This window comes from Anopheles coluzzii, chromosome 3 (assembly GCF_943734685.1).
Source record: "Anopheles coluzzii chromosome 3, AcolN3, whole genome shotgun sequence".
Classification (NCBI taxonomy): Eukaryota; Metazoa; Arthropoda; class Insecta; order Diptera; family Culicidae; genus Anopheles; species Anopheles coluzzii.
This window is the reverse complement of record NC_064671.1, coordinates 19,164,670-19,592,272: the sequence shown is the minus strand read 5'-3', so window position 1 is coordinate 19,592,272 and position 427,603 is coordinate 19,164,670. Positions and strand designations below refer to the sequence as shown.

General features: G+C 44.5%; 7 protein-coding genes across 26 annotated transcripts; 5 read left to right on the top strand and 2 right to left on the bottom strand.

Annotated features, from left to right (window-relative positions):
* The first annotated feature begins 8,931 nt into the window (after positions 1 to 8,931).
* LOC120959490 (cGMP-dependent protein kinase, isozyme 2 forms cD4/T1/T3A/T3B) lies at positions 8,932 to 138,109 on the top strand. Of its 6 annotated transcripts, none has more exons than XM_040382927.2 (11): positions 8,932 to 9,140; positions 20,272 to 21,264; positions 31,130 to 32,040; positions 86,522 to 86,688; positions 127,912 to 128,131; positions 134,401 to 134,637; positions 134,715 to 134,864; positions 135,516 to 136,009; positions 136,100 to 136,225; positions 136,294 to 136,483; positions 136,571 to 138,109. In XM_040382927.2, the coding sequence occupies exons 3-11, from the start codon at positions 31,178 to 31,180 to the stop codon at positions 136,734 to 136,736; spliced, it is 2,613 nt and encodes an 870-aa protein (XP_040238861.2). In that variant the 5' UTR covers positions 8,932 to 9,140; positions 20,272 to 21,264; positions 31,130 to 31,177; the 3' UTR covers positions 136,737 to 138,109. The 6 variants fall into 6 exon arrangements, with proteins under 6 accessions (XP_040238861.2, XP_040238863.2, XP_040238862.2 ...); XM_040382929.2 differs by having other exon boundaries at positions 8,963 to 8,985; XM_040382928.2 differs by lacking the exon at positions 8,932 to 9,140 and adding an exon at positions 10,042 to 10,137.
* Positions 138,110 to 139,335: 1,226 nt separating this feature from the next.
* Positions 139,336 to 145,813, top strand: LOC120957850 (protein argonaute-3). The gene is made up of 3 exons (XM_040380262.2): positions 139,336 to 140,989; positions 143,246 to 144,559; positions 144,655 to 145,813. The coding sequence occupies exons 1-3, from the start codon at positions 139,598 to 139,600 to the stop codon at positions 144,739 to 144,741; spliced, it is 2,793 nt and encodes a 930-aa protein (XP_040236196.2). The 5' UTR covers positions 139,336 to 139,597; the 3' UTR covers positions 144,742 to 145,813.
* Positions 145,814 to 152,106: 6,293 nt separating this feature from the next.
* Positions 152,107 to 153,125, top strand: LOC120958762 (trypsin-4-like). Its single transcript, XM_040381761.2, has 2 exons — positions 152,107 to 152,258; positions 152,326 to 153,125. The coding sequence occupies exons 1-2, from the start codon at positions 152,207 to 152,209 to the stop codon at positions 153,051 to 153,053; spliced, it is 780 nt and encodes a 259-aa protein (XP_040237695.2). The 5' UTR covers positions 152,107 to 152,206; the 3' UTR covers positions 153,054 to 153,125.
* A 1,520-nt stretch (positions 153,126 to 154,645) lies between these two features.
* Positions 154,646 to 378,215, top strand: LOC120957087 (pneumococcal serine-rich repeat protein). 15 transcript variants are annotated; one of them, XM_049610476.1, is made up of 13 exons: positions 154,646 to 154,787; positions 170,209 to 170,947; positions 214,583 to 215,715; positions 347,800 to 347,980; positions 348,065 to 348,190; positions 349,603 to 349,748; positions 351,774 to 352,784; positions 356,753 to 357,343; positions 363,757 to 364,971; positions 366,800 to 367,181; positions 367,346 to 367,469; positions 368,404 to 368,690; positions 368,760 to 378,215. In XM_049610476.1, the coding sequence occupies exons 3-13, from the start codon at positions 214,707 to 214,709 to the stop codon at positions 372,262 to 372,264; spliced, it is 8,577 nt and encodes a 2,858-aa protein (XP_049466433.1). In that variant the 5' UTR covers positions 154,646 to 154,787; positions 170,209 to 170,947; positions 214,583 to 214,706; the 3' UTR covers positions 372,265 to 378,215. The 15 variants fall into 15 exon arrangements, with proteins under 15 accessions (XP_049466433.1, XP_049466435.1, XP_049466436.1 ...); XM_049610478.1 differs by having other exon boundaries at positions 154,646 to 154,791; XM_049610479.1 differs by having other exon boundaries at positions 154,646 to 154,828.
* Positions 378,216 to 381,780: 3,565 nt separating this feature from the next.
* Positions 381,781 to 388,693, bottom strand: LOC120957029 (MPN domain-containing protein CG4751). The gene is made up of 6 exons (XM_040378950.2): positions 388,061 to 388,693; positions 387,872 to 387,979; positions 387,542 to 387,785; positions 387,376 to 387,478; positions 386,886 to 387,304; positions 381,781 to 386,803 (listed from the first exon to the last, which is right to left on the bottom strand). The coding sequence occupies exons 1-6, from the start codon at positions 388,136 to 388,138 to the stop codon at positions 382,890 to 382,892; spliced, it is 4,866 nt and encodes a 1,621-aa protein (XP_040234884.2). The 5' UTR covers positions 388,139 to 388,693; the 3' UTR covers positions 381,781 to 382,889.
* A 562-nt stretch (positions 388,694 to 389,255) lies between these two features.
* On the top strand, positions 389,256 to 390,208 carry LOC120957030 (COP9 signalosome complex subunit 8). The gene is made up of 3 exons (XM_040378951.2): positions 389,256 to 389,424; positions 389,484 to 389,554; positions 389,626 to 390,208. The coding sequence occupies exons 1-3, from the start codon at positions 389,368 to 389,370 to the stop codon at positions 390,059 to 390,061; spliced, it is 564 nt and encodes a 187-aa protein (XP_040234885.1). The 5' UTR covers positions 389,256 to 389,367; the 3' UTR covers positions 390,062 to 390,208.
* A 14-nt stretch (positions 390,209 to 390,222) lies between these two features.
* LOC120957031 (uncharacterized) lies at positions 390,223 to 390,672 on the bottom strand. Its single transcript, XM_040378952.2, has 2 exons — positions 390,519 to 390,672; positions 390,223 to 390,451 (listed from the first exon to the last, which is right to left on the bottom strand). The coding sequence occupies exons 1-2, from the start codon at positions 390,626 to 390,628 to the stop codon at positions 390,223 to 390,225; spliced, it is 339 nt and encodes a 112-aa protein (XP_040234886.2). The 5' UTR covers positions 390,629 to 390,672.
* Positions 390,673 to 427,603: the final 36,931 nt, after the last annotated feature.

Genomic DNA, 427,603 nt, shown 5'->3' with positions numbered 1-427,603 from the left:
CGCAACTTAGTGCACTAATCGAATTGTAACTCGAGCACGGATTGCGGAACAGATTTTTAGCCCGCGTTGATATTGATGGAATTTAATGAGGTATTTCAATGTTAATGAATTTAGTTCATTTTGACGCATTTTTATTCATTCGGAGAAATTTAATTACTAAAAATGTCACAATACTAAAAAAAGTGAGTGCATATTAGTAAATAATATATTATAAAAAGCCAGCACGAAAGCGTCGTTTGTCTCCACAGAGTTAGTAATTGTAATGTCTTTTAGGATGCAAATTCCTACATATTTTAAGTAATAATTTGAATTCTTGATTAAACCGACTGACCAACATTTTTAATACATTAAAACTAAACAAAAATACAATTTATTATATGTAGCAGAGGTTAACATGCAATATATCATTATGTCACATAATTTATCTGGGCAAGAATTATCGAATAAGCTTCTTGCTGGCCTAAAATAAGAATCGGCAACGATTTTCAAGATTTTCAACACTGTACATTAAAAAATTGAAACCGCTTAGCTCAATCTGATTTAAGCATTATCTCAAGTAGGTATGCAATACACATGTATTAAAATAGGAAATTTATTTAAATTAGAAACGTTCGAAAAATTTCATCAAAAAAAATTAAAAATAAACTACCTAAAGAGCCTTATTAAGAAGGATAAAACATAAATTACCAGGCGATACATTTTCCAGCTTTATATTTTGCAATGCTTACCCTCTGGCTCTGGCACCAAACGAACAGGACATTGAACATGCAAAATGTATGGAATTTGACAGGTTTGAGACGAGCTGCTGTTTGTCTTGCGTTTATTCGAGTCTGACGTCTAGTTCGATTGGTGCCAAAGCGCCGATACAATGCTTAGATTAGGTTTAGGCTTCAGCAATTTAGTTGTTTCAGAAATGCTAATCTGTTTCACAAATATGTACAATAGGAAACGGGCGATTTTCACCAGCAGTAGTTTCTAGTTGCCAGTCTCGTGGTACAGATATTCATTCGTACGACTTTACAACATGCCCTTCATGGGTTCAAGTCCCGAATAGACCGTGCCCCCATACGTAGGACTGACTATCCTGCTATGGTAACAATAAGTCACTGAAAGCCAAGCTCACTAGCAGTGCAGGCAGGCCTTGACCGGCAACAGTTATTGTGCCAAGGAAATAGAAGTCTGTAGTTGAATCTCGTGTTGAATAAAGTAGTTAGTAAAATTTTGAATATAAAAACGCTTTAAAAGGAATTTTTGTATTTGTTTTTGTTGTTTTTCCAAACAAATATTCATTGTTATTTACTTTTTTTAGTGTTCAAATGAAGCATACAAAATTGTATTTTACATCATTTTTCTTCGGATCACACAAAATCATGAATTATTCACAAACTGTACAAGGATTGCCTCACAGCTCCAACATAATTTCAAAGGCAATTATATCCATATCAAAATTGCTACTACTACGGGCTATAAAAATGTCATCAACAGATCGTCGTGCCTGTCAAAAGTGTATTTATTCTTAGTATTGATTAAAAAAATGTGTATTTTTGCTTCAAGATATCACAATCTTCTACAATTCCGTCTTTTATCACATCTACAAACCGAATATTTAATCAAGCTGCTGTAAACCATACCTGTACACCGACGAACAGCGATGCAAAAGCAAACAAATTCCACAAAACCATGAATCATAAAGCCATAATTCCGGCAAACAACATTTCCAACATACTTATCCGACTTCCATTACCAGCAAGAAAGTACGGCACACCGCGCCAGGGAATGAATAATTTCTTCTTATTACACCTCCCCCCGTTCCCTTCACGACTCCACACCCCCCCTCAAAGTCTTTACAAATGGAGAAAAAAAGATTTCCCAAACCCCCGAAAAACTACAACCCGGCCATGTCGGAAGCATATCTATTTGATGTCCATCTGCACTTGAGACGCATTTAAATGCATTTCATCGGTTAACTGTGTAGACGTATACACAGCAGAGCCCGAAAGCCGCTGTAAAGCTCGTGCTGCACTACACCCGGGCGCAAGAGGGACGGCAAATAAATAACAAATAAAAATGTCATCTCCAAAGGAACGGGATCAATCGGAATATTAGATGCACATTGGGATGGTTTACGGGGGGAATAAGATTCGATGCAACCGGATTTTTATGTTCCTTCTCCTTGTGCTTGTGCACCTTTCGTGCGTCTTTCGTGCAGATTGAGCGGCGAGGGCCAGGAGGGGGCCCGTTTTTGCACTTTGCACCAAGAAGCCAACGGTGGGAAAGGAAATTGAATAGTTGAAGAAAAATTGCAACCCCGGCAAAACCGTTGCTTGCCACCGTTTGAATGGTTTCGGCAAATGGGAGTGGCGGCCGGCTTAATCGCACATGCTGGCAGCTCGTAAATACCCTTTCTAACAGATTGCAATCAGATGCAAGCAAAAGATAAATACTTCAACTAAATGGGGGGGGAAAAACACACACGGGTGTAAGGATTTGATGAAGCGAAGCAATTGAATGAAGCTTTTACTGGCAAAAAAGGGGGGAAAAAGAAACGATAAAAAGAATCATTCTAGACGCACGAACGACTCAGAACTTCGTTTTGATGTTCAGTACGCAACAGCTCCAGAAGATGGATGAGATGAATTTGTTCTATGTAAAAGGTTCATATGGATTTTATTTTACATTTTTTTAGCGTATTTTATAGATAAATGTTTCTATTTGAATTCTTTCCGAAGAAGCGTTAGTTTTTAATGCATTCTGTGCATTTTCGTTTCACAACCAAAGCAACATAACTCAACCATTAATCACATAATCGTTTCCAATTTAACCACCAAACCACTCGAGCATCAAATCAGCAAAAGAAAACAAGAAGCAAAAAGCTCAAATAGATTAGCACATTTGTGTGCAAAATGAAAGCAACCAATAATCAAAAACAAAATCAACCGAACACTAACACACACTCACTTACAACCACAGCCATACTAATAGTGGAGAAAAATGGAGGCAACCCAAAAGAAAAGGATACACCCAAAACCGTGTCCATCCATCGTTGGGACTGGAAGAAAAAATCTAATAACAAGAAAACCAATAAAATTTATTACCCCATGTCTGTGTGTGTGTGTGCGGAACGGAAAGGAAAACGCAACGAGCAAACGGGAAGTTTTAGGGGAAGAAAAAGAACGATCCAGCGAGCCGTCTAGAAACGATGGTCCATTTTCCATTAAGATAAATTCCAATAATAGAGGTCATTTATATCCTCGAATTGAGTTGCACCCGGGTTTGCCGTTTGTAGTGTGTGTGTTTGTGAGTGTGTGTGTGTGTGCGCGCAATGTGTTATTTGGGATATTAGTTCGTTCATTCGTAGCAGAGTGGAGCCTTTCGGTGGCTCCAGCTCGATGTTACCCTACATTCGGTCCCGCCACACCCCCCCCCCCCTACACTAACGAAGTAAAAGGTTCCGGTTAGTCACACACACACACACACACACTCTGGGGGTGTAAGAAATGTAGGACGCTTTTATATCGTTGCGCAAATATCGCATTCCACGACGCTGTGTTTGGAATGCAGACGGGGTAGCTCGTTGTAGTAGTTACGAAACGGCACAAACAAACAATTGGTTCGCTTTTGGAGTGTCCTAGACCCATGTGCGCGGTTTCCGGTCTTTTTTTTGGTTCTCTTGTATTTTGCTTGTGAGCGAGAGGGGTTTACCAGCAACAAGGAGGAAGCAGTAAAGCAGATGCTTTGCTGCTCCCCCCGAAATCCAATCACTTAACGAAAATGGGAGCCGAAAACCATTCTGGACGGTAGATTCGTAAATCCGATTGCGAGAAGAGAAGGTTTTTTTGTTTTGCTTATTTTTGGAAGGGAAAGGATCGAACGTAGAAAGAGATGCACAACGTCCAGTAAGGCTTCAAAGTCAAAGCTTCAGGTCCAGTAAGAATTGGATGGGGTTTTTTGGTGGAATTGAAATGAAGTAATTCTTGCTTCCTTTTTTTCGTTTTGTTAGATTTAAACAAAAAATGTTTGCTTTTGTAACTACGCAATTAGAAAATTAAAAGCAATATGGCAGATAATTGCATAATTTTACGTGTTATACGGATATGTTTTTCGGTGCCAGGATTGTTATCAAGAGTTTTCAAAAAGAGTAATTAAAACATTAAACTTTTTTTCATTTTAAATACGGAGCGAAACAGAGTTCTATATTAGTAACACGTTCATAGATGGTATACTTAAATAATCAAACAGCAAATTTTGTCATATGAATTCGTAATAATATATAGCTCTGTATTATTTCTTCTTTTTAACTGTCGTGTACATCAATTTAAAGTAAAAAAACGAAACAAATTTAAATTATTACAAAAACTACTATTAGATTTTTTCTCCGAAAAACGCCCCTTAAAACATTGGTATGACATCATGACAAAAATTATCTCATTTTAGTAATGATTTAATAAAAAAAAACTCAAAAAATTGTAATTTTTCATTCTGTCCGATTCGGTATGATTTCCCCAGTACTTATCGAAACGGACAACATGTTCGAAATTAGTATGCGCCATCTGTGAGTATCTCTTAGTAAGCTTTTGTTAGGCTCATCTTACTACCCTGTTGCTGGAACCGCTCACATCGGAACAAAGATGGAAGTGGGAAAATGGCCGACAAGCTCCACCCATTCGGATTTGACTTGGGTGAATAAAACAGCATCAAGCTGGAATCAAAGGCTGTGTTTGTTAGGAAAAGGACTGTTCAACAGAGAACATTTATAAAATGTAGGTCAAGCTGCAATTTGACTAGTTACAGTTAAGTAAGACTAATTTTTCGGGGCAGCTTAAGCAACTGTGAAGAAAACAGTAAAAGAGCAAACAATTATACGACATGGTTAACGATTAACTTATACAAACGAAATGTTTTTCTATACTAGATAAAATGGTTTAGAATATAAATTGTTCTTAGTTGCTAAAATTTTGGCGTATTAATAAATTTTTGCATAGTGCTAACGCTGTTCCTATGAAGTGGGAGGAGCTAAGTGAACTGCAATCTTAGGCGACGCTAGCACTCTTAGTGGAGGATATATAAATCAATGTATGTTGAAGGTGCCAATAGATGTCGCTTTACTTTTACGCCTGACTGTATGCAAGCTGTACGACGTGAGGTTAGGAAATCTATGCAATTTGCGAACGTGTCGATTTATTATGACTGACATTCCCGAAAAACCACCCCACTTTTTTTAAACACCATGTTTGAAAACCTTTACAATTAAAGATGTTAATTTTTTTAAATTAAGATACACTGAAATGAAAATAAGTTAGGATGGTTAAAGTCCAAAACGTCACCTTCAATGTTATTTACCAATACAAAACTCCAGGCTTTTTAGGCCGTCCACAAGGACAGAGGAGGCGTGGTAGGTCCACATTGAGGTAGCAAGACGGCGTGGAGGCGTCCGCCATAATGGAAAAGCAGACGAAGGCGCGAGACCGTGAGCGGTTTTGGACACTCCAGAGGCAAGACCAAGACCGCAAAGCGGTTGTAGCGCCGGATAAGTAAGTAAGTAAGCATGCCTGGAGTGACCGTGAGTAATGTAAGTTTCAGTGTGGAACAGTTAATTATTTCTTCCGTGGAGCACACAATAATTCAACAGGTAGGAAATGTTCCTGAAGTTAAAGATTTAATTTTTTTCATAAAGTTGTAATTCTTACAACCATCCAAAGAAGCATCGAATAAAATGCTAACAAAGGCCTTATGCTACAATGTTGCCACATTTGAGATCTTCCAACTTGCCGTCTTTCAACTGCCCCCACTGAAGGCAAACAAAACAATATTGATCCACACCAAGGGTCTAAACGTAACCTCCACCAAATGCTACCACAATCCCGTCGTGCCATTATTTAAGATCGTCTAAAAATTTGTATTCCGTGCAGGATGCAACATTGCAGTCCGGTTTGTTTCTCCACACACGCAGCCAAAGCGCAGCACGCGATGCACTGTTCCCCCACGCCCCCGAACCGGGATGTGTGCATCCCAAATGCAGTTGGCGGCACTCAAACAATGCAGCACACAATGAGCACACGATGCAAACCGCACACGAAAACACCCAAACAGATACTGCACAAACATTGTGTTTTGCATGAGATATCGCTTCCCCACCCTCTTCGCCTCTCCATACTACAAATCACCCGCACCCTGCGAAACGCAAACCCTCCCACCGACGTACTGCTGCGGGTCAATTACAAATGCAAAGTGCATCGAAGGTAGTATGCACGGCACGGGGTGGCATGTGCAACCCACTGACCCATACAGCGTCCCTTTGCCACGAGGCGGGAGACCATCCCCAGTTCGGATCGACATTGTTATTAGCATCATTATAAGTATCATAGATGCATTTATGCACCAAGCGTATCATTTGTGCTTATCTGCGATTGCGCAAAACGATCTGGCGCGGCGGTGATCTGAGGCCAACAATTGCAGCCCCATTGCAACCTTTACCTTCAATACCGTCGGTTGCACGGTACATGGGATCCCTCTTCGCTGCTGGTAGCCCTTTGATGTTTTCCTGCTGTTAAATTCATTGACCCATTGACGGGGTGAGTTTTAATCGAACCTGCACGCAAAACACGCTCCACGGGCTGGCCTTAATGAAAATGTGTGCATTCAAGATCGAACGTAGCATGCAGCCAAAACGCGATCTTCTGTTTGTAATCGCGTCATACTCTTTCGCACATCCATCGTGTTTTTGCTCTGTTCAGTTTTGATTAAATCCTGCAATATCCTATCCAGCGCAAATGGTGTCTAATGCGATTAGTAAGGGATATGGTATACTGTGGAAAAATAAATTGATATGTTGTTTCGTGCGTATCGACGAAACCAAGCACAGCTGCATTTGCGAAGGGACCTGAATCGTAAGTAATTTTTGTTCAATTTAATCAAAATGTAGAATGGTCTTATATGAAGCTCAAAATATCAAACTATAGAATAACAAATGAAGATCTCACAGATTATGTGCCGTACATTATACATTCTGAACTTCCTGTTATTAAGCATTATTTTTAATTGGCTAGGTACTTCCTTAGTAAGCTGACACTTCCAATCAAAAGTATACGTTGTTCTAGACAACTCGGTTTCTAAAATCTCTAGGCCACTTGATAAAAAATCCTGTTTTACTTGTATCGAAAAAAACCCTGCTAATTACAAGACACACATTCAATAGTTGCTCGGCAATCAAAATTCAATTAGCAAATTCGGACTGTATAATTTATGCTAATTTGTTCATCAAAATGTTAACCAGCTGCTTTCAATTGTCTTCTATGTTCCACATGTTTGTAAATGGTCGTACTAACCCTTTAATTTAATTACCTTAATTTAAACGAATACATAACATTCCTTCATGTTATTTGCTTTTCTGATGATTTATTTTTTGATGATGATGATACATAAGAATGGGTTTAATGTATTTCTTTCATTACGCCAGTATCGCCAGTATTTTTATTGCCTGAGATTGAATTTAACGACACAATAGACAAGCAAGAGAGCAGTGTAACTACTGATGATCTTAAATCCATAAAGAGGTGAATGAGGCCAATTGGCTCAAAGTCTCTATAAAAATAAAGAAAAAAAAAATAAATCCTTAAAGACTTGAATGTTTCCTATTTTAACAATATAGTTTCTATAGAAAATTACGAATACATGAAAAATTTGTAATGTTTTTTTACAATCTAAAGAATTTAAATCACATGCAAAAGTCGATTCAAAATTGCCCCGTTTTTCCTGTTTCATCAACCGATTACTTACATTTAGGTTCTAATTGATCAGATAAATAATATTGAGTAAATATTTGAGTTAACATACCCACTAATTTCTGATAGAACGTTTTCAATCTTAAATTACAAAAGAAGTCTCAATTTATTGTTCTATGTCATGAATTAGCTTTCAAACCTTTCAACTATGCAAAAGTTGACTAAATGCAAAAAAGGAGCGAAAAGAATGTTGAACTAGTTATAGACAAGTTTACTATAACGAGCATGGCTATATTGTGCAAGTTGTCCATACATCGTGAATCGATCAATAAGAAGATATACAAACTTTTTTAGGATTTTTTTATTATACAGCAATTAAACAGAAAGAATTATGCTGTTTATTGTTAATTTTATAAATATAAAAGCTGAAACATAAATTTTCATTACAATAATTTTTGTTCAAAATATAAAACAGTGAATAAATAAGAGTTCAACAAAAGCAATATATATTTGAAAAGAACACGAAGGAAAAAGTAACGCATCCGACAAATGACAAGAAAAAAACACCCATCTACCGATAAAATATTCTTTACACGCAATATGACTGTGTACCCACTCTTGCTCCGCACACTGTAACTGGCACGCTTGTACTTTGGGGCACCGTCTGCATGCACGAGCGAAGGGTCCAACTTACCCTCACGCACACATACACATATACACAGCCGTTCACTGAAACCATCCCCCCAAAATCCACTTCACATACGCACGCACTTAGTGGTGGTGTAGCTGGCCGAGCTGGTTTAGCGTACAGGGTAGCTCGCACACTTTTGAAACCACCAACGGAGGTCCTAAATTATAGATTTTTTTTCATCGAAAATTGTGCTTACCTCTAATAATTTTGAATTGATTATTTCATGCTTAAATATGATAAAATTATAAATTCTAGAATTCCTCGTGAGAACAGTATTTGATGTTATAAATCAATTTAAAAACAATAATATTTTAAGAAGTTCCTATTTCACTACGAATCGTAACCATTGAAGTAACTACTAAAACATTTAGATATAAAATATAAACGATAATATAAATAAGTTCCCAAATTCAATGAAAACACACACACCATTGCCGGTACACCCTGTAATGCGCACCGGTGCGATCCGTGATTTACGTTTAGGGGGTCTGCCTCGGCGTGCGCGGCACTTTGGCGTTAAGTTGCGTGTTTTGTGTTGTTACTGGTGGCTGCTGCATGGCTGGTGCTGCCGCGGTCGGTAAATCGTGTGTGCTGCGTTCGAATCTTCTGCGCTCCAAAGTTATTGTACACCTTTTACATACCCAATTTGCGTGTGCGTACTGTTCGTAGCAACAAAAAAAGCGTGTGTGAATCTCGGACGAGCGCGTATATCGATCACAAGCACAAGGGTGAGTGAGTGAAAGTTTATCAGATCAGCGTGCGCGGCTGTGTGCGAGTGTGTGAGCAGCCAGACAGAAGGACAGAGAATATTCGGCGCGCTGATAACACACACAGGCCGTCCGTTCCATCTACTCGGTACATCACACACTCGCGCAGTACACAACTCAATCTGCTGCATTAGGTGGTACACGTTCTTCTTGTACGCACCCCGTTGCGGTGTCTGTTTTGCGTGTGTGTGTGTGTGCGTGTTTTAGGGTTATTTTCTGTGGAACCGCTCATCAAATCAACCCGAAATCGGAATATCAACATTCAATAATTTGTGCTGCAATTGTTTTTTGTTTGTTTGTTTGGGTGGTGACACTAATGCGCGCAACAACAAGTGCACACGCGAAAAAAAAGCTGTCATCTTGCGACACACAACCACAATGCCGATCGCCGCGAAACGCCTCGTTCTGTTCTGTGTGGAGTATGAGAAGGGGGGGCAGCAACACACAGCTGGCTAGGGATCGACACATTGGCAGTGTGTGTGTTTGTGTGCGTGTTTGCTGCCTACATTGTGTGGTGGTGGCTTGCTGCGATCGCGCGCGCTCTGTTCTATTACCCGCGCGTCACGCATTCTTCTTCGGCACTCTGTCACTGTGTATTTCGCACAAAAAAACCGTTCCCTAGCGGCTTACATGTGTGTGCATGCAAACGTGCGACAAAGTATGCCGGTGACCCATACCCGCGTTCACGTTGCGTTCTCTTCGTCTCTCTCTCTCTGCTCACCCGTTTCTTTCTACGACGTGTGGACGACGACGACGACGACGCGGTTTTGCTGCTGCTGTTGTTGCCCTCAGTACTGAAGAAGCTTTCCTCCTGGCCACCAACCAACCGGAGTGGACGGATTGTGTGTGTGATCTTGTGGTGTGGTGTGTGTAGCTAATAAAAACCGCGTGTGCAAACCATTTCTTTCCATTTCGTGTGACTGTGTGCGTTGGTTTTGCTGCATTCTGGTGCATAACGGTACAACCGGGTGGCGTGTGTGTGTGTGTGTGGACAACAAGACAACCTGCAGCAGGCTGGTGGGATGCTGCAAACCGGATCTTTTATCAGTCATTATCGGCGGGCGGCTGGTCTCTCCGGATGCAAGCTGGCGACACAACGGCGGTGTCCATCCCTTGTGTGTCTGTGTGTGTGTGCGTGTACGGTGTGTCAGTGCGTGAAGAGCGATTTTCTCGCTTTCTGCTGCATTAGAGAAATAAGAAGATAAAAAAAAGAAACACATATCAAAATCGATCAAACTTACGAGATAGCTTAAATAGATGTTTGCGTGATGTGCGTGTTTTTTTCCCCCTCATATATGATGTGACGTGTGTGTGTATTCTCTGTATTTTGAATTTCAAAAACGATCGTCATGCGTTTGTGGGGCACTAAAATCGAAAATCCGTAACCGCCTTGAAACGACAACGGGATGATGATGCGTCCTGTTCTTCTTGGCTGTGGTGTGATGCGCGATTAACTAATGCCCACCGCGTGTGGGAGGACCGCCTGTTGTGCTTCTTTGTCTCCCGATCACTCCTCACAAGTGCCAAATCCGGCGGTGGTGGTGGTGGCAAAGTTGAGAGTGTGGCAGCTGTTTATTTATAGCACAACAAACATGGTTTAATGTGGCGCTGCTGTAGGGCGAGAAGATCCGTTTCCGTGGGGTTTGGCTTGCCACCCGTCACAGCCCTGTGCCTGTGGTGCGCTTTAGCTAACCAAAACCGTTGCACAATTGGCGTAAATTGTACTTGAAACGATTGATAAAACACACCGAGCAGACCAACACACACACTCTCCCACTAGCTGATCTGCGTGATGACAGATGGATTTCGATCGCAATGAGAGCGTGTGTGCGTTCTAGTAGCACAATAACACGACTCTTCTCCCCCCTGATCGTAGTGGGCTGTGAGTGCGTGTTGATTTGACAGCGATTTGTTTACGTTTGTGCGGTTTCGGTGTTTTGGCTGCCCTCCCCTGCTCTGTCACTGTCTCAGCACGGAACTGGGAGAGGGTGTTGTTTTTGTGGGTCGTTTTCTTCTTTCCATTTTGCTGCTTAAATCGTTGCAACACGCTAAATTGTGCATTGTGTTTGCACCCGGACACTTTGCTAATGCGGTTGTTCGCAACGTTCGCAAGTACTGCCGAAGCACGTGGGTAGTAGCTAGCTGCTGCAAGAGCGTGGTGTGGCGTTAAAATGGCGTTCAAATGAGGGTCTATATTTGTGCGCTCGTGCACTATCCATTCGAAAGAGGGAACAACCGGAGATGGTGCAGCGAAGATAAGGGACAAATACTGAAGGTAAGCAAGTTCGCAGATAAATAGTTAATGTTAAGCTTTGTTTATTTAATATTATATGTTTATTTTTTGCCTTTTAACAATCACTTGTTTTGTTGGGACTGTTCTTCAATTAATAAAGAATAAAATCATTCGCATTCAATTTATCGACCATCACAACTGCCAGCACTCTCTCACCTTGGTAGTAGTGTCTGCTCAATGACACACTTTTCCTTTTATTGCACATCGCCTTCCCTTTGCCTTATCGCCTCGTGTCCTTTCCACCGGGGGCGAAATATGTTTAATTTTCTGTCAAAATACTCAACTCTTTTCCAATGGCGATTCAGTTCCTCCTTCGTCCGTGTGCAATTTTGTCGTGTCTTCTCTTCCACGGGAACGCTTTATGACAGGCTAACGCTTTCGGGTGGCTGGGTGGAAGGTGGCCCCCTTGGCCAGTGTAGTAAATGCCGCTGTATGCCGATTATGGCCACAAACAAGACGCGGGTGCATACATGGACAACAGTCGTGGTGGTGGGCTGTGCAGGCCAAGGCTTTTTATCTGGCTGGAGACAAGAGGGTAATGCTGTGTGTGTTTTTTTTTATGTTGCTGATCGCTGAAATCTGAACGGATGGAAGATGATTCTGAGGGAAGGATTTAGCACGGCTTTTTGAAAGGTGCACGTTTCTTTCTTGCAAAAGCGTGTTGAAGATTGTTGGATGAAGATTGTGATGATATTGTGGAATTGGGGACGTGGTTATGATCGTATATATAGGCGGAGGTACAAAATTAAATAAATTTTGGGAAGGAGGACTAAAGCTCGTGAGTTTTAACAAATATGTTTTAAGACCCCTACTTGAATGCTTTACACTACAGCGCAGCAAATTCAGTCGTTTATATCAATGAAAAACTAATGAATGTAATGTAATTGACTGGAATTAAATTGTATTTATATCCAATATCGTTCTAGTCTCATGTGAGACATCCATTGTGCTGATTTTGAACATTGCATTCAACTGTGGGTAAACATATGTTCTCCAAGTGAAACACTGATAGCTATCTGCAACACCTTAACATTGTTGACTTAGCCTCGAAAACGGTGTATTTTATTTCCAATCACAACTTTGGATTGCTGCTCTCTAGATCGCACCCACGACTCCAATCGGATTCCGGCTGTTGTTGTCCAGTTCCCGCTCCGGCAACAACCACTAGTTCCGCCCAAAATCTGAGTCCTCCGGTGTCATCAGGAGTCGTCCGGAGTCGTCTAAACTCAAAACTAACTACAGTTTATCAGGCACACAAAACTAGTTCTCAAACACGAGCAGTTTTTCTCATTTTGAGAAACTGTTTTAAGTGCATGATAATATTTTCTCAGCTTGAGAAAATCCCTTGCCCCACGACTGAAGAATAGTGCTCCGAGTCGACCGGAGTCAGAGTCAGTAGTCGGAGTCGGAGATGAAATGCCTGACCCTGACATAGCACCGATCTTCTTCACCCGACTCTGATCGACTCCGGCCGACTCCATCCGACTCCGGACAACTCCAGCCGTCTGAAACTTCCGACGACTCCAGATGACTTCGAACATTTCCAAATGACTTCGACCTCGGACGACATCGAGCGTGTGGTTTTGTATGGAATGTTGACACGATTTCATTCGTCTTCTGAGTAGTATCGTAGAACCCCCATTATTAAAAATACAGACTTACAGAATACAGAATACATGGATACCAATGGCAACAAAATTTGTAGCGTAATATCGATATTATACTGGATTGAATGGGAGTTTGTTCCAATACAATTTTCTTCTATTCAGACACTTTCTTTTTCCTGCCAACAAGCCGAAATTTCAGCCTGTCGCTGGAATAATATTTATCATTCGGGTTGTATGCATGTGACAGTTACCATTTCTTGGCACAATATGTATCCTTCAGCAATAAAATTCAATCCTTCATGAGCTAATCTCTGATCGCGCCTGCGACGAATCGGCATTTGTTCACATATTCTTCAAGCTGTAAATCTGAGGTTAGTTTTATGCGTAGTTTTGTATGAAGTGTTGACAGCCGCCAATCCATAAGAAAATAGGCCTGTAATAAAATCTGCATTAAAAGACAACATTCAGGACTTCCTAATCATGCTCTTTTATTCACTGTGAAAATACTCAATTTTTAAAAGAAATACTTTAGTGTAAAGTATATGTTCTGTAAGTTAGATGCAATAATTTCTCTTAATTCTGCTGAAGCTGAAGATGTGAAATAATAATTTTTACAACCCATTAATTGTTTAATTGATATCGCTTTATTTTGTTATCGCATGTAATGAAAGTCTTAATTTTGTTTAGCTGCTGACAAAGCAAACTCACCAACGATCTGCCAACATCATGCTACGGATGTAGGCATGAGTTGCAAATATCGTCCAAAATAACACTGCGTCATTCACACTCTCACGGGTCTGTGTATCGTCTCGCCCTTGCCCCCCCCCCCCCCCCCCCCCCCCCGAGTCTTATCAATTATGGCTATTTTATTTTTCCATTCACCCACTGCCGCGCTGCCATCGCATCCGTCACTCCGATTTTGCTATCGCTGACATTTCATCGCAAAAAGCCACCTTCCGCTTGAACGTCAGTGATCTTTATAGTCCAACTGACCTCACTGCCCCCCAAAAAAGACATATATGCTGATCGATTGTTTAGTGGTGGGTGTCAGTGGGTGAGAGCAAAATTTGCTTATCAGCTCATTACCAAAATAGCAACCCTCAACTGGAAAGTGGAACTAATTAAAGAGAGATTGCTCAGAAGATTTCAGAACTTTGACGGTTTTGAAAGATCTTACATGTTTATGGGACAAACCACACCAAACACCGACACCGATTCCGATCAATCATTCAAAAGGGGCAAGCTCTGATACACGTTACGATGTATCGCTGTTAGCTTTTATGTACGGTTCACTCAACGTGCCGTTAAACGGTGATGTAATGGTCTCGTGTACACCGATGCTCTAGCATCAGGACAGTTTGCTGGCTCGTTGCTTCGTGCTGCAATCACGGGGGTGAGGGATGAAGGGTGATTATAGCAATTTCCCACCAATTTCCTTCCAACCGCGCCAGCAGCTTGCAACCAGCGGCGGGAGGGGGTTGGCTGCCTGTTGATTGCATTTTACCCTCGAGCAGGCTCGCAACTCTGGCGATGTGTTGCACCCATTGCCGGTCGGTATCTATTTTTATCCTTATCGTGTGTGTGTATCGAGCACCAGACGGCCGGCAAGACATCATCATCATCCCCCTCCTTTTCGTTATCGATGGTTCTGGCGAACGTAAATGTTAGGTTAATGAACACCCAAGCTGCAGCTGGACGGACGGACGAACGGTTTGGAGCGATTCAGACGAGCTGCGAGCGGCGAACGTTTTCCTTATCGCTGCTGCGGGGGTCAGGCGACTAATCAGAGGCGTTACTGCGGATAGGATGAAATCAATGCTTGATGCCGATACTTTGAAGTTGCTGATTGGAATGTTTGTGCGAAATTTGTGCACAGGTAATAAAGTATCAACAGGAATGGGAAAGTTTGGTTGTTTTGAAGAACAATGACGCGTTTGCGATAAGAACGATGTTGCGCTCGCTTGTTCATGCTTTTAGGTGAAGGTCACTACGAAGAACGCGTGCTCGGAGTGACATCATCCGAGTTTGGGGCATCGAATGAATGTGGATCTTGTTCAAGATCATCAGCAAGCAAGCAACAGGACGGACTGACTGACTGACTGATCGTGTGCGGTGTGGTGATGCGAACCTCCAACGTCCATTTTGCGCACCAGACCTGAAAGGTAAACAGTGTAAATTTGTTTTAAAATTCATGTAAAGTAGACACTGCACCGCAGCGTATCGGGTGTTTGCATGTGTAAACTATCGTGTCCCCACCTACCTGATGGCCCTCGACAGGGATAGGGCGTGCTGCTGAGTGTTTGTGACCGTGAACTGTTTGTTGCTTCCTTCGGGCTTGGAAAGCAGATTGTTTAGCCGAGGGAAGAATATTCATTACTCCGGGGGCTAAATACGAACGAACTTCCTATTTAACGGAATTCAATGTTTAGTGGATACGTTTTCGACATATGGTTGTGGTTATTGTGGTTTGGACAAACATGAATAATATGGTTGAACGTACTATTAAGGAAAGAATTTTATGAATTTTAGCAATACTTAGCTTTTAGATTCTCCAATTACTACAGACACGTCTGGCATTGGCCAACAAACATACAAATAGCCTTGACATGCTTATAGCCTTCCTCGCATATATATGTTTATCACATGATAGTACACTAGTACATGACATAAACCTGGTAATAGCACAAATTGTCGTGAAAGTAGCCATAAATCGTTATATAGACCAAATCAAATTCAGATAAGACAAACCAAGATATCTTGAAAAATAATACTTGTATTTGACTTGTATAGCATTAGACCGTTAACAACTTAATTCAACCAATTAGTCATGTTGCCACAGGCGTTGTCATTCAACTATGAACTGGATGAACAACAACTGCAGAGTGAAGTTAAGGTTCAAAATACTTGGTGAAGCAAGAGCATTCAACAAGACTGCTCGCTCAACTTACTGAAGAATTGTTGACGTTTGTACCAGACTCCCAGTCAACTGTTAAACCAGAGTTTAACCAGGCAACGTCAACCTATTTATAGGCGCTTGTGTATAGAAGAATACTCAAAGATGGACTTCAAATATCTTGAATAACAGGCAAGATAAGGGCATAATGTATGCCGATGGACACCAGTCTGTGAAAATGTGTCCAGAAGGCATTTGTCATTAAAACAATCAAGAATAGATGTTATATATCCAAAGTAATGAATGGCTTAAAGAAAAGTAGCTATTTTTTTTAAATAAAATCACTTTTCATAATTCAAGTGATGTCACTAGTATTTTAAATATTTCTCATATTTATTCTATTTGATTTAAGAGGGGAAAATTTATAGCTTTTATGATGTTCCTTTTTAAGTTATGGTATTTTTTTTTTTTAAATCTTTACTTGCACTTTAATACAGGCGTCACGAGGTAGGTCTCGGATGAGAATTGAACTAAGGATCAATGCTTCACAAAGGCCACACGTTTATAACTAGACCATCCGATCATCTTCGGTTGGATGAGTTAAAAGTCGTATTTAAAATAGGTGCAGTATCAATGTTTTTGATATTGGTTTGTTTTTGATTAGATAATCAGATACTAAAAAAAGTAAATTGTTTGGTTGATGAAAAATTGATTTATGATAAATATTTTAAATTTTTAAAAGTTAAAATGAAATTTAAAAAAATCGTACTGTTTAAAAAATTCGACCAAATCAAAAAACTCACCGTCGCAACCGTGTCACCAGAGCAGTTCGCTACAAAATTTATGCACATGCAAATGTGAGCACCTTAATTTAGTAATTAAAATGACGTTATTCAAACTGCGCCCGTCACACTCACAATGCCAAGTTGCAAAAGACGTACAAAATAATGATCACACCATTAGAGCATCGCTAGTGTCTCTCCCCTTGCCTTTAGCACACGTTGATGATGCACCCGACAATGATGCATCCCCCCTGAAATACTCCACTCCATCACGGTGGCAGCCGTCGACACACGGGGTGGTACACAGTCATCTTTGCTTTCTATTTTTAGCCTTCGCTGGAACATCGAATCACCAATTTGCATTCACAAGAAGACGCCAGGCAGCAGGACTGTCCCGGTCGATCGGTCGGTCGGCTGCAGCCATCCCAGTTTCGGGTGCCACATTTTCAAATTCCACTGACGTAAAAGGCATCACAGTGAAATGTTTCCTTCCTCCACGGGGCAACAGATCGCTCCGCTAAAAAAAAGGAAGAAGAACTGGCTCCACACTGACCGGGCAAGCCGGCTATGCTAATTTATGTAGATAAACAAACGAACGGTCTGCAACCCTCAGGGTTGGGAGATGAAATGACATTGGAACGAAATAAAATAAAATAAAAAAAGATCCAATACACAAACACACACTTGCATGAATAATATGTATCACAGTGAGAAGATTGGACTGCGTTTTTTGCGTTTCCTTTACGCGGATTCATCGCTCTGTGGTGGCCGATGTCTTGAACTGTGTATGTCTGGACAGTAAACACTATTCTAACGCCGCACTGATGGGGAAAAGATGGGGAATATATTGGTGTGCTTCCCCGGTTCGTCACAGGCTCGCTGTCTTTTATTTCTGTAGTCTAAGATCACCATTGTGACCCTTATGGGGGGGCGTTTATTATTGAGCATCTCGAGAGTGAGTTTACAATTTTGTTAACAATAAATGTGCCTCAGACAGAGCAAAGGATTTGGGTTTTTGTTCATTCAAACACCGAGCTCAAAACAGGTTCGAGGTGGTGTGCATCTTTGAATCTATGAAACGAATTAAGGAATGTGGTTAATTTGCATTTGCAAATAAAAACAGACGAAAGAAACGGGCAAGCGGGACGGTTGTGAAATACATTTTTAAAAAGCGTCTTATCTTACCGCGTAGCACCAGGGGACACACGAGACAAATTTAGATTCGTGAACGAGTGCCTTTTATTTATAAACGTTGGGATGATGGGTTATTCTTAATTAAATCCCGCAAGACTTGTTCGAACTGTATTAATTTAATTGATGAATATTAACCTATTTTTAATTCATTCCAGCTTCAATTTAGTCAATAATTTAATTTGTGTTTTTTCTTGTTTTCCTTTTTCTTCCAGATTTATGCAACACGCATTGGAACGGGGGTTCACTCGGTCCCTCCACTGGTGAAAATAAACACCACGCGGCGGTCAATGCCAAGGCGCGCTCGCTGCCGGGTTGAATAAATACACACAAAAAGGGGGGTTTCTTTTTCATTTGCAATGTGATCGTAAGAACGTTGCCTTACGATCTTAGCGGGCCTTTTGCCAATTTTGCTTGCCGCTGCTGGTTTATTTGTTTGAAGAGGCGGTTAATTCGCAACCCCCACCGTTTGCCAGCACAACAACAGTTGCAAGCACCGTAAAGCCTGGTGTGCGTTTTGGTTGTTTGGTTCTGCAAGAGTTGGTAAATTTTGTCGCGTGTAATACGAGCGGGGCCGCGGTCGACGTTTTCAATGCGCAGGGTGCAGGGAAACAAATAGTATAAAAAAACAGATTGGTTTGCATAAAACCAAAATACGCCAATAACTGTCTATGAAGTGTTTTACCGTTTCCAAACTGTTGAATGTGGATTGCGATTGTATTGCAACGCTTTTTTACGCAATTTTGTGGATCATATTGAATCCACGGCAATGTTGAAATACGATTTTGTGCCTTTTTTAAATTATTTTTTATTCGTCATATTTTCTATGATTTCTCATTGCGCTACAGATGCATGATGATGATGATAATTTATATTTTACTCTAATTGCAATGCTCAAATCAAAATAATCTTGTAAAATTGACAAATTGAAATGAAAAAATAATTGAGATGTACCTAGCATAATAATCTAATTTTTAAATTATTTATGACTAATTCTATTTGTGTCAACGATTGCGTGAACAACTGTTCATTGCAGTGATGGGCATACTGAGTCAGTTTGAGTGAGTGAGTTAAGAGTTCACAGTGAATCAGTTGAACTAACATTACGAAGAGTTGATTTAATTCATTTGCGATCTAGTGCTTCATACCGAATATTAACTCATTGACAGTTTATGAACCCTGCCGTAAGTCGGGAGTTCAATGAAATCTTTAAGAATAAATATTAATCAATGATTCAACTCGTCACGTCCACTAGTAGTAATTCACTCACAGTGAATGATTCCGGAGATAAGTGATGCTTTCGCGTGTTAAATCTCGGTAACTGGTTTAACTGTTAATTCTGATCTGCAACTTAATTACAAAAATATGCATGACTGAAATCATTGGGATTATAGTCCTACAAGTCTTGTTTCGTTATATAGAAACTGCATTTTGCTGTAGGCGGCTCTTAATAATTCATATATTTCATAGAAGAACTTTCACACATTTTTGCTCTTGGTATGTGGCTCTTCAAGTTAAACTTTACGAGCATTATTATTGAATTTAGCTTTTTCGGTCATTAAGTTTGCCGATCGCTGCTCCAGGCCATCCTTTACAGGGTTTACCTAGCCAATCCGGCATCGTAAAAGCGTTACCGGTCGCCGTAAATACTCATTCGGGCGACGTCAACCCTCAATTGGGCACTATTCCAGTCTTGTGAAGTATGAATCGGTTATAGTGAAGAATGAAAGCGGCCTATAAGGATTTTTGGTCGCAAAATTCTTAGTAAAAATCTTGTTTCTCAAAATTCTTGGTCGCAAATATCTTGTTTGCCAAATCCTTGATCGCAAAATTCTTGTTTGCAAAATTCTTGGTCGCAAAAATCTTGGGCGGCAAATTCTGGGGTAATGAAGAAGGTCCGAGTTTACAAAAGAATCAACTGAAATGAACGAAAGAATCCTGATCATTTAATCTGGATGAAAGAACTGAGTCCAAGCCTGAACGGCATCATCAACAATCACTAGCTTTAATTAAAATGTTATGTATTCTGTGTTACGCCTTTAAGGGTTACTAACACTTTGCATCTCTTCGTCACCACCTAAGTCGATCTTCATTAGATGTTGTTGTAATTGTAACATAGCCAAATAGTATCTTAGTAGACACTTCGACTCAAGTGTCATCGCACTTGTCACAACAATTAAGCCCGGTTATAACCTTCGCTTAATGACAATTAAATTAAACAACTTAAAACAAATTAAAACAATTCCATTTCCAGCCTTCCGAGACACCAATGCACGTCGCGTTAACTGACAGACACATTCCCATCTTGTTCCTCTATCTTCTCCAGACACAGGAGCTGTGCACTGCTTCCTATCAGTTAAATTAACCTCCACCGTCGCCGCACCGCAGCAGTGATTCAAGTGGTACACCGTGTGAGTGAATGAAAAGCAAAAAATATTTACATCAACACACATCTACAGAAAGAAAGGTGCGTTCTTCTTTAGCCCGGCTCGCGATCGCGTCGTGTTTGTTTGTGCATTTTTTTTTCTTTTTTCATCTTAAACGCCGTCTCTTGGGCGAGTCGCGAGTGTCTTGCCTGTTGGTGGTGTGCGCCGCTATCAGCAGCTAACAACAACCGTGTTAGAGAGGCGTAGCGAAGTAGCGTGTGTTGTGGTTGTTGTCGTCGCTCCGCGTACACAGTAGTGTAGAGCCCCGCGCTGCGCCCCCCGCCGAGAGTGTGATTTTGTGTGCTGCGGGTTGGTTTATTTTTTCACAAAAAAGTCAAGTGTTTGAGCTTATGATTAGTGAAGTGTGCGAAGCGCGCGTCCGTAACTGCGTTGGTGCTGGTGTGTAGGATCGCCCGCGTGTGCGTGTGTGTGTTAGAGAGTGATAATAGGGCGTGCGTGTGTGTGTGTGTGTGCGCGCCTGTACCAAGTTCTCAATTAAGTCGATTCGGAATCGAAGTGGTGGTGGTTGTTCCTTTCGCGCGCGTTGGTGGTGCCGCAGGGCAAGAAACGGCGCGTGGTTTCTCGCAGGCACAAAATAAAGGGAAGAGCTCCCAATCGACGATCGAATCAAGTGCGCCGGCGGCTCAACGACAGCAGCGCGCGCGAGACCACCAACAACACGCGACGCGATCCCCTTCCTTCGTCGTGGGGTTCCGTGTACATCGATTCGTCGTCGTCGTCGACGAAACTGTTGGACCCGGGCCCCGCTTGGTTGGTTTGGTATTGTGTGTTCGCGCGGGCATTGTTAAAAACAAGTCCGCGATATTTCAGCAATTTCAGTGCGTTCCGAACGCTCCTCCAGCGCGCAGGACCAGTTCTCTCTTTCGGAAGTGGTACGTACAGAGGGTGTTACTGCAATCGGGTGGAGAGGTGTTGATTCCCCCGTCGGGTGTTCTGGTGGTGCTGGTGCTGGTGACGTTTGTGTTATGTTCTTGAGGTTTTTGAGCGGTGGGCTTTGGAGTAGGATGTGAGGTCAGCTGCGATGAAGTACACCCAGTGCAGTCCTAATCCTAAATCCAAAGCTCTCGAACGTAAGGTGGCGTACTGGGTGTGAAGGTTGCTGCTCCCATCGGCACGATGGGACGACTTGTGAGACCCGGATCAATCAGAACCCCTGATCGATGGTGGTGGATGTTATGAAATCAATTGAATGTGTACAGTGGCCCACATTTGCTTAAAGTGGGCGCCCTCCAACAGTGTCGTTTGGTGCATTGATTCTATTGAAGATCGCTGTCCAGTTTTATTGGTTTGTGGGGATATCAAGTGTTGATGGTTACATCTAAATGGTTGACTAATATACGTGAAATGAAATGAAATGAAATGATGATGATCATCCCCCATCGTAGGCCCAAATTGGCAATAGAATGGGGAAGATTGGGTGGGGAAAGTTTGTGATATGACGACTTCAAAAGGGTGCAAACCTTTGCCAGTGCAGTGTTCCTACCGCACGCTGCCCAGGGGAACCGGATTGGAACGGTGCCAAACGTTTGGACAAACAGGAGCGCGCGTTCCCTTATAAAGCAAGGTCGTGGCAAGGTGGCAAATAAACGAAGTTGCCACCTTTTCGCCATGACGGAAAAAAACCCTCGATCAAAGTGTGTTTGCTTGTCCTCGGGCCTGAGTGTATAGCAAGGTATCGCGAAAAGGCAACAAAAAGAAGATCTCAAATCAATAGGAATAAAGGCTTAGAGATGGCAATATGGATGCCCGAAAGCATCAGCGGCTACAAAGCGTGCTATCACGTGCTTCTAGTTGTCCCACTGATCAAATGGTGTGCTGTGCCGCCCCTGTAGGCGATGTTGGAAAACTGTTCCGCAGTTACGAGAGCAGGCTGCCTATTAGCAGGTTATCAATTGAGCAGCCGTATCATCAACAAGCACAAGCACAGTGCGGGCTAAAAATAGCACATTTTTCACTACCGATCAAACCCTTCAACATAGGCACGGGTAGTTCTAGGCGAGAAGCCTTGAAAATAGTGTTTTCCGCCTGCGGATGGTCGATGTCTGGTGCCGCTGGTTGGGTGGTTACTACATGATGAGAATTCCCAGTCCGAGGTCGACACAGCTCGCTGTGTTTGTATGGTATGAGATAGATAAGCAGGGTGGATGATTTATGGTATGCAAACATGGTGCTTAATGTTCTTCTTCTGGATGATCTTTTGGTTGAGGGGTTTTTGAGATTTGGTCGGAAAGATGATGCAAACGGATGTACGTAACACTTGAGTTATCTACAGGCTTGTTCCTTGTTCCGAAATTCTGAAACATTAGGAGATGATTAAGTGTATCAGCAGTGTGGAGAAGCAAACTTCAGAATTTCAGAACTTCAACCAAATACAAAGAAACGAATTCGGAAATCTCCACCTCAGGAAACCCTGACTGACTCAACCAAAAGTGATCTCGATATGCCCTCGATTTTCCCCGCTTTGTGTGTTGTTAACCGATAGGCGCGCATCATGGGAAACAAAATAATCTTCCCAGCAACCCCCTAACATCATCAAAACCGTCCACCAGCCAAATTGTGCTCCCAACAAAACAAAACATTCAATAGTACGCCACATACTGGGCGGCGTCAATGTCCTAATTTATGAGTAATAACCTCTCACTCAACGGCACTCGAGCGCTGGCCACGTCATTGGGTACACTTCATTGAACCAATTTGCGGAATTGCCTGCTATTAAAATGTTAGGCGCTGAAGTACGACACCGATGGAGGGAATTGGACCCCGAAGGGTTTGGTTCACGGGACTTTACGCACAAGGACACACTGAAAAGGGGGGGGGGAAGCGACGATATATATTAGTAAGATTCTCCGGGTCGGGGCGAGGTCTTTGTTTATGGGTCCAGCATGGACCTATATCGGGGAAGTGTTCCCATTTATTGGATTGTCGTCGTCTTCGGGTGTGCCTGTTTGCTCTGTTCTGGCACCCAAAAAAATATACGGTACGAGGGTGCGTGACGGTTGTTCGTGATGGGTGAAATTCGCAAGGTTTTTGCTTTTCGTACGAGCGCCTGATAACACGACCAGCAAAGTAAACGAACTCCGGAGAGGTCTTACCGTATCGGTGACCTAGTTTTGTTTTGGAGTTGTTTGCTTTCCGAAGCGAAGGAGGGAGGTTAAGGTGCTGTTTGGTGTTAGAGCGGACAGGTTTACACAAAGTGACGAATCAAGTTAGAATGTGTCTTTTGCTTGTTTTTGACTTGTTTGAATATTGTTCAATTTTGCGTGTCCTCCAGATCACTTGTTGAATAATGTATCGCTAACAGAATAAACCATTCCACTATGGTGATGGTAATAGTATGCTTCAAAACCTTCCTAAACCCTTGCTGGTGCCACTGCTTGCTGCTGCTTGACGTTTCGGCATAAATCTCACCGATTTATGGACATTGGAAATCCTGGTTTTGATTGTAAACAGTACCTCTGAACAGAGCGCATTTGCATTAAACGGACGCTAATTGCTATACGTGTGCGAGCCCGCACAGCGTGATCGCGACTGGGATGCGTCAACAGTGTCAGAAGTTTGTTTAGGTAGCGCACTACACTCATGTCTTTAGTGCGCAATAATTTCTAGAGTGTAATGCGTTGCCTCTCATATCATAATGACATTTCAGAGGTGATCTTAGAACCTTAGGTTGTTGAAATAGGAATAACAGACGGGAAGTTCTGCTGCAAAAGAGTAGCTTTTTGAATTCCTTTTTCAATAGAATTCATGCATAATATCTGCATACATCAACAGATCGGAAAAGTTTAAACAAATCTCAGCCCGTGTGATGTAATGATGTGTCTGACAAACTGCCGAGACACGCACAACATGTCAACACCGGCTGATATAAAATGGTGTTCTCGCCAAAAAACAGCTCTCTCCCTTACTTGCACGTTTGCCCGTAGATTAGGTTTCCTCTGCGCACCTGTTTAGTTGATGCGTGGACAATGTAGCCGCACGCATTAACATGTGTCGGGGCGCATCCACGAATCAACCATATCGGGTATCCTATCGCTTCGACGTGTGTTTGTTGCACGCGGCCCTTCCACCACCGCGCCTGTCTGTTCGACATCGCTAGAACATAAATCATGGAATCGGTTAACATGGTAGCATCGCGTGTGGTGTAGTATCATTGAAAGGGGAGGCAGCAGGGGTACCGCAGGGAAGCAACCCTGATTGGCAGCGACGAGGCGAAGCATGTGTATACCATTAGTGTCGGTTTGCGTTTCATTACCACAGCCAGTGCAGCAAGAAAACATCGGCTCGAAGGTGTGATGGTGGTGGTCGGTGTTTGCGGTGGGCAGGTTCCGGTAGCGATAAGCTCACCACTGCTCGCTTCAAGTACTGAGCTCTGGGTGAGAATAAAAACGAAGCGCTTGTGCGTGTGTGCGGTTTGGGGGCCGAGTTGGTCGTGATCTTCCACTCGTCATGTCAGGGCACTAATGAACGTGCATTTCATTTGATTTTTTACCACCATTCTCTAAGCGCTTTAGGTATGACAGATGAATAGAATCGAAATGCATTTCAGCCTGGTATCCGTTCTCATTTTAGAACTCGTGGTTTGTTCAATGATTTGTAGCAATTGATATAGCCAACGATATGGCTGCATTATTTGAGAAATTGTGCAAAATGCGTATGAGGTACGTGGTTTTTGCTAGGGTTTAAGATTCTAAGGACCTCATCTGTAGGGATATTAACCACTCGTACAACTTAATCATGGGTTAAAGTTACAAATTGACTGTGCCCTAATACGTAGGATTGACTGTCCTTGTATGGGTAATCAAAAAGTCACTGAAAGTTAAGCAAACTAATATTTTTAAAGACAGGCCTTGACGGACAATGGTTGTTGTGCAAAAGAAGAAGATCTATGGAGATAAAAGTTGACCCAGAATAGTATTGATTTTTGCTTATAAGTACTTATAAAAACGCTCAATCATATCATGTTTAAGGTACCAAACGATCGGTATTTCAAGATTCATGTCATTCGATGCTAAAATAAGCCCTTTTAACGACATTCACCGTCATTGAGGCCCGTTTTCCGTTTTAAGTTCGTAGCCTGAAACTTCAGCCTGTCAGCTGTTTGCATTGTATAGTAGTTTTCGAGCAGCTATCTAAGTGAGTATAATATACAGGTGAGCTTATCCCAAGGTGTATGAATTTAGAAGGCTGATTTTTATCGCTTCTGCTTCTGAATGAAGATTGTAAGAGTGTTTTGTGTATTCGTCAAGCCTCCAGAAAGCTTGTTTGAACGCAAGTTTTCACCCATCCTGCCAAAAAGTGATATTCAAATTTGTTTATAAAAACATGCTATGAGACCACGTGGACTACATACACTTGGATTCTTTAATGTACCTTGGGATAAATGTAAATACCACCTTGTTTTGCCACTTTTCGAGCAGATACTCGAATCTAATTCTAGCTTTGAGGCTAGAATAATCTAGACTGAAAATTGCAGGCTAGTTTTGTGTGTGGTTTTGTATCGAGTGTTTACATGATTTCAGTCTCCATCTGTCAAACTCCATACAAAAAGCTGGCTAGAATCGTGAAGGGCCCCAATATTAGATAATTTCAAGCAAAACAATTGTTGCAAAAAATAGTTTAAAAAATGATGAAAACAGAAACAAAGATTTGAATACAAAACAACTTAATGTTCGGGGGAAATCAATTGCCTATCAATTAGCCTGAATAATACATAAATTGTCGGGACGTATTCAAACTATAATAGATATCGGTCAATTGAAGATGATAAGCAGAAAAGAACGAGCTATTGTCGTAATGTTATGATAAAGCCAATTTTTTACCCGTGGAAGCATTATAAATTGTAATATTTTTGATTACATCCACAAATAGTTGTTTATGATCAGCACTAGTGATGGGTAAAGTTGGCAAAAATCCGGAATCGACTCCGATCCGACTTCGATAAATTCGGAATCGACTCCGGAAGGTAGGTCCGCGCTGCAATATCCGGAGTCGTTCGGAATCGTCCGGAGTCGTCCGGAGTCGTCCGGAGTCGTCCGGAGTCGCCCGGAGTCGGAGTCGTCCAGAGTCATTCGGAGTCGTCGGAGTCGTTCGGAGTCGTCTGGAGTCGCCCGGAGTCGGAGTCGTCCGGAGTCGTTCGGAGTCGTTCGGAGTCGTTCGGAGTCGTCCGGAGTCGTTCGGAGTCGGAATCGTTCGGAGTCATTCGGAGTCGTCCGGAGTCGTTCGGAGTCGTCGTCTCCGGACGACTCCGGTCGACTCCGGACGACTCCGAACGACTCCGACTCCGGGCGGATCGTGTGGTTCCATTTTGCCGGAGTCGGAATCGAACTAACAATAGTCAGAGTCGGATCGGAGCCGTGGGTGCGCTCCATACAGCACATCACTAATCAGCACAAATAACATGGCCACACGATCATTGACAAATAATTAGTAAAATGTTGAGTTGTTTTTTGCATAATAATTTCATTCCAATGAAAGTTCATTTCCAAATCAGACGTTTCAACCTTGTCAACAAACAAATCCTATTACAGTTACAAGATGGTATTTTAACACTACTTCGAAGAATATATTTTCTATCTTATCTTACAAGTGTCGGCAAGATTGGATAGGTACAGATTATCGGTCAATGTACGGCTTTGCGTTTCATTAAAATGACTTATATTTATTTCAGTTTTGATTCCTGACATAATAGAAGTAGTTGCATGGCTTTAATACAAATGATTCAAATTCAGATATTACAGAATCCACTTCTGACGATAATATTTATTTTCATACACATTTATTTGAATCCATTTAAATTCATTAAACGCAACTCAAAGCTCCGCAGCGCGTTGCGCTATGCTATGTTGCATTGAATAATTTCTTCATCCATTTTACTTGATCTAATGAGCTTATAAAACTGTTCGATGCACTTACCTCGATCGCTCACTTTAGCACACGCCGGGCTCGCCTTATGGCTTCATTAAACAACCAAACAAGCAGCGGGGTGGTGGTGGTGGTGGGTAGGCTGGGCACCCGGTGTGTCCTATCGTGGTTTGGCTTTTCGTCCGCCATCCAAACGGAAAACATCACTCAAACAGAGCCTGCCGGTTTGGTGTGATAGTAGCCCGCAAGAAGAAGAAGAAGAAGAAGCGTGTGGTGGTGACCGAGACCGGTTCGCACGACGATGGTGGCGGAACGCTATAAATCATGTGTACCACCGCTTGCACGATCGGTCCCCGGCTCCAGCTGAGCGCTCTCACCACGAGCGTGGCCGCTGCATGTGTGTGTGCATCATGCAGCGGCCAACTCATTGGAAAATACATTTTAAAATGTAAAACATCGCGACGGGGGGAATAAAACAATGAAAAAAAAAACGCTCCGTATGGTGCACACTGCTGCGTTCAAGTGTGTGTGTATCGGTCGTGTGGTGGTTGTGCTTTATCGACAGCCTTCTAATGATTGTAATTAATTTAATGCAGCTTTTCAATGCAACGCATTTGGGGCGACCCTAACAGCAACATTGCCTCCCCCCCCCTACTGTTTGTGACGGTGGCAGCGGAGGGATGCATTGCGTGATGTGTAAACGCAGTGCAACAACACAAAGAAACAAAACGAAAACGGAACCAGGCGAGGCTGCTCGGTTCGCATGTGCAAGCGCATGCTCGGAAGCGAATAAATAGATAAGAAGGTGCGAGAGGTTAGGGTGGTGGAGGAGGTTGGTGGTGGTGCTCCAAAAGAATTAATATCTATGCGCTATGCGTCAATGCCGGTTGCCCATTTTCATGTTGCCTTCCCTCCCCACACGATTGCCCTTTCGGCATGTCCTCGCACTGTTTGTCGCATGGTTGCCACACTGTTACCGCGCCACCATTACAGTGTGCCAGCTGTGTGCCAGTTTCCTTTGCCGGCAACGCTCGAACTGACCCGGTCGAAAGAGGCGAGGAAGAGTAAAAGGGTTGCACACGGTTTCTCTTTTTCAATTATTTAATAATTGTAATCAATTGAAAATTTATGCGCGAAACGTGTTTGCAAACGTGGCCGCGTGGATTGTTGGCGTCGGAGAGAAAGAACGCACTGGTGTAGAAATTAATCTGCCACATTTTTTGCGTCCCTTCTGCTGTGCAAACGGCAACCTGTAGCATAGAAAACCCGCTTCTACCGCGTTGTGTTTTTATTACATGGGTACACCTCGCCGGGGATCGACAGCGATCGATGTCGTCGTCGGATGCTGTCGGAATGTCGCGGCATCTAATGCGGGACCCTTAAATCATCCCTCTCGGGCAGCAGTATCATTTTGTGTCGATTTCCTTCCCTGTATTTCGTTGAAACGGGCAAAGAAGGACAACAAACAACCTGCGAGCACCCGACACTCTCGATCAAGCGTTCGCGTAACGTCGTTAGGCATTATAGACTCGCGCGTCCACCGCAGTAGTCACCGCGTCAGCCCGGAGAGCATAATCGAAGAGAGGGGGTCTGAAGTTTAATTAGGTGGTGAAATACATTTCCGCTTTGGAGCAGGCGAGTCGCTGCTGCTGCTGATGGTGCTAAAACCGGTGGCGCCGGAAGTGATCGGTTTCGTGCTCGTGTGCCGCGTGGGTATCGGCTACCAGTGTTGTTGCTCGCGGGCTGTTGCAGCAAAGGGTAACGAAATTTAAAAAAACAGGTGATTGAAATCGACAGCAGTTTATCACTTAGCGAAGCGCGTTGGACATGCTGTTTCTTCGTATCTTATCGTAAAAGGATGTGTACAATTTATCGGCGCTGGGAGATTAAATTTTATCAGCGTATGAATATTATGACTTGTCTGGGTAAGATTCAGATTCTCGGAGGTGTAAAGTACATGCCAATGATGCTGCGAGGGATTAACTTTGAAAGGCTAATCTAATTGAAGTTCTCTATTCCGTTACAAGGATGGTTAGATGTATTGGCTTTTCTGCAGGAGTAGTACGATGTTATAAATTCTTAGTGCGAAGTTATCTGGTTAACATCAGACGTCTTTCGACGTTACATATCTGATGTACCTAAGAAGCTTCGTAGGGAATCGTAGGGAAATTCGTAGAGAAAGAATCAATGAAATTCAGAAGAAGACTTCGTACGGACTTCATTGATTTGACAACAGCAGAATAGTCCTGTATGATGGAGACTCTGGATTGTACCCTTGACGGGCATGTTGTTAGGTCGTAGGACTTGACGACGATATCACGAGACCTGATGTAGCAGAATATGTAAATAAATCCTCATTTTGTTTGTTGTTATTTGCCTTGCTCGCAAAGACTCGTTGCATTTGAGGTTTATTCGTCTCTTTTCTGTTACTTTTCGGCCAGTTAAGATGTGTTTTCTAGTTAATTTTATTGATCCATCTTGCGATTTGAGCAGTTGTAGTTATTTTATTTAACTACTATTTTACAATGCTAGAAATACTTTTAGGTGCATGTCTGAGCTATTTTACGATTGCAGATACGAATGGCTGAAACCGCAGTATGTTTTTTGCACTAAAGCCAATGTTTTGTTAATCATTAAGCTGCAAAATTTGTGAAAGTTGAAAGAATTTGCATTTCAAAATTATGAGAAAGTTGTGTAAATTGGTTTTCAATAACTTTTTTGGGTAAAAATAGATTCTTATGTATTTGGTACCTATTGAGGTACATTCAACTATTGGACATTAAAACGTCTCCTATTACAGACTAAAATTAATCTGAACTGCAATTGTTTGCCATATTTTAAATTGTTAGTGCTTGTCCTATCTATTTACACCCCTGCAACATCAAAATTCTAAGGAGATGCAACCAAGCCTTGACCAAATATTGATAAACTTCAATATTTTTGATTATTTGTAGATATATAACAAACGACATCTTGAGTAATGAATCTATTTTGATAAAAAACAAACAAGGGACATTTTGATAATAAAATAATAATATATTCCAGCCAGGACCTAAAAGTGGTGCAAATTATGTAATATCATTACTGTATTTTTAGTGGAAAATACTCTAATGCTGAAGAATTATCTCTTAATGGATGGATGTACTAGCAGTAGATGCTGAAAATACTCTTATTTTTCAAATTCAGTTCACTATTATGATATATCACTTTATGGATTGTGGAACTAGCAGTAGAATTTCATCGATGGGTTATTTCTTGAGATTTTCACGATATCTCAATGTCCTCAAAGATTGAAACTAACTTTTTTTTTTATTTCAAGACAATCTGGATACTAATGAACACGAAATATTACAATAATAGCTATATTGGATTATTTTTCTGAAGATGTTGGAAAAACTTTGGTTATTCATCTTCTAACAACGAATTCAGTAGGTTTGTTCGACTTAAAGAACCAAGCAGCGCTGTCCTTCTGACATCAGACAGGAATTTACTCTTATTTGGCTGGTTATACAGTTTTGCTGGGTTAATCTGACTGCCACATCAAGTACAAAAATCTAGACACCAGAACCAAACAGAGTAACTGAAACAAAAAAATCCTCAAATGCGCTTATAAATAGACGATCACACTTCAAACAAAACTTCCATTTGTTTGATAGCCTGCAGTAGCAGCTATCATGAGCATAACACACTGAGCATTCTCGACTCATTTGTAGCACCACCAGTGTTCTACTCCTACCGATCAACAACCTTGCAAAGTCACTCAGATGCACACACTCACCCATATCCCCTGAAAAAACTCTGCTTTCACTCACTAACCTATCTTTGTTTTTGTTTTCTCTCCTTTTATCCCTCTCGCCACCCCTCTCTGGTGGATAGATTTTATTTTTATGACACCACCGGCCGCAAGCAGCAAAAATCGTGTGGATGCGCGTGTGTTTTGACGGGCTGTGCTTCGCGTCACGGCGCCCGGCCGTCGAGCAGGAGACGCAGACGGTCCTGTGCGGCGCAACCGCACTCGACGCCCAGCAGCTCGGCCGGCTGCTGAAGTACACGAACTTCGCGTCCCCCGCCGCCGTACCCGTCTCGGCCGCGCCCCGGTTCGGCGACGTGCTGCTGCCCTCCTCGGTTCCGGCCGCGAAGAAGACTGCCGCGTCCGCGACAGCTGCAGCGACCGACGCATCAGTCAGCGCGCACGGTTTCGCGAGTTCAGATCGTTCGGTGGCGCGTAGCAGCAGCAGCAGCAGTAGGTGCGAACAGTCCGCGAGTGTACCGCGCGACCGCAACGATCGCGACGGCAAGATGAGCGACCAGAGCGCGTCAGCGACGGCCCCGGTACCGTCGGACGCGTCCGACACGGTGAACAACAATCTGGACGCGGGCACGGTCAACAGCTACAAGCAGCTGGCCCAGCTGCAGGGCGACCAGCAGGTCCAGGGCATCCTGCAGAACCTGTTCATCGGCGATGGGGAGGCGCTCGGGCTGTCCCCGCAAGTCCAGGAGCTGCTCAAGGTCGTGCAGGCGAAGGACATCCGCATCCGGGAGCTGGAGGATATGCTGCGCCAGAAGCACGACGAGGTGGCTGAGTTGCGCAGCCACCTGGACAAGTTCCAGAGCGTGTTCCGGACGAGCGGTGGGGCGACGGGAGTTTCGCCCGGTGGCCGCAAGCTCGGCACGCACGGCGGTGTCCAGCGACAGCGTGCCCAGGGTATATCGGCGGAGCCGCAGAGCGAAAGTTCGGTGCTGGAGCTGATGCACGTCACGTTCCCGAAGTATGATAAGGAAGAAAGGTAAGTCTTTGGGGCTTTTTAGTGGAAAACCTTGTGGAAGGAAATGTTGCTGTGTATAAACTCTTGGTCCAGAATACTTACTCAAGTGCATCAAATCAAGCTTGATGGGACGTCAACAAACCTGTAGTAGTTCTCATATTTGCCTTCGTCCAGCCTGCTTGCGTTGAAAAATCAATCACAATCCGTACCGATCCAAATCAGTAACTTCTCAGTATCCAGTAGCCACCTTAGCAGCACAGGTAGCGCAACTTGTTCTGACCTCGTTCTCGTTTTTTGCGTCCTACCCTCAGTCTCAGTGTCCCACTCTGTCGCCGTCACAACCTCGCTAGAAACACGTCAGTCGCGTACAAACGACTCAATTGTTAGACCCCACTGTCTTAGTAGACGGGGGGTGATGTCGTCTCGCATTCAAGTGTAACTGATTCAGCCCGCGTCCGTATCGTGGTACAAGGATCGCCTGTGTGTACTACCGTGAGCTATCTTGCTTTTCGATCAATTAGAGCACACGCGGTCGATCGCAAGATGCATCGCGCGCGCAGCGATGGATCTGCTTTTGGTGGTGTGCAAGTGGCCATGGGGTGCTGCGTAATGCAGTTGCTGATGATGCGATCGCTTCCGATGTTCGACCGATGGGAAATGAAACGTGCTGAATTCAGTGGTCGCGCGAAGCATGGATTTTTGTGGAAATGGGGATGTACTAGTTTTTTTTGTACCATTGAAGTCGTGGTTGATTTTACATGTTTGCATAAAATCTAGGTTCAAAGATAAAAAATAGGAGAGCAGAATAAATATTTTTTCAACGTCTATCAGGTATACTAAATGTTTCCCTTCGAGTTGTCGGTTTCGAGGTTAAGATCATGTTTTTGTGTTATATAAAAAAATCACTTTGGAGTTAATTTGAATCGACGAATAGAGTCGTAATCAGAATAATCTAAGCTTGTGTGGCAGTTTCCTATTACATGTGAGTTATATTAATGTATGTGATATCTTTCAACTAGCGATGTGCACATTGAGTCAGGAACCAAAGAGTTAAATTTTGAGCTTGAGTTTGAATTGAGTATTTGGGGCGATGAGTAATTCATTAACAATAACTTCAATAATTCATGAATTAAGTAACACTTCAGAGAGTAGAATCTTGATGATTCATTAATTCTTCATGCCAAATATTTATACTATGAATCAATCTTCAGTTTAATTACTCTTTATAGAACCGACTCTTCATAAGTAATGCGAAAAGTCTCCATTCATACTAATAACTAGCGTACAGTGAATAAAATATTGCATGAATTAAATAATTCTCAAAAGAGTTCAATCTTGAAGTCTTATTGAGTTCTCCACACAGACTAGTAGTAACTCCTTCATATTAGTTTTTCCTGACACTTAATGGGTTATTTGATGATTTCAATGGCCATTCTAACTCATTCAAACGAATTCTTCTCTTTCAATTCTTGATATTCAGACAGTGGGTGGCTACATTTTTTTGTAGAATAGTTCTAGAATAGAATTCAAAATCCGAAAAGAATAAGCTTGTTCATTTTGATTCAATTCACGGTGCTGTGCGGTAATTCCCATAACTAGTTTCTTTCATTTTTGTTCGTACTTTGGTGCCTTCTTTCTTCAAGAAATCCTTACCATTATTTTAAATCTATGCCCTCGTACTCAAGAAATCATCGAAATGTACGATTTAAATATTGAATATTCTCTGTATTTCTTAAGTCTGTCTAATTACCAATCCCATGCCAATTCCAAAGACCTTGCAACGTCTACCACAATAGACCTTGCAACGTCTACCTTTCATTAAGTGGCATTTTTTTAACCCTTACCTTAAGGGTGGTCTCTTACATCGGCTCTCCCTCTAGTTAATTGTGACTTATCTCAAGTGTGCTCGTAATGGGCCGTTTTTATCATTATCATTCCTTTGTACGTATTTAATTTTGCAACCGTCTGGGTCGCCGATGGGTGAGCTTTTTTAAAGATTGCTTTGGCTATCCCAAGCCTTTAGCTGCAAGTGTGTGCTGGAACTCGTTTGCTCGCTACTCCATTCTAAACGGTTCACATTCACCCCTGCGAAGCTTGATGGTGTGCTCTGATACCCTTTTGGATTCTTAATGCCCACCGCAAGGCATAGGAGCCCCGAAACGATAGGCACCCGCTGAAATCACGCCCCAATAGAGCTCCACCCTCTTGCGAGACGCGATTGCAGTAAAACAAAACCAGCCACGATCACGTATTGGAGGCAAGGCGGTGCATTTCGAGAGTGGCACACAAAATGGCACAATTGCATCGATTGCACAATTCCAGTGTCTCTCGCGCACCGTGCATTTGATGGGGTGTTTTTTTGCGTCGTTTGTGTAAAGAGTGCGAGCCGCAGGCACACACACACGCATTTATATGGGCATAAATAATGTCCCATGTTGACCGTCAGCACTGAATGCAAACCCCTCTCCTGCTCTGGTTGTTGGTTGGTGGTCGGTGGTTGGTGATGATTTTATGCTCGCCGGCCTGTGTACCAGACACGCTCAAACCAGATCAAACGGTCTGAGCCTGAGTGATGTGTTAAAATGTGCGCTTATGAGCAATGGAGCACACACCCTCGAACTCTACTGTGCTCGATCGGGGCAATGGTGGCATTTAATCATAGGAAATATAAATCCCGACCCCGACAGTGTGTAAAGCGGGTGGGTTTTTTTTGTTGCTATTTGTTGAACCAAATGGAAAACCGATTACATTTGATCGAGAGAAGAAAAAAGAAACGAAATCGTTCAACGGCGCCTATGGCGTGTGTGTCGATGTCACAAGTGTACGCTGCTCTGTCCGTGAGTTGTTACACGTTGACTCGTGTACACACACACACACACTCACGGATCGAGTCAGATCGTGTAAAATCCATGTCGTGCAGATGTCGGAAAAATGTCTACCGTCCACTGCTTCAACTGTGCAGAATGTGAATGTCGGCAACTACATTTTATCCGCCGTCCAGCAAATTAACACGAATTAGCACCCGTGGTTCGCGCACCGAGAAGGAGGAGTGAGCGTCTCGAGCGCGCAAGTTGGAGGGAATTGGAAGGTGATAAAATTTAGGTTATTTGAAGGCACTGTAGGTGATAAAATTTCGTTTATTTCACCTGCTCCGGCGGGGCGAGCATTCCGTAGTTATGTGCTCTAGATGGTGAGAAGTTGGTTTGCAGTTTGGAGGCGATAAAAAAGTAATGTTTTCGCTTCAAAACTATGATATTAGTAATGGGGAATTTCTCGAGAAGCTTAGCAATACTTCACTATACTCTTGTGTAGAGTTGTGTTTCATGAACCTTTCGAACCTACAGCGATGAGTGATTCGAATATCGAATCGAATCTCCAAAGATTCATGTATCTTAGAAAAATATAATGATCTCTAAAGATCCATGAATCCCGGACTATTCAAGAGTTTCTAATGATTTATGAGATTCTGAAGGTTCATGGATCTCTGGAGATTGATAAATCGTTAGAGATTTATGATGTTCAAGATATAGAATAATCTCAGAATATTATTGATTCTCAGTAGATGTATCTCATTCAAATCGTGAATCTCTGTGGGTTTATGAAACTAAAGAGATTCATGAATCTTGATTGCTTTTATTATGAATCCCTATTCTCTATAGATCTTAAATATCTAAAGACTCATGCATTTCACGTTGATCTTCAAAGATTCAAAGAGTCTTGAGAGATCAGATATACATGAATCCTCAAACATTCATGAATCTTTGGAGAGTCTCGATTCTTTAAAGAATCAAGAATCTTTGGAGATTCATGAAACTCAAACTATCATCCATTAACTCACAATAATGTATCTGATTCAGTATCACCCATCACCTCCACTCTTGTGCGGTTATTCTTCCAAATAGAATGTTTTATTTTTTCGTTTACGTCACCACTTACGATTGCTTTCAAGATGCGTGGTGGCAAATTTTCACGCGAATGTTTGTGCTGAAAATTTACTCCCGATAAACAGACCACATACACTCCCCGTGTGGCACATGATCAAAAACTGACGCTGGTCGAATTCTTCAATATCTACTGCTCCACTTCTTCCAACTGGAACGGGTCGGAAAGCACTTACAAAAAACGATACTCGAGTTACGACGAAGTGTTACAACCTCTTGGGGAGGGGAAACTAACCCCAGCCCACCAACCCACTAGAAGAGTGGTGCTGTTGTGTAAATAAATCCTCATCGGAAGCGTTCATTCGCACGTGGTCGTTGAATGTTGTGAAAGGTGTGCGGAGTTTGGGTCGTTGCAGGAAGCAGCAGTCGCCACCGGTTCTGAGTTGCACAATGCACATTAATCGAGTTCATGCGAGTGCGTTGTGTGAAGTGTGTGGCTCGTGTGGAATTTCGATCCACACGCGGGCAGTGACCGTGACGGATGGAGATTTTTTCGTGTGTAAATCGTTATGTTCACATCATTTTTTGAATATTTTGTTGGCAGGAGAAAAAAAGATGTCATCATCATCTTGTTGGGTCGTTTATCAACAAGTTGTCTTGCGTCTCTTTCCGTAAATTACAGTTCCGAGGCATGTTTTGTGAACTGGAATGCCCCCGAACATCGTATCGTATATCTTCAACACTTGCTTTTAGCTTAAGGGAACCAATCCTTTACGATATCCATTAGCAACGAGAAATGTGATATTCAAGACAAAGTTAACTTCAAGCTTTTTCCAGTGCCCGACGGTCTATCAAGACTCCCCAAAGAGGTTCCTCCAATGACTCCACTTATGACCGCACTCTTAATCGTTTGGCGTCAACTTCGAGCCGCCACTTTATCTTGCCTCTATCGGCAAAATGAATCAAAAAGTAATTAAAACGTTTGCCACAATCGCGGACCAATCGTAAATCCATCCACACACCGTACCGAGCTCTTGCACATTACATGGAAGAAATCACCTCCCAGCCCTGATTTGCAGCACGTGCGTCGGTGAGTCAGAGCACTGGAACTAATGCTTCTCAACACATGCACCCAGATAATGCAACCCTTGCTGCAAGATCTTAAGGGGGGGTTGGCTCGTGTACAGCACGTCATTACTAACGTCCCTGTGTAACATAGTTGTTTTTGCTGCCTTAGTAGCTTAGCATACCGAATGTAACCGGTGACGACGGTGTCTATCCAGTACTCTTGTTTAGGACCTTCGAGAGGAGAAGCGTATGATAGCGTGTGAATGAGAATGGCCACTTTTATTTATGGCATCGTGGGGAAGGAGAGGCCGAACCGTTTGCCTGCCGGTGGTCTGTGATTAGTGATTGTGATTGCGTGCAATTAAATAAATTTTGCGCTGTTGTGAATGCGCAAAACGGCATGAACTGTTTGAACATAACTGCAATCTGCTGTCGCCTCAAGCTTGGGGAAGGTTTTTATGGTTAAAATTGTGTGTTTTTTTTTAAATAAATCGACTGGGTGCAAAATAAACACTATTTCATTACTCACCTGTACGGTATGATCATGCTCTTTTTTAATCGAAGACCCGGCCAAAGCTTCCAAAGGTACGATCCGTGAGCCCCCGAAACGCTTCGGGGGAAGTTCGTGTCGTACCAAACGGGCCCGCTCCCTCTCCATACCCGTTTGCCATAAATGTGTTTCAATAAAAAAGATTTATGGTAATGCTGATGGGGGAATAATAACGATGTGATTTCGATAATTAAAGCAGCAATTTAAGATAAACATGGTGTGTGCATATGTCGGTGTGTGCGCGCCTCCATCGCGCCTTTACGGCGTGACAACGGTCGTCGCTTCGCTGCGCACAGGGGCACGTACGTTCGATCGATCATATGCCGCGCGCAACCGGCCGTGTTACAGGGTTTCCCACGATTTATTGGTTGGTTCCCACGATTTATTGGTGCGTTCCCACGATTTTTTGGTCATTTCCCATAATTTTTTGGTAGCAACCCACGATTTATTGGTCGGTTCCCAAATATTATTGGTCGGTTCCCAAATATTATTGGTCGTTTCCCAAATATTATTGGTCGGTATTATATTATATTATATTTGGGAACCGACCAATAATATTTGGGAAACGACCAATAATATTTGGGAACCGACCAATAATATTTGGGAACCGACCAATAAATCGTGGGTTGCTACCAAAAAATTATGGGAAATGACCAAAAAATCGTGGGAACGCACCAATAAATCGTGGGAACCAACCAATAAATCGTGGGAAACCCTGTATGATTAGCTGGACGTGTAATGTTCTGTTATGTGGTAGGTAATAGTTTTCTTTTTCAAACCGTGGATTAAGCTTAGCCTTAGATTGGCCAATGTTTATCCGAGCAGGTTTGCACTGGACGACGATGTGGAGCACAAGCCAGGGGTAATTTGTTTTGAATAATTCAACATTTTTTGCTATTAATAGTCAGGATTTCTTTGAAGTTATAAATGATACCACATTTTAGAAATGTAGTTGGAATATAAAATTGAGGAAATTTGTATGTTTTTTTTTTTTTTGAAATTATTGTTTTCATAAGAATCAATATAGAAATGTATCATTACTATCGACCAGTAGATGTTACATGTTTAACATCACTTAACTATATCTTAATTAGAGTTAAATATTAAACAAAAAAATACATTAAAAACATCTGGCGTTTGATATGGACCTGAAAAACAAAGTTATGAAATTAAATAACAATTTATCGTGCTAATACAGAGACGACCTCACAAGCCTGTGTCCCGCCCCATCGGCGTAGCCGGGCTGCACCTGTACCGCTGTAAGCTAATATCAATTAGCTTCTCTCTATCGACCTTCCTCACTCCATTCCCCCCTCCCTCTCTCTCTCTCTTTCTCGTCATGACACTACACAATTAAAGCTATCTAGCTTCCTCAAGGAAACACGGCTCTCTACGACTCGACGATAATCGCCGGGTGAGTGGACGCTGTTTTCCTCGGCATTATTAATACCTACACGATGCTGCTGCTGCACAGCCCCGGCGGGCTTTTCAAACAACTTTACTTAAACGGTCGTGGATGGTGGAAAATGGGTTTTTTTTCGCGGGCATAGCCCACGGAGTAGGGTTGAAACTGTTTTATTGTTTGTGAAAACCGAACTGGCCTTACGCAAAGATGCACAAAGTAAACCAACCTGCCTTTTTTCTACCATATCTACTAGGCGTGGTGCTTTGGTGGTGATTTTGCATCGCTGGAAGCGTTTTGGGCTTGTTTTACACTAGGCTCGTATGGTTGAGGATGCCCGCGGTCAGTGAAATAAGTCGCTAAAACTGGCCCCCGGGTGGGTGGTGTTGATGGTGGGCGCATGCGGACCTCTTAAGCACGGATAATGAGTCTTAGCATCGAGCGCTTATGAAACGACAGGACAAACACGCGGTGTGTGTTTAAACGATTGTGTCGAACGGCAGAAGTAGATGTAGATATCGCTGGCAAAAGTTGAACAAGTTGTTACTTTAATTTGAAGCAAGCGTTATTTGTGTTTGTAATTGGATGTAGGCTTTGAGTGTCTTTAGAGAATAATCAAATTGACTACTCTTGAAATGAAGTTCTTTATTTGTAAAGGGTTTTCAAAGGAATAGATGTATCAAATTTTTAACTTAAGCTTGGTTTTATTTTAGTTTTTGGATCTCAAACTAATGTTTTAACCAAGTTGGAACTTTCTCATGGCATATATGAATGAAAAATGAACTTTTGAAAACATATTGAGCTCATAAAAGGCAAATTAAATTGTTACTGCATATACTTTTCTACCGAGATATATTTGAATGTCGAATAGATTTAAAATACAATAAATAAATTTAATAATTTTAAATTACTAAAATTTAAAATTAATTTTTGAAACGAATAAATTTAGACAAAGAAGTTCAGTAAAAGTTATAACCTCGGCAGGAAATCATGTTCAATTACTGTTTTGTTCGGCAAAGTAATACAGTAATACAGGGATTTCCAAGTCAATTTCTAATGTGCACATCATTATTAACCATCTCCAAGATGTTTTTCAACAGCTGCCAAATGTTGTATTTTCATCACAACAAAATTTCAGTGCTTACACTTGATTTTCAACACTTAACAAAGAACTGTCAAACTTAATCCAGCTTGAGACGTGTTGAAAATCATGTGGAAGAATTGATACATTATTGTGATTCTCATGCAACATTTGACAGCTGTTGAAAAACATCTTGCAAACAATGAAAAATGCTGCTGACATCGTAAATTGACTCGAAAAACCATATACAAATCTTTGTATCTTCAGGTTTTTAATGAATAAAGGAAAAACTTAATATTTCATCCTTACCTGCTACCTCAAATCGCCGCTTTTGCTTCTAGCAGTTAGAGATGATGTATTTACATTATTTAAAGTGAACCAAGTGGACCACCATCATGTTGTTACACTTTTTCAACAGGTTTACCATTAAGCGAGAAAGGTCACTGGTTTATATCGCATGTGCTACAATGTTTGCGTTCAGCATAAATAACAAATCATACATTCCAAGCCCAGTAAGAGTGTGCTTTGAACTCCTTTGCTACAATATTGCCCATATTCCATTAACCACGGTTGTGCGTTGGCAAATTTATTGTTTTTTCGGTAAGCAACACACAAAAAACAACTCATACACACAACCTAAATGGCACAATGTCAACCGTGTGCGTTCGATAAGTTTATCGTTCCGATTGGGTCCATATTTTATCGGCCTTTGCTAATGATCCGCACGCAAACCTCCGCACGGGGCAGAGAAGGCATGTTTTCGCACTTGGAAATTCTCGCTCGAAGGGGATCGCGCACACGGGGTTCGATCGGTAGCTCGCCCGAACAACCAACCCCTGCCCCTGCTGTACCGAACATCGTAAATCCGTTGTCACCCCACCACGCACTATCTGCTACAAGGGATCGCATGTTACCCTTAATGGGTACAATCGAAACCGTTTAAGTTCGTGTATCCAGTCCACAGTGTGTCTCCCCACAGTGATGCTTGACGTACGCTGTTGCAACTTTGTGAGTCACGGAGACGTTATTCTTATCTCGCCTGTCGGTTTGCGGGAATTGCATCGCAAATTACACTGCCACCCAACCCCTACAAGCTATGTGCTGACGAGGCGTAAAGGCAGCCGGTGCCGGTGATGTGATGGAGTGTACCAGCTCCTCAAACGGACAGATTGCTTCATTACGAGCAGAGATTTTAATCACACTTCATCAAGCGGGTCCTAAGCGGGTCCTAAGCTGCTGGTGCTTCGAGTTGCTTCTAATTCGCTGCGTTTGGGGCGTATCTTTTTTATGATTATTTATCCTGCCATCGCTGCTGGTATGCTGTTTCACAAGCTCCGGGCACACATTAGTGCAGCTGCCGATGGTGGTGAATGTGTGTGTGCGCGCTGCTTCCCAAAAACGGCAGCGAAGGGTGCTCGGAAAATCGGTCAGCTTGATGTATACGCCCTGCTGCACTGCGCGCTGCAACTGAAACTGGAGCAAATTCCAGTGCATCTTACTCATCGATCTTTTCGAGCGTGTGCGTTGCATTGCATTTTGCACAAGATGATGTGGGGCGGGGGCACCCTTTCTAAGCAGCAATCCTTTGCCAACTCCCTTGGCTACGAGATTGATCTCAGCAGCACCCCAAAGGTGTGCAACCGGTTATGCGAAGCTGCTGTGTTTATTTTGTTTTAAGTTTGAGTGTGACGAAGGCGAAGAACGAATATTGCGCCGAACACACTGCGCTGCACTGCACGCTGGCTGCCTAGCGTCACTTTGATTCTTTTGCAAGACGTGGGTTTGTTTATGTAAACAATGCCCCGCCCGAAGGGGGAAAAACCACCAATCTGGGCAGAGGTGCCAAAGGTGATGCATCGGTCGCGGCTTTGAAGGTTGGTGGTTGTTTCTTTCATAGATGCCGCTGTCGATAGATTGGCCCGTTTCTAGGAACTTGTAAGGTGAGAATTGTAATAGAGGGCACTTGCATTTCTTTCCTGAAGTGCTTAATTACCTCGGATGATGATGGTTTGTGCAAAGATAGTAACATTGTTACATTCTGTAGCTGCTTGGTAGCTAGTTAAGCTCTAACGCAATTAGAATATAGTTTTGCAAGTGTTTTTCGTTGGTATAAACCAACGTTATAAAGGCTTTCACATAGTTATAATCTAAATTCAAGTTAAAATTAATTACATATGGACGAAGTCTAGCATTACCCCTAGTTACGCGACTAATGCGTTCCGGAGACATTCACATATCTCTGATTTTGGCGTGAGTCGAATATGACGTTTTTGAGCCAAAATATTGTTGATAAATGGATATTTTTGATTAAATTTTGTGCTTTTATGTCCTTAATTGTATTTAATACAAATCGTAAGATTAAGATTAGATTATTTCTGTCTTTTTAGTGATTTAATACATTCAACAATAATTCATTTTATTTTGCATTTGACAGTTATTGGAGAAAATTGTACTGATATGACATATTAACTGTCAAAATTACAAATTCGTAGCTCTAATTTGAGTAACTCGGGGAAAAAGACTGTACTGCATAAGGGATCATCCATAAATTACGTAACGGTCACAAGCAAGGGTGGCACTACCTCCAGCGTTACTATTTGCTACAATTGAAGAAGAGGAGTGATACATTTAAATCTTATAACACAAATCAAGAAGTCTCGATTACTCAAATTTTTGTTGTAATTTAATTCAAATCCGTCAGAAAAACTGCAGTGAAAGCTTTTTTAACATCACGAATGTATGGTTCTAAGTTATTTTTTAACTGCTTCAACAGAAAAAGTGTTTCAATGCTCTTCCAATTTTAGAATTATAAAAGAATTATAAAATTGAAGAAGAATTTAAAAAAAAATATTTTGAAAAGCTTGCTTCCAAAATTATATTTTTGCGTTGCGTAATTTATTGCTAATCTCTTATGGTTATTTGACGATATCTATACGAAACATAAAACAAATATGGAGAAAATGTATGAAGATCTCTAAAGTAATTAAAAAAATACTGTCTTTATAAACAGCTAAAATTGTTACTTTTAAGCTGTTTCATACAGCTACAGCTACAGCTATTACTGGGAGAGTACATTATAAACTTCATCAAATAGATTTTTTTCTTCTGATTTCGCTATCACCAATATTGTAAATATTCGAAATTTTGTTCTCACTTCGATCCAATTGGTTGCGCCAAATATTTATGCCTGTGTAAATAAACCATCAATCAATATTCAGTTCAATTCATTACAAATAAAACTGCATGCACCTTCGTACGACGATGATGCGCACCATTCGCTTCATATGCGCCCCGATGGACCCGTTAAAAGCGCACCCGTGCGCCACCGTATTTGCACATTCGTTCGCTCGATGGTGGCACTGTTGGCCACTCGCCAGCCACCGAAAGCTGTCAAAGTTCAATCAAATTTGTCATCAATAATTATGCTGCGGGGCAGTGAGGAGTGTAGGGCCGTGTACACCCGTGCCCGATTGACAACCCGGAGGAAAGATTAATTGTGCGCCCGCTTGCCACCACAGGTAGACATTTGAATGTGCGTGTGGTGTGTCATTTGCAAGGGTGTATTCCCATGCACGGTGAGGAGGGGGGAAGCAAATGGTGGTTGAATGGCGGGTGTGTGTGTGCATTGGCAATTATTTGATCGTGGGCCGCCAACGAACCGCCACGGTTCGTGTCAACAAAATCCAATTCCACTATATTAACGACTGGTGGTAATGCGTTACAGTGAACTGTCGATTTTGTCTACACTGTGATGTTGGGAGTTGTGCAAAAATAATGCTTATGATGTAGAAGGTTTTAATGAAAATTTTGTATTTTTTAACAAGAGCTGACATAATATTTATAATTTTGAATTTATTTCTTTCTTTCAATCTTGGAACCGTCTCAAAAATCAACTTCATTTTCATTATTCCCAAACCACTAAGATCATGCATTTGAACAAAATGTGTACACCACTGTGCATACAATTTACCGTAGAGCGCAATCGGCCTTTCCGTTGTACTCGACGCCGCACATTTCCACCACCGGTCATGCACTTTATATTTTAATTTCATTTTAATAACCCTCTCCCTTGCCGGCAACCACCTTATCTTTTACCGTCTTACTTACCCCTCTTCCTGCCTAAGGTGCGTAAGATTAGGTTTCAGTGCGTACGCTCAGCGCAACGGTTCTCAGCGGTGCGCAGTCATCAGGGCTAGTCAGTCGGCCGGATGATAAGGCTGATGAATGGTGAATGGGACAGACGGGGGCCCGCCGATATCGTGTATACGGCGGTGAACACCGGTTATGTTCCTTTGCATACTGCATGATGATGGTACCTATGTTAAAATGCTCGATCTGCCATCCCTCTCTCTTGCAGCGCGAACGATCGTACCAGCGGTTGCTCTATGCAAACGCAATACTTCGTGTAGGTATTAACGTTTTGCATACGATCGCGCGCGTGCCATCTCTCTGCCTGTGTGGCTGTGGCTGCGGTGAGCGTGAAACCATTCTGCCGGGAACGCTTGATCTGACGGTCTGTTTTGTGCTTTTAATTTATTAACTATTATGTTGTCATCGCATAGGAATGAGGCAGCAAGTGCATGCAAACGAAGTGGATTGACGTGAATGCGATTTTAAACAATGCATTTTGATTATTATTATGGATAAAAAGATCACAGCATTGCAAATTTCATTATCAAAATTTATTGTAAATCACTCTCATTCATAGTTGAACAGTATTTGAAGGAGTCAGGGACTTGATTTGATTTAAATTTTTCAATTTGATCTTTATATGGTGAATATACTTAGTTACTACTCTCTACATTTTTCAATTTTTAAATCATAATTAATCTGTTTTGCAAGGAAATAGGCTGCTATGACAAGTTCAAAAATGACTTGAAAGGATTGTGTACAGACTTAATCCAATTAGATTGTACATTGTATAGGCAAAACTTACTGCAAAACTTGCCTAGATATAGTAAAAATCAAAATTGAGCACTCAAGACACTCAATCGGAACTAATGGAACTTTTAATTCTTTATTTCTCTCAAAATATCAGTTTGGGAGATTCAATAGTCATGCTGTGACATTATGTGTGAATCAGAATCAATACATACAGTCAGGATTTAACCGTAGAAGTACTGATAAAAAATAAAATTATTCATATTTTTTTAAAGTAAAAGTGTCATGTGCTTTGTTTAGAAAATTGATAGAAATTCAAACCTGCATGTTACTACCATGTATCGCTATATTAGCCACTTTCATTCGCTACCGACAGGCATAACATTTCCATACCGTGTTCAAGAAAACTTTTTCTGCGGGTTGACATGTTGATACTGGCTATCACATGCTACAAATAGTTGCGACATGCTATGACTAACATCAAATTTGCATTTCTGTCTGGCACTAAATTTCCCTACGAAAACACCCGCACGCGTGTGAACGAGAAGTTGGCATGTACTGCGGGCCGCTCAGTGTGGGTCTTCTTCTTATCAGCTGTCTAGTTACGCCATTGAATAATCCCCACCCTGAGCGCACCCGGTGGGGGTGATTTCATACGCAAGCTCCCCAAAGTCCTTGGTGCGTCCCCGGTGAAGGTTGACTGGTACGCACTGCCATAAGGTCATCCCCCGGATCGATCAAGGTAATTCGCAGTGGGAGAGTCCCAAAACCCAAAAGGGACTGAGGCATTGTAAATGCCATTTAGCCCGCCTCTCAGCTGGTTGCTTTGTATTTGGGTTCCCCTTTCACCAAAATTAAACTCACGTCTCAAATTAGTACACCGACCAGTAGTAAAAATAGCGAAACAAGCGATCGTAAAAGACGGTTTTTTTACAAAAATCATTTCTAATTCTCTACCACCACTTTCCTTTGAACGATTGTGACATTTCAATGTATTTTAACCCGATTTAATGTCCATTGGGCGTAACGTGAACAAGGCACGAGCGATAAGGTGCTTCGATTCATCCCAAACGAGGCAGCAGGGGGTCGTTTGTTTTGGCCAGAATCGTCCCAGCCCAGGGCATTACTAGACGGCGGTGCAGCGTCGGGCGAGATGAGGACGACGACGTCGAAGGTTCTTTCCTCAGATGAGGCGTCTATTTCTGTCCCGATGCCAACAGCTGTGTTTTTCTGTGAGCATGCAAAGCAATAGCGCGTGTGCCCCCGTCTATGTCTTTGTGCTCTACTGCCGGGTCGGGCTGCTGTCCGTGTTAATTAGTGCTTGACTCATCCGGCAACCGTGTCAGCGGCACAGGACGCCGGACGGCAAGCTGTTGGCATGGGATCTAGTTTCCTGAACCGTTGCCTGAACTCAAACGCCTACGGTGTACCGAGATTACGGTGGCAGAGCTATTAAAATGCTTCGCATTGAGTTGTCGAGTGCGGTTGGTGCAGCTTGGATGATGGTTAGTCAGCAGAGGCCGGATTTGATGGGTTTATTTGTTGCACGACTAAAAATGTAATGCACGGGTGAAATTTAACGATGGGCTAGAATGTTTAACGGAGGGCAAATGGAGTGTTGAAAATTTGTTTGCAATTCTTCGTTTCCTTTAATGCGTTTAGGATATCTTTTAAAATCTTGCAAGGGTCCCCTCTGCAGCATTCACTTTGTGTATGGGAAAATGGAGCAATATGGTCATGCTAAGCCTTCCATTTAAGAAATATTTAAAAAATACTTGTTTTACCTTGAGGTGTGATATATACATTTGAGATTTTATTTGAACATAATCGTCAGCTAAAGTCAATTTCTATGGATGTTTAATCTCAAGTAACATTAAGTTACGAATAACACCCTATAACAACGAAGAACCTTAAAACATAGTGTTTTGTCATGTGTTTAAAAAAGATAAATAAAATTGATAAATTTGAAATGTTATTTTGATTACAATCAATGAAACTGTTGAAGCGACAATATTTAAGACGAAATAAATAAATTAATTGCATTAATGCGATCTGCTATGAGCATCGAAGTCCACAGGTCATAGCTGTAACCAGTGCTACAAAACGTCATGAGAATCACGTGATAATCAGCGCCGAAAACAAGGAACAAACCGTGGTAGCTGGATGTTCATTGCTGATACTCAATGAAAGTGCGTCATGACATGCCGAACGCGACATGAGAATGCTTAAGTCTAATGCGATACTCAAACTGACAAGCTGAGCTTAATGCCGGTGGAAGCATAACCATGTTTTTTTTCTGCCTGTGAACAGTGCTGCCAAATGTCACCGTTTCTATCACCAATTCTCATGACTGAAACGAAGCTCAAATCAGCTCACGTAAACAACTGAGATGATCAGAGTTGAGACTCAAACAGTTGGTGGATCAATCACATGCAGGGTGTCATTTTGTTTAGCACCCAACTCTTGGTTACCCAATGAAAGACGATGACAATTTTCTGTCGGTGATAATCATGACGTTCTTGGAACGAGCATGCTTTCTCGCACTGTCTGGTTTGATGATCTGTCGTGCCAAACAGAGCGAGAAAACATGCTCATTTTGTTGCTTGGGACCACTACCACGCACCGCATATCTCCCATTACGATAGTGATGCTCACCGAGAGAAAATGTCGCGACCAAGTGACTGACCAAAAGTAGCTTGAACAAAATATCACCCAGCATGTGATGGTCGCAACAACTGTTTGAGTCTCACCTTTGATCATCACAGTAGAGCTCGTGACACTGATATGGTTTTGTTTCAGTTGGAATTTGTCATGACTATGTCAGTGACATTTTGCAGAACTGTTCACAGTTCTGGTGAAGCAAAAAAAGGTAATGACAAAGTGACTAACCAACCGTAAGTTGCTACAATGTCACAAAGTCTGTTTTTTATTTAGGGAAACGCTCGACTGATTGTTTTTATCACAAAAATATTATAATAATACTATTATTCAAGTGCTCTTATAGAAATCAATGACAATATGCCATCTAATTTAACAATATGAGGCTTATTATTGAACAACTGTAAAACATTATGAAATCATAACAGATTATCATAATAATCATAATCACACCTTATTGCTCCGTGTTTCCTTTATTTCTTTTTTTGGAATAATATTAACCAATCAGAAAACGCCATTCGTGACGGGTATTTACCGCTGCTGGAAGCTTTACGTCACGATCCTACAAGGACGCGGCTCCCCAACGCTTCGTTTTGATGAATAGGTAACGAATGGACATCGCGCGTGTTTGTGTGTATGTGTAATGGCATTTCCGGAACAACATAGCTTGGTGCCACCGGAAAAGGCTCGAACGACGGTGTAATCTTTCTTTCTGCTGGTTGTAAATTCCAATCCGCTTGAACCGATCGTTGGCGGGTGGACACATACGGCCACTGTGTCAGCTGTGGCACCGTTCACGTCACGTCACATCATCCATTAGCAAAAAGCAGGTCGTCCATGTTCGTCCCATTTGGTGAGAGAGCGGCGATGTCGTCGATTTTTTGCTGCAAGCCTCGGATGCATTTCTACAAGTCAAAGTTTTCTCTCCCGTAGATACCCAGTGGGCCCACAGCGGATGGGGCTAAGGAGGGAGAGGGTAACACAAGACAAGAAAAAGGCAAAAACATGCATGCGCAATTCCAGCAAACGGCACCACTTTAGGGCTTGGTCATCGTGAACCGGTGCTTACCAAAAGGATCTCACTCGTCCATTGCGCGGCAAAACGTGAGATGAATGTAACGATAAATTTTCCCTCACTTGACACGACACAGAGACGGTATTGCGTTCGGTTGCAAGAGCAAGAGAGAGAGACGCTGAACTCGACGCCAAACAACGGTTATGTTATGGCTTTTACGAGAAGAGAAAGCATAACACAGAAAAGCATCTCTGCGGGAAATCGGACAGTACACCGAGGGGCCGAGGTTTTCCCGTGATGCATCCCCGCGGAATGATTAATGTTGGACAGAGTCACCAATGCAGCACCGACCCGTAAATCACACCGATATCTAGCATTGTGGCCAGGGGGTGCTTTGGAAGTGGAGGTCATGTTGCCTTAGCACATGATTGATTTTTCCACTGATTGGTTGCGTTTTATGCAGCTGCAGGTGAACCGGGGCACTTGAAAGCGGCTTTATGCGCGTTTATTGCATCACAAAGGTTGTGTCTGTGTGTTGATATCCTTGGAAAGGTATTATTTGGTCGTATGCAAATAAATTATGTTGTAGAAATTGAGGATAAAGGAAATGATTGGAATTGATTTATATCATATGAAGTGCAAATTGAGATTGAATCCCATTAAATCCCATCCTTTTTATCCAGCAAGTTTACGAGATGCCTGTCCGAGTGCTTCACCTTCACAAGATGGATTTCCTTCACACAGTAAAATTATGCCCTTTTTCACCAACCTGTGCGCTGATAATCCTACCCCACTACCTTCCTGCTCGCAGGCAGACACCAATTAAAGTGTCCGTGCACGCGGTTTGGCTTTGCGCGTCGATAAATCATATTTAGCGGTGGTGTGGTTTATTTATTTTGCCCATTTTGCTGCTCACTGAACCTGTAAGCGGCTGATTGGCACTTACAGAGCGCGCGTTATCCCATAAATCGTACTGCAGGGTTCAAGGAATGAGTAACAAAAACACACAGAGGCCCAGTGAAAACAAATTCCGCTCGATTGGTGGTGACCCACCACCGGGATGCGAAGTGCATCTCATTTGCAAATGTCATCCGTGACAAATGCACCGTCCATGCCCTGTTCGGATGGCTTCAAGACCCTTTTGAAGGGTAGGGCGCTGTAAACCGCTCTGCTGTATGAAACTGCAGCCCGAGGGCTTTCGGGTTGCTGATCCGCCCCAGCGGAGATTGTTGTGGAGATCGGTTGGAGATTTGTTCATTTATTAAAATGCTTTCCACGCTGGGTGGGATTTAGGGGTGGCAGAGAGCAGGACAGGCTTACCGTTCACAGGTTGTGGTTAATTAAAGTTTTTCAAAATGTGAGAGTGCACTTGTTCTGGGTTACGCTGTAATAGGTGGTGCTGTGAAGCAGTGGGTCCTTGTCGCGTGGTGCAAGGGTCAGGTGCAATTAGACCTTAGGCGAGGTTAATAATTGCAAACAATGTTTCGTTTGTTTGGTGCAGTAAAAAAGAGAGCCAACCGTTCGTTTGGTGGCTTCTTCAATAAGGTCTAGTTGATCTGAAGAAACCACTTAAAGCTTGATGCACTCATTACTACGTTTTTGATACTTTGTTGTGCAACCTATTTCGCATTATTTGAGTTTTTTCTCTGTTTCTTTCTATGTTTTCAAACAGTCTAATTTTATTTGTTTTTCATGATTTATTTTTGTTTATTTTTAAAACGAACTGAAGGTGCTTCCGAAAGAACTGCTTTTTTTAGATTTTTTGTTGCAAAAGAGGCACATTTCAAAAGCCTTTAAAGCATTTGCAAACAATCTTTCAATATCTAGTATATCTAAATGAAACAAAGTAAACAAAGCTTTCGGACAATCAAATTGAAAAAGCAAACTAATCAGTTGACAAAAAAAACTAATTTAGGAGCATTTCACGATACTAGTCATGATACTATGATATGAAATCATATCTTCACTCCATGCAAAACCATACACAAAACTTGCCTGCGATTTTCAGCCAAGATTATTTCAGCCTCAAAGCTAGAATTAGACTCGAGTACCTGCTCGAAAAAATGTCAAAACAAGTTCGTGTTTTCATTTATCCCAAGGTGCATTAAAGAGATCAGGTGGTGGAATCTAGAATCAAAGTGTATGTAGTCCAGGTGATCTCATAGCATGTTTTTTTAACCAAATTGGAACATCACTTTTTGAAAGGTCGGGTAAAAACTTTTCCTCAAACAGACTTTCTGGAGGCTTGGCGAATACACAAAGCTCTCTTAAACGCCTACTTTACCAAACTCGATCGAATTCGGGAACGATTGTCAAAATGACATAAAATGGTGGTTTCGTTGGATGTTTTTTGAACATTTTCACAACCGTTGTATCTAAGCAACGGCAACTATCGTTCCTGTTGGACCGAGTTTGGGAAAGTAACTGAAAATCTTCATTCAAAAGCAGAAGCGATAAAAATCAGCCTTCTAAATATATACACCTTTGGATAATCCCACCTGTATATTATATCCAATTCGATAGCCGCTCGAAAACTGCTATACAATGCAAACAGCTGAAAGGATGACATTTCAACCTACAATTTTAAAAGAGAAAGGGTCACTTATTTAGTTTTTTTATAACATTTGTACTTTCATTGTATTCATGACAGTTACTCAATTAAATAATCGATCTAAAAACTTTTCGATAAGACATTAAAAACTTCGGCGGACCTTCGTTCCTGTAGAGCATAGTCCAATGCACATACATTCTTAGTTTACTTTTGTTCTTACCTTTTACCTTTACCCCAACGCTAGAGAATTAAGTCAGCAAACTAATTCACTCCAGGTGTGCCGCGTAATCACTTTGCGAGTAGTTTTCTTGTAGTGCTCTAACAAATTCTACAACACGTCGTGAACCGTCCACTAGACTGGCTGACAGCCACCGAAAAAGGACATCAACGATCCCCCTGGCAGCCGACCCGTTTCTGCAAATAAGTCTAGAGCAAAATATCCCCGTGCAAACAAAACAGACAACCTTCTAGCTACCGTTTTTCGTGCCGTTTCACTGGTGCAACCGTTTTAGCCCACCACCCCCCCCCGAGATAGTTGGATTAGGTGCAACCCTCCCTCCCGGTTTACCTTAGAGTCTTCGAAGCCCCCCGGAGCCATCTGGGAAATCGATAACCGCACTAACTCGGTAATATGTGTGTGTGCATGTGTGCAATTTAAGAAACGGTAACTGAATGGGCACGAACACACCGCGCACCGTGGGCTTGATTTGGCGTTGAGGGCCGTCGTAAGTGCGACAGGACACTCTCGGCCGATACGTGTGCTAATGAACGTGACGATGGTTGCGGGTGACAGAGGGGGGGACGCGCTGCGCTTATGCGATTTATGTTCGCGTGCGTCTGGAACGAGCCGTTCCTTCAAACTCCGTTGCCAATCACCGTGCTACCGTTTGGTTTGCGGCGATTACTTAATTTATAAACAATCTGCACGAAACACGGACCCCTCTTGCTGCTGCTGCGAGTGATGCGATGGGTGGAATGCAAAAAGGGATACAATTATGTAATGTGAAATGCACCAGCACACGGCACCACTGCACACAATCTATCGATGTAAATATGTGTGTATGTGTGTGGGCATGTGTGTTTGGTGTGCGGCATTGCAATTAATCTTCGAGCTTTTGACAGTTTAATTGTACTTAATGGATTACATCATGAAATGTTACGATTTGCAAAATTTGTTGAGTTATATGCATTGAATTTGATAAGACGCGCAGCTTTGAGTTTACAATGTTGCCAAATTAACCTGTTTTACGAAACAGGTCTAAACATTCACTTTGCTTTGGTAAAAATTGAGTTTTGGACATGCAATATATTTTTATGATTTTTTGGGTTATTTGACTTTAATACCCATTTTGAACCTTTTCCCTCAATAATTGTATAATTTAACCATGATAGCTATTAAAAATGGTTAAAAGTGATGAAATTGCATACCTTTAGGCGTTTAGTTCAGCCGAACGTGGATTTGTGTTTGTTAGTTGTTGATTTATTCTGATTGAGTAATTAAACTCGTTTGAATGGATTTATTTCTTTTAATTTGAATGTTTAAATCAAAACTAAAAATAAATCGTTGAAATACATCTGAATTAATACTATTTAAACAAAGCAAAGAGATCTTCTGCTCCCAAACCTGTTCGTTCCGACGAAACCCGATGCCCTCCGGCCGTCGGCAGCCGGCTGATGAATGGTTAAACGTTTACTGTTCATGTAATCCACATTCGAAATGACCGCGACATGTAGTTTGCTCTTTTGCTGCACCTTTTCCCCGCTCTCTCTACCACGTACTGTTGATTCGTGTTGCCGAAACTGTTAACCAGATAACGGCGATCCGATAAACGTCATAAACATACGGTTCTGGCTTTGCATGATGAATGCGTTAAGAGATGCTGGAAGAAAAATGCTCAGCCAATGCAAAACGACGCCCCAACCGGTCGGCAAATGTTGACGGAATAATAAATGAAAGGTGGAAAATATGCGTAAAATTAATTGAAAACTGTCTCTAACCCCCCTCCGCCAACCGTGGCTCTAAAAGTGCATTAGCAATGCATGCAAAGCTATTCGTTTCGTATCGAAAACAACCACCGCATGTCGTAAATTAGTGCCGGCAATAATTCATTCTATCAGCAGGGTCAATCTTTCGGAAAAATTATCTCCTAAACTCCTTTTTTTCCTGCACCACAGAGCCCCACAGATGAGAGGCATTTCCTCTCGAACTGTGCGCTCACGGGCCGGGCGCTGGGGATAAAACATATTCACGTGCCCGTCACCGTAATCATTAACACCTTATATTTGATTTTATGATACTGCAGCACGATTAGCAAGAGAGGAACGACGACGTTTTAGAGCGAACCGGTTGGGTCCCGCGCCATTGCGGCTAGGCCGCCGCACTCGCGCCGGAGACTAATTGGTAGCAAACGTAGCACACGGGCGGGACTGACTGAGATCGAGAGGAAATGCAATCGGACGAACGCGTGCGGACCGCGTAAGTCAGTTCGATCGAATGCTGCGGCGATATGAGTGCAAATGTTGACATGGATTTGCAACCAATGAGTAGAGAAATGGGTAAACATTAGCTGCAACACCCGTGCCGCGGCAGCAGCCGAGTAATGACAGCAGTGAACCGGTTGGTTGGAGAAGTAATTAGATACGGTTATGCGAGACGTGAAATGTAATTAAAACCAAATCGAGCTGAAAATGCTTTTTTTCTTTCTTAAGGATGGAGTAAATGGCGTATGGTTGAAAACAAGGGTAAACAAGTTTTGCGCAATTTCAAGGCCATAGAAAGTGAAGTGAAATGACATAAATCATAGAAAATCTAGACGACTCTAAACGACTGAAACTCCGGGTGGAACTAGTGGTTCTTATTTTTCCGGAGTCCTAATCGGAGTTCTAGGGTCGCTCCAGAGAGCACATCAGCAGTCATAATCCTTTTCACAGAATTGGAGAAAGGCTCAAAGTACTTTGAGGTATGCAATGTAGTAAGACCTTTTTTATCTTTATCACATTCACATCAAAGTTTGTTTGCACACTGCAAGCAACTGCTTTTTTTATTTTTTATTTTTTATTTTTTGAAATTGGGGATTTTCTTTTGGTGGAGATATTTTATAGCTTTTTTAAATATATCTTCTACTCTTTTTTCTACTTGTGTTGAACAAGCATCTAATTTCCAATAAAACGGTTAAGGCCGGGCTACATTGATCGTACTCGCAAGTGTAATTTTGATTTTCACTAGCGCATCTGGCGGCGGCTGACCGAAGCATTTTGATAAACAATGTGGAGCCGCTCCAGAAAATATATTATTTTTCTATGTTTTTTACTTTAACTGGACTGGAAAAGCTTTGTAATTGATAGACAAACATATTGTGCAAGTATTTCAGCCGTTTTCGCATAAAAAAACGATGTAAAAACTAATTAATTTTGAGATGCAACACGACCATTCCCCCGACGACCAAAAAAAGCTTCCACCAGCCGTCGCCAGATGCGCTAGTGAAAATCGAAATTACACTTGCGAGTACGATCAATGTAGCCCGGCCTTTATACTTCTGGCCAACGAATGCGAATCGTTGGACGCACAGTGTACATCGATCGCTAGCGCACGGTAGCAGCGCCATCTAGCGGCGACTAGTGCAAACCGTTATTCGAGTACACTTGGTCGGATGTTTTTCGAGCAGTTGTTCTTTACGCTTTTGTTTGTGAGATTTTTGAATTAATAGTATTTTTGACAATAATTGCTTCATGCTTTCGCTTTCAACAGATATTCGAAAGAAAAAATGATAATTTTAAGCTTTTTAAATGGTTTTTCATCGTTTCAAAAGCTCTAGGCATAACGAAATGATTGCTCCGTGCGTTGCTGTTGCTACAAATTACTAGCTGTACCGCACAGAGCGCCGCACAATGCAATTGATGTTTATTAAACTCCCATAAACTTTTATTTGATAGAGCCCTCAATCACGAGCACGCCCGAAGTGTATGCGGCCGCTTTCGCTGCAGCAAAACGGTTTGAAAATTAGCCCCTGCGGTCAAGTTTCAATCGCCGATTGCACTCCTTCGGTCCTGCAAATGTGCAATGTGGCAAACACGAACCATTTGGCAGTGTCTGCAATTCAATTCGCCACTAACTACACGCTCGGCCACACGCGCTTGCCGCCGAACGTCGATCACAACGGACCCTCGGAGCAATGGATTTAAGTGCTCGACACTTTGGCAAATCGTTCCAAGTGGCAACCGCCGACCAATAACGTTGAAGCGGCGCGTTAATCACACTGCTAATGCGCGATGTTGTTTAATTGGCGCATGTGTGCGCTGGAAAACAGTGAAATGTGCTCTCTTATCGTGCCAGTCTGATGTGCATTTCGAGCAAACGAGCAGAAGCGGCAAACGATGTAAACAAAACGATTCTGGTCAATTGTTGACGGGTAAACAGATCGTGTAATAGGGAAACAGGCCCGATTTTATGGTTTGAGAAGGTGTGGGAGCTTAGGATGGTTAAAATTGTTTTCAAAACATTGTGCCTGTTGTGATCAAATTAAGTGGTAAACACGCTTTATTTCGTTTTGTTGAAATTCTTTATGATTACTTTAATTTTTCCAACAACTAGACGGTTTTCGGGGTAATCCTTGTAGTGCATTCTAGAGCACTAAAGCAAACAATCGTATTATTGCGTGGTGCCGTTAAAAGACAAACGCTTCACTTCTTTGATGTTGCTGCCCTACAACAACATGATGCGACTTGCTAATTCTGCCAAATCTTGCTAAAGCGAACAAAACTCTTCAAACGTACGCGTGACCACATTACCCGATTATCTTCACCTGGCAGTTTATAAGCACGACCATCGTGACCGTCCCGCAAAGCAAGCGAAAGAACTGGGTTAATCCTCAAACACGCGTGCTGCGCTTTCGGCGATTCTGCGCCACTGCGCCAAGTGTTTAATTTTACGCAATTTAATGGACAACTTGAATCGTTTCTAAACGGTTATCAATCAAACACCCCCGGCTATGCGTCCCCAAGCACAAGACAAAGCACCGTACAAACATGCGAACAGGAGAAGCAATTTAACTCTGCTCCATTTCACCTGCCCAGCCGAAGGATATCCGTAACGCGCTTTGTTGTTATGACTGGCGCTCGCGAGGGATTTTGCTGTTGTTGTTTTGCTTTCGGCTTCTGCCAACCTTACCGCGCTTTAAATCTATCAATTTCCAGGGTCGTGCAAATAAATAGCACTGTGCGAACTGTCACACCCAAAAACAAAAATTGCGACTTCGATCGCCGATAATATCGCGCAGTGGTGATGGTGGCTCCTCGCAACCCCCCTCCTCTCTCTCTCTCCACACTGTGCGCCTATTTGCTACAACTCTATTGCGCACGGTTTTCGGCGCGCTTTGGGGCTATCGGAGCTGCAGCGGCGGACGACCGGTAACAATTTCGGTCAATTCGATCGCGTTTGAAGTGCCCGGCAGCAAGCATTAATCACTTGCCTGCCCGACCGTGCTGCCCTAGCAGGTATTGGGCGGTATTGGATTGTGTTGGGGGCACTTTTTTCATTGTCAGTAACCTGTTTGTAAGCGATTTGGGCAATGATATTGAACCGTGCTCAATCTTAATCGACAGATTACGATCAAGTCCTCGAACAACAACAAAAAAAAACCAGAGAAAAAGGAGCTTTAAGAAAATACGGCACGAGAGCTGCTATATGTACTTTCAAGGTGTTGTGCTGGGTGTGTTAAAATTAGAGTAAGAGGGAGCGAAAGGGCACGGTAATCAATAGAGAACGCAAATAATTAATTTACACCACCAAAAATTTTGCGTATGTTTGATATGATGATAACCTATGAATGACTATTTAGAGTAGCTGTGTTGTTTTTATGTACTTCCTCGAATTCAAAATTAAAATAAGAATTCATCATTTTTAAAAAAGATTTATTTAGATTTTTTCCAAATGAGCGTTTTTCAACCCCAATATGGATGCCATGCAAGAGGTGCTTTGTAAACTGAAAGCCTCTATGAAACGTTTTATAATGTTAATCAGGACCTAATCTACTATTTTAGCCAGAACTAATCACAACAATGGCACAAGAAACTCGGAAGCAAATTGATCAAATTCACGATAGACGACAGAGAAACTACAACATTAATTGCATTTATTATTTTTATTATTTACTTTTTGCAGATTAATACCATTATCATACCATGATTAATACATTATCTAATTAGATGGTACTGATTTGGATTATTTTAAACACGTAGAAGTATTTTTATAATTTGCTGTAATGTAATGTTCTGTACTGTATTGCATTTTTTTTAATATTTTAATTTTAGTGGGTGATTAAGTGCAATTGTCTGTCCAAAAATCGATACCATGCATTAATTGTGCCCATTTACTCATTCATTCTGTAACATTTAGTATATATTTTCGAGGATTAAAGGCCGGGGGACACTGTCCGTACTCGCTAGTGTAATTTCAATTTTCACTAGCGCATCTGGCGGCGGCTGATCGAAGATTTTTTCGGTCATCGAGGGAATGGTCGTGCCGGATCTCAAAATTAAGCAGTTTTTTATGCAAAAATGGCTGAAATACTTGCACAACATATTCATCTATCTATTACAACCCTTTTCCAGTCCAGTTTAAGTAAAAAAAAAACATGGAAAATAAAAAAAAATTGAATCGGCTCCAAATTGTTTGGCAAAATGCTTCGGTCAGCCGCCGCGAGATGCGCAAGTGAAAATTGAAATTACAATGATATGAGTACGGACAGTGTCTCCCGGCCTTAACGGAATCAGTAGCAATCCAACAAACCCAAGGATCTTTTAATGCTTTACTCTCTCCTCATAAGTTTTCCTTACGAAGGAAATAGCATTTTAATAACCCATGCAATCGTTTCCAAATGAAGCCATATTTCAGCGGCTAACCGGAGGCAACATAAAACGTGTCTGTAAATTAACGAAACAATGTGCAGCACACTGGGTGCACCGAGCAGCATAGCGGGAGTGAGTTTTCGCGTTGGTGCAAGATGGAATCACCAACAAGTGATCTCCAAAAGGTTGCTGGTTGAGATCAAATGGGTTGGAGAAATGCATTAAACTTACGCACCTTTTTAGAATCACTCCTGTGGCAGGTTCGCCAAATACTCCAACCGTGCATTACGATGTTTATGCGCACCTGATCGCAATCGACCCACCAAAAAGGCCACCATAAATTATCGGCTTTGGAGCAACAACAGACGCGAAAGGAGGAGGGGTTTAGTGAGTGCACACCACGAAAATGCGATCGATCGAAATGTTTGCGGAAAAGCGAAATAAAGTACCGGAATAAAGCTGAACAATTTCAAAGCGATCATACCGCGATCTCTTCGCGAATTGCATTACACTCGGGGGGGGGGGGGGGGGGGGGTTTTGGGGGGACGACGACGACGGTGGCTCACACTTGCATCACCCGTGTGTCGGTCGGTGTCGTAAACCCGTTGCGGCGCATCGTAAATGAAGGTGAACGAAAACAAAAAAAAAACAAATCCCCGTAATCCCCCTATTTGCCCTTTTTTCTGCTCAAGCGACTCCAGCGGCGGATGCAACAGGTTACATGAAAGGGCAACTCCGGAAGGATAAAATAGCAAACGCGCAGCAAGAAACTGAAGTCGAAGCGGCGATTTCAGCGCGCCGAATGATATCTTAACCTGAGAGAGGAGGCGTTGGGATTTAGTTTCTTTCTTTTTCGGTCGGATCCATAGGCGGTACGAATGATTGTGAGCGTTTGCAGTACATAAATTTTACTGCAAGATAAAAGAAAAGCGCCTTCCGGTAACCGCGGGGGGAAAGTAAGGCAATGGTTGATAAAGCCTGCTGCAGGAAGCGGTGCCATTCGGCGACTTTTATGATCACCTGTCGCCCTCGATGTTAATGTTTTCCGTTTCGTTTATTAACGACAGTTTCCTGCTCTTATTGTACATTTCTTTTTTAGTCTTTATGAAAAAAACGGCATGGTTTAAGTTGAATGTTTACACCTTTCACGTTGTTTATATGTATTTTGCTGCTTTTTATTTTTGTTCTTGTTTAATAATTTTAAAATTCGCCGTTTTACTTCATTTTGAAGGTTTAAAAAATCAATTGTGTTTTTTCTATATTTAAAGCTCTTTTCCCACATAGTAAATTCAATAAAAAGAAAAAGAATATTTATGAACAACAAACACGAAACCTTTGTCCCATAAATCAACGGAAATCAAAACGACCGATCGGTAAAATATCGAAATAAATGCGCGATCAAATGTGACACTGGCAGCGAACAAAAAGCATCTTTTTTCATACACCTCCCTCGAGCGTGAAGAAACACAATAATCTTTTGATGGTTTTACAAACTTTTTTTTATTTGGCGTTTGCATGTCTGTCAGCGATGAATCGTCGCCTAAGTGCAGCCCGCCTGCCTGCAACCAATTCAGAATCAATTTATGGAAGCTGTAAAATATTAACCGAAAACAAGCGATCGATCCCGAAGCCGGGCGCAAATCGGGCCAGCGTTTTTGATGACCGTTGAGGTTCCGCTCCCGCTGATGTCATGACAGCTACGGTCCCCGGGGCCGATAATTTGTTACTCACCAAAAGGTATATGCCTGGAAGCGAGCGCGCCTTTATTGAGACATTCTTCGGCTGTTTGGCTGTGTCTCTGATGCCACCAACGGAAACAGAAACAATTCCCTCCCATTCCCGGGGGTGTATAGATTGGAAAAATTGAAAGCGATTGTCTTTGCGGCGCAAAGATCGCTGTTTGCCCGATAAAAAGCGCTATTAATGCACCCGAAATGGTATTAGATGGGGCGAAGGAGGGAACTGGCGATGTTGTAGCCAGTCTTGCCAGTTTCAGTCGAGCCGTGCGTGAGCGTTGTATCCAAAAATCAAAGAAATCGATTAAGGATTCTGGTGTAATGCAAATGTTTGATGGAATATAAAGATTTTCAATTTAAATATCAATTTAAAATTTAAAGTTTTATCGATCTTCGGTCGGGTTTTTGGGGGTCGTTTTTATTCAAAAACTATAAACAAGAGAAAGGCACGCTGGTGTAGCTCAATTTGACCATTTTATTGTTACAAAACGGTACCCTGCACAACTTGCTTCGGTGCTTCCAAAATAGCCTTTTCCCTGCTTCTGCGCAGCCTATGTGACAGCACAAAATGTTATCGTTTTTGGCGGCAAACGAAATAAAAATTATCCAGATGAAATACGCGCTCATTTCGCTCGAAGAAGTCGTCGTTAAAGGCCTCTCTCGGCATAGAAAGTATGCCAAAAAAGTGAACGCTAAAGGGAAATTTCCGCAGAATTGCGTTCGTTAAATTGTACCACTTGGCAACTGTTCCAAACAGGAACGGTTCGAGTATTGCTGCTCGACTTTTTACATTGATGCCATATATCGAAAGTATTAAATTGCCAATTGCACCACGGGAACTTAATTGCAATCTTGCGGAGCGGTTCTCTTTTTTGTTACTCTCAGTTTCTGTTGCGAGGTGTGCCATAAAGTTACTGGTTTAATGTTGGCGCAAGTTTGTAGCGCAAATCATCATACAAAACTGGTTGAATCCAATCAAGCGAAATGAACAAAACACTTTAAGCAATGCGTCGAAAGAACTGTATTTTGTTAATATACAAGTCATTTTAATTGTTTGTTTAAACAGGCAAAGAACGAAAGCCTGAAAAACACACCACACCGCAAAGCAATTAAAAATCGTTGCCAAAATTGTGATCCAATAATCAAGCTGCCCATTCCGTTCCGCCGCATTGCCAGCAAAATGTAGTTGGTGTGGTGTGGTGGTACATATTAAATTTTTGTTTTTCCGTCGCGTTACACGCAGCCACAAAAACATGTTTTGTTCACGCAGCCATTGTCCGTAGGTCGTAATTTCTTCTGGTTTTGGTATGATGTTCACACCTTTCCGGTTGTCCACTCACAGCCGCTTCGTGGCATCGGCATTGTGAATTTATTGATGCAACAATGCATCGTATGACAGTTTGTAATTCGTCATCTTTCCTTAATGAGACCTTAATCAAGTGCTGCACACAAGCTCCTCCGTCACGTGCGTGAACATGATCGCCTGTTGCCGGTGTTTCGGGGTTTCTCGTAGTTTTTCTTTCTTCCAAACCAAGCAAGTCCTGCATTAAACCGGTTGATATTTGATAACCAAACAGTGTGTGAGTGCGAAAAAACGGCCGGCGCAACCCCGCAACGCACGCTTATTAAATCACCCAATGTCACCTAAATGTGTGAATGACGCGAGATATCGCCTTGCACTGCTGCAGCCTCCCGGTGTGATCGTTGTTGGTTAATTAAAACATTGGTACCCACGACACCAGACACTTTTCTCTTTCCCACCAGCAGGATACATTTTCTTTAAATTGTGTGTTTTTTTTCTTCAATTGGAACCCATGGTACATTGAGTTGATGAATGTTCATTAGGTTATTGCGCAGGTTTTGACATTAATCAATCGTTATCGATCGTTGTATCGTGTTTCCAATACTACGCCTTAAAAAACACATTGCCCAATTTTGATATCGATCGTGGGCAATCATAAATTCGGAACGTGTAATGCCACTGTCAACAGTAATTAAAAATTAATGGTGTGTTAATGGGGAATTGGTTTTATCGGGTCATACGCAGCATGGCAAACCGCTGCTGCTTTGCAGTGTTTTTCTCATTTTATATCAAGACTCAAGCGCAAAAAGGTTTCCTTCCTAGAAGCATGAGGCAACAAAATGTACTAACAAAATCCACGCAAGTGCTACAAACTCCAGCAAAAATGCCAATGTTTCCATGTTCAGCAAAAACCACCTTAATGATTGTTATGGTTAGTTCTAATATTATTTTTCTTCTTTTATTTATTTCACAGGTATGTGAACGAGACCAAACACAGGCTTTTATTATATCTGGTAAGAGATTTATGCAATTCCTTCAAACCGATAGCGTCAAGTGTTGATTACAAATCTTTTAGACTTTAAGTTGATTTGAAGCATCATTTTACTTCTGCTTCAATGAATATCACCTCTGTCGATGGTTTCGTAACGAATGTCACGATTAATCTCGAAATTACCCCGCACGTGACACATTTAAACACTGCGGCCGTTAAAAGCGATCCGGGCGGATACGAAGATTTAATGACACAAGCGCTTGCGTCAATTAAATCGCATCCATCGTCCACCGATTGCAAACAACGCCAGTCGTGAGATTATGTTGCACTCCCGCTGACGTGTGGTGGTGCGCAAGAGCGCCTGTATAAACAATCGCAAAAATTGGAGCAAACTGCAGCGAAAAAGCGAAAAGCCAAAATAAAAATTCAGCTCCGCGAAAGAAAATCCATTTTCCCCCCTATGTGTCAACAGACTGAATCTCAAAATAAATAAAACAAAATGTAGCATCTATACTTTGAAGTTGGTGCGCCTCTTGTGATGGTTTATATATTCTCTACGGTTTGCATGGAGTGTAGCAAGAAAGCAAGATACAAAAAACGATGTATAAAACGAGCGAGAGCTGGATCACCGGATTCGTTCGATAACCCCCGGATGATTGCGAATCAAGCGGTAGTGAGGTTATCTCCCTTGAGACTTCCGATTGAAAGGTCCCCAAAAATCTCGAACGGTAATTTCCCGGCTTACCAACCGATCGACTTTGATCGGCTTAAAGAAAGATAAAACTATACACGCCATGGGTACCGTGCAAATAGCCGCCAAACATGTACGATTGTGAAAGGTTCCGATCGTGTTGTGGTCCTCAAAACTGCATGTTACTGTGTGCCCGTGTGCACAAACATACACACACACACACACACACACACACACACACACACACACACACACACACACACACACACACACACACACACACACACACACACACACACACACACACACACACACACACACACACACACACACACACACACACACACACACACACACACACACACACACACACAGACACGTACCCCGCCCTCGATCGTGGTTGATCTCTCGGTCTCTCCCTTCCTCTCCCTCTCTCGATCTTTTGGCCACTGAACGTGCGGATTATGGGATGATGAAATGGAGCCTGCGGAATTGGACCACACACTCCTAAAGCCAATGTAAATCACCTGTCACTCAACTTTTCAACGTCGTGCGATCGAGATCGAACGCCGCCGTGTGTCGTACACCCGAAAGGGAGACCGATGGTCTTTATTTTTGCATCACCCTTGCATCCCCGTCCCAAACCCTTGAGGTAATAGAGTTATAAAACGCGTAGAGGTTAACTGTCGGACGAGAGATGGAATTGCATACGTTAGGTTTGGAAGTTGTTGGAAAAGGTTTTAAAACTGTAACATTAAAAATTTACTCACATGAAAAACATGATTGAATTTGATCAATTTACTTTCTCCTGGGTTGAATGCTATAGAGATGAATCATTCTACGGTTATTCCAAATCCAACAAAGGTGTTCAAAAAACCATGATGAAAGGTGTGTCCCTCCCTTTGCCAAGAGGAAGTGTACTCTTGAGGGGTAAAAGAGGACATGTTACCTTTTTGATACAAACGATCACAATGCGAACTGCAAAACATGTGAACGAAAGCAAAAGAACACAGAAACTGACAGGCTGACAACGCATGCTCCTCCTTTGCTCCTGGTTCCTCGTTACATTTGAAGATTCCGCACCGGTCTCACGGACATGTACGCGTTGTCGAAGATGAGGCGGCCCAATGTACACAAAACAAGACTGCTCGTTTGCGCGAATACAATTCGGGCGTGTAAATATTTGAAAGTAAGCAGGACCCGACGCGTCGCTCTACGGCCCACACCAAATGAAGCTAAGCGCAAATAATAATTAGCCTACAATAGGGGAAAGGAGGTATAGGACAACGAACAGCCGCCGACAAGAGTCGAACGATCGCTAATACCATCAGCTCCAACAATGCAAACCTTCATTCAATGCATTGTGGATCGCGTAGTAGGCGTTTGAAGATGTTGGGGGAGATCACACCGAAACCTCAAACCCGCTGACCCAAAACAGAAAGCTCCAATTGTAGTGAGTAATGTTGTCTTTCCAAGCTGCCTGCTGGAACACCTGAAGATCCTAAAGAATTGGCAATATTGGCACGTCTGAGCTCTTAGAGGTGTTCCGCGCTCGATTGGGGAAAAGAAACAAAACCAAAGATATTCACGTCCGGCTTTCGTCGGTTAGTCATGATCATCACGTGCGGTTGGAGAAATACGGTGGCATATTCCGCTTGGATGTTGGCCGGCCCCATGTAGCCATCAATCAATTCGCGTGACATTCACTAACCCCCATTCGCAACTGATGGTTACAGACGTCGTCCTAATAGAGCCTGAACTACGTCTACCTTTGAGCGGGCATCACCAATACACTCTTAACGGGGTAGAGTTGCTCTCACCACTACTCTTACATTGCAACTTGTATTGAACATCACCTTCAGATTCGCATCCGATCTACGCGGCTAGTAAGCGGCTTGTGAACAAAATCAAAACAACCCTCAGCCGGAAACTCAATTAGCTGCGTGATCGTGTAGCTAGTTAGGCTCGCCGTACTTAAGTGAAGTTTAATCGCTTACGGCCGAAGCCTGTTTTGCGGTTTTGCTACCGGTTACGGTGACTACGATGCGTAGCTAACGGTAGTAGTGTGTACCGTCATGCGTTAACTTCTGCTAGACGCAGCTTAATTTGTATCTCCCATATCATTTACACTGGGAAATAAGATCGTTCAAAACGTTGTTTTTATTAGCATTGAAAGGCACATGCAAGTTGCAAAATATGATTTAAAATGACTCCAGCAGACACTGGGCACAGTTAATAACGCCAATGTAGCTGGAACTTCCCAGGGACATTGGCTGGTAGTGTCGATCTTCAATAAAATTGGTAATAGATTTATATTGGCGGGATCAATTGACACGGCGGTGAGAGGCGTCTCGGGCGCGTAAACTTGTGACGCATTTCTTTTGCCGCAAGCTGACCAGAAACTGGGCCACGCGGGATCCACCAGGGGGTGATCTGGTGCCTACTCTTTAATTGATGGTAGTCAGTTAAATGCTGTGGAGTTCGGATATAGCTAGATTTGTCTGAGTTATTGATGTACTCCACAACTCAATTCTTGCCATTTATGCCCATCTCTCTGATGGTTCAATCGTGAAGAGCAGCCAGTGAAAACCCTTAAATTTCAATCCCATTTACACACCCCATAATGGTTATCGGGAAGCAATGCGTTGATGTGTGACTTGCAGAGTTGAACGATGGCTGCTGCTGCTGCTGGCGACCGGCTTATCATCCCCACGCCAATCACGTTTCTTCCACTATCCCTTGTTCGCCTTCTGATGGACCTGTCCACCAGGCAAGCCCTACTAAAACCGGTGTCGATCAATTCGCACCGCATCTCCCACCCACCCCGGCCCGATGCCGATCACGACCGGTGCGCGGTGGTAATCATCTCTTCATTGGAGCTGTCACTCTCAATGTTTTCGTTTTGATAGCTCTCTTTCGCTGCGCCGCTGTCAGTGTGAAATTCGAGCAGCTGCTTTGACCATTCGAGCACCCCTCAGGGTGGGTCTCTCGGTCAATCTCTCGGCATCTCTCGAAGCGCAGGGGTGTACCAAGAGAGTGTTGCTCTCTCCGGTTTTGCCTGTTGCCGTATGACATAATTCAAGTTTTTCGCTTCCTTCGTCCTTCCGCGCGCGTGTCCGAACCGGACACTCTACGAACTATGCCTCTAAGCTCCCACGAAGCCTATTGGCGAGTCTGAAGCCCGCACGCACACTCAAACAGCAGAGCCCCCACGTACACCGTGCGCACAGCAAAGGTCCTTGACGAACTTCGTCGTGCGTCTTTTTGCACGTTCGTCCGCCCCAAATCAAGAACTGCTGCGTATGGTCGTGCGGAAGGCAAAGGGGACGGAGAGAGGCCTGCTGCGCGGTGGCCAGAGTGAAGTGAGAGGATTGTTTCGCTTCTTAATTTTCAAACCCCAGACACGCTGCCTGTGCCTGTCGACCCTATCTCGCGTCGGACGCGCACCGCAGTCGCGCGAGCTGTTCTCTGTCGTGGCGCGCGGAAGAGAGTGATCAGTGCAAAACAAGACACCGTACAGCGCGGAACGTTTTTTTCGGTTGCGCTTTCCCGAGATCATCAGTCATTCGGAGTCTCGAGATCAGTCTTTTTTGTTTGATTTCGGGAGTTGCCCGTCCGTTTTGCGCGTGCAAGCGAAGTTGTCGCTGCTGTGTTGCTTTTTGTGGACGGCTTGTGAGAAACTGTGTAAGATCTCGTTAAGTGCGTTTACAGCTGAGCTGTGTGCGTCCAGTGCGTGCGTCTACGACCCTGTACAACAACACCAGGGTTGATGGTTAAGGAAGCTTGTATCTACCGCGTGCGACGTTGGAGTGTGTTTGTGTTTGTGTATTTATTTTTTGTCTTGAATTTTGACCATCATCGGCCTACCTAAACCGTTCCAAGATCAAGGTGACTGTGCTTTCGGTCGACCCGTACCCACGGAAACCTGTGTGTTGCTCACACGCGGAAGTTCACCTTATTAAGACATCTGGCTGGTGTAGTTGTGTGGCTCTGGAGAGTGATTGTTAGTGCGCGAACGTGTCCAGTGTGGTACCGCTCAAACTCCCAAAACAAAACAGAATTGCCTGCGAATTCGTAGTGTTAGAACGCGTAAACAACGCGAGCTTCTCTTGAAAGTCACCTGTGTCTGGGTTTGCTCCAGTCTCCAGTGCGCGTACGCAAAGGGTGCTTGTTGCTGCTGCTGAGGCCAAGGTTGCTGTCGTCGATCGGTCGACACGCTGGTCGACACAACCCGCGATGGACGATCGACACCTGGTTTGAAGCGCGTGTGTGTGTGTGTGTTTGTATTTGTCCTGCGTTCGTGCGTGTGCGCTTGAGTTTGGAAGTGCAACGCTGGCAACTGCACTGCAAGTTGATGCACTCGCATGAACGTGCGGCCAACGACAAGTGTGTGACAGGACCGGTCAACTTCCCTTCATCGAACAGTAGTTTCCCTTTCAAGCTGACGTCCGACGACCGAAAATCGGACCCGTTTTGCATGACGTTGTGGATCAGTTTTAATTTATGGACATCATTGTGCCAGTTGTCTGGTACGGGGTGGTTAGTAATAGGCACACAAACACTAGAAAAACCGTGGGTTTTGGGTGACTGTGTATTAGTAGTAGGCAATATCGTAAAGACTTTCATGGCACTTGACGACGACGCTGATCGCTCAAGTGCCTGCGCCGAACGGCTTCCAACGCTTTGATGACAGCCAGAATTAATGATTTTTGTCCTTGGAACCACCGGTGGACAGCATTACGATATGCAACAAAGTGTACATTGACACATGGCTTCTTCGTTCGCCTCTGTCATCACGTACTCGAGATCGCGCGAATCCGCACCAGCTTTGAAACCAAGACCTCCGTCCCGCGGTACTGACCGACGGCGGTGGTACGTCGTGGCGTGTCGTTGTCACCGTGGCCGATCCGGTCATGTCACGCAAAAAAAAGACACGCAACCTGCGCGGCGCGAGTTGAATGAACTTGCTTTGGGACAGATTTTTCTTACACACATTGCCGCTGAGAGCGTAGAGGCGGCAGGCAAATCTGTCCTGGGACAAGTTCAAAAACGCAATCAACCAACCAACACCGCGATCTCCTTGGGGCGCATGCGCGCAATTTCGGTTTGCCATTGCTGTTGCGAATGCAATGATGCCGGGGTGTTGTGGACTAGTTTGTGAGCAAACGTACCCTAGTTGGACGAAAACTAGCTGCAGTGTGCAACATGAGTGTTTGTATTTTGTTTTTTTTTAATGAAATGAAATTCTCGCTCGTTTATCTACGAACACCGATAACGTAAGCCTCCTTAGGGCCACATGTTCAAATAATCAGGTTTTGAGTGCCGGAGCCAGCTTTCGGTTCTCGGTAAATGGAGGTTGAGTTTTCGAGTTGGAGTTTCTCTTCCGATTACCGCCTGTTAGAGGTTTGGTTTTGATATGGATTGACCTAAAATCAGAATCACATTTATATGTGTTTGGGTGATTAGGATTGAAAAACGAACGCAGACCTTACGCTCCCCGAAAAGGTGTGGCTAGTTGACGAACGGTGTAAGATGTCTAACGGTTATCACATCAAATCTTTAATTCAGTTTTTCCACCTCTCAGGTGTATAATGTTGGATATCATTTTTTGCTCGTTTCAACGCTTTTGAAACGTAAGACGTGTTTGACACTTGAAAAGCTTAAGTTAAGCCTTGTATAATTAAACGAGCACAGTGTGTTACGTTACACTACACTCACGTATTAGCGTTTGGAGACGAAGAAGAACTCGACGCGTGTTTCGGTGCACATGTTGTTCTTTGATTGAACTCAGCCGCCCTTGTCAACACTTGGCAACGGTAGCCGAAAGGTGTTGCATTACGTACATGTCCTTCTCCCAGATGGTGTGTGTGTTAGCATTTTGCATTGCGCTCTTCACTGTCGCGGAGGATAGAAAAAATAGCAAAGTGCGAAAAATGCTCACACGAACCACGGCAGACAGCTCGTCTCCAATAGTGAGATCGTGAGATCCGCATGTTCTGATGGTTGTAATGATCCAATTAAAATAGTCAGCTATTGAAACGGATGTACGTCACACCAACAGCTGTGATTCGGGTTTGCTTTTGCCCCCCTATCTAATGGCACTGAAAAATCGGACAGCAAAATCAATTAACACCTGGTTTGCCTGGTTTGTTCGGGTGCATAGAAAATGAAAACAAATCTCAATGTTAAGGTAAACATAATTTAGAGTTGATTAATGGAGGTTATTAAGTTTCGCACTAAACGGCTACAAGATTGATAGCTTTCAATTCGTCTTACTTTGAAGCCACATTTTCGGCTCTACTATTGCGTGCTAAACGATTGATTTCTGCTAACTCCCCTCCATGACCTATTGTCTAAGACTGTTAAGGTTAAATTGTTTGCTTTTTGTCCGGCGAATTTCGATTGTGAAATCGAATATTAAGCATGGAAATGAATGGAACTGTAGCTAAAGTAAATGTCCCGAACTAAGCTATTATTTTGCACAAACGGTCTTATTAATGCAAATGTGATACCCTTCGCGAAATTCCACCATATCCGGTGATATTGAACGTTCGACCGCAAAGCGAACGTGGTAAAGCCATCGCGATCGGAAAGGGTATCGATTTCGGAATGATATTTCTTTGCGTTAAATTATTTCCGCTTGAAATCCGATTCCGATCCAGACTTTGATATGTTACGCAGAAAAGAAGAGGGAGATACGCACTCCCCGGATGGCCAAATCTGGGTCGATCGGTGCTCTTCGGCATATTACAGTTCGTTGTCTCGAGGGGTAAGCCCCATGACATGATTGACCTTAAGCTGCCTCAAGGCTCTGGGAGCCGGAGACAGAAAGAATAGGGTTTGCGAACTAGCAGAGCTCCCCTAACACACACACCGGTGATCGTGTTTTGATCTGCGCATTGTAGATCTCTTGGGAGACACGGAACACAGGCTTACCACACCGGCGGGACAATCTCGGCACAGATTAGATTAATGCAAGGTAACTCGGGTCGGGGGTTCTTTTTGTAGGCTAAACCGTTCGTACATAAATCCTGCCGACCCAACCGACAATTTACTCCACCAAGCCCTTGGGGGCCAGCAAACGCATCTAATGGCCCCATTCTCCCCGGCATGAAGCGTCACCAAAGTGAACATTATGGAAGATTTATTGGTACCACCGCGTTGACTTCATGCATTTCGTGAGAGAACGGCGGCCCCTGGTGTGTAGTGTATGACAAGATGAGGCTTTTGATTGAATTATGAAATAACAGCCCCTATACATGATGATCGTTATTGTCAGCATCTCGGTTGGGGTAGGTTTTAGACACGAGATCCCAGCACGTATTAATCCACCTTTCGGTGCGCGGTGTACGGTGTTGTGTAGATGCCAATTTAATGACACTCAGCCGTCAGGTTGTTGTTGCTGGAGCGATACGAGATCTAGAAGGTTGTGTAGACGGCTAGATTTCACAATTGGCTGCTTTGGCTTCTCTGAACAGATTGACATCTGCGGTAGTGGCAGACAACAACAACAACAAAAAACCGTTGGTATGTCTATTGCTACTACCAGTGATCAATGTCTTGGCAGTTAGATCGATTGATGGCTGTGAGATGATCAATCGCAGTTAGCTATTGTGTTGCCTCATACGAAATGCTTATAACTCCGTACAAATAGGTCCATGTCATGGGTCAATCAAGATAGACTTGGAATTTCGCGATTTCGGTGGAATAGATGGAGATCATCTTGAAGGCGATCGTCGTTCCCAATTCTTCAAAGTTAGGTATAAAATACTGTTGTCAGAGGATGTATAAGGCATACAATGAAAATGTGAAACAGTGCCGTTAAACCTCTTCAAAATCCCATTTCTTCCTCAATAAGATATCTCATCAAAACTCATTAGGCGCGATCGTGTGTCTTACTGCATGTAGAAATCAATCCATACTAAACCCTGACGAGTTCATCCGCAGAGTCCATTTTCAACTCATAACTCAATGAAGCCCAATTACTTAAGGGATAAGTGTCACTGTCTACCGGCCTCGCTGCCGACAGTGTAAACCGGTAACTGTTGTGTGTTGCTTGCGGCACTCGGGCCAGTGACAGAAATTATTGGATTTGCACCGATCCGGTGTCCGTGGCGGCACGCAACCATGTCTCGAGAGCAACTCAAACCGCGTCCCTTCAAGGAAAGGTGTCGTGGAGCGAATTCATTTGTCGACACAGCAATTTGCAACAGTCGTCGTGCTTCGTGATGATGAACTCACGAACAGGAATCCAACCCTCCAACTCTGCACGATTGAGTAATAATAATGGCAGAAATAAGCCTTTAAACGGATCGACTGCTCGAGCAGCACGAAGAGCTTTTGCTTTCGGTCGCGAGTGTGCGGGCATAGCCAGTGGCAGTTTTAGCACCACAGCCCTAAAACTTAAATAATTAAATAAATTATTGAAAACCTATAACCGGCTTACCGAGCGGATTCACTCCGACCGCGGCCGAAGGGGTATAATTTTGCTCACGTGTGAGGTCACGCAGCGTTTGGAAGCGTTGCAAACGCACCAGCATAAGAAAAAAAACTCCTCCGAGAGTATTACCTCATTTTTATGGCATGCCGAAAAAAAGAACCGTATCCGGCCAAAGGGGGAGCAGCAGGTCCGTAATAAAACATTGACATTAGCAGAACAGGTCCGTTTTCGTCACATCCTGCGTGTGATGATGGGTGGTGGTGGGCCTACCTTTCACTATTTCACTTTGTTGGCGCTTTCGTCCTTTGATGAAGCATGAATGCGCGGGGTGCATATAACAGTTTCGTTTCGGTATTTAATAACCACAGCTCCCACAGAAGCTGTCAAACAAAGCATAGGCGGTACAATTTTACTGCAGTTGTCGCTCAAATTGTTTACGCTTTTACATTTCTTACAGTGAGAGTGATATGTTGATGTATATAAAGGTGCTCTGGTGCACCTCTACCGGACAGTAACGGTGCTTCATGTTTATTCGGTGAAATGTAAATAAAGCAACAACATCTTGCTTAATATCCGAACGATCTTAATCACTGTTACAATGTTGATGCATTTTGTACTTAATATGAGACATGAATTTATACTCTTTCTTTCCATTGCTCATTTATTATGGACATCCTCTTTCTTTAAAAGAGAACACAAATTTCTGTACTCAAAAAATAAGTAAAGAAGGCAAAAATCGACGAAAAAAGCAAACCACTTACTTATACATTTTAATCGAACGATAAAACAATGTTTGATACTGCCTGTCTCTCCCTCGATCACTTACAATGTGCATCGCAAATGTATGCCATGCACGTGATGGGCCGTGCCGTGTGCCCATGCGGCATGCTTTAAAAATAGAAAAGCACCGATAGGAGGAGGGAAAGGTTTCACTTTCCCAATTGATCCATAAATAGCGTGCGCAAGACTTTGGCAAGACTCACAAGAAGAAGAAGAAGAAGAAAAAAAAACATCAACCGCCAAAACCTCGAAACCGAGGAATGTATTGTATTTACCATTTCTGTTCGGCACAACCGATTCGCACACCAACGCCGGAGAATCGTTTAAATAATGAGGTGCACATTATTGGGGAGGAATTATGGCAACCGACACATTTCATCGCCAAACGGATGCACCTGTTTTAAGCAGATGCGAGGGGGCAGGGTGAATTGGATGATATGTTTATGGAGCATCGTGTTTGTAAAGATAGGATTTTGATTCACTTCTTTATTGCATAAAGATTGTAGGTACAAATGTCACATTTCTGTGTATCATGCATTCTATTCCTGTAAGCTGTATAATCCTAAACCCTTCTACATGTAAGCTACAGTTAATTAAAACATGATTAATGAGCTTAGTTTCAAACGAAACGCGTAGCTTTACACATTAATATTTCCTTTTGAGTTCCCCTGCCACATTTTTCAATCATTTATGATTGCGCAACTTTACCCAACCCTTCAATCATCGTCGCGACAACTGGATGAATGACATAGAAAAATTAGTTCGCAAAACGGATCGAGTTAATTTATGCACCTTCAGCTTGCGACCATGTTGTGGTCCCACGTTATGCCTAAAACAAATAAGAGAGGTAATAAGAGAGAAGGAGGCTTGTACGAAGCCTTCAACACACTATTGTGAGATTAGAAAAAAACCTACAAACCACTTTGCAATGTATAACACACACACATACTCTTTCAAAGACATAGCGAACAAACATCAAACGACATAAAACGAAACGAGCTTTAGTGCAAATCGAAAAAAAACACAACGAGAGAAGAGTGAAGAAAAGAAAAAAAACAACACAAGCACAAGCTATCGACGGAGCTGCTGCTCTCCCTGCCCGAGGTCCTTTCACGTGCGAGTTGGCGGAAGGTTTTGACTTAGTTAAGAGCTACATTTTAATTCCAATCAACTGCGCCTGGTGTAACCGCCGATTCCCCCCCGTATCCTGTCTGTCACCTGTGTCTTGTAGGCCACCCGCGGTCGCTTGGATGCGTGGTTTTCCAGTTTGCACGGCACCGTTGCAAATTATCTTGTCGCGTCTTGCGTGTGTATGTGCCGCTTCTTCCTGTGCACCTTAAGGCAGGCCACCAGCATCAGTGCAGTTGATTCAATTTTTGTCTTCATTGTAAGGCGTGCTGTGTGGCCATTCTCGATCATGTCTTTATTGGAGTTCCCTTCTATTCTGGGCCTCGGATGATGATGATGGCAGTTGACGGATCTTGAACGTAAACAAATAATCAGTCACTTTGTGACCCGCGGTGCGTGCCTGCACCTCCATTACGACAAGTTGCTACGGCCGTTTCCGACGTGGGGGAAGGAATGTCCGCCCCCGGCGAGCCATAATCCGGCGACGGTGTCCTGCTGCAGAAGCCAACAACCTGTCGGATAAATTTGCATGCGCACTGATTGACGGCGTTGTGCTGTTGGGGTGCGTGCGTCCAGCTTTTGTGGACGGAAAAATTTTCCGTCTTTTGACAGCCGAAAGAAGGAATGGAATGCATGCCGTGTTGCGTACTTACCGACATCGCATCCATTACCCCCTCGTGGTGGTGTTGCTGTTCATGACAGTGAACGGTCAGTGTTGCCAAAAATGGCCGTTTCAAGTGCTGTGGTGGCCGCCCTTCACTTTGTGCACACACACTGGTGATGGACAGCGATCGATGCAAAAATGGACATATTTTGCTACCGATCGGTGGCATGGTGGTTGCCGGCTTGCACACACGCGATAGCTGGTGAGCGAGGTGGTTTTTTTTTTTTGGGGGCCATTCTTTGTGGGATTTTCCTGACCGCGGGATTTGGTCCGTTGAAGGTTGCGGGTGGTTTGCCACCCGTTGCTTCTTTGGTGTGATCAATTACAACGGAAACACAGTGCAAACTGTCGTGTCAAGAGAAAGGATAATGATCAGTAAGGTTTGACTTATTGTTCTCTTCTTCGGTTTGGCTATAGAAAAAGGTTTAAAAATACACTTAACTACTGCTTTAACGTCATTTTGATCATCCACTTTTGTACGATGTTTTGGACTCAATTTAGTTTCTCAGCAGTTTATCATAAAATCTTCAATTTGTAGAAATATGTGTCTCAATCTTTCCATTTTTGTTATGTTTTTCTGTTTCATTTTAATGCAGTTAGTTTCCTTTTTACAACATAAAAACTATTATTGGGACCCTTCACGATTCTAGTCAGTTTTTTTGTATGGAGTTTGACAGTTGGAAGCTGAAATCATGTAAACACTCCATACAAAACCACACAAAAAACTAGCCTGCAATTTTCAGTCTAGATTATTCTAGCCTCAAAGCTAGAATTAGATTCGTGTACCTGCTCCAAAACACGGTGTTGTTTACATTTACCCCAAGGTGCATTAAAGAGATCAGGTGGTGGAATCTAGAATCAAAGTGTATGTAGTCCAGGTGGTCTCATTTTTTTAACCAAATTTGAATATCACTTTTTGACAGGATGGGTGAAAACTTTTGTTCAAACAAGCTTTCTTGAGGTTTGACGAATACTCAAAACTGTATTAAAATCTTCATTCAGAAGCAGAAGCGATAAAAATCAGCCTTCTAAATTCATACACCTTGTGATAAGCCCACCTGTATATTATACTCACTTAAATAGCTGCTCGAAAACTGCTATATAATGCAAACAGCTGACAGGATGAAATTTCAGTCTACGAACTTACAACGGATAGGGCCCCATTATCAGTTTTTGTATTGATGGTTTCTATTTTTTTGGTAATCATTTTATACATTGTTTATCCTATTGATTAATTACAACAAATTGGCTTTTTTGACTGTTGTGTCATTTATACTCCTCAGTCAATCTTTTTTATTTATCTTGTTGCTTATACTCGTTTTCATTTTAATTTTACCCTTTCCAATATATTCAATTGTTTTTTCTTAATGTCTTTGGCTCCTTTATTTCTTCTAAAAGGCTTTATAGATGTATTTTATTGTTTGTTTTTTTTCTCTGTTTTATATTTCGCATCGTAATTTTCCTCATTTGTGAGAATCAATCATTATCAGCTATTGATTTTGTTCGATTTATCACTTATTATATTAGTTACTGTTGATCTTATGCTCAAAGCTTGAAACTTGATAAATCTTTTTTAAATAATTTGAATTAATCACTGCTCTTGATTTTGCACTATCGTTTCGCTTCCGTTCCCTTTCCATCATCATCATCAGGATTTATCATCAACTCACATGAATTATGGCTACTTAACATGACTCGTTCCTGGCACACCACGATCGTGGCGCACTCTAACAAATGTCTAGCCTAGCTCTGCTTTCATAACACCAAATCCACGACCCACCGACCTGCCGGGTTGCCCGCTGATAGATCAACCACCTAAACCTATCACGACACCAAATGGGCATCACTCTTTCCAACCAGCCGTGTGTGTGCCGCAGCCAAAAAACACACATACGCAACGCGAACGCATTTTTCAACCCGTTTCGTGACGCGTTCATACGAGAGAATATAAATAAATCCGCACGAAGCTTCCCTTCCGCCCTGAATTTGCGGGTACCTTTAGCATCCGCTCGTGCTACTACCCTTTAGTAGCGATGGGAGCAGATCCTACACGCATCTAATGCCGCACATCTCATCACCCAAACACTCGCCCCACGACTCGCGGTAAAAGCACAGACCGGCCGGCGTGTTTTGGCGTGCCCCGAACCCCGCTGGCTTGCGTGCGTGTGCCGGCGGGCAAGATGCGATGTTTATTTTCGTTTTGCGATCGAAAGTGAAATTTCGCTGTTTGGTGGCCGGCTGTGCTGTTTACCGTGCGCAGTTTTTTTTCGCCTTTTCCGATAGAAATTCGTTCTTTCGGGGGTTTTAAACGGTAAAACAACAATTTGTTTACATGCGACCGGTTGGTGAGCTGCTACGTTGTGGTTAGAGTAGAATTCTTGGTTAGAAAATCCTTGTCGTGGTTTTGTGTATTTTAATAACATAAAATGTAGAAGAACATCTCTCTTCGTGGTGCAAGTGTGCCTGCGCAAAGGGGCAGAAATTAGGCTGAGCAGCTGATGATGATTAAATTTAATTTGGTTGTGCGTCTAGCGACCGTTCTGGTGACGGCTGTTTGTCGCGTAATTTATTCGGGAAACGTGTGGCCCCGGCCCAGTACAGTAGGATGATGCATCGAAAATGCAATCTTGGTTTGCAGATCTGCACAGTATATGTGTGCACCATATGAAGCCCATAAAATACGGCAGCGTTCGTTGACATGCGACAAATTTTACTAACTCAACGGTGCACCAATGGTACGATGGAGATTTTCCTCCTTTTTTGCTGCTTCCTTGCATTCCTTCACTGGTCGCTCAACCCTGTTGACTTGGGCCAACCTTAATTCGGGTACAGCCGATGACAAGCCGGTATGATTTATGTTTCCGACCATCGCTGGAGAACGTGTTTTATTTAATTTCGCTGCCCGCGCTCGTTTTCGGTGTGTGGCTTAGTAATTGAGCGCGGACTCATTGAAAGACTCGTTTTCTGGAGCAACTCTCTGAAGTAAAGCGCGGTACGGTGGTCGGCATTGCGATAAGCAGTAAATTGTAGCAATTTGTTTTTTGGGTTTGTGTGTTGTCGGAGTCTTTTTTACGTCAAAGAGGTGAGCGGGAGCCGACAAACGGTGAAATGAAAAATGTGCCCTGTCCGCGCCTATAATTAGAGCTATCCATCAGCAGCCGAAAATTTGCATGCGCTTTAACGTACCGTGGTACTGATGGGATGGAACTGCGAATTTGTAATGCACATTGCTTGTATCTTTGCGAGGATAGTTTGGAACTTTAATGTGTGCACAGTTTAATTTGCTCGTGACGTTTTAAGACGTGTTTGAGATGTAATTAATTGCTATCGAACTGAATAATATAATAATTCTTGGAGTTGTGGGTTAACAAAATTGTGATTTTGTTGTATACAATTTTCGGAACAAATGAGAATAGAATACAGTTGAAATATTGATAAATAATGTCAACAAATGCAGTTTAACTAAGACTAAATTTTGTTTTGTTTTTGCGACCATTACCAGGGGTAATTATTTTCAGAAAGAGAAAGACCCAAGTGAAAGTGATGTTAAACCATAAATGCTCCTAATTGACAGTCATTGGAGATTAAAATACTTCAAAATGAAAGCCAGCCCCAAATCGTTGAGTCCAAAACAATGAGCTTGCACTGTGTGCGCCAATGAAGACATTGCGCCTGATTGGCACAACCCTTGGCCACTCTTGTAGGCTGTCGTCTGATATGCAGATCACCGAACGACGGCATGTAGACGCCAGGCTGATCGCGCCAACAGCAGCAGCAGAGCCTCTACACAGCACTCGATTCCGATCGAAACGACTGTAGGACTGAATCGATTGAACGCATTTATTATTCGCAGTTTTGACGCATGCCTGTCACTCCTCGAGCCTTCCGCCGCTGTTGACTCCAAGCAACCGATTGGTGATTGACGTTCGTCGGCGGCGTGGAAAACTGTCTGTGGCTCACGATCTCGGCCTGACGCGCACTCCGCATCCCGCTACCACCGGGTGGACAGTTGAACGATCGATAATTTGCTCGCGTCATCGATGGGGCACTTTTATTAGGTAGATTGAATCGCACGAATCTCTGAAGAAAATTGAAACAACATGAGAGGGCGATCCAACCGTCAATCATGCGTTTCCGAGGGAGAGATTGAACGTTGACATAGACGTCTAGACGTCTGGGGCTGTGTGGTTGCTAATCGAATGATAAGTTTCAATTAGCAAACGACTAATGAAATAACAAATCAAGTTGGTCTGATACAATCACAAAACTCGTCACGTTCGAAGAAATGAGAGCACATTTTCCATTAAAAATCATACTTTACCCTCCTGTGTTTCGAGCAGCATCTCACCAAAACGGGCAATCCATATCCAAACATACTCAAAATTGGACGCTCCATATGCAGCTCCAAGGTACGGCAAAACCTCAATCGATCCTTTCTCTCGGCGCTCTGAAACTTAATAGGATTATTGGCCGACCACCGCCTGAGCTTAATTATCGTAAAGTTGGACGAAACATTGATCCGCTCGAAGCATTGTCTCGTTGTCCCGGATTGGTTTCTAGCTCGGAATCGTACCAAATAAGATGCAAATTTATTACAACCCACCCGCCGGGACTTGGCGAGATCGTTTGCCAATTTAGTACTTCGTGCACTCGTGTCCAAAACGGTGGTGTGATGTTTGAACTGCAAAACCAGCAAAGTTGAAGAGCACCTGAAGGTCCTTTTTGGGGTAGGTTGCGCGCTTAAAACGTACAAAAACCTGAGCAAACAACAAGAAGAAAAGCAAAAAATCATTCGCACTACTTTGGCGTTATTAATATTACTTTGCTCGCACGAGGTTACCGCCGTGCCGCCGTCGAGCGATTGATTTGTGGAGTATCATTTTTTATGCCTTCTTTGCGTCAAAGCCCTGACAGCCGAAAAGGGGAGAAGCGAAAGTAAATCGTTGGGCCAGCCTTTCGCGTCGGGCGTGGGTTTATTTTGTGCAGTGCTGCCTCAAAGCTGCTGGGAACGATATTTCGGCTTAAGGGTTATAATTGAACTGGATTGGACTCTCGAGCAGCACAAAACATTCGCCACTGGGTGTCTCTGCCGTAGCCGGTTCGTAAACGTGCGAATTGACTGTTTGTTTGCCTCATTAAGATGTGTACTCCTGACGAGAACCGCTTCTACAACAACAAAAAAGGCTTTAGTAGAGCAGTGCCTCGCCGAGTCCCCGCTATTCGGGCGGGGAAGGGCACATGGTGATTATAGTATGCTGTAATGATCGTGATCATACGTTTGTAGCTATACATCATGGACACGGCTGGAGATACCGATGCCCATTGTTTGAATTCAATTAAGATCCTTAACGAGCCATCGTTTACCACCTACCGAGTGAGCAATGTGTTGCCCGAAGAACGGTGTTGTCCGGTTTTTCGGGGGCAAAATGTGAAGTATGTTGGGCCAGAAAAAGGAGCAAGGTAACCTGTTATTTTTTGGAAAGCGAAAAACAAAACGAACCATGTAATTCATTAAATTACTTTCGGATATTTTCGCGTACTAGCGGCAAGGTGCGGTACTGGATCGTTATCTTGCTATTGTAGTACATTGATTTTCTGGGATAATTATTGCGGTTTTCTTTTTTCTGATATAGTTTTATGGAATATCCCGTAAGATAAGAAAGTTTGATTGGATCTTTGTGTTTGGTACTGATCTCTGTATTAACCTCTGGTATAATTCCTACGATTATACAACTTCTTTACCCAATTTCCATTTTTAAATGACCTCAAGGTCCATTAAAATGTCTAGTTTTTACTTCTGCTTAACGTACTACAAAAATCACTCAACTCAAACTACTTCATAAAAACTCCGTCCAACCAGAGGACCTTGTCTGGCAACTCCACTCAAACGTGGAAGCGTTCAGCGATCGTTCCTAGAGTTTTGTGTGTGATCATTAAAATTTAACGAACTCTACCGATCGAACCCACCTTACCTTACTCTGAGAAGGGAACAGATAGCGCAGTGAACGTGCGGTGGTGTTGGCGGCACCTACTAAAAAACCGGACCATAAACGTGCCTTGCCATGGCACGGTTTTCATCGAAACGGAAAGTGATTTTTTCGAGCGGCTGGCAAAGCGGCCATTTTATTAGCATTTTCCGGCGGTGAAAATTCACACTAGAGTGCTTCTAATGGTGATGGTTGCGTGTGTGTACTGCTTTAAACGATTAATACGAATGAGTGGCGTTTAAAACAGGAACATGGGCTTGATCGAGTGGTGAAGCTGAAGAAGGAAATAAAACCAGCTTCAAATTGGAAACAATTCTCCATTCCATTTAATGGCGTGTTACTATCGAAACGGTAGCCTTCGGAAGTCAATTTGTCAGTCAATTATCATCGTATAACACGGCACAACAACAAGCGAAGAATAAAAGAAACCAACAGTCCAGGGTTTGATCGTAAAATGCGAAAAGTTAACCAACAAATTAGTCTTGAATGATCCACAACGCCATAGCAAAGTCGGCAACGAGAGAGGGAGCGATAGAGAATGCAAAAAAACGTGTCACCTTTAAGACAACATCTAACCTCAGTTATGTCTTTAGCTATTTCTCCATCAACTCTCAACTACGCGGTGTGATGTAAAGTGTGAAACGTACAAAGACAAACATCGAGCTCGCCCATTAAAGTGTCATCAAACGACGAACATCAAGTGTGTGCCTGTGTGTGACTTAACCAGGTGTTTACAAGCTGCTTAAACCCGATCTTTTAATGCCACCGGGCATAATGTTGCAACAGCAACCACTTCAGTGAAACCCTGGGACTCGCGTGTGTTCAGTGCCCGCAAACCAATTACGGCTCCAAAACCAGCGACCAGGTCGTCGGTGCATGTGAGTGAGCCAGGTTCAAAATGTCCTTACCTCACTCGATCGTTACCGCTGTGCTGATCGTGGTTGAGTAGCTAAGTGCGCGTGTGTTTGTGTGGTTCGAAAGACGACGGAACATCTTCATCGGGAATTTCTGTGACAGCCGTGGAATTCTTGTCCAGTTTATTAAGGAGTGTTGAAAGAAGAATTCAAAGGTTACGCTCCAAACGTGATCCACGTGAGTGCTTGTGAGCGTGTGGTGTATAACATCTTTGGACTCCTCGGGAATAATACCAGTGGCCCCAGAGCTTCGTTGCGAGGTTGTAGTTCGCAAGGACAAAGTGAACGCATTTCTGTACACCGTTTTTGGACATCATTCCAGAAGTCTGGAAACGGAAGAAATCGCTTGGAATTCCGGTGACAATCAAAAATGTCATCGTCCAAGCCGCCGACGATGAAGTCGGCCCTACACGGAGGCATTTTGGGCGGCAAGAGCAATGGCAAAAATGGCAACGCCGGCAATGGCAGCGGTGCCGAGGGTCGACCAGTGCCCGCCGGTGGCACGCTCGGGCTCAGTGCCGCCGGCTGCAAGTACGACCGAACCATCGAGGATACGGTGGTGGCGCTGCGCCGCGAGCTTCGCACCGTGTACGAAACGCTGCGCGAACAGAACGAGAAGTTGGTCGATCTGGAGAAGGATGTGCGTGATCGGGACATTAGCATTCGCTACCTGAAGAACGAGTATCGCAAGCTGCAGGAGTACTACCGGAGCAACAAGAGCGACCTATCCGTGCCGCCCAACTTTAACCTGAACGGCAACAACAAGGAAAACGGCGGCGGTGGTGGTGGGTCGGCGAATGTGGACGAACTGCTGCAGAAGCTGCAGCAGGAGCTGAAGGAGAAAGATCAGATGGTGCGCGAGCTAAATCAGAAGGTGATCCGACTGTCGAACAATCTGATCTTCGTGCAGAAGGAGTCACTCAGCAAGGACGATCGGTTGGACGAGCTGCAGAATGAGATTGACAAGTTCCGGCAGGTGGTAAGTAGTAGTTGATGGTAGGATGTGCTAGCGCCAATTTAGGGCCGCAATCAGTGACATCTTTGCTGTGACATCTCAGGTTCGTCCCATCACGAAGGCGATGATCGAGAAGCGCTGCTCCGAGGACACGTTCGACAGCTGGTCACCGGGCGTGGAGAATACGCGCGTCCTGCCCGTCACCGAGACGCGCATCAAGCGGCAGGCCATCAGTGCGGAACCGTTGTCCTCGCTGGCCGGAATGCAAGGCGATCTCATCAAGATTCCCAAATCGTCACTGTAAGTGTTATGTGGGGGGCTTATGCGGTGGTGCGTGTGGTTTGTATCCCAGGAAACTGGAAATCTGCCTACCACACACACGCACTTCTACGTAGGCGATATTCACACGCTTCACAGCCGCGCAAAGGTGGTCTGGTGGTTAGCCTCCCTACGGGTGCCCCCGTAGCCCGATATCGTAGCGGAGTTCCGCGTGGATTTGTGACAGATCGAAGGATAGCACGAAAAAATGTAACCCCGAGTCGTCGGGTGTGTGTAACACCGCGCTACACATCGGCGTGGGCTGTGTTGGCCGGTGACATGTGTACACCGTTTTATTGCGTGTGAAACCACAGCTCTTGCTGTTGCCGGTGGTATCGTGTGACATTTGTTGAAGTTAAACTGGATTCCAGGATGGGGAGAACTGTTGTGAACGCAAACGGAGTCCGGGAGAGGCATTAAAACCAGCTCGCAAGATCCTTCCAGCAAAAAGACTCGTTTTCCACTTTTCCACGTGAGATCAATCAATGTAACGAGCTGTACGTGCATTTAAAAAAGGATGCCCAAAGGGATGTGAAATCTTCCCCGCCCCGACACCTCGGGCAACTAATGATCGGCAGCAGCAGTCGATCCGGCCGGCGATACAACAGGCTGAACCGTTCGCGTTTGCGTGCCCGCGGGCAGTTAATTAAAATGTTTACATTCCACCCCCGGTCGATGCAAAGTCCGTCGTCCGGCGTATCCGTCGCGCAAATTAAGCGGCATTAATTCTGTCACTGATTAGACCACCTTTGCCCTCGCCATCCTGCTGCGTGGTGGTGGGCACGCGTGAGCAACGAGGCGTGTTATGGGCTGTTGGGGCATGGTTTTTGCACATGCATCTGCGTTAGGTGCGTTTTTTTGTACATCCACCCCAACGCAACGCTAAAGGCGAAAGGGTAACTAACAACAACAACTACTACTACGCACACGTCCATTGGGTCGATGTACGCAGCTAATGTCAACCGTGTGTATGTATGTGTATGACTTGGCGAACCGTTTTCTAACGATGGGCCCGCATCGAAACGGCGGTGCTAATGCTAGATGAACGATTTAATTCAATCTAAATTACTGTCGCACCATTGATTAGAAATAATTCAATCCGACACGGCAACGGTGTCCGGCGCTGCAGGATTTAGTGGCTGGCAAGGAGGTTGAGAAACTAGCGGTACCCGTTGTTACATTGTGTGTTTAACGATGGCTGCTTTATGATCATTATGTTTGGTCTATTAAATAATTGAATAATTAATCATTTAATCATAGCGATGCAACTTTTAATCGAAAGGAGCGAACTGAACTTTTTCAATGAGTAATGGCTGCACAAGAATTGAAAAATAAATAAAACATATTGTTATTGAGGCATCATCCATAAATTACGTAACATTTAACTTTTAAAAAGAACATTGAAAACTTCTTGAAAATGTTCAGTCGGAAGCAAACCATTATATTAAATAAGCTTCGGTTTATGAAATCCTTACAGGTTTTTCTTGTTGCAAGTATTAATGAATTTTAATACAATTTTGGTTGATTTATTGTTGTATTTTCAATGTACTGCTATATTCAAATCATTTAATCGCGAAAAGAACAGTTTGATATTATGTATTGATTTTATTCCAGCAGAATAGCTCATTGAAAAGCCATCACGTAAACAACGTATGTTGACATATAGATAATATTTTCACTAATATCTGCTGTATATTAGCTGCGGTTTGAAAGCTCACATTTGTGGTTGCAATATATTCATCGAAGGAATTGTTATTTTGCATTTATATTCTCGATTTTCGACCATTTATGGGTATCGATGAATTATTCTATAAAAAGGAAAAAATTAAATTTTGCCAAAATCACATACATTAAAAAGTTATTTAACGTGTTCTTAATCTTTTTGCAAAATTTCATGATAATACGCCCTATCTATTACAAGATATTAATATTTCAAGTCAATTATTCGTGGCGCATATGATAGACATGGCACCCTAGGAAACACAGCTGGCTATCGTATATGATAACATGGCACTCAAAGTGTTAACTACATTCTTTAATCTCATAATTATACTATATACCAAAAATGATGAAAACTCAAGAATTATGTACTGGTACTGTTGAGCCAATCATTTTATAGAACTGAAGATAATAAAATCATCGTCGTTTTTCTAACGCATGACCAATCAAATCAAGGCTCCATATATTAGGTAGGGATTTTGGATCATCTTGTGTTGTGTTACCTAACCAGGCTTTCAACCACTCGTTTTCTCATTTGTAACAAATCACAACGCTAGAAGAAACTTTCACCTCCTCTGAGAGTGTTACGTAATTTATGGATAATCCCTTTGTCAGAAGAATTCAAAAATGCCTCTGAATGTTGACCAATCAAAGTTTCTCCTCCTCAAGCTCAATCGCGTGCATTTTGCTCACAATTCACGTGCAATCCTTTAACATTTTGTCTCAATATGTCTTAATTTTACCATTAATATGTTGAATGAAATGTTTGATTGTCATTCTATAGCCATCTTTTGACTAAATTCAACACGAAAAGGCCATGACTTCCACCAACATAAACACCGCGCACATCGTTCCTCATTCATCTGCCCATAAACAATGCACGCTCCCTCCTCCATGCAGGTCGTTTCCAAAAATGGAGCGTTAAATAAAGGTATAAATCCAAACGTCGACCCCAAAACAAAACAAAAAAAAAGCAAACATCGAACCGCCGATCGCCTTGAATGGTGTGAGTAATCAGCTACTAATTACCTCATTAATAATTGTACTCACGTCACTTGGCACGGGGTGGTGCCGCAAAGGTCGTCATAATTCATGCACCAACCAGCGCAAAACTCAACCCGCAGGCGCGGAGGCCACACTCCCAAAAAGCGTCTAGTGTGTTAGCTTCGCCTCGGCACCAAGAAGAAGAAAATTCCCAGACAGCTGGGCCCGTGCCCAAGGCCCTGCCGGGCACAGCAAAAATAAAAGGAAGGAGTTCCATGTTTCGGGGTGTCATAGGTGTTGTAGAACGGTTCCTTTCAGCACGTGCCGTACCCAGTCTGTGGCATGTCTGCGGCCCACACACAACTCTCCCCACGGCGTACATGGGAGGAATATGTTAGTACGCCCAGAAATCTATGGCCTGACATTTGCACTCCATGGGAACCTTTGCACGCCCATGCAGGGAGCGCGATATCGACAGCACAGCAGCGTAGTGGTGCTGGCGGGCGGTAGATGTAACGCGAGGTTGCTCTAGTATCCTCACCCTCTAGCGGCACCAATCCTTTGGGCGAGATACCACTGTCAATACTCTCAGGCAGGTCTCATATAACCTCAAACCCACGGATATTGTATACAGAGAAAAAAATAGTGAACCATGTTCACCCATCAACCCACCTGGGTCCGTCATCGCACCAAAAACACTGACAAACACAAACGCCCGACCACCTCGGCCAGCTTCTATCGTGTGTATGTGTGTTTGCTCTGGTTCTGGTTGGTCTTAAATTTTATGCCCTCAGCAGACCAGCAACAGTCATCGCTTGTCACCATTAAACAACCATGACAATTTCATTAACCACCATCGCATAAAGCTGACGTACGGGTCGGTACAATTTGACTGCCCTGACGAGCTTACGATCATCCCACTAAAGGGAGAACAGCCACCGGTCGGTCGGTCGGTCGTTCGGTGTACTGCCTATCCTCGCCCACCCTACAGAATGCAACAACGATCCATTTCGCTAAATGTTTTATGCGTTCGCTACTTTCGACAATAATCGTAAAAATTAATAACTTCGACATGACGTGTGCGCGGGCGCGCATTTGCGCGTAGCCACTGGGCTGGGCGAGAGTGGATACATTGTACCTGGCCCCAACGGTAGCTGTAGTAATGGTGAGACACTGGATGGATTTATTGTCCGGTTAGGGCAGTTGGGAGGGTGACAGTTTTCATTACCCTTTTGGCATGTGTAGGATGCAATGGGGTTCTATCGTGGCGGGTGGTTGATACAATGGCTGAACTGCTACAGATTCATTTTTCAATTTAAATTCCTGTTTTATAGCACTTATTCACAATATACGAAGTGTGAAATGAAGTGTGGTGTTTGCAATTTTTAATTAATAAATACATTTTTTCAGCTACTCATCCCAACAAAAACTTGTGTTTTATTTTTAATTTTTGCTTAGTTCCAAAATACTAAAAGACATGAAACCACAAAAATCAAAACATATTTACGTCTCATTTATTTACATCAACCGATAAGTTAATTGCTACAAGCGGTGTAACCCTCCCCGAGGAGCTTTCCCCCTGCGGTAAAGTGCTCTTATTTGCGCGCATAGCAAACCCCACCGCCGCGCGATCGCGCCACCACACGTTGATTGATTATTGCAATCGCTAAAATGGACATTTGCACTTACCGACGCTAATTGTCTTTAGCGGGCGACCTTTGCGTGCCGTGCCGCACGTGTGCATATGATTGCTGAGCATGATTACGTCCGTGTCTGTGTCTGATTTCAATTCGATCGTCAATCGATCATCTTGACGCTATCGGCAGAAGAAGGGTAGCTTAGGGAGAGCATAATTCGGGTGCTGCAAAGGGGAGGTGATTTTTTGTTCGCCTCACTCGAGATGTAATTAACGATCATGATTAATGAGTTTGTTTCCGTACCCGCTTGCATTACTTTTAGATCCCGTGAAATAATCAAATCTGCCATCTTGGACAACGATTTCATGAAGAACCTGGAAATGACACAGATACGCGAGATCGTCGACTGCATGTATCCGGTACAGTACGCGGCGGGCAGCCTGATCATAAAGGAAGGCGATGTGGGCAGTATTGTATATGTGATGGAAGGTAAGTTGAACTATCGTTTTTATGGCATATATTTTTTTTCGGTAAAAATATTGGATTTCAAAATTCAAAAACCTGGTCTGAAAGCAAAATTTTGTATGTATTTCATGTTTTAAATATTTAGAGTATTTTTATCCACATAATATTTTTTTAATCATATCATGGTTGGAGTTTTATTCCTATAAATACGTAACGTTTTTGAACAAATCAGAAAATAATACCTTTAAATAGTATTATTGAATTAATTTTCTAAAATTTTAATTTTGTTTGAAAGAACAATGCTGAGGATGAAATAAAAAATAGTTCCTTCAATCATAATGAACATTTAAACAACGTAAACCGTTCTGCTCTGTCCAATGCTCAGCACCATAGTGCGCCTGCATGGCCGTGGCTTGCATTGCATACCTTCAGGCGTATATCTCAAGTGCAATAGGCAAATTGTCGACTTTGTCGACCTTGATGCGATGTTTTGTCGACATTCGCTTCTCTTGAAACTTAAAATGATTTTTGAAGATAGTCTTGCTTTTTTTTGTTTTATTCTGCTGGAGAAATTAATTTCAAATATTGTTTTAACTGTTTTGAATATTTAAATACTTCAGACAAATTTGATCTTTTGTTTTTTTTTTTTTATTTGCTGAAGAATGTATGATTCATGATAAGACTTATGTCGTTTCTAAATGACAACACCGCCATGCTCCATGTTCTTCCTGTACGGTGGAGAAAAGTTGAGATATTGGAGCTCTTCAAGCAGCAAAAAAGTGATGGATGCATTTGTGCAACATCCGTTCCTGTCCGCATGCGTGACGGACGTTTGCATTGTCGTTCGCCGGCTACAATCGTGTCCGAACTTTTCGCACTCTTCCAGTTCTCCAGCAAGAAGCGAAAGAAGCCTCCCAAGCACAACACCGCTGGGGTAGATTTTTCCCTCATTTTCACTTTCTACTCTCCGACGCCGGATATAACCGCGCAGCAGCATTAGCAGTTGTACTGACTTGATCGATGATCTTACCGCGCTCGCTCACAGTCCGTCTCACGCAGCTGGGCTGTTGGCGCTGCAAAGCAGTGTAGATTTTCGCATCGTGCTTAAAATATTACCCTGGCGTGCAGACCGCAGTGTTTGCTGCGAAGATGAATGGCGGCTGCCTGCACGATGACGACTTGTCGGCCGGCCGGCGAATGCGCTTTCGCTTTCAGATCAAATGACAATCGATGAATTATCTAACCATGCGGCGGGTGCGCGTCATGCGAGAAGCGTCCTGTTGGGAAGCGGCATTTGCGAGGAAAGTAAATTGGCAAGCAATGTGCCTGCCATTCGCCGAGGAAAGTCCCGACCGACAGGAGAAATATGTTGATCAATTCGAAGCATTCATGGGCGCCATCGTCTTCGAGACGATCGTTTTGTGCCGTGTTTTCATCAGCGCGCAAAATCTGGCGCGTTGTTGGCGATTGGTGAGCAGATGATCGTTTCTATTTACCGTGTAATAACCGCAAACAGATGGGTTGTTTGTTTAGCGATATTTGTTGTGCAATTGAGTCGGTTCAATGAAAGTTAGCTCTTTTTTTACCGCGCAACAAATAAGTTTATTTGCAGTGTAAACAAGACTAGGAGCTTGTTAAGTTATGCCTTCGAGGAACGGACTAGATGTATCAGACTTGTATTTATAACTTAATTTACAGCAAACAAACCCCGATTAGCCAACGGGCAGTAGTAGCAACCCCCAGTAGTCGTGTGTCCTCCCCGATTGAACCTTAAAGCGCATGTATTAGAGGCGTGGTAAAACGTGGTAGTAAGATATGCGAAACGTCGGTAAAAAAAATCAGATGAAAAATAACGAAACACGCGTTCGGCAAACGCCAATGCAAACAAATTAATCACACCGTCCCTTGTTTGTGGAGACAGGCAGCCGGGGGCAGTAAGCGGAAGTGAGTGGAACGGCGAAACGGCGAACCGAAACGCCTTTCCATAACCACCCCGCTTGGCCCGGAGTGTGCAACATAATAATTTAACGCTTCACTAACGATTCCAGCGATTCGGCGCGATGCAAACGACCGTGAGGCTTGTTTCAGGTGTCGGCACACTTCCGTTTCTTCCAAATGCCCTTTTTTCTCTCCCATTCTATCTTCGTTTGTACCCGGTCGTACGTACCCGGGTGGCGATGGTTTTTCATTTTTCGATTCTAAAGAGATTGGAAAGCGAAACAGAACCGACCAGTTCGATTAGCACATGTTGCGATGAACGGTTTCCGGCGAAGAAGACACAATGGTCCCGTCTGGAGCTTAAGGGGAAACTGTCTCCTGTTGCAAGAACAACATTCCACACCTGGTTTTGTTTATGTTTTCCACCAGTGCCCTTTTCCCTGAAGATCAATTAACAGTGTGTTTTACTCTTCTAGTGCGCACGCTTCCTGTTCTGCACGAAGTTGACGTAGACGATCGGCGAACAACAGGCGCGATTGTTCTTGGTCATTCGTTAAAAACTCATTTCCAGGGCAGTGGAAGGTAGATCGTCCATTATCTGGATCTTGTAATTCTGAGCTTCCTCTTCTAGACGCATTGGTAAATAATGCTATAAAAACCATCCAACACAAACTGTGTGATCTGCCCACTTGAAAACAGTTTTTGGATGTTCTGAACAATCCAAAATTTGGATTCCAAATCATCGTGCCATGTCCAGGTGTTTCGTTTTTTAGTACCAGCTTTTGAAGTTTGCAACCACCAATAACTCGCTCGTTAGTCGCGTCGTAGCCTTTCGTGTGGCTTCAAATTTGTTTACAGCTTTTCCAAGGCCACAGAAACAAACCGACCGTACATGCCGGTGCGCCTATTCTACTAGGCACAGCAAACACAGTTCGTGCGGGTCGACAATCGGACAGGCTAGCTCCAAAATCTGATCGCATCATGTTGTCGCCACTTAGTGCAGTCATTGGACGGTATCTCGACTCCGCCCAGACATCATGCTCTAGCGGTAAACGATTAACATGCTGACGTTTGCTGGAAGCTTGTAACAACCTTTGCCGATGAAGAACGGGGAGTCTCTGGGATGCCCTGCGGCATATGGTATAGGTGCGACCTGAATGTGATTCTACATTACAATGCTGCAAGATGACGTTGAGGTTGATCTGTCTCTAGATAGCGTAGCGCCTTTGGCAGTCAGTAAGGTTCGTTGTCAGGCTCCCCCGTTTGCGCTGATGTTTGCAGAGCTCGATCGTATAGTTTATGACACCCGACACACCATCGATCTTGAAGCTGCTCATCTCATCTTGTTCTGACCTCGTCCCCGGACGGGTCGGATCTATTGCAAACCTGCACCAGACACCAGAACAATACCCAACCGGATTGTGGCATTGTGCTTCGGGTGGAGGTTTGCTTTCGTGTGTCGACTTAAAAAGCCATTTCGGAGTGACGTACCGCTCACTCACTGCTCACGGGTCACTCGAGGGCGAGATGATGTTGCAGCAAATGCCAGGGTTAAATATTGGGCAGACGCGCCAGACCGGATTCGAAGATGAAATAGTAGGTCCGTCCGATCCGATTGCTATTGTTTCCGAGTCTGTGTGCGGCGGAGAGTCGACTCGATCTCTCGGGTCCGCCGTTTTCGGCAATCGGCAATCGGGGATCTCGGTGTGTTCTCACGAGATTGCGATCGTACCGAAATAAAATCAACACAATGCAGTGCGGTATGGTGTCTTGTTTGTGACGAGGTGCACGTTTTTTAAGGGCTGGGCTGAGATCGGCAGCTGATCGCTTTATAAACGCGTGCAATATTCCAACCGTGTGCCCTCTAACATTTTAATTGAATGTGGGTTTTTGTTGGTATTGTGGTGCTAATTGTTTTATTAAATTAGGGCACCAGCTAGTCTAAAGTGGAATTTAAATGTTTGGGGGGAGAACCGTTTTAGGGTGATTGGAGGTGTGGGAGTGGGTTTTGTACATAATGAAATATCCATTTGTCAAGGCGACGTTTCGTGGTATTGGTACATCGGTTTAGATCAATTAAAATGATTTATGATCTTAGCGTTAATTTTTTGTCGTACTGTGACTACTCTGCGTAATCTTTTCAAATCAAAGGGTTTACTCAGTAGCTACTCAGACTTTTAAGTAGATAATCAGACTGTAAAAACCATAAACAGCTTGTAGCTTAGTAATAAAAATAGAAAACCAAATCTTCTATGATTAAATACCTAATTTGTTCAATGTTTTTTTAACTTCACATGAACAATCGATCATAATAAAGACAAAATGCTAATATAAGACCATTTAAACAATTAAAAATAATGTGAAAAGAATAGAAGAAAACTAAGTAAAAATCATGATATGATTTATACATTTTTGTTTATTTTAACGTAATTTTATAGATTACAATATTGTGAGAAGAGAATGCCACGATTCTGGCTCAAATTTAGCCAATAATAAAAACCCTTGGTTGTGTGTGTTATACACCTGTACATAAGCACCAACCACGTAAATAAATACTAACTATTGGTGTGTGGTTTATTGAAATGAATTGAAATAACTTACTTTTCAACATGCCATCCATTACTTTCGACGTTTTGTATATGATTTTCAATATGAATATTTATCCAAGAAATCAGTATGCTTCCATATTGCAACATAACAAGAGTTCCTTATCACCGGCTACTAAATGCATGGCAAATATGCGTATGAGATGGAGCAAGTTTTTCTTCTCTCCCAGATCAGATCACTCTCCGATCACGATCTTCAATACAATCTGTTTACACAACACTCTCTCGGTAGTGCACACGACAACGATCGTCAGTTCGCTCAAAGAGAGTTCGCAAAGCATAAACAACGGACTTTTGCATAGGGACAACCTTCACGTCCAGCTGTTCGAGGCGCCACCGAAAAAAGCTCCCTCCAATCCCTCTCTTTTCTCTCTTTTTTCAACTGCAAGAGAAATCGAAACGGCACCCCGATCGCGTACACACCGAAGCACAAAGAGGAGGCCCCAAAAGCACAACGCACAGCCAGCCAACGCTCTCGCAAGCAGCTTTCGTGCGGCCCGGGCACGACCAGGCCCGCTCAGTCACGTTTCGCGTTCCGACGGCAAAGCAACACGCGCGCGCGCACACGCCACACCGTCTAGAGGCCGTGCTGTGTTGTGTGTTTCGGGTTTCGAGTGGGGGTTTTTCGCGTGCGTTCCCAGTGCTGCACTGTTGTTTGTTTCGCCCTGCTGTGTACACATCGATTTTGCCGTCACCAGCAGCCTCTGTTGCTGTGCGTGTCACTTGCAAAGGGGGGGAACACAGAAAGAGGAACCACGCGCGTACGGCCCGCGGTTGGATTGGCGCGGTTCGCGGATGCAAAGTTTAACGATCAATCGCAGCCACGATCACACGCACACGTGCGCTTTTGGTAGTGCGGTTTCTACAATTCCACGGTGTGGTTTCGTTTTGTTTTTTTTTTGTTTTTGCTGTTTACGGTCCGTGCTGTGTGTTATGTTGTGGGCGATTGTTTGTGTACGCTTCGGTAGGTGCAAGATCTCCCAGTGTGTGTGTGCGCGCGTCTTGTGATCTTTATTGCACAGAAAACAGGCGCCCATTGGGGCAGCTACAACAGCTCCAAGGTCTGAAAGCTCAAGCGACGCGGGAGTACAATCTTGGGTGTTGAGGGTGATACGACGACCACCACCACCACTTGGAGAAGTCTACAAAAACCCGTTCTAGGCCTTCTAGAGCCTCGCCCTGCAAGCAGCTTTGTTTGCATCGGGTGCTCTATGTGTGGATGTGGTGTAGTACTGTGTGCTTTGTGATGAATGTCCATGTTAGTTCCTGACAGTCTGCAAAATCCCAATGAGATCCCAATTTGATCTATCGACCTCATGTATATTACATCAGACGTGAACGAAGAGTACGATATTCAGATCAGATCCCAAGCGTGAAGAATACTCTCCAATACACTCGAGTGCGTGAAAGTGACATCGACACATCGAAAGTGTACTACCCCAAAGGAAAGTGACAGTGAAGGACATCGTTGACGCATGCAACGTCTTGGAGAGCCAATAATGCAAAACCAGCCACCCTTCTCCATCGACAATCTCCAATCGATCGGATTATTCTGCAACTTCTTGAAGGCACGCTGCGCTGACTCGCTTTGCGGTCGAAGTCGAGTCGCTCGCTGCTGGTTGAAGTGTTTTCACTCACCCTGAGGGTGTAGAACACGGCTTCGGCTTGCATACACCACCCTTTCGAAACGAACTCTACCGGTCGCCACAGCCACGCTTCGTTGTCGGTGTTGGGTTTACCGACCACATAAACCAGTCGACGACGACGCGCGTTTGCCAGTGAGATGAATTTCTTCACCCGCTCATACGACCTTTACTGAAGCCGCGGCGTGTGTACGCTCTATGGTCCCCAGACAAGGAAGTTTGCCAGTAATGTCATGCAGACGGGCGGGTTGAGCTGGAATAAATAACCGGTTAGCGAAAAAATAAACCCGCAAAGGGTGGGTGGAAGTCGATTTGGTTGTTCCGCATGTCTCTTGGAGCTTCTTGGAGTCCCCCTTCTCTCGCGGAGTAGTCATCTCTGCGTTCGGGAAGGACGTTGGCGGGTCCTCAAGCATTCCATCATTCTGTGTGAGCAACCAGTGTGTGAGTAAGCGAAGACCCAAAGTCTTATGTCACCTTGCGAAATGAGCAATCGGTGTGCTTCATGTGCCCGCGGGCACACTATGTGTCGCTTTGGTGACAACTCCTTTTCCTGAGGCCTTCTGAAGAACGAGCATGGAGGGGTTTTTCTTTGGCGTTTGTGTTGGGCTGCACTTTAAACATCAAACCCACCACCACACTGTTCCACTTTTTTCCGTTCACTCCGAAACGGTCGAAGGTAACGAGATTTTATGTTTCGCAGCGCTCTCTTCTGGTGTGGTTCGAATGCAAACCAACCGACACTTTGGAGCTCCGGTTTGTTGTAGGGCATTGTGTTGGGTGTGTGTGTGTGTGTTCTTGTGGTGCACCGTCATGGTCAGTACTTCTGCAGTGTGCAGTAATTTACGTTACTTGAAAAGTGAGCGACATAGCAAACGAGAGAGAGAGAGAGTTGGTTCTGAACGGCTTAGTGTAGGGTGTTGGCTTCCCCTTTGAGTGGCCCTGACCACCCTCCGAATGCGTTGTGAATAATTAAACCAGTGCTCTGCGCTTTTGCGGTACCGCAGTGTCCTTAAAAGATCATTTTGCGCGATTGTTTCGGTGCCATACTTCCCCCGGGCCCGAAGAAAAACTGGAAAGCCACGTTCCAAGAGTGGTTTGTTTGTGCAAAGATTGCAAGATATATGCAAACGAGCAAACTGTTTGAAGTCGTAAGTTGGAAGCATTTTAAGCGCTCTTGGAAAGGAGCTTATAGAGTAGTCTAATTGGAGGGAAACTTGAAAGTCTATCGAATATACCAAAAAGCCTAATCCAAAGCAGCCCAATTTGAGGCGGATCAATTTTGATTGGCGCATGGTGGCGATAGAGCAAAGGTGTGGTATAGACATCGCCACTGATACACCACACTTCTTGCCCCGTCCATAACGGCCAACACAATTAACGAATGCTCGTAGCCATGGAGCACCTTCTAAAACCGTCCCAGGCAGTGGCCCGAATTGAGTCATCATCGTTCAAATTGAAAATCCATTTGGTAATCGGTCTCAGATGATCAATCACCTTAACGAGCGCCCAATAGGCCCCCGTGTGCGATGAACCGGCGTAACACCTCCCGATAACTTCCTTATTGGGCTGCGCCAAGTGACATCCACTGAAGGGATTGGGGTTCGGAGTTGAAAACTGTTTAGAGTTCCGTGTACATTGGACGCTCCACATTGTTGATTGCTTGAAAAGTAGCAAACTTCAAGATATCCTTCACATATCCCACAACAACTCTGTGGCGTATTTTCGATAGCTTCGCCGTACGCGATCATCAACGATGGAAAAGCTCGCCAAGTATGCGCACACTATTGGAGGCCACATTCCTTTTGGGAAAAATCCGAAACCAACACATTTGCCCTTCTGTGGGCGAAATTTGCTGCGCGAAAATGTACTCCTTCTCTCGTGCGCATCAGAAATCAGACCGCCGCGATGAATATCCGATGGCCAAGGAAAATGCCAAGTGAACGTGGAGGTTTGTTTGGAGGATGTTCTCCACCAAAGGGGGGGGGAGCCCATTTTCGGCATACAAACACTGCTGGCATTCAACGTACGTCGCGTGACTGGGCGCGTTGCACTTGTTAGAGCCTTGCAGTGCGCGTGCTGGAATGTGTTTTGTTCCGTTCGCTGAAATCCGTTGAAGGGCTTCGGATTCTTGCAAGCGTATCGGGCGCGCGAGGGAGTGCCCGGAGTGTTCATCTGGTAATTGGACACGTAGACATGGCTTTAAATTAATTCCTCATCAATCGAAGGATGCACTCCCAGACGGATTTTTGCGTGTCGTCGTTGTCGGATCGGGGATGATACTCTCATCCAATTTGTGTTCGATTGAATTAAGCTAAACTACCGTGTAATGGATGTCCCACTTTTTTTTGTCGATAGAGAGAGAGTATGTAGAGTAGAACTGATAATGTATCTAATTTCCTCCCCTGGAAGGGTTGGATGAAGCGTACGTTGATGTGGAAAACGAATCCACTAGCAGTTTCAATTCACGTCGTCGCCGCTTCGGTTTGTTGATGGCTTGGGGCCGTTAATTAGTGTGATGGTTGGTTATGTTGCTTGCTCTGGCCCTCTCGAATGGAATCGAATTTCACTTATCCACCTACGGAGGAGGCCTTGGCTTTGCCAAAGAAATGCAAAACACAGACAGCCGCAAAATCGATCAATTGCGCCCATTTTCGGTGTGTGTTAGCTGTTTTTGTTAGCTGTTGTTGTTTATCCTTTTTTGTTGCTGCCTGGCGTATGTGCGTGGCCAATTTTGCAGCGTATTGTTTTTCGGTGCGGAATCCAACGCACGCTCCAGTAACCTATTTTGCGTGCGGGAAACTAAAGCAACGCGTCGAATGGAGCATCTCAATATCAAAATCAAATCCTATGAACCGCTGTAGTTAAATTGTTTACAGTTCCGGGATTGAATGATACTTTGCTGCCCAATGGCTCTCCAATAAATATGCCGCCTTTTTATAATCCTTTTATAAAAGGTTCCTTTTCCCTTTTGCGAACCTGATCAATCGTAACAAAAGAACGTTAATATGCGAAAGCAAAACGGAATGCATAAATAAATAAAATTATCTGTAAAATGAAATTTTAAACAACTCCATAATGCCGAAAAAAACGATTCGATTTCGAGGCTCTTGTTACTGACGGAGGAAACTGGATTGAGAGCGTTTTGCTCTCTTCTACATACCGGTCGCTGTTTCAGCTGACACGACTTTTGGGGTTGGCAATTTTAAGGTTCGCGCAACCGAGCTTGCCTCATGCGCTCACAAACACACACTCTCGGGGGGACGGAGGACCTTGAAAACTCGTTCAGCCGAAGCGACCCGGGTAGTTGATGGAATCCGTACAAAAGCACACCGATCCAGGATGCACGATCGAAACACGGTGACGGCGAGACGAACGAACCGGTTCAAGGATCATGAGCGTCATGCCTCCAGACCGGAAAAATGGCGATTTCGTTGTCCACACGCGACAACGACCACGACGATGGTAAAGCGGCAGTATTTGGCAAGAAGAGAGGATGTTCAACCCAATTAAATGATAAACAAAAACAACACCAATGCACTTAGAAGGAGGTTGAGTGGAGCAGAACTCAACAACGCTGAGTTTCTTGCAGGAATTAGGGCTAGAATGGTTCCAATGAGTCATACTTGTTTGGTTTATGATGGGAATTGTTTAACAAAAACAAACCAACAAAACAACAAACAAACAAAATAGTATTGGCGTACTTTATTGCCTTGCCTTCACAATTCAATCACGCCTCTCTCGCATAAACAATGCTCTTTAGCAACACTCAAAACGTCCCAGAACGAATTATACATTCCAAAACCGAATGTCGGAGTGTCTTACACACCCCGAAAAGACACGCCAAAAATCGATTTAATTTTTCATCTGTCTCCAGCACCACGGGCGAGTGTTTGTCAAGGTTATTTTGCTGATTGAAATATTTCGCCATTCCTTCGGATCAGATTGTGATGTCATGGCGGTGCGAGATCAACAACATGTTGACATTTTTCGACGCCAAATCTTTAATAGAGCTAGCTGGGTGAAGGCAGCCAAGCACTCATAGATTGGCATAGAAATGAAATCTTTGATTAGAGCCGCAGTTTGTCTACGGGCACTTCAGGAGTTGATGGTGGTATTTTCATTGTACTCTTGATTTAATCATTGAGGTATTTCAATTCGAAGACTCTCGCCTTAGATGTTGCTCTCATCACGTTGATGCTGTTATCAGTTGTTCATCCGCGAAGTGTAACGTGACCCACTCCACACTCTAGCCCGCACCGACAGAGGCCCATCATCAATCCGGAAAGTCCGTAATCAGCAGAAATTCATTGAGGTTATAACTCGGTGATCATTGGGTTTATACCGACCAAAACAAAAAAAAGACTGTCTGGCTACTCAGGAAAGGAAACACCCTTTCAGACAACGGCATAGACGCAAACGGAGGCTCATCACGCTCACTCTACTCTGAAGATTGTACTCCCTGTCTCGCTCGTTGCACATCGATTCCATGGACGGCATTGTAGAGGTGTGTGCCACAGTGTGTATTTATTTTTCTATTTCTCTCGCCTTCTGTGTGTGTGCGTAGCGTCGTAGCTGAAGCGTATCAAATAATATAATCATTACATGTGACGACCAGACCAGTGAATGGAGTGCTTGCTGCTGCCGCCTGTGGCCGTTGCTTGTTGGTGCGGGAGTGTACTCGACCCTCAACTCGGTAGATGCTGCTGTAGCGTGCGTCGTACGTCGGCGTGAAAGACACTATTGTGTGTACAGTTTGCAGTGTACAGGACCTACCCTGTGCCGAAAAGAGTTCAGAAAAGTGTTAGATTATTGGAAATCCCCAACATGAAAGGTGCTACGTAGTGAGGTTCTTGTGAAGTGTTTCCTGTTCCTATGAAGAGGATTGAATTGTGAGAAGATATACATATCTCACCTGGAGGTACGGTTGTGTGTGTGTGTCTGTAAGGTTAAAAGTGCTAGCAATGAGGATCACCCATCATCCGGGCCGTGCGATTGACGCGAGTCTTTCGCTGGAGCAGCGCAGTGCGATGGGTGCCCTGTACGAGGCTAACTGGAACAAGGTACAGTCCAGCATGAACTCACTGATCGAGAGTCATCATGAGACGAGTCCGTATGACACAGTAGGTCAGGCAGCGAGTAGCAGACCGGTCAGCCACCCTGCGCCATCCTATCGCATCTCAACAGTGACTGGATCTTCCGAGGATGATGAAGGCCTCCCGGACGAGGAGGAGCGTGACGCATTTCAGGAGAGCAGTGGCGCACTGAAGGCCCTAAATGGGTACCGTCCAGCCACGATAAGACGCGCCCGCCAGCGACAGTACCCAGAGTGGGACGAGTTGAAAGATCCGAAAGATGCTCCGGATGATCCAAGCGCCACCAAATATCATACCGTTCGTGGGGGACGGATGTTTGAAAATACTCACAAACCTCGACCTGCCTTGCGGGGGTCCAGCATGGCAGAGTTTGATGCGGGGCACTATGCAAACTTGCTCCCAGGGGAAGACCGTGCTCCCGCCGTACCGGCACGCAACGGAACGCTCAAACGTTCCAACACGGTGGCGGCCCAAATTCCAACCGCCCAGCAGCGAACGCTCGATCGACGGGAGCTGTTTCTGCGCCAGCAGCAACACCAGTACACTCCTCCACAGCAACCCTCGAAGAAGGAGCGCGTGCGGCAGCAGAAACCGATCGACGAGTACTCGGATCATCTGCACCGTCCCCCGGTCAGTCACTACCCAGACCCGATGACGGATCTGGAGGGTAAGCTGCGATCAAGTGCGATCTGTGATAGTGCTACCGGCGGTGGTGGTGCACGGTACCGTGATAAGTCCAGCCCGGCCGACTATCGGCGCGGCAGCGATGACAGCGAGAGCAATCTCTCGATCGGCGATCGTATGACATCGTACCGGTCGGATAACGATCTCTGCTCGCAAATCTATCGCGAGGGTAGCCGAAACGGGTCACTCGCAAGTATACCGCGTGCAACGGCGACATTATCCCGCAATCGCACGATCAAAGGCCGGCCTATCCTGGAAGACATACCGGCGGATCTGTTGCCCCGGCTGGAACCGGAAAAGCCGAAACGCTCCTCCAGCAAGAAGGTTGGGTTCGGTAAGATGTTGTACAATACGATTTCCGCTGGTACGAAATTCCCGCGCACACTACTCAAGTCACACTTTGGAGGTGGAGGAGCACGGGAAGGTGGCGATACGTCCGAGTATGATAGTGCGACGGGCTATCAGGATTCGCCACTGTCGTCGATGTCGTCGTCTTCGTCTGCCTCGTCCTCGCCACCATCATCGTCCAAGTCATCGTCGTTCAAGAAACTGTTCGGAGGGGCCGGCAGTAGTAGCAGCAATGGAAGTAGGAGTACCAGCAATAGCAGCACGGGTTCTGGAACATTGCATCAGCAGCGCCGCCAGCAGCTTGGTGACGATTGCAGCGATGCGTACATTATTGCAACGCGACCAGCCAGTGGCGGGAAGTATCCCTCGCTGGTTCCGGTGCATACGTACGCACGGAAGCGTCGCACGGGCAATCTGATCGCCAACGAGCCCATCTACGGCAACGTGGAGGAGATCTACGCCAATCCTGACGGTGAGTTAGCACAATGTTCACGTTTTTTTACGATGTCGTACACCGATGTCTATCCCCTAGATATATGGGGGAAGATGGATTTCTGACTGTGAACAACTAATTGATACACATATCCGCTTTATCTCTAAAGAGAGCAATTAGAGTAGTACCCATCGACTTTGATCGTACTCTATCAACTGTCTTCCTTGTTTTTGCGCGCACAAACTTTCTTCTCCATCATCATCAGAGTAACCGCTTGATGTACGCCTGCCGTCACGATCATAACCATTACAGTCTCACAAGGCACACTAGCCGGATGCACCGAAGGGCATCCTGCTGTGTAACGTTGTGCAGCCTGTTGTTTGTCGTATGTTGTCTCTCTTCATGATTTTTAGATGCAAAAAACCGGCCAAACAGTTTGCAAACACAGCTCACCGACGACTCATAATAAGAGCCTGATGATGGTGCCGCTTTGAAAGGGGCTCCAGTCCCGATAACAATAAATGATGACGATGGCGCTCGCGGGTTCCTTCTTTCTTCTCATCTCATCGCATCCAAGATGCATCAAGCCCGTTTGTTGGCGAGGCAAAGATCGTGAAAACAACCTCTCCGCGCGTCCATCGGGATGCCGTAATGTATCCCAGGTACTTGCGGATAATGGCTCTCGCGATCTCCACCAGATGGGAGACCATTAGTCAGCAATGCAAACACTTACCGGTGGAGGTCCGGTTTTCATTCCCAGCGCAGTGTGTAGCGTTAGCGAATGGTGATGACTTATCGCGATACAGACACATACACACCGGCGGTGGAAGTGACAGAAAGTTAAGAGAAACATTAGAATTTACTTAACACAAAGACGTTGGAGGGAGAGAAATGTCTTCCGAGAGAGATACCTTTGGGCGATGATCTATGATGCGGTTTGAGAGATTATGAAAGGTTATGGTTGCGGTGAAACTTACCTGCAACCGGTACGTTCAAATCCCTTTTTCTACCACGTGTCACCTTTGGACCTACTGGTGCAAAGTGTATACATTCGGGCTTTGATTGGTCGTTGCCGAAACTATTAAATATCACTCAAAATCATATTTCAACCCCGTCAGTCCATTAGGCCGACTATTAGGCGCAATTGCTTCCTACGGTAGGTTTTTCGGTACGCTCAATCCGCATCCAATGGCGCTTTTATGTAAGGTGAGAAAATTACGATCCTCACCAGCACCCCGTGTGTTGGGTACTGATCTTGCAGGTTTCATTCAGGTCTGCAGAGGCGAAGAACCGTCCTAAAAGCGGTTAAAACCCCGTACCCAACACCATGTTGGCGCACGATGCAGGGAACGTTTCACTTGCTTCCGTTTGTGTGCAGCTCTGCGCTCACTGCCGGAACACCATTTACATGACCATTTATTGCGATTAACCGCGTCCAATGTTGCAAATAGATCGAATCCGGACACGCTGTTTTACCACCTTCCCCAGTGCGCGATGACGATTTTGTAACGCGGTGGCGCGCGTGTATGTGTGTGAAATGTGTGGAACCAATCGGAAATGTTTGTGATTCCAATATCTCGCAGCAGACAGAACCACATGTGTGTTGCCGTTTTTGTTGATCCGCTCGCTGCAACGGAAAACAAACGCGTCTGACATCTTCCCAAAACACAGCCGAAAATGGTAAACGAAAGTGACACCGTACCGGGCGGCAGGGAACTGACGACCGTGCAGCATCACTTTCACTTTTGCTACATCTTCGATGGTCAATGCACACACACACACGCATACACACAACACATAGACACGCCGGCTAAGGAAGGCGCATCACAACCAGATCCCGTCTCGTGCAAATCGTGCCGCGCTTGTTAGTCCGTATGCACGATGCAGCCCAGACGCATCAAGCCGTTGCCGTGGAGGATGATGCTACCGCAGCTGGGTTGAACTTTCGCCAAGATGATGGTCCTCCAACGTCTACCACCGTGTCATCAGCGCGTTCGTACGCAAAGTCGAGACGAGACACCGCCCCGTGTCGTCGTTCAAGGCGAGTCGCTTCCTTCCTTTAACCTTTCACTGCTGGAAAGCTACATCGGGGTTTGCCTATTACGAGAGCGCACGCGAGATCTAATCGAACACACATCGTCCTCCGTGCTGGGTCGTTCGTCCGGCAATCGCGCATTCGTAATTAGCCAAATCCTCGCGCGATGACCACACCATCGTGGTTGAATGTCAACATGCTTCGTCTCCGGATGAAGTGGTTTTTTTTGCGAAGAAGAGTAATACGAGAGGGACCCCCTGTTCTGAGACGTTTTAGATATGCTCATTTGAGCGGGATGTGATGTAAGCGAGTGATATTATGAAAGCGAAGAAGATAACGCATCGGGTAAGCAAAACGACTGTTGTGTGTACGAGAGTGTTCCCCCTGTCCAATGTGTGAGGGTGATAATGGGTAAATTACGGACAACTTTAGCTAAATACTTTCGAATTGTTGTCACCAGGTGCTTTCACGTGCCGATGAAAATTGATAAAGACCATGTTTCGTTCATTATCACCCACGTTTTATTTTTAGCTTCTTTAATGTGAGCTTTCGAATCGTGAGCCCTTTACTCAGCTGACCGCTGGTGGTTTGCTTACATTAAGGGAAATTAGAAATTTTTATCACGCATGAGCTGTTTGTCTACGCTTTTAAAGTGGTGATTGCATAACTATAAGACCGAGGTATATTTCCTAATTTATTTTTCAAAGATTTAATTATGTTTCTGATTTCAAATGTAACTAGAAGTTATGCTGCAAATGAAAATAAATCGCTTCTAATAAATCTTGATGTCTCTGAATAAACAGGAGCTGAAGAGTTACATCCTGTTTTTGTTCATATCATTTATAATTTCGATCAGTAGTTTGTTAAAAATTTAATTAAATATTGAGAAATCATTAAATTGCTTATTTTTTTGGTCATATTTAAACAATCTGATTCTTCTTCGTTTTTAAGAACATTGAGCTTCAAACAGTTTACAAATATAACATATTTTACATTATTATAATATAGAATTCGGAACTCTACTCTACCCATTCTGCAATTGGTACAAAGTAGACAGAAAAAACCCCAAAATCTATAACAAACCAAACGAACGGTTCAACCGATGGAGGTTGGCCACACGACCGTTGTAATTTATTCTCACAACAATTTTACGCCATTTAAACGCAATTACTGTGGCCACCGGAACAAATTGGACAGCTCCCAATGCTCTGCGGTTGCTGATGCGTCGTCCTCTGCTGCAAACTAGACCATTTGTTGTGGTGCGTTGATTTGTGTTTTCCATTTTTCGGTGTACAACAGCCGGCGTGTTTGTTTCGTTTCTCTACATGTGCAGCACAAAGCGCATATTTAGGAGGTTATTCGATTTTTCTCTTTTTTCCGTCTGCTTCTAAACATGCCTGCCAAATCGGGCCTCCAATTTCCCAATTCCATTTCGAGCTACGATTGAACCATGGATTGAAATAGATCTCAAAAAAAGAAGCGTGCGTGGTGCGTGATCGTGCGGTGGAAGTTTTATTATGTGATCCTTTTTTTTTTGCACTCTTCCCAGTTGTTCGAGGCTCTGTGTCTCTGATGAAAGCGATTTGTGGTTTGTGAGGTTCCCATTTCGCAGAACGGATAGAAGAGCGTATGCATAATTCAACGGGATTGCCGGTATCTTGCCGATATCTCACACTTGAAATGGCACTAGCAGAAACCGCACACGTGCAACATCGGTCACAGAAGTCACTTTCACTCGGACGTCTTCCCGGCCGACGGTGTCCGCCGTACACTCCAGCCCAAGCGCATCATGCATTCATGGATCACCTAACCAAAAGGATTACGTAAAAACGGTACCGTGGTTCCCTGTTTTGCTCGGTAGCGAAAGTGGTGTACCGCTTCGGTTCTGCTTGCAATGGTTTCGCACCGACACTATGCATACATACATATCTGTCCTGGCCTGGCTGGTTTTAGATTAAACAGTGAAAACAAATCGCTAGCAAGCCTCACCAAAGCAACTTCGGTCTTGAACACCCAACGAAATGCTGAAGATGCACCGCCGCTGCAGTTTGCGATCGAAAGAGTGTTTTGTGCGATCGTGTCTCTATTGATTTCGAGCGGAACGTGAGCTCGCGGCGGTTTGCCTGGCGGCGAGGAATCCCGAAATGCACTCACACGCCACACGCGGTTGCATGTTCACGAAGGGCATCCTTTTACTTTCGAGTGCATTGAAGAAGGAATGTTTGCCATTGCTGGGTAACACGATACGATACGGAACATGGACATTCAACGCAAAACAAAATGTGTTTGAGTATGAGGCTCGCCTGAGGGGTTTCAGGTATTCTTTAGACTCGTAAGTCGTTGCGATGAGGTGCTTATTTGCTATTAGAAGGGGGAAGATGGAGATACTTGTTGCATTCAACGCGAGATAAATCGTTGTTTGAATAGTAATTTATCATTTCAGTTGAAAGTTTAATCTTCAACTTCTACTGCTATTATTTATGTTCGCAGATTGTGTTCAAATCATCTTTCTACAGATTGTACAGATGATAAATTAAAGCAGAATTTCACGCATCAATATTGTATGAAAAAGTAGGAAATTTGCCTTTTAGGAATAATATTTATCATAAAAAAATTTAAATTTTGGGGAAAATTATTCCTCAGCTTATACAAATAATTCCTCTTCAAATCCAAAGCTTATCTAAGCAATACCACAAACATTAATTAAACGGAAAGATGCTAAATTCTAATGCAATAAAGCTTTCCAAGAATCATTAAACCAACCACGTAGCAACCTCTATTCCACACCAGTGCTCCAGCGATCATATCACAATACCGTTTAATCCCGCTCGCTTACCGCTCAATTAATTCTTATGAAAGATCGTATCGTCTTCGAGTTTTCGCGTAATGTAACGCATTAGACAATCTTAATTAAGGCCATCAGGCACTCTGCATAATGTCACTCTACTCTACGGTGGACGGTGGATCGAGGAATTGAGATCGATAGCGGTACATTGGTGGGCCGCCCGTCTGATCGAACTGGAGCTCTCGGTAACTATCTGCTTTCGGTGGCATACGTGCATGGTGGCATCTTTCTAGCGACTCCACCAGCCCCGAGATCATTAGAGCAGGCAGTAGATGCTATCGCGACCGCGTATCTTCTTCGTCATTTGCATGCAGCCATATGATCCGTGAAACGTTTCTCCGGGCGCTCGATATCTTTCTCTCGATTGGCCTTTCTCAGGGGCACATTCCACTGTCCGGTCCAACACCGGTTGGCTTATTTCGTCTTCGTTGCATATTTCACAGAACATGTGTGTGTATAAGTGGCGGTCATTAAAAAAACGTCCCCACCTTTCCCGCACCTGCGCTTCTCAGTGCTTCCGTTGCGCCCGCGTGCTCTGATTACCATCGGAAGACGGCACAAGGGCTTTGGGACATACGGTGTGTCATAAATTATGACACCGGAGCAGCATGCGAGTCGGTCACTGTGTAATGTGCAAGGTCTGCATAAATGACGGGAAAGAATAGGCGTAGTAGAAATGGAACCGCAACCTTATAACGTTACAGTAGAGAGGGGAATGTAACTAAAGCTACTTGATAGACGGTCTGGCGACTTCTTCGAGAGAGAGAAGCTAGAGCTGAAGTTAGTTTCACGGTTCCAATATTTTTTGTTGGAAAGTTCTTATCTACTGAGAAGGTTGAAATTCTTCAAAATTGTATTGAATTTTGTACTGTTATGTAGTTGTTATCCCAAATGGTTCTTGTGGAGTTGGTTCTGGATTCTTGCGATGACTAATGCTATGTTACTGTTGAATCAAACATCAAGACAATTAGAATTAAATATTTACATCTTTTATTGCTATTAAATGCTCTAATTTATTCTACAATTGATTTCGATTAGCTCTGTACGCATCTTTGCTCGCCAATAAATACGATTGCTCAAAGCTCAAATATGAATATCAACCCAAAATGTCAACGTCTTGTTTCTGTTGATTCTCGTGATGTTCTGTTGAAAAGGAACGGGTTTGGCCGTATTGCTTGTCCAACTTCAATATTGGTACTTTATCGCCTCAACATACTGAACTATTGGATCAGCAACAGCCATATATACGACGCCACGGCTATAACCTTGGCTCACATTTCTGGTATTTAATTTCAGCCAACAAAAGATACCTTAGAGTATGTCAAATGGCCGGCAGAAGATCGGGTCATCGTTAAAGAAAATATTGAACACTCTGTCCGTGAATACCATTACCGAACGAGAGTGATCATACGTAGTCCTTGAGAATACTTTCATTGTTTTGTCTGAAATTTCTTTGTTTTCTCCCTTTTCCCTCGTACCAAGTCGTTTGCTTACACGTCCATGAAGTGTGGAGAGATCGATCGTGTTTCCGAACGGTGATACATTATGCATACGCAACCAAAGCCAACATTGGAGCCGACTTCCAACAAGTAATCACTCATCGATGCCACAGCGCCATAAACAAACAGTCGTCTGAAGGATTTGTTGTTCATGTGCATTATAATTGCAGGAAGAAGCGAGAAAAGCACAGAAAAATGGTCACACGGAAAAGAAAATCAATCTGTTTTCTGTACGATCACGGCGATGCACCTTGGCGCGGGGAGAGTTGGTGCTGCCTTCGCTTTTGCTGTGCATGCGAAAATGTTCACCGGCCCAGGGTCTTGTGCGAAAGTCAATTTCTAACACCCAACTGCCAGCAAACTTTCGGTGGCAATGAGTGTACGGTGAGCGCAAATTTCCTTGCACAAATTTATGCCAATCTTGAACCGGTCGCAATTGGATGCGGGTGTACCCAACGTGGTTAACCGTCGAAAAGATGCTCTGAATCGCAAAGCAGTGCGCGATGAAAGTAAAAGTAAGCGACCGTTGGTGCCGGAGTTCAATGACGCGCGTGTCACGTCGCGTTAACCTTAACCGCCGCCGCGCGTTCGGGTTAGCGATTTGGGGTGATTTATGTTTCATTTCGCTTTCGGGGGATGAGGGGGTGATCGGTGCATCCGAAACTTCCACGGTCAGCCAAAGATGCCAAACGCAAAGAAACTCAAACAGCCGGAAAAGTGGTCGAATCGGTTTTTGCTTGGGAAATCGCTTTCCTGACCGTGTGCGCGTGATACTTTTCGCGGCTTTGCTTTGTGATTTTCCACGGAGATCTCAATTTTTTGGAGTTGTTTTGGGGAAAAAAATTTGGGGAACCCAAAAGTGCCGACACTGAACGATGACTTTTTAAAACGATCTAAAAGGTTTGTTTTGTGGACGTATGTTTTCATTTCCGCTTTCGGCTTGCGCGGTGGTTGGTGGTATTTTTGTTTGAAAATCTTCAACTTAGCTCACCGTTTTCACTCGTTAGCTAACGGAAATCGGTTCGCTACTGGAGAAGAGAAAATCAAACCTCCATTCCGGGCCTCTTTCACGGTGTTTCGTTTGCATTAATAATTTCCATAATGTTCATTCTTCTGCCTCTCGATCGATAGTGGTGCTATTGATAGAGTTCTTTTGTTTTTCTTCCATGCATACACCACAAACACCGCTCTAGGTTGAGGGAGAAACTTTCCACAGCATGTTGTTTTGTGTAGTAACGGAATTAGTAGATAAACATATCATGGATGCTCTAGCAACAGCAACATCAACCTCATTGTACATCGCACTACTCTTCTTCTGCAATCTTTTTTGAAGCTATTTATTGTGATTCAAATTTTTTCGTCTATCGGCAAGTTCGAAAACAAACCCTCACAATCACCACCGCCACTACCAGGAAGAAGGAAATGCCTACGATTTTGGCAGCTCATAAAATAACACTTCGCACCGTGGTCCCGGAGCTACCCATCGTTTCGGTTGTAGTTCTCTTCCGCGGTTTCGTTCAGTGACCGAAAGGTTCGTCCAAACCTCATCGAAGGCCCTCGTCGATGATCCGATTGCCCATTAACGGAGGTTTTTTTTCGATGATGCTTTATGTGCAGCCGCGCTAGTTTGCGATATATTTATATTCATAACGGTAAGCCGGTAACGATTCCGGAGAAGGGATGCCCACGCTGGCCGCCAGGTGCTGGTCGAATGATTTTGGATATGGAGGGTTTGTTGTTTTGTTTTATGTTTCGTGTGATCTGACCTGGCCGCGATGGTAGCGGCGCAATCATCATCAGTATGCGAACCTGTGGTTGGTAGGGTTGAGCGCAGGAGGTTGCGATCGATTGCAAGCGCGACTCCCAAATGGTGGCAATAAATCGTTCAACTAAGAAGCATGTTTGGTTATTCAATGCGTGGTTTTTCGTGTGTTGGATGAAATTCAAGCGTAGGATATTAGTTAAATTTGAGTTTGAACAATCAAAAAACAAAACGTTTAAACTTCAAGGATGTTGGATGAACAATCATTCCTTAAAAATATATACACAGGTTTTGACTTCTCTTGGACTTCGGTCAAAAGACCAAATTCCTTTTATAAATAAATTCACAAGGACTATACGCATTTAAGAATCAATCTAAATCCGGATCATCTGGATAAATATTGATATACTTATACCAGGAACTTCTTGTACTAAAAACTGATCGTGTAGACATATTCTAAGATCATCTTTTATTACAATTTTAGAAATAAAAGCCAATTGGAATGATCTTTTTCTGTACAACACGCCAGATCTGATAGGCTGCCCTACAGAACTCTTTTGGAAAGTAGGTTTCGACTACCTCTTTAATATCTATCATAATCTCACCATGTTTCTTCAATGATTCGATATATTCTGATGTTACCTCAATAACGCATTTTAAGCTAAATCTTACTTTCATAATGATCTACGGGATAAAAAGATGTACTATTAAATTTGTGGCCTATTACATTGTATTCTGGGTTATTTAGATGACATCTTGGACAAGTAAACATACACGAGGTCGCATCATAACCAAGAACTTTAGTCGCTATTTCTATCAAGATGATATTTAATGTTTCTGGAACCTGGGTCCATGCAACTAGATAACATCCCTAATGTTTTGTATATGTTTTCCAGTTGAAATCATCAGTTTTGAAGCAAAACCTGCACCTCTAAACAGGTTGTTACATCAAACTTTGTACTATAACTTTCAATTTTTGTAACCCCAAGCCATTGAAGTGAAAATAATAATCTTTTACTTTTACTTCAATTCCACCTCTCTCCTGGTGGCTCTCCTGATTGATCCTAATTATGCCAACTAAATCTAATTTTCCCATTTCTCTTGTTCCATTCCAGGTAAGAGTGAAAGCATCGCTAATAAGATGAAATCCTTGCCCCGGGACTGTGTCCACATGTAGTAAGTGCGAATTCATTTCGTCTCTGTAGCCAACTAAACGCTCCAAAACGGTTCTCCGGCCCTTATCGGCACAGTCAGGCCGCAGTCGAACTCTGCTGCTGGCCCACTTTCAGCAGTCAAGGAATTGTAGCCTTTGGTGTGTTTCGTGTGTCGTGTGTCGCCCAGAAGCCCACCACTATCATACGATCGCCAATCCTCCTTGTACCTCTCGTATCCAATCTCGGTGGCATGTTTTTCCTCCCCACAAACAGCGTGCGCCACTTAAATGTCATTATCAGGGCGCGGCAAATGTCAACGTGTGCAAGTATGCGAATAAAAAAAAACCAGATCGGCAATTCAATGTTGCACAAAGCGCAGGAATCTAAACTGGAGGAAAAAAAGTTTCTTTCTCGCCGTCGCCGAAGGTGAAAACTCTCGCATCCCGACGAAACGAAACGGTATTGCACCGGTTGCGATGGAAAACCTGTCCGAGTCGCGCGCGTGTGCCCTTTTTTCCCCTTTCCTGCGTCGAGTACCGTCCAAGGTTTGTGGCCCGGTTTTGATCCACTTTTTTACGCCACTCTCCGTTCCCTTACACAGCCTCCACAAACGGGATGAAGGGACGCGCCTTCCCGACATTCTCCCACGTGTGTAAGGCGCGTAAATCAAACGAAAACAAAAGCAAACGTACCATTACTACCCTTTCACTTTATATTGGCACAGGTCCGGGTGTCTGTGTGTATCGGCGGTTGTCGATTTTTCCCCAGTTTTTTTTTTTTTGCGTCCCAACGGAGGTGGAAAACATGCTTCGGGTTTTATTTTATGCCAACGCCGTGTGCATCCGTTGTTAGATGTGTTCTGTAGAGTGTCTTGTGGGTCTGAGGGGCTCGTGTGTTTTTTCTTTTTGATGTTACCTATTTATTTACTTTTTTTTGTAACGACGCCATCTTCGGCGGCGTTTCCACTGGCCCACGGAATGCGTCGTTTATCGCTGAAGGTTTCAGGGCCGTTTGAAAGTTGTTATCTTGTTGGGCAAGTTTTTTGTTTTGTTCATTCCCTTGTCGTGGTCAAATAACAATTGCTTTTCTGCAGTCGATCGATCGGCTCGACCGAGGCTTCCGCTCTATGCGTGACTCCAGCACAGCCCATAGAAGGCAAGGTTTGCGTAGGGGCTGGTTTCATTAGGGGAGAAATGAACGTTTAATCGCTTTCATTTCGCTGCTTGGCGTCGCTACTAGAAGCTTTGAGCAAAATGGGGCTGCAATTCTGTTGTCCACACGCAATCAGGTTTGAGCTTTTCTATTTATACTTGCACAAGAGAAGGTATCTTTGGACAGAAAGAAGCTATGAAACAGATGATCCTGATACTCTATTTTGTCTTGTTTGTATCGGAAGACATCTTCAAACCATCGCGCAGAAGTACCTCAATATATAACAATTTATAAACCATTCAATTTTAATTAAAAGTCGCTTCCTGTCCCATTGGATATCAAGCCAAGCTCATTAAAGAAGCTCCCACTCATTGCCATTGCGCACGAACTGATTACCCTGATGGTGGTTGCAGCTGATCGTGACCAATATTTTGTGGATACGATTATCATGAAACCGGGGGCCGCCCCATCTTGCCGATGTAGAACAGAATTTATCTATCAACCGCTTTAATTCCCCCATTAGCCGGCCGTTTGTGCCCGTTACCTGCCATCGTAAAGCGTTATTGGATGTGCGCTCTAACGGGGAGGACACATCCGCCGATCGTTTATGATGGAAAAAAGCCAGACCACCACCACACGGGCCACTAAACGGTTTGCAAACAAACCGTCCGGCGGGACACACGGGTTTCTGTTGGTACGGCTAGACAGCAGCAGCACCACCAGCAACAGCATCTTGCTCGGAAGAAAGTGGTTTGACACGATCATTAAAAGGTTTCACCTCTCAATCCTTACCTCTTTCGTACAAGACGCCCCATCAGGCTTCCCTGCAAAGCTTTCAGTTTGTGGTGGTGTTCGCGTGCGCGATCGATTGATTAAAAAGAGTCCCGTGCTAGAGTCGTTCCAGGGGCGTGCCGAACGCGATCATAAATTCAACATTTGGTGCATGAAATCACGAACGCGCGGTTTGACAGCATACCGAAACTCCACTGCCGCTCCCTCGAAAAAGCTGCCTGCCGAGCGGGAGCGATCGCGAGATCGACACCCCAAAATGTCAACGGCGCTAACCCGCGAGCGCCTGAACTTTAAAGTGTGCTTCACGACCACAATTACCATGCAATTATTTCGGCCTTTTTTCCCTTCACTCTTTCGCTTTTGTTGTTCGGAGGTTGGGAGGACTGGGACTGGATGTGCAGCTTGAGCAGCAGCTGCTGCAACAGCTTCCTACCGGATCAAAGCAAAGTATGTGTGTAACCGAAAGAAAAATGGAACTTTGTTTGTGAATGTGTTTGCACAGTTAGCAAACTCTGGCAAGAAACAAGCAGCAAACACCTTGTTCGCGGTGTGTGGAGGCCGACAAACGCGCCCTGTTTTTTTGCAATACGTTTGAATCTGCCCAACCTGAGAACTGCAAGCGAGCTCCATTTGCGTTCTATTTGGCACGAATCGTGACTTTTCGTGGTGGTGCTCTTTGTGTGCAACATCACTCGCGCCCATTTGTTGTGCGGCTTTTCGGAGGTGTGGATGAGCCCTGCTGTAAAGCCCTTCCTTCCCTATCGAGGTGTAGTGTAGGAAGTGTAGCTGATATTCTAAACCACCAGGTATCCCACGGCCGTTCCCTGCTGATGGATCGCGCGAGTTGCAGCCCCGTGGGGTGAAACCATCGTGCTGAAACGGAACGCTCATAAATTCCATCCCTGTTTCATGTCAAATCGTGGTGCGCGGTGTGTAGTACACCTTTGCAGCTTGCGATTGCCAGCCATCTAGGGGCCGACAAATGGCAGTATAGCAGTGTGAAGGGTTTTGTAGATTTGCTTCTACGTCTGTGTTAACTAGAAAGGAGGCTTATCTGCACTTTGGCCGCGTTGAGTAGTGATAAGAAGCTGTTGTGTTGTACTGTCAATGTTGGACTGATTTATGCTCTAAGCGTTTGCACTGAAGAAAGACAGCGTCGCTTAATCAGTTGGACCCACGCTGTTGAGTTATTTGTGGGAGCTCTTGAGAGGATTGTGGAGTGTACCTTTGGGAATTGAACTGATCCAAGTGGATCTATTTTTAGAGTACCTAAATATGGTTTTTCTCAGTCGTCTCAATACAGTTTTAGAGTACCTCGGTATAAATTTCTCAGCCTTCAAATACTCTTACCTATGGTATATTTGCGTAGCTTGAATTGTTTCAGGAATTAGTTTTTATTCATTAAACCAAACTGAAACTATCTTATTAACTGAAATAGTTTCTCTCCATTCTTAATTTAAAAATTTAAAACAATTTGAAATAATCTTCAATGTAAATTGGAATACAATGTCTAATGGCAGGTTTCTAGGGCGCAGCATTTTCAATTTTAACTCCAATTCCAAATATCCAATCCAATTCTCAACGGCAGTGTAATACTTCTCTTTTTCTAGTTGCTTTGTACAAAATATGCGTTGAGCAGATGCTTAATACGCAATTATATTGGATGTTTCACAAAACTTTAATGGATTTCATTGATTTTTTTCAATAGCAATAGGTAATTCTTATTCTTGCTCAAGCATCTTCTCTTTTTGGGGCTCAAATAGTTGTGTGACTCCTGCTATTGTTAGTCCGATTCCGACTCAGGCAATATCCGAACCATTAGTTCCACCTGGAGTCGGAGTCGTCCGGAGTCGCCCGGAGTCGTTCGGAGTCATCCGGAGTCGTCCAGAGTCGTCCGGTGTCGTCAGGAGTCGTCTGGAGTCGACAGGACTCGTCCAGTGTCATCTGGAGTCGACAGGACTCGTCCAGTGTCATCTGGAGTCGACTGGAGACGTCCGGAGTCGTCCGGAGTCGATCGGAGTCCACCGACCTGATGCAATGTGATCACATTTCTTGGTGTTTTATTTCTTCCACTTTGCACGTGTACTACATATAAAGGCCTTTGTTTTGTAGGTCGTCGCCGGCCGACTCCGGACGACTCTGAACAACTCCGGACGACTCTGACTCCGAACGACTTCGAACGACTCCTAACTACTCCAGACGACTCCGGATGATTTCGAACGACAACAAACGACTACGGATAATTCTGGGAGGACCTACCTCCAGGAGTCGGTTCCGAAATTAATGGAGTCGACTTCGGATTTTTGCCAACTTTACCCATCACTAGTCTCAACTGCTGTAGACTTTTGAATGGATTAGTCTATTTTACCTATCAGAGAAACATTAGAAAATGGATCGATGAATTGTATACTTTCAATTCATAATTTTATACTAACTTGGGTTACTTTTTACTATTTTTAATGAATTTTGCCTCTCTTAGTTACAGTGAGTTGATGATTTTTCCATTATGTGGCGTGGTATAGGTGTATTGAAAATCAACCAAAAATAACCCTGAAAATCCTTCAACTGGATTAATTTTATCTTTATTGAATGTCGTGATCATTAATGGATCGATTGTTTCTGATACGATCTAATGATTTAATATAGCGTGAAAACTCGAACGCTTGGCATGCCACTCGGAAATCGATCTCTAAGTGACTGCTTACAAATGATCATATATAAATCGCTTGCTATCAAAATAATGCCATTATCTCACACATGTTCCTGCTGCCTCATCATTTTTTTAGGATTATGAAAGACATTCACAACAAACAGAAATGCTCGTTTTTGCCCCGTTGTTTTATAGATTCCTCCCCGATTTTTTTTTTTTTGCCATATTTTTTGTTGTTGTTATACATCCCACATTCCACCCCCTTGGATCGCAGATTGCGGAACAGCATTTCTTTTTACAACTGCTTTACAAACGCACACAGCAAACGGTACACATTCCGGCGCTCGATCCGTCCGTTCTCGGTGGCGAGCAAGTGGGTTGCAACGTGCAGCGCACGACGACGCGGCACCGCACCATGAGCCAGACCTAAAGCACCGACTAGCAGCAGCGTGCATCATCACTTACAAAACCACGAACGGTCCCGCGAGACGACGGTTAGCAATAAAACAGCATCGTGTGATGCGGTACCCCGATGCTGAAATGAAAAATCCACCCACCACCACCACCCGGTTCGGTGCCGCTTCCTGGATCCGTGAAAAATCCTCCCTCTCAAGATCGAGCCGCGATCGATCGTATCGGCGGTGCGGCCCACCGTTTGTGTTTCGTTCGAGCTTATGGGTGAAGAAACAACAGTTTTCCACCTGACGGCACACACAGCACCGATGGCGGCGGCCGCCTTTGGACAGTGCGAGAGGTCGCGGTCCAGCGCCCAAACGGCAGAGTTTGCTTGTGTATGCTAAACTGGGTTGCCAAGCCCCCTCTCCTGGTCCCCGGGGTAGCTCAGTTGCCTTTTGTTTTTTGTTTGTTTTCCGTTCAACTGTGTGTGTGCCGTTTCGTTCACACTGTGAAAATTCACTTTCTTCTACGAGCGCTACTGCGGACAGCACGGGCTGCAGCTTCACTCGAACGGAACATGGAGCAGCGTGAGCGATTTGATTGATTGATCTTTTTTGACGCAACCGTTGCGAGTGTCCATTCTTCGTGGCTGCGCCGCTACGGTCAATGTTGCAAGTGCACGTTGAGGCATGCGTTGGCAGCATTAGTTTAAAGACAGCAAATGAGCAAAGTGCTTTTCGGATAACGCACAAAGCACGAGACTCTAATCAAATTAAACGCCGCACCACACTATCACGATTGCACAAGGCGTTTGAGAGCGGTTGTGTTCGGTGGCTACAATTACAGCGTCGTTTGGTTGGATTCCTTTTGAAGCACATCAATCAGCAGGATCACTTTTTAATGATGGTTTAAAGCGATAAGAGCTCGCTTCAGTATTTGATTACGCATTATTTTGTTCTCCTGTTCAAATAATTGCTATTTATTGTTATATTTTAATATTGAAAGTTTCTTCTTCTATAAAAGCCACTTTTTCGAACATAAAACACTGCAATTAATCATTTGCCCCGTCCACTTCACATGCAAACCTCGTCACTAAATGACTCCCCGCCAACATCTGACTAATGAACGCATTAGCGAATGTGCCATCCTTCTTGTGAGAGCTTGATTGCATAAAATTGCCCTTTTACGCGGCCACTTTCTCTTGCGCGTCTTTCTCCCGGTGTTTTTGTCGCATCCAATTCACCTCTCTTGTTTTTGTTTATGCTGCTACTGGCCCTGCTGCTACTTCAACCCTTTTCTGCATTAATAACTCCCACACCTTCTTCCCATCTCTCTATGGCATAATTTTGCCTTCGCACGCGTGTGTGTGCCCTGAACGAATTATAAAAGCTGAAAACGATTTTTTGTTTCGCTATCGTGCCTCCATCAACTGCGTGTGGTGTTGTAGAAGGAAAAGATCGCGTTAGATATTAGCATATCTTTTGCACTGCACTTGGGCCTGTTTGTCTATCTATCTCTCTCTCTATCTGGCGCTTTTAAAACTATTATTATGTGTGGGTCTGGCAAAAGGTGTTCACTCAGTGGCGTTGTTTCACAAGTTTCCAAGCACAGTTTTTCTTCACACACCTTGCACTCTTGGGCCTCGACCGCCGATTATTCACTTTTAATGCGCTCTCATTGGTGCAATCAGTGCACCAGAATGCAGACCCCACAGACAGACTCACTTTTATCTGGCACGCGCACGTTACCTTCTCATCCCATTTCATCGAACCCACGAATTTCGCTTTCAACTCAGCAGGTGTGTTTATTCGGGTTTTTTGGTTTTTGGCGCGCGCGCGCTACATCTATCAAACTTTTCCAATCTTATCTTGTGCATCGAAAATGGTTTGCATAATTTCTGCACTTGGGTGTGAGAACTAGTGGGCTTATAAAAAAGGTCCTATCTCCATCACCTGGTTGCCTGGCCCCAGTAATTTGCCAAATCAACGTGCTCTTTTTTGCAAATTGAGCACTTAAGTTTGCAACCCACAATAACATGGGCACCTGAAATTGGCAATACAGGCAAAAACAAAACACACCGAATGTGGGCACATGTGAGTGAGGCCGAGCATGTGAAATTGGAACGAAAGTGCGAGTGCGGCTGCATAAAGCCTGGCTTGGGTAAAAGTGATAGTTTCACACCAAGCGGCGGCGGCGATGAGTCAATGATATCAACTGCAGTTTTTTGTTGTTGTTGTGGTTTTGGGGCATTTTTCTCTCTCAACATCAGTAATTATAGCAATGCAATAGACACCGATAGCCTATCGGATTGCGGTGTAGCTTTGGGGGTTTGGAAATGAGCTGTCGAGTATAAATTGAACTAAAAAGCTATTTAATTATCTCATTATAATTGTGTGGTGTGGTGTATGTGAAGAAATAGATGTCAGAACATGGTGTTATTATCATTTTGATTGAGTCAAAGATATCTTATTGGCTCAAGCAGAAAAAGGTCTGTGAAACAGATACCACACTTTCTCGATAGAGTGTTTGACATGACTAGTAACATCATCCAGGCTTTTACGTGAAGCTCATTGAATGGTTTAAGTTTTCGCAATTCTGAAGCGACTGGTACAAATCCAACATGGATTTTATTATGCTACCAAGTATTTTGCATTTAATATTAATATACTATCAGCTAAAGTTGCAGTTTTGCACTTGATTCCGCAATACCCTTTAGACAAGGTATTAAGTTGTCAAATAATATTGCAAAGGTTGTAGAAATGACGAAACAGTTTTTAAGTTTTATTATACACAAAACTCTAATTTTAGTTAAATAATAAATGCAACAATTGTAAACCACGAAGATAGAAACATATGATTTACCAGTCTAATAATTAATTGATGATGTATGTATCAAAACGAAATGGTGCTCCGTGATGCATATCAAAATAACACGTTTAATAAATTCACAATCAAATTGCCTTTTCTATAATCGACACAAAAAGTGTACTTTAATCGTCGAAATTGAAATGATCACTTATCGATCGATGATCTTCACTTTCCCTGATACGATAACGCAATTTTCGTGATGAGCTTTTGATCAAAATCTAGGACAACCACAATGTACCCTCGCCGATCGTTTACTGAGCGCACTTGTACATCTGAGCTCACCTCAATTCATGGATTTAATTAAGCGAAATCACTTCGGAACGTTTAACGCTGTGCGAAGTCACCCAAATGCACACCACCGCAGTGACGATCGCGAGCGCTTGTTAAGCGTCATCCTTCGCTTTTGAACGCGGAAATGAAGCCAAACTCGCTGCACACGGTAATGGCTCAATCACGGAAGAGAAGTTCCAAATTTTGACGAGTACACCAAACAGAAGAAACCAGCACAAAAGCACCATCATCATCATCATCATACACCTTAACGATCGAAGTACGTACTCGTTTCGTTGGGTTCTCTTACCTCCCAAACACCCAGAATAAGCGGGGTCACTTGAAACCATTTTCACAAGCAATCGATCGCTGTTAGACGAACGACAAGTTTCCGAAAACCAAACAGTCCGCACACAGCAGTGTGCTTCACTGCTGTGTCCTATTGGCCTCAAAAATGGTCTGCGCTTCGACAGTGTAGTACCCTGCAGTGTGTACTGCCGTTAGCCGTACCGAGAGACAATAATTGCGCGCTTAAGCAATTGCACTGCGGCACCACGGCAAACACAGTATGACGCGCCGCCACCAGCTCCTCCACTCCACTGTTTTTCGGGGAGGGAAAGAATTGGAAAAGTGCGCGCGCTCCGCAAGACAATTTGTGTTACGCCAACGGTGACGACGATTTGCTGTCAACCTCTGGTACAAAATAATCAAAAGCAATGGGCTTGGTGTTATGTCCTACTAACCATCCCTCCACTCGTAGGGAGGCAGAAAAGGGCATGGTTGGGAAGATTGGTTGCTCGGGATCAGTGCAAGATCTTAAGGTTTAAGGAAGATTAGTGTGGAACAGGGACAAACGATGTGTGTATCCCTTTCATCGGAGATGGATTATTGGAGGGTGAGGATGAGCTTTGTGTTAGGCTTTTAATTGTGACCCCTATTGCGACGTAGGTTAGGAAAAAGGGGAGAAGCAAATTGCTGTTTATCAAAGAAATTGGTTAACCTTGATGAAGGTATTAGATATGGTGGTATCTCTAGAAATAAGGGCACGGCAATGGGGGTAGAGACTTTCTGGACATTCTGGAGCTTTCTTCTGAGAAGTACAGAAGTACGCAAAAGTTACTGAATCTTCCGATTTCATTTTTGTATATCTCCTAAAAACCCTGGAACCTAATGATTTCTCCCCAACTAAACCTCCTGTTGAAGTGTGTATACCCCCTTTTTTGCTGCTGTTTCAGTTTTGCAAGAGGATGTGGTTTTCGGTGCAGAAAGTGGGTCAAATAACCTTCCCTTCTAGGAAGGTGCTTTTGGAAGGTGCTGTTTCTCGCCAACGCCCATCTAACTTTCAAGAACCGGCTGTGAATCACCGAACCAAACACCACCACTGTATGAATCATCCACTGCCAAAGAGATGACTCAGACTGAGCAAGTGGATCAGCAAGAACAGTAAAGTGAGCGGGACTGAGCTACCGATGCACTTTGCTGAATTTTGACACGGAACAAGCCGGTCGTTTTCGATGATCCGGTTTCAACAGCTCACTCACACGCTAGAAAGAGGACTCGCGTGGATTGAGTAATCATAAGTCGCAATTTCGATGTTGGCTGTTGCTCCATGTCATCATCATACTGCCTAATGGTGCAAAAATATGCAAATGTTTGCTAAAGCGCGATGTGGCGGGAGCAACGGACCCAACGATGTTGTGGCATTCATAATGTATGCCTCCCTCGAACACATCGGTATACGTTGAGGTGTGGTAATTCGCACAGTCCAGTTATCGTGTTTGGTTTTGTGTTTGGTAAACACGCGGGAAGGCCTGAGGAATTTAGCTTCTTCTTCGTGGCTGCGCTAATCGTGTCACTGCACTTTGACGAAGGTGGAAGGGAATGCAATTGCGATTACTCTTTTAATAATGTTTGCACGCAGTTAAGTAAGCGGGGGTTAAGCATTATGACTAGGAAGTCTTCCAAAAGCAGGAAATATCTAAAGGAAACAAAATAGAACAAAAAAGCTAGTACAATGTTATTTCCTTTTGCTGTTTTGCTGTTGGAAGCACGTAATACGATGAGATGAATATGACAGGACAAAAACAATGTTGTTTAAGTATTGTTTGGTATGTTCTTGTTACGATTGTGTGTAGTAATCGTGGTTGCCTCTGAGCCTCAGTCTACGGCTCAAAACTCAGACGGAATTGAAGCTGATTTAAAAGAGGATCAGAGATTGTTGGAATGAGGAACAGGAACCTCTTGGCAAAACAGATTAAATTTAATTTTAATTAACAAAATAGGAAGTCGAACGAAAATATCAAAAATATAAATTAGTTAATCTAACATCGCACAAAAAATCGTGAAACTACAACTTTTCAGATCATATTCTTCAAGAGAAGTAAATCATTCTTAAATTCTTAAAGTAAATTATGTAGACATTCTACAGTCACTTCCATTAAGTACAGTAAGAGCTGCATCAGTCACTAACTTCATTCCTCTTCTTGCGGAGTGACTTCTTGACCTTTACACCGTCTGTGATTGATTGGGTTCACCCATAATAAGACATGGAGAAGGGCGCGGTCGTTACGAGATTTGATCCGATTATTGGCATCTTGTTGAGTTCTGCCCATTTAATGCCTTTATCTCGGGAGCGGCTTTAAATAATGCAAGATCAAATAGCCTTTTTGAAGGTTGATTTGAAAACGTTGGTTATAAATCGACACACTGCTAGTGTCTGAAGAACCACTCCGTGGACAGGTTATTAACCATTAAAGATTGCTGTCCATCAAATACCTAAGGTATATTAAATTTTGATCTTAGAGACATATTAGCCGTATTGAATAGTTAGTTTATTCACTAAAAATACTTATTGATAAAAAAGAAAAAACTGGTAAAAGTATTCTTTAACGGCAGTGCAAAAACATAATTTACATTTCCAATGTAATATCCAATTTTCTAAATTATCTCGTTCAAATCAAAGCCCTACTTCAAACCTCTATATCTTCATTTGATTAACTATGCTCTAAAAACCTTTCGCAGGCCACATGTTTGCTAAAACCTCATTCACACGGCTCTAGAGCCTCCTACCACACGTACACAGCTCATCCGCTCAATAATCGCCACCAGGAGCCCTAAATTTTATCAATACTTTTCAGCACAACCCGCCTCAAGACGATGCATCTCGTTGACCTACCAACGAACGCCCGCTATCAATAAATGACCCGCCCCGCGAGAACGGTTGTGGCCGTAAAAACTAACCTCACATTATCCACGCCGAAAATAAAAACCCTCCAGAGTGAGTGCGCGAAAAGCAATAGGCGCAATACGGAAACGGAACCAAGTAAACGCTAAAGCTGCTGCGTACTGTAGTGGAAGTATTAACCAAATTTTGACCAATCCATTCGACGAGGAAGGGGAGTTGTTGAAAAGGTGAATGAGCCGTGCTAAATTTCATGCACTGTTGTGGAACAACCCGTACTTTAGCCGATGGATTGCGTTGAATGCTAGCAATGTTTAACCCAGTTACGTTCTCCTAAGAGGGAATAGGTAGATGGAGGTAGAAATGACGGACTTTTCAGGGACCCGTCCACACCGGAACCCGAAACCCGGGGTCCATCGACCGGATCGATAATAGCGAGAATCGGTCAATCTCCTCCTATAAGTGCTTGTGTGTGTTTGTGTGCGTTCGCTTACAACTATGATTAATTTTCACACCAAATCATACAAGTCGAATGAGTTGAAGAAAGCACACGTGGACGGAACGGAGAGAATGGAAAACAACAGCCAGCCAGCCCCCCTCCGAACAGTAGAAAGAGAGCCCCCAGTATTTGCTTCAGCAATCAATCAAACGGTTTTTCATTCATTGCGTTTTGGTTCAAACAGTGGCTTTATTTCCGCTTCGCGGAGCTTTCAGCGTCCGTTTGCATACGGCGGAGGCGTGTGTGTAATGCGGGTAGTAGTACTTAGCCCGTCTAACGATGGATAATCAAACAGCGAGTGAAGTGTTTTGGAGCTGGAAATTGTTTCTCCTTTTAGTACACCAACGGGGTTTCCCGAAATAACATCCAGAGAAGACTAGGTCTTAGCCTGCTTTCCGAGGGATTGGGGCAATGCCGTGCCTGAAGTAGTACCGTCTGGAGAACAATTCTCTTGTACGGTTTGATGCTCTTCCTTAACCTTCATTGTACAATTGTACTTTCTTATCTGCTTTTCCTTTTTTCCTACAACGTTCAATTGCTTTTGTAAGGTTTTGTGGAAGATGATCTGTTTGCACTCCTCATGTACAATTAATTACGTTTTTGCTTCGCATACGCGCGCCTACCTTCTCTGACCTCCTGACATATACTTGAACTCTCCATCTCCAACCGCGTCCAACAGTGTGAACTTTCTCCTTGTTCCTGCGCTCAGCTGTCAGCCCGTTTTACCTTACGGGCAATTGCGCAAGCGCTGTAGAATGGGCCGGGAAGACAGCACCAGGAACGTGATCCTCCTCCTCCAAAGACGACTACACATTCGTCTTCGTCCGCTGGGAACACTGTGTGCTTTTTTCGGGAGGATGTTCTTCAAAGTGTGTAATAATTACAGCGCTGTTGTTTGACTGGGAGAAAATATTCACGAGCAAAACAATACACAACCAGCAAACCCCCCCTTCGACCGGAGAACGCTTAAATGTAAAGGGCGTACCTTACGACGACATTAAGCGGGCGGAGAGATGGCTTCTCTTCGTACTTCGTTTGAAGAGAAAATTGCCAATCCGCGCCGCCCTCTATGGGGTGATGTGTTTTCCGGTGGCAATTTTTCTTCATAAAATTTTGCAAAACTTGCCGTCCCCAAAAAAAGCAGCAACTCACTGCAAGCAATATTTGTAGGTTAATTGCGCGATGTCAGCAGTGCAAAATTGTGCCGTTACGGATTGTGAACTGGGCGGGTTGTCCATCACGGTTTTGGCCCTCTTTCGGTGGAGGACGTAGAGCCGTCCCCACCCACCCACCCACTCCGGCCTGTGATGTGATGTTGGGTGAAAATTATGTGTGCCATCGCAAGGCAGCTTCTTCTATGCTTTATTACCGTCCCACAGCGACTGGGACTGTGTCCACTTGTCTGCAGTTCCGCAATCCATCATCATGCTCTCTGCGGTGGTATGCGTGTGTGTGTGTGTCTGTGGCGGGGTGGCACACGTCCATCTCATATCATCGGGGAGCCGCCGTGACGGTTCGTTACAAATGACGTGGCGCGGCTACCTTTGGGCTTACGCAATCTCTCACCACCTCAAACCACTATAACATCCCTATCGGTAACCCTATCACGATCGTACCTGGGCTCTGTTTTTTGCGGTCACATCTTCCGGCATCATGACGCGGCGAAACTACCTTTACTATACGGTACCCAACAGAAGGAAGTAACACCATCTTCTGATATATGGTGGTGGTGACATCCAGCTCAAAGAGTGGTGTGGTTTCCGTTTTCGATTGGATCACTTTATCGCGAACCCGGGGAGGGAGAAACCGTTTAATGTTGTGATGTGGTGCTGCTGCTACTACTGGAATAGCTTAACTGGACCTGGACACACTGTGCGTGTGAGCAGCCCCTTAGCCGTGGTTACATGTTTAATGCAGAGATGCATTTGCAGATGAACGCGCGATAAACAGCATGTTGCATTTTTGCAATGTGCCTGCCTGCGTGTGTTTTAATTACTGATTTCACTTTTGTTTATCATTGCAAATGCAACCAACCATGATGGCTGGGTAATGATGGATATTGCAAAAGAAGAAAGTGTGCTGTTGGTCAAGATGTCATAATGATGCGTTATCTTGAAGGTGCTACAGGATATCTGAAACCGTTTTGTAATACATCTTTGCTGATTGGATGACTGGTAGGACATGACAGGCGGTGATGTATGAAACTTGTATTATAACTCGTTATGGACGTAATCGATAAATTAAAGCAATGACATACAAAGAGTAGCTAAAAAATGCTGAAATTAAATAAACGTTAAGAGTTCATGAACAGTTAGATACATCAGGGTTAGAAGTTACAGATTAAGACGGTTGAGACATATCACGAAGATCATGAACACAATTTCTATCAGGATCTTCATATTCGACCATCAGCAAACAACCGCCAATATCCTCGGAACTAGCTTCAGATGCTATATGAAGTAAAGAATTAGCAGATGAATATCCAGAAGAAGATGTTTAAGCCTATGAAGAACATTTACAGCGGGACAAACGTCGTATGCATCTGGTAGAATACATTCAAACCAGTAAAATCAAAGCCGGAGGCTTATAACAAAGCAAATTTGGAGCCCTTCTTAGAATCCGTTCAGCTGGAAATAGTACCTTAAAGCATCAGTAGTTTCTAGTTACAAAGCTTTATTGATAACCTACATCCTACACCGTAGGATATGAAAACTATTTTTAGTTTATGGTATGATCAAACACGAGAAAGATCAGGAACTAGTACATCCGCCAAACCGTGGCATCTTCGAGGTTCCTTGGAATTTCCAAAATCATACGTGATTTGGCACTGCTATTTGCAAATTTGAGCTGATATCCTCAAACTTTGATGTGATGTATTCCGTCTAGACATCTTGGAGTAACCATGATGCCCTAATGATATCAATAATGACGTCATCGCAAAGGTGTTTCAAAAGTGTATGTAAGACATTCTCTGCTTATAACAATCAAATAGTCTCGCTATAACTATAGGTTATACGTACAATTGAAGTAACGATCGGCCTTGCATCAATTCTTAGTACAATATACGATTCCTTGTGGCTAAGACATAGGTCTTTTGTGATATTTTATCTAATGATAACAAACACCTTCTTCTATCATGGATTAAATTGTATTATCATATCCGTTGTCATGCTTCATTCTCCGCATTTAAAACCTTCAATACAATAATTATCACACAGCCTCTCCCCCCCCCCTCCCCACTTCTCCTTGCCCACAAACCTGTCTGTCGTGAAAGCTTTCCACCCCGTAGTGGTGTTGTGCCCTTCGAATATTCACATCAAATGGCCGGTAACCACCTCCCATTGAGCGTGTTAGGTTAGGACGGGGATGGACAGATTGCAGCACAAAAGAAGTGACAGCACATTCGCCGGCGTTCCACACGCTAGGGCTCCATTTGCATACCATTGGGGGGTTGCATGGTGCAAGGGCAATTATTTAATATCCACACCGACCGCCGGCCGATCGCGGCTAGCGGAACCGATAATATGCAAGTTGCCGGCAAGTTGCAACATACATGTCGCTGCATCGTTGCTGTGCATGTGGTAGACAACGGTCTGTCTCAAGTGCACGGCGCTTTGTTTAGTCGCGTTTAGTGTGGTGATGGAACAACGTGATGACTATGGGGCCGGCCGACACGGATCATCGATCAACATCAGTTGACATGGGCTTGACAGTTGACAGCACGCGGAGTAATCGACGTTGACCACCGCTCAAGCTCGAAGCATCGAAGGTCTTGCAAAGCGGGAGTGTGGTACCCGGGAAAAGGAATGCACACGATGCAATTTGTTTAGATGCACTTGTTTAAACGTCCGACAGAGTATGCCTTCAACGCGTGCACTTACTGTTAAGTGAAGCAAAGGGTCGGAATAATTTCCCTCGTGAAGGGTGAAAAATGAATATATTAATATCTGCTGTGCTCCACTTTTCGCCATTGTATAATCTTGTTGCTTTCTAGCCGAACGAAAAAAACGCCCTTTAAGCCAAACGATGCCACCGCGGGTCCGCTGGCATCGTAATCCCTTTTAATTAGGCATTTAAATAAAGCAGCATTAAATTCAGCTTCCCGCTACCACTTTATTCGAGCCCTTTCGATAAAGCCGCCGCAACCACGCTACGCTACCGTTAGGTAAGCGCAGGTGAGGTTGTTTTTTTTTGTTTTTATTACTGCTCATCATTAAAATTAATAAACAAAAACGGCATATCAAAATATACAAAAACTGCCACAACTGATGTACGCATGAAATGGGCTGTGCGTGAAGAACGTAACGCTGAAGCTCATTATGCGCAAGTGCTTCCATTTTTTTTTTCCTACGGTTTTTAATTCATGCCAACTACCACCCCTTACCAAATGTGGTAGAATTTTGTAGCGCTTTTGTTTCGACAGTGATTGACGCACTTTTGTGGTGTCCCCCCTTACCCCTAAATATGTATCACTTGTTCGTTTGTCTGTAACAGGGCAAATAATGCCTCGAAACAGGCAAATCGCGCATACAAAGTGGACTAATCGAACGTAAATACTTTCGATCGGTACAATTACACCGAAAATCGCAAACCTTTGGAAGCGCTACACACAAGCGCAGAGTGAGATCTTGTTGTTGCACATCTGTAACCGCATGCCCGTGCTCTCTGCGCGCTATTGCAGTTTGATTTATGTGTGGCCCTCTGATGCAACAATCACCACCAAACGAGAACACCGCGCATACGTGTACACACGCTCGAAGGCAAATCGACGATCCGATGGATGGATAATTATTCCCTCATCGTCGCAAACCACGCGCAGTTGGTGATCCACAAAGCCCAATTGGATGTATTTTCGCGTATCACGCGCGCGATCCGTGTACGATCGCAATTTCGCACCCATCGCAATGGCCGCCGGGGAGTAGTTAGGGTGTGCGCGAAATGTAGCCCCCCCGGGTGGTGGCGTCAAATTTGCTGCTGGTCAACAGTTTTTACTACCTGTAAATGGTACCATCATCATCATCATGATCATCACCATCGGCTTCGTTGGGTGATTTGAGTGTCTTTTTCTGTGCGAACGATGGGGCATTTCTATATCCCTGCAATGAAAGTGGTTAAAAATTTTGCAGCACCCAAAAACGGGGGGGAGGTGTTTTAGCGCTCGCGCGCCCGCAATATAGCAGCCCAATCAAGCTGTGAATGTGCGCACCACACCGGGTGTTTTATGCGGGCAAGCATTGGTTTTGGCTTACGAAATTGTGGTTTTTTGCTCTTTTTGCTGGCACCACCGGTGTATTGTCCTGATGTCGTGATTGATTTATGTAAGGCAACGGAAAGGTTTATTATATAGTTGGTTTGGCTCCAGATAGATTGCAGATCTTAGTTTCATAGCCGTAACACTAACATAGATTTTTGGGATATCTCATTGTGTTAAAGTTTTTAGTACAGATAGTATTCAAGTTAGTACTATAATCATGTATTGAATTCACAATACTGATTTGCCCTATTATAGCATTGAATCCTACCAAGCAAATACGTATCTTATTGCCTTTGCTGGACAAGTAATTTAAACCGTGTTCTGCCATTGTGTACTTCCTAGATATGTATATTTTGTCTAATGTCTATTTTAAAGTTTTTACTTGTAGATTTTGTAGACAAACATCTGTTTAAACCATGTATGTTGTGAAAACTGTGGTCCTAACATAGGGTTAACTTCAATTTCAAGAATTAGTCATATTTGTAATTTTAATTCGGTATCCCAGTCTTTTAAGAAGTGCCTTTTAAAAAAGCCTTACAGGGGACGACAATGCTGGTATTAGGACATACTAATTAGGACAGCGATCCCCAGTTCGGCATAAGACGCAGGGGAGCACAGCGAACTCGATAACTGAACCAGGTGAAGCGAGACCTGTCGGAAATCGGGTAGTAGATGGATGGGAGGCTGCAGACAGGGACCGAGCATCCTCGAGAATTGTTGTTGACCGGCCCATGTCACATCGACGTGCTCTATCGTGAGCAGGCTAGGTAGAGAGAGAGAAAGGGAGAATTAGGCAATACTAAAAATATACAGAAGTTGTTTTTTTTTTATTCTTCGGAAAGATATTCGGCAAGGTATGATCGGTCCTTTGGCAGGGTTGCAAGATCGTACCGTCGTTTCAACTGTTGTGATCCGAGTGATATACTCTTTGCCTAATGTCCAAACCCTTCTCCACAGTTCCTTCTGACACTAATTTTGTGTCGATACCGATGTCCGTTGTCGAGTTTTAGACGAAGAATTCATGGGGTTTTGTCCTATTTTGTGTGAAGAGTAAGTCAAGATTCTTCTTATTTGTCTGTTGAGTTGCTAACTTGCTCGCTAACATTATAAGATGTTAAATTCGTGGAATTTTTTATTTCATAAAATAAAGACACGCTTTGATCTCAACTCATTGAATTTGAATTGTTTGATGTTCTGTAAACAAACTCGAGTGTATCATCAGGAAGAATATGCAAAAAAAAGAGTTCAAAGGGTTATTCCTTTGTGGGGGAATTGTGTATGGAAATTTTAAGGATATTACAAATATTTCATGTTTATAACAGCAGACGTCAGTAGTAATAATTCCTTTGCTCATGTCAACCTATTCCTGAACCTCTCATGTCAACCTCATTTTTAATCTTCCATCCTTCCTCCTCAATATTTGCGTTTGATTCGAGATCACATTCCGCTTTGAATGAATAACTCGTTTCGATCAAACGAACCACCACCATCTACCCAAACCTGTCCTTTGCCGTTGAAGCTCGCTTTAAAGGGCACGCACACTTTTCACTCATTTCCGCACTTTCCCGAGGGGAAAGGGAGGAAAAAAACTCCATGTCGACATAATGAAGGGCTGGAATTGTGTACGCAATTCGCTCGCAACTGCGGATGTTTGTGAAAAACGAGAGGAAAAACTGGTCTGCAAACGTTCGTTCATACATTGTCCATTCCTTTAGAAGAAAAGCCTCCGAACGGAAGCTTTAGCGGTAGTTCTCTCTATCTTTGTGTGTGTGCGAGCGCGCGCGCCAAGGAAAGGAATGTTTCGACCCGCCGGCACTCGGTGACCAGAATAGCTGTCCCGGAAACCTCCATTATACCGCTGTGTGTGATGGCAACTTCCGTAGATGGTCCTCAGTTCCTTCATTCCTAATGGACATATCTATGTGTGTGCATGTGTGCGTGTTCTTCCGCATTTCAGACCATCTGATAAGGGATTGGTTTGTTTTTCGCTGCGCTATTTTCGATGAAGACATAATGACATACCGAAGAATGGAACCGCGTGCGGCGGCTCGAGCACAAACATCGTCCACCTTCTCCACCACTGATATGCGCACGTACTTATCACGAAACCTGTTCTTTTTGCTCTATTTCTCTCCTACCCCCCAGAGGGACGCGTCGAAGTGTCGCGCGAAGGCAAATACCTGTCCACGCTGTCCGGTGCGAAGGTGCTCGGCGAGCTAGCCATCCTGTATCACTGCCAGCGAACGGCCACCATCACCGCCGCCACCGACTGCAAGCTGTGGGCGATCGAGCGACAATGCTTCCAGACGATCATGATGCGCACCGGGCTGATACGGCAGGCCGAGTACTCCGATTTCCTCAAGAGGTAAGTTCAAAGTTCGCTCTCCCCCTCAAATGTGGATGTTGTCCAGGTCTTATTCTGCACATTCAGATCCTCATACAAGCTGTCACATCTATCAACTGATGGTGCAAGCGAACGGAAGCGAGTGATCAATTTGTCACGATCAGGTCGATCGGTCGGTCGGTCGGTGCCGCCGTCTGCGTCAGATTTATGGTTCGAAATGGGAAGGCTTTTCTTGGAAGGCGGCTATGATGTACCGTTTTGTCGTGGGAACTAAGATACAAGGTCTGATGGCCGTGTGCGCATTCGTAGCGACGCGATGCCATTCGACAGGCTGATGGTGCTGGCGGAACCCGGTAATTTTAGTAGCAGCAAATTACATGCATTATTGAGAATACAAGGCTTTAAGGGGAGAGGCTTAAAGTCCAAATGGGTCCCTCCGGTTTGTTTAGATCCTGGGAACTATTTAGCAGCCTTTTTTTGTCAAGTTTGAGTAAAACTTTGAACTTGAGAATGGTGACTTCTTGAAGAGTTTGGTAATGATCGTTCTGTTGGAGTATGACATGGACAAAATCGATATAGGACATTATAGCACACTCTTGTAGACAAAAACAATTAAAACTCGATTCCCCAGCAGACCACCAACATCATACCTTCAGTTCCAATAGTAACAAGTTCTCTGATAGTGCGCGAGCGATTAAAACTCAACCACACAACCAACTCTACATTTCGTAGTGTGTGATTCCATTCACTTTTTGATTCAGTTGTCGCAACCGAATGGTCAGATCAGGGCGGTTTTTGATCGGGCGGCACCCCGGCCTTTTACGTTTCCTGCCTTGCTTGTATCGCGATTCTTCAAACCGCACATTGGGCAAGCTGTTTGCTTGCAACCGGTATTTCGCCCCTCGTTCAAAATCACCGGATAGGATGGTGGTGGGTCTCTGCTTGAAGGTAATGGTAATTGATCTTTGAACTGGTTTGCTTGAATGCTGGTGGACAGCTTTTCGGCAGACAGGAAGAAAACGCTTATCCAGATACGCGAGCAAAACACGTCCGAAATTGGAGTTGATGTAATAAGCAATGCAACAAAAAAGCTCTCGTTTTAATATGTTCAAAAGCCTCTATTTATTGTCCCAACGTAAGACAACATAAATATAAATAGCTTTTTGCACCCAATGACACCCTTGTTATGCGCTCCAATGTTACATGCAATGCGTTTTAACCCCGTTTTTTTCCACGAGGAAATCGCATTTTTGGGGTGCGATGTGAGGTCATCTGCGTTGCGTAAAAGCGTACTTTACGAATATGTCATACCGATGATTAACGAGCGGCGGCAGCCCTCCCCTGATCGATCGGTGAAAGGATCACGAAAACTTTTCACACACAAACACCGCGGCTGATTGCCAATTTATTACCTTACCCTATGGCGTTACAGCATGTGCTTTTAATTGTGCATCGGAAGCGAACCCATCATAAAAGCGCATTCCCTTCCACCCAAACGCTACTAGTGCTTATTGTTTTGTGTATAATGTTCGGGTTACTTAAGACCTCCACAAGGAAAGGACAGACACGTCACAAGGATCAGGCGGACTGTGACTCCGCCAGTACGCTTGGGAGAACCATTGCTACGTGACATAAACCCACGAAACCTGTTTCCCTGACATAATGTCCTCTCGGGTGTGGGGGCCACAACTTTTTTTTTTGGACACAAAAGTTCGCCCATTTCGGGTGCTGCTGCTCTACATCTCGCACTACGCCGGGAGTTGAGAAAGTTGTTTCATGTCTCTCGGGCTGCAATGATGATGGATTTTAACCATTCCCACATGTTTTGGGCAGCAGGCCCGCTTTCGCTACTTCCAATTACGCCATCGGGAGACCCATCAGGATCCAATAGTGGCTGCAAATGTGGTCTTGCAACTCTTGCCACCCTTCTTCGCCCTCGCTGGAAGAGAGAGAGAGAGGACGGTAAGGAAGGAAGGAAAGCAAAAAACTGAAATCGAAAGCATCCCCCGGGGGCAGGTTTTTTTTCGTTTAATAGATGATTCATTTCGTTCGTTCGATCAGTACGGGTGTGGGGTATGCTGTGTGTTTGTGCTGCAGTTCGTGAGTTTTGACAGTGTTGTTAGACGTGAGGAGGAATGGGGCACATTTTTACACCTCACCTCAACACAATCGTTTGATGTTCGTGCCACAATCATCCCGTAATGGATGTGTTTATTGCGGTAGCATTTAGCCCGGAGCGTTTAAGGCGACGACGCGCTGTGGACAAATTTTGAACGAGTTACATGAATGTATGCATGCAACTCGATCGATCGAGTGTGGAAATGGGGCTCTCTCTCACTTCCTAAGATCGTGTGTGACGGACAAAGGCGAACCAGTTTGCGGTGAAAGAAGGTTGTGTACATGGGTTGTTCGAATTAACTGTTTTGATGACAATGATTGACGTTGGGGCCCAAACAGTTTGATTCATGTTGAGCAATTGGAGACTGGAAAGCAGCTTAAGGTTCAAACAAAGTGGTACAATATTAAGCTACATCAATTGATCAGCAACAAAGCAAAAGATCATCTACTGATCTGAGGGTTTTACTTCAGGTTTTCAGCCAATATGCCTTTAACATCCTAACTAACGATTTAGGAGCCAACAGAAGATTGTTCCTCCTTATTCCCTTTATTGTTACTGTGATCTTATCATCAATGTTAAGTGAATGTTACCAAAATAATTGATTATCGTACGTTATTCGGGTTTCAATACAAGACGTCTATAGACACAGCCAAAGTCTTTTAGATGTACCGGCTATTAAACGATCTGATGAAGATCAAACTGTATGAGGATTCAGTCGTCACGTAATTACGTAATTAAAAATGTCAAATTTCATTCTGCACCATCTCGTCACAGGATTTTTGGACTTCATTTCAAACAGGTCTAAATGAAGCCTTGTCAAGACAAGACATCTTGCAATGATAACTTGACAACAAGACATTCTGCAATATCGCTTACCATTGATATAAAGCAGGGACCTTTGGAAGTCTAGAAGTACATTTTGAAGAACAGTTTTTCGAGAAGACTGGTACATAGAGCTACTGGTCGGACGTGGAATCAGGACAGTCTCTTCATGTCAATGACTATAAGCCTGTAGGATAGCTCATTGAAATTGTTACTCCACATATTCTTAATGGAGTGTTTTATGATTCCAGATAGCTTTAGAGCTTTCACAAGAACAAGTTCAGGTTATCTTATTACTTTTTTAAAGATTGCTTTCCAAAGATACATAAGTATCTTTAGAAGCCTTCTAAATCAATGAAGGAGCTATAAGATCGCTCTAACAGTATCTCCTATTCTAGCGGTCGGCAGACTTTGTGACTGAAAGCGCCAAATTCTACAAAAATGTTCGTAGACTTGAAGAGCCACATTGTTAAACCAATAGCAAAAAATTGTTAAAGTTCTATGAAATATATGAACTGCTTAGAGCCGCCATCTCGTTATCAATGAGCCACATGCGGAGCTCGCGAGCCGTACTTTGCCGATCGCTGTCCTTTTCTAGTTCTGTTGGATGTCTTCAAAAGACCTCATCAAGTAATCAAGCGGGGACAATGTCCAGTCTCAGCTTGCTATCTCTCCTCACTTCCTAAGATCATTCTGATCATGCTCACGGAACGTTATCATTATCATAATTCTCGCGGATGAAAATCGTTCCCATGGATATAAACTAAGAACAAACAACGCTCCAAAGCGCGCCTTCCGATTCATAATAAACCATTTTCGCTACGCTTCTAGCAGTCAAGCGCCGTCTTGTTCCCATCAAAATCTCTCCAACTCCGGGCGAAATGGAGCGGGGGATTGGGTAGGCCTTCCCGGACCACATACCGTTGATGACTTCATCAAGCCACTCTCGGAGCGAAACCAATTGCAATTCTTTCACATCCGCACAAGAACGCCAAAAGCCCGCAAGAACGATTAAGAGGGAAGCGTGCTGGGTGAAACAGAACGTCCCCGACTGGCCGTCCGCCGACTGCGCCGGTGCTAAGTCTTCATTCTCAAGTCTTCAAAACCCCATTTACTCGCCACCTTCAGGGCACGTTTGGCACGCGAATTAGTGGTGGTTGGGATGTCCATTTTTTTTTTTGTTTAGTTTATTTCCCCTCACCCCAAATGACTTCAAAAGAGCAGGCTCTTTTGCACGTTCGCGCAAACCATTTGTTTGGCGTTCTATTATCGTTTAATTTGTTTCTTGCCGCGGCTACTGCTGCTGCTGCTGCTACTACTATCGCTTGCTCCTCGCCCCAGACACACTCTGTGTGAGAGAGCCTTCTGGGGGTGTGGGAAGGCCATCGTTTGGGGGTGTTCTTTTACGACGGTGGCTTCTGTGTGTAGTTGCACCTGATGTTGGTGGCTTGCACTGCAGAAGAAATCTATTTGCCCCGAGCACCGATACCGGCTCAGCTGGCAGCGTGTGAACAGGTCTCATTCATTCATTCATTCCCCTGGCAGCTTTGTAATTAACGCATTATTTCATCGCGCTCTTTTTTCGCATTGATTCTTTTGTCCGGCGGCCGGCCTTTTGCCGCCTTTTGCTTGGATGGGTGGCCTTCACGGCGGTATCATGTTGGCAGGGGGTGATTCAAGACGAATTGATTAGTTAATAGATTTTCCATTTTTCTTATTACCATCGCGCATCGACTCACAGTGGAGTCTTTTCATACCTTCAGGTATTCCTATCTGCGCTTTGTTTTCGATGCTGTGTGCAATGTGGCAGCACATTCCGATTGTTGCAACCTGTGCTGCACTTGATTTCATAGTGAGTGCAGCGCCACTTATGCAGTCGCGTGCCATTCGATTTGTGATGCAAAGAGGAAGAATGGAGGCCCCGTGATGATGCCGCCCCAATCGTCACATAGTGGGTGTGTGTGTTGTGAGAATGATGTTGGCGTGTGTGGTTGGGGAGGAGCGTTATGATGACATAAGATATCGCTGACTACCAAAGGGGGAACATGGGGGAAAGTTCATTGGAAAAGTTCCTGAAAAGAGAGAGAGAAAAAAGCATTAAATCGTTCACGATTCTGGAGCATCAAAAAGAAACAATTATGCATGGGGAAGTTGCAGTTTTCTGCATTTTGTATGCAGTTTTGCATTAAAAGCTGCCGTTATAAATGCAAACTCTCGGTTCAGGTGCCATAAAATCGGATAATTCAGTGTCTTATTCAGCTTTTGCTGCTACTTTTCCTTTGAAGTTCTCACATTTAAGACGAGCGCTGGAACGGCACAAAAACCAAATACCGTTCGTTTATCTTGCATTTATAATGGCACACACACACACACACACACACACACACACATACATACACTCTTTCCGACCACCGTGACCTACTAACTCATTCTCCATAAAACCTTCCTTCCATCGATGGTAAATTAAACCCTCTCCCCGGGCGACACAAAACGCAGTCAAAATCTACTGGTCGGTCTCTGCCCAGGGCCATCATTACACCCGGGCACACACAACCAAGCGGCGTGTGTGTGTGTGGTGGGTAATGTGACATGCATAATCAATTCCCCACGTTGACCCTCATCGTTCATCCTCAAAGACGAACCGTCAAACCGTATTTATGACACCCGCACAAACACACTTCGGAACGCAATAAACCGCGAAAAAAGCATATGCAACACAACAGCAACTACATGGTGGCATCAACCTCGGCTGTGGTCACGGTTTAGGACATTACCCTTGACTGCTGGGGCTTCCCGTTCCCCCCTGATGATAGTTAGTGCCGCTGGACACGGTGTGTTTGTGCGTGTACTTACCTCTTTTCCCTTCCACTGATCAGGGCCACATTACGGCAAAACGCATTATTCTGCGCACCGCATGTGTGGCTAAAAACTCACCGCCTTCCCTCCCTCGGTACTGACCCACCGCTGCGGACTATTGTGTTTGCATGCCGGATGGAGCCGGCTAAACACTGGGCAAAACACCAGGTTTGGGGCAACCTGCTTAGGCAATGTTTACACCCGGTATGGTCGTACGGTCAACTCTGCCGGAGGGTTTTTATGCGTGCTTTCGCACCTGCTAAACAACAATGGGATCTAGTTGCCCTTGGGCAACCATGTCCACAGCTGCAAACCAGGATTTAAAAGGGTTGTTGAAAATTGTTGAATCAAAGTAACCGTAACCATCACCCCACACCGGTTTGTTGATTGTTTCTGGGTAATTCTGTTTGATTTGGATACATTTAATGTCTTTTGGCATCATTTTGTAAGTACTTTTCCACTACTAACGCTGGTTCGATTCTCTCTATTTCAGTGTGCCGATCTTCAAAAACCTCCCGGAGGACACGCTGTGCAAAATATCGGACGTGCTGGAGGAGTGCTACTACCAGAAGGGTGACTACATCATCCGCCAGGGTGCCCGCGGCGACACGTTCTTCATCATCTCGAAGGGTCAGGTGCGCGTCACGATACGCCAGCCAGACACGCAGGAGGAGAAGTTCATCCGCACGCTCGGGAAGGGTGATTTCTTCGGCGAGAAGGCACTGCAAGGGTAAGTACCGGACACTCCTTTAGAGGGGAATAGGGTGATCGCTAACAAAGTGTCTTTGTTTTCCCCCACAAAAACAGCGATGATCTACGCACGGCAAACATTATCTGTGACTCACCGGAAGGCGTTACCTGCCTGGTGATTGACCGGGACACGTTCAACCAGCTGATCTCGAACCTGGACGAAATCCGAAACCGCTACAACGACGAGGGTGTTAGCCAGCGGAAGAAGTAAGTAAAGTCTGTAGTGAGGGGTAAAGAGAAGCAGATCCGACTCCAGAAGACTGGTCCTCCCAGCAATAGCTGGAGCCGTCTAGGGTCATCTGAAGTAGTCTGGAGTCGCCTGGAATATTCTGGAGTCGTCAGAAGTCGGAGTCGTCCGGAGTTGGAGACATCCGAAGTCGGAGTCGTCCGAAGTCGAAGTCGTCCGAAGTCGAAGTCGTCGGAATTCGGAGTCGTCCGAAGTCGTCCGTAGTCATCCAAAATCGTCCGCAGTCATCCGAAGTCGTCCGGAGTCGTCTAAAGTCGCCTGAAGTCATCTGGAGTCGTTCACAGTCATCCGGAATCATCTGGAGTCATCCGGAATAATCTGAAGACGTCCGGAGTCGTCCGAAGTCGTTTGAAGTCGGAATCATCCGCAGACCATCTTCGGCCGACTCTGGCTCTAACGACTCCCGACAATTCCGGACGACTCCGACTCCAACGACTCCTACCGAAACTAGTGGTTTCTTTGTTGCAGGAGTCGGAATCGCAATGAAAATAGCCTGAGATGGTTCGGAGTCGCGGGTGCGCTCCAGAGAGCACACCACTAACAGCCTGACACTACGTCTACTGGTTGAGATCAATGTCCTAATCATGCGTCTTCCTACTCTTTTTTCTAAGGATTTGGGAAGAGTTCCGAGAGGTGAAGCTGTCCGATCTGCGCGTCATCTCGACGCTCGGCGTCGGTGGCTTTGGGCGGGTGGAGCTGGTCCAGCTGGCCCAGGACAAGTCGCGCTCGTTCGCGCTGAAGCAGATGAAGAAGGCACAGATCGTGGAGACGCGCCAGCAGCAGCACATCATGTCGGAGAAGGAGATCATGAGCGAGGCGAACAGTGACTTTATCGTGAAGCTGTACAAAACGTTCAAGGACCGCAAGTACCTGTACATGCTGATGGAAAGCTGCCTGGGCGGGGAGCTGTGGACGATCTTGCGCGATCGTGGCCACTTTGATGATGGCACTACGCGCTTTTACACGGCTTGCGTGGTGGAGGCGTTTGATTATCTGCACTCGCGCAACATTATCTATCGCGATCTGAAGCCGGAGAATCTGCTGCTGGATGTGTCGGGGTACGTGAAGCTGGTGGACTTTGGATTCGCTAAGAAGCTGCAATCAGGTAAGGAGAGAGAGAGAGCGCGCGGGAGATACGTTTTGGTGAATTCAAGATGCTCATGATCTGTTTTGTTTCTGCGAATCTTCTCAACAGGTCGCAAAACATGGACGTTCTGCGGTACGCCGGAGTACGTAGCGCCGGAAGTTATTCTTAACCGTGGCCATGACATCAGTGCCGACTATTGGTCGCTTGGAGTGCTCATGTTTGAGCTGCTGACTGGTGAGTTTTCGCTCATATTAATGAGTGGTTCCTGTGGATCTCTTCTAATGGTTTCTCGTTTTTCCCAGGTACGCCACCGTTCACTGGAGCCGATCCGATGCGCACGTACAACATCATCCTGAAGGGTATCGATGCGATCGAGTTCCCGCGCAACATCACTCGCAATGCCAGTGCGCTGATCAAGAAGCTGTGCCGGGACAATCCGACCGAGCGTCTCGGCTACCAGCGAGGCGGCATCAGTGAAATCCAAAAGCACAAGTAAGTGTGGTGGTGCCTGATGAAGACACAGTCAGCGCAATCAGAGTTCCTCCAGACATTGATAATGCTCTTAATTCTTTCCTACAGATGGTTCGATGGCTTCTACTGGGAAGGATTGCGGAATCGTTCACTGCCGCCGCCGATCCTACCGAAGGTACAGAGCGTCGTCGATACCGCCAACTTTGATGACTATCCGGCCGATCCGGATGGCCCTCCGCCGGATGATCTGTCCGGATGGGACGATGATTTCTAAGCGAAACGTCATGTCCCCTCTTGCCTGCTGTGCGCTCTTTGATGAAAGATCTTTTCGCGCTAAACACTTCCTATAAGAAAGTTTTGCTTCTTCTCTCCCCCGTGCGTCCCGTGCAATAAGGTTACATTTTCGTGCGTTTTTGTTTTCGTTTTTGCTTCATTTTGATGAATGAGAGAGAGAGAGAGAGAAAGAGAGCCAGCGATTGAAGTGATTGAACGTTAATACCGTCTGTCGTCTAGCGCTTGGTTGAACGTTTGGTTGTTCCTTTTGGAGTGAATGAGGTGTTTGTGGCGGTGTGACCTTGTGCACGGGGACGGTGTAGCGTTTTTATACATATATTTTAAAAAGTTTTATCATTTTTTTTAATCAGAAAACAAGAAAAAAAGGTGCAGACACAGAAAGGCAGTCTATTGCAGAGTGTACTTTTTTTTAATGGAAAAGAAGAGAAAGTGTCCTTAAACAATTAGTTATACATTTAACAAATAATAGCAAAAAAATACAAGAATTAGAGGATTGAGCACAGCATCGTCCATGTCATATGTGTGAGGTGAGAGGGTCGGAAAAGGAGAGAAGAAACTGTTGATTATGATTGTGTACTGCTTTGTACTTCCCTGTTTTTTCTTCTTTGATATCCTTTTTTCCATCCTGAATGATCCTTTCTCGTTAGAGATCACGTGCAACGACCATCGTACCACGTGGTATGCCTTAGCTAACAAAAAAGCCCCAATCTTTAATGCTAACACCTCTCTCTCTCTCTACACCCCGTTACTTCAGCTAATTGTTGGTCAGAATTTAAACACCCCGATAATAACCCCGATAATAGTTGTTGGACGCTAATTGATAATGATAACGTCTGGTTAGCGAGAACAGGAGAGAGAGAAAGAGAAACGAATGTATGTTTGTATGTGTGTGTGTTGCGTGCGTGCGTGTATGTTGTTCAATTTGTGCAATCGAGATTCTGTAAAATATACATATTAAAAAAAGCGAAGTCTGTACATAACAAAAAAAAACAATGCGCGTCAAAATTTACGTGTTAGGTGCATATATATATATGTGTAGTGAAAAACAAACAAGCAAAAACAGCAGAATTGGTTCGCGGTTTAATGTTTCTTTTTGCTTTCCCTTTTTTCCATACGATCATTTCTCCAGTGTCTAAATAGATTATTGGAATGGTTCGTTGTTTAAATTGTTATTTTAAAATTGAGCGCATGGTCGTGTGTGTGCGCGTATGTGTGGTTGATAGCCCGAAGGAGAACCGTGTGCAGAACTAGTTTCCTTTTCAGCAGCTGATTAGAAATCAGAGTTTAGTTTCTAGCATCGTTTAAAACTGAGAGAAAAAAAAACAATAAATTCGTAATCCGTGTAATTTCGAGTGTGGTGGTGTGTGCCGTTTGATTTGGTAGGCTAATAGTTGGAAAGAAAATGGCCAAGATTGAATGAATTGCAGAGTCTGCGGGTCAGCGATTTGTGAAAAGCTCTATTTTTCTTATGTATTTTTTCACATCAGCTAAAAAAATATAATTTTATACAAATTATTTCGAATTATACCAAGAGACAGGGTAGAAATTCTTGTAATACAACTTAATGTGGTAATTTAAATATTTCTTTAATTATTTTTCATGGAGACCCAAATCAAAAGATGTACAAACAAACATCCCCTACAAGTCTTACTTATTTTATTTGTATTTTTATACATACTTCGACACTTTCCACTCCTGGACTAAGAAAGTACAACGGAAAATACGAATTCTGTATTGACGTTTTGTCATCCACACGACCATCTGTCATATGCGAGTGACAGATCAACTGTGGTAATTCGCCTTGTTTGTGTTGCTTCTTTTGCATCAAACACTTCTCGCTTCATTTTAGACTATTTTGTTGTAATGCTCTCAGAAAAAATGCGTGAAATTTATTGTTATGCTTTTTTGTTCTGTTATCACTTAATATTGCCCAACTAGTACCCTCAAGCCGCATCACAAAACCTGCGTATTGTTTTGTGCGCGGTGAAAACCGTGTAGAAGCCGCTGACAGCTACGCGCTGTCAAGTTTCGCCTCGCAACCAGAGTGACCAGAAATACCGATTTATCTGTATTCCTACCGATTTTTTATACGCCTACCGACTCACAGATGACCGCCCTAAAACTACCGATTTTCCATTTATTCTACCGAAAATCACAGATTTTTTCGTAATACTAACCAAAAAGTCATATAACCATTTTCCAAATCACTTAATGTATAAAACTCTATATGGAAATCACAAGCAACTGGAACCAGAAGTTCAATAGAGACAACTAAGGCCCGTGTCTGTGCTCCATCGCATGCGATTTAATCGCACGTGCTGTCAAACGCTTTTCGTATCATATTGCGATTATTTGAATGATTTTAATAATATAACGATTATGAAAAATTAAGTTGAGATTGTTCCTACAAAAAACCACACATTTAGTTTGACAGATAAAATCGGATGCGGCGTCCGACGAAATCAATATTTTTGATTCCGCTTGATCCACAGATTAGCTTCCATCTCCAGCAACCCCCCCCCCCCCCTGCACAACACTTCAAAGCCTACCGAAAACTACCGAAAAATCTATAAAATAATCTGGCCACTCTGCTCGCAACAACACAATAGAACTCGCTGTGGCAATTTCTTGCGAAGAACGCACGTTTCGTATTGTTCTCCGACTTTACAATCGAAGGTTCTTTGACCGGCGCTCGTGCGAACGAACGCTCTGCATGAAGCGGATAGCGCGTGTGAAAATCGTGAAAAAGGAAAGCTTTGATATCAAAAATCGTGCGTGTTTCATCTCTTGCCTGTGACCAGGGACTCTCCTCCTCCTCCTCCGTGTATAGACTGCTCCGAGATGAGTTCACGGAAGGATTTTTTTCGGTCGATAATTGAATCCTCCTCGTCGATCGGTGGGTCGAACAACGATTCGGCGAACGCTACGTCACAGAACCTCGACAGTGGGTACCGCACGGGCGTAACGACCAGCGGCGAGGAACCGACCGCACCGTTGCCAGTTCAAGGCCGTGGACGAGCATGGGCACTTTCGTCACTTGGCGTGACGATGGCACCGCCGGCCGATGCGGCGGCACCGCTGGTGACGCCGATGGAAAACCTCGTCATGGGAGGACGGGGCCGATTTTTGCAGAAGCTGCTAAGCCAAGCCGCCCCGACCGCGGCCACGGTAGAGCCACCGGCGGATACGACCGTTCCGATCTCGTCGGCCACTTCCGGAGCGGGAACGGCATCGATCAAGGACAGCGACGCTCGGTCGGTCGCATCAAGGCAGGCGTCGGACTTTACCAAGCCGGAGGATTCGTTTGTGCTGCGTGAATGCAAGGAGCAGGGCGAACCGGTCATACGCATCGGAAAGGAGGGCAACCCGCTGCACCTGATGGGCAACTTCATGGAGCTGAAGTGCGAGCCGGATCGCGGTATCTTCCTGTACACGGTCGACTTTAGCCCGCCGATCGATGCGAAGCGCACCCGCCAGCGGTGCATCGACAGCCACAAGGACGTGTTCGGCACGGCGTACACGTTCGACGGGCACATACTGCTGCTGCCGAAAGCGTTGGAGCAGGAGCGGTTCAAGCTGACGTCCCAACATCCGACCGAGGGTACGCCCGTCACGCTGTCGGTGGTGTTCCGCGTGCAGCAGCAGATGAGCCAGAATGTGGCGTTCTACAACAAGCTGTTCCGGCGCATCATGTACATGCTGCAGCTCTCCGAGATGGGCCGCAAGCACTTCGATCCGACGCAGGCCCGCATCATACCGCAGCACAAGCTGGAGATTTGGCCCGGGTTCGTGACGGCGGTGAACGAGTTCGAGGGCGGGCTGATGCTGAACCTGGACGTAACGCACCGCGTGCTGATGCAAACGACGGTGTACACGCACATCAAGATGCTGGCCCAGGCCCGCGGTGGACAGTTTCGGGAGAATGTGCTGAAGTCGCTGCTCGGGGCGGTCGTGCTGACGCGGTACAACAAGAAAACGTACCGCATCGATGATGTGTGCTTCGACACGAACCCGCTCAGCACGTTCCGGTACGGGGAGCGGGACATCTCGTACGTGGAGTACTACAAGGAGCAGTACGGGCTGGAAATTAAGGACCACCAGCAGCCACTGTTGCTGAACCGGTCGGAGCGGCGCGTGGTGGGGAAGACCGAGCCGGAGGAGATGATTGTTTGCCTGGTGCCGGAGATTTGCTTCCTCACTGGGTTGACCGATGAGATGCGAAACGATCATAAGGTACGTTTTGGGGGTGTAGATTGAAGAGGCCAATATTGTTCTCGAAATGGTTTAAGTATATAGTTCCTTGCTTTGAATGTAAATATTTACGAAAAATCCGGCTAATTCGATATTTCAATAGTTTATTTTTAACTTTTTACTATTTTCTTTTTTCAAAATTACTTATTTATTAATTATTAATTATTTGTGCTGGTTACTTTTATTCTTTGAGTGCATTTGGTTCTGATGATTATTGTATTATTCTTAGTGATAATTTGTTATTTTATTATTTATTAAAAATAATCATCTTTTTTGAGATTTTTTTTAAATCGAAATTTGGTATATTGATTAGGGGAACTGGGGGTAGTTTTGACACCTTACGGGGTTTTCGCTTAATGGCAAAACTTTTGCCAATGTAAACTTACTATAAGACATCGAAAAAGCTTTTTTAATTCATTATGCTCCGTCTCACGAGAAACTACGGTTTGCGCATTAATTTTGATAACATTTTGATAAAAATTTAAAAAAGTGTGTTTTTTGTTGCCACAAGACTGCAGTGCGGGTTAGATCGACACCACGATGGGGTAAAATCGACACCTTGTGGGATGATTACGACGCATTGATTATAACTTTTAAAATTACAAAATCTGATGGCCGGTTGTTTTTCATTGAAGATTAACAAAGTATTTCGTACCAATTTTAAGAAAAAATGACATAAAACATTTTTGAAATATGTGAAAGAAATGAAGTTACAAACAAGAACAAATATTTCGTTACAAATAGCATGGGACCAGACTCCATATAGTAGAAGCTGTGGAGATAGATTTACGGAACTTTCCTATCTCCACAGTTTCTACTATATGGAGCCAAAAGTCTATCATTTTTCTACTATTTTCCTCTTCAGTTAAGCCTAAACCGGTCTAAAGTAATCCTAAAATACAGTCAAAGCCATAACAATAATAATTTGAATAAGCCTAAACCATATATTAAGTACAGGTGTCCCCCGAGATACGACTGTATTTGGGACCGAAAAAATGTCCTAAAGCAAGGCGTAAGTTGAAATAGTCGTATGTCGAATATCTGTGAATATAAAGTTTATAACCGAAATTGAAGAGTCGGAATCTATGAAATCGTATATTTTATCAAAAATAATGTACGATAATGTATTAATTTCCCTCCAAAAGCCGTTTACACGACATAGATATTCAAGCTCGGGGTGTTGTGGAATCTGAGGAAATATGTTTGTAACGGTTATCTGCACAGAAATTCAAAAAAATATATCAATTTCGTCTCAATGACATCTTTCAACTGTCAAAATCGAAATCGTCGTATCTGCGAATCGTCGTAACTCGAGGGGGTCGTAACTCGGGGGACGCCTGTATATGTTTTGAGTCCGAGTTTGACAAACGCTATATATGAGAGAATGATAGCTAAATTCCATATTTCAGCTTATGCTTCTTGGTTTGTTGACATCGCTAGTTTTAAAGCTTGTAAGGTATTTTTAATTACGGGTCATCTATAGAAAATATAGGCACTTTCAAATTACGATCTAAAAAAGGTTAACATGCTACAAACACGAATTACACGAATTACCTAGTGTGGTGTCGATTTTACCCCCATTTGCCACACAAGTTTTGGTGAAATTTTTTTACTATATAGTTAAATATAAAAATTACGCACTTTGATACATAACTAATCAAAAGTGTTTATAAAACTATTAACACGGAAACTATAATTTTGTTGAATTAACGTCACAATTCCTTAAGTCCTAACAGTAAAAAATTACATCAGCTGTCAATCAGCAGAACCACCATGTGTTTATTTTGTTGTTTTTTGACAATTTATATCTGATCAGTGAAATGTGACTCAAATATTCAAAGCAGTTCATATAAATAATGTGTACTAATTTTTTTCTTCAATAGGTTTTATAAATACTAAAACGGCAATCCATCGATCTTACCCACAGTGTCGAACTAACTCCTACTTCCCCTACAAATTAATATAGTGTTGCTGTCCTTTTTTGTTGTGCGTTCACGATTTAATTTGAATATCAACAGTGGATGACAAAAATCTACGTTAAATGTTGAATTTTTATTGAAGAAAGGTGTAATTACACACAATATTTTAAATCAAGCTTTAGTTATTGATAGCTAATTAGTCATGGGAATGTAACCTGCTACCTTTCGTTATATTTAAATTTTAAAAATACTCATCGCTAAATGCTGATCATCATGAGGTAATTCTATTTTCTTCTCCTCGTTTCCCTTCCCCCCCCAGGTAATGCGCGATATTGCGACGTACACGCGCATCACACCGAACCAACGCCTCGTCGCGATGCGCCAGTTTTGCGAGAATGTGAACAAAAACGAAGCCGCCCGCAAGCTGCTCTCCTCCTGGGGGCTCGAGCTGATGATCACCCCGAAGGTGATGATGGGTCGGCAGCTCCCGCCCGAAAACATCACGTCCGGCGGGGGTGTAGTGGGCAGCGCCGGCCCGAACGTCGACTACACCCGCCAGGTCACCAACAATCCGATGCTGGAGATCGTCCACATCCGCCAGTGGATGCTGCTGTACACGCAGCGCGACGAGCAGCACGCGTCCGTGTTTCGCGATTGCGTGAAGCGTACCTGCAAGCTGCTCGGGTTGGAAGTCGCCCAACCGCAGGTCGAAGTGCTGCCGCAGGACGCCACCAACCTGTACGTGCAGGCGCTGCGCACCCGCATCCGCCCCGGCACCCAGATCGTGGTCATCATTTGCCCGACGTCCCGGGACGATCGGTACGCCGCGATCAAGCGTATCCTCTGCACGGAGGTGCCGATCCCGTCGCAGGTCATCAACGCGCGTACGCTCGCGAACGAGAAGCGCAACCGGTCGGTCGTGCTGAAGGTGCTGCTGCAGATGAACTGCAAGCTCGGTGGGTCGCTGTGGGGCGTCCGCGTGCCGATCAAACGCACCATGATCTGTGGCATTGACACGTACCACGAGGCGAAGCAGCGCTCCAACTCGGTGGCCGCGTTCGTCGGTTCGCTCGACGCTGCCTTCACGCACTGGTACTCGCGGGCGACCGTGCAGGAGCGGAAGGAGGAAATCCTGAACGGGCTGTGCGTGTCGCTCGAGAAGACGCTGCAGGCGTACCAGCGGCGCAACTGCCACCTCCCGGACAGGATCATCATTTTCCGCGACGGTGTAAGCGACGAGCAGACAAACATTTGCCTGGACTACGAGATACCGCAGCTGCAGGCGGCCTGCAAGCTGGTCCAGCCGGACTACGAGCCGAAGATTACGTTCATCGTGGTGCAGAAGCGCATCATTACGCGCCTGTTCACGATGAGCCGCGGTGGTGGGGATGGTGATGGGCAAGCGAATGCACCGCCCGGTACCGTGCTGGACAACACGGTCACACGGCGGTACATGTTTGACTTTTTCCTCGTATCGCAGACGGTGCAGATGGGCACGGTGACACCGACGCATTACATCGTGCTGCGGGACGATTCCATGTTTTCGCCCGACATTCTGCAGCAGCTGAGCTACAAGATGTGCTACATGTACTACAACTGGACCGGCACGATTCGTGTGCCGGCGTGCTGTCAGGTAGGTTTGGACGGAGCAGATCCTTTGGGAGTGACACACACACACACACTGAAGCTAATGTTTACTTTCCTTTTTTTCTTTGCACGCACACGCAGTATGCACACAAGCTGGCGTATCTTGTTGGACAGTCGGTCAAGCGAATGCCGGCAGAATCGTTGAACGACAAGCTGTTCTACCTGTAAGAAGGCGCACACTTTGGAGCGGCAAAGGGAGTATTTTTTTGCGAATTGTGTTGTTCATGTCAGGGAATTCCCTTTCCGAATTTGTCTCTTTTTCTATATGCTACTTGATACACATGCAGCTTAGTGCATGCATGCAAATTTCTCTTCTTTATTTTTCACTATTAACATTACGGAATTCAATCTCGTTTCTACACACGTTACTGACACACACTGATATAACACACAGATGTATTAACCTCTTTCCGTTGAGCTGTACAATCGTGAACTTATTATACATTCGTTGAACTAAGAATTAGCTATGGGTTAGAATTTATGGGTTATACCAATAGAGGGCTGCATAACGAACCCAAGTGCCTTAACAGAACACGCCAATTTATTTACATTTTTAGCATTAAAACGTCCTTTAGCTCGTAGAGAAGGGAAAAGCTTCATCTATTTTCTTTTTATATTATTCACTTTTTGCGAACAAATTTTAAGAACAAGTGAGATTCTTAATTTCGTTGGTAGGAACGTTCAAGAATCTGAATTAAAGCTTAAACAAACAAAATCTTTTAAAAACCTATTTTTCTATTACGCTGTTTTTTTTTTCTTATCCGTCTTTAATCCGCGAAACTAGCGTGTGCTGGAATTAGTATAAAAAGCGGTCTCCAACACTTATGAGACATTTGATATCGTGTAATATCTTACTTATGGACTATCTCTACCATTTTATAGTTCATTCATTTTGTTGTTTTATTGAATTGAATTTAAGTCAATAAGATGTAGTTTGGATTAAAAGAATTGTGTTTTTTATCACAATGCTTGGCAAATCAATAATTATTTCAGGGCTGGATCTCGTAAGTGAATTTAAGAAGTAAAACTTCAAGAAAATTACAATGCAATGTTAACTGTTAAAACTATGAACTGTACATCTTTGAAGAGGAGGGGGTAAGCTTTTGTTACTCTTAAGCAAAGATTGAATTCCAAAGACTGATGTTGATGTTATAAGAATTTGTGGAAGATGCTCAATTGTGGACCAAAAACAGAAAAAAAGAAAATCGTGTATGAAATAAACAGAAGCTTAATAAGAAAATTGTGCTGTAAAGTGCCAGTGCCTTGGATCGAATCATCCGAAAAATAGAAGTATATTTCATCATTAACTTATCTTATTGATTCTTAGAGCTTGAAAAATCGGTTTTAATGGCCATACGCAATTAGAGAAGAAGAGATTAAGTAAGTTAAGAAAATATTTAAAGAACAATTTTTACAATTCCCATAGATTAAATTTCGATTTCGACTTTAATTACTAAATTCTCATTAATAGCGTATGTCGGACAATAACTGCAGTCTTAATGGCATTTTTTCGCTAATTTTATATTATTTTTACTTTCAGTGCTGTTTCAATCATATCTTCAATCAATAATATTCCAGGGCGGAGTGAATTATCTTCGTGAATATATATATATAATCACTGAACATAAACCGAAAGTCAGAACATTCAACGTTATACAAAATTTGCTGCTGTTGCTGCTGCATCCCTTAGGGGAAAGCGGGACAAAATGGGCCTGTTAAGCAGTTTACTGAATATTCCTTTGAATATGCCACACAACACAACTTATTCTCACATTGTTACATGCTTCCATCATTTATCTATGGATTAAAATTCCAACATAGCCTGAAAATAACTTAATTGCATCAAAAAAGTGTAAAATAAAAGTTGATGTTTTACGAGATGCTATTTTGACACGCAGGGCAAAACGGGCTAATGTAAACAAAACATGAAACGTCCAAACACTGGGGCAATATGGGCCACAACAACTGCGCTTTGCTAATAGTAGATGCTTTGCGCACGTTTCGTGAAATGTATTCTCGTCCTATACATTCCTGCTGTCCAGGAAAGCCGTTAAAATTCTTCCAAAAACATGTTATCAAAATTAAAACTGTTTTTACACGTTTTAATCTACAAAATCGAATCTTTTAAAGCAGTGCCTGTTACCATTGTTGTGGGGACAAATACAACACCATAGTCTCACCAAACGCCGTATGTTAGAAGCATCTGTCCATTTTGTCTCAAGAATAACTGCCCATTATACCCCACGTGTGTAACAACGAAAAAGGAAAACAACAAAAACGAAAAAGCAAACACGTTAGTCTCTGATGAGATAAGGCGATTGAAAAAACACAGATGAAGCGTCTCATTGCATAAAAAATAATTACTCTTACAAAGGGCGTCGCGGGTTGAAAATTGAAAACTGAAACCCGGCCAGAGAGAGAGAGCGCTTTTGGGTACAAACATTCTGATCAGGTGAAAACTTACACCGTTTCGCATTCAATTGACTTGCTTTCTTCAGACAAATATCAGGAATATATAGAAATATCATATCTTTAAAAAATATACCATGTAAAACTTCTAAGTATCGCTGTGACACTGGTTTAAGCTTATTTTCGAAACAGCAAATATTACATCAATATGCTACTTAATCTTATTTTGCATTTTTCTTGGTTATTTGTTATTAAAGGGTTATGAAACTTACATGGTGTTCATAGAACACTCCAATGAATACATTTTGAGCATTTGGAATGTATCTTTGTAGTGAAATAATGCTTAAATAGAAGGTGCCCATTTGGCCCCGCTTTCCCCTACTAGCAGCTAAATTTAAAACGAATATGCGTACTTGCGTAATGAACGCGCAACGATGACGTATTCGAGCCAATTGCGCTCAACTCCACATACACCCTTTTCCGGAGCAAACCCTTTTTGGCATTGCTTGGCCCCGGGGTCAGCGTCTAGTTTAATTGATCCTGCTTCCAGGTTTTTAAACCATCTTCCGTGTTAAAAATATACCAAAACAGAACGACGCAATAACGTATACGCGACCATACCGGGCTGAAGGAAAAACAAGGAACGTATGCTGCGTACACCACCAACCTCACCCGTTGTGTGTTGTGGCTGGTCGGGCGACGACGACGGAGGCATCAGAAACCAGTAGTAGACCGACCGGGGCTGCTGGGCGCAGCGTTGAGGGTTGCTGCTCGGCGGTGCTCTCACCGTGTGCCACCCATGTGGCACATAACCTACCCGAATGCATACGCCCGTGGGACGTCCTGTCTCCTTTTGTTTCCACCAAAACAACCCTCACAATCGATTAACTGTCTCTCTCACTCTCTCTCTCTTTTTCTCTCTTTTCAGTGGCACTGCGTGTCTGCCGCGCCGGCGTATATGTGTGTTGTGTGAGGGGTTTTTACTACGGGCCTTCATCCCTTTGACCGCTCCAGCTCCAGCGTGCGCCATCATATCCTCCAAAGGGACTCGCGCGGGTGTCCTGCTGCTAGCTCGCTCTTTTATTACGTCTCCAAAATGTTGCTCCATTTTCCAAACGCCTCGTGGTGTGTGTGTGTGGGGAATGGAACCGGGAACAACATGCACAAGGTGGTGGCACAAGTCGCTGCCCACTTCACAGTCCCTCCCGCACGTAATTTCCACCAACACCGCGCGCATACGCGGCATCGGCTGTGTCCGGCCTTGGCGCCTGGTAGCGAAAAACGGGCGGATATGACGCGGTTCCGCTAGGGGTCGGTATCTAGGACAATTTGTTTATAAATAGCCTGGCGTGTACTAATCGATACCCACACACACACACACGCTGCTGGTGCCCGATAATTGGTCCACCGCAGTGTGTGAGCGGCAAACCGACCTGTCGGCAGCACCGGATCTTCTGCTGCTGCCTGGTTGGAAATTGGAAAATGGGATTTCTAATGTTGACTTCTCTCAAACACAATATGCTTACGTCACCACCACCGCCGTCTTCTTCCGTACGTGTGTATGTGCTACTACCGCCGCAACATTATGCACCATCCGGCTCCAAAGCCTACTCCAACAAGCGGTGTGATTAGTGAGAAAAGCCCGTTGCTAATGGGCGTTGCCGAAACGCGCGCGCTCTCCCTCTCTCTCTCTCTACGCAAACCCCGAAAACAGCAAACGCCGCATATTGGCGGGGATGCGCGTGTAATTAGAAGCTCGTTTTTGCAACATTGCAACATTGCTTGGAATCATGGAAAATGGTTCCAAATTCCTAAATCTCGGGATAAGCCATATCACTTGCCGCCATCGTGTATGTTTCATCTCCCGCAAAGCGTACGATCCCGCACACGGGATGATGATGTTGCCCTGTTTTTCCCCCTGGTTGTTTCATTTCCCTTTTCCCATCACAAGACCTACTCACACACACGTTAACGTGGGTTTTCCTTCTGCTTACCCACACATACGCGCGCGCGCGCGTGTTTGTGTGTAAAAGGGCAAAAGTGTGGCGCGTACGCACGATGCGAAAAATAAGGCGCAATTTCTTCGGGTGGCGCTATTTTCCTTGTGATGGGTGATGGGTGGGAACAGCAGCAGCGTGGTGGGGCGGTGAAATCGATTCGGTACCGCGTTAACGGCGCAATACGGAGCATTCGGGGTTGGGGTTGGGAGATTGTGAAATTTTGTCACGTATTTTCCCGCCAACCGGCAGCCGGTTCAAAAATCGATGGGTAAATGAAGGGGGGGGCCAAGATGATGGCGTTCAATATGGTTTTTTTTTTGGGGGGTAAAGGGAGTTAACCGATGGCGCTGAAATGGTAATTATCACTTATGGATGATTAAATTAATAGTAATTATTATTACAGTGCGTCAGGGTTTAGAGCAAGGCTTATCTTTGATGGCATTACGGTTGTTGTAAGTGGAAGGAGCAGCCTTTCAGCAGTAATGGAAGCAGATCAGTTGCAAACATGTTTGTAAGGGTTCAATTTTCTTGTCTAAGAAGAGTTTTTTGTATTTCCTAACCGTGCATATTGGTAGTGTTTTCCAGAACATTCAGAATAATCCTCTAATCAGAACAATACGAATTAACGCTCTTAGTGGCAGATGGCAGATGCAGATCTGTAGAATTTCAAATTCAAAACAAATTCTATCTATTCTATCAAAGTCAAATTCTATGAAAGTCTACAGAGCAAGCTCGCGATGCTCTATAGAAGTAAATTCACATTATTCAAGATCAAAAGGCCTGAATATTTGTAGATTGATGTTTTCGAACTTTACTGAAATCAAACAGAACCTCTTTTTTGGCCGCAAAGGCTTTTCCATTCTTTGGATAGGAAGCAGTTTGCAGAAAGGATTTGGTAGCGGGAAGAGCTTAAGAGGCGAATACTCTGTTCACATTGGTTAGATCTTTGGAACGGTCCTAAAAATCTCCCCTGATGGTTAATTCTTTTTGTGGCATAGCGAAGAAGCACGGAGCGTTAGTGTACGAGCAATGAGCCTGTGTTCAACACTGAGAACAAGGTAGCTATTTGTAATGATATGTTCTTTCGAGAAACAAGAGCAAGATGGATTAGAGATCTACAAAAACAGACAGACTTGAGTTCTGTCCAAGCATTACGTCTAGAGATCAATTGACCCAGGGAATGTATTGAAGAGATGGATCTGATTATCTTCATTTACTGCGGAATCTATATCCTTTAACATGATGAACCTGCCATGTTTTTGGATACTCCGGTACCATTAATTACTCTCTGTGACAAGGAGCTTTGGTAAAATTTTGGTTATCCTAAGCTGCTAAGGTTAGAACAGTATTCAGTGCATGGTACCATCAAGCTCTGTCTGTAGTTTGTACTAGATGAGTTCAGAAGACCATGTGGCTTAGTTTTGAGTCCCTAGAAATTCGCATTGATAATGTTCGCTTTCAAAACATTTTGTTATCTCAACTTAGAGCTAGCATACCTTCTCTGTCTTCGTGGATAGCTTACCCGGATCTTACGGGTATAATATGAGTAGTTTGTCGGAGGCTGGCAAGCTTGATCAATTTTACGAGAGTGAGATCCATGGTCCTTCCTTCTCAATCAATCCTGCTCCTTATAGTTATGCCACATTCCTTCTCAAAACCTTGCTCAAGAACTTAACTACAAGAGGTTCGCTAAACTTGTACAAAAGCCATGATTTAGAGACGTCGGTGAGTTCTTATAAGACCGTGATGTAGATGCACTATCTTCTAAATATCGTTCCAAATTACATACTTTCTTACTTATTCGGCGCCTCAACCTCTTTGCGGTCTTGGCCTGTCTCAGGAGTGTCCGAGGAGTGCGTACAACATGGCCAGCCCACCGGAGCCTGGCGAGCTTGATACGCTGTACGACAGTGAGGTCGCCTGTACATCTCGTATAGCTCGTCATTATATCGGCTCCTCCATTGTCCTTCCACACATACCGGGCCAAGTATCCTTCTGAGCATCTTCCTCTCGAACACGGCTAAGAGGGTTTCGTCAGATTTAAACAGTGTCCATGTCTCAGAGGCGTATGTGAGTACCGGTACTATATAGGTGCTATATAGTCCCAGCTTCATCCGTCGCGACAGGCTCTTTGAGGTGAACTGATTTTTCTGGCTGTAGAATGACCCGTTGGCAGGTTGCTGACCGTTGACCCCAGATAGGTCAATTCTGGGACGACTTCCAAAGTGCGTTCACCTATCTGTACATCACGCCTACGTAAGTTGCATCACGCTGATGTAGCCACCATCAGTTTGGTCTTTGCCTCGTTTATCTGCAGTCCGAGGCTCTCTGCCGCCTGCTCGATCCCTTGGTAGGCCTCTGCTACATATGAGAGCCGCAGACCAATGATGTATATACCATCAGCGTATGCCAGGATCTGGGATGACTTATAGAAGATGGCTTCCGTAGTCTCCACCCTCGAGGCACTAGTCTAGCGCCAAGTTGAAAATTACTACATTACTAATCTCAAGTATTAAAATACCCGAATTTACACAATATTTGAAGATTTTATTACGCTTTTTTATTTCATCAAGAAACAAACCAAAATCCTCAAAGTGTGGTGTGTTGCGTGTACTTGCGCAATCCTGTCACCCAAAGCACTCGTTACATTGATTTGTGTATAATACTTATCCCTTTTCTGATTGAGAACCACTTGAAAATCGTAAACAAACCACGTCTAGCAGCCGTTTGGAAATACGTGTACAAAAAGATTACATCTACAGATAAGATTGCTACTAACTAGAGCAGCTAAACTTGAACTTGAATTTCGTGCAAGCCACTTCAAACTTAAATCAAACGTAAACCGCGCACCTGCTTTAGAAACCTCAATCAACTACGGTAAGCTTCCTGGGGTTGTGTACTCGATGGTGCTCTCTTCTTCCTAAAGCCCACGTGTACAATGCACGCATGTTTCCTGCCTTGCTTTACGCAATCCAATGGATGAGTTCTTAAGACGAGTTCCGTACAGTTCGAATCAATGCTTGTGGAGTGTTTGTCGAGCATGCGGCTATGATAAGACTACTAGAACACACTAAGAATAGGGCATAGACGATATCCCGGAGAAGTATAAAATCGGAAGCTTCGTCTTAGTCTCATCATCAGTCTTCACTGGTTTACAATCACAAGAAGTTCATTGATTGACCATAAAACAATAAAACGAAAAGAGCAGGTGAAAGTAGCGCACGATGGCAAATCAATTCGTACTAGCTTTTGCTATGGTAGTAGCTGTAGCGACCGGTAAGTGTCAATAATGAAGCTTGGTAGTGTTTGAAGATCTCATCAACTCTTCGCTTCCACCTTGCAGTCGCTTCCGGCTTTGTCGCCCCGGCCCGACGCGCCCAAATTGTCGGTGGCTTCCCGATCGACATTTCCGAGGCGCCGTACCAAATTTCGCTCCGCGAGGGAGGCCATCCTTCCTGCGGTGGATCGATCATTTCGCCCGACTGGATCCTAACGGCTGCCCACTGTCTGGATGGCGTATCCGCCGATCAGGTGTCGATCCGGGCCGGTTCAACGTACAAAATGCACGGCGGTGTGCTGCGCAACGTTGCCCGAGTTGTGCTCCATCCGGCCTGGGATTCGGTCACGAACGAAGGTGACATTGCGCTGATGGAGCTGGAAAGTCCGCTGCCGCTGGATGGTGACACGATGGCATCGATCGAGATGCCCGAACAGGACGAGGAAGATCCGGTCGAGGGTTCGAAGGCGCTGGTGTCCGGCTGGGGCAAGACGCTGAACCGGTTCCATTCGGCGTTGATCCTGCGCGCTACCTTCCTGCCGATCGTTCACCGGGACAACTGTCAGAAGGCGTACCGGCGTACGCACACCATCTCGGAGATGATGCTGTGTGCGGGCTTCTTCGAGGGTGGCCATGATTCGTGCCAGGGTGACTCCGGTGGTCCGCTGGTGGTGGACGATGTGCTTGTTGGTGTGGTGTCGTTCGCGATCGGTTGCGCCAGACCGGGCCTGCCCGGTGTGAATGCGCGCGTTTCCGCCGTGCGCGATTGGATTCGTGAAGTGAGCAACGTTTAAAGCGGTTGATGTCTGATGGGATGTTTTGGCATATGTTATATGAAATATATTTATTTTTGGGCAAAAGCATAACTAATGCTATGTGTTGTTTCACATTTTGGACAGATGACTTCAACTGGTGATACTGATGGTGCGTTTTGAGCTACAGTTTCTTCATTTTTTTTAAACATTTTTGCCTTGGTTAGGTACTACAAGGGTAAATATAAGTAGAGGATCTAGTGTCCCTTTTAGAATATTATCCAGTAAGCGTTAGGTCTTTTTAGGGTCTTATTTAGGCCTATTTATCGAAAAAATCTTGGTTCCCATGTCTTCATTTATTCGAACATCTATTCCAACCGCTTATCGATACACACCTCACTACAATCAAGAGCTATAAATGATGCAAAGTATTCCTGAAGAGATACATAAACGATAAGATATCTATGAATTTCTAAAAATAGATGAATCTTTATATACCCATGCTTCTTCAAAGATGCTTCAATCTTTGAGGATTTGTGAATCTCAAACCTTGATATTTAGATTTGAAAACAAATCACTCAGATTCTTCAGTGTTACCCATTTCTAGTTCAAACTGATCACTCGGGAGTATCGTTTCTCCTAGGCTCACCAAACGTGTGATATTCCGATGCTATCGATTAGCTTTGATAAGTGATATACTTACAAAGCAGTTGTGAAATATATCGCCCAGTGATATGCATAGTCTTTTTGTAACATCAGGAATTCTAGAGGACCTGAAATTAAGATCGAAATAACGTTGGGATTTTTGCGCAGGTTGGAATCTGGTTAGAATTTTCAAACTATAACTATTTCAAAAAAATTGGATCGAACCTGGGTTTAGGACATATATCGATCCAGATAAAGAATTGAAGGCTTGAAATCCAAGTTTATGTGAAAAAACGGCACACAACGAGCTAAAGTATAGATCAACGAATTAAATAAAAATAAAACAAGAGAGAAGATAGTTAATATCGCTTTTTGAACAATTTCTAATACAACAATTACGTGTCGCAATAAAGCATTAACTTAAATTCCACAAATCAATCACAGAAGAAGGGACTCAAAAACCAACGAAGAATCGTACCACGTGGTCCGATCAATTCGAATGTTCTAACAGGATTGCATACATTTAGGCGCTCTCAGAAGCAAAGCAATCGGAAGACGCAAACAGCAACCAAACTCGCAGAAAACGTCATTTTGGTATAATTTACGCTTAATTCTCATGTTAATTTAATTGTTTATAATAATCTCCTTTACTCAAAATGGGTATAAAAACAATACTCAATCCCAACGGCTCCCACATACTGCCACAGTGTGCGATACGATTTGTTCCCTCCTGTGTATGTGTGCTTGTTTTTTTTTTTTCTTTTTTCCCCACTATTCCATCTTGTCGAAAACACGCTGCAGACGAATGTTTGCCGTAGTGTGTGTGATTTGTTATGATTCGCTCGTGGGCTGGTGTGTGCGCGCCTGTCGTCTCTAACGCTCACTCACACAAGCGCAACCCACTTGGCACAGCCACGCTCGCATTGCCAAGCACCCGCCTGCTGTGTGGCAGCGTGTGTGCGTCTGTGTGCGTGTGACTCGGCTCGCCAGCTCGAGCGAGACAGGCAATGTGTAGTTTGTGATTACTCAAAAAACCAAGATGGACGCGGTTTTACTGCGAGTGAAAAGTGTCGCTCCCGCATTTCGTCGCTGGCAAAGTGTGTAAAACGGTGCAAAACTGTGCAGATTGTGGTGCGTAAGTAGCTGCGGGTGGTTCCGAATCCATCGGCACGGTTAGTTTGGCCCGGGCGTCACTTGACGGTGGAAAATTTCAATTTCCCTCCGAAAGTGTGGTTTTTTTTTTCGTGTGCGGGGGCAAATGTGTGTACGGTGTGCGTGCTGGTGCTGTGGTGCTGTGTGCGTGTGTGTTTTTTGTGTGTGGTTCTGCTGCGTTTGGGCTCTGATATAATATTTTCGGTGGCTGTAAGTTTCCACCTTTCCACCGCCGTCCTGCAACACTTCTCCATTACGCTGGTGGTGTGTTTGGTTGTTGTGCTTCTCGCTGCCTGCCTTCTCTCTGTATCGGTTTCCACTTGCCCGCCAGATTGCGCTGCCCAGATTATTACACTGTGCGTGTGCGTGTGTGTTTTGTGTTTTTGGAGCCTTTTTTTTTTGCTGTGCAGTGGGGCAAAGCGCGCAAGTGTTAGAAGAGCCTGTCGCGCGGGTGTGTACATGTGTGCAAGAAAGAGAATGTGATGCTGCTGCGGGTGAGTGAGTGAGTGAGTGAGAGCGTGTGTGTGTGTGTGTGGCAGGACACGCACTGACCCCATTCCTCCGCACATTTCGGCCACGGGTGCTGTGCAAAAAAAAAACCCCCGAAAAAACACAGCAACCAAAGCAAAAGAGAAGAAGAGCGCGTGCGTTTATACTGCCGTGTTGCCGTTTTGTTTTGAAAGCGTGAAGCAAAGAAACGTGTACGCGTGTGTGTGTGTGTGTGTGGATGGTAAACAAAAATGTCCGATTATGGAATGGATAACAATAGAAAAAAATCACAAACAAGCAATCAAACAGTGCAGAAGGTGTAGGGAAAACGGGAACGGAACGGAGCACACATACGTCCGAGCTACTCCCCCCCCCACACACAACGAGATAGCGATCATAAACAACACACACACGGTGTTTTGGGGGGGGTGTGCGGTGTCTGGTCTGGTCTGGGCAGCGCGTCATCAAAGCAGTCGCGTCGTGGCGCGTTGACGGATTTCTCGGAATTTTTCGACAGCACAAAAGGATGAGCCTCTCCTCCTCCGTTCCAGGAAAAGCCGTCCCGTGTGTGTGTTTGTGTGTGTGCTTGACGATGCATGGCGTGCTCGTGGCGGTGTGCGTGTGTGTAGGAGATTAGAAGAAGACGCAGGGAAATAATAGAAAACAAGCCAATGCACCACACCGAGCGGGCCTACAGCGTTTTGTGTTTTTATTTTGTTTCGGTGTCTATTTTTCAACCTGAATGTGTGTGTGTGTGTGTTTGTGAAGCGCTGTGTAAATGTGTATGTGTGTGTGTTCAGTCTCAGCCAGCATCCGCGGTGGTAAACAATCGATTGAAACAACATTTTTTGGCTACTTTTGCCACTAAAAAGCTAATTTTTGTCTCATGAAAAGTGACACTTTTTTAAGGTTAGAAAATAATCGTACAAACTGTTCGTTGTGATTAGAATGGCAATCGTTTTTTTTTTGTGGTGTGTGCGAGTGTGTGGTGGATACGAAATGGCTTCTCGTTCGTGGCGAGACGCGCGCGCCACAGACACGAGATCGAATATCGCCATTTTTGTTGCTCTCCTTCTACTGCTCTCTTTCTCGCGGCGCGCACACACTGGCAGAGCTCCGCTACCAGCAGCAGTCGTCGGTGTTGTTTTTACAGTTTAGCTACAAAATTACATGGTTTTGTTTTAACCATCCAAAAACATATGAAAAAAGCTCTCTTTGCTCCATTTGCTTTCGCTCTTCTATTAAACCCTTTGCTCTATGGCTGCCCTGTTGTTTGTTGTTGTTTTGGGATCCATTCGGGTTGTGTTGTGTGTGAGCCCGCGATTTCGAAGATGATACGCACTGGGGTGGAGGAGCCACACAGCACCATCTTTTTTCCGCCTTTCGTGCGCGCGTGTGTGTGTGTTGAGCGGCGCCCAGAGCAGCAGCAGCCTTGCCACGACCTCAACCATCACTCTCCCTCGTTCTCGCTCACACTCACATCATTCTCTCAATGCATGATTGTGCTGCTTTCGCTCAAAACCCTTCAAAACACCATCAACGAACGAACCGAAACATAACAGCAGCAGCATCATCATCGTAGTAGCAGGTGCAGCGTCCTCCCCACGTCTTCTCTCTTCCCCTCCCCCCCCCCCCCTCCTTCCCTAACAGGTTGGTAAGCATTCGTTGCTGCCTCCTCTTCTTCTCGCCCCCTTTTTTCGAACCACTCTTTCCAAGGTGGCGCAAGGTGGTGTCGGCGCTGCGGCGCGTTGCTATGGCTGCTTTGATGGGCAGCCTTGTGAGAGCGGGGGGTTTTTTACCCTGTTGTGTGTACCATATTTTTTTGTGACGACACACACAATTGCACAATGTGTGTTTCCTGTTGTTTTACCATCATGCGTGTTTTTGTTTTATCATGTGCAGCCAACAAATGCGCGCCCGCACACGCACACAGAGACACTGCTGGTTTTTCTCTTTTCTAAATCCCTTCATTATCACGAAATGGAGAAAAGTTGTGAAATTCGTGCACTGTCTAGGTGTGCGTGAGTTTGGGTTTTGTTTTCTTTTTCTTTTTTCATCGTTGCGTGCGTGCGTGTACAAGAGTAAAAGTGTAATACAGTTCTAAAAGAGTGTTTAATCGTTTTTATTCCAATATTTTATCTTTTTTTCAATATTTTCCTCTCACAATCTGCTCTACATGTGTGTGAGTGTGTAGCACCAAGCTGTGTGGCTGTGTGTACAGTTTTGTTTGGGCTCGCGCTGCGTGTTTCGCTTTTATTACGTCGGAATGTTGGAAAGTCTCTCCGCCAGAAAGTACCGTTGGCTGGTGTGCTTGGCGGGGTGCGCAGGCGCTCGTATGAATGAAATACTGCTGCTGCTGCTGCATTCACAGGGCGCGCCTATCTGTCGCTGTATGTGTGTGAGAGCGTTTGATTGTGTATGAGCGCGCGCGACAGTGTGTGTGGCGCGAGTGCAATGTTTTGTTTTGATTCCGCGTTGTGCCCGTTCGCGCGCTGCTGTACCTTTTCCCTACGGGTGTGTGTGTGTGTGCGCGCGCGTGTGTGTATGTTTTTGTTACGAAACAACTGGGCAAAAGCGAAACACAGCGTATGTATCCGAAGGGTGGAGGGTAAATCAAAGAGGGGGAGGGGGTGGGGGGTGCTGTGTGCAAAACAAAAACTTGACACGCTTTTTAAAAGAAGCCAGAAGCCGTCGCTGCCACCGCTCTTCCTTGCGCGTTCCAAAGTCGCGCGAATCGATAGCAACCGAACCGTTTTTTGTTATTGTTGTTTTCTTCTCTCTCTCTCTCTCTCTTCACCCTTCACCCGGCCCTTTCCTTGTGGCCGGGTGAAAGGGGTCGCCGTGTGGGACGGAAGGGCGATCTAGACAGGGAGGGGGGGTACAGGGACAGGGTTGTGGTGAATGTGTGTGAAGGGCGGTTGCGTCAGGCGAAGGCTTTCGTGTGTGTGTTGTCGTTGCTGTTTGTTTGTTTTCGGTGTGCGGGGGAATGGAAAACGTCAACCATTTTCCAACCATTTCCACCTCGAGAAGGGTTGGGAGCTGGAGGGGCACCGAAGCTAGGAGATTATTTGATTTTTATAATTTTCATCTTAACAGCACCATTGTTAGTGCAATCAATTGATTTGGCTTTACAGTTAGAAACAAACGAAGGTGCGTATGTTTTGAAAATCATGGGCAAGGAACGGTACCGGTGGGAATTGATAACAGTGTTCCTCCCTTCATATCATCTACTGGATATTTCAAATTGCTGATGCATTAAAATGAACTATTTTCTGTCATTGTATCATGTTTCTCCGGAATTTTACGGCTTTTACTGGATTTTCTAATTAACTTTTTCATTGCTATTTGAATGATTTCTAACTATTTTTGGATTTTTTTTAAATTTTATCTTGTCGTATAGACAATTTCACAGGTATTTCTGGATGTGTCACCCTCAGTATATTGGAACAGTCCAGAAATCAAGGGGAGCGATTTAATAAATTATGATATTAGCGCAAGAATAAATCGTGATCTTCTTCTTCTTTGGCTCAACAACCGTTGTCGGTCAAGGCTTGCCTGTACCACTAGTGGGCTTTGGCTTTCAATGACTAATTGATTCCCCCCCCATAGCAGGATAGTCAGTCCTACGTATGGCGGCACGGTCCATTTGGGGATTGAACCCATGACGGGCATTTTTGCAAACAACCATTTTTATAATTTTGTACTTTGATTTAGAGTGCGCTTTTTTATGATTTATTTTTAATATTAGTTTGTGGTGCATTAATTTCTCTGTCACGAGTTTCCATGTACAGTGGCCGGCAATATAAAGTGGCCACTACTTACAATTTTATATTTTTTCCATTTTTTCCGTGAAAAATGAAGTTATTGTACTGCTTTGTTTTTTGAAACATTGTTCGTGATATGCTTAAGAATGCGCAGTACCATAGCATGACAAAAATGAGAAGTTTGCTTCAAGAAAAAATATTTTTTCCAAAATTGATCAAAATCACTGTGCCAAAATAAAGTGCCCACTTTATTCATTCTATAGAAAATATTTTTCTGAACAAACATAACATCAAACTTATAATTTATATGCGTTCCTCTTGCATTCTTTGCATGTTCGAGGATCTATGACATAATTTATTTTGTTTTATTTGCACATATTTGGCATTTGTTCTTCCTAGGAGTATTTCAGAGCTTTAACATATTTTGTTTTTCCTAATCACGCCATTCTCACCACATTTGCATCAAAATTTGCACACGAAATCTCGATAGGATTAAAGTTAAAACTAAGTAGGAGCCATTAAAGAAGTTTTATTCGATTTGAATGAAAAAAAAAATTAAAAAATTCTTCGTGTATAACTTGAGTCGTCTTCCTGTTGTAACATAAATTTATTTACTAACTCCGTATTTTTCACAGAAAACAGATAAATTCACACAGGATGCTTATATAGGTATAAGCTTTCATTATGCCGTCGATTCATACCATGCTCCCCACTCCTCGCATAGAAAACCCCTCCCTGGTCATCACATTGCACCCTTCATACATATAGGTTTGTTGGATCGCGTCTAGATATTTTTGAACATCAGTTCTAATTTGGACTCATCAGTCCAAACATCAGTTTTTCAACAATCTAACGATATATCTGCATGTTCTTGATCATATTGAAGCCAATTGGCTTTGTTAGTCTTGCTGTAGCTCGGGCGAGGAACTTGAAGGACGCTACATCTAACGGGCAGTAAATTACGAAAATTGCAATGTGATAGCTAGGGGGTGTTTATCTTTAGGAGTAGCGTAAAAACTGGTGTGAATCGAAAATACAACTATGGCTGATACCTTTTTTAACATTTTTCATCAATACTTTGGGATATTTCTTTTAAAAAAATGGGGGTTGAAAACTAAAAACATGTTCCTACAGGCTAACATGTCAACACACACAATCAATACAAAAAACATTTCTCAACTAGTATCGTATGAAACACCTTGCATGTCCTCCATGAAGTCTAAAACTTGGTTCTATCGAGAATTTGAGGCAGATTCTATGTGCGAAGGTGGATAAAACTGGTGTCACAAACAAATAAATTGAAATTTAAAGCTCTTGATAACGCTTGAGAAGAACCAGATGCAAAAACTAGATGCAGAACTAGATAAACCTTTAAAAATTAGAAAAAATACTCCAAAGATCCTCGAACATGTAAAGAATGCAAGAGGAACGCATATAAATTATAAGTTTGGTGTTATATTTGTTCAGAAAAATATTTTCTGTAGAATGAATAAAGTGGGCACTTTATTTTGGCACAGTGATTTTGATCAATTTTGGAAAAAAATATTTTTTCTTGAAGCAAACTTCTCATTTTTGTCATGCTATGGTACTGCGCATTCTTAAGCATATCACGAACAATGTTTCAAAAAACAAAGCAGTACAATAACTTCATTTTTCACGGAAAAAATGGAAAAAATGTAAAATTGTAAGTAGTGGCCACTTTATATTGCCGGCCACTGTAACTAGCAAAATTATTTAATTGTAACATTATATAAGTGAGTTGCAAAATTTTATTCCTGCAATTACAGCCCAGGTTACAGCTCGAGTGAAATTGCACGTGAAATTTGGTGTTTTTTGTTGATATCTTTCATTGAATATTAATTTAATAAAAAGAAAGGAAATTTAATTATCAAACTATTTATGCTACGAAATATATTTAAACAATGAATTAAATGCATTTCCGTGTGATTCTTCGCTTTGATCACGGTGAAAACACAATGCTTAACGGGGAATTGCAAGGAAATGCAACGTTTAGTTATCGCTGAATAGGTTGTTCTTCACTGACATTTGTTATATTTTGATATTTAATTGTGATATATTGTTGTTTATATGTTTAAAGAGGATTTGCACCTCTCAGGGAGTCTCTTTCATTTCAATTAAGTTGCTTAGGTAACTTTAAACATTCCAACCACAGGAGCATCAGGCTGAACTGATCTGTCAAACTTGCTCAGTGATGAAATTTGGACAGTTGTTTATACCAACTGAACTGAAAATGGCAATAAAAAAGATATTGTTGATTATGTATCCACGTGATCGTTTTGCTGGCTAAAGTTTCATGATTTATTTTACCAATTTAGAGTGCAGCGTAGCCAACCAACCACTACGAAAGTGGCTCAAGTGGCGCCACAAAACGGGCGCTGCAAAGGTAATCGAACGTCGCCCGCTTATAAACAACCCGTCCCTAAAAGCAAAAGTCAATCATATTATCATACCGTCCAATAATTATTGAACGCATTTTCAACTCCAACCCTCGAGTGCATGCTGGTGGTAATGGTGGTGGCGCGTATTTTTTTTTATCTTTTTGCTACATTCTAACTCGTGGAATGCATTTTTGTCCCGGCGCACGCACGTGTGTGTGTGTGTGGGCACACGCAACTGTGTCCGCTATCTCCTCCTCCGTGGTGCTCTGTGCATTATTCAAAGCTACTTACCATTCGTTTGGTGCCAACGTGGTGGTGTTTGCAGGGGCCACAAACGAAAACAAATCGAAAGTGGTCGGCTGAAGGAGGAGAGCGTATGAGGAAGGAGGGCCGGGGGGTGTTGTTGTTGTTTTGCTGTCATTCGATAAGTTTGCGTTCGACCTTCTTTCCATTGTGTGCGCCGGATGGGGGGGGGGGGGGGGAGGCCTTCGGCGGTGGCAAGGGGTGGCATGGCGAACGAAAAAAAAAAACAAACCCCACGATGGATAAATGTGCAACCTCACCGTAAACAATCGTTTAGTGGACTTGTGTTCCCTTCTGTCGCCCTCCTTCATCGCTCCTTCCCACCCAGCACTGTCCTTTTCTGTCACTCTGGTCGCTCGCACTCGGTGTGTGTGTGTGTGCGTTGCTTTCGATCGTGGCAAGATGGTGTAATACTTAGCACGTTTTGCATCGTTCTTTACTTTGGGTGCATTCTGTTTTTTGTTGTTGCGTTGTTATGGCTTTTCTACTGAATGGCGGGGGGCACAGAGGGTGGTGAGGGCCGGGGGTTCTGCTTCGAATTTTAAACACGTTTTAAAACGGTTGCTTATCATCAACACGTTGGTTGTTCCTCTCCTTGCGTCCTCGCCACCTTCCGATTGCACTTGCATGCTGGCCGGTTTGCAGAGGGATAAAATGCAATGAAAAAACACACATACACATAGTGACTGCAAATAGTTACAACCAGTACAGTTAACAATTCCAATACGTTTGAGGTAATGTAAAAAGAGTAAAAAAAAAAAAGAGTACCCTTTCTTCCACCGTGCGTAAAGATCGTTTGTTAGGAGAGGCACAGTGAGCGGTGCAAACGGGTGAATATATTGAACCCAATGAAATGCAGTCGAACCCGTTTTAATGGGGTGATATTTACCATTGAGGCTGGTTGGTTGTTGATTACGAGTGGTTGTGTATCACGTAGATGAGTGATTTTTTATGAGTTTGTTGTAAGTTTTAGCTTTATTGGAATGTGGTCATATGTTGTATACGTTTTAAATGTTTTGAAATATTCTTCTTCTTATTCTTCTTCTTCTTCTATTTCTACTTCTTCTTCCTCTTCTTCTTCTTTTTCTTCTTCTTATTCTTCTTCTTCTCCTTCTTCTTCTTCTTCTTCTTCTTCTTCTTCTTCTTCTTCTTCTTCTTCTTCTACATCTTCTTCTTCTTCTTCTTCTTCTATTTCTACTTCTTCCTCTTCTTCTTCCTCCTCCTCTTCTTCTTCTTCTTCTTCTTATTTTTTTCTTTTCCTTTTCTTTTTTTTCTTCTTATCATCCTGTTTTATTCAACTTATTTCTATTCTTTCTCTTCTTCTTTTTCTTCTTTTTATTATTATTATTATTATTATTATTTTTCTACTTCCTTTTCTTTTCCGTTTTCTTCCTCTTAAGCTCTTTTGTCTTCTTCTTCTGCTTATTTTTCTTCTTTTTATTTTTATTTGTCTTTTTATTCTTCTTTTTCTTTTCTTTCCTCTTCAACTCCTTTTTCTTCTTCTTCTTCTTTATTAGTATTATTATCGTTATTATTGTTATTATTGTTATTTTAATTACAATTTATATTTTAATCGTTTCTATTTAGTATTATTATAATTATTTTTATCATTCTTATTTGTATTATTATCATTTTTTCACAACTTTTTCCTACGTTCAATACCTTACTTGTTATTAATTCATGATAAACCTCAAAATTGGATTAATTTTCATATTTGACTATAGCTAAAAGTATAAAAGTACGAAAAATGCTTTAAGGGTGGGGTGGTAAACTTTTAAAAGGAAAATATAAATCATAACTTATACAAAACCCAAAAACCCTCAACTCAAAAATTACGTACGAAATAATGAAATCAATACTTTACCCATTAAATAATTAAAAAATGGCATTAAAACCTTCTAAAAGTTGCAAAAAAAGATAAATGATCCAGAAATGTGCAAAAAAGCAACACGGCGTTGACGTTGTGTGTGGAAGCTTTCAGCAGAAATTGAAACTTATTATTTGGTTATTTTTATTTTCCCATTAATTATATTATTTTTTATATTACATTTGCTTCATTTTGTTCTATACAACAGTACTATAATTATCAGCTTTTGATTGGTTGTCGATAAAATCGGGCACAAAACGAGAAAGAGGTGCTGTGGTTATCAGCAAAATAGTAGTAAAGCTTAATTGTAAAGTTATAATTATTCTTTAAAACTGTCTGTTGCCATCTATTTTTGAAAATAGACGTTCAAAACCCCCAGACGAAACCCAATTCTACCTCTGCCAGCTAGACTGAGGTACGCGCGATACGCTTTGCTTGCGGTTGGCGAAACCTCCGGAACCGTAACCGTAATTGTGGCGGCGGTTCAATTAATTAAAATCCCTTGAGTGCATCATTAGATCCGCATCCTAGCGCAGTAACAACGTCTGAGGCGCACACTGACTACCCTTCGAGCGATTTTATTCTCTCTTTTCTTTATCGTACCTCCCGCCTTTGTGGGCCAACGAATACAAACACACACACATGCACGTCCGATGCAGGTTCCGTCTGGATCGCGATGTGGCAGCAACAGAGGAGGGAAGAGCGGTAACGACGTGCCGCCAAGTTGGACGTTGTTTTTAATTTTACCTTTTACCCCTCGTTCCCGCATTGACCCCTCACTGTGCACCTGTAATGCCATTTTTTCCACCCCTTTTCTCGCTGGCATCAATTAAATGTACAACTTGGGTGAGACAGTTGTGTGAGTGTGTTTCAGGGGGCTCCCTGATACTGCAAACGTAATCATCGTCGGAGTAGTAGTAGTTGTAGTAGTAGTGCACTGCAAGAGTGTACCCTCGTGAAAGAGGGATGCACTACACATGTACTTCTACCAACACTTGCGCGCTTTCGCGTGCACTTTGAGAATGAAATCCCTGGGCCTGCGACACTGCAGCTGTGTGTGTGTGTGCGGTCTGTTAATGCAACACATTTACATTTCTTTTTCGCTTCTTTGCGTCTTCTTTCCTTTCCTTGAACCCGTTACTACGCATTATTACTACGGCCTTTCTGTGTCTTCATGGCGTGGATGCTCTCTCTCTCTCCTTCGTCGCTCAGCACGTCGGATGCACTTCTGCACTTTTGAAGGCAAACCAAAGAGAGAGAGTGAGAGAGCGAGAGAGTAACAGCAAGAGAAAGAGAGCACGAACGGTGTGCAATATTGTGCAAACGCGATGTGCATTGCAACGCGCTTGCGTTCGTAGTAGAAGTGTATTTTTACGACGTTGTTTACTCTCGGTTCTGTACCAGCCGTCGCCGCCGTGTGTGTAGCGCCACCCGATGCCCTCCTTCCTGCCCGCGAGCGAGGGGGGGGGGGGGGGGTATTACCTCGACCTGCCCGACGGTGGTGACCGCTGCGATGGTGCTGGAGGTGGAGGGAGGGATTTTGTTTTGTTTTTGCGACGGCTGTGTGCACATCGTGTGCGCCCAGCAGTGTGCACTTTCCTTCACCCCCCTTTCGGCGGCTCATTTTGTGCCTGCCTCGCTCGTCCTCGCCCTCTTCTTCGTTCTGCTCCCTCGTGCAGGAACTAGTGTGTGCGCCTCCGCTGTGCGCCCGCGCTTCCCTCTTCCCAGGAGCTGGGCGGCGGCAACGATTGCCTTGAAGTTTGTTGCATATTTATTCCATCAATATGATGCACTCTCTCTCTCTCTCTTGACTCCCCCCCTGCCCCGTGCGTGCGCGACCGTGTGCATTTTGCTTCATTTTGTGGTGCATTTATTTGAAGAACACGATGGGGTAGGGTGGGTAGAAATAACAAGCAAAAAAAAAAAAAAAAAAAACACAGTAACGACTTTTCTGCGACGTCTAAATGGTACTGGGAGTCCGGTAGGGGGGGAGAGTACAGCGCATTGAGGCTAGAGCGAGTGTAATCAGCCCTAGCGTTAGACTCAACATTTTCTTCGTTGGGTTTGGTCTTTCATCCGGTTTGCTTTTTACTGCTGTTGCTGCTGGAGGAGTGCGGGAATGTCGGGACGGGTTGGTGGGAGGAAGGTTGGCCCGACGGGACGGGAAGTTGTTTACTAATGTACCTTTACCTACGCTCGCGCACCCTTCCCATTGCTGCGTTCTCGCGGTAGTTTGTTTTGGTTTGCTGTTTTTCGCTCGCTCTACGGCAAGCGTCGACCATCGTCTGAAGGCTATACGGACACGGCGCGGTGCATTGCGTTGCAGCAGTCTGGGAATGGTGATATGGGTTTAGAAATAGAACGGTGTTAAATGTCACTAAAATAGTGCTGCCGCATTCATTCAGCGGAGAGAGCTGTTAAGCATCCGCTTTTACAAGCATTTATAAAGTGGGTTTATAGCAAAATAAGGTGCACTTGAGCAAGAAGTATAGGGTTTTATGGCAAATGATGCAACTAAATTGTGTCTTTTTTCAACTTATGGTTTTATGAATTCTGTCTTTAACATTATTTGATACACGTTATGGAATTTTTTGGAAATGTTGTGCTCACTTAAAATCCTCCAAAAAGTATTATTTATCGCAAAAAGTCACATGAAACCAAAATTATGGCACTAGTGCTGGGAGCTCGGAATCGGAACTACTTGGAATCTCCGGAATCAATTCCGATTTCGAATCCAGAATTAGAATTGAAATCGTCACTGGAATCGTTATCGGCTCCGGAAGCGGAATCGACTCCGGAATCGGAATAGGCTCCGGAGTCGCCATAATAATGGACCGTTTTGAAGTACATTTGTATCCATTGCGGCTTATTAAATAGGGATCAAATCATCCAGTACATTCGGAAAAAACCAGTGGAATTCTGATGCAGGAGCCTATTCCGATTCCGGACTTACTATCTAGAATCGATTCCACAAAAAATCGGAACTGGTCAGAAACCACTTTGACCAAAACAACATATTTCCGAACACTATATGATACAAGATTTAACTTCGTGATTTGCTCTCTGACATTTAATAAACTACTACATGTTAGATTGATTATTAGTTTTATTTTTTTGCTGCACAATATTCTAAGTAATGTAGGAAATATTGTGTTTTTTTTTAAATAAGCTTTTTATTAATTGCATCTTTCTGACACAAATGTGTAAAAATTACTCTTCAATCGATTTTTTGTTGCTTTTCCTATTATATTTTTACTACTCTAGATGTTGGACAAGTCCCAACATGTTTGTTTTTGTTAGTATCCCATAATTGTCTTGCTTTAAAGCAGTAAAGTTACGGTAATTAAATTTGTTGATCGATGTTACATGATTATTTTTGTTTTTGTTGCTCCATACTTTCATACTGAAACTCTTCTGTTCTATAAAAAAAAACTATTGATTCGTTCGAATCTCAATCTTCTAGAAAAAAGGAGAAAATAGGATTTTATAGCAACTGCTCGAAAAAAACATACTATGATACAATTCTAAGTGTATTGCACCCGAAAAGAGCAGTTGCGAGTCATTATTTTTTACCATTTTCTGGATTTCTTACCATTTTTTTTATTTAATTTCAAAATTCTGGATGTGTTAATTTATTTTCAATGTTTTACGGATTTCAAATGGATTTATTTTATTGCTTAAAGGAGAAGTTTTGCATGATTGAGTTTTTTTAGATGAATTGAAATGATAGTACATTGAACTGAAACTAACCGACTAATTCGGCCCTAATGACTGTTGTTTTTGTTTCATTTATATCCCCTATTGCCTTTCTACTCTTAAGCAATACGGCCTTTTTGGACCGTTACTCCTGAATAAAAAAAAAAAAATCCCCTGTTGCCTAGGGGACTGTGTTAACGTAGAAAATCGGATGATGAATATTTCGTTTTTTCTTTTGTATTTGTACTTGAATGCACTCTCACATTGATTTTTTTGTCTCTCCGAATAACAAACTCTTGAACTCATAGGAAAGGAAGATAATTTACGCTCATCTCTTAGTCAAAATCTTTCGTGTTATGTTTAATGTTTGTTCTCAACCAACCTCCCACTTGACTGAACTTAAGCTTCAGGATACAGTCAACATTTTGCTCCCTCGCTTCGGGACACACAAGCCAAATGTTTGCAAACACCGTTCGAGTTCCTTCACACCGGGCGGCAGCTGTTCCCAAAAACCTTTCTTTGTTGCGTTTTCACTTGCGTTTGCCCCAGCGCAAGTCCTGTCTCTGCTTCTCCTTCACCGATCGGGGGGATCATCTGTTTTCTTTTGCGCGATCAAAGACTCATAAATATTGTCTGTCTGGGTGTGTGTGTGTGTGTGTTTTCTGTGTGTGACAGGACCAATTGCTTCCAACTTAACGCTGGTTAAGAAGGTTGTCGATTCCAACGACAAGAGCCGCCGTGCGTGTGTGCTCGACCTCGTAAAAAGCGATCCCACTTCGTCGGCACCTGCCACGCTCGGCAGCGAAGCGTACGAGAAGCGGTTCGCCCCAGAAGGTGAAGATGAGGCGTGTGTGTGTGTGCATCTTTCGGGGGTGAATTTGCGCTGATGCGAAATGCAGCCGCAGCTGGTAAGACAATGGTAACGAGGAGGGCAAGCTAAGCTGGCTGGGTTTCTTTCGCTTGCTTTTTTGCGGTTTGCTGCTTCCTCCTCCTGTGTGTGTCTGGCCTCTGTCTCCGGCCGGTAATGGGAACCATTTGGCGTTCTTGTGGGGTCGTCGTGGTCGGTTCTGGTTTGAGGAGGTTGTGTTTGATTTGGCTCGGCTCTTTGTTTCGTGCCAGTGCTCTGGCTAGGGGATGGCACATTAGCCGTCTAATTAATGAAGGGTAGCGCTACAAGCTACGAAATGAGTTAAGAACATTCCCTTGTCTGTTTGCTTTGTTGTAAGAATTTTGTATATCTTCTGAAGAATTTTATTTTTTTTAAAATTAGATTGTTAATACTTATATTTGCCTCAATTTCGATCAAATATATCGAAAAATAATACAAATATTTAAAAATAATAAAATATAAAAAAGGTACTCGAGTTGATGGTACTTTTATTGAAATGACTGTACATTAACCTCCACCACAGTATGTTTAAACATTGAATATCGATCTTAATGGCAGGTAGGGGTAGGTACATTTAGCATGTCTGCTCCCTCTTCTTCGTTCAAGACCACACACACACACGAAACATACGGTCAGGACATAAAAAAGCAAAAAAACAAAAAAAACAAATGGCGGGAGTCTACACATAAACGAAGCGCAAAAACAACACAATCCGCCAAAGGGGATTCACTGCATTGGCGGGAAGTCATCGACGTCTCCGTCTGCAGACAGATGCGGCAAGGGGAGGAGAGGTAGTGGAACTCCGGGAAGGTTAGCGGGAGAAGGCCATCTCCCCTGGGGGGGTGATGGTGACGAGTGAAATGAGTAAAACGCAAAAACATTTAACGATTGGTTTTCCCCACAGCGTGTGGGGTAGCAGGAAAGGAGAGGATAGTAAGAGAGAGACAGAAAATTCAAAATGCATGTTTAAGGGTGGGAAATGTTTTGCCGAGAGGGGGTGGTAGTTTTGGTGGTGCGCTGAGTCGCGACAGCGAGCGAGACAGAGAGAGAGAGACAGAAACGAACGAACTGCATTTCTCGTTCACGATGCGCGCACCTCAACGTCGGTACGCGTTGTCGTAGGTTGTGGCAAAAACTGTACCACCGCCGGGTGTTTTTTTGCTGTTTTTTTCCCCCACTCCCGCTTTGTTGCATTCGGTTTGTGACGTTTGTAGTGTAAAATTGTGTGTAGTGTGTCGTTTCATTCTTTCTCGTTGTGTTGCACTTGAACCTCCCTCGAGGGGGGTGCTTTACAGTTGCATATTGCAGCTGTGTGGCAGCTGGAGTGTGTGCATTGATGTTTTACGGTTTGTTTGGTTCTTCGGGTTGTTTTGTTTCGGTTTGATGTATAGTGTGGCTTTTTCCATTCTTTCTTTCATTTAGTGGTTGCTGTTTTGTTCTATTGTATGTTTGATGTTTCTTTTTGTTCTTTATTACATTTATTTTCTTATTGCATTTTATGTTTACGGTTTATTTATCTTTTTTTCTCTTGACTTTCTCTTCACTTTTCATTTTTTATGTTTTCTTTGTATAATGTCTTTTTTAACACATCTTTTTGTATCCATAATGAATCATTAATAAATAATCTTGAAACTCCTTCCAAAGGTGCTTTACAGTTGCATTTTTTGCAGTTTTCTGGCAGCTGGAGTATATATGTGTTTTTGTTTGTTTTAAAGTTTGTTTGGTTCTTTGGGTTGTTTTGTTTCGTTTTCATGTATATTGTGCCTTTTTATTTTTTACTTTTTTGTTTTTTTTTTGCGTTGTTCTTTCTTATGTTCGATGTTTTTTTTATTATTTTGTTTTTTATTACTTCTATTTTCTAATTCTATCTAATGTTTACAGTTTATTTATTCTTTTTTATGTGTTTTTTAATTCTTTCTATACTGTATTTTGTATTTTTCATTTATACACACTTTTTGTATCAATAACGAATCATTTTCTTGTATTCTTGCAGATTTTGCTATTATAAACAATTCAAGTGCTACCAAAACTGTTGAAACGTAATCAAAACTAAATAAAAACTACAATTGTGTGCTTGAGAGCAAAAACAAAAAAATACAAAACTAAAACAAAAGCAAATAATGCAAAAAAACACAACAAATCAAACACCGTTAAGCCACCCTCGTGTCAATCTTCATCGTGTGTGTGTCATTCACGGCAGTGAAAAACGATTGTTTAATGTTTTTAAGTGTAAATTAGTGAAATTTATTGTCCTAAAAGTAGTGAAAGAAGAAAATTAGCATAACGAAATAAAAGTGTTCGAAGTGTGTGTTCAGCTGCATGTGTTGATGGTGTGAGTAAGAAAAGTAGTTAAATTTGTGGTGTAGAGGAAAAAGTTGTGTTCAAGCTAGCAGCCAGCCCGCTCGTGGCGAGGTGTTTGTGGTGAATGGTTTTTGTGTGGGCTAAAGCTTTAAAGGAATTCGCCCCAGAATTGATTTCGATTGTGTGTGTAAAGTTTGTTTGTCCGTGTGTGTGTGGCGTTTTTGTGTGCAGGGTGTGAAGGATGCGTTAACTCGCAAGGTGGCGTGAAAGTTATTAAAGGGGTTGCAAAAGTGATAATAAATTGTGTACGTTTTGTGACATAAAATACTATTTTGCTGCATACAGTAAGCGCACAATAAACCAATACAAGCAAAACTTGCTCGGCGAGAACTTCGTCCTTTGAAGACTTTTTATCATCTGGTAACTAAAAGGTAAGATATGTAATGCTTATGTAATAAATTAGTTAGTAAAAAAGCATAAAGCACATGATATTATCAGATGAAAAGAAAGAAAAAAAAATAGTAATAATAACATAGGTACATCCTTTAATGTCATAAAAAAGGTCAGACGAAACGGAATGGAGTCGCCTGGTGTTTGCTGTAATACCCCACCGCACTGAAAGGTTCACCGGTTTCTTTCTGTGTTTGCCTACCTTATGTCTCCAAAGCATCTACAGAAAAGTTTAATGAACTCGATGTAATATGGACGCGTGGGCAACACAATCACACACACACACAGCTTGCCCGAGGAAAGCATTACATTCGCTACTAATATCCTTTGTGTTTCTTTGGGGTACTGTTTGGTGGTGATACTGTGTGGGTTTATTTTTGCACAAGTGTTATCTTTTTGTTCTTGTTCGGCGACATAGTTATAGTTGGAGAAGTGTGTTGTTTAAAAATAGAAAACCTCCGATCGATCGGAGAAGAGCTACACAATCCTTAGCGTTTGGGCGCTGTTGCTTTTACTTTGGTAATCATTTGTTTGACTGGATTGTTTTCGTCGTAAATATTGTGCTGTCATAACCAATAAAATACTTATTTTCATTCTCATTTTTTTTAATTAAAAAAGAAAATTATACTCATATTAGAAATGTTATTAATATGAGCAGGAATAAACTAAAAAAAAGCAAAATAATACTTTTAGGGTAAATGTACCAATGGTGGTGCAATTTGTGGTGGTACAGATGTATTTTAATGGATTTAAAGTGTCAGGAAGGACAATTTCTGAATATTTTAACACATAACAGTTGGGATATGTTTCATCTTCGCAATCACAACCATTTTACCATGAAATACATCAAATTTACATAAAAATACATATTTTTGTGATTGCTTCGTTGTACCTATAATGGTGGTATGGTTCCTATAGTCGTCGTATTGTGTTCCTATAGTGGTGGTAAACAAGGATGCCGCAGAACAGTGTATAATATCAATATAACTTAGTTTCGAAGCTGTTTTCGTGTGAATAGCAAGGATTACTGCGATAATAAAGGTTTCTTTCGTAATTTGATCGTTTTGTAAACAATGTATGAATTCGGTTGATGAAAATATTGACTAAAGTACGGAATAACTCCTGTCGTCAACCCATACTCAGAAGATTTTGCTTGATTGGAAGTCTATTTTTCACTCAGCCAAATAAGCGAATTTTGGCCTTTGTTCGGTAAATTACTTACAGAAAACTCAGTTTTGTTGCTTATTTTAATGAAAACAGTACGGCATCTAAAAAATGTCGTCGAAAAAAATCTAACAATTACCTATTTTTTATTGATTTTAGATCTAGGACCACTATAGGAACATGCCTGTTTGGTGTACCTATAATGGCACTATCGTAAAAAAAACACTGAAAAATACGTATAAATGGTCAAATGCCAATGAATTTGAATAACACAATATCATTTCATAACAATTATATTTAAAAAAAACTAATAATTCCATTGTTTTGTGGTCGTTTAGAACGTTAACAAAAATATGAGTATCGTTATGAAATCCTAAGGATTTTGGAAACATGTTGATACCTTTCACAAAATAGTGGATTTTCGGTCACTAAGAAACATAATGGCCCCATTTCATTTTTAAATCCTTTGTAAAAGGCTAGAGAACATTTCACACTATCGTAGATAACTTAACTACTGTTAATTTATCGTATGAGACGAATTTTAGGGCAATACCACCACTATTGGTACTAGCACCACTATAGGTACGTTTACCCTAACTAACAAATAAATTGTTGTGGTTCTATAGGTTTTTTTGTTACTCTTTTGATTATTTGTCGAGCACTCATGCAGTCACTTGTTTCTCTTGTTATAATATTAAATATTTTATTATTGATTTTCTGTACACAAAATAGTGTGTGTTACTCATTCGGATGGCAATTTTGAGCATATGAAGCATATCTAATAATATGTTTATTATTGGTTGTTTTTTCTCTTCAATATTATTTATGTTTTTTCGTTCGAATTACTTACTTTACTGTATTCTTACAATTTATTGTTTTTATGTTTGTTTTATAATTTATGTTTGATTGTTAGTATACATTACTACACAAAAACATTTGACAAGTACAGTTTAAACTTTTTTTAAAAATAACGACATTCAATACTAATCGTTTGTTACTGATTTTAGTATGCAGTTTGTGCATTTTAATTATTCCGTTTTGACACATTTGACTCCTTCTACGGCAAAACGGTAATTTGCTCCCCTTATGGAAAGGGAATCATCTTGCACTTATTGTTGCTGTCACAAGTGGAAGAAGCCCACTCAGCCAATGCTCTTGACCCAGATATGTGTCAGCTCTATTTTTCAAACCTCAATTGCCTTCCTTTCTGGCACCCGTTCGTCCATTTGGAATGCATGATGTATTCCCATCTACTACCCACTTCGCTGGCTAGAAATAATGCAAAAATTACACACATTTGTTTAAAAGAAAGGAAACCACCGGGGCTTTTCCCCTCTCAGATTTCCTAACATCGACTCCACCCACAGGCTGCAATTGGTAAATACAAATAGTAGGTACAAGTGCATCATCCCGCGGCACACATCAGCAGTGGCCAGTATATATTGTCGTAGCGCGTTGCACGAGCACGGCTTCAACACTTGGCGCTCGATAAACAAACAACATCCGGTCGGGTCAACTGGCGGCCGCCAAAGGGAGAAGCGGCACACGCGGCTGGAGCAGACCGGTAGCAGGCTTGTTGTGGCGTTTGTGTAGAAAAGCAGAGAGAGAGAGAGAGTGAGCAAGCGAGCGAACTGAAATGATGATGCAAGTGCATCTTGCTGCAACGAGCACGAGCGCGCGCGAAAATGCACGCGACGCTCGTTTGTAAAATGCGGACTACTAAGGGGGGGGGGGGGGGGGGTGGAAAATAAACCCCCAACCTCTCCCACCATCAAAGCTTACAATCAAAACAAACAACATGCATCCTTCCGCCCGCTTCGTCTCGTGCCCTCTCTCTCTCTCTTTCTCTCTTCACACTTTGCCCATTTGATTACAATGACGCGCACAGAACTTGGTTACACATTTGAACGGTGCGTCATTCCAGGGCGCACACACACACACACACCCAACCTCACATGTACGGTAAATGTGTAGCAATAATCATTGAGTTGTTGATGTTTCACGTTGCAAGGGTTGATGGGGTAGGGAAGGACGGGAGGATGTACAGTCGCCCCCGGAATGAAGCGCGTTTTGAGGCAGCACGGGAGAGAGACCCATGCAGCAAGAGAGAGAGAGTTCATCTTCGGCGCGAGAGAAGGTTCGCTGTCTGTGGCAGTTCTCTATTAGCTTCTCTCTCTCTTTCTCTACAACCCTCCGCAATGATCAAAGCTCCATCTCACCCCGATGATTGTTATGTCCACCCTTTAATGGCACCTAATGGCACGAACCCGTCAACTACGCCATCAAGCACTGGGCGACGGCTCTGCAGATCAGTTTTTAGCTCAGTTTGGTAGGCGCAATATCTCTTATTTACACACGCTTGACAAGGCTCTCACGATTCCCAACCCTTACATTGCCTACGGACACTTCTATCACTCTCTCTCTCTCTCTCACACTCGGTGGCAGCGAGAATCGATCGACAACTTCCGGCCGGGCACTACTGGGGGGGCTGGGTGGTGGACGCCGCGGCGTCGGTTTCGAAACCCGCCCAAGTTATGAATGAAATCTCTCGCCCTCCCGCGTGCGTTGCGTAATGTTGTGCGAGCGTTTTTGGTAGGTGTCTGTTTGCGTCCCAAGCACACCGGTGTGTGTGTGTGTGTGGCTATTGATGTCCGTGGAATCACCGAAAGTTCGAGCTTCGGCCAGCTCGTTTTACACCGCCCGTTTGTTTTATTTGAAATTCAAAATCGCAAAAACAACAACGCCCCAAACACGCCGCCCTTTGCTGTGCCATTTGCCTCCTTACACTCCACCACCCTCTGCAATCCGTTTCAGAGTGGCGGGGAGTGTGGTTGGGTGGCTCAATTTGATGTGTTTTTGTTTATCATGTTTGCTCAACAGCAGAAATCATAATCCGCCCGACGCGCGGGCGGCACTTCGCTTTGCGTCAACCTTTCCACATTGACGTGTGTGCGTTTTGGTTGGAATACCATTTTTTTAAAAATGTTTTACTCGTTCGATCGCAATGTTTAAACTGTACTGCTTTTGAAGCGCGCCGCAGAACCAGCCAGCAACCTTCTCGCGTTGCGTTCTTGTCGCGATCTGTTCGGGAGATTCGACTTTGACCGGGTGCGCTCGCGCTCGTTCACTCGTGGCCGATTCGCGCGGATCGTGCGGTGAGGTGAAGGGGTTCAACAAATTGCGCATTAGAAACATTGGTAACCCTCCTCCTCCCTCGCCCCCTCTTCCCCTCTCTTCATCGTTCACCCCACTTGTTGGTGTTGAGTTGGTTCGTTCGTCAACCCCAACCCCGCTGGAAAGCATTCGTTTTGGCGGATTCGTATTTCGGTCGGTGGATTTGGTCGTCGTCGTCGTCCCCACGCTTGCTTACACTCTTTTCTCAACTCGATTCTCCTTAACCTTGTTCCGTTTTTCCCCTTGTTTTATATCGTTTTTTTTCTGTTTTGCCGTTTTCTACTTTCCTAACCTTGTGCTCTTCTGTGACTGTGTTGTGTTCCGCTTCTCTTTGCGTTTGTGGTTTTGTTTTGGGATTCCTCCAGGCTCCAGCACACAAAAACACCGAAGTTTGTTTATTTTCAGACGAAGCGCGCGAGGGGAATTAGATTCGATCCTGTGTGGTTTTAAAAATGGTCGATTAAATATTTCATTTCGAAAGGTCAGTACACAGGTGTGCGCACAAGAGTAGCTTTCCGGAGCATGGGGAGTAGTGTATACAGCTGTGGGAATAAATTTAGGGCATAGGAGGGTGGCATAGTTGGAAAACTGTACTGAGCGGTGGTGTTCTATCTTTTGGGGGGAGGAATGTAGGGTAAAGCATACGGTATAGATAGGTTGGGTAGAGAAAACAGCAGCAGGAGAACCAGCAGCAGGAGCAGTACCAAGCTGTGACGAAAGCTCCCTTACTTATCTAGCAAGATTAATGATTTCCGTTGTTGAAGAATGGCGTTCTTGTTATTGATTTATCAAGAACGGTCAGGTGGTACTGCTGGTTGAGTTCAAGTGTTTGTAGGTAAATAGGTGAAAGTATATTTAATATTTTTTCTTTTCGCCCTACGGCAATTTTGGTGGAATGGAAAAAGGAAAGGGAAAATTCGAGCACCTGCTCGAAATTTTGTTCTGTAAGTCAGGCCTAAAATTTTATGAAAGATGGTTAAGAATCGGTTTAAATAATGTTTAGAAAAAGAAATTACGTTCCATAAGCTACTTCAAAACATAAAATGATGAACCTAAGTCTTATCAAATGCATAATCAATTGAATTCGCTTTGGCTTTGGCATGATTTGTTAACATAATTGTTTAATGAGTTTGACGATTGACGTCGTTTTATATTTGAAGACATTAGCTCACAGGGTTAAGTAAATAATAAGAAAGGACGTTTTTAAACATTGGGAAATTTTGGGTTTCGAGCTAGTTTTTAAAGGAGTGTGACATTTGGTGGTTGAAATTATATCAGCAAGCCATAAAAAAATCTGAACCTGAACTATTTAGCCAGGTATTATTTTCAAATTTTTTTCGCTGGCAGAAACTAAACGATGAGCTATCCCAGTTTTACCAGTTTTCAATCTCATAGGTGCCATAATAAAATTATTTTATGATTAGTAAATAAAAAAGTAATAATAATGTAAAGCAAAATAAAATATCAAAATGGGAACAAACCATTTTGGACAGGTATGTAGATTTGAAAAACGTCATTATCAAACTATCATATAAATATGAAAATACATAATGAAAGCCTACCAAAGAAATTAAATACGAAAAATCAATTATGGCATGTATGAATGTTTATAACCAATCTATAAAATTGAACAATAGTCAAACAAATCTGTCAGAATGGACTAAGGTGAAACATTTTTGTTAATCGAAGACTCATAATACAACCCTGATTGGAATGTTTTGATAGAAGATGTCTGAAAATTTCAGTTTTTCAGCTTCAAACATGGAAGTACTCAATGTTATAGTACGTAGAAAAAAAACATTTCAAGCAGTTGTTGTTGTTGTTGTTGCTATAACATGTCATAACAATCAACATGATAATAAGACGTTTTTGAGTTCATCAAAGTTTAACGAAAAGCTCACAGCACTATAGTATCGATATTTTCAACACTGCCATAAGTAGCACATATTTACCAAACCATTGCCTTATCGGCTGCCCTATTGCATAATAGGCTTAATAGACCCGTACTACCACCATACTCCAAATCTTCGAAACCCGAACTGCAGCATAGTTCCCTGGAATTCCAAATTGAAATCGACAGCGGTATGTGCTGTTGGTGGCAAAACACTAAAACGTTATCTCACACTCCTTGGAGTTAAAAATAGAACCGAATACCGATTGTGTGTGTGTGTGTGTCCTCCACACAAAACCATCTCACCTCGGTCCATGTTTCATTCATCAAGCCGTGTAGAGCGAGATCTCCAACCGCCCCGCTTCACCCAAAACCGATAAATATCGATTCGTCTCAAATTATGTCACCGTACTCGCTCGCATAGGGGTGAGGGTGGCCGACTTGAGCAAACGACAACGTCGTGTGTGCGTGTGTGATTGTCGCTCAACCTGTCTCCCTCTCCCTTTTTTTGGGTAAATAGCAGCAGGAGGGGTTTTCCCAAGTTTTTTTTTAATGCTTCCTCCTCTCCCTGTCCGCGCATAACACCAAGCATAATGGCTGTGTTGTGTAGTACGCGCCGGACCGATGCCGGTATGGTATGGTCAGTTATTAAGCCATTGAGCCATTGGCGTTGTTTGCTCTTCTCAGAGGATGTTTGAGCGCCAACTGCAAGAGGTGTGTTGGGAAAAAGATTGATCGTACCGAATACATTAGTGGTGACAGGTGTGTGACAGTGAGACACCAGGCAGTGTGTGTACGCTTATGTGTTGTACCCTATGGAGTCACCGTAGAGGCAGCTTTCCCTAAACCCTCTATTTGGAGCAAGAAAAGCAGCCTGGTCGACCAGGAAGGATGTGCAGCAGGTTTTGATGATTGCGTTTTAAAATCCAGGTCATGAGAGAGCTTCCCAAATGCTTCGATTGGAGGGGCGTTGAGAGGGCCCCATCCCTCGAATGTGCTGCGTCCGGTTTCGAGTGCGTCCGTGGAGAGGGGTAGGTGGTGGTGCTATTGGTGTGTGATATCGTTATGTATGCCATCCCCTATCACGCGGGAGGAGTTGTGTGTGACGCGTCGGTGTGGTCGGGTGAGAAGCGTACGTCATATGCGCAAAAACTACTGGGAACCGATGGGTAGTTTTGCCCATTCAAAGGGACGTCACAGCTTCCACAGCACCGTCCACCAATGTGCTTCCGGGAGGGTTTTGTGCGTTCGTGGAAGTGGTAATATGGTCGTCGGTTGTTTTTCAACTCATTTCTGCGAATCTGCACTGTTGTTTGTCGCACTATTAATTACGTAGTGCAAACAGTGCCCAAGTACGTCCGCTTGGCGAGCGATAGTGCCGTTCCCGGGAAAGATCCCTAACGGTCGATAACGGGCGCGCGGATTCGATTGGGCATTTGTTTTGCAGCGGGACGTTTCTGCGAATGTGATTGCAGGCCTTTATTTGCCGACCAATTAAGATTGTTGTGCCAAATGGTTTATATTTTTTTATGGCAACATATTGAGCGTGAAAAGCACACCTCCTGAGTGTGTTGCTGTAAACCCAGGTCAGGTGTATTAAACTTTTTGTACGTTAGCGTAACCGTAAGGCCACTCAATGGTGCATCGAAATCGAAAAGTATTCCAAACAATACTCCGTGCAATTTCGAAGGGACATTTTATCGCACACACTCTCTCTTCCATTCTCTCTCTCTGATAAGCAAAAGCAAAAACGCATACAACCTACCAACCCAGCCCAGCATCACCGCCGCACGCGTTGAAATGTGACGCATGCGCTCGTTCATTTTCCGCCCATAATTCGTGGGCCCCCCCGGAGCAGCAGGAGAAGATGGACACAGGACACGAATCTGACGGTGCCACCGGTGGTGAGCAGAAGCTCTGATCATTTCGGGTGGGGCCTGTGTGTACCATTTTATGCTACAGCGCATAGTGTGCGCTATCCATACATTTGAGAGGACACTTACGCATTGTGCGTGTGTGTGTAAGTGAGTGTGGCATCTCCATCATCATTCACTCACCTGCACGACGCGCCGGGAGTGGAAATAAATTGTTTGAAATTAATGAAGTTTTGCTACCCAGTTGGGCAGACAGAATGAAATATAGTTTTGTGTTTGATTTGGAACAGTTTTGTTTTGTTTTTGTTGTTATTTTTTTAATGCTATTTGTGGACGTATTGTTGTTGGAGCTTGCTTGATTTTTTTCTATTATTGTTCTAATTTTACAATTAAAAAGTTAAAGTTTTTAACCAAATTTCTCTGAATTGTTGTTTACGGATTTTTTTACCTAAGGTTAACTCCTAAACAAAATTAAGTTTTTTTGGTGTAACATTTGAGCAAGATTCGAGTTTCTTTACTAGCAATGGGGCCCTTTCCGTTTGAAGCTCGTAGGCTGAAATTTCAGCCTGTCAGCTGTTTGCATTGTATATCAGTTTTCGAGCAGCTATCTAAGTGAGTATAATATAAAGGTGGGTTTATCCCGAGGTGTATGAATTTAGAAGACTGATTTTTATAGCTTCTGCTTCTTAATGAAGATTTTAAGAGTGTTTTGAGTATTCGTCAAGCCGAAAGCTCGTTTGAGCAAAAGTTTTCATCCATCCTGCCAAAAAGTGATATTCAAATTTGGTTATAAAAAATGCTATGAGACCACCTGGACTACATACACCTTGATTCCAGATTCGATCACCTGATTTATTTAATGCACCTTGGGATAAATGTAAACAAAACCGTGTTTTCGAGCAGGTACTCGAATCTTATTCTAGCTTTTAGGCTAGAATAATCTCCACTGAAAATTGCAGGCTAGTTTTTTTGTGTGGTTTTGTATGGATTGTTTACATGATTTCAGCCTCCAACTGTCAAACTCCATACAAAAAACTAACTAGAATCGTGAAGGCCCCCAATATTCGATTACTTTCTTAAGTACAATTCGAGCAGTTTTATAGCAAGTTCGAATATTGTTATCTCAAGTGACACCTTTTTCCGTGACCTGCTCAAATGGTGTTCGAAACACCAAAAATTGTAGATTTGAGAGTGATTAATCGTGTTTAAAGCGTTAATATTTTGTTAATGAGTAAATTGGACTTTCTTTTATCAATCAACAATTGCGGTTGAGTTCATTTTCAATTTTTTTTCCTGGCGGAACAAGAAGAAAGCAACAAAAAAGCCAAATCAGAGTTCGTTTTAAATGGCTTGTGCTAAAAATTCCTTCAAATGCTGCAGTTTAAGGCTCTACTTTAAGGGAAATAGCTCAAAAGCTCAATTTTCGAGCTCGAAAATGGCAATCGGATTGTTAGAGTTATAGCTACAGTTAAAGCAGCATGCTGTGTACTATCATTGTACTATAATATTATTATAACGTTTTCAAATAATATTTCAAATCAAAAACGTATTTACAATGACGTGCAAAACTGCAACTGATGCAACATAATGTTGAGTACATAACGCTCCGTCCCTACGCTTAGTGTACGAGTAGTTTTAATTCGCATGCATTGCGAACGCGTAAAATTATGAAAACTGGCACAACCCCTCCTGTGGCTGCCGCTTCCATTCTCCCACTCTTTTCACGGAAAGGCTGCAGAATGCTGCATCAAACTCCACTTGGGAGAAGAAGCACCATTTTGTGTGCAGTTTCATTTGGCTTCTTTTTCCTCTGTGATGCACACCCACAACATACAAAAAAGAAAAGAAATCATAAAAACATACCAAAACGCAAGGTAAGCACATAAGCTGACTTATGTGCGTCCGGTACTGCCAAGCGGTTGTAGCGTTGATTCACGAAAATCTTCCATCGCGAACGTAGCATCAACCGAGGACGACGGCACACATAAGCCAAGTTGTAGTTTCGTAGTGGGTGAGCGGGAAGCTCCTTTTCCTCCGTGCCCCACCCCACCCTAAACTCGAACGGATTCGCTCCAGCATCCAGCCAAGCGATGGATGGGTTTTCCAATGCCAGTGGGGCTAGAGGAATTTAGAAGGAAAATGCATTGCGCGTATATACATACACAAATACGGAGAAACGCAAATCATGCAGCCCCGACCAGCCTCAATGTTGTCGTAGCCATTTTTCACGCCCAGCAGCAGCAGCAGGGTGGTGGCAACGAAGAAGGTGGGTTTCGTTGCAGTTGCACACACAACGTGATGCAGCACGGTTGCATCAAAACGGCTTATGTACGGAGACGGTTTCCATTCGCTTGCGCTTGTATTGGTGAGTTAATATAGAGGGACAAGAGGACACTAGAGTGAGTAGTAGCGGAAGGAAGGAGTCGTCTGTTGCGATTGCCCCAGGCACATTTGCAGGCAGGACCACCGAAGCGAATCCTGCTGTGTTTGTGTACATCGAGACGGAACGCTGCAGCGTTTAAATGTGCAATCCAATACGTTCCCATAATTGCGTCTCCCTTACTCACACCGAAACACACACACACACTGGAGAAAACTAGGGCATAGTAGACGGAGAGCTATCGCACGCGACAGACAGACAAAAGAAAAACGAACTCAAGTAGTGGAAGGATCGTGTGGCGGTTTTGTTGGTCGGTTTTCCCGCAAGAGCTGCAGAAGTAGCAGGCAGAACGAGACAGCACAGGAGCACCTGGCAAAGAATAGAGCGGTCAGCGGGGGCAGTAGGAGAGCGGGAAAAGCGAGAGTAGTAGTAGACAGATGAGTAAAAACACACACACACACTCACACGGCACATAAACACTTAAGTGCGCCCGTACGGAATCACAACATGCAGCCCCCCGAACACAGCTGCAGGAGCCAAACGCGGTCAGGACGCGCGCGCTCCCGAGCAATAATGCTGAGCCAGCAGCAGCATCCAGTCGAGCTGTTTAGTGTGTGCGGGGTTTTGATCAACTGCTGAACGGTGTGGAAAGTGTGTTCGATACTATTGTGAGCAAAATTAGTATAAAACAAAGTGGTGTTCAAAAATTGCAGTGCGTTTGAGAGACTTTGTGCAGTTTTTTTCTCTAAATAAACCTTAGTGAAGGTGAGCTTGCTATAATTCGAGCAGATGGTTTGATGTCGAGCAGTATAAGAGAAGCACTTTTAAAAAGGTGGAAATAATTATATATTTTATTTTAGTTTTGTTCCCGTTACAAACAACAAAGCAAAAGTGCAATTTACATACACATTAATGCAAACTTTATGCAAAATAGAGTCTTTTCTACTACCTGCCATAATTGCCATAATTTGTATCCCTTTTTCCCGGGACATTTTGATCATCGCCCCTTTCGGACCGTCTCCAGCTTTGTTCATTCAAAATGGTGCAGGAAAATTCTACGCCACAAAAACAGGGAAGGCGGGAAGTGCAGTCACACACACACACACGCGCGCAAAACAACGAGGAAAGGATCGCGTACGCACAATTTACGCAATATTCCCTTCAACCCGCCATTTGTGTGGGAATCCTTTCCTCCCCCCTCCCCCCCTCCGGGTTGAAAAAAGGAGACGACGGTTGCTGCTGCGGCAGCCTGGGGTTTTGGTAGTAAAAGCAAGAGCGTGTTCGAATTTACGGCGCAATATCGCCATCTTCTTATCCTGCCCGGTCCTTCCCGAGCATCTTCCTGCCCGACTCCTGCGCTGTGTTGTGACGGGCAGTTCTGGAAGGATCGTGTATCCTTTGCCCGCATCCTACCCTAGGTGTCGCGTCGTCCCCCGCTTGCCGTATATACAATGAAGAGAGCGAGAGAGAGAGAGAGAGAGAGAGAGTGTGTGTGATTCCTTCTTTCACAGGGAGTCACGCGCTGTACATAAGGACATGTACATCGCAGCCTCTGGCAGAATTGTAGGCGACGCGATGATGAAGGTATCTGTGTGAGTGTGAGAGAGGGAGAGAGAGCCTTTGGGGAGTGTTTGAAGCCTAGCAGAATGTCTGAAACAGGAAGAGGACCTTACCAATAAGACGGGAGAGGCGCGCAAATTCGACTGTGTGCTCGCCGTGGGGCTGCTGGCTGGGAACGCTTTGGGACGCCTGTGGGAGAGCGTGGTTATGGTTCGAATTTCGTCACTGACCTTGAGACGTTTGGGTGTGAGCATTAGGGCATTTCCGTCTCTCTCGCTTGTGTTTGTTTGCTTTTTTTTGCCCTCCCATATCCTTATTGGAGGTATATAAACAAGAGGTTTTTTTTTGTGAAGGAGCGAAAATGAGATTGTCCCAGTTTGTATGGATTAATTATCCCAGCGCTAGAATGTAAGTTATCAGTCGTTATATGATGTCCCAAAAGTTGTATTTCGTGTGTCAAAGATATTCCCGGAATGAGTCTGGAAACTATCTTTCTTTGAACAAATAGCTAAAGTACTACCTCCAAGTACTAGAATTAGTTCCTGAAATTACGTTTAATGTACAAAGATTTGTTGCTGGATATTGGAAAAGGACTTCAGAGATTCTTGTGAAGTCCTTCTTACAGCCAAAGACAAAGTTTGAGTGCAGGAAATTGGTGTGGTTTTGGTTGTGTGTTACTCTGCTCTTACCCAAAAATCGGATCTCGTAAAGAAGCTCCCTTCAACGGTTCGCCCCTTGTGTTGTATTCTGGTCTCGTTCAATCCCTGGAACAATGAGAAGGGGGAATAAACCTCCCGGGGAGGTCCAGAGAGTGTGTGTGTGTGTGTGTGTGTGTGTGTGTGTGTGTGTGTGTTGGAGAGGAAAACAGGATTCTTTCTTCTGCGCATACCCTTTGCCGCGGACGGATGGAGAGGCGAAATATATATCTTTTCCAGCCAGGCCAGACCAGACAGACAGACGGGATAAATGTGTTGTTTGGGTTCCCGGGGTTGTTCCCTCCATATCCAAATGGGGGTTTGTTTGCAGCGCCGCTAGGGAGGGATTGGCAACGAAAAACGGGAGGGCTTTGCGCGCTTTATTAATGTCCTTTGTTGTCGCAGTTTCTCCTTCCGCATCCTGTTGCGGCGCGAGACACCCGACCCGTGTGTGTGTGTGTCGATTAACCTTCTTCGACGCTGCTCCGGCTACCCGCTCCATCTCCCTTTTCGCTCCCAAATGACCCCTCGGGCGAAACCACTTGAGGCAAAGTTTAATTCCTTTTTAATCATTTTAGCGTGAAGGCAATATGGTTTATTTTCCGGTTTCTCCCGGGCGTTTTTTTTTGTGTGCGCAGAGTTTTCCCTGCAGACACAGACAGGTTTGGCGAAATGCTTCCGTCGTCTGCGTTCCGCCGGGGAATTTTTCTTCCGGGTTTTTCTTTGGTGATGGCAAAAATGGTACCATCATCTTTTTCTTCCTGGAAGGGTGTTTGGTTCGGAAGAATTGTTCGTCCCCACAATTGGATGACAATGGGGATATACAACCGGTTGAGCATTGTTTTGTGTACATGTGCGGCTGTGTTGCTTTATGGCTGGCCAAATTCAGCAAAACGGGAAAGAGCAACAGTTTTGTGTAACAGTCGCGCAATCCTGCCGTCCAAGGTTCTGTTGTTTTTGTGGGAAAAAGAAAGGGGTGTGTTTGTGTATGTCTGTTTTCTTGCTTTGTGTTTTTGCTCTCTATTATCTGGCCATTGTTACTTCCGGCCGATAACCTTGAAGAATTTGAGGGCAATTGTGTAATTTGCCTCTCAAGTGTTTATATGGGATCGTGTTTTTGCGCAGTATTTAGATTATTTTAAATTACGCATTGAAAAGCGGAAGAAAGAGGTGGTAAACATTTGGATATCATTCAAATATCTTTTTTTATGTGTAAAATTATTTGCTTGTTTTAGGTTAGATTTTTAAAATTCGTTTTTTATTCAAGCGATCATCCACCAATTTGATCTAATAAGCCTAATTTTGGTATAAAAAAGGGTCTTTTTATATTCTTGTGCTGGAGATTTTATAGATAAATCGTTCCTAAATCCAAACATGAAACACTCTTTAAAACTTCAAAGAATTTTTTTTTTCAAATATTTTCTTGGCCTGTTTAGCTATTTTCAATTTAAAGAATATTCTTTATACTATCCTCTTACTTTGATGAGCTTGGTGAGAAAATATAGTTTCATCAATTTTGACCTTACAGATACTTTATAATGTTGATCTCAGCTCATTTGAGGTTTTTGGATACATATTAGAGAAAGCTGAATATTGTCTTTTCTTCATTAGACAAACCAATTAATAAACCAAAAACATTAAAAAAATACAAAGAAAAAAAAAAACATGTGAAAAATAATAACAATTTTTCCAACGAGATTTGTTCGACACACGCACTTGGCTGCTCTGCTTTCCCGCGGGATGCACATTTTCGCCCGCCCGGCACTCACGCCGTTGTGTGGTTTCGCCTGTTTTGGGGCGAAAACACAGGGCCCCCGTCACTCAGAGCACAATGCGCACCCGGCGGGGCACGCTCACCCAACAAACAGTACCGAGAGAGCGTGAGTGACTCCGAACGCCGAGCGAAAGCGAGACAGCGCACGCAAATACCTACAAACGCCATAAACCGCTCTCTTTCCCGCTCTCGGGAGATGCTCTCTCACTCTCGCTCTCTCACTCTGTCGGCCCGACTTCGTGCAATCGAGTGCAAGCCGAACGATCTCCGTTCTGGCGCGCGCTGGCCGCTTCGACGGGCCGGCAGCCGGAAAGTGATGGTTAAAAAAATTACAACGTTCAACCGGGACGGGTGTGTGTCTGTCCGCGTAGCGCGCGTGTTCGAGTTTTAAGGTGGTACAGCACCTCGCTGCCCTTCGAACTGTACGGAACGGCGTGTGTTGAAAGCGTTTACTCTCGGTGCGATTTACGCGATCGTTTTGTGTAGTGAGTCACAGTTTTGAAAATAAAAAATCAAAAAATCTAATCAAATACTCACTGAAAGTAAATTGGCGAAGAGCTCCTTTTGTGAAGAGCACCCTCGAGTTTTGTGTGGTAAGAAAGCAACGAATCGAAGAAATTGTAGCAGAATCGAAAAAATAGCTTCTAGAAGGGAAGAAAGTAAAACCAAAAACACACAAGTCAATGAATGAATGAACGGCATTTCACTGTGCTCGGATGATGTTTTGTTGTGCCAAAATGACCCAAAGTGCAAACATCGCACGAGCAGCAAGGCAGCAGATTGGCTCCGATCATCATCTGCGCCGGGATGCTAATGAAGCGTTAAGGCGGCGATAAGAGCGTGTTTGTGCGATGATGGCCGGCCGATACGCGCGTGGCTCGAGTCGAATGGTCGGAGCCGAAGATCAGACCTAGCCGCACGCAGTGAGAGTGATTTGCGCGCCGGGTTTATGGTGAAATGAAGCCACTTTGTTGGGGCTGATAAAAGAGTGCTCAGAAGAAAAAGCGTTCCTTGGGGGAAAATGCTGCTGTGTGGTTTGGGTTGTTGTTTTTCGATTCGATTAATCAGTGCATTTTATTGGTTGTGTTTTGTGGTGCTTTTTTGTTAGTGTCTAATGTTCTTTATTATCTTTCAATATTTTATAGCAAAATAAAAAGGCAAAAACACAAATATAAGTGATTTAAAATTGAAAAAAAATCGAGCATTAAAACGTTGTCACTCGACTTCAGCTTGATCGAGTTTCTCGTTTGCGTTAGTTTTCCTTTTTCCCAATGTCTGTGGCATAAAAGCTCGCGCAAAGGTAAAATAAAGGTGAGCACAGCAGTGTGCCACTGTAAGAGAAAAAGGATCCAAAGAAGAAAATCAATACAAAAATAGTGGAACCAGAAAAAAAGGTTATCGTTCCAAAAAGTTTTCAAGAGGGAGAAAATAAAAAAAAAACAGCAGACGACGAACCTCCATCGGAAGAGTGAAAAACCCGCCTAAAGCGTAATATTTCCCACTGCTTGTGTTTGTGTGTGCGTATTAGTATTTGTACGCCTAAAAAAAGGGCAAAGAAGGATCCTGCTTTCCTCCAGCAGGCCTCTTCGTTCGTGTAGTAACCAAGTGGCAAGTTGTGTTGTGGCGCTCCCGCCGGTGTGTGTGTGTGTATGTGTTGCGTCGGGATGTGCGTTAATGTTGCCGTAAAATAAATAATAATAATAGTAATCATCCCTACTACTACTACTACACCGCGCAAAGAACCACACAAAAGCTTTTCCTTCTTCCGTCGAGAGAAGGCGTCGTTCATTTTTCCGGGCCCGGTGAGCGACCCGCGCGTGTGTGTGTGTTTCTGTGTCCAAAAAGGATCGAAAAAAGCTTCCGTTTTTTGTTGTCTCCCCGTGTCCGGTGGGGGGGGTGTTTGTGTCCATGAAGCGAAGGGGAGAACCGGAATCCTCGACGGGATAACAGTCTCTCGCCCTTCGGAATGTGACGGCGCTGCTCGTGTGTGTGTGCGTGGTTGCGTGTGTGTGGTGTGCAAGAGCAATCCACTCCACCAGTGAAGGAAGGAAGTTCATTTTTTGGAGTGTGCGTGTGTATGTATTTGTGTGTGCCTCGTTCGATGAGGTTTGTTTGTCGTTTGCTCCCCCCGCCAAAGGGGACGAATTGCGTGCCGTAAGCTAATAAATTAGAAATTGAATGAAAATTAGTCCCAACTCGGGGACGAAGGGAAGGTGAAAATACAGGCAGAAGAGAAAAAGGGGGAAAAAAAGAAGTTTCTCCATCACCCACCTGGTCACCGGGTGTGCAAGAAGTCACCCGAATAATAAAAGGGCCGATTGTTATTGGCGGCCGCCGGGCGCGCCCGGTCTTTCGGTGTTGTTGCGGTGCGTGCGTGCGTTCTGTTTGTGCGTGAGTGTGTGTGTGTGTTTGTGGTCTTTAATTTTGGAAGGGCGCCCCTGCAAAGGAGGCGTGATCATCTCTCCACACACGAGTGTGTAAACGAGTGCATTTTGGGCGTTGTGCGTGCAATTGCGTGAATTGCGTCTAAACACACCTCCATCACACATGATCGGGCCCGGTATCGCGTAAGAAAGGGATTGTACGCGAATATAAGAAGAAAAAACAAGCAATAAAAGCAAAGATTGAATCACGGTTCAACTCCATTGGAAGTGGTTTTTGCGTGTGGTGAAATCGGTAAAAGACGCGTGGTAAAAAACGATCGCGGGCCAACGCGAATATTCCTCAAGCTTTGTTTTGAATAATGTAAGTAAAAAGGTGAAACACAGCACTTTTATAATCGTTTTGGGGCGGCGGTTTCAAAAACCCCCCTCCCTTGGGGGTGGTAGGGCTAGTGTAATTCCACTGGGTCCTGGCAGCTGCTGCCGGCTGCTAGTTTATAATATAATTTCTAAATGAAGTTCGTCCCGTACTGCCGCGGTCCGCGAACATCCCGTTTGGGGATTTATGGACGCAATTTTAAGCACCCCCAGCGGGATAATAGCTGGTCGAAGGTTAAAGCAGCCAACTCCAACCGACGGCGGGGAAACAGAATTAAGACGTCGGCGAGGGTCCTATTGGAATGCAGTAGGCATATTACTTACAGGGTTTCCCACGATTTATTGGTTGGTTCCCATCAATTTTTGGTGGGTTCCCATATTTTTTTGGTGCGTTCCCACGATTTTTTGGTCGTTTCCCAGAATTTTTTGGTCCAATTGTATTGATATCCAATCGGTAAATACCAATAAATTATGGGAACGAACCAAAAATCTATGGGATACGACCAAAAAATCGTGGGAACGCACCAAAAAATCATGGGAACTGACCAATAAATCGTGGGAAACCCTGTAACTCCGGCTGAGGCTTCATTCTATCCTGATGGGGGGAAATTAACAGAAATTGGTATTGATTTATAAGTTGGTTTCCTTTTAGGGAGAATTTGACGGAGGTTTACATAACTTGTTCATACATTTGATTAATTGAAGGTCTTTTTTTAATAATGTTAATCTAACAAACGATTTTTATTTGTTCAAGGAACATCGGAATTTCTCGTCAGTACTTTTTTGGGAGAAATTTCCTGTTTAAATATGTTGTTGTTCGGACAAACTTGGACTAAAGGTTATTATGTTGCTTATTTTTAATGGCAAATTATCATCTTTATTGTCGAAAGGTGTATTTTTCCACTAGATTATTGGAATATTGGAATATTGGATTCCACTTAGAATATTGGAAAACATTATAATATATTTTAAAGTTGATAGTAGTAACAACAAATCAATGGAATATTTGTTTCAGTTTCGATCATTACTTTCAACTTAATAAGGGTCAGATCGAACAGACAGTTTTAAATTCATTTTTGGACAAGTTATAAGTTATTAAATATTTACGGTTATCCTAATATTTTAAACACTGTAACATCATTTATTATTGATAATATCTTACAGTTTACGTTTTAAGTTTATAAACATTAATGGAAATAAAAATCATTATTGAGGAGCTTAATAATTCCAGTCGTCTTTTTTACATGGGGTTTGACCGTTGGCTGCTGAATTTCCCCAGCCTAGATTATTTCAGCCTAAAAAATATGTAAACAAACGCAGGGATTCTTCTCAAGGACTCGAACAGGTTATCTCAGGTAGTTATAAATGATTGGCTAAAGCATGCAAATTTTGTCAAAAAATGTTAAAAAAAAAATGATTAAATTTTATCAAAATTATTGAAAGTACCATAACCCGCTTCAAACAGCAAAAAAAAACAGAAAACAAAACTACTCTAAAATGCATCCTTGTATACAAAATGATGCAATCCGATATGACAACGTTATTGTCAAATTGGAAAGGAACAGGTTGAAATTTGAGCTTGTTGGCTAGAAATAGAACCAAACGGTTGCTTGACAGTTCTGTGTAAACAAACGTAAGTTGTCAACTGCAAAACTAAATTCTCGTTTTGGTCGGATTTTAAAAACTTTTTGTGTATAAAATTGATTTCTTTAGTCAGAACTATTTTAAATGCTTAATTTAGTAGCTCAAACCTATCATTTCAAGCAACATTGCATCAATTTAGTATTAGTTTGACATTGTTCTCGGTCCGCAAGAATAGTGAATCTCTGGGACAAATCTATGGCATATAATTTATTCCTGATTTTTTTTAAATGTTTCTTTTATTAAAAGTAATAAAATTAAAAATAACGACCGTCAAGCCATTTTTATGGCTGTTTTGAATGCTCATGTATTTAATCATCTATCAATGTTTTTTAAACACTACAGTTAAATCTCTCTGAGATGTAGTCTCTTCAAGATGAATTGTTTCTTTCAGATGAACATGAACATGGTCCCGTCATATTCCATACATTTTATGTCTCTTAAAGATGAAGATCTCTCTAAGGTGAACATTCTATAAGATGCATAAGCGATTTGATAGCCGAAATTCTCTTAGATAAATTTTTGAGCGACAGTTCACAAAAATATTTGTCCAAGGATCCCAGGTTTTTTCGATGGTTTCTTAGAAACTTCATAGCAACAACTTCATTAGTTTTCCTCAACATGAATATCTCTCTAAGTTGACGACGGTCCCTTGAAGATTCAGCTTAGGGAGATTTCACTGTATTTCAATGAAAAACAAATAGAACTGTAAAAGAAATCTGCTTCTCCAGTTCATCAAAAACAGACTCTTCAACATTCAAAACAACATTCATCGAGGGCAATGACAGCTTTCACAGAATAAATGTAAAAATATTGTAATTGTTATGACTTGATAACACCGAGCACCTGAACTTCTTCATAACAAAGCGTCCCTTAGCTAATAATAGCATCGATTGTTTTGCACTCCAGCATCCCTTCGATGTTGCTTGGCCGCAGTCAGCTAGTAACGGGAAGATCGAAGTGTTTTGACAGCGTTGTAAACGATGACGCGGTTTCAGCCGCCGTCGCGAGCCGCCGGCGTGTGAGGCTGTCAAAAATAAAGGCGGTGGGCGAAGTGGTGTAGTGGAGGGTGTGATATTTGCGTGTGCACCGACCGTTGGCGCCATTTATTTTCGTCCAGCAAGCGTGTACTATCAGAGCTGCCGCCCGTTTACCGCCACCACCGCCGCCAATCGGAGCCAATGGGACTTTGACATCACGTTACTTTGCTTACGTTTTGTGTCCCCTCCCTTTCAACCCAACCCTATGGAGTGTTTGTTTGATTTGAAGGTTTGAAAGACCCAGGTGGGGATGAAACTGGCGGCACTCGTGACGTCACAGAACGTCCCCGGAGTAGTGCGCATAGATATATTTTCGTTGTGCATGTGCGGTACCGCGTGTTGTCAACTGCCGGTTACATCCACAATTCACAAATCTCACACCAAATTGGCTGTTGTTGTTATGTTGCTAGTTTTGCGCTCCTCCAAAGCAAACACACACACACACAGAAAAAAGTGGCATTTTGGTTTGCTCTGGCATGCGGTGTGTGACGTGCGCTTGATGCCAGAAGCACCACCCGTAACGATGAGAGCTGATAATGCCTTCGCTGACTTTTTTTGATGATGAATGAATTTTTCTGTGCACCTTTTTCGGTGGTGCTTCCTTCCTTTCGTCACAGGAATTGTCATTCATTCTTTGCTCACTCGACGACCTATTCACCTTCCCACATCCCCATGATCATCATCCTGGGTGCTGCTCGGAGGCGATAAAGTGCGACACTCTCGCGCACGTTCGCTTGTGACGACAACAAACAGAACAAACAAACCCCCGCTGGCTGGCCGGCCACACACTGCTGGGGTCCACTTTCGATTTTCTTCCTGTCCGCCTTCCCTGTCGCTGGAAGGTTCGGGAGTTGGAGCGGTTTTTTTTTTGCGCTCTCTTTCGTGTTTGTGCCTTTGCTTCGCTGGTCAGTCCCCTTGGTTTGTGCGAAATATCACCGATAAGAGCGAAAACGCGCGCACCCCGCGGAGGTCGTTGTAAAAAAACACACCGCGAAGGAATAGAAAAAACCAACCGATTTGAAATGCGCGTATGTTAAACAGGGAAAGGAAGAAGAGCAAGAAGAAGTGGCTAATAAGGAACAGAAGGGAACAGCCACAACCCCGGCGCACACCAACGTGTAAGAAGGGAATGTATCTCAACTCAAGCACACACACACGCCACCACCACCACTACTACTACGGAACCATGTTGCTCGTGCGTGTTGTGCTGTTGCTGTGGGCCACCACCATCGCCCAGTGCGGGGCCAGTACAGAACTGGCAGTGTTGTTATTTAGTCTGAAATGATACCGGTTTGCTGCGTGGACCACCGACCGGTATTTTTATGTTTGTTGCTGGTGCGCATTCCACCGTCCACAATCATCATCATCAGTAGCAGCGGCAGCATCATCGCGTCGCTCACTCACTCTCTCTCTCTCACTCACTCTCTCTCTGTTGCTCTCCTGGGCAGTGGGCAGCAGTTGGGAAGGAATTTTTCGCGATCACCACGCACACCTCATACACTCAAAGCATAACACAACATCATCATCATCATCCGCATCATTACAGTCATCAACGGCGATCACCATGCGCGAGCGAGATCCGCGAAAAATCGTCGATTCTTTTATCGCGTGGTGGGGTCGCGTCGTGTCCACTCGTGTCGGGTTCACAACACAAACCACTCGCACACACAAATACATTCTATTGCGTGCGTAAAAGTGTTTGTGGGAAGAACACGCGCACACAAACATATCATCATGTTTGCGCACGGTTGTTTTGCGAGAATATTGCGCAAAGGACGGGCGAGTTGCGTGCGTTAGTGGGGGGGGGGGGGGAATTTTTGCGCGTTTCCGTGTTTGGAACCCTTTTTTATTCCATTGCTGCTCCAGGCCAGAGGGTTCAGATCACTTTACCGTCGCGGATCCTTTTATGCCTTTATGTTTTCGATGTCGATCATCAACACGCCTCTCTCTCTCTCTCTCTCTCATCGGCCACCGTACGCGCGCGCCGGATCTCGATCGTGCATGTGCGCTCTCTCTCTCGCTCTCTTGTGGTTTTGTTTTTCGGTCGCTGCTTGAATTTGCTCTGGACTATGGTGCGGGTAAAGGACAAATGTCGGGGTTTTCGGCGACCGCAGTTTTCATGATTAAAAGGCTTATTTTATTCATGGTATCGAGAAGTCTCGACGTCGAGTTGAATATTGCTAAGGAAACCAGATATATTTTGCAACCAAACTATCTCGCTTCCAATAGCGGCTTCGAAGTTTCCATTGAATTGTGTCAAGTAGTAGTGTTTTATCCGTGACAGCGTTTACGCGTTCTTTCGATTACTGAGTGAGTATCAAATTATACCAAATTATATTTTGATACCAAAGTATCAAAAAGGTATAACTCAATGAAATCAGACGACAATAATAGATCTTTTTTTTTAATTATTTATCTGAAAATTCCTTATATTCGACTTTAGTTCTGATTTTGTGAACGTATTTTTAAGTCATCTCCGATAATTATCGATATTAGTATCAGATTTGGAACAGCAATAAAATAAAATTTTCTTCAAATTTCCACAATTAAATTCAATTTTTAAAAACAAGATGACCCTCATCACGAGACTCAAACGACAAGTCGAACGGAAAATGATACAGAACATGGAACTGACTTTAGACCAAGAAGGCATGATTTTTTGACATTTTGGTGAGTTAAAATATTCAAATTTGGGTTGTATTTTCCGTACCCAATAAAAAAAATTAAAAAAAAATATTAAAATTTAAAATAAAATATTCAAATATGGGTTGTATTTTCCGTACCCAATTGTCAGTTTTGCGTATTGCCATATTAGATTTCAAAAATTGTGTAGTTGGATAATGTCAGCTCATTACACACAGAAAGAAAGAAAGAAAGAAAAAAGAACAGATACTTGTGAGTAGACGAATGAAAGGCTTTGGAGCTTTAACTCTCCCCATTCTGATGATTGTTAGCCTGAGTTGCTGACTGATTTAAAATCAAAATTTGGGATATAAATAATCATAGAACATGCAATCATGAAACAGTTCAAAAGAACAGACACATCCGTAAGCTTAATTACAAAGTATATGCTGTTGTTTGGTATAATTCACAGTGTTGGGAATAAAAGATTGGGTCTGTTTTCCTGCGTTGTGTTTTATTTAGCGAAATTGCAGTGCAAAAAGAGGACGATACAAAATTCAGACTTCTTATATACCCTTCTCTAGAACCTGTCGTTCCTGACGGACACAATCCTATCCGTTCCCAACTAACAAAACACGCACAACGGTAGTTCCTCATTCCGTTAATTTAAATTATGAATGAATCCTAACACACAGTTTGTGTTGAAGATTTGATTTCAGTAATAGAGATAACAAAGAAAACTACAAAATTGATGGATTTTTGGGATTAAAAAAAAAAGTTACTGTTGGCATTGTTTATACGTCATTTTTTTTTAATTTAAATTTCCACAAAAAAACATAAAATTATTGTTAAAAAGATTCAGGATAAATGAATTTTACAATCTTTCTCCATTCGAAAAATTTCCTTCCGATGTAGTCCAAGCAAGTCCACGCGACGCCCGCTTGCATCCCATAGTGATCCGTACCCGGACTTTGCACACTTCCGACATTTGGCAAATTCCTACCAAACCTTCCTCGCCCGCGCCCTCGTTGGCCCCAAAACCATCATCATCCCCTTGCTTCCTGCCCAAAAGTTCCCCGCCGCGTGCACACCCGGGGACCGGTGGGGTCCGGTTTTGCGCGCTTTGCGTGGTGTGTATGGTTGGTGTGAGCATTACAGATTCTCCCTCTTCCGTCCGTTCCCTTTCGTGGGCCCATTCACATTTCGTTCCGCTGCTGCTGCTGCTGCTGCGGCCGCGGCCGGTGCGTGCGTACCGTTGCGTGTGTTGGTGCTTACGCGATCTGGCTGCGTGTTATTTATTTGTTCTTGTTTTTGTTTGTGTGTCGTTTTTTCCTTCTTCGTCTCTGTGAGCTTCTCTCGCTCGCTCGCTGATTTGCCGACTGTAGTAGTAGTAGTAGTATTAGTGGTACTGTTGCTGTTGCTAACGTTAGTAGTAGTGGTGGTGGTGGTGATGGTGGTACCGCTGCTGGTTGTTGTTGTTGTTGTTTTTGTCGAGACGAACGGCCCCCTTGTTCCCGAAATGTCAACGAACGGCGCCAAGGTTACACCGTTTGCTTGATAAACAAATTAATAGTCAGTCTAAAAACAAAATTAAGCGTAGCCTTGAAAGTAAACACCACCAAACCTCCAAACATCACCACCACCACCACTACCAAGCGTCATCGTTGTGTTTGGTGCATTAGAAAAAAAAATATATAGAGGCTAGAGTGTGTGGGTGTGTGCGTATTTATGTTTGTGAATAGAAGAAACTAGAAAGAAGATTGTCGATGTGGTCCGTCCATCGGGCCGATCATATTGTTCCCCACTTCATCGGCCCTTACACAGGGGGTGGTGGGGTGGGTGATTATGCGAAACACTTCATAGTTTCTCCCATGCAGGCACGTCGTCGCTCCCCCCTGCACGCCCAGATTTAGTTGTAAGGGCATGAACTCAGACCGAATTTTGTCGTCTCTATGCTATTGCTGTTGTTGTGCTAAAGGCAATCTTTTTTTTTTTTTGTTTTTTGGGGAGCTAATCTGATGAAATCGTTTGCCAATGTTTTGGCCTGGAAGAGTTGTTGCTTTCTCGATCAAAAAGCTTTACTACGACGTGATCGACGGGTTATGGTTGCGAGTCGCCGTTGCGGAATTGGGAAAGTTGTTTCCTTCTGGCCGGTGAGTGCGCGAGAGGGAACCATTAAGTGAACTTGTTTGGTTTTCGGTGATCGGTTTCGGGAGCGGTTTAGATGGGTGGAACATGCCACAAAAGCATGCCGCAATCGATTGGCATTTGGGGTTTTTATTGAATGTCCTGATCAAATTAAGTATATATTGGAAAATTTTCCTATTGGAATCAATTGGAATCTGTTAAAGCATTCAAATTTCTGTTCTTGTGTAACAGTATGATCCGATTTGAATGTTTTGGGATCCGCAGAACATGTACGAAACTTGTACCGCCTGTCTATTCGCCCGTACAGACACGACACTCACTCACGGGTTAGGATGTTGGTAACACACGACAACCAACCGCGAACGAAAAGCACCACCCTCCACCACCCCTATTTAAGCCGGTGGCGTGGTGATGGTACCACCCCAATAGCCCATCTCTGAGTGTTTGTATGTGCTGAACGTGTGTGTGTGTGTGTGTTATCACAGCCCTCGTCCCACCAACTCCTCTCGCTTCTCCCGTTCATTTGAGAGAATTTGGCTGCTGGTTACGGTGGTGTACGTGGCGCGCTCTGGCGCCTGCTGTGCGCGTATCAAATGCGTATCAAATTTGGAATTTGGCCTACTCGCACCACCACTACTCAACAACACCACCACCGGGGAGCGGATAAGGGAATTTTGCGCTGCAAATGGAAGGCCAGTGCTCGTGGGGTGCAAAGTGAGCCGCACAGGCTTTCGGCGCTCGTTATCTTTGCTAATCAGTCAAAAGCCAGGGGCCTGGTTTAGGCTGTATGATTTTTTTTTTTTGGGGAGTGGAATAGGGAAGGAACTACATGATGTTTACGCCCGAACCGGGTCATATTGCTGTGTGCAGGGGGAAATTGTGTAATCGTTTGTAATGACATTATAGCTAAATCAGCTCTAGAAGTAACTCTTTTTTTTTGGGGCGTGAACACACAAGCGAGAGTTTTTTTTTTCCTTTACAGGTTCAGATTGTCACTGGCAATGGTGAATGAAGGCTAATGTCAAGGGTGGATGTGGTTTAAGATTGTGAAATTGTTTGAGGATGAAGAATATGTTTCATATTTTCCGCGATTTTGGCTTGAGTTCATTTTATTTGATTCGCTAACTGTGATTTGAATCATTATTATAGAATCGTTTGCTTCCAGACGCTAATAAGATTCGCCATGTTAAAGGCCATTATGAATTGCATGAAATTATAGGCTCCAGCTATTAAAAGTAATTCATGTTTTAATAAATTTAATCAAATAATTTTCAAATAAATTTCAAAAATAGAAATATATACAAAAATCTATTTCAAAAGATTCAGAATTTTATTTCAAAAGATTTCAATGTTTTGGTAGCATTGGCAAAATTAGAAGTAACCCCGAATGTTTGAAACCTCGCACCTCGTTTGATAGTCGAATAACACGGATAATGTGTCAAAGTGTTATTTTTATCACAAATTCCTGATTTATTTTTGAAATTTATATTATGTTTTCGTAAAACCGATTAAGTTTGTTTTTATAAACTTCATGTTTTTCGAATGAGAATATTTGAAACGTGCCATGAATTATAGCGTTTTTTGATATGAAAATGTGCAATGATAACCGTTTTTTTTTTCAAATATACTCTTTAGCACGCAATGCCATCTTTGTATTGAACTGTCATCTTTGTATTGAACAGCACGGATAAACGGACAACCGAAGAAAAAGTACCGGTATAAACGGCGCTCTGCTGTATTACGAATGCCTATTAATGCCTTTTTCTTATTATTTAATTTTTAAATGCTTGAACTTTAAGTTTTTTTATATTTGAATAAAATATTGTATGGATTGGAAGTGAATTACTGGGTCAATCCATAACTGATCCGATTCTTATCGTGTTGAATCGATCCGATTCTTATCGTGTTGAATCGTATAAGAAAAGACATATGATAGAAAGAATTACATTAGAAAGCAAGTGACATTGTTGATAAATGCTCTATTTGTCGTTAACTACTGCTTACAATGAAGATTTTTATGACCGAATCGTCAAAGAACTGATTGCAAGTAACTCAGTGAGCTATTCTTAAATTTTTTTGCTTGTTTTTGCTTGGAGTTACATGTTCTTTCGAGTCTTGTTGAATCTATTTCGATTGATTAATTTCAAGCCAATTTTGATGCCGATCACTTCGATCGATCAGTTTGCGAAACAACTCGTTCTAATGATTCTTTTTACGTTGACTCAATTCATCACACAAAATCACACCAACCGAAAAACAACGAGAAGTGTTAATGTGTGCTTGATTTACAGATAATAACTTCATTGATTACTATCGAAGTATTTTTTCGACACTGGGAGAGCGCGCCCCGCAAGCATGGGGCTTTTGTTATTGTCCTATGCTTTATCCGCGCGTCTTCTTTCAATCCATCCATCGCCGGACTTGTCCCCCGCTCCTCTGTTCCCCATTCTGTGGAATGTGTTTCACGTTTTGCGTCATACCTTTCACATTTCTTTGGTGTGGTGTGGTACCCGCTCCATTTACCCAATGCGACCGCTTCGGTATTGGAACGTTCCCGGCCACCACCCGGCACTCCAGAGTGCTTATTACATTTTCAATCTCTTAGCACGTCATCTCTCAAACTCCCACCCTCTTTGTATCCCACATCCACAAGATCGGGCAATTCGGTTTAGCATTATTGGTGTAAGAAGAGCGGAGAGTGGCCGCCAGTACTCGGGCGCGGTACGCGGAAAGCCAAAACCAATCATCTGCCCGTTCGCTGCCCAAAGCACCACCGCGCGCCGCCGTTGTGCTCCTCTGACGCGCATTCATAAATCCGTGAATGAATCTTCTGTGGCCCGGTTTTCGCAGCCCGGGAACGAACGATGAATGAAAGGCTCCACAGCTCCACCGAACTCGACGCCAAAAAGTTTCGCCTTGCTCCTCTCCTCCTCTTTCAGCGATGTCGATGCCTGCCCCGGCACATTCGCACTCGGGACGTTCAACAGGTCCAACACGGCTGGTGGACGGCTTATGCTCTGTGCTACCGGTGGTGGTGGTTGTTGGTGGATGGATGATGCGGTCGTGCGGTTTGCGCGCGGAATGAAGAGTCTCAAAAGCAAACCAATCCATTCCTCCAAAGCCGCCCCCACTCCCGTCCAGGCAGTGATGAAAGGGCGCTCGGTTGTGCTTCGTTCTCGCGCTGGCGGCGGCTTATTTATTTTCCTGTTGCCGCCCCGTTTATGCTCGCGCGCCTACCCCCTTCCCTTTGCGCGTTTATGCTGCGAAAAAGGTGGCCCCGGTGTATCGGTGTAAGTTTGGCACCCTGGCGGGAGGATTGCCACCTTTTTGTTGAGGTGTGGAGGTGTGGAAGCGCGTCACAGGGCTGGGAGATGTAACGAACAGGAAATAGGCCGTAAAACGGTTCGCCGATGGAGTCGATGATCAATCGATGCGCCAAGGGGATGATCGGGGTGTGTGGCGGCTGTTATGATTCTGTAGCTGAGCTGGTAACGGGAGGGGGAGCTTCAGTGTGTGGTGGCCTACGGCTTCGATCGGGCTTCGTTTTGGTCCGTTCCCGCGCTCGCGCTCGCGCGCCCTGTTTTGACCCAATCAATCACGATCGTTGCTTGTTTCGCTTTAGTTTTAATGTCTTAACCACTCTGAAGAATGGGTGATTCCACTTTGGAGATGTGTATCGGTGCATCGGCTTGATTTTTTGTGTTGGGTGCAAAACTTGGATAAACAGCAATGCGGCGTTACCATTTTGTTTCATCCCAAAAAAAGTACACCCATCCACACGTTTGCTTGATGTGTTTTGGCGGAAATGAAACCAACTGTTGTGCTGAACTGCTGGTGGAAACTATGGCTCTCGGGTGCTGTTGTGATACTCGTGTTTTTTTGTGAGTTTTATTCATAACACTCACCGGCAGAATAACTGCGGAAATTCGACCGATGCATTGATCAGGGCTCGTTTGCTTAATCTATATTTCCGCAGCGGACGGGCGGGCAGGGAAGGCGGCGCCCTTTCATCCATGCCGATAATGGGATGAAGATTCAGTTTCAGATGGCCATAATTGCCGTGCTGGATATTGATTTCAGCCCCATCAAGTGGTGGGTAGCAGGGTTGTGTCGGACGGGCGTGGAATAATTGCATATCTGTTTGATACCGGAATTTAAAAGAGTTTTTACGAGCTACGGATGTGTGTGTGTGTGTGTATGCAGCTTACTGTTTTTCATCCGGTTATAATGGTCATTGAGAGGTTTTGTTGTTGTGTTTAAGTCGTTACGGAAAATGAGGCATTTAAGCATGTTTTGTCCAAGAGTAATTGATTTGTTGTTTCTTGGGGAATTGATTTTGGAGATTGTTTTTTTTTTTGCTTATAAGGCTCTTGTGAATCTTATTTAAGTTTCAATCGCAACAAAATGCGTCCTAAAGAACGAAGAATCTGATGAGGTGCTGATCAAAGATCTTGTCCAAGAAGAAGAAGAACAGATGAAGATGTTAACCATAGAGATCTTCATTACATCCATTTAGGGTCCTAACGCGTCCTAACCAATATGTCCATAATATTTATTTCGGCTGGTAGTTATGTTAATTATATCAGCTGAAGATCTTGACATGTAATTCTTCTGCATGATAGGTTCTTATGACTCTAGACATCGATGTCAAATTTTCCTTTGGTAAGAATGTCTGGTGGAAATAAAAAGCCTGGATGAATTGACAAAGATTTGCATTAAACTCATTCAGGTTTCTCAGTATCTTCTTATGACACCCAGAACTCCTATCCTTGAAGACTTGATAAAATGATATTTTGAGTCCTGAACGTTCAGAGATTAGTTTCTAGGTTTTTTTTTGGAGATATCCAGGTCTATTCTGGACGTTACAATGGTCATTTCCTCCTAGCATTGCTTCTCTAGAACAGCGTTCCCCGGGAATTACGACAACTTGAAAGAACTTTTGAATTAGCAATGATCGTTCATATTTATGCTATTTCATTTAAAAATGTTGGATCATATTGTGCCTAAACGGTTCTTTATCAGAACCGTACTTCTTGGTTGTTTTATAGTCTTCAAAATGCATCTTGCTCCTGAGGATATTGGTACATCGTTTTCAAACCACCAGAGAAGCATGTTCTCAACCATTTGTTTAACGAAAAACATGAACCTATTATAACGCCTTTGCGCTTTTTCACCGTGCGGGTTGTCGCTTTGATAAACGACTACAAGACATCGAGCTGTATTATGCTGCAGCGCTGCCTGCGAGTTGGCAGAACGATTTGCGCTCATGCTCTGGCGGGAAAGCTATGAAGTGTGAGCCCTACATTATTGGGCTCATTACTCATCGCGAACTCATCTTCTTACTGGTCTGGTGGCGAACTGGTCTGGTGCGTGCGTTGGTGGTGTGTGGAATATTTCAAAACCAGCAGCCAATTCGAAGGCGGAAAGGCCCGCCAACAGAACGGCTGCTTCTGCCAACAAAACGGACTTGGACTGTAGCAAAGAGTCTCTCGCTGGCTAACGGACAACGTTCGTTCTGCATCGCGGGAGTATCGTAACACCGGCATCAACGGTTGGCCGGCTGCCGATAGTAGGGAGCGTAGCCAAGGTTTCGAAAGCAGTGCTATTATCGTTAATAGCCGCTCATTTCGTTCAGGGTGGAGTTGCTTTTTTTTGTTCATTGTTCTCTCTGTGTCCTTTTGGATAGATGGTATAGACATTTTTGGGATCATCTGTGAATGCCGTCGTCGTTGCTAAAAAGACTAAATCAAAGTTCATAAAAAGAAATGTTAGGATCGTTCACTCACTTGTCATGACGCCAAATGAAGTGTCTGAATTCATTGATACGTTCTCACTATGTATTTAGACGATTACTTCAAGTGCAATTTAATCGTTCTCCTTTTGGTACATCATACGCAACAATTCACAAAGCGTCGATCGGTCACAAATCCCACTCAACGGCTTTGACAAACCGTTTCCTAACGCGGTGTGTCCATACGTTGGCAACAATTTCGATGGTTGTAGCCTGATGACTACGATCTCCTTTTGCACTGTTTGTTTACTTCAAAAAACTGGCGGATGCCATACCATTCATGGGAAGAGTTACGGCTTTTAGCCGTTGATTTATGGTGTTACCGAATCGATTTCCTTCCACCTTTCTTCATCCTTAATACCACCATCCAAAGTTTCCTTTGAGAAACGTACCAACAAAAAACCCCACAAAAACTTGAAGCCGTCGACAACTAATGCGACCCACAGACAGTCACAGGCACGGCGATTGACCGCAGCCAGACACGATCCTCGAGATCCGGGGTCCGGTCGGCCGGCCGGTTGATCTTTCGAGAGAAAATTGGAGCAGCAGTCGACCGACGTCCCCGCGATCATGTCTCGCCGAGTTTGCGAAATAATTTCGCACGGCCCCGAACCCGTCTGGGTCGCAAAATATATCTCTGCATGTGTGTGCGTGGTTCTTTTTTGCAAACAATTTCTTCTTCCTGCGATATCCCGCCACCATCCCGGTCGGTGGTCGGTGTTTGGGGTTGTTGTTGTGCAAAATTTTTGTTTACGACCCGCGCGCCCAGACGTTAAATGAGTGGAACCCCACATCAGAGAAGCAGCAGCAAGGCACAACAAAAAAAAAAAAAAACCCGCCGAAATCCTAAATGGGATCTTTCCCGTGTGACGGTGGTGGCGGCGGCGGCCCCGAAGGAATTAACGAAACCGAAATTAAATAAAACGGCGAGACACACACGATTGATGTATTTCTCGTGCGGGGTTTTTGGTTGAAAAATTCGCAGGTATATAGATATGCATCCGAAAAGGGGGGCGGCGGCGAAATGGTTGATGATGATTTGCGAATGTGCAGACTAGGCGGGTGAGCGGGAAGGTTCAAGGAGAGGCAAAGACCAGACCAGACAAACAAGCGCAGTAGACGGGTAAGGGGGAAAAAACATCAACAACACAAAAAACCCTTAACCAACAACACATGAAACAAAACCGTTTCACAAAACCGCCCGAGACGCAGCATAATCCATCGCTGGGTCCGTTTCTAAGTGGGTTTGCATATTTCGACGCAACAGCGCCGACAGGCCCGGTCGTTTGTTTTGTTGGCCGTTTTCGCCGTTTATCTGTCGGGATATCTCCTCTGTCGGGCAGACGACAGGAGGCTGAGCGCGATCATCCAACGGTGGTCCGGCGGGAGTGTATGTGTCCCTCTCACCACCACCAGTCCGAATTGCAGACTGGAACCTGGATCCTTCGTTCCTTTGCCGATTCCTTGTGTTTCTCCCGATGCGATTTGGGTTAAGATTAAGTTGAAATGTGTTTTTTAATTGCGAAAGGCAGGCAAAATTGACAGAAGAGCGCAAAAGGATTATTCATGTTTTATTAAATTACCAATTATTGATGATTTATTGTACTCCGGGCGTTTATACTGTGGGGTGGGTACACTGGCATGGTGTAATTTGAGCCTGATTTTTCGGCACCGTAGAAGACGATGCCGTCGCAATGAAAGGAACTTTCTCGAAATGGCGGGACTTTTGGTGTATGTATCCTCTTAGTCTTAATGTTAATTAAATGATTAAGGAGTGAAGTGCAATTAAAATTAAGGATTTTAGGGTCTGTTTCGAGCCGAATGGTTAATTGCAATAATTTAAAACAAATTTTACACAATTATTTATGTTTTTGAATGCCCAAAAACTAAACTCTAACTAATGTTCCTAACTAATATTCTAACGAATGTTCCTTCAAACTAACTAGGGAAGTTTAAGCAAATTTCAGAATTGTCTTGATTAGTGTTCTTTGTTACTTGTCGATCAACATTTTTGATTTTTTTCTTCAATTTTTTCCTTTACCAGTGATATTCAAGAGATTAAATAACTGCTTAAAAAAGTACAAAAAAGAAAAAAGTATACTCAACAAACACAAAACAGTAACAAAGTACACAAGAATAGATCGTTTAAAAATCCATCAAATCCAAATAAGGGGCCCTTTTCGTTTTAAGTTCGTAGGCTGAATTTTCAGCCTATCAGCTGTTTCCATTGTATAGCAGTTTTCGAGCAGCTATCTAAGTGGGTATAATATACAGGTGAGCTTATCCCAAGGTGTATGAATTTAGAAGGCTGGTTTTTATCGCTTCTGCTTCTGAATGAAGATTTTAAGAGTGTTTTGTGTATTCCTCAAGCCTCCAGAAAGCTTGTTTGAACAAAACTTTTCACCTATCCTGTTAAAAAGTGATATTCAAATTTGGATATCAAAAGACCACCTGGACTACATACACTTTGATTCTGGATTCCATGACCAGAACTCTTTAATGCACCTTGGGATAAATGAAAACACGACCTTGTTTTGCCATTTTTCGAGCAGGTACTCGAATCTAATTCTAGCCTTGAGGCTAGAAGAATCTAGACTGGAAATTGCACGCTAGTTTTGTGTGTGCTTTTGTATTGAGTGTTTACATGACTTCAGCCTCCAACTGTCAAACTCCATACATAAAATGACTAGAATCGTGAAGGGCCCCTAAGTTGGCAAATTTAGGCTAGGAATTAAAATAACGAATAAACCGTTCCCGTCTTCAATTACAACTTGATCAAAAATCCCTTCGAAAGGATCAACCGTTATTTATTCGCCTTTCGAAAAGATCAAGTGGAAAACCTATCCGCTTCTAAAGGGATTAATTGTTGTAGCATCTTTTTATGTTTTTTTTCCGTCACGAGTCGCTCAAGGTTGGATTTAGAAGATGAGCATATTATGCCAAAACCCAACTAAGACAGTGCAGCAAGAAGAACGGGGCATGTCTTAAGTAGCCGTTTTTTACGCCACTTAATTCGCACCATCGGCTCCTGTTTTTATTTTTCAGCTCGATTCGGATCCCCAAGTCTGTAGACAATTAATAAAAAAAAACATCGGTTTCTATTTCCATCTTCCAACACCACCGCCCTTAGTGAAGCATAAGAATGTGATTCCCTTCGTTGGGTTTGGGGGGTAGAAGCATAAAAATGTGTCCCGCTTTTGTGAGACCTGGAATGTGTGTGTGTGTGTGTGTGTTTTTGTTTTTTGCTTTATCTCTGCGAGCGATTTTGCTTTTTTCGTTCTATTTCTACCTCGTTCCTTCACCATAAACACCACCCTTCTGGATGCCAGCAGCGCGACAAAGTCCCTTTCACGTTGCTGCTCGTGGTTTCAGTTTTCGGCACGGGCATCGGAAAAAACAGGAAGTTGTGTCTCGCGCTTTAAATACCGCTCGTTGTGCGCGCACTCGGTTCCAGTTGCTCTGGTCGCTGGTGGTGGTGTCGCGCTTTATTTCACTATCGCTGTAGTTTCTCCTTCCTTCTTCCCTTGTCGCTGCTCCGAGCCATGTGTGCTGCTATTATTCGACACAATCGCTCGCGGGAAAGTGGTTTGTGATGAACAGCACATAAAGCATGCAAATAAAGCTTGTAGACGGGGAGCGGCACGCAAACGAGACAGTCGGAAGAACGAAGAACTGAAGAGCGCAAGATCGCGTTTCGTGCTCGAAGGGTTTTTGTTAAGGTTGTGAAATTAAGGCGGGCAGGCGAAGCGAGGCATCGCAACAGGGTTAAGCATGTTCGCTCGTTTGATTTCGTTTGGTGGTTTTAGTGTTAAAGCATTATAAAAAAAAACCGACTTAATACGTATTTTTCTATTAGAAGTATAGCATGGGGGTTATCCATAAACTACGTAACTTAGTAAATTAGGTTTAAAAAACTGATTTGCAGGTAGTTCAATACAAAAACATTAATTCAACTCATACATTATTTTAATCACAAAGTGAACGTGTAAATTTTGACGCAAACCAGTTGTTGATTCGTTGTAAAGCAGACAATTATCACTCATAAATTAGTCCTTTCTTACACCATTCACCATTCAAAACCAGTTCCCCACCGACCGGAAAAGCGACAAACATTTAGTTTTATTTTTCTTCTTCTTCTTCTTCTGAGGAGTTCAAGGCCGTTAACTGTGCTCTAGCCAAAGACAAAGCACTCGACTCGAATAATAAGTCAACCTCCTAACCCTCCAAAGTCTCGGCGGACCTTCACTCTTTGTTTTTTTTGGCCCTGCCAAAGCCCTGCCAACGACTTGTTCGGCTCGAAAATTCAAATCGTCTCCCAGTAGGGCCACACAAACACACGGCACTGGCATGGTTCTTGCTGGGACCACGGGGTTTGTCTTACGTCTAGCGTTTGCTTCCATTTAACTTTTTGCGCAGCACCGACAAACACACACACGCACCGCCGCTGCGCGGCCAGGTTTACACCCCGGTCTATGAGTCAGCATTACCCGGGTGCGTGGCTACCACCATGCCACCTCCCAACAGTTTCCGTTCCATTCGCCTAACGGGGCATCATGGACCTACCTGTGTGTGTGTGTGTGCGATTTTTTTTCCTTCATCATGCGTACGTGAATCTCACCTCAACCGCTCTCTGCTGCTGCTGCTGCGCGGAAGTCTGTTGGCCGCCTGCGTGTACGCATGACGTACGCAACCAACCTCCTCCCGCATGACTTACGGTTTTGCGCAAGCAGAGCCGGCGGGGCCGCAAAGAACTGGGTGGCCTTTTAAAACACTTCAAACCCCTCTCCACTTCCCCCCTGCCGGACGCTGCCATTCCTCCTGTTGCGCTCGCTCTCTCCTGCGCTCTCCCTCTCTCGTGTTGGACTGGCCGTGTTACTGTGCCGAGTGGTGGCGGATTGCGTTTTTCGCGAGGCCGTTTGTCTTTCGGGTGGTTGTTATGGGGTTGTAATGTTTTTTTTGGGGCGCAAGAGTGCGTGCGTGCGTGCGCGACTGATAAGTTACTGGTTCAACGATCTTTTAAAGTGGATTTTTTTTGTGTCTGTTTGTTTTGTTATTGAGGAAGAGAACTGATGCGATTCATGTCTTAAATTCACTCATGATTTAGGAAGTATATAGCTTAATCTTGTAATGCCCAATTTTTTGGCTTTGCGGTAAATATAAACTGTAGAACACGTTCTTTCCAAAACTTCAACTTTGGACTGCGGTCGCTTTTTACAGATAGAAGTACACAAATAATCAAGGTGTTTATGTGTAAAGGTAGAAGTGTTGTGAAGTGACTTTTAAATTGGTAGCAACAAGATATTTTGTTTTAGTAATTTTGTATCGATTTTTTAGATGCCCTTGTAAATGAGGGTTTGGGAATTGGAGGGTTAATGCAAGATCATCACTTTATAAGCAGTTGTGACAAAAGTGTTAAGACGACCCCCGATCAGTTCGGTACGTAAAGGCCGGGCTACATTGATCGTACTCCGTAGTGTAATTTTTGTGAACGCGTACGCCATCTAGCGGCGGTGGGTTGAAGCTAGAGGCTGGTATAATTTATCTGTCAAAACACGTTTTGGGTCGAGGAGCCTATAATTTTACCCAATGATGAATAGATATTCGAAGATGCGGAGAAATGTTGCCTAGCGCTTTGTATGAATGACGATTTGTCCAACAACAACAAATAACGGCCTATTTTGTTGCAATTTATGGTCGTTTATCAACATTTAAAACGGCATACAAGTAGCCTGGTCGAAACTTGATGAGACACCAAGTATGAATAATTTTGACACATAAATTATACCGACATCTAGCTTGCGCTGGTTGTCGCCAGATGCGCTAGTGAAAATAAAAATTACACTACGGAGTACGATCAATGTAGCCCGGCCTTAATATAACACATATTGACGTCCCTTTTCTACATATGTACTCATCCATGAATTACGTAACGTTAAAAATAAGTATTCTAGCACTTTTCCACACATGTTACGTAATCAATGGTTAATCCCTTTATTTATTTTTTATTCCGTTTTACTTCAATAATAAAATAAAAAAAATATTTTTGTTGTTGTTTTTATATGTTCTACCAATATATATGTTAAAACTTACATTTAGAGCTATATTTATATACGCGAAACCGTCACAATCAAGTCTATAAACTTTTCAACCCATCGTCGCGACCTCAATGTTGCGGCCCGATCTTTCTAGCCTCTTGGCCGGTGGTCACAACATTTCGCGAACATCATGCCCTCGCCGGCGGTACGCAAAAACCGAAAAAAAGTAACACAGTCAAGGGAAATAAAAACGCTCTCTTGGCCTTTTGGCCCCCAACAACTCGGCGGGGAATGTGCTTAACGCACAAACGCACACACACACACACCCAGCGACGCTGACCAAAACATAACTGCCCGGCGTGAGAGGCACAGTAACATAATGCATAAAAACACTGCCACCATCAACCCTATAAAGAAGCATACCAAGACGGCGGGGGACCGGACGCGCTTTCGCAGATGGCGGCAAAGAAGCAAACCAAAACATAGACGGGGCGCGACCGCGAGCCGTTTGCCGCCGGGACTGCCCAAAATGAAGTTGGCAGGATTTTCTGTTTTTTTTTTTTTATTGTTGCTACCTGGAGTGAACGAAGCCACCCTTTGGCCCAAGGCCTGCAAAGCATCGTGCTCCTCCACCCTTTAAATCATTCTTCCCACTACTGTGTTATGCAAAAGGTGAGGCGCACGAGCCGGAGGAAGGGAAACGGGGAAATGATTTTGTTCGCGATTTCAATCGTCCTAGGCGCGCGTTGTGTGTGTGGTGCGCGTCTCTGATTGAGCGCGAGATGATGGTGTATGAAATACACTTTTTAAAAGCTTTTCCCTCTGGCCTAATCATCTCCCCGTTCGATCGATCGATTGGCTTACGCATTGATGTTTTGGTGCGTGCCGCCGCCAACACGCACTCGGAGCTGTGCAGGGGGGGATCTAATGAGCGGAAAAGGCAGGGAGGGCCGTTTGAAAAATTCGCACACACTTCCATGTTTTCCTCTATGCCTCCTGGTGAAACCATTCTGTGCGAAGCGAGAGACAGAGAGAGAGAGACGGTCTTTTAAATAGAAGGCTTTATTTTTTCCAAGGTAAAGGAGAGCCAAAGGAGAGGTAGCGGAGACGGAGGAGAGTTTTTAAAGCCTTTTTTCTTTTCGGACCTCGGTTTGGGCAATATTTCCGCCAATTTGAGGAGAGCTGAGGAGGCTCACGCGCGCTGCCCCGTTTTCAATGCTGTTTCGCACTGCAAAGAAGACAAAGAAATTGGCAAATTCATCCCCCGCCGCCAGGTTGAACACAGCGAGCTGCTAGATGCGTACACGTGGAATGTTATACTTCTTCTTCTTCCTCTTTCGTTTCACAATCTGCATGTCTGGTTTCGTTTCTTGCGTCTGCTGCGGGTCTTGAGCTCTCCGCTTTGAGGGCTTTTCTTGCGCGAGATCCCCACCGCTGCTTCGTATATGTGGTGCAATTTGAGGCTTGTGATGGACAAATTTAGGGGTTCGGTACCTTTTTGGGATGGGAAGCTGAGTTGTGGGAAGGCGCGCGGAGAGGTGTCCGTCTGTGTCCGCGCGCGCGGTCTGAGGTCAAATTGTGCGTAACCGTCGCGCTGTCTGTCTGGTGCGTGTGCCGCACTGCTTTGTCGGTAGCGCGGACAGCCGCCGCTCATCAACGCCAGGGAGAGAGGGAGAGGGAGGCCACACGGTGATGTCTGCGCTTTCGGTGCGTAGACATGGCGAGAGGGGGGGTTCGTTTTTTCTTTCTTATGCGTAACGCGTGTGTCGTGAGGTATAACCAAGCTACCCCGGTGCCCAAGGTGACCAGACGACGAACCGGCTTCCCAGGGGCGGAAAAGCGAAACACGCAAAACACGACCTAGTTCTCACCGTTTCGAGGCGAAGAAATCGAACGTTTTTGGGTGTGTGTGTGTGTGTGCATGTTTACCTGGGCCGTTAAGAAGAATTTTTTTTGTGTGCTTCGGGTGAAGAAGATGCGTCGGTTTTTTGTTTTGTTTTTGGGTCAGTCTTGTTATTTTAAACGTTTGTTTCCTTACCTGTAATGCGTGGTGCGAGTCATCACACTCTTGGGAAGTGAACTTGTGCGGATGCAGTCGAGCTGCAAGCAAAAGAGTTTAACTTTTAAAGGTAAAGGAGTTTCTAGGGCAGAGTAACTAAACGATTTTGCTTCGACGAAACGTCAACAATGAAGACATCGGCATGTTTTTCTTCCATTAAAACTCCAAAAACACTCCAAAAATGAAGACTTCAGTGGCTTTAGGCTCTAGTTTGAACTTACCGCTATTATTGTAGGGTGTCCCATGGCCTAACTTTTATGCTACAAAGCGAAAAGTGAGCCTGTTTTGCATATCCTCCACAATATTGTTAGGGAAAACCTCACCCGGATCGAGAAAACGTCCCTTCCTCGATACCTTCAAAGGGGTCAGTGACCGGATACCGGACCGGAAGCTCCTTATGTTTTGTCAACTGTTTGTTCACCGCGTCCGGTTAGCGTTCGGTAGAGGTGTGTGTGTGTGTGTTTTATCCTTCCATCACAACATATTACATTTCTGCAAAAAACAGCGTTTCGTGCAATGGAAATGTCCTGTTGCAAAATAATGGGAGTGAAATGGACAAACCAAGGGGAAGGGCAACCAAAAAACAACTGCAACTCCCTCCTGATTATTTCAACTACACACTCTGCTGTCATAATAAACATAACGCACGCGCGTGTGTTTGCATACAAAAAAGGTTGGCAGCAAGGATACCGGAAGTGAACCCGCTACCTTACCTTCTACGGCACTAGCCCCTTAATTGAGCGACGGAAAGGGGACAACACCACCCAAGAGCCCTTTGCCGTCCGTCGATTAATTAGAATAATTATCAGCTTTCGTATCGAGCGACATCAAAAATGTTTGTTGCGGCTGGCTCGATTAATGATGGGTCGTTTTTTTTCTCTCTCTTCTTTTCAATATGCAACCAAGCTCAGGGTGAGTGGTCGTCGTTGCGTATGGTTTTGGATTGAGCAAGAAGTGGAATGAAGTGGAAAAAAAACAGCACGCGTCTAGAAGGGGAAAACAAAACACTCACCAAAGGACATTTAACGAGAGCGCACCAAAACGGTAGCAGAACCCTTTCCTGCGCCCTAATGACATTTACGCTCTTGTTGTTCTCTTGGGCTCTCTGGCTGTTTTAACGGAGAGTGTATTGCAGTGTGTTTTGGTACACAGCCCCTTAAATAATAATTAAAGCTTCCCCACGGGCAAAGGACAAGGGGTTGACAATGATTGTTCCGGGCAAATGTAGCGAAAAGCGAATTTCCACCGACAGGCAACGTTTTATGCTGCTGTTATTGAAAATTATTCTAATTAGCCTGTCGGGAAGGAGAAAAGGTCCTTGTGTTTTGTGTGTGTGTGTGTGTGTGTGTTTTGTCTCCCCGTTTTTCTGGACCCCTTTCCGGTTTCGGTCGAGTGGGTTTATGGGATTGCACCGGGGAGGGGGAGACAACTTTACAACGCCAAATCAACCACCACTCTCCACCGATTGTGGTTGACATGTTGATAAGATGTTGAAAAGTCCAACGATAATACGGCGGGGGGGGGGGGGGGGGGGTGATTGCGGGCGGACGGGCCAGCTCACCATCATCAATTCTTCAACCCCGCAGGAAGACGGCGGTGGCGAATCGTCGTCGTCAATTGTTGTCCTGGCCGAGGGACATCGAGCCAGGAAGGATTGTCAGGGCGGCGAGCAAGGGGAGCTTTGTGTCCGCCATGGGGAGTTCAAGTTGGCTGACTTTACGATCCTTTAATGGGTGCTTGAATTGTTGCCGCTGCTATAAAACGGTGGCAAAGGATGGCAGAAAAGACGGCCCGGCGACCAGGGGTAAAATGTTGGGCCCGGGTTGGGGTTTGTAGTTGTGGTTTTCTCGCTATCGGTGCCATAAAAGCGTGGACAATTGCTTCATAAGCTCTGGTGCTGCTGCTGCTGCTACTGTTGGTGGAGAAATTTAAGGGACATTTTAGTCCCCCTTATCCCCAACGCTTGGTGACGCTTGCTTTTGGTCGGTATTCGGTTCAACTCGGCAGCAAGTGCACCGGCGAGGGTTTGCGTGATGTGATTTGTCCTGGGGAGCACTAAAGGGACTAGATTTATGAACTAATTGCGAGGTTTTCGGGATGTTTTTTTTACATTTAGGACCAACACTTGGATATAAGTATGTTGGTACGATAACTGTGAGGTATTCCGGGAGCGGAGGATGGTGACACTCGTTATCGGATGGAAGGTAGCGAAATAAAAGCTTTAGTGCCTAGATTGTAGTAGTTGCATACCGACCAACTCCAAAACCCTGGGGTAACAGTTACGACGTGATTTGGGCAGGAGATAGCTGAAGGATTTTCGGGGATTCAATGTAGAAGAAAGCAGTTCACAATAAACTAATTGTTATTAATGTTACATCAAATAAAGTAGTAACTAATCCAACATTTTTAACAAAGTTCGTATATTATAGAATCAAACATTTAAAACGAATAAAGACATTTAGAAGTTTGGAATTGTTTTTATCGTATATAGTGAAGAGCCTTCTTACCTTCTTTGCTCTATAGCATAGCTATCTCAAACTAAACCAAATTTCAAACAAGCACATAAAAACAAACCCATCAATAACAAATTCCAATACAACAAACTTACAAACTCCATCTTGCTCACGTCCTCAGGTTTGTTTCATTGCGTTTTACCTCAAAACAAACACTGAACACCCATTACTGAAGGCCGTGGCCGTGGCGCACGGAACTAGGACAGTCCATGTAGAAGTGTCATCCTGTTCCGCAGTACAAGATCAAACCAGAATCCCTTCACGACATATGGGGCAAGACGTAGCTATAAGAAATTCTCCGTGGCAAAAGCGCCAAAAATATCGTCCACACAGCCTTGGATTGTGTTTTTAGCAATGGAATAAGATAGAGGAGCATGGTTTGTAATGGGTCCCCCAACATCGTAGAATTCTTTGGCCTGTTTCTTAGAGTCTGCGGATTCGATAGGTGTTTTCTTGCAACAAAGTTTGCAGCTTGTGGTTTGTTGCGGAGACTTCCTTTATGTGTTTAGTTTTCATTCAAAATCCGTGATTTGTTTGTGCTTGTTAGAACACATATGTAACTGTTCCAATAAATGGTTCTTCTTATTATGATAACCTTGGGAGCAAGTCTATTTTGAAAATAATTACAAAAATCAGTACAAAAACGAAAATTGATGAATAATAACGCAGATATAAAAATTAAAATAGAATTTAATCAATTGAAATATAAATAACTGAGCAGAGAGAGGGAAAAAATAGTAAAAAAAATTAACAGACAACTAATGGAATAGTGTTATAATATAGGTAGATAATGAAACTAAACAAAGTAAACAAACACGATAAAAAGACTACAAATAAGCAACAAAAAAAAATACAACAAATTATAAAAACTAAAACTGTTCAAGAACTTTTGTGAACAGAATCGAACACTTACAAGGATACAATCCAATAAGAAAAATAAAACAGAGAGCAGTAGAGCAAATGGATTCGAGCGCCAATACACCGGCATGTTTATTTATCATCTGGCTTTAAATGGCGTACCATTGACGATGCGCAATCGATACACAGTGGGGCAGAGCCGGCTTACTCTAGTGCACGGTCTCGAAAACGAAAACTCAGTCAGCGCCCGCAGATCGATGTCGAATTCGAATCGAAAAGTTTCCGTTTGCTTGCGGCTGTGACCCACTTGCACACTAACATTGGGCGGCGTGCGGGTGGGCCTGTAATGTGTGTGTGTACGTTCTTCGACGTTGTCTTAGAGCAAAGGGAGGATACGACGAGAGAGAGAGCGAGAAAGAGGGCGATAGACTGTCACACTTCAGTGTACCGTTGAATTACTTTTTAATTGGCGATAGGTTTTTGGTTTCTCTTGATTCTTCTCGGAGGAGCCGGTGAAACGAGAAGCAGACGACTTCAATTGCGGTTCAGGACAACAAATCATGGGTATCTTCTTTTTGTGGCATTGTTGGGTGCCATTCGATGTGTAACTTACACCTGCGGCGCAATCCTGCAGTCCAGTGTTTGTGTGTGCATTAAAAAAAAAGATGCATTATGCAGAGAAATTGAAACAGAAGCAATAACGAAAAAAGAGAAATAAAAGGGAACAGCAAGCAAAAAAACACGCACACACACACACACTTCCTGCCAAAGCGATCTTCGGTGGGTAGTTTTACACGCATCGGAAGGGAAAAAGTCATACTCCTGAACGCCTCGGAGCCGGAGCGAATGGATTTATTATGATTGCATTAGTTTTGGTCTGGCGGTTCTCTCGGACCGTTAACATGTGGGGGAGGGGGAGGGGAGAAGCGGGCACCCAGGAAGTGTTGAGAGGATGGCTATATGAGCCACCGGCCTCGGGTCTCGGTGTTGCTAATGAAACGTTATTTCCCGATTAAGCTATCAACGCGCAAGCATGTTCGCGGGTGCGCTACGGCAGGAAGATGCGGTAGCAGCCAGATAATAATTATCATTTATTCAGCTACTTTACGACTGCTTTATGAGATGGAATTAGGTGTTGAGAGAGTGTGGGGGGAGGCAGAGAGACAGAGAGAAACGGTGCTATTGATACCCCTTTGGGCTGTTGGTGTGTGTGTTTAATGATATTTAACGTGGAAATTAAAGAAAAAGCTGCTTGGGGCGCCCCGTCCGATGCAGTTGCAATCATTGAATGTGAAAATTGCATGGTTTGGGGAAGTATTTTTCCCTGTCGGTATTTATGGTTAATGAGAAAAAGTATGGGTTTTTGGTACGGGTTGTGATAGTTTTGGTAAATGAATTTATTGCACACCCTTATAAAGGAGCTTTGTTGGATAAAAGTAGGAATTTTGTGAACAACAAATTTCCCTGGAACTGAATGATTTAAGAAGGTTTAAGTCATGGCACGAAAATTACACCGAACAACCACACTGTATCTTTAGCGGTTTCTTATTAGATTATGTTTTCTGTTGCATTTTGGCATTACAGTAAGATGAAAATTAACGTTATTTCTCTCTCTTTCTTTCTTCAATTTTCCCACAGAGCGTCAAACACGACTTCGAAGGATAGATCGTCCGGTACTGGCGGCGTTCCCACCGACACCAACGGCATCCGGTACCGCTTAAACAGTTCTCATGGGCCACCGTGGCGGAAAATTGCCGCCGCGATGTCCACACTTACCAACAACGCCAATAACAGCAGCAGCAGCAACAACAACAGCAACAATAACAACAACAGCAGTAGCAACAACACTAACAACAACAACAACAGCATCGCTAGCTACTATCAGCAGTACATCCAGCACTATCAACTGTCGCCCCAGGGGGGGACCGCACCGCCATCCGCCGGTGGTTCACCGACGGTCACGAGTATCAACAACAACAACAACAACAACGGTCCCACATCCGACAACATACACACCATCAACAACAACAACAACATTAGCACCAGCAGTAGCAGCACCAGCAGCAACCAAAGCCAGCCGACGACGGCGGCTAATACCGGCAGTGGCGGCGGCGGCGGCGTCGTCGGTGGGATTCTGGGCGTGCGAGAAGTTAGCGCCAAGCTGTTCCTACCATTTGCCCGCGCGAAGATGATGCACTCGTCGTCGTCCGCTGCCTCGACACCGGCCAAGGACCAGCACCAGCCCGGCACGCCGCTAGACGGCACGTCGATGGCCGGCATGAATGCGACGCCGACCGGCACGCCATCGGCAACGCCGAGCACGACGACGGGCGGCAGCAGTGCCGGCATGTCCGGGGCGGGCCGCGCCTCGTCGCTGATCATACCGAAGGCGCTGAACGTGGTGCTGCACGGGTACCACCGGAAGCACAAGACGAACAAGAAGAAGTACTTCGTCGTGTACGGGGACGTGCCGGGCAAGGCGGCCCGGCTCGAGTACTTCGACAGCGAGAAAAAGTTCAAGCAATCGTTCCAGAAGGGCAGTGCCGGCTGCGACGGGGGCACCCAGCCGAAGCGCACCATCGTGCTGCGCACCTGCTTCAACATCAACAAGCGGCACGACCTGAAGAAGCAGATCATCTCGCTGTACACCAAGGACGACAGCTTCTGCATCGTGTTCGAGAGCGAGGAGGAGCTGAACCTGTGGCTGCGGACGCTGCTGCGGCTGCAGCGCGGCGAAGACTCGGAGGGCGATCCGCCACGGCCCACATTCGGTAAGTGGAAAGAAAACACTGTTCAAGAAATATGGGGAGAATGTTACGGTTTTACAGTCTTTCATAGGGTCACAACATTTTATTGTCGATTGTGGAATTGATTTTAGAAAACCAATGAATACGATATTTCCACGCCGGTTTTGGAACAGATTCGAACTGATGATCTGTGGCGCGCTAGGCCATGCTTTTGCTGCGACGGTCATTGGGCTGTCAGTTTACTGTGTCGTTAAATTGACTATTTGTTCTGATCTTGCTTGATGAAAACTCTCGTAGCATCTTCAAATGAAGTGCCGAGCACAACTAATTGCACGAATTGGCTCAAATCATACCATATAAACAGACATTTCCTGGTAGCAAGATTCTGACCCAAATAAAAGTGGGCTCATCGACAAAAAGAATATGCTCGACCGTGGCAACGGTGGCTGTATTAAGCAGCTTTCTTTTTGCGTCAACAAAACAACAACACCGACATTAGCATACGGTCGTCGTGAACTTGTTGGAGCTCTCGCCACGCAATGCAGCGCGCAAAAACAAACATTGTTGCTGTTGTTGCTATTTACCTATTGCTTTGCTTCCACTTTTTTCGTCGAGCGTTTGCGTCGCAGCAGCTGCTCGTTCAATGACGTAAACGGATTAAGCCCAATGTTGGTAAACACAGTGGCATCACGATGATGGAGCATGATGATGCTGATGATGATGGGAAGATGGGGAGCGAAAGTGTTGGCGGGGGGTTTTAATGCATCCATCACGGCGGCAGAAACAGTTCCCACAGCTTCTTCGCACCGGACACGTGGAATTCCGTTGAGGAGGTCGACTTGCACACGTTAGGTTTCGTTCGCAGCGAACTGTACAACATTCCTTTTCTTGGACAACAGTTTGCTCATGCTTTTGGGCCTGTTTACGTGCGTCTGCTCGAAATTCACATCCAGAAAAAGGGGGTTAAAGGAAATTGGAATGAAAAATGGTTTAGAAAATTCTTGTTTTGAGTTGTTTTGTAAATAAAATAAAATAATTTTTGCATTTTGTTTTCGTCCAGCCTTGAGCTTTCCCTGATTCCACACACACCTGCATTATTGCGTCGTTGCTCCGTTGCCTGGGCGGACGGATGATGCGCCTATGTCGTTTCTTGTTTTGCTTTTAGGCCCAAAGGGTGTTTTTGGTATTTTGCTTCTCGCAAAAGGTCATAAATTTGTGTTAACCCTCAGCAGCAGTAGCAGCAGCCAATGCAGACGAAAACGTGTTGAAGTGCGGAAAGCGAACGGTCCACTGGGATGCATTTATAATTCATACACGCCCGACATATGAAGAAACAAACGGCGAAACCGGCAGTGGGAAGGCAAAGTAGAGTTTGAGAGCTGAGATGGACTGAACCGTCCTCCCTGTCCATTAAACGGTGGTTATATGTCCCTATCCGCAACAATGCTGGCGCGACAGCGACAGTTCATCAATGGAAGATTAGTGTAGCTGGATTGATCTGCAGTGTAAATGGTAGAGTTATGTTTAAGACTGTTCAAAAGCTTTCCAATTCTTTGCTCGTAATAATTCAGACTCTTTTATGTTTGCTTGAAGCTCGCAACGTTTCTTCTAGCAAGTCACGGAATCGGGCAAAGAAATTAAAAAGTTAGCACAGGAAACCTGCTGCAGCACACTGCGGAGGAAACTAAAAATCATAGGGAAAGAACACCAGCAAAAAAAACCCTATGCAAAAACAAGCAATTTCAGGCAATAAAGCAAAGTCACGTCCCGGTGTGTCGTTAGAAGTTTTGCTCCGGGTTTAGTTCCGTATACCCACCTTCGCTCGCTGCCGCGTGTTTGTGCTGCCGGGAGTGTTTCTATGCATGTAGTAGCCAGGGTTCAGGTTTTATGCCTTTCCGTTTGAACAAAACCTCTCTCTCTGTCTCTCCCCCCGTGGGAGGAGGACACAGACACACACACACAATTGCCAGCAGCAGCTCCGGGCTCTATCTTTATGGCAGAGAGTGACGTTTTCCGATGAGGAAGATAAACCGTCCCCACGTTAGAACCGGGTTTCGGGTATGTATAGATTCCTGGTTCGTTACGATGACGGGAGCACCTTTATCGGGAATATGGCATTCACAGAGTTGGGTTTTTTGTTGGGAGATTCGTTGTGTGTATTTAAGCAGTGCGCTGGGACCTCTGGCGGAGGGTGGAAGTTTTGTTTTTTTGCTTTCACGTTATTTGCCTACTTTTGGGGACAAGAAAGAATATTGTCGTCCGAGTGGCCGATATGCGTTTTTTTGTTAAAGGGTGTTTTGCTTGCTTTCCAATCCCTCCTGGGTGTGGGCATTTTGGCCCTGTGAGGGGGGAGGCTTTGGTTGGGAAGGTTTCAGGAAGCGTTTGTTAGAATGCACGACGGTTTCGAATGGCTGCTGCTCTTAGCATGCGGCAGCATTCGCCCGACGACTCCTCACCACCTTTGGGGGGGCCGGCTCTGGGGCTGGTGGGACTTTGGCGAAACGCATTGCGCGAATTCTGCGACGTTTCGTGTTCGTGACTTTCATGCACAACAAACATATGCGGCATCAGGATGAGGAGTAAGGAAGGGGAAAGTGCTGTGGGGCAAAGGAGAAATTATATTTAAAAGAAAGATTAAACCGCGTGAGCGAGAGAGAGAGAGAGAGAAAGGGACGTCTCCAATACGGATTCGAAGCTTTTCGAACTCTCGAACCTGCACCAGCAGGATATCTTGGCCCAGAACGCCTATGTGTGTGTGTGAACCATTTTTTTTTTTTTGGAGGGGAGAGGGGGGTGATGCAGGATGTTTAACAGGCAGCTTCCGGCAGCGTTTCGAAGGGTGATTTGTTGTTGTTGTTGTTGGTACTACGTTCTTAATTCGGTTTCTAGCGACCCTTCCGGTGGGCGCCGAGAGGCCCCCTCTAAGTATGGGGGGGGAGGGTAAGGGCTGCGACGAAACAGCACCAGAGGCCCAGAACGCTTCGGAGAACCACGTGCGCTACCACGACGTGTTTGCACGTGTGCGATGAATTTTCGAACAGAAAACAAAAAAAGCATATTCAACATTCGACCTGTTTTTGTCGAGCTTGTGTGGGGGAAGCATTGGAGACGGGGGGGTTTCCCCTGCTTTCCACTCAATCAATTATGCGTCCCATGGCGCATGGGGTGTGGTGTATCGTGCTTGTAGTGTGCCGTATGTGCTTGCTTCAACGTTTGCTTTTTTGTTTCAATTTTTTTTGTTATGGAGAGAGCCGCCTCCGGGATATTCTGGGGCAGAGTTTTTCGAAGTTGAAGTTGGGCTTTCCTCGAAAAGTTTGCCTTCTTTTTGCAATACACCATGTCGGTCCTGAGGGATTTGGGAAACGATTACTTTCTTTAATTACTTTCATTTTGATTAAAACTGATTTGATGGTTGACCAGTAAATTGATATTATTGCAAACATTACATGCCTCAACATGAAGCTTGCAATTTAATACAAACACTCTCTGTCTTGTTGCTTGACATCGTTTTTTTTTTTTTAATTTTCTGTACCATCTTCCTGCCGTCCAGTGTGCCGCCCCGCCCGCGACACACGCCATTTATGAGCAGAATTCCGGCGAATTGTTGTCCAGTCTGTGTCCCGCGATGACGCAAGCCCCATGCCTCCATGGAACGACGCATCTGCTGACCACGGGCTACGAATCCCGGCGGCCACAGGGGTGGGTTTTTTTTGCTTGTTTGATTCGGCCCATAGCTACCCTCAAACTCTCGCCCCCCCCCCCCCCCCTTTTGTGTACCGTAGGCAACATTTATTTGCGTAGCAAACATCCATCCTTGAGCGACGGTCGGTCGGTTTATTGAAATGTCGTCGGCTAGCATTGTTTTGCATAAATATGCGCTAAACGGCCATCGCTGCCCGTTGGTGCGTGTGCGCGTCCCGAGGGGAGCTGACACACGCGGGTTCCAGTTCGGGTTTGTTGTCGCCGTGGGTTCTTTTCCCCCACCCCCTGTTCTTTCTGCTCCCCGCTGAACGATGCTCTCGTTCCTTTCAACATCACAGCTTAGCGCGGGACGCCAAAGGAGATAGGAGAGAAGAAAGTTAAATAAAATCTCAAGCGCAAGCAATCAACCTTAAAACTGTTGTTACACAAACACACACACACGTCGCCCTCTGTACTACAGCGGGATGACGTATATCGATCATTCGAGTTTGTGTTGATTGTAATCTTAAATGCTCTAGAGGTTAACCCGGTAAGGTTTTCTCTTGTCTGTAAATGTACTTAGGGTCTCCCGTCCCCCCTCAAAAACATATCCACTTTGCTGACTACAAACCAGCGAAGAAGCGATCGATCTTTTGGTGCTTTCGATTGCAGCGATACGACGCTTGACAGACGCTTGGGTGATTTATTTTTAGAGCAAAGTTTAATGAGCCATACACTTACGGGCGAAAGCAATTCGGTTTTATTGTGCCAGCAGGGTAGGGAACAACAACATGGCTAATGGGGTGTGCAGCTAATGGTGGGCTCGGGCGAGATCTTCAATTTTGGATACAGTTTTATCTGAGGATGCATGTATATAGGTAATGGTGCATTTTATGTCATTTGTTGAAATGTTTTAATTTGTTTCTATGCTCCTGTTTGAAAAAGAGATTCAAATGTTGTAAAGTTTCGGTTTGATTTTTTTCAAATTTAAGGCTTTTGTGAAGAAAAATCCGTTTCAAGTTCGTCGAAATGTGTGTTGTGTTGTGCTCCCAATAAGCTTATAAGTTTTACATTCAGTTGAAAAATATTAATCAGAAATAGTTTAAAAATAGAAAAGTGTATTCAAAAAATCCGCGGGAAACCCTGTAAATCTATCTTGCAAAAGATATTTACATTGAACTAATAAATTATTTTACTTCAGCTTCCCTACCGTATACAAAATACTAAGGTTCAGTTTGGTAGTATACACTTTCGAGCAGCTGCTCGAATTAGGATCAAAAATAAGATTCTACAGCAAAATGAGGTTATAGTTTGCATATATCGCCATAACAAGCTAATTTGACGGGAATAACAGATTAGAAAAGTCACGCACGAAAAAAGAGGTTGAAAAAGTGTGAAAAGCGATGTTATTGATAAAGATACCGTAGAACTCTATGCCATTTCAAACTTTTTTGAATTATTTAAATGGTTTAACGAACTTTGTGCTAACTTGTACTAAAATTCAACAGATAGATAGCTTCAAATAATGTAATTTAAACACTAATGTATTGGTGCAAATCCTTCAAACTTCTTCGAAGAATGTCCGATACATTCAGATCAACATTCGATCTACTTCCGGCTCGTACTACCACTACCACCAAAACCCGATCGATCGGTAATGGTCAAACCAAACTTCCTTCAGGCAATGCGGCAAGCAGCAGAAGCAGCAGCAGCAGCAGCAGCTAACTCTCGAAGTAGATGCGCCTTTTTTCCTTCACCATTCTAGCCACACACTCCTTCGCTCAATTTGCCCTTCTCCTCTCTCCCCGCATCCTTCCCGGCCCGGAAAAAAGCAGCCGGAAAAGCAGCGCGCCAGGGCCGGAACGATGAGCCCATAAATGGGGAGATAATTGAATCAATAGATTTCCATTATCTTACGCTCGCCTCGCTTGACGCGCGCCGTCATCACCAACGACGACGACGACGACGACCAGGACGACTTTTGGTTGGCGCGCGGGTACGACCGAAACCATTATGCTGTCCGTTCCGAGTGTCGAGTTGTTGTGGGGGCGTTTTTTTGTTGTATGTCTCGTACCACCGTGTGTAGTTTGTGTGTTTTGTTTGCTCACTCTCTCTTTCCGCGCGCTTCAGCACTGCTTTTTATGTGCCCATCAACATTCATTCGGTCGTTCTTGTTCGAAGTGATGAACATTGGCCCATTTCTCGTGCCCTCCGTCGTCCGGCCTAAGGATATTTTCGGGGTCGGGATGGTACAGCCCATCCTTCACGGTGAAGACCGCCGGAGGGGGGGTTGGCCGTTAACGTACTCCACTCCATTGCATATCCGTTAGAAGTGTGCCGAAAAGCATAATGTCGGCGGGCGCGCGCGCGCGCGCTCACGCTCTGGCTGCCGGCTGTTTTTAGTGACCCAACCACCCACACTACCCTATTAAGCGACCCCTGGTGTAGTCGGGGGTTGGGTGTGTTGTGCAGAGCGGATGGAGCAAGATGGAAAAATAGATTTACTGTCAGCCACGAGAAGAAAGGCTTTTATTGGGAGTTAACTTTCGGTTGGCGGCTGCTGCTGCCGTTTCTGCTTGTAAAATGTTGATGGAAAGGTGTTTTTTTTTCTAGCATTGTTGTTGCTTGAAGGCTTACCACCCGCGCGACCTCGCGAGGATTAACGAGCGGCGGAGTTGTTTTACAATTAGTCACGCCGCCAACCGCCCGCCAAAGACGCTTTCTTCTCCGCCCAAACATCCTGCAATGGGCTGGAACTCCACTCGAAACCGTTTGGCATTTTGTGTGCGTGTGTGTGTGTTTTAATGGCAGTCCCCGAGTGGCACAATTGGAAATGAATCGATGCTCACGGGTGAATCGGATCCCTCAGCCAGCCCCAGCGGCCCAATCGAAATGCCATCGAAAATGTCAAAAGAATTTGTGACACGTGTGTGGCCCCGAAGGATATATTTGTTTGCAAATTTCGTCGAGCGCGGGAGAGGTAGGCTTACAGTCTAAATCGTTGATGATTTCGAGCCCGGTTCCAAGAGCTGTCGGTAATGCCACCGTTCTGGGTTGGAATTGAGATGTAAGTAAAATTTGAACCTCAATGAAAGGAACTGTTGAAGCCTTACGGGCGAAAACATATGAGAAATGAAGCAGAAACACTCCAAAAACATGTCGACTGTTTGGGTTTGCAATTCTTCATTTATGAATGCATGATTTGCTGTTCCAATGGTCCCAGAATGGTGTATGGCGGTAGGATTGGCAACCCATTTTTCCAACCAAGCACACCTCCAACGTAGCGGGGTGCGCCCCCTGGGTTTGATGAAACTAATTTTACACCTCAGCAAACATTGATCGCGTTTGGCGGTGGTGCGGTGTGTGTACCCTCTATCCTTGGCGCGAGTTACAATTCGGCAACTAGCGAGCCTCGAAGCCCGCCATTTTGCATGCTCCTCCCCCTCCCCTCCCGAGCCAAACACGGGGTATGGCTTCCCAATCGTCAAGGTTGCACCTTTTGCTTTGCGGTTAATATGGGGTGGTCCCCGGTCGCACCCGAACGAAAGTGCCGAAAACAATATCCCATTACACAATTTGCCCCGCTTGTGTGGAGTGTTTGGCGCGAGATGAAAGCGAGGAATTGAACGCGCTGGGAGTCCACCAGAGGAACCACCATTCACCGTCTCACCCTCTCTGGAGGCGCAGGGGTCGTTCGGTTTTAATTAGGTGTCAAATCGGATCGTTTACAGCGATGCGCACCACCGGGCCACCGTTGGCGGGATTCCGCCTCGGCGTATCGCGTTCCGGTGGTGGTGGTGCGTAAAAGTGCGTGAACAATCGAACACGCAATGGCAGAGCAGTAAAATTCGGGCAGCAAGTTCGGGTCCCCTCAATAAGGGGATTGACATGCGAAATTTGATATTTATCATTTGGCGCAAATGGGCGATGAGCTCGTGGGACAAGGGGCGACAGGGGACGTACCAGGTAAACGGGATTACTCGGAGCAGCGGTACAGAGTTGCGTGTGTCCAGGTGAGAGATGATCCAGGAGTGTAGCGGGAATTTTATGTCACCTTGGCAGTTGGGTGGTGACGGTGAGCCGACCGCAAGTCGGTAGTAATTAAGCCAATGGGGGTAGCGGTCGTAATGTACCAACGGGAAGGGTGCGAGACACGACACGTGAGATTGGGCTCAGTGAAATTCGGGAAAATCCGATATTGAGGGATTGATCGGTGTTTGCAGTATTGGATCACGCTTTGCCTGGTGGTGGTAACTACTGGGACGGTCGATTAATCTTTCCTGGGAAGTTGGCTGGAAACCCCGCGAGGGTTAGCAATTATGAGATATTGCAGTCGGTTTTATTGACCTACCCAGGACATTAAATTGTTCAGCTTTGTAGTGCCTGATGTGAAATTTCTGATTGGCATGCTTCGCGTCGTGTGATACGTTGGTTCTACTTTTGAAATTCTATGTTGATTGTTCAGATGCAAGAACATTACATTTGCTCTAGGTTTATGCATATTACAGTACACCCTGGACTAGGAATAAAGGCTATAAAGGTGCAATATTTATTTAAAAACATAATAAAATAGTATGATGTATGCATCAAAATATAAGTAATTGAATTGTTCAATGTATGAATATCATCTGATATCAAAATAAATTAAACTATCTTTTACCTCACTGGTTGGATAGGATTGCCAACTAAAGAGTTCACACTCGATATTTGAGTTGTTTGACAATCGGTGAATGTAATTAAAAAACAACCGAAAATTTTATTCTAAAAACTTATTTATCCAAACGGAAATGCATCGCAATGACTTTGCTTGATAGCTCCTTGATTACCGTGCCGGTGCTTCTTTATGTCAAAGCTATCTCGTTGGATGAAAACCAACTGAAAAAGACCCAACCGGTGAGGTTATACTGTATTTTAATCCAGTGTTAACTGGTCCGGTCTCATGGTAAACTCGTCAACTCGTACAACTTAACAACATGTCCGTCATGGGTTCAAGCCCAGAATGGACCTTACCCCCATACGTAGGATTGATTGACTATCGTGTGTAGTGTTGGGTTAATCTGATTCAGACTCAAGAATCTCAACGAATCTTTGAAATTATTCAATGAATCTGAATCTCGGTTCGATAGATTCACACAAATCTTAAAAATTCTTGAATCTCAAAAAAATCATGAATCCGTATGATAATAATGATAATCTCTAAAGATTCACATATTTATTGAAAGATTGACAAATCTCTAGAGATTCATAAATCACCAAAAAATTATAGAGATTGAACTTCTTATTTTTCTTCTTCTTGGCGTAACAACTTATGTGATCATGCCAGTCCAGCCTATACATGATTTCGTGACTTCATGGAAACTGAAGTTTAATAGTTTGTTTTAATCTTTCGATATCCATGAATCCTTGGAGATGCATGAATCTTTGGAGATCCGATTTGAGATTCGAATCACTCATTACAGAAGATTCATAAGAATAAATCTTAACGAAAGATTCATGAAACCTAACTGTACTATCCTGCTATGGGTAATAAGTCATTGAAAGCCAAGCCCACTAGTAGGGCAAAGTCAGCCCTTCAGACCCGACAGCAAAGAAGAAGTTCACTGATCCTTTTCGGCGTTGGCGCTAGCACAACCTGTCAACGTCTTATTGAAGTTCATTATTTGGAAGATCAAAGTCCCGAACACTAAATATAGACAAGCCTGAATTATATTGAATTCCTGAACCCCATGTCCTTTTTTCCAACTGCATACGCGAGAAACCTGGAGTGTTGAACATTGGTACAGAGTCCTTTGATGTTTATCTTATCAAGGAGTTACTGTACTTCTAATTCCTTTTTCTTTGTTTATGTATTGGTTTTGTATCCTTTTGCTTCAGACAAAAAAACATGTAAAAGTTGGAACTTCCTAATCCTGGACCAGTTGAGTGTTGTTGGACATTCTCCGGAATAGAACTCAACAAATAAAAAAACAGTTGCACGTAGAAAAAAGTATTGTTTCTAACCGAAGCGCAACATCCCTCACCCATCACTCCCCGCTTCGCTTCGCTCTGCTAGGGCCGTTCACCCCGTTTCGCACCAGTCACGCGTTGCGACGAACGTGCCCGGATTCAAGGGGGCAGCAGCCCCGTCGAGTATTGGAGTATCGCGAAGCATCGTAAAACTTCGCTCCCAGACAATTCCGCGTACAGCTAAACCGACCACCACCACCGGGTTAAAAATTAATCATCGTCAAAAGCACAAAAAAACCGAAAAGCAAAACGTCCAGAACGTGAGTGCATACGGCACGGTTTTGTTTCGGTTTTTAAGTATTCTGTCGCGCGAGCACAATAATCTCGCTCGTGCATCGATTATTCGGTTACGGAGTTAAATGCGTTTCTTAGCTCCTTTATTGCAACTCACCATTTGTTTGCCAAGCAATATGTGTGTGAATGTGAGCTGCAACAATGTTGCAATGCAGCGAACCGATGGAGGCGAAAACTCCAATCGGTCATTGCACGAATTGAAACCGAGTGAGTTTTGCATTGAACAGCTGTGTGCTAGTTGGTGTGTTTTGTTATGTTTTGCTTCAGGTTTGTCATTTCCCCCATTCCCTCCTCGGGCCGTACACTTTGTATGCAGCCCTGTTCCATCCCGTGCAAGTTGGACCGTGCACTTCACCGTATGCCATCAAACTAATCAACGAATGTTGTACACACGCGTGGATGATGATTTTCGTCCTGAGCGATTTAATTAGACGCGCTTGTTGGGGTGAAATGGGCAACTGCAAGCAAGTCGATGACTTTTGCAGCGCAACGCGTGTCACTGGCCACTCGGAGTGTGGCATTTTCGCAGCAGCAGCAGCAGCATCGAGGAAAAATGATTTAATTTGTGTTGCTTTTTAAGAGCCACTTTTGGACGAATTAATTTAAACCACGTGTATCCTTTAATTGACGTCCGCGCTACAGCTGTCTTCGGTGCCATTGGGTCCAATCTAGATAGCTTTTTATTGCAAATGCAGTGAACATAAATCTATCACCCTTTAGCGCACATACACATAAAGCCGGAAGCTGCTTCAGCACTTAGCACACAAGAAAGTGTTTCCTAATGGGATCTCAAAAAAACGTATAAGAGTATGTGGTGCACCATCATCCTAGTGGGCTAATCGGATTGATCGTTAAAATGATGGCTGGCGCCTCTTCCTTTAGAAGCGTTTCTGGGGGGAGAAAAATGGATGATCCAAAACAAAGTGGCAACTGCAATAAACCAAAACGACAAAAAAAGTTGGCATCTGAAGTCGAATTCTCGTACCGAAAGGGCGGAAAGTGTTTCGCTATTCGCTCGAACTGCGCAGTAAAATAGAAAAAGGGCGACCAATTATGATGCTGCCATAAAGATAGGGAAGCGGCGGCTCATCATCAGCGGGTGAAGAGTGTCACATAAAAATTGGCCACCATCAGAACTACTACTACTAGTCGTTCGCGTGCTGCCGCCGTTTGTGTTTGCGCTACGATTTGCGCTCTCGTTGACGAGGAAAAGTATGAGTTTTTTGTGGTTGTACGGTGGGACTAGAATGTATTGCATTGGAACGGGGAACATTGGTTGTTTTAGTGACAATTAGGAATTGCGAACAATTGGCATGATTTATAATGATAGTGGAAGCTATTCTTCAGAGGAAAAATAAACGATGAAAGCGACAATATGTTTTGATTAGAAATAAAGACAAACTTGTATTAGGATAAGGATAGGTTCATACCTTAAGGCAAAGTGGGAACTAAGAGGCATGATTGAAGAACTGAATACTCTGAATACTGAAGACAATCTTACCTGGCTATTACTATGATCTTGGCTATTTCATAATTGGATTGATGACGTCATGACGAAGGAGCTAGTATACCGTAGGATAGATACTACGGTATACATAGAACATAGTCTTAGTATATCCTTTCAATGAAGCATTGTCATATATGGAGCCTACCCCCGTAACCTACACACCAACATATTACGCTCAGGACTGCTCAGAAACAAGAATGTGTTTCTCGGTCAAGTAATCCACAAGTTGTTCTTTCATAACAACCTCCAAAATCTTTTCTAAAATGTGTAGCATGTTTATTGGGCGAAATTCTTCCACTTCAACAGCGCCAGCTACTGTTTTGTATAGGAACTATAATTAACTATTTTAGCTCTTGTGGAATTATTGGTGCTACGGCTAGTGATGTGTTAGTTGCTTCCAAAAGATTTGTACCAACAACGTCAAGCTCAACTGCCAAAGAGTTCACGTTTGATATACTTCCCTATGTAACTCCCCAATATAACAATTAAACTCCTCAACGCAACAATTTTGAAAATTTCTAATCTAATGTTCTTTTATCTGCAAAATATTACATCTATTTGAGCTACAAAACATAAGTTTTTAACCTGTATCTATTAATTTATAGATAAAAACTGTCATATTAGATTTTGACAGCTCATTCCAGGTTTTGTAACTGTGTCAAACAACGCTTAATACTAATTATCCATTATATAAAACATGTGAGAGTAGTTCAAAACCTCAAGAATGCATATTGTTAACAACTTTCGTGCACACGACGAACTACCTCCTGTTTACCTTTGTTGTATGATTTGTAGGACTAATTGAAAACATTTCGTTCGCAAAACGTCAGAATCCACACGAAAAAAGTAGTTGAAAATGTAAAAGGCTCCAGTGGGATATATCTGCCATGATTGAAGGCAAAAGATCTTGCGTCAAAACCGTTTCTCAGAAGCTTAAACGCGCCTCGACAAGACAACTTCGCACGTCACAACAGGTGCTGGGTGCAGCTTCCCTACATCACCCTTCTTTAAATGGCCATTCCAAAACGCTATTCCTTTAGAGGCTGGCTTAGAAACTATTCCACCGGGTTTTTTTTTGCGTATTAATGCTACCTCAAGTGGACGAGGTCAGTTTAGTGAAGCGTGCGTATGGAGTTAGTATCTTTAGCTGTGTGTGTGTGTGTTTAGATCGCTGGTACGCCTAACGCTTCGATGTGCGATTTTTTTCTTATATTTTTTTTTTTGGAAGCGCGAAGTTGAACGAACCTTGGCCACATCTTTCCCATGCTGCCAAGGTCTCACGATTGGCGCGGAAACGATTCGCTAATTTCCGCCTTCTGTCGGCGGAGAGCAGAAGAGAGATATAGCGCAAGAGACGGGGGAGGGTGTGATCGAGCGCGCAAAAATCTCAACCAACCGAGCACTACGCACATTGGAGAAGCAGCAGCAGCAGATTGGACTGATTTTTATTTTTTCTTCTTCTCGCAACCCCCCTCCCCACCCCATTGGCGGTCGGTGACGCTGCGTGCGTGAACTTAGAATGGCGCAAGTTGCAAAAAAACACAAACACGATCATTGGAGAGCGATATATGTTCAGTGACCGCGCGCCGCTGTCTTTGAGTGTGTTATTTTTCGTTTCTGCTTATTTATGCGTTGTGTTGTTCCGAACTCTTCTCCACTCTTCCCCCCTCCCCCCTTCCTGTATTCCAATTCGTCTGTTTTGCCAAAATGCTGTGCTGCGATGTGTTGCAAAATTTGGCCACAAATGTAAAAGATACAAATCATCTCTTCCCCGCGCCTACTGCGTTCCTCGCTTGGCTCTGTCGGTGAAGTAAATGTTTATTGCGTAGCAAAAATTGGCGTATTCTTGGGGTTTTGGGGGTACGGTGCGGTACCCCAAACACAGAGCTCTCCCGAAGTAAAAGGCTTGAAATGGTGGTGGTGGTGGGAGTTTTGGAGATTTTTTTTCTTCTTTTTGCTTTGTTTCGTTCACCCCATGTTGTGTGTGTGTGTGTGTGTGTGTGTTTGCGTGTGTGTTTGTAGTACGGTGTTTATCATTGCACGCAAACAATTCCGCCGGTCAGTTGCGCTGCTCCGAAGAAGCGCGTCCGCGAGCCCCAAGAAACCCCGGACCGCGGTGAGTAATTAGAACCGTTGGGGACGGAGGCAGTGCTGTGGTATCTTTTTCTTTTTGTCGGAAACAGATGTTAATGGATCGGTTTGTTTTTGGTATTAGCACTTGCTTTTCCGCATTCCAGGGTTTGGTTTGCAGATTTGTTTTTCTTTTTTTTGCGCAGTGCGCATTGTAAACGAACTTCTGCGCTGTTTGGGGCTTTCCAATGCATTTTCTGGAACAAAATTTCATTTGTAATTGAATTAACTTTAAGAAATTTTGTACACATTTTTACACAAAAATTATTACGACAAAATTTTCAAAATAAAACATGCCAAATGACCAGCGCTCCGGACATGAGTTTGCCAAAAAAGAACGCACATCTCTCGCACCACCGCAACGCCAACGCACATAGCATCTTAATTACTAAAACAAACACATATAAAATCCAATAAATTTAGCACACTTGGATTTTTTACTTCCTTCGAGTTGCTCTTCTTTATTTCGTCTCGTCCGCCGGTGACAGCTGTCATCGACCAGGTCTATATACACGCGCCATGAGGTGTGGTTAGGTAGCATTTACACGTATCACGCTCAAGGTTTACATTTTCTCATCTGCAAGGTTTACAACTCGGCCTATTCTGACATCTAAAATTGCCCTCAATTTACATTACATTTAAATCAATTTGTGTCGCATCATACGATTCGGGAAAAAGGTCAGCATCTGCCGCAATCCAATGCCTAAGTTTATCAGACTCTAAAATACCATCATAAGGAATTTGTGTGTGTTGGAAACCATCGATATCTTTTATCACGTAACGGTCATTTGGAAGTCGTTTGTCAATTATATAAGGGCCTTTAAACTTGGGAATAAATTTTTTGTTAGCATTTGGTGTGTTATCCACGTTTCGAATAACAACAAGATCTCCTTCTGAAAATTCTACCGCAGGTTTGTGTCTTTTGCTGAACTGAACCATGTTTGTTTCTTGAGACCTCGTTATGTTCTCAGAAGCTTCGACGCGAAAAGATTCAAGATCTCTAGCATGTACGTTTTTGTCATCTAAGTATTCGGTAAATTCATCAATTATGGTTCCGCGTTGTTCAACACCGAATAGTAAAATGGAAGGTGTGTAGTTTGTTGATGAGTGTACTGTGTTATTGAGTGCATATTCGACATCCGGCAATCTAGAACACCAATCTGCATGATCTAAGGGATCTGTTATTTTACTAAGCATAGGTTTGATTACCCTGTTAACCCTCTCAACCTGGCCATTGGCTTGAGGAGAACAAACTGCGTTTTGAATATGAATTATGTTATTATCCTCTAGAAACGTTTTAAACTCATGAGAAGAAAAACAAGTAGCACGATCACTCACTATCCGTCGGGGACGACTATAATAATTGAAGTATTGCTTTAGAACTAAACACACTTCTCGAGTATTGGTTGAATTAGTGGGGTACAATTTTGTGAACTTTGTAAAAGAATCAATTACCACCAAAATATACTTTTTTTTCGATCTTATAGATGGTAACGGACCAAAATGGTCGATGTGAAGAGTATCGAAAGGTACCGGACTTTTTGGTATAGTGTGCAAGTTGCGTTTATTTTTTCTGGAGGGAGCAGAGAAGAGAATGCATTTAAGACAATTTTGAATAAAATTTTGTACATGATTTTTCATTCCAGGGAACCAATAATGTTTGGTAATTTGAGAACAGCATTTATCTACTCCTAAATGGCCAATGTTTTCGTGAACATTACGAATAATGCTTTTAATTAATTCTTTTGGAACCATCATTTGCAATTTCTTCTGAGGAGATTCACGATAGACAACACCATCTTTTAAAAGGTATCCTACGGTTGGCTTATTTTCCAGATCAGATTTAAGTTTAGAGATGTCAGGATCACGGCACTGAGCAATTTGCAACTGCGTATCAATGTCCAAATCATCAACAACTCCCACTGTTTGGATACGACTAAGTGCATCGGCATGACCCATTGTCGTTCCAGGTCGATATTGCATGGTATATTGGTAGTTCTCCAAGAACAAAGACCACCTTGCAATTTTGGCGGAACAATTTCGATTTTTTAAAGTTTCCACAAGCGAATTGCAATCGGTCACTATCTTCAGAGGTATACCATGTACGTACGAATGAAAACGTTTGAGAGCGTAAATCACTGACAAAGTTTCCAACTCGTAGCTGTGGAGGTTCGATTCACTAGGAGAAGCAGTTTTTGAAAAATATGCCACTGGATGAAATTTGCCATCATTCTGCTTTTGAAGTAGCACCGAACCAAACCCAACGGTACTGGCATCGCAGTGCAATTCAGTTTCCCGATGGGGGTCATAAATAGCTAATACAGGAGCATTCATTAATCTTGTTTTTAAATCGTTAAACGCTTTCAAGCAATTGTCATCAAACTTAAAAGATACGTTTTCTTTAAGCAAATTGCTGAGAGGTTTGGCAACACTCGAAAATGACGGAACAAATCGCCTGAAATAGGAGAAGAGACCCAAACAACGTTGAACCTCTTTAGGGGTTTTGGGAACGGGATAATTTTGTATAGCTTTAAGGTGGTGGTCACTTAGTTGAATTCCTTTAGAAGTTACAAAATAGCCAAGGTAATCCAAACTGCTGCATGCAAATTTACATTTATCTAGTCTCAACTCTATTCCGTTTTTTCTAAGCGTTGTCAAAACCGCAGCTAGTATTTTCAAATGATCTTGGAAATTCTTTGACGCTATAATGATGTCATCGAGATAGACAACTAGCTTTTCCTCTTCAATAAATTCACGTAAAATGTTATTAATAAACCTCTGGAAGCTTGAAGGAGCGTTTTTAAGGCCAAATGGCATTTTCAAGTATTCGTAATGCCCGTCTGGTGTTACGAATGCAGTATATTTGATGGATTCTTCGTGCATATTAATTTGATGAAACCCGCTCTTCAGATCCAAAAGCGTAAAAATCTGTTTACTACTTAGATGCTCGAGACAAGTATCAATTAGGGGTATGGGGTAGTTGTCACGTATGGTAATCTTATTTAACGGACGGTAATCAACGCACATACGCACCTCACCATTCTTTTTACGCACTAACACAATAGCAGATGCATATGGAGAATTGCTTGGTCGAATAATCCTTTTTTCTAATAGATCTTTGACTACATCACGAACTTGATTGCGTTCTGCAAAAGACAACCGCCTCGGTTTACAAAATATGGGTGTTTCGTTTGTGACACTAATTTTCATGGAATATTTCGATTTTTCAATGGGCTCATTTAGCACCTCAAGGTAATTTTTCTGTATGCATGAATTTATGAGACATATATCATCTTCACTTAAATTGTTTCCTATATCCAATGTATTTGATTCTGTTCTAAGGTCAATGGCACACAACTCCGAAAAAGTTTTAGAAATGGTTTCGCTTTTGGAATAATTATGATTATTCATAACACTATCAAATTCACTATCAGGTAGATTTTCTTTTGGTATACAAATGGATTGCAAAAAAATGTCTGCCTCTTCCCTTGACTTTATTTTAAGAATACCCAACGAATTAAGACGCGCTTTTACGTGTGTTTCTATAGTGCATTTATTTGTATTCAATAAGCTCATCAAATTTTCACGCGAGTAACGATAACATATATATTTCAAATGAATATTCATTCTTTTCAATAAATCTCTTCCAACAATCATTGACCAAGCTGTTTGATGTTTGGGCAGTATAATAAAAGAATGAGTAACGTTTGTATTCCGAAAACCAATAGTGCCTTCTACATGGCCCAATGATGTGAGTTGCTGATTACCTAGGCCACGGAATCCGGACAGCCGAGGATTAAATTTATGGTTTGGCACAAGCTGCTCGCTGATAAAACTTTTAGGGCTGCCGGAATCAAACAAACAACACACACGTAAATACACTTTGCCTAATTCATTGTTATTCTCAAATGCGACACTTACCTCCTGAACTGGATCTATTCTAACCCCTCCTTCAGCATGGTGAATTCCACTATCGTCACGATAGTTGTCCTCAACTGCAACAGCTACCGACTGATTACGACGCGAACCATCATTAATCGAGTAAAGCGGTGATTGTGGTTGCGAATATCCTCTCAATGTGTTGCTTTCATTTGGTTGTTGGTTTGTAAAAATCTCTTGATCGCACGGCGCAAATACTGCAGCAGGCATTCGATGGCTTACTCGCGGACATTCCTGTCTTTTATGGTCAGGATCACCACACAGGAAGCATGATTGGACTGGCTGGCGAGGTTTTCGGCATTGGTTGGAATAATGGCCGAAACTGGAACAATTATAGCAACGAACTTCTTCACGCTTGTTGGCTGGCTGTGTTTTTGTATTCACAGATGGTGTCGATGTAAAGCGATTAGCTGGTAGCATGCGAGGCATGGGAGCTGGAAGCTCACGCATTTGGTAATGCATCTCACACCGCTTCACATGGTCGATGAGATCGTAAATGTCTTTGTACTCTTTCGCCACAAGATTGTTGTACATAGGATCGCGCGATAGTCCTCGGATGATGTAAGTTGTTATCGCCTCGTTGCTCACATTTCCCGTAGTACCAAGGGCGTTCACGCGAAAAATGTAAGCTGTATAAGACTCGTCTTTTTTTTTTTGTTACTTGCAACAGTTGTTTATGGATAGCAGCTTCATTTTGTTTGTTTGGGAAAGCTTTTTCCATTCCGTCAGCAAATTCTTTGAACGATGTTATGCAACTTCGAAACCCATTGTACCATTCTTTGGCAGCACCAGTTAGCTGGCTGCTAGCATATAACATCGTTATTTTATCATCCCAGCCATAAATTTCAGCACTTTGTTTAATAGTTTTTATCCACTGAATACAATTGGTACACTCATCAAACAGGGGAATGATTTGCTTCACTTCTTCGGGGTGCAATAGTTTTGACGAGTGAGCGGTGTTTACGTTGGTATGTGCTTCAAGAGCAGCTAGTTTATTCCGCAGCTCCAATATTTCGCATCGCTGTTTTAGGAGTGCGATTTCTGCTGCAGCTTCATCGTTCGTATTCAGCGTATTTGTACCCATGACGTGGTTAAGGTTTCCGCCATTTTCTTTTGTGTCGGTTGTGCTTTCGCTTAATGCGGGCTGACTGGAATCGCTCAGCAGGACGCCATGTTGTTCAAAATCAGGGGAAGCTTGCTGGTACATTGTACGAATCTGTGATATCGTTGCCATGCTTGGAACGGTAATGTCGGCCGATTCAAGGGCACACAACATCTGGTCCTTGGTCACTTTCTTATCGGTTTTAGACATTTTCGGGTCACTATCCCACTTCTGAGATATAAAATCCAATAAATTTAGCACACTTGGATTTTTTACTTCCTTCGAGTTGCTCTTCTTTATTTCGTCTCGTCCGCCGGTGACAGCTGTCATCGACCAGGTCTATATACACGCGCCATGAGGTGTGGTTAGGTAGCATTTACACGTATCACGCTCAAGGTTTACATTTTCTCATCTGCAAGGTTTACACACACATAATCCGGTCCCGGCCTTTAGCTCCGTCCGTCGCTGTTGAGTCAGAGGTTCGTTTTTAGAGCAACTTTCATCACCACCTAGTGTTGCGGTGTTTCCACTTGTTTGTGTTTAGCCACGTCCCCGTGCCGTGCTGTGCCGTCGCGAAAATTCGCGACCTAGGAAAATGTAGAACGGCGCGCGGCTCCTCCGGTTGGCGAAATGTGCACATGCTACGGGGATTGAAGCATCTGGAGCATCGACCTTTTTGTGGTGGAATCACAATACTTCCCACGCTAATCGGAAGCGTGTGTTCAATCGCTTTTAGGACCCATGATTGTGGTGTAATTTGGTGTTGCAATTGTGAACGAAAAAAAGATGACAACAGACTTAGAACACGATGTCTGGAACTTTCACTGTAGATTCAAGAAATCGCTGAAGCAAAGGTGAATCAGTGCTCTAGATTGAAGTAGCAAAATCGAAACGAAAATAAGACTGTTCACACCTCACACGCAGATTCGCGAATATCTCGGCCATACATGTGGGCGGTTTGGTTTGGAGTGTGGTTGTTTGGATGTTTATTGTGGCTGGAAAGGGGGGATGAGTTCTTTTCTGTGTTTCGTTGCCTGCGGAGCCCGATAGAGAGGGATGTTTCCCCCAAAAGCGAAGAGAAACGACGACATCAAATCCAAAGTGATGCTGTTTTGACCTCAAGCCTGGGGGGGGGGGGAGTAGGGGGTTTATTTGCGGATTTTGCGGTCGCGCTGTTTGCGATGCCCATTTGGTCAGCATCGCTTTTTCCTCTTCTTCTTCTTCGACCAGACGACCCGGGTGGGAGTGGGAGTTGAGGTTTGGTGTTTGCTAAAAATATGCTCATCCAATTCGATGATTGTGTGTAGGGCGGGGTGGCTTCGCTCCCACCCCTTTCCCCTACCCCTAGTTGATGTTGTTTTTATTTTTGCGTCCGTGTGTGTGTGCTCTCAATCTATTGTGGCTTTATCTATCGATGCACGTGTATAATACAGTGTATGTGTGTGTGTGTATAAAGCTGATGCTGTTGCGCGAGAGAGAGCAACAGGCCGCAGTTGCCTAGTGGGGGTGTTGTGATGATGATGCTTTTAAATTCTTTTCCCTCGCTTGCTGTGTCTAGGCCAAAGAGACACACGATTACACACTTGCGATGTAGAGGTGTGTTTGTATGACCACGTCAGTTTTCAGTGCCACAGTTCGCAAACGTTTGTTTGTTTGTGCTTGTTTGCTTCAACCTGCTGCAGCTTTTCTGGACATCTGTGTAAGTAGTGATGTGCTGTGTGGAGCGCAACAATGAGTCCGTTCTGACTCCGGTCAGTGTTAGTCAGATTCCGACTTCGGCCAAATCGGAACGACAAGTTCCGCCCGGAGTCGAAGTCGCTAAAGTCGTCTATAGTCGTCTAGAGTCATCTAGAGTCATCTAGAGTCGTCTAGAGTCGTCCGGATTCCACCGGGGTCAGAGTCGTAGTCGTTCGGAGTCGAAGTTGGTCCGAGTTGGCCGGAATTTGAATAAAACTGGAGTTGGAGTTACCCTTCATTGTCCGAACGACATTTAATTTCGTTCACTTATTTTTTATTTTTTTGACTCCGGACGGCTCCAAAGGACTCCGGATGACTCCGAATCTGACATCGGACGACTTCGGACGACTCTGGACGACTCTGGACGACTCTGGACGACTCTGGACGACTCTGGACGACTCTGGACGACTCTGGACGACTATGGATAACTTTGGACGACTCTGGACGACTCTGGACGACTCTGGACGACTCTGGACGACTCTGGACGACTCTGGACGACTCTGGACGACTCTGGACGACTCTGGACGACTCTGGACGACTCTGGACCACTCTGGACGACTCTGGACGACTCTGGACGACTCTGGACGACTCTGGACGACTCTGGACGACTCTGGACGACTCTGGACGACTCTGGACGACTCTGGACGACTCTGGACGACTCTGGACGACACTGGACGACTCTGGACGACTCTGGACAACTCTGGACCACTCCAGACGACTTCAGGCAACTCCATACAACTCCAGACGACTCCAGATGACTCAAGACTTCTCCGGACGACTCCGGACGACACTGGATGACTCCGGACGACTCTGACTCTAACTTCTTAGCAACTTTTCACCTTGTTAAATTAATTATCCAAGATTTTTTGTAACTTTAAACTACAATGTGTGTGTTCTTGCCATAAGGATATCTTTTTTATATTGATAATCCGTGTTACAGTATATAGGCACATTTGATGTCAAAATAAAGTTTATTCATTAAGGATCTTTCACAGAAAATAACAACATTTCTGACAATTACCAAATTTATGAGTAACAAAATCATTTAAGTTATTTTAATGTTTTTATAGCATTATCTTTATACTTCCATGTGACGAATGTGGATAATACGAATGTGTACTGTAAAAGTCTTTACGACAAAGCGTTTGGAAATTGGAACCACACAAAAAAACCGCCCAATCGCCAAATTCAGTCACGCGAAAACAGCCCCAAATCTGGTCCCATTTCAATGGTACTTGACGGGTTTGTCGCAGTCTTTGTTGGACATGAACCCTCTCTACAAACATCTCCACTTCCTCCCAATCCTACATCCTTTCTTTCCCGCAATGTGGCGAGGAATGTGCTTAGTTTATTTTTCGTCCATTTAATTTCTAATGCGCCCGCTCTGCCTGGTGGATAAAGGTGCAACCGTTTCCGGCATCATTTACCGTGCCATAATAGTAATCAAGGGTGGCGAGCGGTAGGGAAATAAAAACAGCAAGAAAACTGCCGGGGCGCCGCAAAGTTGGCCCCAAAATACGATGCTGGTGTGGTGCTCATGATGATGGTGATGATGATGATGATGATGTTACTGAAGTGAAAATTGGATAACTTTTGCCAATCTGTTTTTCTTCGCATCGGTGCCTCGGTGTGCGCTATGGTGCCCGTCAATGGGGGCGGCCGTGTGTGAGAGGTGGAAAGCGGAGGCCTGCGTAGGTCATGGAAAATATTATGCTCTCTGACAATGTGTTTGTGTTTGGCCATTTTAGATCTGCCCTTAGCAGGTCTAGCAGATTCTCGGTCGCTTTTTGGACGTTAAAACATCAGCAAAGGTAGCTCCACCATCTTACCACCTAACACACACAGCACTCGGAAGTGTGGGGAAGAGGGGTTGATATTTTTTTTGGAAATTTTGTTCAAGGTTTTTGGGGATTTTTTTTTCTTCTTCATAATGTTAATGTTATTTCACTCCCCCCGTGTGTGTGGGGTCAAAATCAGAGTACCAACATTCCCCCATGGTGTGCGGTTGAAAGCCACCGTCGCCATCACCAATATTTAACGTTGCATTACACCGCACAAGCCGAGCCAAGCGCGCGCGTGTGTGTCATGCTACCTAAAGTTTGTGTTTTTTCTTCTTCCTCTTCTTCTGCTTTGTTGTGCTGTTGGGAGGAATTAAAACAACAAAAATAAAACACATTATTTGCACAGTGGGAAAAGCAACACAACGTACGTTAGGCACAACAGCAAAAGAGGAACACAAAAGTAAACAAAGTTTGTTCTAACATGTAACAGTGAAGCCCACAGGCCGGGCGGCGGCAGCAGTGGTGACGGTGCCCTTAACATGGAGTAGCTGCGTGAAATGTGTTACAGTTTAAAATGTGTTTTTTTTTTTTCGTTGTGTCTGCGTCTTTGGGCTTTCTGTGGTTTGTTTTATGTTTTTTTCCTCCTCCGATAAGGAAACAGTGGTGCCTGCGCGAGTGATAAAGTTTTCTCGTCGTATTTGCTATTCTTACGTCATTTGTGTGTGTGTTTGTTTTTGTTTTGCTTTTCTACACAAGTTTTGTATGTTTCTGTTTTTCCTTTTCTTTTTAGCATAATTTTTGCATGCTGGTTTTGGTTTTCTTTTGAATTTTCTTACTTTTTTGTGGAACTGCTTTAATTGAGTTTTTATTTGGTTTTAGTATGAAATTTCTTGTCACACTTCCTAGAGAAAGCATAAAAGCAAAGAACGATTAGCTTTAATTCACTCAGTCTTTTTTCTTTATGTTGTTTTCATTTGCTGAGTTTTTGTTTGAATTGATTTATTTTGTTATGTTTTATTTTTTTTTTATTGTATCAAACTCCATGAAACATTACTGTGAATCTTTTCATTAAAATTATTTTTTTTACGATTTTATGTTTAAATCGTGTTTATATACTTAGTTAATAGTTTTCTGAAGTTTTTGATATTCAACAACCAAATTTATCAATATTTAAATATATTTTTATACCTTCTAAAATAGACTTATGATGGTATTTGTTATCTAATAATTTGACAAAAATATAAAAATGAAGAAAAAATCGTCCAAAACACCAAAAACCATCAACCACAACAACACCTCCCTCCCTATCCTCAGTCTGCGGCAGACCGATGTCTAATTCCGTACCGATATTGCGCTCCCGAAGCAAAAGAAACCTTACCATCCGCAGAACTCAAGAAGGTGATCGGGGGGGAGTAAATCCGTCAGCTCGGATTAAGTTTGACAAAGTGTGTGACATCGCTTGTCAGTTTGTGTTTCGCTTGGCGTTTCTTGCCGGCGTGTCCTTCGTCCCTCACGGCAGACAAAATAATGTCATTTGGGGAAAAAATACGAGAAGAACAAAACACAAAAAAGCAAGCTGCAAAGAGCTCAAGGCGGAGGTCGGAGGTCGGGGTTGTGGGTTTTCCATTTCTTTTGAGCTCGGTTTTCAGTCTGCCCACGGTAGTGTGATTTTTATGGTTAACCTCAGCGCTGGGGAGGGAGAGAGAGAGAGAGCGCACATTACTTTTTTTTGTTTTTAGAACGATCTCAGTCAATCTTTGAGTCAATTTTTTTGAAGGCCTGCTTGAAGATTTTGATGTCTCTTCCCACTCCCGCGCCCGCTCGGATCGTGATGCGGAAAAGCGGGTCAAAGGTGCAGAGTCTGTGCATCTTTTTTGTCGTCGGCATTTGTTTTATTGCTCGGAATGGGGCAATAATGTATGTTGCGCCGGTGTGGTATTTATTTTAAAAGCTCCCGTTTTATGTATCTGTTTGTCTTGATCTTTAAACTACGTAGGGAGGAAAAATCACCCTCCTGATTTGATTTGAATGAACATTCGTCACTCCCTTGCCCTCTCAACTGCCTTTAGATTTGTCGCCGCAGCTGCTGCGTCCGCGTCGTTGATGGATTCCTTCTGGAGCCTCAAGCAGACATCGATTCCGCTGCGTTCTTGCTGCATTTTTCAACGCTCCTCCTCCTCCTCTTCAGCGAAACATGCGATGAATGGCCTCTCCAGCTGTAAGCTTTGTGCAGGACAGCTCCCCCTACTACGTCCAGCTGGTGTGATGGGTCACCTACGCTCGATCAACCCGGTTGCGGTATAAAAATATCACAGCCACACGGGGCGCCCCATTGTGAAAATAGACGGTGTTAGTTTCGGCCAGCTCATCGTTCCCCCCTCATTACCACCTAAGGGGCACGTGTCTATCACTTTCGCTGCGTTAAATAATGGGGAGAGAGAGAGGCCAAAGAGATAGATTAGAAACACTCGCATTGGGGGCAGAGAGTGTACGAGGTTGTGGATCTGTAATCTGTGAAGACAGTTGGCAGAGCGAGGGCACGGGTATGCACATATGTGCTGGGGCGTTCATTCTAGATATTTGTCGAGCTCTGTTGGGAGGACGACACAAAAATATATAAAAAAAAAGCGTAAAACAAACCGTGGGATGTGATGCAAATATTTTGTTTTTCTTGGAATTTCATTTGTAGCTTTTCGGCGCGCGCGCGTGTCACTCGTACTTGACGAGATCAAATGTTTTGGCTCAAGTTACCCCGCTCTCAACGTGGGTTTTGTATCAATAATGTGGCAGAGAACGGTGGATAGAAAGATGGGGCATGACAACCATTCAAATTTAAAATTTAACCTAAGATTGTTCATTTTTGTAGGTTTTTGTTGTTGTTGGGAGCATTTGTTTATTCTTTGTTGATAGACTCAAGATCTCTATTTACAAATTTGGTCACAATAATTAGGTGCCATAAGTAATTAAATTGGACATTTTTTTTATATCAGACCACTCATAGCCACAACAAAAACGGCAAAAAAGCGTAAAACAATTGAGCGAGGCTTCAAACCCCAATATTATTTGAAATATCTGAACCTAAAGGAACTTAGAACATTCAATATGCCACGTTGTTATACAAATGTTGATCTATATTTTTCCCAATGTTGATTCCAATTATGAGGTATTTTTGTGATTTTATCCCTTTTTTGAACAAGTTTGGAGCAAAAACTATATTGATGATTAAATAAATTATTAGTTGTACAAATGAATTAGAATTAATACCAAAATCCCTATGAAGTTGGTATAGCGTAGGTAAATTACTAAGCTCCTAAGGTCTGTATTATTCTCCATTCTTACCATTACGTTGGAACTGTCACTGGAATTGTATTGCAATGTAGAATTTTACTGTTATTGCAAACGAAAGAATCTTGAAATTGTTTTAAGAACTGGCATGAAACTGTTGAATAAAAAGGTGACTGCATGCGTCAAGTCCTCAACTCCTCCACACCGCTTAATCCGAACTCCAGAGAAACCTAAACTATCCTGCTATTACTTGTTTTTCCATCCTTAAACGCCCCTCATAAAGGGTGTTTGTAAGCTGCTGCTTGCGTGGAACATAATCTTACTGCTCCAATATAATGCGATATGAGATTTTTCTTCCATAAACACGCACAGCCATGCCAAAGGTACCGCCCGAGCACCCCCGCCCAAGCATTGATTTATTGCCGCTGGCGTGAGATGCGCTCAAGATGCAGAACCTCTAACGCGTATCGCGTTTTGCAGATGAAATATCCTTTGCCTTAACGCCGCACTAAATCTTCGCCGCCGAGCGCGTGCAATTGTGCTTGCGTATTAAGTTTTGCTCGGGGGAAAGACGAAGCTTCGTCTCGTTTTCGCCCGCGCTCCCTCTGTGCCTCTCCAGAAAAACTCCAGTGTGCGTGCTCTATGCATTTTACTGCACACACTACGCGCCCCAATGTCCTGAAAAACGAACGCCACGACGGTGGTGTGTGTTTCGTTCGTTGTGGCGATACGGCGTGCACCATGTTTCATTGGTGTGTATCCTTTTTGCGCCTCCTCTCTGAGGGAGGGGGACTGCTTGCTTTCTCGATGTGCTGTGTGCAAGGCGATGCGCATAAAACCACGAATATAAAGTGTTCAATTTCATTAGCGAAATCCAATCTGCACAGAAACCGTGTGCCGTGCGGCGCCGATCACGGTCCTCCCGGGACGGACCCCGAAAAGGTGTCCTCGGGTCGTCGTTTAGCTCGCGTCTCCCTCCCAGCCCCCAGATGCAGAGACGATAATCAGTAGCTGCTTGATGCACTTGCTGATTTTGCATGCGCCACTAACTCGGCACAGACGGTGGATGGCCATGGAAGAGCAAAATTATGATTCCACGCAAGATGACTTCCAGCCACCAGTGCCGCCGTACAAACGATGAACTATGTGCGGTCGCGCCTTCGGGCGTCTGGAACGAGAGTCCTTCTGTGTGTGAGTTATTCGTCCCCGTACCTTCCTTCACAAAACCTGAGGCGGATTCGATTACGGAACGATGCTGTGAGACGTGCTTCAATTTAGTGCACGGTTGAAGCAACTTTTTTCTGCTCTCCCTGTCTCGATTTTACTCGATCACACTCCCTCCCCTCGGCTGCATTAGAAGACACGATGCATGATGTGTGCTGGTGGTGGTATTACCATGGTGTGGTGTAGAGGCTGCCGACACACCGAGGATAAAGGAAAAACTTTCCCGTAAATGCTTTCCCTCGCTTCCAGCGGAAAGTTGTTGCGTATTTTTTGTGCTGTTGCCTTGCGCTGCTACTGTTCACCTTGTGCTGGTTGTCCTTTTTCACTGTTGGAAAGCCAGGGAAAGCGTTCAGTTCAGTTTGCCGAGAAATCAGTAGGTTCGCTGTCGATAAACAAAAGAAGGACGACGCGCGTCGTGTTTCGGTTTAGCCGACCAAAGAGAAAGCCGATCTAGAACAGACAAAAAAACCGCTTATGACAGTAGCAGCAAACCCTGGAGGTGAATTTGAAGGATGTCAATTCGCTCTATCCACACAAGGCTCCAGACGAGTGGAGATTTTGGAACCTCAACCGCGCGCGGTGGTGCGGGAGCGTGATAAACTTCTCCGTCGCGCTTTATGATGTGCAGCGTGCTGTGTACCGAAGCGCACGCCGAATGAAGAATACGCGACAAAAAGACATGGATTAGTTAATTGAGGTTAGATCACAAGAGCTTAGCAAAGGTTGAGGCAAGAGGATTATTAGGGATGGCATTATGGCAGAGGCCACCGTGCAGTTGATGGTGCTGCAGTTTGTCTTTGGGTGGATTTGCTGCTCGTTTGGAGTCACGTGTCGGTCGGTGTGAGTTTGTTTTTTAGAGCTCAAGGTGCAGAGCGTTTCAATTAGGCAAAACTTTCACGGTGAGATGTGTTGTTGGTTGGTTGTTCAAACAAAGGAATAATTGTACGTTAAATTGAGTCACTTAGAAGTGATATTACAATAAGAAGGATTTTTCATTCAGTTGAAGTAACAGACCTCTAGAAATCACAAAACCAGTTATAAGGCCTCATCGACTGCTCTGCAAGCTGTTGTATTTGTTTTCAGCACTACAGAGTATAATCCGGAAATCTGTGACAACAACTGATTAAATTGTGAAATTGAATGCTTCAATTGTGACATTGAATGCTTCAATTGTGATATTGAATGCTTAAATTGTGTGATATTGAATGCTTCACTTGTGACATTGAATTCTTCAATTGTGTGATATTGAATGCGTTAGTTGTGACTGACACTTTGAGTTTTAATCAATAAGATCATGTTGATTTGTTTATCTATTTTGTCTTTCTTCCTTTGTGTGGATTTCCTATTCTCTTATTCTGATTGCTTCTTGACCAAACACGCATGGAATCTCCTGAAGCAGAAAACAAAAACAGACAACGATCACAACACCCAAGAACCCAGGTATCGTCAAACGATCGTATCGCTTACAATCGTACACGATTTCTTTCCTCCCAGCTATTCTCCTTTCCCCCCCTTCAGATATTCGCCGCGGCCCATATCTGATTAGAATTCAAGGTCACAAACGTCGCTGCTCGAAACGACGTTCCCTTTCCGTTCCGTGCCGATAGTGTAATAGCCGGTGTGTTAGTCTCCGTGTGGGTCCGCTAGATTTCATAGCATCTGGGTGTGTGGGGGGGTCGTTTCAGAGCGGTTGCAGTGAGTCGGCAGCGCACCGCTCTACCACTTTCAACAAATTCGGGCATTCTTTAACACCAGCATCTTGATCTGGTGGAACGAATTCTTGATCGACCGATCGTGAGCATATGCGCCGTCCTGCTGGTAGATGGTTGTGCCCAGCTGATTTGTCACTGACCCGAAACATTCGCCTAGCGCACGGGCCGCCGCGCAGCAGTAGTATCGGCTCGGGCGCTGAGGCAATCGCAATCGATTGATCTAATTTAGGATGCTGATTTATGCGTCGACCAGCTTCACTCCACCCCGCTCCAATCGCTGTGTGTGATTATGATTATTTTTCTCCATTTTAAGTCTCTCCCGGGTGTGTCTGTGTGTTTCTGGTTCTCGATTTGCATATGCTCACTGGTGAATGATGGATCAAGTTCGCTCACCAACACACGTTGGAAGAGTGGAGAGTAAATTTTAATATGCGGGCAAGTCAAAGCCGAGATCAGCTGGTTAGAGACGCAAGCGGGAGCACTGTTAGTTTGAAAAATTGTATCCTGCTGCCTTCGCGGGTGGTCGTGAGTACGAAATTATTAAAAATGAGATTAAATTGATTTTTTTAGAATTAACATAGAGTCTAAACACAAAAATAAGTATTTCTAGTTGATGTTCTGCCCATATACTGACTGCAATACAGTGAATTTCAAGATGATTGCAATTTTCATGCCAATGAGCAATCGATGAAACCAAGTTTCAGTAAATTTCAACCAATCTTTACTCTTGTTTATCTCATAAAAATGATTTTTCTAATGTAATGTAATGTCTCCTTCATTACTCTTAATGGGCTTCTTACGTTACCTAAATCAAATAAGAATTATTGGTTTCTTTTTTCGTGTTGTGTTAAGTCTTATTATAACACCACATCTCACCGATTCAAATAAGGCAGCCTCACTCCTGCCAAACGTGATAAGTCCTTTATTTTTATCATTAACATACACTACTACCACATGCTCATAATTAATTATCGCCCATTCCGAGGTACTAAAATACCTTCATCCCCATCCTTTTCGTGCTTGCAAGCTATCGAAGGATTTCCACAAATCATCACTCCATCGCTGTGTGTGGCCCACCTAGAAAAGTGTTTCGTACCTTCATTGATCGAAATGTTGCATGCACGATTCGTTCGGTTTGAGCGCAAAAGTCCTCCATTGATTATGCTTTCCTCCGTTTTTTTTTTGGAGGACGTGTGGTGTGGCTTTGAAGATTAGCCGAGCGCTTACCGGGAATCCAGGAACCTTTTGCGCCGCAACAGTTCGTGGAAACTGTACTTATTTCGATCAACAGTCGTCGTTGGGCGTGAGTGGCGGAATGGTGGAAAGGGGGTTTCCCACCCTCCCAAAACCTCGTGGTCCAAAAATGGGGAAAATTTCGGTGTTTTGTTTTTCCCTCCTCCCAGATCATCATGAAAGCGCGTTTAGTGGCAGGATTCCTGGGAAATCCTTGGGAGTTTATTAATATGCCACAAACACGTTCCTAATCATCCGATGTTTTGCACGTTTCCTGCGCGTGTGTGTGTGTGTGTGTGTTTGTTGTTTGTGTTCCAAAACACAAAACGTTATTTGAGGGTCGAAAATACATTTCGGTCATGGTTTTCGGCGAGAAGCTGTTGCGATTGGTGTGGCGCACACTGTGCACGAGTGGCCGCAATTGCGTCATATGCAAGTAAACGTACTAAATTTGAAACTGGAATAGTATTAACGAGGAGGAAGAGGAGGAGGTCCCAGGGTGCGTAAGCTTTCGTCGCCTGTGGCCTCCCAGGGGGAAACTCCCTTCGAAGTGGCAGTGGAACTTGTGCGCCAGAGCAAACAAAAAAAAATCATTCCCACTTCAATGTTTCGGTTTTTGTTTTTCCTTTCCAGGGGTGGTAGAGTTTTGATTTTGTCCCTCGAACGCGCGTGTGTGTTTGTCTACATGTACGCTTTCTTCGTAAATGGAGGAACACTACTTCTTCTTCTTCTTCGTCAGCCCCTTTGCTTGCGCTTCCTAGTGCGTGAGCGCGCGCGCGCCCGCTCTATGCAAAATGGTGATTGGGCGCCAAAGCGCCAAGCCCCGGGGCACGCCAAAAGCCGACCCCAAGATTTGCATAAGAATTGGTTGGTGAATATTAATTGGGTTTTGTGTGTGTATGGTGGCTTCCTCCAATGCTTTTTTTTGGGGCGACGCGACACCAACCGTCTGCTCGCTGTTGTTGTACGCCTCCCCGTTTCCCCACCAGAGAGTCACCAGAAAAGGCGACCGCGAGGCCATACCGAAACGGCTACCAAATTTTTGACGTCGGCCCACCAAAGGCGGGGACAACGGCGCGGTCAGTTGCGGGCGTACTTGCCAGCCGCCCCAAAACAAAGCACTCAAAAACGAAACCAAAATCAACGTCACGCAAATGTACAGTGGTGGCGCACAGCGCCGTACTAACGAAAGGAGAAGAAGAAGAAAAAAAAGCTAAACAAATATATTCTTCCCCTGCCGCGTTACTCCCCTTGCGTTGTCCAGATCGATCGAAAGGCGCGAACCGAGCATGCATAAGTGGCCTGCCGGGAGAGGATGGGACAGTATTGTGCTGCTGCGGGCCCGTGGCGCCTTTTGTTTCACTCCAGACGTCCATTTTCGTACTTCCGGCCTGCTGCGGATGAAGATCGGGCGGCGCCTTTCGACGACGTAACCGGATGTAGTGTTCTCGGCTGATGAGGTCGGTTAGATTTTAACCGGTCGAGCCGGGAGGGGAGGGGAAGTTGGTTGATAGTGAATGTCAATGCGTTTTTTTTTTGGGATGAAGGAAAGGATGGGGAAGAGACGAAGACCTGCGAACGCAACATTGCTGACGATGAGAACGGAAGTGTGTGTGTGCCTGTGATCGGCATGAAATCGGTTCTACGGAAGTGTAGCGTTGAGGGCATGCCAGTGATATTTGCATGCCCGGTTAGAGGCGTGCCCCGTCTGGCGGGACAACCCCCTCGAGCATGATGTAATGTAATTAATGCCTGCGCGCTGTGGGGGTTAGACGAAGCCTTTTATAAAATTCTTTTTTGAAGGTTAACACTAATAGCTAATCCTTTTTCTTTCTTTTTCTTTTTAGGTAAGTTCAATACGAGACTCCCAAATAATTTTTGGATTGGCCAGGAGAAGCTTCTCTGTGAGTGTATTATCAAAAAATATCACATTTAATTTATTTTTTTCATTGAAGTTTCGCTCATGCGTTTAGTCCTCAGTTCTGGCAGTGTTGCCAATTTGTTTGCCATAAAATTATTAAAATCTGTAGGCAGGTTTCGAAGACTTGATAAATAATTTGCTACGATTAAGAACGTTTTCTGAGATCCTTTTTTGTTGCTGTAAATGTGTTCATTATTAATGCATCAAAGGCATGAAAACAGCGCCCTCTAACTTTGGCCGTGTTGCCAGCCATGTTTGCTATAAAACGCTTTAGCACATAAGCCTGTTTAGTGAAGATTTGCTATAAATTAGGTTAGCCCCTAAAGAACCGCCGTTTAAGTCGGCCCCATAAAAGGACAAGGGAAAGTTTCAAACGAACTCGAAGAGCTATTTATCAATTAATCGTAACCACCAGCTCGAACCGCCAGTGTTCCAGGGCTCAGTGAGTTGCCAAGAGGGGGGTTGCTAATTGGCTAACCTTTTGGCAAAATCTTTCAGCCCATTTTCTAGCCGCTGTATCACTGCAAGCGCGCGCGTCTTGGTAAGGAAAAGCGCCATGAAGGAAAAGTTAGACCTTTGACTAGAAACTGCTACTGCTGCTGCTGCTGGTGGTGCAAGGATAAAGTTTTCCTTTGCCTCGACAGGCAGAGGATGCGGTTGATGCTTCCTCTCGTTTTTCCCCCACTTTTTTCTATCTGCAAAATGCCAAAAGAATGTACCAAAAATTAGCAACAAAATTAGACACAAGTTCGTGTGGTCGCGTAATAACGCCGCGGCTGTTTAATTAAAAGGTCGTCCGTCGCAGGTCGCCCAGCTTCTCGCGCAGCATTTTGGGGCTGCACTTTTCGTTTGGACATGTCGTTTGCTTCTCTTGAAGCTGTACTGCCCGACCGTTTTGTGGACGAAGCAGGGTTTAACTTTGCGGTATGCTTTCACTTTCCTTTTTGCGTTTTGTGCAAATGTGTTGCCGGTTAAAAATGTACGACTTAATTCAATTACAAAGACCCAGTCGGTTTACTTATTATGGTTTCGTGTGCTTTTCTGGCTGGTTTTCCCCTTTGATTTGTCTGCTGTCTGCTAGAATTGTCGTCTGTTCTGCGATTAATTGAAAGACACCAACATTTGTCATTATTTAATCTATTTGTCATTATCTTTACATCCTTTTTTTGGGAAAATACACTTCCAAGCGATGTTTGTTTTAATTTACTTTATAACAATCAACGCACAAGTGCGTCAGTCAAGCTTCCAAGTAAGCTTTCAATTATTTTTTTATTAATTCAGGCTTACGGTGTAGTAATGCTGGAAAAATTACAGGAAGAAACAGTTCTAGATTAAAGCGAAACACTGGTAGCGGGTGCGTTTCTGCATTGAAGCACTCGCCACGACGTTCCTCGACGATGCTTTTGCTGGACGTTTTCTAGCCGGATTGTTCTCGTTGCTGACTGCTGCTGCTTCGACACGATTCGACTAGCTTCCGTGAACCTGAAACGAAATAAGATCCTTTTTTGTTTGCTTCCTTTGCCACCCGGTACCGGGTACGGTTGCTCTGGGTGAAGATGAAACATTTCCGCTAATAGTTCGGCACTGCAATCTTCGCCTCACGGAGCATTGGGCTCAAATCTCGCGCGCAACCATTTAATTTGGGTTGGGGATGGGAATGGAACACAGTAATCGAGCTTCCTGTTTCCGGCGAAAAGGCATCGCCTTCCTTCCGAGCGGGAAAAGCGGGAAGGAAAACTTAGAAACGCTAAAGGGCGCTATTCGGTGGTGGCGAGGAATGACGATGATGATGATGATTGTTTCTACGCTTTAGCAAAGCGGATAGTATTTAGGGAAAAGCATTTTGCCCCGGCAACTGCTTTATATCTCACCTCCACTGCTCTGATTGTAATTTGTGTTTTGGGCACATTTACTGGGAATTTTGGGAAGCAACAACTGAGAGAATTCAGTAGAAAAGGAATCGATACCTTTTTGTACTGCATGCAGCTAAACTAAGGTATTAGTTTTCACAATCTTTACACCATGAAAGCAGTGTTGAAATGAAATAAACATTTCCGGTCCTTTTTGATGCTTAATACATCATTTGAAGCATTATTCGTTTAAAAAAAGAGAAATAAATAAAACAAACACTCCTCCTCCATGTGTTCCCACGACGGCACGAAAGCGTTCGCCGAGTTTGGTTTTGTCAACCATGTCTGTTCGTCGCCGTCCAGCACAATCGCGAAACTTCAATCTCCTTTCACCGAGCTCTGGGGTACCAGCCCCAGGAACCCTCTGGTCATGCCCACATACGACGCGTTCGATTGTGTGTCTGTGGGTAGGTAGATACCTGGCACCCAAACCTGTCCCTTTTCTGCTGCTCCTGCAAGCGGTCGGTTGGAATGAAAATAAATAAAAATTGATAACCACCTAGCAGCCCAAATGGGCGGAAGAAAAAGTGCGACAAGACATTGCCCGTCGAAAAGTAGCTCGGTGCTTGGGGCACCCAATTGCAGCGTGTGCAGTTGCAGCTTTGGTTGCCATTTTTCACCTCAACTTTTTTAAGATGGCCCGCAGCCCGAGGCTGGATGGAACAACTTTCCCACGAGCCGTGCTGCAGTTGCAAACAGTTTGAGCCTGGTTTGTCCGTTTTTAATCGTTCATTTTGAATTCTACCAAACAAATAACATTGTATTTTACGAAATTTGTCATTTAATTGTGTTTTAATCGATACATTTTATGTTCAAAAAAATGCGCCAAGGTTAGAAAGAACCTTTCAATCAATTCGCTTTACGACCACGAAAGGACATTCAGGTTCAAAACGACCAAACAAACGCGTGCCCAGCGAGCTGGAAAGTAAATACCATATTTTCTCTCTGCCATATGTGTGTGTATGTGTGGGTAGCTTGTAATGATACAATGATCGATTATGATAGCATTCCCGTGGTTGCTTGTTTTTTGCTTTCTTTCATCGTTTCTATAAATCGGTGGGAAAACGGTGGGAATGTTTTTGCAACAACTCGAGCCGAAGAGTTGCCGGCGAGGCGAAGAAAAGCCATCCGTTTTCTTCTGTGACTGTTGATATTTGAACGTGTGCGCTGCCTACGCTTGTTTTAGCTGTGCGGTCTGGAAACATAAAACCCATGCTTCTATTGTTGTGTGTTTTGAAGAGGTTTTACGGCGGGGGCAGTTGTGACATGCTCCTCAGAAGTTTCCAGAGTTTGTGGATTCAATTGAAGAGTTTGTACGAGCAGCTTTAAGAGCAAATATCTACATTGTGCTCAAAGCCTTATTCTTGTCGTCATTGTCATTTTTGTGTGCATTACCTTATTTCAATTGTTTTTATTCAAATCCTTTACAGTTAAATAATGATAGCGCCCCAAGTAACTACGCTAGGAAGCGTAAATTCAGTCTCCAAAATTATACCGCCGGGTCACTCCCGCGCAGAGCCTGCAGGATCGTTACGGCGACCGTCTTTTCCCATTCCCGCTTGGTCGTCGTTCTGCTCCGTGATTTCTTGAGTAGCGCCTGAGTTATCGTCTGGAAGTATTACATCTCGACTGCTTGCACATTGCCTTGTAACTTGACAACGGGGGGAGAGCTACCGTACCTTTATCAAAGTAAACTTCACGCTCCCCGAAGGCGGGAAACTCTCTTTCTCTCTATCCCCACTAAGAATAGGATGGGTGGTGAGCATGATGGGCACAAGTGGTCGTGAGTTGTGCATTTTCGCGAAATACTTGTTTCACTTACAAGCAGGCGGCAGTAACTCTGCTGTACACCCTTTAGCAGGGTCCTCCAGTAAGAGTTTTTTTTTTGGACGGCAGCATCTCTGCAGAAATGAAGAACGACTTCTTCTGGGGAAAGATTTCAGGATATCAGGTAAAATGCATAAAACTGAGAAAAAACGGATTTGCTTGCCTGGCTCAAGCCAACTCGAAGGGAGCTTGAAGTTGAGATTACAGACGTCTCCCACTCAAAAAAAAAAAATGCTCTCCCTTCCCAAGGATGATGTAGAAACAATCCCGAGTGGAAAGAAAGTAACAACAACAAAAACACGGAGGAAAGATGCTTGCTGGTGTGGGATCTTCGGGGTCGAACTTTTCACTCCGCTGGGAAAGCGTGAGCGTGGGAAAAAACACAAATCGGCAGCACACAAGAGCACCACGGCGAACATGAATTTTGTCGACCGTGGCTGCTGAACTCTGCTCCTCTTCCTCCTCCTTTGAGGTTTGCCCTTTGCACGGAGCAGCAGAACGATGGCTGTGTGACAAAACAAAACACCGAAAGACGAGCAAAAAACAAAAACCAAAAACTAAAAAAAAAAACGAAACCTCCCCCGAAGAGGGCTCGTTAAAATGATAACATCTTTGTGTGCGCCGGCCCCACACAAATGTGTGAGGGAGTGCTTTTTTATGTTCTTCACTGGCCTGCTGGGTGTGTGTGTGTCCTTCCGCGCGGCAGCTATTTCGTTCTGCCAGGCGCGAGATTGGCGGCCAACACACGGGAGAATGCGCAATTGTTTTGGTTTAAATGTGTGTGTGTGCATCCTTTGGCAGAGCTTGGTCCCAGAAAAAAAGGGAAGTTAATAAACCATTTGTGAGCCTTTTTGCTCGTTAAACACACATTATAAGCGCACTTCGAATGACGCCTGTAGATATTATGGATTATTTTCTGAAGGATATTTGATTGATTTTACGCTTCTTATAGGATTTTACGTACTACTTGATTACTCACGAGTTCAAAACAGTGCAATTTGAATGTTGTTCTTTGTCAACCTGACAGTATAAATGTGTTGAAAATCATCTTTACGATGTAGAATATAACAAAAACGTTCTATGAAAACAGCAATGGCCCTTCCTGCAATAATGACATCGAACAACTGTTAAGTAATGCATAATTAAATTGATAAAATTAATTTAAATGATATACGACACACAGTTTAGAACTTTCTAATGAGCTAAACGCTGATTTATTGCGCAAATTTCCCGTTCCGAACCATTCCTGCGGGATCAAACATGCAAATGGTAATTTTTGGCATCCCGTGTTTCCCAGTTCCTCAATATATACCTTAAGTAATAAAACCCACAGTATACAAATCACAGTTTGCCAATTGGCCGTGGTGGTGCGTGGTAGTGATGGTGTTAGATGGCAGTTCTTCTTCCCATTTTCTGGGCGCGAAACGAAGGGGAATGTTTAAAACTATAATTTAGAGCAAAACTTTGCCACAAAACCCTCTGTCTGTCTCGGTCGGAGTGAACCCCTGGCCTGGGGGAGGGCGAAGGTAATTGGGGGCGAATTGGCGTGTCTTCCGCCTTTCCCGAAGCAAGAATTACCGTGTAGCGTAATGGGCAAAATAGTTGTGAAATTATCGGCAATAAAAAAGTATAGCAACTATTCAAGCAGTAGGAGGAAGAGCCTTTCACCCTCTTACTCTGCTCTCTTTCTTCTATGTTTTTTTTGGGTGCCCGTGCACAGCACACCAACCTCCCCCCCCCCCCCCCCCGCGGAGTAGTGGGAAAGTAGCCAATAAATTCTACTTTGGGTACAATTTTGCACTACCTGGCTACCGTAATAAAGCAGCATTATTAGAGTTTTGAGCCAATTCGGCGCAAGACGCAAGGTAACAAGTCACAGGGTGTAAGGGTTTGTCCCCCTCCCCTCCCCGCTCCCTTCTTTCTGCAATTTTTGAACATCATTTGTCGCGTGTGCTACACATCATCGCGCCATCACCGTCATCGTGTGGACGCGACTCCGCGACCTAAGAGGGGAACGCGGAGAGAGAGAGAGAGAGAGAGGTTCCGGAAATTATTATGCAAATTTTAAGCCCGCGTCTCTCGGCAAAATTGGTGGCGGAAGTTTGTAAAATATGTTTTCTTCTTTCACCACCTCGCACCCATTTTCCTCATGTTGAAGAGAAAAAGAGAGGGAGAGAGACCGAAAGGGGCAAAGAGGCTGGTGACACATTATTGACCAATAAATTTATGGTGTCTTCCTTCCGGCGGGTGCACATGGCAGATCCGCGCACAACGTACGGATGTTAGTTTTGTCGAGTGAAAAAAGTGTTTTTTGTGGGAGGAGGTGTGGTTGGTGGTGGTGGGCCGGAGCGAAAGTCACCCATGGCAATGATAAACGCACTCGCGTGCTAGCTCAATCTTACTTTTGCGTCGTTTATTAGTAAATTGAGCAAATCGGGACAACGACGACGACGGTCTGCAGTCGTGTGATTTCGTCTTGCTGTGGCGGTGCGTAATTTTTTGGAGGCTTGATTCCTTGCCTTTGGCGCGCTTAGCTTAGTGCTGCACCAGTGTGGTCCCTTCCAATGTTATCATTCAAGATTTATCTGCCGTATGCAAAACCGTATGCAGTGGAAGCTCTTAATGTGCGACATATTGGCTATAAAAATGCAAATAGTTTGCAAAGCACAAGAGGAAAGAGAGAGAACTAGGAGCTGTAGTTGGTTGAATGATAATGTTACGTTTATTTATGTAGTTGGTATGTTTTGCATAGCTTATGCGTAATAAATTATCAGCACTACTGCTATATTGAGAAGCATGGTCGTGTAAAAGCATAGCGCAATAAATTGGACAGCTTAGCTCTGGTAATGGTGACTGTTGGAGAGTTTGTTTTTGAATTTTTGTAATAAGGTAGTACAAAATAAAGTAAAAGTCGTTAAATTTGATATTCTTATGATACAAAAGCGATCAACTTTAATTTGAACCCTTTTCAAAAATACATCAATGCTCTAGCATAGATGGTGTCTACTAGTGATGTGCTCTCTGGAGCGCACTTACGGCTCCGACTATTATTAGTTCGATTCGTGCTCCGGCAAAACGGGAATCTCTAGTCGAGTCGTCCGGAGTTGTTTGGAGTTGTCTGGAGTTGTTTGGAGTTGTCTGGAGTTGTCTGGAGTCGTCCAGAGTCGGCCAGAGTCGTCCAGAGTCGGCCAGGGTCGTCCAGAGTCGTTCAGAGTCGTCCAGAGTCGTCCAGAGTCGTCCAGATTCTAGAAGAGTCGTCTAGATTCATGAAGAGTCGTTCGAAACAAAGGCCTGTATACGAATTGCACGAGCAAAATGAAAGACAAAAATACAACGAAATTAAATTCCTGATCACAAACACATTGCACCGTACTTCTCCGGACGACTCCGGACAGCACCGAATGACTCCGAACAACTCCGGCTGCCTCCAGAAGACTCGACTAGAGGTTCCCGTTTTGCCGGAGTACGAATCAAACTAATAATAGTCGGAGTCGGATCGGTGTCGTAAGTGCGCTCCAGAGAGAACATCACTAGTAGACAACTCCGGCCAACTCCAGACGATTTCAATCGACTCAGGCCAACTCCGGCCAACTCCGGCCAACTCCGGCCAACTCCGGCCAACTCCGGCCAACTCCGGCCAATTCCGGCCAACTCTGGCCAACTCCGGCCAATTCCGAACGACTCCAGACGACTCCAGACGACTCCAGACGACTCCAAACGATTCCAAACGACTCCGAATAATGCTGGGTGGATCTACCCTCCGCTGTCGGTTCTGGATTTTGACAGAGTCAGATTGGAGTCGATTCTGAACGTTTGTCAACTAAACCCATCACTAGTGCCTACGCCTATTGTTGCAATTTATTGTTCCAATGCTAAAGCTGCATCATCGGACATGAATGAAATCTTTTCAAAAACAAAACAAAAACATAAAAAAATCACTATCAATATGTCCCGCCCAGTACAAGAAAACATGACGAACCTTCTGAGCAGCATATAAACGTTGGCCTCGTTCGAACCTTTCCTGCATCCGGAAGACTGATAAATCATTGCAGCGGCGGAGTGTGTGTGTGCGGTTTGGTGCTTGCTAGTGCTGTGTTGCCGATTGCTTTTCCTCCCCATTTCCCCTTACATTACTCTGCCCTCCCCCATTCTATAAGCCTTCTGGTTCGCCTGTGTGTTGTGCAATACGCTTGGATGCTGCTTTACGACTTTTATGCAAATGCCAATTGCAAACATCCTGCCCCCATGGTCGTCGTCGTCGTTTAGTTCCTCTCGCATACCCCAGTGCCCAATGTCCGGGAGGCCACGAGAAGGGCTCGACACCACTTACAAGCAAATATGTAACGCACTCTGCCCAGCGGGCCCATCGGATGTCGAATGTCCTGCCCTCGGTCCTCGGTAGGGACATAAAATCTGTCGGAATGGATGGAAGGTTCAAAATTCAGACAGTAAAAGTTGGAACTGATTTGTTTTGCAGTTGCCGCGGCGAGCGAGAGAGAAAAGAAACACACAATCAGAATACGTTCCGAGCAAGCATTCATACATAAGGCATAAAATTATGCTGATCCTGGCATGTGATATCGCAATCGGTGTGTGTATGTGTTTTTTTGGTTTGGTGTGCTGAATTGGCAATGTTGGAAGCGCCAAGCCTGCTTGAAGATGTTTAAGAGGTGACAGAAGACGCAAGAGGAAAACGGTCAGCGTCATTAATATATTTATTAAGCTGGGGGTTCCTTTTCACGCACCGAACCCGATTTACATTGAACACTTATTTACGATTTTCTTTGTGCTGATCGTGGGGCATCCTTAATGAATCTCCAACTCCCAAGATCAGAGTCAAAACTGCGTCTGGGTATTAGAGTTTGGAATGGTTTTTCGTAGTTTTGATTACGTATAATGTATTAATTTAAACGGAAGCTATTTAAGTGGTCGTTCTCCATTCAGCAAACCCCCTAATGCCCCGATGCAAATGACATCAATCTCCATTCGCAAAAGGCATCCAAGACGGACGAGGCCTCCCCGAAGCATCGCGCATAATTCTGGCTGACACAAATGCAGATATGCAGCATATACATAGCTCTTCTTTGACCTGTCGTCTGCTGGTACTGCTGCCTCCAGGAAATCGTTCTCAGCCGGCGGCGGCATCGTCGACCGTGCATAATTCCGACACATGCCGCCACCGAGCCTGGGCAGCATCAAATCGTCGTTGTCGCCATCCAGAAGATGGTCTTAATTGTCGAATAATTTATAGGAATGTTTCTTCAACACTATCGAAAGTCACCCGGACGGGCGCTCGCTCGCTCGCTCATCAATAAGGCACGCTTGATGTATGTTTAATTATTATACTACTACTGCTCATCACGAGAAGCGTGATCAACCGTGAGCCGCCGCCGTGTGCCTTTCTTCCCATTCCTGTCGAGGTTTGTGCCGAGACGGGCAGGAATTTCGCATGCCTGGTGGTGGTGGGAGGGTTTATTAGTTGATGAATTTATTATGGAGCAATTCGCGGCGGCGGCGGCGTTCGTGGTGCGATTTGAATGCGTTTGCATTCCTTTCCCTGGAGCGAGGCTCGATCGCGGGTGTTGGATGATGTTTTGTTTTTAGGTTTGTTCTGCTGTTTACACTGTGACATAATTAATTGAGCTTCAAGTGTTGGACAGCGCTGTAAATAGTGCGGCAATGCAAGAGTTTCGTTTAGCAAAGGTTTGATTTTTCCCCCAGTTTTTTGCCTTGCAAATTAAACCTTTGCCCATTGCCTACCTACGTCAGCAAGTAAATTGGTCAGCAGCATAGCTCGTCTTCCCTTCCCGCCGTTTCGGCTGTGTAGGAAATTCCTTTCGTTATATTGGGCGTCTTTCGCACAAATGGAACCCACAAACCGCACGAATTAGATTCGCACAAACGGAATTCACTTGCATTTTTTTGCTGCTGCTGCTGCTGGTGTGGTTGGGTTTTTTTTGGTTTGAGGGGGCTGAGCACACCCTGAGGTCAATGTTATGCTCGTTTCGTTTTTGCGCGTGGTTGGTCGCAAATTTGTACCCCGTTGTAGTGCGCTTCGTTCGCGCAGTGGTGGCTTCGTTCGTAGAGCACAATTGTGTGTACGTTCTCTTGTACCAGGGGGCCGTTTGGGGAAATTGAACCATTACAGTGCCTTCCATTTTATTCCAGTTTTGCGATCGGATGTGGTATTCCCTGGTGGAGGGAAGGGGGGGGGGTGGGTTGGGCGAGTGTGAAGGTTTCTTGGGGATCAGAGGTTTTGCTTCGGATGGAAGAGCATCAGCAATGATTTGTGTGGGTACGGATTTGGCTGGATGAGCTTTGCTGTGTGATGGACTTGCCCAAGCTCCGTTGCTTGGTGTGACGTCATACCCGCTTTGCAGATTTTGTACACTTGCTGAGATTGAATTTGCTGTTAACTTTGGATTGGGATACGATACAATTTGATTTTCTTGTTTTTTGGTAGTTCAAACCCGACTTGTTGTTAAAGTGTTGCTGTCAATATACAAAAAGGAGATAAAACAGTTTGTTTGGAAGTTGTCATACATCTAAAAATATTAAAGATTGCATTAGGATCTGAGAAAAACAAGAAACAAATAATTCGCATATGTAAAAGATTTCAACTTCACTAAAAACTTTATGAAACTCAGAAAAATATTAAAAAAAAAACCGATAAAATAGAAAAAGAAAACAGAAAAAGAGTTGGTAAGGTAAACAATACTGAAATTGGTATTGGGTAAGGTAGTACATATAGAAAATAAACATAACTCAAAAGGTAAAACACTAAATTGAATGGGCGAACATCAAAATAATGAAAACAAAGACAAATAAAAAAAGGTATAAACTAAGTTAGAGTCTAAAACACCCCACAAAACACACACAATTAGAGTCAAATCATAAAATGCAATATAAAAAAAGAGATACAAAACAACTAATTACAATACATAAAGTTAATTTAAGAATAGATGATGAAAATCAGACAAAAATAATATACAAAATACAAAAGAAAATGTCCAAAAGACATTAAAAACATTCCAAACCATTGCCGGTAGTGTCTTGCTACATTAGAAACCCCAACAGGAAAAACAGAAAGGCAAATAAAGAGAGCCACAAAGCAATGTTTTCAAAGGGATTAAGCCATAAAAACAGTTAAAGTAGTAATAACATTAAAAAAAAACAGCCAAACGAAGCGTGTGGCATGTCGTCGTCGTCGTTTCCCCCGTGACCACTGTTCGGGTTTTAGCTGAGCCTCGAAGCCGTCCGATGCACGAACGAGATAACTGCATGGAATGCGCGACTCGGTACCGTGAAAGCACGATCAATTGAGATCGATGCTGCGGCGAGAGCGCCGCCAAGACGATGGTCGTCGTTTGCAGTTGGCTCTTTGCTCAAACTGGGAGCGGGAACGGCACAGAGCAGCAGGAAAACACGATCGTGGAAAATCGGACCCCTCCACACACACGCGCGCGCTCGCTGCCAGTCATCAATAATACTCACACTCACAGCATCCGCGCGTGTGCCGTCGTCTCCGCTGTGTTCGGTTGATGGACTGTGGCCGAACGGGGCGCGCGCTCCCGTTCGCCGGCTGGGTGCTGGATTATTTTTAGAAGATTTAGATTTATGACTCCACGCCGCAGACAGCTGATGAGTGATCCGAATATTTTTAGACCCGCGTTACACACCCTCCCTGCGTGCTGCGGCTGGGCTGCGGGGTGTGTCATCGGTGGAACGTGTTTTTCGCCCCATTTCCCGGTTTTATCTGGCCAGGGGGATGAAACCGGCGTTTCGATCAGCTTGATTCGGCTTCAGCCTGTGTGTTTCCTCCATTCCACCGTTTTCTTTACCACGCTTTTTCCTCCCGCTGTACGCGGAAGGATGGTTTTGTACGTGGCAGAAGAGAGGTTTTTTTCTGGCGAAATTACGCGCAATCGGCCAAAAAGGCCGTAAATTAAGGCCCCGCAATCGCCACAATTCGATCGAACGCGAGATCTGGGTGTGGGAAGCCAGGGGTTGGCAGTAGTGAAACGGGACAAACGAGAAGAAACAACCTGTGTGTGTGTGTGTATGTGTGTATCCAACAAATCGATAAAAAAGGGAAAAGAAAACAAAGAAAAACCGATTGCGTTAGTTAGATTATATCAACTGTTGGGAAGATGGTGCCCCATGGTTCCGTGGTTTTCGCACACTTGCGAAAAGAAATGCGAACTTTTTTTTTATTAGACACACAAACACAAACACATCGATCAACCAAGCGTGCAAAAACGCGAAAAACGCTAGAGTAATAACAAAAAAAAAAATCACATAAATAAATAAAATTCAACTACACACAGAAGCGCCCCCACAATCAGTGAAGGAAAAAGCCTTCAAACCCCCGTGGCGCGGAGGGTGATGGGAGCATTTTTGCCAAGTTCAGCAGATAATGGGAGAGTTCCATCCTCTGACCGGTGGTATAGTGCTGACCCCCCTACCAAGGTACGCCGAAAAGTGGCGTTGGTGGTTTAGTTTATCGCTTGTTCCGATTGATGAATTCGCGAATTCGCGAAGCGGCCGGTGGCAAGCGTAGTGGTGTGTAGCAAGTAGCGCAAAATTCGCAAACGCACCGAGGGGCGCGCGCGCGCGATGTGCGAATTAGCCGGATAGATTACACTGATTAATTAATAAAAATGGGAATTTTTACCGTTCCTTTACCCTGTGGTTTTCGTTTCGCTGGGAGGTTTTTTGTTTTGTTGGCCAGGTGTTTGGCCCAATAAGAGGTGTGTGTGGTGCAAACTCTCTATTTTTAGCACGATCGGGCCGAATTTGGTTTCGGGATTTTCGGTAGGTTTCGTTCCTCTATTGTATTTCCCTTTTTCCCCAGTCCTGCTGTGTGTATTCCTTTTTTGTTGTTGTTTATATACAAAAAAAGAAGCTTTTACTGCGTTTTATTTGTCGATCTTTTAATGCGGGTGAATGGAACAAGGGGAAGGAGTGGAGCCTTCGTTTGGAATGCGGATGCAATGTGAGCGATTTTTTTTTCCTGTGTCTCTTTCTCTCTCTCTCAACCACCTGTTTTTTTTATTAAACCGGCCAATAATCGGACCCCGGGCGTGTGTGATCGGTTTTATTGATGGGTTTTCCCTCCACGCATGCCCGCTTCGTCCTCAAAATCGGTCATTAGTGTCAATCGAAAAGACGGCGTGTTGCGTTTTCATCAATTTTTTCCCCCTCCCTCTACACTACATTAGTTCGTGTCCGTTCACAAATCATCGGGGGCTCTCCTGTGCTGTTGTGTTATTTATTGTTTTCATCAATGATGTACTAATTTTATATTGTATTGGGCGTTTTTTTGTTTTGTTCCTTTTTATTCCTCTTGTTGGCATACTTTTTTTTTGCGCGCTTTGCGCTCTGTCAATTAAAGTTGCGCGAATTTGAAACTCAGCGAAACGTGTCCGAGATTTGCGCTGGCGGCACACCGGCGCACCGCTCGCTCTCGAAGGTTGTACATTGATCCCGGGTCTAAATTTTGCAAACAAAAAAAAAGTGCGCAATAAATGTAATTAGAATTGTGTTGTGGAGGAAGCGGGCAGATGTAGTTGGGTTTGTTCCTTATAAATCAACGGCGCGCAAAGTTAAACCACTTCTTCCAAGAGAGGTGATAGAGAGGGAGGAGGGTGGTGAAGGATCGCGTTGACTCAGAATTTGCTCAAACGATTTGATTTGCCGTACGATTTGCTCCTTTTGTGCACCGATTAAGCTGATTCTTGAAGGAGAGGGAGCATCATATCGTATGTTTGTCGCACGCGGTTGGCCTCGTTTTCCGGTGGCGTGTTTGCGGGAATTTCGGGGTATTAACAAGACTGTTGGAAGATGTATGTACATGGAAAAGACGTGTTGAAATCTGTCAGTTTGGCATTGAATTACAAGGTCTTAACATCTCAGCATTTAACCACTTTTTTAAATGGATTATAAACTAATTATTATTATCTTTTTTATACTATTTTCTCTTGAAAAGTATTGATTTTCATTTCAATTGGAATAAAAATGAAACCTTTAAATTAAATTAATAAACCTTATATTCAGTTTTGGTAGCTTTCCTCTAAACCTGAAACAAAAGTAATCAGAAATTCCACTCTGGGCAATTATGTTGCTGATTACATTCATCGTCACTAAATTTTTGCTTTAAGACTTCAATTTTCGATTCTAACGCACCTATTTTTCATCATAAATCATTCATCAGAATCATGATAAATTTACAAGGTTTTTGAACAGATTGATGACAATTGTAATTTTATGTTAGAAAAACATAATAAAACCTGTGTAATTTGATTGTTTTCGTAAAAAAACTAATGAAATTTAAATTAAAAATCTCTTTTAAATTTAAAAACTCAAGAACTTAAAGTTATTGTTTCGAGCTGAAAATACATGTCAACTTTAATAACTTCAATAAAACTTTTATTTCACGTAAATTTCAATAAACAATAATTTGACGTCAATTTTATATTTAAAATACGATCAATTAGGAATTACTTAACTTTAATTGAATAATTTTGGAACAAACAGTTTCAAGTAGGACTGAAAATAGGTGAGTTAGAGGCAAAATTTTGCTGTAAACGGCTGTAAGTTTCCGTTCCTGCTCCGTTTTCTTAGTTTTTATCTTGTTTTTCTTATTTACTTTTCTATTTTTATTGTTATTGCTTTTTGAATTAAAAAAAATAAAAATAATAACGAATGAAAACAAGAAAAAAACCTGAGTACTTGACAATGGATGGTATTATTGAATCCGTTCGTAGCGGGAACGTACGGCGCTCACATGAAATTCTAGGGATGACAACACATTTCTTGAACACGGTCCTACAACGCCGCGGTAAATAACTGTAGCAACCATCTAGTACGTTAGGAAAATGAGTGTCGGGACGTACGCCGCCGCTACGTACGGATTCAATAATACCAGCCAATGTGATTTTTTTTATATTTTTAAAAGGGAAATTAAGAAAATGATTTCAAATTACATCGATTTTACGGTACTGAAACTAATCAGCGTTGTGTACGCTTTATAAAATCGAAAAATTAAGATTAAGATTTGGGGGCTTAGACCATACTAGCCCGGCTGTTTATGTGAAGTTTGACACTTGGCGGCTCAAATAATGTCAACATGTCAAGACAAGACTACACGCAAAACTAGCCTCAGTACTTCAGCCTAAATTATGTCAGCCTGAAAATTATGTAATCAATCCCTCATTTCGTCGCGGGCGCTCATGAAGGACTGATTTTTTTATATACTGAAGGATAAACATTATGTCAAGAAAGGCGAAAATATTGTTGAAATCGATTATGTTTAAAGTTTAATAAGTTAAATAAGTATCATAATTCATTTCAAACAGAAAAAAGACATCAGAACAATTTTAAAATGGATCTTTGTTTTTACATAATTGCACATTGATACAACCTGGACGATGAATACTGGTCCTATGACAGGTTGAAATTTCAGCTAGTTTGATAAAAAAAGAAAAGGCCTGATTATTAAATAAAAAAATTATTATTTTTATATGTTTATAACTTGTCCCTGAATCGTTGAAATACACAATAAATTCGAGAGGCTGTTTGAATTTCATAAAGTTCTTAAGTAACTTTAGCGTAACTTCCGAAAAACAACCCGGTGGAACACGCTAAGCAAGTTAGTACGAGGAACTAATTTTAGTTACTGTAAGGAAAAATCAATACAGCAAAAATTAAAGATAAATTTATTCATTGTTCATAAACAAAATGGATATAATTTCCACAAATCTGTTTAGCATTGTTTGCTCAGCACAAAACAGTTCCATTTATATACGAATTAATGAACGCTTCCACGCTCATTGGCTGCAAATTTACGCCGTAAGCCTTTTATTTACCATCACCATCACCACTATCTCCAAATCAAAGTGCGATTATCCAACATTATTTGTACGCGCCATGGGGGTGGGTGGTGGGGGAGGGGGAGAAGGGGGAGTATATTTGGAGCAATTGCGTCCGTGTTTTGCGTTTGCTGTGGTTCTCCTGTTGCTATTAAACCATGCAATTAAATGCAACCAGCGGCAGAGCGGCAGTTATGATAGATTCGTGCCACCACCAGCTCCCCCGGCTCTCCTTTCCAAACCACGCTGTGTGCCCGGTGTAATATCTTACTTTACGCTTCGCTCGGCTGTGGGTGCATTTCCGCCCGGGCAAAGGTGCACACACACACACACACGGCACAAACAGCTCACAGAACGGGGGCAACAGGCAACGGTGATCTTCAATCAACGCGCTACGGGGCTTGGTGAGCGGTTCTTTCCGCCTTTTCCCCATTCCCGTGGCCGCTACGCCGGGTTGGTGGAGGTGGGGTGGGTCGTTAGGGCTTTCGTGTCCTTTCTCCACCACCGTCCCCGCTCTCTCACGCGTTATGGGAGTGCAGTGCCGTTCGAGTTGTTGTGTCGCGTGTTCGTGTCACTTTTCATATTTCATTCAATCATTTTCCCTGTTTTTTGCGCGCGCCGGTCGGCAGTGGGGGGAACCGCTTTTCCTCACCCACTTAATGGTGGATGGTGGTGTGAGCGTGTGTGTGTGTGTGGTTTTTTGTATTTAGTAGGTTTCCTGTTTGTGGTTTGATGAGTGTGTTTGCTTGCTGCGCTATGATTGGAAGCTGTTGCTCGCGCGAATGTGTGTACATTTTTGAATTTTATGTTAACATATCCAAATAAAATATGCTATAATAGTGTGATAAAATCCCACTACCTAAACGCTCTCAGCTTGAGTTATTTTTCGTCATGTACAATTGTACATTTTACTTCAATGAGTGCAATTTGTACAGCGTCTGCTGGAGCCGGCCGCTCGGTTTCGGTCACCTTGTTTGTTATTAGCATTGTTTGCTGTGTGCCACTAGTATTTCCGCTACCCGCTAAACACACCATATCCCCCCGCGCCCTGTCTGGCCTGCCCGTTATCCGCCACCATCCCTCACCGGATTTTAGTCACCGCCGACGAGAACCGTTCGCCGTCATCGTCGCCGTCGTCGTCAATCATCTCTCATTCTACCAAAACCCACCCGTTTTGAGCGACGCCGCTCCACGTATACACACACATATGGGCGTATGCACCACCCGGTGGGTGGTGGGAGAAGGTAGAGGGGGGGGATATTGTGTTTTGTGCTGTTGCGGTTCGGTACCGTGCGGACGGTTGTCTCGCGCCGTTTCCGTCAATGAAATTCCTCCTGACCGAGCACACGCGGCAGTCCCGCCCATGGTGGTGGGATCGGCCGTTTCGTGGTCGTGTTCACCGCTCGGACCTATTACGGAGTGTTTGCACAACGACGACGGGGGTGGTGATGGTGCAGTAGTAGTGGGCGGCAGTGTTGATGCGAGGGGGGGAGGTGTACATGAATGAGAGACACAGTCAGGGCCGCGAGCGGCGCAACACGCGCCCGGCTACGAAAGCGTTCCAAACCACGCGTTTGTGGCGCAAAAGGCGGCGCGAGTGACTTGCGCGACTGCCGTCCACCACCGTCCACCTTCCCCCTGTGAACGTCCGGAACGATGGTGGGGATGGGTTTTATGAATGAACTGAAATTTGCACCACACACACACACCTTCCGCGCGCTGCACACTACACTTCACACGCGTTTGTTCCCGCGCTTGGCCACTAAATGGCTGCCTTTCTTTCTCGCCGCCCTACCGTCTTGTAATGTAATGGGAGTTACGGGGTACGGGGTTACTTTTTCCTTGCGCAAATATCCAAATGCACACACACAGACACACGTGCAAGCTGGCGAGAGAAAACGGTCCCGGTTGGAAGGGAGGCGCAGGCGACGAACCGAAATGCCCCAGATTGGCTCCCACACGGTGAGGCAGACGGTGAAAAAAAAAACGGGAGAAATGTACTTACAGCAAGCGAAAGGAATTGCTTTCAAATTGGAAAATAAAAGACGGATTTGTGTTTAAGTAACTGGCGCAAGCGGGCTTACCTTTGAATTGAAGCTTGTACTTTTATTGTAATGACTCCAAAAAACGCATACAATAAAGCCATGCCAATAGACTTTAAAGCTTAGCAAATGATCATTACATGATGTAGTTTATCGCTCAAACAATCGGAATGGGACGAGAGCTGTCTTCAAAATGTAACAAAATTCGTAACAGCACGAAACACTTACCCGAATCACACATGAGTGGTGTTTTATTCATGTAAAAAGCAGCGGCTTGCGGCTAATGCGCCACCGTCCTCCTGCTGTCTAGACACGTATCAATCCGCCCGAATCAACGACGGAGGAAGAAGCACACATCATATTAGCGTGAGTGGCTTGACTTTCCTTCTGGTTGTTCTGGTGTGCAGTATAAACATTCTTGAGTGCGAATCGTTTTACCCACGACTGCACACACCGGCTGAGGTTCATCAACACGGTTCCCCCAAATGCACATGGTTCTATCTTGGTTACACGTGTGGCAATGGTTACGGAAGAGAAAAGAGAAGTGTGAGTGTGTTTTAGAGTAGGAGGCAACAATTCTTAAAGATGAATTCCATGTTTGACATGTTTCGTAACCCGATCCTGGTGCAGCTTATGAGCGAACTTTTTCCGATTCGACATGTTTTTACGGTCGTGGATCGCTTTCCACGGGCGAGGTTGGTTTATTCGCTGTTTCGATGAGTTCTGGGTTCTTTTTATGTGATTTTTTTTATTTATTGACAGTAAGGAGATGTTTTTATTTGGCGCACATTTCCATCTACAAGAGCAGGGCTATTTTTGAAATTTTTTTATATGTTCAATTATCTTGTCTTATTGTTCGCATTTTTAACGTTTGAACACCTAAATATAAATAAATTTATTCTCTTTCTTTTCTTTCTTATTTGCTATCGTTTCCTTAGCTTTTTTTTTCTTTTATAATGTCATTTCATTGACTTACTCTTTGAATTTGACAATTTTTGTTGTTAAAATCAAATTAGGAATTTCAGTTGTACGCTAAAGCCTTCCAAAACTATTAAATTTGTCTTTCGATGTAGAGACATATGCATCGATATCTTAAAAAAACACTAAAAAGAAAACAAAGACAATGAAAATGTCATCTCAAAGACAAATTTTAAGAAATAAAATGCAGAACAATACAGTGAACAAGTAGCAAATGGATAACTTTTGTATAGCATCTCTTTGGTCCTGCATATTAATGCAAATAAGTGCAGACTACATAAAAAAAGCAAAACAAAACCAAAAACACTAGTTTCTGATGGATCCCCGTGGTGCCTGGGAAAAAAAACAAAAAAAAAACACACACACACACACACTCACACAAATCGGCAAGACTCTCTTCAATCCTTGGACAAGATGATTCGATGCTGGTAAAAAGTAACCATATGCAAAGTGAATGGTTTTTATCGTTCAACTCTCACTTTACTGTAAAGGCAATTTTGCACAGTTTTCCCTCCGACGCTCTCCCCACATCACCCCCTTACTCTATGCATGTGTGTGTGTGTGTGAAGCAGGCCGACAAAACGGGTCCCATTCCCAGAGGCTAACGAGAATAACGTGTTACTTTCATCGTCCTTGTTATCGTCGATCCTTGCCAACCAGCCAACAGCCTCTCCACACATCCTCTCTGCGTGCTCTGCGCCTGGTGTTGTTGTCGTGGTCGTGGTTCGTTCCGCCTTTGCGACGCTACCAGGCTGTCGTTGATCATCTTAGTAATCCTTTTTTTTTGTCGGATGGCAACGAAAAACGTTTCATGTGACTACAAGTAACGGCCGTAAGAACGAAGACGACGACGACGACGACGACGACGTGTGTGTACCTTATCGACAGCTTTTCCCACATCAAGAAAGGGCACTGTGTAGTGTTTGCTGTTGCTACTCCTGCATTAAATGATGGTTGGAATGTTCTATACGGTCTCGTCGCCACTGGTGTGACGGGGTCGTGTGCTGCTGTCGTCCGTTTTTAGTTACTTTGGCCGGGAAAAAGAAAATCCCGGATGCATCCCAGACAGTAAAGAGCATGTGTTTGTGCTTATCGTTTACATCGTCAAAGGAAAAGGCGGTGAAGCCGCCGAAAAGGGAAGTGGTAACGTGTGTCCTTATGGAGGTTTTTGGTTTTGTAACCGTCCGCTTGATGGATGAAGTTGTTGCCTTGCGGGAGATGATGAACTGGTTTGCGGGGAGGGCTTTTGGGATTTTTCTGGAGCTTATTTTCTAGATGGAGAGATTTTAGGAAGAGGGTTGGTGGGGAATGTCCTGTGAACATGAGGTTCATAGACATTACTTAGCAATGTTTACGTTCACCAGAAGTACAAGAATCTCCAAAAAAGTGTCAATGTATCCATCAAAATGTACTTAAATTTATGAATATACCCAAAAGAGTTTGAAGAAATACTTCAATGATGCATTTTAAAAAGATTAATTCTAGAGATGTTATCCCTATACGCTTTTTGTAAAAATAATGCACTTAAATATTGGAACCTCGCTCTCCCACACAAACTCCAATGGACATTCTAATAATCCATCATCGCCTCTTGGGCCTCTTTGGACCCCGGAACGTCCCGAGCATCGCCAGAGAAGAGTGCAATACTGTGCGTTGCCGCCGTACTTCAAGTAAATCATTACTGTTGGCGCCATCCAGGGACGCGATAAGTCTGTGTGTCCATTGTCCACAGAGTGGACTGTGGATTTTTGCACCCCTCTCAGTCGGTCCTTTGTCGCACTTCTCGTCATGCGCTCGCGCCCGCCAGCTAGATCAAACATTACTTTTCATCTTCCTTATCCGACTTTTTGTCCTGCTGCACCGTTGGGTTGGTGTGAAAAATGCCATCCAGTTCAGTTTGACGCAATATTGCAAGCGCTCTTTGGCACATTCTTTTGCAACAATGTAACCCCTTGGGGACATTAGAAATGTTGTGTTAGGATGGCCAGAACGGGAAGTAATGCTTCACATACCCTTTTCCATGAAGTCCCGATGAAGAATGTTCGCCCGCACAGCGTAATAAGTTATGACAGTAAAAGGGCATGATTGCTTCCGGAGTGAGAGAGAGAGAGAAGAGCACAAGCAAAAAGGTCCGAGCAGGGTGGACGTCTTCTTTGATGGAATGCACTTTTCCGTCTGTGACCTTGTCTCTGTGTCGCGTTTGCTATACACATTCCATCCATCATCTGAAGCACCGGGAGAGAGAGAGGGGTTTGTGTTGGTTTAGTGTGCTTTTACTGCTGCCGCGCTTCGTGCGCGGCCACAGAGCGGTTGCGAAGAAGTAAATAACATGGACTTACTTCATCTAATTACTTTACTACTTTGTGGGTTACCACTTTTCTCGTGGCAGGCCAGTGAGCGTGAGTCATTTCAAAGCAGGAAGAATCTTTCTGTCCAGTCACCCAGAAACACGGGGGTAGCGCATTACTGGAGCGATGGAAGGACACATTCCTCATCGCTGGGCAACCTTCCGGGGCAATGCGTGAAGGTACTCGCTAATGCAAATCGGGAGTGATTTGAATAAAATTTCTTCCCCCCCCAAAACTCAAAAACTGAAGCTTTTGCCTCTGCTGCATTGTGTCGTCAGGGATGGCGCGCTACGTGTTTGCATCTTCGAACTCTCGCAGTTAAGTTTCACAAACTCCCTCTTCTGGTCCATTCTTTCTTGCCTTTTCTCTCTCTCTCTTTGCCTGTTTGGCGCCCCATCCTTTTCGCGACTTGCAGTGAAACGTGTGGCGACGCTACGGTGCGCTTCTATCCAAGCGGAGTAGCGCAACTCGTTTGCACCCCATAACCTTAGCCGACTGGCCGAACGACGAACCACTAACCCTACGGGGGACTCTGGGGACACACGGCACACAGCGTAGAACACAACGCTTGCAGCGACGACACCACAAGCCCGGCCCGATTCGATCGCATTCCAGTGCATCTTGCTCCAGTTGCATAGCAATCAGCAGAGCACACGGCACCGCGTTCGCGACGGTCCCCCTCTCCACCTTCTCAACACCTCTTATGCCAAACTGTCCTCGCGAGAAGCATCCCTGCCTTCCCTTTGCGACTGCTGCGACGACGGCGGTGTACAAACGTGACCGAAGATCTAATTGGATTTCTTTGTCTCTCTTTCTCCCGCTTTCTTCCACAGGTATGTACCATGCAACAGCAACTACAAAAAATGCAGACGAACGGTTAGCGTGCCACCGCGAATGCGAGATGTATGGGGGACGATGCTGCACCAGGAGGCGCAGGAAAGAGAGAGTGCAGTTAAAAATTTACATATCGAGTGCAAGTAACTGACGATGACGATGATGGGGACAAATCTGTTGCAGCTAGTGCTGCTTTATGCGTGGGTGGTGAATTACTCACCCCGTTTATTTGTTGTTGTTTTTTTAGTATGAAAATAATTGATTTGATTTTGTGTAAAAATATGAATGTTTTACACATACGTTTTGCTACGTAAAATATCAACCATTGTATGGTCCTTTTCAAATTCAGTTAAACTGAATCTTTGTCCTTAAGTTTTTTTTCAATATTTGAATAAATATTTAATTAGTGTTCGACAAAATTGTTCGAAATTATCGGTTTAATCGGAAATTATCGTTGCGTTGTCTTATGAATCTGAAAAATGTACTTCAGATCATAAATAAATACGACGATGCGACGATGGATTGCAAAACAAAACTGACCTTTAACCTCGCCAATCGATGCCTGACGCATAGTACACACGTCAGCTGCATGGCTTATTGGCGCTCAGCCTGTCATCAAATCTCGATTGAAATTGGCTCCGAGATATATAGATAAATGCTTTTTATTATAAGATATCGATCCTTGAATATCATCCTTAATCATTGGCAACACCAAAACACACACTGTTCGATTCCAGTAACTGAACCTGAACTTGGACTATAAACAGTGATGATTAAGAGAATTAACTAAGAGGCTTTTATGTGTGAGTTCTTCTTGCACAGCGAAAAATATTGATCAAATCAGCGAAATCGCACGATGATTTAACCAATTCGTAAAACATATCAAAGTCAGTACAAACAGTTTCAACTTGGCAGTGTACGCTTTCTACGTCAGATTAATCAAACTAGTTACGGAGAATTATCAATGCCGTATTTCTGATTGGAATCGACCAAAATAGTTTCCCATCAATGGGCAGTGTTCACCATCACCACCATCATATCAATCATGTATCGCCTATGACGATCTTTACGTGTTCGAATTCATATATGCATCTACAGCGCTATTCTACGAACCATAGTTTCGCACCCTTACTGCTGCTCGGGTGTGTGTTGATAGGGTGTGTTGTGGAGTTTTGCAACCCTCTCCCCTCCGACTCTGCCAAATAAACGGTACAAACAAACGCATTTCGCACGAGCAAAATTTCCCAGAAACACATAAAGCAGCCCCTAAGCTGGGTTATTATTGAACGGCAGCAGCAGACACATCCGCACAAGCGCGCAACTTGGAATCACAAACCTGTTGCTATGTTTTCGCTTGTAAACGGTTGGCAATTTATCGTTCTACGGAAAGATCAGCCCGGGCGGGGCGGCGTGTGCAGTGTTTAGTTTTCAAGAATGCATAAACTGTCGGGCTGCCGGGCTGTGTTGTGTGCTGTGGAAAAACTCAGTGACATCATGGACAACCGATGTGAGATCGTCGATGACGAATGATTGTTGTTGTTTTGTTGGTTCCCGAACGCGTACAGCAGGCACCATAAATAGAGGGACCAACCGCACTCGCCAAATGAACCCGGCGGGGGCTGACGTGTCGTTGGCATCCTTTGATTTTTTGCACTGCGTAAAAAGCGGAGAGAAAAAGGCACAAAAATAGAGAGAGAGAGAAGAAAAAAAAAACTGAATGCCAATTCCAACCGCCGATTGAGCAGTGTAGTGTGTGGTGATGGTGGTGAGTCAGTTGTTTTGATTTTCTTCGCCGGCCCGCCAGCCCGAACTGCATTCCAGCCCGTTTGGTGACCATTTTCAAACCGGTTTGAAACGCTCGCGAGTGTGTGATGTTTGTGGAGATATAGTGTGCACTGTTAAGCTGTGTGTGTCTCTTATTCTGGCGCTGATCAAAACGATCGCACGCGAGTTGTGTGTACCGCGTCCCATGCGACGGTTGGAATTGGCAGCATCTTTCCACCGACGGATAAATTTGTCCGCGACGGGGTGATTTGTTTCTTTCTCTCGCTCTCTTTCCCGTCTCTCCCTCTCTCCCGCGCCACTTATTTTAATTTTTTGCTCAATTCCAATTCGATGAGTAATAGAAGTTTTCGCGACCCGCGAGCACACTCACAAACGCGAATGCACGAGGGAACGTGCACGGCGCTGTGTTTTTGTGTGCCCGTTTTATACCCGCCATAGTTCGCGATAGTGCAACAGACTGCGCACCCCACCAAACCACCACCCGCAAGTGTGTTTGTGTTGCGTGTTTGTGTGTGGGTTTAAAGGGCGCTAGTGCATTCCGCGGTATTTCCGGTGCATCCGCAGTTTGCCTAGTTTACGGGGTTTATTTTTCGCTTGCACTCCACCACCCGTTTTCGCTTGCCCCGGAGCGGGGCGGACGGGCGGGTTTTGGTCGGTTTTCGAGTACATCCCAAAAGCCAGCACGCAAATAGATTCTGACAGACAACACATGACTCTGTAGGTTGGGACCCAGAGTTGCTCGGTGTACGGCGCACGGCGCGCCGGATGTGATGTTTGTTGCTTTGCTGGTGGAGTGTGTAATTGCGCGTGTGGGGCGAGGGGAGGCTTCGGGATGTTATGGACTATTGAAAGGGCTAGTTAATGCTCATTTGCGTTCGGCTTCCGTTGGTGGATACGGCGCCTCACGTTGGTGATGCGTTTCTCTATGAGCTAAGGTACTAATTTGTTTGGTCATAGGTATGCACTGAGTGTAAGATAGTTTGCTCCAAAAGTTTGAGAAAGGTAAACATTACCTTTACAAAGATAAAAACTTTTACCATTGCCTACGCTAAAACGGACGTTGACATCATTTCTGTCGATGGATGAGATTTAAAGGGTTTTCCAGGAGTTCCCATAGCTGTGGGACACTTTATAGACCCTTTCTTACGTGAAATGAACTTAATGCAATGTGAATTGGACTCTCTTCTCTAGCACTCTTGTTGGACAATTCCAATAGGAATTTCCAAAGAGCTTGTCCAAAAAGGGTGCCATAGTGTTCGATGTCCAACGTATGAAGTTCCATTCCAATGTGAAAGAGTCTAGGAAGTGTCAAACAACTATGTCTAAACAACTGGAAAACCCTGTATTGTAAAAGTAAATGCTAGAGCCGATCATTATAATGATTCATTTTTATTCTAAATTATCTCATATGTTAAATGATTGGAACATAAATTTACAAAAATTATCAAAAACAGTTGTTTATTCTTATGTTTGCAGTTGCTTGACATTGGTTTCAGTTGGTTCTTACACTTGTTACATTTCGTTTTAATCATATTTATTTGATTTGGACTTTTTGTTTTTATTAAATGTTATTAGTTTTATTTTCACCTGAAAAACAAAGTTTTATGTTTCAGCTAAAACTTGAACAAAATATTCACTTTTTTAATAAAACTGAGCCTAATTGCATAAAATCTCTATTAGCTAATCAAACAAACTACTTTAATTTTTAAGTTTGTTTAAATATAATTCGAATTGTTTTGTTTACTTTGTTTTTATAACAGATAGTTCGAAAAACTTATGAATGCCCACTTGAAATATATTTTCGTATTTTTAGTCCTATTTCTGATCTTTCACTCCAACATGAGAAAATTGGCTATTTCCGAAAAAACCGACCTTTGCACTGTTTTGTTTTTAGCACCCGACGAAACACAGATCTGAGATTACGCAAACTTATCCGCTAGCCACGTACCGCGAGACAAATCAAACACATTCCACTCCATGATATCACTCGAACCACCACCGTGAGGGCGTCGAGTCTATCTAGGGCCTTCACTGTGCCGCATTTCAGGAATTATTACTTCGCGGAATGGAATTACCCACCACTTCGCCCCACACACCCCGCCTTTGGGGCGCAAATAATTGGAATTGTTTGGAATTTCCACAATTCCACCTGCACAATCCACACAGCGCACAGCGTCGTAAGTGCAGTCGGTCGTCGTCGTCGTCGTCGGCCGCCATAAAGTCCGTTGCTGCGTACGCGTGCTACCGCTCTACAGCGCCACGAGCTGCAATTGCAATTGCGCTGTGTTTGTGCGTGTTGGGGCGGATGGCGGTGACGGATGCAACCGATAACCTGTCCATTTTCTGCGGTGGCAGATTCATTAAAAATCGTCCAAAGGAATTGTCGCCGGTGTGTTTGGTGCTTCGTTAATGGCCTGTAAACAAACTCCACGCGCTGTTACCTCCACTTATACCCCCTTTTGTCAACCCACCAGCCATAATCTTGCCCCACTTGTGACCAGTGCGGGGCGTTTTTTTTTTTATCTTCGCAACCATCGGAATGTTGTCACCCCGTGGAGCGCGTTTACACCCCGGCCGTTATCCGTTCTGTCTGCACAGAGGGTGGGGATGGGGTGACGGCATCACAGTTCGGGATAGACTTGTTTGTTGCATCGTCCGGTCGACTTACCGCTCCGACGACGTACCTTTAACCCTGTTCTCCCTGTGTCCGCCATTTCCTTTCCGCCAAAACTGAAGCAAGGGGTGCGTTGTTTGTTTGCTTGAGCACGGGAAGGGAAGGAGCGGGTTTCATACAGCGGTGGCGCGGCAAGTGCAAGAGATCTTATTCGCTGATTTAAACGGATTCATTGGGGTCCGCGCGTGTGCAGTATTATTGCTCGCTGCACGCTTTTTGTTGATGCGTAAGCGGAAAGGATTGTGTGTCTGTCTGTGTGTGTGTGTCGTTGTTGTTTGTGTAATGCACCTTCCAATCCAGCGTTCCAAGGGCCGGGAGAAGGGGCCGGAGTGAACGAGAAGGCCGCATGTGCAATATGACGCTTTAATAAATTCCTGCAGCTGCAGTTTATGATGCTCTGTGTGCTGCTGCTGATCCGTTGTTTGCGTCTCCATCGTTCTGGAACGATCGCTTATAACCGCTTTTCGGCGGCATTGATTCGATTATTTGCGTATGTCGTTGTTTCTTATTGGGGTTTATCTTTTTTTTTGTTAAATATGTTTTTTTCTTCTATATTTATTGTTTATTTGAATTGTATATGTTGTTGACTTTTGTTTTCTTGTGTTTTTTTTTTATGTTTCTTTTGGACAGTATTAGTTTTGCAGTTGGTTTATATACGTTTATTAGTGTAAGGGGTCTTTCCCCGTTTTATTTACGTTTTTTTTTATCAATGTTATTGACTTCAATTTTTTCACTTTTGTGTTTCTTTTTGTCAACAGTAGTTTTATGAAGTATTTCAAAGCTTGTTTTATTTATCTTTATTTGTTTTGTTTTTTTGTTGATTCTCGTTTTATTTAATATTTTCTTACTATAACTGACAGCTACCTTCATGTTTTGATTTGCTTACATAACGTTAATTAGATTTTATACAAAACCACTTTTACGTAAAAACTTTTTAAAAAAAGTAGTTGATGTATTTTCTTATTTAGTATTGAGTTGTACTAAATTGAAATACAAAATCAAATTTAAACATTTATTCCTTAAACCAGTCCAATAGCACAAATTATTATTTATTTAAATTCGTTCTGTATGCCTTTCGAACCAATTATTCGTGCATGCTGAGCACTAAGTTATAATTTTCATTCTGCTTGAAGCAAACGCTCTGCAGCATGTTTGTATAAACCGAAACGGCCGCAAAACCACAAACCGATTAACAATTAGCTCTCCGCGTGTGTTTGTGTGTGTGTTGTCGAGAGCGTTGATCGCTAAAATCAACTCGCGGCCGCCGTGGCGCTCCTTCCCGCTGGGACGTCCGCTTATCTTGCCCACACACACACACACATGCGATCCTTATCAGGCTCTGGTGGGCTGTTTTTGCTCGCAAACAAAACCCGACCGTTGCTGCGGTTTCGTCCGCGGCAAAAGGTCAGCTTAAACCTTTGAAAGCAAAACAACAACGCCCGTGTCCTGTGTAGTGATGGGTAAAGTTGGCAAAAATCCGGAGTCGACTCCGATCCGATTCCGATAAATTCGGAATCGACTCCGGAAGGTAGGTCCGCGCTTCAATATCCGGAGTCGCCCGGAGTCGCCCGGAGTCGCCCGGAGTCGGAGTCATCCGGAGTCATCCGGAGTCGTTCGGAGTCGTTAGGAGTCGTCCGGAGTCGCCCGGAGTCGGAGTCGTCCGGAGTCATTCGGAGTCGTCCGGAGTCGTTCGGAGTCGTTCGGAGTCGTCGGAGTCGTCCGGAGTCGCCCGGAGTCGGAGTCGTCCGGAGTCGTTCGGAGTCGTTCGGAGTCGTCCGGAGTCGTTCGGAGTCGTTCGGAGTCGTCCGGAGTCGTCCGGAGTCGGAGTCGTTCGGAGTCGTTCGGAGTCGTCGACTCCGGACGACTCCGGTCGACTCCGGACGACTCCGAACGACTCCGTCTCCGGGCGGATTTAGTGGTTCCATTTTGCCGGAGTCGGAATCGGACTAACAATAGTCGGAGTCGGATCGGAGTCGTGGGTGCGCTCCATACAGCACATCACTAGTCCTGTGCGCCACCATCACCCTCGGGCTGGGCTTCTTCATCCACACCAACACCACACCACCACTTATCAGATCATGTCCATTCGGAATGCGTGAAATCCGGCAGGTTTGCGCGCTCCCCCTTTTGGTTGTGCCCTTTGCCTTCCGCCTACCACCCGTGAATTTCGTACCAAACGACAATATAATCACTCTATTACACCCGTGCGTCACGGGTGGTGGGGCCGGCCGGTGCTCGTATCGGGAGAGAGCGATGTGCGATTGCTCTGGCCAGCAAATAGCAGCAGCAGCGGCACGTAAAGTGTGATCTACTCTAGTAGGGTTTTTTTTTAGCTCTCTTTTCTCTGCTTGCTACTTGTCCTGCTCCTCCCCGCGTAATCCCGCGTTGTCCACCTTTTTGTGGTTGTTTTCACAAAGCTTTGCGCACTCTGTCCGAAGGGAGAGAGGAGAAAAACCCATCACACACAGTAACACACACACACACACACACACAGCCGCACCGTTTGCGCACTAATCGCTGAACCGGATCTGTGTGGCGCCTCGGACGCCGATTGAAACTCATTAGAACAATTAAGATTGATCGATAAAGCTTCCCCCGGCCGGTTGGTGATGGTGTTGGTGGTAGTGTTAGCAGAAAGAGAGGAGCCAAAGTCGAAGGGGGGGTTTTCCCGACCAAACTGAGCGTGAACGACGCCGATAGAATAGAGCACGAAAGCAATGGGGGTTGAACGAGAGCATATCCATGACCGGCAAAGGTGTTGTTGTGTGTGTGCGGTTGAATCCGGCGTATGTGGAGCAGCAGGTGCAGCCGAGTGTGCAATGATGTGCATCGTCTGGTGCACCCGGCTGGTGGTGGTGCATTCTTGTGGAAAACATTGTTGTAAAGAAAGAAGGAGGGGAAGACTTGGAAGGAAACGACGAACCCCTGTGTTTCCCCGTATGGCAGTGAAGTGTTGTAATTAATGAGTTTGTGTCTAGCAAAGTGATGGGTTTAAAATGTTACGTACCAAAAAAAAAGAAAAAGAGCGGCCGTTTATAGTTCACTGGCTGTGATAGGTCAGTGGTAGTAGATTGGGTAAAGGTTAAAAGGGAGCTATTTCCATAAGTTCTTTATTTTTTTTTTGGTCGAAGAATCACCCATTTTCCATGCCATTACATAGACAGCAGATATTCCGATTGTGCACGTGCAACGTCATTCGGAACGCCCGTCCCTTCATTGACGTTATGCACTTTATCTTTCTTGTTCTTTCTGCCTTTGCCAACGTTACTCCAATTTTAAACCAAATTCCAGTAAATTAGCTGTCCTGCAACCCTTTTGGCCTTTTCTCACCGTACGGCGCGCGGGGGGGGGGGCGCTCCATCTTTCAAACCCACGAAGGCGTGACACAAATGGGCAGTACCGTTTTAATTAGGGCCACCAATTTTGTGGCTGCTCTGCTGCAAGGTAATAGGCGTGAGCGTAATAAATAAACGTTAAATCAATGAGCCCGATTGCATGAGTGGGTCAAAGCGGTAATGGTTTTGGGGCGAGGGGCGGCAAGCACTTTTCCATGTGCTATTAATTGCAGATGTGTTTTAGAGCAGGGCGGAGGTGAATTCCGCTCGCTTGATTTAGTTTTAATGTTTAAGGGTGCATCCACATTCCTCTAAATCACGCATTTTTTGCTCCATCGTGTGCAGTTAATTGTGGAATTTTAATAATTTTAACGACTTCCCCGAAAAAAAGGTTCCTGCGCAGCGTTAAAAGCGCTTAAATTAATACATTATAGAATTGCGGTATCAATGCATCAACTCACTCTCCACCATCATCGCACCCCATGTTTAGAAGAAGCATTTTCCCATATTTCATCGTACCCTCACGGCGTGGTTGGGGGCTTTCGAGCTCGAACCCACTTCGACCAAGTTCGCGACCACTCAAACACTAGCACCACCCGTCGATACACATATATCATTAATCAAAAGTCACGTTGTACTTTTTTTTCTCTCCCGTCCAATAACCACCACACAACCACTCCTCCCGCGTCCTCCCTCTAGGTGTGTATTTTTGCAACATTAAACTGCAACTGAGATGCACCAACGTGCGCGCGCCCGACTGCAACAATGTTGTGCTGGAGCTCCAGCTGCGCGCCACACATAAGGCATCAATTCGACATGCTGGCTACCGACGCTCGAGCAGCATTTATCATTGGCCGCCGGCCACTCTCCACCGCCCGGACCTACACCCACCACGTGTCTTCCAATGTGTGCACACACACACACACCCGGATATGAGTGTGTGAACGATGCGGTGCTAAAGTGTGAACAGACACCGCTTCATTAGTCGCGGTTGTTTTCCTACGTTAGTTCTGTGTGTATGCTCTTTTTTTCTGTGTGTGTGTGCTGTATTTTGTTGGGTACTAAGTCCTCGGGCGTTTAATGTACAATCCTGCCCGCTCTTGCCCCCCTATTCGGAAACCATGTGTAGCAACAAATTCGAGAACGTTGAAGCGCCCCGTATGTGAGCAGAATTTATGCTCTGCCCCCGCGGGTGATCAGCGCGCCCGCGAACGGTATTCCGTTTGAAGTCAGCTCGCAGCAGTGGTTTAGCACGGGGGGTTTTGCCTACTAAAGCCTTTCCCAAACGATCAAAAACAGGGGGTAGAGGAAGGAGCCTGGACCTCTCTCTCTCTGCCACCTTTTCTTCTAATGTTTGAGGGGGTTTTCAGCAGACAGCATTGAGCATTCTCGCGCGGTGCAGCCGGCGCGCGGGTTAAGAATTTTTGGAATCGTAAAATCGAAAACCAACCAAAACTGTCTGTCTTCGCGGTGTACCAACCGAAAGATCTTTGCTGCTCGCGCGCGTGTGTACGATCGGTTTGATGAGTCGCTCATAAAACAAAATCGCGTTTGCGTGAGCGCGCGCGCGCGATGCGGGCTACGACAGGGCCCGGCATGAATTATGATTGCGGAACACGGTCGCCTTTTGCCGGGCCCGTGCGTCTGTGTTATACACCTTGTCCCGAAATTTAAGAAATGATCTGAAGCTGAGAAGGCCTAAACAGCTGCATTTTCAAACAGTGCGTGTAACCCCGCAAGAGAGGGACAGAGAGAGGGTGTTACGAGAGGGATTTGTTGGAATCACTTAATTAGAATATCAATTTGTCAGGCTGTTTTCGCTTTTGTCACGCCGTGAGTTTAAGTACCATTCCTGCGACCCGTGCTATGGTAGTGGGAGAGGAAGGGTTTAATTTAAAGACCCAGCCACTGCTAGAAAACCGCTGGGGACTGGTAATTTATGGCATTCTTCCTGTTGACTCTACAACACCCAAGCTGTACGTGATGTTCATGCCTTTGGACGGTCTTTCGGAGGTGAATCCTCGTCTTTCCTTTCTTTCTGTCAAAGGAGATCGAAAATTGGAATCAAATCAACCAACTTATTGGTTGCTACAAACATCATTAAAGAAGATTTGGATATACGTTGGATGGGTCTTATTAAGATCCCATTGCTTCATTTCCGGTGAGTTGATTCTTCCGAGAGTTTGTCTGGCTAATGATCCTGTCTACATATATCCTGTATGATATGTCTCATTACCGGTGCATCTCGTCCGTTTGAAAGCATCTCCAGTGTGTGGTATAAGGAATTTCCCCATTCGGTGAATGTCTCATTAGTCTCACTACCTATCGATGACTTACTACTTGAAGTTTCAGATATTTTTTCTTCTGCTTCTGTCGGATCTTTATCATTGAATGCTCCAAGATGCTCCAAATGAAGCGGAAACAAAATAATGAGCTCACATTGACTGGGAGGGAAATTTGAAAGAACTTGGGAAAGGAAATTATTTGCATCCTTGAAAACCCTGGCTGTGACACAAACGAAAAGGCTCATTACTACATCGCGCACTGATTCGTTGGACGATGAATGCAATCGGTAATAGGTACAGCAATTTACAGTCCTGAAAAGAACTTCGATCCTAGAGACTATTTTCCGACCGTTCGGTTCCTTCCCATCCTTACATTCTGTGATTACCATAATGAAGTTTTCGTATTTGACGCCCCGAGCAAACACGCTCGCGCGAATGTTAAGTGATATGTTTTCCCACTGTCAAACTGTGTTGTGCGCTGTCGTCGTCCACCGGTTCTGTGGGTCTGTGATCTAAATATCCTCCCCCTTTTTTTGTTCCTCGCCTATCCTCCAGGGGCACCAAGAACGGGCGAACCGTGTAATAGCTTCTCTCCCACAGCTCGGGTGGGCGCGACCAAACGCCTAAACGAATTTGGCCACGTGGCGTCTGGTCGGGAGGGTTCAGCATTGTTCCAACACACGATGCTAACGAGGGCGAAGATGGTGCGCCCCAAAACGGAAGCTTGCAGGGCGGGGGTGGCTGATGATGGTGTTTTAACAGAAAACACTGTAGCCGTGTTGACATACGAAGAGCAACCATCCGGAGGAGGCCGCGCGGTTAGGCACTAACAAAACATATTCATTGATTCACGTGCCCATGGACATACACACCCAGCGCCACGCTGGGTGTCCTCGTCCAGTTTCGCAGGACGATGCCGCCGACGCCAACGACAACAACAGCGACGGGTTTGGGAATAATATTTACTTACCAAACCCACCACTTGAGCTCCGAGGCTTCCGATGCCCTTTACTACAGACACTCGAAAGGGTGCCATTCGGGTTGGGGCATCTCGACCAAGTCAAAACGGAGCTGGGAATTTGCCCGTTATTCTCTCTCTCTCTCGCGCGCTCTCCTCCAACGCCCCAACTTTCTCGCTTTGATCTTTGAGAGGGTGTCCTTTTTGATTTGGCGTAACAGTGGCGCGCTGCCCACCCATAACTCCCTCCGCCCAAACGCTATCATAACAGATTTATGATAATTTATATATTATTGTTTGCGCTTCCGATCAGACCCCGGGCGCAAGTTTCGGGTCCGGCTGGTTCATGTCCTTTCTGCCAATGAATGCCGTTTTGCACGATTCTCCTCGTTCAATGTACATCACCCTGCGCAAACAGAACCCCAGTGTGGGCGCGTTTGGCGTGGGTGTGGTGATGGTTTCCCGCCCGATGCTCTCTGCATCATCCCTGTGCCGAGTGAGGACGCGGCGCGTTGTGGATTTTTCTACGATCGGGTGCGTGGGTTGGAAAATTTTAAAATCCTTCAGACGTTTGTGGTTGGACTGTTTTGTGCTTTTATTTTGCTTGATTTTTGGGATGGCTAGGATTGCGGCTAGTGAATTTACACAGGGATTTGGTTTCGTTTTTTTGCTGTAAGTGTATGCATTTTAAGGGATGGTGATGAATTTGAATCGTTTGATCTTTCATTATTTGATAAAAGGGGTGATAGATGTTGAAGCTTTTATTAGCATGGGATGAGCTTTTAATTTGTTAAAGACGGAAAATGAAGATTGGTTTTTGATATGGTTTCATAAATATTCATTTCACAAATATTGTAGACACAACGTTACGTCTTTATGTATTTTGATTATTTTTTAACATATTCGATCTTAAATTATATGGTAGAATGGTGAGATTGATTATGTATTATAAATTTAAACCATGCATTTGTGTGACATTGAAATTATTTCATTTATTTTATAAAGCTTTAGCTTATTTCCTTTTTTTTAATGAAACTTTTCAACACTTTCCCTAAAAAAGCCTCTAAATTGTCCCCATCTTCTCCTCGTACGAAGTGCAGTTGAGTCTTCAAGAGCCTTCAATTCAAACGAACTCACGCTAAGAGACACATTCTTTAATAAATAGGTAAAAGAAGTTTGAAGTAGTTCCAAAACCTTATGCACTCATTTGCTTCCTGCTGATCGATCCAAAAAAGAAAAGCTTACTCCAATAGAGCGAAACATAGACCGGAGCGTATCAGCAGACGGTGAGGTTGACTAATTCAATTGAGTCATGCTCGAGGTAAAGGTTTTAGCTGCAGCAACTATTAATTGGAGTACCATCGGTAAGGAGCTCTTTTACCGTTTTTCTAACTCAAGCTTTTCATTTTCGCTGTGGTTGATGTTGCTTTACACCATGGAGCATGAATTTTCAGCAGATGAATAGGTGACGGGTTTTTCTTGCTCCATATCCTTTTACCAACGCGACACCGCCGTCTGCCCGTGTGTGTGTGAATGTTGGTTGACTTTTGCATTGTAAATCCAGGTGGTTGACAGCTCGAGCTCGAGTCGTACCAAAAACTCTGTATCTCATTTAGACACGAGTACACAAGTTTGATGGGTAGGATGGGAGCTTTAATGCTATGAAGAATGAAACACGTGTATGTGCTGTGTTGTGCAATTACCAGACACGGTAAGGCTCTGCCACGCTTTCGATCGTTTAGACACGTACCGCGTATTAAGCTGTAACTGCCAAATCTAGTTTAGAAAGAGTTGTGCAGTTGCTCCTTGAGTGCACATGAATTGGTCTGAAGAGTTTCATACAGGGGGGAGGGGGAAAAACTGTTCTGCAGCAAAGAAACACAAGTGTCGTTGTTTAACTGGAGCAGCTGCTGCTTTCGTGAAGAGCTCTATCACATTAGTTGTTCTTTTGGTTTTTGGAACGAACTCCGTAACGAAGATTTGAAGTATCATCTGGTGTACTATTTGAAACACTTTGCAAATGAGCAATACATTAGTTGAATTGGTTGAATTAATTGAATTAGTTTTTGCAACAGCAATGTTTGAATTGAATTCTGCACAATAATATGCCGTGTTTATGTGTCGATTTGATAATGATCCTGATAATGATTGCTCCTCCGGATGAATCCAGCTCTATACTTCCGTCTTTAATGTCTCCCTATCTAGGATATAAATACAGACATAAAACCCCTGTCTTCGAATACAAAATGAATAGAATACACTCAGCTCGCTCCACAACCCGCAGCCCGTCACTCGGCCTAAGTATGTGTTTCGTTTCTCCGTGTGCGCCTGCAATGCGGTGGTGACTTCAACGAGACCTGCAAGCGTCGTGCGTCTCGCGGCTCCCTTGGTTTAGTAGTAGTAGCATGGCGAAAGATATATGTGGGACGCTTTTTGGGCTCCACCGTTCTTGTTCCCACCACACCACGCGCGATTTGAATTCCCGTGAGCCCCCTTTCGGTTCGGCAAGCTGCTGCTACAAACTCGTGCTGCCTGTGTCTTTCTGGCTCTTTGCTTGCCTTTCGTCGCCGAGAGTCACCTCCTGGGTTGATGCTCTCGGTGGCTTCTTAGTCGGAAGATGATTTGCTGCTGCTGCTTCTGATGCTTCTGCTGCCGGTAAATGCCGCGTTACCGTAGCCCTTTTTTTATTGGCATCCCTCTGTGCCTCTCCGAACCAAGCAGGAGGCGCAGGATTGGGTTGTTGCTTGGACCGTTTTTCGCCAAGCGTGTTCGCCAAAACCTGCAGGGCACAACAGCGGTCTCGGAGGTATACGGGAATTCTTGATTCTGTCTTCCACAGTCGTTTAGTAGAATACAGCAAGGGAAAAAAGGCAACAGCAACGGCACAAGATTTTGCTTGACCGCCACGTTCCGTTCCCATGGTGGGCGCTTTCTTCATGGATCTCAGCCATGTATTGGCGCGAGTATGTTTTATGTTTTCGATTGTGCCGACATTCCTTTACTCCCGGGCTGACTATCTCTCTCTTTTTATCCAATTTCTTTTGCTCTCGTTATGCTAGTGTATGTGTTTAAGGCTTCTTGTTCTGTTATTTCCTCGCTGTGTTTTGTATCATTTTTTTTTTGCGTCTTGTTTTCATCGCTACAAGTCCTCCTACTCTCTCTCTCTGTCTCTCTGTTTGGCCCGGTTCGCTCAATCAGGCTTATGCTGCTGCCATGGAAAGTGTGTGTGTATGTGTTTTTTGTTATTTTATTTATTTCGCTGTTTACTTATTTATGGTGTGTCGCTTTTACGGCCATTGCGATTGGCTTTATACCTACCTTCCGGGCGGTCCCTTCCTCCCGTGTCTTTCACAGGCTCCCGCTTTTCCACCTTATGTAGCAGATCTTGGGAGTTGGTGTATCCTCGCGCAACAACCCATTGCAGGCGCAGGTATATTTATATCTCTTTTCTCTTGGCATCCCTCGCTCCCTCTCTCTCTATGTATCTTGGGCCGTTTCAGTGAATTTGTCGCCACTGGTCGCCACGGCGGTGAAGGTGGTGGAAGCATATCGGGATGCTGATGCCGTCTTGGTGATTGTTCCCTTTCCTTGGCTTTTTCTTGTAAAATGGTCAGTAAAACTCAGCCCTTCTTCCTGGATCACTTTGTCAACGCGTGTGGGTCGATGTTCTTAACCCACACACATCCGTCTTGGGATTGCAGAAGTAGCTAGGAGTTGTTTGTATCGGTTAGCTATATCTGTCGCACTCTTGCTGTGGATGCTTGCCGTGGAACCCAATTACCACTCGAACGAAATTTTACCTAAGGCCCCGATCGAAGGTTGGTGTCTTCTCCGCATGCTTGCCTTGACTTGGTTGTGTTGTGGAACGGCTTTAGCAGCGCGTCTTCTTGCAATTTCAACCGATTGCGATGATCAATACTGAATGGATGTTGAGCTTGGACCGAATCGATTGAATACATTCATTCTTAAAAGATATCTTGTTTTCGTATTCCACATTGAAGTATTGTACTAGTTTTGATACTTTTGCTCTGCAAAAATCTGAATTATTGTAATCAATTTGAAATCTCTTGAGTTGCGTTGAAATGCATTTGTCGCCGCGGCAGAAAGATGCCGAGATTTTGCTCCCCCCCCAACCCAACCTCCATAAATGGGCAAAATATGCGGAGCCACCGAACATATTATGTTCCCTCCATTTTGGCGTGTACGAAGTTTGTTTTTCTTTTTCTGCTTTCGCTTTGCTCGCAAACAAGATCATGAACGATAATGATGGTGGCGGTGGTGACTGTTCGGGGTAAAGGGACACCAGCCCCAACACGATTCGATGTAAATAAAGCAAGCAAAATTGGATCTCGCGGAGCGGAATCGAAAGACACAGTGCGACGTTGTAGCCGCTGCGACGCGCTTGGAATGTTTCTGCGTGCTGTTTGTTGTTTTTGCGCGTGCTCTCGTGTGTGTGTGTGTACGTCTGTGTTTTGTTTTCGGCACAACGAACTTCAAACAAACTTCCCGCCGCAATGTAACGGCACGCAGCACACGGGCACGCACAACAGAACCCCAACCCAGAAAGTGCGGGGGGTTGTGCATCCAGCATCCTTTTGCTCCTCGTGTGCGTTTTCGGTGCACTGCAGCGAAAGACCAGGAAAGGTGGACACAAATTCCAGGCTGCGATTTGTGTGTGTGTGTGATCGGTTAAAAACAAAAATAAAGAGTGCAGCAGCGACGATGCCGCGACGCACTTTCAAACCTTTCACTTGTGTTGGACCCTCGTTGTGTCCCTACTTTCACGCGTTCGTTTGCGCGCGCGCGATCGCTCGTTCGCTCGCTCTTCCCAGGATATGCGCACCGCGCTGTAATGGAGCCCTGTTTGGGTGGGCTTCAATAATGGTGGTGCCGGTGTTGGCCGTCGCCGCCCAGAGGGAAATGTTGTATTATTATTTCGTTCCTTCGGTGCGCCCGTCAGTGAATTGAGAACGGCGAAGAGTGCGATTGGAATGTGCTTGATTTTGGAATTGGGTCTTGCAATGGTTTGATGTCTACGTAAGGGTCTTTGTGTTGGTAGTGGATAAGGGATTTGTTCAACGAAAGATCAGTTCTAGGAGCTCATCTAGTTGATAGTCACCATGAGTGAGATCTCCATGAAGAGTTGTTCCAAGATTTGGCTCTTTGTCGGAGACTTAAGTCCTACATGTGAGAATGAAGTTCTTGAAGTTCATTTTGATAATTCTTACATAATCTGCAGATGATCAACATCTCCACAACTTTTTGAGATGAAATGTATGCATCATTAGAAGATCTACAGAAATTGATGGGGTCATGACAATTAGAAGTTTGAGATACTATGGATTCTGAAGACATCCCAACGATCTAAAGATTCGAGAGCTAAAATGGTAAGTAATTCATTTATGGGTCTGAAGGTCCTAGCGCCTAATTCTGAAGGTCCTAGGTTGTCTGAAGATGTCAAAGGTTTAAATACTTGAGATCTTCTAGCTTTTGTTCTTCAGGTCTCACGACTTAAATCTTGCAGATATACCTTTTACGAGGATTTAGGCTTGAACTTCGTATCCAAAGATGATTACAGATAAACGCGAGGAAAGTGAATTTGGATCGTACACTTGGTTCTTAGAACTTAGATCTAGCATTTATGATTATTTTTTTATACATGAAATTGGTGTAATTTCGTACTTCTTGCAATGTCTTGTTAATTTCTAAACATTTTTAGAATCTTTTAACATTTTTTGTCGCTTGAATGATTCACTTCAGACGGTTGCAGTTTGCTATAAAACACACTGTGCATTCTTCCAGTGGCGGTGGCGAACTCCAACACTGTATAACCTACTGACTGCAGTGCTGCAGTGTGTCCCCTCCAAGAGTGCTGCTCAAAGTCGAAGAACCAGTAGCATATTGCCGTGTAAGGTCTGATGAACCCCCTTTACCCCGGTGGGGAACACACCAGCTACAAGGGGGAAAGATACGGAAAACCACATTCCACATCAGCATCAGCGATGCTCCCTTAGCAGCGACACACATAAATGGGCGAGAATATAAATAATAAAAAAAACAACATAATCCAGCACACAAACACACGCGCGTGTGCAAGCACCAGTGGTAAATGCGATCGCGCGCTCCTTTCGATCGCGAACGGCAAAGACGATAAAGTGACAAGAGAGAACACACCTCTCCTCCCAGGCGTTTTTTGTTGTCGTTGCGCCCCTTTGCTCCACTATGGCCTCGCGCGGAAGAAAAGGAAATGTGTATAGTCGTGCACTCTCTTTCTCCTCTCTCTCTATCTCTCTGTCTGTGTCTCTGCTGCATTCCAAAGTGCATGTGCATTTGCATCCCACTCACCTACTCCCTCCCCGCCGAGGGTGTGTTTGTTTTATTCAGCTTTTGGCCGTGCGTGTCATTGCAACGACGCGCGCTCCCGTCCAGCTTCTTTCCATACTTTCCCATTTCTCCAATCATCCCGTGCAAGCTTGAATTTCCTTCCCGATTGTCAACCGCACCAATATAACAACGGTGCAAACATATATCTAACGTTCGCGTGTGTCTGTGTGTGCCTGTCCGCGAGTTGATCTTGCTCGTTTGCTTTGCGGGGTGGAGAAGGTTTGGTGAAGCAATGTGGAGAACCTTCCCATCCGGACACAAGATCCCGCGAAGGGAAAGGTACCACAATCGACTCAATGTCGCAGAGACGAGAAGACGGAAGCGGCGGGGGATGGCGGTTGATACAAGGCAGGCGTTGAGAAATCGGAGTAAGTGACGAGAAATTCCGCGCGGCTGTGGAATGCGCTTGCGAAATTCATCTCTCACTCCTGCATCAGCAGCTTTGCGCGCGCGTTTCGGGAAGTTTCGCGAAAATCTCAGACACAGCAAGACGCAAGATTCTTGACCCCACCCGGACGCGTCGTGTCCGGACGTGTGGGTGGGGCGGAGGAAGTACAACACGGGGATAAGTTGTCGCAAGGAATATTACAGACCGTGTCGCCGCTTGTTTGGGACAGTTTTGCTTTCCAATAATGTCCAGAACCTGACAGTTATGCTGCGCCTTAACTGCGCACTTTATTGGCCTGTGAGGCTCTTGGGGACGGCGGTGCATTGGCAGTTGGGGAGGCAGTTTTCAAACGGAAATCTATTTGAATTTTTCACATTTTTTCCAAACGATAGCGGCGTCGAGTGCTGCTTGCTTGCTGGGTTGGAAAAGTTTAGCCAATGACGATTGGCAGCCGGCATTGGAGTTTGCATTTTTATTGTCACGCAGAAATGCATTTATTGGAATAGTATAGCCGCCTGTCGTCGGTATGTCATAACATGTCGTTTGCTTATTGGATGCTTATTGGATGCTTTGCCTTGTGGGGCGTTTATTTGCAAGCAAGCATAGTTTTGCTATTAGAAAGTAGTATTTTTAATATATTCTAATAATGTTTTTGTTCCCCCAATTTCTTATCACAACAAAATTCCGGTTTTGTCTCAATACCAAATCTCAACCTGCACATTTCGATTGTGTCACCCAGCAGCGAAACGAACTCTCGAACCAAGCGGCACACGCGGGAGAATGGCACCGAAGCGAAGAGTTGTGGATAGTTTATTGCGTACCGCCAATAAAAATGCCAAACATACTGATAATTGATTTTTGCTTCAAGCACCGCAGAGCGCGCACCGTTCGCGGTTTGTTGCGATTTTCTTTGCGTACTCCTTTCGTGTCCTTTGGTGGCTTTCTTTACTGTTTTCTTTTTGTGTTTTGTGTTTGTTGTGGAGCTTCCGCCGCAAACATACTGATTGTGATCAATTTTTATGAGCGAACTGTGACTTCTGTTATTTTCTTGGCCCTGCGCTTCTCCTTGCTTTGCGATAGGTTGTGCAGAGGCGCAAGTGTTTATAAATTTACTCACAGCGCGCACACACACACACAGGCTTTTTGGTGGTCACGTGGGATCGTTTTTTATTTTGTTTTTGCGCAGGCAAGAGGCAATAATTTTGCATGAAAAATTGTCCAAACGAGCCATGCGTACCCCAACTGGGAACTGGGTAGAAAGTAACGAAATTATTGATTATTCACTCGTACTTCACATTATGCTGCAATGGTATAACATCCTTTAGGACTGTTTTGCTGGTCAAAAATAAATTTAATAAGGTTTTGATTGCTTTTTAATTTCACTACATTCCATCAGTATGATTTTCGACCATATAAATTTGTCAATCTGGTAGTATAAACGTAACTCTTGCTACAGAATCTTTCGAAAAGCATTCAAATAAATACACAAAATGTTGAAAATCATCTTGCTAAAGTAAAAGATCATTCCGCAAAGACAGAACTAGTCAACGATTTAAATTCAAATCAAATCTTGTGAAAACAATAAATCCAGCAAAAAGGCTCAATTGTTGACAATTTAAATTTAAAAATAGTTCAACTTCCTGCTTACATAAATTCTTCAACGTATTGCGAATTTTACTTCTCAATCCTTCATTGCACTTCCGCACAACACGCAATAAGTCATCCCGTACCCCTTAGCAACGCTCGAGACACTACGCGGCTCCGTTCGTAGATTTGCCTTTTATTAAAATTAATTTTACGCTTCGCTTTTCCAACACACCACCCTTTGCTGCTGCTGCTCAAAAAGCACAACGCCGGAAACACCCCGTTGGTCGAAATTGGCACAATTTTCCCTTTCTCCAATGGTGTGTGTGTGTTTGTGTGTGTGCGTCTATTGTTTAGAGTTGAACGAGCCGAACGAGTTTCCCTTTCCGGTGGCGACAATCGAGCCCTCCACACTTGAGGGTGCTTGAAAACTGCTCCATTTCGGGTGCGCTCGCGTCGTTTGCCGATTTGATTAGTTTTCCTATTGTGCTGTGAGACCACCACCCGCCCCCTTTCGTGGAAATAGAAAAGTGTATTGGGGGGAGGATCCAGGGCAAGGCGAAGGTTTCCATAGCTATTTATTAAATCATTGGCCTTTCGAAGCCTTGGCAAGGCTCTTTTGCTGCTGCTGCTGCCACTTGAAATGCGACTCATCGTCGTGACAAATATAAGAAAGAAGCGACGAGAGTGCGTGTGTCCCTTCCCGAGCATTGCCTCCTTTGCGCTTTAGCGAAGCGGACCGACCCGGTTTCGCGCAAAGAACAACCACCCTTTTCTACCGCCATGTCCATGGCGCTTTTGTGTTTATGCTCGGGGTGGTAGGTGCCACTCATCGGATGTTCACTATGATGCTTCGGCAGTGCGTTTATGTCACTTTTATTGGCCGAAAAGAATGAATAAAAAATGTTCTGCTGCTGCCTGCCGCTGCACGCTTGTCATTTTCCTCGGTCACCCTTTTTTCCAACCACCAGCAGGAGGAGGGGAGGAACACAAGCTTCAATTCGGTGTGAGTGAGTGGGTTTTGGTTTTATTTACGGGTGCGCGCTACTCGTCCTTTCCTTCTTTGATTTTCCAACAAAGGGGAAAAACAAACACACTAAAACTATAACCTCTGCTAGCTCTGGCTCTGCCCTCCACTACTGCTCGCATAGAAATTCCGTATTTATAATGTCTCAATAAATTACTATTATTTTCCACAGTGGCAGCAGAGCATGCTCCTCCGTCCGTTCTTCGCTTTGTATCACTTTTTGGGTTTTGTTTCGGTAAGGTTGTCATCAAGTCGCGATGGTTTTTCGGTGCCGTTTCTGGTTTCTCACCTCACCATATACTCTTGTAGTGGCACGCGCATGTGTCTGTGTGTGTGTTTATGTTATGGGTCCACTGTAACACTGTGCAAAACGAACAGTTTCCGTTCCACACAGCGAGGTCCTTAAACGGATATGATTTACGCGTGCGGCCTCCGCGGTTCGGAGGACATTTTATTGCACTCACATACCCTCACACACACACACACACACACACACACACACACACACACACACACACACACACACACACACACACACACACACACAATGTGCTGCAAATAAAATCCCTCCTTTCAGGGCGCATCGTCGGACCGAGGAGGGAGGGAGTTGGCAAAAGCATTGGCCCAAGCGGCGAACCTCCTACCCAAACCTGTGAGGAGTAAAAATAAAACTTCAACCAGCGAAATGGGTTTAGTGTGTGGAGTGTGGAGGCACGTTGTGCCGGTTCGCTCTGGTTTATGACGCTTTAGTCGTTTTCCTGCCATCGAAGAATTGTTTATTGTGCTCGGATTATGGTAAACGTCTTTTCTAGTGGTTTATTTTATCGATTACGGATAGTTTATTGCACATCACAAAAGTTCGTCTTGGCTCGCGTTGGCGCGCGATGATGGGCTGGTTTTGCGGTTGTTGTGCTTCGCGCGTAACGGGGAGTCGATTTTGTTGTTTCGGTGTGCGCTCTCCTGACGGTAAACGATGCAAGGATGCACACGGGAAGCGTCTGGAGCAGTGTGGGAGACATGTTTTCCTTAATTCCTATGTCCTTGTACCGGTACGTCCAAAAATAGACTTTGACATAGAAGTTCTTGAATGAAACATTTACTCTGTTTTATTTCTAGTTGTCAAATTAAACTGTTTTAAATTGTGTGAGGTCGAACACAGAAGTCCGATGTTATATATTTGTTGTTGAATAAATGTCAATATTTGGTTTTGTTCATTGCAATTCTTCAAGTCATTGCATTTCATCAGCTAAACTGAATTACGAAGGAAATTTTGTCGAACAGTCATTCGGAATTCCGGAAATTCTAATTCAGACGGCCAATCCTCTCCAAAACAAGCCTGCCACCAGTAATTCTCATCCTCATAAACACATTTGGAAATTAGTCGTAAACAGTTTGTGGTGGGAACACCTTCTTGTCTTAACCTGCTGTGAATCCTCCAGGCCAGGCTACTTTCCGAACAGGCCGTAAAGCGTCTGTGCTGCACTCGGCTGGTGATTGTGAGGCTGCAGGTTCTGTAATCGAGGCGTCAATTAAACATACTTGTACGGCGTACCACAGATTCATCAGGTTGTGAACCAGGTCCTTCAAGAGTCGTAAAGGTTCTAGGTAGACCTCCCTTCGTGCTAAAGCACAAACCATCGGAATGTTGAACAACTTGACTTGACCAATTCCCACAAGCACTCCCTTGGCGGCAATCCTGGGCCTTATGAACAGACTCGGTCCGGTAAACGGCTTCGCCACGAAGGTGATGATGGGCCAGAGCCAAAAGCCAAGCACTATTCCCCAACCGGCCGGCAGGAGCATTTTCCTACAGCTAAGACGGAGTTACGATAAACACATTTAGCATTTCATAAATTGGGGAAGATATTCCACGGTCGATGTACTGTGAGGTTTATTTACCTTTTCCACTAAACATTTTAATGTTGTTTTAGATGAGTTGATTTTATTTCCAACCTCCAATCAACTTTAAACCCCTGTATGGCATGGTTTTATTCGCGGTAAGAAATTAACCAGCCTCACTTCAAATCGGAAGTGGTTCAGCGCGCACCGAGATGAAGTGATCGGTGTTCTGCCGTGGGCGATAATAATGGCAACACAGGCCGCTTTTGAACTCAAACTCCAAGAGAGCACTGTGCCATTCTCCTTCCTTTTCGTCTGCACGAATGTCCCTTGTGGGTGTTGTTTTTGGATTATTACGCAAAAAAAACAGAACGGCCTCAATATAAGGAACACGGTTCGCAACGGTGCAAAAGCGGCCTCTTTCTCGGCCTCGTTTGTGTACGATTTTGGGGTGTTTGTGTTTGTGTGTGTGTGTGTCTGCTCTGTAAAAGGATTTTTGGAGCACGGTTGATTATTTCATGTCCCAGCGACGCCTAAACAGACCATCGACCGGTTTTCGGGTGCCGGGTTGGGAGACCGGTGTAGCTTTCGCTTTATTAGCCCACGGGTTGCATACTGTTTGGTGTGGTGCATATGCTGCCGGGAATGGGGGGTTTTTTGGACAGGCCTGTTTTCCGGTACGTGTTGTGCTTTACAGTGCTGCTGTTGGTCACAGTTGACAAATGGGGTGCATTAAGAGCTTTCTTAAAAAGGAGAGTTAGTTTTTGGGTGCAAACAACATGTACAGAGTGGACCAGCAACTGGTACATGTTTGCTGTGTTGAATGTTGCACAAAATAAGATTTTTTTGTGATGCAAAACTTCTCAGTTTTATGATGATGATGTCATTTTATGTTGGTTTTCAGCCATTTAAATCTTTTGATTGAAAAAATATTATAAAACATCTAGAAACTAATGTTTCTGTATCTTTTCTCTCGTTTTAGGTATGTATTTGTCCTGCTCCACATAAGGCTTAAAACTAATACACGCAGCAAGATTCGCCACTCTGAAACCACGCTGCCAAAAACTGGAAGAATTGAGGCGAAACCTCACCGTATGATCGTTGACCACCAAACAACGAACGGACAGCCAAAAACGGTTGTATTTAACTATATGAGCTCATCTGCATGCAAAATTCGATCGATGATGATCATCAGGATAAATTTCGCGTAGCAAAAAACACACAAAACAAAAACCGCCACGCCAAGGAGAAAACTCAACCCGGAAGAATGTGTCGGGGCGCGACGTATCATATTTCGCTATCAGAGAAGAAACGAGACGTTCCCACGATCCTGCCAGTGGTGGTTACTGGCACACTGGGCGGCAGGGTACTGCCAAAACTGCGGATCATCTTCTGCCCGACACAACCGATGTCTTATGCGCTTGGATAAAAAGCGAAACCTTTAGAAAAAAGATCAAGCACAGACAATTTGTCTGTTTTCCCCCCCTCTATTGTGGACCTTGATTGATTGGATAGTGGCGATGATAATTTGAGCAATTGCTTTACACTGAAAGCTGCTCCATGTGTGTCTGTCTGTACCGCTTAAGTGTATGGAAGCATGTTGTTCGGGGAGGGGGTTGCTTTATCAGCAGCGCCATGCAAAGCTTTTTTCCTCTCACCGTAGTGCTGTAAATTATGCCGACTTTTTACACACAAACACACTGCGAAAGAGCAAACAACTTGCTGCTGCTGCTGCTGCTGCCCCGCTGTCAAACACATAAATCGCTCCAAGCTCGTCGTAGCAGCAGCAGCAGCTACTACTACTACAGCGTAATATTTCATTCGATTGCCGGCTTTGGTAATCGAGAATTTACTACGCTGGCGATTGTTTTACTCCGGTGGCCGTGGTGTGTTTGTTTGGCATGTAAGGCCAGGTTTACCTTTTTTTTATTTATTTATTTATCATAGCCAACCGCGATGCCTTCGGAGGGCATCCGGTAATAGGTCCACTTCAGCTTGGCCGGATTCGTGTTTCGTGTGTTTCGGCTCCTTCGCCTACTCGCGCAATCCCGTTCGCTTCCCGCTGGGTAGGCCACTTTCCATCCCCGTCCAACTGTGTGGCGACGGTGGGCGTTTTGGATTTCGAGTGGCGTGTGTGTGTGTGCGTGTGCGGAGAGCGCGGCTTTGGTCAATAAAAATGTAAAATGACAAATGATTATGGATTTGCCATTCCCATATCTGCCGGCTTGAATCCGGCCGGCCGGCCGGCCGGTGGTGGTGTCGGAATGATTTGTGTGATTAAGGTGACGATAAATCGCAGAATGAGAGCAGCGACTGGGGAGGGAGAAGCAAACGGGCTGTACAAAGAACAAGTAGCAAAATCAAACCAAACAGGTAGTGCGTGCGTCTGGCAGCCTGCACTCCGGAAGGTTTTTGCTTTTACCGAATTTTGTCACCCTAACCTTGGATTGGCACCTTCACCTTCACCTTCACCGGGGGTGAAGCCGGCCATTTGATCTTTTAGTGCTCCGGTGGACGTTCGAAATGTAAAGAGAAAAAAGGGCGTTTTTTGTTCTTGTTGGTGCGTCACCATTCTAATTCATCATGCTTTGCCCAAGATTATCCAGTGACGGGCAATGTTTACATCATTGAAACTTGCGTAAATTAGTTTATTGTGCGTGAGAGCGTCGATGCTGTATGTTTTGTTGTTGTTGTTGTTGCCTACAAGCCAGCGTCGTTGTAATTGAATACACTCCCTAAGTACGCCGTAAAATATGACGGTTAATCTTGATGTTCATAAATTTCCCCAAAAACAATTTATCACGGGGCGGTTTTTTTTCTGCTTCTTCACAACAACAAGCAATTGTTAAATCAATTCCCTGTTAGTGAGCATAAAAGTGTGTGGCAGCAAATGGGTGGGGGGGGGGGGGGCGCAGTACCTTTCGGTGGAGCCACATCCTCCAATAAAGGACAACGTATGATTAGTTGTTATGAAAGGGTTTTTTATGCGAGCAAGCAAGCTTTTTTCGACTTTTTTTCTGCACTGCTCTCCTCTCGATCGATTATAAAGGCGATCGACGGCGGCAAGTTGAACGATCGACGGTAATAAAAAGGGACGCGCTGGATGAAAAATCGATGCACACACGCGTGCAACGGACCAAATAAAAAAAACAAAAAACAAAAAAAGGGAAGGAAGGTGCATAAAGGTTGGCATCATAACAACAACATTACTGACGCCTCCCTCGGCAACCACAAGGGTCCGGGCAAACTATATATTGTGTCGTGTAATTGTGCATCGGGGCGGGAGAGAGAGAAGGAGCGAGTGAAACGGGGGAGAAGAAAAACAAGCGTAAAAAGGCCAACACACTCCACCCCAAAGCTTCCCCCCGCTTCGCGCGCGTGTATCATAAACGATCAAAACAAACCATTAACCTTCACCCCGGACCCTCTCGACGCGGGCTCTGATCATCACACCCGGGTGTGAAAGGAGAAGGGAGAGGTATTGGAAAGCGAAAAAAAAAAAAATCCCCCCGGCGGCAAAATAGCTTACACAAATACCGACCAGAACCGCGCTTTTGGGCCTTTTGGGGGAGGCATTAAAACGGTGGAATTTGCTAGTTAAAGGGCTGGCAGTGAAGGAGACAACAAAACACAGACAGAGAGAGTGAGAGAGTGAGAGAGAGACAGTGCACGGAAGGGCGAGAGCTTTTTTCGAGTGCCGTAAGGTATTCGGCTGGTTAGTTGGGCCTGAGAATTGGCCAAAACGCCCTCCCGCAATCCCGTGTGCATGCCGCCATGTGGGTCGTCTGTGTCCACCATCGAAAGGAGACCACCATCGAACCCGCCAAGACACGAACCGGGGTGCAATCATGTTACCTTGCCAGTATCGAGTGTCGAGGAATCGAAAGAATGAGAGAAAAAGAGAGAGAAGAGAGAGAAAAGGACAAGACGATCTCCTTCAGGTGATGCCGCAATGACTACGAAGCAGGCGAGCAAGCAAAAAAAAGTTTATACCCGCAAAAAAGGGCGGTCCTGCACAAGGGAGGGAGAGTTTTGATCATGGAGTAAATAAATTTAATATTAAGATGCAGGTTGCAACATTGTTGCAACGGGGCGGCAGCAGCAGCAACACTGCACGATTGAATTACCACCGCGTGCTCGTGTGAGCGATGATGGGAGTAGAGCAGAGAGAAGGAAGCACACGGTTGGCTGCGAATGATTTCCGTTGCCTTTCCCACCACTCCCAGTAGAGAGGGATAGTAGTGGTGGTGATGGTGGTGGAAGCGGCGGATAGTCCATGATCACCCCAAATTGATCCCCGCCAGCATAAGAGAGCGGCGGCGGCGGCGCTCCAACGGAAAGGGAGGCTATATGTGTACGTTGCGCCCGCTGCACGGAACGCATCACTGCACGGGCCTCGAGTCCTCCGCCAAAGCAGGAAGTTGAGCGCAGCGAATGCAGCGCAAGATTTACGAGGTTTGTGTTGCGCTGAAGGTGAGGGCTGTGAAAGTAGTGGGTTGGAAAAGCGCGCGAAATTTCCCTGCACTGCGCTCGGGAGGCGTAGCGCGCGATTTCCGCTCGCTTCGGCTCCGGTTCGTGACGAGTTGTAATCTCGCCCAAGTGTGTTTGCGTTTGCTGCTGCTGCTGCTGGTGCTGGTGCTGCCAGTGCCACAAGCGCTGGATTTCCTCGATATCTAGCTCGAGTGATCTCGCAAGGAGGGGGGGTTTGCATGTGCAAATCGTGTGCAAAAGCGCGCAACAGGAATTTTAATAAGCCATTGCCGTTTGATTATGAAATTAGCTGCAGCAGAGAGTCGAGGACGTCGATCGCGTCTTTTACTGCGAACTATTGGCAGACATAGCTGTAGCGCCGATAAGCGCGATACATTGTTGATGCAATGCCACCAGCCAGCATCCCCTTTCCCCCTTGTTGCATCAATCAAGGGCCAGTGCCATTAATATGCTTTGAAGCTTCCCGCGCTACAACTAGCAAATCGCGTTTGCAGAGTTTTGTAGAGCACATCGATCCATACACACATCACCCAAGGGGCGGCCATGGGAAACACGTTGGTGTGGCGCACACAATTCATCAAACCCTTCGACGAAACCTGGGACCGCGGGACGCACCGGAATGCGATTAAGATCGCACAACTCTCGCATGTATACGATCGCGCTGCCTATTCCCCGGCAATCATCATCTCATCTGCCAACGCTCGCGCCAACGTGACAGATATATGAGTTGCACTTTGCAGCCAGCCTGCAACGAGAGATGATCGAGACGAGATACTGACTGGCTTGCAAACACAACAACAACAACAACAGCAACGAGAGCCGTTCGTCTGACTAATTGAAGTGGCTTCTTGGCTTTCGCTCGAGTGCGAGGCCACATACACAAAAGCCGAGAACAACGTCTCCCCCCGCTGCTGCTGCTGCTGCAGCTTAAGAAGAAGGGGCTGTGTGGTGGAGTTTGGCTGATCGTTTCCTTACCGTGTCTCGTCCCCCGAAGTCCCCCAAAGGAAGTACCCAAAGCCGCGGGAGTAGGTCCGGGAGATCAGAGAGTGTCTGTGTTTGCTAAGTGATGTTTTTACTGCGTGTAACATGAGCACGACGGCCGTACCACCGCAACTCCTCCTCCATGTTGCCCTCTCTCGGTGCAAAATCGTTGCAACAATGTTGCTCCAGCGTGTGTTTGTAGACACCACCATTCGGGTCGAGCGAAACGGCATTGTCTGTGGCACTTGGGCGATGATCCTCACTACTACGGTATGGAGGTGTCAGGATGATGGGAGTTTTTTTTATGTTTTGTACAGGATTTTCCCAAGCCGTGGGATTGCTCCTCGAGTGTGTTAGCGGTGCACTCAGGTGGAACATTACAAATGACAAGCGGCCCTGGCGCGCGGGCCTGTCATTTGTTCGCATCGGCACAGGCTAAAAAAAGGCACCCAGCAGCAGCAGCAGCGCCTAAGTGCATGTAATTGTGGGGTGTGATTTTATGTGAGCAGTAACGGGTACTAATCGAATGAAACACGCCGTGCACACGCGAAGATCGTTCATTAATGTCGATCCATGCTGATGAGCGGGGCGGGAACGGAACTTAAAATTAATAGGATATCATCCCTCCCTTCCAACGGGTGTGTTTAAATGTGCTTTGCTGTTACACCACAACCCCCCAAAACTGGACTGCAACTCGTTACTTTTGAACCAAATGCTCTTAATTATGTTTTGTGATCGATAATCCTACTTAATATCTGCCCTCTCAGTATCAACATTGCAACACTTTGTCGTTCGCTCCCACAAACACACACTGTTTGATGGAGTGCTTTACAAACAAATAACAGACAATAAGGCACAAATATAAACAGAGCGGGTACGGTGGCGACGACTGCATTTGCATTTGGGCAGCGGCGGGAGAGGACGTGTTTGTTTGTTGCCCTGGTCTGGCCGTCTGGTTCTGTGCGCCTGCAGGCCCACAGTCACGAGGCGACGTCGACGGCCCACAATGGGACTTACCAGGCTCCAAAATAAACAGCATCAAATGCAGCAGCAGCAGCAGCATCATCTCACACGAGCCACGGGTGTGTGTGTGTGCATCCCATCATCATCCGGTCCGGGGAGAGAGAGTGTCAGAGCAGCGACATATGAATTCTGTGTACCGTGCCGTGGACTGAAATTTGCAACCAAATTATAATAAAATCAATGCACACATGAGCGGCAGTGGCAGTGTGGGCTGGTGTTGTTGAAACACTCCAATGTTGACAATTCCCATGCCGAACACACGTGGGTGGGGTGGAGGGAGGGGGAAGGAGATATCCCTTTGCACGAATTAGCACAAGAGCTGCAAGCTCTGCCGGGGCACGATCAGAAACAGAGGGGCAGATCGTTTTTTTGTGTGCTGTTTGGTCTGTGGTTTTGGACAGTGGTGGACACCATTTTATAATACAAATATAATATTTGGGGGATGTTACGATTCTAGCCATCATTTTTATCAAGGCTCGAGCAGGCTGGCTTCGACGAATCAACGTGTCACTACTAACAAAAGGAGCATCATAAGTTGTCCCCATGTTTTGAACAAAAATGCGTTAAACACTAGCGCCATCTATATAATGAATCGCTTACTACACAGACATCGACGAGAATCATGTGAACCTCCTTTTTGTTTTTCTCCCCAAATTCCAACGTCTAATGTTTTATCCATTTTTAACATGATTTGTTTTGATTTGCAAACCTATAAAATGATTTTTCTGGGTAGTTTGTCCAATTATTCTCATAAAATATTGCCTCGCACTTCCTTTGCAATTCGTATTTGGAAAAAGTTGTTTCCATTAAAGTTGTTTTCCAAATATTATTATTATTTTTATTATTATTATTATTATTATTATTATTATTATTATTATTATTACTATTTTTATTATTATTATTATTATTATTATTATTATTATTATTATTATTATTATTATTATTTTTATTATTATTATTTTTATTATTATTATTATTATTATTATTATTATTATTATTTTTTAAGTGCCTTTTTGTTTGTTCACAAATGAAAACAAAACAAAACGATTTTAAAATGCTTTTTTGTTTGTTCACAAATGATGAAATTCAATCTGGCGGACCGTTACTGTCACACGGACACAGCTCGGATGTTGAATATTGATCCACTGACTGGCTGCAATTTTCAGCTTTTGGACTTAAATTATTTGGACTTATTAAAAGAGGCCAATATTAGAGATAGGAATGAAATTAGTGGGCAACATCTTTAGCCCATTTGTTTCTAGTTTTTTTTTTCGTTCAATTAGTTTTCTACTTCGGCAAAATGGTTTTTAACATCATTTTAAAATGTGTTTATACTACCCGATTGATTACACATTTATTCAAAATTGAATTATTACTTCAAAGCTCGAAGCATATAAAAAATGCAAAAATACCCTCATCTGAAGATGATGCTTACACACAATTAAACTAATTTGCCAGATAGTATAATGGTAATCGCATAATTAATATACGATCCTCCACAGCAGTGCGTTACAATTACGACCGACATGCACAGCTCGGACCCCTTCAACAACCCGCCACACGCATTTTGACAATCCCTGGCCATGTGTGTGTGTGTGTGTGGGAGAAGGTGAGACTATCGTGTCAAAACTGTGCCAACAAACAACAAACGGTCGGACTCCCTTCTCGTGTGTGCACTTCAGCGGGCGCGCAACAAGTACTACACGCATTGTAAGCAAACGCCTCTCCCTCTCTTCGGACACTCGAAGCCGCAAAATAAACTAAACCTCACTTTCCGGAGTCCTCCTTCCCTCTCTTTCTCTCTCTCTCTCGGGGGCATGAGGGAAGGGGCTGAGCCCCCTGGGCCCGGGGTTGAGTGCACTTTGCATGCAACAAAGTTGCGCTGCAAACCCGATGCACTAGAAGTGCTGCAGCGTGTTATATATATGCAAACGCGCGGGCCTTCCTTGACTTCGCTTTCGGTGTCGTCGGTCGTCGGGGAAAGGCAAAAGGGAAGTGAAGAAGGTTTGGTTGGAGTTCACGGCTGTTTCGCTTTTTAGCTAGCCCTGCCTGCCTGCCTGTCGTGATGGTGGTGGTGGTGGCCAGCTGCCGCTGTCCCGGAAATCACTTGGAAATGAACCAAGTGGGGCTGGGGCTCCATACAGACCCATCGGGGCAACTTCTTTCGGTTTTCATTTCCACCGTTGGTGCTGTGATGTGCGGTGTGTGTGTGTCCCCGTTTGGCTATTGCACCCACCCGACACACACACACACTGGAGAAAAGCTGGATTTAAATGAAGTGTGAATGGCATTTTGTGTTGACAAACGATGCGTTCTGTGGCCCCGCGTAACGAATCCTTCCTTTGTGCCGTAGCTTGGTCTTTCCCGTGTCGTCGTCCGATGTCGCTCTAGTCTGGCTTGTCGACGTCGTCGTCATCGGTGAGAACTGGCTGACATTTTGATACGCGTGTAATGCGCGCGGTAACGGCAATGGATTTGCAAGTCCCGCCAGAAGAAGCAGTGGACGCCCGGAGAACCAGGAGAAGTATTATGATATGATGGGACAGGCCGGAAAGGGTAAAGGCATGTTTTGCAATAAGATGTGTGTTTATGATACTGTTATGAATGTAAATTATGATAAAATTAATTTTAATAGCAAAATAGTGTCGAGAGCAGCACGCTTAATGACAAGTTACATTGTAGCTGGTTTTGTTTTTGCAATTAAATTTTATTATATTGTACAATTACATTCCTCATTCCTTGTTTGGAGAAGCCGTAAGGAAAATGTCTTTATTGAAGAATCGTTATTTTTTCCTCCTTTTTCCCCATTTCAATTACCGCCTCCCGTTTCGTTCTCTCTGACAGAGACAGAGAGACAGAGAGAGAGAAAGAGTGTGCCTACCTTCCATCAATAGGTTATTGTTTGTGCTGTACCCAAGTGCGGTTTATTCTGAACCCTCATCGGTTCCGGGTCGTGGGTCAATCCGGTTCGGATTCGGATTTATCCTCAGCCCACTCAGCGCTCCCGCGCCCTCCTTTCTTCACGTTTGATTGCGGTTTTTGAAGGTTAAAAATGATTTCCATACATTTTCCCAAGCTGCTGCTGCTGCTGCTGCTGCGGGAAAGGGCGAACGACGAACCCCGCCGACAGTTTGCGCAACATTGTTGCAAGGCACTCATGCACTCTCTATGCATTTGCACTGCCTGTGTGAAGTGATGCGGGTGAAAAGGGAGAAGCCGGTGAGGGTGAGCTGCACAATTGACCTCCGGAGCCGATCATCATCATCGTGTGGTCATGGGCGGCCCCCACCCCGTCATCGTCGTTCTGCCTCTCCGCAAAGGGTTTCCAGTTATTCGCTGATGCCGGGCCAGAGCGTGGGCATATAACGATCCTTCGGGTGCGCGGCTGTACGGGAAAGTGCTTTCGCTCGTGTTTCGTGTACCATAAATCTAATCCAGCTCGGCTACTACTATCCGATTGCGAATGAGATCCGGTGTTTTTTGTTGTTGCATTTATCTTTGGTTTGAAATCTTTCAATCTCTGTCTGCTGTTGATGGCGAATGGCGCGATGGTAAAAATTTATAAAGCCCACTGCAACACAAGATTCTTCCGGGGTGGTGGCGGCCGATTGATGTGGCGGGGAAGGGCGGGAGGAAGATGAAAAATGAAGATCCTATAATCAAAATCGTGATTTACCGATCGGCGGAACACCGTGCCTGATATGCGTAGGATGTTGGAAATATTGAAAACCATCGTTGCGAAGACAAGAGTTTTATAAATGTTTTTATTGAATTTTCCCCATTTGAAATGTTTAAAACAGTACTATTTGCCCTAAAACGATTTTTATTCATTTGTTACGTTATCTTCTTTGCAAACAGGACATTCAAATAGGATACATTCTCATTAACCATTTTCTCCGAATAATTTATGTTTTCGGCTTTTGTTTGTTCGTCATTAATCACTTTTCCTTTGCAACAACCGGAACAGTTTATGTAGTTTTTACTGCGTTTTTCTTCCCTCTTCAAGGTTCTTTTAAAGTATTTTTTTCACCCGAAGAAAACATTTCAAAAGAAATTGTTTTCCTTTTTTTTTGAAAAGTTTCCTTCCGCTTTTAATAACAAGGAACCTCAACCGCAGAATACGCAGAAGAGTACAACCACAAAAGACACTCATCATAGGAAAATAAATACAAACAATCCTAATGAGCTCCACGTTGTGGAATAATCCAATCATAGTTTCTCGTCGTCTCTCGCTTGGGTCGATAAAACCTTAAAAAAATCATTCAGAAAAATTATTTGCTTGTGTTTAAAAGAAATGCCTTCTTTTTTGTCGGCAGGATGCAACACAAAACCACGCTCAAACAATGGCCTAAAATTAGCAGCTGCCACAATTCTTTCGCGAGGATTAACCGTGGCCAAGTAGAGCGTGGTTGGGCTGAAACAAAATTCTTCCTGGCGTTTATTATTGTTTTGTGTCGTTTGGGTTGATTTTCCGTTGTTTCATTGCCTTTAAGATTTAAGGAATTTTTAGTGTATTATGCCTCAAATGTTGTATCCTTTTTTTTGTAGAACAACTAACTTCAAGTATAACATCAGTACAATCTTTCCCCGAGTTACGCTAGTTCTCCAACAATTGTCAATTGCAAAATAAAACTGAAGTATTGTTGAATGTTTGAAATCGTTATAAAGACAAAAACAATCAAATCTTCTATACGATTTCTATTAAATATGTGATTTAGTGCATAAAAAGGCTGAAACACGTGATACTCGACTTACGCGAAAATCCCTTGTTGCGCTAATGTTTCCTGAAAGCGCATCATCCGCGTTACGCTTAGGAAATACTGTACATCAAGTATAACAACTAAAACGATCACTTGCTTTCTTTCGCATTTAACAAAATTATTCGACAAAACAACTCACCTGCAAATATAAAGCGCAATGAAAAACACTCCTTCGCCGCACCTGAGATCAAATCTGCTCCGGCGACCTCTGCGACATGATATTTGTTGACGCATCATTAGTTTGCCCCGGCCCCTTAATCCCCGCCGACGTTCGGTGTGTGCACATTTTTATGCACTCAATCATCGTATGTTGCCTGCAAAAGGCTAAAAAAAGTATTCCCGCTTTGCAACGGTCCCAAGGACGGCAAACGAACACACACACACCCATACTCATCATCCCATATGTCGTCTGGCCCCGTCTGCTCACAGCTCTGTCCCCATGGAAGGTTGCAGAAAATGGAGCTTTGGTGGACTCCCGGTAGACTCCTGGAAGCGCAGAACGCGCAGAGGAGTTTCACATCGAGAAAAGGGTCCAATTTTCACGAGTTCGATTTTGAAATATGATACGGTTCTTTCCTTGGTGGTGACTGGTGGTTGTGTGTTGGTGTTCCCTCTCTCTTTTTCCGTGTTTTCCATATTCTACGCGATGGTGACGTGTAGAGCACCGTTTTGTGATGCTGCCCGGGAAGTGAAAAATATTGCTGCATAATCATCTTTGGCCCGGTCTCTTCCTTCTCACTCCGGTGTTGGCTCCGGCATGTACGTGCATTGCGTGCCCTTTCGAATCTCAGGATGTCACTAACCGCCCCATTGGCCAACGGTTCCTAACGGTCCTTTTGATCCGTTGCCGCACAGAAAAAAGCAAGACACAGCGGGCGAACGAATTGACATCGAAATGGAGACTGTGTTGCTTCGTTGCCTGGCTGGGAAAAGGGACGAAGGGGAGAGGCCACCATTCCACAGATCGTTTATTCTTTCAAGCAGACGGGTCCAAACGGTCCAGGGCGGAGAAGCAAATTGAGGTTGTTAGGGGTGAAATTATGCATCATAATACTTTAAACTGTCACTGAATTTATTACACCGGCGCTACGTGTGTCTACCCGGGAACTGTGGGCGCTCATGCAGATCACAGGCCTGCCAGGCTGAGAGAGAAGAGGTTGCACCGGAGCCACCGTGGATCGTTAGGCAAAACAAAACGATGCTGGAAGCGTGATGTTTTGACCTTGGCCCCACACTGCTTCTGGTGGAGTACAGCAGGACTATAAGAAATTGTCTTGTTTGGTGTCTTCCCATCATAACCTGACTTCTTCTGGGCGTCCATTCCGATAATCAAACCATCAAACTTTGATACGAACAAGATGTGTCGTCGTCGAACATCGCTAATGAAATGTCCCCGGGGGCATCTGCAAACATTGAGGGAAGTTTGGATCCCGATTGAAGGGAACACATTCCCATCAATCTTTAACACCGGAGCAATAACAGGACGTCCAGCAGCAAAACTGATCGTCAAAAAAGCAAATGAGTGAATGGCGAATCGAAAGGAGCTTCCTTTACGAAAAATTGAGGGGCTGAATCGAAGCGAAGAATGCGTAAATTGCACCGCTTTATCGGTGCCAATAAACGTGATAATCAATCGATCCGAGAGTCGGCGGTGGTGATGGTCGGGAATAATTATAGCAATCAGCTGGGCGGCGTTGCGCATTGATTTCTGGCACTTAAGCACGGGAAAGAAACACCAACTCGTGGAGTCCCGGGCCCAGGACTCGGGATCTTTTTAACTGGCTCCTGCCAGCGCCGAATTTAGGCCGTATTTGGTTGCTGCCCCCTTCGCTATCAGCTCCCTTTTTTGGAGAGTGTATCTGCCGGAGGAATGTCGGTCGGCGATCGCGCCCCAAATCGGTATAGGGCAGCCTCATTAACCGGAGTACCCGGGGTGCTCTTCCTTGTGTTTTTGTTTGATACCCATTTTGGCGCCTCCTCGAAACTACTTAAAGGGGCGGCGAGATCTTCCCCCCCTCCCCCCGGTAAGTAAGCTTTCGCTCATGAAGGGTTGTACCAATAATTGTAGGTTATTTCCCCACACACATCTTCTCCCCGTGGCATCCCTCTATTATTTCCCTTTGGACGTTGTTTCACGGGCAAGCTTATTGAGTTTTGCGGAAGCTAACCGCTTAAAGCAAAATGCAGCCGCAACGTGTGTGTGTGTGGGTCCGTTGCATTGTGATGTCGGAAGAAGCAAATGCCACGGGCCGGGGCTTGCCCGAGACGGGGAAAGGTATGGCGCGCAGCGGATAAAGAAGGAATGAATTGAGTTGCCCTGCGGTTTGTGTTGTTGCGCGTTCGTTCGCTTCTTTCTTTCCCGGCTTCAGTTTTGCACCAATTATGCCGCCGGCTCCCATCCCCCGTTCAGCACCCTGTTTGTTGCTCATTCTTTCTCTTGTTTTTTGTTGGTGTTGTTGTTGTTTCGCCAAATAGATTCCGCACCGAGTGGAGGCGCCGGGTGTAGTGTGTGTGTGTGTGTACGGGTCTGCATATTTATGAGCGCACTTTTGCAACAATGTTGCAGTGGAAATGATGCCCGCATCGTCTTGCACTATGGGTGTGTTTAGCACATGGACATATTGGTTTTTGGGGCTACAAAAACAAACGATAAATTAAGTAAAAGTTCTATTCATTTTCTCATTAAATTCACTCATTTTCTATTTCACTTTAACATCTTTCCGGTTACTTAGCTATACATATGTATATCGTATGCTCCTTTTTTTGTTTATAATTTTATTTTCATTTTAATATTCTGATGTATCCATGTTATCGTACCTAGCTTTAGATGCTGTTAGTTTGACACGAGGTACTTTAAAAGATTAACGTCATATTCTGCTGTCATCTAAAAAATTGAACAAACGTTTATACTAATTATACTTGAAAGAATTAGCTAAATGAAAGGATGAGTGTTATTATCCAAAATCATATATTTTACTCAAAAATGTTATAAAATAGTTTAATTATAACACATGAAAACACAGCACAAAAAAACTTATTCAAACATGAATAAAATTTGTCGTTTTGTTTTGTTTTGTCATGATCTTTAAAAAATATAACAAAAATGGTGGAACATGTATTTTCATTATTTAGAGACAACGAAACATTTGTTAGTCAGTTAATCAATGCGAAATTTTTGGCTTGGAACGACTCAAATGTTTATCTGAATTCTGTTTAACACCAACATTTGTTGCATGGTGTTGATTTGAACAACAAGTTGAAGTTTTTGCATCGACAACATTTGTTTTTTGTTGTTTGTTGTTTTATTTCTGTTCTGTCCCCTGCAAATCCCACCGTGCCGAGCAACTACCATCATCATCAGCACCATCATCATCACAGTCAGAATGCAGCAGGCAGGGCTGGGCTGCCCGGCGGCAAAATATTGATGTATTTAACCCCGGTTCCGCCAATCACCGCTTCAATCCTCCCCCCTTTCCCTTCCCTGCCTCCCACAATCAAATGGGGCACGTTGGTTGAGGCCGGTGCTGCTCCTTCGGGTCGGAAAATCGTTTTCGCAGCCATTAATTTGTAAGATCGGCGGAATATGCCGCGAGATTGAAACGCACCGAAACAAAACAAAAAAAAGTAAATGCGCGTAAGAAGTACTGGGAGGGGGGGGGGGGGGGGGAGGGTCTGGGTGGCCGCACAGAAGAGTCGTCAAACAAAACACAGAAAATGAAGAGCAAAAACAAAACACAAAAATTGCGCCTGCAAATGGCAACAGCGTCCCGCAACTGCAACACGGACGGACAAGCACAAGCTGCTGGTGCGCGATCAAAGTTGATCAAAGTCGTCCCTCCCGCGAGGGTGAGCGAGGAGAAGGTGCATTAAGAGAGTTGGGTGTGGGTTTGTTTGCGTGGTGCATAATCGAACAAAGTGAAAGGAATTGACTATAAATAATAAATGCGAACGGTTTTTTGCTCTCTCCCCCTCTCTCTCGCTTGTTTTGGTTGTTTTTGTTGATGCTGCTGCTGATGTTGCCTCTCCTTTGTTTTTACTGTTTCTTTGCTTTTTTGGAAACCGTGAAGCAGCAGCAGCAGCAGCACGGGCAACAATCGTGAAAGACAAGCGGGAATGCATTTTAAATAATATCAAACAACACGGTAAGAACACGGTCCAGAGGAAGCAAAAGAAGGTTTGGCAAAAGAATTCCTTACGCTCGAGGGTTGAGGCGATGCATTTCGAGGGTGCATCGGCATCGCTCTCGGTATCATCAGCCATGCAAGATAAGTGCATGCTCCGGTGTGTGTGTATGCCGGGGCGACGTAAACGCTTCATCAATAAGAATCGACAGCAACGGTGGGACCGATGGTTGTGGAATTAAAGGCGCAAGATGCGCCGGAACGCACGGAACAACAGTGCTCATTCAGCCATAATGAAACGGAGGCCACAGGAGTTTCACGAGGACGACGTGAATAGGAGCGGGAAAATAAATATCCCCCGTCCTTCTAGAAATTGTAGCAGAGGATAGTCGAGGAGGAGGCAGGCACACACACACACTGATGGAATGCCGATGGTTGATGAAAGAAGCAAGAAGCTCAGCGGCATAGTTTGATGAGCAAAAGCGCAGTAAAGCGAAAGCTTCCGACGTCGTTCGGATGATGGCAAAAGTGCAGCAACATTCTTGATTTCCTGCTAGCGAAAGAATAGAGCCGCTCGCATAAGCTCCTTTCGCTGCGCGTTGCGTTGTGTTTGGTTCTGTTTCCTTTGCTCTCTTTGAATGTGGGAGCAGCAGCGCTCCCGATGGCTTTGAAGCAAGGGAAAACGAAATCCAGCCCTAAATGAAGTGGCTCAGCAAAGGCGGGGAAACTGCTGCTACATGCCATTACCGTTTGATAGAAAGAAAGTAGGAGTAAAAGCTTTAAACAATGCTAGAAGTTCGAATGTTCTATGACACTTTAATACGGAGCTCTGTGTACTCGTACCTTTTTAGCTTTAAAGCGAGTCTTTAAGACAAGGTACTCCTGTAACTTGAGTTAGTTGTTAAGCTCGGCACAATAATTAAACCACACAATCAACCGGGAACAAATTATCTCAAGCGATTCTATCATTTTCCATCAGCAGTCAGCAGTATTAAATTCTCACCCTCGCGGAAAGTTTCGTCTAATGAGATAAATAATCCGATATCTGTCGCGCTATTAGTCGTGCCCAAGATCCAATTGCTTGATAATGATCGAGAAGCTGGCCGAGGTTTTTCTCTCGCCACTCTGAAGATATCGCAAACTTGTCACGAAGCTTAGAAACTTTTGAGCCTGAGCTCTGGCTTCCGTTCAACGACTTCGTGTACCAACAGCAATGGTGGGGTGGTCCACCTTATCGTGCGTCTTTCTCGAGAAAAGAGCGATGCTTGTGGAAGTGTGGAGAAGGAAATTTAATTTCGAAAAATCAAACAAAACCCTGGTATCCCCAGCAGCACCTATCGTCTTTCAGCGTATACTATTAACCTCCAACTCCAGAACTTCCGTTTACCAGAAGAAGTTGCACGCTCTCGCACTCTCTCTCTCTCTCTCTCTCTCTCTCTCTCTCTCTCTCTCTCCCTCTCTCTCTCTCTGGGCAGCAGCGACGATAGCATCCGGTATACTCCCGACACGAAGAAAAAAAACCCTTCCAGACTTTTAATTCAGGATTAACGTGAAAGATTGTGGAATAATGTGTGTACACACAGCTCGAAAATAAAAACCGTCTGGAAGGCACTGACCATTGGATCTACTCTCTGTGCCCGGTGTGGGGGAAAAAAGGTAATTCCTCGGAGTTCTTGCATCGATGAACTTCTCCTACAGTCTCTGTTATGTGTGCGCTATTTTGTTCGAAACGGTCCATTTTCCGTCCATTCCAAAACACCACACCGCCGTTGTTTGGTGGACGCCGTCGTCCAGGTGGTGGTTCCCCGTGGTCGTCGGTCTGTTCTGATATATGACACTATCAAACAGCCGGGCAGCCGGGTATCCTGTGCACAGTAACCAAGATGAGAGTGCCAGTAAACCAACCTGCGCTGTAACGTAACGATACACACAACGCTCGGCACACTGTTTTCGCCGTCCAATTCCACCGCTGCACGCGAGTATGCCACAGCGAGTATGCCGGCACCGCTGCTGCACTACTGCTGTTGTTGCTCAATTTTGTCGACAATCTTTGCCCACTACCATCTCCCTTTTTTTTTGTACACTAAATACACCCTTCCGGTTGGGTCGTGTGGGGAATTCTATTAGCCCAAAGCACAGCAGTGAGACCTGAAGTGAGGACGAACCCGAGTGGAGCTCGCGGAACGCGCTCTACCAGGCGCCACACTGGCTGAAGACGGCTTCCGTGTGGTTCCTCTCGTCCAGCTCTCACCCAAGAGAGATACCGCACAAGGGGCACATTGGCTCGAGGTGTTCTTATTGGTCGGAAAATTGTTGCAGTAATGCCGCCAGCCACAGTAATACACCTTAAATTGGATGTGCGCGATGCTTTTGAGGCCACATTGAGACGACCGAGCGAACATATCAGGGCCGCTCTTGTTGGCAGCAGAGCAGCCGGGGGTCGGGTTGCTCAACGTTTGCTCCTGTGTGAGTGTGTGTTTCGGGATGTTCTACTTTTCGCACAATGTTGTAACAGCGCGAAGGACGAAGGAATGTAATGCTACAGCAGGACAATTTACAGAGGGATGGATGGAGCTCGCCCCCGGTAGCCCGGTATGTGGTAGTTGGGGGAACTGAAGCGAAGTAACGCTAGCACACACACGACGTTAGCTGGATTGGGAAGAAACGCTGTGCAATGCATTGCATATAACGACGACCATTGGGTGCATTTTTGTGTATATTTATAGCTCCCGAACTGGCACTTCCCCGAATAGCTTTTACGATGGCGTTCTTTGGAGTGTTTGGAGCACAGGATTTTCGCATACAAGAAATGGTAACAGTGATAGGTGCTTTTTTGTATCTTTGAGATGCTTTGACACGTTCACTGGGAAGATCATCCGCTCGCTGGTAGAGTTTACTGTGGGGAAGTTAACTTCCTGTGACATCTCACCATGACATCACATTATCCTCGTCGGTGACATCTTTTCTAGGGACAAGCTTAGAATACTTTGAAAAAGAGACATTGTGTTGATGCCATGATTGATTCATTTGAGGATGCACTCTTGGGATGGATGACCTTTTTGGTAATCATTGTTTCAATACTTCTTGTCTATGTCTAACTACCATAACTTGACGTTTATCAATGTAACGATATATTCTTCTTCTAGTCATAATGACCTATAAAGATGGAGGTTTGTTTTTTTTTGTAATCGGTGTGTACCACATTGTCGAATCAATATAAAGTCTGTGGTGAAAGGATGTGTTCCGGATGAAAATAGAACCCATCTGGGCCTTTAGGATCTGGTGAGTCTTTTACACAAACCTCTGGACTGTTTCTGCCAATATCGAGATATCGTTCGGATGTAGGAGTCAGTAATCCAGAAGTAGCGTCCTAAGATATCTCAAGAAATTGGACTACGATCTAATCGAATATTCGCACTAGAAAACATGCAATCCATCTAGGTGCAAGTTTAGTGCTCTTCAGCAACTACATCCAACCATGAAATAGTTAGAAGGACTCTAGTTCCAAGTTTATTGATGAAGAGATCCTTCCAAAACTTCATCAATCATTGAAGTTATCGTCCCTGTGTACCCTTTTGTAACATTCCCATAAACTCTCCAGCACATCCCCTAAATCTTCCTCCCCAGGTTCAAGTGCAGCAACGTGTCAGACGTGTCTAGCTTTCGTGTATCCGAAAAGTGTGTCATCAGTACACGAACGCCACATGCACACAGTGTACTCTAGTACGCCCGTTGTGTGTACTGGACTGTTTAGTGTAAATAGGAAACGGTGAGCCCGTTACTGGAGAACAAACACAGGTACAAACACACACACACACTTCAACCTGCCAGAGCTACCGGCAAAACCTGCTGTGCGTCGGCTCAAAACTGTACCAAGACGACCATCCCCACGCCCTGTGACCAAGCGACGAACGCACGGACCGAGGGAACGCGGACGGCGCCATTACAAAGGAAAACATTTCAACAAAACCACAGCGTGCCGGCCGGCCGGTCTCCTCCCCCCCCCCTTCCCCCTTTCCTTGAGTCTCTAGTTGAAGAATTGTTTACACTGGGCCTATCGGCAAAGGGCATTGGGGGAGAAGCGGGGGAGGTTAGAAATGTGGCCTTCCTTTCACAGCAGTGTGTTCGATCTGTTTTGCTTTACCGCCCGGCGGAGGAGCTTCCGGAGCGTTCCGTAAACAGCGTGTGCTTCGCAAGATAAGATTTGCAACATTCTGTCGTGAATGGGCGGTAGTGGGGGACACGCAAATATACACACAGAAACACACAAACACACAGAGAGGCGTGTAATGCCTTTGCACTTGAACCTATAACTGCACGCGTGCAGGGAATGGGCTGTGCTGGTGTTGCTAGCGGAAGCAGGAACAGTTAATGCAACATTTTGATGATACCGCGGTGGGGCACTGTGTCGGAAGCCGTATGCTTTCTGGGTGGTCCCCGCGGTACGGCGACGTGTACGCCTCCAACTGGTGGACATTGTTGCACAGGGTGGTTAATTAGAAATGAATGGAAACAACTACGCAATTAGACTTTTTTTTTAAAGAATGACAAAGGACAGTTTGTTTGTTCGTAATTAGTTTTCAAATCGTCGTTCCTCTGAGTGTCTGAATTTCCTATTACACTTTAATGGCGGAACATAAACCATTGCAAATAAATTCTAACACTGAAATCGCCTCACCAGACGCCAGCCAGCGTAACGCTCGAGTCCATCTTTCAACGGGGACGGCGATTGCAATCAACCGACTTCCCTCCAATCGTCTGGGTGTTGGTGGGCACGAAGAGCGGAGACGAGGAGGTGGTGGTTTGTAGTGCGATTATTTGCAACACGTGTCGCATCGGTTGACCATCATCATCGGCACACCGACTGAGCTCAAGCTCCTTTTCAAGGTTGATCGTTCAGCGGGTGTTGCTCGGGTCGTGTCGTCGGTGCATGGTCAGACTAAGCCAGGCCAGGTCCAGACCACAGCAGCCCCCGTTGGAATTGTTTGTTTGCCGAACGATTGTGTATGTGTGTGTGTGTGCGTGTTGTTGGATAGAATCGATTACCAACCATCTAGGGCAAGGATGGTCGTCCCCAAACCCTCCTTAGCTCTCGAGTGGTTTTGGCGGGGGATGAACCGACCGACCAATTGACTGTGCCACACCGGCCAACATTGTTGCAGAAGCTGCCCCGGGGTGCGTGGGAAAGGGCGAGGCAGGCTCACGGGCAGATTAGAGCGAAACGTGGCACGCAACTCGGTAAGATAACAATTTCTAAGCAAACGCAACACAAGAAACGATAAAACGTCGCGATGGATGCGTTGTGGCGCTCTTTTTCTCTCTCTCTTTCTCTGTCTCTCTCTCTCCCTCGAACTCTCTAGCAAGCAGCAACATTGTCGGTTGATGGGTTGCTGTAAATTGTAGAATCTATTGTAGCCGCTCTTGGCAGCAGGTGTGGTAGGGAAACACTTTAAAGACACAGTCGTGCGTAAGCGAGAAACCTTAAATGTTCAAAAAATACTTTTTATTAATTTAAATTCATGTAATATTACATTGCATTTGCGACTGTCTTGCCCATATCGATGCACATCCTTCCCTCCCATCGGCAAATGGCGACGTTTGGCGCTCGTGCGAAACGCTGGGTGATGATGTACGCTAATCTAATAAGTGTGACGCACACAGGTAACTTTGCCAGAACGGTACGGTACGAAAAAAAAAACCCGCCTAAAAACAACAGCCAACCTGCAACACAATTTTCTACAAAAACAACCACCACATCATCCACCTGCAGTGGGCTGGCTGTGGGTGTGTGTGGGACGCGTTTCGCTGGCGCCAGTACGATAATCGCCACCAAGCGCCCAACCTGAGGGTAAAACCAACGCACGACGCACGGGGAAAAGGAAAAGCCAAAACAAACGCGCCAAAGGCACTCGATGTGGAGAAAATTAGGCATGTTGTTGTTGTTGTGGTGGTTGAGGGGGGGGTTTTCTGAGCTTTCTGTCATCGTAAAGCGGATTTTCCGTTCGGCGGTGGCGCGTCGCGCACGGTTGTTTATTGCATCCGCGTATCGCGTTTTGCGCCGTGTCTGTTGTTGTGCCGCACGGCAATAAGTAACTTCTACTACTGCACGGGGGCGGCGGCAAAGGGATGTGTAAGTAACTGCGCTTCCAACATTGTCGCAGAAACCGTTTGCGTGTGGGAGTCAAGAGTAAAGACGGAATTGGAAGCGCAATGGAAACCTTTTCTCTCTTTCGGTTCAAGCGGTGGCCGGGATCCTCAGGGGAGGGGCTGCCTGAGACATACACAAGAGCGTGGTTTGCCGGTTTGGTAAGGATTCATTGGAGTGTACCTCGCTTTTGATAAATTGTTTTAATACAATTTGTTTGCGTGTGTTGTAAAGCGAGCCGAGGGAAGGGAGCGAATGAGTTTTTCCCCGGGTTTTAAAGCGTTTGCTCAGTTCCCAAGCATGGCTAATCAATTTTGTTGGGCGTGTTAGCAGCCGGCGTGAGTTGCCTAAGCTTAATTGAGTGAACTTGAGCTTACTTCCAGCTAAAGTTACTAAACAATCGCACTAACAAAATAGGCAATCGTTTTGGGGAGATTCTGTAACAAACATGCACTTGGGCGCAAATATGTTGTAAATAATATTGATTTGTGTAACTTTTTTTTAATTTGTACCTCTCTGGGTCACTCGTGGTGTGTAGCGTACCGTCTTGCCCGGTGCCTGTCGCCGCCGTATCGCCATTCTTATAATCTTCAGTTGCGCAATCCGGCGCGCAATGGTTGGTGTGTGGCGCCCCGAGCGAGGTAATGGCTTGCGGCAGTAATGGAAACACTTTCATAATCCATAAGCAGCTTGGGTTGTTTTTGCACGTGTTTGCACGGTTTTCAAGCGGCGGGGCGGTTTTAAGCGATTGCAGTGCAATTGTTCTGTTAAACTAATTAACAATGAGCACGTGCGTGTGAGTGTGTGTGTGTGTAGGCATCTTGGGCTTTAAAATTTGCAGGGAAAATTTGTTTGTTGTAATACAATTTTCATAAATTGTAGGCTTGTATGATTTGTTTTTTTTTTTAATATTTGAAATTCCTCCAATTATAATCTTTTTTTTTATAAAATAACTCTATAAACTGAAATAAAATTTGAGGGTTTTTCAAATACTTTTCAACTCTGTTAACGCTTTATTTTGATATTATTTCAACTAATTGCATACCTTCAGGCGTACTTTGTTTATTGTCTTGAGGATAATTCAGCATACAGGGTTTTCCAGGGGTTCTCATAGTTGTGGGACACTTCCTCGACTCTTTCTTATGGGAAGGGAACTTCATATGATGGAAATTGGACTCTATAGGACCCTTTTTGGACAGGTTCCTTGGAAATTCCTATTGGATTTGTCCAACAAGGGTACTTTAGAGTCCAATTCTCGTTACATTAAGTTAAATTTACTTAAGAAAAAGTCAATAAAGTGTCCCACAGCTATGAGAACTCTTGGAAAACCCTGTAAATGCTTATAAGAGTTATAAGAACTATGTTTTGTGGTCTTTTGTGCATACATAACATGAAATGTATATAATTTTTATTATAATTAATTATTTTATTTAATGGGACCTATTGAATAGTTCGAAAATCATGAGATATTCAGAAAATATGAACGAAAAAGCCGAATAAGATCCAAAATAACAAATAAATGAAAATATCCGTATTGAGCTGTTGTTGACAATTAAACCTTAACCTATTTCAAATTGTGATTTAAATTGGATAAATTTTTCCCACATCTCTACGCCAAACTCTTATTAGCTTTTCCCACTCTCATTGAACATTCTTTGGTCCTAACAAGCGACTGTTGCAATCGGCACCATGTTTGACCCATCAGGAAACCCCTTATCTTGCGGCAACCTGGGCTTAAACAGGTGCATATCATCCATGGCCTGCTTGCCTCAACCGATGGACGACCGACAGCATCACGAACGTTAATCGGCGGGCTGCACCTGATTAACTGCCGAGTGGCGAGCGAGCGCGTGCACCTGTCTGCCGGCCAGTTGCACCGAGTTAATCCATCGTGCGAAGGACAAAAGGGCCATGCAACGGCAATAATGAGACGGTAATTGAAGTTTCCTCCCCAAACCAAACGCACACGGTCGCAACATCACTGAAAACATCAACCTGTCAAATCGTTATCAGTACCCAGCAGTTGGGTTGAAGTAAGTTAGAGAAATTGTAAAGAATTGGCCATCTCCAGTTCGTTCGGAAGACTTCACTATAAAACCATCCAGCAAGAATTATGACATCAAGCGCTTATCGGCGAACGGGAAGGGGGGAGGAAAGACTCTATCACGAAACCAGTCATCACGATAAGTGACTGCCGGTTGCCGGACTGCGAGTGCCCCCGCATATCGATACGCTTTGCTGGACACACGTCGCCGTAATCGTCGCTCTTCCACTCCTTGGGGCCCGGGTCTCGTAAATCCAACATTTGACAGGACGATCATTGTTTCCTCCCCCGGCCCAGGACTGTATGGCGGAGGAACCCCGAGTGTGTAATACACACGCTTCTAGCTTCCGCTTGCGCTCATCGTCGTCGTCGTCGTCGCATCAAGTCGCAGACAGACATTATTCGCTGAGTAAGCAGAAGACCATAAATTATGAACTCACCGTGCTGCGGCTGTTGCTGCTGCTGCTGCTTCCTGCCCGCAACACTCACCCGGATGAGTGGATAGCTGAGTGACGGCCAATTCCCCTCACGGTCCGTTCCGGGTTGGGTGTGCTCTGCCGCCTCTGTCTGGTGTGCGGTTAGCCGCGACACGCTTCGGGAGCGTATGGCGTGTTCCAGAGCGCCCGGCAGCGGCCAACAGGTTGTTGTTGTCTGGCTCCTCCTCCTCATGGCAATCGCTCCCTTCCACCCCGGATGCCAACGGATAGTGCACAACGCCGCACGCCCCGGGTTTCGACGGGAAGGGTTGATGGGGCTGGTGGCATCGGCGTATAATCACTGATATGCTTCGGTGATGCTCAAAACCGCACGCTCCAGACACACACACCATCCAAGCCACCACCGAACTATGCCCCTCGCCTCGCAGCTGGTCCACTGGTTTCTGGTTGACTTGCCAGCTGTTGCGTCCCTGGAAAGATGTTTGTGTGTGCGCGAATGATAGGGAGGAAGCTTATCGTTTGCGACGCGAAACCTTTGCCTTATCCGGTTCGTCGTCCTTTCCTTCCCTTTTCCAGTCCAGGTTAAAGGGAGGTTTGTGTGATGACCTCCTTCCTTAAACTGTTTGCTCGTCTTAAACTGCCGCTTAAAGGAGGACGGTAAATAGGACACGCTTGTGTGGTTTTCAAGACTATCCGAGAGCGAGGGAGAGAGAGAGAAAATATAAAAAAATGCGTCAAAACGTGGAAGGGTTAAAAAGTCGTTTGAAACGTCGTTTAAAAAACCGGAGTTATAATATCGACTAAATCATCTTAATTCGAGACATAGGGGGCCTTCACGATTCTAGTTAGCTTTTTGTATGGAGTTTGACAGTTGGAGGCTGAAATCATGTAAACAATCCATACAAAACCACACAAAAAACTAGCCGGCGATTTTCAGTCCAGAAAATTTTAGCCTAAAAGCTAGAATTAGATTCGAGTACCTGCTCGAAAACACGGGTTTGTTTACATTTATCACAAGGTGTATTAAAGAAATCAGGTGATCGAATCTGGAATCAAAGTGTATGTAGTCCAGGTGGTCTCATAGCATTTGTTATAACTAAATTTGAATATCACTTTTGGACAGAACGAGTGAAAACTTTTGCTCCAACGAGCTTTCCGGAGGCTTGACGAATACTCAAAACACTCTTAAAATCTGCATTCAGAAGCAGAAGCGATAAAAATTAGCCTTCTAAATTCATACACCTTGGGATGAGCCCACCTGTATATAATAGTCACTTTGATAGTTGCTCGAAAACTGCTGTACTATACAAACAGCTGACAGGCTGAAATTTCAGCCTACGAACTTAAAACGGAAAGGGCCCCATAGTTAGAATAGAAAAGTCGCTCAAGTCCCTTTATCCGTCTTGCTCCATAGCACAAATTAAACGGGTTTGGTCGCCTTTCTGGCACTGTGCAAATGCAATTCCTTGTCTGACAAACGGCAGCAAAAGTGTGTTTACTGTTTGCGTTTTGTTTTCCGTTTCCAAACGCGTTCTCTGTTCCACCTGATAACAGTTGTAAACGCAAATGGTTGTTTGCACCGCGTGTGTAAGCTTCACACGGTTCGGCATCGGTTGTGGTTGCCGCACCACCAAACACACGCCACAGGCTCATTTTCGGGTGTTTGGAAATGAGCACGGCAACGGCGAGCAAAAGGCGCATTAAAAAGTGCATCAGCAGCACGGTCCACGGTTGGGAAGGTTGGGATGGGAAGCAAAAAAGGTCAAGCGGGAGGAGGACCTCCTTTCCGGTGGTGCACACCGTCTGCGCCATTACGCCATCGTTAATTGTTCGAATGAATTGCATTAAATTAAATTAAATTTAAATGCAAATTGAGGTGCGTTTTCGTTTACAATGCAATTAGAGCAGTTCTTGCGGGCGAGACTGCCGTACTTTCCCTACCCTTTCTTTCTGCTTTCCCACTCTCTCTCCCTCTCATCGTTCTTTCTTCTGTTCTTCTGTGTCATTCGGTTGAAAGTTTGGATTTTGTTTAACCCCCGCGCGCTTAAGGGGTCGAAGGGTTTTGGGGCGGAAGAAAGAACCTTGGAGAACCCTGTGCCCCAAATGCATCCTGCAACCTCTTAGGGGTCGGGGGCGTGTATGGGGCGCGAAAGGGAGATGAACTTTTTCCCTTCAATCTCCATATCACTTCGCGACCCCGGAGGGAGGTTGGCCTTTGTTTACCTTTTGCGTTCTTATCTTCCGGTAGCATCTTGTTTTGTTGGCCGTGTTTTTCGTGCTGCTGTGTGTGAGAATGCACCCATGATGAGGAGTAGGGTGAAAACGTAAAAAAAGCCTAAAGAAGGCCCCCACCCCCCTCTCTTGTAGGTGTATCTGGGGATGGAACCTTTTTTCCCCTCATTTTGGCATGACAAACGTAAGAATGGTTTAAAATAAAGAGAGAAAAAAGCCAAATGAAATGGCTGCATTGGGGGAGGGGGGGGGGGGGTCCGGGGGCAACTTCAAGTTCTAATAAAACAAACAAATGGTCGGTGGATGAGTGGGTGGGTTGGTGTGTTGTTGTTTCGTGAGAACGCGACCGATAGTTAAATTCGATGTGGAAGCGCTTAATCAAGAAGTTTCCCAGAGTTCTCTCGGGGTGTCTGTTTGTGTCCATTGTTACCGGTGCATATCGTTTGCCCCTCAAACCCCCCCCCCCCCCCCGGTTATTCTGTCGCCTTCGGGTGTGCGGGGGTGAAATTCGCAAACCCACCAAACCCACCCATCCCTCTCCCATCCCGGGGTGAACCGAAAAAGTTTTCTCTTGGGAACGGCAGACCGGGCACAATCTCAGTTGAAATTGTTATTACTCATGCAAACGAAATGGAAGGAACGAGGGGCAAAGCGAGGAGAAGATGGGAAGCATTTAATCACTTCTTTGGTGTTGGAAATAATTGTTTGCGATCGTCGTAAATTAGCCGCCGCTTTAAGTGAACCTTCTTCTCCGTGGGGTTTCCTTCTGTGTGCCATTAAATGTATGATAAAGCTGATTAAAAATATGCTCATTTGCGCTACCACCAGGTTCGTCGTTTGATGTTTATTTATCATTTTTTGTAATAACTGGGACTAAATGTAGGTTGAAATCAAGCTAAATTTTAAAACAATATTCGAACATCTCGCTTGTCCCCGAAAACCCCTGAAAGTATGCAAATACGAATCAATGGAAACATTATATTTATGGAAGCAATTACGATTTATGGCTTCAACTTTATTTGCTTGCTTTCCATAATATGTTTCCCGCCGCTCTTAACACTTCATATCATGATTACAAGCATTTTAGCGCTGAATGCCACCTTTACTAATGTAAACATTCCGTGCGGGGTGTTTTCAACTGCAGACCGACCAACACAGCAACATCGGCGGCAACACATTTCTCGAATTATGGTACCTTAATGCATCCGGCCCTGGAATGGTGGTGAAAAATGCCATCATGATGCAAATCACTTCCAAGTGTGAATGCAGTACTACCCTGTACACTGCGTATTACGTCGTTTTGTCTCAAGCTAGAAATCATTTTAAACCTCCAACGGAACAACGGAGACCCACAGTGTAAGGTCGTTTCTTACGCGCGACCTGAATTAAGGTACAGGGCAATCAGGCCACCCAAACAGAGCAACACAAACACAAACGCCTCCAGATCGAAACAGCACCACCTACACCCGAAAGAAAAGGGACCCTAAGAAAGGGGTCGGTGGTGAATTATTCTTGGTAAAATGTTTCCCCTTCGTGGCAGATTAGTTTTATCGTTCGACATATTTTTACATTCCTTCCCGCGCGCGCACTCGAGCGAAAGTAGCATGCAGTCAGCAGCAGCAGGGGTTGCATGTTTAGAATTGCATTTTTATTCAAATTTTCAAATTAATACCACTCACACACACAGGACGCGTTGTTCGCTTGCATCAGTCCCATCGTAACACCAGCACAGTTTTGTTTTTCCCCCGGCAAGAATGCAAGACTGCAGTGTTTGTGTGTGTCCGATGTGGTCAAAGTCATTTCGCGGCCGCCTCCCCCGGGTGTGGTCCCGGCGGTTTTAAAAGTCTATTAAATAAATTGTAGAACAACCCAACTATATTCAGGTCGTGGGTGGAAAGGACGCAGCCCCGTTTGTACATTTATTTGCTCGTGGGTAACAGGCGCAAAGGAGATGTGGAGTGTGTGGAGTGTGTGTAGCGCTTATCCTGTGTCTGTCGGGTTTTGCTCTGTTCCAAGAGCACAAACCCCCCACCCCGTTCAGCCGACAGGATGAAGGTCATTACATGATTAATTTAAATTTATAATTAGTTGTAATAATCGTTTTGCATATGGATGTATGCTATCGCCGGTAAATGCTTCAACTTCACAGCCGCAATTATGCTTCAAGGATTGGATCCTTCAGCAGCGCCATCGCTTGCAACTGCCAACTTGAACATTTTCCAGATGAACTGTTCCACGGTTGGAAAGTTGTTGTGGAGATTTCCTTGCTTTCCAGCGCAATGTACATCGTTTAATGGGATGTTTATCGGGAGGAATACTTTTTAATGGGTCTAGTGTTACAGCAGGGACTTATAAACGGGACTTATTCAGCGTATGAAAAGCACAATTATGAAATGCATTTAAAGTGTTTTGCTTTGACTAAATCTCTGCAAAAAATCGTTTAATAAAAATACATAATATGCGCATCATCAATCTCTGCGATCTAATGCACAACACTTACGGGGGGAAATTCTAAACGATTAGTAGTCGATGGAGTAAACCCAACCGCCCCGGAACACTGGCACAACACTTGGCACATAATTGCATTGCAACACTCGAAGCGAGCGAGAGAGAAAAAAAACAGGTCCCCTCCGTTTGTCCCGATCTTGATGCAAAAGATCATGAGTGCGCGATAGTATCGCTAGGTATGGCCGACGACCCACCCGCCCAAAGATATGGCCGTTCGCTATAAAATCCGACACCGAGACGCATACTTTATTCTACTCAATTGAGCTTCAATCGTCCGTGGCCGTGTAGCGCGTTTTCTTCCCACCCCCTCCCCTCCCCAATCCGCGCTCTCACATGTTATGTTATCCTCAGCCGTCGCATTTCGTTATGGCTCGACGCAAAAAGTCAACAACAGACTGGCAAGAAGCTACCCGTTTTGTTAGAACATTTACACCCGCGCATCGAGCCGAGGGATTTTTTTTCTTTCCTTTCCGCTCTAACTGCTGGAGAAAGGGGGGGTTTTACCCCCGTGCAAAAGGTGGGCGATGGGAGTTTTTTTCTTTTCCGTGTGTGTGTTTTGTTGGTGTGAAAAAGATTTATTTCGCCCGTTTTCACAAACAGTCTATTACCAACGGCAGGTTCGTTTACGCGTACGTCCCCGTACATGAATCTAGCAAAGGATAGAGGAACCGTAGACTGAGGGGGAAGAAAAGGGAAATCACGAGAGCAAAAAAGCCAACTCAGAAGGTCGGTGCAAATTTGCAAAAATAGAACGTCTTCCCCCTCACAACCCCAAAGTCCAGCCGAATCATTGCCGATGGGTGATCGTGTGGCGCATTTGCTCCGTTGGCTTGAGACATCCTGCCATGATCATTTAAACGTTTCGCACGAATTGTTGTGTCTAATCTTTTTATGTCTAATTTTTGTCTCTTTTTCTCTTGTCTTTTTACAGGTAAGTCACTCCTAACTGTGTGCAATGCACATTCAACGGAAAAAAGGACCATCGGCGCAGAGGAGGGAGTAAGATGTTAATTACCCAATTTGTTTAAAGCCTGAAGCAGGTTTTTATTTTAACGAAATAGCCGCTGGAACTTGGGCAAAAGAGCACGCACCAAAAACCACCTGTTCTTTTGGGGGGAAAAAACCAGGAGGGGATCTCAATCTTTTGATGTTTTTGGTGGCTTATCTTACCCGGCGCAACGCCGCGCATTTATTTCAGTCGGCAACGATTCGGCAAGATTTTATGGAATCTCTCTCCCATTCCCCCGCGGTGGTTTCGCTGCGTACGCTTCCGTTAATGGATTCGTCCTAAACCCGAAATAGCGCGCTCTCGTAGGATGTCTTTCATGAATTCTTCAAATTGCCTCCATCACATGAGATGATGGCACGCGGAGGACGGGCATCGTTACGCCTGACAGAAACCTCAGCTTCATTGAAACGGCAACCCGAAAAGCTTGAAACTACCATCTCTCCACTGCAAAGCCTGCACGCATAAAACGCTTATCTCGTCGGGGTCGGTCGGGCCTAGCCCGCCTACGTGTCACCGAAGATTTTCGTGCAAGATTTTTATTACCCTCCTCCCTCTTTTCCCACTGCGAAGAGGGCATGACGCACTCGGTTTTGGAGGGGGTAAGCGGTCTAGCTGCGCAGTAAGGACTCACTCAACATAATTTCCTAATTAATCTAATGACAGCATACGCTGGCTGTCGTCGGGTTGCCGGCTCTGTCGGCTGTGTCGCCTACCTGGCGGTTTTTTGGAGAACATAAAAACCCTCCTGTCCACCCACTGCCCACCGCCGGCGGTGATCCTAACCGGTGACATTACGGTGATTTAGTTCCGGGGGGAGGTTGAGGTATCATTGCGTGAAAGTGATACGACCCACCCTTTAACGACACGACCCTTCTATGTGTCTGAATATGTACCTGATGTATCTCCAACAAACGAACCAAGAAGATCAAACTGTGTGTGGGAGGGGGGGGGGGTAATGTTGAAGATATGTTCAACGTTCCTGCAGCAAAGGGAACACGGGATGGACGGGTAGTGCCTATAAAAAGAAACCCTCCAATGTGACAACTTGCAACGGAGCTGCCCATCTTCTCCGGGACACCCCGGCAGTTGGGATGTACGGCGGGGTCACACACGTGCGCATGTTCTTGAAGATTGGTGTGAGGGTGATTACGACGACGTCTCCCGGATGAGCTGCGGTGCGCCATTCCGGCTCGGGAGAGTAATCAGCAGTTTTTGGTGCGCTCAGTTTACTGCAACGACGCAATGGCCGTTTAGTCGTCGTTTCGCTCGTTGCTGATTTGAAGATTGAGGTGCGTGGATCTTTGCAGAAGGCCATCGTGTTTTGCACAATCAAAAGGAGAAATGATTGGACTGTCGGATTCGGAAGCGAAATGGACGCGTGATTTCACTGTGTGCCCTACACACACACACGCCAGATGACGCCCTAGGGTATGGATGGTACGCAAATGCGGTTCTTCTCCCGTTGCGTATACCATTTTCCAATAGTGTGCTGACGATTTACTGCCGATATAGCTGCAAAAAATAAAGCAAACACACTCTTCCACTCCCACAGTACTGCTTGCAGGAAACAACAAGCTATGCAAATTGATTTGCCGCAGTTGCCTGCTTTGCTAGGGCTATTTTTTCTTCTCCTCTGGATGCAGCAGCAGCAGCTGTGTTGTGTTACTGCAGTTTCCTAGCTTCCGACGGAGGAGGTTATGCTTCGGGCGTGAACAAACCGGCGCTGCACAAATCGAAAATCGATTAACAAATTTATTGTCCACCAAGAGCGAGGATCTCGCGGGTAGGAAAAGGACCACCAGTGACTTGAGTGTGGTGGTTGCTTCTGCTGCGATTCGTTTCCCAGTGTCCTCGAACAAACATCCCCAAGGCGCACACATGACGGCTGGATGTAGTCTTGGGCGTAACATGTCGTTTTTTTTTCTTCTTCTATCTTTCGGGTCGTTTGCATCACACGCGGCGGGGTCTGCTTCGTCCCCGGGACAATGTGAGTTGACAATGTCAGATGGCATGCCCTCGCCGCGCCCCCGCCTCCCCATATTCGTTTACTGACAAATCGAGACACAAACCAGGAAATGTGTTCCGAATGGGACGTGAGCTACACACACCATTTGTTTCAACTACCTTTCGCCTCCCTCTGGATTCATCGTACCGGGTGTTACACCCTCGGTAACAACATTCTGATGATGATCCTGGAAGCAGTCCGAAGTCTAACCGGAGCCGTTGCCAAGATGACAACGGTAAGGGGGGACAATCTCTGGTGTACTTTCCGGTGTGTCACCCAACTCTTGCTTCTCACACCCAGCAAGCAGGGTGACACGCGCTGCTTGTGTCGGGCTCAAAATAACTCAGGCAGGAGGAGCGGGGAGGAGGGAGTAATCGCGAATCAGTATTTAGTAGTGAACGGCTGCTTTGCTCCCCAGGCTTACCCATTGAATTTCCGTTCCCGAAAGCATCCCAAGTTCCGTTTACTAACCGAGGAAGAAGTTTGAAGTGTTGTTGCTGGGGAAAGCTGGGGTTATGTGCAGTTGACAGTGTGTATGTGTGTGTGTGTTGGTCCCGTTGTTCTTTTTGGATCACCCCCGCGGATGAACGTTACCACGAAGTGTCCCATGTTTAGGACCTAACGTTGGCCTTCGACCTAACGCGACACAACAGGCATGGCAACAACACGGCGAGACAAAGACGACATCAACCCATTCCCCTGCGCCACTAAAACAGGGGCAGTTTTTCTTTCGCATGCCTTGCAAATCGTAGCCTGTGTACGCCCACCGCGTATCATCCGGCAGCTTCTGGCCTGAGGGGTTCCCAGGGATTTGGTTTTGACATTCTCATGAATTTTTATGCTCCCGCCTGTCTGTTGCGACCGACACGGCTGCTGCTGCTGCTCCATGTAGCTTCGGTACGGTCGGTGGACCAGCACCACCAGCAGTGTGTATTCTTTGGAGTTTCGAAGGGCGCTGGGTGCTCTGCAGGAGGACAGCAGTAGCAGCGTGTCCTCGCTGTACTCGGTATTCATATCGACAGCTACTTCTCTGCTCACATGCCGATCTCTCCCCGTGGTAAACGTCGTCTGCTCGCTGGCAGGCAATTGCATGAGCATTATTATTATCTGAACTGTGTTTTGGCCGGACAGCCTGGGCGAAGCAGAGATGATGACTCTTCGATTGGTAGTTGGTAGTTGATTGTTTCGCCGTACCAAGTCATACCCGGTTGTTGATGGTGGTAGAGGAGCCACAGCCCTCTTTCAAACGCTTCGAAATTGCACACAAAATGTGGAGTTTTGTAGCGGCGTGTGCTGATAGTGACAGCGTATGAACTTTTATGCTGATAGTGGAATGACAAGCGTATGTTGAAAATAGAATTTCCGTTTAAGTTGTACTTTTTTTAACAATAATTGTGTGATCTTCTCAAGCATCAGTGGCTAACTAAATGGCGTCTTTGCTCCTGTAAACTCGAAGTAATTGTATTATCCTTACTTCCAGTTATGTCAAGAATATGAAATAGTTTGTTTTTTAAAAGAAAAGCCGTAAAACAAATTTTCGGCATATCTGAGCATCTTTTTGGTCAATATTTGCGTTACAAAACGTTACCGTTACAGCTACGTTGCGTTACGAAAAAGTGTCGTTTTTGACAACTTTGCTCGAGGTCTAATCACTATCGCGACCGATCGTCTATTGATCGTATGGTACCTAGTGAATCAAAATACTATTAAAAGTAACGCATTGGGTGTGAGATTCATCTACTCTAGAGGTGCATGTGTGCCAACCAGCAATGAACAAAAATACACACACACAGAAGCGAACCACGCTAAAAACAACAGCAGCTGTGTATCACTTTCTGTACTGCAGGTGCTGCTGCTGCTGCTTCTGCTGCTGCTATCTTGGCAAGATGTCTGAGAATGCAACCCATTTTGATGGTTTCTCTTTACCACCCTGTTTTTTTTTTTGCACTGATCTAGACAAACTTCTAGAGAGACAATCACATTCACACACACGCGCGCCCAGCGCTCAGCGCTTGCCACCGCAAACAGGGCCAGCGAGGTGTAGTAGCGCGGCAGAGCGCGTTTACGCAGTGGTGCGGTGTGTCCCCGGCGCAGAGCGGCGGCGTACGTTGGCGTACTTTATCTGCTACGGCCGGCGGATGGAATGGGGCCCCGCCGAGGGAAAATCCGAGACAGAAATAACAATCATAACAATCTAAAAATAACAAGATTGCCCGCATCGGATCATGCCACGAGACAGTAAACAACCTCAAATCATCATCATCATCATCATCATCGCCATCATCGTCATCGTCAGCAGAGTGCACACTTGCCGTTGTGTCGCCATCATTTGGCATCTTCAACGTGTTCTATTGGTTTCGCTGCTTGGAGTGGACGTGTGGAGCAGAAGCGTCTGCAGAAGCGAACGATGGTCGATGTTGGTTTCGCGCGAACAATATGATGACCAAACCAGAGGCGAGCACCACCACCAGGTCCAAAAGGGCAGCAATTGATTGGACGCTTATGTCGCACCGATCGGTTGAGATTTCTTCGGTTGAGACCCCAAATTGTAGTCAGAAATCATCAGGCGTGTGTGCTATGTGTTGCGTTGGGAAAGATGAAGGGTTCTGATCGTAAGGTTGGTTTGATTGTGTTCTAATCGAAAGTGGACATTATGAGGGTCACGCGAGAGAAACCTTGTAGTGTGATTTTGTTCATTAAATGTTACACAACGTAAGGTTTCGGTTTAATCCATCGATCAATTCAAAAGTAGTTGTATTTCAAACTATTCGTATCAATTGTTTTAAAGACATGAATCTTACTTTCAATACAATGAATTATTCCTATTCCTGTTATCAATTGTATGTGGCATAAAGGTCCTTTTCCTACGAATGAACATTTTCACAACGAAACATTAGCAATTGCTAGAAGAAAACAAAAACGACCCATCTCATCTCATCCTGGCTCGACGCGCCTGCAAACAAATTGCATTGCAGATTAGCACGGCAGTACCGTCGAAGCTAATGAGCCGATTCTCGAATGGCAACGAGCGGTAAATAGAATTTGTTACGGGCGAAAAAACACAAACTCGTTTGTCTCCTCGCCCCGCCTCTCCCGTTCCACGCTTTTCCCGGGGCTGCTTTTCCTCTTCTCGAATTAAATTGTGAGCGAAAGGAAGCTGCACCGGAAAAGTGGCCATTCCGCATGTCAAGTGCGCTTCCGCGGGTACTTCTGCTGTGTATTCGCGCGCCGCGCGCGTGCACTCTTAATCGTCCGATGCCGCCTGGGGATAACGTTACCACCGTTGCACCGTCGCCTTTAGCCAGGACGCATTCGGGAAACGGTGCCAAATCGCACTGAATGTTGACCCGTGGGGAGAGAACTTTAGCGTTTTTTGGTTGCTTGGTTCTTCTGAAGCTACTGGAAGTGGACAAGTGGTGTAACATTGTTTCCTCCAGCCCGTTCTTTTCCCCACCGCGGGGTTTTCCAGCATCGCGCGACACTAGGAACGATGTAATAATTAATGCAGCTTGGCGGTTCCTTTTTTTTTGGTGGTGTATAGCGCGCGCTTCTATGTTTGCTTAAAGGAACGACGAGCAGAAGTGTCCTTTTGAAAGCGTTGGAAAACGAATGAAGGCAGTCCGTGGTGTTGTTTTTTTTGCCCTCCAAAAATGCAACCGACCAACGAGAATTGAATGAGTGTGCCGATGGGAGCAGCTCCCAAGCGCGTGTGGCATTGGTGGTTTGTCGGCCTCAGTGTGTGTGTGGCTGTGTGCCGTAGTTAATGTGAGTTTTCTTTTTTTTTTTTTTTCGGCCCGGCTCGGTTTCGGTCGTATTTTGCCTTCCTGTAATTTATGATAGCTTTTAGCTTGGCAAAGGAAAAACCACCACTGTGTGCAAGGGAACACGGTGCAAAGGAAACGGATGCACCGCGCGCAATTGTAAAGGTGCTGAGAGGCGCCCAAGCTCAAACCAAGCCAAGAAAAACACTGTTGGGCAGCATTAAAAAAGAAAAGAAAAACAACTCAGACGCGACTTATGAAGTGTTCTGCGTAATTAAAAGTTTATAAATTAAGAAGATAATAAATCTCGATCCCTTGTTCCTCTCTTAAAGCCAAAGCCTCCCTCCAGCGGACGAAGTGTCGTCCGGCTGGAGAGGAAATGCAGCAAGCAACCCGGGCTTAAAACGGATCAGCTTGTTTTGGTTGTCCAGATTTCCGAACGTTTCGCTTTGTGCATTGGTGTGGTCTGGTGGTCTGTTTTGTTTGCATGGTTTGTGGTCTTTTCTTTTTTTTTTTTTTTTTTGCAAACGAATGAATGAATGAGGGGTGAATTGTTGGATGCTAATTTTTCGTGACAGTTTCATTTTGGAATTGGATTTTTTTATGATATAGAGCTGACGTAAAGGATGTATGTATGGTTTTAGCTTTTAATTTGATGTTTTCTTTATTGAGGTATTGATATTTTTTAATGCACAAGCAATTAAGTAGAGCTTGCTGCACTTGAGGTCCTGTCAATTTAATTCAGTTATTCTGTATAGCCTGTACAAGTATTACTTATAAAAATGTTTAACATATTGAATATGAAATCTTCATAAGACATATTAAATTATCGCTAAATATAAAAATTAAACATCATTCATGCCAGGTCTGTTCCGGTTATGTGTATCAAAACCTAGCTAAGACCACCAACCGTCAGTCGCTAATTAAAATTTAGCAATATTCAAGACGTTGACATTTACAAAAAAAATACATAATAAAATCAAAAACTATTTTTTTTTTTTCAATTCTCTCGGATTCGTATTTTACATTAAGAGCAAATGTGTTAATTTGCATGCCGCATTGAGTCGTTTGTCTTACAAATTAGGCTTTGATTTTAGTGAATGTATATCTTTTACAGCTTGTAACGTGATATACGTCAGTTGTATTAATAACTTTAAAAAATATTACTTAAGGTTTTACAGTGTTTTCCAGAGGTTCTCATAGCGGTGGGACACTTCCTTGACTCTTTCTAATAGAAGTGAACTTCATATTTGGATAATTCAACTCTATGGCACCCTTTTTGGACTGGCTCTTTGGAAATTCCAATTGGGTTTTGTACAGAAGGATGCTTTGGAGTCCAATTCCCATCACATTAAGTTAATTTCACTTAAGAAAGAGTCAATAAAGTGTCCTACAGTTATTAAATCTCGTGGAAAACCCTTTATTCGACTTTTAAAAAAACCTAAGAGTTGCAAAACAATATTTATTGTTTCTATTACATATAGAATCACTCGCCGAAAATGCATATTTTCCCATGCAATTCACAAAACAACCGCAGCATCATACACGAAAACATCAAAATCCACGAAGCAACGCAAACACCGATAAATATGTGGGTCCAGCGAGCCGAACGCGGTTCGAATTGAAACACGCCAATCGAAATGGCCTCATCCTCCAAGCAAGCAAACCTCCCCCCCACACCGCCTTCAACCCCATCCCGCCGCCGCGCGCCCGCTCGATTTATGCGTTAAAAACAAGATTCTAACTCACGGAAATGCACCATTTGCGTCATGGAAACAAATCGAAACGAACGGGAAAAACAGAAACAAACGTGTATTTGCTACCTCAACATCGCCGCGAGGTGAAGCAGACGAATGTGGGAGAAGCAGGTGGGGAAAGTGTACGCTAAGTGCAAACACATACACACACACACAGTATTAGTTGTTTTCCAAATCTTGTTTGTACCGGCGCGATACACTTTCGTGCTGCGTTTTTGAGCGGGTAATGGTGGCGCCCGCGCGCCGAAAGTTGCAATCAGTTTTGCATTATTCATACCTGCCTGCCAATGGGCGGGGGTGGCAGGGGAGGTATGATTTTGAAAGAGTTCCAAGAGGGACAGAATTGAGAACCGGGTGGGTGCTGTAGTTGCTTTCTTTGAAGTACGTTTGGAGCTAAAGCGGGTGCCAAAAGCGCATCACAAATCACTCCGTTCCGTTTGTTCTAAGTACATTAGAAATTAGCTGTTTGTGCTGACCGCAAAGAAGTCGTGGGTTGTTGTTTATGATAGCGTGCTATAAATATAACTTTTTGCATTTTAAATCCCCAAAAATACGCAAAAAAAACGACAGCGCAGCATTCCTTTTTTCAGGTGTGGTCGAGCTGTCTGCATAGACTGAGAGTAGTACGACGGTGCTGCTCATCAATGAAATATTTACTCGCTTAAAAAGGCGATGCGTGTGACGACGAGCATGATCACGCCACCCTAAATACTTTCACACTTGGCGCACTCGTTCCGTTTCTATTAGGGGAATAGCAGGGAAAAAACACACAAATTAAGAGGGCGTGCTGCTGCCGCTGCTCACCAATCGAAGGATCACACTGACGAGCAAACCGATCACTGCCTGTTGCGATCTATTGTCGCGCACGGGGGCCAAAAGGGCAGCTAGCAGACACACGTAGCAGCGGGCTCTCGTGATCGACGCGAATGAAAATAACACCGGCTGTGGTGGGAGCACTTTTGGCAACCGCAGGCCACAGTCACGCGGGCGTGAAATACACGCGAACAACAAACAACAAACCCACTCACCCACCCCCTACGCCTCAGCTTTTGCCTGGGTGCTCAACAGCTCAACGCGTACGCGATCATTGTCTCCTCCCAAGAGTCGCGGTTGTTGAATTTAGTATTTATTTTCATCTCCACACACACGCCTACACTGGTGCCGTTCTACAACGTGTCCCTTATCCTGTCGACAAAAAGGGTTTAATTCACCTAAAAAAAACCAACAAACTCAGCGTGATTGAAGCACAGCGCAAACTACCTACCCAACAAGGCAACAGGTGCTGTGTGTGTGTTTCTGTGTGCTTTGTAGCAGTAGTCGTGGGCACAAGAAGATGATCGGTCCGGAAATAAACTTATCACAATCGCTGCTCTCGCCCTCCCATTCGAAATTAATTGCTTGTACCATTTGTACCACACTTTGCCCCTCCCCCCTGCCTCTCTCATGTGTAATGAGCCCCGCAAAAATGTCCCGCCTTGATTCTTTATCGAAGTCAAGCCGGTTCGGCGACACCCAAGCAACCATCGCCCGTGGTTGGATAAAGCCGTTTCGGCGACATGATTGAGAATTGGCAGTCTTTTGAAGGATTCTATCCCTGTTCGGTTCGGTTGGGGGATTTGGGCGAAAGAGAAGGCAGACGACGGTATCGGCGGGCTAATGTTGTTTAGGGTGAGATTTATTTTATTTTACCATAGCAACGGAACCGTTCGAGCAGCCAAGCGACCGACCGACAACACCGTTAGTGTCGTGTAAATTGAGCGGACCGAGCGGAGGCGGATTGTGTGGCGCCAAAGATTTATGCTCCATCACTGCCTCTCCCCACCTCCTCTTTCCATTTCGACGAGGAATGTCAAACAGTAGTGGTGGCGAGGGGGACAGTTGGTTCAGTTGAATGAGCTGTACTTGGAACCGAAATAGATTTTGGGGGCATTTGGCGTTTGATGTTGAATTTTATTTTTAAAAAGGTGCACCCTTCCTGTGGAATGTCTGTGTGTGTGTGTGTGTACCGTAGGCGATTAGTTTTGGGACAGCAAAATGTAGAAGTTTGATTTTCTAATTACTTACACGCGTGTAAGGGTTTGAAATGTTCATCTATACGGCTGAACTGGTGATTGCGATTAAGCAAGGCTTTTCGGCGTAAAGCGACGCTAAAGCATCGAGTTGGACCAAGCGCGTTTACACTTATGTTTGTCAAGTGAACGATACCAAAGGATGGCGGTAAACTAACTGCCACTTTCAGCGTGTGTGTGTGTGTATGTGTGTGAAACTTTATTCCGTAGTTCCGGTGTGTGGCCCTGTTGACAACGGTTTGAATTACAGGCTGCAGTAGACAATTTACTGGCCTGCCATTTTTCCCCCATACCGGCAGCAGTGTTCCATTTTTTGTTCCGGAAAAATCGTTCCCGGTCCGTTTTGGGACGGCCCCGTCGGCGGGTACGATGGTGACCCGGTTTTTCAGGCTTTGAGAAAAACGGACGGCCCCCCGGATTTGTTTGCTGCGTTACAGTGTTATTATAATCTCTTTTTTTTTTTCGCGCAACTCTTTTTTTTTCACCACTGTCGACTGCCTTGGACATGTAAGTGCCCCGTGTAAGAATGTTGTAGGAAAACATAAATTATATGCAGCCCCGCCGGGGGGTACCACAGGGGGGGGGGGGGGGGATCAGGTTTTGATGCAGCAAAGGAAGAGGGTGATGGGAGTTTGTGTGTGTAAAGGAGAACATTATTTACTGGACGATGCAAGGACCTCATTTTGTTTTGCAAGGATATGAGAATGTGTTTTTTGTTTACATTTTGCATCGTATCATACATCTTATCAGCTAAAGACAAAACTATTAAACTCTGTAAGAATGTTAACAATTTGAATTATTTCGTACGCTGTTCGTTTTCCTGTTGGATTCCGTACGCTTTTCGTTTTGCTGTTGGATACAACAGGGTGTTGTGCGATACTAGCCAGCTTCCCATACGGAGTTTGACAATTGGCGGTTGAAAATTACATTATTTACCAGATTTTTAGTCTAGATTATTTCAACCTGACAAAATTTAAAACAAACGTCGATTTGTCGCAGGATCTATCAGGTTATCTCATGGTTGATTTTTTGTTTTTGCTGAAGCAAAAGGCTAAAAGAATGATTACTAACACTTTAATTTGATGCTTTTAAATATATTAAAAGTATTAAAATCCAACACAAACCATTCGTGAATAGCTAGAAAATGCTTATTTATTTAGTTGTATATACTTGTCCACAACATTCGGCTCAACAAGAGATAGATATAAAATACAATAATATCTTAAATGCTAAACTAATGCTAGTAGACGCTCGCCGTAGTAGACAATCGGAAAACGAAGGACCTCATTGAGACTATTGGATGATAAGCTAAAATCAAAATTAGAGTAGTATAAATTGAATCTGAGTGCCATGGCAGATATTGGTTCATTTGATGCGTAAATATTATTGTGACGCTTCACTTGTACGAAGCTATTGTATGTCTTGAAGAAGGTCTTGGTACGTGAATATTTATTTTACTAAGTAGTCTTGGGGCATCCATTTCACCATTTAGCAATTTGCTAAAAAAATCACTTTCGCCTTTGCCTGACGATTTTCTAAGCTTTCTAGACCTAGTAGCAAGCACCTCGATCTATAGGAAATCTCCAAACTGTTCGGTCATCCTAGAAGTCGTATAGCATGTCGAGTCATGTTTTATTAAACTTTTTCAATTCGTTTTATCCAGCAATCTGCATTAAGACACCACACTACAGAAGAGAACTCTAATTTAGAACCAACGTGACTAACAAATGTTAGTTTTATACACATAGGATCATTAAATTCATTCGTCATTTTACGTTCCAATCCAAAAGTCCTGTTGGAACTATTTATTACATCATCGTAGTGGTCACGCAATAAGAATTAGTGAAATGTTACTATATGCTTGATTCTAATGTTTCAACAAAAAGTCTTCATTATTCAGAATGGAAATGTTGTGATGAACAATTGAGAGAATGAATCTCTTACTGCTATATATACAGCTTAAATTCACCTTAAGCTATAACAAATGTCAGATTTAGATCCTTAGATGTTTTTTTTATCATTTAATGATCCTACACATTTGAGATGCCCTTTGAACTCGGTAGCACCTTTTGCTAGTAGTGTATCTATAAAATAGTGTAATAAAATCAACACTAAAATCGGCGAATCAACCAAAACAACCTGCAACCTTGCCATAATTGCACCCCCCTTCAAAAGCAATCCCGAACAAACGCTCCAAGGCTCAACGCATTTAGCAAATTGAACGCAGATCACGGTAATGGCTGTGTAGAGCTTACAACAACGATGCAATATGCGTGGCCCTAGCAAGTATATTGCGGAAGGAAATTCCCATCGTGCGCCATACGCCAAAACGGGGAGGTATGCAATCAAAACATCCACACAAACACACAACTGATCAGCTGCAAACTGCTTTCGCGCTGGTACACACCACCGACCCCACGTGAGATGGGCAGACCACGGTAGAACGGGGCAGATAATATCAATGTGTCGTTCGCAATAGCGCAGCATCATGGTGCATCCCGTCCCATTCCCGTTCGGCACTCGGAATGATGGTGTGTGGATTGTATAAATAAATGAATAAAAACTGGAGCAAAAACCGGCGCGCGGCTATAAGCAATTGCTTGCCAGCGTCCGAGGGGGGAAATCTTTTTGGGTGGGTGAATGAAAAATCCTTACAGCGGAAGAGGAGCAGACAAAAAATAAATACCCTCTTTTTCTCGAGGACATGGTGTGTGTGTGTGTGGCCGGAGGATAATAAGCGAGCGACATGAAAACTCTTTCATAAGAATTTGGCTTCGATTCAAGTCACGATATGGGGACACACACACACACCGGTGGCGAGAGGGTTGCCAACGTGAGGAGAAAAAGTACATGTTGTGTATTGCATTGGGTATTTTTCTATCTTTGCTTTCCTTTTTTTTGTTGTTATTGGTTGGTATCATCTATGAGTGTATGTTGGGGATTTTTTACAAGCAATATCCACCGCTCTGCTCTCTCGCTTCCGCCAACTCCAATTGCGACTCACTCGTTCGTCATCCTTGCTGACTCAATTTGTTCGTCGCGTTTGTTCGTGTGTCAATGTACCAGAGTTGTCGCATTCCCTTGTTCAAAGGATGTGCAACTGGAGCGGGATTTCAATGAAGAGAAGCAACATCTCCACAAGCAACAACAAAAAATCGGATAAGATCATTGCCAAACTTTAGCTGACCGGCACAAAAATCGCTCCAGACGGGGGAAAACCCCCCAACTCTTTCCCACTCGCTGCTGCATTTGCTACAACACCAAACCCAAAAACGTGATGATATCGAGACTGGTAATATTGAGCGTGAAGTGAAATTACCAACGACACAAAAAAAAGGAGTAAAAGCATCTGCGCGCGCCACCCAGTGCAAAAGAGCAAGAATCGCAAGAACATCTTAAAAGCATTAATGTCCGTACTTCCGGTTATTGTCACGGATTAAGGGCTTTGGGGAAATAATTTAAGTGCCCAAACGACCGCGTGGCCGGAGAAATATGGCGTACCTTTCTTCGCCCGAAGCTGGCACACACACACGTTGTGGCAGTTATTTTTGAGCGGAACTGTGTGCGTTTTTTTAACTCAGCAATATATTTGAAGTTTGCTGCAAGGACAATCAACGTTTTTGGTGTTCTGGTTGTCCGGTTTGAGGAAAGATATTTTTGTGGCCCGCTCGTTTGTTGGTTGCAAAAGTAAATAAAGCAACGGAGACTGACGAAGTGGAGCGTAAATGATCGCTGGTAACACCGTTGTTTATAAGCGCACGTACTGTTAACGTTAGCTTTTATCTTTATCCCGGAATGGATGACAATCGTTAGTTCTTCGTCTTTTTTTCGGTGATATCTTTATTAGCAGAAATTGAGTGAATGACAGAAGGAGGCAGGATTCAGGGTCTTGAAGTCTGCAAATATCATATACAACGTGCTTATATTTTGTTATTCCTTTAATAAGGATTAGTGCTTCGGATGCAATATTGTCAGAACACCAGTTCGTAGTAAGCCTTATTTATATCGCGTTTGATAAGCGTGCTATATTGTTATTGTGTTGCTTTCTTTATTTTGAAGCAGCATTTAGTTCCTTTTTGTTTTAGTAGTAAGTTCTGTTGAGATTTAAAATTATTCTAGTGCTTTTAGCTATGCTTTTGTGTCAAATGCTACTCTTGGCACAAGAAATATCTAGATTTACTGAAACCATTTAAGACGTAGAATTTATTTAATCCTATGTTTCTTCATTAAATTTCACAATTTATCTTAATAAAAATCAAAAAAATTAAATCAAACGAGGCAGACCATTAAATACACCAAATCATTTTAAAGAGCCAATCGATGCCGCCGTCACAATGAGAAATCACGCTCATTATGCTGTGCCCGAACTGCTCCCGATGCCGGGTGAAGTAATTGGACAGTAATGATCCCCAGACGAACGCTCATCGATGAACCCGCCGCCTCCCAAGGACCTGTTACACTGTTGGGGCTGCTCAACTGGTCAGACTTGTGTGGGGCTAACGGTTCAATATTCCTTTTACATTTTTGGTTCGATTTTTCCACTCTTCTCTCGTATTTTGGGATGGCTGCTCCCTTTACCGTTCGCGATTGCTGCTTCGATGAACCAGAAGGACACTTCTCTACCCTTCTCGCTCAACCGCAAGGGGCTGGGGAGGACCGACGCCAACCACCTACGGTGCATTAATTGACCATCAATTTATTGATAAGTACCGCCGGCGGCACCCCGCGGGGACACTTTACCCCCAAAATGTTATTTATGTTATGCCACTTTTTATCAGTTTAAGAAAGTCGTCGCGAGTCGTTGGTAGAGAAGCAGAAGGGCCATCAGGTGGTCGTGTGACAGACAGAAGAAGGTCACTATCGAGCGATAGAAATGCAATAAAATGGATGAGTTGCACAGTGGGAAACCACCCGGCTCGGTGGGAACAGTCAGGCACTGTGTCTCTGTGCGTGTTGCACATTTTACGCTCTGGACACAGTGAACGAAGGAAAGGATTGTGCTCCATAGTGAACGGGAGGAATAGGGAAGGACACTGGCATCTCTTCCCCCCCGGTTCATCGACAAGTAGTTGGTTGTCTTTGGCTGCCTCCCGGCAAGCGCCAACAACGAACGAATCTAATTGAATTAGTTCGTCTTGACTTGAATGTTTGTTTGCACTTTTAGTAGCGTTTTTCATGCGTTTGTTTTTTTGCTTTTACTTTTGCTTCTTTTTACCCCGCCATCTTGGTCGACATTTACGTTGGAAACTTAATTATAGCAACAGAGTCGAGTGGAGTTCGTAAGTTGTAAGCGAAGGCGCCAACTTGCGGTAGGATACGCGAAGAGAGTATGGCTATTTCCTTGTTGATACGTTAGTCGGGACAAGAAATGGCAATCGATCAGAGGATCATAGTTATTATTGGTGATTGATTCATAATAATGCCACTTAAACGCAATTGCAGGCAATGCATGGAGAGTTCCTTTTTTTTCAATTCATTTCCTATTGTGATTGTGATATTAGCTTAGTATAAATTTGATAAGAAGAGTGCACCTTAATCGCCGGTCTGTTTGCAACTGTTTATTCGTTTGTCACATAGTTCATTACAGAATTCATTACAAAGTTCATTCTTGTAGTTCGAGCAGTTCATTTCATGCAGTCCAAATTAGTCAAGTAGTGTTATCTATATCCTATGGTTTAGTTCCTTCTAATTCATATGTGTTTTCTTATTTGAATTCATATTCGAAATATTAATGTATAAAATCAAAATCCAACAATATTATTGAAATGAAAAGATTAAATTTCTAAACCAATTTAACCATGTGTATAAAAAAGTGTTGAACTAGCAACGATAGAACGACAACAAATTACAAACATCTAGCTCGCAATTTGGAAACAACAAAAAGGTAAAAACTTAAACAGAAGAGCAAACAGAGCATAAGGCTAATGTTAATTTTAATTCACAACCATTTCGTCGCGTCATAAAATAGACCAATTTATTGAAGAATAATGCGATGCTCTCTATATGAAGCTTCTGAATTCCTCAACACATCTGGGTCGCAAGTACCTAGCTAGTAGTGTGTGCAAACGCGCTTCTTGCTCGGCACGATATCCGGTATCCGTTTTCCCTGTCATCGCATACACACGCCACGTTTTGCACGATTGGCGAGAGTGTGGCGACTGTCGTCCGGAAGATAAATCGCTTATCCTTGTGCGCCTTGCCAGCTTTATTCGCCATTAAACATGTTGGGAGGATTTTTTATCATTTCATCGTTTGGCGTACAGCGCAGTGGCGGCGGTGGCGCCTACTACTCCATCTCTTGCTACTCACAGTCGAACGACGTACGCTTTCTGGCACAGGTTTTGCTGTGTCCGGCTTGTCCCGCGTGTGCGGCGTCCTTAGCTCAGTGGGTCCAGCTGCAGCGGGGTTTGGTTGGTAGTGCCCGGCAGGGAACGTATTTACCCATTGCGAGGTGTGCATCCTTAATGAAGCGTTGCCTCCGTAATGCTTTATCCTTGAGGCTTGCTGCTGTTGGTTGGCCCTTCTGGCTACCTAGGCCACTTGTTCGCAAATGTCCTGGTCTGTCAGCTTACGGTCAGCTAGAGACACCCATCATCTATGTTTTTTTTTTTTTGTTTTCGTTATTTTTCTCCTTTCGTTTTTTGGACATAACACAACAGCGCCAATCCTCTCCAGCCAGCAGTGGGCAGTTGTTGGTCACGAAACAATCGTTTATACAATAAAATGCGTCCCCTCTCAATGCTCGGACAACAACTCCTCGGCTGCAGCGGGAGCAGCAAACATAGTGAGACCAGCCGGGCTCTAGTCCATGGAGGTTATTTATGAAATTTATACACAAAAGAATGCCATTAAGCGAGCATTAAAACTGATAAATTGTATCAGAAGTTAATGCCTTTTCCCTCATCTCCAGCTTCTGCTTCCAGCGCTGAAGAAGCTTTTCTGTGTCGTACATTTTCTTGGCCAGAGCGGCAAAGAAACGGAACTGTCTGTGTGTGTACGCTTGTGACCGTTCTGGTGTGTATTTTTTTTTTCGCTTTTATCTCCGCAATGCAATTTGGACCCAACCGGACGGAACTGCATCTTTCATTCCGGTTCGTTGTTTGTTCCCCCACTGCCGTGTACATGTGTTGGCGGCGGTGGTGGTGGCAATGGTGGCACAAAACCTCCCCCTCCTCCTATTGGCAAAGAAACCCGTTGATCAAACGGTCAAAAGCCCCTGGCACAGGGGGTACGGAACTCACACGCGCGTCTTTATAATCGCATCTGTATCAATTGGAGGAAATATACTTGTCCGACGTCCAAGTTAAATATATACATTTGCAGCGTTTTCGCTCGCCCCGCTGTCCGCACACAGTTATTTATGTGTGTGCCGTCCGAGCCAGCGAGACCGACTCCTCCACTACACTACTCCCCCTCTCTCGCCAGGGGGTGCAGTTGTTCCAGCTTTTAATGTGGAAAAATAAATCATTAATCGCCTATAAATTCCCAATCGTTGTCGCTTGACGCTGTATATACCGGCCATCGTGGACGTCTTCGCCTGTCGCCTGTCGTCTGTCGCCGGTCACAGTTGCTGTGTTGACCCTTCTTGCTGGTGGGCTTTCACACTCCACCAGCACTTCCACGTTCAAGTGGTTTAGTGGACACTTCTGCGGACCTTCAGGGAAAAAGGCTTCATTGCTGAAGATCACATCAGGCGGAGGTGGGCGGACAAGGTCTCGGGCTTTCCCCACATACACATCTTTTTGCTTGTTTATTGTGTGTGTGTGTGTGCGCTGTTTTTTTATAAATCACTCCATTTCCACACAGCGCCATGGCGCGTGGCGTGTGCAAACGCGTGGAATGATATATTGGAGCGCCTGGAGAGTCTTTCACTGCGCCACACGACAAGTCTCAACACCCGGGATATGACGTTCGCTGCAGGAGGGTGTCTCTCGTATTTGGGATGCAGCGTGCGACCCCGACACCCAACGCAGCAGAAGATCTCCAGAAGTCCCATGATGTCTTCAAAACGGGCCAAAGCCATTCCGGCACTAGGTAGTAGTAGATCTGTTATCTTGTTTATTTTATTTCCCTGCTTGTACCACTCAGTATTTGCAGTGACAACACTTTCAGATTCAGGCCAGGTCTATTTGAGCTTGTTTCGTTTATTTTTATTTTTTGCTTTGTAGCAAAAATGTCGCATGCACACACAAAAAAACCCTGAAAATCCAAATCCAAGTGCTTGTGCGCTCCAAATGCTGTTCCGTAAGCGCCGAAAGGTAAATGGCACTTTATCTGGGATTTATCAAAATGTTGTTGTCCATTTTTGGAGTGTTCCCCGGTGAGAGGTGGAATATATTATTCGACTTGTCTAGAGAGGCAAGAAACAAACGTCGTTTGAATTGGAGTTCCGAATCCTTCTCAGACTTCTCGGCAGCTGGTGAGGGCACAGACCTTCCTGCAATTAATTTAATCAAACTTTTGCCGGCAGATAATTATGTACCTCAATCAACTCTCTGCAAAAACACAAAGCTCACTTAAAACAAAAACCCTTTTTTAATGGATCTTACCGCGCTGTAGTAACCAACAAATTAAACCAACTTGCGGAACAATTAGTAGTACAGCCGTGGAAAACAAACAATTTCCTGCCCAGCAGACGTCCTGCTTTTCTTCGCCTTCGCGCACCTCTATGTCTGTGTGCGCTTTGTGCACTAAAACATGCAATTTCATCGTTTCTTCCCCTCCAAAACTGTAAAGCTAATAATTGTGGCTCGAATAAAATGCACCACGGCCGGCGGTAGAGCGCTGATTGCAGGGTGCGGATGGATGCAAAATCAACCGTAATTTTCCCTCCAAGCGTTCCTGCGCCACGAGCGAACGGAAAACAATTTTCTCAAATTAGGAAACGTTTCCTTCGTGTGTCGGTTTGGGCGTTTTTTTCTGCTTTTTTTTGTTCAATTCCTATCCATTTTATACTCGGCTTTTTCCTCCCCTTTGATAAAGTTTAATCTCAGCACATACACACACACACACGAGTATTCTCGATAAATTGGGGGTAGAGGGAAAGCGAGGATCCATATTATGCCATTGCTACCGCAGAAAAGTGTAACCATAAATCATCCAACTGCAGTAAATCACGGACCTTTTCGACCCGACGCGACGACGCGGGCACCCTTGGCCGGCCGGTTGTGGCCGGGTGAAGAGGATGATGATGATGATGGTGTGTGAACAATTTTCAAACTAATCCAAACAGAGATCCAAAAAAAAAAAATAAAGCGAACGAAAAGGTATTTAGGATTCGAAACCTCCTGTCGCCTTTCCGTGGGGCTTGTGCAGTGTACCAGTTGCATCTGTCGCCTTTATTTTCACTCCCGGCTTCAGGCGGGATTGGAATTAAGGGAGAAAAAAAGTCGTCATACGAAGCCGATCTGACACGCACACAGGGTGGTACAGGAAGGTGGTAAGCCCTGTCGTTTGTCCCTGTTTTACTGTTTCGCTCCGTGACTTTGACGCATTAGAAGGATTACATTTATGCGATCATGCAACGAGCTCTCATATACGCAGGGGCTGATCGTGTCGTGGGTGCGCTATCTGTTGTGTTTTTCCCTTGTTTGTACTTGTGTTTTTTTCCCCCCACAAACCCACCAACCCTTTCCGAATGTGGCCGAAACAAACTAGAACCGTACGAACCACCGATTACACTTTCCGTAATTACATATGATGGGTGTTGTGTGTTTTGTCGGCGATAAATCGTTTTTCGGCGTCGCGCATTTGCTTTTTTTTGTACTATTTTTTTTATTAATGCGGGGAGACGCGCCAAACTTCGCGAAACAAAACGGCAACGCAAACAATAACAACTTTAGCAGGATTCAGTGTATAAAAAGCGTTCTGAAAGCCCGTAAATCTTCATCAGTTGCAACTCCGCAACACAGAAAACGTCACATTGGGGCGGGGAAAATTTTGGGTTTCAAGAATGAATGAAAATCTTTTGCCGAAACGAAGCCTGTCGGGTGAGGTCGTCGGGTACCATGGCAAAGGGGTAGCAACAGCTAATTTGTTGGAAAACATTTTATGCAAAACCCTAAAGCGTCTCGCGGTGACACAGAGAAATTCCATTGAATTAATGTGTTTAGGCATATCAAAAGAAATAATATTGCGATTGATGGTAAGATTCAATTATGGTCAGCATAATTCTGTGTCTTGTTACATACTGTATTCAAATGGAACCTTGTTTGATTAAATTAAGTCGTTAAAGCGTCTAACTACGAACATTGAGAGCTTCAATTTACTTGGCAAACGTCTTAATTCGAGCACGCGAGGATCATACTACGCACTTATTCCATTCACAACAAACAGCGCAAGCTTTGGGTTCTTCATTCAAAAGTAACATACGCACTCACACTCGTTGCCGGCCGGTTACAAGTCACTACAAACACCAAGGGAAAACCTGTACCACGCACGCAATCTGCTATTATTTATTCGTGCCCGTAATTGAATCGAAATTTATTACGGTTACCGGTGTGTGCGTGTGTGTGTGTGGTGAACGCAACTTCCGCGTCCAGAGACCGCCGGGCGCTTGTGACATCTTTCTTTTTGCCAGCGCTTCCGCCGCAAGCAACAAGGATCAACTCCCAGAAATTGCCGTAGGTGTGTACTAGCAAAAAAAAAGTAGAGACTGTTCGATCCTTTTCGCACATTAGAGACATATGGGGGAGGGAGAATTCGTTTTCCCAGTTGCAAGATTTTGCACAATCCCGAGAATAAAGGTCCCCCCAGATCCACACAACCCGGGAGCAACCTTCATTTTTCGATGGCAGTTTGCATTAAATCTGGATTTACGGCCTGTATGTGACCGAACTAGGGACCGGGCTATGATTTCACTTTCTTTGTTTCTCTTTTTTTATGCTACAAGGATTTAGCTTTTTCCATCTCACATGCGTAGAGGGACGAAAAAGGTTCCGAAAGTGAATCGTACACCGTCTGGGGAGTTTTTCCTTTTCTAAGACAATTGCTCGGAAAAGCTTCTCTCGCTAACCACGCGTGGGTAACAGGTGTGCGTACGTGTGGGTGTGTGTGACACCGGCTTGTGGTGAAGATGCAATAGAGCAGGCTGCCCCCTGTTTTTTGTTGCGTATCGTTTCGTGCAAAAATGTTAGAAAATATAATATCTGGGTACCCATTTTCTTCGTTTTTGGGATCCTTTTCCGAAAAAGAAAAAAAAATCATACCGCTAACGGAAAGTGTCCACATCTTTCAAGGAAGGCGGGTGGAGAAGGGTACATTTATGTGCCATCAGTTGTGTCCCGGAAGGGCAAGAACTTGATACTATCGCCTATCGGATCTTTCTTCCACGAAAAGGGGGGGTACTGTCGCCGGAATGTGGGTCAGCGTTAGTGGCCTCCGTAGCAGCTCCATTCAGAAAATCACTGGACATCTGTACAGTGCTTAAATTGTTAATTAGGCGTATATTGAGGAGTCCCTTAAGTGGAATTCTCCCCCCTCCAGTATTACTTACTTCACAGAAGTGGTGGAGGTCATTTTAGGATCGGAATTTGGCTGACATTTTAAAAGGATTGCATTCCACTTAATGATGAAATTTAAATGACTGCTAAAATGTGTTGCAGTGGAGTGAGGTTTCCGGGTTAAAGTAATGAAATTATTGCTCAATTTAGTCGTTTTCCTTCTATGTGAAAGCCGCCTGGTATGATATAGCCAGTTGCTATACGATAAGACATATTAAGAGCTAAATCGTAAAAATGATCGTCGGAATTTGAAGAATAATCGATCGATCAAAGTTGGTCGTTGTACAATTTCTAATCCAACGACCAATCAATTAGGATTTATCTATTTCCAGCAAAAACTGATTATTTAAGCTGAAAATCACATGCTAATATCAGTGCTGGTACAGTAAAAGCCGTGAGTGGTATGATTCTAAGAGTTTGTCGACTCTCCAGTGCATCTTGCATAGTTGGACACAGGGTACAGTTGAGGATCCTGAATTGGTGGCAGATAGGGAAATATGTATCAAGAAGTGAAAAGGTTCTCATCTCTTACTTTCCCTCTGTTTTTCTTACTCTTCAACACTCTGTAAAGTGTATTTGCCATCACAAGTAATAGTCAGCATCTTTATAAGCCCACTCGAATGACTTTCGAGTGAAGCGGAAAGACCATTACTATCCACTCCACAGTACTTGTGCAATGGTCATTTGAGGGCCCCAGAACTGGAAGCAGTCATGAGTTTTGTGTGTAGCTGTGTTTGTGTGTGTACATTCTGTCCAGCATCACATTTAAGATTGGTTGAAATTTCTGATTTATTTTCCCTTACTTTGTCTACGAATGGTGAGAGGTCCGTAATGGCATTATCCTTGGGATAAGAATTTTGGCACGCATCCTGCAGCTGTAACAGTACCTTTACTTCAAGCGCTGTCACGTTGCTTTCTTCACGAGTTTAGACACGGAAATGTGAGTGTGCTAATCATTTGATTGCTTTGCCACCCGGGAGCATTATGATGATGCAGTTCTGTTACGGACGTTAGTGATGTAGCATTTTTTTTTCTGTTTCTGGCTTGAGGAAGGGACATTTGTTGCTTTTCTGGACATTATGCTGCACGTTAAAAGTGTTCAGTAAACGCTGAATGATGTGGGCAACATCGAGTAGATCATCAAAACCTTGTCTTTAATTTATGCCATATCTAACGAGCTTTATTCTTCAACAACGAGTCAGTTAGGAGGCGTACGATCAATGATCAATCGGATAACATCAACATTATTAATGCAAACAACGACTTAACAAACACACACTGAAAGGTGCCCAGGCGATACACTGTAAACACGCCTAACGGTTGCATATTTCACCTTTAATGTTTCATATCAGTTGACGTGTATTGCCCATTTGCTGTCATGTTTTAACGAGCTCGCTCTCCCCCCCAGCGAGCCCTAAAAATTTAATTGCCTGTTTTTGATGTCGAATTCATTTTCAAGGAGAAATTCCGTACACAATTACGCGCGCTTCCCCCCCAGGCTCCGCCTAAATGCTCCTTCGCTTTGTTTTGTGTTGTGTCTCGATCGGTCGGGGTCGCCAGGGGGGAGGGGGGGGTCTGTTTTACAACCAGAGTGCGCGCGCACGCCCCATGCTTACTGATGCGCATCCAAAGCTAATCGAACTATGACCACTTCCGGCCGGCTATAAAGCCCCCCCCGGGAGGAAAAGGAGGGCACAGAAAGGCAAAGGGAAAAACAGTAGCCAACCACCTTTTCGCCGAGTAGGTGGCGAGTTTCGTCCGTCACACACACCGACTACATCGAGCGCGGGCGCGCGCTCTGTGGTTTGCCGAGATGGCCAACAAGAAGGGCTGTGTCTCGGTACGGGTGCGGGCCCGGCTGCCGTAAGGAAAATCAGCGACGCAAAACACACACATATACAGACAAGTAAGTCGCTGCCCTCCTCCGATGGCATGCCGAAGGAAAACTGTGTCCAACGGCTCTCCAACCGTATTGGACACACACCACACCACGTGGAACTAATTAGTCGCTAATTGAATTGAATTAAGCGTACAATTGAACGCGCCGCCGCCGTCGGCTCTTCCAGCCGGCTCAGTATTTTCCCCCTCCCAGACCTGTTGCCGGAAGTGTGTTGTTTTGCTTCAGTAAAAAAAGGGAGACAGAGAGGATTGGGTGTAAAATTTGTTGTCGAGTCGAAATGGTGCTAGTACGAGGTGATGAGGTTGAGCAGGTTGTTACTTCCAGCCTAACTAGCGATGACGACTGCCCCCATTCATTCGCTGCCCTGCCCTAATCAAGACCCAGCAAAGATCCTTTTCTTTTTTTGTTGTTGTTGTTGTTGCCCTCCCCCTTTCTGTTCCGGTTCTGGTGCCATCGGGGATGAGACACGAGAGCCACAGGCATGTAATTCACTGTCGTCTCCAATTATCGATTAATTGGACCGAAAAGTAAATGAAACTAGTGGTGGCGGCGCGTGCACGTTTCTGATGGCTGTTGCCTGCGGCCATCTCGCACGCGTGTGTGTGTGTGTGTGCAATTTGCTTTTTAAAACCCCCTCTTCTCCTCTTGTTTCATGTCTCAGTAGTTTACGGTGGATCCGTTTCGTACCTCCGATTCTGAACAGTTAGAGGCAAAACCAAGTAATAACACATCTCCGGGGTGCTTCTCTCTAAAGCAAGGGCTCTTTAAAAACCGACCTTGCAAACACACACACATCTGACGTCTAGGCACGGTAGCGGCGACGGTGGCTGCCTTGGAGTGAATTGTTATTTGCTCATTAATTAGGCGTGGCGCGTGCATCGCAATTCAGTCAGAAACCATTAAACCTGAAATCCACCCCACATTCCCCTGTTTGTCGGTGGAAGGTAGATGCGGTTGCAGGATCAGTGACACTTGTTCCTTAGTGAGATCTTCGTACGGGTGAGAGAGGTGAGAGGATGGCAAAGGGCACAAGGGGGGTGCTGGGTGTGATGTATGTCTATGATGCGGCGGAAGTGGCTTGGAAACACTTGCCGGTGAAAAGTGATGCACCGATGCACAACGTTGACTAGGCGGGGGCTGGAGGTTTGCCGTGGCGGGAAGCAGACAAACATTATGCAGTTATGTTCTTGCCCTTTCGTTGTCTCTATCTCTCTGCTCCTCCTGCCTATCTGTCTAAGTTAATGGGGTTTCCCTTGCAAGATGCACTCATGTAAAACGGAAACTATATAATGTCTGCGAATTTTCTGCTCCTTGGGCCCAACCGCCTCTCCCTTCACGCGAAACTTATTTTAGTTTTGTTTATCATTTTGTGGTGCTGGTGTCTGCCACCACTCTAGAGGCGCTAGAGTTGAGCAATTCCTATTTTTGTTCACCGCCCAAGAAGTCTACTTACTGTGTGGTAGGCTCTACTCCCTCTCTGGTCTGGCGGGCCATGATGTGCTCCGGTGTTCCGGACTTAGTGACTTAACAAAAAGCTAGTGTGACAGTTTGTCGCATCACGTAAGCGCGGGCATGTGTGCGGTGGTGCCTGTTCCACCGATTATCTGGCGTATGGTTTTACCTGTCGCCCAGACGCGGCATGTCCTTCTGGCTTGGTTAAAACTCTGGCACGCGGCGGTGGTCTGTCTTGGAATTTTGGTGCGCGAGGACGTACGGGGGAAGTATAAAATAAGCACTAAACTTGTTTATCTTCACGTGAAGTGGTGGCGCTTTTACTCGCAAAGCGGGTAGACGTACCTAGACATGATGTGACGGGGCGGAAAAAAACTCAGTCTTGGCGCATAATTACTTATCCACTAGTACTGCTACTACTACTCGAATGGTGTGCAATGCTCTTGTGGAAAGGTTGTTATTCATGCTTATACATTTTAGTGCAGACACCTGTAAACGGTTATGTATCAAATTAAGAATTCAGCTTCAAAATGAATCATATTAGACATTTTGTTTTGTTTTCATATTACAATTTTTCATGCTATGTTTGTGTTTTTAATCCAATAACTGTCCCGTACTAGGTACCAAATTAGGCCTGTATGGTTTTATTTGCAGACTCTATAAGACTTGGAGAGTATTTAGTCCAATTGGGCTAAAAATTAATAATAGGGAATATTCTGATACAGCTTTATGTCCACATGACAATGACAAACAACAATACAACTAATTAATGGAAACAGTTGGCTAAAACAGCTTTAAAACTTGTTTTGACGGGTATTAGCCAACCAATGACCTCATGGAAAAGGTAACTGCCACGAAAACAGTGCGTGCTTGTTCGGATAAAAAATATTAGTTTTAGTTTTGATAGGTTGGACACAGAAAACACAACCATGAGATCATTTCCCAACAATATTTACCAAACACAATTGAGCAAAACAAAAAAACAGTCCGCTTGAATTCCGAGCAAGCCACGGTTCATTTCGTTTTGGGAAAATTGAAAAAAAAAGACACAAATGGAATAAAAACACGAAAAAACAACCTTCCTCCTCTTAACCCCTTCAACTGTTCGATGCCAGATAGATGGCGCTGTAGTGGACGTGGCAAAGTTTTACGCTCGCTTTGCCCATTAAGTAATTAATTTACCATTTCGCTCGCAAAAAGAAGGATGGTGTTTGTGGTGCGTGTGGACAGAGAGACACAGAGAGAGAGAGAGGGAGAGAGGGAAGGTCGATAAGGGAATCTGTTTAAACTAAATACCGGATCAGCGTTGTAGCCCTATCGAGAAGCAAACGCCTGGGAAATGGGGTGGGTTTCCCCGTGAGGAATTGGTAAGGGGTTAGAAAACACTATCATGTCCTTGTCTAAATTAAATTGTTCACCAGTTTACCACTTACCTGAGCGGGCGCACACACACACACACACACACACACACACACACACACACACACACACACACACACACACACACACACACACACACACACACACACACACAGACAGCTGACCTTCCGCGCAAGGTAGCAGCGCGCACCCATCGGAGTGTGCTCTCCAGTCGCCATTAGGTTCTATCTGCAACAGCAAAAAAAAACAACACAAAAAAGGGAAACACAAACAACTGAAAGCTCTTTTCTCCCTCTGTGCTCCCGGCACACAGGTGTAGCGAGCGAATCACTTTCGGCGCAACTTTCTGCGAACAATTCAGTAAATGAAAAATCCATTTCGTTTCGTTTGTTTAATGAACAAAACGGAATGATAGCTCTGCTGCTTGTACTGCTGTTTGGAACGAGGTAAGTGGGGTTGATTTTTCACGGTAGAAAAGCAGTTTTTCCCGCTCCCATCTCGCTTTACCGGCAGCAGATCGACCCCCCCCCACGGCACACTTATCCTCTGCCGTGTGGCATTCCGGACGACCCGACCGGGTAATAATTTATAGTGCCCTGTGGACACCCTGGAGCGAGACAAGCCAGTGACAGGCGGTGGGTTACGGGTAGGGCGGCTGTGTCCTGGGAAGGGTGGATGATGGTGAGGTGGTTCCGCCTCGTTTAGCGCGCACTCCTTGTGACTCATCCAGCCGAAAGAGCTAACTATTCAAAGCACAAATTTGTAATCGGCGCTGGTTTTTGTCCCTTTTTGCTTTCAATTTGCAATATAACTTTTTCCTTCTGCAGGTTTTTTTGAGTTTTGCTATTGCTCCCTCCGCTCAGTTCAGCTAACTAACTTTTTCTACCCATTTTTTGTTGTCTCCTCCTCCAGAGCACGTTTGGGAAGTGTACGTGCAGCGCAAGGGGCTCGGCGACAGTTACGGCATCCTGGGCAACTATCGGCTCTGCATCACCGACAAAACCCTATCGCTGGTCCGCATCGGATCGGAACTGACGCCGCACCAGGAGAAGCGGGCCGAAAATGTCGAGTTTCTGCTGGCATCGGTACGAAGGTAAGAGTGACCAACCAACGCGAACGCAAGCGTTGCAAGAGAAGTTGGAGTAAACGCATGTTTTTTAATCGAATTATTTTTCAGATGTGGGCATTCACAGCGCTACTTTTACCTGGAGGTTGGCCGCAGCTCCAAAACGGGAGCGGGCGAAATCTGGATGGAGGTGCAGGATTCCATCATCGCGCAAAACATGTACACCACCATCATGAAGTGAGTATATTCCCGTTTCGTATTTAAATAGTGTATTTTTAATCTTTTGTAGTTTCGTGATCTTCGCCAAACTGCGCTAATCTGTCTACAGTCTAGACGGCGGTGGCACACGCTTAAGGAGGAAAATCAAATTGAGAAGACTGTCTTTTCCAATGCTTGAACGCATTCTAAAACAAAACGAATGTTTCGTTTGATGATGTTTTCGCTTGGATACATTCCTCCAAACTCCCTTCTTCATCGATATTAGATGATGTCCACCGTAAAAAAATATATAGTCGTTCGTTAGCTGTGTTCCGCCTGTTTCTCCAGCAGCTCCTGAAATGCTGCCGAACCACCGGCGGCGACTAACAAGATTTTCAAAAGATTTCTCCTGTTGAAATGTGTCCCAGAGAGAGAGAGAGGCGCAACAAAAAACAAGAACAAAAAAGCCCGCTCGTCAACCCCGGAAAACGTGGAAGACGTTCGTCCCAATGTCTTCAACGTCTCCCCAAAAAAAAAAAAACCAACCATAAAAACCATGCGTCTGGAGCGAGTCCCCACAGCAGCACTCCAGCGCAACCAACCTGTTGCATGTAGACGCTGCCCGGAAAAGCCGGAAAAACGGTTGACTGCCGGTAAACGGCGAGAGAGAGAAAAAAATAAGGGGGATGAGAGACTGTGTGTGTCGTCTGTTGCTTTCCCGCAGAGCGTGCAAAAGCTGTCGTCCATCAGGAATTCAGCATGGGTTTTTTTGCTGCTGTTCAGTTTCGACAGCTTTTTTCAACATCCCTTCCCGACTGTCTGGCATTGGGGAGGGCAGTTAAGCTTTCTTTCGGGTTTTTGTTTCACCATGCTCGTCGCAGCATGATACTAACCGTGCGCCGCGCGCGCTCTCTCTCTCTCGGCAAATGAGGCAAGATTCCTGGGACAGCATTATTTTTGAACAGGCTCCTTTTCTTCGCTTCGTCGTTTGCCTTCTCGAAGGAGTCTATTACGGGGCTGGTACGCAACAAAACTGCAATCGATAACGACGTTTGTGTGTGTCCAGTCCTTTGGCTGGTTTCTGCTTTCTTCCATCCTCTATGACGTTGCCGGGCGGGCGGGAGTTTGGAGTGATTTAACTGAAATTAATAGCTCGCTCGATTCCTCGGACACAGGGTCAATTGCCCGCACTGTGGCAGCACTAATAGGATGTCCTTCGGTTCGGCAGTAGCTAGCTTGATTGGTGCAAAACTGATTACACGGGTGTGAGCGCTGGGCGCTGGTGAACGTTTTGTCGGAAAGTGAATCTTTCCCAACGCGTCATGAACGCGACGAGCACAAAAGCTCAACCGTGTGTCAAATTAGCTTACCTTTCGGCTAAAAGACGGTCAGCGAACGTTTGCGTTGCAAGAACAGCAACACTAACTCCTGTTTTACGTTTCAACTTCCAGGTCGGCAAAGAGTAAGGACGATAACCTCGGTCCCATGATACGGATACGATCGTCGTCGGCGAACGCCGCCTCGAAGCCAACGTCGATGCTATTCCGCCGCCAGACGCACACCGGCCAGAAACCGATCAACTGCTCCCCGTCTAGCGGTAAGTGGCTTCCCGTTTGTTTGTTTTTTCATTGTTATTATAGAGTTAAACCTGTAACCACCCTCTCCCTATATCGTACATTTTGCTAATATTTAAACTTTATAACGCCCAACCCCGTTGTTCCCTGGTTTTATGAATTCCACGACCTTGGAAGAACTGTTGAACAAAACCTACCTCCTCCCCCCTTTAGCATTAGTATTTAGCACCAGGACGCAGACAGGATATGGTTTATGTAGACTTAGCCCTATATCCTGCGGTTCTGTTTTTATCCCCCTTTTCCCCCCCATTGATCTCACATCTTAGATTTGTCTCCTCCCTTTCTTTCCACAAGCTAGCTAAACACACACTACCTTGTCTTTGTCGTAGGTTTATAACGCACTAGAACTGTTACTTGCTCTTTAAGTTAAACACACTTATTCTTCTCCTGTTTTTTCCCCGTTCCGTGTTTGTTTTCACACTTACCGTTTATGAGTATTGTAACGTTTTTTACTTCCCTCTCCCTTCAACTATATATTGTACGCCCTGCTCACTCGCTCACGCGTAGACAGTTTGTTAGTTGCTAGATGATTTTTCTCTTTCGTATTGGTTGCTATTACTCATATTTTATCGATTTATTTGATCACTTTTGTTTTATTGTCAATGAAATGGTTTTTTTTATATAATATTTATAACATTTGTAGTAGTTTTGTATATTTTTAACAGTTTGTTATATAGTAATTAGATTATTTTTATATTTTGTTTAAATATTTTTGTCCTTTTTTACCACTATAATTTCTAATGTTATGTACTGATCATTCGATTTGATTTGGCCGTTGTTTTCTTATTTGGAATTTGTAACCATTACATTTAGCCACCAAAAGAAAGGGAAAGTGATTAACAGGTGTAGTGTTCTTGTGTTTTTTACCGATTTGATTTCCCATTTGTTTTTCGTTACATCCTTTTTTAATGGTTTTATTATCTACTCACATTCACACATTTGGTTTTAAAAGCAACGTTTTCGATTGATGTTTTCTGCAGTTTTTATATCGTAGAATTGTTTCTCGTTATCAGTAGTTGTTAGTGTGAGAGTTTTTTTTCTATTTGTTTTTCATCTTCTTTAATTTACTCCTGTTTGATCTAGTGTCTCAGTCTTCCTAGCATAGCGTTTGTTTTGTGAGCTAACACCACACCCGCACACACAGACCATACGTATAGTTTTAGTTGTTTGGTTTACCTTCTACCCTTTTCTGCGTATTGATTATAATTTTGTAAGTTTTGTTTTTGGGGGCTTGTTTAAGTACTCAAAATAACACCACAAGGGGGTTGAAATTTAAAATTCAAACCAAACAACGTCCCCTTTAACGTCCCGTGAATGTACTTACCTAAAGCCAGCGACGAAATAACTTGATCCTCGTACCTGTATGTATCTCTTTCCTGAGTGGACGCTAACCTGTGGTTTTACCAAACAATCCTTTTTATGTGTTCGGAAAAGATGTCGTGAATCTGCAGCTCGTGTTTAACTTTCTGCGCATTATCTTCACCTTGAGCTGACATTAGGACAGGGGTTTTTGCCATCAGTTTTTGCTCTACGATCGGCTGTTAAGGTGTTTGAAGATGTTCTACCGTTGTATCGTTTTCCATGTGATCGCATCGAGCATTCGAAATCTCTTCGTCTGCACCATGTTTCATCCAATTTCTGGTGGTTTCTTCTGTCCTCCAAAAACTCCTTTATATTAGGCGAATAATTCGAACGATGCGCAATACTCTCCAACTTGATCACAACTTCTTCGTGCGCTGTCCTCTCTCTCTCTCTCTTTCCATTACGTCATTTCCTATCTCTCGCTCTCTCTCACCCATACCTACACATATTATCTCTCCCTCTCTCTATCGCTAAACCTGTGTTCTTCGTACCAAGCGACACACACGTGGCCAATGCTCATCGCACCGACCTGACAAGTCCAAATCACTTCCCCCAAACACTTCCCCACTTTTTCCCCCAAAAGGGCAAAGGGCCACAATAAATTCACTCTGTTGTGCATCTTCCAGAGGATCAGTCGAACAATGGGCAGAACTCGGAATCGTCGTCGTCGGCCACCAGCGTCAATACGGTCGTGCTGGTCGGCTCGCCGCCGAAAGCAGGCACCTCCGCCGGCCTGCCGTACAGTGCTGGTGCACCGGGCGCGAAACCGCGCCCGCCAGTCGTAGCGAACCCTAGCCTGCCAGCCTGTGCCGAAAACTCCTCCTCCCTCAACACCTCGACCACTTGCACCATTACCACTGCTGCTTGTACCTCTACCACTGCTGCCGCCGCCGCCACCGCCTGTTCGTCGTCGTTCGTCGGTCCGTTCCAATCCTCCTCCGATTCGTCCTATCACGCACCGATGATCGTTCCGTTTGCGGGCATTACACCTGCCGTGAGCACTGGGAATGTCGTCGCCTCGACGCCGGCTGCCATGTTCAGCAGCAACTCGTCGCTAGCGAGCATCGGGTCCTGCTCGCCAAGCGATGCGTACGTCCCGCTGGTGCCACCGGGTCACGCCAGTACCAGCCAAGCTTCCGGCGGCGGTGGTGGTGGTGGTGTGCCTACTCGCGGTGGTTTAGTTGGGTCACCGCGGCTCGGTGTCACTGCCCAATCGCCAAACTATCGCCGGACGACGTCGGTGAAGAAATCGGCTGGCAGTGACGCTGGCGGTGGCAGCACCACTTCCCCCCTGCAGGCAACCCGCAGCCATCAAACGTCCCGTCACTACCATCAGCAGCAGCTTCCTTCCACCTCCTCCCACCATTCCCATCATCCCACGCACCTGCCACATCCTCCTCCACCGCATCATCCCGCTCCCTATCCGCACCATGGCACGCAGGCAGTGGCAACCGGGGCAGTAGTTGGGCCACACCCGGCCACACCGAGTGTCGTTAGTAGTAGCGGCTGCTGCAGCATCGGCGGCAGCAGCAGCAGCATCGTGAGCAACAGGAGCAGCAGCAACTACAGTAGCAACAGTAGCAGCACCAGCACGATCGCCGTTACCAATGAGTTTTCGTCCTCCTCGACTGACCATGGTACGACCTATAATATGATTTTTTTTTCTTCTGATATTTTTGGTTTTATCACCATTACTACTCTTCTTCCCCTCCAACACATGGTACCGAGTGTGTACAGATTCTTCCCTTTTTAAAAGCTACCCATTATCCTTCCATCGTTGTGGTTCATTCACTCCGAACGAAACAATAAACTATCTTTCCCTCATCTCTGTCCCGCTATTGGTTCTTGCTTTATTTATACTTCTATCAGTATTTAAGTTTGTTCTGTTTTCTATCCACTCAAACACTACTGTTATCCATTTTACATCTTTACTGTCTTACTTTCAATCATCGCAAAAAGTTTTTCTCTATTCCTATTATTGGCTTTAGTGTTACTAAATATGGCTTTTCTTTCTAAAAATTCAACCTTTTTCAAGCTTATTCCTTCCTCCGGGAACATATTATTTTGCTGCATCTCTCGCTCTCTCTCTCTCTCTCTCTCTCTCTCTCTCTCTCTCTCTCTCTCTCTCTCTCTCTTTCTCATTGTAAACCATATCCCATCATCATAATAACCCTTTTTTCCTCAACGATTGCACTTAAATGAGAGCGGGAGCAAACTTTTTCTATTAAACTGTTTGATTTGTTTTTTTCCTCTTTTGGGTTTTTTTATCCATTTTTGTTTGGTTCGTATTGTTCATCGACACACACACACACATACTCTCTCTTTCTCTTTTCCTCTCTATTTTTTCTCTCTCTATAGCTGTCTTCCAGCCCCTTCGATATTGCTTTTAATTTCCATCGTTTTCCAACCCACACTTTTCCCGTTTCCCGTTCGGTTCCTCTGCTGTAACCCTCCGGGTTATCCTCCCATTTTCCGTGCTCCAACGACTCTTCGGCAATTCTGTCTCCCCGTGAAGAGCGCCTTTTTGATGGTCAAAATTTACCAAAAAAAATTAAAACAAAAAAACCAAAACTAAATCATTCTAACCTCTCGCGCCTGTACTCATCCCGAATTGACGAGACTGCCGTCCAAACGGCTGACGTTCTTTTTCGCCTTCGCCACCAAAATGCTTCGATGCTCGCTGTTGTGTCTATTGCTTCTGTGCTTTTCTGTGCTGCTCGAAATTGCTGCCAAACTTCTGCCCACGGGCAATATCACCGTCCGTTTGAGTTAACTTTTTTTTATTGGGTTCTCTTATATTCCTGGTTATTGAAACGAATATTGGAAATGCAGTGGAAGAGAAAAGTTCTCTCTCCTCCGACATTGCAACACACGCACACACACACATTAAGCACACCTGCCAAATAGACTGCAGCAGCGTATTGAAGTATAGAAGTGCACTGCGAGTAGAACGGGATAGGAAAGGATGGATGGGTTTTTGGCTCACTGTTTCGGACTATTTTTCAACATTCGGATCAACAAAACCCTCTTCAAAAGGTTATGGCAAACTAGGATTCGTAATGTTCGCTTTGGATGTTTTATTGCGCCCGTGTATCGGGCCGGCTGAACTTGGGGAATATTTGTATCATATTTGCTTCACAAAAAACCACCAAACAAAAACACCCATGTGATGTTGTGAACACAGTGGATGGCAATCGCGGACACTTTTTTTTTCTTCAAGCCAAGACACAAGCTGCAAGTTTTATCTTGTAAACTAGTGTGTAGTACATTGCTAGGAAATATGTTAAAAAGCAAGAGATAACAAAATTAGATGTGTATCTAGTAGCAGCACAGCTCCCGGCGCAGATGCATCCATGCACTACTAATTTAGGGTGTTTTTTTTCCCCCCACTCATACTATTGACTTTTAATAAGAACACACCGCAACACCCCGTGCGCATCTATAAATTCCAAGCTTAAAAGCATAAACCAATAAATTAGTCATAATGTAGCGTAACTAATTGGCGCCGGTCTGCAGACAGCTCTATCAGATGGGGCAGCCACGTGTAATAGTAAAAAGACAGCAGCAGCAGCAGCAGCAGCAGCGATAGTAAAAGAAAAACGGCACTCTTGAGCAAAGTTTAGTTTAATTTTCAATTTGTAGCTTAATGTGCTAGTAGCTTAATTGCTTCACAACCTTGATGAAAAAGGCGCCACTGTTGAGTGGAAGAGAAAAAACAAAACAAAAAGACACTAGAGGCATAATAGAAGAAAAATCAAAACCCCACCACACACTCAATGCTTATTAGCGGCTGCTGCTGCCTGTGGGCTGGGCCATGTGTTAGCATGAATTATTGATGCGCTGCTTCCCTCTGCTCTAGTTAGTCCAGCGCAAACATACGAGGTGAGGAAAAACGATCCGATTCAATTCGGGAAGGTAGGATAGACAACAGATTAGCCCTCCGGGACAAGGCTGGAAATGATGATCCTCCGCCCGATAAGATCACGTACAAAATGGTTTATTTAAAACAGCAAAAAAAGCGATTGCCCAAGCCCCACCACGTGCACAACCATCACTATGGGTTATTAGGACCCCGGTGTGTATATGTGTTTAGTATTGTTCGACGGGAATTGTTCTTCTTCATGTAACGCTGATCTCTCTGTTCACTCTCGTTTGGCACCGACAAGTTTGTGTGGGTATGTGTGTCCATTTTGGTGTGCAAACCGTTGTTTTATACTATTACTCTCAATGTGTGTGTGTGTGTGTTGAAAAACGTTGTCCAGCGCCGTGTGCCGTCTAGGAAGAGCTTCCTCTACTAATAGTGGTCCTAATCGCGCCCCATCTAACACTCAACAGCCTCGTTGACGATCGTGTAACATGTTCTCTTCGACATCTTTCCCTGACTCAAACCGGCAAAAGCTGTTGCTCGGCGGCCAATATGTGGTGTGTGCTTCTTTCGACCAATCGGTTCCCCGTCTGTGTTGCTTTTTCCACCCCCTCGTCTAGTGGCGATCATTATTAACTGCATGGCTCAACATGTGCTCCCAAATTGTGTCCTTACGCGCGTTTTGCATGATTTCCCAGTCTGTCTGTTTCTGATCTTGTTGTTGTTGACTGTAGCGTTTCCTTGTTTCCGCCAAAGGGAGATAATGTTTCTTGCATGCAAACCTTTCACGTTCCCTTTCGCCGTTTATGTATATCTGTTATGTTGTGGTGTGTATTGCAGATTTGTGATTGGCTTTCTTGCACTTTTGCTAGCTCCATTTTTGTTTCGGCTCCTCGATTTTTATGCATCCACAAATTTACGTTTTGAAAACCGATTCTTCTGTTTTCCACTCCACTCAACAAACTTATCGCGCTTTTCACGCTTTCCATCACTCATATGGTATCGAAATTGCAATCAACATTTATCATTCTTCATCTCAGTCGGATAAAAGTGCTGCTGCGATCGAGGCCAAAATTGGCTACCGATCGATCGCACAATGTTAAAGGATGTTTACTGACACACACATCAATAGTCAAATAAATAACAAACAAAACATCAAATACCATTTCTCCCAGTGTTGTACTGAATTAAACATAAATGAATGGATAAAAATGGCATTTTATTGGGAGGGAAATAATGCTGCAACCGTTGTAGCAAACGTCAGTCAGTGGCTCAGAGCCCATCTGCTGTACGAACTGCATTCCTTCAACCACAACCCGAACCGAGGTGAAGCTGCACATTTCTCATTGACGTTCATATCATCAAAATTACATTAGTTTTTGGTTCAAATCAAGCAAAACGATTATTATTTAGGTTTTCCAAAAAATTTGGCAAAACTTTTGTTTTTTTAATATTTTAGTTTTTTTTTGTCTTAAATCACAATCGGCTTAAACTTTTTTTTATTGTAAAGAGAAACTTTTTAATCTCTCACTGTTCAAAATTTTCCAAAATTTATCAATTTTTTATATGACAGATATGACAAAAATGAGAAATTGTATGCTATTCTTCTTTCCCTCTCTCTCTCTCTTTCTCTTTCTTTCTCTTCCCACACTACGGTGTATGAAAAAAAAACAAAAAAAATATATTTTCCAATCCAAAATTTAAAAAATCGCCAAAAAACACACCAATTTCTTCGTGTAGTGTCTTCCGGCTTGTCCGCGGTGGCCAATATGTCCTCGCCCGCGGCAATGGGAAACTCGACGACAGCGGCAATGATGATGCTACCACCGTCGCCCTCCGCCTCGATGAGCAAGTTCCACCATTACGCCAGTACGCGGCAGGGCGGCAAGGAGGTGCCCGGCAGTGGCGGTGGCATCACGCTCAGCAATCTGCTCGCCACCATCACCCACTCGCTCGTAGGGGTTGGTGGTGGTGGCGCTGGCAGTGGTGCAGCCAACGGTGATAGTGGCCCGCTGGCGACGGCCAACGGTGGCAGTGGGGGCAGCGGGGGCAGCTCTTCCGGTGGAAGCTTTTCCAACTTTTCCACCTCGTCCAGATCGTCGTCCCGCTGCTCCTCGACGGTTAGCATACAGACCGTCGCGACCGTGCCGCTGATGGGGCCACCGCCACCACCGCCACCACCGCTGCCGCCACTGGAGCAGCCGGCCCTGTGCGGGGTGCGGCGGCGTCACACGCGCAGCCTTAGCCACCATTCGGCCAATGCCATCTACCTCACCGGTGCAAAGCCGCTGCGACGTTTGCGCAGCACGCTGCGACGCCATTCCGTCTCAGGTACGGCTTGAATGCTTGGTTTTTTTGATTTTTTGATTTTTGTTCTAATTTCGGTTAGTTCTATTTGTTATGCTCGTCAGCGAAAAACAAACAATTGCATACTATTTTCCTTTTTCTCGGCATTTTCAGCGCCCATCACAAGCATTGTTTTTTAGCGATCACACTTGTGCTCATCACTGTTGGGTGCTTTATTTTCGGTTTTGTCATCCAATTCCTGTTTTGTTTTCGTCATCTAGTTTGGCAAATTGTTGTTCAATCTTAATGATAATTCATTTTATTATTTTTATTATATTTTAACGTCATTGAACGGACTAACGAGGTCTATACAGTACCTAGTTCATGGAGATACTTTCTTTAAAGAAACAACTATTTTGTTCTGGTTCATTACCACGATCCGATTCATTCCTCGACATTGGTTTGTTTACATTTTATGCGCATTTAATTAGACACGTATGTGGGAAAATATTTGTTCAAAAATCATCTTAACAAAACAGAATAAATGCAGTTATTTATGTAATTTTTTATATTTTTTGCGTTAGCAAAATGTTACCCATAAAATATACTCCAGTAGTTCTTCTTCTTCTTCTATTTGGCGTAACGTCCTACGCGAACATGCCAGCCTATAACAAGGCTTTCGAGACTTAATTCATTACCACGTAGCCAGATAGTCAATCCTTGCTACGAGGGAACGGTCCATTCTGGGCTTGAACCCATGACGGGCATGTTATTGAGTCGTTCGATTTGACGACTGTACCACGGGACCGCCTACACACCAGTTGCTATGTTTTTGAAATATAATACAATATTATTTATTTATTTATTGAAGATAAATTCTTACTAGAACAGTGAAGGTATCTTATGTGCTACCTTTATGAGTTAGCTTTAAGCTTCCCCAAAAGCTTGTATAGTCTTACCTTAGTAGAACAGCTTCTGGGGCACTTAATTTCGCAATTTACATTGATTTCAGTTGGCAATAATCACTGCAACATGAAGCAGTTTTTCTTTTTTTATTAAATTTACAAAAGCCTCAATAAAGGAAATCCCTTCCTGGTACCTTTTCCCTGCACATCTGTTCCGGTAAGCTGCTCGATAGTAATTAGAAGAGCGGCAAACCTTTCCGAACCTGCTTGCGAACAATTATCAAAGCTAAAAAGACCCCCGTTTCCCACCGGGTAATCGACAAATTTCTTCCCTAAACTGTATACCACCAGCACCATCACAGCACAGCAATGGATACCGGAAAAAGGGCCACCTGGTGGTTCCTGTATCGTGTGTACCGTGGGCAGCATGGAATGAAGTAATTTTCTTTTCCACTTGATCGCGAAGCCGATCCACATACGTATCCACCACGATGCACCACCACAAAAGCGAGGGACGAATATAATGAAAATTAATTAAACCTTTAAGCGAGCCGCAATCAGATGTTAGCTTAACACATATGCTGCTGCTGCTGGTGGCCTGGCCCCCGGATAGGGATGAGAGAAATGGGAGAAAGGAAAGCGCTTTTGTCTTATCTTTCGGGCTGTGCCCGGTTTCCATTATTTGTACCGGAGGTTTTGTAAGACGGCTGGGGCTTAAACGAATTAAGTTTGTGCTCGCGTGGCCGACTATCTTGCCGTTTTCTTTTTGGTGTGATGGTTGTTGCTGTTGTTGTTGTTGCACACAACCCATATGGTGCACACACACACACACGTTGTGGTGATATTAAGGGGAGAGAAGTAGAAAAGTAAATCTTGCTCCCCGTTCCCTTGGAACAGATGAACTGCATTTAACGATCGCGAAGAAAGGGTGCGAAGGAAATTACCCACGGAAAGGTGGGCTGAATTCCAGGGTCCGTACCGGTTTCTATATTGCTTCTGCCCATTTGTGGTACAATATGGTTTAATTATGTTGAATTTTTGTATTGTTTCTGTGTGTTTTTTTTTTCTTCTCTTTCAAAACTGACCTGCAATTGCCTTTTTTAAGAAAAAAATAACAATTTGAAACGAAAGAATTATGAATCATTTCATCCCCTTAAAAGTGTGTTAAGAATGAATTGGCAGAGCTTTTGTGTTTGCCGGTTTTTCTTGTGGTTCAGCCGCAAACAGTGCCAAACTTAGGCCAACGTTTTCGCCAAGCTGCTTGTGACTTAATTATTAATTTCCTGCTGTAAACTATTTATGGTTTGCGAACGTGCATGGAGCGGTGCCCTATGGGTTGTGCCGGTTGTTTTACCTTCACGATGAATTTTTAAACACAAACCGAGCTGAATGAATTTAATATGCTGCAAAAACATCTCCCCTTCGGCTCGGCTGCCTTTCGCGGGAATGGAGAAAAGAATGATTTATTGCCGGCAGCCGGCCACCACTGTGTGCAATCCGTGCATAAAACTGCCGTGGTTTGGAAGCAGTGTTCAGATTGAGATATCTAATGTGTACACTGCCTCCTCCTCTACTGTGCTCTCTTGGCGGAGATCCTTCGTGCGACTTCAACGAGCGTACAGGCGGGCAACGGGGAAACGCACAGCCACTGTGGCCTTGCCGTGGGCTACTGGAGTGCCATTAATTAATAAATGGCTTGTTATTTTAAACCTATTCATTTATACGATTGTAAAAGAAAAGACACGGGGAATGAAAAGCTAAATAGCACATTAAAAAGAAAAAAAAAAGATAACGCAATGCAGGCAATGCAATATAATTTTGCACAGAGCTTTGCAGCAAGAGCCAAGCTAAGAGCATCAGTAAAAGCCTCCTCGTGTTGTGGCACGCGTGTGTGCGGATTGGCGTACGCCAAGGCAAAGGGGCAGGAAGTATTTAAGCGGCTAAAGACGTAGTCAATTTCTTCTCGTGTTTTTTTCCATTCCTCTCTTTTGTATGCCCCTCTTCTATAAAAGTATTTGATCTGACGTTTAGTAGGAGTCGCTTACCGTTTTCTTCGTAAATGGATGATTTTCTGATTTATTTTCCTTACACCAGCAGAGCCCCATTTACGGATACGGGCATTCATTGGCGAAATTGCAAGCAAGGGGCAGAGTTCCCTGTTTCCCTTTTCCGTCTTTTAATCGTGTGCCTTCTGCAAGCTTTCGTTCCGCTTGGTTTCGTCCTGTGCGCTGCAGATTCACGCACGGAGAAAATTATTACTGTCCCCCCGTCCCCCCCACAACAAGCGCATATTAACCGCACACACTAACGCCTAAGCCGCCCTGTTTCCCTAAACCGAAAGCTCCCCCCCAGAAGCGGTCTGCTTTCCCAAGGGGACTTTCTTTGGGAAAGAGTTGGATTATTTATTTGATACGTTTTGTTAACATTTTTCTAATATGTAATATGGAAGGGAAGGCGCAAGCTAACAATGTATATACTGTTGAAAACTCCTTCAGAAAATAATCATCTAAAAAAACGACTCTGATTTAATCAATAACTCCTACTTGTGGTTGGTGTTTTGCTCACTCGAAAATCAAAATTATAATTAAAACTCTGCAGATGAGCAGATTTAAATACGTAAAACCCTTCAATTCGAGCACGGTGAGCAAGAATAGACAACTGTTTTTGGGGTTTATCGTTGTGGCAAAATAGAAACTAATGTAGAATGATCGGCATTGCTTGGCTCTAGACCTGATTAACCGTAACAATCTCAGGATGAAAGCAGCCGTTAAATAGAGAAAAATGTGACAATTTCTTCTAACAAACTGGCACCCTTCGAGTAGACGGCATCATACTGGGAATGTATCAGCGTGTGTGTGTGTGTGTCTGTACATGTAGCTGTGGTGTGTAGCTGACACTGTGCGTGGTGGACTAATAATGTAGCCATCTAATTAATAATCTAAGACGCAAAGACGACGCGACCCCGTCGGCCGAATAAAGTACGCCGGGAAATGGATGTAATTAAATACTGTAGCCGACCGGCCGACTGGGGACCGCACACAGGTGAATAGGTTCCTTCAGCCAGCATGGAAAAGATCATCATCTCGCGTGTTGTGCTCATCCCCCCCAGCCATAATGTGGTGTCTTGCAACGAAAGCAAAACTAAACACCCACCCCCATATGCTGCTGGTGTACACGCTGCAGACGCGCGCACACGGACACCTAATGTCGGACATATAATGCGGTCGGCTGAAATACGAACCTCATAAAAATTATTTATGAGCGGCACAGGGAGGACCTCTCGACACAATATCCACGGACCCGCGACTCGTTCTCGCGCGAGTTTGCGGAAGCCCACGCAAAACACACACTCTCCTCCGGTCCATTAGAAGAACTCTAGCGAGGATGAGTAAGGAGGGAGAAGAGCCACTGCGGACGGAAGCGCGGAGTGCAGTGATGCAAGTAATGAAAACGAAAACGCAAAACAAAAAACAAAAACATAATCACAACCCAAGGCGCAACCATCGACCGGGTTATAGTTTGCGGAAGACGATACAGCAGCGCCCCCTGGGCGGCATATAGAATGGGAACGACACACGCTAAAACAAGAGCAAAACAAAAAGGAACAAAACCCCTCCTTCGTGTGTGTGCCCTTTTGCGCTAAAAGAGAGAGAGAGGTGTGTCTCGGGAAGCGAACCGCGAACGATAATCGTAAATTTCCACCTAGTAATCACTCCTGTTAACTAAACTAATTAGAGTAGAGATAATCAGAAATTCTAACCGTACCGAGTCGAATACGACGACCACGACGAGAGGATAGCGACGATGGCGACGAACCTATCCAACACACACACACTCCCACGTGGCCTGTTGTTGTTCTCCTTTTACCACTACCGGACGGCGGAAAAAAGGGGATGTAAAGTGGACGTAGAAAGAACGTCCTCCTACGGGTGACACCTGATAGGGCGGATAAGGATAACACTCTTCAATTCGGACGACTGCTCGCGCGCTCCACCGGAAGATCCAATCTGATCCAGCCCGTCGAAAGCTCATTAATCAAGTTGTTTCACTGGCGTGCGTGTGTGGGGAGCAAAAAAGGCTTACACTACTTAGCTTACTCGCTTATAACATGCTGTCTCTCACTTGTTCTCTATCCCTCTTACCTATCTGTGCTGTATAAAAGATGCTTACCCTTGGAGTGACGAATGAACAGTCGCAGCTGCTGCTGCGATGATGATCATTGAAAATTATAACCCTATTTACCCGCTACAAAACCACAACCAACAGAGCTGGGCTCTCGTCAAGCTACTACTAACCCTCGAAACCCCCAAACGGCGTGAATTAATCTCTTCCATGCTCGGATGTACTACCGTTTCTCTCTACTGATGTCTGTGTAGCACTAACGATTTCTTCCCCATTAACCCATCATCATTACGGTTTGCATAACGCCATGAACCGAACGGAGAAACACGGACAGTGTTGCTGCCGGAACCGTTGTTCACATGTTTGACGACAGTGAGACGTTCTGCAGAAGAGATACTGGACACACTACTTAAACACTTATACGACTTTTGAGTCATGAAACTAATGGAAAATTATACTTTTATGAACAAATGAAATGACACATTCTCTCATTTTTTACTAATTTTTAAATTTAAATTAATAATAACTCATTTATTAAGCAATTCTCAAAGCAAAAGTAAATGTTTAATGATAAAAGGTGCATATTAAGCGCATTTCTATTCGTGGTTTGCATACCTTCAGGCGTTTAGCTCAAGAAATGCAATCTGCAAAGCAAAACGGTTTTTTTTTGCTATTTTACTATAAATTTCTGATTATAAGAATGTACTTGACAGCGATGAGTAATCAATTTTGAAATGCAAATTAGATTTATCTATGTTTATTTAACATTTTGTTCACGAATATCTCGTTACCAAACTAATACTACTCAGTGATATCAAAAAAGCATTAAATTGCATACCTACGGGCGCTTAAGAAGGCCCGTTTTGCTTGAATATATATTTTTATGCAATTTAAATTCTGAAATTTGTTGAATTAAACATTTCTACATTTTCCTTTTAACATTGTTCCTTTATATTTTACGTTAGACTGTAAGCTGACTGGTAAATGTAGTTGTATTTACTATTTAAAACTGTTCAAAACGAATTTAACGATCGATTGCTAATTTTCTACTGTCAAGACGACACTAAAGACAAGCAACGGATTTCGACCACACGCAACACAACTACACCACACTTCTACTAACGTGCGTGAAGCGTGAATTTTCCCCTTCCTTCTATGTGAATATTGCCCACCTTTGTATGTAACCATCTTGGGCCATCCTTCCAATACTAATCGCCCTGTTTATACCTATCAGCGACTTAGTGACGAATTGGAAAAAAATATTACACATGACCCCCCGTGTATACTTTGGACATTGGAGACACGCAGAGACACTCACAGAACACCTTGAACCGCAACAAAAGCTCGCTTTGCGCGCAGCAAACCCGTCTGAAAATTCCCGTGTGTACTATCTCTCTCTCTCTCTCTCCTTGTTTGTCTCTCTATCCGCAGTTACATCCGCATCCGCCACAGCCGGGGTGGTGTTCCATCAAAGAGCTTTATCATTGCCAAGCGCTCCCATGTTAGGCCATTCCCCTCATAGCAATACGCATCATTTGGGCGCACTCCATGCGCACTCCGGCGGTAGTGGTAGTAGCGTCCGGTCCTCCTCCCAGTGCAGCGTCGTTGCGGCCGTCGCTGCCGGTACGCAGGGTGGGCTGCTTCCTTCCGCCACCGGCGGTTCGCAGCACATTGTCACGCTCTCGACGTCGCTGTCGTCATCGTCCGCCTCGTGCGCCGGCACCGGGACGATCCAGCCGGTGCACCATCGTACCCGCTCACTGCCCCTGACCGAAGAGTCGGCCATTCGCCTGACGGCCGAACACTACCGGCAGGGTGGTGGCGGATGGTGGCAGCCCCACCATCACGCCCCTTCCTCACTCTCGCACTACAATCATCTGCAGCAGCCGCACTGTTCCTCCGCTGCCGGTGCATCGAACCACCGGAAATCATCGTCGGCGTACCTGCCCGCACCACCAACCTTCTCGCCGATCGGGTGCAGTAGTGCGCAGTGTCCGATGCACGCCGGTGGTCCGAACGGGGGAGGCGGATGGTCACCGCCCGTGTCGGATGTGCTCTGCACGTCGCCGCCCCATCGCCACCAGTACGAGCTGTCGCCGGAAGGACCGCAGCCGTTCGCAAGCCTCGTCCCGTCGCGCAGCTCGATGGAGAGCATTATCGAGGATCAGCGCTACCTGCCGATGGATCTGAAGAAGCCGGCGGGCGAGGAGACGCCGGAACCACCGCTACCACCTGCGCTGCCGGCGGGCAGTCAGCTGACGCTGATCAGCCGGCTGCTGCGCAGCAGCAATCTGCAGCAGCATGCGTCCACCTCCTCGGCTGGGTCTGGGTCCGGGTCCGCCTCCTCCCCAGGCACCACGTTGTCCGCTGGCAAGATCGGTCTGCTAGGGCTGAAGATGGCGATGATGGCGGAGGGCCGCGGGTCCGCCTCCTCGAACGGTGGCTGCTGTAGTTGTAGTAGTCCCTCGCAGTCGCAGTGCAGTAGCGGTAGCAATTGCCTTCAGGCCATTAGTAGCAATTCCACCACCAATACCACCACCATCACCACCACCACCTCTAGTTCCCATAAGAGCACGAACGGTTCCTCGCCGGCGGCGCTGCGCCGCCTGAGCGCTGGCCGCACTGCCAGCGGTACGATCAGCAGGAGTATGTATTTTGTTTCACACCACATGATTTTGCATCTTGCGTTTCCTTCCTTTTTTTTGTTTTTTTTGTTTTTTAATTTATTCTTTCTGTCTAATTTCTCTCTTTGTCGGTATACCTTTTATCTGTTTTTAGTCTCTTCTTTTCTTTTGCATTTTGATGTCTTTATTTAATGATTCTGTTATGATTTCTATTCTATTCGCTTGTTTTCATTCATTTTTGTTTCTTTTTAAATATTATTGTTGAATGCCAAACACTTTTTTTTCGTACACCAAACACACAATTATAGGTAGTTTTGAGTGCTTTGATTTTGTTATTAGTATTTTGTTTTGTTTTTTTTAAATGTCTTTTTGATCTGTTTGTGTTAGAAAAAAAAATGTTTATTTTTGTTACTTGTTTGTATGTTAGGCCCACAAAATTGTTCATTTTTGATTGTTTTCCTTAAAACTATTTGTTTTTCATCTTTTTTTCTTATTTTTGACTCATCAAATTGTCCTTTTTAGGACTTTCTGTGAGGTTTTCACAGACTTTCTTGATTCTGTTCTACTCTTCATTATGATACAGTCGCTCTCTAATGTCACACAGAATCGAGAAAGGCTGCCAACTGTCTAAGTTAATGAAACAAATCATTTTTAAAATTTGTTGCAATGGAACTTAACTAAAAAAAACATACAAATTCTCCTCACCATTGGATTATGACGATTCTCCAAACCCGCTGTCGCGCGGTGTGTAATACGCTTGTAATCGGATTACACAGCCACACAGCCGTCGTCCTGCCCCTTTCCGTGTGGAGGGAATTAAACTCATCTTTCTGTGATAATCGATTTGGCACATTTCGTGGAACAAAATCCAATTTGAGCGACTAAACCATGTGGCGCATGCCTGGTACCACCACCAATCCTACTTTAAACGTCACATACCGGTTGCGCTCAGCGACGCCGTAAGCTTATCGTAATCGAATTAAGCGCTGGATCCCCAGATCCGGACGGACGGACGGACGGAAAGGGATCAGCATTGCATTACACACCTCGATACACACGCATACACATTGCGCTTAGAAGTGCAGGGGAAATAGTGGGAGAAAACACAACACATTTGCTTGCTCGGAATTGCTTATTTATCGGTCATAGTTGCGCACAAAATCACCCATCCACATCATTCTTATCGGCATTAGAACAGTGTACTTCATTGGCTTTTATTTTGGCTCATTATCCTTTAAAAAAGAGTGTTTAATAACCTACACACAAAAAATTCATCACAAACTCCTGGCGCCTAAAGCTGTGTGTGATAAGTTTGTTTTTGAGTTGTTTTTGAACTGTAGAGGGCCACCAAGCCCACGCCAATTGCACGTAAAACTGCCTGCGCACCATCACCACCACCCGAGAAAAATACCCTCTCTCCTTTCCACTACCCTTTTTTTTTCGATCTTTCTGTATGCTCCCGTTTGTTGTGTTTTGCATGTCAAAAATAAACAGTGCTCTCAGCTGCATCTCTCCCTGCGAATGCGAAACCTCCATTATCCATATTGTGCATATTACTTAAGTGTACTCTGTAAGAAGATTCTATATTGGTTTACTCACATCGCAAAATCAACCGCGTCGTAGCAGGCGACGAACCCTTTTTCCACTTTTGGCTTTTTTCCCCTTTCAAATACATACAAAAATTCTCCCTTCTATGCTACCCTGATTGATTTTGTTGTGAACTCACTCACTCCAAATCACAACCAGGACAACACTGGTATCGCCCAACCCATACACTAATCGCTCTCTTTCTCTCTTTTCCATCGTTGCACCCTCTCTCTCTCTCTCTCTTCAAACCCCTCCACCCGCAGGTGTTGCCATTGCGCGCGAACGCTGCGACAGTCTTCCATCGCGAAATCGAACGACTAGCGAAACGATGCCACACCAGCAACAACAGCAACAACAACACCTCCTAAACCAGCAACAACAGCAGCAGCACCACCATCAGCTGATGCTGAACAGTGGCAGCATGCCACCGCCTCGCATGATCCCGAGCAGCAACCGGCCACACTCGGTGCACATCAGCCACAGCCACAGCCCGCCGGTCAACTCGTCCCCGCTGAGCCCGCCGCCACCGGCCACCTACTCGACCGGTTCGGACGGTTCGTCGCTTAGCATCGACGAGTCGACGGACAGCTTCATCACCGGCTCGCTGACGCCCGATGAAGGCCAGGGCTATCCTAAGGTCATTAAGTGAGTGCGCTACAACGAAACGACCAATTTGCACAGATGGGCGAATCAAAGTGTGTTGTGTGATGTCGTTCGTTGCTTTCTTCGAATTTGAGCCTCTTTTTATTCTCCATTTGACCCCCTTCTCTCTCTCTCTGTCCGCCCTTTGTTACGTTCGCTCTTTGCAGTCAACTCAACTCGGGCTGCTCGATACCGGAGGAAAACTCGGAAGAGTTCATCAAGGACTACGGCCACATCGATCTGAGCGCAGCAGGCTGCGGCATCTCCCAGCACGATGACTTCGCAGTGCCGGTAAGTGTTGTGCGTTTTTCGACAGTTTTAGGGAAGATCGTGCGTAGGCATTGAACGCGCGCATTTCCGGTCAGTCCCCATCCGATCCTTCCCCGTCTCCGTGTGTAATCGCCAACCCCGTTCATCGACCACAGCCAACAACTGTAGTGATGGGAAAAACGAAGATTTCGTCGGAATCGATTCCAGATAGTAGGTGCAGAATCAGTTTCCGGAATTGGTTCCAGAATTGGTTTCGGAATAGGCTTCGGAATTGGTTCCGGAATCGGCATCGGAATTGGTTGTGGAATTGGTTCCGGAATTGGTTTCGGAATCGGCTTCGGAATTGGTTCCGAAATCGGCTCCGGGATTGGTTCCGGAATTTGGACCAGAATATGCTCCGGAATTGGTTCCGAAACCGGCTCCGGAATCGGTTCCCAAATCGGCTCCGGAATCGGCTCCGGAATCAGCTTCGGAATCGGCTCCGGAATCAGCTCCGGAATCGGCTCCGGAATCGGTTCCGGAATCGGCTCCGGAATCGGTTCCGGAATCGGCTCCGGAATCGGTTCCGGAATCGGCTCCGGAATCGGCTCCGGAATTGGCTCCGGAGTCAATTCCGAAATCGGCTCCGGAATCGGAATCGGTTCCAGCATCGGAATTGACTCCGAAATCGATTCTGAACCCGGAATCGAGTAGGTCCGATTCCGAGCTCCCACCACTACAACACTGCTGCTGTGAACATTCCAAATTCAATTCAAAATTGACACACTCAAAATTGAAACCGTGTTCCTAATTGGCTTCTTCTCTCTTTTTGGCTCTCTCCTTTTCATTCCTGACCCCCATTTCTTCCCCCCAAACCCGATTCCGCGTTTTTTTTTTCTCTGTCCTGTCCCGTGGAATGCTTCTTTTCCACCAACAAAACCCCCAAAACTGTCCTTGTGAACCCGATAACGGCCAGCAGACGCATCACACTGCTGCACCGACCAGCAACGCCACGCCCATCCTCGCCGGCAGTAGTAGTAGTAGTAGCGCAGTAGGCAGAGTTGGCCACCCGCATCATAATTCCCTCTCGCTTCCCATATCGCAGGCGGCGCGGCGCGGTGGCAGCCCAGCGCCCCCGTCGACGGTCGGTTCGGTCGAGGGCAGCGCGTACATGGAGATGTGCAGCCCGAGCGGCAGCTCGCCCGGCGACCCGTCCGGCAGCTGCTACATGGCCATGTCCCCGGTGGCGGACTTTTCCCGCGGGTAAGCAAAGCAAAATGCTCCACCTCAGAAGGGTGAACACCTTCTCTAATTTTGTTTCCTTTATTGCAGGCTCTGCTCCAGCTCGAGTGCACATAGCCGTGCGTCTAGCCTGGCGGAGGACATCGTGGACGGGTACGTGCCGATGAGTATGCCCCGCACGGCAGCAGCAGCACCAGCCGCACCACCAACGGAAGAGTACATGCTGATGGACCCGACGCTTAACGGTGGTGGCACCAGCAGCCGGCTCTCGAACGCAACGGCCGCCAGCAACAACGCGGGCAGCAGCATCATCGGTGGCGGTGGCATGTCGTCGGCCGCTTCGAGCTGCAGCATCACGTCCGGCACCCCGTCGGCCGATTTGCGCCTGTCGCTCGAGAAAGTGCCGGCGTACATTGGGCAGAGCGACGAGCACGAGGTGAACGATCGCCCGTTCCGGACGTACTCGGTCGGCAGCCGGCCGGAGCTGATCAAGCGCAAGCTGCGCGTGGAGATGCTCAGCTCGGGCGAAAGCTCCGTGGGCGGATCGTCGGCCGGCGGGTCGGCCAGCTCGCGCCAGCGCGCCTTTTCCGTCGGGTCGCGCGCCAAGGTGCCCCGGTGCTCGGACGTGTACAAGGGATACTCGGCGGCGCCCGTCATTGTGTCGTTTGCGTCGACCAGCTCGCAGGGCAGCATGCTGGAGAGCAGCAACAACAATAGCTCGAGCAGCACGAGCAGCATTTCGCACGCGGGCAGCTACGGTGCCTCGATCGGGGACACGCTGCCGATGGATGAGCTGGCCGGTGGTGGTAGCGCTGGGGGTAGCAGTATGGGCCGGAAGTCAGGCAGTGGATCGCTGCTGCCGGACGGGGCCGGTGGCGGCAAGCCACCCTCGCACGGCGGTTCCCACGGGCGGATGAGCGATCTGATGGAGATTGATTATTCGTCGCCACGGCAGCAGCCGGCACGACCGTCGACGAGGAGCAGCGAACCGTCGGGCATGGAGGACTATCTCGACATGTCCGGCAACAACAACGAGGAGGAGCAGCGGGCAAGGGGCCAGGGTGCGACGTCCTCGGGCTACGTCGAGATGCGCCCCGGCCGGCTCAACTCCCAGTCGGAGGAGAACGATTACCTGAACATGACACCGGGCGGCGGTGGGCGCGACGAGCCCGACTGCTGTCCGGCTGCCGCCAGCATTGCGACCAGCTCCCCCATCCAGATACAGCACCACGCGAAACAGCCGGCCGACGGTGCCGGCAGTGCGCACAGCAGCAGCAGCAACAACAACAACAACAACAACTACCTCGAAATGTACCCCCGGGCGGCGGTGGCGCAGAAGGAGCAGAAGCGAACTGCCAGCGCCGCGTCGACCTCCACCACCACCACTGCTACGAAAGTACCTTCGGAAGATTACCTGAACATGGCGCCGCTAATGATCAGCTCGCTGGGCGAGGCGAGCGGCAGCGAGGAGGAGAAGATGCACGGACCGGACGAGGAGCCGCTGCTCGAGTCGTCCAGCGCACCGCCGGACGGCTACATGGAGATGTCCTGGAACCATCACGGCCCGGTGACGGCGGCCGGTCCCGTCTCTTCCTCCGCCTCCTCCTCGGCCACCTCGTCCGCCCGTACCGTGCCAACGAATGGGGGAGACGACTACATGAACATGTCGTGTGGAAGCGGCTCCCAGTCGGAGGACGCATCGCGCACGTACTCCGCACCGATCACCATCCAACCGGGTGCGGGCAAATGTCGGCTCGATCTGAGCGGCGAATCGAAGGTGGAGGCGGGCGCCAACATCCCCAACTATCTGCCGCTGGGGCAGCATCCGGATGCGCGCAAATCGGTCCACCATCCGCACCACCAGTCCGCGATGATTGTGGCACTGCAGCAGCATCTGCCGCTGGCAGCACAGGCACCGATCCAAACGACCACGGGACAGCAGAGCGGCTCGATCGGCTTCAGCCCGTCGAAGCCGGCGGAAACCACCCCCGAGCGGGCGCGGTGTGACTCGCGCGACAGTGGCATCGTGACACCTTCCGGCAGCCAGCCCACCATCTTCCCGTTCAGCCCGGCGAGCCCCACGAAACCGTTCGCGCCGGCCCAGGACGAACCGATGGGCGGCGAGTCGCTGGACGATTTGAGCCAAAACTATGCCGAGCTGAGTCTTGGCCGGCAGCAGCAGCAGCAGCTTCAGCAGGCGCAAACAGAACCCTCGCCCGCCATTCGCAAGCTTTCCACCGGGAGCAATCGGGGCTCGGGATCGTTCAGCAAGCTGCAGCTAGTGGCAAGCCAGCCCGACTACGTCAACTACTGCCCGGCGACACCGCCGATTAGCGGCGATGTGGCGCCACCGGCGAGCAACATGCCGCTGAACGTGTTGCCGTCGGCACAGAGTCGAACCCGCAGCAGCATCGACGATGATGGAGCGGGCGATTATGCGCTCATGAACCCGGCCAGCTCGCGCAAACTCTCCACCACGTCGATGGGCTCGATGGGAGGCGCAAGCCTATCACCGGCCGGTGTCGTCCCGCCGGGCTCGAGCGCAGTGGGAAGCATCACTCCACCGGTGCTGGTTGCCCGCAAATCCACGCTGCTCCTGTCCAGCCCACAGATGGGCTTCAAACCGATCGCTTCGTCGCAGGACGCGGAACTGCTGCTGCAAAGCAAGGCGGTACCACACGCTACCGCCAACTCGCCGAAAGCGCTCAACCTTGGCCGACGGACGGGTGAGCCAGCGTTTAGCTTCACCGAGCAGCAGCAGCAGCAGATGGCCCCGCTGCAGCGCAGCATCTCTACCGGGACGCGCCCGAACAGCGTCAACAGTGAGCTGATCGGCCGGCCAATCGGTACACCGGCCGGCCCGTCCACCCCCGGTGCGGCGTCCCACAGCAGCACCATCGCGGCCGGCAGCACGCGGCCCAGCTCGGCCAACAGCGAGCGGCTGCCCGTCATATCAGCTACCTCATCGTCCGCCTCGTCCACGTCGACGCTGTGCGAAAGCAAAAACCAAAGCCCGTCCGCCTCGAGCACGGCGCTCGCCATGGTGGTGGGCAGCAGTACCACCACCAGCCCCCCGAGTGTGCCCGGTTCGCGCCCGGACTCGGTCAGCTCGATTACCGATCCGCACATTGTCTCCCGCCCACCGTCCGTCAGCTCGGAGCGTGAGCTGCACTACGCTAGTCTCGATCTGCCACCGTGCAGCAGCAGTGGTAAGCAAGCGGTCGCTGCCTCACCGTTTGCACCCGGCACGATGATGCTGCTGGCGGCGGCGGCCGCTGCGACAACGCCCGCAGCGACCAGCAGTGCCGCCGCACCGGTTACCAAGATGGACGTCGACGAACCACTGCCCGGGTCGAGCGAAGCGCGCACCTCGATCGACTCTTCCAGCCCTAGTCCAACGACGACGGCCGGTCTGCAGCAGCAGCAGCAACCGGTGCGCTGTGCCGCCTTCACCTACGCGCAGATCGACTTTGTGCGATCGCAGGCGCAAAGCCAACAGGGACAGACCGGTGCGGGACCGGCCGGTGCCAATGGACCGACCGGTAGCAACACCACCACCACAACCAACACACCACCACAGTCGTCACAAGCGTAGTAGTTAACCGCGCACAGTGTCCACGATTGGGTGTAATTTTCGCATTGAAATTTACGTTTTCGTTTGTTTTTGTGTGGTTTAGCGTTTTTGTTTTCCTTTTTAGTTTATAGCATTGTTATTTTCTACGTAGAAAAGTGTGTGCGTGTGTGTGTGTCCGTGAAAGAGGAGGCAGCGGGGGGGATTTGCTTTCTAAACTTTGAGTCTCTTGAGTAACACCAATATTTGTTGCAGCGCAAAACAAAAAATGCAAAACGCGAAACTCTTCTTCCACCCCCGGTCCCGGTAGCTGGTATGGTACCTCACACTTGAGGTGCTGTAGAGCAATTGTAAAGTAGCAACGTGTACAGAAGGATTATTGTAAGAGAAAACGGGAAAGTAAGAAAGATGCAAAAAAGCATAGAAAAATGAAGAAGAAGAAACGCAAATAAAAACCTCACTTCTGTTCTGTGCAAAGAAAAGTTAAAACTCTACAACAAAAAGACGGACAAGACCATGGGAATGAAAAATGAACCGAAAACTGCCAATACAATTACACTAAGCGCGCGAAAACATAAAAAGGAGGAAAAAAAGAATGTAAAAGAAAGGGCAATTTTTTGCAAATTGTGAAAAAGAAAATGAAGCCCAATCTATTTATATACAGACACAACAAAACAGAAACGGGAAGAGGAAAGAAAAAGAAAGAAAAACAAGCGTGCAAACCTCACTCATATATACATACAGCAACACAGCAGCGAACAAGAGCAAACAAGATGAACCGAAGAACCGCGAGCGCCCTCTAGGTAGCATATTAGTCTAGTCTAGGCCAAAAACCACACCTATACACCCGGACCCCACACACGCACATTGCGTCCCCGGCGGCTTCTCCTTCCCTGGCACTATGAATGCACTGAAAAAAAGACAGCAATACACCAGAACCTCAAACCAACTGCAACTAGAACAAGACAGCAACAAACAGTGGACTTATGAAGGCGTTAGGAAGCGAAGAGAGATACATAATACTTCCAGAGAGAGAGAGAGAAGATAAGAGAGAGGTAGGGAGAGAAAAAGAGAGATAGAAAGAGAGAGAGAGAGAGAGAGATAGAGAGAGAGAGAGAGAGAGAGAGAGAGAGAGAGAAGGTTTACGTCTTACGACTTTAGTATGATTTTACAGTTGCGCAGGATTAACAACAGTTAACTTTAGACCACAAAACAGTAGAGAGGATCACATATATGATCGACATGATGAGGGAAGTGTTGAACCGTTACTGCCTATTACTATTACTACGAAGCGACAGCTTGTGGGCGCGAATACTTCTAACAAACTAATAGCACTACCCAACCAGTGCGAAAGTGGTGTGCGACAAGCCTGCTGCTGCTACTGCTGCTGCAGGGGTGTCGCACTCGCTGTATCAACTCGCTCTTTCTCTCACACACACACAACACTCTCTGTATCAGTTGTTACCATTGGAGGCCTCTTCTTTTTGTTGTATGTATAATATATAAACAAAAAAGGAGCGAGAGTAGAAACAAACCCCGTTTAATTAGGCTGGAATGGCTTTTGTAGGAGTCACTTGGCTTGGTGTGTGGACGTTTTTGGGATGCATTTTTTTTTCTATTGTTTTTTCTTTATATATATGTGTGTGTGTGTGTGTGTGTGTGTGTTTGGGTGGATTTGTTCCGGTAATTGCTACAGCCATACAGGATGTGCCGTGAAGGAGGAGGAGGATGAGGGTGTGAAGAGGTGCGCCGCAAACAAAAGCTGCAAATTGCAGAAATTACTAGTAAAGAAGAAGGAGAGAGAAGCAAATTGCATAAATAGAAAAGGAGAGAGGAGCAAAACATATGTATAAGCCATATAAGTGTAAGTGGGAAGAAACGGTAAGAAATAAGATAAGAAAATGGAAGAGAAAAGCAAAGCGTGTAAAAACCTAAATTAGAGAAAGTAATGCAAAAATAAAAAAACACACACACAAACAAGAAAACGGAAGATTTATTCCAAACGTGGTAGAAACATTTTGCTAGAAAAAGGTATAAAAAGAAGAAAAAAAGAACACACACACACACACACACTCACATCCACTCATTGCATTGTGTTCGTTTTTGAAGCTGAAGTATGTAGAAAATTGGTAAAAAAAGGAACCACCCCCTCCTAGAACTGAAAAAAAACAGAAGCTAAACAAACAGAAGAAATACATATGTACAGAAGAAATGCATACATATACAGAATTACTTATTAAAACAGAAAACTCTACATTAAAGTTAGAAACAATAAGCAGCAGAAAGGGGGTAACAGAGAAGAACACACAGAACCGAGCACAGAGTAGTAAATAAGTCGTGTAGACTGTAAGGTATAGTGGGAATAAGGATGAGATGTAGAATAGAGTAAATGAAAAAAAGAGAAAAACCCCGGTAAGTGTTTAAGAGAACAAGAAGAAGTAAAAAAGAAAGAAACAGACACACACACATACATTTAAAAAGTCCCTTTAAGGTTAGACGGTTAAGGAGAGAAGAAATGTACGGCAAACCGGTGTAGCAGTAGTAATAAGGGATAAAGTAATCGATGGGATAAAGAGATAATGTAAAATGCCAAAATAAGCTTTACTTGAACGTTATTTTCCTACTTAGTTTTTATGGTGTGTATATATATACACACATCTACATATAAATGAAAGCAGAAAATAGAAAAAAAGGAAAGGAAAAAACACAAACACAAACACAGATAAGTTACAAACCGATTGTTGGTTTTCCGTTCGTTCCTCTTATAATCTTATATACATGTATGGTATAAATAAAATTTATGTACAATATATATATCACGTCACACAGCATATAAGTGCATACATAAATATATATATTTTTTACAAACAATTAAAACAAAAATCGCTAGAAAGAATGTATAAGTAAAGCAGCAAAAAAAGAAGAATGGAAGAGAAACAGAAAAAACAGCTGAAAACAGGCAAAACTCTAACGCTCTCGCAAATGAAACCAGTAGACAGAGAAAAATGGAAAAAGATATGGTAGGATAGTTAAAAAAGGAAAAAAAAAGATAAAAAAAGCAAAAAAACAGAGTACTGTTTATGTGTTCTTATTGTTTTCTAATACATTTTGTGCTGATCTTTTCGCTTCCTTTCCATCTTTCCTTTCTTCGGTTTTGTTCCGTTGCTGCTAGGGGCAGTACTGGCAGAAGAAGAAGGCTTAGAAAGCGGTGAAAAGTGGAGAGAGACTTTCTTTAGCAAAGATTGAACAGTTTTTCCCTCGTATAACAAATCCTTCTACCAACCAATTGGGCACTAACGCTACTAATTGAGGAAGAAACTTGGTTACCTGAACTAATCGGAATTCAGATCAACGAAGCAAAGTAGGCGCACATTGCTAATAGAAAGAAAACGAAGCAGTAAAAGAATGAAGAAGCAAAGAAATAAGGGTAGAATAGAGAGAAAGAGAGAGACAGAGATTATTTTCATTTTCACCTTGAACTTGCAGGAAAAGCGCGTCGAAAGAAAAGAAAAACCATAAGGCAACGTGTGTAGTGGATTTTAGACCAAAATTAGAGCAGAAACACGGACGAGAGAAGTAGAAAAGTAGAACAACCTGAAAGGATAGCAAAAACAAAAACAGAAGGAGAAGGAGAAAAAGCAAAACATCGATAATAATAAAGAAACTTCTAAGAAAATGACACAAAAAAAAGAAGGGAAAACGATTATTAGCAAATGAGAAAGAAACCAAAAAAAAAAATAACAATGGAAAACGGAAACAAGAAAAAAGAAGGAAAAGGCACACAAATCGAGGAGGAAAAGGAAAGCGCAAACTGCTAAGCGAAAAACACAAAAAAAATAAACAGCTTTAAAAGTGCTTTTTTTTAAACAAAACGAACACAGTACATTCGAAAAGAAATAGGTATGAAAGGAAGATTCGTTTTCAAGATCCGGTTCGGAAGAACAGCAAAATGGGAAAATTTGTTTGAAAGTGAAATGAAGAAGGAAAAAAACATAAGGAGAAAACAAGCCAGTGTAAATCTATAAACTCTATTGCTATACTACTACTGTACTATCTACTATCTCACTATTTAACTACTACACTTAAAACGAAGAGAAGAAAAACAAAGTTAATAACTACCTACTAATACTACTACTGCGCTACACTCTTTATATCCAGTTTGTTTACCTACTCTATTATGGTAGTTCAGTTTGTTTTGTTTTTTTTATATTACTTCCTATTACTTTCTTGTTTTTTTTCTACTTTTTTGCATACTCTTTTCGTTTTTCTATTGTTTATAATATCTTAATAATTACGTTCTTTGTTTTAATCTTTCTTACTTACTTGTTTTGTGTTATGTTTTAACATACTTTCCATTTTTAATAGTAATTTCAATGCATTGTTTTCCTCTCTTCCTCTCTGTGACATACTGGTCATTGCTAACAAAATGTAGCTTTTCTCGCTTCCTCGCCCGCGGATTTTGTTTCCTGTTTGAAGAAAGATGTGAAAGAGAAAGGTAAACAAAGTAAACTCAACAGTACTCGCAAAACTGGATGAAAAATGATCATGTGTCTGTTTGTTTATATTCATAGCTCACTTGGACCTACTTTTATTTGCTCATTTAATTACATAGAATAAAGAGATAGAGGAAAAGTATGTTGTTTTACTTACTTTATCCAATTTTCCCTTATGGATTTCGCATTCAATTGCTTTCAAGTGGCAATGCTAGAAATCCCATTTGATAAACAATTTTTTATTCACATTTTTGTTTTAAATAAAAACACTCACATTGAAGAAGGGGGAAAAATGGTATTTTTAAGCGTAAATTATCCTTACCCTTCGGATTCCAATGCAATGACCATCACTGCAAAACCAAACGAGGTAGCAACGGGTAGCAGAAGCAGCAGCAGCAGCAGCAACAGGTTCCCATTTCCTTCCAGTATCTTGTAGAGAGAAGAAGAAACATGTAAATGACACTGCCTCGTAAACAGCAAGGACTTGTAGTAAAAACGAAACAAAAAAATACATAATAAAACAAAAACAAAAAAAAAATACCAACATTGCCGAATGTTGTCAGCAGATTGCGTTAGGGGGTTGGAGAAAACTCTCCCCGAAGCGAGAGACAGACACAGGCATCACGCACGGAACCGATGATCCAAAACATCGATAAAGTAATTCAAAGCATAAGAGAAAATTTATAATAAAACAAAAAGAAAAGTAGGAAAAAGAGAGATAAATAAGAGAGAGAGAGAGAGAGAGAGAGAGAGAGAGAGAGAGAGAGAGAGAGATGGAAACACAAACGTGCTATTAGTTTGATCTTTGAAAAAAGCCTATTGTCCTCTAACCTGCGTGTGTTACCAGCCGTTTCTTTTCCGTTTTCGGAAGCTCCTGAAAGCTCCCCTATGTTCCTTTGGTGTTTAAGAAAGAGTTAGAACAATTAACTAAACGAAAACAACGCTTTGTTTCGATTTCTCTTCTGTAACCCTTCCATCCCTTGAGGGCAAACCCTGCCAACTGGGATGTGAGAGTGCAGCGGCAGTGTGTACGGTTTTTGCGGTGTGTGTGTGTGTGTATGTTGTGTGTGTTTGGCAAATAAGTCTTCTTACGGTGAGAGTATGATGGGCGCCTCGAATAAGGAAAAGAAATGCTTTCTAGCCTTAAAACCACTAACACAACAACAACAACCAAATGAAACATCAAAAACGGCAACAGAAGTAGTAGTATTCATTCAAAACCAACCATGTCATTTTACACGCGCGACGCATGCTGCTAAACATTAAATTGCACACTTGTAAGAAAAGGAAATCAGAAAACAAAGCGAAAAGCGGTTGATTAGAACGGAGCAAAAGCAAAGAGGCAAAGCAAAACAAAACAAAAAAAAAGAAATCGTAAATTTAAAATAAAATGCAAAACTTTAATGCAATCATGTAAAAAAACAACATAAAACCCCCTTAAACAAAACACTACTCAAATGCACATAGAGCGCGAATCGGAAATGCTAAAACAAAGTTTGAAGAAAAAAAGAGAAATAAGGAAAAAAACTAAACTAAACTAAAAACAATGCTAGATAAATAGTGTAACACAAGGAGGAAGGGCGAAGTGTAAACGCTCGAGAAGAAGAAAAACAAAAAGAAAAATACAAAAAAAAACAAAGTTTAAACAAGAATCAACAAAAGCAAACCAACATCGCAAAAGAAATGGAAACAAAAATGGAATCAAATTCCCCTCAGACGTTTAGATGCTGCGCGCCGGCACAGGACGCAAGAAGAAGAGATAAAAGAAAAGAAAATAACCAAACAGCAACAGCAACAGCAACAACAACTACAACTAACATGTGAGAGAACAAGAGAATTAAACCGGAAACACTGTGTTCAATTTACGATTCTGAATTCATACATTGATATTGATCAGCTTTACTTTTTATTGTAGCGTTTAAGTATGTAGCGAACATGTGCGATGGGAGGGGGGGGGGGGGGAGAAGGGGGAGGGTATAGATAACGTAGAAACACGCCACAAGCGAAGAAAGAGATACATGAGAGAGCGAAAGAGAGAGAGAGGAAAGTATAAAGAGGAAAACAGTAAACCTCCTCTCCAGCTCCCTTTGCGCTCGATTTTCCGCAAGAAAAGGTGGAAAAGGCCAGGGCCAGAAATATTATATATATATAGAATAAAGGTAAAAGAAAATTATAAGTGAAATGAAACCTAAACATAATTGTAAGCTAAAGTGGAAAAGAGAGAATAAAGAAAAGAATTACAATAAACACATAAACACACACACACGGAGAGTGTAAAACAATAATTGAATGAACACCTGTGTAATTGATAATATATAAAACATAAAACACAATAATGGAGTTTAAATGGAGAACGAAAAACAAAAACACCGAAACAAAGAAGGTAAAAAAGAGAAAAGGCGTCATCCATCCATTCTCCGCTCGTCCTCTTTCCTCTCGTAGGATGTGATAAGCGCTCAATAAGAAAGCTATCGATCTTCTCACACTAGCGAGAGCGAGACATGGGGAGAGAGTGTGGATCGATAGAGCTACCTCCTGATTTGGATGATCTCCTGTTACGATGCCTGGTATTTTGGTCCGCACTAGCAGCGTTTCGATTGGTCGCAGCATCCCTCAAAGGTAGCGGAAGGAGGGAGAGAGAAAGAATACACACTTCGTCCGTCCTCTTTCCTCTCGTATGATAAGAGCATGTGATAAGAGAGAGGAGCGTTAGATCTTCTCACACTAGCGAGAGCGAGACATGGTGAGAGAGTGGATCGATAGAGCTGCCTCCTGATTTGGATGATCTCCTGTTACGATGCCTGGTATTTTGGTCCGCACTAGCAGCGTTTCGATTGGTCGCAGCATCCCTCAAAGGTAGCGGAAGGAGGGAGAGAGAAAGAATACACACTTCGTCCGTCCTCTTTCCTCTCGTATGATAAGAGCATGTGATAAGAGAGCGGAGCGTTAGATCTTCTCACACTAGCGGGAGCGAGACATGGTGAGAGAGTGTGGATCGATAGAGCTACCTCCTGATTTGGATGATCTCCTGTTACGACGCCTGGTATTTTGGTCCACACTGGTAGCGTTTCGATTGGTCGCAGCATCTCTCAAAGGTAGCGGAAGGAGAGAGAGAAAGGATAGACACTCTCCTCGTCCTTTTTCCTCTCGTATGATAAGAGCATGTGATAAGCGTCCAATAAGAGAGAGGAGCGTTAGATCTTCTCACACTAGCGAGAGCGAGACATGGTGAGAGAGTGGATCGATAGAGCTACCTCCTGGTTTGGATGATCTCCTGTTACGACGCCTGGTATTTTGGTCCACACTGGTAGCGTTTCGATTGGTCGCAGCATCTCTCAAAGGTAGCGGAAGGAGAGAGAGAAAGGATAGACACTCTCCTCGTCCTTTTTCCTCTCGTATGATAAGAGCATGTGATAAGCGTCCAATAAGAGAGAGGAGCGTTAGATCTTCTCACACTAGCGAGAGCGAGACATGGTGAGAGAGTGGATCGATAGAGCTACCTCCTGGTTTGGATGATCTCCTGTTACGACGCCTGGTATTTTGGTCCACACTGGTAGCGTTTCGATTGGTCGCAGCATCCCTCAAAGGCAGCGGAAGGAGAGAGAGAAAGGATAGACACTCTCCTCGTCCTTTTTCCTCTCGTATGATAAGAGCATGTGATAAGCGCCCAATAAGAGAGCGGAGCGTTAGATCTTCTCACACTAGCGGGAGCGAGACATGGTGAGAGAGTGTGGATCGATAGAGCTACCTCCTGATTTGGATGATCTCCTGTTACGACGCCTGGTATTTTGGTCCACACTGGTAGCGTTTCGATTGGTCGCAGCATCTCTCAAAGGTAGCGGAAGGAGAGAGAGAAAGGATAGACACTCTCCTCGTCCTTTTTCCTCTCGTATGATAAGAGCATGTGATAAGCGTCCAATAAGAGAGAGGAGCGTTAGATCTTCTCACACTAGCGAGAGCGAGACATGGTGAGAGAGTGGATCGATAGAGCTACCTCCTGATTTGGATGATCTCCTGTTCCGACGCCTGGTATTTTGGTCCACACTGGTAGCGTTTCGATTGGTCGCAGCATCCCTCAAAGGTAGCGGAAGGAGGGAGAGAGAAAGAATACACACTTCGTCCGTCCTCTTTCCTCTCGTATGATAAGAGCATGTGATAAGCGCCCAATAAGAGAGAGGAGCGTTAGATCTTCTCACACTAGCGAGAGCGAGACATGGTGAGAGAGTGTGGATCGATAGAGCTACCTCCTGATTTGGATGATCTCCTGTTACGACGCCTGGTATTCTGGTCCGCGCTAGTAGCGTTTCGATTGGTCGCAGCATCCCTCAAAGGTAGCAGAAGGAGAGAGAGAAAGGATACTCACTCCGTCCGTCGTCTTTCCTCTCGTATGATAAGACCATTTGATAAAAGAGAGGAGCGTTAGATCTTCTCACACTAGCGAGAGCGAGACATGGTGAGAGAGTGTGGATCGATAGAGCTACCTCCTGATTTGGATGATCTCCTGTTACGACGCCTGGTATTTTGGTCCGCGCTAGTAGCGTTTCGATTGGTCGCAGCATCCCTCAAAGGCAGCGGAAGGAGAGAGAGAAAGGATAGACACTCCGCCCGTCCTCTTTCCTCTCGTATGATAAGAGCATGTGATAAGCGCCCAATAAGAGAGAGGAGCGTTAGATCTTCTCACACTAGTGACAGCGAGACATGGTGAGAGTGTGGATCGATAGAGCTACCTCCTGATTTGGATAATCTCCTGGTACGATGCCTGGTATTTTGGTCCGCGCTAGTAGCGTTTTGATTGGTCGCTGCATCCCTCAAAGGCAGCGGAAAGAGAGAGAGAAAGAATACACACTTCGTCCGTCCTCTTTCCTTATATAATGAAATACGCTTCTGAAGATGATGCAGGTACATTGCTAATGGCGCTGAGTATCCCCGATCATCAGAACTTTTTTGAATTTACTACTTTTGCTTAAAACCGTTTTGACAAAAAAGAAGATCGCGACTTGGTGATCGTTTCGGACGCAACAATGAAGACGCACGCGCTGCAAGAGTGTTACGATGATCACACACATAAAATACTATTAAGGTATTTATTGTTATTCTTCTAATACTTGTTTTACGTTCCCGGGAGAGTGTTGGATGGGTGGTTGGCTTCCTCTCGCTCCCCGGTACATGATTGATGATTTGCAGCTCGAGGGGAGGACTCTTTCTCTGGAGCAATCGATCGAACTCGAAACTACACCTTTCAACAGTGTACTATGCAATTGGCTGTGTGGCTCGTGCCGAATATCCTCCCCTCGGCCTTCACAACGGTCGTTTGCTGCGCACTTTCGCCTACTAGATTAGTATTGTGTATGCTTTTGTAATGTTTTGCGGGTTGTCCCTTGGAGGGAGGTTCCAGTTTTGTGCCTTCTACTACAGTGCCTTATTTAATTTAGTGCGCTTTCCTTCTCGCCTTATCCTAACCTGCTAGCTGCTGCTCCTTATGCTGCTGCTCTTGCCACTTAAGCACGATACACTGCTTATCAGTATCATAGTATCATCTTGATATAGCTAAAAAATATATATAGGGGTTTATGTGTGTGTGTTTAAGGGGTTTATATATACTGTTGCTTATATATGATTCAAATCATCCCACCACAATCAACAGAATCGTGGAGTTTCTAGTTGTTTTCTGTTTGTTACTGTGTGCTATTCATTGCGTCCTACTTATATGAGATTCAATGCTCGTTGTGGGGGGCTTTAATTGCTCGATGAGATGATTTTGGAGGATGGAGAGAGAGAGCGAGTGAAAGAGAGTTACTGTTCCTTACTCGTCACACGCTCCTAAGTAGGCGCAGATGGCGTGAACGAACGCTTTCCATCAAGTTCCCCCAAACAAGCTGAAGACCACCTTAAAAAAGCTGCTAAGTAATGTAGGCGTGTTGCCCACCCTAATGATATATTATTCTCTTTTGCACACCATTTTTCTCCTCCTGCAATCCTGGCACACACCTCTACCACCCCGCTGCAGTAATTGTTAAAATTAGAAAAATAAAATAGAAATCATACCCGATTCTTCTACCGTAATCTTCTCTCTGTCTCTCTGTTTCTCTCGCTCTTCCCTTTTCATGCTTGGCCAAAATAAATAGTGCCCGCCGGTCGCTCGACACCACCTCCTGCTCACGGGTCCAAATTTTCGGTGGACATTTTCGGTATCTTGGCCGGCGGTGCCGCCACGAGATCCGCAATCGACGCAAACTCCATCCGCTTCTTGTACGGTGGCAGTATCATGCCGCCACTGCCGCTACCGCCCCCCGGTGACGTTGTGCCCGACCCGGCGGTGTTGCTGGCAGCAGCGGTGCCCGGGATGGCGGGCGACGCGCGCGACATGTCGACCGGTGGCGTTTGCGAGGAAGCTTTCCGCGACAGATCGGCGGCGGCAGACCCGAGCGGCGAGCTGGCGGCCAGCGGCACGACGCTCGAGACGGCCAAATCGACGGCGGAAAAGTTGTACTTGGAGCTGCCGCCCGTACCGCCACCCGCCCCCCCGAGCGAGGGGCTTTCGCGGCTGGCCGATTTGGTCGGCGTGAGGCGTGCGCCGGGCGACGGTACGAGCGATGCCCCGGTCGCCGAAGGGGCCGAGCCAGCGCCCTGCGGCGGCGGTGGTGGCGGCGTTTGCGCCTCCAGCTTGCCCGTCGACGAGGCGGTCGAGGAGGAGGACGATTTCGGCGGCTTCATCAGCATCGAGTTGAACGCTTCCTGGTGCAGCTTCAGCAGCGAGGCGGACGGGGCCAAGTACATGTTGTTCGCCTCGAGGGTGGCCTTCGACAGCGGGTCCGGTATTTCGTACTTGTCCTGTGCGAACAGGGCGGACATGTCGGGCATCTTGCCGGCCGCGGCCGCCGAGAAGTTCGGGAACATGGACAGATAGTCCAGGTTGGCGGCGGCGGCGGCTGCTGCGGCCGCAGCTGCCGCTGACGAGCCTTTGCCGCCACTGTTCGAACCACCGCCGCCCGATCCACCGGACCCACCTTGCGGGGAACTGCTGGCACCACCACCCGGTGAGCCAGTGGCCGCGTTTGGCATTCCTGCGGCGCCACCGAACAGAAGGTTCAAGTCGGGCATACCCTTGCCACCGGCGGCTGCCGCTGCTGCCACGGCCTGACTGTACAGCAGCGCGTTCATGTCGGCCGCACTCGGCGGGGCTCCGCCAGCACCGACCGCCGACGTGAACAAACTGTTCAGCATGTCGGCCGGATTGGTGATGGAACCGCTGCTCACTGCGGCCGCCGCCGCCGCTGCTGCCGCTGCAGCCGCCGCTTTCGATGCCTTATCGCCCTTGCCACCGGACTTACCTCCACCTCCAGAACCACCCATACGTTGGATCGGTTCGAACAGGGCGGACAGGTTCGGTACGCCCAGGTAAGGATTCATTGCCGCCGCCATATCACTGTCCTTCATCCCGCCGCCGCCCTTCGAGCCGGCAGAGGACGATTTACCCGACGGAGATTGTCCATCACCACCACCACCACCACCCGCCAGCATGCCGAGATTGAGCGCACTGTTGCCATTCGTGCCGCCGCCGCCGGAACCACCACCGCTGGTGTGGTTGAGAAAGGCGGCAAAGTCGAGCTGATTGTTCGAGAGCGATTGCGCCTTCAGCAGCACCTGGATGTCGTCCACGTTGCCCGAGTTGAGGATCTGCTGCACCACCGGATACTTTTGCGACTGCTCCACCAGCAGATTGATGTCGGCCGTCGTCGGGACGGGCGGCAGGTACGCGTCGGTCGAAAACACGGTGCGCAGCTTCGTGATGAGTTCGCTCGCCGCTGCGGCCTCCTTCTTGGCGGCCGATGCCGTTGCCGTCGAGAGGGACGAGTTGGGCGTGTTTGCTCCTCCTCCTGTGCCTCCTCCTCCACCTCCACCACCGCCTCCCATCGAGCCCATCTGGCCGCCGGAGTGGTCCTTCGCGCTGCCACCGCCCTTCCCAGACGACGGTTTCTTGATGATGGAAATTTCGCTGCCCAAATTGCCGAGCGCTTGCGCTTGCTGCAGCAGCATCTGCGAGTACTCGGGCGATTTCATCAGGTCGGCCAGCTTGCCCTGATCGAACTTGGACGAAAAGTCGGCATACTCCATCATCGACTGGTGCTGCAGGAGCGCTTGCTGTGCCTGCTGTAGCTGCTGCTGGGCAGCGACGGCTGCGGCCGCCGCCGCCTGCTGCTGCTGCTGCAGCTGGCTCGCCTTCGAGCGCGATTTGCCCGACCGGCCCGATTTGCCCGTGCTGGGGCTTCCACCGCCCGCCCCACCCGCTGCCGCGCCGGAAGTGCCCGGACTGGCGGACGTGAGGCCCGCCATGCCGGCCAGCGGATTGCCGTACTGCGACTGCATGAACAGGCTCAGGTTGCCCTTCTCCAGCTGCTGCATGAACTCCTTCATGTTCGGTATCGGGGGCAGCCCGCCGGCCGACGACGAGGCGGCGTTGGCACCGCCGGACGAGCCACTGTTGGAGGTGATGGTGGAGGCGGCCGACGTCGCCACGCTCGATCCACTGGCGGCCGCCTTGGACGATATGCTACGGTTGAGGCTGTGCAGCAGCGTTTCGTTGATCTGCGAGTTGGAGAGGCCGGAGGCGGCCGCCACCTGCGCCAGCGCGGTCAGCGCGGACAGGCCATACTCGTCGCCCCGCTTGCCACCCTGCTGGCCGCCCGCGCCCTGCCCGAACAGGGCGGCATAGTCCTGGGACAGCAGGTTCGAGGGCAGCGCACTGCCGAGCGACGCGAAGGTCGCCGCATACAGATCGTGAATGTTGCTACCGGCACCAGCGCTACCTGCTCCACCCGCTCCACCACCGCCACCAGCCGACGGGCCAATCAGCGAGCTTAGGGTGGGACTGCCCCGATTGCCTCCGCCGGCGCCACCGGCCGCACTGCCCAGGATGTCACCGATCGACAGCTTGCCCGGGCTGGGGGCGGGCGAATTGCGCGCCCGGCTACGGCACGACGACGTGTCCGACTTGGCCGGGGACGGACTGGCCCGGACGGGCATCTCGAACTTGGCCGGGCTGGCCGAGTTCGACGGTATCGTGATGGGACTGTCCCGCGGCGACGATGTGTTGGTGGTTGTGAGCGAGTTCGCGCCGAGCGGCATCATCTGACCCGGCTGGTGCTGCTGCTGTCCGCCGGCCGACGCCTGCTGCTGCTGCTGTGACATTGCATGAAGATGGTGATTGTTTGCCATCCCCGCACCACCACCAGTGCCAGTGCCAGCGCCACTATTCATCGTGAGGTTGGTAGCGGTCGTTTGAGGGGCCGTCCCCGGTCCACCATTATTGCCACCCGGCTGGCTATTGGTCGGCAGCACCACGAGCGAGCTGGACAGTGGCGACGGCGTCATGTTCAGTCCCGAGGGACGCTTCAACTGTGCCTGCAGGCTCGGCACGGCAATGGACGGGCCGGTCGGTTTGCCGTCGTCGTCCTTCAGCGAAATTACGTCCGAATCGCCCATCTCGGAAGCACCGTCGAAATCGTCCTCATTCTTCGCCTCCGTCGTGATGCTGCTTTCCTCCGCACTGTGCACCAAATTCACGACCACCGGCTGGGGCGGACAGTTCGTGGCGGGAGTCGTGGAAACGATCGTCACATCGTCGTTTAGCTTCGTGCCGTCCGAATGGTGATGATGGTCCGCCGAAGACAGCGCAACGGGTGGTGGTGGTGGTGGATCCGGTATGACCACCACCTCCGGGATGTCTTCCGGCTCCAGCCCGAGCAGCTCCCGGATCCAGTTCCAAAAGTGGCCCGAGGTGGAGTCGCGCGGGAAGCGCGGTGTGAGCGATTTCCGCAGCTTCTCGATGTACGGCACGTCGTTGATGTAGAGCGATTGGAAGTTGATCAGCTCGCGCTTGAACTGTTTGTAGTAGTCGACGGTTAGCATCATCTCCTCCTTCACGTCCTCGGAGAGCGTTTCGTCCTGGACGAGCGTGTACGACATCAGCATCGGGCGGCCGTACTCGGCGGGCCGGTTTTCCGGCGGCGGCATCACCCAGAACGACATCACGTTCGACTCCAGCGCACTGTTTTGATCGTCGTACGGGGCTGCAAAGGTTGACAGGAGTAGCAAAAGTGTTTAAAATAGCCTTCCTCAACTGTTTTTACTTCTTCCCTCGTCCCAACTTACAGCAAATGAATCCAATGCAGGGAATGTAGGACGCTTCCGTCGGACCACGCATCCGTATCTGGTAGTCCAGCTGTGCGTCGCAGTCGCGCAACGTGGGCTGCACCGGGAACCGTGGATGCGAATGGTACCAGCCGACCAGATTGATGTTCTTCTTGATCATCAGCTTCTGTATCTGCAGCTCGCAGAGCGCCGCCTTGTCGCGATCGTGCCGCGTGTTCCGGCACGGGAAGGCATGCGTGATCGACAGGTTGTGCGCATTGATGTCCCACGTGCCGCCGAGATACCCGCACACCTCGTAGTTGGTCAGATGGCAGTGGAAATCCATCACCAGCAGCGTCGAGGTGCTGACGGTCACGAGGAACGGTTGCATCTTGCCGATCGCGGTGAACGGGACCGCCTCGATGAGTGTGTTCGAGTCACTGGCGGGGAAAAACGACGTGGAAAATATAGAAATGGAAATAACAATTTGAAATTGCAACGGCCAACTCACTGCATGATGTTCCGATTGCTGATGGTGTTGTGTGAGACGATGTTCCGCCGGGCCGGCGGTGGTTCCATTGCCGTTTTGTCTTCCTCCAGCTCCTCTACTGGATCTGGAAAAACGGTTCCTGTGTTAAATTTCTTTCCGATCACCCGCTTCACCCACTCTCTCTCACCTTCAGCCGGCAGGTCCTCCTTCTGGTCGCGTTCCTTCTGCTGCTTCTTGTAGTACGCCGCCTTGTACGCATCCAGCTTCCGGCCCTTGTACTTGACCGACGCCCACCCGCAGCCCGACTTTTTGTCCGGATTGATGATGCGCTTGCAGTAGATGGCCCAAGCGCTCGGCGAGCAGAAGATGGTTTCCGTTTCCTGCGACTTTATTTTCCCGTCCGCCAGCAGATCGCCGACGAACTTTTGACCCTGCAGCAAGGCGAATGAAACAAAAAACCCGGTGTTAGAGTGGGAGAGTGGTACAAACATTGGGAATGTCCATGTGTTGCGCGTACCAAATACTCAATCGTCATGGCACCCTTGCCGGGCTGCAGCACGTTCGCACCGAGCAGCATCTGCAGCGTGATCGTTTTGCCCGGAAAGTATCCCAACTTGTCGGCATCCTGCAAAAGAAGCACAACATTTCGATTGTAGTAGACATTGCCCACGTTTCACGCAAACAAAAAACGTTCCGGAATACACACATCATCGTTAAACTCGTCCGGAATGTCGCTCTCGTCCAGATGGGAGGACGATTCCTCTTCGCTTGCTTTTGTTGACATGATTAGCTGCTCCCTGGCAGGCGGCGTTTTCTTCCTTTCCCTAATTTGCCTCTACTGGCAGCGCCTTGCTTCAAGCAATGCTCACACGAACCGCGACCCCCCCAAAGCTAATGGCAAACGCACAACCGCACTTTTTTTTCGGGGAGACGCCTGTCGCTTGCGAGAAGAATTCCCCTTTTGTTTCTTTCTTTGCACCAGCTTCTTCCTCACAAACACACAAACACACACACACGCGCGCGTGTACACACAGTCGGAGGGCGGCGACGGCGGCGACACTGTGTGATGCCTCCTCCTTCCCTCTTCACCCAACCAAGGGATGCGTTCCTCACAAGCGCTTTTTTGCAAACTTTTGCCTCACTTTTTCACTCACTTCGCGTGAACCGTTTTTCCGCACTTTTACGCGTACGAGCAGTGCGCTCGATGGCGAACGAGGAAAACCGCACTTTCCGCGGATCCGGGCACAGCTAGCAGGGAAAATTCGGCATTTACTCGAGCAAGCTTGCCTTCCCTGTGTTGTAAGTTTTTTTCCCCCAGTTCTGCTTCTATTGCTGTTGACTGCGTGCGCTAGGGATGGGCATGCGCTGCTGGGCCAAATGTCATCATTTTCTGGGGAGGATTTTGTAAACAGTTTTCAAAACAGTAAAAAGGAACGTGTTAAACATACAGAAATAAGTGAAACATTGAAAAAAAAATTTGCGAAAAAAATGGGTTGTGCCAATGCTTGAAGAGTCGAAAAACAAGCGTGTTTTTGATAATAATCAATGGGTAGAGGATGACCAATGTCAGGATGGGCGTGAACCATTGTGTTCCGCACAAGACGCCGCAAAGTGACGTTTTCTCCTGCCGGGACGAATTCGCCGTACACTGTAAATTATACAAATCTAATTCTAAACTGCATCTTTGCCGATGTTCTTTATAAAAAAATATCTATAAAACGTTTGGAATTATAAAACATTTTCAATTTTCAATTACGAAATTGTATTCAATGTAAGAAATAGGGAATTAATTTCAGATTCATTCGCCATTCACCATCTAATATTAGCCGCCTACAAAGCGGCTCGTAGAGGTAGTTATGGCCGCCTGCCAATTGTTGCTTGGGAAACGCATTTGACAGCCGCTGTCAAAGCCGAAACGCTCTCGGCCGAACGTAAACAAACAAAGAAGGACTTTCTGGCGGATTGGAGAAACTCTGTTGAATTTAACTGGAAATTTAGCACATCTCATCAAAAATGCTTTCGGAAAAGATACGACAGCTAACATTGGTGCTAGAAAAACACGAACTAGAGGTGTGTATCGCTTGCAAGCCGTGTGTTGCGTCAAATTAATCTCAATTCCTTTGCACTAGGCCCCCGGCGGAATCGTCTCCATTCAGCTATATTCGGAACTATTTGCGGCCTATCTTTATCAAAATGATCTGTAAGTATGCCCTACTTTTAACGTCCTTTCACATCATTAAAGGCTTCCTTTCTCCCACCTTGGTTTCCCAGTGCAAATGCTCGGTTTCTTTGGAAGCGCATCCCGCAGAACATGAAAGCCGGAAACGGGGAGCTCGAACAGATGTACAAAGTGTACGTAGCGCTGTGGAACAACAACACGGCCGCCTTCTACAAAGCCATCAACCACGACTGGTCCAAGCACGTGTCCGAGCTAATGTTTGAGCTGAAGGAGAAATTCCAACAGGAAACGATCGCACTCATCGGCCGCGCGTACAGCTCCATCTTCGAGAACGTGTTCGCCGAAATGACCAACCAGACGCCGGACATGATCGAGGACACGTGCAAATCGCTGAGCTGGGAAATCGTGCCCGGGGCCTATCCACGATTGATCATACCAAAGCGAACGGTGGACGAGAAGCCGATCGTGGTCGGTGCGGAAGCGCAGCTGCACCGGTTGACCGACTTTGTGTCGTTCCTCGAGAACTGAAAGCGGCAGCGCGGGCAGGGTGGATGCGTGGTACGTTTATGATTGTGAGCTTTTTAAGCACAGCGGCACTTTAGTTTGGTGATTATCTCTTACTTCATTACTAAATAAAAGAAGCAATGAATGCGAAATTGTGACTCTCCCCATCAATACTTCCATCCAATTTACTTCGTTTTCGAATGGCAAGCGCACCAGCAACATTCTACGGTTTCACCTTTCCACGGGAAAAAGCGTCTAACGTTCAAGCTATCTTCTAGCGCAATTTTCATGTCCCGCATCTCCTGCACGGTCATTCCGGGCTGGTAAAGATTAAAGTACAGCAGAAATTGTTTCAGAAACCGTTTCTCGAGCTTCAGTAGGCTGTGCAATTTTGAGGAACCAGCGACAACATTTCTGCCAAAAAGAAATAAATTCAAATTAAGAAGGATGACAAAATGAAGGTAAGACTATTTCAATTTACCGAAAAGCATTTCGTCTTAAAATGCTTCTACGCTTCAAGAACGGGACGGATGGCGAGTCTGAAACTCTTAAAAGCTGTTTACAACACTTTTTCAATTTGGTACCACACATGGTGCAAAGTGTTTTGATCGTTGCTGTTGTAGCCTACTCTAACTCTATTTTGTTGGTGCATTAGTCTATGCGTTGGCCTCGCTGGTGGGAGCTCGGAATCGAAACTACCCGATTCCGTTTTCGGAAAAAAATCGAATAAAAAATCCGATTCTGGATTCGATTCCGATTCCGAAGTCGACTCCCGGAACCCGGAACCGGCTCCGGAAACGGAATCGACCAGCGAATCGCAATTTGCTCCGGAAACGGAATCAGTATTGACTCCAGAATTGGAATCAGCTCCGAAATTAATATCAATTCTTGATTTGAAATTAGATATTCAGAAACGAAATCACTCCGGAAATCTTCATGAGAATGGATCGTTTACAAGTAAATTTGGATCCTTTGCGGCTAGCGTCATTTGGACCCAAACGCCTATTCTTTTGGAAATGCCGAAATCAACTCCGATTTCGTAGCCGATTCTGATTTCAGTGCCAATTCCGATTCCGGAGCCGATTCCGATTCAGGAACCGATTCTGATTCTGAAGCCGATTATGGAGCCTATTCCGATTCCCGAGCCGATTTCGATTCTGAAGCCGATTCCGGAGCTCGAGCTTCGATTCTGAAGCCGATTCTCCATTAGGCCACACGGCCCCGCTGTAGCTGGAAGCGATACCAACGAAAATTTCGTTTTTCCCATCACTACTCGCTATGGCGGTTTAGCATAGCCTAATCTTGCTTCATTCGGTTAGCATCGATCTTCAGGCCTGATAACATGTTTATTTTGCAGGACATAAAAATAAGACGCACCAGTCGACTATAAGATGTTTCATTGCTTTAAAAAATACTGCACAAAATGCAAAACATAAAAAATACTAAAGTGTGATCGCTGCTAACTGATCTAGTTCAGATCACGCTTGCAATGGTTCGTATTTTAGAATTTTAGATCTATTTGTACAAGAAACTCTTTACAAAGTTCATACGCGTTTATGAAGTGGTCTCTTGGGACCATACGGTGATTTAAATATGGTTAATTAGAGCAAGTTTATCAACACTAATGATCATTCCGATATTAACGATACGAAGCAGACAAAGAGGAAAACGAACGATATTTTGAAGGCTCATAAGTTATACCGCCTGACTGTTGCTAATAAATTTAAAAAAAAATCACACAGGAATTCTATTAGTTATGTGAAGTCAAATTGAATAAGCATTCTCACGTGATTTAGAAAACCACGTGATTTACTTTTTTTTTAAATATTGGATTTATATTGGGTTTTTATAAGCAATGAAACTATGAATCATACTACTATTCGGTGAATAATTATTTATCTCCTCTTGATTTCTGCTTCTTCTTCGTTGGCACAACAACCGTTGTCAGGTCAAGGGCTGGTAATGGTAATGGGCTTGGCTTTCAGTGACTTATTAATTACCCGTAACAGCATAGTCAGTCCTACGTATGGCGGCACGGTCCATTCGGGGCTTGAACCCATGACGGGCATGTTGTTAAGTCGTACGAGTTGATGACTTTACCACGAGACCGACTCACTACTTGATTTACTACCTATTGAAGGATTTTTGGATGGTTCTCAAATGAAGATTGCATTCGTCTTTCAATTTATTGCCCAAAAACCTTCCTTAAAAGCCTGAATACATCCTTCCTGAATTATTTTCCGTTTTACAAAACTTTGATATCTTTTGTTTCAAAAATGTAGGTACGATGGCGATTACAAATAGTAAAATCAAATCAACATTAGTTGGGAAACAATCAGTAAATCGAGGGATGAGTTAAAGTAAATCGTGTGACGTATTGTAAATAATTCGTGATGCATCCAAAAAATCATCCAAAGCATCCAATCCTTAAGAAATAAAAAAAACATGCAGACCTTTTTTATTAGCAATATTATCATTAATGATTTCAATTTTAACGGAAAATGGTTTTCGAATTTTAATGATCTTCGAAACATATGCTGAGCGTTAGCATGAACGCGGAGCCAAACGATCGTGCATATTAAGCAATAAATTACCAGTTTACATGTGCATCAGTGGCGTAAACAAAAAAGAGATAATCATAAATCCAATGTCTCCATCCGGCTGACCGTGCGCTAAACGAACTTTAACGACCCTTTCGCCTTTAACGCTTAACTTCTCGCCAAAAACTCCCAAAAAAGCCGATTATGCTTCCCCCATTGCTTAAAAGCAACTTGCACTTTGCAAACCTTCAACACTTCTTTCACACTTTTACATCAACCCGCTACCCGTAAACGCGACCCGACGCGACTCCGGTTAACAAGATTGCTTCAACGAGGTTACCCATTTGCACGAAAATGTCCTCACATCACGCACCCTCCGTGCATGGGACAAGTACACAAGTACTGGTTCTTCTAACGCTTCTCTCCTCTTGCAACCTTCAACGGACCGATTACGATGCCATTGCGGTCAAAATCAAATCTCATTAATCAATTATTAATGGGTGCCGGTGCCGGTTTGCCAAACCAAAACAGGAACTGACGAATCCCCAAAATGATGCTGCAGTGCAAAGAAGGAAAAAAAAAACAGCTACTTCCATAATCAAACACCTGCGCAACGTTAATGAGAACGTACGTGATGCGGTTCGTCTCTTGGGCGATGCAAAAAGATGCTGCACACATGCAGCAAGTCCCCGTGAGCGCAACAGCATCATCCATCCATCCGTCCTACCTAACACGGAAAAATGTCCCTCACCGAGCGCACGATGCAAAACCTCGGGTCGTTAGACTGAAATGAAGAATAATCGTGCTTCACCCCAAAATGACGTCTATTACCACTGGCAATTATGGGTAATAATGTGTTTTTAAAAAATGATCTTCCCATTATAAATGGGAGACGAGTGCGCTCGAACGCATCCACGTTTCGTGTGTCCCCACCGACCAAAATGACACCTTAGCGGTCGATGGGGGCCTACCAAACGAGGCCCTAAAGAGAGGGTAGGATGTGGCTTCCTAAATGCATGCGGTGTGGCTGCATATTTGATTGAATTTTGCACCAAACCACACTGCCAACTGCACTAAGCAGAGCAGCGAGCTTTTGCAAGCGATCGCGAGGCTGGGGAAGTGGAGATCGTGAGGTCCTTCCAAAACCCATCTATTACGGTGATTTTTTTCGCAAATTTTCACAGCCACAAGGCCGACACGCAACACGGCAGCACAGGCTCCAAGCGGAAGAGGATGGTGTGGCATGGCCAGCACCGGCACGAGGATCGCCTTACATCGCCGGTAGCGATTAATCAATAAATAATTTACTGCTCAATGAGCGAGGCGTTGTCGAGCGTTCCCCGTGCGGTTCCCGGCCGTGGATCGTGCAAGTGGCTCCCCGAAGGCTTACGCTGGTAGGTTGTTGCGTTATGTACGTTTTTCGGTCGCTTTCCCGCTTGCAAATGCAGTGGTGCGATGCGTCTTTGCAGATGATGATGGTTGATAATGCTGATGACGGTGGAACATGTGCGTTTTTTGGCGAAGGCAGTGACGGTCTTTGACAAATGAGGTTTTATTTCGCTTTTTAGCATCTCTTAACGTCCATTTGAATAAAATGCATTTTATGATAAAAGCTATTGAGCATCTAATGGCTGTACTTATGCTAGCTCAACGTAGATGGAGCCACTATCGAACTTTACAAAGTTGTTTGTTGATGTTGATTTTTTTTATAATATTCTTCTGTTTGTACATTTTTCTTTTGTGTAATTTACAGGGTGTTGTGAGACATTTTGGTAATTTTCATACATTCCTTAAAATGTTCCTTACATTTTTGATATATCTTGGAAAATGTCGTGGTATATGTTCATATTCATATTTGGTCTCGTGGTACAGTCGTCTACTCATATGACTTGATGTTGGCCGTCATCGGTTCAAACCCCGAATAGACCGTGTCCCCATACGTAGGACTGACTATCCTGCTATGGGTGATCAATGCGACATTAAAAGCCCAGCCAGGCAGGCCGTGACCGAAAATGATTATTGTGCCCAAGGTCTTTGAAAGAAAACAGGTCGATGAGTTTAGAGTAAATTGACAGGGAGCCATGAAAAAAAAAAAGACAGTTAAATTGAACATTATTTATGTTTTGCGAAATTATTTATGAAAGAAATGAGAATTTTGTTCAGCATTTCACACTCATTTTCTTTTACTAAATTCAGCAATTAGAATGTTACATGGCTAATATAATCCGGCGACGAATGATAAATGAGATCTATGGATTGTAAGCAAGGAAGGTATGTGTATTGTACCTGTGTGTGTCCTGTGGTCCTGCAGTGTACCTGTGTATTCTCAGTGGTTAATTAATTTTGATAGGACTTCTCATATCGAACTGGAGCATGTACTGAGCTGTTTTATGACTAATAAGCTTTTGATCCCTCCGGACCGACTAATAAGACCGTTGCAAACGATAGTGATTCGTGGATCAATGTTTCTGAACACAGAAGTGATCCCAATTGATATCTTCTTATAATGACTTATGTCCCAAATGACTTCCATGTGTGATTTGCCGCAGGAAATTGCCGCATTACAACAATCTTCATATCAAATTCGTATTACTTTCAAAGACCTTGATTGAGCCAAAGAAAATAAAGGTAATATTTGCTATGCTATGCTTCATAAACTTTTCGTAGCATTTTTACAGTTTAACCAACAATCACCAATACGCTCATTCTTGAACCAAAGCTTTTTTCAAAAAGTTAAATGGTTGGTTGTATCTTTAAATACGTATGTTTAAATATGATACCAAATTAGGACTGTCTGTCATGGGGAAAGATGAACACGAGACTTCGCACGACACTGATAAGGCACCTCGCCATACCTAATATCCTGCCACAATCAGTAACTTATTGATTATCAATAGCAGGATATATTCAATTCTACGCACAGGGGTCATGGGCCCATACGGGGCTTAAAACCATGACGGGCATATTGTCATACAAGTGGACGACTGTAGCACGGGACCGGTTCCAATCAACTATTTCCATACAGCGAAAATCTAAACCGCACTTGCGTAAGCTTGAAGCTACTTTAGCTGTTACTGTCTGGGCTAGCAATAAAGCGATTTAATATTTCTTAATTTTCTCTTTATTTTTGTGTTTATCTTACTTTTCTAGATGTCTGTCTTTTTTTCGTAACATCACAATATTTTTTTTTTCGTAACATCACAATACTTCCAACCATTGAAAATATAAAATTAGGTAATTGATACATATATACATAAATGCTATTTATTATTGAAGATCTTTTGAAATTATTTTAAGGAGTTCGGCATTACCTACCTCAGTCTGTAGCAAAAACAGTGTTTCAATTCTTATTAGTTTGATCAAAATTTCAACTGAGGCCTACCTACAGATGAGTTTTCTGAATAAAATTGTAAAACATGCTGATAAGAATTCAATGGGAATCAACAACTAGAAGATAATATGATAAAATTTGCATACAATTGAATAATTTGTCATTTTCAATCAATGTCGTTATAACCATTATGGCGTAATCGGAATTACAACGAGTAGGAAAGTCTGGAGAATAAGATCTTTTAAAGATTCACCTCGAAATGTTGATGTTGTCCATTTTAGTATAATAAAAAGGCGTCGTTTCCATCTACTACTGTTCTACTTTAATGGTATGTTTTAAAGTTAATTTTTAGGAAGTTCCCTAAAAACAAAGGCTTTTCCATAAAAAAAAAATCCTAGCATCAGTAACAATTTACCTCATATGTTGGTAAAAGCATCTAAAAAAAAACACACACACATTCAACACATTCTTGTGCAGTTTCAACAAAACCTACCCTTTCCGCGATCATTCTCCGTTACACGCGCGCACCCTCCACGCACGGATCTAATGACCGTGTGTTGCCACAAATCGTTACCGACACCTTTTATGGTGCTGCTGTCGGGCACAGGGCAGCAGCTTGTTTGTCCCTTGTTTATGAAACGGCAAACGCCGAACATAATCAAAAAGAACGTCCAGGGAAGTAAATCGCTTTTCGCACTTGTCCATTAGAAAAGTTACGAGAAAAAGAGGAAGAGAAAATACCAACCAAGCAAAGAGCATTAGACTCACCGCTCCCATTCTCGCTCGCTCTTTCCTTCCCTATTCCGATTGGCATTCCGCACACCGACAAAATCACGCAACGATGCCGAAAGACACGCGAAAGGACGCGCTTCTTCCTCTGTCGTCGGTTAAAAAGGGCCAAATTGCAGGGAACGGGCAGCTCATTTGCAATAATTTGAGCTAAACTTAATAAATTACGCACCGCGGCATGTTAGCCCGATAGCGCTGCGGTGTAGCGCTGTCCGGTGCGCGCGATACACGCGCGTACAAAGGATGCGCAAAACGATATCAGGGGGGAAGAGAATGCATAATCGATGCCAACCGGATCGACCGGTCGGAGGGGTAAGGGGCAGGTGCACCAGTACGATGATTGATTCGTTGACGCGTAGTTGGCCACAGTTTGCGCGGGGCAGTGATTGCAGAGTGCGTTGTGCTGCGATCGAGGCGCGGTAAAATGGCCCGCGGGAGACAAATCGGACGGAACGAAAGCGAAATTCCATCCTACTTTTGATGCCTTGTTAGCGTTAGCGACGCGTCAGCCACGGGTGATTTGGGTACTGGTGGTTGATAATACGTTTGCGCAGCAGCAATTGCACCGGGTGCAGCAGCAATCGAAGAACCTCCCTCCCGGACACGCACCGCGTGTTGGACTCGCGACAGGGACGGTTCGTATTTTTTAATATCATTGCCCCTTTTTGCATCCTTTTTTGTGCATTTTCATTTATTCAGTTTCATTGCACACTAAATATACACACACACACACACGTATACAAACGCTCATGCACTCGCTGTTGCTTTTGATGCGCTCTTTTGGTTGCGTACACTTTTGCTCACATTTTTGCTCAACCCGATGTGCATACAATGCACATTGCAACACATTTGCGCGTACCCGACGGTACCGTGTTGCGTGTAGCGGGGAAGGGGATTTGTTGGCCCTGGTTACAGGCTATTATGTGGCGGTGGAGCTTGTTTTTAATGCTTCATTCAAACATCCATTGCACTTTATTTTGGCGGGGCTTCATCAACATTCAGTGAGAGTGGAAGCTGCCGATCAACAGTGCGCGGCGGGAAAGGCTTATCAAAAAGGGAGTTTCATTGCAGTATCATTGCTTTCGTTCGCCCGTTTCGGTGACTTTAAATGCTGTGTTTTTTGTCCGTGAGTTGATGGCAGATGGTTGTTCAAAAGGTACTGTGTAAACGTTATTAGAGGGCGATGTAGTAAAAGCGTAATTTTTAGTGCCGCTTGTAATTATGTTAAGGCTTCATATGATGGAAATTAGCTCTAGTGGTGGAAGGCACTAACAAAAAGGCGTCATTCTGGTTAGTCTACTACAGAGAACTAACAAATGCTGATGGAAACGATTTTAAATTAATACTAAAAAATGACTTGGATTTCGAAATTAATATCCTTATTGGCTTAGTGGTTTTCGGACGAATTGTTTGTTAGCTTTTAATATGTCAATTCCATAGACAATATGTAAAGCATTGGGCGAACAAAAGTCTACAAAGTCGTAATTCTTGTAAAAATGCATAGGTAATTGTTTTGTGCATTCATAAAACCGTGATTTGATGTTGATTCCCATTTCAGGGCAATTCAATCACAACATAATACATAAGATTTTTTCACGAAAATATTTGTAGGTGTGTGATTAGAAATAAGGGCTCGTTTGGATGATATTATCCACAATCCGAAATTTTTCCTCCCTTCTTTAGTAATAGATCCTATTATCTAGTGCAGTAAGGATAAGCCACAACTTCACACTGCTGCTAGCCGTTTAGAAATCAACTGTGAACTAAAACACTGTCTCCGTGTCCATCCACTCTAAAGTTACAGATCATAGGCGAAAGAGTGTCGCAGAGCTCAGCGTCGCTGGCTTCAAACAAATTAAAGGTAATCATCTCGAAACTACGAAGCCAACTGACAAGAAACTGGGTTGTCTGATCTGAACGTGATTTTAATCTTGCACAGTTTTCTGTCATTCTTCGTAGCTCATTTTGGGACCACTCTGGCACTTTGGTACACTCTTTTATATTTTAACTATACATATTGACTAATTGAGATTCATCTGGTAAATTTATAGGCTTTAATTTCTAGGTTCTTAATATACGGTTTGTCAACCAGAGGTACACAATACGTTCCGTTATCGAGGCAGATTCAGTTACGGTTCCCAGACCGAGCTCAGTTCAAGTCAGAATCAAATCCTGGATCGGCAAGGGTTCAATATCAGGACAGACATGGGTTCACTATCAGTTCCAAAACAAGTAGGAATTCTTGGACAGCTCCACGATCGAAATAGGTTCAGTATCAGTTCCAGGTCCTGTATGAGTTTAGTATCAGTTCTAGTACCGGTATGGGTTAAATATCATTTTCAAAATAAGTTGAAATTCGTTGACAGTTCCAACACCGATATGAGAACAACATCAGTACCAGTACCGGTATGAGTTAAATATCACTTCCAAGACAAGTATGAGTTCATAAGCATTTCCAGGACCTATATGAGTTAACCATTAGTTCCAGTACCTATATGGGTTAATTATCAGTTCCAGTATCAATATGAGTTCTGAATCAGTTTTAGGATCGGTAATGAATCATTTTCAGTTCCAGAACCGATATAACCGAACTCGGAGATACGCTAAATTTGACAGTTCGTTGAGCAAATTGTACTAATTTGACACATCAATTGTCAAATGCCAAATAATTTCCCTTTAAATCGAATGTGATAAACCGGTCGTTTTCGGTCGCCCTGAACCGTGTTTCTTGGAGAGCGCTTGTATTAGATTTTAAATATTAGAATTAATCTATCGATTTAAAGAGGCGAATGAGGCGAATCGGCTCAAAGTTTCTATACAAATAATAATAAACATATAAAGTATCAGTTCCAGAACCAGTGGGAATTTACAGGACCGATATGGCTTCAGGATAAGTTCCAGAACCGATTTGGGTAAGTGGTCAGTTCCAAGATTGATATAGATTTAGGAGCAGTACGAATCCAGTATCAGTCTCAGGAATGGTATGATTTATGTTTGAGTTCCATGGTCAATATGGGTTAGTGATCTGTTCTAGTAATGATAAGGACTGATGTATTTACCCTTGTTTTGTAAGAAAAAAGGAATAATTATTCGTTTATTGATAGTCAAATTAAAAATTTTTAGTAATTCAAATAGGTGGGCTGTTAAATTCATATTTTTAGTAGATTTTTTTAAAGGTTCTGTGTCTTAAAGTTGTTTTTCATAACTATCCAATCACCATACTTGCTATACGAACACGACCGCGGATCTCCACACTTAAAGCTCAAAGAGAGTTAAATCAACCAACGATTTAAGTATGATGAAATTTAAAATTTTCAAAGCAAAATTCTGTGTATGGAGCGTTTCAAAATCAATATCAAATCAACAAACAATCTATTTTTTCCACTTCATTATTTACAACTTTCGCAACCGTTCACCGTCACCCGGGAATATACCGTTGTCTGTCACTCAATCGTCTAATCGCACCATTTAATCGTTCCTACCCGATGGTTAGTTAATTTTTAAACCCTACCCTTCCCATTGCACTGTACCATTAGCTCCCCTTTTCTTTCCAATGCTGCACTCCTTCCACCACCAATTTGCCTCTTTGGGTTTGGAAAAATCACTCGAAAAGCCGGTGAAGCACTCCTACCCGGTCTCTAGCGTGCAATCGTCCTTTTGAGCTCATCCCATCCACCACCGACCCGCATACAAATGATGATGATACCGATGGGCAGCCCGGTGAATGAGACCCCATGACCGACCGATGATTATCGGTTTGCTCGAGTAGCAGCACTTCGGTTCCGTTTTTCCCATACGAACTCGTTTCCGGCACCGGCACCAGCAGGATCAACCGGACAGGCACCCTGGACTGTGTCTAATTATGTACGTGCCGTGTTACGTGGGCCACCAGTCCCTCGCCTCCCTTTTACTCCGTTGCATAATTAATGAACCATTGACCCCTGTGCACGCGCCCGGTTCACGCGCTCTACGTGCGCTGTGCTGCAACTGTTGCTCCATAGGAAGAGGCACCTAACTCTTTACGGGATACGAGGCACCCAACTACCAGTGTGGATCTGAAGCCATGTTGGGTGTAAGCGTACGATTCAAAGCGGGATCGTTCTCCGGGGCGTAATGAGACAGAAAAAGAGCCCTTTTAGACGGTTCATTCCCTGCGTACTGCAGACTACGCAGCAAATCGTTCACTTTTCCGAGGAAGTGCGTCCCTTGCACTGGCGTTAATGGATTCAATATTTCTACTTTCTCCGCACCCCATGCACGTGCCAGGACGGGCCCGTGCACATCCGCTCTTCCGATTGTGTTCCGTGGTACATCGGGCACGCCTTCCAATCGGAGCTGTGCAGGAAAACTCGAAAACAGCGCATTTTCCTCTGGCGCGTCAGCCATCCTGCGACCATTTACGACTGCACCGTTCCACACCGTTCGCCGGAATGGTTCCACCCTGTGGCTGTGAGCGCTGTCGCTGTCGATTTGCATAATTAGAAAACATTCCGCCAGCGGCAGCAACCGAAGCAGCCCCCGGTGCCGGTTCGGTTTGCGCAAAAATAAAGTCAAATATCCTTTGAGCGGTTGCGACAAAGCAACGCCCACCGCGAGGCGAGCGGGAATCGAGCCAACCTCAGGAGCCAGTCGGTTTCATCTCCGCCGCGACACAGCGCAAGGTTCCGAAAAATCAACCACAAAAGCGCCAGCGTCTGCAAAAGGATGTGGGCTTGGCAACCTTTCTCGTGCAGAGTACTGTGCCACGATGATTGTCGCTTACCGCCTGACGGAGCGAATGGGGGCCACCCCGTTTTACCCATCCCTGTGTGTGTCTCTCACTCTCTCGCTCTCTCGTTAGGGTGATTAATTTGCGATGAAATAATTGCAATCTTGGGGCCAATTTCCTTTGCGCTTCTTCCGTGATTCCGTCCAAGGAGGGAACTGCTGCCTGCGAGCGGTTGGGTTGGTTGAATAAAATTACGGGTTCGGTGTGTTTGTGTGTGTGCGTGTGTGTGCTGCGCTCGGTCGGCGTTTTGAGCCGTGTGATATTCGGCTGGTAAAACGTGTAATTCGATTAAATTTAGAACAATCAAAGGTGTAATGGTCATTAGTGTGTGATTTGTAAAGTGAGACTGGTGGTTTTGCGGATCTCGGTTTGGTTGAAGGAATCGGTTGAAAGGGAATGGCAAATTTGAGATTGTTTCAGCATTTGATAGAGTGGAAAATTGTATTTTTGAATTCATACTTTGAAGGAAATGTATACATATGTATACTTACAAAGAGTATATGCTGTAAATCTAATGATTGCATTGACATTTTCAGAGTTCCCCATGGTTTCTCAAGGCTTTTCTCACGATTACACACAATTCAAAACTTTATTACAATCAGTTGGTTGGAGACAGTTGGTGAAAAAATGTCAATTTCGTCTCAACAAATGGTAAGAAGATAACAAAAAACAACTTTGGGAAACAGTCCAATAAATTTGAGACATTTCAAACAATATTGATATAGATTCAAAGTTATCTGCATACTGACAGACGTCCTTGGAAACTTTGTAAATTATAATAAATTTGCTTACATCGATTTATGATTTGAATTTCCTTAAATATTACAGGGTTTTCCAGGAGTTCTCATAGCTGTGGGACACTTTATTGACTCTTTTTTACAAGAAATTTACTTCATACGATGGGAATTGGAGTCTATAGCATCTTTTTTGGACAAATCCAATAAGATTTTTTTCATGGAGCCTGTCCAAAAAGAATGCCATAGAATCCATTTTCCGTCATATGAAGTTTACTTCCCATAAGAAAGAGTCAAGGAAGTGTCCCACAACTATGAGAACCCCTGGAAAACCCTGTATTCAGCAATATTTATTCATTTGTTTATTTGCTATAATCTATATGGCCTATAATAATTTTTAAGTATCTTAAGTATTATTCTGCACGGTTTATAAACTATTAACACATCACGAGCTAACGTCAAGATGGTTAAAATGAGGTAGATGAATTAATTCATGATGACGTCAACAAAACAAGAGATGATTCTCGAGACACGGCTATAAATGGTCCTGTTAATAAATATTAACAATCGATCCGCTAGCCCAGTCTAGCTCTAGTGAATCCCGATAGAAGACACTATTGTAGTGGTTTCGTGTGGATAGCCGTTGATTCGGATCGAGCCAACGATCCTCGATTACACGAAAATTTCCGATCGTATCAAAGGTACCATCAAAGGACCTGTAGCCACTCTTATTCTTATCCCCAGGACAAGCGACCAATTTTTTAGCTTCTCGCAATAAAAGAAAGTTGCTTAAAAACGTTTGTTTTTTCATTGAATTAGCATATTCCGGGCGAAAGAAAGAGTGCTGTTGATAACGCCTCAACAGATCCAATAGAAAAGTTTATAAAATTCACTCATATTTTTGCCACAACTTCTTCTTCTATTTAGCGTAACGTCCTACGCGGACATGCCGGCCTATACAGGCTTTCCAAACTTAATTCATTACCACGCAGCCGGTTAGTCAATCTTTGCTACGGAGGGACGGTCCATTTGGGTCTTGAAACCATAGAGGGCATGTTATTGAGTCGTTCGAGTTGACGACTGTACCACGGGACCGCCCTTTTTGCCACAAACCCTACTTTTTTTGTTCGAGCAGCCCTGCATCGATATTTTAATGACTGCGTCCATATTTAATACGGGTATGATTGAAGACGGAATGCGATGCGTGTGGCTCATTATTTTAAAAACATGCAAAATTGTACCCATCCAACAGACTTCTATAGGTGATGCTTAATTTTTAAATGAAATTGACCATTCCATGAAACTGACCACTCTTGAAAAGACACACGAAAGAAAAAAGAGCCTTACTATTTTCCATTAGCAAAAGCAGAACCCATTTCCCATTGGAACATTTCTAAGAGGATTTCAATTTCACATGAACAATTACACGATTTTTTTTTACAAAATTGTTCCATTGTGGTAATTATTTTCATGCTTTCAGATCACGCACGGAAAATACATGCATAATAAGTAACGTGAAAAGTAAAATTACTTGTAGTAAAATGGGTAAATATCAGATTGAAAGTCAGTAAATATTTCGTTCCCCTACTGAATGTAATATTTTTTTCAATAATTACTATTTATTTATAAATGTAATAAATACATACACTTGTGTGTATAATATGTAATAAACACTATTAATTAACTTAATTACTACACTGCAAATGAGCTTTCTTCCATTGATACAATTTGTTTACAAACAATCAGTAACGTTCCTACCGTTAGTATCATAAACGCTTAAGTGTATTTCAATTACTAAAGAAACATATTAAACTCCCATCGTATAAAAACCGAACACCAATAAAACGACAAAACCTGCATCCCTCCCCTCTTCACACACCCACAACATACGGCCGATATAGCTCACCAGCCCCCAGCCTTGAAACACGTCCCGTCCGGCGCCGGCCGAAAACCAAACTTTGCGCGCTTAAACGATTCCCCTTAACCGTATTAACCCCTCAGCTGCAGTGGCGCCGCAACCGAAACGATCAAACTCAAACTTACACCGGCTTCACCGCCACCTCGACCATGCTGTCCCATGTTGCCGGCCGTGGAAATCGACACAAACCACCATCGATGCCACCGCACCACCGATCGCTTGCCGCAGCACACTAATTTGATTATTGAGGAAATCTGTCCGTTTACCGAACCGAACGACGCCGGGGAATCGACCTCGGGGCAGGTTCAGGCCATGTATATGCGCGGGCGCGCGTGTGTGTGTGTGTCGTAAGGGGGATAACAATTTCCCCCAGCGCGAAAGGAAAAGAGGAAACGACACGATCTAAGGGCAGAACATGAAGGAAATAACAACGGACCGTCAGACCAAAGGAAAGAAAAATGAGCCACACCGACGGGCAAACTTCGATCGAGCTTCGATATCCGGGGGGTTAGATTGAGGGAAGAACGAAGAGGACAAAAACACATATAAAGCAATTTCCCTTCCCTCTCACACAAGCTCCCCTTCAACAAACTTTGAGCAGGTGGCAGGTTTTCTCTAACACTTTGCAGCACGTTGGCTTTCCCGCTGGCCCAGCGTTCCAGAAGGTTTCCAACCGAGTCCGACGGACACTGCACTGGCACTGTTGGGCCAAAGGGAGAGGGGAACAACACTGTCAAACGCTTGTGCTCTGGTTCTGGTACCGCACCTGGTACACCTGAAAAATTGCTCCCCGTTTTTACCATTCATCGACCGTGGAGATGGTCACTGTGAAAGGTCATTTTTCCACCTTCCAAGACAGTGTACGTCGGGACAGAAGGGACAGAGAGGACCCCAGGGCCGGATTGGGAGCAAAACCCATCCGGTGCCCGTACGTTTACCCTGGTGCTTATATTTCATTCCTTCCGACGTACTGGGGCGTCCCGGTGGCGACTACAACCACCACCAACATCAACAGCAGCAGTAGCAGCACCAGCAGCAGCAGATAGCACATCCGGCAGAGTGTGAGTGCTCCGCATTCAGGTACACTCGCACCCTCCCACGTGGCTGCATGTCCGTGGGAAGTGGGTAGGTGCATTAGCAACAAAACAGCGCAAAAAAAACGAGGGAGCCATCCTGGCGATCCACTGGCAAAGTGCCTTCGGGCTGTACACAGGGTCGTAAGTCTGCTAGCATGGTGCGTTCGGGCGCGGCAAGCTCACGACCCGCGCGTTCGTGGCAACACCCCCCCGCCTGTCCAGATGACGAATGTGGTCGACACGGTACGGCGCGATGTTTCCCCGTGGCATCACACGTTGACAGGTATCGCGCCCGGTCGCTCGCATTGTGGCTTCGTCCCACGTACGTCCTTGCGCCCGCTCCTTGCGCAGCCACAGTGATGTCGTTAACGCTGCTGGAGCTGCTCGCAGTGGTGGTTGGGGTGGTGGATTAAGCTTCCGAGCTATGGGAGCCCGAAGACCAAAGACTGATGAACGGCAACAGCGCGAACCGGGCGCGAAGAGGAAGGCCGCCACGTCCCTTCGGGGCAAGGCGGGTTGCAACCAGGACGAATGTCGTTCATGTGTCGGGTGGCACGAGCGTCAGTCAATTTCTGGAACGGACAACCGTCACACACAAACCCGGCCCGAGACAACGTTTTCGCACATCGTCCTCGCCAGCGCACAGTGGGCAGTGAGTAGCGTACCGGTACGGCATAAAGCTGCCAGCACTTTGCCACTCCCGGGTCGGTCGGGTGAATGAAGGAAAGGAGTAGCAGTAGTTGCAGGAGTTGGGAAATGCTCGTGAAGTGGACGTGTCGGTTCGAGGCTATCGTGCACGTCGGAGCGGGGAGGTGATGGTGCCATCCGGAACGATCTAATGCTTGCGCCCGGGGCACCGGCGGCGCGACGGTGCGGGCCCAGGAGTATGGGATGACCCGACGACCGTGCTGATGGTGTGATGCTCGCAACCGGGCACTGCTGCTGCTGTTGCTGTTGCTGCCGGTTGGGAAACGTCCAACTAGCTCCATTCCGGTGTCGACCCATGCTGTGCCGGGGATCTTCCGGGCCGGTTCGTGGTTTGCGAAGCACGTTTGCTCGTTTAGCGCTTACCGTTCTTACAGACGCGTTGCTGATCGGTCGTCCCGGGGCGGAAAAGCATTGGAATCGAGTCGTTTATTCTGGGAGAAAGAATTTTCCACAAAATTTGGTTTCGTTTAATTAAAAACAATTCTCAGTAATGTGGATATTGTGAATTGAATAGTATTATTTTGAGTTTATTTTCTATTGATATTAACTTCATAATGATAAGTCAAAATAGGAGGTATTATTCGTCACAGAATGGAGAATTTGATTCAGCAGAGGTTTAGCAGAATTTGTAGACAGGGTTTTTCGAATAATAATATCATTTTTGCTATCTATTTGCTATACTATCGAGAAAAAAAGGTAATTTTCATATTTATGTTTCGTAAACAAGGCATTAAGTGTATTCATTATATTTATAAAAAAATAATAAAAATAAGTAAAGAAGGGAAATTTTATGGAACTAGTACTTTTCTAACCAATTAGTGCACTGAAACATGTAAAATAAGGTTTGTTTATAAAAGCGGATTTAGAAGAGCGCTTTATTTAACAAATATTCAATTAGATGTATTTTAATTATCCTTCCTTCTACTCAAAGGTGCTATTCATACCCTGACCAATCCTACATTAAACCTTTCCCGTATATGATGTTTTGATTTTTGAGAATGTTTTTAATCACGATATTAAATCGCAATAATGGGGTTGCTCTTATTAAACCTATTTTCATACTCCATAGTATCATCTTTTTATTTGTACTGTCACTGTCATACAGCACACCGATAAACCGACAGCCGGATGAAATGATTGTGTACGTATTATTCAACTGTATTTAACTAAATATAATATTTGATTGAAATATCGAAGTTTCGAAGGGATCAAATTACGCAAAGAAAAACCAAATCAAAGATCTAAATGCTTTCATTTTATAGGTCAAACTGTCTACCTAATCAATCAAGAAAATTACAAAAATGCTGGTACAGACTGGACAAAAATAGAAATGTATTCTTTCAAATAAAAACACAAACAAATAAAAAACTTCAAATTTTAATTCTTAAACACTAGAGGAATTTCAACTAGAGTTATTGCTTTAAACAGCTTTAAACTTAAAGTCATAAAATTGTAACTATTATTATTATTATTTAGCAAAAAGTCTGACATAAATTATTTTTAACAAAAACTGAATGTCCCTAATTTCTGTAATAATGATAATTTAACGATAAAAAGCCATAAATGTTAGATAATTTCAACTAACTTTTTATTGAAAATATGAACATTTTATGCTTTCTTTTGAAATGCTTGAATAGTCCCTCTAGGTGTTTGACCGCACGGCACCGTTGCAGCAGATTTCTTTTTTCTCACCAATACCATCACCACCGCCACCACCATCACCTCAACCGCGTATCCATACGTTCCGTCGGGAGCGTTGTATGTTTGGTTTGCTGTTTTTCCCTCGACCTTTTCCGGAGGAAAATCTTCTGCCCTGTACACAGCTCTCCTTGTCCCGCCCCCCCCCCTCCATGCATGCTACATCGAACGAGCACGACGACAACGACGTTAGGCTACGTCGACACTTTTCCAACCCTGGGCTGCCCCTGTGCCACCCCCAGCCGGACGCAATGCTGGTGTGCTGATGCTACAGCTACTTTTCCGAAACCCGTTCCATTTCCCAAGGCTATCATCGGGATCATCAGTTCTCGCTCGCTCGCTGTGGACGTGGGGTGGAGGTGTTGTTGTCGGTGTGTGTGTTTGTGTGTGTGTGTGGCACCACCTTCTCTCACTCTTTCCCGAGTGGCGCTTCCCACAAAGGGTAGCTGCCCATCCCCAGTTTCGTGGGAGCTGGCTTGCTGGCTGGCTTTTACCCGACCTCTTTACCCCGTCCCCCCCCGTCCCCCTCGGTTTGCTCCCCATACCCCCGCACCACTCTCTCTCTCCTTTTTGTCACACTTGTAGCCTTTCAGCGTGGCAGCGCCGTGCCAGGGTGGAACGTTCGCCGCACGCAATCCCGTTTGCTGCTTCCGGCTGAATTTCCCACCCGGAATTACCTCACGCTTCCACGCTTCAACCCAAACCCCCGCCTACCCGGTTCGGCAGAGGCGGGAAAACAATAAAAAAGCAACTCCAACATGCGACCCACAGCCGACCCCGACTCGACCCGTGCACGCCTGGGGCGGGGTGCCCGGAATAAAGGCTGCTTCTCTGTCCGTTCGTTCGTCCGTCCGTCCGTTCACGACCTACCGTCATCAGAGCCCGTTGTCCCGTTTCGTCGGGTGGGGTACGGGAAATCCTTATAGATTTCCCCTTGTTTCCTCTTTTGTTATCCGGGCTGACCCGCTGACCCCCGCCTCGCTGTCGTTTTGACCGTTCTACGCCCGTTGGTGCGGGCTCCTGCCGGGCCGAAGTTAAGCAGCTTTGGGTCTTATTGTAGTCGTCGTCGTCGTCGTCGTCCCCTAGCATCGCTGCCGTTGACGGCGCTAACGCTGGAGTGCTTTTTGCGAGACGCACGCGAACGCAGGCAAAGGAACGGCAAAGCCAAGCCAAGTCTTGTGGACAAATATTCGTGGACAGTCGCAGACGGAGCCGGCTCGGTTTCGCTCTGCGTTTGGGGTTGCCCTCTCTGGCTGGCTCCGTACGATTGTGCGGCCAATAATGGGGTTTCCATCGAACCGGGTTGTGTGGCCGTGTGTGTGTGTGTGTGATTCTATTGTATCCGTGTTGGTTGTGCTTTTCTTGGTTTGGATGGATAAAAATAAAAATCCACATTCCCGCTGCTGGTCGATTGCTATCGACGCAAGCGGTCGCTCGCGCTGGGATGTGAAATAAACGCCTCCTCGTTTGAAAAGGAGTTAAGCAGCAGCGGTAGCACGGGGAAAGGAGACAGGAAAATGGCTGCTAAGCAGGCAGGCTAAACACGTGGTGGAATATAAATGGTCACAGGAGTTTTCTTTTTGCAGCAAAACGGTTACACGGAATTTTCCAGGAAGAGAAACTTAATTTGCTCATTTTGCCAGCGTATTGCTTTCCGGTGGAAGATTGAACCAATCAAGCTCTTTATTTATATGGTTTTTGGTGGCAAACATATTGCACGAAACTCGCTTCGAGAAAGTCTTGAAAGAATGAAGTTTAAAGAATAATGGGGCCTTTCACGATACTAGCCAGCTTGTTAATAAGGAGTTCAAACATTTGGTGGCTGAAATCGTGAGGCAATATCAATGCCAAGTCCAGTAAGAAACGATTAACTTTGAATCCAACGAACGTAAGTTCGTACATTGAATAATTGCAATGCATAATATTGCTATGAACAAACTAGCATGCTATACAGTTTCCGTTTTTGTCATTAAGGCGTAGTTTCTGGCATTTTCTCCATGCGCATTGCCACGTCTCGGACATACTCGGTTTATGACGATTCATTATTTCGACAAATCTAACGTTATTGTTTTATTGCTGTATAAGTGCTTGTAGATTCTAGGGTAATTGTTTCTGTGATGGTTATTGTAACTCGGTGTTGTAAATAGAGGTTAAAAAGTAATGGGAAATGTATTGTTGCTTGTTCAATAGACAGAGTAGCTATTCTAGAACTTGTCTAATTATCACAATTATTTCGACTAGGTTTATTCCAGAGATGATTATTATATCCTGGACGACTTGAGTAAATCCAACGACTTACAGAGTTTCCCACGATTTAATTGTTGGTTCCCGGAGATTTTTGGATTCGTCTCACTATTTATTCACTTTCATCCATAGTGTTTTTTTAATCGTTCTCACGATTTGATGGAAACGTCTCATTGCAATGGAATGAATGAAACATAAATTACTGGGAAACGCTAACTAAATCGTGGCAATGAACCAAACAAATAAATGAAGCATCCAAACGTTATCCTGCATCGCATATTCCAAACAAAACAACTAGACACTAATTGAGCAATTATTATTTTTTATTGATTAAGGGATTGATGACAGTGCTGCAAAATGTCATGAGTATCACGAGATTTTCACCAACGAAAACAATGAACATATCCGTGGTAGCTTGATGCTCATTGCTGATAGTCAATAAAAATGCGTCATGACATGCTGAACACGACATGTGAATTCTTGAGTCCAACGCGATACTCTGACTGACAAGCTTAGCTTAATGCCGGCGCACGCATTATCATGATTTTTTTCTGGCTGTGAACAGTGCTGCCAAATGCCACTGTTTCAATCATCAACACTCATGACTGAAACGAGGCTCAAATCAGATTACGTACACAACTGAGATGATCAGTGACTATACTCAAACAGTTGGAGAATCAATCACATGCTTGGTGACATTTAGTTTAGCACCCAACTTTTGATCTCTCACTTGGTCACGACATTGTGGTCGGCGATAATCGCGACATTCTTGGAATATACTTGGCGCGTGGGCTCTAACAACAAAATGAGCATGTTTTCTCCCTCTATCTGTTTTGATTATCTGTCGGTTCAAACAGAGCGAGAAAACATTATCATTTTGTTTCTTGGAACCACTCGCACGCACCGCATATCTCCCGTGACCATCGCGATGATCACCGACTGAAAATGTCGCGACCAAGTGATTGAACACGAGTTGGTTGCACACAATGTCACCAAGCATGCGATGGTCGCACCAACTGTTTGAGGCTCGCCTCTGATCTTCGTAGTAGAGCTCGTGACGCTGAGATGATTTTGTTTCAGCCAGAATTTGTCATGACAATGTCAGTGACAATTTGGAAAATTGATCACAGCAAAAAAAAGTCGTGATATTGTGACAGACCAAGCGATGGTCGCAAACATGTCATGCTAAATGCCAGGACCTCTGATTATCACAATTGAGTACGTGACGCTGATATGGATTTTGTTTCAGTCATATTTTTTTATGACATTGATAGTGACATTTTGCAGCACTGATTGATGACCATAAGTTTTCAAACACTGGATATCTCATCAGCTAATTTCTACTCAAAAGTAAGAATATTGAAAGGAATTTTTGGACACTGGATACTGGACAATGTGGACATAACATTTTTTGTGAAAATTAGAAAAATCCTCTAAACTAGGTATGAATAACCTGAGTTGAGCATCGTCTATGCGGTCCACATAGCTTTAAATTTACTGCATTGACGATTAATAAATAATTTCCTTATCATGAAAATCCCAAAATGGATAACGGATAGATTTGTATTAAGCATACAAAATTGAACAGAGAGGTGCTTAATAAAAATGACAACAGCTTATACCTTTTAGCAAGAATACTGCAAATGACGAAGAAGAGGAATTCAATAATGAAGTGAATGCAAAAATCAGGTGGTCATAGAAAATGTTCAATTTTAGAACAACAGTCTTGCTATTTAAATGTCGACTAACCCCACACATTCCTGTCAATGCCTCATTCTCACTCAGAAATATAAGAGAATGGACTCCTCTTTACACATCCCGTTTGCTCAACGCTTCATAGTGGGGTAAATGTAATTATCTTAAGTGTAACAGAGCCAAACACTAGTCCTTTCTAATGCCACTTTATTTGTTTCTTCCCTACTCAACACTCGGTCTGTCATCACGATCCCCAATCACCATCCACAGACACAGAGCCCCCTAAAGCCCCCGACAAAACCCGTACGTACGGAAACGGAAAATTGATTCAGTACTCGATTTTATCTCGTTGACATTTTCATTACACCTCTGTCCGCTCGCTCCCCTCGCTGGCACAAAGAAAACGTACATAAATCAAACAGAATCAGACTTCCTCGGCATTCTTCCCGCTGTCGATGGCTCAATTATTTGCAAATAATCAATAAACTCATAACTCCTTACAGGATGCCCGCCCAAGAAAAGGGGAAAACACGCGTGTGCGTGTGTGTGTGTATCAATTTCTTCACCCAACATCCCACTCAAGCAGACAAGTGAAACTCGGTGTAACTGTCAATTAATTGGAAGGGTCAAACTCGTCGTGCTTTGGATTGGACTGGGGGTTTCGGGCAGGATGATATCGATTTCACCCGCACGCTGTCAATCTCTGGTAAAGATTTTGATGAAAATGTCCGATCGATGCTTACCCTGCCCTGCTCCATCGCCCGCAAATGGAATGAAATCGAAAACAAAGGGGTTCCCCCGGGTTACCAGGCACACGCAACTGGCCTGCTCCTTTAGTATTCACCGGCCGGGGGGTTGCTGTTTGCAAATCCTCGGCATTAGCCTCGGTGGTAAAGATATGTCTCACCCATCCCACAACGCTCCAACACGCTTGACATATCTCGAGCAAGAAATCACCCCAACGAGCATAACGATCCGTGGAAAGCCTGCCTCCGCGCTCCAGGTGGAATTCTTTGCTCCGGCGAGCGTCGGAGGCGCCGGATCGCATAAATCATGCCCTGCCATGATAATGGTCGGTGACGATGGCCATATCAACCACCGGTGGTGCGGCCGGTTTCGGTCGGCCCTCGAGGTGACCATGCAAATACATTCCACTTTTGGAGGGAGGCTGGCTGTGGCGACCGAGCAATAGTCGGCGCTAAGTAGGGCCGATCCCTTCGCTGAGCAGGCTTGCAGATGATGATGACGATGGTGGATAAAATGATGGCATCGCTGTACGGGCGTCTGTGCACGTGCGTGTCACCCCGGGAGCGCTCTAATTCTGACACGTTCCATGTTGGAGGTCTGCTCCTTGTGTACCATCCATCCTCTAGCCTTCCCCGCGCACAGCCGTGTCTCATTATCTATGTAGTGCTTCGCGCGCTCCTATCCCGCCCGACCGGTGTCGATAATTTCCAACCTCACGCATCGGTGGTGAAGAGGGTTTTGGTCGTCCCCGGGCCGTGGTTCCTCGGGCGCATTCATCATCAACGCGCAACGCCCGGTCTGACGGCCAACCGTTGACAGACCCGAGATCGTATGCCCGTGTGATGTGTACCGTGATGTGGGGCGAATGCTTACGCCCCATTCCACAGGGCTTGGAGCGGATGGTTGGAAAGGGGGGGAAGAAACAATTGCAGCCACACATTCGCACGTTTCGTGTCGTGTCGGTAGCGCTGCCACACCACGTCAGATGATGGATGAGTTCCTGGATGAAGCGACGCATGCCACCATTCCGGACCGAAGCAATGCAGCAGCGCAACTCTGTCCGTAACGAAGACGTAAATGGCCCACTCCATGGTACGGTGGCCCTTTTGCCAGGCGGGCGGGCGCCCGTAGGGTAATACCTGCGGATTGCAAGAATGAACTTCTTGGTCGGGCTCTCTAACCTCATTTGTCCCGCCGAACCCCGAGCACCCGGGTAGTAGTAATCCTATCGCCGCACCAGATGCGTGCCTTTGAGGCATACACAAACGCGCACACACACACACACAGGGTGGGGGAGATAAAGTGGACGGATACACCGAGCGTGCAGGGAAGACGCATCGTTGCGCGTCCTCGTCGGCAGCAGCAGGCAGCAGCATCCGAGCAGGACATCCGGGAAGCATCCAACAAATGAGGCTCCATCCGCACGGGACCTTCCATTCCCGGGGCCTTCATTCCGGGCTTATGAATTCCATTCACCTCCCCTCCCCGAACCACTTACCCTAAATGCCCTTTTTGCCACCACCACCACCACCACCACCCGAATGTGTGCTTTCCACCGTCCGCCGTGCAAGGATGGTTCGAGACAGAGACGAGATAGAAGCACACCCCGAGCAACTCTATCCATCCTAACGACTGGCGTGCACTGGCTCTGCCAGCATGAACGGTCGCTACTGGTTGCTACTGGTGATGTCGTGATGTTTTGTGTTTGCACGGGCTGGATGGAAGGGTGGGTTTCAGGCTGTGTCAAAAAGCGGATGCTTTTGTGTGGATGCCGCAGTCTGTGTGTGCGCTTTACGGTAGGATGAATCCGCCACCGGGGAAAGTTATTTTTGTTTAGCTGGAAAGTTGCGCCTGTGGGGAGTGTTGGGGGGGGGGGGAGCGGGGAAGGGTTGCTTTATTTAATTACTGCAACGCACGGTGCAGTTGGGTACGATCGTACGGCCTTACGGCGCTGTTGCTTGCCGCTCTTTGTTGGATAAGTTTTGTAAGCTTTTTTTGGAAAAAGGTTCAATCAATGGAATTTCAATGCACTACTGAATTCGGTGTGGCTGGTTTATGAAAATCATGTTCTATTTAATTTAGAGTCCATTTATTACATATTTCAAAATACCGTAATCGGTGAACTTCATTCCGAAGTAAGGTAATTTACAGATTATTGCTTTGAATATATTACTCAATCCAAAATTCAATACTAATAACGAATCAGAATATGTCAATTTTAAAGATACATTTAAATAAAATAATTAACTGATTCTACAATAAAAAGAAACAAATCAAATGTCTTCAATACATGCATAAGAAATATAAGTATGAAAATGAAGCGATTAATAAACAATGGGGGTTTAGTTCATACAAGTAAACAAAACTTACAAATGAATGATGAAAGTATGAAATAATACAAAGAGATAAAAGAATAAACAAGCAAACAAACAAAACTAAGTAAACGAACAAGAAAGCAAAATAAGGGGAATAGCAAAATAAGCTTAAACTAATATTTACAAAGTTAATACTGACAGAAGATATATAAATTTCACTATTGTATTAAAAACTATTAGGAAAAAAATAACAATATAAAAAAGTGTGATGAACTTATGAACAAATCATGAACATATGAAACAATAAAAAAATAATGCTAATAAAAGATGAATTAGATGACAAAAGAACAGAAGCAGATGAAATAATTCAATGAAAATGATGAAACAAGTCAATTCTAACAAAAAAAGCGAAAAGTAAAGCAAGAAATAAACAATAAAATATGCGCACACCAACACGAACCAAACATGAGTAATATTAAAATAACAAAAGTATGAATAAAAACGATTTACATTCCACAGTTGTATTGCGATTGATTTTTCATCTATTAAAGAACCATTAACCACCGAAAGCAATGCTCCAATCCCACTATCATCCATCCCAGGCGTGGAAGGAGCACGGTCTCGCTGAGCAAGTGCAAGCCTCGTGCCTCGATCGACACTGGCTCAAATAAGTGGCGATGGCGTGATGGAACAAAGTTCATGCCCCAGCTATCAGCACAGGACCGGGCCGGGCGTATCAACAGCGCAGATCGTCACCCAACAACGCGCTGGTTTTCCCCGTTGCTCCATGCATCCGCCCGCCTTCAATAAGAAACAGTCTTCCTCGCTGCGGGAGTGGTGTAGCACAGCGCACCAGGCACACGATGGTGGCTCACAATGCACAACCTCCCCCTCCGGCAACCATCAACAGCAGGAGCAGCAGCAGCAGCACGGAGCGTCGGTTCGGAGCGAATTGGAAGGATAAAGTGCATAAATTATGTATGCGACTATGACACGCTTCTTGTGCAGCCTCGCGTGTCCTGTGTGTATGTGCGGGTTGAAGCGGACCGTGCCGGTGTACGTGCCGACGCAAGCAGCCCACACAGTGTGTGTGTGTGTGTGTCGGTCGGTGGGCACAACGGTTGGAAATTTGTGCCAACGATCTGCCGCCATGTGCACCGGTGGGAGAGCGTTACGACTCGCTGCTACGGTACGGTATCGCCAACCACCACCGATGGTGGCACGTGGGAAACAATCCCAAAGGCAGGTGGGCTCTTACTCCTCCCCCCCTCTCCACATCCTCCATTTTGTTCCGGAGGCACTCGGCAAGCGTTCGAAAACTGAAGCAGAAGTCAAGGAGTGGCACAGACTGTCGCTAAACGGAAGTCTTTGGTAGCGATTCGTAACAGCTTGCCCCGGCCACTCGACCATTCCGCCTCAGAGAGGGTGACGGTACGGGCGGTTCGATCGAAAGGGAGGGAAGGGGATGAAGTTTAAGATTTATTTGTGGCACTCTGGTACGCATCCGTACGTACGGGACCGGGGAGGGGGGGGGAAAGGAGCAGATTTGGAGTCGAAAACCACCCACCGGAGCCCAACGGGCCGGTTCCACACATCGAGCGTATCGATTGGCAGCGTGGCGGTGGCTGTCGAAAGTTAACTGACAGCTTGTCGCAACCCTGGTAACGATGAAAACCTGTGCGGTGGTAACTTCGGGCAACTGTTCCTGCTCGGGCTTGGCAAGGTAGGACCAATTCCCCACAGGCAGGCACCTGTTCTTCCTGCCCTGATCGGTGTGCGATGAACGCGTGCGATGTGACTTTCTTCTGTGCACACGAGCGCGGTGGGCACACGCCATCCGTGCAGTCTGGTGACAATCGCTGGCATCGAGTGGTTAAACTTATTTTTAGCCGGCACACCCTCCCCCTCCCGCCCGTCAATAAATTATCGATCGAGAGTGGTGTTCGCGAGGGAAAAGTTTGGCCAGGCAGTTTTGCCTCGCCGGCTCGAAACCGTGCTCGAAACGTTCCCATCGAAACGATGCGCTTTTCCGGAGCTGCTGCATGTTGCTGCACTCGAGATTGAATGCGCTTCGGCAAAAAGGCACAAGGTTCGCCAAAATCGTGGCGTAAAGTTTTCGTGTGCAAGATTGAACAAGTTTTTAATGCCATTCCCTGGAAGTGGTGCTCGTGGTGAGGCTGAGACTGCCGAGCGGATTATATCGGGAGGTGATAAAGCAAGGATTATTAATAGATGACTGAACGTTTAGCGGGTGTTGTGATTTCTGAAGTGTTCATCTAATGAACTATTTAAATGTTTTTCATTATAAAAAAAATAGAAAAAACTACCAAAGCTCATCGACAACCCATCGTTGATTTTTCAAATGAGCCATTGTTTTTGTTAGCAGTTCTACTAAATATCGAACAAAAAAGCCTCGGGTGCCCATTATCGCGTCCATGCTCATGTATGTTTGAGTTTTTGGGACAATGTTTCAAACTTCATTGTTCAAATACAAAACAAACTGTACGGTGCTGAAATGTAAAGCATTTTTTTTTTTCGGCTACTCATTCGCAACCCGCTCAATATGGCCCTTCGACGAAGAGGATAGTAGAGACAGTGTAGAGCAGGGTGCTTACAAATCGAAACACCGAATGGGTCTGACATGTTGATGTTGATCGTCGTACGCACCGGAGGCAAAAGGGGGTCCGTTTCTCCGCAACACTGCGTTTGGCAAGTTTGTTTTTCTCATCTGTAGTGCAATGCATCTCGCCCGGTCGTTGAAACGGACGGTCTCGTCGCCTGTGGGCAGTGATAGCTGCATGTATTATAAAAACAAACCGCCCTGTTTTTACAATTTCATTTGCATTTTGCTTCGCGTCCGGTATTGGCAATGACAAATAGGGTTTTGTTTTGTTTTTCGTTTGTGGCTCATGGCATGAGTTCGGGTAATGTTTTGGGCTGCGTTTGTTTGCGAATTATTTTACGCTTTATTAGACTTAAGGTTTGACCATACCGGTATCTAAAAAGTGGTTGTAAAAAAAATAAATAAAATGAAACGGAAACAGGGATGAAAAACATTCCATTACACAAAGTAAATAAGGGCTACCATAGCGGAATTTATGCAGCAAATAAAAAGAAAATAGATAAATGATAAAAGGAATTAAAAACACTGTATCATATAAAGTAAATAAAGTCATTTGGCAAGGTACAGGCCTGCATAAATCGCATAAATAAACCATGCATCATTTATCAAGTAAATTAAAAGGAAATATGAATAAGATAGACTATACGACGGAAAAGTGGATATGTTAGAAAAAAAAAGGTAACATTTAGATTTCAGCAGAGGCTTATTTAGGGCTCTATTTTGCGGGCTCGAAGTGCAAACAATATTGGCCTCCTGTTATTAAATTAGATTCTATTTGTGACTTAGGTGTACAGATAGATAGTAGATTGACTCTTCAAGATCACTATGAGATATGTATTTCAAAAGCTCTTCGTTTGTTAGGATTTTTCTTACGTGTTGGGAAGGACTTTAGTAATCCATATACCTTATAATCCTTATATTGTGCTATAGATAGGCCTGTTCTAGAGTTTGCTTCAATAATATTGATACCAACTCAAAAATACAGAACGGCTAGAATGAATCCTGAGAAAATTCACACGCGTCCTTTGGTACCGTCTGAATTGGTCTCGTGACGCTCCTTATCCCTGCTACCGTACCAGGTGCCAACTTTTTGGACTGCAATCCCTCGAACACAGGCGAATAACAGCTCAGTGCACTTTCTTACATAAGCTTATTAGCTCAGGATTTCAATTCAGGCTCATTTTCAGGCCCCTAGCAGGAGTTTAAGGCCACAAGCTCTTTTAAGGACTGAATTCAGGACGACGGAATTTGGCTCCAAAGACCCTTTACTTCTAATGGTAAATGCGTATAGCTCTTTGAACAATGCTGTCGATCTTAACGATAGTGTAAATAATATTAACAAGATTCATCGAGGCACATATTGACGATCAGAAGCATTAAGTTATTTACTTATATATTTATTTACCGTTTTCACGTTCGTTACGTAATTCGTTATCACTATGTCTTGTATGATGTTAATTTCAGTTAAGTCCATTATTAGCCAGTGTATTGAAACATTGAGAATAGTTGTGTAGGCCAGTCTAGGTTAGATGATTTAAATAAATAAAGAATAAATAAATATATTTATAACCGACCTATAACCTACCTTAAGTATATTAAATTCGATTATATACTTAAAACCGACCGACGGGATCCTCCGCGGCCGTTAAGCAATGGCAAACGGCTACAGCCGTCACTGGGTTAGCAAGATCCGGTATAAAGAGAATTTAATAAACAACAGTTTTTTAATTTGGTTGTCGGATTTTTTAATAGCATCTTTAATTGTTTGATCTGTTTTTGAGAGCCTTTATGAAACATAAATATCACCAGCTAATTTAAAATGAAAGTTATTGTCTTACATATTTTATTCCAGGATACTAGTTTTTTTGTAGTTTATGTTTTTATCAGTCATGATTTGCAAGTTTCAATGTTGATCAAGTTAAGAACTGTTGGCAATCTACAAAAAGCATACCTCATGAATAGAAAGCATTTAAATGTCAATATACTTTTACGCGAGCTACAACATCTACCAATAGTCCATTTAAATAATATTAACATATGAGCGTACCTTTTTCTCTTCTCATCGATAGTAAGAAAATCTAATCTTCCCTATCCTAATAATTAATGTCCAGCAGTACATTAAACATTTTATTTTAAATTTTTTGCGTTTTGTTTTTCTAATACAACAAGACGGATTTTAATTACACTATTCAAACGTTTTATTCAGTATATGTATGTGGCAAATTAAACAGTTTTTTTGGTACAAAGTGTAGCGCAACTAAAACAAGTGTATCTGGCTTTATTTAAGTAATAAAACCAATCAATTCAATTGAGTTTATATATAAATCGTGCGTTGAAAAAGAGCAACCACTACAAAACAATAACTTACAACATACTTCATCGATATAATAACGCCCGCAACAATAAAGTGCGTACAATCGCTGCGGCAAAACAGGCAAAACAATGCACAACAACAATAACAGCACACGCAACTCTTACCATTTGGTTGAAATATTTAATAATAAAGTACAAAAATCACACCACCCACTCTAATTACAACGTTCCCAACTATGAATAGTAATTCCCATCGAACGAGTTTCACTCGCACCCATGCTCTTTACGGCCTTGCGGCGTTAATTAAGCTTGAACGCATGCTGCTAAACAAAAGCATCTTTCCATCGGCAAATCGAGCTTGCACGGGCTGCCATCACTACCTTCCCACTGCTGGTGCTGCTGGTTTGGCTTTTCATTTCCCAATTGGTGCGCTCCCCCCCCCTCACCCCCTCATTAGCCACATGCCACAGAGAGCGCAGAGTGCAATATTGTTTTAAACTGCAGCCCACAAGGGAGTTCGTTGCACGCACCAAACATCCGGTGAAAACAAATTTCAAACAAAACGAGTAAAAAACACACACACACACACAAACCGACTGACAAAACCCATTGTGCTCGATTGGTCCCAAAGCACGCCGCGGACGCCAGCACTCGGGCTCGCATGGGACAAGGGATATTGATTGCGTGTGCGTCACACGGCCCTGTCGCGACGGATATTATTGCAATTATTATTGCCGGAACGGCTTCATCGGGACAGTTACCCAGAAGGGGTTGAGCATGGTTTGGAATGGGGAACGGAGAGAAAAACGTGGGATAAACGGTACCAGTTTGCAGTAACGCTCGACGATGATTACAGCAGCCCGGTCCGTGTGCCATCGCGTTAACGGTTCCATGGGTGGGCAAACGAGACACACACACACAAGCACGCGCACACGGATACAGCAACAGTAGTGAGTGAATATGGAGAAAAACAAACTGACACAAAAGATGTGGATGGGGGGGAGGGGGAGGACAAACAAAAAAGAAAAACAAGCAAATCAGGCTACCTCAAATGGGCACGCTCGGGGTTTGTCCGACGGAATGGTATCGTCCACAGCTTCCCCCAGTTATACCGAGGGTGGGAAGGGGTAGGGTAGGGTACAAGCAGCAGGAAAAAAAAGATAGTCAACGGACGGAACATAATAACGACATCAAGCCAAACATGGACGGACGCGAAGGGCAATCGCAAACAAGGGCGCATAAACTGCGCCGGGGCAAAAACCGAAAGCACGCCACGAGCAACGCAAAACAGTCCGAAAGGGAGAGAGAGAGAGAGCGAGAGAGAGTGGGATAGAAAGAAAGAGAAATAAACCCCCTTTTATGAGGGGGGAGAACGGGAAAGGAACTACGGTTCAGCAGTGATGGGTGTCCTGCGGTGGGGCTTTTTTATGACGCCTCCGTCCCAACAATCCGCGTGTGGTGTGGATGAAATTGCTCGCTCTACCCATCCACCCCCATCGGTGGCAATAACGAGGACGCAGGACGGGCGGTACAGAGAGGTTGTGGGAGCACAGCTCAACGACCCAACGACCACAATCAAGCAGTCCTTCCCACTCCCACCCCATAACCATAACCGCCAGCGAACGATGGTGGCGCAATTTATTGGTGTGATGGAGGCGCCCAGCCATCGTCGCTGGGTTCGTCCGTTGTGGGGGCGAACAACCGGCCCGCCCCAAACCATCAACCGAACAACCGGCCCGCCAACGGTCGTGCCGGCGAACCGAAATGATTCAAACGGTCTACCTTCCCACTCTCTCCTGCCGCGTGGAATGACAGTCTCGTTCGGCAAACGATGTCCATCCTGTGGGGAAGGCGCCGTGCGCTCGGGGAAGCCTTGGGAAGCGAAATTCAATTGGCTTTTAAACTAATGGGTAAATAAAATTGAATAAATGCGTCCGTCGGAAACGGGTGGAGCGAAATGGGTAGTCAACATTGGTGGGGGGGGGGATGGGAACGGCAGGGGTAAAAAAACGAATGTGCCGCAGGGGAAAAAAACACGAGAGGGCAGAAACAATTTGCATGAAAATGAGCGGCGGGACACATGGAAGGTATGCCACCTTTTTACCATCCATTACGGGGGTGGGGGGGGGGTTGGTGGCAGGAAAGAGGATGAGTTGGGGTAGGGAAGGAGATTGATGTATCGCCTGGCCAGCGTGGGGATGATGCACCCGCACGGACGACAGTGTCTAGTCGGGCTTCTGGGACTGGCGACGCGTGGTGCGTGTGGGCAAACGTGGAAAATTAAACACTGCAAATGTACGCAATGTAATAGAGTGGATTGGAATTGAATAATGTTTCACACTATTTTTCTTCCATTTCTTCTCGATGCAGCTTATGCCAGGTTTTGCAAAAAAACTGAGCGGCGTGGTGTATGAGCTTAATATTTAATATCCATTACGAGCTAAGACGAACATAGGGAGCTGAAGTCCAACAAAATATGAAAAAATGTTATTTATTGTTATAATTTAATGATCTTGATCAGCAAGAATGCCACAGAAACATGACTTTTATTGTGAAATGTACTCTGTCCTGTGGAAAAGTCTGAGCTCTTAAAAACAGCATTGTGGAGACTGTAGCAACAGCAACCAGACATACATAATTTTGAATCATGTTCAACGTACCCTAAACAAATCTTCCTCAACGTATGAGCATCACTGACTGAAAACACACAAAAAACTTTTGATATTGCGAGCTAACATCGATCAACTTAACACTGTGAGGACTTATTTTTACTCTTTATAATATTCTAACAACTGCAATCCTAACAACTCATCTTAGAATCATTTTTTTACTTTTCCGTCAGCTTTTAAATATAGCAAATAAATCTATAAATAAAAAAAACACCTAAAACAAATACAGTGGAGCGCCGTTTATCCGGCAGCCCGTTTATCCGGCTGTCCGTTTATCCGTGCTGTTGAGAAATGACAGTTCAATACAAAGATGACATTGTGTACTGAGGAGGATATTTGAAATGACGGTTATCAGAGCATATTGTCATAACAAACAACACTATAATTCATGGAACGTTTCAAATATTTTTATTGGAAAAACGTGAAGTTAATCGAATCTGGCTAGGACTTATCAAAACATAACATGAAATTAAAAAAAAGAACAGGAATTTGTGATACAATATATCGGTCTATATATAATATATACAATATATCGGTTCATTATTCCTTGTAATTCGAGTATCCGGGTGAGGTCCAGTCCCGATGAGCCCGGATAAACAACGCTCCACTGTAAATCAACAAAAGAGACTTCTAGTTTCATTCGAGGTGTATCACATGGGGACATTTTTTTGGAGGTGTTTATCATTTAATCTAAATTCGTTGGGTTTGTTTTAATTGAAAGAAATTCCATTGACCATTTTAAACTTCGTTTAAGGTTGGAGACCAAGGCATCTAGAACAAATAATAGTCTTCTTAGCAATTATCTTGAAACTATTTAGATGAGTTGTATATCGTGAATAAAATATAGATATTAGGAGCAATAGTTACCGGACAAATAGAGACTTTATAAAAAGGCAAAAAATGGTTTCGCAAATAAAAAAATCGATCTACAATCCAATAATATAATTTCAGTGCATTTAAAATACAGTAAGCGATATTCGATGCGTATTCGATGCGATGCGAATTAGCAGTATGCGTTTTTATTCTGTTTTTTAGAGCTTCCTGTATTTGTTTGTGAATATATAATCTTATTTATTTATTTATTTAGGCGCAGTTTTTATTTGTACTTTACATACAATTTGCGCAATTTGCTGCTACACCTATTTTGCTTTAAAGTATTTAATTGAATTTTCTATCGCTTAGTCCTGTACGATAGCCTAAATAAAATAATTTCTGTACTGTCCAATCAGTCAACGATGTAATGCTAGAATTGTTTCTTTAATCATAACAATTGTTCAGTATTTGTTGTCTCTTTAAAACGATTTTTTAAGCATTACGGCCTTATTGGACCTTTCCTCCCGAATAAAAATAAAAACGAATGACGCTCTAAGCTATAGATCCTTTGTACTTTCACCTAAGAGATGCTTGATTATATCATTTAAACGTGTAATTAATAAATTAAGTTACATAATTGAGTAGCATTACATGATGATTATATATAATGTATACTACTATAAGTTTTAGTTAAGTTTATAATTTTTCTTCGAAACATCAGAGCCACATAGACCAGACAAATTCCTTATCTTCATTTGTTTCCTTTGGTCTCACTATTAAATAAATAATAATGTAATCCAGTAATCTTTAGACCAACAGAAAATGGCGCACAACATGGTTTGGTGCAAAATGGGAAAAAGACTTCTAAAATAAAACAATCATCACAAAAATCGCCCTAAGCCTTTACAAGACAAAACGCTTTCATCCTTTTTCTTTCCCCCCCCCCCCCCCGTGTCCCCTGTTCCCCGTTCTGACCATACAGCACATTCTAATCCCCGCCTCATGCGCTCACTTCCCTAGCATGTGGCCAAATACCAATCGAAGGCTGACTTAAATAAATAAGAAACCACCCCAGAATCTCGTCCTTCCTTTCTGCGCTTCCAACCATTCCTAATTGAAAGATGATTTTTAATTAAGCTGCAGCCAGTGCCAACACAGACGAGCAGCGTGCCGTGGGGCGAAACGCCGCCCGAGGTAACGGCGGCTGGGCGGTGATATCGCCTGCAGTCAGCGGCACGAACCTGACAAAAGTTAAATCCAACCAACCAACCACCCCATACCACCCACCCACCCAACCCTCCGGGCTAAACCGCCTTCCCGTTGTGCTAACATGTTCATCCGCTTCGGTGCCGGTCCGTGTGAGGAAGGGGCGTAAAAACAAGCGACCAAAGTTCGGCAGCAGGTGAAGCCGGCTAGAGTGAGTGAGTGAGCGAGTGAAACGGTCCTGATTACGGGCCCCGGTCCCGGGTACGTGCTAAAAGCCTCACAAGTTAATTAAACATTTAAACCCCACTCTCGCTCGCACACGCCGCTCATGCTAAGACCCGGCCGCAGGGTGAGGGAAATTCGAAACCGAAACGACGATGTGATGCTTTCCACCCAGCACAGCACGGCATGCCAACCATGCTTGAGTGTGTGTGTGTGTCTGTATGTATGTGTGAGTGTGTGTGAATGTGCCCCTTGGGCTAGGATTTGTGCGACGATTGTCGGAAGAGAAAGTTTGCACTTCCGAAGAATGTGCCTACGACGCAGGGTGAAGTGTCTTGTGCCGGAGCGTCTTACTCGAACACTCAACCCAACGTGCGGCAAATCTTCAACGCTTCAAGTGAACGGTTGAGGGCAAACGGGGTGAGATCAAGAGACACGGAGCAGCATCGCACGGATAAATGGAGCAGGACAATAAGTCTCATTTCCTGGCATTCGTAGCAGCAGCAGCAGCAGCAAGTCCGGTTGATTTTGAGAAAATTAAACCAATGGGTTGAGCCGGAGGGTTTGCGGCGGGGATACGGCATTCCCGACAGGATGTACGCGTGGTATGTGCCGGACACGGGCATGCATTTGTTTGCACACAACCCTTTTGTCGACAGGATCCGTTTGAGTTCACCCGAAACCCTTGGCTTTTCCGCCGCCAGCAGTTCGACGGCTAACGACGGCGAACCGTATCGATAAAATCCCTTCCAAGACGTAACTCATACCACCGGGCTGGCAAAGGGTGGAGGGTGCCGTCTGGAAAGGAAAATTTAACCTCTTCTACCATCGCTCTGCTCCCACCGGGGCTTTATGATGCATGCCCCAAACGACACATGGAAATGTTCGTTAGTGCCCCGGACCCGGTCAGGCAGCGTGCAAGACACGGGCAAAAGAGCTGCAGTGCATCTTAAGGCCATGTCCTTGCGGGGTGTGTGCCTTCACAGCGGCTTAGCAGCAGCACTTAGCCTTAGCCTGCCCGAGTCAGCAGGAACGGACGACGGACGATGTTTCTTTAAAGTCGGTACCAAACGATGGCCAAAAAGATTTAGCAAAAGTGAACCGGTCGGCATTTAACGGCGGGAATGGGGACAGAGGAAGCCTAATGGGTTGGGCGTTGGGATGAGTTGGCAGCGCCTGGGATGGTGCGGCGCAATAACGCAAAGGGTCGGTAATGGTGTCTGCCATTTAGCCGGGGGCCAGCGTGATCTCAATTAGTGCGAAAGGTAAAAGTTGTGTTGATTAACGGTAATGTGCATCCAACTGCTTCCGTCGTTTATTGCATTTTTCGGTCGTTGTTGTTGTTGCTGTTGGGTCAAAATGGAATTGTTTTCAGTGCTTTGCGACAGTGCCCAGGATAATCGCAGTGTCAGAAGAGAATAATGTCACCCTTAATTCACTTTCATATTAATAATTTTCAAGCACAGTAATAGTGAAGTAATTGCATTAGGGGTGATAATAAACGGGAATTTAAGACCAGCATTATTTTTTTTATTGTCCTTAAACTACATAAACTTCTTCTCAATATTTTTCGTTGTATTGTTGTACTATACTGACTTATACCAAGTAAAAAAATAATTTCATGATAACAAACTTTACCAAAAGAACGGTGACTTACAGGCAAAGTACATGGTTTATTAAAAACATTTAAAAAATCAATGAAAATAAATAATGCCTTAGCAAGTTGTCGTTCATATATGCTCTGCGCTACATTAAAAAGACAATATTTACAAGACCGTTTGCTAACTGCTAGCATCTCAATAATATTTGGACGGCATCCTGAATTTAAAGATTCCTCACACGATTCATTGACTGTTTCCCATGTACAGTGAAATCTCTCTAAGCTGAATCTACAAGAGACCGTCAGCTTAAAGAGATATTTAAGTTGAGGAAAACTGATGAAGGTCCAAGAAACTATGGGGAAAACATGGCATCCTTGGACCAATATTTTTTATGAACAATCATCCAAAAGTTCATCTAACCGCGAGGCCAAATGAAGTGAAATATACAGGGTTTTCGAGCATTATATAGACATGTTCAGCGAGTTGTAGATTCGTTCAGGCATATAATAGACTCTTTCAGCGAGATATAGAATTGTTCGGATGTAGGTGTAGACATGTTCAGCGATTCTGTAGAGCTGTCATTTGTTTTGTTTACACACTGTGCCGCAGGGTTCAATTTTTCATTCTTAAAAGTCCTAAAAGTAGCTAATAATCATTCTCCAAGCTGTTTAATACATAAATTAGTTGAAAAAAGCATATTTTTTCGAAAACCGTTTGTTTACCTTCTGATGAGAATGATCCAACTTGCAGTCCAAGGGGTACGAAAGTGACAGCTCTACAGTATAACCGAACATGTCTACACCTACATCCGAACAATTCTATATCTCGCTGAAAGAGTCTATTATATGCCTGAACGAATGTACAACTCGCTGAACATGTCTATATAATCCTCGAAAACCCTGTATATAGCAAAATGAACTATTTGGCAGGCGAAACATCTGACGGATAAAGCATCACAGCAACCAGCTGATGTGCAATGTAAACAAATAACGTGCACAAAATCGTAACTAAATCTAAAGGCCGGGCTACATTGATCGTACTCCGTGGTGTAATTTTGATTTTCACTAGCGCATCTGGCGGCGGCTGGTGGAAGCTATTTTTGGTCATCCAGGGAATGGTCATGCCGGATCTCAAAATTAAGTAGTTTTTACATCGTTTTCCATTGCAAAAATGGATGCAATGCGTGCAAAACATGTGTATCTACGTTTTACAAAACTTGTCTCCTCCGTTTTTAGTAAAAAACATGGAAAAATAACGTATTTTCTGAAGCGGCTCCAAATTGTGTGGCAAAATGCTTCGGTCAGCCGCCGCCAGATGCGCTAGTGAAAATCAAAATTACGCTTGTGAGTACGATCAATGTAGCCCGGCCTTAATGAATAACTTCAATATCGAGTACTTCCTCAATTTTGAGACAACAATTCATCATTTCTTCCAATTAGGGTTCTGCTTAAGAAGATATTATTTTTAAATGAATTTAGAAATCGGATGTTGTGTCTCCCCCAACCCTTTAGCTGTTCCTGTCAGATATTTCACCTGTCAAATAGTTCATTTCGCTG

Bases quoted from the DNA above. Each gene is read 5' to 3' on its own strand.
- LOC120959490 (XM_040382926.2), top strand. From the start codon at position 97,813: ATGAGGATCACCCATCATCCGGGCCGTGCGATTGACGCGAGTCTTTCG. The intron at 134,638-134,714 runs GTAAGTACCGGA...CCACAAAAACAG, and splicing joins GGCGAGAAGGCACTGCAAGG to CGATGATCTACGCACGGCAA. The intron at 136,010-136,099 runs GTAAGGAGAGAG...TCTTCTCAACAG, and splicing joins CGCTAAGAAGCTGCAATCAG to GTCGCAAAACATGGACGTTC.
- LOC120957850 (XM_040380262.2), top strand. From the start codon at position 139,598: ATGAGTTCACGGAAGGATTTTTTTCGGTCGATAATTGAATCCTCCTCG. The intron at 140,990-143,245 runs GTACGTTTTGGG...TTCCCCCCCCAG, and splicing joins AGATGCGAAACGATCATAAG to GTAATGCGCGATATTGCGAC. The intron at 144,560-144,654 runs GTAGGTTTGGAC...ACGCACACGCAG, and splicing joins GTGTGCCGGCGTGCTGTCAG to TATGCACACAAGCTGGCGTA.
- LOC120958762 (XM_040381761.2), top strand. From the start codon at position 152,207: ATGGCAAATCAATTCGTACTAGCTTTTGCTATGGTAGTAGCTGTAGCG. The intron at 152,259-152,325 runs GTAAGTGTCAAT...TCCACCTTGCAG, and splicing joins GGTAGTAGCTGTAGCGACCG to TCGCTTCCGGCTTTGTCGCC.
- LOC120957087 (XM_049610476.1), top strand. From the start codon at position 214,707: ATGTCCACACTTACCAACAACGCCAATAACAGCAGCAGCAGCAACAAC. The intron at 348,191-349,602 runs GTGAGTATATTC...TTCAACTTCCAG, and splicing joins ATGTACACCACCATCATGAA to GTCGGCAAAGAGTAAGGACG. The intron at 367,470-368,403 runs GTAAGTGTTGTG...GATAACGGCCAG, and splicing joins ACGATGACTTCGCAGTGCCG to CAGACGCATCACACTGCTGC.
- LOC120957029 (XM_040378950.2), bottom strand. From the start codon at position 388,138: ATGTCAACAAAAGCAAGCGAAGAGGAATCGTCCTCCCATCTGGACGAG. The intron at 387,786-387,871 runs GTACGCGCAACA...GCCTTGCTGCAG, and splicing joins CCATGACGATTGAGTATTTG to GGTCAAAAGTTCGTCGGCGA. The intron at 387,305-387,375 runs GTGAGTTGGCCG...TTTCCCCGCCAG, and splicing joins AGCAATCGGAACATCATGCA to TGACTCGAACACACTCATCG.
- LOC120957030 (XM_040378951.2), top strand. From the start codon at position 389,368: ATGCTTTCGGAAAAGATACGACAGCTAACATTGGTGCTAGAAAAACAC. The intron at 389,425-389,483 runs GTGTGTATCGCT...CCTTTGCACTAG, and splicing joins TAGAAAAACACGAACTAGAG to GCCCCCGGCGGAATCGTCTC. The intron at 389,555-389,625 runs GTAAGTATGCCC...TTGGTTTCCCAG, and splicing joins TATCTTTATCAAAATGATCT to TGCAAATGCTCGGTTTCTTT.
- LOC120957031 (XM_040378952.2), bottom strand. From the start codon at position 390,628: ATGTGTGGTACCAAATTGAAAAAGTGTTGTAAACAGCTTTTAAGAGTT. The intron at 390,452-390,518 runs GTAAATTGAAAT...TCTTTTTGGCAG, and splicing joins TTAAGACGAAATGCTTTTCG to AAATGTTGTCGCTGGTTCCT.